The sequence below is a fragment of the Myotis daubentonii genome, chromosome 11 (genome assembly GCF_963259705.1).
Source record: "Myotis daubentonii chromosome 11, mMyoDau2.1, whole genome shotgun sequence".
NCBI lineage: Eukaryota > Metazoa > Chordata > Mammalia > Chiroptera > Vespertilionidae > Myotis > Myotis daubentonii.
The window spans coordinates 56,722,751-57,276,778 of NC_081850.1; the positions used below are offsets into that span (position 1 = coordinate 56,722,751).

At 40.6% G+C, this 554,028-nt stretch overlaps 8 protein-coding genes, 1 long non-coding RNA gene and 2 pseudogenes across 22 annotated transcripts; 6 read left to right on the plus strand and 5 right to left on the minus strand.

The window, feature by feature from the left end:
* The first annotated feature begins 603 nt into the window (after positions 1–603).
* On the plus strand, positions 604–36,850 carry NR4A3 (nuclear receptor subfamily 4 group A member 3). Of its 4 annotated transcripts, XM_059657491.1 has the most exons (10): positions 604–1,413; positions 4,693–4,872; positions 5,756–5,827; positions 6,419–6,573; positions 7,143–8,098; positions 11,730–11,859; positions 12,313–12,485; positions 23,135–23,334; positions 25,216–25,394; positions 33,573–36,850. In XM_059657491.1, the coding sequence occupies exons 4-10, from the start codon at positions 6,570–6,572 to the stop codon at positions 33,818–33,820; spliced, it is 1,890 nt and encodes a 629-aa protein (XP_059513474.1). In that variant the 5' UTR covers positions 604–1,413; positions 4,693–4,872; positions 5,756–5,827; positions 6,419–6,569; the 3' UTR covers positions 33,821–36,850. The 4 variants fall into 4 exon arrangements, with proteins under 4 accessions (XP_059513474.1, XP_059513473.1, XP_059513475.1 ...); XM_059657490.1 differs by lacking the exon at positions 5,756–5,827; XM_059657492.1 differs by lacking the exons at positions 5,756–5,827; positions 6,419–6,573.
* On the minus strand, positions 36,655–67,695 carry LOC132212208 (uncharacterized). Its single transcript, XR_009447684.1, has 3 exons — positions 67,057–67,695; positions 51,682–51,730; positions 36,655–36,773 (listed from the first exon to the last, which is right to left on the minus strand). It is a non-coding gene; the product is annotated as an uncharacterized LOC132212208 (long non-coding RNA).
* On the plus strand, positions 67,178–114,483 carry STX17 (syntaxin 17). 2 transcript variants are annotated; one of them, XM_059657500.1, is made up of 8 exons: positions 67,178–67,278; positions 75,509–75,689; positions 79,467–79,532; positions 94,705–94,927; positions 101,155–101,270; positions 101,355–101,405; positions 110,637–110,723; positions 111,448–114,483. In XM_059657500.1, exons 2-8 carry the CDS (start codon positions 75,567–75,569, stop codon positions 111,685–111,687), a joined length of 906 nt encoding a protein of 301 aa, XP_059513483.1. In that variant the 5' UTR covers positions 67,178–67,278; positions 75,509–75,566; the 3' UTR covers positions 111,688–114,483. The 2 variants fall into 2 exon arrangements, with proteins under 2 accessions (XP_059513483.1, XP_059513482.1); XM_059657499.1 differs by lacking the exon at positions 67,178–67,278 and adding an exon at positions 67,712–67,839.
* An 11,495-nt stretch (positions 114,484–125,978) lies between these two features.
* Positions 125,979–193,219, minus strand: ERP44 (endoplasmic reticulum protein 44). Of its 4 annotated transcripts, none has more exons than XM_059657494.1 (12): positions 192,963–193,219; positions 160,744–160,816; positions 159,081–159,120; positions 154,791–154,906; positions 149,076–149,260; positions 147,715–147,830; positions 147,186–147,243; positions 145,091–145,207; positions 141,287–141,398; positions 140,249–140,390; positions 128,196–128,298; positions 125,979–126,198 (listed from the first exon to the last, which is right to left on the minus strand). In XM_059657494.1, exons 1-12 carry the CDS (start codon positions 193,017–193,019, stop codon positions 126,097–126,099), a joined length of 1,221 nt encoding a protein of 406 aa, XP_059513477.1. In that variant the 5' UTR covers positions 193,020–193,219; the 3' UTR covers positions 125,979–126,096. The 4 variants fall into 4 exon arrangements, with proteins under 4 accessions (XP_059513477.1, XP_059513479.1, XP_059513481.1 ...); XM_059657496.1 differs by lacking the exon at positions 192,963–193,219 and adding an exon at positions 155,992–156,122 and having other exon boundaries at positions 160,744–160,822; XM_059657498.1 differs by lacking the exon at positions 159,081–159,120 and having other exon boundaries at positions 192,963–192,982.
* A 95-nt stretch (positions 193,220–193,314) lies between these two features.
* INVS (inversin) lies at positions 193,315–316,315 on the plus strand. Of its 6 annotated transcripts, none has more exons than XM_059657487.1 (17): positions 193,315–193,601; positions 197,022–197,151; positions 208,172–208,338; positions 258,442–258,615; positions 263,180–263,347; positions 264,136–264,316; positions 266,790–266,899; positions 268,753–268,924; positions 274,771–274,926; positions 275,334–275,563; positions 277,501–277,607; positions 284,312–284,524; positions 294,587–294,855; positions 298,861–299,578; positions 310,114–310,343; positions 311,278–311,352; positions 314,388–316,315. In XM_059657487.1, the coding sequence occupies exons 2-17, from the start codon at positions 197,046–197,048 to the stop codon at positions 314,543–314,545; spliced, it is 3,234 nt and encodes a 1,077-aa protein (XP_059513470.1). In that variant the 5' UTR covers positions 193,315–193,601; positions 197,022–197,045; the 3' UTR covers positions 314,546–316,315. The 6 variants fall into 6 exon arrangements, with proteins under 6 accessions (XP_059513470.1, XP_059513466.1, XP_059513465.1 ...); XM_059657483.1 differs by lacking the exon at positions 193,315–193,601 and adding an exon at positions 193,636–194,041; XM_059657482.1 differs by lacking the exon at positions 193,315–193,601 and adding an exon at positions 193,636–194,019.
* LOC132212934 (U2 spliceosomal RNA) lies at positions 237,076–237,180 on the minus strand (annotated as a pseudogene).
* Positions 316,230–354,158, minus strand: TEX10 (testis expressed 10). Of its 2 annotated transcripts, XM_059657488.1 has the most exons (15): positions 353,968–354,158; positions 350,003–350,191; positions 347,574–348,286; positions 346,947–347,190; positions 344,059–344,171; positions 343,084–343,322; positions 342,212–342,347; positions 340,086–340,261; positions 337,419–337,596; positions 333,551–333,639; positions 331,300–331,433; positions 320,766–320,846; positions 318,699–318,880; positions 317,567–317,777; positions 316,230–316,445 (listed from the first exon to the last, which is right to left on the minus strand). In XM_059657488.1, the coding sequence occupies exons 2-15, from the start codon at positions 350,180–350,182 to the stop codon at positions 316,305–316,307; spliced, it is 2,817 nt and encodes a 938-aa protein (XP_059513471.1). In that variant the 5' UTR covers positions 350,183–350,191; positions 353,968–354,158; the 3' UTR covers positions 316,230–316,304. The 2 variants fall into 2 exon arrangements, with proteins under 2 accessions (XP_059513471.1, XP_059513472.1); XM_059657489.1 differs by lacking the exons at positions 342,212–342,347; positions 343,084–343,322.
* A 12,573-nt stretch (positions 354,159–366,731) lies between these two features.
* On the minus strand, positions 366,732–367,278 carry LOC132211706 (large ribosomal subunit protein eL15-like; annotated as a pseudogene).
* A 5,578-nt stretch (positions 367,279–372,856) lies between these two features.
* On the plus strand, positions 372,857–397,556 carry MSANTD3 (Myb/SANT DNA binding domain containing 3). Its single transcript, XM_059657481.1, has 3 exons — positions 372,857–373,137; positions 388,293–388,743; positions 396,111–397,556. The coding sequence occupies exons 2-3, from the start codon at positions 388,326–388,328 to the stop codon at positions 396,518–396,520; spliced, it is 828 nt and encodes a 275-aa protein (XP_059513464.1). The 5' UTR covers positions 372,857–373,137; positions 388,293–388,325; the 3' UTR covers positions 396,521–397,556.
* A 20,942-nt stretch (positions 397,557–418,498) lies between these two features.
* Positions 418,499–492,619, plus strand: TMEFF1 (transmembrane protein with EGF like and two follistatin like domains 1). The gene is made up of 10 exons (XM_059657479.1): positions 418,499–419,104; positions 439,732–439,841; positions 449,088–449,217; positions 452,838–452,864; positions 455,066–455,162; positions 471,691–471,839; positions 473,884–473,949; positions 483,033–483,156; positions 487,174–487,332; positions 491,509–492,619. Exons 1-10 carry the CDS (start codon positions 418,903–418,905, stop codon positions 491,591–491,593), a joined length of 1,149 nt encoding a protein of 382 aa, XP_059513462.1. The 5' UTR covers positions 418,499–418,902; the 3' UTR covers positions 491,594–492,619.
* Positions 492,620–492,756: 137 nt separating this feature from the next.
* CAVIN4 (caveolae associated protein 4) lies at positions 492,757–502,816 on the plus strand. The gene is made up of 2 exons (XM_059657480.1): positions 492,757–493,511; positions 499,779–502,816. Exons 1-2 carry the CDS (start codon positions 493,104–493,106, stop codon positions 500,460–500,462), a joined length of 1,092 nt encoding a protein of 363 aa, XP_059513463.1. The 5' UTR covers positions 492,757–493,103; the 3' UTR covers positions 500,463–502,816.
* Positions 502,817–554,028: the final 51,212 nt, after the last annotated feature.

The window sequence follows — 554,028 nt, forward strand, 5'->3', positions numbered from 1 at the left end:
CTGAGGGTTCCATTTCTGACGGGGAGCAGGGGGGGGGGGGGCGGGGGGGGGACATTTGCAATAGTCAGACCCGCTCAGATGTTCAACACGTTTGTGTTTGTTTTGCACACATTTAAATAGTTTCTGCTGCAGCGCGCGTACATTTAGTTGGGTTACATTTATAAAACGCACCCCTTAAGTAGAAAGAAATAAAAACCTTATCTTCCCAGAGCCATCTGCATCCCTGTGTAAAACACGCAGCCAGCAGAGGATGGGAGGCGCAGAGGGCCGGACAGACGTAAACAGTTCTAGAACTGTTGCCGGCGGAAAGCGCAGCTGCACCTCAGGGAATCTTTGGTCTGGAGCCTGACTCCTTCGGCACCCCCTGCCAGGTCATTCGGAGAAGCTGGCAGGCGGAGCCTTCCTTTTCGGAAGAGCTGTCCTCTCTCTTACCCCCTCGCCCTGGCTTCCTGCCTTGGGGCAGCCTCGGAGGCGCGCCAGCAGCACTCCTCCAACTCTACTCCACCCGAGCCTGACAGCTGGGCGGTCCCGCCTGACCCGCGGGCGGGCCGCTGCTCTCTCTCTGACTCGTGCCCGGGAGAGCAGCGCCACTGCAAAGGGGTTGCCAGCGCGGGTCGGAAAGGCCTCCGGGCTGGGGCTGGCTGCACCGCGTAGTTTCCATTGTGCCGCCCGGCGAATGGCCGGGTAACGCGCGCGCGCGCGCACACACACACACACACACACACACACACACACACACTCCCTCGCACACGCGGAACCGGCTGGGCCAGGGGAGGGAGGAGGAGGGTGACGTAGCGTCCCATGGCGTCACATTGACGTCTCGCATTCCAGGCACTCTATGGAGAGGCCGCTAGGGCTCCTGTGGCATAAATGACGTGCCGAGAGGACGAGCGAACGCGCAGCCGGGAGAGCGGAGTCTCCTGGCTCCCGCCCCCCACCCCTCCAGCTCCTGCTCCTCCTCCGCTCCCCACACACAGACCAGCTCACACCCGCTCCCTCACTCGCACACACAGACACGCGCGCACACACGCTCCGCACACACACTCCACTCTCTCCCGCGCGCTCACACCCCTCTCGCCCTGCACCCTCGCGGGTGCAGCGCGGCGCGGCAGCCGGACGCCCCTCCCGGGCTCACTTTGCAACGCTGACAGCGGTGGCCGTGGAGGTGGGAACAGCGGCGGCATCCTCTCCCCTGGTCGCGGCCGGAGCCAGGACGCCAGCGGAACCCCTCGGCGGCGCTCTCCCATGAGTCGGGATCGCAGCATCCCCTGCCAGCCGCTCACCGCCTCTGGGAGCCGCTGGGCTTGGAGACCGCAGCCCTTCCGGGACAGCAGCTGTGACTCCCCCCCAGCGCAGATTTCGGGGCAGCTCTCTAGAAACTCGCTCTAAAGACGGAACCGCCACAGCACTCAAGTACGTATTTGAGATTCGCCCAGTTAATTGGGGGACTTGCTGAAAAGTTGGCACACTGGGAAGCGTCGCTCCCGAAATTGACAACTTTGAGTGTGGGGTTTTCCCCCCTCACCGCCTCGCTGCCGCCTTGGTTGCTGAGAGGCGGGTGGGTTCTGATCTGAAACTTTTCCCGGGTAGCGGACCCCCGGGGATCTCTGGAGCTAGTGGGATTCCAACCCCCACCCGAAGGGGCGAAAAGCCTGTAACAAAGAGGAGGACCGGGATGTGTGCAGTCGCAGCTCCGGAGATGTAATTCAGGGTATTTCAGCTCTAGTTGTCATGGTAATGATGCTCTCGGCGGCGGCGGCAGCAGCGGCGGCGGGGAGTTGCTGCTCCGGTGATGAACGGCAGTAATTTTCCTGCCTTTTAACTAGGATTGAACATAGGGGCTCCGGTGGTCCAAGTTCATACACCCGAGAGTGACTCGGAGCGGGTTGACCGGGAGGTAGCTTGGGAGGGGAAAGGGGCCAGGGCAGCCGCGGCCGGAGTTTGCAAAGGCGCTCGGAGGATCGCAGGAAAAGAGGGCATAATTGTAGGAATGCGGCTTATTGTATTGAAATGAGCCTGGGGCTCCACTAGGCACGTCTGCCCGGCGTCGCCGACTTGCCCGCTGACACTTTTCCCTGCGGAGGTGAGCGGGTGTAATTGCGGACTCCCGCACTCCGACACGCGTGGGGACGGTGTCCCTCTCATCCAGGCTCGGCTCGGTGTTAGAAAGGCATGTTTTCCTCTTAACTGAGAGAACTCGCGCTTTTGGAGAAGTTGCTCCGAGTGTTTTAATAGAATTGAAAGTTCTCGGTGGAGAGGAGAGAGCGGTCGTGCCAACGCAGCCTGCGGAGACTGGCTTCCCAAGGCCCCTCTAGAACCTGCTGGGACTTTGGGGCAGTCGTGAAGTTTCAGCATGTGTCCCTTGATTCCAAAGAACGTGTTTCCGGGCGCCGAGGCTTTGCCTAGAATAGCTATTGCCTCTTATTTAGCCTCCATACTCCAAAGGGAAGAGCTGGCTGCAGGGAGGTTGGTGATCAGAAATCGCGGGCCGTTGGTTATCCCAGAGCCTTGGGGTGCCGGGAGAGACATACATAGGGCGCCGGGGTGGTCACTTCATCGCAAATTCCATCTTCTTTTCCCGCGACAAAGAAATGTTTTCTAGAACTAAGTTTGGGAAAGAGAAACCTGCCCAACGCGGCTACCGGGCACAATGAATGAAGTTAGAGTTTATTCCGAGTTATCGTAGCTGAACAAGATGCTCCCGTGTGAGTACCAGAGACTCCTCGGGCCACAGCAGCCCTGCACCCGCTCCCTCCCCCCGCGCCCACCCGCTCCCCTCCCGGGACCTGGCGCTCGCAGGATTTCTCCCCGCGGTTTCTCTCCTCTCCCTCGGTCTTTCTGAGAATGCTGTCTTTCCCATTCTGTCGGTCTCCTCCACGCCTCCTGCCCCCGCCCAGCCTCCGCCCCCGCTCCCCAAGGTTGGAAACTCCGCGGAGGGGCCGGGGTCACAATGGTGCGTTTCACGGTTTCCTCCACTCGCTTCACCACCGGGAGGGGAACACGGGGGTGTTCCTTTCGTCTGCCCACGAGAAAGAAAGGGGCTTTGACAGAGGTAGTTATTTCTTCCTAATTTACAACCTCGAGGCTCCGTGCTCCCGGCCCCGCGGCCGCGAGCGGGAGCCACCGAAAGTGTTTCCAGGCTCGGAGGCTTTGCCTAGGTAACCGGACGTTTTGGAGGGCGCGGGGAGGGGGGGGGGGGAGGGAGGGGAGCGGGAGAGAGAACCGAGGGGCACTCGGCTCAGCTGTAGGAAACGTGGTGTGGCTCTTCCCCTCCAACACCGGTGCTCCAGGAGACGCGACCCTCATCCACCAAGTCAAAGGCCGATCCTTAGAGAAAGGCTCCGCTGGAAAGGCCCCGGGGCAGGGCGGGCAGGCGGGCACCTCCTGGGAGAGGTGGTGGGAGGTTTCTGGAGACCCCACTGAAGACTGGGGGCGGGGTGAGAAGGGCTGGAAGCACAGGCTACAACCGTGGGAAGATCCTTCCGTGCTTGCACTAGAGTTCGCTCAAGCTTTCCGTAGGATCAGCTGGGGCTGGGGCTGGAGCTGGGGCTGGGGCTGGGGCTGGGGAAGGGGCCAGGCTTGGGACTGGGGGTATCAAGGGAATCCCCCATTTCCTGGCCTTCGAGGGCTTCCCGGACCTGAAGACTCCCAGTACCTCTCCTTCCTCAGGGAAGCCATGGGCGTAGAGGCTGCAGGCAATGAAACTTGCACGACCCTCGCGCAGCCCGCGCACCCGCGAGGATTGGGGGGTTTTGTTTATTTTTGGCTCCAAGTGCCTCCCATTCAGCTGTGAGTGGGTCGGGACAAAGGTGGCGCTATAGGCCGGAGTTGGCGGCAGTGGAATCCTTCCTCCAGGCCTGGGGAGCTGTGCTTCCAGCTACAAAGTTTCGCCGAGGCTGTGCGCTGAGACGCTGGGCCTGGAGCCGCGCTGGGGCCCTCCGGGTGTGCCCCCCTCGGCCGCCGGGTGGTCTAGAGCCTAGAAGTCGCCCACCCTCAAGGATGCCGCCCGCTGGGTGCAGGGGGCCTCCCTCCCGCCCCTTCAGCTGTAAACGCCCTCCGCCTTCTCGCCCGGCTGCCAGCGCGGGCCTATTTTCACTGTGCCCTTTTGTTTGCTTGACCCCTGGCCCCCGAAACTCGGGGCTAATAGACGCAAAGCTCCATTAGCATTTAGAATGGAAGGCTGACTTTCTTAATTCCTCGGGGCATTCACGCATTCGTTCCGGACCTTGTGCATTTCCTATGCAGCGTGTAAATTTGTCTGTGAGGGGGTGAGAGCGGGTGGAATTGGAAAATGACTATTTCCCCCTCGTGCACACTCACTGACCCCCACCCTCCGAATTTGGGCGGGACTCTTTTCTGCACTGTTTTCTTCGGTTTTCCTAACTTCGTGAGCTCGGAACCAATTGTGGGGGGCAGAGGATCGATTTCTGGGCGATGTCAGGCTTTGCTATTTTAGCCTCGGTTCGGGTGCCACAAAAGGGCGGTGAGCGCGGCTGGTAGGGACAACCTTTCCTCGGCTACCCCAAGGTGGTGTGATGCTGCTTGTTTCAGGACCCCAGGCACCTTAGAATTTTTTTGTCATTAACGTAGCATTTCTAGAGGCCTCCACCAACTCCCAATACGCCCAGCCCAGGCCCCGGTGGCTCAGCCTGGACCTACTGTGACCTTTGTTCTCTCTCCGGGGGCCCGCAGAGCCCACTGCGGAAGAGCGCAGCCCCGCAAGCCCGGGCCCTGGGACTGGACCCTCAGCGGAGCTGGGCAGCACCGCCGCCGCTTCGCCTAGCCCTAGTCCTACGTCTCCGCCTCCTTCACTCTCAGCCTCCGCTGGAGAGACCCACAGCCCCACCATTCAGCGCGCAAGATATCCTCCAGGTAGGTCTGAAGGCACGACCCCTTATTCCAACCCGCCTAGGAGAGGTGGGTGGGGGAGCCACGCTACCAGCCGGCAAGGTGGTCGACGTGCCCAGCGGCCAAGACAGTGCCTGCTGGCTGCGCATTTCACAGCACAGGTGGCTTCTTTGCAGGAAGCTCCTCTGGATACCACACCCTGTTGCTACCAGCGAAGCAGCCAGATTACATTAAGCATTGCATTTCTCAAAAGTATTTGTCCTAAGATAAACACAAATACACCATAGATTCGGATATTTTACTTCTAATGTCTTCATGTTTGCTCTTCCTTTACATGCAGCTTATTCATTTAAGAAGTATGGGGTCACTTAGAGCAATAGATAGAGTATTTTTGTTTATATAAAATCCAAATCACTTGGGTGCAAAGTGTGGATTCTTGAAGCTCAGAGGGAAAGAGAAAAAGCATTTGACCTGAAACCCAAGGAGTCCATTTAAGTTGGCAAAAGTAAGGATTGCAGGCTTGGCTTGTAACACCTCTTTATGCATCTGTCAGAGAGATACCAGGTGCCAGGCCTGTGTAGGCACCAAAGATATGCAGATAAATAGAACTCAGTCCCAGCAAGCTCACGGTCTAGCTGGAAAACACAGAAAGACACAAGAGCAATAGGCAGAGATTGGCAAGGAAGAATGACTAATAGGGAAATCCTAGAGGTCTAAAGGGAGAAGGAGAAGAGCTGAAACCACAGGCAGTGTTCTTTCTTTTACATGACTAGTCTTTCATTTCACCCCAACAACTGCAAAGCAGGATAAGTAATCCTTTAACTTCAAACTAGGGAGGGTTTTTAAGGACCTGTTTGAAAAATAAAGGCTTGAACTGGCCTCTCCTCACCACTGCTTCTTCCAACAGGCCCTCATCACATTTTTTCAAGTCAAGATTTCATCCCATACACCCATGACTCAATCAGATTTGGAAATGTGGGTAAGAGAAAGATGTCAGAGGAAGTGTGAAGTACTCACTCTTCTATTAGTCACACATTTTATACCATAGGCTCCGAATAGACATTAAGCACCTGGTTTTCCTTTGGTTCAGAAAAAAACCAACCACCAGAAATTGCCCATTTTACCACTTATATTTAGCCATAAAGAAAGGGAAATCATCAGATAAGTTATTCATTAGATGTGATAATTCTCAGGGCCCTCTCATCCAGCTCAACCTCTCTGAACAGTAAGCAAGCACCCTGGGTACCAGTCGCTTTGCTGGGCTCAATATAGTCAAACTGGCAGAGAAACAAAACATATTAAGAAACTGCTTTCTGTTTGTAGGGGTCCTAATTATTCTGTCCTAAGATAATATGTAAGCTAACTCACCTATTATGACAGCTATAATGTCATAAAACAGCCACTGATGTATTTTATTAGTCAGAATTGAGGAAAAGTATATATATATATATATATATATATATATATACTTTTAATAATATATAATTTTTAATATATATATTATATTGTATATGGCAGAGAGCAGGTTTGGTGAGTGTTTTGTTGCAGCTGCTGATCTTTTTCTTTGCAGATGGTGCAAACTCCCCCCAGTCCATTTCCTGGGCCTACTTTCCCACCTCACCACCTAGCTGGCTGAAGTCATCAGCAGGGGTCCAGTTTGTGCAGGCTGCTGGCCCTGTCTGGAAGAGTGGGAAGGGGGTGGAAGAAAAAGCGACCACAATATGTGTGGGTACCCTTAGTTGGCATTTATAAAATGTTAGCATGTCACTGTTTCCCTTGGCCAGTAAGTCCCATGTAGGACACCTTTTTTTTTTTTTTTTTTTTACTAACTCATAGAATTTATAAATCAATGTGTGTGTGACTTGGGGGACCAGTGACCTCTTCCCCCCAAAATAAACTAACAAGGCATTCACTGGCTTTCTTTATGCACCCTCCCCTACCTCCACCCCCAACTAGTGGCTGAAGTCACTCCAATTAACTTAAAAATATCATTGGGCCTATGAGAGAAGACATCAAATTTCCCAGATCTGGTGGAGGACAGGGCAAGGGAAGAAAGGTGGGCACAGAGGTCCCCAGGAGGCTGGGTTTTGGCATCCTGTACGCCCTTTGACAGTCTGTAAGGGTTCAGCTTTCTTCCCAGCGAAGAAAGGAAGGAAACACTGGGCTTTAGATCTGTGCTCCCAGGAGGAGAAAAGGATGTCACTTCCTCTCCGTTTCCTAGGCCTAGATTAAAGAGCCATGCTAGGAAAGAGTGCGGACTTGCTTCTGAAAGACCCTTTGCCCTGTCCCTGCAGATATGCCCTGCGTGCAAGCCCCGTATAGCCCTTCGCCTCCAGGTTCCAGTTATGCAGCCCAGACCTACAGCTCAGAGTACACAGCGGAGATCATGAATCCCGACTGCGCCAAGCTGACCATGGACCTCGGCAGCACCGAGATCACGGCCAGGGCCACCACATCCCTGCCCAGCTTCAGTACCTTCGTGGAGGGCTACTCCAACTACGAATTCAAGCCCTCCTGCCAGTACCAGATGCAGCCGCCTGGGCCGCGACCCTTGATCAAGGTGGAGGAGGGCCACCCGCACAGCTATCACCATCACCCCCACCACCACCATCACCACCACCACCATCACCAGCAACAGCCGCAGCCGGAGCCATCCATTCCGCCCTCCTCCGGACCGGAGGACGAGGTGCTGCCCAGCACTTCCATGTACTTCAAGCAGTCCCCGCCGTCCACGCCCACCACGCCGGGCTTCCCCCCGCAGGCGGGGGCGCTGTGGGACGATGCGCTGCCCTCGGCGCAGGGCTGCATCGCGCCCGGCCCGCTGCTCGACCCGCCGATGAAGGCGTTGTCCGGCGCTCGCTTCCCACTCTTCCACTTCAAGCCCTCGCCGCCGCACCCGCCCGCGCCCAGCCCGGCTGGCGGCCACCATCTCAGCTACGACCCGACGACCGCCGCCGCGCTCAGCCTGTCGCTGGGGGCCGCCGCCGCCGCGGGCAGCCAGGCCCCCGCCCTCGAGGGCCACCCCTACGGGCTGCCGCTGCCCAAGAGGGCAGCCGCGCTGGCCTTCCCGCCGCTCAACCTCACGGCCTCCCCCACCGCGTCCAGCCTGCTCGGGGAGAGCCCCAGCCTGCCGTCGCCGCCCATCAGGAGCTCCTCCTCGGGCGAGGGCACCTGCGCCGTGTGCGGGGACAACGCTGCCTGCCAGCACTACGGCGTTCGCACCTGCGAGGGCTGCAAGGGCTTCTTCAAGGTGAGCGCACGCCTCCTCCTGGCGCCCCTCCCTCCGCAGCCAGCCTCCTCAGCACCCGCTCGAGTGAGCAGATAAGTGGGTCCTTCCCGATTTGAGAGGTGTAATTGTTGAACTCTGCGTTCCTGTAGCCTAGCACCTTCACGTCCATGTTCTCAGGGTGTCTGACCTTGAAGTTCATTACAGGAGGCCGCCCCAGATGGATGTGAGGAGCTGTGAACTTCCTGACGTGGCATTATCTTACGGTCATTTTTCTGGGGGAAGCTTTCAGCAGATTCTCAAAGGGATCTGTGATCTCAAACGTGCAAAAAACCTAATTGCATTTCTCCCCTGTCCATCCCGAGGAGAAGGGTTGGTGTGCCAGGCCATGGACATCTGTATCTCAGGTCATCTTCATAGTAAGAGCTAGGACTGTTGAATCAGAGAGACCTGAGACTGGATTCTGGCCACTTACTAGCTGTTTTTATTAAATGTCTTGAAGGTAGATCTTAATTATCCCTGTTTCATAAATGAGGCGATGGAGACTTGGAAAGGTTATTCAACTGCCCAGGATACACACTCAGAGAGTGAGAGGGAGACAGGATGCCAGCTCATGTTTGCATGACCCCAAAGTGCACATGGCCTTCACACCTCTGCAGCTGTAGAACAGGCCACTGACTAGATGCAGTTTGGGACAGCCCCCCTTCATAGAAGAGAGGAGCTGGGGTTTCACCAATTCACTCCACCTCTGAGCCACACACAATGCCAGGCGTGGAAGTTGTTCATGATCTCATATAGACCCAAAGGAGAATTCTACAGGAGGGTCTTCAGCCTCCACCTATGTTACTCACGAGGAAGCTGAAGCCCAGAGAAGTGAAGCCTTGGGTAGCCTGTAAACAGTGATTTATCCGCATGTGGTGACTCTTGAGTTCGGTGCTCTTTATAACACTCAGGGGAAAGAGGCCTTGTCCTCTTGCTGCTCTGCTTTTGCTATTGACGCCCCGGCTTCTTCAGACAGTTAATTCTGTGCCACTTTCCCCAATCCCCACTCCCCACTCCCCTGGCCATTATCTCAGGCATTTGCAAACCCACAAATGGTCTCCCACAATAATCACTCCCTAGCCTACATGCTGGGCAGGGTGGAGGAAAAGGAGAAGCTGGATGCTGATTGGGTAATAGGATTTAGGAGGCCAACAGGATGTATCTGGGAGCAGGTGGGACTTGGAGTACACTCAAATAGGAGGCCTTGATCTGCCACCTACCAATTGTATGACATTGGGCATGATACTTCTTTCTAGGCCTCAGCTTCCCTATCAGGTGAATAAAATTCAGAGAAGGGCTGTGAGAATTAAATGGGATAAAACAATTATGAAAGCATTTTATAAACTTTAAAGGGCCATAAAAAACAATAGTTCATTATAAGTCAAAACTACCAAGTATTTGTAAAAATGCACGTGTTTGTGTATTGGTTATCCTACCCACAAGCAACAGTTACTTTTGATCTGGGAGTAGAAATCATGTGATTAATTACATTCTGCAGAAAATCGAGAAAAGGCGTATGGGAAGACTTTGCAGCCATACCGAAGGCATGTACAGGATTATGACATTTTAAATATAGAGCCCCCAGGTTAGCCCTTTTTTAGTCTTAACTACTCAAGCTTTACCAGGGCTGCTTTCAAGGAACTGCATTCCTTTCACAAATTGATTTTTACATCATTTCAGTGGAAATGCTGAAGGGCAGTGAAACAGGTAGCCAAAAAAGGGAAAAGGAAGAAAAACAATTAAGAGACGTGCAAGTATCTTCAAATATAACCATCCTTGAATAATTGAGAGTTGACCAAAATACAGGAGTCGTAATACATCCCGTCTAGAAATGTCAATTAAGTGTTCCCCAACAGGGTTCCTTTTCTGCAGCAATCCCTTGAAAACAAATCTATATTTGAAAGGGCGGGGGGTAGGATGGGAGAGAACCATCCCACAGATCTGTTAATTAAGGGAATGGGAGCAGGTTTTACCCAGTGGCTTTCTACCATTAAATTGAATTCTTTAAAAATGTGACATGAAATGCAGTTAATGATGGAATTCAGTGATTGAACTGTAACGATCTCTCCTTGTCCTTAAACTGTGCAGGCGCACATGACTGTGGGAAAGGTTTCAGGTTATTGGAAAAATGTATACCTGGAGCAAAATGCCGCCAAGCACTCAAATTGGCATATAACCTTGAGGACAATGGCAAGAAATAGAGTTTTAGAAATTACTGCATGTTCGATGAAGAGAACTTCATTCAGGAAGCACCAGTTTCCTACCCTTAAAGAGTGCTGAGAATTTAAATGCTGGAAACTGAGAAGCATGTTTGTGTTTTTGGAATTTTTACATTTTAAACTAACATCACCTATACATGTAAGGAAAATGTATCTGGCTTTGTTAGATTTTTTTAAGTTTTATGTAAGCAAAATGATCTCCTAAAGTGAAATTAAAAGATGATAGGGTGAATACTGGTAAATGAGGGCTGAGAATTGCTGAAAGTAAAGATTGAAAATAAGCCTAGAATTTTGGGCAAGAAATAGATTACCAACCCCAAATTACCCAGATTTCTTTTCTTTTTTAGGCTTATCAAATAAATTTCAGCTTTCTGCTCTATTTGGAATTGTATAGATTCAGGTAATTTTTGAATGATTTTACCCCAAGTGGTAAACACCCACATCCAGTTGCACACATGCTTTTTGTGGGGGTTTTTAAAAAGCCTCCCTTATATTTGGAGCATAAAATTATGCTCAATTATTTCTCCACGTGCCATTTTTAAATTACATGTGATTCTGAAGAATACAGCATTATTTTATATCCAAGTCCAAGTTTTATGAAGTATGTTTTACAATATGGCTATTTTGATGTCTATGTCAATAGTCATTTATGAAATAACCAATCAATGGGAATTTTAATTGAAAATATATGGCTCTTATATTCCTTTCTTTCTCGTTTCTTTTTGTTTTGGTTTTTCTTTATTCCTTTCTTGGATGTGATAGTGGTTTTTAGTGTCCAATTTTAAGATTTTAATTTTAAATATTAAAAAATGGCCATTTACCCTTTTAAAGATAAACTGCAATGGCTGATTAAGGGATTTTGGGGGGGCACTTAAATATTATTTTCTATATATTTTAACTAGACAAGTCCTGATTTTTGCTTTTTATGATTTCATCTCTATTGGGAAACAAAGCCAGTTACTGTAATATTTGACTTACAAAAGTGATAGCCAACAAAGTACATCCCAGATAATTTTGATTTTATTTTAATAAGGTCAGCAATAATCAGGGGAGTGGAACAAGTAGAAAATTGTTCCCAGAGGGATATTAAAATTGGAGATAATCTAATCCTCCAAGGTATGATATGTTGACCTGGTAATTTCAGATATGATTTTATCATTCAGACTTGGATGTCTCCTGAGACTTGCTTCAGAACAATCTGAGATGATTTTCATTGTCAGCAGCTAACACTAATAAAATTGTTTTTCCTGCAGGCTAGCGTGTTAGGAAATTAAATTTATCTAATTATACGAATTGCACTGTCGCTTTTCACATTGTAATTAAAATACATCTTGTCAGGTTCTACCTCTTTCCAGAAACTATTAGTTGACTATCTCTGTATTGTATTTTCTCAGAGAACGGTGCAGAAAAATGCAAAATATGTTTGCCTGGCAAATAAAAACTGCCCTGTAGACAAGAGACGTCGAAACCGATGTCAGTACTGTCGTTTTCAGAAGTGTCTCAGTGTTGGGATGGTTAAAGAAGGTATGAATATAATGCTTTTTATCCAACTTGTCTATATGTGTTCTAAGATATCACTGAAAAAAAATGTTACTATTTACATTAGAATGGTGAATTTTCCTTTCCTTCCAACGTTTTGTTGTTACAGAGTATGTTTACATTTAAAAATAGCTGAGGACTACTTTTCAATTCTAATTTCTCAAAATCAATAGAGAGCTTGTGTACATACATCTCTGTTCTATTTAAGAAGGAGACTTTTAGGACTAATTCATTACCAAATATAAGTATGGAGTAGCTTTTATGCTGCTTGTTTCAACTCTCATTGAATCGTTGTGTGAATATTATTCCAAACTTATTGCCACTTTTAAATGGTTGGTCTCATTAATGATTGCTCAACTGTTTTAATTCCTTTTTGTGATTTATGGCTATTCATGAATATCTTTGAAGACAGTCTTTCTCTTTTTCCCTTGCCATCAGTTGTCCGTACAGATAGTCTGAAGGGGAGGAGAGGTCGGCTGCCTTCAAAACCAAAGAGCCCATTACAGCAGGAACCTTCCCAGCCCTCTCCACCTTCTCCTCCGAGCTGTATGATGAATGCCCTTGTCCGAGCTTTAACAGACTCAACGCCCAGAGAACTTGATTATTCCAGAGTAAGTTTTATAATGTCCTGCTTTTGAGTGAATGATCAGGGTCTCTATTCATGATACTAGCAATAAGAGTTGATTGATTGACTTTGTGCCTGCCAGTGTGCTAAACAGTTTTTATACCTTGTCTATATTTCTCACTTCATTTTGCAATTCCAGTGCATCCATTGAACCAAGTAATTTTGCCTTATTGGGTCTCTGAATCCCTTAACAAATGGTCTTGACAGTGCTGCATCTGTCATACCCATTGTTGCAGGATTCCTGGTGGTTGTGCCAATGAAAATCTGCACAGGTGAATTACAATTTGCAGATTTCTTTCATGGTTTAGACAAAGTGACTGCTGGTTTTTTCATATTGTGGTCAAACCTTCTGGGTGAGCTTTAAGTTATCCTTAAGCAGTTTACCCAACTGCATTGGCATTGATTGATCTGCTGCTTATTCGAGGGATTAGACCATTGATAGAGAGGAGCAAGCTCTGGCCTTGACATCAGGAGGACCGGGATGGAACACCACTTCTGCTGCTTCCTAGCTGTGTCACCTGGCTCATGCCCTTGGCTTTTTCATCCCTACAGTGGACATGATTACAATATTTAACCTCAGAGGGATGTTTTGATCACCAGCCACACAGGAAAGATGGTTGAGAAAACATTTGAAGACCATAAATGATTACCAGTATTGTTATTTTAGTCAACCAAAATATCTCAACATTTCTATTTCATATGGATGTAGTAAAATGTCATCAGTTTGAATTCTGAAAATTGCCATAAATTTAGATAACAAAGAGAACCACCACAAGAAAGGATTTTCTAAGCAAATGTATAAATATGACTCTAAGGCGGCTTTTTAAAAGACTTGGAAAAGCAAACTTCTAATAAGACTGAGTCTCACCAAAGATGGGAAGGAAGAAAAAAAGATCATAATTATTGGGCAATTTCTGCATGCTAGACATTGTGGTTCATTGTCTCATTTAACCACTTAAAGAATCATGAACTGTAGGGATAGTTACCCTCACTCTAAGACAAGAAAACTGAGAAACACAGTTTGCATACAAATCAAAGAGAGACCAGTCCAGGGATCCCCAATTGGTTGGTCTGGCTTGGCAGCTCCTACCAGATTTCCCTGCTCAGGTCTAATCAGTATTTCAAACTTCTGGCTGAACAGCTGGGAAAGAGTGTGTGAGTGTGCCCATTATGTGTTCTCCTTTTAGGTTGCAGTGCTATGATTGGTACACCCGCTTTGATCCTCCTTCCCTCATCCCTACCCTCCTTATGGGCTGGGAAGCCTCCTCTCTGCACCTAATCACAAGACTTCATAGGAGAAGCATGGCAGATCATTAGCACCAAAGGTTGAGGACTCTTATTCTGATTACAAGTAGCATCTCTTGAAGTCAAGTCTCAAAAAATAGTCTAGCATCATAATGCAGTGGTTAAGAGCCAGGCTTTGGACCCATGCAGGTCCCTAGATTAAAATCCCAACACCGTTGTTTAGTAGCTGGATGGCCTTAAGCAACTGCTTAAACCTTTTAATGACTCTGCTTCCTCATTGGGGTTATGGAATAATAATTATAATATCTACTTCCTGGGATTTGTGAAGATTAAATAAGATGATACTTGTCAAAGCTTTAGCACAGTGCCCTCCCTACCATTTGTTGAATGTTCTGAGTGTGAACACTTCACGTGTCAGGTGCCTTGTAGCAATACCAGTAAGCTAAGTGTTATGATCTCTATTTCACAGGTGAGATTAAAACTGAGAAAGGCTAAAGGACTGATTTGCCCAAGGTCACAAAGCTAATATGCATCAGAAATAGAATTAGAAGCCAAGTGTATTGGACCCCAAAGTCTGTGCTCCTAATCCCAAGCGTTACTGCACCTCTGGTTTCAGTGAGAGAGGGTGCTGGAAAGCATTCTGGAATAAAGACCTCCTCCCTAGAGGAACTTTGGTCTCCCCTCATGCAATTTTTCTGGATTTATGAAGCTATTTCATACTACCCACACTGAGGCTACATAACACAGTCTGTCATTATTCCAGGATATTTGAAATCATTTTTGGTGGCCAATCCAGAGAATTTAGGCTCCACAAGTGATTTTTTTTTTGGCCCCAACTTATCCAATTATTGGTCTTTGTGGACTAGTCAGTTATTCAGTGGCAAACCCTCCCCAGCTCTTTGCGTTGTCCCAGCTGGGAACTGTCTCCACACGGAAAAATCAATCCAGCTTGTTTGCTTGCCTCTGCACCATTCAGTGTGTTAGACTAGAGTCATCATCTTCATCAACAAACATTTATCCAATTTAATTGTTAGTTTTGTCCAAAATAGCGGATTGACCATGCCAGAGTCTAGGTCATACTGATACTACCTTTGGGGCCTGGCTCAATTTTGTAAAGCATATTTATTTTAATTGCATTGTTTTGGAATCAGGTTGAGCCTCATAGCTTGGATTCTTCTGCTTTTAGATAGCTTTACAAAATTATCAAAAATTGGACCCAAATCAATAAATTAAAAGACTTTTTAAAAAATACAGTGAGCTTTCATCAAAAACTTGGATGAAGGCAGAGAAGGCATGCTGATCACATTTGCAGATGACAGAAAGCTGGGAGGGATCGCTAATATGATGGATGTCAGTATCAACATTCAGAGTGATTTCGACAGGTTGGAACAAGATGGGCTGAAACCATCACAGAGAAAGTTAACAAAAATAAATGTGAAGCTAAGCATTTAGAATTTTAAAACATGGGAGGGCCTTGGCCCATCAGTAGTTCATGTGAAGAAGATCTTAGGAGTGTATACACTTATTAGGAACCAACAGAGGACCTGTAGTAGAAGAGAGAGATGCTAAATCACCTTAGGCTGCAGCAGTACGGTACCAGGACCAAGTTGGGGGTAGTACATGGGCTCTGTCCTGTCAGACCGCACTTCAGGGTTGAGGCTAATTCCAAGCTGGGGTTTGAGAGGGATGTGGACATACTGTTTCCGGAAACTTGTAAGGGATGATTGGATGAAATGACAGTGTATGTGCAATATGTAGGAAGGGAGAGGGTTTGGCAGGATTGGGTCACTCTTTTGCTCTGTGGCAAAGAGGACTGTTGCTCCCAAGAACAGATCTAGAGGGGGAAGTAAGGGGCCCCTTTCAGCTCACCCTGAAGACAAGGGCGTGTGATCATCACACAAGTAACTAAGGGGGACACATAACAGGATTTCTCACTAGCAGAGAGTTTATTTTGGATTTCATTAAGTTCCTCCAATTCTAAGATTTTAGGATTCTAGGGGTTTACCTTATTATCCCTAAATGCAAGTGATTATATATACATATACATATAAACATATGTGCTTTGTTCTCTAAAAATAATTAACCTAAAATGAATGAAGCAAAATTAATTTATTGAGTGCCTACTACTTAAGTCCCAGCTTCCTGTGATATAATTTATGGTTTGGGTGATTTTCTTAAGAATGTCACTCAGCCCTGGCTGGTAGGAGCGTTGTCCCATACACCCAAAGGTTGCGGGTTCTAGTCCCAGGCAGGGCACATACCTAGGTTGTGGTTTCAATCCCCGGTCGGATATGTATGGGAGGCAACTGATTGATGTTTCTCTCTCTGTCTCTCCCTTCCTCTCTCTAAAACATAACCTCGCGTGAGGATTAAAAAAAAAGAATGTCATCAATTGAAACTCAATTTTCATAATACCTTCTCCTTAAAGTTTTATATTTATAAGTTTATACAACTGGAGGTGACCTTGAGATCAGATCATCTAATCCAACCCCCATATTTTCAGAGGAGTAAATACAGGCTTCCAGGGGGTTAAGTGACTCATCTAAGGTCAGTGGCAGAGCGTAGCCTAGATCCAAATTTCATCATTCAAGGTATCTGAATACATGTTTCTATTTCACCATACTGCCACTTCTACTCAGTGGCAATTTAACTAGGTGTGTGTTTTGTTTTGTTTTTAAAGAAGCTTTATTCAATTTTTTAAAAATTACAATAATAGTAATATATACCCATTCATTTTTTAAAAAGCAAACCATTTAGAAGTGAAAAATGAGAGTGCCTTTATTTGTTCCTGCCTAATTTCACTCTTCAGCAGTAGCCGATAACAGCAGTGTGTATTCATAATTTATTACATTTTTAATAAGAATGTGCCCTGTCAGGTTTGAGTCAGAGACAGTTGATTTGATGTAAACAATTTATGAAAGGGACCAGCTCCGCTCAGTGAATCAGGCTAATAGAGAAACGAGGAGATATTTGCCAGACAGGTTTGTTCTAATCTTCTTGCACCACCATTCGCGCCTTTAAGGTTGTAAGTGAGTGATTTTCCTCATTTGTGGGAAAAGGAGGTGGAGGAGTTGTGTTCCAAGTCACAGAGGGAACTAATGTTCCGGAGGCCAGAAAGCGAGCGCCTCGCTTTGCGAAGCGTTCCTGGCTCTGGGACCTCCTCGTTTCCTTTGGGCCAAACTTCTCTCCTTTAAAACCGAGCTCAGATCATTGTATATCAGTGCAGTCAAAACATGTCACATTTGATTTGTTTCTTCTTGAAATGTTGCTATTCTCTACCCCACAGTTGCTTTTAATTTAGCAATACAAGTATATATAGATACTGGGCTTGGCTTCAGAGCCTGCATAATTACTAACGAGAAAATAAACTTAACGTCCTCATTAGCTGGTCATTTCAAGTATTTTTTCAGCAAACTACGATGTTTTCTGGTAATTGGTGTCACTTAGTGTAGTAACAGACGCCAAAACAAGAGATATTGCTCAGATAAAATACCAGGCACCAGCAAATGGCGGTTAAGTATGTTACCAAGATAGCTTGAGAAACAACATGGCTAACACATGTTAGACCTAACCAAGGAAACAGCCTGAAAACGCTGCAGAAAGAGGCTCTTCCAGAGATCCTCCAAATTGCCAGTTCATTAGATGATTTCAGGCCAGTTCCTGCCCCTCTGTGGGCCTGTCTCCTCATCTGAATGGTGAGGAGATTGGACTAAGGGCACTCCCATGGCCCCTTCCAGCCTTCTCATTCCCTGATCGGCATGCCTGCTGTAATTTCACTGTGGTTACAGGTCAGCATTTCCCAAAGTGTGTTGCCCAGACAGCCTCACTCAGAAAGAGCCAGGGGATTTGCTTAAAATGCAGGTTCCCAGGTCACTCCCAGGCCTACTGTATCAGAATTGGGGGGAGGGACAAGGCAGGCAGGAATCTATATTTTAACAAGCACCTTAGATAATTCATTGGCATACTAAAATTTGAGAACCACCAATATAGTTTAATAAGGACAATTTTATCGTGAATCTCCCATTTTCCAGCTTTTCTTGGGCTGAGAAGGAATGAGCAAAAGAGATATAAATTTTCAAGAAAGCAATTAATTTATTTAATTGATATGTATTGAATGACTTGTGGGTGTCAGGCACTGTTCTAGAGTAATGAACGCATTATTGAATAAGAAACACTCCTGCGCCCTAGCCGGTTTGGCTCAGTAGATAGAGCGTTGGCCTGTGGACCGAAGGGTCCTGGGTTCGATTCCGGTCAGGGGCACGTACCTTGGTTGCAGGCTCCTCCACGGCCCAGGCCCTGGTCAGGGCTTATGCAGGAGGCAACCGATCGGTGTGTTTCTCTCACATCGATGTTTCTCTCTGACTTTCCCTCTCTCTTTCACTCTCCATAAAAATCAATGGAAAAATATCCTCGGATGAGGATTAACCAAAAAAATAAATAAGTAAAAAGAAAGAAAGAAACACGCCTGCCCTGGCTAGAATTGCTCAGTGGTAAGAGCATCGGCCTGCACACCAGAGGGTCACAGTTCTATTCCAAGTCAAGGGCACATACCTAGGTTGCAGGTTTGATCCCCACCCCTAGTCCAGGGGTGTGTGTGTGCTAGGCAACCAATCGATGTGTCTCTCTGGCATCGATGTTTCTCTTCTCTCTCCCTCTCCCTCCCTCCTTCCTCCCTTCCATCTGAAAAGCAATGGAAAAAATATCCTCACTCCTCAGGTGAGGATTAAAAAAAAACAAAACAAAAAAATGCTCCTACCTTCATGAAGGAAAGAGAAAGTAACCAAATAACTGTGATGCCATGGCCGGGGGGGGGGGGGGGTGTGGGGGGGGGGCGGCGGACAGGGAAGACAGTTTATTTGTTTCTGGTTTTGTTTTAAGGGGAGTTAAATAGATAAGAAAGGAATAAATATGGGGGGAAAATATATTCACTGCCCATTTTTAAAGTGTAAGAACCTAAGAATATGTATATATAGTTTGGCTTCTAGAGTGATCACATCTAAAATATATAAAGACCCAGGGAGAAGTAACATTGTAAGGGGAGATGAAATGTTCTTAGGATATTTTCCATGTTTAGCCTGGACTGATAAGTGAGATAGAGTAAATGCCAGATTCCACATTGCTATGACAGCATCATATTACTAATTTTTTTAGGGCTGGTGCTCCCATTCAAATAATTCATTTTAAGCCTAGGCTCTGCCTCACATCTGACCTGTGTAGCCATATTATTGCCATATAAAATGTGTAGACTCATTTCAGTTTAAATAGCTTTCATTGTCGTTTGTAGCTCTAGATTCTCATTCCAGGTGTTTTAGTGAAATCACCATTAGATGTCAGTAAATGTAATACTGTATCTTTGACTAGTTGTAAAGCCTGGTTTTTAAAAATAGTTTTTTTATTGATTTCAAAAAGGGAGAGGGAGAGAGAGATGGAAACATCAATGATGAGAGAGAATCATTGAGTGGCTGCATGCCACGCCCCCCACTGGGGATGGAGCCTGCAACCCAGGCATGTGCCCTTGGCAGGAATCAAACCCAGGCCACTCAATCCAGAGCCAAACTGGCTACAGCTAAAGATTTTTGATGGATCAATTATCCATATAGACTAGAATAAAAAGTTAGGATTCATTTCTAAAGTCTTTCTCTATTTGACCTATGTTTGATCAATAAACTAATATTTCTAAATTTCCTTTGGTGAACCCCAGACCTGCTTGGCCCTGAGAGAGTAATGCAGGGGAGCACACAAGCAAAATGGGGATCTGGTTCTTCCAACTCCAGGTCCAGTATTCCTTGGTGAGGTTTTTATAAAGTGCTAGGCCAGGCAGAGAAAAAAATCTAAAATGTTTTGTTATGTTTCTCTAAGTCTTACATTCAGTAGAGGGGATACTTGGTTTGTCTTTTCCCTCAGCATTGGATGCTGACCCTCCATTCACCCCCAGGTTACTGGTGGCCCAGGCTGAGTCCAATTTGGCTCCAGAATACTGGACTAGAATCACCCAGGTGAAGCCCAGAGGGTCTGGCTGGGGCCTGACATGCCAGGCCCGCTGGCTTTTCTGCTTGCTGGGCCTCGTCAGGGAAAACTGCACCCGCAGGGCAGAGGGGGCTGCATTTCCCTGTGTGCAGGATGCGTGAAATGTGAGCCCAGCGGGGCAGAGGCCTGCAGGGGACCCTGGGTGAAAGCTAAGTGCTCTGGAGGATGGTGAGCAAATATTGGAAGCACAGAGATTATTGAGTTGTGAGCCATGGTTTCAGGGAAGTCAGTGCAAGAGGGAGCTGTTAGGTCCCATGCCCAGGAAAAAGTTTGCATTCTTTAGTCTTTTTCTCTCCATTTTACTCACTGTTTTAAAACAAAACAATGCTGAATCAAGGTCAAATTCTAGGCAATACATATAAGCCTAACCAATGGACACAGACACCAGGGGTTGAGGGCAGGGGTGGGGGAGTAAAGGGGCAATGGAGGGATAAGGACACATATGTAATACCTTAATCCAGTGGTTCTCAACCTTCTGGCCCTTTATATACAGTTCCTCATGTTGTGACCCAACCATAAAATTATTTTCGTTGCTACTTCATAACTGTAATGTTGCTACTGTTATGAATCATAATGTAAATATCTGATATGCAGGATGGTCTTAGGCGACCCCTGTGAAAGGGTCATTTGACTGCCAAAGGGGTCGCGACCCACAGGTTGAGAACCACTTCCTTAATCACTAAAGAAAAAAAAATTCTAGGCAATAACTTCATACTTGTGTGATTAGCTGCATTTGGAATCATTGAATGCAAGAGCCAGCACATGGAACATTCACCAGGATTGCTGATAGTCTGGGCCATAAAACACACCGTAACAATTAAAAAAGAAAGAAAAGAAATCACACAATGTCTGCCGTCAAGCCACAATGGAATTAAACTAGAAATCAATAATAGAAAAATGGCTGCATGCAAGAGGCAGAAGGAATCTTAGGGGTCAGCTAGGGCAGTCACTTCCTACTTCAGAGGCAGAAACAGGCCCCGAGAAGTGAAGTGACTTGTCTAGGGCTGCACAGCAAGTCAGTGCCTGAGCCTGGAGGAGGACCCCATGATCTGCTGCCTCTGCTCCATGTTATCACGCGTTCGGGAGTTTCACATGTAGTGCTGTCAGCTTTCTAACGGTGGTCCTGCCCTGATTTTCATCCTGCCCTTGGAGAGCATGTGGAATTAGGTTAATATCAGAGGAGAAAGAAAGTAAAATAAAATCCCCTCTCCCACTCTCCTGCAGTGAATATAGAGAGTGTGAACTGAAAGGAGGTGGTGGGAAGTATCCGGCACCAGGATCAGGCCGCCACCCTTGACTATCTGTAGGAAGGAAGGCTGGTTCTTTCTCCCGTGGTTCATTGAACCCATTACAGAAACATCCAGGGCTTCATAGAGTCTGGGCTCTGAGTGGGATGATCCAGGGCTCTGAACTGGACCTGATGTTACAGGATCCTAGATAGCCAGGGCTGAAAAGGAGAAACCTTCTCCCATTTTATAAAATGTGGAGGCTGAGGGACAGTGAGAGTTTCAAGTACCATAACCGTTATCAGCAGCATCACTGTCATCGTTTGTGAAACGTGTTCCGTGTGTCAGGCCTTTCACATATATTATCACATTTGATCATCACAACAAAATATTGAGGAAGGCATTGTCCCCGTTTTATAGAGGGGAAAACTGAAGCTCAGAAAAGTGAAGTCATTTGCCCCAGATAACTAAAGTAAGCAGCAAAGCTACACTGTTTCACAAATAAGAGGCCTGGACAAATCAAGGATTAAAGTAGTTCGGCTCCTTGTCCGATGTTTCTTTTGTTACTTCATGATGCCTCTTGGGAAAGCACAAAAGGGGGTGTGTGTGTGGGGGGGGGGGGAGCCCAATTAAGACAAGTGCCTCATTTCCTCATATCTAAGTAGTTCTACAATACGGACCTGGCTGCTTATTGGCTGATTCTCCTCCAGCCAGGTTAGGGCATTGTGGCAAGTCTAGGCGCTCCCTTGACTCTTCTTTCATCGAAGAGTATTCAACAACTACTGATTGAGAGTCAATCAGGTGCCAGTCACTGTGCTGCTGACAAAACATGGGACCAAATGAATGCATACCTGGAGACCTCCAATTAGAGCAAAATAAAATGCTTTCTTAAAACTGTACCATGGGCTACCAGCTAGTAACATCAGACATATTAACAGCTGGGACTGGAAACCACAAGGCCAGGTGGAAGTCTTGGCTATACCACTATTGGAAACTCTCAGACTCTGTGAGCTTCTCTGGGCCTCAGTTTCCTCATTTGTAAAAGGAGAATTAAAATCCATACCCCAGGAGGATTAACCTAGAGAAGGGATGCAAAAGCACCCGCAGCTCTTAGTGCGAAGGAAATGATGTGCATATTTACATGCACGTTGTGCAGATCTGTCTGTGCTGTTCATTGTCCCTTGATGATTACCTTGCTGTATCAATCTTTTTGCCTAAAGTAGGAAAGATTGTCTTCCGGTAATTCAGGCAAAACCCTGACTCTACCAGAATATCCAAAAGCTGGGTAGAGACTTTATTCCTACTTGAATCTTTCTTCTCCTGGGAGATCAATTCTGTTCAATAGAATGTTCGGCAGTGATGGAAATGTTCTCTATCACATGTGGCTGTTGAGCTTGAAAAGTGGCTGGTGTGACTGAGGAACTGAATTTTTATTTTAACTTCATTAATTTAAGTAGCCACAGTCCCGAGTCTGATGGCACACAGCCGCCTGGGCCCTGCCACTGAGACACCCTCCCTGCTCCTCTTCCTGGTTTGTCTTCTCTCACAGAAATCTATCTACAGCAAGCAAAAATCATTCTCTTCTCCTCTTCCTTAGTTCTGTCTGGCACATTCCCTGGTGTTGCTGATGCTGCTGGTGCAGGGGCCACGCTTTGAGAACCATGGATTAATTAAGCATCCTGTTTGGAGGCAGCTGTGCTTTAGTGGAGTCAGTAGATGCTGGAGGTTCACTCAGACACAAACCCCTGAGATACTGGTTCTCAACACTGGCTGCCCTTGGGAATCACCAATGACCAGTCCTCAACCCAGGCCAGTTAAATTAGAATCTCTGTGGCGATGACCCAGACATGAGTGTTTTTTAAAGCTCCCCAGATGATTGCAGTCAGGACTGAAAACCACTGCACTGATGGGACTTCAGCAAATTTCTTTTGTCTATTAAATGGTAACAACCTTCACTCTATATATCATGGGGCCACTGTGAGAATCAGATGAGACTGTGAATGCAAAGGGTTATATCAACTGTGGGACCTGAGAGTAAGGATTCAGACCTAGACAGCCGTGGGGGAGCCCATTTGCAAATGATGCTGTCATCCCCGTTGAACTGAAATAACACCGCTGCCTGTGGTTTGCATTCTAGTACTGTCCCTCTGACCAGGCCACTGCAGGCACAGATGCTGAGCACGTACAACAGTTCTACAACCTTCTGACAGCTTCCATTGACGTATCCAGAAGCTGGGCAGAAAAGATCCCCGGATTTACTGATCTCCCCAAAGAAGATCAGACATTACTTATAGAATCAGCCTTTTTGGAGCTGTTTGTTCTCAGACTTTCCATCAGGTAATTACTATTATTTTATCTACCTTCAGTCCACTCCTTCCTTTGAAGGACTTTGAAACCTGCTGTGTTTTCAAATGAGTCATCAGAGAGAAGGTTGCTCAGGAAGGAAATATCAAATATGATCAGGCATTAAAAAGCTGAGTAGTGGGTAGTGCATTGGACTGGCAGCCAGGACTCCTGGGTTCTACCCTCAGTTCTAATATGGATTTGCTGTACGACCCTGAGCGGGTCTCTTGCCTCATCGGAAGTTCAGTTTCCTTCTTTGTAAAATGAGGAGGTTGGGTTTGGTGATATCTGAAGCTCCTTGTAATGCCAACACTCTGGGATTCTATAGAGTCCCATGGTGCGAAAGGTATTTCCTGGGAGCACGTATTTGTTGAGAACATTGCATTTACCTCACGGGTTTCTATTTACAAGTCACTGTTCTAGTACACCAGATGGGGCTCTAAAGAGTTCCCACTGCCTCTCAACCCCCAGTGTTTACTCCAAGAGAACAGCTCCTAGATCAAAAGATTTGGTTCAACCTTTCATGCTCAGTGACACTGAACACAAACGGAAGTTCTTTCCCCAAAAGCCGGGACCTGGAATCTCAGCATGAGTAACATTTCAGATTCCTTGCTTCCTTGCCATTATGTAATTTTAGGAGATGGTACCAACATTTCACCAAATATTATAGAGAAAGAATGTCCCTTCCCCCTCATTCTCTTCCTTACCCTCCCCTCCTATTTCCTATTGTGTTAGCAGAAATTCTTGTTTAAAGTGCAGATTCCCATGCCTCATTCCCAGCTATATTGGTTTGTCTTAGAAGAAGCCCACAAATCTGCATTTTAACTCATGCTCCAGTGATTCTGATGCCAGTGGTCTGAGGTCCAGGTTTTAAACTCTGAGATTGAGAGGTCGGTCCTTGTGTACCTCTGCGGAGGGATCTGTGGGAGAGGCGGAGGGATCTGTGGGAGAGACGGGGGGGAATTACAACTGGAGTGCCAGTAATTGGCATCATTACAGCTAATCTGCTCTACGAAGGAGCCAAGCCAACGATGTGACTATCATCTGTTAGGCAGGTGGCATAGGATTAAGTAAATGACTAGTTCCATGTGGGCAAGCACTATGCATGCTCTAGTCACCAAATTTCCGCCAGTGCCTGGCTCTAGGAATGGCACATACCTCAGGAAATGGTGCTCAGGAAATACTTGACTAGTGAATGAATGAATGAAACTATGCATCCAAGAGACACAGTTATAGATATTAACTTGTTAGTGCAGTAGGCTGAAAGAGATAAAATATGTGGAAAGCAATTTGAAAATTAAAGGAAGGCTAAGATTAAAGATAGGACCACATAGAATTCAGAATTAATTACACCTAAGACTCGTCTTGCATACCAGGCATTGTGCATGATTTCAGATCCTGTATATTATTAATTCCCACAACAATCTTAGAAGGTAGCCACTAGAACTCCTGTTTATACATAAGGAAAAAGAAACCCAGAGAGAGTAAGGGAGCGCCCAAAGCCCCCCGGCTGAGTGGTGATGTCCAACTAGAAGTTCCAGGGCACCTTTCATGAGAGAAGTATGGGATACTTATGGACTGATATACACTCTCAGGACAGATTTAGAAATAGCCCTCTGAGCCCCACTGTGGAAAGCAGATGAGCCCACACCAGAGACTGGCAGCTTTCCCAGGGATTGGTGCTCACTCAGGAAGTTAGCACAGACAAGTGGTGGTGGGTGTTCATCAAGGGTGTTTGGGCAGGTTTGACAGCACCACACTGGGTTCTGAACACTGTCTGGGTGCCGTGCGTTATGATGTTATCCCATTGGATAGACTGAACAGACCTATTTAATGTGTTTCTACCCCCCAACCCCCCATGACTTTCTCTGGTAGGTCAAACACTGCTGAAGATAAGTTTGTGTTCTGCAATGGACTTGTCCTGCACCGACTTCAGTGCCTTCGTGGATTTGGGGAGTGGCTCGACTCCATTAAAGACTTTTCCTTAAGTTTGCAGAGCCTGAACCTTGATATCCAAGCCTTAGCATGCCTGTCAGCACTGAGCATGATCACAGGTAAGCAACACCCTGCTGTCACCCGAAGCTACCACATCCTCCTTTCTCTCTTTTCCTGTGTTAAGGTGGATTCTGGCTTTGGCTATCATACACACCAGAAAATTAGGAAAATGACTGCCACTGTTCTGAAATCTGCAACATTTTACTTAATTTAAACAAGAGACGTATATCTGCAACTCGTTGTCATGAACCTCTAGGTAGAGAGGGTTCCTATTGAGTTATCATTGTCAACAAGCCCAATATACGAACATCTAAATTTCCACAGGCGCTCTGTTGAGAGTTGCACTACTGCTTCAGGGTTATCTTCACAAGAGTTTCAAAGGAAAATTAGCTTATCCAGCCTGCTCCTGTGGGACTGAGGGCAAATCTTCCCCTCTCCTCAGTCCTTGGCTATTGACCTAAAGTAAAACCAAAGAACTACACATGTAAAACACACCTTTATCTATTGATTTACAACTTTGATTGGCAGGGGAGTGAGAGAATGGATACTTGTAAACAGCAAAAAATGGCTCAACTCAATAATTTTAAAAGTTAAGAAACAGGAGCATAAAACTTATTCAATTTCTATATTATGCCTTTCTGTCATTAGATGTCTTTCTCTTTCTATCTTTTGGGATATAAATGGCCCCAAGATGGAATGAGAGGTAGACAGGGGAAGGGAGAGGGAGAGGGATAGGGAGAGGGAGAGGGAGAGGGAACTAGAAAGGCATATCGGGTAAGAGAGTAGATTTTATCTCCCTGGGGCTGGTCCTGAGACCCAAGGCCCCAGCTCCCTTTGTGTCTTGATACTTTAGAGTTTCCAGTGTGATCTCATCCTTCTTGGCCAGACTGGGGCCTGGTGAGGCAGTGACAAGTGGAGGCTCCCTAAGAGGCTAGCCACACCTGGGGCTCACCTCCCGTTCTTTTCATCAGACTGAAGCACAGCCTAGGCCCGTGGTCGGCAAACTGCAGCTCGAGAGCCAGGCCCCTTGAGTGTGGCTCTTCCTAAGCCTTAGGAGTACCCTAATTAAGTTAATAACAATGTACCTACCTATATAATTTAAGTTTAAAAAATTTGGCTCTCAAAAGAAATTTCAATCGTTGTACTGTTGATATTTGGCTCTGTTGACTAATGAGTTTGCTGACCACTGGCCTAGGCTATTGGACTAAGAATTGAGGTTCAGATTCGATACCCCCTTGACTGTAGAAAACATGCTTTTCAGGCAGGTGATGAGTTTCACGGGGGACCAAATGCATCCTTTGGCAAGATGGGCCCTTCTTCCTGATCACCAGAGATGTGCATTGTTTCCATGCACCTTCTTGGGACCTCACTGTTAGCCAATGTGAGCTATGTCTGAGCACCCTAAGATGCTAGGCTGGTCCATCACTGAACGATTTACATGGAGGCAAAGACAATTACATGGCATGTGCTACAGTAGGAATCGGACACTAGCTTGTTCCCTTGGTATTCCAAGTGGAACTTCACCTCCTCCCGGTGGTCTTTGGTCTTGGCTGAGAAACTCCCTTCTTTTGATGGGACCTGACAGAGATTTCCAAGGGAGACATTAACACAACAAAAATAAAGGCAGTCTTAAAGGCTGTGGACTCCATTTAAAGGACTTTCAAATGGCATAGGGGAGCACCCGGAGAAAAATAAGCACATTCAAGGACAAGCATATCACTCCAGCAGGACTGTAATGAAATGGGTTCAAAGGCTGTCTTTCAACAAAAGCTCTTCAGCTCAGTTTCAGAACCATTCAGCTCTTCCTAGGACAGTTAAACATTCAAAACTGGGGAGTATGGATTTTAGTTAATTAAGAAAAAAACACACAGAAACAAAATCGAGAGTCAGCCTTGGCTTTCTGTAAATAAACCCAGTGCATTGCCATATCTCTATGGAAATCAGCAAATCTCTGTAGTTAATCAACAAGTGTTCGCTGATCTAGGCACTCTGGCATGTCAGTGGGTTTTCAGAGATAATGTATGTGAAACAAGGTATTGAGTGCCATGGTGGGGATGAGGGAGTGGGTACAAAGTGCTGAGAGACCAAAGGTGGGGGGTGGTCTCTCAAAAGAGGTAACATGAGGTCTTCTCAAAAGAGGATACGATATCGCCAAACTAGAATGGAAGGAGCATGATTTCTAGGCACAAATAAAAATTTGCTAAAGCCATTGAAACTATGGCTGTTATAAGTTCCAGGATGGAAATCTCTAAAAAGAGTAGAGTGATGGGAAATGAGACTGCCATGCTTGGTAAGGGTGGGGTCGGACATGAAGAACCTTTCACCCCTAGGTGAGAAGGTTGGAGTTTATCTTGAGAGCGGTAGGGAGCCACAGGAAAGTTCTGACCAGAGCAGCATCAGGTGAAAGCTTGCACTTTAGAAAGATCTGCTCTGGCAGTGGGTTTTGAGCACAAATTGTAGCAGAAAAGAGACTCCAAGGGAAAAGGCCAGTCCAGGTGTGAGAGCTGTAGTTTAAGAGGCGGGCCTGAAGTCTATGTCTTTGTTTGTTTGTTTGTTTTACTCTTTAAGTAAATATTAGTAGACAACTGGGAGGCCAGGAAGTCCCAACCTGGAGAACATTGGACAGTTCAGTGCTGAGAATACAGAGTAGGGATTAGACAGTGATGGCGAACTCATTTTTTTGGTTGATTTTTCTTTGTTAAATGGCATTTAAATATATAAAATAAATATCAAAAATATAAGTCTTTGGTTTACTATGGTTTCAAATATCAAAAAATTTCTATATGTGACACGGCACCGGAGTTAAGTTAGGGTTTTTCAAAATACTGACACATCGAGCTCAAAAGGTTCGCCATCACTGGATTAGGAGAAGGTGGTGCCAGTCCTGTCTCTGCCTGCACTTTGCTGTGTGTCCTGTGGTTATGGCTACTCAGCCCGCTGCCCATTGTGTGGAGACTTGCTCAGGAAGGAGGGAGCTCATACCAGTCTGTTATGGCAGACATAGCATGGACTTTGGCATCCAGCACCTCCCCCAGGTTTTAATCTGGGATCCCCTATTTAATAAGTAGGTGCCATTGAGTAATACGTTTTATTTCTCTGAACCTCAGTTTCCCCACCTGTTAAATGGGGAAAGCAACATGCATTCCATGAGGCAGCAGTAAGGATTACATAAAATTAGGTTTGTGATGCAGCCAAACTGAATTCAGAATAGGCAGTCGATCCACCTGTGTTCCATCCTGGAGGGATGGTGACAGGGACTCCCTCAAATAGGCATATGCCTGTCCCTTCCCTTTGGGGTCCAAAAATCAGTCTCAGTGACATGAGGAAACTGGTGGTGGCTTTCGAAGGCAGTGTGTTTGGTGAATTTCTCCTTGGATGTTTGAGAGAGGCTCAAAAAAGGACAGTAATATTAAAGTAATTAAGCTGCACTTAAAAGAGGCCAAGTCTTTTATGGTGGAGTTCCAGGTCCTGCTCGCAGCCCTGCCAGCCTGTGCAGGGCGGGTTGTTTTAGGTGCTGTGGTTATAACGTAAGTCCCCCTTCTCCTCTTTCTGAGCCTGACAGTAATCTTTTTGTGATTTGCTGGTTGGGAAGGAGTTTGAAATGTGTGAACGCATCAGGAAGTGGCAGCAAAGACAATGCCTGGGAAACAGCAGTGTGTCTTGTTGTGGATATTAATTTCATTTGAATATGGGTTCCCGTGAAATCTTGACTTCTGAATGAACTCCACTGATCAAAAAGGGTGATTGTGGGATATCAGTTGGGCTATTGGCATCAGAAAGCAGACAACCCAAAATTGTCTGTTCCTAAACCACAGTGAACTCATGAAAGGAAATGGGATCTTAAAAGTCAAACCCATCTTGCTTCCAGGAAAATTAAGAATCTGGACAGTATTGCTAGTTTGTACAAACATGGCTCTTTTTTTCTTTTTCTTCTTCTTCCTCCACCTCTCTCTATGTGACTGGTGGTGAGGTGGGGCAGGAAATGGTTTCTTTCAGATCACTCTTCCTCCGTACAGTGAAAGGGAGTTCCCTACAGTTGTGGTTGTGAAATGTTTTTAGGTCCCAGTTCATCCACCCTACCCATTCCTTTTTGCCAGTGCCATATCCCTGTCCCAGGAGTAATGAAAGTGCTTAGCTTCTGATGTGACACCAGTGAGGTGATATCTGGTTGCAGTTCATTGTGATTAGTAAATAAGAAGCCCCCCCAAATAGAAAGTTTGTGTGAAATTGTTAGTTTACAAGTATCCATTCATTAAACAAATATTGAGTGCTGTCTATATTTCAGGCAGTGTCAGTCTCCAGGGTCGCAAAGATGAGCCATGCATGAATTCTGCTGTCAGAAAGTATATAGGTTACTAGGAAGTCATATCTGATTATGATGCAATGAACTCATCTATGGTGGTTAGTGCTCAGGTCCTTAAAAGGGACAGAGTCAGTGCAGGGGAAGTCCAGATTACTGCTAACATTTTGGGGGTGTAGAAAGTTGGAGGTGCTGATCATGAATGGCTTCCCAAGGAGGTGGTTTCTAGACATGGCAAGATATAGAGGAAGGGCATGGCAAACCAAGGGAACAGCATAGCAAGGACATGAAAGTGGAACATTTAAGCACATTTTGGGGAAAAGTGGAAATTGCTTTGAACATTTGTTAAACCACATATAAAATTTCATAGCAAGAAGAGAAAAAGAGGACAAGCTATTGTACTCAATGATTGTATGTCCTGGAGTGAGCATGAGAGTGAATCCACTGTGGGGCCTGGTCTCTGTGCTTCTGCCGTCTCCCATGCAGTAGGCCTGGTGCTGGAGATGCGACCGTGAGCAAACACAGTCTGTGCCCCCATGGAGCTTACACTTAAAGGAGGAGGCAGGCAATAGTCATAAATATCTGATTTCAATCTGTCTATCCTTCAGAGAAAAAAAATAGAAAAAATAATCTAGATTGAGAGTAAAAGGGAAAAACTTCCTTGGAAAAAATGTGATCTGTGATTTAAGAATGAGTAGATTTTCATAGGTGAAGTTGAAATCTCTCTCCTCTCTCCTCTTCTTCTGTGCCTCCCCTTCTTCTCTCTCTGTGGCATGGATAGCTAAATACCCAGTAATCCAGCAGTGTCCTTAGGTACCATACAGGTTAGAAGTGTGATCTGTGGTCTGTTTTGTTCACTGCTCTGACCCCAGTGGCTATAAATAAGTCCTCCATAAATATTTGTTGAAAGAAGTAATTAATCAATTAGTTAATGAGGTACACAAAGTGTAGGAGGGAGTTACAGGGAGGGTGAACGAGGAGGGACAGTCTAACTTAATGTTCAAGGCAGCCTGGTATTTCTGGACTTGGACTGAAAGAAATTAACCACTTGTTCATTTTGACCATGGGCAAGTTACTTAACTCCCCAAGCCTTACCTGATCTATTAAATAAAGATTATGTGTGTCCTGCCTAATTCAAAGGGTTATTGTGAGGGTGTGATAAAACAATCAAGGTAAAAATGTTGTAGAAAGTGCTTTGAAATCTATAGGGGCGGGCAAACGTAGGTGTACAGTTGTGAGTATGCAAAAGAGAGTTTATTCTTGTATTATTATTTATTAATTATTCCATTATTTTCCATACGAACAACTGTAAACCTACTTTTGCTCACCCCTGTATTTTGGTTATCAGGTGAAATAGCGAACTCCTAGTCCAGCTGGTGCCCAGCATTCTCGGTAGTATCTCGTAGTGGAGATTCTTATCTGAGGTGGGAGTTTGAACTAAATGACTCAAATTGGTTTGGTTCTGACACATAAATTCGTTACTTAACCATTTCTAGAAGTTGTATTTTAAAGTTTTGACTGCATAAAGCTGAGTTAGAATACTGAAGTATTGGATAAAAATGATGGAGATCAAAATGCAAGAAACACCAAGAAGCTTGTTTTGTTTAATGGTGGACAAAGATCTTAAACTAAAACCTGTGTATAATTCCTAGGGAAGAGGGAAATTTGAATGTCTGGTTTCCTCCTGAATTAGTGAACTCTCGGAATATCAGCTCTGCAGCCATGTTTACCAAGCTGCGAGAAGAAAGGGGGTCCCTTAAGCTAAAATGTCAGTGATTGGGGTTTTGAGGAATTTCAAATTACTAGGAAGCGCCTAGACACTTAGTGACTCCCTAGTGATTTGAAAACCTTGCTGGCTGCTGGCAGTAGTTTGCATGGAGACTGAATTTTGTCTCAGCCCTTTTGAAAAAGTAAAGAAGCCACAAATCCAGTAGCTGTTCAGAACAACAAAGGAGGTGCCTCTGGCTTCTAACAGGAGTGTCTGAATTCCTCAAGGAATTCCAGGCCTAGGGCTGATCCAGCTGGCAGGAGGTATCGATCTCCACTTGAATTCACTGAATAAATAATGGTTGCCATAGTTATTGAGCAGTCACCACTGGTTGGAGAGCAGGGAGAACTCCGAGGCACCTTTTGTGAGTTTGGCCATGAGAAAGTCTAGTTACAGGGCTCCATAATCAACTCTCTCCCGAAATCCAGCCATCAACATCGCTCAGTTTCTTTATGAATATGGTATTTTGAATATAATTCAAGACATGAGGCGTGGAAAAGGAAAGCTTAAATCAATGGATTGGTATTTTATTCTGGGAGAAGCACCTCTCTCTGGGCTCTGAACCTAATTTGAGACGGCTCAGTATTAATAGAATGTACTGTCAGCAAGATGATTGTGTGATCAGGTTGCAGCTAGGAGAGGGCTTCACAAAGGATCGAATCCCCGTTTGTTCTACTTTAACATTGTTTGTTAGACAAATAACATCAGCCTGGAAATTTAAAAAAAAAAAAAAAAAGGTAAGAGTTATGTGACAATCTCATAAATATTTTCACTTTTCTGTTTTCTTTCATACTTCTCTAGATGAAGAAATTTTTCTTTTCCTCGGAAAAGAAATTTTTACATAGATGTAATCACATCTTAGAGACCATTTCATATTCTTTTCTCTATCTAATGTGATGTTATGTATTTTTCCATGTTGCTTCATAACGTTAGCATTTGTCCTTTCTGATGTCTATAGAACCTTCCATTATGTGGACATACTATTTTTTACTTAATGGTTCCTCTGTTCTTCCACCCTTTATCTTTTCCTAGTTTTTAAAATAGATAATTCTTATCCAAAATATCTTCATGCATACAGTTTTATTCTCCTGTTGAGTTTTTCTTTTAGATAAATTCCCGTGAGTGGGATTACTTGGTCACAGGCAACAAATATGTTATAGCTCTTGAAATATACTGCCAAATTTGCACACTGTTTTTATTTTTATTTTGTTTGTTTTTTTTGCTTTGGAGGGCAAATAAAACTTTTAGGCAGAACACTATTGCAGGCTGGATTACTCTTGAAGTTCACTCTTGAGTGCATGTATTGAGTAAAGGTAAACCATGGGGACAGATTTGCCTCAACTGATTTGCTAGTTTCCTGGAGAAAGCAAAATTATACCCTGCAAAGCTTGGGAATTAGGGGACTTACTGTTTTGTTTTGTTTTTGACTATATCATTTGTCACATGTCAGGCATTGTCTTAGATTTACAATCCATTGAGATGCTGCTGGCAATGTTCATGGTTGGACCTGAATATAATTTTAACACCTCAAAGCTGGAAGGGACCTTAGAGGTCATTAAGTCCAACCTCCTCCTTTTAAGATGGGCCCTAGAAAGGGAAAAACTCAAACACGACTATCCAAGCTGGGGAAGAAGGCAGATCTCCTGGTCCCCAGGCCTCCTTTAATTTAGGGCAAGAGAGGAAGAAAAAAAAAATGTCTGGAGAGTTGCTTCATTTTTCTGATGACTTATGCTTTAAGAAAGTAACTTTTGTAACAAAAATATTCCCAACTAAAAACATTAATGTTGGGAAAATTAGAAACTCAAACATGATCTCCAACTGGATGGATGTTTTTCATCTCTCACAAATTATTATTTTACATGTAAATGTACTGAGAGATGAAAACTTTGACTGAGATAACTGGGGCGAAGGTCTTCCCAGAAACCCTGAATTAGGTATGTTATCATCTCCATGTTATAAGGAAACCAGGGCTGAAAGGTTAAGGGTCTTATTCAAGGGCACACAGTGAGTGACAGACTGGGATTCAAAGAACGACCTCTAAGAGGGAGGGCACTTTGTCAAATGCCATCTCAACTGGCAGAACCGGACACAGGCCTTGATTAGGGATTCACAGTTTCTTAAGATGGAACTAACTGCCTCCTAAACGCGTCCTTTTCTATGCCTCTGCAGAACGACATGGGTTAAAAGAACCAAAGAGAGTGGAGGAGCTATGCAACAAGATCACAAGCAGCTTAAAAGACCACCAGAGTAAGGGACAGGCCTTGGAGCCCACGGAGCCCAAGGTCCTGGGCGCCCTGGTAGAACTGCGGAAGATCTGCACCCTGGGTCTCCAGCGCATCTTCTACCTGAAGCTGGAAGACTTGGTGTCTCCACCTTCCATCATCGACAGGCTCTTCCTGGACACCCTGCCTTTCTGAGGAGGAGGAGCCAGAGCAGGGAGCCGTCTCATCTGCTAGCGCCTGCTTGTTACACAGCAGAGGGAGGGGTCTGGACACCTACCATTCCTGTCCTTCCTTAAGAGAAAAAGCAGCTCCTGACAAAATGAAAGACTTTTTTTTTTTTTCTGGCACTTTTCCTTACAACCTAAAGCCAGAAAACTTGCAGAGTATTGTGTTGGGGTTGTGTTTTATATTTAGGCTTGGGTTTGGGGTGGGGAGGGGGGTTATAGTTCATGAGGGTTTTCTAAGAAACTGCTAACCAAGCACTTTTGGATGATGCTATCCCAGCAGGGGGAAAACAAAAAAGGATAATATAACTGTTTGAAAACTGTTTCTGGGGAATACAATTACAGTTGCTTTGTATTTAAAAACAAGAACAGCCAAGGGTTGTTCGCCAGGGTAGGACCTGTCTTGAGCTGATCGCTTTTAGAATATACTTCCTGTATCAAGGGTACGTATGTGGTGCAAACAAGGCAGAAATTCCCTCGTCTTAATTTCTTTCTTCCTTTATTTTAACAAATGGTGAAAGATGGACGATAACCTATCAATCAGACATAACAAAATGATAATGGCTGTTCGCTTCCATATACAAGTGCAATTTTTAAAGTGCTGTCTTACTAAGTCTTGTCTATTAACTCTCCTTTATTTTATACAGAAATAAAAAGGAGGCAAGTTAGCAAAGGACAAGTGCTAATTTCCTAGCACAGGTTTTTGTCCACCCTGCCCTATAGACCCCTTCTGAGGTATGGTCCATCCAAGATTTCGGGCCATTCTTACGGATCCAGATCCCTGCCCTGACTGTCCAGCTGTCCCGAAGGGGGCTCAGGTTATAAGATGGATTACATACAACTGTTTTGGTTGTGTTCTATCAACCCATCCAGAGTTTCCTAAACTTCCTTCAGTTATAGCAACTGACTGACACAGTCACGCAGAAGCCCAGCCGCGTTCAGTGAGTCTCAAGTGTTTGGTTCCTAGGTAAGAACATGCAAAAAATAGGAACTGGATCATACAGGGTACACACCAGGGGTAATAAGGTTTTTAATATATACAATTTAATTTTTGTTATCAGTTACAGAGACAATTATGGAGAGTAAGCAAGTCTTATTTTTTAAAAAGTAGTATGAATGTGAGTACTAGGAAGGATTAATGGGCTGCGTTTCAACATTCCGTGTTCGTACTCCCTTTTGTATGTTTATACTGTTAATGCCATATTACTATGAGATAATTTGTTGCATAGTGTTCTTATTTGTATAAACATTTGTATGCACGTTATATTGTAATAGCTTTGCCTGTATTTATTGCAAGACCACCAGCTCCTGGAAGCTGAGTTACAGAGTACTTAAATGGGGTGTTCACAGTGACTTGGATACGCCAACTAGAAATTAAATAAGCAAATATATATAAATATAGCAGGTTACATATATATATTTATAATGTGTCTTTTTATTAACCATTTGTACAATAAATGTTACTTCCCATGCGGTTATTTTATGGTTCATTTGCAGTGACTTTTAAGGCAGTACTGTTTAGCACTTTGATATTAAAATTTTGCTTATGTTTTGCTAAATTCAAATATAATGTTTGAAGATTTCTAGGTCTAAAAGTCTTTATATTATATATTCTGTATCAAGTCAAAATATGTTTGGCCATTTTGCTAAGAAACAAACTTTGAATGTCAAACTGATGTCACAGTAGTTTTTGTTAGCTCTGAGTCATTTTTGCTTTTTAAAGGAAAAGTAACAAAACTATGCTGTTTATATTGTCATTAAATTATACAATCAAACAAATGCCAAATGAATTGCCTAACTGCTGCAAAGAGGAACCCAGATAGCAAACCATATATGTCTTTTTTTTTCCAAGAGTCATTCTGATAGTTGATCATATATTATGTTTGTGTGAGCTTTTATGAAAGATTATTATTTTTATATCAAGATGATAGCATCTGGAATGTTAGGATCTTGGAATGTTAAAACTTGGAAGGGGCCTGACTTGTCAGCTAGTCCACCCCAACCCCAAAATTCATAGAGGAGAAAATGGACCCAGCAAAGGGTAAAGAGTTACCCAGGTCAAAGAGCTAGTACCAGAATCAAGTCTAGGACCTAAGTCTCTTTTCCATAGTCTTTTTACTCAACTTACTGCATCTATAGGAAAACAGGCTTTTTAAACTAACCAGAAATACTTACATTTTACCTAATAATAACCATGAGTAAAGTAGTACTTTTGCATTAATTTTTTCAGCTTATATGCAAACATAATAAACATTATTCAATATCAGGAAAGCTAACATTTCATATAAGGTAGCTTCAGACCAAATTCAAGTTGAATTTGAATGAGTTAGAAGTACTGTGCATACATAATCCTTTCGTGCACCATTAGTATTGGAAAGTCAGTCCTTGTTTTTTTGTCATGTCTGAAAAAGGAAAGAAAAAAAAACACACACACACAGAGCTCTAGAGAAATGCTGTTACTTTTTATTTTTACACCCATTGGATTTAAGGAAAAAGACCTTTTAACCGTAGTATCGATTGGTTGGAAGCAATGAAGAAGATTTTTAGTGATAGGCCCAGACACTTAGTGCTGAAAATAAAGATTATAGCCAGTGTTCTTCTGTCTTCCATAGTCATTGCAACTATGAGAGCCTTGGGAGGCTCCCACGCCATCTATCAATTCAAGTCTCTTTTTTTGTCTTCATGTGGACACACAAGTGTATACAGAGTGGATGACCGAACTAGCTCAGAAGAGGACAGCAAGAATTAAAGCAGGTGATTCCTCCCTTGGGGAAGAGCTCTCTCAGTGTGAACAGGCCTCCTGTGGGCGGAAGTCAGGAATCCACCAGCTGTTAGTGGAGAGTGCCTTGCTTTCATTTCAGACAGCAGAGTTTTCCAGAGTTCCTCTGCTCCTCAAACAGCATTGCTCTTTAGTATGTGTTAACCTGTGGTTTGAAATTAATGCTCTTGTACATTAACAATGTAAATTTAAATGATTAAATTAAATTACATTTTATCAGTGGCTACTGGTGTGTTGAATAAGCATGCTTCATTTACCAGTATTTTCTTAATCATTTATATACTAGTATTTGCTGTGAACTCTTAAATACATCCCCAAATTGATTTTTTTAAAAGGCTTACTAATGCTGAAAAATTAATAGACATTCCAATTGGAAATATATTAAAACTCACTGATTGGGAAGAAGGACGGTCTAAATTCGATAACCATTTATTGACTATTTCCTGCAGGCAAAGCACTGTTGGGTGCTTTGAGGAGATACAAATGCACAGTTGTCTGAAACTGTTTTTTTGTTTCAATTGTATATAACTTAAATGGAGCTAACAATTTATTGTCTAAGTGTATTCTTTAGGGGTATGGAGGATGTGTTTCCATATCAAGATGATGGGATATCAATTGTTTGTGAATCAGAATTTACAAGAATAAGGTTAGAGTTCTCAAAGATTGATTGGTACTCTGCCTTTTTGCGGGAGCCATTACTACTACATTGCTAGACACCCCTCTCTGTGGGCAACGCAAATGCAACTTTCATTCAACTCTACCCCACACAGCATATATTGAGTTAGTGCAAACACATTTTTCTGTGTTTTGATGGTTCAAAAAGAGAAGTGTGGAGCTCTTGTGATTTACTTCATCAGTTTATGCATAAAGCATTTTCTGTGACATCTAAGTGTCATGTGTGGCCTAAAAGCCAAACAAAACATCTTTCTTCTGCTCAGCAGTACTTTCATTTCCTCAGCAATAAAATGTGATTAGTAAGAAAAAGTGAGAGATAATGAAGCATCATCTTGCATATGAATTTAAATATAGGGGCTTGGCAAAAAAAAAAAAAAGAAAGAAAGAAAGGACGTTAGGAGCAAAAGTTTGGTTTTGAATGGGTAGAGAGGCAAAAAGGTCAGGACTAAATAAGGGGTACTTGCCTGTAGTTGAATTTTCATAAGTTAAATACACAAAGATAATACAAGAAGCTAAATGTTGACTTCTTTAAAAATTGTGGTAAGTCCAGCCATGGTGGCTCAGTGGTTGAGTGTCGACCTATGAGCCAGGAAGTCATGGTTTGATTCCCAGTCAGGGCACATGGCCCAGTTTGCAGGCCCAATTCCCAATAGGGGGTGTGTAGGTGGCAGCCAATCAATGATTCTCTCTCATCATTGATGTTTCTATCTCTCTGAAATCAAATTTTAAAATATATTAAAAATTGTGGTAAGATACACATAACACCATCTTCACCATTTTTAAGTATATGGTTCAGGGATGTCGAACACATTCACCAATGTTTACCAATCTTCAGAACTCTTCATCTTGCAAAACTGAGACACCTACAGTCTTTGTGCGAACATGTTTCATTTCTTTAGAGTAAATACATAGCAGTGGAATCTCTGGGTAGGTTTAACTTTATAAAAAGCTGCCATGCCTTTTTTACGTAGAAATAGAATATTTGGCCACACACATGGCCACTCAGGACACACACGGCCACTCAGGATAAACAGGTTTCTCTCATACTTCCGTGCAGCCAGGGGTGGGATATAAATGACATTGTCATCTGGGTACTATGTCCTATGTACCTCTCTCCTTCCAGGTGGCATCTGACAGCAGACTTCTAGAGACATTATTATTGTCTGGCCCCAAAAAGTGTGTCTGTGGGTAGAAATTTCAACTTGGAGAAGAATCAAGAGTAGTATCATGATAGGTGATATTTTAGGATGGCTCGTGATAGCCCTGGTCTTGGAATATGTCTGATTTATACTGTAACCCACATTAGCTGAGGCCTCTGTTCTTTAGGATCTAGAAGGATTGTTTTGAACTCCCTATTCCACAGATAGGGAGGTCCAAAGACCTCCTCGCGATATCTTCAAATTCTGCCAATTTTTACATTAGCCCTGGCTTTGAGGTGCCACTTCTGTTTGCTTAGCTCTGTTAATGAACTGTCTTGCTGTACTTCTTTCTGGTATCATCCCTATTTCTGGAAGTACAACTTGGATCTTTCCTTAATTTCCACCTCAAAATCATACATAAGACTTTCCCAAGTTCTAGAAACCTATCTTAAGCAATACCCGGTGTCATTCACCTATTCTTACTCTTCCCTCTCCATCTTCTATCTGGAACATGAATGCTACTTAGACTATAGAGATAAGGGTACCTCCTCTAGGAACTGCGGAAAAATAATTTGGAAGGAATCCAGGTCTCTGAGTTTTGTGGAGAAGAGCTACCTTTTTAAGTCTTGGGTTTCTTATATTAAACTTTTCATGAGAAAGAAACTCCTTGTTTAAATCAGTTATTTAGAGTTTTTCCATTATTGAAAGCTGAACTAAAATCCCAACTAAGATACACAGGACATAAGAAAAACAGCCCATATGCAGCATAGGTTTTTTTGTTGTTGTTGTTTTTTTAAAGTGCCAGGAGTATTAAGGATAATGACTCAGTGTGAATCAGTCATATTTTGAGCCTACAAAAAAAAAACACCTCAAATACATCTTAGGTCACAATTATTTGTTCATTTATTAATTCCTTGATTCATTCACCTTTGGAGTAGATCCTGTTTTTCTGCTTCTTTGTAACCTCATACCGGATGCAGCCTGCCCCCTCATGGTTGTAATTCTCTCTGTTTTGTGGTTCTTCTCTTATCACTATCTAATTTCACTTTTGCCACTCACCACCTTATTCAGTATTTTCCAATTCCTATTCCTGAGAGAGAAAATGTAATCGATCCAGCTCAATTTTTCATGCCAGGCCAAGTGAGATCCCTGAACAATCTGTGGATTTGGTGCCCTGGGATCACGGCTGGTCCAATCAGCTGTGATTGAGAAAGAACATGCATTGACCCTTTGGAAAATATTATAACTTGAATAGTTTCTGTTTGTAGGGGCTGTGATTATATTGTCACTGTGACTAATATGTCTAGTAGAGTAGGAAGCTTGACTTGCTCATGGGGCCAATTGCAGAGGGCAGTTTTGGTAGAATCATTCTTTCTCAATCTCTTAAGTGCCTAGCACAGCAGTTCTTAACCTGTGGATCGCGACCCCTTTGGGGGTTGAACGACCCTTTCGTAGGGGTCGCCTAAGACCATTGGAAAACACATATATAATTACATATTGTTGTTGTGATTAATCACTATGCTTTAATTATGTTCAATTTGTAACAATGAAAATACATCCTGCATATCAGATATTTACATTACGATTCATAACCGTAGCAAAATTACAGTTATGAAGTAGCAATGAAAATAATTTTATGGTTGGAGGTCACCACAACATGAGGAACTGTATTAAAGAGTCGCGGCACTAGGAAGGTTGAGAACTGGCCTAGCATAATGCCTGGTTCCCTGAAACCCTTAGAAAATGCTTGTTGAGTAAATTCAAGTTAATATTTATTGATGGGGGTGGGAGATGGGAAACATACCAAATTCTCAAGAGATAGACTATGTCATGATTTCCAAAGCTGGTATCTATCTAGAACCAAAGTGTCTAGTTTCATATTTTTCTGAACTTCAATGCAAAAAAAAAAAAGAAAAAGTGAAAATTAGCACAACCTCAAGCAAGGTTTGTTTTTTCCTTTCCTTTGGAAAGCAGCTGTCAGTTTAACTTATCCCAAAATACTGGCAGTGATGAGCATGACTGAAAATGCATTTTATCTGTAATTAGAGAGATTACATTAAACACTATTATTTGCAGACACACATTGAATTAACCCTAATCGAGGCTAGCAAATAGTAGAGCCTGCCTATTTTTTGCCTCAAAAATTTTAGAAAATTGTGACAGTTGACACACGAGGGACGATGCTGACGATATTTCTTTCCATCAAACGCCAGACAGTAATTGTAATTGCCTTTAAAAATATTTTAAGCAGTTTCTTTAGTAAATCAGAACTTGCCACAAATCATGCTGATAGTTTCTAAACATGGGGTTGTTGACTGTGCATTCCAATATGAGTTTAATGAATTGATTTTCTAAGGAATTTAACTTTGCATCTGTTTTCAGGTATAATTAATTCACTGTGGTTAATGTGATTAGCATGGATATCAGTGGATTATACATGATCCCCTTTATTTATTCACTTATTTTTAATCTGCCATGCTGTCCATTGGGAAATTATGTAAGTTTTGGGGGGAAACATCTTGCTAGTAGCTTTGATCACATTGGATTTCTGCAAAGCAGAATCCTGGCAGGAATTCACTGATTATTCACAGACTGTGAATCAATGTACTCTTGTTTGAGGGACCTATTAAAGTTTACACAGTCCCTGTATTTAAAGAGTTTATAATCCAGAGGGGAAGGTGAGACAAACATTCTAATGAAAGTCATTGTAAGAAAAAAAAAAAAATGGCTAAACCCAGATTCTTCTTCCTCTGAGCACCTACCACTCCTCTCCCCTGGTCTCCTTAAATAATGCTATTACCTAGGGGGTGTCAATGGCCTGCCTCTCCTCTAATACTTCCCACTATCCTGGGTAGTCTTATTCATGGCTTCAACCACCACTTTTGAATCTCTATCTCTTACTCTGTCCTTATCTCTGAGCTCCCAACCTGGAGGTTCCAGATGCCTCCAGATATCTTCACCTGTATATCCCACAGGTACTTCCAGTTTAACAGACCAAACCCAAGTCTGTGATCTCCATCCAAAGTTGCCCCTCCTGTCTCCCAATCTCTGTAAGTAGTTCCTGTATTCACCCAGTTGCCCAAGCCAGAGATTTTCAACTGGTGTGCTCCAAGAATTTTTAAAACATATAATACTTGACTATTTAGTCAGAGGCCCTGACCTCTTTTCCCTTAGATCCGTGGTCGGCAAACTGCGGCTCACGAGCCACATGCGGCTTTTTGGCCCCTTGAGTGTGGCTCCTCCAGAAAATACCACGTGCGGACGCACGTACAGTGCGATTGAAACTTCGTGGCCCATGCTCAGAAGTCGGTTTTCGGCCTGGGCGAGTCTATTTTGAAGAAGTACTGTTGATATTTGGCTCTGTTGACTTCTGAGTTTGCCGACCACTGCCTTAGATTGTCTAAATTTAAAGAATGACAGCAGCCAGACTGATGTGTCTCAGTGGTTGAGCGTCAACCTGTGAACCAAGAGGTCACAATTCAATTCCCAGTCAGGGCACATGCCTGGGTTGTGGGCTCACTTCCCAGTGTGGGTAGTGAAGGAGGCAGCCAATCGATGATTTTCTCTCATTATTTATATTTCTATCTCTTTCTTCTTCTCCCTTCCTCTCTAAAATAGGTAAAAATATACTTTAAAAAAATAAAATAATAAAAAAAAAACGACAACAGCCAACACAACAATATCTATCCAGTGTAAATAAATCAAAATTATTCCTATTTATTTTGCCAGACTGGCAAAAAAATATATTTTTTAGTGTGCCAAAGAATTTCAGTAATTAAGTTTATGTGTGCCAGGAGATGAAAAAGGCTAAAAATCGCTAATCCAAGCTAAACTATTGTTGTGGGTCTCAGAACACAAAGGTACTCATTTATTCTCCGTGGTTTTCAAAATTTAATGTTCATGTTTAATGTTCACTGGGATCATCCAGAAACCTATTTAAAACAGTTTTCTGAGACTCATGCTTAGAAATTCTGATTTGGCCATCTGAAGTGGGGCCCATGAGTGACACCAATGCTATTGGGCCAGGGACCACATTTTGAGGAAAACTGCCCCAGAGCAGTGGTTCCCAACCTTTGTTTGGCCATGCCCCACCTAAGCATCTCTAAAAGCCCAATGCCCTCCCTGTGACATATAATTCTTATTATTCAAAAAGTGAACTCCTATTCACGTGGAAGAAGCCTAAAAAGCCATTAACTTGGTCTAAATAAGCTTCCGAAGAACATGGCGTCCATGAAAGAGAAAAATAAGAGAACAAAAGGACAGTTGAAGTACTGAGGAAGAAATCACTAAGAAATTGTTTAAAAATAATAATAATATGAAGTGATATGAAAAAATAGCAAATAAAGTTTGAAAACATGTAATAGAGGACTGAAATGCATAAATATGTCACAATGTATATTTATATACTGTATGAGGCACCGAGAACCATAAGAAATGCAAAAAAATCACTGTTAACTCATTCTTGAATTGCCCCCCTTAAAAATCAAATTGCCCTCCTGTGGGGCATGTGTCCCTCATTGGGAATCACTGCCCTAGAGAATGAAAAGAACTCACGCACATTTCTATGACTATGTGAGTAATCCTTGGCAAAGAGTGAACACCCAGGAAGCAAATCTCTTTCACATCAGCCAGAGGCAATATGAATTAATGAAACAGCATGTGACTTATATATTTCTTCCATCAACTGTGTATGGAGTGCCTACCCGCTGTTAGGCGCAGTGCAAGGCACCAAGCTAGGCTCTGAGATACAGTGCTGAGTAAAAACTATGACATAATCCATGTTTTAACAGGTCAACTCGGGCAATTCATTGAAACCTAGATGTCTCGTCTGTAAAATGGGGATAAAATGGCACTGTGTTGACTTTAGATACCAAATATAGGACTCTATTAACTGCCTAGTTCAGCACCTTCCACGTTGATTCTCAATAAGGGTACTTAATCAATAGTAATTAGTTCTTTTATGTTAGAATTAACCACTCTAAAATGCTATCAGATATTAGTTGTCACAAAACAATATTAGTTGTCATTATTTTTAGCATTATTTCATAAACTCTCTCAATGAGCAAGAGAGTAGTTGCCTAGGCGTTAACAATATGAGAAAAGACCCCAAACAACTGAAGACATAGAGGAGCTTTCATGGTCATAGAGCCCAGAGTTTCTTTCTTTCTTTAAGATTATTGGGCCTTAAGTGTTAATAATAGTTTCCCCCAAAAAACAGACTCTTCCACATTGGCACACTGTTTGATTAATTGTAATTCTTCCAGATAAATTGGAGTTGGCTCAGGAGCCAAGAGAAACTAAAGAATCTGATCATTCTTACTAGATCCTAGGATTTCAAGTGTCACCTTGCCTGAAAGGAAGTGGCTATGGAGATAAAAAGAAAACTCCTATTTATTATTAAAGGCTAAATGAGAGACAGCCAAACAATGGAATGCTATTGAGCTTTGGAAATGATATTGATTTGAATGTATTGATACAGAAAAAAATGGCAAAGACAGCAGTATGTGTCATTTTGATTTTTAAAAAGATTATAGGCTTGTCCTCGCCTAGTGGCTCAGTCTGTTGGAGTGTCGCCCCATACACCAAAAAGGTTGCGGGTTCAATTCCCAGTCAGGGCACATTAGGTTGCAGGTTTGATCCCAGTCAGAGTGCCTCTCACAGTGATATTTCTCTCTGTGTGTCTCTGTCTCTTTCTCTCTCTCTCTCTCTCTCTCTCTGTCTCTACATTCCTCTCTCTCTAAAATCAATAAACATATCCTTGGGTGAGGATCTAAAAAAAGATTATAGGCTTATTTGTGGGTCTCTATATAGAAAAAAGTCTGAAAACCTGTACTCTTATTTATTTGTCCAATGATTATGATTAAACTCCAAAAAGATTAATCTATATTTTCTAGATTTTATTCAATGACTGTATGTGATTTGAAAAGCATTTAGAAAAGAGAGGTAGGCAGGGGTCCTCAAACGTTTTAAACAGGGGGCCAGTTCACCGTCCCTCAGACCGTTGGAGGGCCGGACTATAGTTTAAAAAAAACTATGGGGAGAAACTAAGATGGCAGCATAGATAAACACCGGGAAATTGCCGCCTCCCACAACAATTGAAAAATACCGCAAAGGACAGAGCGGACATCATCCAGAACAACAGGAAGGCTGGCTGAGTGTAAATTCTACAACTAGAAGGAAAGAAAAGCACACTGAGAGCCAGAGGAGCTGCGGAGGTGAAGTGCAGAGGTGCGGCTCACGCGCGCGTGGAAAGGGGGTGGCACCTGAGGACGCGGCTGTCTTTTTGAATCACAAGCTCCCGACTGCTCTGAACTCCGGTTCCGGGAAGTCTCTGGGGACCCAGGACTCATACGGGGAGAAGCTGGACTGTCCGGCAGCAGGCGAACTTGAGGGCGGCTTTCCCTCAGAGGTGCTTGCAGCAATTATCGGGTCACTGAGACCCGCGACTCCTTAGGGCTGGGAGGAGAATCAGCCATAGCTGCTTGCTCCACCCTTTGATTCCCTGAGACCCCGCCCCACCCAGGCTGTGGCAGAGGCTTTTGCAAGTGAATGTACCTAACTGCAGCCGAGCCAGGCAGACCAGGAACTTCCAAGAGAAGGCCCAAGGTCCCGCAGCGGCTTGCATTGCTTCACAGCTGAGCCTCTTCGTGGCTCCTGCTGTGTGGCCTCAGGCAGAGGCTGAATTAGCACCTCCTTAGATCCAGGAGCCACTGTACCCAGTAGTCAGAGGGGGACCATCCAGATTGCAACTCCTCAGATCCATAAGGGACACACTCAGGGAGCAGACTCAGTGAGCACCAAAGCCCCACTGAAGCAAGTCTTGCCCCAGAAGGGTGTCTTCAGCACAGAAGTTCTCCCACTGCAGACACAGCTGATTCTCACAGCCAACTGGCCTGGAGGTCAATTCCTCCCAGTGCTCCTACAACAACCAAGGCACCAAGAGTGCACCAAGAGTGTCCACCTCAGGTAACTGGGGAGACTGAGCCACTGGGCCCTACAGGACACCTGGCACACAGGGCCACTCTATCAACACAGGGAAGCAGCCAAAATGTGGAGACAAAGAAACAGGTCACAAATGGCAGAAATGGAGGAAAGCAAACGACTGGATATAGAGTTCAAGGCCACTTTTATAAGGTTTTTCAAGAATTTTATGGAAACCGCCGATAAATTTAATGAATCCCTCAATAAGTACAGTGAGACCATGGAGGACATGAAAAAGGAGCAACTAGAAATTAAGCATACACTGACTGAAATAAAGAATAATTTACAGAGATCCAACAGCAGACAAGAGGATCCCAAGAATCAAGTCAAAGATTTGAAATACAAAGAAACAAAAAATACCCAACCGAAAAAGAAAAGAGATTCCAAAAATATGAAGATAGTGTAAGGAACCTCTGGGACAACTTCAAGCGTACCAACATCAGAATTATAGGGGTACCAGAAGGAGAGAGAGGGCAAGATATTGAAGACCTTTTTGAAGAAATAATGACAGAAAACTTCCCCTACCTGGTGAAAGAAATGGACTTACAAGTCCAGGAAGCGCAGAGAACCCCAAACAAAAGGAATCCAAAGAGGACCACACCAAGACACATCATAATTAAAATGCCAAGAGCAAAAGATAAAGAGAGAATCTTAAAAGCAGCAAGAGAAAGACAGTCAGTTACCTACAAGGGAGTACCCATATGACTGTCAGCTGATTTCTCAACAGAAACCATGCAGGCCAGAAGAGAGTGGCAAGAAATATTCAAAGTGATGAATAGCAAGAACCTGCAACCAAGATTACTTTATCCAGCAAAGCTATCATTCAGAATAGAAGGTCAGATAAAGAGCTTCACGGATAAGAAAAAGCTAAAGAAGTTCATCACCACCAAACCAGCATTATATGAAATGCTGAAAGGTATTCTTTAAGAAGAGGAAGAAGAAAAAGGAACTCTTACCATTTGCCACAGCATGGATGGAACTGGAGAGTGGATAAATACCACAGGATCTCACTCATTTGTGGAATATAATGAACAACATAAACTGATGAACAAGGGCTGATCCAGAGACGGAGAGGCATTGATTGGACTGCCGGGCCTTGGAGGGAAGGTAGGGGAGGGGAGGGGTAAGGGGGAAAGATCAACCAAAGGACTTATATGCAAGCATATAGGCCTAACCAATGGACACGGACAACGGGGGGGGGGGGGGGAGGGGGGGAGGGCATGAGCGGGGGGTGGGGGGGGTAGAGGGTAACGTGGGGACAAGGACACATATGTAATATCTTAATCAATAAAAAATATATTAAAAAAACAAAACAAAAAAACTATGAACAAATTCCTATGCACACTGCACATATCTTATTTTGAAGTAAAAAAAACAAATGTTTTCGGAGGGCCGCATGTGACCCACGGGCCATAGTTTGAGGACCCCTGGAGGTAGAGAATGAGTCCACAGGTCCTACAAGGGACAAATAAACCCATGGAAGCCCTCAAGCAATGTTTCTCAATCTGGATGCATATTAGTATCACCTGTGGAGTTTTAACAACATCTCAATAACCAGGCTGCCCCAAGACCAATTAAATAAAAATCTCTGGGGCTAGAAGCCTGGCTTCAATAGTGTTCAGAGCTCCCAAGTATTTTCAATGTGTAGCCAAGGTTGAGAACCACTGTCTCAGGAGACCTTCTACATTTCCCTGCACTTGGTAGGCCATGGGTCCCCACAACCAAGCGAGGCCCCAAGAGAAACATCGTGTTCCTTGGCCCCCAATATCAACATGACTTTATTCATATTTCAGAATATTTTAGAAATGGATCAGGGCTAGAAATTACTTTGGCCACTAGATAGATTTAAGAAGAAATGGCGGGCCTAGCTGGTTTGTCTCAGTGGATAGAGCATTGGCCTGTGGACTGAAGGGTCCTGGGTCCAATTCTGGTCAAGGGCACATGCCCAGATTGAGGGATCGATCCCCAGTAGGGGTCATGCAGGAGGCAGCCAATCAATGATTGATGTTCCTATCTCTCTCTCTTTCCCTCTCCCTGCCTCTCTGAAATCAATAAAATATATATTTTAAAAAAGAAGAAGAGGAGGAGGCGGAGGAGGAGGAGGAGAAGGAGGAGGAAGAGGAGGAGGAGGAGGAGGAGGAGGAGGAGGAGGAGGAGGAGGAGGAGGAGGAGGAAGAGGAAGAGGAAGAGGAGGAAGAGGAGGAGGAGGGGGAGGGGGGACAGGATGCCAGTTAGAATATCTGGGTTCTTTGTGTCATCTGAGAGCTAGTTACTCTTCTCTGAGCCTCAGGATCCTCACACCTCTTGCTGTTAGGATTAAATTAACTAAAATCCATGAAAAGAGTTTTGCAAAATGTAAATTACTATATAAGTATTATTATTTTTAGTATTTTATAACTAATAGCATGAAGAATGTGCTCAGAGAAAGATGATATCTGAGGAAAACACAAGAAAGATGGACCTACTCCCCTATAGGAGACCTCAGCCTCAGGATGGACAGGGAGATCAAAGCTCAACGAGAGGGATAAATCTGTGAGCTGATAGCAAAAGCAACCTGACAGGCCAAACATGAAACACTTCTTTCTCAGAAATCCAGAGAAGAGACTCTGAGAAAGATCTTCCCTTTGCTTTCCTATTGGCTTCCAGGAATTTATACCAAAGTAGTGATGTCCCAAAATAAATAAGTTTTCTTCTCATCATTAAGCCAGAGGTTCTAGGAATGGGCTGAACACAAGGCTGAATTCATTACTGAGATTGCTTGCAATTTAATTCGAGTCCTAAAGAGGTGGTCCCTATGTGTCATCAAAAAATAAGTTTTGCATCTAGACAACAGTCTACATATATCTCTAGATTGACTTTTTCTTTTCCTCTGCACTTCATTTATTCTCTGAAAATCATGGGCCATGGAAGGAATTTCAATGCAACACTGTCCATGGGAGGAACTCAACATTAGATAGGGCCATCTGAGAGACCATTCGACATGGGTAGTGACTGAAGAAAGTTGAGAGCCCCTTAAGAACAGGAACCTTAATGTTGGACCCAAAAAGTACACAGTGAGTCAATGCCTTGGAAGTGCCTCCTGCAGGCACAGTTCTTAGCTCATGCTAGGAAATCAGTAAGTATCTGTGGGATGAATAGCATTGTAACCAGGTCTAACAAACTAAAAAATGTCCACTGTTGTGCAAGTGTGTTTCCCTTTTGTTCACTTTAGGCTATCCAATATTGGCTGCAACTTCTCACATAAAGTGGATTTATTGTCCCATATTCTCAGGGTCTACACTGAAGATAAACCATAGCATTTTTATGGCACATTCTAGTTGTATTACGTAATTGAATCTTCAGGAGTTATGACGGTTGCAGTAATCCAGGCAAGAGATAAAGCAAATCTAAATAGTAAGAGTGACAGTGGGAAGAAGGAAAGTGGGAAACTTTCAAACCAGGTTTCTGGCTTGGACACCTGAGTGGATGGTGATGCTATTTACTGAGACATGCAGGAGGTATAGTGTTGAGGGAAAATAGGATGAGTTTAGTTATGGACATGCCTAGTTGTAGATACCTGTCTATCATCCAGGTGGCAGTGTTGAGTAGACCATTGGATACACAGGTATGAAACTCAGAGAAGGCAAATTCTTGAACACAATCAGCATATAGCAGTAATAGAAATCCAGAAAGGAGAAGAACAGTAAGAGCAGTTTCAGGGAGAAGGATCTGACAGAAACCAGCAGCAGAGGATGGAGGAGAAGGTGAAAATGGACACAGCAGAAAAGAATAGAGGGTAGTATGGAAGGGGAAATGAAGTCCAGTGAAAGATTTTTAAAGAGAGGAAAGACATGTTTAAATGCTAATGGGAAAGGATAAAGTGAACCTAGTAGGCAGCGCTGTATCTGTCCATGACCATACCTGGTCACTACTTTTACTTCTGTCTTTCAAATGTAGAACAAGTCTCTTTGTTGACTGACTCTAACTCAGAATCGTACAAAAATGAAATTCTAGGAAATGTAGTTCTCAGTTCATCCAAGTTCGCATAGCACAATCCAACACAGTCCACCCCTTGTCAACTTGGTATTTACACACACTTCTGTAGACATATATAACTTCCAAATAAAAACACCAACAAGACCATGCTTTTGTATAACAAAATTCAACTGTCTATACTGGTACAACTGAAAATACACAAAAATCTAATAAAAGGATACACAAAGTCTACTTTGTCCATTCTAAAGGGCAAAATTTTGCCATCCACCTGGCACTAAACTGTGTCTTCAAGAGGCTACTACATAATTCAAGCACGTCAGCTACTTCCAGATGATGGGAAAACTAGTACTTCACCACTCATTATTTGCAAAATAAGTTCTTTAGTTTAAAAAAGAGAGAGACTGTATGGATACCATGATGATGAATAAACCATTCTGTAAGTCTTTAGATGGGGTAGGGGTGGTTGAAAGAAACACCATGGGAAGGAAAGGCAAATCTCTTTCCAAAAAAAGTATCTGTTCTAGTGAAAACAATGCCCTTTCACTTCCGTGGTGGAAATGGCCCAATGTAATCAGCCTGATGCCAGGTGGCCTGAAAAGCAGTGTCATATCCCCAGTTGGTGTTGATCTTCACTATTAGCAGTTGGGGACTCAGCGGTAGCTTTAATGAGAGGAAGTCCATGTAGACAAGATGACCTGCTTTGTAGATTTAGTCAGGCTCTTTCACCATCACTCCTGTCCTTGCCCAATCCACTCATATATAAAGGGGCCATGGTCATCTTGTCTACCTGATTAATAAGATCCTTCTCTGGTAAGATTGCTCTTGGTGAGCATTCACCTGGCACAGCAGTATTATAATATTCAGAGGGGACTATCCTCATATCTCTTCTCCATATTTCATTTCCTCCAATTTTCTAATCATCTTCCTTCCAAGTCCATAACCAATCAACCAAACCCTTAGTCATTGCTCATAAATTAATGTAATCCATACCTTTGGCCATTTCTCCTTCTAGGCTAATGAACTAACCAGGTGCAATGGTTGTAGTTTGGCCCACTGTGAAAATTTCTCTTTCACATTGTCATTCATGGCCATACTTCAGTGGGGGTATAATGCTGTAGGGTAGGTATCCAACTTCAGTTCTGCCAATATTTTTGGTGGTAATACCTGACCGATTTTTTTCTTCCTTAATCAGATGATCATAAAGATTTCCCCATGAAACCACAGAGGCAGATTGAAAGAGGAGACCCAATGTAGCAGAAACAGCCTTTATGGTAATATGAGCCACTTATTAATGAAATTTATTTATGTCTTCAGGACCTGCTTGAGCTGATCTCTTACATATCATTCCCACTTGATGGTGATATCTCAGAAGTATATAGTAATTTACTATTATTACTTATAAACTTATCACAGGTATGCCACATTCATTTTTTATTATATTAAGTCAGTTTTACTTATTTATTTTTTAAATTTTATCTTTATTGTTGGAAGTATTACAGATTTCCCTCCCCGTCCCTCACCACTGACCCTTCCTCCCCCTACTCCCATCTCCTACCCAGGCCTTCCCCACACTATTGTCTGTCTATGGGCTATTCATATCTGCATATAAATTTATTGGTTAATCTCTTCCTGCCCCCCCCAAGTCAAGTTTTATTTTTTAATGTTATATCTTTTATTTATTGCACTAACCATCCAGTGTCCTAATTCATGCTATTTCTGAATTTAGGTCATATTTTCTGGAATTTGTCAAACTATATAGTCCTCATTACCAGGAACATTTTAGCACCAGGTGGCAGCAAAATCTGAGAGCTGAGATAAAATTCTTGGCAGGAAAGTAAACAGCTAATTAAGAATTTATCTTAAACCTCAAGATGGTTAATAAGGAGTAGCAAATGCATTTCTTCCCCACTCCCCTTGTTTCTATTTAGATATCTCCCTCCCTCTCATTTTAGTGAGTGATTATCCAAATTGTGCATATACTCTCCCCCTACCCCCATACACTCACATATACCCTTGCAAACACAGAGAATACCCCCCAGCCAGCCAAGTGGATTGTCCTGGTACTTAGCTTCAAATGGACAAAAACTAGAACAGCCCAGAGTATAGAAAGCCAACAGAAGAAACCAAATTGGAGTCTGTTAGGAAAATCCAGGATCTAAAGGAACAGAGAACAATTTCAAACACCAATTCCAACGGGCCCAAAGCCGAACCAAAGTCGGGTAACTTAATGAAACAAAGAGGAGATGTCAAGCAAGAACAAGTCAAAATGTAACAGTAACTCACCTGTAGAGGTCAGTGAGGGCAGGTGCTTGCTCGGTCATTTTGAACAGGCCTAAAGAGACAAAGGAACGAGTCATGCTTTCTTCTGAAATGTCTCCAACTGTTGACTACATCACCCCTACAAGATTCTCCATTCTTTACGGGGCTGGCTAAAGAACAGAGTTCTGGTGTCCTTCTCTGATTTTACCCTGAACTTGCTAGGTAATCCAAACTGGCTGTTTCAAGCCTGAGGTGACTCCCTCATCAGGGGAGAGTTAGTGCTAATCTAGTCTTGCCAGAGGAGATGGTAGTGATTTGGGATGGCAGGTTCAATTTGCGCTTATTTAAGAAGCACTGCCTTAGTCACCATAGATTTTATCTTGCTAGAGCCTGGTACTTAAGCTGTCAAATTGGATAGAGATGCATACTTTTTAAACACAAATACAAAATCATCTTAAAGTCCTCTAACCAGAGTTTTTAGTTGGAAAGTAACTCAAAACTGCCAAGCAACTTTACTTTCAGAGGCTTCCTTAATCATCCTATACTTCCAAATAGTATTTTTCAATAATTATATTTTGTAAGCATTTTATAAAAAACATAGGTGTTAGAGCTTTTAGCCATTTCCAATCCTTTTTCCTACTTGTTATAAGATTCACAATTCAGTCCTTGGAACATGTATCAAATTCTCAAATTAGATACCATCATTTGAAGAATCTCTAAAAGGTTTGAAAGGGGATTTGTTGTAATCTTTCTTTAGTCCTGAAGCTTTCCACACAACTGCATATTTCACTGTATGTCTGTAAAATGAATGTTCACGTCATATGTCTAAAGACAAACAACAGTCTTTGTTCCATGGAGCATTTCAAAAGATTCACAGCTGTTAATAGGTGGGAGAATTCCAGCTTTTGCTCTTGGGAAGAAAGGAACCATTGTGGTCAGTAACTGCATCTCGAGAAGTAGCTGTATTTATTTCTAGCCTTGCAAACCAAGAGGTGGGCTGTCTGCACAGAGTGGATATTTGTGGACAACTAGCTACAGGATGGAATCAAAGTATCCCATGCTAAAGGGTTTCTAGTTGCCCAGAGAGGCCTCAAAGTGTCCTGGTGTGATTTCCATGTTCCTGAGGCTTCAGCTCTGGAACCTGACATAGCAGCATGGTCAGAGTGAATTCCTTCCTTCCTTCCTTCCTTCCTTCCTTCCTTCCTTCCTTCCTTCCTTCCTTCCTTCCTTCCTCCCTCCCTCCCTCCCTCCCTTTCCTTTCCCCCTTTCCTTTCCTTTCCTTTCCTTTCCTTTCCTTTCCTTTCCTTTCCTTTCCTTTCCTTCCCTTCCCTTCCCTTCCCTTCCCTTCCCTTCCCTTCCCTTCCCTTCCCTTCCCTTCCCTTCCCTTCCCTTCCCTTCCCTTCCCTTCCTCTCTCTCTCTCTCTCTCTCTCTCTCTCTCTCTCTCTCTCTCTCTCTCCCACTAACACGTTAATTAACTTAAAACCAGGGCTTTGGATCCTCTGATAAATATATTCTTCACATATAGACAAATCTACATAGAAAGCCTAATTATTATCAAAAGTCTGCTGCATATAAGCATAGACTCAGAACAAGGGGAATTAACACACGAGTCCAGTATTCAATAGCATTAGCTTTGAAATATAGCCCAAAAATCTAAGGAACAAAATAAACTGATGAACAAAATAGATCCAGAGACATAGAAGCGTAGAACAGACTGCGGAATCTGAGGGGAGAGAAGGGGCTAGGGAAAAAGTGCGTGGGTGGGAAGTGATCAACCAAAGACCTTGTACGCATATATGCATAATCCAAGGACACAGACAATAGGGTGGTGAAAGCCTGGGGCAAGAGATGGGGGCAGGCTAGAAGGGGTCAATGGGGAAAAAGGGAGACATATGTAATACTTTCAACAAAAAAGATCATAAGGAAAAAAAAGCAAGAAATATAGCCCAACACACTTGTCTCCATAAGGAACAAGACAGATGAAATCCCTCACAGTTTCTTTATCTAGACTTGATCTAATAACTTTTCTAGTTCTGACCTTTTATATTCAACTTCAACTTGATTTCCATTTTCTTCTGGTGAAAATGGAAGCATACTAGGAAGAGTCAGACAAACCACAACAGTAGAGAACTGTGGCTCATGATATGTGAGCAGGAAGAAAGAGTGCCCTTAATTGCTCTGCATGACTTTGTTAAGATAAAAACACTGAAACCTATAAAGAATTTTTGTGAGTTTATTTGAGCCAAACTGTTAACAATTCTCTGGTGATAATGCTCCAGAGAATGGCAGGTTTTCATCTATTTTTATACACTGCAATCAAAGGAGGGGACATAGGTGGGTTACATGAAATCCACTGGTGATAGATTAGAGAGGCAGGAGAAAGCAAAGGGCGTGTGTGTGTGTGGGGGGGGGGGGGGGCTGGGATTGGATAAAAAGTAAAATGATAGACACATACTTAGGTGGGTACAGAATAGTCAACAGTCAACCATTAACATGATAACAATAACAAAGAAGGCCCCCAAGGGGAAGTTACAAGTTACCCAGACATTTCAAGGATATGTTATAAGAGATGTAAAAGACAGATAGGCTCAGTTAAGGTAAAGGTTGACCTTGTCAGTGAAGATACCAGCCTAGGATGTAACTACCCACCATAACTGCTTTAGTTAAAGTTTGATTTCAGACCATTCTTTGTGGCTATTTTAGGTCGCTGGTTTGCAAGACTGCCATGCAGGCCTTCCCTGAACTTGTCAGGTGAGCATGTGACCCCTTTCGTCCACACTTTAAATCTCTAGACCCACATATATCCTATCCCATAACATACAAGAAACACAGGCACTGCTTATGGTTTTCTGAGACATTTTGAGACATTATAGTTGAGAAGAGTGTTTGAACTCTAGAAACAAGGATATGTTCTGATTTACTAAATAGAGAAATGTTTTGAGCCTAAAAAAAAAAAAAAAGTAAGTCTAACATAAACCTCTGGAAGGGTTTAGGCAGATTGTTGAGCATAGAAAAGAAGGCAGGGACCCCTAGGAAGCAATACGAGTTCACTACAAATGCATCAGCCATTCATCAGACAATGGCAGTAACCCAGCTCATCATTTATGATCTAGGCTGGGTTATTAGCAGATATATTTACCTATTGGTTTGCCAGGTTTAAGACCAAACCCAAATATAAATAATAAAATCAACTCGATGGTATGTGATGTTCTTTCTATGCTCCAAACCAGTTAACGTAGCACCAATTCTGTGTTCTTTAGAAGTCTGGGTAAAACTATAGTGAGTCCATCTTGACTCTGTGACCTCCTGTAGTCACCCTGAAGGCAAAATTTTAGTTCTGATAACATAGCCTTTATTTGGAACGTCTCTAAATCCCTCTTTTTTAATTCCCTCCTGAAGTTTACTTTCCGTCTTCACAGGTTGAAAATTATTGCCCTTTGAAGAATAAATTTAAATTTTTTTTAGAAATAGTCAAGTCTATTGAAAACAAAAAAAAGGATAAACTGTGATCATCTAGTCAATTGGATGAGGGGGTAGGGAAGTGAGGAAGGCAAAGATTAAGGGAATATATATAAACTAGGAAAATTGATTTACTTGGGGGGGGGGCGCTTATAAATTGGCCCTGAAAGCAATCTCTAAACAGGGTTTTTGTTGTTTGTTTTGTTTGCTTTTGTTTTGGTGTTTGTTTGTTTTCATCACCATTGCCACGCGAAATCATGCAATAATCATGATAAGTCTTAAGCAAAAAAAATGGGACTAGGGCAAAACATTCAAACACTTTGTCAGTGACAGGTAAAAATAAATAGAAGCATACTAAAAAGAGTAGGGCAGGTTTGTTTGTTTTTTTAATATTTTTACTGATTTCAGAGAGGAAGGGAGAGAGATAGAAACATCAATGATGAGAGAAAATCGTTGATTAGCTGCCTCCTGCACGCCCCCTACTGGGAATCAAGCCCGAAACTTGGGCATGTGCCCTTGACTGGAATCGAACCAGCCAGGACAAGAGTAGTGCAGTTTTACACCTGTTAGGTGATTGAGAAGTTCTTAATTCTATAAAAAATATGGGACTTTACCTTGAAAAAGACCTGAAGTTTGCTTGTGGAAATGGGCATCGGAAGGGTTTAAGTTTGTGAGTTACTGTGACGTGCAGGGAGGAGGGTTATCTTTGTGGTGGGAAGGGTTTCAGGGAGTCAGGGTGAGGCCTGCAGAGTTTATCAGGCCCAAACAGACCACGCTTTGGCCACGTGAAGGGAGGGCTATGATCTGGCTGGGTATATGAGGAAAAAATAGCCCCTGTCTTAGAGTCAGTCTGGGATTCTGCCCTGATCTCTTGGAGGGCTCGAGCTGGGCAGGGTGGGCCACCACAAGTTCAAGTTGGGCTAAACAGGGCTTTTTTTGTGTGCTTGTCTGTTTTGTTAGAGTGGAAGGGAGGGAAAAAGGGAGAGGAGGAGAAAGAGAAAATCAATGTGAGAGAGACACATATATTGGTTGCCTCTTGCATGAGCCCAACTAGGGCTGAGGATTGAACCTGCAACCCAGGTGCATGCCCTTGACTGTGAATCACAGGCTGACGTCTAACCACTGAACACACAGCCAGGGCTTTTTTAATGGAGGAAAATACTTTTGCATTTTAAAAAATATTTTTTATTGATTTCAGAGAGGCAGGAAGAGGGAGAGAGAGATAGAAACATCAATGATGAGATAGTATCATTGATCAGCTGCCCCCTACACTCCCCACACTGGGGATCGAGCCACAACCCAGTATATGCACTGACTGGGAATTGAACTGTGACCTCCTGGTTCATAAGTCGATGTTCAACCACTGAGCCATACCAGCTGGGCTACTTTTGCATTTTTAAAGATTATTTTGCTTTCAGATGTTTAAAAATGAAAACTTAAAGTGATAAGGGAGATTGGATATAGGAAGATATGTAGACTTTTCTATATCTTCTTTTCTTCTGATCTAGCAATGTAATCTGAGCATTAACAATATCTTTTAGTAACAGAACAGGTTTCACTCCACTTCAAATACATTTTTATATGTATGGTTTTTAAAAATCAGGATAACAGACTTTATCTTCTAATGTTCTGATAGGCTATGAACCTTACCTCTTTTATTTAAACTTAAATTGAATTTTTAAAACACATAGGAACAAAGGTTTAGGTAGTTTTAAGTTTGTACCTTTTCTTCAATTCTTTTGAAAACAAAATTCAAACTTTAACACGAAGTGCAAAAATATTCAGTTACCAATAGATTTATTTTATATTTGTGTTATGTTATACATGACTTTAACCAAATTTTAAAAGTTAGAAGATCAGCAATAGTACCAGAAAGAAATGCATGGAATGCCTCATGCATGCAAATTTCCTCAGGGGACATTTCAAATACTCTTTACCAGCAATTAATTGAATAAGAAATTAAAAAACAAGAAAGTATCTTTATTTATAATTTAACCTTATTCCAGGAGGATTAAAGATGACTTATAAAACTACATATAATTCAACAAGATATTTTAAAGCTAAAAGGATTAAAAAGAAATTGAATGTGGGAAAAGTAAGCCATGGCTGAAGTACATTCATTCTTTGATGTCCTGTGTACTTGTTAAATTTGACTTAGGCATCTAACAGCCATTGCAAAGAAGGACACAATCAGATCTGTGATTCATAAAGTTTTAAAAAATAAAGTCTATTTAGAGGGAGCAACAGTCTAAAAAGTCCAAGGGTGGAGAAGCTCAATCATCTGCTAACCTAAAATATTTCCTGGTGGTAAACTGAGCTGGTTGAAAGTGGAATTATGTATTTATCAGGAGTACCTGAAATGCAATTCAGACCATTTCACTCCTCTGCTCTGAAAAGTTCAGGATTTTCCCATTGGCTATAAATGCACTATAAACATCTTGGTCTAATATCTGAGGCCATCCTCAAAACCAAATCAAGATGAGCTCCCTGAAGGCAGACTGCATTTCTTATTCAGTATCAGTGCCAGTCACAGGCCTTTGTGACAAAGTAGGTGTCAACCGATGCTCAAAGATAGAGGGACTGTGGATCAGCTAAGAAAGTTTGTAGAAACCTCTCCAGCCCTCATCTCTCTACCTATAAGGCCTTCCCCTGACAGCTCTTCCATTTGAATGGTGACCAGTATCCTCAAAGTCGATAACAATATCTCCATCACCAATAATAGCTACAAGAGCATCTCTTTGTATTTTATAGTGCTCTACAGTTGACACAAACATTTTAACCTATTCTCAAAACCAGCTTGCATTGTGGTGTAGTAGGGAGCATGATTATGCTCTACAAGGCAGAAGCCTTGCAGAAGGTACCTCCTTATTAAGTGGTAGATGCCATTTTCTCCTGATGTCCACTGCAGGGTGTGGTCTCTTCCTCTCCTTCAAACCCTTGTGGCATTTGGTTTATACCTTTCTTATGACACTTACTAATAACTCTGTACATTTTATATAGTGTGTTACAGTTTACAAAACACGTTTTCTCATGCTAAATTCCCATTTCTTTTTCATTCTCACAACTTCTTTGAGAGAACAATAATTAATCCTCTTCTTACCTTGAGAACCCTGCTGCTCTCTCCACACTCTCTAAAAATATAAAAAGTAAAAGCTACTCAGGAGATTACATAACCCACAACTACTACCACAGTCATTTTACCATCCCCCAAGGACAACAGAAACCTAACATTTTTTTAGGTCCGTACTCTCTGCCAGGTGCTTTATAGATAATACTACTTCAATTTACCTTTCCTTTGCTCTTAGACTATTAAATTTGATTCTCCCTTCAAAAACACACAACAACACACGAATTCTAGAAAGAAAACATGTGCTTTCCATCTCTGTGGATACTTTGACTAATGAGGGAAAGGGGTAGAGATGCTGGGAAGAAATTGACACCCTTTCTGGAATTCCACTGCAGTGACTCATTTAGGGACCAGCTCTGGCTGGAGCTCAGCAGGATGGTGTAACACATTGGGTGGATCAAGAATGTGTTGATGAGAGCTGTCAGTTGGGGGAATTTCTGATGAAGACATCACCAGGTTGGAAAAGATGCCAGTAGAGGTAGGGTGGGGGACAGAACCTAGATCAGGGGTGGGCAACCCCTGGCACGCATGCCAAACATGGCACGCCAGTAACTTTTTCTGGCACGCGAAACCTTCTCTTATAATCTTACATTTACAATTTTTTCTTAATATCGACTTTTTAATTTTTCAGATAAATTCAGTGTAGATGCATCTTAGATAAATAAATAATTTTACATAACAAGTTATCTTAAAGACTATAGACATGGATTGACGAGAGAGGGGAAGAGCAATTTCTATGCCTCTGCCTTAACTCTCCCTGCCTTCCTAGATCCAACCAGTGTTTTGGTTTCATCCACATACGCTTGTGAATCTTTGTTCTCAGTGATGAATTTTTGTTAAGTCTTGTAATAGGAGTAGCCTGATGGATGAAAGTAGTAGCTCGTGCATATCTCTGAAGGTCACGAAATATAAACCTGATGTAAAATCTCTGTCATCAGTGATGCAGCAGCAAAAGTCCCACTGATAATATCAAACGGAGTCATAAAGTTTTCTGTCGGACTATCAGTGTACATGTATACATTAAAAATAAATGTATTTTTCATCATCATATACTGTGTTTTTGTCGCTCAAATGAATTTTATTATTTCTTCAAGGTTCTTCACATACGTACACCTTAAGAGATATCAAGTAGGCGTAACATGTTCTCAAAAAATAAGGGTTGGCACGCAGAAGAATTTTGAGTCAGAGATTTTGCTGGTTTTGGCACGCACTCACAAAAAGGTTGCCCACCCCTGACCTAGATGGAGGCCACTACCAGGAATCTCCTGGGTCTCAGGACAGGAGAGTCCCTGTGCCAAGAGGTAGCCTTCCACAATTCCAGGGGGCACTCTTCCCATGGAATACAATGTGCACGGTGTCCTTGGAATTGTGCAACACGGGGTCCTGACCTCGGTGTCTGGCTGTCTCCCTCCATTGCACTGACTGAGTGCCATAGGGGATATCCATGTTGGAGACCCCCAAGAGAACTGCAGACTCTCAGGCTTCCATAACTCATTGATGATGTAGTACTTGGTGCTTTCATTTCAGTTCATGTAATCCAGTGATGGCAAACCTTTTGAGCTCGGCGTGTCAGCATTTTGAAAAGCCCTAACTTAACTCTGGTGCCGTGTCACGTATAGAAATTTTTTGATATTTGCAACCATAGTAAAACAAAGACTTATATTTTTGATATTTATTTTATATATTTAAATGCCATTTAACAAAGAAAGATCAACCAAAAAAATGAGTTCATGTGTCACCTCTGACACGCGTGTCATAGGTTCGCCATCACTGATGTAATCACTTCCGGTAACTTCCTGTCAAAGATGTCTGTGTAGTTGTGGGGCACACTGGGATTCTTAGACACACTGAGTGGGAACATGAGGCCCAGTGTCAGGGCCAATGTGTGATTCCTCCCATAGCAAAGATTCACCTGGAAAAAGGTCAGCTTCACGCGGAAGGTGTGGCCTCCGTTCTTGTAGCTGTGTTTTTCTGAGGAAAGCAACACCTTTTTGAGAAAAGTAAGACATTATTCTAATTCATTTCTGGGGCCTGGCAACTATTTCTCACCTGTCCTTTAGCATTGTGGTTCTGGAAACAGACTGCACTTTAGAATTATCTAGAAAACTTAAAAAAAAAAACACATATTGATGCCTGATTTCTTTTTCAGAACAATTAAACCATGATCTCTGAAGCAACTATATTTTTTAAAAGGTCCCCAAGTGGCTTTGTTGTGCCAGCAAGGGTTGTGAATCTATGCCTCAGGTGGTTTTCTTATTCTTCCTACGATCTCACCCTCAGTGGCAGACAGAGCTTCAGAAGGCTTGCCCAGCTGGAAGAACTCAGTTGTGAAACTGAAAAAGGGACCAATGAGACCACAAAAGCGATGTGACATGTCATTTAAAACAAATATTTACCAAGTGTCACATTCCAGGTCATGTGCTGGGAACGCACAATAAATAACACAAGGTGCCTACCCTCAGTAAGTTTCTGCTCTTGATGGAAAGACAGGTACGTGAACAACTGTTCTGCTGAGCAAAATTAAACTGAGGTACTGCGGGAGCACGGCTGGGGAGAAAAGGAAAGGCTTGGGGGAAAAGAAGGGCTTTGAGGTGGATCTTAAGAGTCAAGCATTGATCCATGGAAAGGAGGCAAGAAGTATTCCAAAGAGAGGAGTAATTTGAGCAAAGGCGTAGAAGCAAGGAAGTGGATGGGATGCTAGGGAATTATAGGAACCCAGTGGAGCTTCAGGAAATGGTGAGCTATGAGGCTGGAAATTTAAACGCAAAATTGGAAGGCCTCAGAAGCCCCCACAAGGAATCGATAGATAGGTATTGTGCGAGTCTGAATAATGTATGTCTTAGATAGAGGGACCACAACGAAGGTTTAAATCTAAATAGTGCTATGGCCAGATCTGAAACAAATAGGAATATGATCAACACGAACTTTGATAAACACATCTCCAGTAGTTGCCCATCCTGCCCTCTGGCAACCTTCTCTCTGCTTATCCGCCCCCACTACTCTGGTGACCTGAACACACACCTACTGTATTTTTTGTGCCTTTTACATAAGTTCCCTCTCTTCAAAATGCTCTTTCCTCCTTTCTTTGATATCTTCTACGTATGGAAGTCAGCTTCTCTGTGCTTTTTCCTATAGCACTTTTGCAGAGATAGCTAATAATATTGCTTGTCAATTGTACTGTATTTATTGAGATGTTTGTCTTTACCTCCAGACTGTGAGCCTGTAGTAGGAGTGGGGAACCTTTTATTCTGCCAAGGGCCATTTGGATATTGATAACATCATTTGCAGGCCACACAAAATAATCAACTTAGCCATTAGCTTGCTATATTTGGTCAAATATTTAATCAACTCACCCCTAATGCCCTAGCAGGGCCAGACCAAATGATTTCGAAGGCCTTATAGGACCCCCCGGGTAGGAGGTTCCCTGCCCCTGCCTAGAGGATAGGAATGAGATGTTTTTAAAATTTCAATCACCAGGACTCAGCACAGTGGCTGGCACATTGGCCTTGAAGACTTACTGAATGAACGAATGGGAAAGCACTTACCAGGTGTTGGAAAGATTCAAACTTAGCAATGATGTCCTTTAATGTTTGAATACAAAGATTCAGACATTTTTTTCCATATTTAAAACCATTTGCTCAGACTTGGAACATTTCTATTCTGAAGTGTTCACTTGTATAAGGAAAGTTACAGTGGCTGAATCTATCAATTTATTTCCATATAGCAAGCACCACTTCTTTCTTTAGTAATAATCTGTGAGAGGAATGTTAAAGTTAATGTGTTTTTTGTCTACTGGAAATATAAGTATCACTCAAAAAGCCCCTGCAATCCACCGAGGCCCACAGAAGGGAAAACAATCCCCTCGCGGGTGTGACAATGGGATTTGGGGGCTTGCTGGGCTGAGAAGAGGGAGGGTGGGGCTCTTTGTGAATTTTGTTGATTTTCAATTCTTGAAACGTATTTCACTAGTTGGGGGATTAAAAGGTTTCCTGGTGAGAGTGTCAATTGTCAAAGGATTGAAAGTAGATTCTATAATCCTATAAAAGAGAGTTTCGGCAGCTTCTCCAACAGGAATCTAGAAATATTTGGTATCTTGGAAATCATTTTGGTCTATTGTTCTACCCTCTTAGTTCTTCTATAACAATCTTGCTGCCCCCGGAAGAAATGGCAACTTTCATAAACTTAATTTTTACACTGTTACTCTCATATCCTATTTGCAAAGCGCTTGGTCTATTTCTCCTTGAGGTTCTATTGGTTTTTGCTGCACTTATTTTAATGGTCTGTTGTTAGACTCATACACATTCAGAATTGTCAGGTCTTCTTGGAGAATTGACCCCTTTATCAATGTGCCCCTTTTTATCCCTGATAATTTTTCTTGTTCTGAAGTCTGCTTTGTCTGAAATTCATATATCTACCCTCACCTTCTTTTGATTAGTGTTAGTATGGTATCCCTTTCTCCAGCCGTTTAATTTTAAGCTTTCTGTTTAAAGTGGTTTCTTGCAGAAAACATAGTTGGGTCATGCTTTTTTGTTCACTTTGACTACCAAACTGATGAAAAAAATTGGTGTTTTCGAGCATTCATATTTAACGTGGTTATTGATATAGTTGGCCTAATATTTACCATGTTTGTAACTGTTTTCTATTTGTTGTACTTGTTCAATATTTTCTCCCTGCCCCTTTTCTGGTATATCAATTATACTTCTTTTTAAACTTTTTTTAGTAATTACTCTTGAGTTTATAATACATATTTCCAACTAATCTAAGTCAACTTTACAGGTGGTACAAGTACCTTATAACAGAGTATTCACAGCTCCTCTCTCCTATCCCTTAAAACATTGCTACTATTTATTTTATCCAATACATTGTTACTATTATTACTTTGAACGGTTATCTATTAGGTCAATTAAGAATAAGAAATAAAATATTTTAACTTCATTTACTCCTTCTTTTGGGTTCTTCCTTTATGTAGATTCAAGTTTATGATATATATTATTTTCCTTCTCTCTGAAAAAAATTATTTTAACATTTCTTACAGAGCAGATCTGCTGAAAATAAATTCCCTCTCTTTTTTTTTCTTTATTGTTCCTTGACTTTTTTTGTTTATTGTTCAAAGTATTGTTCCTTTATGTTTAAAGGATAATTTTGCAAGATAACAAATTTCAGGTTTGTATTTTGTTGTTTTTCCCAACACTTTAAATATGTCACTCCACTCTCTTCTTGTTTGCATGGTCTCCGATGAGAATTTTGATGTAATTCTTATCCTTCCTCTATAGGTAAGGCTTTTTCCCCTCTGGCTTCTTTCAAGATTTCCTAATTGTTCTTTGAGTTTGAAAACAATATATGTAGGTGTAGATTTGGGGGCATTTATCTTGCTTGGTTTTCTATGAGCTTCCTGCATTTGTGGTTTGGGGCCTGTCATTAATTTTGGAAAATTCTCAGGCATTATTGCTTACAATATTTCTTGTGTTCCATTCTTTTTCTCCTCTCCTTCTGGTATTTCAACTACATACATGTTACATGTTTTGAAATTGTCTCACATTTCTTACATGTTCTATTCTGTGTGTTTTTTCCTTTGCATTTCAATTTGGGAATTTTCTATTGATATATCTCAAACTCACTGATTCTTTCCTTGGGACCATATCTAATCTACTGACAAGCCCATCAAAAGCATTCTTTCTTTTCATTACTGTTTTTCATTCCTAATATTTCCTTTCAACACTTTTTTTCTTTTCTAAAAAATTTATCTTTATTCTTCGAGTTTCCACCTCTCTGCTTACATTACCTACTTGCTCTGCATGTTGTTAACTTTTTCCATTAAACCCCTTGCCATATTAATCATAGTTATTTAAAATTCCCTGTCTGATAATTACAAAAGCTATGCCATAGCCAAGTCAGATTCTGCTTTGTGTATGTATGTGTGTGTGTATGTATATATACGTGTGTGTGTGTGTGTGTGTGTGTGTGTGTGTGTGTGTGTGTAGATTTCAGAGAGGAAGGGAGAGGGAGAGGGAGATAAAAACATCAATGATGATAGAGAAGCATTGATTGGCTGCCTCCTGCAAGCCCCCTACTGGGGATCAAGCCCATAACCTGGACATGTGCCCTTGACCTGAATTGAACTGGGGACCTTTCAGTCCACGGACCGATGCTCTACCCACTGAGCCAAACCAGCTAGGGCCTTGCTTTGTTTCTTTAGACTACACTTGTACTTGCCTGTTAATAGTGTTATCAGTGAGGAGCTCTCCGTGTCCCCACCTGTGGCCAGTGGAAGTGGGTTCCTTGCAATGTCACAAGAAAAGGAATTTTCTGAGACTTGCATAGGAAAATGAGTGATATTTATTGGTATGGGATTAAATTCCTGAGTTTCCAAGGTTCCCTTTCCTTCCATCCTGCCATGGACGAAGTCCAGCTTTGTTATCAGCAGAGCTAGGATGAGAGGTGTTGCCCATTCCATCTTTGCACAGTCCACTCCAGTATCAGGCTAGCTTAACTTGTGTTCCCAGCTGCAGCCCAGTAAGTGTGGGGTCCACATGGCCACGGGCCATGCAGATTCTAGGGCCACATGGCTATGGAGGTAACATGGGTGAGTACAAGGAAGCAGGAGCAAAGCCAGGGGAACAAGAGAGAGAGAATCTGGGATTTTAAGATTTCATGAGCTTGCAGTGGCTCCACCCTCTCTAGCCAATTATCTTTGTTCCAGGTTAGACTGACAAGCACCTTCCCTGCTTCACCCCAACTTTACTGAGCATGTATCAGTCTTCCCCTTTGTCGGGTCCCTTCCTCCAGTGATCTGCAGGGAATAGACCAGTGGTTCCCTGGGGAGTGTGAAATTGCAGCTTCCTGGTGTAGCTGCCCAGATGGTCATGCTTATAATGTCTGGTTTCCTCTTTGCTCCTTATTATCCTTATATAATAAAAGGCTAATATGCAAATTGACCGAATGGCAGAATGACCAGTTGCTGTGACAGGCACTGACCACCAGGGGGCAGACGTTCAACGCAGGAGCTGCCCTCTGATGGTCAGTGCTCTCCCACAGGGGGAGCGCCACTCAGCCAGAAGCCCGTACACCGGGCTCTAGTTATTAATAACTAGCTACTTATGACAGTAACAATAGGTCTTATAATTTTGGGTTAAAATCCAGATATCATGTATCTGGTATGGGAACGGGAGTGAATTGGCTTTTGAGGTCAGGTTTTATGTTAATCTGTTTAGGAGCTGTGTTTAATGTTTGCCATACAGGTAGATATCAGAGGCTTCAATTTCCTTCAGAGTCTTTCTTTTCTTTGGATTGTCCTAAAAAACTTCTTATATAGAGACTGCACCCTGAAGATCTTTCAACTGTAACCCAGTTATTTTACTGGAGCCCTGTAGATGTGGTGGTAAGGTGAAGGGTAAGGAGCAGCATTCTATAATCTTGTTTCAGTCTTTAGTGGGCCTGTGTCCTTTGGCTGTGACCTTCACAAGTATTTCTTATCCGTTCCCCCATTGGAAGAAACAGGAAGGCTAGGAGGGGCTGGGTTTGGGTAATTGCCCCCCCCCAAATCTCTGGCTAAGTCTCCCCCCCCCCCCCCCCCCCCCGCTGAGTAAGCCTCTTTCTTATGGAAGAAGACTGGGTATATTTAAGAAATGGTTTCTTTTCTTCTCTGCCAGAAACATGAGAGTTTTTTCACTGTCTCTTCACCTTGAGAATCTGGTGAGGTTCCTGGAGGGAAATCCATGGACATGTTCCCCTAAGACTGCAGCTCCCAGGAGGTTCTCACTCACACACTAGTCCATGCTCAAACTCTGATAACTTGTCAAAGTTACTGTTTAAATGTTCTTATCAGCTTAAGGCTCCAGGGCCTGCTGTCTCCAGGGAAGCTGATCTTGGCTGTAACTCTCTGTATTTGCCTGTCTCTCCCGATTCTTGGGGGAAGTTTGCCTTGCAATCTCAATTCTCTGATGACCCCAAGAAAAGTAATAGATTTTCAGCTTTTTTTTTTTTTTTGGTAAGAATATGAGTGACAATTTTCAAGTTCTTTGCTTAGATTTTTCAAGTTTATTTTAGAAATTGCCTTTCAAGGCTTTCTTAATGTTCCTTGATCTACAATTTCTACTTCTACACCCACTCCACTGGAGGAATCTAAAAACTGAGTTTCCTTTATGACTTGTGAGGACAATATCATTAGTGAATAGATTCTAACTAAGCAAGTCATCTTAATATTCACAAACACATATAAAAAAGGCTGGGTGTGGAAGTTAGGCCATCACCTGCAACCTGGACCTGGCTTCAAAGCCAGCCATCTGCTTGTTCATTGATGGCAGCTGGTATAACAGGAAGAACTTGGAAAGGAAATTAGCAAACCCAGTTGAAGTTCATACTCTGTCATTAACTGGGTGAACTGGAGTGAGTCTTCTGTTGAGCCTCAGTGTCACTAGTTATAAAATTGGAATAAGGATATTGGCATTAAGGCCTCCACCAGTTTTGGGGGGAGATCACAACTTGTCTGAGCTTCAATTTCTGCGCCTGTTACAATGAAGTCTTGTGCCCTCGTCACCTCACAGTTGTTGTGTGTGTGTTGTTGTGGTTTTTTTGTTTGTTTGTTTGTTTGTTTTGGGGGGGGGGGCGAGAAGCGGGGGTGAGAGGGAGACGGCACAACCTTTCTGAGCGTCAATTTCTAAGAACACACAGCCAGCCCGCCAATAAAATTCCTGGAAAAACAGAGGGAAAGGAACAGAACATTTTTGCAAAATACAGAGGGCTCTACCAATGTGAATTGACTCATATTTAAAACACAACAAACTGACTTAAAAAGCGTCTATGCGTCTCTTACCTTCTGGTTCCAGCATTACTACCCCATTGCAGAAATGAAGACCACTTTTGAAAAAAAATTATCGCCCGCCTGGGTTCCCACCTGCGCGCTGGCCACACCCCGCAAGGCTGGGGCAGGGCGGTGGGGGCGGGGCCTAGCCGGCCGGCCCCACGCGACGCCCCGCCCTGTCGCGCCCGCGCCTGCGCCGTGCGCACCGACCGCTGTCGAGCGCCCGGGTGGGAGGTAAGGGGCTCGCGGGAGGCCGCCTTCGGGGCGTCAGGCCCAGATCCTCAGGGTGGGCTGGGCGCGCGGGAGAGGCGCCCCGCGAGAGCCGGGCTTCCTGTCGTACATGCCAGCGTCGTGGGACGCCTCTCGGCGCCGAGAAGTGGCGGTTTCGTTTTTAGAAGCACTCACCGCAGCGGGTGTAGAGAGGCGGCCGACGGGACGAGCGTGACGGCCTCCCGAGGTCGGGGGTGGAAAAGTGCCCGGCGTCTGCCCTGCCCGTGACGCACTGTGGGCGCCAGGCCCTCAGGGTCCCCGGCGTCTCGGACCCGAGCCCGGCCCGCGCATCCGTTCCTGGTGGGGGTCGTGTGGGGGGCTGGCCCAGGTGCGCCGTGGGGGACACTGCGAGGGGTGACGCGAGGCTCGGGGGTGACGCGAGGCTCGCGGTGCTGAGGGGAGGGCCAGGTGCGCGGGGTCGGAGCCTCCTGGCAGCCCGACCGGGAGGTGTTGCACTGAAGGTTCCCCGTCCGACTCGCCCCTTTTGCACCTCCGGAACCCGAGGCTCCGAGAGGAGACCATACGGTAGGACCCACGGCCCTGACTTCCCAGATTCGGTATCCCGTCCCACAGTCAGAAACTCGGGGCCACCAATGGGGTGGGTGGGGGGGGGGGGTATCCCGGCTGCTGGAAGGTGTTGGTCACTCTTGAGTGGGTGGGGCGGAGTTCCAGAGATTTTGGATTTTTTTTCCCCCTGAGAAATGGCTTTTAGATACAAATAATCTTTTCAGTGATTTAGTGAACTCCCGGCGCTCTTTCCTCGTGGGAAGCGTGAGCATCGCGGTGCTCAGCTGATGGAGTGAAGTGTGAAAGATAAAGTTTGTAGCTGGAGACCCCTCCCCCCGAGTGTTTGTGCCCTGAAAGGTTGCAGTTCTTTGGCTTCTAAATGTTTGCCCTGTTTATGTAGAACATCAGTTTACTTAAAAAATATATACTCACACACACACTCACACACACACACTGAGTGGCCAGATTATTATGACCTCCCCATCAGTACAATGAAGTGAATTAGTTATGCAAATAATAATAATAATAAAACCTTGAGGGTATTTGCTTAGGAAGTTTTCAATATTCAGTATTTTTGGAAGTGTCAATGAAGTACTGATGGGGCGGTCATAATAATCTGGCCACTCTGTGTGTGTGTGTGTGTGTATTTAAAGCCTTTTTTTAGAAAAAAATACTTTATTTTGACATAATTTTACAAATATAGAAAAGCTACAAAAATAATACAGAGTCCTCTACAGCTTACTTTAATGTTAACACCTGCATAACTGGAACAATGATCCAAAGTAAGAAATTAACATAGGCCCAATTCTATACCAATTTTCTTCAAATTGACATCATTTTTTTAAAAAATATATATTTTATTGATTTTTTACAGAGAAGAAGGGAGAGGGACAGAAAGCCAGAAACATCGATAAGAGAGATTGATCAGCTGCCTCCTGCCCGCCCCCCAGTGGGGATGTGCCCTTGACCGGAATCGAACCTGGGACCCCTGAGTCCGCAGGCGGATGCTCTATCCACTGAGCCAAACCGGTTCGGCAAATTTCCATCATTTTTTATACACGTGACCTTTGTACCAGGAACCAATGTAAGGTCCCACATTGCCTTTAGTTGGCATGGCTCCTTAGTCTCCTCCACTCTGTGACAGCTCAGTCTTTTTCTGTCTTTCATGGTCTTTATGCTGTAGAAGAATGCCGGTCAGTTATGTTGGCAGTTGGGTTTTGCCTGAAATTTTCTCATGATTAAGGTGATGCATTTTTGTTGATACCCCAGAAGCATATGTGCCCTTCTCGGTTCATCATTTATGATATAACACACTGCATTTTATATTACTTTTGATCATTTAGTTAAGGTTGTGTCTGCTGGGATTCTCTAATGGAAAGCTACTATGTACTTTACATAGGGAACTTTGTAAACAATTCATATCCTGGGAGAGAACTTGTAAACTATGCAAACATCCTGTTTCTCCTCAAACTTTCACTTTCTAATTTTAGCATCCATCAGTGGATCTTGCCTTCAGTAATTATTATAGTAATGGTATGATGGTGGCTTTCTGGTTCCCTCATTTCTTCATTTATTAATTTAAGTTCTTCTTAAGGAAAAGCTGCCCTTCCCATTTATTTATGTGATATTCAGTTATTTATTAGTATCAGTATGGATTCATTCATTTTTCTATTGTTTATTCTACACTGTTGTCATTTATTTTAGGCTCATATTGTTCCAGCTTTGGCCTTTGGGAGTTTTTTCAGTTGCTTCTTGTGCCCCTTTGACAAACCTCTATCCTTTTTTTTTGAGAATTTCTGGCACCATAAGATGCTCTAGGCTTATCTTGCCCCAGCCCTGGAATCAACCACTTCTCCAAGGATCCCTGGGTTTTTGTTTGTTTATTTGTTTTTTAGAGTGTTATTTAAACACCAAGATCTAGATTAGGCAATAGGAATGCTCATTGCTACTGGGGTATCATTACTTCTAGTGCCTGGCATATATATATCTCCTATCTAATAAAAGACAAAAAGGGTAATTAACCATACCTCTGCTATGCTTCCCATTGGCTAATCAGCAAGATATGCAAATTAACTGCTAACAAAGATGGCGGTTGGCAGCCACGCAGCTGAAGCGAACATTAGGCTTGCTTGCTCCAGTGATGGAGGAAGCCAAGGTTCCCCGCCTGCCACGGCCCGGCTCTGGGCTCCGAAAGCAACAGCTTCAAAAGCAACAAAGTTTCAATTATAGAAGCTAAACAAATCCCAGATACCTGCTTTCAGCAGGCCGTGGCCTCAGAGCTGGGAGTGCCAGTGATGGCAACAGAGTTCCAATTATAGAAGGTAAATAAATCCCAGAATAAAAGAAAAAAAGGAGAGTCTGGGAGCTTCAGTTGCCGGCCAGCCTGAAAACGGCCCTCAGCCCCTCACCCAGGCTGGCCAGGCACCCCAGTGGGGACCCCCACCCTGAAAGGGGTGTGACCAGCTGCAAACAGCCATTAGCCCCTCACCCAGGCTGGCCAGGCACCCAAGTGGGACCCCCACCCTGATCCGGGACACCCTTCAGGGCAAACCAGCCGGACCCCACCCGTGCACCAGGCCTCTATCCTATATAGTAAAAGGGTAATATGCAAACTGACCCTAACAGCAGAAAGACTGGGAATGACTGGTCACTATGTCACACACTGAGCACCAGGGGACAGACACTCAATGCAGGAGCTGCCTCCTGGTGGTCAGTGCGCTCCCACATGGGGGAACTCTGCTCAGCCACAAGCCAGGTTGATGGCTGCCAGAACAGCGGTGGTGGTGGGAGCCTCTCCTGCCTCCTCAGCAGCACTAAGGATGTCCGACTGCAGCTTAGGTCTGCTCCCCGCTGGCAAGTGGACATCCCCTGAGGGCTGCCGGGCTGCCAGAGGGATGTCTTATTGTTAGCTTAGGCCCAATCCCCTGGGGGAGCAGGCCTAAGCCAGCAGGTGGTCATCCCCCAAGGGGTTCCAGACTGCAAGAGGGCACAGGCGGGGCTGAGGGACCCCCCACCCCGAGTGCACAAATTTTTGTGCACAGGGCCTCTAGTATACACACACACACACACACACACACACACACACACACACACGTAAGCTATTTATATATGGAGATATATATATACAGTATGGGGATATATATATATAAATCTATAAATCTATATACACATATATCCAGGCATACACAAAGATTTATATTTATTTATATATATAGACATCTATTGTGTATATATATATATATCTGTATATATATATTCTGTTTATATATATTTTATAAAAACAAAAGTTTATTCTGATACCTCTGATTCTACTCTAACACCACAGGATTCATTCTGTTCTTGCCCCTTACTTGTAATTTCTTTCTTTGACAGCAAGAAATCTGATTTCCATATTCTACAAAATATTTTATTTGTTCAACCCTAGTAGATACATAATTTCAGTATTTCTAACATAAATGTTAGACAAATAGTTGATAATTTATAAGTCTATTATATGTTAAATATAATAAGAAAAACATACCTGGTAGTAAAACCAACATTTCACATGAGCTGGCATTTCATGAAAGAAGACATGCAAATGGATAATAAATCAATCCCATTAGTAATTTAAAAATCTCTGTATATAAAAGCCTAAGCGACCTTTCTGACCTAACTACCAGAATGACTGGAATGACCGGTTGACCAGTCACTGACACGCACTGACCATGAGGGGGCAGATGCTCAATGCAGGAGCTGCCCCCTGGTGGTCAGTGTGCTCCCACAGACAACCTCCTGAGGCCAACCAACCTCCCGCAGTCCTTCCCCTGGCCAGCCCTGATCACCAGCCAGGCCTAGGGACCCCACCTGTGCACGAATTTGTGCACCGGGCCTCTAGTTGAAAAATAAAACAAGAATGAGACACCATTTTTGTGACCAGTTAAATGTCTAAGAAGAATGATAATAGCAAATATTAAATCGATAAATGGGCATTTTGATGTGTTGCTAGTGGGAATGTCAATAGGCACAACCTTTTTTAAGGACATTTGGTATCAAACATTCTAAAAAATGTGTATACCTACTAATTCTATTTCAAGGTATTTAACTTAAAGATGTAACAATAGATGGTATTTTGGTGTATGTGTAAGGAGGGTAATTACACTGTGGCATAGTTTATAATGGTGGAAAATTAGAAACAACCTATGTAGCCAACTATAGATGATTAGCTAAATTATAGAACATCTGTGCCAAGTAATACCATGTGTTATAAAAAGATGCATTGTAGCCCTGGCCAGTGTAACTCAGTTGGTTGGAGCAGGGGTCCTCAAACTACGGCCCGCGGGCCACATGCAAATACAAATATTGTATTTGTTCCCGTTTTGTTTTTTTACTTCAAAATAAGATATGTGCAGTGTGCATAGGAATTTGTTCATAGTTTTTTTTAAAACTATAGTCCGGCCCTCCAACGGTCTGAGGGACAGTGAACTGGCCCCCTGTTTAAAAAGTTTGAGGACACCTGGAGTGTCATCTCATATACCAAAGGGTGGCAGGTTCGATCCCCAAGTAGGGCACATCCCAGGTTGTGGGTTCAATTCCCAGTTAGGGTGAGTGTGGGAGGCAACCAATCGATGTCTCTCTCTCACAATGTTTTGTTTTTTTTCTCTCTCTCTTCCCTCCCTCCCTAAAATCAATTAAAAAACAAAAAACATATCCTCTGGTGAGAATTAATAATAAGAAGATACATTGTAGAAAAATAATAATTTTAATGGAAACATTTTTATTATACATAATCAGGTTATTTAAAATAGACCCTTTCTTTATTCATTTTATTCATTTATTTACCCAGTAACAGAATACTTTATTATATTGATTGCTCTTTGCCATTCCACTCTGTTGAGTTTATTTTCTTTATTGTTTAAGTATGCACTTTAGTAGTTCTTTTAATAATGCGCTTGGTAATGAACTCAGTCTTTATATATCTGGTAATTATTATTTTACCTTCACTTCTAAATAATAATTTCCCTGGGTATATACCAACTCCCTTAGCACTTTGAAGATATTCCTGTCTTTTGATATCCTGCTTTGATGAAAAGTTTGCTGCTTTTATTGGTTTAGTTTATCTATCTTTTATCTTTAATTTGCTTTTTAAGATTTTTCTCTTTGTCCTTGATGTTCTGCAATTTCCCTTCCATGTGTTCAGGTAAATTCATTTTTTTCTATTTATGCTACTTAGGGCCTATGTGCATCTTCAATTTGAGGTTCTACATTCTAATTTTCAGCATATTCTCTTTGAATAATGAATGCCTCTTCACCACTTTACTCTTTCCTTATGGGACTCCTATTGGTTATTGAGCTTCTCATTTTATCCTTTAGGTCCCTAATTTTCTGTTTATATTTTATACCTCTTTATTCCTCTGTGTTCTGACTGATATCTTCAGCTATAGTGTTGAAGTTTTTGAGTAAAAATTTTTAAGTAGACTTTTTACTTGGTTTATTTTTAGATTGGCCTGTTACTGTTTCATAACATCTAATTTTAAAAAAGATTATATTCTTTCCTTTTTATCTTTGGATATTTTTTAGTGTACCTATTTTAATTTTCTTTTTAGAATGCTTTATCACTTTTAGTCCCTTAGTGAATTTTTGTGTTGTTGGGTTTGAGAGCTCACTCTTTTGGCAGTTAACTTCTCCATGTGCCTCCAATTCCCACTCACTACTGTAGGACTCATTATTGGTGTCTAAAGATTTTCCTTTTTTTGCTTTTGAACTTAGATCAAACATTAAATTCAAATTACAAGTAAATAAGATAATCTATATAACCAACACTTCAAAATTTTCAACTGTGAAAGAAAGAGAAACAGAACATTACTTAGAATAATGGTTCTTACTGTTTCTGGAATGATAGATCTCTTTGATAATTTCATGAAAGCAGTGGACTCTGTCCTTTAAAATAACTCAAAATACATACACAATTTTTCATAAAGATTCAGTGATTCCACAAAGTCTTTTTGTGAACCCTTATCTCTATGGACCCTTGTCTAAGACACAATAACCCAGTGGAATTAACATGGTCAATTAAATTTTTTTTAAATATGGAAGAGGTTGTGGCTAATGAGATGGCATGGAACTGTGGTGCACAACAATGGTTTTAAAGCTTGGTTAAGCAATGGAGCTCTTTATTTATGTAAAATCTAATAAACTCAAGTTTGTAAAATAGACATAAGTAAATTTTCTCCAATTAGAGTAGGCGTGGGATCCTGGAGCCTGCTCACTTGCCAATCCCTGCTCTCTGCTACCCTGGCCTCAAAGGCATACCCTTGGACTTTGTGGAATACTGGCAGTAACCTCTTGTGAATTCGAAAGAGCATTTGATTGTATGCTAAGGAATCCTGGTTCTTATTCCAGCTGTGTCACTAATTTTTTTGTATTGGTTATAGACAATGCTAATCAGTGTAAGAAAGGGAAGAGGCAATTAAAGGACATTGATGAGAAGAGTTACATACTATGTTATAGTATACTAGGGGCCCGGTGCACGAAATTCGTGCACTGGGTGTGTGTGTGGGGGGGGGGGGTCCCTCAGCCCAGCCTGCCCCCTCTCACATACTGGGAGCCCTCAGGCATTGACCCCCATCACCCTCCAATCGCAGGATCGGGCCCTTACCCAGGCCGGACGCCTCTGGCCTAGGCGTCCGGCCCGGGCAGCGGGGACCCGCAGCTGCAGCAGCCCCGCGACCGTGGGCTTCGCTTTAGGCCCAGGCAAGGGACCCCTAGCTCCCGGGACTGCCAGCTTCGACCGTGCCCAGCTCCCATTGCTGGCTCCACCCCTACTTCCTACTATCACTGGCCAGGGCGGAAAAGGCACCTGATTCTCTGATCATGGCTGGGGGGCAGGGCAAAGGCAGCCCCAGGGCCGCCTTTGCCCTCCCCCCCAGCTCTTAGCTCCCCCTGGGTTTCCGATCACTGTCAGTGGCAGGGGGCTTCTTCCTGCTTTCCCTTTCGCCTCCCTGCATTGTGCCTACATATGCAAATTAACCGCCATCTTGTTGGCAGTTAACTGCCAATCTTAGTTGGCAGTTAATTTGCATATAGCCCTGATTAGCCAATGAAAAGGGTAGCTCGTACGCCAATTACCATTTTTCTCTTTTATTAGTGTTGATAATTACATAGGTACATTATGATTACATTAAAATGAAGTTTGATATAAGCAGAAATGTTAAAAATGAATTTTTTCCTCCAGTTTTACCACTTGACACCTTTTTCAAAAAGATTATTCAATGTCCAAGATACATTGAGAAATATACATTTGGGCAGTATACTCCTAGTTTTTAAAAGAAGGTATTTACATACATATATACATATACGTGTGTGTGTGTGTGTGTGTGTGTGTGTGTGTGTGTGTGTGTGTGTGATATGCACCATGGTTCCATGCCATTTCATTTTTTTAAGACCTGGAAAGACATACATCAAAATCGAAGGAGTAGGTAATTAATTATGGGTGAGCAGATGGTTGTTGATTTTATTTTTTATATTTTCTAAACATTCTAAAGGAAATATACATTACTTTTGATCATAGAAAAAGGTTTTAAAATAAAAGGTTTCTTGAAAAAAGTCACTGAAGTTCATCACTAAGTTGAATATGCATTTAGAATAAATTACAAAATTACCTAATAGGAACTCATTTGAAAACATTCTTAAATAAATATTTTCCTTTTAGGTTTTTCTATATGAGTAGAGAAGACAGTTGTTGCAGGTAAAAGACAACATTTTTTAGGATGTCTGAAGATGAAGAAAAAGTGAAATTACGCCGTCTTGAACCAGCTATCCAGAAATTCATTAAAATAGTAATCCCCACAGACCTGGAGAGGTTAAAAAAGCACCAGATAAATATTGAGAAGGTAATTTTTTCCATTTCTACCACAAAAAATCATGTACATATTCAGATTTATATTTGTTGTACATTTTAGCTAAATTCAGAATATTAAATAAGCTTTGCTAAAACATCTCACTTCTATTGATTTAGCAACATTCTTTCATCTGTGCTTTTTTTGTTGTTGTTGTTCTGCAAATACCCCTCTCATATTCTTCTTTTTTTAGGAAGGGATATAAGAATAGGATCTGCATCTTTTTAGTTGTACATACTGACATATTAAGCAGTTAATGATTAAAATACAAACAATTTGATAATGCACTAAAATGTGAAGGTGGCAGACTTTGGCTAAGGGGCCTATCTTAATTTCATTCATCTCATGGAAAATTTTTTGAACCTTGAATGTGTGTCTATCAGTCACTCCTAATCTCTTCAGGTGCATTAAAGAGGCAAATCATTATGTGATATGAGGGAATTTCCCAACTTCACTGCTTTGAGGAAAGCCCCAAATTCAGAAATATTGCCTAGAGGTCAGTTTAGGAGATAGGTAGAGGAAAAAACTAGTCTCAGGGACTATGGTGGAGGTTGCATAGAACCTGGACTGGCCAGGGTCTGGTGGAATGATTGTGGCATTTATGGGAACATCAGGTTTATTCAGTACTGAGCATTGATTTTGATAGGTTATATTGTCTTTATTTGCTGTGGGGCAGATTAGTGGTATTTTCTCCTCCAAAAGAACCTTCCCCACTATAAATTTTAAGCTGTGTGCCCCTCCGTTGATCTGGGGTAGGGAGTGATCATTAAGCCTTTATCAAAAATATTTGTCACCCTCAACTGACTACCTATACAAGTTATAAGAGCGTCAGCTTTTTCCTCCATATATATCTGTCTTCCTAGTATTTAAGTATTTTTTTAAAGTATAGGAAATAAATAGCCCAGCCAGTGTGGCTCAGTTGGTTGAGAGTCGTCCCATGCACCAAGAGGTCACAGATTTGATTCCCAGTCAGGGCACATGTCAGAGTTTCAGGCTTGACCCCCAGTAGAAGGTGTGCAGGAGGCAGCCAATGGATGTTTCCATCTCTCTCTCTCTCCCTTTCCCTTTCTCTCTTAAAAAAAAAAAAATCAATAAATACATATTAAAAAAAAAAAACTAGAAAATAAGTGCCAAGAATATTACAATGAAAATTTCCATACAAATATGAAGGTATATAATGGGGTGAAGGCCTGGTGGGGGTGAGGTTTGGGCCTAGGTGGAGGAGGGCAAACGGGAGGAAAGTGGGGGACATCTATAATAGTGTCAGCAATAAAAAAAACAAAAAAATATGAAGGTATCTAAAATTCAAGACTCATATTTTGTCATCCCTTAATTTCTGTTTTATTCATAAGCAATAAGTACTATGGCTTTTAAATAAATCTTCACCCAAGGCTATATTTTATTGATTGGAGAGAAAGAGAGAGAGAGAGAGAGAGAAACATCTATGTGAGAGAGGAAAACATTGATTCTGTGCCCCAAATGGGGTTTGAACCCACAACCTAGGTATGTGACCTGACTGGAATCCAACTCACAACTTTTTGGTGCATGGGATGACACTCCGACCAATGGAGTCACCCGGGGCAGTACTATGACTTTTAAGGATGGGGGAGTTCTCCAGTAAACTGGTTATTCTGGTCATGAGCAGGAACAAATTAAAGGGTTCCATGCTTTGTTTAATTAGGAAGGCTCATTCTTTTAGTACTATAACAGTATAGAAATTGAGTTGTTTACTTCTGATTGATTGGTTGTTTACTTTTGATTGATTGGTTCAAATTCCTGAGCTCATTTTGAAGTGCTTTGTTATAAAGATGACAAGAATTTGGCAGAATTGATTATGAAAGGCAGAAATAAGTAGACTATGGTCTACTGAGACCATTTTTTCTCTTTATTGTCCTATTTTACATTTGAGCTTTGGCATGTTTTAGATTTCCTTTTTCTTATATTTATTCTATTTGAAAGTGCCTGCTGTCATTATTCTCAGAGCTTAAACACATGTATCATCCAGTCATCAGTAAAAAGTCAGAACCCTGAGAGTAAGCTTGGTTGGGATAGGAATGGGTCAATTACTGACTTGGTTAGTTGTACCAGACTTCATAAGAAAATTATTCTAGAGTTATATTGAACGTTCTTTGCCAGAACAGTTTTTTTCTAGCTTTTTGTAAAATTTTTACTTACTGTGAAAATGTTAGACAATATCAGAATAATTATAATTTACAATATAAGTGATATTGTCTGAAGCTAAACAGTTAAACTCATATTGATCTATGTTTTATTCCATGCTCTTGATCATTTTACTTATTCTAGGATTTCTAGTTTAGTGATGAAAGTGATTTGGTATCTATATAAGATTGAATAGCATAACTTAATAGATAGTTTATGGCAATGTAAAATTATATAAAAGCAGCAGTGTTCACAGTGGACAAAAGAGTTAAGAACTAATTTTGGACTTCAGGTGTCTAATGGTGCCTCACTTTCAAAAAGGCATATTCTTCCAGGGTGAAGAGTGTAGAAAGATAAAATATTTATTATGTTAGCCATCAGTCATCCAATATGAATTTAAAAGAAGAAAGTCAGACTGAAGGGAAATTGAAGGTAAGCCTTAGTGGAGTGATTCTGCAATATCTGAAAACAATGAGAGTAGTGTGCTGTGGACACCTGGGACTATATTCCATAGGTCCTTCAGCATTACATTTTATTATACGTGATAGATTTGATTAGCATTCAACTTTTTTGGCTAATGTAAGATAGACTTGAGTAGTGAGTATGAACAACAAGCTTGGAACATAAATTTTTTTGTTTCATATTATAGGGATTTGAGGAAAAACTTATTGTGTAGCATGTACTGATTTATTAGTCTATGGTTAGCATGCAAGTTTGCAGGAAACTCCAAAATAGCGTAGGAAATAAGACAGAAGTTTTTGTTTTTGCTTTTATTTTTAATCTCATAGAGACAGTAGGGCTACAGTGGCAGTTCAAAAGTCATTAAAGACCCCAGCTCTTTTTTTTAATGACTTTTCCCTATTTCCGCATTGCATTTTAAAAAATATATATTTATTGATTTTACAGAGAAGAAGGGAGAGGGATAGAGAGTTAGAAACATCGATTAGCTGCCTCCTGCACACCCCATACTGGGGAGGTGCCCGCAACCAAGGTACATGCTCTTGACCGAAATCGAACCTGGGACCCTTCAGTCTGCAGGCGCTCTATCCACTGAGCCAAACTGGTCAGGGCGACCCCAGCTCTTTTTAACTCACTGTTCAATTCCCAACTTATTTCTATCTTTTTTTTAGAGAGAGGGGAAGGGAGGGAGGGAGGGAGGGAGGGAGGGAGGGAGGGAGAGAGAGAGAGAGAGAAAACCACATTAATGTGAGAGAGAAACACCAATTGGTTGCCTTCTGCATGCACCCCAACTGGGGTTTGAACCTGACTGGGAATTGAACCACCACCCTTTGGTGTGCAGGACAACATTCCAACCAACTGAGCCACACTGGCCAGGACAACTTGCATATGAAATGGCAGCTGCAGCTCCAGCTCTTACATTCCAGCTAAGATGAAATAATGAGAATCATATTCTTTGTTTTTCTTTTTTCTCAGTAGTCTCTCAATATTCTCCCTCCCTCCCTCCCTCCCTCCCTCCCTCCCTCCCTCCCTCCTTCCCTCCTAGCTAGTATGTTTAAGTTTGGGTAGGTGACTGGGGATTTTTGTGGTAGCTAGTAATGATCGCTTTACTGATAAAAAAAATTTTGTTCCTTTTCTCTCTCTTTTGTGTAGTATCAGAGATGCAGAATCTGGGACAAGTTGCACGAAGAGCATATCAATGCAGGACGTACAGTTCAGGTAAGGCTATGTTTCTAGTAAATCAATTTCAACAAGACAGACTTAAGAAAATTTTGTTAAAATGAATACCCTTGTAGCTGAATCCTTTTATGCATATTGAGAACTATTTCCTTAAGGATTTATTTCTACCAGGAATTACTGAATGAAATGTCATAAATATTTTTAGGATTTTGGTTCATATTATCAAAATTTCCTCCAGAAATGATATATCAACTTACATTCCTACAGTCATGGTATTTTCCAAAAATCTTGCCAACATTAATATTTCCCATTTCTCAAATTTTTGCTAATTAGTAGATTAAAATAATGTTGCATTTTTCTGTTTTAATCTGGAATTTTTCTTTTATTGCTTTGAAATGTGAAAGGTTTTTTTCATATACTTCTTGGATGGTAATATTTCTTTTGTAAATTGCCTGTTCATGTCCCTTGCATATATTATGTTGTCTTTTGTGAGTTTCTTCTAATTTGAAAATATTGATCTCTCTGTAATATTTTTGAATTAATATAGTTTTATGATTATTCTTTGCTAGTTATTGGCTTTTTAATAAATAAATTTTAATTATTTTAAATTAATTTTTAAAAATAATATGTTTACACAGTTAAAAGCCAAATAAAATTAAAAGTCTAATAAAACCCTTCCCTTATCCATCTCCAAGTCCTACTTGGAAGAAACAGCCTTTAATCATTTGGGTCATTTTCTCTGTTTTTTTAAACTCTATTCCTAAATACAGTGTGTAGACTGGTATTTCTTAATCAGGTTTAGGCATGATCTCTTCACTTCTTGCCATAATAGGTGGAGACCTAGCTTTCCACTTTGCTCTTTACTTGTCTCCCCCTTACATAATTAGATATAACTTTTGGTTAAATTAGTTACTAGGATCTAATTATTTGATTATAAAGATATAGTTTCTTGCTAAGCCAAATTAATGAAATATAGTACATCATTTTGTGTGTGTTTTTTAAGTTAATAATTGCCTCATTTTTTAAATTGCCTGGCTTTCCGTATATTGGTTTTTTTCCTTAAATGCTGCACATCTCTGCCACATGCTGTCAATACTGTTTTTCATAGGCTCAAATACATCACTTCTTTATCCTAAAGACTCTTTTCTGAAGCCCTTCCCCCAGTTTCAATCTGGACTTACTTTCTAGGCTTGTTGGAACTTCCTGAGCTGCTCCTCTGTGTTGGGTCCTTGTTGTCCTGGATATCATATCTTTCTCATTTTTTGTTTACTCCAATGTTTTGTTGGAATACATCTTCCAGTAGCTCTGCAAATAAGGGAACCTTGGTGGTAAAATTTTAAGTTATTATGTGACTGAAAAATACCTTTATTCTCCCCTCATGTGTGATTGGTAATTTCAATAGATATAGAATTCTAGTTGGAACTCTTTTTTCAATAATGAAGGCATTCCAACCTTTCTAGTTTAGTGTTGCTTTTAAAAATGTGCATATCATACTACAAGCCTGTAGTAATCAAAATAGTATGGTACTGGCATAAAAACAGATAGATAGATCAATGGAACAGAATAGAGAACCCAGAAATAAACCCATACCTATATGGTCAATTAATATTTGACAAAGGAGGCAAGAACATAGGTGTTGGGAAAATTGAATGTGCAAAGACAATTAAACTAGACAACCTTCTTATACCATATAAAAAAAGAAACTCAAAATAGATTAAAGGCTTAAATGTAAGATTTAAAACTATTAGAAGCAAACATAGGCAGTAAAACCTCTGACATTTCTCACAGCAATATTTTTTCTGATATATCTCCTAGGGCAAAGGAAACAAAATAAAAAATAAAAAAATGGGACCACATCAAATTAAAAGGTTTTTGCACAGCAAAGGAAACCATCATCAACAACAAAAAAGGCAACCTGCTGAATGGAAGAAGATATTTGCCAATGACACATCTGATAAGGGGTTAATATCCAAAATTTATAAAGAACTGATACAACTCAACACCAAAAAACAAATAGTCCAATTAAAAAGTGGGCAGAGGACCTGGATAGACACTTCTCCAAAGAGGATATACTGATGGCCAATAGACATATGAAAAGATGCTCAATATCACTAATCATTAGAGAAATGCAAATTAAAACCACAGTGACATATAACCTCTGACATGTAACCCTATCAGAATGGCCATCATCAACAAATCAAGTGTTGGCAAGGATGTGGAGAAAAGGTAACACTTGTGCACTGTTGGTGGGAATGCAGATTGGTGCATCCACTATGGAAAACAGTATAGAGGATCCTTAAAAAATTAAAAATGGAACTGCCTTATGACCCAAAACACCAATTCAAAAGAATATATGCACCCCTATATTCATTACAGAATTATTTACAATAGCCAAGATATGGAAGCAACACAGGTGCCCATCAATAGACAAATGGATAAAAAAGAAGTGGTACTTATATACAGTGGAATATTACTCAGCCATAAAAAAGAACAAAATCTTAACATTTGTGACAATATGGATGGACCCGAGGGTATTATGTTAAGAGGAAGAGGAAGACAGATACCATATGATTTTACTTAATGTGGAATATAAAAAATAAAATAAAAGAACAAACAAAATTGAAACAGACTTATACAGAGGGAAATGGGGGTGGGGAGAGTTAGAAGAGGGTAAAGGGATAAATGGTGATGGAAGGAGACTTGACTTGGGTTGGTGAACACAATACAATATACAAATGATGTATTATAGAATTGTACACCTGAAACATAATTTTATTAACCAGTGTCACCCAGGTAAATTCAATTTTTTTTTTTTAAAAAAAGGAAACAGACATACATACAGGGAACAGACTGATGGTTGCCAAAAGAGAGGGGGTTGGGGGACTGGGTGGAAAAGGTGAAGAAATTAAGAAGTACAAATTGGTAGTTTCATAATAGTCACAGGGATGTAAAGTACAGTAAAGGGAACATAGTAATATTGAAATAACTCTGTATGCTTCCAGGTGGGTACTGGAAATATTGGGAAGACACTTTGTAAAGTATGTTATTTACTTAACCACTATGCTATATACCTGAAACTAATACAAAATAATGTTGAATGTAAACTGTATTTCAAAAATAAAAAATTTTTAAATGTTGATATCATCTGATTTCCCAGTCTTTGTTTAGGACCCATTGCTCCCCCCCCCCACCCCCTCAACCCCGCCCCAATCTGTTTATCCCCAGTATTCTGAAATTTGATGATTATGTGCTTTTTATGTTGAACCCTTTCACTCTAAAAATTGATGTTGTTTCATTCTTGGAAATTTTTTAAGTTATTTATTTGATAGTTTATTCCTCTGTGTTTTCTCTGTTATTTTTTTTCCCCCTTTCTTTAAATCTTTTATTGCAAGAGTCAGCAACTATGGCCCACAGGCCAAATTTGGCCTGCTATCTGCCCTATTTGTTTACACGTTGTCTTTGACTGCTTTCACACTGCAACGACGGAATTGAGTGGTTGCAACAGAGACCATATGGCCTGCCAAGCCTAATTATTTACTGTGTGGCCCTTTGCTGCAAAAGTTTGCTGATTCCTGCTCTATTGGATGTTAGGACTTTTGGATTGCTTGTTTAATTTTCTCTTCTACTTTCTGGGAGATTTCCTCAGCTTTATCTTTAATTCTTTCTACTGAATTCTCTATATCTGCCATTGTATTTAATTTCCAAGAGCTTTTTCTCTTTTTTTTATAGCATTTTGTTTTTGGATATAATAACTTCTGCACTTCTGAGACACTTAAGAGTCAATTGCCTGTCTGCTGGTGGATTTTACTTAAGGTGCTTGGCAGGCTGACATTTTCCTTGGAAAACCTCCAGATATCAGTATCCGGAGGTTGTTCTAGTTTAGTTTTCTAAAGAATCCTCATCCCCATAGGGCAAGTAAATATTTATTTTTCTGTTATACAAGCAGGTTAGGTGAAGGCTGTTGGGCTTTCATATAAACGCCTTCATTTAGCCCTATGCTTGGTGTTTCTAAATCTAGAGCCTTTTTCTCCAAAGAATGTATCTCTGGTCCTCTTGCATTTCATAAAGGTTATCATAGCTTCAGTATAATGAATAGATTAGGATAGAATTAAGTGAATGCAAGAGATCCTTCAGGAGAGGTTACAGAGATGGTGGAGGTAGAGAAAAACAGATTTGAGATCTAGATAAAAACTTGAATATATATATATATATATATATATATCTGTATTTTACTGCTTGCTAACTAGTTTATAGGCCTAAAGATCAGGACCTATGTCCTTGCTATCTTTGTATCCCACTATATCTGGTACTCTGCAAGATTCAATGTTTATTGGTTGGCCCTAAGCACGTTAATGTCAATGAGATTATTATGACTTGTATTTCTTACCATCTTCACTGTTTAATGTCATTAAAAATCACTTATGATTTTCTTCAGATAATTGTTATTGTCAAAGTATTTGTTTACTGATTTAAAAATACATATTTACATTATTGATCTCCATCTGACACAAAAGATTTATGTGTGTCATTAGAGTAAGAGCTATCTTTTCACTTTAATTATAGTGTCTCCATTGGAAAGGAGTTCTTAATTTAAACATAGTCTAATTATGTTTTGTCTTATGGTTCATGCTTTTGGTATCTTGTTCAAGGAATGCTCTCTATCCTAAGATCAAGAAGATATTTTCCTATTGAATGTTTTAAATTTTATGCTTTTATGTATTTTTTTAAAATTATCTTTATTGTTGCAAGTATTACAGGTGCTCCAACCCATTTTGGTTGTCTTGTGTTATATAAAAATATAAAATGTGTATTTTAAAAAGCATAGTCTTCCCTACCCCCACCCTAAGTACTTAACATATAGTAACAATGCTAGTTGATACTAGAAGATTCTGAAAAATATATCACATTTTTGCTTTGAAGGAACTCAGCTAGGAGAAAATTTACGAAAAGTTCAATAAAACATTTAAATAATGATTTAAAGCTTTAGTAAAAGAGTTAATATAAGTTAGCATATTATTGTCTAATATATTTTAGAGACCAGAAGTGATAGAGTGCCAGCTATCTGAATGCTGGACAAGGTATTACCCTCATTTTTCAGATAAAAGAAGGCTGGAAAACAGATAAATTTAGTGTTTGTCTAAAGCAGCAATTTTAAAATGGTGTGCTACAAGAATTTTTAAAACATGTAATACCTGGCCCTGGCTGGGTACTTCAGTTGGTTAGAGCGTCATCCCGATATGCCAAAGTTGTGGATATGAGCCCTGGTCGGAGCACATACAAGAATCAATCAGTGGAGGAGAGCCAAGATGGCGGCATAAGATATAAACCTGTACTTGCTGCCCCCCACAACCACATTAAAACTATAACTAAAAGACAAAACACTATCATCCAGAACCACAGGAAAGCTGGCTAAGTGGAAGTTCTACAACTAGAAGGAAAGAAAAAAGCGCATTGAGACTGGGTAGGAGGTGCAGAGGCACCAAGAACAGAGGTATGGAGATGCATGGGTGCGCAGTTTTTTTCAATCGGAAGAGGATACAAGCTCCCAAATGCATGGAACTCGTTTACGGCGAGACTCTGGGGACCCAGACTCCTACGAGGAGAAATTGGACTGTCGGAAAGCGAGTCAGAAAGCGAGGGTGGCTTTCTCACAGAGCTGCTCGCAGGGATCATTGTTACTGTGGGGGCATGGGACTCGGGGACACAGAGACGCCGAGACACAGAGACACTAGGAGTCGCGGAGATGGCTGACGACAGCCATTGCTGTTTGCTCCACCCTGGTGATTCTCTGAGACCCTGCCCCACTCAATTTATATCCCCACCCAAGCTGTGTGCAGCAGGGCAAAGGAACCACCTGCCCTTTTGCAGCTTAACCTAACAAACTGCAGCTGGGTCAGAGAGCTCCAAAGCTTCCAAACCCCAAACAAAGAGGAGAAATCTGCTGATATCGCTGTAGCTCCTGCTGGGTGGACTCAAACAGTGGTTGACTTGGAGATCCAGGAGCCAGGGTACACAGTGATCAGATACCAGATTTCAGCTCCTCACATCCATAAGGGACACACTCAAGAGGCAGACTCAGTGAGCACCAAAGCCCCACTGAAGCAAGTCCTACCCCATAAGGGTGTCTCCAGCACAGCAGTTCTTCCACTATAGGCACAGCGGGTCCTCGCAGTCAGCCAAAATGCGGAGACAAAGAAACAGGACACAAATGAAAGAAATGGAGGAAAGCAAACTACTGGACATAGAGTTCAAAACCACAGTTATAAGGTTACTCGAGAATCTTCTACAAACCTCCAAGGAACTTAGTGAGACCTTCAAAGATCTTAATGAGAATGCCAAAAAAATGGAAAAGAACCAGTCAGAAATTAAGCATACACTGACTGAAATTAAGAATAATATATAGAGATCCAACAGCAGACTAGAGGATCCCAAGAATCAAGCCAAAGATTTGAAATACGAGAAAGCAAAAAACATCCATCCTGAAAAGAAAAAAGAATCCAAAAATATGAAGATAGTGTAAGGAGCCTCTGGGACAATTTCAAACGTACCAACATCCGAATTATGGGGGTGCCAGAAGAAGGGAGAGAGCAAGATACTGAAAGCCTATTAGAAGAAATCATGACAGAAAACTTCCCTTACCTGATGAAAGAAATAGACTTGCAAGTCCAGGAAGCGAAGAGAACCCCAAATAAGAGGAATCTAAAGACCACACCAAGACACATCATAATTAAAATGCCAAGGGCTAAAGACAAAGAATCTTAAAAGCAGCAAGAGAAAAATAGTTACCTACAAGGGAGTACCCATACGACTGTCAGCTGATTTCTCAACAGAAACCATGCAGGCCAGAAAGGAGTGGCAAGAAATACTCAAAGTGATGAATAGTAAGAACCTACAGCCAAGATTACTCTACCCAGCAAAGCTATCATGTAGAATTGAAGGTCAGATAAAGAGCTTCACAGACAAGACAAAGCTAAAGGAGTTCATTACCACCAAACCAGGATTATATGAAATGCTGAAGGATATTCTTTAAGAGGAAGAAGAAGAAAAAGGTAAAGATAAAAATTATGAACAACAAATAAATACCTATCAACAAGTGAATCTAAAAATTAAGTCAGAATAAACTGGTGAATATAATAGAAGCAAGGGCATAAAAAGGGAGTGGACTGACAATTCTCGGGGGGAAGGGGGTGTGAGGGGTGCAGGAAGAGATTGGACAAAAATCTTACACCTATGGATGAGGACAGTGGCAGGGGGTAAGGGCATGGGGTGGGGTGGGAACCAGGTGGAGGGGAGCTATGGGGGGATAAAAGAGGAACATCTGTAATAATCTGAACAATAAAGATTTATTTAAAAAAAAGAATCAATCAATGAATAAGTATATACTAGAGTAAGTGCTCTCTCTTCTCCCCAGCTCCCTTAAAAAACAAACACCATGCAGTACCCGACTCTTTAGTCAGGGGAACTCACCTCTTTTCTCTTAGATTGTCAAATTAAAAAAATGACAATAGCCATTCAGTGTGACTGAATCAAAATTATACCTGATTTTTTTTTTTCAGATTGGCAAAAAGTATAATATATATTTTGGTGTATCACAGAATTTTAGTAATTAGTTTGTGTACCATGAGATGAAAAAGGTTGAAAATCGCTTGTCTAATGGACAAGGCTATGATAAGTGGTAGTGCAGGATTTCAATCTGGAATTTTTAAATTATTTTTTTCTTTATTAAGGTATTACTTATGTGTCCTTATTGCCCCATTGCCCGTCCCCCCCTCCCCCCCCCCCACTTGTGCCCTCACCCCCCTGGAATTTGTGTCCATTGGTTAGGCTTATATGCATGCATACAAGTGCTTTGGTTGATTTCTCCCCCTTACCTCCACCCCCCCCCCCACCTTCCCTCTGAGGTTTGACGGTCTGATCAATGCTCCTCTGTCTCTGGATCTGTTTTTGTTCATCAGTTTATGTTGTTCATTATATTCTATAAATGAGTGAGATCATTGATATTTATCTTTCTCTGACTGGCTTATTTTGCTTAGCATAATGCTCTCCAGTTCCATCCATGCTGTTGCAAATGGTAGGAATTCCTTCTTTTTTACTGCAGCATAGTATTCCATTGTGTAGATGTACCACAGTTTTTTAATCCACTCATCTGGAATTATTTGTAATAGTAACTCAGGTGGATAGAAAGTGGAATACTGCACTTTATACCTATATAAGTAGGTCCTCCTTAGATATTTGTTGAGTAAATGGAGTCTTTTCTCCTTTGATTTTTTATTCCTTTGGTGGTTTGGTTATTATTATTTAATATGTTTTTATTGATTTTAGAAAGGAAGGTGAGGGAGAGAGAGAAACATTGATGTGAGAGAAACATTGATTGGCTGCCTCCTGCACAACCCCCACTGGGGATCAAACCCGTAACCTGGGCATGTGCCCTGACTGGGAATTGAACCAGCAACCTTTTGGTGTATGGGTTAATGCTCAACCACTGAGCAACACTGGCTGGGCTCGGTTATTATTTTTTAAGCTATGTATATTCTTATATATATATTCCTTTTGAAACTAAGTAAAAAGTTCAAAATGTGTTACTACTGTAATAATTCACTGACCTGGCTTTTACAGAAACTTAATTAGACTAGTCTCCTATAGCAGTGGTAATGCATAACTTGTTGAGAACACAAATTTCTGTTCACCTTAGAAAATTATCTGATTCAGTAGATTTCAGACCACATTTAGAAAGATACTGCTGTACAGAGATTCTATCACTGTTTCAAAGCTTGTGTAAATACAAAAAAAATCAGCCATGAACTTACAGAAATAAAAATTGACATTCATGATTTTACTAGGAGAAATAGAGAATATTTGAGCTGTCTGCTTTTTAATTTAAAAATTTTAAAGGGAGAAGCAATAGAAAAGAGAGGAAATGAGGAGGAAAGAGAGAAGTGAGGACAATAGAGAGAAGTTAGGAGAAAAGAAAAGATTAAAGAGAAGCAAGGCCAGGTGGAGAATGGAGAGAAAATAAAAGAGTACATTCCAAAATGAATGCTATTAGAAGGTAACTTGTTTTATCCTTGATCTTTACTTTGACTGTAGAACCTTAGGGAGGAAATAAAATCTAAGGCTCCATCAATGATAAGGTATATCATTATTTTGAGTACCTTGAAGAAAGAAAAAGTGGTGCCAGTTAAGAATGACACAATGCTTTATTTATTTTATAAGCCTGGACTTAATCTCATGTCAAAATCAGTCAAGACATCACCAGAAAAAACAAAATTAAGACCTATATTGATAGTATTTTTAATCATCTAGTTCAGTGGTTCTCAACCTTCCTAATGCTACGACCCTTTAATACAGTTCCTCATGTTGTGGTGACCCCAACCATAAAATTATTTTCGTTGCTACTTCAGAACTGTAATTTTGCTGCTGTTATGAATCGTCATGTAAATATCTGATATGCAGGATGTATTTTCATTGTTACAAATTGAACATAATTTAAGCATAGTGATTAATCACAAAAAACAATGTGTAATTATATATTCAATATGTGTTTTCCGATGGTCTTAGTCAACCCCTGTGAAAGGGTCGTTCGACCCCCAAAGGGGTCGCGATCCACAGGTTGAGAACCGCTGATCTAGTTTAAGATAAATTCCAATTTCAGAGATGTTAAAATGTGGAAAAGATACTGTGTCTTAAAATTGATGAAATAATAGTATTTAGAAAGCTTCTACCTTTCTATTTCACTTTTGTCTTTTCCCAATCTATTCATTCTATTTAGTATGTTTTGTTTTCCCAATATTCTTCTTCAGGCTTCATGAAGCCTGTGAAGATACAGTAAGATATTTCAAGTGTCCTTTGAACATGTGTCTTCTGTCCCTTTCAAATTTGAATATTACTCCTTAATAGAGAATCAAAAGCAAAATAGGAGTTAAGTAGTTCTTCCTTCTCTGCATCATCTGTTAACATTATACCATCTGCCCCAAGCAGTAGGCCTATACAGTCTTTCCTGTTCTTCTTGTTCTACATGTATTTTTTACATCCTTTTTATTGTTCTTAACTTTTTTCACCAGCCTCTGCTCATTTTAGGCTCTTACTTTACTTACATGATTTTCCCCATTTCACACCACTCTTCTGGATTCATCCTTCTTCACATGCCTTTCTTTTTATTCCTTTAAAAAAAGTCTCTGAAAATTCTGAACTTATCATAGTATGCCTTACACAACTACATTGGATTCTTAAGATGCCACTTACCCGATTACCTTTTTTCATGGTGTCAGAAGTTCACTTTTTAGAAACTGTCTCTCTCTTCGAAACGATCCTATCACAATATAATTTCTGTTATATTATCATACAACTGTTTTCTTTCAATTTGACTCACTTTCCTAACACATCACTTTTTCTAGTATTCATTTTTATAAGTATTATGAATTCCAAGCTAGCATGATTGCTTCCTCTCATTGGTTTCCTTCCCACTTCACTATTTTACGGTTGTATGTCAGAACCAATTCCAAAAGAGTCAATTCTTTTATTACTTTTTGTTGTTGTTGTTAATCTTTACCCGAGGATATATTTTCCGTTGATTTTTAGAGAAAGTGGAAGGCAGGGAAGGGGGGGGGGGGGAGGAGAGAGAAAGAGAGAGAGAGAGAGAGAGAGAGAGAGAAACGATGTGAGAGAGGCATCGATTGGTAGCCTCCTGCTGCACCCTGACCAGGCCAGAGAACAAACCTGCAACACAGGAACATGCCCTTGACCTGGAATCGAATCCATGACCCTCCAGGGCACAGGTCGATGTTCTAACTACTGAGAAACACTGGCCAGGGCTCATTACTTTTTTAAAACTAATGTAAGATGTAATGTTTCACATGCCATGGACTTATATTATGGTTTCCTAGGGAAGATTCTAGCTAGTTCCTTGATAGTTGGAGGTCTCTGTTGTTGGACCACTGATTTGTCACTGTGGAAAATAATAAAGTATTCATTAATTGAATCAAACTGATATTAGGGATCAAACACAATGGTGAAGAAAATAAGCATAGTCCCTGTTCCTACAAACCTTACAGTCTAATCAAATGAATTAATATATTTTATCCAACAAGGTGGCCCCTAATATACTTCCAGAAAGGAATCACACAGCCAAGAGATGGTGGTGTGTTGGAGACAATATTGTTTCAGGATTTGAGAACTGAGCTGTAGTCCTAATTCTGCCACTGTGTTCATCCGGATGCCAGTTTACTTATTGTAAAATCATGGAGTTGGATTGGATGAGCACATAGGCTTCTTAAGGTTCTATGATTTTTACTTATTAATGCTTGCATTAATCTACAGTTCAATTATCTTTAGGTTTTCTAGCTCACGTTGGAATGGTAAGTAAGAGTGCACATAAGGTTAAAGGAAGTAGAGTCATGGTAGGGTAGAGGCACAAATTTTTTATTCACCCAGGCAATCTTACAAGATGTTTTAGGTTGTAGCTAAACTATTATTTCCAGCATTAGCTTTAATTTTACTAGAATAAAATGGATACTTTATATTGTTTTAAGGTACCATATAGATAGGGATTATGTTTATAGTTTAATGGAAAAATTGCTGGACTTGTAAGAATACTTGGATTTTAATCCCAACTTTGCCTCTGTATAATTAAGTAAATTCTGAACTACTTTTAAAAATTTATCTATATGTAATAATGTGGAATGTAATGATATGGAATATAACATCTTGAGAAATTAAAGAAATTAATAATTTTTTCCTGTCTACTACATAGAATTTGCATTAATATTTTTGAAAATACATTAGGGGAAAGAATTTAAAATATTGTATGGCTAGAGATCTATAATTTTTATTTATTTATTTACTTATTTATTTTAATATATTTTTATTGATTTCAGAGAGGAAGGGAGAGGAAGAGAGGTAGAAACATCAGTGATGAGAGGTAATCATTGATTGGCTGCCTCCTGCACGTTGGGCCAAGCCTATAACCCAGCCATGTGCCCTTGACAAGAATCGAACCAGGGACCCTTCCGTCCACAGGCCGATGCTCTATCCACTGAGCCAAACCAGCTAGGGCAAGATCTGTAATTTTTTAAATCTTCATACTGAGATCATTCTTACAAGTTAATTCTATTTAATTGTCAAAGAATAGTTGGTTTTTATGGTTTTCAAAGTATAGACCATTGGAAAGATGGAAAGCTCCCCATTTTATGAAGTTAGCACACCTCAAACCTATTAAAGTGAGTTTAAATGGAGTAAAGATAGTATAGACACACACTGTTTACATATGCACACATAAATGTACATTTGCTAAAATTCCAAATAAAATATTAGCAAATTGAATTTAACAGGGTATTAAAAGATTACACACACCCTTATTGGATGTCATATTGGCAAATATGTTCTCCCATGAAGTGGGCTTTCTTGTTATTTTGTTGATGGTTTCTTTTAGCTGTGCAGAAGCTTTTTACTAGTCCAATAAGGGTTTAATCTCCAAAATTTTTAGGGAACTCATACAACATAACAAAAGGAGAATAAACAATCCAATCAAACAATGAGAAAAGGACCTAAATAGACACTTCTCAAAAGAGGACATACAGAAGGCCAAGAGACATATGAAAAAATGCTCGAAGTCACTAATTATCTGAGAGATGCAAATCAAAACGACAATGAGGTAATATCTAACACCTGTCAGGATGGCTATCATCAACAAATCAACAAACGACAAGTGCTGGCAAGGATGTGGAGAAAAAGGAACCCTTGTTCACTGCTTGTGGGAATGCAGACTGGTGCAGCCATTGTGGAAAACAGTATGAAGTTTCCTCAAAAAATTAAAAATGGAACTCCCATTTGACCCAGTAATCCCAATTCTAGGAATATATACCAAGAACTCAGAAACTGCTGGGGTCCAACCCCAGCAGGTCCAGGGGTCCCCAAAGGTGTGGACAGAGTCGGCGAAGAAGGAATGCCTTTCCTTCCTCTTCTGGTCTGGATCTCCAGCCAGGTTCTGTGTCCATGTTCTCTTGCTAGGTTCTCCAGCCAGGTTCTGTAGCCATGTTCCCTCGCAGGTTCTCCAGCCAGGTTCTGTCCAGGTTCTCCAGCCAGGTTCAGTCACCAGGTTCTAGTCAGGTTCTCTTGCCATGTTCTATCCAGGTTCTGTAGCCAGGTTCTCTCGCTAGGTTCTGTCTCTAGGTTCTGTGGTCAGTTTCTATCCAGGATCTTTTGCCATGTTCTCTCCAGTGAAGTTCTTCTGTCTCTAGGGTCTGTGTAGGTTCTGTGTCTAGGTTCTGTGTCTAGGTTCTGTGTAGGTTCCGTGTCCTGTTGTCTTGTTACATCTGTATTTATACCAGTTGATTCCAATCCTATCAATCTCTATTCCAAAGGTTAGGGCGTTTCTTATCTCCATTCCAGGGAGTAAAGATTATGTAGCTTAAGCATGATTGTTCGTAGTTAAAGTGATTAATTACCCGCCTGGCACTTAGTTAAGGGGTTTTATTCCCTCCCTAACTTCAGGGGAAAATCCCTACCTGGGGAAACAACCTTTCTCGGAGAGGTGACCTTGGTTAAAACACATAGCACTAAGGGGAGCAAACATATTAAGAACAGTATGCCATATATGCCAGGTCCCTTGAAACAGCAAGGAAGGACCGGCTCCCGGCAAGAAATACCATTCAGAAAGACTATATGCACCCCTATGTTCATAGCAGCACAGCAAAAATTTAGAAACAGCCTGAGTGCCCATCAGCAGATGAGTGGATTAGAAAACTGGTACATCTACACAATGGACTACTATGCTGCTGTAAAAAAGAAAGAACTCTTACCATTCACAACAGCATGGATGGACCTGGAGAGCATTATGCTAAGCAAAATAAACCAGTCAGAGAAGGATAAGTATCATGCAATCTCACTCATTTGTGGAATATAATGAACAACGTAAACTGATGAACAAAAATAGATCCAGAGACATAGAAGCATCAGATGGTCAAACCTCAGAGGGAAGAAATGGGAGGGTGGGGGAGGGGTTAAGAGTTCAACCAAAGGACTTGTATGCATGCATAATCAGTGGACACAGACAGTAGGGGGTGAAGGCATGTGCTGGGTGATGGCGTAGGTGGTAGCGGCTGGGGGGCGGGGATGGGCAGCAGCTGGAGAGAAGTCAATGGGAGAAAAAGGGAGATGTAATACTTTCAACAATAAAGAATTTAAATTTTAATAAAAACGATTACATAAACATGCACACACCAGGCAGGGCTTATTTCAGAAATATAAAGATGGCTCTATTCATGACTCTTGCTCATGATTCATTAGCACATTAGAGGAAAATTTATGATTATGCCAATGGATGTTTTTTAAAAGAAGGGAGAATCATTTGGAAAAAATCCAGCAACTTCACTGAGAGAGAAATGTAAAGTAAAAAACAATGAGATAACATGTAGTACTGGCAGTATGTGGGGAAATGGGTACTCATATTTTAGTAGTAGTATGAATTGTTATAACTGTTCAGGAAAAAAGCTGATGATAATAGCTATTGAAGTAAAAATGCACATTATCCCTTGACTGAGTACTTTCACTTTTGGGAATCATTTCTACAAAATATAGTATAATAATATTTACTATAATACTAATATATATATAGTTATAGTGTATTAGGCTTTATATTCAAGAATATTTGTTTCATAATTAATAATAAATAAAACTGGAAACAACATGAATGACTGTTGACCACTGGAGGAGTCTTTGAATAAATTATATTCCATCCATACTATGGAATATGATACAACCATGGACTAGGAAGGATATATGTGATGATATGGTTAACTTGGGATGTGCATAATATAATCCATTTTTTGTAAAAACACAAAAAGGTTATGTCTATCAGTGTTTGGATGAATGAAAAGAAATGTTGATTAAGAGAGGTAGTGGAATTGGTGAAGTGGGGAAATCACTAAATTTTTCTTGATATGTTTCTGCAGTATTCGATATATTATGAAGAACATTTGTTCCCTTTGTAATAATCATATTTAATAAAGGAAAAACACTAAATAAATTCAAAGTATAAGGATGTGAGTTTCTAAAGAAGTTGGTTTTGGCCAGAGACATGAAACATAGCAAAGTGTTATGCATACTTTCTATTGTAATTATTTTCATTCATAATCATTATCACAAATTATCTCTGAAAATAAAGATATTTTATACTAAGATATATGGTGGCTTTAATGATATTTTTTCTTTACAGCAACTCCGCTCCAATATCCGAGAAATGGAGAAGCTTTGTTTGAAAGTCCAGAAAGATGACCTAGTGCTTCTGAGGAGAATGATAGATCCTGTTAAAGAGGCAGCAGCAGCAGGGGCAGCAGAATTTCTGCAGCTCCGTCAGGAATCTGTAGAAGAACTTGAGAAACAATTTCATGAAGAAACTTTATCACAGCCTTCTTTGACCAGATCTATGACTGTTGGTGGTAATGTATTAGTCTTATTCTTGATCATAGTGATGTAGTTAACTCACCTCTTTGTACAGATATTGCAGATAATACCAGGTGTACTGGTTAATAATGCGGATTTTTTTCAATAGATGGAGTTACACATTTGTTGATATACACTAGTATGCGATTTGATACGTATGCTATTTTGTTGTATTGACAGCAAACTTTCTCCAAGCTGACTAGTATTTAAAAAAGTTGGCAAAATTTGAGAAGCATGTATACAGAAGAAATGAAAAAGATTGGGGCAGAGCCAGAGGATGAGGGAAAAGAAATAAAAGATAAAGTTTATTTTCCAACTCTCTTGATCCTCAAACTTCTCAATTCATGGAACACCATATTGGCCTAAGATCTCTAATCACTTGAACACTTGGAGAAACTACAAAATTAAATCTCTGCAACCAATTTGGATTTGATTAAGACAATCATTCCCTTTATAAAATCAAATACCTAAGTTATACCTAAAACAGTGTTAGAATTTCAAATTCTGAATGGTCTAGGTCATATTGCACCATTGCCAACATTAAGCAGTTCAAATCAACTGTCTGACCAAGTGCCTGAGTTTTTCATCAAATATGAGAGTTACTTCTAAGTTGCCTCAAATACAGAAATATTTAAAAAATTGAGAGGATGGGAGGACAAGAATATGAAAAGAAAGCACAGATTTACATAAAGCTTTAGTAGTGGGATTAGATTCGTTCCACTCCATGTCTGGTCTTCTTTTAGCTATAGAATTTTTTCTGTCATTCTGCATGTTTTTTTCCAGTGTTCTCTGGCTTTTTCTTATTTTTGCTTTAGATACTCAATATAGTAGTGACAGCCTATACAGGAAAAAAAAGTTTGATTTGCATAAAGTTAAGGGCCTTAAAATACTTTTTTCTTTAAAAACTCAATCTGATTCTAAATAAATTGGTTGGAAACATCAGCAGAGATATTTGGAGTAATGTTGCCACATTTCCATGAGTGAGATCAGAATACAAAAATAGTTTTTCATTTACAGATAGAAATAACAAGTAGAATAGGGTGTTTTATGTTCTCTGGAGAATGAAAGAAACTTATTAAGTTTGGGGAAAACCTGGGATGATTTTTCTGTTTCTTTTGTCCAGTTTCTGAGAGTTCCTAAAGTAAATCTTCTCTGCCAATCTTACTTGATCTGAGAATCTCCCTCTGTCTCACTTGTGTGTCTAGTTTCATTTTTAGCACATTGCTTCCCACCAACAGATTTGAATTGTATTTAGAAAGGTGTTCCAAGTCATACAGAATGAATCATTGCTTCTCTCCATCTTGTCTTTCTTACTCCCCATCCAGCACACAGCTTCACCAGCGCAATAGGAACAGATCTTATTACATTTTAAACCAATATTCACAAAAAATAATCCAATCATAAAACTTATGGGAACTTCAGACCAGCATATTGAATTTGATGAAATATTAGATTTTATCACATGTATATACATTTACTGAACCGTTTTGTAAAACATGTAAATGGTCTTTTTTTTATATTATTCAGAAGATGTGTTTTCAATTGGTTTTAATTTTCTTAAAAATCCTACTTTGCAGCTAGGTTAAGGCATGACTTAGAAGTCATTTTATTTGGATAGTTAGGTTTATGTAGATGATCAGTAAATTAATTTCACTAATCTTAAACTGTCAGAAAGTGAAAAAATCAGGAAATGCTTTTGAATTAATTTAGATTCATAATGACTTTTTCTAGTATAGTAAAGTTTAGTGGGGGAAAATTTTTTTAAACCAGAATATCTATTTCGCGACCAATCTATGAAATCCTTAAGATGAACTGGATGCTGCAGTAGCTGCCCTCTTAGGTTTAGGTGTTCCTTCACGGAATCCATGTTGAATCTATCGTATACAATTTTTAGGTGTCTCACGTGACCAGTTCTGGTAGTGTTTCATCATTTAGCTTTGGCACTCCAGTTATACTTCCTGTTCTGCTTGGCGGGGTAGCTACTCTTGCCCCAGGTGGACTTCTGTAGGTGGTAGTTCTTTTAGGCACAGTGGCGGCACAGCTTGTGCACGTCTTGTGCGCTTGCTGAACAATGACATTCCTTTCATCACCTTCCTTCTGTGTCTGAGACCCAAGAGCTAGTGGAAATTTTTTATATATATTGTAATTCTTAGTAGAATCACTGACTTTCATGAAGTATGGAGAAGGAGGGGGGCATTGTGGGGAGAAGGACAGAATGAGTATGAATAAAACGGGTGAATGAATGGATGTTTAAACAGAGAAGAGGAAAGTCTTATGTCTATATATTAAGCTTATTTCTCACTTCAACTAAATCTATCTTAAGGTATATTTGAGTTTATAGCCAATAATACGATTTTAGAATGAGTTTTAAAAACAGTGGTAATATATTCTGTGCCCTTTACACTTGCAGTTGTTTGCATGTAGATAGAACTAGCTGAGATTAATATGTCATATAAAACAATAGCAATTTTGACTTATGTACACAGAATAATAGTTCTTTAACCTTCTTTCCTGCAGCTATAATCTGTTTCAGTGTTTTGCTTCCTCCTGTCTATAGCAATTTGTAAAAGTTCAAAGTCAGTGGATGACCACTGAAGTACAGATTTTTAATACAAGCTGGAATAAATAAATTATGGAAGTTGTAGAAATTAAAGGGTTTCCTTTCTTAATTACTAGTCATGCCTTGAATTGATTAATGATGTTCTGCCTTGTAAGTTTACAACAGGATTTTCCCTGGAAGAGAACAGATTTCTTTGTTCTAAGACTTCATTTGAACTAAGATGCATACGCAGTTTGGTTTCAAGTGAGATGTAAATGACTTAAACATTTTTTATTTTTTGCTGAGGGAAATCTTTAATGTTTGCCTAAAATGTCAAACATTTCCCATCCCTTCATTTTTTAGATCAATAATTTATATATGATAATTTCTCCTCATTTTGTTATATACTCTGGCATAATTCATTTGAATCCTCTCTATAGTACAAAGATATTGCCTTACAAAATATTTAGAGTGGGTGTTGTGTTTATGAAGTTATGCTTTACATTTTGTTTGTTAATAATAAAGTTATTATTTATCATGCTACAAAAGAAGTTGGAGTTCTTATAATAGGCATATTAAGAGGAAGAAAGGTCTTAGAGTATTTCATTTATTTTTATTGAAGTTAAAGTGAAAGTGTCTTTATGTGATATTAGGACATGAGATAAATAACTCTTAAGCATTTGTAAAGATTATAAAGAGCTTTTAAAATATTACAGCATGCCGTAATGTTGTAATATAAAATTTACTCTGTATCTCATTTTTTTGCTCTTCCTTTAAGATAAGGAAATATATTCAGTTAAGTTAAGATTCAAAATTAAAAGAATACCATCAGCCCAAGCTGGTTTGGGTCAGGGGATAGAGCATTGGCCTATGGACTGAAGGGTCCCAGGTTCAATTCCGGTCAAGGGAATATGCCTGGGTTGTGGGCTCGATCCCTAGTAGGGGGCATGAAGGAGGCCACTGATCAACGATTATCTCTCATCATTGATGTTTTTATATCACTCTCCCTCTCCCTTTCCCTCTGAAATCAATCAAAATATATATAGATTTCTATATATCTATATCTATATCTGTATTCTTATAAAAAAATAAAAGAATATCATCAGCCCTAGCCAGTTTTGTTCAGTGGATAGAGCGTCAGCTAAGACTGAAGGGTCCTGGGCTCCATTCCTGGCTAGGTCATGTACCTCGGTTGCAGGCTCAATCCCAGGGCACGTGTGGGAGGCAACCAATTGATGTGTCTCTCTCACATCGATGTTTCTGTCCTTCCTAAACAATTTAAACAGGTGTGTGTTTTTTTTCTGGAGAGGTAAAGCATTCCTGATTTATGAAAGTAAACTAGTAATGCAGTTGTATAAAATACCATTGTTATAGGCTAGGATGGAAAAAGAAATTGAGAGAGAAGTTGGACTTAGTGTTATAATAATATACTTTTAGGATTAGATCAGGTGTCATATGTCACTGTCATCTCCCTGCTTACAACCCTTCAGTAGCTCTCCACTGTCTACCAGATAAAGTCCAAAGTCTTTAACTGGATTACAAGGTCCCTTAAAACCATCTATAATGTCTTATGTTTGTAACTTTATGGCTTTTACTTTATGCTTTGGCAAGACCAAACTGCTGATTTTATGTTAAACTATATTCTTTCTTCTTTGATGCCTTTTTCATGCTGGTCTCTCTACCTACATTTATATTATCTTCTTTGCCTAGTAAGATCATTTTTTTAAAAAGCTGTCCCATACACTGTACACAACACTGGCTGGATCAGATGCCACCCCAGCCTGGAACACCCACAAAGCACTATGTGTATCTGTATCTATTTTCTTAGATATTCATGAACTCTCTTACTGTTGTAGGATTGTTTCTTTGTATGTCTAACTTTTCTAGAATATACTTTCCTTGAGAGCAACTACTTTGTATTACTTTTTCATCCCTAGTAACCAACACAATACATGAGTGCTCAGAAAATATTAAAGTGGTAGGTATTGTTTTAAGCTTGAAGTATGGGGGACAAAAAGAAAGCAGACCTTCAGATCTCTTCTTTACATTTCCACTGCCACAATCCCAGATCAGATCATCATCATTTTTGCATCAGACATATGAAAAGCCTTCCAACTTGTGTTTCACTCTCTAATTCTTTTTACCTTTCAACTCCATCCTTAATCTATTATTTACACCACAGCTATGGTTCCTTTCTAAATCTGAAATTTGATATGGCACCTTGCAGCTTACTAATAGTCTCCTATTCCTTTTAATAGTTTTATATTGATCTTATGAGAAAGACACAATTCTTGAACATAGTTTACAATGCCACTAGTAATGTCACCCTCAATTTTCAACCTCAACCTTTGCTTTTCTCTTGTCATAGAGTATGCTTCAGCTATACTGAACTCCTTTCAGTCCCCAAACGTATGCACATATTATTCTCCTTGGCCTGAATACTCTCTGCTTCTGCCTTCACTCTTGCCCCAGTTCAATTATATAATTTCTGTTCATCAGCAGGCTTTGGCTTCAGAACCTTCTTGGATCACTCTTTTCTCCACAGAACTAGTTAACTAACTCTGTGCTCATATAGCATTCCATACTTACCCATGTCACAGTTCTTATCAGCCTATACTGAGTTTGCCTGTTAACATGTCTGTATCACACATATGATAAGCTCCATTAATAATAGTAGCAGCAGCAATGGCAGTAGTAGTAAATACTAACCACTTATACTTGATATGTAAGCCAGGCACAATGCAAAGTTTCATCTTATTTTATAAATGAGGAAAATAAGTCAAAAAGATGAAATACCTTCCCAAGTCAAAGAGCTAGTGAATAGCCAAACCAGGATTCTTACCCAGGTCTTTCTGATGAGGCCCATACTCTTAACCACCATACTATATTGACTCCTTGGAACTATTTTATGGTTTACCATTGTGTACCCAGCATCTTGTCACAGATTGGTATATAGTAGGTTTTGTATAAATATATATTTATTGAATGAATGATTGGTAAAACCAATACAGTGAAATAAAGACTTGAGGTAGAGTTTGGAATGTAAATTCATCATCATAGCAGTGGTTAATGAGGAAAACCATAGTGTGTTGATGACTTAAAACTCAGAAAGGAATTAGAAGCAATGGAGATATGGGTCAGAAAAATGACTCTGAAGAGAAGTAGGGTGTCAATATGTACAAAAATATACATGTAGTAATAGGTGTTAGTTTTTATGATAAATTTGTTACCAAAAATGACTGATTTTCATTGCTAAAAACACATCACTTCTCTACTTTTAACAACTTAAGGATCTGATGTTTATTACTAAAATAGCCAAAGAAAAAGGTTAATAATTTAGCAATGAACGTGTTAAACCTGGGTATCTCTTCATGGAACATTGGCCAAATAGAATAGCTTTCCTTTGGTGGTGCTTTCACATCTAGCCCTAGTTATTCAGAGTGGTAGATAGTAGTTGTAGCCATTTTTTTTAAGATGACTTTGTAGAATAAATTAAAAAATGTTTGTTAACCTGGGAACAATCTGCATATAGATAAATCTGTTTTTATAGAATAATCAGTTTACTTTCAGTCTGAATTTAATTAGTAAGCATTTTACATGACAATTGTTTTTATGGAGTTGATTCATGCTGTTGCCTTTTTAGCAAAGCAGATAAACTCTAAACATGAGGCTATGTTCATCCAGGAGCATTTCACACTACTGAAGCTGAAGCTGATCCTCAGAGTATGACTCAGATATATGCATTGCCTGAAATTCCTCGAGATCAAAATGCTGCAGAATCATGGGAAACCTTAGAAGCGGTATGTTAATTTTTTTTTTTTTCCCTTTTGGTAACTGTGAGGAATAAAAGTAAATAACCTCCTCTCTCTTTTTCTCCTTTTAAGGATCTAATTGAACTTAGCCAACTGGTCACAGAATTCTCTCTCCTAGTGAATGTAAGTATATGACTGTTTTTGGCTCAGAGATGTTAGATTAATAGCTAAAAGGCTTTTATCAGTCATTAGACTTTTGACTAGAATTTTAATAGAAGTTATAATTTTTAAGACTGCTATTAGGTCATGGATACAAGTCCAATTGTTGTCAAATTCTGGATAGGTTCCATAAACATTTATTAAGCACTTTTATGGAGCCGTAAAAGGTACTGTATTAGATCCTTGGCATTGGGGGTCTGATAAGGTTGGTTATAGAAATAAATGAAGCCTGTTCTCTGCCTTTAAGGATTTACAGTGGGTAGAGATATGCTTGGATCTCCAAACTTGAGATTTCAAGCATGATTGTTAAATGCAAAAATAAGGTATGACAAGAAGTAATATAAGCTCCAAGAAGCAGCATTTGAGGGAGGAAGGGGTTGTGAGGTGGAAGCATTAAGGGTAGCTTCACGAGAAACCAAGATGGCGGCATAGGTTAACGCCGGAGATTGCTGCCTCGAACAACCACTTCAAAAAACAACTAAAAGACGGAACGGACATCATCCAGAACCACAGGAAGGCTGGCTGAGTGGAAATTCTACAACTAGGAGGAAAGAGAATATCATACCCAGACTCAGAGGAGGCGCAGTGCGGAAGTGAAATACAAAGGTGCGGAGTGCACGCGGAGCGGGCTGGAGGCGGAGGGCGCGGTTGTTGTTTTCAATCGGGAGGGAGTTTCAGACTCTGAGCTCCAGATCCGGGCGAGTCTCTAGGGACCCAGACTCAAACAGGAGAAGCGGGACTGTCTGGCTTCGGTCGGAACTCGAAGGCAGCTTTCTCTCCAAGGTTTGCAGCGGTTGCTGGGACACTGTGAGGCAGAGCCCCTAGGGACGGAACTGAGAGCAGCCATAACTGCTCGCTCCGCCCGCCCTGTAGATCCCCGGGGACCCGCCCCGCCCAAGCCCTGTGCAGAGCCATTTGCCGGATAGCCTCAGGCAAATGCTAGATTAGCACCGCCCTAGAGATCCAGCACAGAAGCTCTCCCACTGCAGACACAGCGGACTCTCATAGCCAGTTAGCCTGGAGGTCAAATCACCCCCGGTATTGCCGACAACAATCAAGGCTTACCTACAACAAGATTGCGCACAAATACCACTAGGGGGTGCACCAAGAAAGCATAAAAAATGCGAAGACAAAGAAACAGGACAAAACTGTCAATGGAGGATATTGAGTTCAGAACCACACTTTTAAGGTCTCTTAAGAACTGTCTAGAAGCCGCTGATAAATGTAGTGAGATCCTCAAGAAATCTAATGAGACTCTCGATGTTATGATAAAGAACCAACTAGAAATTAAGCATACACGGACTGAAATAATGAATACTATACAGACTCCCAACAGCAGACCAGAGGAGCGCAAGAATCAAGGCAAAGATTTGAAATGCGAAGAAGCAAAAAACACCCAACCAGAAAAGCAAAATGAAAAAAGAATCCGAAAATACAAAGATAGTGTAAGGAGCCTCTGGGACAGCTTCAAGCGTACCAACATCAGAATTATAGGGGTGCCAGAAGATGAGAGAGACCAAGATATTGAAAACCTATTTGAAGAAATAATGACAGAAAACTTCCCCCACCTGGTGAAAGAAATAGACTTACAGGTCCAGGAAGCGCAGAGAACCCCAAACAAAAGGAATCCAAAGAGGACCACACCAAGACACATCATAATTAAAATGCCAAGAGCAAAAGACAAAGAGAGAATCTTAAAAGCAGCAAGAGAAAGAAACTCAGTTACCTACAAGGGAATACCCATACGACTGTCAGCTGATTTCTCAACAGAAACTTTGCAGGCCAGGAGGGAGTGGCAAGAAATATTCAAAGTGATGAATACCAAGAACCTACAACCAAGATTACTTTATCCAGCAAAGCTATCATTCAGAACTGAAGGTCAGATAAAGAGCTTCACAGATAAGGAAAAACTAAAGGAGTTCATCACCACCAAACCAGTATTATATGAAATGCTGAAAGGTATCCTTTAAGAAGAGGAAGAAGAAGAAAAAGGTAAAAATACTAATTATGAACAACAAACATGCATCTATCAACAAGTGAATCTAAGAATCAAGTGAATAAATAATCTGGTGATCATAATAGAATCAGGGACATAGAAAGGGAATGGACTGACTATTCTTGGGGGGGAAAGGGGTGTGGGAGATGCGGGAAGAGACTGGACAAAAATCATGCACCTATGGATGAGGACAGTGGGTGGGGAGTGAGGGCGGAGGGTGGGGCAGGAACTGGGAGGAGGGGAGTTATGGGGGGGAAAAGGAGGAACAAATGTAATAATCCTTACAATAAAGATTTAATTTTTTTAAAAAAAGGGTAGCTTCACAAGATAGGTATCCTTTGCTTGAGCCTTGAAAATTGAGTAAAGTGTCCACAGGTGGAGTGAGAGGTACATTTGAAAATAGCTGAACAAAGACATGGAGTGCAGTACATTTTAGGAGTGACAAGTATTGCAGTATAATCTAAGCATAAGGTACCATGGGCAAGCAAAGCAAGGAGGGTTAGGGTGAGATTCCGATAGCATTGAAGGCCATACCAAATAATTTGAACATTATTATGTAGGAGCCAATATAGATTTTTGAACAGGTAGAGTGCTGTGATCCATCCCGTCTGTGCTTCAGAAAGATCACAGTGTGAGGAATGGCCTTATAGAGGGGAAGATTATAGGCAGGATAACTGGTTAGGAATCGATTGCAAGAGTTTCACAAAGAGCAATGGCAAAGCAAGTACAGTAATCCCCCCCATATCTGCAGTTTTGCTTTCTACAATTTTGCTTTCCATGGTTTTAGTTACTGTGGTCTGAAAATGTTAAATGGAAAATTCCAGAAATAATAAGTTTTAAATTGTACATCGTTCTGGGTAGCATGATGAAATCTGGCACTGTCCTACTCTGTCTTAGCTCAAGACATGAATCATCCCTTTGTCCATAGTATCCATGTTGTATATCCTCCCCACCCTTAGTCACTTAACAGCCATCTTGGCTTGTCAGCTAGACTGTTGTGGTATTACAATGCCTGTGTTCCAGTAACCCTGTTTTACTTAATAATGACCCCAAAGTGCAAGAGTAGTGATGCTGGCAATTTGTATATACCAAAGCAAAGCTGTAAAATGTGTGTGTGTGTATAGGAAAAAAACAGAGTATATATAGGGTTCAGTAATATCTGTGGTTTCAGGCATCTACTGTGGGTCTTGCAACATATTTCCCATGGATAAGGGATGACTGAGAGGTATTTCTGGGGTAGAAATTGAAGGAAGATGGAAAAGTCAAAGATAAGAAACACTAGGCATTATTCTGCATAATCAGGTAGCCAGTGAAACTGTTAACATAGATTAGAGGACATAAGGTAAATTTAATGGAAAAAATAGAATAGATTTTGTTACTATTTTTCTAAATTATTTTTTCTTCCCAGGAATTGTGTGTGGGAAGGTTGGATGTATGAGTTATGTGTGTGTATGTATGGATGTACCTGCGGGAGCAACCCTATTTCTGCTTATGCTTCTGGCTAGATTTAGTTCTTTGTTCTTGATCAAACTATGATTTGGGGGTTGTACATTTTTGAGTTATGATTTCCTTGACACCTGGCTTTAAATTATAAGAGCTCCTAAATCAACCAATCTTGGAATTGAAAAGGTCAACTAATCTACTCTTGCCCCAACTTCTCAAATAGATGGTCTTTCGCCTCTTTTTGAGCAATTACAGTGCAGGGACACATACTTCAACCATCCCATTTGGAGGCTCTTAGAAGTTCTTCCTCATGTAAAGTAGACTCTTCCCTTTAATAACTTCCCTCTGGTACTTTTGCTCCATGGAGCCATATGCTGAACAAGTTTTATCTCTTTTCCATATAAAAGTTTTTCAACCTTTGAGACCACCTTCTATTTCCTCGCTCTATCCTACCTCACCATATTGTCTTCTCTTAAAAACCCTTGATTTGCTAATGTATTCCTAGAATATGATTTTTAGGGTTATCAGTACTAGACCCTTACTCTGCTTGTTTTCTAGTGTGTGGATTTTGTTCTTGAAATATAATGCTTAAATTGAATATTGTTTAAAAAATTGGGGGGGGGTTAATCCTCACCCAAGGATATTTTTTCCATTGATTTTTAGATAGAATGGATGGGAGGGATAGAGACAGAGAGAAACACCAATGTGAGAGAGATGCATCGATTGGTTGCCTTCGGCAGGCACGCCAACAGGGGCTGAGGATCGAGCCCGTAACCGAGATACGGTCAATTATTTGACCATAATTGAACATGCAACCCTTCAGTTTGTGGGCAGATGATCTAACCACTGAGAAACCAGCTACGGCAAATATAGCAAATTCTTTAAAGCATTTTCCTTTTTTTGATGCCTCTAAGTCAGAAGAAGCAAAATGAAGTTTCTGGATTAGGTATCTGTACAAACTATTAACATATTTGCATATAAAAGAGAATGATACAAGAATCCCAAAATATTTGTTGTTTTTAGAATCAAGATTTATTTAATTGTAATGCATAATCTCTGATCTAATGTATCTTGTAAGATCTGTATATGTCTGGTTATATAGATATATACATTTGTCAAAAAGTCATTGGTATGTACTCATGAAATGTGTGAGGTCTAATGTACGTAGATTATACTTAAAGTTTATTTAAAAAACAAACTAAACATGTTAAAAAGTTCTCATTCAAGACAAACACATTTCCCTTCTAATGAGATCGACACATGAAAGGAAAATGAAGGGTTTGGGCCATTTAACTATTATATATACTAGTACTATTAGGTTATTAAACAATTCCTAATCCCTAATCTAAGGAAGGTTCGTGCAGGGAAAGTTAGACTATAGCCATAGCTCTATACAAATGTCCTATTTATAATAATCTGTGTAAGGACAGATTGTTATTAAGCAATAGCTCAAAGGAGAAACCCTGATTACTATTCCCAGGGTGACTGAGTTCTCATGATCACATGGTCAAGGACTCACAGAAGCTCCATTTAGGCAACAAATGACTTGGGAACATAATCAGAGTGACCACATCCTCTCATTATCATCACATGGACATGATAGTATCTAGGCAACTTAACCATTTATTTATGGAGCACTTTCTGTGTGCATAGTACTGAGCTAAGAATAGAGAACAGTATAAAAAAGAACCTATAGGATACTCATTTTAATTACACAACATTGTGAATGTAGTTAATTCCACTGAATTGTATACTTAAAAATGGTTAAATTGTGCCTAGCTGGTGTGTCTCAGTGGTTGAATGTTGACCTATGAACCAGGAGTCATGGTTCGATTCCCAGTCAGGGCCCATGCCTGGGTTTCAGGCTCAATCCCGGGGGGGGGCGGGGGGGGGGACGCGTGCAGGAGGCAGCCAATAATGTTTCTCTCTCATCATTGATATTTTTATCTCTCTCCTTCTCCTTCCTCTCTGAAATCAATAAAAACATATATTTTAAAAATGGTTAAATTATAAATTTTAATTTTTACCATAATAAAAAAAGAACCTACAAAACCATTGAGACATCCAGATATGGTCTAATAGATGGTAATAAATTAATATGTACTAGGCTCCATCTTTATTTTTCTTCAGCCTTTATTGCTCAAGTGTTCTCTTTCCTATAATTGTGGAACCAACCCTATTTCTAGTCAAGGGGAATTTAAAAAATGCTGCCCTATTTGCTTAATAGCAGGTCACCCTAGTTATAGGTCCAGTTTTGTCTCTACATTTTGTCTTATTCACTATGGATTTTTAAATCCAGTTTTATTCTGGATTCATAAAAGCTGGGTTGTAGTGGATTAGATCAGATTCCTCCATTTATTACCTATGTGACTGTCAGGATATTATTTGACAATAATGAGCTTTGTAAATTGTTGGGAGGAGTAAATGAAATAATGCCTATTACTTCTCACCCCCCTTCCCTTCTATTACCCCACTGCATTCCTGCTTTTGTTCCTTCCTTAGTTGATTCCCTTACGCTCCTTGGTTAGAATTCTACTTTTGCTACCAACATTATCTTCAGATATTTTAGTACTATAGCTCCTACAGCCTTTTTCCTGTTGCTAAATCCCCTGATGTCAACATCCTACTTACCTACTTCATTTATTATCTACTGTTAGTGAATATAATCCTGTATTCTCCTTGTATATCATAGCATTTGTATGTTTGTTTTTGGGCTTTTCTGTATATGTGATTGCATATGATTCAGGATAGAGATTACATATATTTAGAGTTCAGAACCAGGATAGATCAATGTTATCTGGATTGGTCAAGATCTAAGAGTAAAGCTGGCCTTGAAAGCTGGCTGAAATTTGGAGTTAGTAATAAAGAAAAAATTCTGGAGTTTTGGCATTAACTTCTTAAACCATAGCTTTTCAAGCACAATCATAAAACTGCACAACTATTAGCAAGACTGTTTAAGAGAGAGCATTTTTATTGATGTAAATGGATTTGGGAATAGATTTGTTGAATGTATTACTATTACTTGATATAGAGCAGTGGTTCTCAACCTTCTGGCCCTTTAAATACAGTTCCTCATGTTATGACTCCCAACCATAAAATTATTTTTGTTGCTACTTCATGACTGTAATTTTGCTACTGTTATGAATCGTAATGCAAATATCTGATATGCAGGATGGTCTTAGGCGACCCCTGTGAAAGGGTCGTTCGACCCCCAAAGGGGTCGCGACCCACAGGTTGAGAACCACTGATATAGAGGATGTGTGCCTATAACTATCAACATCAACATTCAAAAGAAAAACAATTCACTCTGGCCTGTGTGGCTCAGTTGGTTTGACATTGTACATGCACTGAAAGGTTGCTGGTTCAATTCCTGGTCAGGGCACATGCCGGGTTGCAGGTTTAATCCCTGGTAGGGGGTGTGCAGGAGGCAGCCAGTGGATGTTTCCTCCCACATAGATGTTTCTCTCTCTCCCTCTCTCTTCCTCTGTTTCTAAAAATCACTAAAAAATATTTTTAAAAAGAGAGAAAAACAATTCTTCATTAGTATTGAAATAATTTTTATTTAAAAAGGAAAAAGTCCATGTATTACTCTAGAAACACTGCAGTGATTCTCATAAGTGATTTAATTTATTGTTAAAGGGATGCTGAGAACATACACGAGCCACCAAAGTATATAATGTCAGGAAGAGAGTGTGAAGGTTGTCAAATGTGGGCACTACAGGCAGATTAGTAGATGTAGGAGGTTAGTAGATATAGGTGAGGAGGCTCCTGAGCCACTGTTGTTAAGAGCTTGGGTTCCTGTACTGAGATAACATTGTGTATGTGTTATTTTGCCCAACATACAGACCCAAGGACACAGTGGAAAGGTGGTGGCCAGATTTTGCTCTGAATGGAGCCTGGCTGGTCATGCTATGGACAGTGACTAACACTTTGACACCAGTTGCCTAAATCTAATTTTCTGTTATTTTGAGTCCTTCTTACTCAAGAAGCAGAGTTTGAAGATATAGGCAAAGTTTGGGATTCAAACCAAGCAAAATAGGGGAAGAAGACAGATCTACACAACTGAGGGATGACTACTGATCCCAGGATAGGGGGTGGTCTGCTCTCTGCCTCATTTCCATGCCCGCATTTAAGCAAGCTTCCTTATGTCAGTGAATAAGTACTTAGAGGTGTGAGCTACTCCCCAGGGTGAGAGAGGCCTCATTTAGTACTGGTGATTGCAATGATGGTGAGCATTACAATTTAAATAATCAGTAATCTCAGGCTTTGTTTTGTCTTGTGATCCTTTCTCCAATTATCCCAAAGTATTTTTGTGAAAAAAATTTTTTAAATAAAATTATTTTAGAATTTTACTTTATTAAAAAAAGTCATAGAGCTTCAATATCCAACCTTGTAGGAAGGAGCATTAAAAGATATTTCCCTGAGGTCTTGAGATAACACTTGAACTTTAGGAATGATAGTAATTCTGCTAGGTTCTACCATCTTTTTTAAAAATATATTTTTTTAAATTCACTTCAGAGAGAGGAAGAGAGATGGAGAGAGAGAAACATCAATTATGAGAATCATCGATTGGCTGCCTCCTGCATGCCCCCTACTGGGTATTGAGCCCCCAACCTAGGCATGTGCCCTGACTGGGAATGAAGCATGACCTACTGGTTCATGGGTCGTGTTCAACCATTGAGCCACAGTGGTTGGCTCAGGCAGGCTCTGTCATCTTGATGGAATTCTTTTGGGTCTGAGAAAAAGGGGACATGTTGACTGTTTTCAACTCATCAAGATACGGAGGTTGATGATAGAGCTTTGCATCTGTGATTTATCTCCTAGCATAGACTTTCAAGGAAGAATGGAAAGTGTGGGGTTGTCCTAAAGAGAAACAAGGGTAGGGTGTCAGAACTGGCATTTATGTGTCTATGGGTTGTGGGGTGAGGGGGGCTAACATTAAAGAAGTTTTATTGTCTGAGCAGAGGTTCGGTAACCACTTGTCAGAAATGTTGTAGTAGGGCTTTACACATCTGAGGGAAAATCCCACTCAATGACCTAAGCATTCCTTCTACCCAGAGATTCTGTGAGTCACAATTTCTGTTGTGTCAGTGTAGGTGTTGTCGTTTTATGTAGAATGATTTATTAATATATTTGATCAGAAACATTTTAGCTTATCATGATTTTAAAATGTATTAAATTGTTCAGGTGTAAAACACAGGACAGTAAATTCATTCTCTGCTCCTTACTGCTTATCAGATCAGAAGTAGAAAGATTTCATGGCAGATCAAACACACCGTATTCTTATTTCTAAAATGTAATAATTTGTATTTATTGGGTCAAGGGAGTTTTACTCCTAAGTCAAATTTGCCTGTTTTAAACTGAATCTTCAAAGAGATAAGCTCGGGAGGTGTTTTCGTTTTTGTTTTTTTCCTGTCAAACCCACATGACATGTAAATGCTTACTTGAATTTCTTTTCTCCTGGAAAATAGATTCATTTGGAGAATGTTTGTATGCTTGAATGAATTTTAGTGTGAGATGCTTTTTCCTATAAAGGTGCCAGTCTTTTATTACCAAATAAGTAAGTCACCCTCTTTTTTTTTTCACACAAGTGAATTTGTACTTTGGACATAGTTTATCAGATGCTATTAATGAACCACTATTAAGACTGCAAGGCTGCAGTACACAGGGCCCTGATTACAGGAATTAAAATAGTGTGTATTGGCTCTCTGCTGCTCCCCAGCAGGAATTCTCACTCATAATTCCTTTGCATCTAGTCTCAGCAGGAGAAGATTGACAGCATTGAGGACCATGTCAACAGTGCTGCTGTGAATGTTGAAGAGGGAACCAGAAACTTGGGGAAGGTAAGATTCTGCTCCTGCTGACAAATCAATGTTACTCTGGCTCCCAGGAATTTGTAGTATTAACCCAATTGATCTGCTCTCTTTAATCTTGAGGGAACCAGCAATTAAGGAAATAAGGAAGAAATGACACATAGGTAGTGCAAGAAATCAATGGCTGTAGTAATATTCTACTCTTTCATTCTGTTGGGAGAGAAATTTTTTTCAAAGAGAGAATAAACTGCAGCCCTACTCTAAGATATTTGGTGTTAGAAGGAAATATTTAGAGGTTCAGGGGCATAGAGAGGCTTGCCAGAATCCAGTAGGGACAAAAATCTAAGGATGTGACAGCATATGTGGAGTGGGCCATCTCTTTCCATAGAATTTTGCGTTTAACCCCAGGGCATGGAATAATATGTGTGCAAAATGAAAACTTTGGGGTATCTGTGGCTGCTGAACCTGTTTAAATAAGCCAGTGAGGTAGTTAGTGGTTTGATTGTTTTGCAAGTAAATTCAATTTGTAGCAGTCAGCTCTTTGTAGCCCGTTTCTCTAAATTCTGAGGTCTGGAGCAATTGTAGTACCTGTGGAATACTCTTTCTGCCCCCTCCCTCCAGTACAATCTCCAAGGTTAATTATGTACCAAGAGTTAAAGAGGCATTGGCAGGAGTAATGAGAGGAAAATGCACATCACCACAGGCAGATATTCTCAACTCAATTTCTAAATTGAATTTTTTTTTTTTTTTACAGGCTGCAAAATACAAGCTGGCAATTCTGCCTGTGGCAGGTGCACTCCTCGGAGGAGCGGTGGGGGGTCCGATTGGCCTCCTTGCAGGCTTCAAAGTGGCAGGAATTGCAGCTGCACTTGGTGGTGGGGTGTTGGGCTTCACAGGTGGAAAATTGATACAAAGAAGGAAACAGAAAATGACGGAGAAGCTCATTTCCAGCTGTCCAGATCTTCCCAGCCAAACTGACAAAAAATGCAGTTAAAAACCAAACTTCAGTATTATTGGCTCCAACGTGTTTATACTAATGGACCTTTGTTGCTGTCGGACACTCAGCTTTTGGAACATGATTATATCAAGACTAGAGGCCTGGTGCACGAAATTTGTGCACTTGGAGAGGGGTCCCTCAGTCCAGCCTGTGCTCTCTCCCAGTCCGGGAGCCCTTGGGAGATGTCCAACTGATGGCTTAGGCCCACTCCCCGCCATCGGGTCGGACATCCTTAGTGCTGCCACAGGAGTGAAAGAGGCTCCCGCCACCACCACTGTGCTTGCCAGCCGTGAGCCTGGTTCTGGGCTTCTGGTTGAGCAGCTCTCCCCCTGTGGGAGCGCACTGACCACTAGGGGGCAGCTCCTGCGTTGAGCATGTGCCCCCTGGTGGTCAGTGAGTGTCATAGTGACCAGTCCTTTCACCATTTGGTCGATTTGCATATTAGCCTTTTATTATATAGGACAGTGGCTGTAGATGCTCAAGTGGGATTGGACTGTGACAAGTGGATCTATATTTTTGTTTGCTGGAATGTTAATGGAATTGAGGGGCCTGGGCTGAGGGTGTATAATGTTTGTCAGGTAGTTTGAAGACTGCCAGGGAGCAGATTTTCTTCCTGGAAGTGTGAAAACTGAACCCATAACTTTGATAAGGACATGTGATGTGTGGACATGTTGGGTTATGAAAGAATAGTTCCTTTCCTAACCCTGATTTGGAGATCCTAAGACTAAGCATATATTAAATATGCTTTTTATCTTCTAAATGTAGGAGATTATGTAGGCCTGTTAGCAAAGAAAAGAATGGGAGTTCAGGAGTCTTTCTTTCAAATAGGAAATCCAGATCTGTCAAGGGCACAGGTGAAATACATGGTAGAGTCATTGGATGAAACTATCGCAGTTTCCTATAGGCCCACTATATTTTCTGATGAAGGAAACTAATAGTGAAAGAAAGGCCCAACTTCTCTTTTAAACATCTTAATCTGTGACACTGACTCTCTGAACTCTTCCCTCTGTCTCTCTTTGAATAAAGACAAAATCTCAAGTGGTAGGAGACAGTGTTATTAAGCCAACTGTTTGTCATTTTGTCTCTTCACAAAAGTAATGCCCTCTGCCTTCCTTCCCTTGTATTTTTCAAAAGTTCTTTGACTTGTGGGGTGAATTCTATCCATGTGTAATAAGGGTTTTTCTCATAATTTGCTTTTTTAAAATATATTTTTTATTGATTTCAGATGCAAAGGGAGAGGGAGAGATAGTAACATCAATGAAGAAAGAATCATTGATCAGCTGCTTCCTACAGGCCCCACACTGGAGATTGAGCCCATAACTCAGGCATGTGTCCTGACCGGGAATAGAACCATGACCTCCTGGTTCATAGGTTGACGCTCAAACACTGAGCCACACCAGCCAGTCCTAATCTGCTTTTTAAAAATTGTCTCCCATCTTTATTCATCCTTTCCTATAATCTCTAGATAAGAGAGGGAGGGAGGCAGGGAGAAAGAGATCTCCAAATTGTTAGAATTTGAGCTAAAATATAAGCAGGCAGGGAATATGCCAGATCATTTCCTGGGGCATCTTCCAATCTCAAGTGGCTGATGTACCTGCCACACAGGGAGTTTCTAACCCCAGGTCTTTTCAGCCAGCCCTTGGTGAAGCTAAGAACTAGCTTTCTACCTCATATCTCTTATTACCATCCTTTTCCCCAGGCTTTGCTATCTCCTGTGCTTTCCTTCACTTTCACAGCTGCTGTTTCTTCCCAAGAGTGGCATTCTGCTTGCCTTTTCTCATATTCAAGTTGATGATGGACAAAGCCTGGTGCCAACTCTCAGTCCTGATGGATTTGTGGTGCTAATTCCAACACTTGACATTGACAGCAAGCTTGGCCCAGCCCAACCCAGTGTCTATATCAAAGAGCAAAAAGGTTTTAAATTTAGAAAGAAAGAATTTAAGGTTCCAGGCAGCCTCACCCTTAACCTCCAATTCATTTGAAATAGGAAAGAACCACCTTTTGCCTTACTCTTTTTTTCCGAGGACAGAGGAAAGGGTACCAACACCACAAAAGATCTGCGCTTTCTCTGCTCAGGAGCCAGAGGCATCAGGCAGCGGAATGGTTTATCATTTCTCTCTTGCTGAGCTTACTTTTAACAACTGTTATTGATTGCTACCTTTTATTTCTGTCTCTAAAGAGACCTTTCTCCTTCATACTTTTTGACTCTTCTCACCAATAAATTCCAAAGAGAGGAAGCACCATTTCTTATTGTCCTTAAATAACTGTACAATATCAAGAACTGTATTGCTGCCTGTTGACTTGTTACTTTAATACCAAGAAGGAAGTACTTTGAACAAGTGTCAGATTCTGATTCAGTATTTGATACTGATACCTGTGAGGTTGGGATAATTACTTTTGAGCTCCACTTTTTAAAATTTTCTGATCTATGTCCCTTTAACACAAGTCGTTCAAACCAGAATGAGGATCAGAATTACTTGGGGTGCCTGTTTAAAAAAGATTCCTAACCTTCAGTCCCACATGTGATTCTAATGGTCAATCTAGCCTGATCAGCTAAGATTACAAATTTAAGACAGTTACATCAAGATTCAGCTGTATCATTGAATTCTATAATTCCTAGTATTCCCTTCAACAATGCCCAGTCTTCATCTCTGCATATTATTCCCACTCCATGCTTTAAAGCCCATGCTCTTAACATAACTAGGGAGTCATTATACTGTCAGGCTGTTTTTTAAAAAAAACATATTTTATTGATTTTTTACAGAGAGAAAGGGAGAGGGATAGAGAGAAACAACTATCAGCTGCCTCCTGCACACTCCCCACTGGGGATGTGCCCGCAACCCAGGTACATGCCCTTGACTGGAATCGAACCTGAGACCCTTCAGTCTGCAGGCCAGTGCTCTATCCACTGAGCCAAACCGGTTAGGGCTATCAGGCTGGTTTTATATCAGGACCTGAAGGAGAGAGGAGGCCCATAATTAAAGCTCACGTTTTTGGTCTGGGCTCTCATTTTTATTTTTTTTTATTTATTTTTTTGGGGGGGGCTCTCATTTTTATTGAGCCAGTGTGAGACATCAGTGTATGTGCTCATAAAGGCCTCTGATTTTTACTAATCAGGATTGGAATATTTCTCTACAAGTCTTCATGAGTAGGCAACGTTACAGTCCTTTTAAAAAGTTTTATTTAAACTTATTTAGAACTTGTATCTAATTTTCCCATTATAGATCCTAATAGCCAACTTTTTGTAGAAGTTTCTAGACGTGTTTAATCAATTATCAATGATATACCTGTAAACTATAGTGTTTAGAAGTATATGTTAGTCAGTACGACACAGAAACTAATCTTAAAATGGAATTTAATGCCCAATAGTATCAGATCAAGTTCATCTTCTCTGTGATTCATGTCTTATTTTTACTGCAACAAGTTAAAAGGTAAGGAACACTTTAAGCACTTTTATTAAGTTTTTCAAGTTTATAGAGGCATAGTGGATAAAGGTGGCACTCCTAAAGACATTTTTTGATAAAATAAACTAATAATTTCTTTTCAGAGCAGAGACTGAAATTTTTGTTGAAACTCACAATAAAAAATGCACTTATATCAAAACTCAGCATATATATAATGGAACTATTCTTATTTTTAATATGCAGCTCACTCTGATGTTTTTTAATGTTTTAGTTTCTAAAATATACTGGCTGCAACATACTCAAGTGAGTTCATAATCTACCAATAGGTTGAGACTCTTAGTTTGAAACAAACACCACCATGCTTACAGGAGAACTGATACTCATTGAATATCATCTGCTTGCCAGGCACTTCACTAAGCATTGTACAGGTAGGGAAACTGAGTCACAGAGAAGTTAATTTACAGAGTTATTCAACTACAAACAAATGAAGCTAGGATGTTAACTAGGTCTATTGAACTAAAAAAACTCTTACTCTCAGACTATGCTACTTCTGTATATAAAATTGAGGTGGGCCCTTCATTCTGCTTCGCCCAAACACCCATATATCCTGTAACACAGGATTACTTCAAAGTTACATGTGCCATTCATTTGCACTTTTTAAAAAAACTTCTTTCCTCAAAGCAGTCTCAAAGTTTTTAACATTGGCCAATGCAGAAGTACATAGTGCTGAGTTTATTCATTAGACTATAAAATTTAAAGTGTTTCTAACCCACCCATACATTCTCCAAATTTCCTTATCTTCGTGGGTTATAACTATCGCTTAAGCAGTGATTTATATATTTAATTTAAAAATTAATTTTTTAAGCCAAATCTTGACTCCAGTGGTTATTATGCTTTAAATGGTGCTTTTGGGAAGCCATGCACTCTGTGTAACACTAGTATTAGAACATTTTGAAACTTTTCTTTTGGAATTGCCTCCAAAGACATTTGGCAAATCACATGAAAAAGCCATCTCAGTGTTTATTAGTCAAAGACTCTACTCACTTGTCCTTATGACCTCTCCTCTCTTCCTTTCTCAGTTTTGCTTTTCTTCTGCCGGCTTAGCTCTCCTAGCCACCTGTGCTGGAGCTAGTAACCTAAGGATACCCAGAAAGGGGGGTATGCTGGCCAGAGTCGCTGGAGCAAGAACTTACTTTTAGGTTATACGGAAGCTGAGTGCTGTTAAAGGGAGAATACTGCGAGTCCCTAAACCTTCCTCTAGGGCTTCTGCCTGCCCGTAGTGCCGTAAGTAGCTAACCCAGAAGTAAGAACTGAATACTGGTATTATCAATCACAAGATGTTGAAGAAACATAAATAAATGGGTAACGTACAGCATTACCTATTACAGAAACCAAACCACGCCATACTTTTAAAAACTGACAGGTCTCCCTCCCCTTTGTCCTTCCTTGTGCTCTATGAAACCTCTACGAGGAAGGATGAAGAAAGGCCTGGGAAAAGGTTCTGTGGAAAGGCACATTTCCTTCTCTCATAGTGAAGTACAATGTGGCTGTGGCTCCCAGGCCCTTATGCATATTTGACAATGTTCTGAAGTCATTAGAGGCCAAATAAAAGGTAGGGAGGCTTCCCTGCTAGCCTAAGTTAATGTAAATAGTTCAGGGTTTTACTCACACTTTATTTTGTTTCTAACAGGTGGTTCTCACTATTTATATTCATTAATTTGACACTATTTTACAGAGAGACTTATTGGGTATTATAAACAACCAATGGTAAAAGATTCATATTTATTATCCACATCATTTCCCTCAAAGAAAGTATTTACTGTGGGATACAAGTAATACATCTGTGCATATTAACGAGAGAAATAAATTGAAAGAAAAGTGTAAAAGGTGTCAAAGGCAAATGATTTACCCAAGATCAAAGCTAGTTAGCACAAAGGTAGAATTATAACCATGGTCTAAGAAAAAAATTTTTTAAGTAATTTAACTGAAGTTTTATTACGCCATATCAAGTTGCCTGCTGAGGCCTGTGGTCTTTCAAACCAGTTTTTATGTTCCAAACCAGGCAGTAGCTATAGTAAGAATTGGATGGGGAATCAAGATCAGAGTCCTAGTTTTGGCTTTATCTCCTGTAGGAAGCGTTTTCTCAGGGATGGATGCCTTTCCCATTCTAGCCAGGGATTCCCCAACTGTACAATTTTAGGGGTTACAGCTTGGCTCCCCCATTCTTTATATCTCGCCTTTCACTGGGTCCTGTCCGTCTACTTTGAATGTTAGTTGCATTAACTTCTCAATCTATCCGTGGCCATCACTCTATAAAAGACTGTTACCTCCCGTCCCCGCCTCATCTTCCCCCACTTTAAGCCGTTCCTCACATCACTGCCACACGAATGAGAACAACGTCCGGCTTTCGTTTTCCTACTGAAGTATTTTCAGTGGCTTCCATTGAATACCTGAGAAAGTTTAAATTCCTTAGGTTGGCATTCATAGCCTTCCATATTCTGGCCCCAGCTTTATCTCTTCAGACTCACTACTCACCATCTGATAATGCCACTGACAGCCAGACATTCCACAAGGATGGTTTTAAGGTTTCTCTGTGGTAAAGGTATAAACTGGTAACATGCTGTTTACATTTTTCCAGGCTAAAATAACTTTTGTGAATGACATTTTATCAAAAAAAAAAAAAAAGTCAGCTGAGATTTGTTTAAGCTCTTAGAACAAGGCAAAAAGTTGTTTCTTAAGAAAAATATTTTCCCCCCAAAAAGAGAAATTACATTCAATTTCTTAACTTCCAAAACAATGCCAGCCTTGTCATCTGTGCATCTGATAGCCAAAGCATGCGTGCGGACTTTTCTTCAGCAGCATAGATGCCCCAGCCTTGAATGGCCCATTGTCCAGCTCCTGTGAGAAACTAGGCTAAGAAATACTTGACAAAAACAGTCAAGAGTACATGTTATTCATACATTTCTCAAGTATTTCAGATATTCTGTAGTGAGGCTAATCACTAAAAAGATATTTACCTGGGTTCCATTAATTAAGCCCCCTAAAGATATTTTATTGTTAAACCTTTGGTGTTGGCAACGGTCAGCACAACTAAAGGCCCAATGGTGAGAATTTCTACAGATTCTGTAAAGCTTACTGAATTTGTTTATTTTGTTGTTGAGTGGTGCTTGTAAGGAAACATACAATAAATTCACTCATTTAACTAACATTTAACTGAATGCCTTTTGTGTATTGAATGCCAGGGCCACACATAGAAATATATTAAACCTATAGAGTCTACCCTTGTAAACCATTCGGACTAATAACTTCAGATGCCTAAAAGCAACTAAATCACAATAAAACGTGCTAAGTGCCCTAAAAGAGGAATGAGCAAAGTTACAAGGGGCACATGGAATGGAGTGACTAGCGCTGCCTGGAAAGTAGAGGAAGGCTTTGAGACACGTGGCATTTGAGGAGGACCCTAGAGAAGATGCCTGACTGTAGACCAGTGTAGGCTTCCAAGTGGCAGAGGAATTGCACGTACAAAGGGTTCAAGACATGAAGGAGCATAGTGTGCTTAGAGAAAACCAGGAGTTAAATGTTGTGATGAAGCTGGGCAGGGTAGTTGTTTTTTTTAATTCTTTGGTTAAAGAAATTTATGTATTGCTTTGTATCAGGTAAAACTATTATAACCCTCTTGAGTTACTCGTTTTGCTTTCATTACCAGGGAAGTTACGTGTATTTGGCATATTTGCTTTCCCTTCCCACATGTAAGAAATGATTTGTACTTTTTTGTCTCTCTGCTGTGAGATTCCTCTTAATTGAAAACCCACTAAGAAAATAGTCACGAATTTCCTCAGTGTCCAAGACATCTTTATGGTCCAGTTTTTCATCTCTGCATGAGTATCTGTTGACCACTGCCACTCAGGGGCTCCCATCTTCACTTGTGGCTCATTCTGCAATGTTTTACAACCTCATAGGTATACAGTTCTTTTATTTGCGGTGGTGTGGTCTCCCAGCTAGATTGCGGCGGGGACCATATCATCTGCTTCTTGGAGTATTTCATGGTACGAATACACTGATGAGAAGAGGAAAAGAAACTATGCTCCCGTTAGTGGTTCCCAGATGCAGTCACGGTATGTGTATTCTGCTGTGTCTCAGGCATATGTATTGAAATGAGAAAACACTTTCTAAGATGAATCAAGCATTTGCTCAGTACTTACTTTTGTATGTTAACATAGGAGTGAATGATGCAGCAGAAGAAATCAGGAAACGTCTCTAGGACTTGAAGTCATGAATTGATACTTTCAGAATTTGGAGGTAAAGATATTTCTCTTTTTCCAATTACAAATCATGACTTGGAAGAGAGAGGATCCAGGAACTGAATCATTGGAGAAATAAATGGTATGGAAAAACTGAGTTTACCTCCTGTTTTACCATAAGATTGGTGTGGTCAGAATAATAGGGATCCAAGAAGGGTATATAATCTGATTATAGTATAGAAACAGTAGCAGCAGGAATTTAATTGCTCTAATAGACAAGCAGAGTTTGGACTTAGGCAAAGGCAGAGCTGAAGTGGTAGGCATTTGACAGGGTTTGAACCAAGATCTCTAATACTCAGACTCATGTACTTATTCCACTAAACAGCCCCTCAGTTTCCTGATAGGACTGAAAAGGAATATAAGTGTTTGGCACTTACTAATTCTTCATGGACATTGGTTCCCTTTCTTTCCTCTCTAGGTTTTATTGTTCCTAATAGGTTGCTGCCTCTTAACTGGGTTAAGGTGGGGGTCAACAAGTCAGGATGTTCTTAGCCTTCCCTTCTTGCAATCCCCTGCACCCCATTGATACCTGGCCTATCTTACAGGGTGGTCGTGAAGATTAAAAGAATTAATAACATGTTTATTACCTAGAATGGAGCCTTACTTGTAGTAACTGTATAAATGTTAGTTGCTACTGTTATTATTTTATCATGTACCTACAAGAAGAGTGTTAGGGAGACACCTAAAATGAGTGGAGACTTGATAAAAATATCAAGAATGCTTAAAATGACTTAAAAAAGGCTCAGTTAATAAGGTGGTATAATGATGGCAGATGCCTGGTAAAAAATATTTTTAATCTGTTAAGAATAATATTCAAACATGAAAATGTAGATCTGGTTAGGAGTAGGATGATCATACACCCCAGTTTGTCTGGAAAAGTTTTTATATCTGTTGTGCTGGTGAGATTATTACTAATGTTCCCTATCCCTCTTTATTATTATATATTTGAGAGGGAAAGAGGGATGGTTGATTTTTGTGTGTGCCTTGAGCCGGGATCAAACCCACAACCGTGGCTTATCAGGACCATGCTCTAACGGACTGAGCCACCAGAACAGTGCCCTTTTCACTGTTAAATGTCCCAGTCTGAATGAAAAAATTACATCGTCACCCTAGTTATAAGGTGTGGAATTATCTTTTTTTTAAAAAAATCTGTGTTTTAAAAGAATTGATCATTTGTAGGCTCAGATTAAGAAACATTCTAGGTTTAGTGGGAACTTGTAGATGTGATTTTAAAGTTCCATCAGTAATCTCTAAGGAACCAGAAACAAAAGAGGTGCCAGAACACTGAGCTTGGGCAGAACGCTAACATTTAAGGAGTGAAGTTGGATTCCAGAAGCCACAGACCAGGGAATTTACCTTGTAAGCCTAGAACATTTCAGAAATGGACTCTTAGGTTTTACATCAGAAAGCCATGCTCATTATGAAGACATGGGTAATTGTGAATTATGAAGAATTGCTAAGTTAGAATAGATGCTCTCTTCTGCTTTCCCCGCTGTGTGCACAGCCAGGAATGCCCTGCTCTATCCCCCCTCCTGGGCAGTGGTTAGGGCAAGAAAACAAATGTAGTTATCAGGCTTCCAAGGTTGACTGGATCCTACCTAGGCAAGTTTACACTTGGCATCAAGAGAGCATACAGCTTCTTCCTCAGCATCCATCCCAGTAAGTAAAACAGCACAGATCGGCAAGCCTGTGACTTTTTACCCAAATGGCCCAGAGTTGGGAGAGAAACAACAGGGCAGCAATACTTTGCCATAATAGTACTTACTATTAGAGAACAGTGACAGCTTCTACTACTATAACTCCCCTGGGGTGGGGGGAGAAGGAGCCTGATGTGTTTAAGAAAACACAGCCAACTCTTTCTGTTCCTAGCCAAGAAACCACTTCCTGTAGGAAGGCTCCCCTAACCCCAAGGCTACACACACCTCCATCCCTCTGTGGTTAACTCACAGCACAGCACCTACAGGGCTCTGTTAGAACCACCCTCTTACCCATCTATTTTAACTTTGAGCCCTGTGATGATGGGCAGTCTCTTGTTCACTGTTATATCCTTAACCTGGCAACAGTAGATAATTAATGCTTGCTGAATTGTGAATGTTTTACAAACCATACAATGTATTTTGTCAACTCGGTATAGTCTGTCTTTCCCCAAGGCTGAGTGACTAGGCTAGGGGTCAGATCTACCTCATAGAAAACGTGGTGTTCATGGGGGTTTCCAGCACCTCTGCAGGACTCTGCATTGCCCAAGGGGCACTTGTGTTTCATTCAGACAGTGTAAGATTTTAATAGACTCTAGGCTAAAACTTAGGACCCATAGCCAATTTAGGATATAGAATTAAAGGTGACAGCAGGTAATTGTGATTCACAGATGAGCCAGCAGACTCCATTCCAGTTACGGTGATGCTTCCTTGTCCTTTATTCGTTCATCTTATGTAATATGACTCCCCCTACCCCCCCACCCCACCCCGGTCAGATTTATTGATCACTTACAGTGCTCTAGGACTAGGTTGCTGAGAATACAGAGTTCTGCTTCCCGGGCACTCAGACGGTGATAAGGAAAAGGCGCACATGTACTTCCAACTTTGTACTAGACTGGGTACGCTACAACACACAAAGGGCTGTTGGACCACGGGGCGTGATCATTGTCCTAGGCATTGGAGAATGGATAGAAGGAATTAACTAAACGTAGGGGAGGGGAGAGGGAAAGGGACATTTTAGAGAAGTGATTTGTAAGCTGCAGTTTTCCTCTCCTCGTGATACAAAAGCCTATTATCTAATGGCAGACTGGGCCTTCCCCAGTTGTTCTGCAAGAGGGAGCTTTGACACTTCAACTAAAGGCACATGGATTCATATAGCTTCTCGTTCTGATTCAATTAATCTAAAAACCAAACTGGAAAAGCTTGTGACTCTGGGTTATCTGTATTCTGAGTAAAATGTTCACAATATATTTATTTATGATGAAGTAAATTAGTAATATCTCAAATACAGAAATATTTTATAAATATAGTTTTATTACTTGGAGGTACATACAAAACTTCAAACACAGTTTTAAAAAAATAACAGTTGCCAAGCAGAGGTCCTATCCAACCAGTTTTAATGAACACATAAAACAGTTATAATCAGCATAAAACAATTTTAAGTCATGAAACAACTTATTGTCTTCAGGGTCTTTAAATATTGGACTTAAAAACTGATTTTTGTTTTATTCTTTACACCTGTTTAAATCTTTTCCCTAAATATAGACTACTAACATTTCAGTTTGGTTCATGAGATTTTCATTCAGAAAAATAGGTAAAACCCTTTACTAGAATTATTTTGAAAACTGAAATACTGTATGTCCATTTCTACTCTTCTATTGCCTCATGTTCTCCATGGTTTCTCAAAAATCCCAATAGTTGCTAACAGAAAAAGCACTTGTAACTTCAGCAGCTCTCTGGAATACTGAAGTTTGGGCCTAAGAGTCCTGAAATTATTTGAGGAGGCCAGATTTTCCCCTCTCTCTCTCGTTCTGTGATTTTCTTTGTGGCCAGCCAGACTATATCTCCTTGTCAGAGAAAAAAATAAAAATTCAGTTATTCTGCTTTTCCTGATTGTTAATCCATTACTGTTTCATCCATTCTTTTTTGCAGTTGGGTTTTTTTTTTGTTGTGTGTGTGTGTGTGTTTCCCCATGCCTTCTTGTCAACTTTAGCATTCTCTTCAAATTTAAGTTCATTCTGAGCTTTAACATTTCGGTTATACATCTCATTCTGCTCTTTTTGGCCTTTATCGTGCCAGTTTTTTCTTCTTTTGTACATGATTTTTGACAACTTGACTTCATCAGAGAGCTCTGAGATGCTTTAGATCAGGGGTGGGGAACCTTTTTTCAGCCAAGGGCCATTTGGATATTTATAACATCATTCGTGGGCCATGTAAAATTATCAACTTAAAAATTAGCCTGCTATATTTGGTCATTTAATTAACTCACCCCTAATGCCTTGGCAGGGCCAGACCAAATAAATGGTTTTGAGGGCCTTATGTGGCCCTTGGGCCAGATGTAAAGATGCCCAATCTCTAAATGTTCAGAATTTCATATAAAGTTTTCATCCTTTTATGGCCCCTCACTAGTGGAACGATTTTTGAAAAACTGGAAAAGGGTCTGCTTCTCGTTCTGGTTTTGCACTCAGCTGTGTTCTTGTCTAGTCTTTCATCCCCTCTTCACAGCTGAGGAGCCTGTGGCTCAAGGTAGACTGGATAAAATGAGACGACTTCACCGGCAATACTCCAATTCATGGTACAGAGGGGAAGGAGTCTAAATTGTGAGTTCTAGATTTCTGGAAGTTCTCTTTATTCATCCAACTGGTGATAACTCCCTATGGAACCTATAGCTTTGCCATCTCTTGTGTCTATTCCTGTCCATCTCTGCTGTCACTTAGTTGTGGCCATTGCCTCTCCGCTGCTAGGGTCATTTTATTATACCCAGACCCGCTGCCATAGTATTCTCTCTCAGAATTAAATATGAACATACTTCTCTGCTTAAAATCTGTTGATGGATCTCTATTGCCTACAAGGCAACAGTACAAACCCTAGGTTGGCAGACAAGGCCCTGAAGAATCTGCTATCACTTCCCTAGCCACCTCCCCACCCACCACACACTAGCTCTGTGACAAGAACTTATTTTCTGTAATACATTTTGCTGTTTTGCACTTAAGCTTGTTAATGAGTTTTTATAAATTGTCGCAAATTCCTGATAGGTGCCGAGTCCTTCAGGGGTACATAAAGTACCCAAGGTCATTTTGTATCCCATTCATTCAATAAACATTTTGATGATGACTGCTAAGTATCTAGAAATGCTAGCTATTGGAGATATGGACATAAAATTCAGTATCCTTACCCTCGGTGGCTTCAGTCTAGAAAAGATAATGGTAGTGGCACTAAGTCCCAATATGAGTGAATGCTAAATAACGCAACCTCAAATCCACTCACTTTTTTAACAGCCACCAATATCTTAGATCACAATGGACATGTGTTCCTTGAGGTTTTTCAAATTAAATGCTCTCAAGCCAGGGATCTGCAACCCAATACTTGAGTGTTATCTTTTATTTTTTAAATACAATTATAAGATTACAAATTATTCCAGTTAATTGCATATGCTACTTATGGTTTTGTGTACTATAGCTTGTTGACTATTTGTGAATTTTCATTCTGACCACCTCAGATTTGGTCCATGCTCTGACCTAAAAACTACAACTGATTTCAAAGTTATTGATTAAAAGTAATGAAGATCCAACCTTTAGGAAGCTGTCCTGCTTTTCTAGTTAATCGGATAAAATACACTAAATATATCCCTTATCACCTTATTGATGACATTTATTGTTCTGAGTGGAATAATGGATAAGTCATGCATAAGTAAGACTTCTAGGCTGATTTTTAAAAATAACAATCATTAAATATCCATTATAAATAGTCACTTTATTTTGAAAGAATTGGAAGATGTTACATATATTACATACTACATATAATGGCACATGTCAGCCTTTTAAGCTTAAAAATAATCTCTCCCCAAACTGGGATTGACTTAGACTCCAAATATAAAATGACTCTTGGCCTATAGCACCAACCCAAGCCCAGAGGAAAGCCAATGTTGTACCTGTCTGTCCTCTGGCACTGGGCTTCCTGATATGATACTGAGGGTCCTCGCCCTCTGTTTTTGTTCCCTGGCAGTCCTGAGGCCTGGCACAGGGACCCATCTGACTGTATACTGCAGGCCTGGAGATCAGAGAATCTAGAGGGTAGGGTCCTCTGATAGTTTCACAATGTAAAAAACTAAAAACTTATGTGCCTATTGTCTTCATTTTTGACCTATACAATTCATAACAAGATTACAAGAAAGGAGGAGGTTAGAATTATTGAAGTACAATTTGCTGGTTTTTCTCTTTGGAAATTGAAGTGTCATGATCGGAGGAGCCTCAAAAGTCATCTAGTTCAATACTGGTAACCTGCTCCACTAGTATTTTCCTTTCCCAGATTTAGGTATAATTCAGTTAGACAAACACATAGAAATTTAATAACACCTTTCATTTTCTTTTTCTTAATTCAAGGAGAATTCCTGCCAAATGTTCTGGCTTTGGTTCTCCTCTTCAAAGTATGTTTAAGTTACACATTAAGAATCCAAAATATACCCCTATGGAATTTTCATAAGCAATAGTCAACCAATCAGTAAAACACAGTACACAGTGTGGACATTTTAATTTATTCCCCACCCAAGTATCCAGAATATGTGCCCCTTTAACTTGGAGAAATGTGATAATGAAAATACCAACAGAACTGATCATACGTAATGAGAAGAAGAAAAAGCACATAGTACACAGGAAACATCCCTAAGTCCTCCCTGACCTAGTAGTGCGAGTCGATGGTTGTTTCTGGTAATGTCACCTTTCACTAATTTCTAAAAATTTTACAGGACAGATTTAAAATAGATAGGCCTCTGATTCTTGTTTGTTTGTGTTTTTTTTTGTTTTGTTTTGGACCCTACAAGAGTTTTTAAAAGAGGCTATATTAAGTGACAATGCATTCTGAGTCGGGGGAGAAAAAAAATTAAAAACCCAAAACTTCTTTCAGTTTATTCAAAATAAAAATACACATAGAATTATGAAAATATAGGTTTACTATTTCCACCACGTTGATGCTGCTGTTTGAAAGGCTTTCAAATTGTTTTTCAAGTTTTTAAAGCTCATCTCGATCTCTCAATAAAGTATACCTATATTCGCTGGGTGCTAGTTTCTGGAAAGAGCTCTCGGGGGGACTACTTGCTACATCCTGGGCGTCCTAAAGAGAAAGAATAAAACATTTTTATATCAATATATTTTATGGAGTTATAATATTTCAATAAGAGCATTAGATGACTGGTAGTTGCCCTATAATTATTTAATAATCAATAAAAGGTAGCTACTCTGTGCCAAAGATAGAGAGTTAAGTTTGAAATCTTGCTTTCCCCATTTCATATATGCCTTTACTCAGATTCTCCACGGCAGGGCTGCCACAAAGCCACTAAATATGGACCTGTTGACAGTTCCTGTGGTGCAGAGGAAGGAAACAAAATACCTAACACCTGGGCACATTCCTAGAATATTCTATAGAGACAGCACAACTCTTGACTAAGTTGGCCCGAACCCTCCCCTCTTACAAATGACTAAGAAAATTAAAGGCACCTATTCTGTAGCCAGAATTACAATTACCTGTATGCCAGAAATGATAAAACTAAATTAACATGAGGAAAATAAACACTTCAATATACTTCAAGAAATTAATTTCTGCATTATTTTACTTGTTCACATACAGTAGATAAAAATACAGTGGAATTATAAGAGTGACTTCCAAGAATTTCTAAGAAAAGGCAGTGTATTCTATATTTTATTTCCACACTATAAGCTCTTCAAGAGCAAGCATGATTGTCATTCTTTTAATATCCCCTGTAGTTAACATAGGCACATAGTACATGTGTTACATCCTATATCTAATGGCACAATTGCATTATAATGGTAAACAAATGTGCCTACAAACTTCCCCTATAACTTGGCCATGTTTCACTTCCCCAATATATTTTTTTATCTTTTTGATGTTGAAGTATATGTTTGGTTTAATTTAGCTGAAATTATATTACTATAAACAAACATGTATTTAATGCCATTAGTACACAAAGATGACAAAATATAAAGAATTCAACAGTCTAATGGAGAAGTTGAAACAAATCAGGATAATACAATAATAAGCTACATCCTTTTGTAATATGAAAAAACACTAAGCAGGCTGACTTTTCTGATGAAAACAATCACCTGGATTATTGCCAACAATGTGCCTGCTTCTACAGTTGCTTAATTATCAAAGAAAAGTCTGACTGAAGATTTCAAGGAAAAAGCATGTCATCAGATTCCCAAAGGGAACTCTTGACTCTCAACTTAATTTGACTCAAAGTGAAGAAAATTTCACTTAGTCTTTATTTTTCTTTGGGCACAAGAATAGATTGAAGTTTTGAACATATAAAATAGAGTTTGGTATATATCATCTTCCCTCTTGGTATAGTGGGGGATATAAATCAATAATGAATCAAAATACAAATTGAGGGGTAAAATCTCAGGTTTTTAGAAATATATACATTAAATACTAAATGTCAAGCATTCTAAATCTCAATTGGAAAGCTGCATTAAACTAAGCTTTTAAAAAAGTATTTTTTATTGATTTTTTTACAGAGAGGAAGGGATAAGAATAGAGTTAGAAACATCAATGAGAGAGAAACATCGATCAGCTGCCTCCTGCACATCTCCCACTGGGGATGTGCCCACAACCAAGGTACATGCCCTTGACTGGAATCGAACCTGGGACCCTTCAGTCCGCAGGCCGACGCTCTATGCACTGAGACAAACCATTTAGGGCTAAACTGTAAGTTTTGAGCATTATGAATACTGTATTGGTAAAGGAGGCTCTTAGGATGATTTGCAAGAATACCAAATTATTTTCTTCATACTGAGGTCAATCTTCCAGCCACAGAGGACGGCCTGAACAATTAATGGAATCCACTGATTTCACTGATCTATCTACTTCCATTTCCTATCTCCTACTTCTATTTGAAGCCAACTATCTTCACTCCTTTCAGAGCCATATTCCACAGATGGCATACTCAGACCAAAAAACTATACTGCAACATTCCTGTAACTTTTCTGAAGGTCTGAAATTTTAAAAATTAATTTTAAAAGGAACATAGTTTGTACATTATCTAGAGTCTGTTGAAAAAGAAAAAAGCTCCCCCTGAAAAGCATGAGTGCTACCTGTCCTTGGGCTGTGTCAGTTGGGTCAGGACCATGATGGAATTCTCTGTGAAGTTTTCCAGAATGTAAATCAAACACAAACTGCTTGAGTCTTCCAGGAATTCTAAAACCAAAGTCAAATAAAAATTTAGCTTGAGCTATTAAAATGGACTTACCTCTTATCAACTTCACATAATTTTTTAAAAATTTTATTTATAATCCCACCATCCTACCGGAACTATTACAGACCAGGTATATGTCGAACATGTTTATACAGCTGTAATCTTATCGAGATACTCAGTTTTGTGTTCTAATTCCTGCACTTGTTACATAGAAAATTTTCTATGCTTACCGTTTTCACAGATGCATCAGTCTGTCAAGATGTTATCCTAAAACTTACTTAACCATCCCTTATTGTTGGGCATATATATTTTTTCCTGAATCTGTAACTAAAAAAACAACATCACACTGAAAATAACAGGGCTTGGGAATATTAGCCACTCAAAACTATGTAGCTTTATAACCAGAGTCCTAAACAAAGCCTAGAACAAAAATATTAGCACTCCTTAGCCTCCACCAGCATCGGAGCCTATGTCAGCCAGATAATCCTCCGTGGCTGTAACCTGGAGCTTCTGAATCCTTTTTGAGAGGCAGGCCCTTGAGGGCATTTACGGCCAGCAGAACCAGAACCAGTCTTATCAAATAATCTAAGGCATGATGTAGCTTTTTCATGTGTGTCCTTCCCCCCACTCCCCTTAAGGACAGCGGGAAACTTCTTTAACCACAGGGGCAGCTTCACTGGATAGCTTAACATTGTGAAAAGCAAAAGCACTTCTTAAGGCCATGAAACTGGTATGTTATTTTTGTTTTGTTTTGTTTCGGTCTTCACACACCACTAAGGCATTCTCTTTAATGGTGAAAACACTTTCTTTGGTGGTTTCAAAACATTGAGGAAAATAAAATGAACCAACACAACTCATTGTATATTGACATCATTCCCCTAGTTACTAATCAGGGCATAAGCAAATCTGTAGCACAGAGACACACGTTGTAGTAAAACAGACCATTATAAAGCTTATATACAGCAGGTGCTCGAATAACGTCATTTCATTATAATGTTAAAGAGGGAAAAGAAAACCGATTCCTGGCTGGGGCCTCTCTGGATGTATGAAGTTGGGACATTCTCCCTATGCCTGCATGAGTCTCCCCTGAAGACCCCAGTTTCCTCCCACAGTGATGTGCAGGGGAGGTAAACGGGTGTGTCTAAACTGTCCTAGTGTGAGTGTGGATGTGTGTTAGTGCGCCTTGTGATGGAAGAGCAGTGTGTCTGGAGTTGGATCCCACCTTGCACCCTGAGCTGCCAGGATAGGCTCTGGCCATCCGCCACCTGGAACTGGAATGGGCGGGGTGGAAAATGATTTTCTTGTTTTATTAATCTTTCCTAAATGTATGTAGGGCTTACATTTATTTCAATGTTTAATATTAGAGGTGTTTTGGGTCTTCATTTTAAAGTTTTGGTGACCAGAAATATACCATAAGAATTCTTATTTATTATCAATTAGCCTATGATAAAATTGGTTTCGTTATACATTGTTTTGCTTTAAGTTCCAGTTTCCAAGAACCTACTGTTGATGTTAAGTGAGGACTTATGTATCAGCCTTAAAAAAAAAAAAAATCCTTGAACTGTAGCCAATAAAGTAGGAGTATTGGATTAAATAATAAGAATTTTTTACAAAGTGTGGGCAAATTACACATACAAAACATCAACCAGTTTTTGCTACTACTTGTCTACCTGTTTATTCTTTGAAATCTTAACAGCACCTCTATCTTTTTATTAAAATTAGCCTTGCTAATTTAGTAAGTAAAAGACACCTGCATTTTAATTTCCATTTCTTCAGAAATTAAGCATTTTTCCATTGCTTGTTTTAGTTTATATTTCTGCTCCCATGAATTGTCTTCTATGGAGATTGTGATATTTAAAAAAATGCATCATATACATTTAAATAGAAACCCTTTGTTTTACATACCTGTTACAAGAATTAAAATACAGGTCAACAAACAATAGAACTGACTGACTTTTTGGTAGCAAAGAATAGCCGGCTAGTGTTAATATTACCAGTTTCTTTTTCTTTTTATCCTTTCCTAAGGTTCTGCAAGTGCTGTTTCTTTCTTCCCTTCAATAATTCCCACAGAGATGTACCAACCAATGACTTCATTGTACACCCATTTTAGCTCCCCACTAGCTCCAAGCAACAGAGAACAGCAGGTGCCAAATGCACAGTTTACAAATACAAATGACTGTCAGGTAGCTGTATTGACAGAATGCCTCTGAAAGGTTCTCTGGCGCTGAAGAAATTGCCCATGCGCCAGAGACAAACATTGAGAGGAGATCGATTTAAACTTAATCTGACATCATCTACTGTCACCCACAGCAAAGTACTAAAATATAACCATTCAATTCAAAGAATTGCAAATGGTCTACAATGTTTAAGATAAAGCCCCAGTTAGTTTATTTTATAAGGTCCAAGATGATCACAACCAATACAGTGTGAATTGCTTCTGTTAGTCAAGAAATGATTTATAATTAAATCTTAAATGTAACAAATTCTTAGAGAACACTCAAAACAGATTTGTCCCTAATTTGATTCCTCCACTCCCCCCCCCCCCCCCCCTGCTTGTCAACAGTTGAGAAGAGAAAAAGAATTGTGAGCAGCAAAGACAAGGGAGATAGGATGAAAGAGCTCTTACCTAGCTTGTGGCCAGAAACTATCAATCATTATTAAGTAACAATCAGTGACTCAACAATATATAGTCAAGAAAACAGACAACATAGTTATCTGCTGAAAAGGAAAATAAATGGGCCTTTGCCATAATAATTTCAATTATATTTTCATACTTTAAGGTAAAATTTTCTAACTATATTTCCCATTCTCCAAACACGTTTGTTTACAATCTTTATTTTTATTTTTAGGTGATGCACAAATGTTAAGTGTATCATTAAACAAGCTTTGAGAACTGCATGCAAGGTGAGGAGTATTTGTGCTGTTTTTTTAAAAGTACACACAGAATTCAGCTTTTTAGGCTTAACAGTTCTATGAGTTCTAACATATGCATGTAAGTGTCTTGTTACCATCTCCACAAAATGGATACAGAATAATTCCTACACCTTTTTTTGGTCAGACCCTCATCTTCCCCCTAACTACTGCCAACTACTGACCTGTTCTCTGATCCTGTAATTTGCCTTTTCCAGAATGTCATGTACATAGAATCATGCAGTATGTAATCATGAGACTGGCTTCTTTTATTTAGCATACTACGTTTAAGATTCATCTGTTTTGCTACATGTGTAAAAATATTTGTTCCTTTATTGCTGAATTGTATTCCATTGAGTATGATTAGTTTATCCATATACCTGCTGAAGGACATTTGGGTTCTTTCAAGGTTTTAGTGATTTTGAACAATGCTACTACAGACACTTGTGCTCAGGTTTGTGTGTGAACATAGTTTATTTCTGTAGAAAAAATACCGGGTTATATGAGAGGTATATGTTTAACTTTTTAAGAAGTTTCTAAATTGTTTTCCAGTGTAGCTATACCATTTTGTAATCCCACCAGCAATGTATAAGAGTTTCAGTTTTCCCATATCCTTCAGAACACCTGGCATTATCAGTAATTTAACTTAGCAATTCTAAAAGATGTAGAATTGGATCTCATTGTGATTTTAATTTGTATTTCTCTAATGACTGATGATGTTAAGCACCTTTTCATTCATATATCTTCCTTACATCCTAACAGTATCTTTTGTTGTATATCTGTGCTGTCAAATATAGTAGCCAACACCCACATGTGGCCACTGGGCACTTGAAATGGGTTAGAATACCTGAGAAACTGTTAAATTTTATGTCATTTCAATTAATTTAAACTCAAGTATTCATATATGGCTAGTAGCTACCCCGTTGGAGAGCAGAGCACTAGGATGGTTATTACAAGCCATCAAAGATAAAAAGCACAATCAGTAAATAACAATGAAAAAGCTGAGAAGGAAAGCCATCACGGTTATCGTCGAACCCAAGTAGAGTGTTCTGTAGCACCAAAAAACTATGAGAACCCTAAGGAGGATGAGTCTGGTAAAGTCCCATTTGTAGCAGTGTTACTTACTTTTTCATGGGAAAAATCTGGATTCAAATAACAGGGGTTTAACAAATCACAAAATAATCCATTCAAAGGCAAATTAGCTAGCCATGAAAAATAATGGGGAAAATTACTTAGAGCCCAGAATTGGGGAACTCATTAGCTTAGAGGAACCTGTTACATTCACCAGGAGGAACCTGAAGCCTGTCCTGCTTGCTGCTTTTCCCGTCACTGGGGCCACGGCAGCTATCTAAGAACTTTGGTAAACATACAGATGGCCACAATTTTTAGACGTTTCTCTTCAAAGTCCTTCCATAGTCTTAAACCATACCTTATCATTTATTCTCTTCTCTCAGTGCCTCTGAGCATTTCCTAGACCTGTCCCTAGGTGCTCTTAGGTTCCAAAATTACCCTCCATTCCTTTCCTATATCCACATAGAATCTGTTCTTTTTTTTTAAAATATATTTTATTGATTTTTTACAGAGAGGAAGGGAGAGAGATAGAGAGTTAGAAACATCGATGAGAGAGAAACATGGATCAGCTGCCTCCTGCACATCTCCTACTGGGGATGTGCCTGCAACCCAGGTACATGCCCTTGACCGGAATCGAACCTGGGACCTTTCAGTCCTCAGGCCGACGCTCTATCCACTGAGCCAAACCGGTTTTGGCTAGAATCTGTTCTTTTACATTCGACAAGAAACCAATCTGTGACTTTGTTTTGGGTCTCTTCCAATATCTTTCACATTCATACTTACACTGCTTTTTACATGTACTGAAAATGTTACTGATTTGGGAGCAAGTGACTTGAGCTTGGGACTTTGGGGTTTAACATACTCTGACATGAATCCTAGCCCTGCTACTAACTAGTTATGTGGCCTTGCTGGTTAAGTTACCTCCTCAGCCTCAGTTTCTTCAGAAAGGAAAAGGCAAAAGAATACTGGTAGACCCTCCTCCCCCACCAATGCCTGCCTACCTCTGGCATGGGAGGAGACTGCACCATAAATCTGCTTTCTCTCTCCTTACCAAAACCATACTTCCTTCATATGACCCCGGAATGCTGAGGTGCTAAGTAATAGTAATTACAGTAATTTATGGAAACTGCTTATCATTTAAGCCTTAATTACTATGCAGCACAATAACAATTATGCAAACCATTAAATGTGTCAGATTCACTTTGCTGCATGTTTTATTTGATTTTTAACACTAACATCTATTCACATAGGCTCAGTTTGTAGTTCACACAGCATGTGCCTCCTTACAGTTAAAAAATATTAGTGGGAACAGTGCCTAGAAGGAAAATCAGGCACCTAAGGGAGAAATGAAAGAAGTAATTTGTTTCAAAGAGCTTCAAATATAGTCACTTCTCTTATCTCCTTCCTACCCATAGGACTAATTACTTGCAGGATGGGAGAGGAACATTTCCCAGTTCCAGATTTCTTTGGAGAATCTTACTGGCTCAGTTTCTTCTTAGGTACAATGCTGCCAGCTGATGGATGAGGAGGGGGACTGGGTCATGTGGTAAATACAACCACTTTGTGATATGGCTTCTCTGATAGACACCAAAGTGGAATCAGAAGTGCTCAAGTGTGCCCCAGCTGGTTTGGCTCAGTGTATAGAGCAGTGATGGCGAACCTATGACACATGTGTCAGAGGTGACACACGAACTCATTTTGGGTGACACGCATCGACAGAGACAAAAAATTGCATAATTCAAGTATTTGTCTCTCGCAACGGCCAGAGTTGGGCCTCATTCGAGTAATATTATTATTCACGTTACTCATGATCAATAACGCAATTCTAAAACCGGATGTAAACAGGTACAGCGGTGTTGCATAGCAAAGATACATAGTGAAAACATCCAAGATACATTGTTCCAATATTGAAATTAATATAAGAATTGCACTATAAAGAGATTAATCTTTACTCATGACATTTTATTTTTACTCGAGTGACAAAATGCCCAATTCTGGAAACGGCCTCGTTATTGTCAACATGTGCCTCGGGTAAGCTTCCTGGGAGTTAGGGTGCATTCGGCAAACGGACGCACTTGATCGTCATGTTCGTTAGGAGACAGGAGTGGGAGGGTTAGAAGAAAAAGATATACAGTGCAACAGTGCTTGACGAGACATTCTGCGTGTCGGATAATTGATTACAGCGCCATATATTTGTTGGTTATACATACTATCTTTGAACTGTTTTGCACTAGGAGTCAGTGCAACAACACTGCAAAAAGTTAATAGGTAAGAAAACTATCAACCTTTTATAAAAAATGCCGTGATTTATATTTATTTTTGCAGCCTTGTGATGGAGAATCAAAAAAATAAAGACTGAATGATAAAGGAAGTGGAAGTAGCAGTAGCCGACCCTTTCAAGACATATGGACCGAGATGTACGGGATTGTCGAGAGAAACAACAGATCATTGTGCATACTGTGTAATGAAACGGTAGTAAGCAGAACGTGGAATGTAAAGAGATATTCTGAAACTAATCATTGTCAGCTCTTGAAAAAAAGTATCGATGAAAGGAGGAATACATTTCTAGGCAGCTACACCTCTATAAAAGTCAATCAAATTCCATCATTAAATTTGTAAGATGCTCTACAAATTTAACATCAGCAAGTAAGTTACTGTATTGCTCACTCCATAGCTCAGCATGGAAAAGCCCTCAGTGACGGAGAATTTATTAAGGAAACATTTCTAAGATGTGCACCAGCTCTATTTCACGATATGAAAAATAAAGATGATGATATTAAAAGAATTTCTGAGTTACCACTCAGTAGAAATACTATCAAAGGCAGAATAATAGATCTTAACAAAAACGTACAACATCAATTAAAAAAAGACTTAAATAGTTGTAAATATTTTTCGATTTCTCTAGATGAAACTACTGATGTCACATCAAATGCTCCTTGGCCATTATTGCTAGATATTCTGATGGTCTTACCATGAGAGAAGAGTTGATAAGGTTAGAATCAGTGCCAATAAGTACATCAGGAAACGAAATAGGTAAGGTTGTTATAAAAACATTCAGTGACCTAAACATTGATATCTCTAAAATTGTGTCAGTCACGACACAGATGGGGAACCAAATATGGTGGGGAAAAAATGTGGGATTCCTGAAATTGTTTATGGAAGCTATTAGACATCCACTTGTACCTTTTCATTGCATTATCCATCAGGAGGTGTTGTGTGCCAAATCGGGATTCTCAGAATTGAATGATTTAATGTCAGTTGTAACAAAAATTGTGAATTTTATAGCTTCTCGACCCCTTCACAAGCGAGAATTTTCTACACTTTTACAGGAAGTTGATTCAACCTACAGTGGACAACTGATGTTCAATAATGTGAGATGGCTGAGTCGAGGTAAAGTACTTGAGCGATTTGTGGAGTGCTTTGAAGAAATTACGGTATTTATTGAGAAGAAGGATCTGGCAAACTTTCCTCAGATCAATGATCATAAGTGGGTCAGCAATTTGATGTTTTTTACAGATCTCTCTGTTCATATGAATGAACTGAACTTAAAATTACAAGGTTTTGGCAAAAGTATTGACATTATGTTAGGATACATCAAATCTTTTGAAAGTAAACTTAAAATTTTCAAGCGAGATATTGAAACTAAAACTTGTAAGTATTTTCCTCGGATAAAAAAGTGTTTCGAGAAGGCCACTATGAGTGTAATGGAGTCCATACTTATGTACCAGAATATAGTAAACTCGTTATTTGAACAGTTCAGCGAAAGATTTGACCAATTTAGAAGCCTAGAACAGACCATTAAAATAACTAAGTATCCGGATGTAGTTGTTTACACTACTTTGGAATTAAAGGATTTCCAATGGATGCAAATTGATGATTTAGAGATGCAACTTGCAGATTTTCAAGGTAGCATTTGGACCCATGTGTTTGTCGACTTAAGGTCGAAACTTGAAAATCTGGAACGAAATCGTTTGAATAATGAAGAAGAGTGCAACTACGAACAAGAAATTTTGAGTGCTTGGAACAGAGTACCTGACACTTTTAGCGACATAAAAAATCTAGCGATGGCTTTGCTAACAATTTTTTTAAAAATATATTTTATTGATTTTTTTACAGAGAGGAAGGAAGAAGGATAGAGAGTTAGAAACATCAATGAGAGAGAAACATCGATTAGCTGCCTCCTGCACACCCCCTACTGGGGATGTGCCCACAACCAAGGTACATGCCCTTGACCAGAATCAAACCCGGGACCCTTCAGTCCGCAGGCCGAAGTTCTATCCACTGAGCCAAACCGGTTATGGCAACAATTTTTTCATCAACATATTTTTGTGAGACTTTGTTCTCAGCATTAAATAATATTAAAACGAACATAAGAAACCGGCTAACAGATGAAATTAGTGGCACTTGCTTGGCCTTGAAGTGCACCAAGTATGAACCTGCAATCGAAGAATTAGCAGACAAACTTCAGCACCAAAAAAGTCACTAATTTCTAGTTTTCATACCATTTGATTATCATTGTTTTTATTATTATTTTTTCATAATGTACATTGTTTTTGTTCATTTTATACATATTTTTTGGTTGATTTTTCTTTGTTAAATGGCATTTAAATACATAAAATAAATATCAAAAATATAAATCTTTTTTTACTATGTTTGCAAATATAAAAAAAAAATTATGAATATTTCTATATGTGACACGGCACCAGAGTTAAGTTAGGGTTTTTCAAAATTTTGACACACTGAGCTCAAAAGGTTCACCATCACTGGTATAGAGTGTCGGCCTGCGGACTGAAGGGGAGTTCAATTCCAATCAAGGGCACATGCCCGGATTTTGGGCTCGATCCCCAGTGTGCCTAGTGTGGGATGCAGGAGGCAGCAGATCAATGACTCTTATCATTGATGCTTCTATCTCTTTGTCCCTCTCCTTCCCTCTCTGAAATCAATAAAATATATTTTTTTAAAAAAGAAAGAAAAGGAAGTGCTAATGTGTTTTAAATCTGGCTGGAGAAAATACGACAGCCAAGATGGAATTCCTCACAGGTTTCCCTGGAGGCGGAACAACATTCCTGGGAATAAAAGCCAACATGGTGGGGCAAAAGTAGGTTTACAGTTGTTCATATGGAAAATAACACAATAAATATAATACATGAATAAACTGTGTTTTGCATACTCATTACTTTCGCCCCACCCTGTAGTTGGGTACCAATCAGTAAACCTAACCTTTCAGTCAGCATCCTGTTAACTTCCATTAACTTGAAACTTTGAGTAGGGCTGTAAGTTTCCAGTGAAAAGGAAGAGGTATGGAAACAACCCAGCATTTACCCACTATTAAAGATAGGGAAGTGTGCTGATAAAACTTCATTTAAATGACCTGAGTAAGGCAGCACTGCAATGCCCCCCACAGCCACGCTATCTGGAAGCTCCTGCAGTGAGCCCTGCCACCGGAACAACCCTCTCCCCTAAATGTCTCATTCTCTTAGTTTGAGCTTGCAGCTTCAGGAAGTGAGAGGAAGATGGCACCCAACCAGCTAAGAATTTCCATTTAGCCCAACAGTCAATGTTTTATCAATTAGTCCTTTTGCCCCTATCTCTTCAATAACTCCTCTATCCTTTTAATTCTATCCCACAAAAATTTAATCACGATTTCTTGTATCCAAAGGGGGGAGAAAAAGAAAAGATAAAACTTTACTTCATCCTATGTGTCTCTCCAGCTATTTCCTTATTTTCCTTCCTCTTTAGAAGCTAGCTTCTTGCAAGAATTTTAATGTCAAATCTTCATTTCCTCACCACACTATTCTATTCTTTGGAATACAGTGAGTTTTTTATTTGTTCATTTTTTTTTATCAAATCTAACAGATGCTTCATCCTTCTGGTTGTGCATTCCTTTTGTTAGAATTGCTCCTCCCTCAATTAGCATATGACTCCTTTCTGGGTTTTTTTTTCCCCCCTTTGATTCCTTCTCCTTCTTAATCTTTTGCTCATGTTCCTTCTGCTGTCCTCCCTTTAAATGTTGGTATCATTCAGGGTTCCATTCTCAGTCCTGTTCTGGGTCAGCTCATCTGTTTCTACAACTTCGCTATATCCTCATGTGTTCCCCAGCCCTTATCTCAACTCACTGTTGAATCTCAGAGCCATGTAAACTCCCTACTGGACACTCTTTGTAGCCCACAGGCACCTCAAATTCAATATACCAAGAAAAGGAACTCATTACCTTTACCACAAGGTGCTCCTCCACTGAATTCCCAAGCTCATTTAAATGGCAACACAACCCAATTAGCTGTCTAAGTTAGATTCCTGGCCATTAGGGCTGGCCTCCCCTCCCCCATTTACTAATATACCAAGTCTTCCTATTCCACCTACAAAATGTCTCTCTAGTTTTAATGCTACTGACAGAATTTATTTAGGTAATTCATTCACTCAAGAATCACCTACTGGTTATCATCAACTGTCCTGGATTACTAAACAGTCTCTCCTAGATTCTACTTTGACCCCCTCTAACCTATTTTCCAGTTTGCATCCTGAATACTCTTTAAAAAATAATCCCCTAATTAAAACCCTTCAATGGCTCCTCATAGTTTTTAAGACAATGTCAACTTCCATAGTACAGCTTATAAGGGCTTTCAGAAGCTAGCCCCTGCTTATTTCCCTTGACCTGGTCCTTCCTCCTCCCTCCACTCACATTCAGCCAACAGACTCTATTTGTTTCTACCAATGTGCCCTTTCTCCAAACCTGATTCCTTCTCACCTCCATGTTAAACGTCTATAGACCTGTAGGACTTATCTTAGGCATTAACATCTCCAGAAATCTTAGAACAGGTACCTCTCTGTTGAACTCTGTCAGAGTACTTATCACATCATAAGACAACTATCTGTTACCCTACTTGTTTCCTTTCTCTACTTCATTGGGAATTCTTTGAGGGCAGGGATCTAGTCTTAGTAAACTAAAAGATTGGTTTATGTTATAAATTGACTGACATACAGAAGACCTGGATATTTAATGAGTTAATAGGCTAAATGGTATTCTTTTGAATGTATGTAAAGTAAAAACAACTAATGTTTGTTAGTACTTTATGTCTTAGAACACATTAATTTTTGTAACAATCTCACTGGGTAGGTTGTACCATCAACCATATTTTAAGTAAAGAAACAAGACGGAGTTAACTGACTTGCCAAAGGCAGGACTCAATTCTGGGCCTCCTACATGTTAGGACTGAGACTCTTCTATCAAACAACCACATCTCTATTGAAATATGTAGAAGTGAGCAAGATAATTCACTCTGAAATAGGACTGCAAATCATCCTCTAAATGTGCAATTTAATCTTTGGACATAAAAAGGTAAATGAATTTTAAAAGATCTAATTTGAATTAATACCATAGTATTGCTTAAATTTTTCATATATGAAGAAACATCTCCACTTTTACCATTGTATTTAAATCTCAGAAATTGATAAAAATTTAATATCTGTGGTAGTTACAAGATTTATGTTTACTAATACAACAAATAGCTGAGAAGAGTCAGAAAGCTTCTCTGTCCTTTCAAAAGTTGATAGCTTTATGCTCTTAGAAATGCCTAGTCATAGCCATCTTCTGGGTCTTAAGTACCTCTAGTATGCTTGCTAGACACGGTCACACATAAGCAGCAATATTACCAATTCCTTTAACCTGACCTAGAATTATATTCTGCTTACCTTGATGTGCAAAGACCAAACTCAATCAGAACTAATTTCTCAAAAATTTTCTTTCAGAGATTAGGATCACCTAATGCTGGCCCTTTGATAGGGATATATCCTAATTCTTATAATCAATTATTATACCACATTTCAGAGTGAAAAAAAAATAGCACTTTTTCTATCCAAATAATAAAGTATTAGTGTTCCATCATAAGATTTAAAATATCCAAACAATTGTTTTCAGTTCATTTTTGAGACATATATCAATAATTAAAAAACAACAACAAAATGAATACTTACAATATATCCTTGAAGTTTTCAAACACATACATATGCCGAAAACTGTCAATAGCTATTACGGGGCAATCTGCTGGGGTTTTCTGTATGTGCAGAAGAGGATGTCTAAATTTGTCACAGTCCGCGTGCAAGAAGTTTATTGCACCTTTAGAAGAAAAAGAATCGGGAAAGATAGATCAGAATTTTCTTGATTGTATTCTCATAAGATTGCAAGTTCATAAAAAGTAACATACTAAAAAAACACCAAAATGCTTTAGAGTAATATAGATCACAAAAACTAAAACCTAAATATTTCAACACTGAAAGGAGGTAGGATTTGAGCTCTTAGGGCAGAGAGTATAATTTTCTCATAAATTATCTGAACTCAACCTGAATTCAAATGCTATAGTGAATTTTTCATTTTTCTTGCATGGATGCTCCTCTGCTCTGCAGATTACCCAGGTCTGGAGAGCAAGTTCCTGAAACTGACATATAAACTGTCTTCCCCAGGCCATCTTCATTTCATCAAGGAGCCCTTCTGGTCCCTACTGGTTGATTTTCAATCTAATTCAACCCCCAAAATATTTACTAAGTCACTAATAAGGGTATAGCTCTATACAATGCCTTCAGTTTATTATGCTTGATTTTCTTCTCTAACTACAAAGGGAAAGTTGGTCATATCTCAAATTGTTTTTGCGGCTTTGGAGAAGTCCACAGAGAACGCACTTTCTTTCATTTAGAAATAAACATTAACCAGACTCTGTAAGTTATCTCAGCAACATAGCTGAGACTGTCTATTAGAAAGGGACCAGGCAAGTATCAATGTGCTAAAAGCAAGTGCCTAAAACTGATGGTGTCCACCTGTGACCCCACTTTCCAAGCTATTTGATTTAGGGAGCTAAAACAGCCATGGTTTATTTTAAAAAGCCACTGCTTCGTATACTCTCTCTACTACACCTCCCACCCAATGTTTACATGTAAATTCTGAGGCTGTAATGGGAGAGGGGTTGGGGAGAAAGAAACCAAGAGAAAAGATGAAAATAAACACCTTCATCTGTCTACCTTTTTCACTTATTAACTGTCGGGCTACTTCATTCTGGAATATTTCTAAACTTTCTGTATCTTCTTTCATGTGGAAGAGTATTAGAAAAGGCAGTCCTTCTTCTGTCAATTCCTGTGTAGAGAAGTATTTAATGAGAATTATCAGGCCTCTCCACTTGTAGCTGTTTTCTAAGTAGGAACAATTTAGAACTCAACCCAACATGCAACAATTGCAACATCCCAGGAAAAAAATAAGGCCCAAAGGTGTAAATAAACATTAGCCTTAATGGAGAAGTCCAAAGACATTTCCTATACCTGAAGTACCCCGGCACTCAGAGGACTCACCCACTCATCCTGCTTGCCTGCAGGAAGTGACTTGCCTTAAAGTAACCGCTGGGCTGGGCTGTTAGCTAGAATTGGGTGAAGCCATGGCATTTGATAAATGAGTTGACCAAGGGAGAAACTGCTGGTTCTTTATCAAGATGTTAATTTTAGGGTGGAGTAGACATGTTTTCCCCTACAGATTTTAGGGTGGGGTAAACTGTCTTCACAGATAACACTGAAAAACTGAATGTACCAGCAGTAAATAAATCTTATTTTGCACACTTATGTTCATTTTAAGGTGTATGCAAAAACTTAGACGAGCTGAAAAGTGTTTGATTCAGAGCAAATAACAAAACTCCCATAACATAGCCAGTTTTCAACCAATACACAATTTTCAACATTAAAAAATACCCACCACTATATATTTGTGTGTTTATATACCTTGTGGATATACATACACAAAAGCGTCTTGAAAATTATAAAGTGCTTTAAATTTTTCATTGTCATTGGAGAATAGTATGAGAAATGTGATGACAGATTTTTTTTTAATATATTTTATTGATTTTTTACAGAGAGGAAGGGAGGGGGATAGGGCGCTAGAAACATCGATGAGAGAAACATCCATCGGCTGCCTCTCGCACACTCCCCAGTGGGGATGTGCCCGCAACCAAGGTACATGCCCCTGACTGGAATCGAACCCGGGACCCTTGAGTCCGCAGGCCGACGCTCTATCCACTGAGCCAAACCGGTCAGGGCGTGATGACAGATTTTAAACATTTATTCTCTCTAACAAATGCTAAGTTCTAACTCATAAGGATAAGTTCAGAATGGCCTAATAAAATTATTTCCATCAACTATCCTTTTGTGCGTCTCTCTGTAATTTAGAAACTGCCTCAGCAGAAAGCTCAAATGTCCTATACTTTATAAAAACTGAATCTGGAACCCATCTTATAGGACAAGAGTTTTCTTCTGGTTCCTAGTTCCATGTTTAAGCCTGTTACACTCATGTACAGAATAAAGTATAAAGTTTCTTATCACATTTACTTTTTTTAAAACTGAGATATAACTCGCATGCCACCAAATTCACCATTTTAATGTGTTCAAACTGGTGGGTTTTATTATATTTACAAGGTCTGCAAACATCAACACTACCTAATTCCACATCATTTTCATCACTCCAGAAAGGAACCCCATACTCATTAGCAGTCACTCCCATCTTTCCTCCCTGACTCCTGGCATCACACTGATCTTCTGTAAGTTGATTTGAAGTTTCCTCTTCCCCACTCATTATCTCTTGGGCTCAGTTTTCTTTCTCTCACACACTGCTACTTTTCCCCATGGTCTGTCTGTCTTTGGACTTCTCTGCTCTAGCTTGGCAATTTCGACTAGTTCAACAATCCCAATCAGCACTTCTCATTGGTCCCTTTTCTCTCTCTCTCTCCATGCCGTTCCAGTTCAGAATCCAAGTCTAGATTTCCAACTTCCTGTGTAATATCTCCATTACAACGTCTAACCAACCTTCAGCACTCAATATTAATACACTTTCACTTCCCTATTTCCATTAGTATTTCTGCTCCTCTTTTAGCCCTTTCCTTTCTGGACTGAAGCCTTGTCTAGAAAACCATCCCTGATTCTGCCCCACTTCTGCCCAAAGTGGAAATGAATTCTCTCCTCTGAATTCCCAGAACATTTTCCCAGTGCCCCTCAGGTGGCCTGGGACATGTCTTTATATTACATTATCTATATAAGTGAACCACCAGACTGAACCCCTTAAACACAGAGAATCTTATTTCACTTCTCTTTTGCTCATAGATTTTTATATGCAATAATGCACAATCAACCTATGACATGAGGACACAAATGTTTCTGAATAAATATAATTTGGGAAAGGAGACTCAATAGTCACCTTTTAGAAAACGTAAGAGCTAGAAAGTTAAAAGTAAAAACAAATATAACATACTAGTATTACTTTATTAAACCAAAGTATGGATGAACTAACAACTATTAGGAGAAAAGTAATAAGTAGATTAATAGTTTGAAAAAAAAATCTTTTTGCTAAACTAATTTACATACATTAACATAGCAGTTGGTAGTTTATGCTGCTTGGATTTTTAAGTTTCCCGTGTCCACATCAACATATTCTCTCCAGAGCAGGCATTAAAAGACTCAGGAGCGAGACAGCAAAACAACCAGGTTCAGACATTTCCCCACTGTCCGGTGTGGGGAACGTCTGGCCCGGGCTGTGTAAGGCCTGAGAAAGCATTTGGGCTGGCCCTGCCAAAGCAATCGCAGGCGGAATTTGAATTCCAATAAATCTAGGAGCTTTTTCCATAGCAACATAAATTTATATTAAGTGAATTATATTAAGCGAATGATGTTATAAATATCCACATGGCCCTTGGCAGAAAAAAGGTTCCCCACCCTGGAAATGATTGAGGGGTAGTTGGAACTCCTGTATTACTATTTAAGATTTTTCCAGCCTATACCTTTAAACTCTACTTTTCAAACTATTCCTGCCAAAGCAGGTGAATAATTGTGACAAGTTACTAAATCTTTCTGAGCCTCTGAGGACTAATTGAGCTAACACAATAAAAATGTATGTAATTTAACCAAGCATACCTGAAGCCTAGAGAACTAAGAAAAGTAGCAGCGATGTTCATTTGACAAATAAGCTAAGAAAGAACACAAGCAAGCAAGCTTTAATGGATCACAACCACACATTTATGCATTGTGTGAGGCTGCGTTTGTGCCACACTGCGAAGTTGAGTTGTTTTGACAGAGACTGTATGAACTGCAAACTTAAAATACTTAACATCCGATTCCTTTATAGAATTGCCATCTTCTGACTAAATGGTGATTAGGTGGGTGTGTTTACTATGTGATAATGTTTTCTAAAAATTGATTAGACTGGATTTTAAACATGGAGTGAAATTAAAAGAAAAATATATTTTGAACATAGTGAAGAATAGAGAGAGGCATCTCACAGATCTAGCCCCTTGTACATGCTCCTTGATCTCTGACTTTTGTGTTTTGTTTTTGTAAGTTTGCTTTATTTCAGACACATGGAATCACTGAGATCAATTACATGATAACTGATCACTGCTTTTCATGACTTCATTCTTTTAGGATAGAAAGCAATCAGAACAACCTTTAGATGGCAAAGAATTATTCACACTAAATAACTGATTGTAACTATGCTTCTAAAGGACACCCCCTAAACAAGAATCTTCCAACAGGGGTGGTTATCAGAATCCCGAGGCATTTTCAAGACTGTAATGACCCACTGACATTGCAGGAAATGCAACAGAGGAGTCCTGGGATGGCCCGGGTGAAAGCCACTGGCCTGTATTACAGAAATAGTTATGATGTCATTATGTTTGACTGTATGATTTTTATTAAAGGTTAAGTATGTGATAAAATAGTAAGAGTGGACAAAGTTTGCTTTTTCAGAAATCTGAATTAAAAAATTAAAAATAATAACCGACATTAGAAAGCCCATACCTCTCCATTTTCAAATGTTATTTCTCGAACAAGAGGAACGCATTTATCTTGAATCCAATTGTAAATCCCATCAAAATTTGTCATAGAGCCCAAGTATACCATATCTGGAGCAGAATGCTGTTACAAAAACAGAGGAAAATACTGTATTAAACAAATCTAACCTGTGTTAGCAAAAATGCATCCTAGAGCCGTCTATATGAGCCCAGAAAATCAGTAAGGGATACAAAAGCAAAAAACATGAAACTTCTGAGAAAGAGGACTATAAATAATAAAAAGCTGATAATATTGTGATTATTCACCCTGTGATCCCTATGCCTTCTGCTTTTCCTTGGATTTGGGCTAATTAACTGTTTATCAGTATCTTCACCAATGGCAGGCAGGCATTGTGAAAAAAAGTTATTAAAAAAATTACGTTATCTATCCTTAGAGTTGAAGATATTAGAAGAAAATCTGGAGACTTCCAGTGAAAAATACAAGACTATGTAAATCTAAGGCATGGCTATCTCTAATATTTATTATCTACACTGCAGGGGTCCTCAAACTTTTTAAACAGGGGGCCAGTTCACTGTTCCTCAGACCGTTGGAGGGCCGGACTATAGTTTAAAAAAAAACTATGAACAAATTCCTATGCACACTGCACATATCTTATTTTGAAGTAAAAAAACAAATGTTTTCGGCGGGCCGCATGTAGCCCACGGGCCGTAGTTTGAGGACCCCTGATCTATAGTATCTACTTCCATATAGACTCAAAATCAATATTTATGAAGTACCTAAAATGATGGAATAACAGCCAACATTATCTGAGTAAACCTGCCATGTCCAAACACTGTTGTGAGCACAGTAAAACCTTGATATAACAACTTCGGGCAAAGGGCTATCTGTTAAACCTGGAAGTCCATTATATAATAAAGTACGTTTTCCGAATGGGTATGTTAAAACACTGACAAATTAGTTATCTATTTTTACTTATGTAGACACGTTTGTGTATTTAAAATTAAGTATGTTAATCAGCTTAACAATAACCCACAACCGTCGGACCAACTAAAGCATGTATGGAAAGTTTAATTTCACAGAAAAGTTTTCTATATGTATTACTGTAATTTTAAATTTATACTGAATTGGTCTAGTAAATGCTAACATTTGCCAGTCACTGCGAGTAAATAAATGCACACAGCTGGGGTGTGGCTTAATGCATGGTGGGACACTGGCCAGCACTTGTAAAACTGCTGCAGAAAGTCACGTCAGGTGAAAACAGAACCAATTACCAAGTGCGATGCAGTGTGAGCATGTGCTAATGTTTACGAGGTGACTTTTGGGTTTAAATATGTAAACTATAGTTGTAGATATATAATATTCATGTCAGTGAAATTACTACAGTGTTTCTTCTAACATATGGCTTATTCACTAAAATTTGTTAAAAATAACAGTGAATTAATAACAACAATTTAAAAACCCTGTTAATTATAAGCAAATCTTGGTTAAAAGCATTTTAAAATTAACAGGGTATTAATTTTCACATAAGGAGATATGGACCAGAATTTTTGTCCGTTAAATCAAGGTCTGCAAAATGGAGGGTTTACTGTGCCTTAAATATGTTGACTCATTTAATCCCTGAAGTAACCCCTAAAGCAGGACCATTATTATCACGGCTGCTTTTACTAATTAACTGAAACACAGAGAAACTAAGAAACTTCCCCAGAGTTATACTCCTAGGAAAGTGGAAGATTTGACATTACAACTCAGCCTCACTCCAGAGCCCATGCTCTTTACAACCCAACCACATGGTGAGACACTCTACTGCAGTCTAGAGAAGGGCACACTATGTAAGCTACTCCTAAAGACATGCCCTTGCAAAAAAATAGAGGCAAATACTTATCTGAATTCAGAATAAGAAATGAGTTTCCTAAATAAAAACCTCATTCACGTGACTACATAAACATTAAAAACTTCAGTGTGTCAAAACACTGCAAATATTAAAATGAAAATTATAAATTTGAAAAATATAGATTCTATTTTTTGTTATGTGTGAAAAACGGCAATGACAATTTAAGAATTTATTTTATATTTAAAATTATACCACAAAAAAGCAACTTACCCCTGGTGGTTTGTAGATTATACTGTCTCCACTGTATCTTTCTGGTTTTGAAACAGTCCTAATAGGAAGAGAGAAGTAGTACTAATAAGTTTTAAGAAAAGTAATAGCAGTAATATACCTGAATGAAGAAGAATTAGTTAGCTGTTTTGCAATGTATGAATTATCTATTTGAAACATATACTTATCCATCATCTTTCCTACTTATGACTATGCACTAAACAACTAAAGCATATATTTTTAAAATTTATTGAACAAAAATTTAGCGCAAGGCAGATTTTTTAAAGGGAAATTTTAGTTTCCTGCTTTTGTGACTCAGTATTTTATAAGTTTGGATTGGTAGTTTTAGCACTAAAATGCAATTTTTAAACCTAGACTGTAACCACTAACTGGGATCAAGGTCATTGATGTGGTCCCGTAGACCAATCAAGAAACACATTATTTGCTTGTAAGTCAGACTCATCCATGAATTTTCTACTTTTTACTTTTAACATCTCAGCCAAATTGACACACTCTCAACCAACATACTTACCCAAATGCAGAAAAGAAGGCACAATCATCGTGCAAAATATTCGCTACTTTTTGAAAAACTCTATAGTGTTCTGAATCCATTTGCTCAAAATAGCCAATAATATTTCTTTTGCTGCGCTGTAAAATAATGTAATTATTTTACAAACATATGCAGTTCTATAAACATGTTATTTCATTTACCCAGCTTGTTCAATTATCTCCAAATGAAGTATGACTATAAATACACATTTGACTTAACACCTAGTCCAAAACTATTAAAGATTACATTGGTTTGAAAGCAATCTTAACTATAGTCTAATGTAAATATGAACATTTCCTTCTAGCATTTTATGTTAAAATTTCAATAAACAGATAATTACATGACAGTCTTTTCCTAATTAAAGTGACTAATTCTAAAGTATTTTAAACTAGTACATCAATTCATAAGGTGTGACTGACTGTAGGTAGAGACCCCCCATGGGTCTCTCACACTGCTACAAACTGCAAAACTCCAACCACTCTTCACCAGGACCATTTCTAAGGGTTGTGTTTGCAGCTAGCAACACTGAGGTATGAGGTAATGTTTCCCTCCGGGACAGAGAGCAGGCTTCTTACTAGCACCAACATGGGTGTTTCCGGAGCCCAGAGTTCTCCTATAACACAACTCACTGTACACATAGGCATCTAACTGGACCCTCTGTGTCACCTCCATAAGACTTGGGGGTCAAAGAAACAAATGCAAACATGTTCACACTGGTGGCTGTAATGTGAGCAATAAAGCCCTTTGTTACTGACCCATAAGCCTTATATCTTTGTCATCCATGAAACTACAACTGCTTAACATATTAGCTTGTAAATAGGATACAAATAAAATCTCAAACCTGACAATGACAATCTAAAGCCCAAATGCAATTGTTTTTATTTTATTAAACACAACTTAGTGTACAAAGAAAAGGGTTTGCTAAGCTTATTATTAAAGGGGGCTATTTTACAGGACACTAAAACACATATCAAAGAGCTGATATGGGAGTAATCAGAGCAGACACCTGGAGGATCTCCACCAAGGAACACATGGAAATTTGGTTGTGTAGGCCTGCCATTAGCATCTATTTCTTCATAATTCAGGCTGCCCTTTGACCTCAATAATTCAAATTAGTGCAATTTTACTGTATGCTATACATTTTACCCAAAGGGTCAATAAAACATTAGCATTTCCCTTGAGAAATAATTGAAGAAAAACTCAATTTGCTAAAAGTATATATATGTCAAATCCATTGCAATTAACTTAAAGACAATATACAGATTCCTTGATTGCATAAGAATTTGTTTACATTAATTAAACAAAGCAATGTTCATTTGATCCAGCAAAAATTAACCACTTACATCAAGAGTGGTGATTTCTACTAAGTCATGCAGTTCTTGAACGGGGTCACTTTTTTGTTGCCTGATGTAATCTGCAAGTGCTTTCACTGACCGCTGACCCCTGTACTCTCTCTTCATCATCATCCCATTACGAAACAATTTGAGGGTTGGGTATTTGCTTATCCTATATCTCTGGGCTATATCAGCTAAAAGAATGAAAAGAAAAAAAAATTAACTTCACTCTCGTACTTGATCTGGGTAAGTCCATTAGCCAAACAGTCTAAATTCTTACAGTGACTTAGTGAAGACATTTTGGTTCAATAGTTATTTTTCAGTGTTAGAGAAAAAATATTAATCATGATGCATTTGTACTGGTTAAGAAGGCAAGATCTGGACATGTGTTACCTGGTTTAAATCCCACATTTGCTATTTACTGGCTCTTTAACTTGTAACTCAAATCAACTATCTATGCCTTAGTTTCTCATCTGTTAAGTAAGAACAATAATTTCTACCACACAGGATTGTTTTAAGGACTAAATAAGATAATACAAGTGCATGACACAGTAAACTTTAAATAACTGTTAGTAAACATTATCATAAATATATTCCAGAAAGGAATTAGAATGCACAAAACGTCAATTTTGAAAATATGCAAATTTTATGTAAACTTATACAATAAAACCCAAAACTCAGCAGTATAAACACAGAGACACAAAATAATAAACCCTTTATTATGACCTATAGATATAATCTCAGGAAATGAAAATTCTTTTCCTGTGTCATTAAAATCTGTTTATAGTCTCAAAATAAGAACTTAAATCAAGATGTATGCTGATGTCATTTTTTTAGGAATCACAATTACTAAGATGCCTTATGTCATATATGATAATGATAAAAGATGCATTGAATTTTTAGAATAAAGGTGACCTGGGAGAGCACTGAAGTGGTCTAAAACAGGTGAAATTCTTTTTCTTAACTGAGCAAAAATGAAAGCAAAATTCTAAAATAGTGACACAAAACACCAGGAAAATTGTCTAACCCGCCTTCATTTCTAGTAGTTGTAAAACAGAAACAAAACACAACAATCAGAATGGCAAAAACATTTCTGCTGACCACCTTAATTTTCTAGGAGATTTGATGGTAGAAAGAACTATAGAGGGAGACTAGTAAGGAAGCTACTGCAATGGTCCTGGCAGAAGTAACAAGAAGTCTGTCTACAAACTTAACACGGCAACCTTTAGGTTGTCTTAAAATTCTACTTACAGATAGAAAAAGATTAAATAACATTTGAAAACAGGGGAGCAGAGGCTTGCTTAATTCTCAAACGACATCACGTACAGCAGGTGTGCTGCACAATTATGTGGCTGTTAATTATTAAAAAGCAATAGCCTTAAAATTACATTGATCAATAATCTCATACATAAAGGTGACTTCTTACAAGCTTTGGTCAAAGGTGATTTTAAAATAATTACAGTGTGACGTTTTAACAATATAACAAAGAATGACTTAAGGGGTATAATAATTTTTTTTATTAACTGGATAGATCAAATGTTAAAATGGAGGTCAAAAGAATTGAAATTACAGAAGGTTAATAGCTTGCTGATTGGAAAATTAGCATCTACTTTTGCTTCAATGGTCACTTATTCTCCTTGATGGGTTCTGCCTGCCTGCCTACCTCAGCCATGCCCAGCAGGGTCCAAACAGGGAAACTGCCTCAAGCTCTGTCTCAGCAGTGTCCACCCGGCCATGATTATCCATGGCAGACAGTACAAAGAGGCAAGAGGTTTCAACAGATAGGGCTTATGTTTTTGTGATTCCAGGATGAGGACCACTGCTACCTATGTATCGTTTCTCGCTCCCAAGTCATGCCTTCCCCTCAATGAGGAAAAAAAACAAAAATAAAAACACAACAACAAAATAAACCCTAAACGAAAATATAGAGAAAGCCTAGATCAGCCATGGGCAAACTACGGCCCGCGGGATGGATCCTGCCCATTTGAAATGAATAAAACTAAAAAAAAAAAAAAAAAAAAAAAAAAAAGACCGTACCCTTTTATGTAATGATGTTTACTTTGAATTTACATTAGTTACACAAACACTCCATCCATGCTTTTGTTCCGGCCCTCTGGTCCAGTTTAAGAACCCATTGTGGCCCTCGAGTCAAAAAGTTTGCCCCCCCTGGCCTAAATGCTTATTCAGGACTCAAGTTAAGTCTACACACCCAAGTTCTGTTTTATGCACATGAATTTTTTACCATATCTTTTCTTATTCTTTTTTAAAACTTATTCTATTGAAATATATTTAACATATAACACTGCAAGTTTATGTGTAAAACATATTGGTTTGATACATAACTGACATTTCTTCTTTTGTGGTGGGAATAATTAAGATCCAGTCTCTTAGCAAGTTTGATGTGTGTGTGTGTTTTAAATTTTTATTGATTTCAGAGAGGAAGGGAGAGGGAGAGAGTTAGAAACATCAATGATGGGAGAGAATCATTGATTGGCAGCCTCCTTCACGCCCCCTACTGGGGATCAAGCTCACAACCCGGCCATGTGCCCTTGACTGGAATCGAACCTGGGACCCTTCAGTCCGTAGGCCGATGCTCTGTCCAATGAACCAGACCAGCTAGGGCAAGTTTGATGTTTTTAACACAATATTGTTGTCTATAATTATGTTATGTCTTAATGCCTCATTTATGCATAGCTCTTATAAAGCTTCTCAATTTGCAATGTGGAAGGTTAAAGGTAGTGCTAGAAAGAAGACAGGTAAGAGTAACTTGGATATTTGGGAGCAAGATCTTGCCTAATTCAAGGAAAATTACAAACTACTCTCCTAAAAATGATAGGATTTCTGCATTGACCAGCAAATCATTTCTGAATGTCCCTTGCCATACAGCCTATAGCCACTGGATGTCAGCAGAGAACCCAGTCTCACCAGGGGCAGATGATGGGACTAGCTGCACTTAAAGCAGCATGACCACCACTAGGGATGAATTCTCCCAAACTCCCCAAATGAGAAGCCTGAAGAAGATGAGATAAAGTGAGATGATCCACAGCTGAAGCAAGGGTAAGTTTTAACTGTGTGCATATGTAGAAATTTTGGAAAACAAAGACAATTACAAAGAAGAAAAGAAGAAGCATTTGTAATACAACCACCATTGGGGAAAATGACTATTAATGTTTTGGTTATATTTTGCTAACTTTGAATAAAAGTTGCTTAACCAGCAGTGACCTTTCAATTGAGAAAGTAATAAGCTGAGATTAGTCAAATAATAAAATGCCAGCATCGATACTTGCAGAATGGCTATCAGCAGGTTGGAAGAAAATCCTAGAAAAGAGTAACATTCTTTAATCAAGGGTATTACCAACACTCTTAATGGCACAGAAGCTGCTATCCTATATAATAAAAGGCTAATATGCAAATCGACTGAATGGCCGGTCACTATGATGTGCACTGACCACCAGAGGGCAGACGCTCAATGCAGGAGCTGCCCCCTGGTGGTCAGTGCACTCCCACAGGGGGAGTGCTGCTCAGCCAGAAGCCGGGCTCACGGCTGGCAAGTGCAGCGGTGGTGGTGGGAGCCTCTCTCACCTCCGCAGCAGCGCCAAGGATGTCCAACTGATGGCTCCCGGACTACGAGAGGGCACAGGCCAGGCTGAGGGACCACCCCCCCACCCCCCCCCCCCCGACCCCAGGAGCGCATGAATTTCGTGCACCGGGCCTCTAGTTGTATAGAAAAACACAAAAATCAGTAACTCAGAATTGGAAAGGGATACACAAGAGTAAGATTTCGAATGTAAAATTGTTTCAGGATTACTTGAACAAAATTATTTTCCTTTTTAGGAACAAACTTACTTTCCATATTATTATCATACAATAATATGATAAAAAGTTTGTATCTAAGTAAGTCTAAAATAGTTCTTATAACAGATATAAAAATTCTAAGTGATAAGAAAGCATTGTGTTGTAGTTTTGGGTGTTTTTTTTCCAGTTATAGGTAAAAGTGTGACTTATAATTCCTGACAATTTAGATTTGACAAAATATTGCAGGAATACTTTATTGTACTGTTGGAAGATAATGAAATAATCTACTTAAAGTACTAAATGTAGCATCTACAAAACGAACAGTTCATATATGCTGGCTAGTATTTATTACTCATTTATCCATCCATTTATTCAACAACTATTATTGAAATACTACTACGTACCATTCCTGATGACACTCCAGCATCAGTCTGAGTTCAAAATTCTCTTTCTACATTTCCCTACTTTTTTGGGGAAGTGCAGTGAGGTGGCAAGGTGGTGGAGGAGGGAATTAAAGTGGCTACATCCAGCTCATACACAGAAACAAAAGGGCTGACTAGGTAAAATCAGCCTGTTATATCCCTCTTGCCTTCTTTCCTACCCCAGTTCTAAGTTCTCAGCCTATTTACCTTTACCTTTCAACAAAAAAAGTCCTAGGGAAGGCATATAAAGTAAGGTCAAGGTAAGGCAGAAAGCACTCCATTGAAAGCTGCTAGACAGAAAGAAATGCAGGCAGCAAATCAAAGAAGCGTTTCCTATAATTATGTACTCACATGGGGTTTCCTGATAAACTAGTAAACTGGCACAGAGGACTTCAGAAGGATTCCCAACACGTTCTAAGGAATGAGTCCATGCATTGCCAACCATTGGAACTACCTTGAAAATACTCACTTGGAATGTTTTATGAAAATTAGTCCCATTACACATTTTTATATATGAAAGTGGGCGATTTCATAAGCAACAAAATGGCCTCAATTACCATGGCTCATGGGAGGTTTTCACTGAAAAACTGATAGAGAGAACTCTGGTCAGTTTCCAAAAGCTATAGAGTGGCTCTAAGTATTCCTCAAAACGCCAGTAAAAGTCCATTCAAGAAAATTTTAAACTCAATGACTGCTGAAGGCCTTTATCATAGTGAAACTCAGCAGAAACTACAATTAACATCACAGTACACCTGTACAATACAGATGTGAAGCTTCTTTCACACACACACACACACACACACACACACACACACACACACACACACACACCTTCTCAAAATCTCTAGAGCAACAAGGCCTCCCTCCCTTCTGCCTCTTTTCTTAACCAATGACAAATTACAGGTTCAGTGATTTCTTTTTATAACAACTTTCTATTTTGCAAATATTCAAATTTATAGAGTTTGGTTCACTGCTCTATCAGAAAAGATAAAAAATACCCTCACCTAAATTTAACATTTTACAATATTTAGTTACCATATTTCTCTTTCTTGTTACACACACACACACTTTTTATGGCAAGTGCTGAAACAAATTGAGGGATTTTTTTTTTTTTTAAGTAACTTGCCTAACTCCATATGACAGTAAGTAGGGGGCTTCTGATTCTACAACAAAAGATTCTACCTTAGTAGAGAGCTGGGCCACACAATACAGAAACAAGAATAGAAACAATAATAGAAACAATAATACCACATACAAGTTAATTATCTATATGCTTGCCCTATTATATTTTGATGAAAAAACAAATTTTTTAAACCCTTCACGCAGACAAAATGGAAAGTAGTGTTATAAGAATAAAAAAAAGTAACTATTAACATTTTGAGCAAGGTCACTAATACTTTTTTGATTTGTTCTCCACTTGAAGCAGAGCATTTTTGAAAAAGAAGTGTGTGTGTAGGAGAGGTGGGGATGAGACAGTTTCTTCCAGACTTCCTACTGAGGTACTTACAGTGCTGATCACAATCAACTCTGGCAAACACTACTTGATTTTCACTTGGATATTCTTCCTTAATCACATTGGAAGCTTCCTCAAAAATTGGATGCAACATCTGGCTGAAACGACACCTATGCACAGAGAAGGATACCAATTAAAACTGAAAAGTAGACTCAATAAAATTTTATTTCAGCTATTATCCATTGATATTTAGCATATATACAATAAATAGCTTTTCAGACAATCCTGAATTAGGGATGAATTAATTTAGGGATGAATCCTGATGTTATTCATTGGAGATGAAGACAACTTTTTATTCAAAGATTGTCCAAGTAACTAAAATATTTTGGTTTATCTTTTCACCTTAGGAAAATGGCCAATATTATGGAACACACAGCTAAAGCTCTCACATAAAGGCCATGAAACAAGCCTGAAATACACCCTCTAAGATATATCTACTGGCACTTGCAACTACTGAGATTTAGACATTTATAAAGAAATTAGTTTCCTCTAAATAATGAACATACTTTTAGACTACTGTTCAAAATCTCTAGACCAATTCAGAACTAGTAATCTAATTTTAGAGGCAAGTTAGCATACTATATAAATAAGTTATGTGAAAGGGACATATAGTATACAATGAACTGCGTCCCCTCAAAATTTATCCCTGGCTAAAATGGGCTTTTGTATCTATAAACATGTTAAAAATACTAAGTCCAGGAGAAAAAAAATCTTAAATTCCTATACAAGGCTTCCTGTCTATTTTCCTTTGTCATTTTTGTTTGCTTTATTTTTACTTTTAAAATGGGGCACAAATCCCACAATCAATATTCTAGAAACCCAACACTCTAATTCTGACTTAATCAGGCAAACCATTTCCCAAATATATGCTGTGGGTCATTAAAGGGACCTGATATGAAAGACAAAAGAACCAGAATCGCGTACAACCAGCTGGGTTAGAATGGTCATGCTCATATGAAAAAGGTATTGAGAATTTGTTAATAAAAAAACACACCTATAATTGTTACTCTTTGCTTCCAGAGCCCTTTCCAAAGAAATTTACTTAAATGAAGCCTACGAACTCTTTAATCCATATGTGATCAGGTCATACATATTAACTATAATTCAACAAAAATATTATAAAGCCTGTGAAAGGATGCAAACTTTATACTTCCTCCCTATTTCTTTTTGTATATATCTCTTCTCACCCACTCACCTGACTTCCTAAGGAGATGTCCTAGAATATATCAAGGAGACAAATCTGTATCTTCAATCTCTTGCTTTCAAGTGGCTCTTTCCTCTTTTAGCATTCTTAAATCTCTCCCATCTGGGATAGGTGGGTGGGGTCTGTGGACATCAGGGACCGTGTCTTATTTGACTACATATTCTAATAAGCATTTCAATAGATGTCTGTTAAATGAATAAATTGACAGAATGGAAGAACTAGAGAGACTAAGACTACAGGTTTGTGGGTTCCTACAGTTTGCTAAAAATAGGGTGCTGAAGGAAAGAGAAGACAAGGGGTAGAGATTGTGTGTTTTTTAAATATGTTTTTATTGATTTTAGAGAGAGAAGAAAGGAGAGGGAGATAGAGATAAACATCGATTGGCTGCCTCCTACATGTCCCCCCACCAGGGACTGAGCCTACAACCTGGGCACACGCCCTAAATGGGAATTGAACCCAAGACCTTTTGGTGCACGGGAAGATGTCCAACCAACTGAGCCACACCGGCCGGGGCAATTAATAGTTTTTTCAAGAAGTCGGTTATGGCCTAGTAAAGAATCAGTAGACAGGCTCCTGGCTTAAGGGCAAGATAAACACGTACATTAAGAACGCCTTTTTTCTGGATTGTCCAGTTTACTACCTAGTAAGCATTTAAGCACAATTCTTATTTAAAGTAGGATCTGTTTTAATACCAGAAGGCAGAAGGGGAAGATGAAACACAAGTTCAGTTGCAATATTACTAAACTTTCATATACATGTAAAGTTACATTTATAAAAGTAACATAACAAAAGTAATATATCTATTGAAAGGACCCTAAGAGTCATCTGAATCCAACCTAATGCTTGAATTAACCCTTTACAAATCAACCAAATGGGTAGAAGTCTTTTTGTGGGAACAATTTGGGGACACTTACTAGTATGATCTAGTGAAGAAAAATAATAAGCTTTGGAGTCAGACATACCTGAGTTTACATCCCAGTTCCACCACTTACTAGCCATATGACCTTTCTGAGCCTCAATTTCCTCAATCTAAAATGGAAATTAAATACTTGCCTGCAGGGTAGTTCTGAGCATTAAAACCAATGTATGTAAAGAGACTGACCCATAACAGCATTATTAAGTACCTCCTAAGGTTTACTATCTTCTGAGGCATATCAGTATTTTTAGGCAGCTCGGTGTTCTTCCTTAAACTGTGTCACATGCATATCTTCCAGAGGGAACTCAGAACTAGCCTTTGAGGCTATACTGTATATGTCTATGTCCTACAGCCAATTACCTAACTTTTTTTCAGTTGAATGAAAAGAGTACTAATTCATGAATAACTCGAGATATTTGGGGGGATAATATGTCTTCCCAAGTAACTGCAATTAGCCCACATTTCCAATTCAGTTTTTGCAACAAGGTCAGTGGCACATTCTAGATCTCTTCCTTACAACACATAAAATCTCTTAACCAAGAGAACTGCGTTCTAGTTTTAATTCTGTCACAATCTAGTCAGGTAAACTTGGGAAAATGTTCCTCTGGATCTTAATTTTATTCTTAAGGGATTGGACTAAATAAGCTTCTACCTGATTTACCTTGAAAATGCTACCTCTATTATATATTTTATCAATGGCATTTTCTCTGTATATCTTAAACATTTGTTCATTAAACACTTATCTAGCATTCGTTCAGTAAGTATTAATGATATATTTATCTGCCAAGTATTATGCAAGTTGCTTGGGGATTAATGGTGAAAAAAGACGTGATAACCTCTTACAAAGCTAACAATAGTAGGGAGCTACTAGCTACACTACAGCATACGAGTGTTATGGTTGGGTAAAGACGGTGTTGTGGGAAGATATAAAAAGGGTCCCTAAACTGACCTGAGAGGAGGAAGAGTGACCTAAAGAAAGTGACATCTAATCTAAGGCATGAAAGATGATTAAAATTAAAGTAGGTAAATAAGTAGATAAGAGAAGAGTGAGCCATTCAGGCAGAGAAAATACCATGACTAAAAGTGATGAAGACTATAGAATATTACAGAAACGGAAAGACCTTAAGTATAACTACAACAGAATAAAGAGGTGGGGAAAGCAAGAGATAATAGCTATAGAGGTAGGAAGGAACCAAGTTATCAAGTAAGAGACTTAAGTCTACTTAAAGAAAATCATTTAGGGTTTTAAAATGGGGTAAACTGATCCAATTTGCATTTCAGGAAAGGCTACTCTGGCTTCCTTTGTAGAAAACAGAATAGAGACACAGAAGACTAGAGGCAAAGAAAATAAATTAGGAGGCTGTCCCAGGAATCTAGCTAAATTACAGGGCTATGGTCTGAAATAGGGTAGTGCTAACTAGTAGGTGGTTAACCTAAGAGGGCCAAATAAGGTATAGACTGTTTAGGAATAAGGATTATGTATGTGAGTGTTTCAAACTTCTCTCTAGCTGAAACTCTGTCCTGTCCCATCTACTACCTATTATGCTCTTCCTCTAGATGCTGGGAATACTGAGTAAGACTATCTCTGCCCTCAAAATTTGTTTGCTAGGACACAAAGATAAGACAGAACAATGTAGTAAGAAAGAGAAAGTGGTACACACAGTACTATAGGAACATAGCAGAGAGAATCTGATTCAGACAGGGAGGGAGGCTTCCTAGAAGTCGTAATAGATGGTATATATTTTAAATGTCAATATTATTTTTCCTTCTAAACTTGCCACACCGACATCCTCACTTCCAAACACTGCCCTACTTCCTCAATCAGGAAAAATACAGAATTGCAATGTGTACTCAAATTTGTGTGGGGGAGGGAGAGGGGAAAAGGGAAAGAGAGGGAGGGAGAAAGAGCGAAAGAGAAAGAGAGAGATTTGAGTCTTTATGTTACCTATTTTTATTTTAAGATGTAGGATAATGAAATCAGGTATATATCTCTCTTAAAACACAAATGCTCACCAAATTAAGCTACTTCATTTGTGAATGAACCTTAATTGATTTTGTATACAGAATATTTTCTCACAAAAAAGAAAGGCTTTCCCACTAACCCCTTTCTAACAAAGAAAAATTCACCTTTACCAAGTTTAACCACAGAAATAAGATTACTTACCAGTCAGCATAAAAATTTACTAAAGCAACATCAGCATTTCCTGAAATTGAAAAACAAAACCAAACAACCTAAGTTATTTGTGTCTGCATAATTTTAATATAATTAAAGATGTGGTTTTCATCATGGTCTGTTTCCACTGTAAGGGTCCACTAAAAAGACACAATGACAATTAAGTTACCTCATGCTCAGAAACCCATACATATAGTCATAGACAATTGATATTATTTGTAGGAGTCCCTGTTCCTTCTCTCTATATATCCTGCATCTTTAAACCTTCATGCAATGAATATAAAACAAAAGGGAATCAGACCCAGATTAGGCAAGTAAGCTAATAAATAGCCTACTCTCATAAAAAGTGAAGTAGAATGATCTGGATTTTAATAATCCACTTCTGACCTTAAGAATAACTGAGAATTAGTTCTGTAAGTAAAACCCTATTTCATAGAACAGACCTGAATAACCAAGATCTGATGCCCTACCTAGTTGCAACAAGTAACCTGCTGCTAATAAATGTGCTCTGTTTCCTCTCCACACAAGTTATTCTCTGTTGCAAAAATAACTTAGTATCACTTGCATATCCATATATGAAGACATCAGAAAAATATATTTGTTCCTTTCCCCTAAACCTAATACAGACAAACAGAAACTCCTCAAGTACTCACAAAAATAAAACACGAAGATATTCTAGAATTTGGAAGATTAAAGAAGTGAGAATGTGAGAGTTTCAATTCCCTTCTTCCTCTTTTACCTTTTCCTTATTCTCTAAAGCGGTGGTTTACAAGCTGTGGTCCCCTGACCAAGAAGCACCAGCATCACACAGGAACTTAGAGAAATGCAAATTCTTAGGTGGAGTCAAGCAGTTTCTATCAGAAACTGAGGGTCAGGCCTACAGTAAAGATAGTAATAAGTCCTCCAGGGGATTCTGATATATGCTAAAGTGTATAGAACCAGTGCTCTAAAGAGATCCCATAAAGTGGGGGTATACTTTTAGCATTTAAAACCAGTTCCAAGAACTTAAAACAATGATGATGCTCAATGAATATACCCCTTTACCTCTATTGTTTTTGGTTTTGTTCTGTTTAAAGCAGTGGGTTCAAAGGAGTGCTTAAAAGAACCATTTGTACACATTGTAGATTTTCAAATCTCCTAAGTTGTGATCTCCACCTTTCCTCTACTACCTTTAAGAACAAGAATGTTTTCCCCAACGTTAACTAAACACTGTCAGGGAGAAAAGCATTCAGTAAAACACTTATTAAACTTACTTGGATCAATGACAATAAAAGAAATCAGAGTAGGTGACTTAGTTAAAAGTTTAAAAAGACAAAAATTTTAACTGTGTCCTAAAGTCATTAACATTTAGTACTGCACAGTGAAAACTACTGGCCTCTAAGTAGGCTTTTCGAAAATACTTTAAGAATTGTTAGGAGTGGTATTTATGACAAGGCAAAGAAATAAAACAGGACTACAAGTTTACTTTACTTGTAACACACTTCAAGAAAGTTTATTAAAAACTGAAACCAACAGTGCTTTAATTCAGTAAACTACAGAATTAATCAGAATGCTAGCTCTTCAATTGTTCCAGATAGATTATACACAAAAACAAAATAGAATCTCAATGAACTCTTTATAGAGCAGAAAATATACTTAATATCAAGGTACTTACTTAAAATGTCATCTATATTCTCTGTATCAAGACTTGTTATTTCAGTTGTTACAGGAGTAAAAACCCAAGTTATCTGGAAATTTCAAAAAAGTGAAATTAATAAATGTTTCCACAAGAGGCAAAAAAATCTAAAGAGAAAATTTATGAATAAAGTTGGTTCCATTTGTGAGTTACAAAATTGGTTTTAAGCATTATTGTCTACTCTAACCCTTCACTAGATCAATGAAATTGGAGAAGTACAACTTCTAAAGCCTGGAAACTGGTCGAATAAGACTTCCTATGCTTTCAAATACATGAAAGAGGTTAATCCTAAAAAATTAAGTAAATTAAGAATTATTTATTCTTTTAACACTTTCAACAACTTTAGCTCTGTAGCAACACAAAGAAAAAAATTGCCAGATGATTTTCAGTTTTGAAAGAATATAAAACCAAAGCCAAGTTTGCTGACTCTATCCTACCATGTTTCTAAGACAAAACAAAATAATGAAGAGAATTAAAAAAGATTTCAAATTGTGACCCAAAAGCCCTTCTTGCCTCATCTTCATTACTGGTGGTAACAATATGTTAAGTGGTAGACTATTAAAAGGAGAATAAGAATGTTCTACTTCCACTTTAACATGTCTGAAACATAAAGTTCAAAGTTATCAAAGAAAATCACAGCTCGCTATCCACAAAACAAAGAAAAAATACAATGTTAAACTAAACTAGTAACTGTTTACTTATTTAAAAAATATATTGTGTATTTTTATCTTTATGTTCCCATCTCTTTTTTTTCTTTTTTAAATATATTTTTACTGATTTCAGAGAGGAAGGGAGAGGGAGAAACAGAAACATCAATGATGAGCTGCCTCCTGCACAACCCCTATTGGGGGTTGAGCCTGCAACCCAGGCATATACCCCTGACTGGAATCAAACTCACGACCCTTCAGTCCACAGGCCGACGCTCTATCCACTGAGCCAAGCTGGCCAGGCCTATGTGCCATCTTTAATACATTATGTGTTCTGAGGCCTGGACAGTTTATTTGTTCAAACCAGAGTTAGTGTATGGAAATTCATTCACTGAATCATTGCTCTTTATTGAATGACAATTAATGTCAAGCCTTAAGGTACTAAACACTACTCCTTTGCCCATCCATTTCATGGACACTTCAGTACTCACAACAGCTACAACTCAGAAATTTTATAATTCACCTACAGTTCAATTTCTAAATGGTATCACGAGACATGCTGATGCTGGTATGTAAACAAGCCCAGCTAATTATTTGAAGTATTTCTATAAATTTACTGTTTTATTATTTTTTAAAAATTCTCACTCGAGTATATTTTTTCCATCGATTTTTTTAGAGAGAGTGGGGGTGGGAGGGCACGGAAGGTGATGGAGGGGGAGAGAAAGGAAGAAACAACAATGTGATAGAGACACATCAATTAGTTGCCTCCCACATGCCCCAACTAGGCTGGGAATCAAACCTCTGACCCAGGTATGTGCCCTTGACTGGGAATCGAACCCACGACCCTTTCGTGCACAGGCCTACCCTCTAACCTCTGAACCACATCAGCCAAAGCTAAATTTATTATTTTCTTAGAAAAAGCCTAGGAATAACACTAGTCTTATTTTCAAGTTACCACAATAGTGTAACCAATAGCTAACTAGTATTTCTTTTAGCAACCAATAAATTATACTATCCTAAAAGTAAGCTAATTTAACATCCCTGAATATTTGACCCATATAACTAAATGCATTATTTTCAAAACTGTAAAGTCTCATGAGACTTCCCTCACAAGTCATTAATTACCATCCATACCTCAATTAACAGGTCCTTCTCTCATCAGTGTACGACCTGCTCTATAGGTTCCCAGTGTAACCTTTAAAAAATAATCTGATGCCTACTAAAATTTTAAGACTTTATTTGAGCAAATATCAATTCAAATCAGGTAGCATCTAATCTGGCAAGTAAAAGAGAACACTGAGGACCTGTACAAAAGGAAGACTTTTATAGGCAGAGGGGGTGGGAACAAGGAAGTTATACCAGGCAAAAAAAATGAGTTGGTTATTGCTAAGTTACTTTCCTTTGCAGCGGTTCTCTACCTGTGGGTCGTGAACAATGAAAATACATCCTGCATATCAGATATTTACATTACAATTCATAACAGTAGCAAAATTACAGTTATGAAGTAGCAACGAAAACAATTTTATGGTTGGGGGTCACCACAACATGAGGAACTGTATTAAAGGGTCGAGGCATTAGGAAGGTTGAGAACCACTGCTTAGGGCAGTGATGGCGAACCTTTTGAGCTCGGCGTGTCAGCATTTTCAAAAACCGTAACTTAACTCTGGTGCCGTGTCACATATAGAAATTTTTTGATATTTGCAACCACAGTAAAACAAAGATTTATATTTTTGATATTTATTTTATATATTTAAATGCCATCTAACAAAGAAAAATCAACCAAAAAAATGAGTTCGCGTGTCACCTCTGACACACGTGTCATAGGTTCGCCATCACTGGCTTAGGGGATGACAGAGGTCTATCAGGCAGATTACCTAACTCGTGCTGATCAGGCAATTCCTTATTGACTGGTTTAAGGTTCCACGTCTGAAAGCTGAAACATAATTCTCAGTCTGGTGATGTGGGACCTGGCATAAGTGACTTCATTTTGGAGCCTGTTGACCAATTATATTGGTCAGCAAGATTATGTATTAAAAATAATTCAAGAAGATGATGCAAAAATGTCATAAAGCAACAAAATTGGTCATTACCAAAGTCAGTCTTTATTATGGAGTGTCTGCAGGTACTAAAGGCACAAATGCATCAGGCAAGGTATAGTTATGCTCTCCCTCAAGGAGCTCTCAAAGTAGTAGTGGTGTAATGAAGAAAGAAAAATGTGGAAAAGATACAATAATAATCTTAGTTGTACAATCCAAAGAAGCTCATTTTTTAATAGTTATTGCCTATTAAAATGTATGTTTACAGAGAACTATATTCTAAATTTAATTGATTTTATATGCTAAGCAACAACAAAAATGAGGCATGAAGGATCAATTTGGCTATACTAAATGCATAACAATTACTTAAGAAACATAGTGCTAATAAACATGCAACTAATAAGACTATGCAGCTAACTATTGTGGTTAAGAGGGCCCACAGCAAGAAAACTGTCTCTGACCCAATAATCTCTCCTCAGCCACCTTGGGGTGTAAAGGAGGCATTTATCATTAACATTTCTATTAATATGCAGTATTAAGGGAAAGACAAGTTGTTTATTTGAATTGTTAGCAAGCGCCACTAGTCTGACAAATTGCTTCTTTTCATGTCAGCCCTGGGCAGGAACAAGATTCTCCTGGGGAAACATCTTTATGTGTCAAATGCTATAGCAAAATAAAGACAAGTCGCTCTAAACCAGGAAGGGATGAAGGTAGTCATTAATTTATTTTTTAAATTTAGACCTATAAGATTTTAAATTTATTTTTTAAAAAGGAACAATGAAACCTATACAGAAATTTTGAATGGAAGATCTTAGTAGTCATGGAGAATATGGTTTATTGATGGAATATTTAAATGACATATGTAATATGTAAACATAAACATGAACTATTTTACAAATTAGTCATTCTCTTCAGTTCATTAGTTCATTTTCTTGCCAAAAAAACACACACAAAAAACACAAAACAAAGAAACCCTGAGAGGCATCTCCAATCATCTTTTATAATCCGTTAGGTAATTCCTTCCACGTACATTTATTGGACCAAATACTAAACATTCCAGTCTGAGATGTGTCTAGTGATATGATCTTATTGAAAAGGCACATCAGTGAAATGGTAAATATTGCACCACATTCATTTTAAAAATTAAAGCGACACACTAGCTTTAAATAGGAGCTTCTGCAGCAAGTAAGTAATATTTTCTTCCATTACATGGATTTTAAACATTGAGCTATCTTTGGAAACTAAGAAACTTCCCTTTCCTTAAATTTCTCTGTACCTTCCATGACCCCTCTAGTGATGCCTATACACTGCGGTATTTCCATAGCGTATTTGAAGCCACCTAGCAGCCAGCTGCCTTTCCCAAACCACACCCAGAAGTTTTCTGCTTCCATCTCTCTCTGTACATGGTTCCCTCTACCTGGAATGTCCTCTTCTCCACTAATGCATAATTAACCCTTCAGTCATAGATTCCCTCTTCCATGAAGCTTTGTGGGCTTTCCCTGGTAGAAAATGCATTTTCTTTCTCAAAAGCCTAATCTACTCCACAGAAATAGAAAAAGGGGAATGTAGGGCAAGGAAACAGAAGTTACTGTGAAATTTAAATTCTCTCTAGATTAGTCATCAAGTTAAAATAAGATACAATGAAAATTTGATTACATGATACAAGTATTTTAGAAATAAATTTTGGAAAGATTTTTTTATTAAGCACTCTCTGTCAATGTTAGGCCAGACTCTGCTAAGTATTAACACCATCAGCACATAAAAAATGCTCTGGCACTCTCTGCTAAGCTCCAGTGTTATTTCCTTTCAAAAAAATATTAACTGAATAAGTCATTAACCCAACTGGACCTTCTTCAGAGTATGCACCAGGGGTCCTCAAACTTTTTAAAAGGGGCCAGTTCACTGTCCCTCAGACCGTTGGAGGGCCGGACTATAGTTTAAAAAAACAACAACTATGAACAAATTCCTATGCACACTGCACATATCTTATTTTGAAGTAAAAAAACAAATGTTTTTGGCGGGCCGCATGTGGCCCGCAGGCCGAAGTTTGAGGACCCCTGGATGCACTATCATCAATAACACATATTGGCAGTGGATTACTAAAGCTTCTCTGTTCATAATTTTATAAATAAATGTTTCTAGTACATTAAGATCAAGTCTTACCATTCAAATATACCCTTAATGGGAACTACTAGGACACTCCCTTCAATCCAACCTGCCCATAGAGGCCAGACTAATCTTTTTGAATGCTGATTTGCATGTATTAATTCCTTTGCCCAAGAAAAACCTCCAAAAGTTTTTCACTGTCTACAATATAAAAGCCTAACTCCTTAGTCTGGCATTAGAATCATTCACAAAGTGGCTTTCCTGAATCACAACCTACTGCTCCCCATTCATAATCTATACTCCAACCAACATAAACTATAGTTAGAGTAACCAATCTAATTGGCCATATTCTCTAGCTTGAGACAAATCCTGTTTATGTCTGTTGCCTTGGAATATTATAGCACTACCCCGTTTCAAAAGGGGTTTAAGCAATAAATTATATGGCCACCCTATTTGCAGCAGTTCCCTGGCAATTGAGAGGAATTGTAACAAGCTCTTCACAAATCCTAAATTCTTAATAAACATATAATGTCCTCCCACATAACACAGTAAAATGACAAATGGAATGAGAGTAAAGAGAATAAATAGGAACTAAAATATAATGCTAAACCAATCACTAGCCTCACTCATTGACTTGAAACAATAGGCTCTTAGCCAGGGTATCAGAAGAGTTACAGAAAAATTACTACATGACCCTTCAAGCATAACTCACAAATGGTCCAAATCCGGTAGTTACAAATCCAAGCATATAAGACACCTAGAGAACCTGCAATTCCTAAAATGTATTTTCTTACTCTTGGCTCCATACTTGGCTTGTGCAGTTTCCTCTGCTTGGAACAGTGAGGGAAGCCTATCTAACTTTCAAGACCCGATTAAAAAACTATCTTTTTAAGGCTTTGCTGATGGTCTCAGACAATAGTGATTCATTTTTCTCTTCTCTGAAACCTTAGAGCACTTTCTGTAGGGTGTTAATATTACTTTTCACACCAGTTATGTGTGCCACCTTACCTCCTGTAGGTAACTCTGAGTACCCTACCCTGAAAGTGCAGACTGTACCTTATTCAATTGTGTATGCCACAGATCACTTCCATTATACAAGCACTAAAATTGTGCTAAGTGAATGAATGGATAGATTTTGTCAATACACTAAGAATTTAGAAGGATTGTTAGAGTTGAGAAAAGAGGGAAAGATGTTTAGAAATGGAAACAGCCAATAAACATTTTTAATGTGAAGACAATCAGGTTATCAAATAGGAATGAAGTCTATATTAAAATGTGTTTTTAATAATGTAGTGGCAAAAAGCACAATGCTAGGTGATGATTCATACTCAGGTTTAGAGGGGATCTCAGAAGTGATCTTCCTACTGCAGAAACACCTCTACCTCACTATTAAGAGCTGTCATGAACCCCTCATAATAGTTCTCTGGCATGATTTCCAGATACTTCAGCACACAGAACACCCACACTGAAGAACAGCTATGTTACACTAGTGGATCAAACTCCAATACTTTTTGTATTGTCCTATTTTAAGGTTGTTAATTCAGTCGTGAAAATAAATGACCTGAGACTTTCAGGATCAGAAGCTAATCAGGTATCAGGCAGAAGAGGTTTTTAAAAATTATTTCTGTTAGCAAGATTTATAGTCACAAAAGGTGTTGCTTTAAGTGTTTTATTAGAAAATCATTGTTAAATCAGTTTAGAAAACAAGGAAGTATTTACAATGAGTGAGTTTGTTTTAAAGCTCAAGACCTTAAAATCTTGCTATTCAAATAGTGGTCCTAAACCAGCAGCTTTGGCATCACCTGAGAGCTTGTGAATAATGCAGAGTATCAGGCCTCACCTCAGACCTACTAAATCAGAATCTCTATTTTGATAAGATCCCCAAGAGATTCTTATGCATATTAAAGTTTAAGAAGAACTGCTTTAGAGAACAAAGTTTTTTTTAACTCTACAAACAAGCATGTAGGAAATTCATTTTAAATGTTATACAATTTTTTGGTCCTCAAATATGAACACAAGAACGAGTAAGACTCATTTGTGAGAATTATGTATTGACATGCAAATTAGATTTTTAGAAAAATGTGGAATCTGTAACCTTATTGGAAATTCATATAGATGTTAATTTTTAAAAGTATTCTGCCTTTTCCTTAGGTATTTCTGCATCAAAATTATTGGCATAAAATAGAAGCTTCAATAGAGAATGTTTCCTTCCCCGTGGCATTATTGTTCTCAATTGGCTACTGTTCTCAATTGGCATTACATCTGCTGGGCATTTTGCAGTAACAGCTTAATGTACTTTTGCGACATCTTTCATTTGCCTGCTTTATGTTGGGAGCTTCTCAAAGCCTTTTACAAACGATGTCTCTCCTATAAGTAATGTACCAGGCACCAGCTCCCTTCCATTTCTAATCCAGATTGACAAAGCAGCCTCCCATCTGACTCCCACCATGAGACCAGGCTGCTTCTCCTCCCGGGGACCACTTCTCTCACCCTCTGTTTTGTATTAAGCTGGTAGGCATCAGAAGCCTAGAGGTTTGCAGTTGGCTGCAAGGAGCTGAAAGATATGAAAGGTCCCAGGAGAAAAGCTGAGGCTGACAGGCACTGTAAGAGCCTTGAAGCTGGGTATCAATCAAGGCACATCTCACTGTTAGTATTCCCAGAAGCATTATAATGAACTAGAAGTTCAAAGGGAGGGGAAAAATAGGACTAAGTATAGAATAACACTGGGAAGCTACTTTAACCCTTAAATTGCCCAGTTATAACAACCAACATTCCTATAATATCAGTGCAACCCATTTGGACAAGTCAGAACCAATCTGCTTTTATAAAGAAACATTAAAACAATTACAACATTCTTCATTAAATAATTTAAAATATGACGGGCAAAGACTTGTTTGGAAAAACAAATTCTATGCAAAAAAAAAAATTCAAATGTAAATAATACAATCCCTCGACTCAAATTCTGCCAGTAAAAACAACCATAGAAAATTTTTTAAAATTGTTGCAATTCATACTTTCCCCAGTATATTAATTATATGATCATGCATGGGTTTCCATTAAAAAACTAAAGTCATCTATGTTTTGTTCTTCACTGTATTCTAAAAATGGGATGAACTAATTTACCTGGAATAGACAATGTGCCTCTCTGACCTTCAGAGAATGCTCTTGTTATAAAAAGCTTTTCAGAACCAGGAATGAACTTCAATATGTGGAAAGGATTTTTGTCTTATTCTCACTACATACTGTTCCTCTAAAACCCAAACTTCTAGCAATGGCAGTAATAACAAAGCATGGGAACTAGGAGAAAATTCAAAATGGTAATTGTTTACTTCTTCTTCCATATACACTCTGGAAGCCCAGGAGTGGTGTGGGGGTATAGGTGTGCGTAATATTATTCCTTTCAACACTGTCTCCCAAATAGAACCTTGCACTAGATTTATAAGTAAGAGTCCAGAGAAAATACTTGCAAATAGATGCCAAGAGAACAAAAATGTTCTCTTTGTGCTACATTATAATTCTTGCCCAAGAAAGTTTCCTTAAGAGCCTACACACATGTTGGTACCTAATTTTTGTTACTCATTTGTTCCACAAATATTTCACTGAGTCATCTCTTATGTGCTAGGCACTGTACTAGGCACTGGAGACGGGGAGTGGTTTCTCAAATATAGATGTTTAAAGTATATCTATCAAGATCATCCAACTTAATTTCACTTTTAATGTGGAGAAAAGGGAACCCTAGTATACTGCTGGTGGGAATGCAGACTGGTGCAGCCATTATGGAAAACAGATGGGAGTTTCCTCAAAAAATTAAAAATGGAACTGCCATTTGACCCAGTGATCTCACTTCTAGGAATATATACTAAGAAACCCAAAAAACACCAATCAGAAAGAATATATGCACCCCTGTGTTCACAGCAGCACAATTTACAATAGCCCAAGTGCCCATCAGTAGATGAGTGGATAAAAAAGCGATGGCATATTTACATCATGGAGTACTATGCAGCTGTGAAAAAGGAGGATCTTTTACCCTGAGACAGCATGGAGGGACCTGGAAAGTATTACGCTAAGTGAAATAAGCGAGTCAGAGAAAGATAATGATCACATGATCTCACTCATATGTGGAATCTAATGAACAAAATAAACTGATGAACAAAACAGATCTAGAAACACAGAAGCATGGAACAGACTGTCGAATCTTAGAGGGAAGGTTGGGGTGGGGAGCAGACAGGGAGAGATTAACGAGGAACTTATATGTGTGTGTGTATAGCCCATGGACACAGACAATAATGTGGTGAAGGCCTGGAGGAGTGGGGGTGGGTGGAGGGAGGGTCAATGGGGAAAAAAGAGGGGGACATCTGTAATACTTTCAACAATAAAGATACAATTTAAAAATGTTTTCATTTCTATATTAAAAGAGAGTGAGAAAAGATTCTCTCTTAAGTATTTTAAGAGCCATCCACATTTCCAGCAAAGACATTATCTCAACACCGAGAATTACACAGTATGTCATGCTTTTGCCTGGGCTTTCAAGAAGCTTTGAGTTCATCTTAGCACAGAACTGCACTGACACTGTTATTAAACAATCTTAACCACTAAAAGTGAGGCAACCAGATATTAATGCTTCTTTATATGATGCAACAGGAAACACAAAGCACCACTTGTAAAGTATTCTTAACCCCAAAAATCCAAACCTCACATCAATCTAATCAAACCCAAGAGCTAGTATATAGGGAACAATAGATATAAAGGAACATGTAAAATGACATCATTGAGAATGTGCATAGCCATGTCAAAATATAGAAAATTTTATAGGAAAAATGACAACCTCTCTCTGTTTGGACTCTGCCAGAAGTGAATCTTGAGACAAGCAGTTTCTTTGGGAAAAAAAGGAAGTACCCATAAAAGAAATGGGAAGTACGACGGGGAAGAAAGCCAATATACAATACAATATAGTGAACTAAATGTTTCCAGTTAACTTCTGAAAAAATTTTTCAAGGTTTAAAACAAATAGACTGTAATACCTCCCAAATTATATTATTTAAATTCTTTAAGTCTCTTCTTACCAGTTTCTGCTGATAGCATATGCATTTCTACACCGTAGAACGTGAAGAAAATATCTCCTACATATGTTAAAGAATGCCTTTATTTCACCAGCAAACAAGTTACCCTGTTTTTTGGTGAGTCAACAGCCTTCAATGAAAAATGTTCAGTGAAACCTTGGGTTTCTCATTTTCCACATTCACTTAATTCTAGAATGGCTTTCAAGCTTTCTAGTTTCTTATTCCTGAATACTATATTCTAGGGTAAAAATATTTTTATTACCAAATTCAAGAATAACTCCATTACTATATATGTCTAATGTATATGCTGCTTACTTTAAAAAATCTGTATCTTCATAATTATACTGTTACTTCTAACTAAACCAATTCTAAATGTCATTCAAAATTAGTCCTTGAAAGGCCATATACTTACTGAGATACCTATCCTAATTATCATCAGAATAATTTTTAATATTTCCCCGTATGCCACATACTGTTTTAATTAACTTTGTAAAGCAAATGGGTCTGTCTTTCCCTCATTTGGTCTCACCCCACCCCCCTCCCCGCCCCAGGTTTGCACAGCTGGGTGATAAAGGTGAAGGGCTTAAGGGGAAACAAATTCATAGACACAGACAACAGTATGGTGACTACCAGAGGGAAAGAGGGTTGGGGGTAGGTAAAGAGGGTGTAGGGAGTTTAAATGGTGATTGGAAGGAGACTTGATGTGCGGTGGTGAACAAACAATAAAATATACAGATGAGGTATTATAGAATTGTACATGGGAAACCTATATATTTTTATTAACCAAATAAATAAATGCTTAAAAAAATAAAAACACCACCCCCTCCCAGTGAGTCTCCAAGCTTTCATATATATCAAGGGTCATTACCTCATGACCTCCATCACACTTCCATGTAATATTTCAATTTCTAAGCACTCTATCAAAAACGTAATCAGGGAATAACCATGGTTTATTAAAAGGGAATCTGAGTTTAGAAATCATTTGCCCTTGCACACTCTTGTCTTAGTTGCTATGAGAAAGAGGAAAAGAAAAAAATAACAAGCATTGGCACAATTAGGAATTAATAGTATCGGAAGAAAGAGGTGACATCACTATAGATTCCATGCAAATTAAAATGAGATACCACTATGTACTTATTAGAACGGCCAAAATCTAGAACACTGACTACACCAAATGCTGACAAAGTTGTGGAGCAACAGAAACTCTCATTCATTGCTGGTGGGAATGCAAAATGATATAGCCACTTTGGAAGACAATTTGGCTGTTTCTTAAAAAACTAAATATACGCCTACCGCACAATCCAGCAATTGCACTCTTGGGTATCTACTTAAAGAAACTGAGAGTTTACATCCACACAAAAACATGCCATGAATGCTTATAGCAGCTGTATTCATAATTGCCAAGGCAATAAGTCCTTCAAGACCAAGATATCCTTCAATGGACAAACAGATAAACTGTGATACATCCATACAATGCAATATTATTCAGAACTAAAAAGAAATAAGCTATTAAGCCATAAAAAGATACAGAGGAAATTGAAATGCCTATTACTAAGTGAGAAAAATCAATCTGTAAAAGTTACATACCGTGTTTCCAACAATATGACATTATATGAGGAAAAAAAGGCAAAACTATGGAGATAGTAAAATGATTAGTGAAACTACTTTGTTTGATATTATAATAGTAAATACATGTCCAAACTCACAGAATGTACATCAAGAATGAATCCTAATGTAAACTATGTACTCTGGGTGATAGTATGTGTCAATGTAGGCTCATCAACTGTAGCAAATGTACCACTCTGATAGGGGATATTGATAATAGGGGAGGCTATGCATGTATATGGTGCAGAGAATCTCTGTACGCCTTGCACTTAATACCACTGTGATCCTAAAATTGTTCTAAAAAACAAAGTATATTTTTTAAAGTACTATTCCTTATTTCACTATCAATGCAAATAGTTACTTTCCTAAATACCTTTATGCAACAAAAGTATTTAATTCCCTACTTTTATTATTTTAGAGTTTAAGGAATAATATTTCAGATGTATGCACATGCACACAAATAGCTTATTTCTTTCTGCCTACAGTCCTATGTAAATATAGATTTGGAGTAAAAGAGCATATCGGCTGTAGTGGGTTGAACACAGTCCCCCCAAATTCATGTCAGCCAGAACTTCCGAATGTAACCTCATTTGGAAATAGGGTTCTTGCAGATGTAATTAGTTCATGGTTTCAAGATGAAACCACCCTGGATTTAGGCTAGGTCCTAAATCCACTGATTGGTGCCCTTACAAGCAGAGGAGATGATACAGAGACACCCAGGGGAGATAATGAATGAAGATGGATGCAGAGATTGAAATGATGTGTCTATAAATAAGCCAAGAAATGCCAGGAACCACCAGAAGCTGGAAGAGGCAAAGAAGGATTCTGCCTTAGAGCCTTCAGAGGGACAGTGGCCCTGCCAGCACCTTGATTTCAGACTTTTTGTTTCCAAATTTGATAGAGAATAATTTGTTTTAAGTCATCAAGAATTCTAGAGGCCTCCCACCCCCTCAAAAAAAAACCCCACAGAAAACCCCCCAAAACCCTAAAAAAAACAACTTAAGAAAAATACTAAAATACTTGACCTGCCTTAGGACAAACTAGCATTTAAAGAAATGATAAATCAATTCACCATCAAATTAAGAGAATGAATACAGAAAATACACCATTGGTTTCTATTTAAAAAGGGAGAAAAAAGCAAGTCTCAATCAACGGAAGTTCATAACCTCTACTGTTGTGGAATGAGCATAATTTTCCTATTTATCAGTAAGTGAAATGAATGCAGCAGTTCCAATGAACATTTTGTTTTTAGTAATTCAAAAGAATAAAGTTTTCAGATAAAGAATCTATGTAGGCTAGACAGTCTCCTAAATTGAATTCTCTCAGTAGTCAAATAGATGATCAAATATGAAGACTACAAAGATATATTTTATAACTTCAAATTTTATTTTCAACATAAGCTCTAAAGAGAACACTGAAATATAGGACCATAAACTATAAAGATTACTAAGCTACAAATTATCAATATTATTTTTTTTAATTAAATCTTTATTGTTCAGATTATTACATTTGTTCCTCTTTTTTTCCCCCCCATAACTCCCCTCCTCCCAGTTCCCGCCCCACCCTCCGCCCTCACTCCCCACCCACTGTCCTCATCCATAGGTGCACGATTTTTGTCCAGTCTCTTCCCACATCTCCCACACCCCTTTCCCCCCCAAGAATAGTCAGTCCATTCCCTTTCTATGTCCCTGATTCTATTATAATCAACAGTTCACTCTGTTCATCAGATTATTTATTCACTTGATTCTTAGATTCACTTGTTCATAGATGCATATTTGTTGTTCATAATTTGTATCTTTACCTTTTTCTTCCTCTTCCTCTTCTTAAAGGATACCTTTCAGCATTTCATATAATACTGGTTTGGTGGTGATGAACTCCTTTAGCTTTTCCTTATCTGTGAAGCTCTTTATCTGACCTTCAATTCTGAATGATAGCTTTGCTGGATAAAGTAATCTTGGTTGTAGGTTCTTGGTATTCATCACTTTGAATATTTCTTGCCACTCCCTTCTGGCCTGCAAAGTTTCTGTTGAGAAATCAGCTGACAGTCGTATGGGTATTCCCTTGTAGGTAACTGGGTTTCTTTCTCTTGCTGCTTTTAAGATTCTCTCTTTGTCTTTTGCTCTTGGCATTTTAATTATGATGTGTCTTGGTGTGGTCCTCTTTGGATTCCTTTTGTTTGGGGTTCTCCGCGCTTCTTGGACCTGTAAGTCCATTTCTTTCACCAGGTGGGGGAAGTTTTCTGTCATTATTTCTTCAAATAGGTTTTCAATATCTTGCTCTCTCTCATCTTCTGGCACCCCTATAATTCTGATGTTGGTACGCTTGAAGCTGTCCCAGAGGCTCCTTACACTATCTTTGTATTTTCGGATTCTTTTTTCATTTTGCTTTTCCGGTTGGATGTTTTTTGCTTCCTCGCATTTCAAATCATTGACTTGATTCTTGCGCTCCTCTGGTCTGCTGTCGGGCGTCTGTATAATATTCGTTATTTCAGTCCGTGTATGCTTAATTTCTAGTTGGTTCCCCAATATAAGATCGAGGGTCTTATTAGTTTTCATGTAGATCTCATTAAGTTTATCGGCAGCTTCTAAACAGTTCTTGAGAGACCTTAAAAGTGTGGTTCTGAACTCTATATCTTCCATTGACAATTTTGTCCTGTTTCTTTGTCTCCGCATTTTGTTATGCTTCCTTGGTGCACCCCCTCGTGGTCTTTGTTCGCAGTCTTATAGTTAAATCTTGATTGTTGTAGCTAATTCCAGGGAGGGTTTGACCTCCAGGCCAAGTGGCTCTGAGAATCAGCTGTGTCAGCAGTGAGAGAACTTCTGTCCTCTAGGGAGGTGCTAATCTAGCCTTTGCCTGAGGCTATCCGGCAAATGCCTCTGTGCAGGGCTTGGGCAGGGAGGGTCGCACAGGATCAACAGGGTGGGCCGGAGAGAGCAGTTATGGTGGCTCTCAGTCCTGTCCCCAGGGGCTCTGCCTCTCTGAGTCCCATCACCCGCTGCAAAGCTCTGAGAGAAAGCTGCACTTGCTCTGACCGAAGCCAGACAGTCCCGTTTCTCCCGTTTGAGTCTGGGTCCCTAAAGACTCACCCGGATCTGGAGCTCAGAGTCTGCGACTCCCTCCCGATTGAAAACAACAACCACGTCCTCCGCCGCCAGCCCGCTCCGCGCACTCCGCACCTCAGAATTTGACTTCACCACTGCGCCTCCTCTGAGTGTCCGTGTGCGTTTCTCTTTCCTCCTAGTTGTAGGACTTCCACTCAGCCAGCGTTCCTGTGGTTCTGGGTGATGTCCCTTCCGTTTTTTGGTTTCACTTTTGAAGTAGTTGTTCAAAGCAGCAAACTCCGGCGTTAACCTATGCCGCCATCTTGGTTCTCCACAATTATCAATATTATTGTTTAACTTACCATTAGCCTGGTCAATCCCTCAGTTCCTATAAACCTTTCTGGCCTCTACTTTATTAGGTCAAAACAGTAGTTATTTAGAATTACCAAATTGAAAGGGCATTAGTTTATCTAACTACTAGAGACCCAGTGCACGGGATTTGTGCACTGGTGGGGGGAATGGCCTGTGGGGATCGGCCCACTATGGTAGCGCTGCTCATCCCAGTCAGCCAAGCGGCTGCTCATCCGGGTCAGCCAAAGGGCTGCTCCCACTGTGGGAGCACACTGACCACCAGGGGACAGATCCTGAGTTGAGCATCTGCCCCCTGGTGGTCAGTGTGCGTCACAGTGATTGGTCGACCAATCGTTCTGGTTGTTCCGCTGTTCGGTTGCTGGGCTTTTATTATATAGGAAGGATAGGATGTGACAATTCCCCCTCGTGCAGGACTCTTGCAGCATCACTGGCAAGATGGTCAGTTAGTTTCCAATTGAACACTTGCTATGATAGGAAGCTTACTAGGTGTACAAGTTAATAATGCGGATATTTTTCAATAGATGGAGTTACACATATGTTGATATATATGTGATTTGATATGTATGCTATTTTGTTGTATTGACAGCAAGCTTGAAAACTTCATATGTCAAATTTGCTTAAGGTATTAACATCATATATATTTTTATGCTTAAAAATGTCGATTTCATGCCAAAAAAAGAGCATTTGCGGGAAGTTTTAATTCATTGCTTTATTTTGAAGAAAAGTGCTGCTGAATACTTCGGGAAGCTTATGGTGAACATGCTCCATCTCAAGATACTTGTGAACGCTGGTTTAAATGCTTTGAAAGTGATGATTTCCATGTGAAAGACAAAGAACGTCCAGGTCAACCGAAAAAGTTTGAAGACCAACAATTACAAGCATTATTGGATGAAGATGCAGGTAAAACTCAAAAACAACTTGCAGAAAGATTAAACGTTACTCAGCAAACAATTTCCGATCGTTTACAAGCAATGGGAAAGATTTTAAAGGAAGGAAATGGGTGCCACATCAACTGAACAAAAGACAAATGGAAAACCGAAAAGTCATCAGTAAAATGTTGCTTCAATAGCACAAAACAAAGTCTTTTTTGCATTGAATTATGACTGGCAATGAAAAGTGGATTTATTTTGAGATTCCCAAATGCACAAAATCATGGGTTAACCCAGATCAACCATCAACATCGACTGCAAGGCCAAATCGCTTCAGGAAGAAGACAATGCTCTGTATTTGGTGGGATCAGGAAAGTGTGGTGTATTAAGAGCTTCTAAAACCAGGTGAAACCGTTAATACTGATCGCTATCGACAACAAATAATCTATTTGAACCACGCTTTGATCATGAAACGACCAGAATGTGCCAGAAGACACGGCAAAGTAATTCTGTTTCATGATGACACACCATCACACACTTCAAAACCAGTTAAAGACATGTTGACAGATCTTGCCTGGGAAGTATTAACCCACCCGCTGTATTCACCAGACCTTGCTCCTTCAGGTTACCACTTGTTCTGATCGAAGGCACATACACTTTCTGAGCAGCGCTTCAAAACGTACGAAGAAGTGGAAAATTGGGTCTCTGAATGGTTTGCCTCAAAACAAGTTCTATTGGGACAGTATCCACAAATTACCTGAAAGATGGGGAAAATGTGTAGCTAGCGATGGACATTACTTTGAATAAAGCAATTTTGATGTTTCTCTTGATATTATCTCATGTTTTCTTTGATTACAAAATCCACCATTATTAACCGGTACACCTAGTACAGGACAAACCAATCCACTGTAAAAGCAGTGCCACTGCAAAGTTTTACCTCACCAGGCTGAGCATCTACTCACCTTTCCATTCTACACATTCATCACAATCCTATCATGTACAAGAACATATCCTCCTATTCTTCCACAAGGTTATGGCAGTATCTGGAGGAGAACCTACGGGGATGGAAGCGCTGAACCAGGTAGGACCTGTAGGGAATTCAAAGGCATATTCTGTCCTTCAAGAGCTTCATGACCATGCATGAAAAATGAGCACACAAGATATATGATGCAAGTACTGTAAGACTTATAGAAAGTAAACTACAAACATTTAGAGCAGCGGTTCTCAACCTGTGGGTCGCGACCCCTTTGGCAGTCAAACGACCCTTTCACAGGAGTCACCTAACACCATCGTGCATATCAGATATTTACATTATGATTCATAACAGTAGCAACATTACAGTTAAGAAGTAGCAATGAAAATAATTTTATGGTTGGGTCACAACATGAGGAACTGTATTTAAAGGGCCAGAAGGTGGAGAACCACTGATTTAGAGAGAAGGCAGGAAAAAGGCAAAGCGCACTGTATGGGTTAAACAGAATGATTCCTGTGGAAGAAGTCAGTCAGTAGCAAAACCTGACTATGGAAGTTCATGTAGTGTGTATTGGAAGATGAAGTTGGAGCCAGATTGTTAATGAAAAAACCAAAGTGTTAGAAGAGTGAGTATAACACCCTTGAAAATCAGATACAGGGGTTGATATCTACTGTAGCAGAAAATAATAAAGGAGACTTCTCATTAAGGGAGGAGCACAGTGATTTCAAGATGTAGGAAAGATTAGTGTTCCATATTTTTATGACAAAGGGTACAATGGTAACAAGGAAGAAAAAAAGGGCCTGGACTGGGACAGAGGAGATTTGGGGAAACTTTCAAAGGCAAACAGGTCATGATGACAAGCTAAAGGGTTGAAAAGTTCAACAAGCCAAAGTCATAAACCTAGGTGACTGGTAATACTAAAAGAGGAGTTAAGACTATTTTGGAGAAAGAATTTCTTTGTAATCACTGATCTACAGCAATTTCACTATTAAATGCCTTGCCCAGTCAACGAGAAAACAGCTGACAGAGATGAGGTGCTTTCTACCAACTAGCATGAAAAATCTGGAAATTGTATTTGACCACTTTTCATATACCCAAGACTAAAGCACCAAGAAAGTAACTGAGCCCAAGGCCCTAAGTATTAACAGGCCCCCAAGTTTCTCCAATCTTTAGAGAGGCAACAGTTAAAGCTGTGAGTTAAAATGACTGGATGACAAGATGTGATGGAAAAGGAGAAAAGCTCTTAGTACATCAGAGAATATCCACATTTACCTCCTTACTGTCTTCTGTCTCTTAAATGTAGGCCTTTTCCCTTCCCCCAACCAGGGAGGAAAAGAGAATAAAACAGAGAGAGAAACAGAGAAAACAAACTACAGGAGCATAAAGAAGCAGGAAGAACAGCATTTCAAGAAGAAATGCAGTAGGTAATTATGAAATGCTATAAAGATTATGAACAGAAGATTACCAAAGGGTAGTATAATTCACAATTAGGTAGCTACTATTACCTGGGGATCACAATCATCATTTTTAAAAAGTTCAATGTTGGTAGCCTCCAGTAAGGCAGACACCAACTTCTTTAATTAAAAACCTTCAATCTAAAAGTTTCCACGCATGCTAATCAAACAGAACCACATAGTTAGTCTTAGTCCACAAGAAATGAACTTAGTCATCCCATGTATGATGTGTCCTTCTGGACCTATGAACTAGAACATAAACATTTCAGAACCTAAACATAATGAAAATGCTTCTTTATGTTTTTGAATGACTTCCAGAAAAACAAAAAGGTTACACTCACACATCCATTTGGCTTGCATGAGTAGTACTGACTTTAAGTGCCATTTTAAAAATTTATCGATATGAATCACCCCAGCCTTGACAATGGGTTAATAAACTTTGATAATACAAATACCTCGTACTTCTCTCAGAAGAAAATGTGCCCTGAAGACACTCTTGTTCCCTCCTGAAACCAACAGCCTGAATAAAAGTGCATTATAAGCCATTAAGAAAATATCTTCTATCTCTCCTTTACAATATTCAAGTATATTTATTAACTTAGTGCAGTAAGCCTCCACTTAACGTTATTCTGTGATTTTAAGGAAACAACATATAACAAACCAATTTTATCATAAGCTAATTGATATAAACAAGAGTTAAGTTCCTACAGCATCTCATCAACTTTATAACAAAACAACACTGAACAAAATGACATTATTCAAGGGCTTGCTATACTTCAAAGCATTGTAATATTCCAAAAGAAGTGATAGATTCTTCAAAAATCGTGTCATGTGGGAATATAGACAAGCTCTTTGCTAATTTCCTAATATCACAATCCATTCTGTATTAGAAGTAACAGCTATAGATGATCAAGGGAAGTTACTACTACAGTACAAAGCAGTAGTCCCCAAATAAAGTAAGCTAAAAAAGACCACTAAGGCATCAAACACAACAGCCTTGCGCATAACTACTTCAGTCATATCTACCAGGTGGTTTCTCTTGCCTCATGAGGGTCAAATGAGAAAGAAAAGACTGAAAATCTGTAGTTTGCTACAGAATATTAGGCACTTCTTGGATTTAAAAGCTATTTCTTGAGGGTTCATGTTTTTATATACCTTAAACCACTCTGTTGGTCAAGTGTATATCAAGGAAACCTTTTTTTTTTTTTTATTAAGATATTACATATGTGTCCTTGTCCCCACGTTACCCTCTACCCCCCGCCCCCCCACTCATGCTCTCACCCCCCCGTTGTCCGTGTCCATTGGTTAGGCCTATATGCCTGCATGTAAGACCTTTGGTTGATCTTTCCCCCTTCCCCCACCCTCCCCTACCCTCCCTCCAAGGCCAGACAGTCCAATCAATGCCTCTCCGTCTCTGGATCAGCCCTTGTTCATCAGTTTATGTTGTTCATTATATTCCACAAATGAGTGAGATCCTGTGGTATTTATCCACTCTCCAGTTCCATCCATGCTGTGGCAAATGGTAAGAGTTCCTTTTTCTTCTTCCTCTTCTTAAAGAATGCCTTTCAGCATTTCATATAATGCTGGTTTGGTGGTGATGAACTCCTTTAGCTTTTTCTTATCCGTGAAGCTCTTTATCTGACCTTCTATTCTGAATGATAGCTTTGCTGGATAAAGTAATCTTGGTTGCAGGTTCTTGCTATTCATCACTTTGAATATTTCTTGCCACTCTCTTCTGGCCTGCATGGTTTCTGTTGAGAAATCAGCTGACAGTCGTATGGGTACTCCCTTGTAGGTAACTGACTGTCTTTCTCTTGCTGCTTTTAAGATTCTCTATCTTTTGCTCTTGGCATTTTAATTATGATGTGTCTTGGTGTGGTCCTCTTTGGATTCCTTTTGTTTGGGGTTCTCTGCGCTTCCTGGACTTGTAAGTCCATTTCTTTCACCAGGTAGGGGAAGTTTTCTGTCATTATTTCTTCAAAAAGGTTTTCAATATCTTGCCCTCTCTCTCCTTCTGGTACCCCTATAATTCTGATGTTGGTACGATTGAAGTTGTCCCAGAGGTTCCTTACACTATCTTCATATTTTTGGAATCTCTTTTCTTTTTTCTTTTTCGGTTGGGTATTTTTTGTTTCTTTGTATTTCAAATCTTTGACTTGATTCTTGGGATCCTCTTGTCTGCTGTTGGATCTCTGTAAATTATTCTTTATTTCAGTCGGTGTATGCTTAATTTCTAGTTGCTCCTTTTTCATGTCCTCCATGGTCTCACTGTACTTATTGAGGGATTCATTAAATTTATCGGCGGTTTCCATAAAATTCTTGAAAAACCTTATAAACGTGGCCTTGAACTCTATATCCAGTCGTTTGCTTTCCTCCATTTCTGCCATTTGTGACCTGTTTCTTTGTCTCCGCATTTTGGCTGCTTCCCTGTGTTGATAGAGTGGCCCTGCGCGCCAGGTGTCCTGTAGGGCCCAGTGGCTCAGCCTCCCCAGTTACCTGGGGTAGACACTCTTGGTGCACTCTTGGTGCCTTGGTTGTTGTAGGATCACTGGGAGGAATTGACCTCCAGGCCAATTGGCTGTGAGAATCAGCTGTGTCTGAAGTGGGAGAACTTCTATGCTGAAGACACCCTTCTGGGGCAAGACTTGCTTCAGTGGGGCTTTGGTGCTCACTGAGTCTGCTCCCTGAGTGTGTCCCTTATGGATCTGAGGAGTTGCAATCTGGATGGTCCCCCTCTGACCACTGGGTACAGTGGCTCCTGGATCTAAGGAGGTGCTAATTCAGCCTCTGCCTGAGGCCACACAGCAGGAGCCACGAAGAGGCTCAGCTGTGAAGCAATGCAAGCCACTGCGGGGCCTTGGGCCTTCTCTTGGAAGTTCCGGGTCTGCCTGGCTCGGCTGCAGTTAGGTACATTCACATGCAAAAACCTCTGCCGCAGCCTGGGTGGGGCGGGGTCTCAGGGAATCAAAGGGCGGAGCAAAGAGCTATGGCTGATTCTCCGCCCAGCCCAAAGGAGTCGCGGGTCTCAGTGACCTGATAGTTGCTGCAAGCACCTCTGAGGGAAAACCGCCCTCAAGTTCGCCCGCTGCCGACAGTCCAGCTTCCCGTATGAGTCCTGGGTCCCCAAAGACTTCCCGGAACCGGAGTTCAGAGCAGTCAGGAGCTTGTGATTCAAAAAGACAGCCGTGTCCTCAGGTGCCACCCCCTTTCCGCGCGCGCGAGCCGCCGTACCTCTGCACTTCACCTCTGCAGCTCCTCTGGCTCTCCGTGTGCTTTTCTTTCCTTCTAGTTGTAGAATTTACACTCAGCCAGCCTTCCTGTTGTTCTGGATGATGTCTGCTCTGTCCTTTGCGGTGTTTTTCAATTGTTGTGGGAGGCGGCAATTTCCCGGTGTTTATCTATGCCGCCATCTTAGTTTCTCCTCAAGGAAACCTTTATAACTTAGCATTATGGACTGGAAAACACAATGTAACCTTCTTTTCTAACCAAGTAGCCATCTTCCCAGCGGGAGGGACCTGTAAATGTATTCAAGACATTATAAAAGCAAAATCATATAGTGGCCTTTTACTGATCTAAGTTGAAATACCCATCTTGAACTGTTTTATATACCTCATGCATTGGAGGGGGGAGGGGGTCCCTCAGCCCGGCCTGCCCCCTCTCATAGTCCGGGAGTCCTCAGGGGCAGGAGGCAACCCGGTGATCAGGGGAAGGCAACGCCCCCATCACACCTCTGCTGCTGCCACTGCCAGCAGCGCAAGCCTCGGCCCGGCCCTGGTTACCTGAGCCTCGGCCGGGCCTGGGCGGCTGGGCAGCCGACATCTGGGGCTTGCTTGAGCCTCGGGCCGGCCGTGGGCAGATGGGGAGCTGAGAGGACTGGGGGACTTCGGAGGCAGGCATGCGGAGCAGCCGGGCCTGGCCTTGCTGGCACCTGCTGCCCGGGCGGGTCTGAGGGGACTGGGCGCTGCCATCTTGTGGCTGTGAGCACCGCCATCTTTGAGGGTGGGGCATTCAATTAGCATATTCCCTCATTGGCTGTGGGAGCCGCCTTCTTTTGTGACAGCAAGATGGTCAATTAGCATATTCCTTCTTTATTAGATAGGATAGGTTCTCACCAAATACCTTCATCACAGTATCTAAATTAAAAAGAATTTGTCATATCCTCAGTTTTCGTCAAATCAATGAACAGTAATTTAGCTTAATGGCCAAAACTTACTAAAGTAGTAAATATTATACATACTATGTGTAAATAACTTTACACTCCACTGAAAGCAATATTGAAGGGATAACTATGGTATATGTAAGTTAGGCTTATAGGGACAAATGAAACCATATAACCAGCAATTTTAAACCTTCCACACTTACAGAAATAGGATTTTTATTTTTGTAGTTTTTCATTGACCAAAAATCTGCTCTGATAATCTTCTCTTCCCTTATAAATTCAACTAGAGAAAGATATATTTTTTAAAAAATTGTCATCATTTTTTCAAATCTCATCAATTACAACAGTCAAAGATATATTTTTGACTGATTTTGAGTGTACAAAGTAATAGAAGTGATATTTTTCTATGTGGAGCAAATGATACCTTTCAAAGAGTAAAGCATAAAGCATGTTTCACCACTTCATTTATACCACTTACAGGAATTTATTTGCTTTTGTATTAAAAGCAGACATACATATCAAGTTAGTTATTTCTTATCAATCATAGTTATTTTTGTCACTATTTTAATAAGACTATGTCATAACTTACAGGGGAAAGAGACAAGTTAATAAGCACTTTAAGAAACCACTAATTTTACAATCAGACTTTTAAAATAAAAGTCCTCATCCATTTACCCATTTCAGAAGGTAAAAAAAAAATAGTAAAAGCACAGAAAGATGGCCAGCACAAGCACTATTCTCCTCCAAGGTACTTTCTCCATTTCATAATGATGACTTCATCAGTTTGATAAGGTTTCCTTCTCTATTCATTACCTTACAAAACAAAAATACATCCTATATGCCAGGTAATGCAAAGTACTTTATATATACCTTAACCTTACAACCTTGCAGAATTATCCTCACTTTTAAAATAGAAAATTTGAGGGTCAGAAAGATAAGGAAATTTGCTTAATATCACATAGTTAGAGCCAGGAATGAACTAGGCCTTTCTAGCTTTGATGCCAATCTACAGTCTAGTATTGTCAGTTATCTTGGAAATCCGAAACTATTTCATAATGTACCAACTCTCCCTGAAAGGAATATACATTGCATACCTAGGCTTCCAATGGAAGAATCCAAGTAATAAGCATGTTTGAAGCATGCAACAATATTCCAGTGTAACAACTTATATTTACTGTTCACAAGCACATATATTATTTGTTATATCTTCACAGCAACTCTGAAGCTGAAGCAGGAATTATATTATTCCTACTTTATAAATAAGGAAAATGAAACTTTGCAATATCTGACATATGTTAAGTGCAAATATTTGTTAAATGATAAGACTCAAATAGGCTAAGTGACTTCTCCAAACAAGTGTCTAAACAGGGTTCATCATTACATAATAAATATAAGTACAAAACTAAGTACAGTTAAAAAACAGAGCTAGGCAGATAACTTACTCACTTAATAGTCACACGATTAGGCTGTTTTTATGACAGTGCAATTATGAGCATTAGAAGACCACAGAGGCTGGACACTAGTCATGCCAGTTCATCATTTTAGTGCACCCAATTTTAATACCACTGGATGGACAATTTGAAAATTACAAAAAAATGAAATGATTCATTCATTCACTCAGTCACTGTCCCTCATCTAAACAACATTTTTTGAACACCTAATATGTGGCAGAAACCAGAAAAGTGTAAGGGCCTACAATGTGCCATGGACACATTCACAAAGAGTCTCATTTTGTCTTCCCAGAACTCTGCAGAAGAGGTCTTTATCCCCATTTGATAGGTGAGGAAATGGAAGCTCAGAAAGGTTAAATAACTTTTTAAGTTTAGTGGTCAAGTTAGGTGTCATTTTCAAGTTATATGGGTTCAAGCACATGTACACGCATGGGCATCTTTTGCTTCTATAATCCAGGTCACCAATGGTCTACCACTCTATACCAGGGTCAAATAAGAGCAAGAGCCCAGTCCTACCTTGCTCAAAATGTATATGTTACTGTTAAAAGTCCTTTCAAATATACACACACAAAAATAGAAGGACATATGGTTGACCCTTAAACAACACAGGTTTGAAATGCATGGGTACACCCATGACATATGATAAGTGCAAATATTTGTTAAATGATAACACTCAAATAGGCTAAGTGACTTCTCCAAACAAGTGTCTAAACAGGGTTCATACATGGTTGTAGTTGTGTTCAATAAATACATGTAATCCTGTTAATGTATTTTCTCTTTCTTATGATTTTTTATTAACATTTTCTCTCTAGCTTACTTTAATGTAAAAATTCAGTACATAATACAAATAATGTGTTAATCAACTGTTTATATTATTGGTAAGGCTTCTTGGTCAATAGTAGGCTACTAGTTGAGTTTTGGGGGAGTCGAAAGTTATACAAAGATCTTCAACAGTGTGTGTGTGGGGAGGGGGGGGTAGGGTCAGCGATCCTTATCCCCACATTGCTCAAGAGTTAACTATACATTAAAATGTTAAACAGTGCCCAGTCTATGGGAAAAAATGTAGTGTAGTTTTTATAGCTCTCAAGTGAAATTAAGGTTTCTGTTCGTTCGAAGATTAAGCAAAGAGCCAAGTATTTTGCAATACTGTGATACTTCTGTTAACTGTAAGCAGATCAAAGACTTTCTAAGAGAATTAGTATCAACTCTTATAGTAACAACTGGTACTAGAAAGTTTGATGAATGAGTCAATTTAAGTAGATGTTTTCTAAGAAATTACTTTGGCTACAAAAAAACAACAACAAATAGCTCTTCTTTATTCTCTTAGCTCTTCCAGAATGTGATGTCATTACAGAAGTGTGAGCTTGTCACCAGGTAGCAGAGATTTTACTGCAGTTGGGCCTGAAATCAAAAGAATTTAGAATGTCTAAATTTCTTCTCAGGATAACTCTAAATCACACTTTACTTGAAACTGTTCTTTCTGCAGAGATAGACTTCATTGCTGTGTCAGTAACTTTTTAAAAGTTGAATTTTCCAAAACTCCAAATACAACAGAACAGCAAAATATCAGGCATTTAACTATGAGAGTATCTTGTTTCAACTACCAAGAAATTTTAACTCTGTTTAAAACTTATTCATGAGCTCTACTCCATCACTAAATAATACTTTAGAGTTGGCTCAAATTTCTTAGCAAGCTGCTTTAAATATTAAATATTAGTCTGTCTTCATGAGCTCATATGACTTCTAGCCATTTATTTTAAAGTAGGCAGTCATTTATTTTAAAGTAGACAGTAAGATATGCACATTCACTAATTAGAAGATTAGCTCCTGGGAAAAGGTATCCTTCTGATACCTGAGGAAAACAAAATATATCAACAGGCGATCTTTTTACTGGTAATTTCCCCACTAAAATGTAGGTATGTTCTTAGTCAATAAAAATTCCTCTTGCCCAGCAGGCGTGGCTCAGTGGTTGAGCATCAACCTATGAACCAGGAGGTCACAGTTCGATTCCCAGTAAGGGCATATGCCTGGGTTGCAGGCTCGATCCCCAGTGTGGGGTGCACAAGAGGCAGCTGATCAATGATTCTCTCTCATCATTGATGTTTCTATCTCTCTCCCTCTCCCTTACTCTCTGAAATCAATAAAAATATATATTTTTAAAAATAATAAAGTAAAATAAAATTTCCTCTAAAGCAACAATGTTCAATCTTTTCATCTTCTGGCACTCATAAACTAATTACTAAAATTCTGCAGCACACCAAAAATATATATTTTTTGCTGGTCTGACAAAAAAGGGTATAATTTTGATTCATTCACACCAGATGGCCATTGTTGTATTGACTGTAGTCATTTTTTTATTTTATAATCTAAGGGGGGAAATGTCAGTACCTCTACATAGTCAGGTAGGTTTTGCATGTTTAAAAAATCCTTGTGGCATGCCCTGGCCAAGTGGATCAGTTGGTTGGAATATCATTCTGTACACCAAAAGGTTGTGGGTTTGATTCACAATCAGAGCATATACCCTGGTTGCAGGTTTGATTCCTGGGTCAGAGCAAGTATGGGAGGCAACAGATCGATGTTTCTCACATCAATGTTTCTCTCTCCCTTTCTCTCTCTCAAAAAAAAAAAAAAATCAATGGAAAATATCCTTGGGTGAAGATTTAAAAAAAAATTCTTGTGACACCCCAGTTGAAAATCACTATTCTAAAGTATCATTTCTAAAGATGTCACTTCAAAGGGGATTTACCACAGAGACAATTACAGCCTCTTAAATCACAAAGCCCAAAACAGTCTATTCAATTTCACTCAATTTTTAGTTGAAAAACTAAGGTCTCAAGAAGGAAAGTGACTTGCCCTTTTAGACGAATCAATAACTTTTATTTTCTAATTTTAACTAGTATTTTCTGGTGCTTCCCTAAATTTGCTACAGCCAATCAAAAGGCAAATCTGTGCTCACTGATAAGATTTGCGGACATTCTCCTGGTGATTGCGCTTGGACAGACAAGATATATGTTCCAGTTTTGAAACACTACTTGAGACATTTTCCTCATTGTTTAACCTAAACTTGTCTTTCTTTCTGAGACAGAGGAAAGTGAAGTTCTCCCTATCCAACAGCACTTTCTGCAATGATAGAAATGTTCCATAATCTGTATTGATATATACAGCAGCCACTAGCTACATGACTATTGAGCACCTGAAATATGGTTACTGTAACTGAGGAATGGAACTTTATATTTTATTTAATTTTAATAAATTTGAATTTACAGCACAACTCTAGACAATTCTAACTTCAGTCATTATAACTGCATGGTTTTTATATCCCTTCCCGACTACTGAACTGAGCAAGACACTGATGGGAGAGTCCCACAAAAATAAAAAGGGCCTCAATTACTTTTACCAGGGTCAAAAATTCTTCTGATTCCTAAAGACCTTTTTCTAAAAAAGTTCTTAAATCCAATTATCAAAAGTCCCATGAATAGATTCTGATAATCCCAAGGAAAAAGAACTGGCACTTGGCTATTCTCCCAACGGTTTTCCTTAGCTAATATACTACTAGAATGTTTTCCTGAGATGATTTCTTCCTTATTTTCATTGCTTTTAACTATTATATTAACAATGTTCATGTCTACAAATTCAGCTGACTAAAAGTTAGACACATTAAAATATAATGCTCAAGGTTCTACTTAATGAGAAAGTCATAGGGCTGGAAAAATCACAGAGCTCTTAAGAACATCACCAATAGAATAAAAGCAGTTAGAACTTGATTGTAATCTCCTCAAAGACAGAACCAGGACCTGAGATCTACAGTATTACACAAGACCCTTCTGCAAAGTGGCATTTTTCCCTCCTCTCTTGAATGGAGTAATTGGAATGCTGTGAGAATCCATTAAAAGACCACGATCTTTATTTTGGCTAAGAAAATAATACCTGTTCTCATGGAAATTCACCAAAGGGTTTGCAAGACTCTTTAGGGCCAATTCTGACATCTGGCCATGTCAGCAAGCCAGACGGCAGACTTCTTAAAAAAGCAAAACAAAACAGGTACTCATGTTAAAGATTTATTGTTATTAAACTTTTTTTATTCATTCCATTCAGGACTGAAAATTAACCTTTCAAGGCCCTACTCTGATCTTTTTTCAAGACTTCTCCTATTCTCCCACTGACAAGTAATGCCTCTTTCAAACATCTACAGCTGTCCTCTATAATGGGTATATATGGTCAGCTGGGTATGTTGTTAAACTGCAGATTCTGACTCAGTAGGCCTGGTGTAAGGATGCTAGAAGCAGCTCCCAGGTGATGCAGATGCCTAGGTTCACAACCACACTTCTATGTAGCAAGATCTGTAACCCACTTCTACAAGTACATTAGGGCACCTATCACTTCCCTTTTGGAATTCTAATTATTGACATACACATCTTCTCTACCCCACCAAATTATAAATTTCTTGGAAGCATGATATGAATATCAAATATATTTTTCTCCTTCATAGAAAATAGCAAACAGGCATTCAAATAACAGGAGGAAAGTAAAAATACCAATGAAAAAAAGTCTCTGCAGCCTAGGTCACAGAAAGCGCCTCTCTATGGAATGAAAGGTAGACTAAAGATCAATAAAGGCTGTGAAAAGTCCAACTATTTTTAATGACTTACTTGGTTAGATGAAAGGGAGCACAGCAATTGCTAATATCAGGAGAGCTGTGACCAAAGCGTGCTATTCTTTACCCTGAATAACAGAGTGAGGGGGCACAGACCTGCAACATGTTGAAAAGCTAGCAGACTTTTTTTTTTATTATTATTAACTCTATTAATTAGGGGAGTTAGAGAAATTTCCTTTTTGAAATACAAGATAGACTACACAAAGAACCACGGAATCATTAAATTCAATGTGCTTACAAAAAAGTTAGATAGGTGATTTATTCTAGGTTAGTTACAGTATTAAGTATATGGAAGACTTGGAACTTGTGTATAGATGCCCTAACATCTAGTCCATGATTTTTTGCACTATGCTACCTCTTGAACAGACACTAAATGAACAAAGTAAAAACACTTTCTATTGTCCTCAAATCGTATCTTATCTGAATAACTTGAGGAAGTAAAAAGTAAACATTTTTTTTTAAAAGGGACAAATAATGTGAACACTTACATTACATACACATAGAGAAATATAAATGGTTAATAAATATGAAAAAATATTCAACTTTGGTAGTAATCAAATAAATGTAAATTTTAAGTCAGATACCATTTTTGGACTACTAAATTGGCACATATGACAAAACACCCACTGATTGTTTAGTGTGAGGAAGAATACACATACACCATTGGTAGGAATACACATTGGTAGACTTTTCAGTAGAGCAATTTGGTACAATGTATCAGAAATCCTAAATAACTGACATACCATAGGACCCAAGAAATATAATTCTAGAAAAATTACCTGAGGATATATTTGAAGATTTGCAGTAAATATCATTGTATGTGTCTCCTTTGTACATTTTTTATAATTTTGTATTTATGCCAGGGAAAAAATGATCACAATGAGCTTTTTAAAAAATATATATACATATATTTTATTGATTTTAGAGAGGAAGAAAGAGGGAGAGAGAGATAGAAACATCAATGATGAGAGAGAATCATTGATCGGCTGCCTCCTGCACATCCCCTCCTGAGGATCAAGCCCGCAACCCAGGCATTTGCCCTTGGCGGGAATCGAACCTGGGACTCTTCAGTCGCAGGCTGAAACGTTCTATCCATTGAGCCAAACCAGCTAGGGCCACAATGAGCTTTTTAGGCACAGAGTGATGTTCCAAAATGCCTTTGAGATCAGGGGAAACCACTTGCCTACAAAAGTTTAGGATTATGTTTCAGTTGTTATTTTATGAACACCACTAAGTTTGGATAGATCTAGTCCTTTAGGGCTGAGGTATAGTTTGCCTGAAAAAAATTATTGTAGTAAGAGGATATGTGGCTTTTTAGAACAGGCTACTTAAGGAAAAAATGATGACTACAGCTAGGTGGAAACTTGAATACTCAGCGGTTGTACATGGGAGGGAATAAACAAATCCGATAGAAATGAGGGAGGAGGAATAAAATACACTGGGAAGGATAAAGGACATATTTTCAAACAGGTACTGAGTAAGCAAATTCCATCACTGAGACATAATTTCCAGTTAGATAAATAGCTCATTACGACTAGACAGATATTTTACAAATATTTGCTAACTGGTATAAATTGCTAAAACTATTTTGGTAAACACTGTGTTTAAATTGGATCTAGCATGTCTTGTAATTCTTGTTTGTTAAACTTTTTCTTGGGCTTTATTTTCCAGCCCATTAATCTTACAGGTATTTTCTAAAATGATTTCTAAGTTTCTATTTCTCTACATTTACTTAGGTAAATATGCAAAATGTTAACTAGATTTTAGAATTACCAGAAAAAAAAATTCCTTCTTTTATCTTTAACTGGATTTGTAGGTTTCCTATAAAAAGCATAAATTATTTCAAAACAAATTCTTGCTTCTTCTTAAACTTAGCTCTCCAATCAAACATACCATTTCAAGTACATCTGATATAACTTTCTATTCAGTGTCAACTTTTCTTTCCACTATTTTAAGATTTTTTTCCCTTTGCTTTTTTTTTTTTTTTCGTAATTGAAAAGTGATTTCTGGCAGACAACTCATATTTCAGGCCACTATATGGATATAAAAAATAATATTATCTAGTGTCCTTAAAAAGAGACTGGCCTCTAATAACAATGAGAAGGAAAAGAGAACCACGGTGTAAAATGAAATGACCAAAAATCAACTTTATACAGAATATTTTCCCATATACAGAAATCACCCATTGTGGTATAGTGGCAATAAGACACTTTATCATTTAATCATGTAATACTAACACATTTATATACAGATACAGTTTTTAGTTCTCAAAAATATTGACAGCCAGCCCCTTTAGTTTTCTTTATAGTGCTTTTCCACTGAAAAGGTTCAAGCTAATACTGTATATGGTTTTCATGTATGACTTGTAAATCACAGAGGTAAGTGAGAAGAAGGGTACAGGGAGGAAGGGAAACGATTTTAAACACAAATATTAAAAATGTAATGTACTATGGTGAAATAAGCACTGTAAGTCAAGAGACCTGATTGAAGTCTCAGTTCTCCTGGTAACCAGCTATATGATTTCCTCTGAGTGACTTAATCATGTTTTTTAAATTGTAAAGAAAGTGATTTTGACTTAATGTCCATCTTAAATTTGGTGTTTAAAAAATCCACAATTGCCCAGCCGGCGTGGCTTAGTGCTTGAGCGTCGACCTATGAACCAGGAGGTTGCAGTTCAATTCGGGTCAGGGCCCGGGTTGCAGGCTCGATGCAAGAGGCAGCTGATCAATAATTCTTTCTCATCATTGATGTTTCTTTCTTTCTTTCTCTCTCTCTCTCTCTCTCTCTCTCTCTCTCTCTCTCCCCCCCACCCCCTTCTTCTCTGAAATAAAATTGTATTTTTTAAAAATTTTGCAATTAAAGTTGTTTCCCAATGTTATATAACAGCGCAATTAAAGGTATGTCATTTTTTTTTCCATATGGAGTTAGCCCTTCACTTTTGTCTCAATTTGACCTGCAGCATGGATGGATTACTTGGGTTGCACACTCACGCTGAACTCTGGAGGAAAGGGGGCTGAGGAAGGATTCCTTTATAGGATGGGATGGAGCTGAGCAGGAGGAGTAGTTCAGGAATGAGTGCATACGGGTGCAAAAAAAATGTGATCGCCCGCAAATCAGGAGCACCAAACAACAACGCGGCTTACATTTGGGAGAGGGGCTGCAACAAAAGCTGAGGGAGGTCTCGGGCCCCGGGCTGCAAGTAATTCCAGCCTCCAACCTTTATTCCCCACTGGAGACCAAGCCAGCCTCCGGTTCCGGGTTCCCAGCCAATCACATCAAGCCACAACAGAGAGCCCTGCCAACCCGGGCACCGGCTCAGGGCTCCGGGGCGAGATTCGCACGACCCCGGCAACTGCGGCCTCACCCCTTCCGAAAGGAGGTGATGCGAGGGAACAGCACCGGTCTACCCCCCGTCCCCGGCGATTCGGGCGACCGCCCGGTCCAGCAGCCCTCGCGCCCGAGACAACCTCCGTACTCTGGGCACAGGAGGAGCGAGCCCGGCTGTGACCCTCCCTCGTAGCCTTTCCCCAGGGCTCACTCTCCCGCTTATGGGTCCCAAGCGCCGGCCGCGGTTTCTCAGGCCTCGGGGACCCCGGGCCTGGAAAGTGGACAGACGAATGCCGAGAGTGAAGGCGGCGGCGGAGGGTGTACTCCTCGCCACCGAAGAAAAAGATAGGAAAGCAGGGGTAGGGGCCGAGGTGTCCCCCTCGGCGACGGCCTCCCGCCGTCCGCGCGTCCGTCGAAGGGTCTGTCATTCCGCCCCTCACTCACCAGGAGCAGCAGGGAGCATCTCAAGTCGGGGAAGGCTAGGAAGACGGCAGGATTCATGGTAACGCTGAGATCCGCGGCAGGGACAGGCGTTGGCCGCTGGGACTGGGTAAGGTGGGGTTGGGTTAGGAAAGGGAGGGCTCCCGGGGCCGGCGGCAGCGGAGGAATCTCCCGGCAGCGACACCCCGTCCTCTCGACCCGGAGCTCCCACGGCGCACACCCGGGACAACTTCCAGAGAGGCCTCTCAACCCTCACTTCCGGGTCCCGCCCACCTCGGAGCACGTCGGGAAACGTAGTCCTTGACCACTTCCGCTGAGCACGTCATCGCGCGTCCAGAACTCCTTTCCCGTCAGGCTCTCAGCCCAGGTCTACTGGGTTCTGTGCGCGCGAGGCCCTCTGGGATAGAAAGGGCGGAGAGCGAGAGTACCCGGTGTTTTCGGAGGGATGGGGACTACAACTCCCAGAAGGGTGTGCGGTCCAGAGACAGCGGCCTTCAGAGGGACCCCGTTAGATTTAGCGCAGTGGGGGATCTGCCCCGGCCGGATGTAGGTACGGTCTTGGCTCCTGGCGGGTGGGGCGGCCCAGTGGGGGTCGTGCCTCCTGGAGCCGCCCCCGGGACGCGAGTCCTGGCGGAGGCGAGGGTGAGTAGTAGGGTGCCTGGTTGGGGAAGCTCCAATCGCACCGCCGTGGCCCCTGCCTGAGACTCATGGTCCTCCTCGCCTGACCTGTGGCCTGAGCCTCCATCCTTGGCCTCCCCGCCTGCCGCCTTTGCTTTCCGCGCTCATGCCTGCTGAGTCGGAGCCACTTCTGGGGGCCTCGGTTGAATAAGTAAACGACGCGTCCCTCACTGTCTCTTCGGGCGCGAAAGAGGAGTAGATACGGGATGGGATGGGAAAGCACGTTGTAAACAGAAGCCCAAGCGTGAGAGCGCTGCTAACGCGTGGTCACTCCCCACAAGACCGTTGACGGAGCTCGTTAGCCAGTTGAGGATCTTCACGTGGCCTCCTCCGCTCTCTGGTCTCAGCTACACACACCCAGCCGGGTCACCTGCCCCACATGGTAGCCGAGCCATCACGACTGAGTACCTGGATGCCTTCTCCTTTTTTGTGGTCCTCCCTATGCCTTGCCTTCGCTCCAGCTTTCCTGCCGCCTGGAATGGCCTTCACCTCTGTTCTGTCTGGAATCTCATCTAAAATGTCACAGCCTCTGAGACCTTCCCACGCAACCAACCAGCCCTTTAGTCCTAATCAGAGTTACTCTTCCTTGCTTGTGACTACAGCTCCACTAGTTTTGTACAGTTATAAATTATTAGACCATTTATTGCACTGGCTTGTTTTACAATTAGTAGTGATGACGATACCTTTGCATTTTATAATGAAAGTGGACTTGATTTTCATCTATAAATATGATTACAGAAAACAAAAACAAAAACAGTAGCTCTAAAGTAATAATTTGAACCAAAAAGACAAATAAGCAAAAAAAACCTAGAACATCACTTTCCCAGGGTGACAAAATTAGTTGCAAAACCAAGACTTTAGTTAAGTTTCCTGTCTGGTAAAACTCTGAACACGTAGAATCTAAAATGACCTGTATGAGAGTTCAGAACAATACCCAGCACATAGTTGGTACTGTTAACGTAAAAACATTCAAACCTGTAAAGAATTTTTGTGAGTTTATTTGAGCCAAACTGACATCAATTGCCGGGAAGCAAAATCTCAACAGATTGGGATAATGCTCCAGAGGATGGCTGGGGTTTTTTATATTTTGTTTTTTGTTTTCTTACCTTGTTTTTATAAATTACCATCAAAGGGGAAGAAGTAAGTGGGTTACATGAAATCCATTGGTGATAGATTAGGGAGATGGGAGAAAGCAAATGGGGTTGGGAGGGGCAGGTAGGGAAACCTCTGAGATTGGATAAAAAGTGAAATGATGGACATATGCTTCTTTTACATAGATGGACACAGGATAGTTAACATAGTTAACAGTTGACAATTAACATGATAACAATAACAATGACGGAATTTGTGGTTTCCAGCCCAGGTGCCATTTGTTGTGCCCTGAGGGGTCTGGAAAAAAAAGGGAAGTTACAAGTTATCCAGACATTTCACAGGTATGTTATCTTACATGCACAAAGACTATAGACTCAGTAAAGATCGAAATTGATCTTTGTCAGGGAAAATACTGGCCTAGGCCATGACTACCCACTCTAAACTGCTTTCAGTTAAATATTTAATTTCAGACCATCCTTTGTGGTTACTTTAGGCCTTTGAGTTTGCACCACTGCCATGCAGGTCTTCTCTGAACTAGTCAGGTTAGCATGTGGCCTTTTTTTTTTTTTGTCCATAGTACTTAATTTGTTGAATGAATCAAGGTGGTCTACCTTTTCCATTTTCACATTTTATAGGAAGTCTGAGAGCTGAGGTAGCCGAAGGGCACGCTGCTTATTGTTAATGGAAGAGAGCCTACAGCCCTAGTGCAATTATTCCTCTTCTGTGTTCCTACCCCCACCCCTGTTTTGTAGCTTCTCTCAAGTCACTTAAATATAGCCTGCATGTGAGAGTGGCTTTTCTGACATGACAGACATGCTCAGACATGACAAGTGTCTCACCACGCCCATGAAAATAAAGACACGAAGAGCTGACCTTTACCAAAATTAAGAAAACACCTTCATTCTGAGGCAGCATTTGAACCAAAAATCCCTGTCAGTGACAACACAAGTCCTAGCTCATCAGTAGTGATCATTTATCTTACAAAACTCTCAAATTCTCGGGAGTCACAAAGATTGGAGTGATGCTCCTTGGTAAAATCAAAAGAGGGCCTTGCCTACTACCCTTTCAGAAGCTACCAACGAGCTCATTAACAGCTGCTCTGTTTAAATAGCTGTCTGTGTGCTCCAGTGTGCCTGAACCCATGACTCCCTGTGTTTCTTACAGTTCTTAACCTCCGTTTAGGCATTCAGCTTTGATGGAATGTCTTATGTTTTGGGAGAAAGTTTAAGCTCATTGATGCCACTGCCCCTTTTCCTTTCCCATCAGGTGCTTGAATTCTTGCTGCTGCATTTCTGACATAATCCAGCCTCTGCTTATACGATCATGATAGAGAACCCACTATTTTCCTAAGCATATAGTGCATTTCTAGGTAGTTCTAGCAACCATATCAGACTAATCAGAAAAAAATTTTTTTCTTAATGAAACATGGTTAATTATAATGATGTGGTGTTCCAAGTAAGATCCTGAGGCCAGGGTCTCAAGCTAGGTGTATTTCCCTGATGGGCAACAAGGAAACAACAAATAAAAATTTAAAATTATGCCTTAAAAAAAATTCTGTCTTTGATCTGCATGAAAAAAGAACTAGGTTTTTTGTGGTTTTTTTTGTTTTTTTTTAAATATATTCCATTGATTTTCTACAGAGAGGAGGGGAGAGAGAAAGAGAGCCAGAAACATCGATGAGAGAGAAACATCGATCAGCTGCCTCCTGCACACCTCCCACTGGGGATGTGCCCGCAACCCAGGCTCACGCCCTTGACCGGAATCGAACCTGGGACCTTTCAGTCTGCAGGCCGACGCTCCATCCACTGAGCCAAACCGGCTTCGGCAGAACTAGGTTTTAATTTAGCACTCAAATCTGGCTAATTCTGACCTAACAATTAAGTTCACATTATACTTATTTTGTGGCTTGGTCATTACCTTTATTCCCAATATCAATTCTAATGTTTAATATTATGTGGAGTTACATTACTTGTATTAACTTAAAATCAATGTGGTTTTGGGGCACTGTGCCTAATGTTAAATATTGAGTCTCCCCCCATTTTTTTTCCCCTGGGATAGCCCTTGAGAAGGGTTTTAGGAGCATCTAATCCCTTCATAATAAAGATGAGCAACTTGCACAAAGGGTCATCCAATTTGCCACATTAAGGCAATTCTAGGACCAGGGCTGCAGATTTTTTGAATCCTAGTCACAGATCCTAGTAAACCATATTTATAATATATCTGTTTCTAACTAATGAGACAGCTTTTAGAAATGTTTCCTGCGTATGTTCATGGCTTAAATAATTGTTTCAGGTTTCTTCAGTTGCTGAGAAGACTATGAACAGATCAGAGAACTTGTTCTTTACTGGCTCCTCATTAGCATCCCAAGTTCATGCTGCTGCTATTAACGGAGATAAGGGTGCTCTTCACAGGCTCATCATAGGTAAGCAGTCCCTATAAATACAGAAACTTTAAAAATAACTCTTTGTCCTAAGGAAATTTGTTAATCTTAGTTTTAATTTGCACTGTACTTACACATTTTAATGGAAATACGTTATTATTTACATTTTGTTCCAGGACTTGAACAATAAACAGATTAAGTCCTGAAACTTAAAAATATGGATTAGAATTAGGTGAAAAGTACTTGAGAAATATCTGTGTATTTGGCTTTGAATCTGGATATGTATGCTAAGGTAATTCATCTTTGTAATAGCAGAGATCTAGAATGAGATAGTAAACAATGATCTTTATATTTAATATATTTCAGAAGTACTAACATTTACAAATATTTTAAACTAGCGGCCCAGTGCATGAAATTCGTGCACTCGGCGGGGGGGGGGGGGGGTCCCTCAGGCCAGATTGCAAGAGGGTGCAGGCCAGGCTGAGGGACCCCACCGGTGCACAATGGGGCCCAGGGAGGGATGCAGGAGGTTGGCCAGCTGGGGAGGGACTGTGGGAGGGCTCCAGGGCATGTCCTGGCTTAGTCCCCATTGGCTGGACCCCAACAGCAAGCTAACCTGCCAATCAGAGTGTCTGCCCCCAGGTGGTCAGTGCACATCATAGCGAGTGGTTGAGTGGCCTTAGCATATCATTAGCATATCTGATTGGTTGAACGGATGACTGGACGACAGGATACTTAATATATTAGGCTTTTATTATATAGGATTATGATGATTTAAAATTGATTTGTTGGTCTTCCTATCATTGATTGGTTGACACTGATTCAGTGTCCTGCCTAGCATATATATAGAGATAGGTCCAATATACTAGTAGAAGTTCTAGAAGAGAACAAAGTGAACAGAAGAGGGACAATATTCAAGGACAAAATGGGAAAGAATTTTTCAAAGTCATAAAACCCACAGATTCACCTGTTCACGAGTCATTAGCCCTAAAGAAAATAAAAATGTATATTACTTGTAATCATTTTACACACCAATCTCTGTGACATCATGATTGACAACTTGGGCTTTAAAAATAAAATCCACACTACTTGGACTTTCATACCCATTCTTTCAGAATTTATTTTTATCCTACCTTTCCAGTTTCTCCAGGAACTTCTACCCAGGCACCCTAACTTCTGACTAGGCTTTCTGTTCCCCAGTATGCCATGAATTTTATCTTATTTTTCCCGGTACCTCTGTTCCCTCTCCTCTTTTCTACCTTCTCCTCATCGTACCCTTTTCTCTACTAAATAATCTCCTACTTACCTTTAAAGACAAAATTATTTTACCACACACTGCTGAGATTTCTCTTCTCTGTTAGGGATGTTATCACCTGATAACTTAGCTTCCCCTCATCTTCTTGTATTCACAGTTACTCCCGGGAACTTGACATCTTTACTACATCTGAAGCATTCATTCCAACATCCGCCATTCAACTAAAACTCTCTTACTTCCAGCTCACTTACTAATAAGAGCAATAGTTTTTCAATGTCATTGAGACTTCCACATTCTATTTTTTTCTTCAGTTTCAACTATTAGTCTCCTCCTGTCTTTATGTTCCTCCATATTCAACCCTGATTCCATAGCCTATTGTTAAAATCCTTTTCTTGGAAAAATCATCTTTCCTCCTCACCGCTGTTGCCCCTAGCTGCTGTCATCCCAGCTCTGGATGGACCTAATCCATCTACATCTGCCAACCCCTGAACAATTTCACCTTTCTGGGAGACCGTTAGTACCCTAAATTCATGATTGCCCTCTTCAAATGGTCACTTAACACTTTGTGCTCATAATACCACATTTCTCCATCATCAGGGTTTCATATCTTCTCACTCTACCAAACCTCTGACTGCCAATTCTCTCTCCCTCCATGCTCACCTAATGCTTTATGTTTCCTACAGAAAATGAAGACTGTAAATAGGAACTCTCTCATCTTTCAGCAAGATATTTACAAATGACCTACCTCTGTACCCATCATCTCTCTTTCTTCTAAAACAGAGCAAATATCCCTTTGTGTCAAAGGTCACTTCTGTCACACATGGCTCTGTATTCTATCTCTTCCTATCTTCTCAGGTACCAGCTCCATTTTTTAAAAAAATCTCATTACTATATCTTTAACCTTTTCTTCTATTATAATTCTTCCCATCAACATTTAAACATGTCTGTTGTCTCCATTATTTAGAATTCCTTCCCTGTTCTTTCATCCCCCCCCCCCTAGGTATTACCATATCTCTCAACTTTCCTTCATAACTGTATCAGTGCACAGACTAAGCTGCTATAAAAGTGACTTAAACAGTCAGAGAAAGACAAGTATCACATGATCGCACTCATACGTGGAATCTAAGTAACAAAATAAACTGGTGAATGGAGTGGATCCGGAGACTCAAAGCATGGAACAGAGTGCAGAATCTCAGAGGGAAGGTAGGGGAGGGTGGGTGGGTGAGTGGGAGGTAATCAACCAAAGACCTTGTATGCATATATGCATAACCCATGGACACAGACAATAGGGTGCTGAAGGCCTGCGGGGGGGTGGGGTGGGGGGGGGAACAAGGCGGGTTAGAGGGGGGTGGGGGGGGGAAAGGGGATGTATGTAACACTTTCAACAATAAAAAATTATTTTAAAAAATAAAAGTGACTTAAATAAGATACAAATATATTTCATTCTCATAATAATACAAAGGTAATTGGGCAATCTAAGGTGAATAGACATTTCTGTTTCACATAATTACAGGGAGCTGTTAGGGCTTGGCTCTGCCATTCTCAACATGTGGCTTCCACCTCTGGGTCAGAGGCAGGTAGATTGTAGTCATAGCCCAGCCAGCAGGAAAGCACTTTGTCATGCAGGAGGTAGACTACACTTAGACACAGAGCCACACCTAGGACAGAAGAGGCTAAAAAAAAGTCTCTCCTTGGATGGTGTCATGCCCAGCTAAAACTCAGGGTGCATAATTCGTGAAAATAAAAATGAGAGAATGTGTATGGAGGCAATTATCACTCCCTCACCAAACCAAGCTTCTTGAACTGTCTGTACCCATTGTCCCTATTGCTTTACCGCTCTTGTATTAAAGGAAAACAACATATTTTCTTATTTTGAAATATATAGAGAGAGCAATACATAAGACTTTATATGCAGTTTAACAAATGAATATAGAGCAAACATCCATGTAACCACTCAAGAAACAGAACATTGGTCCCCAGAAGCCCCGAATACATCCTTCCCTCCCCTTAGAATAATTGTTATCTTGGCTTTCATGGTAATAATTACATTGTAGTTTTACCACCTAAATATAGATTTTAAATACTATCAGGTTCATTCTGCTTTTCTGAACATACTTTTGCTTATTGTTCCATGTTCATTTGTATGGAAAATTGTGTATGTAATTTTATTGTTTATTGCTCAGAAACTCTTTAATTGCTTCCCATTGTATTTGGAATAAAATTTAAAAGTGTGCCTATACCTTCTCCCCTCTCCAGCCTCACCTTTCACCACCCTTACACTAGAAAAACTTGTTTTATTTTAGTTTCTCAATCCTACCAAGCCCTTTTCCATCTCAGGACTTTTGCCTGAAATTCTGGTCTTCCATCCTCTGACTAACTCTTAGTCATCTTTCAGATCCCAGCATTCAAGTCGCTTCTTCTAAAGAGGCCTGCTGTGAACACCCAAACTCAGTGAGTTTGTTCATTGTGTTCTCTCTTGGAACTCTGTAATTTTCTTTCATAGACCTGTCTCAGATTGTAACTGTATATTTATATGAATAACTATGTTTCTCCTCTATAAGCTAGTAGCCTCCATGAGTAAACAGTGTCTTTAATTTACCACTACATCCACAAAATTTGGCACAGTACTTGGCACTCAGTAGGCACAATAGAAATATTTGTTAAAGAAATGAATAGATATTATATCCTACCTTTTAAGAAGCCTATAATCATCTTGAGGACCACATTTAAATGTGCATTAAGTTGAATTGAATTGAATAGAGAGGCAGGTTAGGACTAAATTTCAATGGAAAAAAATTTAAGTCAGAATACCTCAGAGAAAATATCTTATAAAATGGGATTGTTTATTGTTTTAATGAAAACTATAATTTTGAAAGGAAACAGAGCATGTAGTATTTTATAAATTAAAAATACTTATACAGGCTCAGTAACACAAATTAACTAATATACCATAAAATAAAACTTGAAATATTTCTATAATCTTATAGCCCCCAAGAAAAATCCTTAAAACAAATAAGATAATCAAAATGATGATGTGAAACCAGTATAAAGCTGGTAAATTTATTTATAAATCGGTTCCCTATGTTTTCTATCATCTTGTCTCATTGCTGACTTTGAGCTGTAACACTGCTCATCTCTAAGAATTCTGCCATTATGTCTTCTGTGCAAAACAGTAATACCTTTGCTCTGTCTTATTTCTCAACATTTGTATATTCCTATTAAAATAGTAACTGTTTCATCTTAAGTATATAAGCTAAATGTATCGTATACATTCTTTTATGTAGCACATGTTTCTTTTTTCTAAACTAGTAACATAGTACTACAGATTATGTTTTATGTTTTTCTTGAATCTTTGCTCACCAACTGTTCAGTGAATTCATTCACTTTAGCATTTTCTATTTTCCCTTCTCTGTTTCCATGGAGAAGTATGTCAGTGATGTGTTTGCCTCCATGGAAACAGATGAGCATCTCTTTCTACATACACAGCTAATTAAATCGAACACTTTGTCTGCTGCCCAGTATCCCGGAGGAGGATTGAAGAGGCTTTCCCTGAGACATCGTTTTAGTAGCAGTTTTTAGTGTTTAACCTAATACAATGCATTAATGTTTTAACTTAACCCATTACATCTTAGATTCAGATGAATTAGAGCTCTGTTCTGGGTCCTAAAAGCATAACTATACATAGTAAAATCCTTATGTGCTATGGTTATCATTTATAGATATGGTTATCTTAACATCAAATGTAAATAATTTGAATGAATACCAGAGATATAGTTGATAATAGAATTTAGTAAATTCATTTTGATACTGTACAATGTAGTGTAGTAGAAAGGACATGGATTTTAGGGTCAGATAAACCTGAGTTTTGAGTTCTGGCTTTGTCATTTATTAGCTGTATTACCTTGGCTAAGCTACTTAATCTTTTTTGGCTTAAGTCTCCTCCTCTGTAAACTATAAGCTATAATACTCTGCTTCTGTGAGGATTAAATTGGATAATGACTGTAAAACATTTGGGTGACTATAGCTAATACTACTCTGTTGTATATTTGAAAGTTTCTAAGAGATTAGATCCTAAAAGTTCTCATCACAAGAAAAATAATTGTAACTATGGGTGGTGATGCAACAACAAATAATACTGTTTTCTTTGTGAAAACCAAACTAATTATTTGTAAATATGCACAGTGTGTCAAGAGTAATGTTGTTGTTGTTGCTAATAGTGTTTGGGGTGGTTGGCAGTGGTTAAGTGACCAGGCAGCAACATTCTGATTCTATCACAATCCCCCCCGCCCCCCCTGTTCTGAGCCAGTATGAGTCTCTCTGAATCATTTTCTCTCTTTGTGTATGGCATCTCCCAACAAAGTAGTTAGGTATGGCAAGGAGCTTCATAAGTGGTAGAGTAGTGGCATTATTTCGGGATACTTCTTCTTTTACCCCAACCCTGACCTTAAATGTTATGGGTCACTAAATGTTTTATAAACGCTTCCTTAATGCATATGTGTATATCAATATACTTACATGTATATGCACCCATACTAATAATAGTAATAAAATTAGCCAACATTTACAAGTGTATGTTATATGTGCCAGGCACTGTTTGAAGTGTTATGCAACTCATTAACTCATTTAATAGTAAAGCACTACAAAGAGTCTTGGGTACCATTATTGTCCTCATTTTATATGTGAGGAAACTGAGGCATGACTGAGGCATGGGGCTATTCCTGCAGACACTTGCACATTCATATGTATGAATGCATAGAGAATGAGAGAGACAAGAAAGAAAACCGATTAGGTGTACACCTGATTGATGAACTTAATGGTTATCTAGATTGGATTTTTCTTAACTTTTTTTTTTCTTGTACTACAGGCCCTTTTGGCAATCTGGTAAAGCTTATGGCCCTTCTCAGAACTATGTCTTTAAGAGCTTAAATATACTATATAGGAATCCAAAGAAAATCAGTTATATTTTAACTGGTAGTTATCAAAGTACTTTTAAATTATGATATAGCAATAAACCTATAATCACTTTTTATTAACACATTAAATAGCAAGATCTAGTGGCAGATCTAACAACTATGACAATTTCAAAATAGCAATAAGTATAAATGACATATTAAGATACCACAACAATTATAATGAGGTAATATGTAAAAATATTTTATAAAATCTCAAGTGTCCTCAAATTATGAATGTTATTCTCATATGTTAGGACACTGAGATTTAGAAATTAAGAACTTTAGTTGTAGAGCTAATAACTATAAAGTTGAGAGTCAATCCCAATCTCTTGATTATGAATCCTATTTTCTTTCCACTGTTCCTATGATGCCTTTAAAACAATAAGCAGATATTTTTTAAATGCCTTCCCAAGATTGATAGTACAAAAGATAGGACATAGGAAGTGGATGAAAGCAGACGAAGTGCATCTCTCATGCCACACAAAGGTAGTAACATTCAGAACAAGCAAATAAGATGTCAGTAGAGAATCCTGGATTTACTTGTGTTGGAGAGTATGGCTCCATAGCTACGGTGTGGACTGGCACAACTGTCATTACAAGTGGCAGTCATTCCTCTGACTGCTAGAGCTGAAGCTCTGGTGTCTGCATATCTGAATCTATTAACCATACAGACTCTTCTGCCCCAAGTAGCCTTAAAACAACTGAGTGCAGTAGAGCAGCGGCTTTCCAGTCATGGTTCAGCTCAGCTTTCTGAGCTATGTGCAGGGTGAGCACATGCAGAATGCCAGCCCAGTTAAAGCGAGCACCAAATGGCCCTGGATTAGAGGCTCTCTCTCTACAGTTGCCAGAATAATTAAAACGACATAGCACACGAGGCAGCTGCTTTCCGTATTAGCTGTCCCCGACAGCAATGCAAATACAAGTGCCCGTCATCTAGTGCATATTAGTTTACATTGCAAGCCCTACGTTTGTACATGTTGCGATTACCAAACACTTCCAAACAATCAGTCGTTTTACTTAAACATCAAAATAAACTATTGTGTAGGCTGGGCAGGTATTGGCTGAATCTTATAATTGAGGAAACTAAGGAGGATGGGAGGGCAGGTAGGGAAAGGCACAGGCCTCTCTCTCTCAGTTAGCCAGGAAGCTCAGAACCTGAAGAGATCCTTGTTACTCAGAAACTAGCCATAAAGCCACCATCCTCTTAAAGCAACTCAAAACGGGGTTGAACTGAGGCTGAATGCTGCTTTTTCTCATCATGAATAGGAGATCTATGCCTCCAGTTTCCTCGAATACACAAATTTTCCCTTACAGCCAAAACATATCAAATGGGTGACATAACCCAGTAAAATCTTCTCTGTTGGGAAGTATAAATAACCAGTTATATAAAAACAAAGTATGCCAGGGTTTGAAGAGAAGGTTGAAGTTTCCCTGTCCATTACTGACTGGGGAAGAGCATAGCAATTGGCCTAATGTTCTATGTCTTGGTGGTAGAGTTACCTATTAACCCCATGCTGCTGATTTTGCTTTGGCCCTGAGAAATGTAATCAGTTAGGATTATCCCAGGATGTGATGATTGCCTCCATTTCTCAGCATTTGTACATGTGACCACAGTTCCTGAGTCCCCTCCCTTAGCAAAGGGAGAATCGCACTCTAGGAGGAGATGATAAGAATTGCTGCCATCTTGCTAATTCTAGACACTGCTCTCTGCTTAACATTAACAAGTGAGATGCTGGCAGAGAGCGTCGTTTAATTGTGAAAGGCAACTGGAGACTGGTCTTACTCCCACATGTTCTCTGTTAGTGTCATTTTGACTTCAGAAGAGCTCAAAGGAACATGCTCTGCCCATAATGCATTTTAGTGTTGTAAATGAGTTTGGGTTTAAATGAGTCCTTATCTTATAAAGGCAAGGATAAAATCTCTGAAATCTTCTGGATTAGATATTGGAGGCCCTTATCCACAAAATATATCTTGCAGAGCTTTACCACTCACAAGACTTGTGCACAGGAGCCTCTGTGATCCCATATGTTGATCGAATGCAAAATTTGCCTTCATCTCAAAACCAAGGTTTTGAAAAAGAACACCTGCTTCCTCCAGGAGGCAATCTGAATATATTTGTAAGGCTCTTGAATTTCAAGAGCCATGACCTTTCTTGCTTTATTACGAATATACGTGGAAACATGGATTAGCAAACTGAGTTATCTGAAATGCTATACAGTACTTCTAGATTCCAGTATATCCAAGATGTAAATATATATTGAAATATTTAGAACTAAAACATAGTTTAGTCACAGGCACAAAACAATTCAGAAAGAACTGCGACACCTCTTTCTTCATCTAACATTTATATTTCCCCAAAGAAAGTATTTCATTTGGTCAGTTTTCTTCCCCCATTAGCAGAGTTCATGCCAAAGTACTTTAAAAGTAGCTGGCTTTTTTCCCACATTCTCACCAACACTTACTGTTTCTTGATTTATTGATGAGAGCCATTCTGACAGGTGGGAGGTGGTATCTCATTAGGATTTGATTTGCATTTTTTTCCTGATAATTAGTGCTATTGAGCAACTCTTCTTATGTCTGTTGGCCATCTTTGGAGAAGTGTCCAGGTCTTCTGCCCACTTTTTAATTGGATTGTTTGTTTTTCTGGTGTTGGGTTGTCTGAGTTCTTTTGTTAAAAAATACTTTTTTTTATTGATTTTAGAGAGGAAGGGAGAGGAAAAGATAGAAACATCAGTGATAATAGAGAATCATTGATTGGCTGCCTCCTGCATGCCCCCTACTAGGGATCAAGCCAGCAACCCAGGCATGTGCCCTTGACTGGAACTGAACCCAGGACCCTTCAGTCTGCAGGCTGATGCTCTATCCACTGAGCCAAACCAGTTAGGGTGCTATGGTATCTTTTTTTGTTGTTCTTGTCAAATAAAGTTTATTGAGGTGTAATGCAGTGAGTATTATAAACTTCACCCTTGTACAATTATTTAATTTTAATAAATATATAGTCATGTAATCACCACCACTATCAAGATATAGAACAGTTCCATCATACCCCAAAATTCCCATATGTCCCTGTATAATCAATACCTCCCCACATCTCAGCCCTGGTAACCAACACTGCTCTGTTTTCTGTTCCTATAATTTTGCGTATTCCAGAATGCTATATAAGTGAATCCAACAACAGGTATCCTTCGAGGCTGTTTTTTACTTAATGCATTTGAGATTTCCCCCATCGTGTTGAGTGGATCAGCAGTACATTTGTTTTTATTGAGCAGTATCCCATTGTGTGGATGTGCCACAGTTTCTCTTGTCATTCTTCAGATCAAGGACAATTGAGATGTTTCTAGTTTTTAACAATTATAAATGGAGCTTCCATAAATATCCACATACAGGTTTTTATGTGAACATATTTTCATGCTTCTGTTTTCCCTGAGTGAACACCTAGAAGAGAGATTATTGCGTCAGGTTGTAACCCAATAATAACTAAGTTAATAAGAAACTCACAGTTTTCCATAGGTTTTCCTAGTTTAATTTTGGTTAGTTGCATACATGAGCTGCCCAGAAGTTGTCCACAACTTCATGCATCTATTTAAAGAATTGCTTTTTTGGAAGGGGAGAGGAGATGATGGAAGATATCTGTAATATTATCAACAATAAAAAATATATTTTAAAAAAAGAATTGTTTTCTTCAGCTTTCTCCTCTCCACAATACTCCTCCACTCTCTAGTTGGGAAGGGGTAAGATACCACCTCATTGCCATCCTTTGCTTAATTTGGGGCACAATGGTTCATAGGGCTCTCCCCCACCCGCCGCCCAGTCTCTGCAGAGAAAAGGAATTGCAGTTTCTTTTGTTGTACTGTATGAGCTTTGAGTAGAGTAGGTACAGCCAAAAGAGTTCACTGCTACATGGCTACCCACTTCCCAATCTTTTGACTGGAGAGAGTAGGCATCTTGAGGAACTTTGTGTCTGTGCCTATTAGTGTTTCTGGTGAGCTACTTTAGCACCCAGACTGACTATATATAGGAGGGGGAATAAAAGAAAGACTCTTGGACACAGACAACAGTATGGTGATTGCTAGAGGTAAGGGGAGATAGAAGAGGGTAAAGGGAATAAATGGTGATGGAAGGAGACTTGAGTTTGCATGGTAAACACACAATACAATATACAGATGATGTATTATGAAATTGTAAACCTGAAGCCTATATAATTTTTTAACCAATGTCACCCCAATAAATTCAATAAAAAATAAATATAGATAAAAAAACAAAACAACAACAAAACCTTGAGGGAACTCACCATCAGGTTGTTCCTGGAGTTTCATAGGTCTCTAACCAGGCTCTCTTCTTTTCTCCATCGTTCATATGTATGTCCTGGGGAGCTTAGTTGTAAATAGCAGGAGGATTAGGGTAGAATGCACTTGCATCATATTGTCTAAAACGGAAAGCCAACCAGGATTCATTTTTTTATCTCTCAAAAACATACCACATTGCCTAGTATACGGTCTGCACTGAATAAATATTTGTTGACAAAAGAAAGGAGCGAGGGAGGAAAATAAGTAGTTTCATATCTCAAAATGTTAATTGAGCGTAACATAGTAGTTAAGAATATGGCCTTTAGAGTCAACAGTCGTTTTGAATTTTAGCTCCAACACCTCCTTTCAGTGTCATGTAAACACTTTACTTCTCTGAGTCTCAGTTTCCTATAATATGGGGATGGTAATATCTATCTCATAGGGTCAGTAAAAATGAGAAAATATATTTAATGCATTTAGCACAGTGCTTGGTAAACAGTAAATGTACTTCCTAGTCATATTAGTAATAACAACAATGATAAAATATCACCATATGTTCTTACACTCAGGAAATGCTGCCCTTAAAGACAAAGAAGACCAATTTGGGAGAACACCACTTATGTACTGTGTGCTGGCTGACAGACTGGACTGTGCAGATACGCTCTTAAAGGCAGGAGCAGACGTTAATAAAACGGACCATAGCCAAAGAACAGCCCTCCATCTTGCAGCTCAAAAGGTGAGACATAAAATCACTTTGAAGTGTAAACCTTTTGTGTGGTGGTTGTTACTTGGTTCATGGAACTGTACAATGGACAGATGATAAAGAAATCACAAGTATAGGACTCTTAGTTTCATGTGTTTTCTCTTAAAACTGCAGAGAATAAAGCACAGATAACCATCAGTGGCTACTTTCATTCATCTAAGTTCCTTGAATAATAGAATTCATCTTATGATCTAAGGTTAAGTCATGGAAAAGAAATTAAAATTATATGTATATAATTAAACTATGTTACAAATTACTTTATGCATGGGAAAAAGCAAAGGAAAAAAACAACAGCATCCCACTAAGATGTTGATAGTGGTTGGGTTTAAACATTGGAAATATTAGGCATTCTTTGTACTTTTCACTGTTTAACATTTTTTTCCTTGATGAGTATTACTTTTGCAATATAAATATAGAGTCTCGCCCTAACCGGTTTGGTTCAGTGGATAGAGCATTGGCTTGCGGACTGAAGGGTCCAGGTTCATTTCCAGTCAAGGGCATGTATCTTGATTGTGGGCTCAATTCCCAGTAGGTGACGTGCAAGAGGCAGCTGATTGGTGTTCCTCTCTCGTCAATGTTTCTGACTCTCTAGCCCTCTCCCTTCCTCTCTGTAAAATCAATAAAAATATGTATTTTTTAAAAATGTAGTCTCCCTTCAAATAAATGGCATATAGGGGGCATAAAAGAAAATTACTTTCTCAATATATTTTCAACTTTTAAAAATCTAAAACTATATTGCCAGTTTAAATGACTTCAAGTTTTTAAAGGCATTGTCATGAGCTCAGATTTTTGGAATTACACATATCAAAAAAATAAAATGCGAAGTTTCAAATTTATTCAAAGATTTACTTACTGGAAAACTATTTTCCCACCAAAAATTTTGGTCTATAAAATGTATTTCTAGTGCCTGGTATTTTTCTTTTTGTTATCTTAGACTTGTGTATTTTTTGTGTAAAAAGCAATGAAAATTAGTTAGATCCAGCAGAAACTATTAGAGTTATTTCCCATTTTAAAATGTGAACAGACATAGCATTTTTATTGAGGGGTTATAAAAATGACTTTTCATTAGTTGAATACATAAAAAGAGACATTAAGAAATACTATGAGCCTTAACCGGTTTGGCTCAGTGGATAGAGCGTCGGCCTGCAGACTGAAGGGTCCCAGGTTTGATTCCAGTCAAGGGTGTGTGCCTTGGTTGCGGGCACATCCCCAGTGGGAGGTGTGCAGGAGGCAGCTGATCAATGTTTCTCTCTCATCGATGTTTCTAACTCTCTATCCCTCTCCCTTCTTCTCTGTAAAAAATCAATAAAATATATATTTTTTAAAAAGAAATACTATGAATATGCTGGATATATGTTTGGTCTGTCAGGTTATTTCCAAAGTTATTGCTCTCTCTGGCTGAATCCCGAGGCCACTGTGAATTTGCTCTTATTTTTTCAGCTCAGTTGAGTGATTTTAAGGTTTTTCAAATCTTCTGTGGCTTTTTTATATATCTAGTAGATCGCATGTAGATACTCAATGTGTATTTAAAGCTGAATTTCAACCAGCTTTATTACTAAAACCACCCCATTCTGGAACATTCATATTTGATGTTCTTCCTTTCCACATTTCAGAAGTGTCAGTGCCTCTCCACTCCTGAGAGTGCTAGTTTTCTAGTTTTCCATTTCTAGATCACTCCAACACCACAGTAACTTTTAACCAGCCATGATGCCACTTAACCTATGCAGTGGACAAAAGCAGGAATGGCTAACTCATTCTAGGAGAGAAAGTCCAGTGTTTGTATCATCATGGAAATAGTGTTCATGGACTGAACAGGAAATGCTCCGTGCTCCTCCTTGGTGTGTGTCTTACTGTATGAAGTTGCTGTGAGTGAGAAAGTTAAATATATGCTAATTTTAAAATGCAGATGTTTTGCATATGATTTCTACCAAGAGTTGAAATGTTGAGAGATGATTAAAAATAAAGTATCTTCCATTATTAAAAAACAAAACAGTTATTTTTTGCTCTCAAATTTGCTTTTCAGTATAGTAATTTTGTAAAAATCTCTCATTTTTAATCTCACTTTTAATTACAGCTTGGGTACTATAACCTTTCACTATAACCTTGTCAGCTGTTAAAATTATTCATCCATTTAACTTTTTTTCATAAAGTAAACATTTTAGATTGGGAATAGTCCCAATATTAGGAATTTGATAGTTTTTTTTTTATTGTGATTCATTTAGGTTTAAAACTCAACTTCAAAAATATAGGTTGGAGGAATCTAACTTAGTATCAGTAGATCATGTGGGAAAATGAGGATTTAAGTTGATGATCCAAGACATTTTTGTGGAGGTATCATAGGAGAAAGATTGAGAGAAGGGGAGCGCACAGCCAGACATGCTAGCTTAGCTGTAAGTTTCTTCACAAGATGCAGTTTTCTTTTGCTTTTTGTTTCTCCTTTATTTTTGTGTGATTTTTTTAATGTCAAGGAATAAATAGAACTATGGTTTACATGTCGCAATTTACATAGCTGACTTCATAAATAACGAGTTTCACGTTTTTCCAACTCTCTCATAATTATGCATATCCCCTTCTCTGTGTTACAATTTGTTTTTCCATGTTTGCCAAAAGCAGTAATCTTTAGGCTATCCTAGCATTAGTAGAATTTCCAGAATAAGGGTGGTAATAATTCTTTAGTACTCTGTCTGTCCAGATCATATTGAGTATTGTGTTTGATTTTGTGTTTCATAGAAAAACACCATTATTAAAAAATTAAAGTTTGTATGGATCAGGCAGGAACAAGATGGTGAAGGAGCTAGAAATAATTTTCAAAGAATAGTTGTAGATGATATATGTTCTTTAGCACACTTTGCCTCTGAGCAGGCACAAGCACTAATTCTCTTAGAGAAAACATCTTCACCTTAAACTTCTAGGATTCCCTCATATTAAAATAGATGAAATATGATCTCACAGTGAAACACATGGGAAAACAATCTACCATGAATGAGAGTAAAAACGATAAACAGATTTATTCCATCCAAAACATTAGCTTTTGTCATCATTAAAAGCACAGTCCTATATAATAAAAGGCTAATATGCAAATTTTCCCCTCAGGAGTTTGACTGACCGTGATTTCAACCACTCACTATGACATGCACTGACCACGAAGGGGTGGTGCGGAACAAAGGAAGGCCCCAGCCGGCAGGCGGCAGCTGGCAGCCAGGGGAAGGCAGGCCCCTATCCTCCCTGATCACTGGCCAGGCCTAGGGACCCTACCCATGCACCGTGCCTCTAGTATAAATAATCATTGATGGTTATTTTAAAAGAAGGTATCTATAATAATAAAAGCATAATATGCTAATTAGACTGGATGTCCCTCCGGATGACCTTCCAGATGAAGCCGGGGCTGCGAGGGAAGCCCGGATCCCAGGTGCCAGAGGGAAGCCCGGGTCCCGGGTGCCGGAGGGAAGCCCGGGTCCTGGGTGCTGGAGGGAAGCCAGTGCTGGCAGCCAGGGGAAGGAAGGCCTACTCTTGCACGAATTTTGTGCATCAGGCCTCTAGTAAAGTTATAAAAGAAGAAATTAGAAAAATTGAGCAACCAATAAGGAACTTTCATAATTAGGCATAAGTTCTGACTGTGACCATTTACTTTAGAATAACGCATCTGCCAAAAACATCTCTAAAAACTGAACAGAATTTATACAGTACATTGTTTGAAGGCATTGAGGACAATCAGCATAGGCAGGCTCTAAGAAAATGCGACCATTCAGAGAAGGGGAGCATGTGAAATTAGCTCCACATTCATCCTGCCTTTTACCTTTAAGGCATTTTCCAAATTGAAATGCAAAAGAGTACAACTGTAGCAGGAAGCTGTAATCTTAGTAGGCTGAGAAACCCAGATAGAGTTTGGAGTTAGCAGTGGCTGGAACTTGAAGGGCAAATCCTGGAGAGAAGGGAACTGGAGAGAAGGAAACCAAAACTCTGGGTACAAATCCCTCACCCATCATTAGCAGATTCCTAACCTGTGCTTTTAGAGGGTAAGACTCTCAAAACCCATCAGTAAACAACAGCTGGGACGTTAGCGCTAAGCAGAGATTGTTTTAAAATCTGCCCATATTTTCTTTACTATTTCAAGTCTTTTATTATATAACAAATAGATTTTTGTGTAGGGATCAATCCATTCTCATTTTAAAACATACAAATAACTAATTTTCTCAGGACAGCCTAGCTCATTAATTTTCAGCCATTTAGTTTAGTATCTGATGTGGGTGTGTGCCAGGCTTTTGTACTATGTACTTCCTATGCTTTTTTTTATTTTTTATTTATTTTTATTTTTTTTAATTGCTTAAAGTATTACAAAGGGTATTACATATGTGTCTTTTTTTTTTCCCCCCGCCCTTGACTATCCCCTGGCCTCCCCCACCCCCCAGCGTCCCATGTCCATTGGTTATGCATATATGCATGCATACAAGTCCTTCGGTTGATCTCTTATAGCCCTCCCTCCTGCCCCCCAACTTTCCCCGGCCTTCCCGCTGCAGTTTGACAATCTGTTTGAGGCAGCTCTGCCTCTGTATCTATTACTGTTCAAAAGTTTATAATGGTCTCTATTATCCATGAATGAGTGAGATCATGTGGTATTTTTCCTTCATTGACTGGCTTATTTCACTTAGCATAATGCTCTCCAGTTCCATCCATGCCGTTGCAAATGGTAGGAGTTCCTTCTTTTTTACAGCAGCATAGTATTCCATCGTGTAGATGTACCACAGTTTTCTAATCCATTCATCTACTGATGGGCACTTAGGCTGTTTCCAGATCTTAGCTATGGTGAATTGTGCTGCTATGATCATATGGGTGCATATATCCTTTCTGATTGGTGTTTCTGGTTTCCTGGGTTTTTTGTCTTGTTTTGTTTTGTTTTTAATTACATTTTTTAAATGAAGGGTCCTGACTATTAGGGAGCCACTTAGGAAGAAGAGGGTGGAGGTACATAGAAAGCTGTGTAGAAAGGAGGAGTTGGATCCAAGAGATATATTTGTGGAGGTAGAACTGTTCATTCAGTAAGTAGTTACCAAATGTCTACTCTGTAGTCATGACTATCCATCTAGAGCAGTGGTTCTCAACCTTCTGGCCCTTTAAATACAGTTCCTCATGTTGTGACCCAACCATAAAATTATTTTCGTTGCTACTTCATAACTGTAATGTTGCTACTGTTATGAATCGTAATGTAAATATCTTATATGCAGGATGGTCTTAGGTGACCCCTGTGAAAGGGTCGTTCAACCGCCAAAGGGGTCGCGACCCACAGGTTGAGAACCGCTGACCTAGAGAGATTTTAAAGAATGAATTAGATAGATCTGCTATAACTAATAATGTCAGTACCATTCCCTATTAAACTTCATTTCTCTTTGTTTAGTAGACCTCTCTGATATATCACATCTCAAATATTCTTTTCAAAAGGCCTATCCACTTAATTCCATTTGCTATGAACTCAGAAGTGTGCCATTTATATAATCATCAATATTTATGTATTTGTGCATGCATTCATTCAACGTGTTAAAACTGTTACTGTGTAAAAGTTACTGCATGAGGCCTTGGAACACAAAGGTGAAGGACATGATTCCTGCTCCTAAGTTGTTTACAAAAATCATGGGTAAAGATATTAAATGATAATTAAATCTGGTCTGTCTACTTTAGAGTACCTAAGTGCTTTACAAAATTTCAGCAGTCCTTACACGTAAATAATCATTGTTATTATTTTTGACCTGGAGAGCAACCATTCCCCTATGTTATTTTTTTAGTTTTTGCTTTTTTTTGTGATACTGGACTATATTATGTTATTTTTCTGCAGGCTGGTTAGTAGGGAAAACTCATGTCCCCATAGCGTTTTGTTCATGTCTCTATCAGAACCCATTATCTTGTACTGTAATTATTGCTTACTGGTCTCTTTCCCACTAGATTAGAGCTCCAGGCAAGAACCTTGCTTTATTTATTTTTTAATCCCCCAGAATCTGACTCAGTGTCTGACATGTCTTGGTTGAATGAATGAACATATATTATGTTACTTATACAGAAAGTTATTATTAATACAAATGCTAGACATTTTGTTTATTAGAAACATTTATCCACTTTCAAAATACATATATGGAAAAAACTTATTGAGCTGTGGTGATGGGCTTAGTTATTTTGACATACTCACTTTTTTGGAAACAAATTGCTGTTAGTCCAAGCAGCTAAGGAAATGGTGCCCATGGGAATAAAATTAATCTCAATATACTCAACATCTGTACCTAATTTGTTTTTCATTTAGTACCCTCCGTTTAATCCAAGAAAGCAATCAGTCATACGTTTTATGTGTTTCTAACAAAAGATATCTGATGGTTAGAAATGTTTGCTCCAGGGAAGCTACTATTTCTCTGACTTCCACAGATACATTTGTTTGTTAATAAGGATAAAAAAGCATTAGCAGTCTTACTAAATATCCATAGTTACACATTTTTAATCTTCCAAGAGGTTATTAATTTGGCTTCAAGAAGATTAAGACTACCCACTTTGAAAAATTATATCATGTTATACTCAAAAATTAAAGAAGCTTCAGGTTATGGTTGTGTTGTTATTTATTTATTTTTAAAATCACAAACAGAATTCTCTATTCATCAATGAAAACTGAATATTAATTTTCATCTTTCAAAATATGTTATTTCCATACTAATTTACAAAATGTAAAGAAGAGTAGAATACCTCTGAAACTTTTCAGGAAAACTTAATACAGTATTAGATTTCCTTATTTTGCACACACTCACACTTAACACATATACACCAAACAATCCACACCCCGAGCCACAACTCTATATTCTCATATTCCCTCTCAGTACATATATACCTTTACCATAACTACTAACCTACCACCATTATTCATAGATTTCAGTTACCTATATTTCACCCCCACTAAGGCTATTTGAGGGAAGAGGCCATGTCTTACTTGATTTTATAGTTCTAGTCTTAGCACAGCTCCTGCCACTTAATACCCAGTTAATGTTTATTTAATGAATACATGAATGAGGGGATGAATCAATCTAATCTAATAAAAGAGAAACATGCAAATTGACTGCACCTCCGCTATGCCCCCAGCCACACCCACCAGCCAATCAGAGCAGCTATATGCAAATTAACCCAACCAAGATGGCAGCCAGCAGCCACCGAGCTGGAGCAAACAGGAGGCTTGGTTGCCCTGGCGATGCAGGAAGCCAAGCTTCCCACCCGCCCTGGTGGCTGTGGCCTCTGCTCAAGGCAACAAAGTTTCAATTATAGAAGATAAATAAATCCCAGTTACCTGCTTCCAGCCAGCCTCCACTGGGAGCTTGGGTGGCTGGGGCTGTGGCCAACCTACAAAAAGCCATCAGCCCCTCATCCAGACTGGCCAGGCACCCCAGCAGGACCCCCCCACCCTGTAGGGGGTGTGGCCAGCCTGAAAACGGCCCTCAGCCCCTCACCCAGGCTGGCCAGGCACCCCAGCGGAGACCCCAACCCTGATGGGGCTGTGGCCAGCCTGAAAACAGCCCTCAGCCCCTCACCCAGGCTGGCCAGGCACTCCAGTGGGACCCCCATCCTGATCTGGGACACCCTTCAGGGCAAACCAGCTGACCCCACCCATGCACCAGGCCTCTATCCTATATAATAAAAGGGTAATATGCAAATTGACCATAACAGCAGAATGACTGGTCACTGTGACACACACTGACCACCAGGGGGCAGACGCTCAATGCAGGAGCTGCCCCCTGGTGGTCAGTGTGCTCCCACAGGGGGAGCTCTGCTCAGCCACAAGCCAGGCTGACGGCTGCCAGTACAGCGGTGGTGGTAGGAGCCTCTCCCGCCTCCTCAGTAGCACTAAGGATGTCCGACTGCAGCTTAGGCCTGCTCTCCGCTAGCAAGTGGACATCCCCTCATGGTTCCCAGGCTGCCAGAGGGATGTCTGATTGCTAGCTTAGGCCCAATCCCCTGGGGAGCAGGCCTAAGCCAGCAGGTGGACGTCCCCCGAGGAGTCCCAGACTGCGAGAGGGCACAGGCCGGGCTGAGGGACGCCCCCCCCCCCCCAAGTGCACAAATTTTTGTGCACCGGGCCTCTAGTCAATAAATGTGAACATCAGATACAATTATCATGAATGGTATGTAATGGTCTTTAAAACTGTTGAAGTTTAAATTAATAGTTATATTTATTCCTTTTTATTGTCTACCCCTTCCTCTTACAATTTTATAAGTAGGATGTTATAAGACTGTGAGCTTTTCTCAACAAATATCTCTCTTGTATGACTCAAATTCTTCACCTATAAAATGGGATAATACTTTTTCCTATCTGCTGTGTAGGAAAGATGAGTCTTAGATATAATGCTTTTTGCTTAATGGGCAAATATACTAAGAGTGTAAGTTATCAATATTATTGCTACTAATCATACTGCAACTGGTGTGAACATCAAATTACCCTTTAAGAACCAATAGATGCCAGAAATAGAAAGGTCCTTCAGGATCTCCTAGTCCAGTTCATCATTGGAGGAGCAGGTTGAGTCAGTTCTCCTTTCAGTTCTCTTAATAAATTATTCATCATTCTTTTTGCATGTGCCTGAATGCACTTTGTTCTGTTTTAAAAATTAAGCTTACAGATAAGAAAAGAAAATAATATAAAAAACACTGAGGTACCTAATTCCAAGAAGAGATAAAACTGAATTTTAAAAATTTCTTCTTCTGACTCTTTGAAATGAAATAAAACTAACTTCCAAAATCCCATTCCCCTCTTTTACTGCTCTTCAGCATATCTTAATTTTTGTGGTTTTAATTCATGTGTGTGCATATATATATATATATATATATATATATGAAAATAATATTGTTTTACATGCTTAAAATCTTTATATAATGGTAATATACTGCATGTCACTCCCCAACTTGCTTTTTTGACCTAATATTATGTTTTTTGTGATTTACCATGTTCACAAAAAATTATATCCAAATGTCTAAAAGACACATGAAAAGGTGTTTAACATCATTATTAATTAGGGAAATACAAATTAAAGCTACAATGAGATACTACTACATAGGCATTGGAATGTATAAAATGAAAAAGTCTGACAGGACCAGTTGATGGTAAGGACATGGAACAATTGGAACTCTCAAATATTTTTGGTGGAAATGTGAATTGGTGCATGCATTCTAGAAAACTGACTATGTCTATAAAATCTAAACATATACACTGTATCACTGCAGTCCACACCCCAACCCCAGTAATAAGTGTTTCTTTTCACCAAAAGACATGTATGAGAATGTACATGATAGCTTTATTTATAATAGAAAATATTTTTAATAGCATAGAAAGAAAACCCAATACCTATCAAGAGGAAAATGGGTAAAGTGTGGTGTATTGACTCCTACAATGGAATACTACACAATAAAAAAGAATAACCTACTGATAAATTCAACCACATGAATGAATTTCCTAGACATCATTGTAAGTGACAGAAGTCATGCTATTTATATACATTTCAGAAACAGGCAAAACTATATAGTGATTCAGATCTGTCATTACTTGGGGATAGGTATTAACTGAAAGGGGACATGAGTAAGCGTACAGGGGTGCTGGAAATGTTCTCTGTCTTGATCTGCATATTGGTTATATAAAAATGTCTCAATCTCTGTACTTAAGAATTATGTGCTATATTGTCTGTATGTTATACCTCAATAAAAAATTATTACAAAAAAATGGTAAGAGTCTGTCCGGTGTGGGTCAGTGTTTGAGCATTGACCTATGAACAAGGAGGTCACTGGTTCGATTCCCAGTCAGGGCACATGTCTGGGTTGTGGGCTTGATCCCTAGTAGGGTGCATACAGGAGGCAGCCAATTGATGATGTTTCTCTCTCATCAATAATTCTCTCTCTATCCCTCTAGCTCCCTTCCTCTCTTTCTAAAAATCAATAAAAACATATTTTTTAAAATGGTAAGATGGCCAGAACTTGGTGAACATGAATTGTAGGTAGGGTAAGAGAGAATGGAATCAAGAACGGTTTCTGGCCTAAGCTTTTAGGCACTCAGGTCATGCTCCCCAGCATTTGCCTGGGGAGCTGTGTGAGAGCAGTGCCTGTGCTCTGATCCAGTGGTTTGTAACTTGAGCATGCATGCGGATCACCTGGAGGTCTTCAGTGAGGACTTCTAGGCTTCTCTGTGAGTGTATTCACTCAGTGCATTTTAAAACAGCTTAATAAGTACACACTCTGCCACAAACTGCGTAGCCAGTGGGTATCTGAAGAGTAAGCAAATGAGGTTTTAGCTGTTGGTGTGCTTCTAAAAGAAAGCACCAAAAGACATTTGCAATGCCATTACCTAGAAACAGGAAAGTCTGAATGTATGAAATGCTCATGTTCAGGAATCTTAATGAACTCTCTGGACTGAGATGGGTGGTATTAGTTAGACAGCCCTTGCAGTTTAGCCCTTTTGACTTTAACCCTGGCTAGGCTGTCCTTTCCAGGTAGACTGAGTCCTAGTCTAAAGAATCTTGGCTTTATTACATTCCAACTTCTGAGGTTTCCAAACTGGCATCAAGTTTGTCCCCGAGTGAATGTTTGGAAGCTATCGCTCTAAACCTGTCCTCTGGTTTTCCAGTTTAGAAACTGGTTTCAAATATTTAGGGTCCTACCTTCAAATGAGTGTTCAAACCAAAACTGGAGTTGGTCTGTTTTTAAACAAATCTGAGGTTGAAATAAAAATCTGTCCTTTAATACTCTGATTATACTTAATGTACTTCTACTTGCGTGGATGAAAGTCATAGTCACAAGGAACAACATATCAACAATCTTGATTGAAATCACTGCTTTGAACTTTTCTAACATGACTCTAGTAAGGAAAAAATACTTTCCTGTTCGTGTCACAGCAGTTAGAATAGTTGAATTGTGTATATTTTATATAAGTAAACAGGGATAGTTTGAGTTCTACGCTGTCACGTGCAGAGTCAGGAATCATCTTGCTTTTCTGATTCCCAGCTCAGTGCTCCTGATCAAGCGCCCCTGGAAGAGAATTTACGTGCTCTTCTGGGGCTTAATTTCTTGTTCTCTGTCCTGGGGTCGTTCCCAAATCCAGTTTCCCAGTCTAAACTCCAAAGAAGTACCTAAGGGTTTCTTTCTCATGGGCCAGATTCAGAATTTGAGCTGAGAGCTTCTACTTTCAAGTTTAGTGTTTTTTCTTTATGATAGAATATCTCTCAGACACAGTAGAGCAGCCTCACAGGTTGTATTTTAAAATCTCTGTGGCTTGCAGTATTTTGTTTTAAACATGATCCTATTTCTTGCAACCATATTCATTTTCTAATCATCTTTATCTCCTCACTGGCCCCCACTTTTACCAAGTCATGAAAATACAAGCATCTGCTTTCCATGAATAGGTTAAAGATCCCACAAGCCTAGATTCCCATGGAAACCAATCAAAAGCTAAAAAGAAAAGAAAGGGTATATATTGAATTTCTCTGAGACCTACAGCTTGTTTTTCATTAGAGTCATGCTGATTTCTTTTAAACTCTGGGCACAGGCCAGCGAATATTTTTACAGCTAATAAAAAGGAACTCCAGATCCATTTACTTTCATTTAAACTTTTAAATATTAATTTTGTATATAACATTGTAGGGGAGGAACAAAATTTCTTCTTTCTAGGTTCTTCTGCCTGGTCTAATAATTAAATCTACATGAGACAGATTAATAAGAGAAAATAACCAAATTTAATTACATATCTATGGGAACCCCACATACATAATAGAGTCAGAGACAGAAAGATAAATTAGGTATATATGGCATTCTGAGCTGAGGAGGGGTAAGGCACCTGGGGCTTCAGAGGAAAGGAAGGTCATTCACAGGATAAGAGCAGATGTTCAGTAATTAGAAATTTGCCCAGACATGCAGATAAATCATAAAAGTTATTTCTGGTAATAATGCTTATTATAGGCAAGGCTCCAAATTTAAATTTTTTAAGGAAAAGGTAAAAATTTCTCATGCGTTCACAGGGTCTTGATTGCCTTTAGCTCAAAATAATTCACATGCCAAAGTGGCACATGTGTGGGGAGGCCTGCTCTGAACCCCTTCAACATCCGTTCCAAAGAAAATTTGAGCATTAATTTGCTAATTACCTTCTTAGATCATAAGACCATATTCATACAATTTCCTCTTTTTTTGTATTCATGTTTTACTGTTGTAAAGAGAGTGAGAAGGAATGGGGGGGGGGGGCTACTATTTCTGCAGTGTGAATTTTGTCAGCCCCTGGGCACAACATTTTCCTCATGACCAATCGTAGGGCTCTTTATACCTCCTTTCACTGCTAAGATTTCACAAAGCCCAAATAATCATTTACTAGTATGATATCAGAAATCTAACCCAAATGCCAAAGTAGGAGAGATCAAGAAAGCCAGGGAAGGGACGACTGGGGTGAGCAGGGTTGTAAATTTGAATAAGGCAATCACAATAATCTTCACTGAGATGTTGACATTTGAAGCAAGACTTGAGGAGATGAGGCATTTAGTCATGTGAATGGCCAAGGGAAGAACTTTCTTTCCTTTCTGGCAGAAGGAATATTCAGGACAGATACCTTAAAGTGGGTGCACTCCTGGAATGTTTGGGGAATAACAAGGAGGCTAACATGGTTATTCTGAGTGAGCAAGAGGAGAGCAGTAGGTGATGAGGCCATGAAAGAAATGGTTGCCAGATCCTCTAGGGCCCTTTGGCCATTGTCAGGAATGTGTGTTGTTGTTTTTTTGAAATCATTGATTGATTGATTGATTGATTGATTGATTAAGGTATTACATATGTGTCCTTATCCCCCATCTCTCCCCCCCCCCCGCCCACTCATGCCTTTACCCCCCTGGTGTCTGTGTCCATTGGTTAGGCTTATATGCATGCATACAAGTCCTTTGGTTGATCTCTCCCCTTACCCCCACCCTCCCCTACCTTCCCTCTGAGTTGGACAGGCTGATTGATGCTTCTCTGTCATGTTGTTGTTTTTTAATGTTTTTATTGATTTTTAGAGAGAGAGGAAGGGGGAGGGATAGAGAGATAGAAACATCAATGGAAGAGAAACATCAATTGGCTGCCTCCTGCAGGCCCCCCACTGGGGATCGAGCCTGCAACCTGGGCATGTGCCCTGACCAGGAATCAAACCGGTGACCTCTTGGTTCATGGGTCGATGCTCAACCACTGAGCCACACCAACTGGGCTCACGAATGTGTTTTTACTCTGAATGTGATGAGGCAGCATTGGAAGGTTCTGATCAAAGGATTGACATGATCTTACGTATATCTTAATAACTGTTCTGGCCAAGTGAAGGAATTTTTCCTCTAGTATTATTCTTATCTATTCCGTTGTCATATAATAGCTTTCAAGTCTCCTTCCCATTCTAATCCCTTCTACCATGTAAGCACACAGTTGTCTAAATTCCTCTGAAATAAGACACCTGAAGTAGAATACAGTGTTGGTCTGATAACCATTAACATTTTGGCAACCAAATACAGTTGATTTATGTTTAGGTTTTTTCAAATAAAAGCTCCAAATCTGCTTTATACTTAATACTGCTTGAACTAATTCTGTATTCATATAGTTATGGTTTTGGACCCAAGTGTAGTATCTTATTGTATCCATATTTAATCATTTCTTTGAACTTCTCAGACTTACCTAGGTAGACTTTACCATTCCCTCCTTTGTTCCTCTGGTACCTATGTACTCAACCACTGTTATATCATTATATCACCTATCACGGTGAAAAATATTTATTTATACATTTGATTTCCCCACAGACAATGAGTATCTTTTTAAATTTTGCTTTTTGCTTTTGAGAGAGAGAGGAAGGGGGAAGGAGGAAAGGAAGGAGGGAGGGAAGGAGAGAAACATCAATTTGTGTTCCACTTATTTATGCATTCGTTGGTTGATTCTTGTGTGCCCTGATAGGAGATCAAACACACAACCTTGGACAATGAGCATCTTAATATCAGGAAGAGTGTCATAATCATTTTTTTTTATTTCTAGTGACTAGTACTTCCCAAATATTCAGTTAATGCTAGTGAATTGAATTGGGCTTATCATGCAAGCCTGTCATTCAGTGTAGCTCTCATTTCTCCCACATACAAGTCACCAGAATTTTCACCTTAACCTTTGATATCAAAATAGAGCCTTCCTGCAGAAAAGTTTAATCATTGAAACACTACTACTAAAATTAGCTTCACCAATATAAAATACTGTTTTATTCTTTCTTTACACTTGTCTAAACAATGTCATCAGTGGTAACTAAGCCTCTTGAAAATTTTATCAGAGTTCATTTGTTCGCCATTCCAATTCTGATAAGTATGAAATTCATTTACTCATTTGTTCAAAAAATACATTTTTAGTATTTAATATGTATCTGCATGTATATTGACTAAAATATATAATAATATTTCAGTTGTCTAGTATTAGAATATTTTTGAGAAGGAAGAATCGCTCTGCTTTGCTATCTCTTTTCCAGATATAACCCTCCACCCTCAGCCCAATGACTCTTCCTTGTTCTTCATAGAACAGTTCCTCTCTTGGGACTGTATATTTCTTTTTCTTTTTTTCCTCCTGGTTAAATAGCCACAGACTGTCCGTTGGAAAGTGAGTCAGTGCAGCCTAGTGGAGAGCGGTGGCCTCAGCATTTGCATCTCTAGAATGTTTGTATTGACAAATGGCAGTCTGTTATTGACATTTATGTCCCTTGGCGATACTTCAATTGGCTTATCTTTGCTGGTCAAATGCCTTAATTGTTCTGGCCTTTAATTCAGTCAAAGTTGGAGCTGGAGCAGAGGAGAAAGAGAAGGAGCAAGTCTAAGAGAACATCAAACTTGAGCTAGGAGGCTGCTGGCAACGATCAGCTTGTCATAATGTTATGATTTGTTCATTTTTATACCATTTATTAGCCTTTACTTGTTGTGCCATTTGGCCTCCAGGGCAGATAAAGTGCTGTCTAATTTGGTAGGTTTGCTTCTGTCAGAGCAGCCTCGACAGGGAAGGTGTTAGCTGCAGTGACAAATAATCAATAGCTGTCGTTGTCATGAGGAACATGAGCAGTTGGGCCTTTCATCTGGAGGATTAGAGGTCTAATTGGATTGAGAATAGGGAGGGTGGGCTGTGGGGTAACCCTGTCAGCCTTGTGAAGCTGTCAAATGCTGGCCTTATTCATGGTGAAGGGAAGAAGGAACCGTGTGTTTTCAGAACCGAGGAGGAAGGCATGTGAAAGCCCATTATACAAAGGAACAGATCCTAGAGTCCCCTCAGCTAACTGTGCTCCCTGTTTTATTCAGTTAGATATCTCTTTGGATAATAATCTGTGTAACTTTAAATGGTATCTTCAAGCCTGTATATGCAAAACATACACACACAGCACACATAACACAAGTCCAGTTGTGTGCTACAGTTGTTGGGTATAGTATTCTATAAACTACGAATTAGGCAGATGTGGTTGATAGTGATATTCAAATCCTTTATGTACAAATTGACTTTATTTTTTAAAATTTTAGAAATATGCCACACTTACAGAAAAAGTGCCGGTACAGCACAACAAACTTTCCCCCCCCCGAACCATTTGAGAGTGAATTACTGACCTGATACCTCACCACTTCCAAATTTTTTAGTATGTATTTTCTAGAAACAAAGACATTCCTCAACCTTACTATAATATGGCCATCAAAACAAAATAATTAACATCTATAGAGAACTGCTGTCTAATCCTCAGGCTACATTATTATCCCAATAATATCCTTAAGGATTACGTTCAAAATCACACATTGCATTAAGTTTTCAAGTCACTTTTGTCTCCTTCAATCTGGAAACTTTTCTAATCTTTCCTCAACTTCAGTGATGAGGACATATTTAAAGATTACAGGCTAGATAAAAGTCCCTCAATTTGGGTTTATTAGCCATGTCCTCATAATGAGGATTTATGTTATTCATATTGGAAGAGATATAGAAGCAATGCTATGTCCTCATTGAAACCTGTCAGGTATTACAGAATTTTGATTTTTCCCATTCCTGGTGATGTTCACTTGCTCACTTGATTAAGGTAGTGTTTGCTTTTCTCTACTGTAAAGGTACTGTTTCATCTTTTTTTTTTAAAATATATTTTATTGATTTTTTACAGAGAGGAAGGGAGAGGGATAGAGAGCCAGAAACATCGATGAGAGAGAAACACCGATCAGCTACCTCCTGCACGCCCCCCACTGGGGATGTGCCCGCAACCAAGGTACATGCCCTTGACCGGAATCGAACCCGGGACCCTTGAGTCCGCAGGCTGACGCTCTATCCACTGAGCCAAACCGGTTCCCTCTTTATTGGCTCTTTATTGGCTGTGGGCAACGCCATCTTTGAGGGTGGGGCAGTCAATTAGCATATTCCTTTCTTACTGGCTGTGGGTGCTGCCATCTTTGAGGGCATGGCAGTCAATTAGCATATTCCCTCCTTATTGGCTGTGGGTGCCGCCGTCTTTGAGGGCATGGCAGTCAGTTAGCTTATTCCCTCCTTATTGGCTGTGGGTGCCGCCGTCTTTGCTACGGCATGAGAGTCAATTAGCATATTCCCTCTTTAGGATCATTCTAATCCAGTCTACCATAATCTATTATCTAACTAACGGAAGTAGTTTATTAGTCTTCCTGATTCAAGTCTTTTTCCTCTTCAAACCATTCTCCATGCAACAGTCAGATTTCATTCACTCATTTACCCATTAACTCATTTGTCAGATAGTTGGTGATCACTCACCCAAAAGACCATACTATCAAGTTGCTGAGCTGTTGCAGCTATTAGTGATAGGGGCAGAAATAGAATATTGGGGACCAGCTATAATTATAAGAAATATTAATCATGCTCTGTTAACTGTGATTGTTTTGTTCTGATTAAAGAAGGTACATTCTAACCTGGCTGGGAGTTGCACATGGGACCTGGGAGCTCACCTGGAAATACAGCCCATCCTTCCCCTCAAAGAGCTGCCTATTATCATGGAAAGATTAGCAACCATGTTGCAGAAACCAGAACTGCCAGCCTTTTGAAGACCCCCAGTCTTTGCATATCACTAGGTCTTTGCAAATCTCCCGCCTGTATTACCTGTTAAATGTCCATTTGGCATACCCTTTTGCCTACTTCCCCATGTAATCTTTGTCCTTCTACCCAATATAAGCAGCTGGCTTATGGGGAGAGGCAGAGCAAATTTTTGTGGATGACCCACTGCTGTCCCATACTTCTGGCAGTATTGGAATAAATGTTCATATATAATTCAACCCTGTCTCTGCTTAATTGGCTCATGTAGTGACAGGCAGCACGGACCCATTGATTGTCTGGTTACATTACAGTTAGGTTGGCTTGCCACATAGATTCAGCTGGCAAAGAGACCACACAACCAAATTTTTAAAGATAGTGTATTATTCACCATATAGCAAACATCATGAGCTTTATGTTTGTATTGGTTCTCTTTGCCCACAGGTCCTGTGTGGGTGATGTGGAAGCAGGTTCAGGTAGATGCTGCACAGGCAGTGAGTCAGTGTCACACCTGAGGAAAACTGAGCTTAGAAAACCCCCAATCTTACATTAGGGCCCTGAGCAAACAGGCCCAACCTTTGTCCCCAAGTGAGACATTGGTTTTATTATTCTGGTCAGTAAAGAAATCTGTCCTCTGACCTGAAGGGAGAACTATCTCTAACTTTCAAGGCCACTTACTATGCAGATATCCTTGAAAAGATAGTCCAGTTACTAGACATGTAGAAACACTGTGGAGAATGTGTCCCAAGAAATACAAGGACCAAAGTACAAAGCTTTGGTAAAGTTTTGAGAATGATTTTAGAGATAACAGAAATGTGTCCATCTGTTCCCCCAAGTCCTTTATTCTTTCCCTTTCTATCTGCAAAGGAAATCTCAATTGCATGCTAATTATAGGATTAAAGTTTTACATAGATGTTAAAGCTTTCATCTCACAACAAGATAAAGGCTGAAAATCTGAATTACCTTGAAAGTCTTGGACTTATAGCTCTTTACACCAAGCATGTCAAACTCAAAGGCTCACATGGGCCAAATAAAGTTTAAGTTTATGTGGGCTGCAAAAAAACCCAAAAGCTTCAATTTTCATAGAAACATAGCTTTATTTTGAAAAGTATAATATAAAAAAAATAACAAGAGCAATGATAAAATTAATGTTTTCTTCCTGACACTTGGCATCTATCATACAAATTTTTTTCTTTCCTATCTAATTCTAATTTTTTTAATTTCTTTTTTCCTTCCTTTCTTTCTTCTCTCCCCTCCTTCCTTCTTTTCTTTTCCTTTCCTTTCTTTTCTTTCTTTCCTTTCTCCCCCCATATCACTTGTCCATAGAGCTTAAACCTTCCAGTTTCACAGTACAATCTATAGACATTGCTCATTCATTTTGATGGCCTCCCAAATTAAAGAAATTCCTACATCTCCTGGGTTTTGTCCTTTCCATTGACTATTCCACTATTAGGGCAGCAGAGTCATTCTTGAACTTGGCTCTATTACTGAGCAGACTCATTCATAAATGTAGTCTCCTGAGACTAACTAGATTTATGGTGGGCTACCAGAAATCCTCCTCAGATGTGCATGACTGCTATTGGAAGCTCTGAGCTTTACGGTCCTTTTTACTGCCACCTGATTCCAACCAGAGCAATATCTCTTATCCATTGGCAGGGGAGAGTTAAGGATGTAAATGGAAGTCTGAGCATAAAAATAATATGATGGGGTTGAGGAGAGTGACTGCAAGGCATGATGGAGGCAATAAAATTGGTATTTCACCATAGCTATAGGCAAACTAAAATTTCCTAAGGTACAAAACATAAAGTCCAATATATAGTTGATGTTTAGCACTTTTATCTTTTGGTGAGTCATTACAAAGTGCCTTTCAGTTACTTTTGATAAAGTAGATTGAAAGGAGGCCTGATTGGAAAGTATCCTTGCTTCAGGTACTTTTGTGTTTTGTAATTTTTTTGTAATTTTATTTTCCTGCCACATTTTCTGGCATTTATTCACAATGTTTGATATTGCCCATTCTCCTGTAGTCGGACTTGTTGTTAACCATAGTCTCAAGTAACTTTCTCCTTAGCTTTGTGAGAATTTCTTTTCCAAGCAGTTTCCCAAGTTTATTTCATCTGAGAAAAATAAGATTAGGTATTAAGCAGCTCTATGTTTCTTGTTAAACACACACACACACACACACACACACACACACACACACACACACACACACACATACTATAAATTATAAAAAGCTTAAAAGGACCTTAAAAATCATTCTGTGCAGCATTTCCCAAAGCTACTTCCTTAGCACAATATTCTCATGAATTGTTGCATGAAAATTGGGTCTCGTCAAAAAAGTTTGGGAAATACTGCATGTTCCTTTTTGGAAAGTTACAGTGCATATTAGCAACCTAAAGGCTCAGAAGTTTGCAGTAAAGAAACCTGCTTATTTTCTTTATCCAGGATGTCTCAGAATCATTTAATCTCAGTGCTTTTTTTTTAGTGTAAGCTAATAGTATCTTAGGAAGCAGTTATTTGTAAAATCCTTTGCTAAGTACTATTTTTAACTTAATTTGATCACTTTATTTCACATTTGTGGAAACTGAGGCCCAGAAAGTTGCCTGCATTACATATAAAGGTAGTATTTTACATTACACAAAGTAGATGCCCAATGTGATATGCCCATCTAATCTAATAATAGACAAACATGGTAATTGACCATACCTCCGCTACACTTCCCATTGGCTAATCAGGATATACAAATTAACCCAACCAAGATGGCGGCCGGCAGCCACACAGCTGAAGGGAGCAGGAGGCTTGCTTGCTCCAGTGATGGAGGAAGCCAAGGTTCCCCGCCTGCTGCGGCCCGGCTTTGAGCTCCGGAAGCAACAATGTTTCAATTATAGGAGCTAAACAAACCCCAGATACCTGCTTTCAACAGGCACTAGCCTCGGAGCTGGAGCAGCAACAAAGTTTCAATTATAGAAGGTAAATAAATCCCAGAATAAAAAAAGAAAGAAAAAAAGGAGAGGCTGGGAGCTTCTGTCACCGGCTTGGCCAGCCTGAAAACAGCCCTCAGCCCCTCATCCAGACTGGTCAGGCACCCCAGTGGGGACCCCCACCCTAAAGGGGGTGTCACCAGCCTGAAAACAGCCATCAGCCCCTCATCCAGGTTGGCCAGGCACCCCAGTGGGGACCCCCATCCTGATCCAGGACACCCTTCAGGGCAAACCAGCCAGCCCCCACCTGTGCACCAGGCCTCTATCCTATATAGTAAAAGGGTAATATGCAAACTGACCCTAACAGCAGAATGACTGGGAATGACTGGTCACTATGACACACACTGACAACCAGGGGCAGATGCTCAATGCAGGAGCTGCCCTCTGGTGGTCAGTGTGCTCCCAAATGGGGGAGCTCTGCTCAGCCAGAAGCCAGGCTGACGGCTGCCAGTACAGCAGTGGTGGTGGGAGCCTCTCCTGCCTCCTCAGCAGCGCTAAGGATGTTCGACTGCAGTTTAGGTCTGCTCCCCGCTGGCAAGTGGACATCCCCCGAGGGCTGCCGGGCTGCCAGAGGGATATCTGATTGCCAGCTTAGGCCCAATCCCCTGGGAAGCAGGCCTAAGCCAGCAGGTGGTCATCCCCCGAGGGGTCCCAGACTGCGAGAGGTCACAGGCCGGGCTGAGGGACCCCCCTCCGAGTGCACAAATTTTTGTGCACCGGGCTTCTAGTGTTTAGATAACAAGTTAGAGCCAATACCAAAACTTAGTATTTATATCTACAGCATTTAATGATAATACAGTTAAGCTGGTGATTAATAAAAACAGATTTTATTATTGCTATAAAAAGTGTTACATGTTAACAAAAAGCTGTGTAGTTTGCTGGTATTTTAAATAGTTTTAGACTACAGCTCTCTGTCTCTTTGGTCTTATAACAAAGTCAAATGTTGGTCACTTGAAATTGGTTAGAGCACTACTGAGTTTTGCAAAACCAGCTCAAGTCTTTCTAAAGCCATCTGAAAGGAAACTTTGCTGAAGCTTTTTCTTTTCCCATGATTCTCACAAAACTTCAATTCATTCTACTCTAGAAAGTACTAGATCTTCCTTGAAGAAATGCTTATCCCAAAGTGATCACAAGAAACAGGTTTTCCCACATCTGATTAGGTTTCTTCTTTTGTTTGGCTAAAATCCCCCCCCCCCCATGCTTCATGTTTTATCTCCAAGGTGTTTCTTTTTCCCCCACAAAATATTATTCTAATATATAAAAAGGCAGGGGCCTTCACGACCGAAACAACCGAATGGACAACCGAACAGCAAGCTGCGTGGGGCGACAAGGCCTGTAGGGCGGTTAGTGAAAGATGACCAAATAACTGAACAGCAGGCTTCATGGGGCGACCAGGCCAGCAGGGGGCGGGCAGTTGGGGGTGACCAGGCTGGCAGGGGGGGCAGTAAGGGGCGACCAGGCCAGCTGAGGGGGGGGTGTAGTTAGGGGCAACCAGGCTGGCAGAGGGGGGCAGTTGAGGATTACTAGGCCAGTGGGGGGGCAGTTGGGGGTGACCAGGCCTGCAGACGGGGGATAGTTGGGGGTGACCAGGCCGACAGGGGTGGGGGGCAGTTAGGGACAACCAGGCCAGCAGAGGGGGCAGTTGGGGGCAACCAGGCCAGCAGGTGGGGCAGTAAGGGGCAATCAGGCCGGCAAGCAGAGGCAGTTAGGGGTGATCAGGCTGGCAGGCGAGCAATTAGGAACCAGCAGTCCTGGATTGTGAGAGGGATGTCTGACTGCCGGTTTAGGCCTGATCCATAGAATCGGGCCTAAACCAGCAGTAGGACACCCCCGAGGGGTCCCGGATTGGAGAGGGTGCAGGCTAGGCTGAGGGGACCCCGCCCCCCCCCCCGCCCCCCGCATGAATTTTGTGCACCGGTCCTCTAGTATTATACATAAGAAGCACTCTTGGAATTTTTACTTTTTAGGACTCTATTTTGGCATCATCTTTTTTGGTCATTACTATACTTAGCTAAGCCATATTTATTTCACTATCACCAAAGAAGATACCTTGGAATTAAATTCTTGAAGTATGTTTGACCTTTTTGGTTGGCAGTCATTTAAATTGATTGGTACCTCCCATCTGTTAGGAATGCTACCATTGCTGAGGAGGAAACTGACAATCAGAAAGGGATGTAAGATGAAGAAAAACCCTTTATCTATTATTTTATCATCAAAAATTTGTGCATAGTTTTTATTTCTGGAAATAAAATGAATCATGATTGGTGTAAGGGGGGTATCACAATAGTATCAGAAGTTTTTATGGGTACTCTGCTGGTTGCTTGATACAACCCAGTATCTTGTGCTATGTTTTCTCAACTGCCTTTGTAAACACTGTAACCTTAATAGATCATTTTGAAAGAAGCTACCATCCTGCTGAATACATTGGTAGCCTCCTTTCAGGTTTCTGACATATCCTTAATCTGATGCTCAGCCTTGTCATTTGGATCAATAGTAAACCAGATAAGATGTCTTCTACTTGTAAGGCTATGGCTATAAAAGGTATTTGAAAAATAAATTCACTTTTTATGTCCATGCCACAAACCTGGGGAGTACTAATTTGTCATTTGTCTCTCCATCTGTCTGTAAACAGTCTGTTAAATTGGTTATAGATGAGAATAAGGTGAATTATATTTGAAACAAGAGTCATGTAGAAATAAACTTTATAATAAATGTCATAGATTCCTACAAAAAGATGACATCTCTTTATTTCAAAAAGGTGGCATATCAACTTTATTTTCTATTTTAGAATGACCAGTTAGTTTTATATTGTTTTCTATTCTAAATCATCAATAATAACAACTGATTATAATTATAAATTACACTTTACAAACTGCTTTTATATAGTTTAATCTTCATAACCTCTATAAAATATCTATTTAATAATGTGTTATTCATTAAAAAATATTTAATGCCTGCTATATATAAGGCACTGTGCTAGACACTACAGATTCTGTATACAAAAAAAAAAGAAAGGTGATAATAGAAGAGGTTAGACTTGTACTATTTCAATGTTAGGAGGAATCCCAGAATACCTTCTTCAAACTTACCATTTTACAGAATCTAAATTGCAGTTTGTGAATCATGGTCAAGCTACTTCATAACATTATTTTTTCTGTTTTATGATATAAACTGGTAATCTTTAAAAATATATACGTGTGTGTGTGTGTGTGTGTGTGTGTGTGTGTGTGTGTATTATTGATTTTACAGAGAGGAAGGGAGAGGGATAGTGAATCAGAATAATGAATGAGAGAGAAACATCATCACCTGCCTCCTGCACACTTCCTACTGGGGATAGAGTCCCCTAGCAAGGTACATGTCCCTGATCGGAATCAAACCCGGGACCCTTCAGTCTATCTACTGAGCCAAACCGGTTAGGGCTAAACTATTAATCTTTTAAATGTTTTTTAAAATTCATGTTTCCTCATCTATGACGTGACAATAATTCTAGCTTTCACAACGATATCTTGAATATTAATTAAGGTGTAATTATGGAGTGTTTCACAATGTAAGTGCAATCTGAGGATAAGAGTTTTTCTAAGAGTACAGAATTACTCTTACTGTCTTTCATCTCAGATTTATCTGCTGTTTCCTCATATTTAGTTCAGGTTATGCACTTTTGGTAAGAATACAAGAGCCATGTTGTGTTCTTCTCAGTCATCATCCCCAAAAGCACATGGTGATATCAACTTTGACCACTTGGTACTGCACTGTAATATTACTGTTTTTTTACTTTGGGATTAATAAGTATTCTGTGGCCCTAGCTGGTTTATCTCACTGGATAGAGCATCAGCGCAGGTTCAATTCTGGTCAAGGGCACATGCCCAGGTTGTGGGCTTGATCCCCACGGTAGGGGGGGGGGGAGGCATGCAGGAGGCAGCCAATCAATGAGTCTCTCCCATCATTGATGTTTCTATCTCTCTCTCCCTCTCCCTTCCTGTCTCTCTAAAAGAAAAAAATCAATAAAACATATTTTAAAAAAATAAGTATTCTGTGAATAGTTACTTTGAAACCAAGGAAATATCCTATTACTCTTCAAACTTTTACCCACTAGTGTTAGCATCCTTTGACCACTCCCACCTGAATTCGTTATTATTATGATGTTTGCTAAATGATAAAAGTTATTTTTAAAATCACTGCTTATTCCAAATCTAAAATTAGATATATAGTGTGATGGAAATGATAAAAATAACCGCTCACATTAAACAAGAAAACTAAGAAGGAATGGAAGAGATTGTGTCAAAATGCTAACAGAGGTTATTTTAGGCTTAGGGTAATGGAATTATAGGTTATCTTTGTTCTTACTTTATTTTCCCAATTTTCAATTTTCCAAGTTTTTGAATACATACAAAAAATATAATTCATAATTTTTGAATGGCTTTCTAAAATATATGTTTATTTATTTCCAGTTGGTCCACAAAGATCTTGTAGTAGATATTAAATGTTGATTTAACAGTTGTGATGTGCTTTAACTTAGAACACCTGTTAGAGCAGAATTAAAACATAGCTATGGCAAATAGAATACCTACCCTGAGATAGGTTACAAAATGGCGCAACTGAAATAATTGCACATTTTTGATTTGCACATCTTTCTTCCCCACTCCAACCACTAAACCTTGGTCTTATTTTTTACCAACTCAGTTTCCTCTCTCTTCAGTTCAAAGAGAAAGGGACTAGAGTGGTAGCAGAAAGACGAGAAGCAGTACAGAGTTCAGGGATTGATTTGTAAATGTAGGTAGGTTGTGATATGATTTTTAAAAGATGACTAGATTGAGACTAGAAGAGTTAGGTTTGACTAAATTATTAACCACTATAAGGACCTTGCTACCATTTTGAAAATAAGTAATAATTATTAAGTCAGATTAGTAGTTAGTGCTCAGCATTTCATTAAAAGCTTTCATGCATAGCCTAAAAGAGGCTCATTAAGAATTTCCGAGTTTAATTGAATTTATTTATACATTTTCCTGTACATTTATCTTTTCCACTATCTAAGAAATCCAGTCCACAATGTGAAACTGAAGTAGAAAAGGCAATAGATGGATTCAGTCAGTTGTTTGAAATAGTTTCCCCAGAGGCACATGTCTTAGCCAAATAGATGAATTGATTTTTTTCAACTGCATATTAGTATCAATAAAACTAAGATACATTATTGAAAACCTAAAGATAGGCCTACCACTTGGGGTGTTTCAAAGGAACCAGGAGGTAAACAAGATTTGTTGCATTTCACTTCTGAATTTAATAGGAAAACATGATTTTTAAAAGAAACTACTTGCAGGGTAACGCAGAAGCTGGTCACGATCAGTGAGGAGAACAGGCCGGGCGGATTATAATGGACATGAAACACTGAGAATAATTAAGAACGAATTCTTTCTTATTTTTAAGTCTCTAAAATAAACATGGTCAAATAAAGAAAATGTTTTGTTTATGAAGACTACTTTTATGATGAGAGGAGAACCATAATGTTATCAGAGAAAGAAACCAATATTTATTGAGCCCTGGCTGTGAGCCTGTCACTGTGGTGAACTTCCTTATGCTAGGAAAATGAATGTTTGTATCAGGGAAAAGGGAATTGACTCAAAAGCTGTTACCCTGTGGTTAAGAAAAGTAAAATTATTAGAAATTAAGTTATTCTTGAGGCAGCTAGAATAAAAAACATCCAGTTTTGAAGTAGCTATAAAGAGTGGGTCTTTTGCATCTTAGAATCATAGATTCAAAGGACATTAACCTGGATGAGTCTTTTTTAAAAAAAATGTTTTTATTGATTTCTGAGAGGAAGGGAGAGGGAGAGAGAGATAGAAACATCATTGATGAGAGAGAATCATTGATTGGCTGCCTCCTGCACACCCCATACTGGGGATCCAGATTGCAAACTGGGCATGTGTCCTGATGGGGATCAAACCATGATGTCCTGGTTCATGGTCGATGCTCAAACACTGAGCCACACCAGCCACGCCAGCTGACGAGTCTTCACATCATAATACAACCTCCTCGTTTTTCATGGGAGGAAACAGGCTAGGGGGGATTCACTGGGTGTGGGTGGGCTGGCTGAGAATTCTCTGGTGTCACTGCCTTATTAAATCCTTCAGTACTGCTTTAGAAAACTCAAGGAAGACGTCTAAGTTCCTTTTATCATCACCTACTCCTTGCTTACTTTTTTGGTTTCAGCTCCATGTGCTCCCCTTACTACTCTATCCTCAGGCACACTAACTAGCTAAAGCTTTTATTCTAGTCGCCTCCTCCTACCCCTCATTCTCCACCCACAGTGCCCCTCCCTGCACATTCACCTTCCTCCCCACTGAAGCAGGATTACTTGTATAGACACTTTATGGAGCAGCACAGGCACTGTTTTCTCCAAGAAGCCTTTATCGGCCCCTTGAGTCTGGGTTAGGTGCCCCATCTTCACAATTCTGATCACTATCTTTCCTTCATGCAACTGATCTAAGTCATTGTATTACAATAGTGAATACCATTTGCAAATGGCTTTACTATCTATTATGGCCAAAGTGAGAGATAGTGTGGGAACTGTTGCACTGTGTAATAAGTAGATACAGGAGACCTAATATACACAACTGAGCTAATGTTGGCTTTAGAATTTTTATGAAGGAGGAGCTATGCCAGGACAAATTAATTGAAAGGAGTGGGAATAAGACCCAAAGCTATCTTTGTTTAGCACTTTGCATAAAATTCAGAAAATATCTATTGTCCATGTCAAAGAAATGGGGAGGCAGAACAAGATGGAGTTATGGAGGGGTGGTAGAATATCAGTGATTCCAAATCAAAATCCAATCCAGCTTAACTGCTATCCTCTGCATGGATTCTTTCCTGATCTAACTTTCCCCCTCACCACAAAAGGCTGAAAGTACATCCTCTATCCTGCCTGTCTTTAGGCTGGATTTTGTTTTTGTTTTTATGCACCTACATCCCCCCTCCATTGCTTGTACTATATATTATATTGTACATTAGTAGGAGTGTATTTTAGTTATTTTTGTAAAGTTTCCAAAAACCCTTAGCATGTTGCTGGGTTCAAAGTAATTACATAGTAAATAATTGGTGACTGTTGAATGAATGAGTGGATTAGGTCCATACTTCTCAATCTTGATACCATTTTTTAATTACCTGCAGAGCATTAAGGAAATACTAATTACAGAGTCTCGGGAATTCTGATTTCATTGCTCTGGGATGGAACACACATTCTTTTTCTGGCAGTTTGTTGTTGTTATTACTTTTTTTAAAAGTTTATCAGAATTGAGAACTCTAATGTTAGGTCCTTTGTATAAACAATGATTCTCAAAGTGTGAACTCCTGGACCTGACAGCACCAGCATTTCCCAGAAACTTGTGTGACATGTAAATTATTGGACCCCACACCAGAGCCAGTGAATGAAAACTCTGAGGGAAGGCCTCAGCAATCTGTGTTTTCAATCCCTCCAGATGATCCTGAAGCATGCTGGAGTTTGAGGATTATTGATTTAAGATCAAAGAAATGTTTTAATATAAATGAAATATCAACTATGAGAAACAAAATGCATTTTATAATTATCCCAAATTGTTGTGGCAGTTTAAAGGACCATTCTAAATAAATGGGGATACCACTCACACACTTTTTAAAATATGTATTTTTTAGTATGGAATGCAATAATCTAAGTAAAATAGGGTATATTAGGCAGGAAAAGCAGAGGAAAAGTCTGGCATTGGGTAAGGAAGCTTCAGAGTCAAAGATACCTTTCCATAGAGAAATCTCTACCTTTTGGGGAGCAGTAACATTTTCTCCTTCTGTTGTGTTGTTTGACTCTGCGCCACTTGATAGCTCTGTCTATTCCTATGGAAACCAAGTTAGTGGATAGAGCCAAGGCTTGGAGGAGGCGTTGGGGAAAAATATTAGAAGAGTTCAGCCACAGAGCAACTAACAATGTTGTCTTTCCTGCAGTCAAATCCTCTTTGGGAGCCAGAGTCTGTTTTAAGCCAGAATGATGTTCTTGGCTGATGTATTGTCTAGCTGCTCTGCCAGATGGATGAACATCTTAAACTTGGAAAATAACAAATAAAGCTCCTTTTCTGTCTTTGAAGTGCCATTCTTAGCCTTTCCTTAGAGAATTGTAAAATAACTTTTTAAAAGTTTTAAAGATGTGTTTAAGTGGCAGGTTAGTAATGTAACCATCATCATTGTTGAGTAATTGCAAATTTTATCTATGAACACAGCATTTAGGCGTGACAATCAGAAATTTAGTAAAAGAGGCAGAATGTCCATGACTGGGAAAAGCAATGCAGCTTCAGTTTCATTTATATAGCTCAGTGAATTCAATGTTATCCAAAAACTTGATTTTTATAACTATTTCCTTTCCTATAAAGATTTATGTTCAATAAAAATCCAAGAAAACAGAGCATAACCAGGCACCTAAACCAATTCAGACAAGAAAATGATCCAAGTAGATAAGAATAATGTGGAAAGGCCCTTCTCCTTTCCAACCCATTCATACTCTGTATTTGATATGGTAGTGATAGCTCATGGTCTAGATAAAAGAACAGTAATACTAGATTGCATTGTACTGAGCTCTTTATGTGAATATTTAAATTATGTTTTTATTTCAGTTAGGATGTGGAGGTTCATTTTTCCAGTTTTATACACTTGAATTTATTCCAGATATTGCTGTCTCTGGATAAAACAGTTAAAGCAACTATTAATATAAATGATGCATAACCCTGTATCTTTAAACTGATAAGAACAGATACTACACTTGATCTTAGCCAAAAGGCCGAGAAGCGATAACCCTGTATCTTTAATTTAGCCATCCCTTCCAGTATTCAGATCCATGTATGTACTGGGTTGTGTGTTTATTTTTTTGCTAGGCATCTTCATATAGATTTCCCTCACATGCCCCAAACTCCACACGTGAAAGAAAACAGGACTCATAAGTCTTCATCCCTCACCCCTTTTTCCTTCCATCTTTACAGTTGTTGGCACCATTTTCCATCTTGGACTCATTCAGGAGTCCTCTTATATATTTTACGAATCTGTCTCCTTGTTTCAACTTAGCTCATAGTATTTCTATTCTGGATTGCTATAGTAATGCCCTATCTCCCAGCCTAAAGATTCATTCCACTTAAACCAGCACTTCGCATAGCCACCAGATATTTTCTGAAAACACAAATCCTCTCGTGTAATTTCCTTCTTAAACTCTTCATTGGTTCCCCATTACTCAGAATAAATTTTAGACTCTGTAACATGCTATTTTAGACTCTACATTTTCTAGCCCCTCTAGTCATATTTTTCTTCCTCTTATACTACATTTTATATTATAATAATACTAGAGGCCCGGTGCACAAAAATTTGTGCACTCGGGGGTGGGGGGGTCCCTCAGCCCGGCCTGTGCCCTCTCGCAGTCTGGGACCCCTCGGGAGATAACGACCTGCTGGCTTAGGCCTGCTCCGGGTTGGCAGAGGGCAGGCCCAATCCCTAGGTGCAGCCCCTGTCAGGCTCAGAGCAGGGCCGATTGGGGAGTTGGGGCGTCGCCCCCTGTCACGCACAGAGCAGGGCCCATCAAGGGGTTGGGGCTCCGTACTCTGTCACACACAGAGCAGGGCCCGTGGGGGGGGGGGGTTGGTGCGCCACCCTCTATCACCCACAGAGCAGGGCCCATCAGGTGGTTGGGGCGCCGCCACTGTCACATTCAGGGCAGGGCCGATGGGGAGGTTATGGCTCTACCCCATCAAACACAGAGCAGGGCCTGTGGAGTAGGGGTTGGGCCGCCGCCCTCTGTCACCCACAGAGCAGGGCCGATCAGGGGGTTGGGGCGCCGCCACTCTCACAGTCAGGGCAGGGCCGATGGGGAGGTTATGACTCTACCCCGTCACACACAGAGCAGGGCCTGTGGGGGGGTTGGCGGTTGGGGCACCACACCCTGTCACACACAGAGCAGGGCCAATCGGGGTTGGGGCGCTGCACCCTGTCACACACAGAGCCGCAGGGCGATCAGGGGGTTGGGGAGCTTCCCCCCTATCAGGCACAGAGCAGGGCTGATCAGGGGGTTGGGGCACCTTCCCCTGTCACGAACAGAGCAGGGCCGATAGGGAGGTTGTGGCACCGCCCCCTGTCACACACACAGCCGCAGGGCAATCAGGGGGTTTGGGCGCTGCCCCCTGTCACACTGATCCCGGTGCCGGGAGGCCTCGCTGCCCCACTGATCCCAGTGCTGGGAGGCATATTACCCTTTTACTATATAGGATAGAGGCCTGGTGCACTGGTGGGGGCCTGCTGGTTTGCCCTGAAGAGTGTCCTGGATCAGGGTGGTGGTCCCCACTGGGGTGCCTGGCCAGCCTGGGTGAGGGGATGATGGCTGTTTGCAGCTGGTCACACACCCTTCAGGGTGGGGGTCCCCACTGGGGTGCCTGGCCTGTCTGGGTGAGGGGCTGAGGGCTGTTTTCAGGCTGGCAGGTGACTGAAGCTCCCAACTGCTCCTTTTTTTCTTTTTTTTTATTCTGGGCCAGCTTTAGCTCTGGCTCCAGCTCTGAGGCCTCTGCTGCTGAAAGCAGGTATCTGGTTTCTTTGGGTTCTATAATCGAAACACTGTATCAACTCCAGCTCTGAGATCCTGCTAGGCTGAAAGCAGGTTTCTGGGGTTTTGTTTAGCATCTATATTTGTAACAATGTTTCAAACTGCAAGCTCAGAGGCCGGCAAGGCAGGTGGGGAACGTTGGTTTCCTCCGTCACTGAAGCAAGCAAGCCTCATGTTAGCTTCAAGCTGCCTGGCTGCTGGCCGCCATCTTGGCTGGCAGTTAATTTGCATATCTCACTGATTTGCCAATGGGAAGGGTAGCGGATGTACGCTAATTACCATGTTTCTCTTTTATTAGATAGGATGGAATTATTTTCAGGGTCTGAGATTTTATTTTACCCTACCAGATCAGGAGTTAGTCTGTTTCTGTTTTGTGGATGATGACAATAAGCACCAGACTCCAGAGTCAGAGACTGCTCACAGCAATAGTCTCTGCATTTTACTACCTTTTTACTCTGCTTTTTACTACTTTGAGCAAAAAGCAAAAACCTGTGTGCTTGCATTGGTATCCCTTGCTCCCAAGAACATGGGGGAGTTGCAGAAGGCTCAGATGGATGCTGCACACACACTGGGTTTTCATCACACTGAGGAACATTGAACTTCAGGAATCTACTGCTTTTATAGTAAGTCTAGAAGAAAATATGACCTCGCCCCTCAAGTTGAATGCTGCAAACACAACCCTGAGACGTTGCCTAGGTAAAGAGTGGTCAAGACTTTGCATTCTTGGCATAAGAACATACAGGGATGATTGGGACCCATGGTAAGTTGCCTTTTCCAACAATCCATTCCTTAGTCCTACATGTTCTTGACATGAGCATGCCATTCCATCGCTACTGTGATTAATCTGACCAAAGGAGGCTGGGAACAAATCTGTTTAATATGTCTCATAAAGCATTTAATTAATAGGACTCCAAACGGCAGGATGAGAGCAGCCTGCAGTATTCACTCCAACTATTCCCCCTAGTATCCTGGACTAAGTAAACTGTAAATAAGCCCCAAGGGAGACAATATATCTTATTTTATACGACCAGGATGTTCTCTAAGGCTAGTCTACTATCTATTATGACTCGTGCAAGGAAGTTTGACTGGCTTGCTGATCTTTGGTGTCATTGCCAATAATTACAGAAGACTCTAGATGAGCTAAAAACCAAACCAAACCCAATGAAGGAATATTTCATGGTCCTCTCTCCACCACATACAAACGTATAGCCTGAAGAGGAACAATCACATTAATTTAGGATTTGTTATTGTACTTGGATCACCATTTCACTGATTTGGCTAAGCCATGTGGGCAGTATTACCACGTAGTTGCAGCTTCAATTGTCAAACATGGCATAACCCAAGGCTCCTCACACATGAGAAGTAGCCTATGAATCTGTTACCATCAGATTAAAATAAGGTTGTACCAGTACCTTTGTTTCTATTTGTACGTGGGGTCCACCTTGAGGAGCTGCCATTGATAGCATCAAGCACAGCAAAAGAGTTCAGGACCATCATGTCCACATTAATTTTTCTGTCACATAGTATATGGATGGGGATGACAGACGCAGAAGCAGATCAGATTGCTAGCCTCAACTGCTCTTTGATTCAGGCAGCATATAATTATATATATACACTAGAGGCCCAGTGCACAAATTCATGCACCAGTGGGGTCTCTCAGCCTCGCCTGCGGGATCGTGCAGAAACTGGCTCTCTGACATCTCCTGAGGGGTCCCGAATTGCAAGAGGGCACAGGTCGAGGGACCCCACCGGTGCACAATGGGGGCCGGGGAGAGACGTGGAAGGTTGGCCAGCTAGGGAGGGACCGCAGGAGAGCTCTAGAACATGTCCGGCCTGTCTCCTCAGTCCCGATCAGCTGGACCCCAGCAGCAAGCTAACCTACTGGTTGGAACGTCTGCTCCCCAGTGGTCAGTTCACATCATAGCGAGCAGTTGAGTGGCCTTAGCATATCATTAGCATATTATGCTTTGATTGGTTGAATGGCCAACTGGTTTACCAGACACTTAGCATATTAGGCTTTTATTTTATAAAATATTTTTTTCATCCCAGGATAAAGATGGTTCCAGAGGACAAAGAAAGCATTAATTCTTGTCTAACTCCCAGTGTCTAAGACAGTGATTGTCAATCATTGTGTCCTGGCATACTGGTGTGCTGCAAGAATTTGTAAAACATGCAATACCTGACTATTTAGTCAGGGGCACTGACCTTTGTTTTCCTTAGATTGTCAAATAAAAAAATGACAATAAGAGAGGAACCAAGATGGCAGCATAGGTACACACTTGTACTTGCTGCCTCGCACAACCACATCAAAACCCCAACTAAAAGACAAAATAGATATCATCCAGAACCACAGGAAGGCTGGCTGAGTGGAAGTTCTACAACTAGAAAGAAAGAGAAAAGCACATTGGAACTGGTAAGAGGTACGGAGGCGCATGCGGAAACAGGCTGGCAACTGGGTGTGCTGTTGTGTTTTTCAATCAGGAGGCAGATACAAGCTCCTGATTGCCTGAACTCCAGTTTCGGGTGAGACTCTGGGTACCTAGACTCATACGGGGAGAAACTGGACTGTCTGGCATCGGGACAAGAACGTGAGGGCGGCTTCCTCGCAGAGGTGCCTGCAGCGATCATTGTTCCTGCACAGGGGACACAGAGACCCAGAGACCTCTCCGAGGCAGAGGAGACTGGCAGCCATTGCAGTTTGCTCCGCCCTGATGATTCCCTGAGAACCTGCCCCACCCCATTTACAACCCCACCCAAGCTGTGAGCAGAGGCTTTTGCATATGAATGGCCTGTTCTTTTGTAATCTAAAACCTAACAAACTGCTGCTGGGTCAAAGAGTGCCAAAGCTTCCAAAAGAAGGCCTAAGGCTCAACAGCAGCCTGCATTGCTTCACAGCTGGGCTTCATCTGGGCACTTCCAAACCCCAAAGAGGAGGAATCTGCAGATCTCTCTGTAGTCCTGCTGGGTGGCCTCAGGCTGTGGCTGACTTTGCACCTCCTTGGAGATCCAAGAGCCAGTGTACCCAGTGGTCAGTGTGAGACCATACCAGAGTACAACTCTTCACATCCATAAGCGACACACTCAAGCGGCAGACTCAGTGAGCACCAAAGCCCCACTGAAGCAAGTCCTGCTCCATAAGGGTGTCTCCAGCACAGCAGTTCTCCCATTGTAGACACAGCTGGTCCTCACAGCCAATTGGCCTGGTGGTCAATTCCTCCCAATGATACCAATAGCAATCAAGACTTAACTACAATAAGACTGTGCACACAGCCCACAAAGGGGTGCACCAAGAGTGTCAACCACAGGTAATTAGGGAGGCTGAGCCCCTGGGCTCTATAGGACACCTAGCACACAAAGCCACTCTATCAACACAGGGAAGCAGCCAAAATGTGGAGGCAAAGAAACAAGTCACAAATGAAAGAAATGGAGGAAAGCAAACTACTGGATATAGAGTTCAAAACCATGGTTATAGGGTTACTCAAGAATCTTCTAGAAACCTCTGAGAAATTTAGTGAGACCCTCAAGGATATGAAAAAGGACCAATTAGAAATTAAGCATACACTGACTGAAATAAAGAATATTATACAGAGATCCAACAGAAGACTAGAGGATCCCAAGAATCAAGTCAAAGATTTGATATATGAAGAAGCAAAAAACACCCAACCAGAAAAACAAAAAGAAAAAAGAATCCAAAAATATGAAGATAGTGTAAGGAGCCTCTGGGACAACTTCAAGCGTACCAACATCCAAATTATGGGGGGGCCAGAAGAAGAGAGAGAGCAAGATATTGAAAACCTATCTGAAGAAATAATGACAGAAAACTTCCCCTACCTGGTGAAAGAAATAGACTTAGAAGTCCAGGAAGCGCAAAGAACCCCAGACAAGAGGAATCTACAGAGGACCACACCAAAACACATCATAATTAAAATGCCAAGGGCAAAAGACAAAGAGAGAATCTTAAAAGCAGCAAGAGGGAAACAGTTACCAACAAGGAAGTACCCATATGACTGTCAGCTGATTTCTCAACAGAAACTATGCAGGCCAGAAGGGAGTGGCAAGAAATATTCAAAGTGATGAATGGCAAGAACCTACAACCAAGATTACTCTACCCAGCAAAGCTATCATTCAGAATTGAAGGTCAGATACAGAGCTTCACAGATAAGAAAAAGCTAAAGGAGTTCATCACCACCAAACCAGTATTATATGAAATGCTGAAGGGTATTCTTTAAGAAGAGGAGGAAGAAGAAAAAGGTAAAGATAAAAACTATGAACAACAAAGTGACAACAAATACATATCTATCAACAAGTGAATCTAAAAATCAAGTGAATAAAAAAATCTGATGAAAAGAATAAACTGGTGAATATAATATGAATATAATAGAATCAGGGGCATAGAAAGGGAGTGGACTGACAATTCTCGGGGGGGAGGGGGTGTGGGGGTGCGGGAAGAAACTGGACAAAAATCGTACACCTATGGATGAGGACAGTGGGAGGTAAGGGCATGGGGTAGGGTGGGAACTGGGTGGAGGGGAGCTATTGGGGGGAAAAAGAGGAACATCTGTAATAATCTGAACAATAAATGTTTATTAAAAAATAAATAAAATAGGATGGTGGTGCCAAAACCAAGATGGCAGCATAGGTAAACACCAGAGATTGCTGCCTCGCACAACCACTTCAAAAATACAACTAAAAGACAGAACGGACATCATCCAGAACCACAGGAAGGCTGGCTGAGTGGAAATTCTACAACTAGAAGGAAAGAGAAAAGCATACCGAGATTCAGAGGAGGTATGGTGCTGAAGTTAAATTACAAAGGTGCGGAGATGCATGCGGAGAGGGCTGGCGGCTGAGGTCACGATTGTCTTTTTCAATCGGGAAGGAGTCTCAGGCTCTGAGCCCCAGTTCCAGGCGAATCTCTGGGGACCCAGACTCAAACGGGGGAAGCAGGACTGTCTGGCATCGGTCGGAACTCGAGGGCAGCTTTCTCTCGGAGGCACATGCAGCGATTGCCAGGGCCTCTGAGGACAGGACTGAGAGCAGCCATACTGCTCACTCTGCCCACCCAGTTGATCCCCTGGGGCTCCGCCCCAACCAAGCCGTGCACGGAGGCTTTTGCATATGAAAGGCCCGGCCCTTTGTGATCTGAAAATTACTTAACAAACTGCAGCTGCCCAAGGCCCCAGGGCAACTTGCATTGCTTTACAGCTGGCTTCTGCAGGGTAGCCTCAGGCAGAGGCTAGATTAGCACCTCCTTAGATCCAAAAGCCAGTGTACCCAGTGGTCAGAGTGGGACCATCCAATTATAACTCTGCAGATCCATAAGGAACACACTCAGGGGGTGGACTCAGTGAGCACCAAAGCCCCACTGAAGCAAGTCTTGCCCCATAAGGGTGTCTTCAGCACAGAAGTTCTCCCACCGTAGACACAGCTGATTCTCACACCCAATTGGCCTGAGGTCAAATCCTCCCAGTGTTACCTACAACAGTCAAGGCTTAACTACAACAAGACTGTGCACAAAGCCCACAAGGGGGTGCACCAAGAGTGTCTACCTCAGGTAATTGGGGAGGCTGAGCCACCAGGCCCTATAGGACACTTAGCACAGAAAGCCACTCTGTCGACACAGCAAAGCATAAAAAATGCCGAGACAAACGGGACACAAATGACAGAAATGGAGGAAAGCAAACTACTAGATGTAGAATTCAAAACCACACTTTTAAGGTTTTTCAAGAACTTTCTAGAAACCGCCAATAAATGTAGTGAGATCCTCAAGAAATCTAGTGAGACCCTCGATGTTGTGATAAAGGACCAACTAGAAATTAAGCATACACTGACTGCAATAAAAAATATTATACAGACTCCCAACAGCAGACCAGAGGATCACAAGAATCAAGTCAAAGATTTGAAATGCGAAGAAGCAAAAAACACCCAACCCGAAAAGCAAAATGAAAAAAGAATCCAAAAATATGAAGATAGTGTAAGGAGCCTATGGGACAGCCTCAAGCGTACCAACATCCGAATTATAGGGGTGCCAGAAGATGAGAGAGAGCAAGATATTGAAAACCTATTTGAAGAAATAATGACAGAAAACTTCCCCTACCTGGTACAAGAAATAGACTTACAGGTCCAGGAAGCGCAGAGAACCCCAAACAAAAGGAATCCAAAGAGGACCACACCAAGACACATCATCATTAAAATGCCAAGAGCAAAAGACAAAGAGAGAATCTTAAAAGCAGCAAGAGAAAGAAACTCAGTTACCTACAAGGGAATACCCATACAAATGTCAGCTGATTTCTCAACAGAAACTTTACAGGCCAGAAGGGAGTGGCAAGAAATATTCAAAGTGATGAATACCAAAAACCTACAACCAAGATTACTTTATCCAGCAAAGCTATCATTCAGAATTGAAGGTCAGATAAAGAGCTTCACAGATAAGGAAAAGCTAAAGGAGTTCATCACCACCCAACCAGTATTATATGAAATGCTGAAAGATATCCTTTAAGAAGAGGAAGAAGAAGAAAATGGTAAAGATACAAATTATGAACAACAAATACACATCTATCAACAAGTGAATCTAAAAATCAAGTGAATAAATAATCTGATGAACAGAATGAACTGGTGATTATAATAGAATCAGGGACATAGAAAGGGGATGGACTGACTATTTTTGGGTGGGGGGAAGGGTTTGGGGGATGCGGGAAGAGACTGGACAAAAATCGTGCACCTATGGATGAGGACAGTGGGTGGGGAGTGAGGGCGGAGGGTGGGGTGGGAACTGGGAGGAGGGGAGTTATGGGGGAAAAAAAGAGGAACAAATGTAATAATCTGAACAATAAAGATTTAATTTAAAAAAAATAAAAATAAATAAATAAAAATTTTAAAAAATCCGAGTGCGCGTGCGCGCGCACACACACACACACACACACACACACACACACAAAGACAACAGTCAATACAACAATAGCCATCCAGTGTGAATGAAGCAAAATTATACCTATTTTTTTGTCAGATTGGCAAAAAATATAACATTTTTTAGTGTGCCGCAGAATTTAGTAATTATGTGTGCCATGAGATGAAAAAGTTTGAAAATCACTGGTCTGAGGGGTACTCTTCTCAGGTGCTGAAGTTATTGCTTTCATCTAGAAGGATAGGTGCATGTGGGACAAATTACAGAAACCCATGATACCCTCCACCTTAGCCCACATGGGCACTGTGGGAGGACTTGATGAGCAGTGTTCTCAATCAAGGGTCATTATAGATTTTAATGATCTAGGACCATGTTAGTTGAGATAACAAATCCAAGTGGCTGAACCAGAATTAAGTTTGATCTCTAAGCCCCTTTTGGCTGGGCTGTTGCACAGAGTGGTGCCAACCAGGCCAGCTGAGATTGCTCTTATAGGAAATAGAGAGACATTATAACCAGGAATGGGCAGGGCAGAATCCCAAATTTTCTAAATAGGTGTATATAATCCCCCATCTGATTATTTCCCAAGAGACTGCCAAGGGGAGGTGAACTCGTTCTGGGGGTGGCCACATCCTTTAACTAAACTGCCTCATCTAGGTGTGTGAACCAGGAAGAGGTATCTGAGATAGAGTGAAATGTCTTTCTCAGTTGATTTTCAAGGAGGCCATTCCAGGTCTTGACAGTTTCAGATGCCTTAGCATGGTAGGGAGCATAGAATGTCCATCAAATACCTTAATTACCGGCCCATTGTTGGATGGTCTTTGTGACAAGGCACAGCATAGTCAGTCTATGACAGTAAGATGGTATGAAACACCCAAAACATGAAATAGTTACGTTTCATGTTGGTGCTGTGGGTAGACTGCAATAGCAACTCTATAACCTCAAAAATGTCTACAATGATGAGGCATGAGGTGGCCCCAAGAGGGAGTGATCAGAAGTCCCTGCCAGAAAAAGACAGGGCAGTACCCTGTGTAATGTGGCCTTCTTCACTGCAGGACAAGTAGGCCAACTTAGGAGAACACACAAGTCTGGTATGTGCTTTGTTATCTAAAGACTAGAGGCCCAGTGCATGAATGAAATTTGTGCACTCAGGGGGAGGAGGGGCGGACAGGGTCCCCTCAGCCCAGCCTGTGCCCTCTTGCAGTCCGGGAGCCCTTGGGGGATGTCCTGCTGATGACTTAGGCCCACAGGGAGCAGACCTAAGCCATCAGTCAGACATTCTTAACACTGCCGCCAAGGCAGGAGAGGCTCCCACCACTGCCTCTGCACTTGCCAGCCGTGAGCCTGGCTTCTGGCTGATCACAAGGGGGCAGCTCCTGCGTTGAGTGTCTGCCCCCTAGTGGTCAGTGGGCGTCATAGCAACCAGTCGTTCTGCTGCTTGGTCAATTTGCATATTATATAGGATATACTTAGATAATTATGCTTTAATATGAAATATAAATTTATATTTTAATTAAATTTATATTTTATATTACATAATATAGAATGAAATTGTGTTCTATATTAAAACTTATAAATTTAATAAGTAAATATAATATAGCCCTAGCCGGTTTGGCTCAGTGAATAGAGCATCAGCCTCCAGATCAAAGCATCCTGGGTTCAATTTTGGTCAAGGGCATGTACCTTGGCTGCAGGCTCCTTGCTGGCCCCAGTCCTGGTCAGAGCATGTGCAAGGGGCAACCAGTCTATGTGCTTCTCTAACATCGATGTTTCTCTCTGTCTTTCTCTCTCTCTTTCACTCTCTCTAAAAGATCAATGGAAAAATAACCTCAGGTGAGGATTAACAAAAAAAATTTAAATAAATATAAAATTATTGTGTAAAATGTTTTTATAATAAAATTACATTTTAAGATTAAATATATATAAGTATTAATTTATATTACAAACACTTTTACTTTGTGCCCAGTCTATGATGATGTATTCATTGCCATGTTCAATGCAGTGACGGATCCAGGTGGCAAGTGGCCAACAACCTGGGCAATGTAGGCATATTTAACAACCTGATTCTAGTCACTCTTATCAGAAAATAGACGCTTACTGTGGGCATCTACATGAGTGGCCCAAACTGTTCAATTTGCAGCTACAATGTTTACACAGTTTTCTCCCCAAAAGAGGGGTGTCTTTAATCTACCATCTTTAGTCTTTCAAGTGACAGACCAGATGACTAGAGCATTGGCAACAGCCCAAGAGTTAGTAAAAACAGGCCCTGTCCTTAGGAGCAGTGTTTAAGGTGAGGAAAATGGCTTTCATTTCAGGCCATTGGGCTGACTGGCCTTGACCACAGGCGTTCTAACAGAGCCGGACTACCTCCCAGTTGAGGTTTAACTGCCTCCCAATGGACACCACCAGCTTTTAACTTAGCCAAGTGATCAGTCAACCTGGCCTAGGATTTCAGCAGGACTTCCTCACATTAAGCCAGCAGCTTTGCTTATAGTGGCCACCTGTACACACCACACTTTGTCCTCACTGCCAGACAGGTCAGGGTACAGCAGGGATGAGGTACATAGTGCAATTGGCTCTGTGCTAGGCTTTGCATTCACTTTCACTTTTGAGCAGCTGCTCACTCCTGTCTCAGCCAAGTGAACATCTAATATTTTTTTCTCCACTCAACATTTTATTTTATTTTATTTATTTATTTATTTTTATTTTTATTGCTTAAAGTATTACAAAGAGTATTACATATGTCTCCTTTTTTTTCCCCCACCCTGGACAATCCTCTGGCCTCCCCTACCCCCCAGTGTCTTATGTCCATTGGTTAGGCTTATATGCATGCATACAAGTACTTCGGTTGATCTCTTGCCCTCCCACCCTCCCCGGCCTTCCTGCTGTAGTTTGACAGTCTGTTCGAGGCAGCTCTGCCTCTGTATCTATTTTTGTTCATAAGTTTATAATGGTCTTTATTATCCAGAAATGAGTGAGATCATGTGGTATTTTTCCTTCATTGACTGGCTTATTTCACTTAGCATAATGCTCTCCAGTTCCATCGATGCTGTTGCAAATGGTAAGAGTTCCTTCTTTTTTACAGCAGTATAGTATTCCATCGTGTAGATGTACCACAGTTTTCTAATCTATTCATCTACAGATGGGCACTTAGGCTGTTTCCAGATCTTAGCTATGGTGAATTGTGCTGCTATGAACATAGGGGTGCATATATCCTTTCTGACTGGTGTTTCTGGTTTCTTGGGATATATTCCTAGAAGTGGGATCACAGGGTCAAATGGGAGTTCCATTTTTAGTTTTGTGAGGAAACTCCATACTGTCTTCCATAGTGGCTGCACCAGTCTGCATTCCCACCAGCAGTGCACAAGTGTTCCTTTTTCTCCACATCCTCTCCAGCACTTGTCGTTTGTTGAATTGTTGATGATAGCCATTCTGACAGGTGTGAGATGGTACCTCATTGTTGTTTTGATTTGCATCTCTCGGATGATTAGTGACTTTGAGCATGTTTTCATATGTCTCTTGGCTTTCTGAATGTCCTCTTTTGAAAGGTGTCTATTTAGGTCTTTTGCCCATTTTTTGATTGGATTGTTTATCTTCCTTCCACTCAACATTTTATATCAGAGAGCAAGGTCTTCATTGCTCTCACCATTGATTCCCACTTTGGAGATTCTTGGCTCAGCAGCCACCATCACATGGCCTTTCAGCTTGCTGCCCCATTGTTATGCTAACATCCCTTCCTCTGCCGGCCCAGAGACCCATTCCACTATTCAAGCTGCTGGTTTTAATCCTACTCCTCACCATTCAGACCATTAACTGATAGGACAGTGTGGTGCCTTACCTCCCCAACCTTGCCCACCACTTAGGCATGATCTCAGGAAGCTTCTCATCCCTGTACCTGACCTGCAGGACCCATGTCCTTACTTTTCTAGAAAACTATGTCTCTGTCAGCATCCCATCCTCATTGCCTGCATGCACTGTCAGGTCTTGGATTGCTTGCTGCAAACCCAACTCTAAGAAATGACCCTGGTAAAGAGGAATCAAAACTTTGCATTCTTCTGGTATACCCTGTAAGTACATGCAGAGATAATCAGACTTCCTGGAAGATTGCCTCTCCCAGTGCTATTGTGGGATTTCCAAGACTCAGTTGTGTCTGTAGCCATTACAGAAAAGTTTGATATAATGAGATTACTGACATTTGTGGCCTATATACTGATAGTGATTCTTTAAAAAGTTAATATGGTAAGTGCCTTGAGAATTTATAAATATCTAGTTATATAGATACTAGAGGCCCTGTGCACAACATTCATGTACTGGGGGCGAGGGGGTCTCTCAGCCTGGCCTGCACCCTCTCGCAGTCCGGGATGCCTCGGGGATGTCTGACTGCCAGCGTGGAGCAGGCTTAAGCTGGCAGTTGGACATCCCCTGAGGGGTCCTTAGCATTGCCGCCACCGCTGCTCGCTCACCCGCCAGCTGTGAGCCCGGCTTCTGGCTGAGCGGTGCTCCCCCTGTGGGAGCACACTGACCACCAGGGGTCAGCTCCTGCATTGAGCGTTTTCCCCCTGGTGGTCAGTGTGCATCATAGCAACTGGTCCTTCTGTCGTTCAATCGATTTGCATATTAGGGTTTTATTATATAGGATCATTAGAATTAATAATAGCATCATGTTTCCACTTCAGTTTTAAGTGTATCTTTTGGTGCCTACTATGATTAGGATTCAGAATGAGATATGGCAGAATGCCTACCTTACACTCATGTGTGCTGTCACGTGCTATTATGTGCATAGTTATAATATCTCCAGGGTAAAATTATACACAGCCTATAAATGAACAAAAAATGTAGTGCACATTTTTATATATAGTGAAAAATTATTTTCTCCCCAACTACAATGAGAGTAAATATATGTGCTGAGGACTCAGAGAGAATGCAAAGATACGAATTGGGGAAATGTGGTGTTCAGTGGGGAAAGGAGTTGCTATAGATAGAGTTGGCCAAGTCTTGAGCATTAGAGTCTGTTAAAGTAATTGTTTCAACTGAAGAAGAAGCAAATAGCAAAGGCTCCTAGGAGCCAGATATAGAAACGATGGTAGCCATTTGGTGAAGAAATGTAGAGGTGGGGATCCAGAATATTTTGACGATCAGCCACCAGTTATCTAGAAGTTAATGATTAAGGCACTTGCCAGGGACAGACAGTAGTTTTGTAGAATATGATTTCAGATACTGCTGGTGCAGAAATATGTTCCCTTTTTTCCCACTCAGCGAGTGAAAGTAGTCATATTCATACTAAAGCCAAGAAAATACTTAGAATCTGGGGGTATTCTTTGCCTTAATAGAAGCTATTGCTTTAGAAGAAGCTGTTTTGTCTAGAGAAATGGCAGGAGCAGGACAAAGATCAAGAGTGAGGACCAGGAAGCTACCACTAGCTCAGTGACAATAACTATGATATCCCTCATGTCACTAGACTTGGGATTGCAAAAGATCATATAAGAACAGATTCTCTTTTTTTCATTGATTTTTTTTAGAGAGAGTGGAGGGAAGGGGAGTGGGAGTGGGGAGAGAGAGAAACATCCCATAAGCTCCCAACCCAGGCCAGGGATCGAGCCTACAACCGAGGTATGTGTCCTTGACCAGGAATCAAACCCAGGCCAACACTCTAACCCCTGAGCCAAACCAGCCAGGGCAAGAATAGATTCTTATAATGGACTGAAAGCTGGTGTTAGCAGTTAAAAGGGTGAGAAAAGAGAGAGAGAGAGAGAGAAAAAAAGAAGTATAACAGCAAACAATCTTCTCTTTAAAATGAGCCTGTAACAAAAACTCAAAAATACATGAAGAAAGCAAATGATAAGGAAGCTAACAATATCATTATTCAGATCATGAATTCAATCTTAGTGGAAGAACACAAGGCAAAAGGACAAGCCACACAAAGAGAAGTTATTTGCAAAGCCAAACAAGAGTTAGTATCCAGAATATGTAAATAAATCCTACTGATCGGTAAGAAAGACAAATAGCTAAGATGGGAAATGAGTAAACAACACAAAAAGGCTATTCACAGAAGGAAGAAACAAATAGCCAACAAATATATTAAAAAATTCCACCTCAAACAGGGAAATGAAGATTAAATCGATAGTGAAACACAATTTTATGCCCATTTTATTGGCAAAAGTTGGCAAGTCTGACAAAACCAAGTATGGCAAGGATGTGAAGTAGTAAAAATTCTCATACTTTACTAGTGGAAATGTGAATTGGAGTAGCTACTTTAGAGAGCAATTTCAACCCAGAAGTTTCAGAAATTCTTGTACATTTACCAGGAGATAAGTATAAGAAAGCGTATTACAATATTGTCATGATGGTGAAAAATGAGAAACCTGCTAAACATTCCTCTAGAGAATAAATAAATGCAATATATTGTTTTCACATGACAGGATACTTTCTCCAGTAAAAATGTATAAACCAAAGCAACTTGTATAAATCTCAAAAATATTGCTTTGAATAAAAGGTGGCGAGTGATTCCTACAGCACTATTTGTATAAAGATTGGAAACATGTAAAACAATACTATGTACCTTATGGGTACATATATTTGTAAGAAATAAAAGTATTAAAACTTTCATTGGAATGATACACACAAATTTAAGAGAATAGTATCTAAAGAGGGAGAGAAGGTAATGGAATTGGGAAACCGCAAAAAGGGAACATTAAACATATCTGTATGGCCTGGCCAGCATAGCTCAGTGGTTGAGCACCAACCTGTGAACCAGGAGGTCACGGGGTTTGATTCTTGGTCAGGGCACATGCCCGAGTTGTGGGCTTGATCCCCAGTGTGGGGCGTGCAGGAGGCAACAGATCAGTGGTTCTCTCTCCTTATTGATGTTTCTATCTATCTCTCTCACTCTCCCTTCCTCTCTGAAATCAATTTTAAAAAATGGAAAATCTAAAGTAAAATATCAAGGTACTTAACCCAGAAGGTCTATGTTATTAAGATTTAATGACTATATTTTTTCCTTAAAAAGGAGCTCATCTTAGAGAACTGGGTGGACAAAATACTGTGCGAGTTTGAAAGTGGCATTCTGGGTTGGTTTCCCAGGTTCATTTCAAGTTCTGTTCTCCAGGACAGAGAATTTTTCATCCTCTTTAACCCTTTTAGATATTATGCTCCTTCTCATGCATCTAGGGCAGTGATAGCGAACCTATGACACGCGTGTCAGAGGTGACACGTGAACTCATTTTTTTGGTTGATTTTTCTTTGTTAAATGGCATTTAAATATATAAAATAAATATCAAAACTATAAGTCTTTGTTTTACTATGGTTGCAAATATCAAAAAATTTCTATATGTGACACGGCACCAGAGTTAAGTTACGGTTTTTGAAAATGCTGACACGCCGAGCTCAAAAGGTTCACCATCACTGATCTAGGGGGAAACCCAATGTTATAATCATTTGTATTATTTTTTTTAAAAAAGAAGTTCTTGGTGTTAACAATTATGGGAAAATAAGAGGAGGATTATGACTACCTAACAAAAACAAAGCAAAACATTCCATGTGCCAGAGACATGAGGAAAATTTTTCACATTTCAGTGACATAACAGACCTGGTCATATCTGAGTTAATGTCCTTTTAGTGACTAAATCAGGGCTTTCCTGTAACTTCAGCTCTCTCACTTCTATGTTAACCATCAGCTTCTTAAGAATATACATTCTTTTGATCTATTATCTCCTTATTCTTTTACTGTTTTCTACCTAGTCAAAAATGACAAAAGGAGATCCTAAAACAGTCTACACTCAGGATTAGGAGGCCCTGGGTGGTCGGTCCTAAGCGATGATTAACTTCCAAATGGTCCCCAAAGTGTTTGCATTATAAGAATAAACCTGAAAACCTAAGAAGTCCCAATTTCAAGCAATAGTGAGGAAATGTTTAGACAATTTGGTTTATAGGAAGCAAAGTAGCCTGTAACAGGGTCCCCAGAATCATACAACCTTTAGAGAGTTATAAAATCAGCTTGCTATCTCAGACTAACATCTTCCCCTTTCCCACTGACACTAGAAATATTCTTCTGATTTTGGCTCTAAGAGTTGTCCTTCCCCTGTGCTCATTCTTAGAATTGAATTTGCATACACTGGGCATTTAATAAATACTTGTTCATGAGACCAAGGAAGTTGACCTTGATCCAACTGGATTATATTGTTTCTAGTCCCAGCTTTCTGATGTGTCTCTGTCCTATCAAATAGGAGAAGCTGGCCTGAACATATAGCTGACCTCTCCCATGACACCTGCTAAATTCCTATTGGGTATGCCTTTGTTGTTTCTATAGTCTCAGTATCTGTAGGTAAAATATAGACATCCTACTCAATGTAAACAAAACAAAAAATCAGAAATACCATTATTTATAACATTCCAACTATTTTTATTCTTACTTCTCCCAACCTTGGTTTTCTCCTTAATCACTAGCTGAATTACATATACCATGTACAGTCATTTTTCCTGGTCTACTAGCCCTCTATCGTGATCACTCTTGGTTTCACTTGACCGTCTATGTTTTGTTGCCTGCTCCACACTGGAAAACTGTTCATAATATCAGTAGCAAACATTTACTGAGCATTTGCTTTGTGCATTGTTCTTAGAATTTTACAGATATTATCTTTATCATTTCATTTGCATAATAATCTCAGGTACTCTTATTATTCTTATTTTATAGATTAGGAAGTAGAGGCACAGGAAGATCTTTGTAATAAGTCAAGTGCAAACATTTTACTGTTGTCTGCTTCAGAACAAAGCTCAGTAACTGTTTGTTGAATGAATGAGTAAATCAGTTATTACTGAGATGTGCCATGTAGATAGAATTCCCAGAATAATGTAAAATGTAAATATGAAAAGTACTGTCTATAACTCAGTAGCTACCCCATCAACATAATCTAATTTCCTTTTCCTTCCCTTTTCCTCTAAATTTCAGAATCAAAATAATTGTCTGATTGAATATTTTTAAAAGGTCATGATGAATTATTCTGTAATATTTGAAATGCTATGCTCAAAAAGGTCAACCTTTTTATTTTTTAGTGTGAAATACCACATAGATTTGTTTTTCCTTGGGCACCTTTTCTTCTTTCAAAGAAAAGATGGCAAGAGATTTAGAGCAGGGTGCCCTCTTGAGGAAAATTTAGCACCTTTCTTTTCAAAAGTTGACACTGGGCGAAATGAGAAGTCCTGATAAATGATGTCTGCTATGAATGAGGCTCAGATACATGAAATATTAAAAAATAAGAGTAACAAAATACCAGATATCTGAGAATTAGGATTCTGTTATACTTGATGTAGCAACTGTAAGAATTTTTAAATAAAAACAAAACCTCTAGAAGATATCTCATTTCCTCTTATTCACTCAGAACTTCAAGTGATGTTTATTAAATACCTATTTTGTGCCAGGAACACTGCCAAGCACAGTGGTCATTAAAACATAGCCTCTGTAGCTGACAGCTTGTGAGGAAGATCACAGTAGAGGGAACAAACACATATTTAGGTCATTATAAACTGAGAAAAGTATATGAATGGTATAAAAGGGTGCGAGAATAAAGAACAACATAAGGTTGGTCTACTTTGGGTGGTCAAGGACAAGCCTTTCTGAGAGGAAATAGCTGAGCTGAGCCAGTTTGCTTTTCAGTATGTTCCAAGGGTGGGGAACCTTTTTTTCCAAAGGCCATTTGGATATTTATAACATCATTCTCTTAATATATTCACTCAATATAAATGTATGTTGCTATGAAAAAAACTCCTAGATATATTGAATTTCGAGTTCCACCTGCGGTTGCCTCAGCAGGGCCAGACCAAATGATTTCTCAGGCCTTTTGCCGCCCACAGGCTGGACGTTCCCCACTCCTGGTCTATTCCAAGTCTGCCCATCTGATAGAGACAGTCATTGTTGCTTTTAATCTTTATTGTTAAAAGAATTACGTATGTCCCCTATTTTCCCCCATTTACTTCTCGCTCACCCCCAGGCCTTCACCACACTACATATGGGTTATGCATATATATGCATACAAGTTCTTTGGTTGATCTCTTCCCACCCACCCACCCTAGACAGTCTTATGGACCCCTTTTCCTAGCCTTGTTCTTTCTTATCTCTTCCCCAATTCTTTTTTATAATTTATCTTTATTGTTGAAAATATTACAGATGTTCCCTTTTGTTTTCCCCATTGACCCCCTCCATAGTGCACCTCCCCTCCCACCCCAGGCCTTCACCACACTATTGTCTGTGTCCATGGATTATGCCCACACGTATATATATTCTTTGGTTAATCTCTTCCCACCCAACCCATCCCCGCCTTCCTTCTGAGATTTGTCAGTCTGTTCCATGCTTCTGTGTCTCTGGATTTATTTTGTTCATCAGTTTATTTTGTTCATTAGATTCCACATATGAGTGAGATAATGTGATACTTGTCTTTCTCCGACTGGCTTATTCTGCCCCAATTCTTGAGCTGGGTTAAATCCTGTCTCTGCCCTTTGGACAAGCAGGCAACTCTCATTCATCCTTTGCACCTCGTTGTTGCTCTAACTGGTCTCCTTCACACTAGAGCCTCACAGTCTTCACCCAGAGGGGGTGGGGGCAGGCGGGGGGAATGCTTAATTAACAAATGTCTTCTTTACTTACACTGATAACCCCTCATAGTAGAACATCAACGCATTATAATCCTAAACGGCCAAATTTTCAATAAGGTTAAAGGTGGAGAGGATCTCAGAAAGTGAAAAGGACAGATAACCCTGCCACTGTGCTTTAACTTTGAATAGGGAGAGGCAAAGGGGCATGAAGTAGGCAGAGACCTTGGTCATGCAATACAGTTGGGTCATGTTGACTTTGAAATATCTGTAGTACTAAGCATCTTCGGAAAAACCTCAAAAGAACTATTTTTTTGAAGGGTTTTTTGTTTTTTTTTTTTTTTGGTTTGTTTGTTTCAAGGCTCCCATATTACATAGACATACTATACTATACAATAGCCTCCCCCCCCCCTTATTTGTGGGGAATACATTCCAAGACCCCGGGTGGATGCCTGAAACTGAGGTTACCACTGAACCCTATATGTTATGTTTTTTCCTATACATACATACCTATGATAAATTTTAATATATAAATTAGGCACATTAAGAGAATAGCAATAACTAATAATAGAATAATTATAGCAATGTACTATAATAAGAGTTATGTGAATGTGGTCTCTCTCTCTCTCTGATAACAAGATGGCTACTAAGTGCCTAATGGGCAGTAGGGTATGTGGCATGACTACAGTAAATGAAGGGGTGATTCTTGACTCACTATATAAAGAGACGATTCTAGTCCCAGGCAGGACAGAGCTGGATGGCACAAGATTTCATCACATTACTCAGAACTACACACAGTTTAAAACTTATGAATTGCTTGTTTCTGTGGTTTTCCATTTAATATTTTGGACTGCAGTCACGGAAACCACAGAAAACGAAGCTGTGGATAAGGAGGTACTGTTCTATAATGATTGACAAGGATCCCCTCCAATGTGTTGCTCTACCCTTGTAGTTGTTTCTTTTTCCAGATGATTTGATTCTATCAAATTGGAGGGTTTAACTGATGTGGAGAGAATTGCCTCAGATGGATGGCCTGCAATGACTTCTGGGTTGGTGTTTAGGTGACCTATAAGTCAGGAACCTGAAGTGTGAACAAAGTGTGCTTCTACTTCAGTTGTACCTGTAAATAGCTTTCTTCCAGAAAACTAGCACCTCCTCCTTATCAACCAGATGACTGTGAACAACACATTTAACCCCTTTGAATCTCACCTGTAAATTGGGGTTTAAAATCTCTGCTTATTTCACAAAGTTACCATATTTTGAATATAAATAATATGTGTTATATTGGTCAAAATGTGCTAAAGATAATATACTTATTGCTGCTACTATATAGCAATTTGGAGAATACACCAAAAAACATAAAATGTACAAACTCCTTTGACCCAGTAAATTGGTTCCTGATAATTTATTCTTATGAAAAATTTTAAGAAAAAAACAAACCTGTTTTCTTCTATGAAGAAAACATTGGAAATAATATTAGAATGGTTAAATAAAATAGGTTGCTTTTATAAAATGAAATATTGACCAGCAACTATGTAAACTTAGATGCATATGGAAAGGGGCTAGAAGGAAACATGAAAATATTAAACAATTGAAAGAGTAGTAGAACTTTAAATATTTTCCTCTTATTATTCTGAATGTTATTATTGCAGCAGAATAATTACAATACTTGAAACACTTTAAAATTTTAAAAAATTTGCTCATCCGATGTGGCTCAGTGGTTGAGCACCAACCTATGAACCAGGAGGTTGCGATTCGATTCCTGGTCTGGGCACATGCCCGGGTTGCAGGTACCATCCCCATTTTGGGGCATGCAGGAGGCAGCCGATCAATGATTCTCTCTCATCATTATGTTTCTCTCTCTCTCTCTCTCTCCCCCTATCCCTTCCTTTCTGAAATCAATAAAAATACATTTTTTAAAAATAATAAAATTTAAAAAAATAATGGCCTCAAACTAAATTTCCTCTTACCATCTCTTGTTTTTTATTTAGGGAAATTATCGTTTCATGAAACTCTTACTCACACGTAGAGCGAATTGGATGCAGAAGGATCTAGAAGAGATGACTCCTCTGCACTTGACCACCCGACACAAAAGCCCCAAGTGTTTAGCGCTTCTGCTGAAGTTTATGGCCCCAGGAGAGGTGGATACACAGGATAAAAACAAGGTAATGGAGCGCCAAAATAAAAGACAAATAAGAACAGGAAGCATATGCTTCCTTTTATAATATGAAACCTCAAGGAAGAAGGCAGGAATTACCCCTCATACACATGATAGAAGAACTCCCAAGTCCCCACATGCCCGAATAAAGTATTTCACTTAAAGTCTGTCATTTTATCCTCCTAGCAACCATGTGTAGTAGATAGTACCATCTTCTTTATACAGATGGAGAAACTGAAGCTCAAGAAGATTAAAATTCTGTCCAAGATCCAAGTGGTGGGACTAGAATTCAAACAGAAACCCCTTATTGAACAGCTGGTTGTGATAGTGACCATGGTGTTAGATTTGTGGTGGCCGATGGATAGTTATTTCCTTTTGGCTCTAGCATCCGTCCTGGCATTTGTTGCTATGATTCACTATCTTCTCTGATTTTGAAGTTTAACATATTGTACACATTGGTCATTGTAATAGACCGGTTATTGCTCTGATGGTTTTTTACAGGGAAAAACTGTAGTCTTTAGTTAGACAAGTTCAATAATCCTCTTTGTTTTAACCAGGTACTTAATTATAGAGTCTTGCTAACTGTAACACTCCCATGTAATTAAAACTCTTATGATTACATCCACAATGTTTATATTCAATAATCCGTTCACTCTCATAGTGTTCTTTGTGTAGTTTTCTGATTTTGTTTAGTAATCAATCACATAATCCAAAGCTCTGTAATCAACTTTGTTTCACAGCATACTGTAGACCAGTGATGGCAAACCTATGACACGCGTGTCAGAGGTGACACGTGAACTCATTTTTTTGGTTGATTTTTCTTTGTTAAATGGCATTTAAATATATAAAATAAATATCAAAAATATAAGTCTTTGTTTTACTATGGTTGCAAATATCAAAAAATTTCTATACGTGACACGGCACCAGAGTTAAGTTAGGGTTTTTGAAAATGCTGACACGCTGAGCTCAAAAGGTTCGCCATCACTGCTGTAGACTAATATTATTCCTAACTCACAGCATCTCCACAGTGCTAATATTTTACTGAAAAAAAGCACTTTGCTAAATCCACAAAGAATACTAGTCACTTAAGAAGCTATGACTTTCTTTGGGCTTTGTAATATCTTCCCCAAATATTCTAGAAACTTCCTACTCTCTTCCAATATTAGTATATGATTCTGTATGTAACAGGGATGGGAGGTTATCCAGTGAGACAGGTGGAAAATGGAACTCCACAGTGTAGGCAGGCACAGAGAAGAAAGCGAGACGAATGCCTAGAGCAGTGATTCTCAAAGTATCTGAGGGTAAGGATCAGTTTCTTTCATTTCCAATCTGTCACAGAGCAATAATTTTATGACATATAATATAAATGCACAACACCAAAAGAACAACCAATTAAAAAGGGGCCTAAAACTTGAATAGACATTTCTCCAAAGAAGATACACAAACAGCCAACAAGCACATGAAAAGATGCTCAGTACCACTATTTATTAAGGAAAAGCAAATCAAAACTACAATAAGATAGCACTTCATACCCTTTAGGATGCAATTATTACGTACATACAAAAATAAGCGTTGGTGAGGCTACAGAGAAATTTGAACCCTTGTGCAATGCTGGTAGGAATGTAAATTGGTACAGCCACTGTGGAAAACAATACGACAGTTCCTAAAAATTTAAACATAGAATGACCATATGACCTAGTAATACTCTTTCTTGGTGTACATCCAAAAGAATTGAAATCAGGAACTAGGACAGATATTTGTACATCCACATTCATAGGAACATTATTCAGAATAGCCAAAAAAATGGAAACAACTCAAATGTTCATTGACAGCAGATTGCTGGATAAACAAAAGGCAGTGTATACATACAGTGGGATATTATTCACACTTTTAAAGGAATTAAATTTTGACACATGCTACAACATTGGTGAACTTTGAAGACATTAGGCTAAGTGAAATGTCAGACACAAAAGGAGAAATATTGTCTGATTCCACTTATGAGGTACCTAGAATAGTCAAATTCATAGAGACAGAAAGTAGAACAGTGGTTGCCAAGGCCTGGGAGGAGCTGGCAATTGGTAGTCATTGTTAAGTGGGTATGGAGTTTCAGTTTGGGAAGTTGAAAAATATTTTAGATGTATGGTCTGATGGTTGCATAACAATTTGAATTTGCTTAATGCCACTGAACTATACACTTAGAAACTGTTAAAATAGTGAATTTTATGTTATGTATATAATAGAGGCCCGGTGCACAAAATTCGTGCACGGGGTGGGGTGTGTGTGTCCCTCAGCCCAGCCTGCACCCTCTCCAATCTGGGACCCCTAGAGGGATGTCTGACTACCCATTTAGGCCCGATCCCAGTGGAATCAGGCCTAAATGGGCAGTCGGACATTCCTCTCACAATCCAGGACTGCTGGCTCCCAACCGCTCGCCTGCCTGCCTGCCTGATTGCCCCTAACCACTTCTGCCTGCCAGCCTGATGGATGCCTAACTACTCCCCTGCTGGCCCGATTGCCCCCAACTTCCCTTCCCTGCAGGCCTGGTCACCCCAACTGCCCTCCCCTGCTGGACCTGTCACCCCTAACTTCTCTCCCTTGCCAGCCTGGTTGCCCCCAACTCCCCTCCCCTGCCAGCCTGCCCCCCCCCCAACCGCTCTCCCCTGCAGGCCTGATCACCCCCAACTGCCCTCCCTTTCAGGCCTGGTCCCTCCCAACTCCCCTCCCCTGCCAGCCTGGTCACCCCTAACTGCTCTCCCCTGCTGGCCTGGCCCCCCCCAACTGCCCTCCCCTGCTGGCCTGATCACCCCGAACTGTCCCCCCCTGCCGGCCATTTTGTGGTGGCCATCTTTGACCACATGGGGGTGGCCATCTTGTATGTTGGAGTGATGGTCAATTTGCATATCACTCTTTTATTATATAGGCATTTTACCAGAGTAAAAAAAGAATTACTAGAAAAATAAAAACAAAAATATAAAAAATGCAACCCCAAATTTTTTACTCTTAGATTCAACAGACATAATATTACATTTCAATAAATACATTCAGAATAAACATTACATGGGAAAAGAAAAGAATTACAGAAATTGCACATGTTGTTTACTGAAAATATAGTTATAGGCAATTCATTGCTATTGTATTTGTGACTTTTTTTGTTTTGCAGTTATTACTAAATAAAAGGTAGTAAGTTAAATAGTGGCTCTTTATATTAAATGCCTATAGGTACACTCTGAATGAATACTATCCTACATAATAAAAGCCTAATATGCTAAGTGTCCGACCGTTCGTTCATTTGACGGTTTGACCAGTCGCTATGATGCACACTGACCACCAGGGGGCAGACGCTCAGACCAGTAGGTTAGCTTGCTGCTGGGGTCCGGCCGATGGGGACTGGGCGAGACAGGCCAGACACGGCCTGGAGCCCTCCCACAGTTCCTCCCTGGCTGGCCCTGATCAGCCCTGAGGGGTCCTGGATTGCAAGAGGGCGCAGGCCAAGCCGAGGGATCCCATCGGTGCACGAATCTGTGCATCAGGCCTCTAGTGTATATATAAAGTGTTTATTGTGACAAATGAGCTTGGTTCCTGCTGTTAGATGACCTTATTCTAGATTGGCTTGATGACAGTGCTACTTTTGTCTCCTTAATAAATCTCTTGGCAGAGAAAGCAGTCTTACTCTGGTATGTTGATGAACATGAAGAAGAGATTTTAAAGTAATGTCAGCCCATTTCGAATGTTCATTTTTAACTTTTATCTGAAATAAAGCAAATCTTGCTGTATTTTCCAAATGTATCTTTTATCAGTAACTAGGTCTAACAATTTATCATGTAAAATTATAGCTAAATTTATTCTTTGATATAAGAAAATAATTCCAGATCTATGATTTCCTATGCATGGATTTTTTTTTAATAATAAAATTCAAAACAGCCGAAACCGGTTTGGCTCAGTGGATAGAGCATCAGCCTGCGGACTGAAAGGTCCCGGGTTCGATTCCAGTCAAGGGCATGTACCTGGGTTGCGGGCACATCCCCAGTAGGAGATGTGCAGGAGGCAGCTGATCAATGTTTCTCTCTAATCGATGTTTCTAACTCTCTATCTCTCTCCCTTCCTCTCTGTAAAAAAATCAATAAAATATATTTTTAAAAAAATTCAAAACATTGTGTCAAATTATGAAGTTGCTTGATACAATATGAAGATCATCACTTTGTTGACAATTGTTCATAAATTATTGGGCTGCTTTTCTCTTTCTCAGTATTATCATTCCTTAGTTTCTGATTACCTGAATGCCTGCCATGAAAAGGACAGCAGATGTGGAGGCAGACTGCCCGTGTTAAAATCTCAGTTTGGTCACTTACTACCTTTATGTCCTTGAGCAGAATACTTATCCTCCTTATGCGCAGTTTCCTTATCAATCATGTGCAAATTCAAGGGCACTTTCTCCCAGAATTGTCATGACAACTACATGAGATAAAATACATAAAACTCTTACAACAGTGCCTGCTACACAGTAAAAGCCTGGGAACAATGGGTCATGTATTGTTACTGTTGTTACTATTTTAAGAATCTCAATTTTGCAGCAAACAGCTCTGCATTGGAGTGCCTACTACAACAACCCTGAGCACGTGAAGCTGCTTATCAAGCATGATTCCAACATTGGGATTCCCGATGTCGAAGGCAAGATCCCACTTCACTGGGCAGCCAACCACAAAGATCCGAGCGCTGTGCATACAGTGCGATGCATTCTGGTGAGTACCACGGTGCTGCTAGACCCGGATGGCCTTTCTAAAAACTATAAATTAAAACAACAGAGAAATTCATTTTATATCTACAAGGGGAAAGTGTAGTAAACTTGATAATACTAAATGGTTAATTTGTGCCAGCATTTGGGGAAACAAAAATTTTTACACATTGTCATGGATGTGTTCATTGGAACAACTATTTGAAGAACAGCTTAACAATTCCAGCTTAGTAATTCCCCCTCTAGGTTTCTAGTCTAGAGAAACGTATGTGCTACAAGCAGACATGTAAAGGAAGTGTGTTCATTGCAGCATTATTGTTAATAGTGGGAAAATGTAAATAACCTAAGTATCCTTCAGTAGGAGAATGGGTAACTACATTGTGGCTTAAAGATTAACTAGTATCAACATAGATACCCCAAAATATAGTGTTGAAAAAAATTGCCAAAGGATGTGCAGTGTATAATGCACAAGTGTAAATATTAAAAAAAACACATACAAAATGTATGTATTGTTTATAGTTGTATACATAGGGAGCAAAGAACAAAACATACAGCTTTAGCTCAATCCATACCAGATACACAAGTACAAAATATTATATCTATTCAATCTAGATAGTCAGTGAATGGTATTTATTATATCTTTTCTATACTTTTTATGGTTAAATATGAAAATAAAATTGTATCACTTTACTATGCTGAGAGAGAACATAAGGTTTAGAAAACTACTCAGTTAATATGTCAGATGTGTTTTATTGAGGATATATGTGTCTGAAATCTCTGGTTCCTTAAAAATAGGATGCTGCTCCAACGGAGTCTCTACTGAACTGGCAAGACTATGAGGGGCGAACACCTCTTCACTTTGCAGTCGCTGATGGGAACATGACAGTGGTTGATGTCTTGACCTCATATGAAAGCTGCAATATAACATCTTATGATAACTTGTTTCGAACTCCACTTCACTGGGCAGCTCTACTAGGTGAGTTGAATGTGAATCAGAAGATGAACAGTAGGAGGAACTGTGTGAGCATAGGAAACTGTGCCTTCTCTTTTCCTAACTCCCATCTTCCATTTAATTATTTATATTTCTACTTATGTGGCACCATTTTACACCTAAATCCCTCTATTTATGCTTAAATTTTAATAATATGTGTTCTGTCATATATTAGTTTTCATTTCAACATCATGTCTTTTAATTTATATATAAAAAAGCCTAAGTGACCATTAAGACCAGTCGACTGAACGATCGGTCGACCTGTCGCTATGACATGCACTGACCACCAGGGGGAAGACACTCAATGCACACTGGTGGTCAGTGTGCTCTCACAGCCAGCTCTCACGGCCGGCCAACCTCCCATGGTCCCTCTGCCTGGCCAGCTGGCCCAATCGGCCCAAATCAGGACTGGGCAAGACAGTCCCCAATCAGCCCAATCACTGGCCAGGCCAAGGAACTCCACCCATGCACGAATTTGTGCACCGGGCCTCTAGTTTTTATCATAAAAGTAGTGCACATTTATTGACAAATACTAATGTAAAATAACCCTCTTTTCACATTCAATGTCTTTATTTGGGGGGGAGGAGAGGTTTAAGTTTATGTTTGTGCTAATACAATCATATTTGATTTTTTTCTTTATATTTTCCTGATATGCCTTTTACTTAACCTTTTTGGGTATCACTTTCTTTAGATGAGAGAGTACATATATGTGTCTGATTTTGGGGGCAATCTGAGAGTCTTTCTCTTTTAGTGCAGGAGTTTTACATAGTTATTCTTATATATTATTTGCTATTTTTCCTGCTATTGTGCTCTTTGATTATTATTGGTGTTTTTGTTTTTAATTTGCTTTTGTTTTTCTGTTGTTGTTTTTCTGCCTTTTGGTGTGTGGATTAGGTTTTGTTTTTGGTTTTGAATTGCCTAATGTTTCAGGAGCCTATTTAAGTTTTATTAGTGGTTACCTTTAAATTGATCAAAAGCTTTTTAAGCCTCAGTCAAAGTCAAGAGCAAAACTGCATATGTTCATTCCAATCTATTTAAAATGAGGAACTTAGCACACTTTTATTGCTCTTTTAGTATTTGTTAATATAACCTGAGGTTTTTTTCCCCAATTATTATTGTGGTCTTATTTTTTAAATTATTTAATTAGAGTTCATTTCAATGTACAGTTTCATCCCTTTTCCCTTTTCTTCTGCATTCTGGGAGGACTTCACAAACTTGTCTCCATGTCATTAAATTGACTTTTTGTTCCATAAGTTCTGCTTGTTTTCTGCCTCTTATAGATTATAGTTTGATTTCCTTCTCTCATCCATATTTCCTTTTATCTCTGTCTAGTTCCCTTTTTACTTCCTTCCATTACCTTTTCATTCCAGTCCATTTTCTTCTTAGGATATTCTGTTTTGTTTCATAGAGGCCATCTCTTTGTACTTAGTCGAAGATGCCAAGCAGTTTCCTGAATTTTCTTCTGGATCCTTCTCTAGATCACTTTCTGAGGTATGCTCTTCATCTTTCTGATGGTGTTTTATCCTTCAGACAAGATAGGATGTGTTTCAGTTGACCACATGGCGTAGATTGCCTTTGATCCTGCTTTGTCTGTTTGTGTGCTGGAGAAGTCCATCTCCAACCACAGCTGGAGAGCAGGGCGATGAGCACAGTGCTCACGAGAGTCCTTCCTCCTGCCTGGCTTTCGTGCAGCGCGTCCTTGCCCTGCTAATGTGGCGTCTGCTTCGCTGCCTGGTTCTTCAGTATGCTGAAGAAAGAGGATTTGTGAAATTCGGGTTTTCTAGATACACTACTAGCAGGTTTGTTCATTCTTTGATCCTTTCTACCATTCTTCACTTGTGGAGACCACATCCTCCAGAATGCATTGTAGAATATTTTCTGTACCACCAGCCACCTCCTCATTCCTGCCCACTTGTTTGTAGGGATTTGAAATCATTGCTTAGATGTTAAAAGATTGGGGGATGGGTAGGAGGCCTCAGAGATCACAGGAGATTATATTACAGTTTGTGCTCCCAGACAGAAGAAGAGAACAGCCGCGCCGTTCGGATTGGTTGTGCAGTGGAACCTGGAGACCAGGAGCACTGATGGCCCAGTGGGGCTGGCTTCTGGTTTCTAGTGCAGCTTCCACTTTTCCCATGGGCAGTTTCTAAAGTGAAGCCAGGGAATGCAGTAAGCCGATACCCTAACATTCTTTTTTCAATCTGGAAATAGTAATTAATGTCATTTCCTTCCTGATTGAAGATTTAAGTTTTTAGTATGGTAGTTTTTGCCTTTGTCCTACATTATCATAGTATTTTAATGAGAAGTTAGAAGAGGCTGCACTGAGGGCTGCTCCTCAGAAACCATTTGAATGTTATATGTATGTGCTAGTGATTTTTCTTACCCCTTTCCTTTAAATAGATTATAAGTTCATTAATGCCTTTGTATGTGATCCCTACCTTGTTGTGTCTGCTTTCAGGCCATGCACAGATTGTCCATCTCCTTCTAGAAAGAAATAAGTCTGGAACCATCCCCTCCGACAGCCAAGGAGCAACACCCTTGCACTATGCAGCTCAGAGTAACTTTGCTGTAAGTAAAACATGACAATTATCTTTTTTCTTAATTAAATTTTAATTTTTATATGATTGTAAATTTATAGGCAGTTGTACGAAATGAAACAGCGAGGTCCAATGTTCCCTTCACCCCAACTACCTCAATGGTAACATCTTACAAAAATGTGATGCAGTCTCATAAACAGGAAATAGACATGGATACAACCCACTGACCTTATTCAAATTTCACCATTTACATGTGCTTACTATACTAGTATGTGAGTTTGTACAGTAATTATCTTTCAACAATTGTCCATATTGTTAACTCTGTGATGCAAAAGATAGTCTGAGCTTTTATAAAATTGTTACATGTGAAGTTTTATGCAGTTTTTATTTTTACTGCTCAGTGTAACATTTGCCTTACTGTAAGTATACTTCATCTTTTTGTGACTTTTATAGCACTGAGGAAAACTTAGTGTTCAGCAATCTACAGTTGTCCTGAAGGCACTGTGGCAAAGCTTTGGAACTAGATAAACCTTGGCTCATTCCTGACTGTGGTATTTGCTGGCCATGCGACTTTGCACAAATTTCTTAACCTCCTTGAGTCTTAGTTTCTTCATATGTAAACGATGATAATTATACCTTTTCTTTCAGGATTGTTGTAAGGATTAGGGAAAATTTATGACATGTGCTTACTGTAGTCTTGACATTGAGCAGGTACTCAAAAAATGGAACGCCTTCCTATTATTACTAGTGCTGGTAATTGTGTCCTTTATAGACCTGAACAAGCAATCATATGAATTATTGATATTTCCAAAGATATTGAATAATATTAAAAGTTCTTCACTTACCAAATTTTATAATTTACAAAGCACTTTCTCATCCATTTTGTCACTCAGTCCAGCCAGAACATAATAGTGTCTAGGCTGCTTCAGCTCCTTGAGCATGAGTGGCCACCAAGAACCCAAGAAGTGAGCATTAAAGCAGTCACAGTTGATTTTGATGCCTTCTACATGGTATGCATAGTGAAACCTTTGGTTTCATTAAATTATTAGAATGCTGTCATCAGCATAGTGTACTTCTATCTTCCTGACCTCCCCAACTGCACCATTGAATACATTGAGTACTCAGATTGCCAAAATCATATTTCCACCCTTCTTTCTCGCTGGTACTCACAGAACTATAGCTATAGTCCTTTCTTGCAGACATTCATAAAAATTTATTTTATTTATCACCTAGAGCTCTGGCTAACCATTATCTTCTTTTATCTTCCAAGATCTCAGAAAAAATACAAAGTAGATTTTGAAGAGGATATCTTTCTTATTACAAAGAGATAAGAAAATAAGTTGCCCTAGTCTAGTCAATCTATAAAAATCAGAACTCAATCCATGTTTCAACACAAGACTATGAGATAGAACATGTTAGCCCTATTTACATATGAAGAAACCAACGTTCCAAGAGATTAAAAGACTTGCCCAAGATCTTGAACCCAAGTCTAGACTCCAAATTTAACATATGTACATACCAGTAATTAAGTAACTATACTAATGGGACTAAGAAAAATTGTAGAACATTATGGATGTTCATTCAAAGAAATACTTGTTTGGGATAATCTGCCAATCCCAGAGATTATTTTTTTAATAATTATGCAAAATTCTAAGCTTAATATTAAGCCCATTAATTTTCTTGGACTTTATTAATTTATAAGAGGTTTTAATTCTTTTTGCAAAACAGTAACAATAACCAAAAAAAACCTACAATCATTTCATTTGATTCAAAAGTAGGGAAAAATACTTTGCTTCTTAGTAGAAATCACATATAACAGTTGCTTTGTTACCATAAAAAATACTGCTCTCTTGTCTCAAATTTTTAAATGAAGTTTTCTTACAGGAAACAGTTAAGGTCTTTTTAAAACATCCTTCAGTAAAAGATGACTCAGACCTCGAAGGAAGAACATCCTTTATGTGGGCTGCTGGGAAAGGCAGTGATGATGTCCTTAGGACTATGCTGCGTTTAAAGTCTGACATTGATATCAACATGGCAGACAAATATGGAGGTACAGGTAAGAACTGGTAGACATAATTGATTTTCTTTTATTCAGGCTCCAAAATGTAAGTGATGCTATAAAATGTACAACAGAACCTTAAAATCATTGTTCCTAATAAAACATTATTTGACTTTCATTTTTGCTTTTTCAGTTTAGGTTGCCAGGAGATCACTCAAAGGCCTACTTCCTCTAAGTATTATGACCAAAATTAGCCTATGTTTCTACCAGGTGAATGTTGGCATTTGGTTTAAAACCCTGGTTGCTCCTTACACATGATTATGGACACTCTTCTGATTATCTTAGTGTAAAAAAGCATAAACTGCCCTAACCGGTTTGGCTCAGTGGATAGGGCATCGGCCTGTGGACTGAAGGGTCCCAGGTTCGATTCTGGTCAAGGGCATGTACCTTGGTTGTGGGCACATCTCCAGTAGGGGGTGTGCAGGAGGCAGCTGATCGATGTTTCTCTCTCATCGATGTTTCTAGCTCTCTATCCCTCTCCTTTCCTCTCTGTAAAAAATCAATAAAATATATTTTTTTAAAAAGCATATACCCATACTTTAAAATTATGCATATTTAGTAGTTATTAATTGTATTTTCAAAAATTTAGAGTTATTTTAAGGAATGCACACATCTAAATATATTCTCACCTTAAGGATAGTCTCACCAGTCTCATTTAATGTGCTCTTTTCTCAGATTTAGCATGACCTCATCCTGCCATTTTAAAGATAGCTTCCCATGATTCTAGAAGCTTCAAAGCCTCAAGTCAGCTTTGCATCAAAAGCTCTTAGATGTTTCTTTCAATCTCCTTCTCTAATAAGAGAGTCCTTTAACTGTGTGCTGGTAAATAAGAAAGGTACAAGATTTTTAGCGTTCACTGTCAGCTGGAGGTCTCTTTCTTGTGTACTACATCCTACTTGCAAGTCAAAAATGAAAAATCACACAACAGCACAGTAACACGGAATAGAATAAACACTCAGCTGTGGGCTTCTCGGTGTTATGTCCTCTTATTTGTAGAAACATACCAGAGCCATTTGCATCTACGTGTTGTCCTGATTAAGATCTTTCTTTGCCATCAAAAACATTGATTCAGCACTGAGGCAAGAGTGGAGAGGGAAGTAGCTACACCTAATAATAATCTCTCTCCTTGTACCTATACCACCACACCCTCTAAATTATTCTTAAAGAGTTTTTAGGTAATATAATGTTTGATAAAGGCTTAACTTTGAAAAGTATCCTATATAATAAAAGGCTAATATGCAATTGTCCCCTCGATCAGGAGTTCAACTGGGAGTTCGACAGCAGTGGGGTGGCTGGCCAACAGCCCACGGCCCCTCCCCCCCGCCAGCCCAGCCCGATGGTCCTGATTGGGGTGGGTTGGCCGGACCCCACCTCTGCACGAATTGTGTACCAGGCCTCTAGTTTCTTAATAAAGTCTCACAGTAGACCTTAAGCTTCTTCTTTTTTTAATATTAAATCGTCACCTCAGGATATGTTTTTTTAAATTTTTATTATTGAGTGAGAACGAGAGAGAACGATAGGGAGAGAGAAGGAAACATCAATCAGTTGCCTCTCCTATGTGCCAGACTGGGGCTCGAACCCACAACCTTTTGGTTTACAGGATGATGCTCCAACCAACTGAGCCACCTGGCCGAGCAGCCTTACACTTCTTAAGAGGTATAGTTCAGATACATAAGACATTGAGTCTGTAAATTGTTTGAACATTTAATTTTCTGTCTGACTTCCATTAGAATGCAGTCTTTCACTTTATCACGAGCCTTACTTTTAGTCTAACTTTTCATGTATTTTAATAAAGTATAGATGAGTACTTGCATCCTTCTGACCAAACGTGTCTTTCTGATGTGCACCATGGTTGGAATTCGTACATAAATTCTTCTCAGATTCATTAGTTCCCTGGGCTCTTTCTCCCTAGGGTTTTATTATATCAGAGATGCTTCCTGACATTTCTTGTCTGTGAAAGTAGTTCCTCTCCATCATTCCTCTACAGGGTTGTTTTATCCTCCCCCTTGAGAAAAAGAGTTCTAAACTATAATAAAAAGTAAAAATATAAAAGCAACAAAATAATAATCATAGATTCAGATTTGCTTTTTAAAAAAAGGTGTTCTTATCAACCACAATATACAGACATTATTTGGATTTTGATTCAAATAAATAAAGTATAAAAATGGTAAAGCCATCAGGATAATATGAACAGTGTCTGGATATTTGATATTACAGAAGTTTTGTTAATTTTTTTAGGTACAGTAACGAGACTAACCTTTCTTTGGAATGCTGGGGCTAGGGATCTGCATTTCACCTCTGCCAGCAAGGGCGCTGTTAAAATCAACCCATAGGGGGCAGTAGAGGGAGATTGGAAGCTGAGTGAGCAGCAGGGGATTACATCTTCCGTTTGCTGGCTGTTCTTGTTCTAGTTTACTGTTCCTGTGGACATCACTGTAGGGAGTCTTCTTCAACACAGCAGTGATATTTCGTTCTAATGGCAATGTTAATTTCACCTTGCAGTTTTCCATCACTCACCTCAGAGCACCCTCAGCGCCCTCCTCAGACATCAGCACCAGAAGTCTGAGTTTCGGTTCTTCAGGGCTCCTCTTCTAAGTTGCAAATCTTTTAAATTTTTTTTCTCTTATATGTGGAGAATGTACAATGAGATTGGGCCAAAGTAGAATGTAAAATATCTTTTTCTGTCTGTCTTTTTTTTCATTTTTAAATATATTTTTTATTGCTGATAGTATTACAGATAAGTTTTAATAATCCTTTCCTCTTGTTTTTGTTCACGCAGTCCTAGAATTTGTAGCCATTTTCTGCATTTACTACCTTTGATACCTTAGCCTTCCCTTTTGCTTTTGCCGTTCTTTAATACATACCTAACAATTCTTTATATTGCATTATCTCTGTTAAAATGTCTAGTGTGGTGTCTGTCTCCTAAATGGACCCTAATATAGTGGTTGTGTTTCAAAAAACACATGTCTTGCAGATACACTTACTAAAATATTTACAAGTGGCCCTAGCCAGTTTTGCTCAGTGGGTAGAGCGTCAGCCTGTGGACTGAAGGGTCCCGGGTTTGATTCCCCTCAAGGGCACATGCCTGGGTGCTGGGCTCAATCCCCAGGAGGGGGCCTGCAGGAGGCAGGTGATCAATGAGTCTCTCATTGATATCTCTCTCTCCCTCTCTCTCTTTCTCCTCTCCCTTCCTCTCTGAAATCAATATAAATATTTTTTAAAAAATAAATAAATAAAATATTTACAAATGGAAGGATATGATTCTAAAATTTCAATAAAAGCAATCAGAAGTGAGGGGGATTGATGGCAGTTAGAGGGAGCACAGTAAGCCATGTGCTGATAATTGCCGAAGCCGGATGATGGCTATATTGAGTTTACTGTCTTTACTTTTGAATATGTTTAAATTTTCCATAGCATAAATTTAACTTTTAAAAAATAGCACTTCTATGTAAACTTGTGGCACTTTTTCAAAGAGGAAGCAACAATATTTAAGTCTAAGGTCATTTTAAAATAAAGTAAATGCAAATACTCAGAAATGGGGAAATTCCTTTAATAAAATCGTTTGTTCTATCTTTTTTACTTAATTCACGTTGTGCTGTGTGTTTTTATGTGACATTGATGTTTATCTGAAGAGTATCTATTGCATCCTTGTGCCCTATCACAGAATTATATGGTTTCAGAATTAGCAAGCACCTTAGAATTAGTCCTGGTCCGGAGTTTTTCAGCCGTGTTCTTTGGGACAACAGGCTTTTATACAGATGAACTGGGAGTGTGGATGCTTAAATGGATAACCTTCTACCCCTGTTTCAGCAGAACAATTCTAATTTTTTTTATATGTTGAATGTTTTATAAAATTTCATTTTGGGGAAAAACCATTCTTATGCTCTTAAAATGTGAAAATAATCTGCATCACACCATTCTTCAGTACTTGTCTTTCAGCCTCTGTTCGAACAGCTCCAATATAGGGAACCCAGTACTTTACTTTTAACCTAACTCTTCTAGAATTCTCTTCCTTATACTGAGCTAAAACTTGTCAACCTGAATGTCCCACTCTGTGCTCTGTTTACATATCTGAAGTGACAGAATTTCAGATACGTGAAGTCTCACACACCCATCTTAATCCTGTCTAGGCCACACCAACTCTATCCATTTAGGTCAGAATTCTCAAACTCAAGTATGCATAGGAATTACTAGGCTATTTGTGGAAATGCAGATTTCCAGACGATGTGGACAGAGATCCTATTTCAAATCCTGTCAACAAGTCCTGTTGACTCCCCCTCCAAAATATATTCTAAATCTTTTTCTTTCTCTCCTTCTCCACTCCTGCCACCCTAGTTTGAGCCATCATTTTTCACCCAGTCTACTGCCATGGTTTTAACTGAGCTCCTTGCTTATATCCTAGTCCACTACAATGCATTTCCCTGAGAACAGCTGGCGGTTTTCTGTCTAAGCCAGAAATCAGACCGTCTCACTCACCTCAGTGTCTGCCGCATGGCACTCATGACCGGGCCTTTTCTGCCTGCCGTGCTGCAGCTTCCTTGCCCTCCCTAAACGCACATCCTTTCCTGTCCTGTCCTGGCTGTTCCCTTTGCCCCGGCTACTCTCTCTCCAGATCACCGCGTTTCTCATTCAGGTCTCAGCTTAAATGCCAGTTCCTTAGCAAAGCTTTCCCTAACCACAGGTCACTCTAAAATCAGAATATCTTGTTACTTCCTTCTTTAATTATGCCATTCATCACTATCTAATACTTTCTTGCTTAGGTATATGGGTCCAGTGGGTTTGTTTGTTTGTTCTAGGTACTATAGAGCCATAACACTTAGAAAGAATTGGCCCAGGCTTCTAGATAGTTAGAATTCAGCAGAATTTATAGAGTGAATTTAAATAGAATTTAAAGAGTGACGGGATGAGACAAGCACTAAAGTGGAGTAACATAGCAGGGGTCAGCCCAACATGGAACTCACATATAGTCACAGCCAGTCTTTGAAACCTCTTCCAAAAGCACCAGAGAAGAGACCAAATTCCATGGCAGTGTTTTCTCCAGTGTTGAAAGGAATTGCTGTTTCCTAAACTGGGCCCTGAGGAAACTGCTGACGTGTCTTTGGAGCCATATTGTATGAAAAAGGCACTCAGTGCAGTAAGATGTGTGAACTCTCAGTAGCGTGTGGGTAGCAGCCACAGGAGTAGCTCGTGTAACCACTGAAGGAAGGATTGATGTCTCCTGCCACCATCCCTCGGGCATATGCTTATTGAGGGGGTTCAGTGGGCATCATTTAAATTATTTGTCTTCTTTGTTGTTTATCTCTCACTCTCTCAGAAAGAGGAAAAGATAGTAAAATAGTAACAGAGAAGAGGGGACAATTTCAGACCAATAGGATGCAAAGGAAGAAAATAGTGAGATGAGAAAGGGAAAAGTGTGAGTAATACTCTGAATAGAAAGGAAGATAGAAATCTACAAAAGTGAAAAAGCGAATCTTTAAGATCAGATTGCATTTAGCCAAAATGATAGGGAAATCAAAACAGGAAAAGATGCATAGTTAGAATAATAAAAAGGTGAAGTTGTTATTAAAGAGTTCATCAGCCCAGCTAGTGTGGCTCAGTGGTTGAGTGTCCACCCATGAACCAGGAAGTCAGGGTTCGATTCCCAGTCAGGGCACATGCCCAGGTTGTGGATCCGATCCCCAGTGGGGGGCGTGAAGAAGGCAGCCTATCGATGATTCTCTCTCATCACTGATGTTCCTTCTCTCTCCCCTCCCCCTCCCCTCCTCCCTCTCCCTCTATCTGAAATCAATAAAAACATAACAAAAAATTAAAGAGTTTATCACCTTCTCTTGCTCCCTTTTTAGCTTTACATGCTGCTGCCCTTTCTGGCCATGTCAGCACCGTGAAGCTATTATTGGAAAATAATGCTCAAGTAGATGCTACTGATGTCATGAAACATACTCCACTTTTCCGAGCCTGTGAGATGGGACACAAAGATGTGATTCAGACCCTTATTAAAGGTTAGTTATTACGAGTGCTCCTAAATGGGGACATCTGTAATAGTGTCAACAATTAAAAAAAAGTCACTCTCAAAATGCAGGAATTATTGCATTCACCATTTGAAATACACAGCCTTACATAGCAGAGCCGCCTGGGTAGAGGCTAGAGGGTAGAGCACCCGCCTGGCATCAAGAAACACAGGGCCTACCTCCACTTATTGGTAGTTGTGTGATTTTGGCAGTTACTTCACCTGCCTGATCCTGTTTTATCTTCTGTAAAAGGGAAATGATGCCAAACCTGACCAAGGCTTATGGTAGACATCTGAAGTAGATAATATGTGTGGAAGCATTCTGCTAAGCATATAAAGCATGTAAGAATCTGTTTGTTCTCTATGATAGTCATTTTCATTATATTCTTGCTTTTTCAGGTGGAGCAAGGGTAGATCTAGTTGACCAGGACGGTCATTCTCTTCTTCACTGGGCAGCGCTGGGAGGAAATGCCGATGTTTGCCAGATATTGATAGAAAATAAGATCAATCCAAATGTGCAAGATTACGCAGGAAGAACCCCTCTGCAGTGTGCTGCGTATGGGGGATACATCAACTGCATGGCAGTGCTCATGGAGAATAATGCAGACCCTAACATTCAAGACAAAGAGGTAGAAAGGCTGGGTCTTTCTATATTGTCTGCTCCAAAGTGTTTAGAGTATTTTTTTCTTTGTTCACTGAAATTAAGTAAAATGACAATTTGCCAAATGAAGAGATCCCCCACAAATCTGCTAATTAAAAATGATTTTTATTTGCCCATGCTCTCTTCAAGTCCTTGCCTATATACCTATATAATTTAACAAAGTCATAATGGGAATAACTCTGTAACTTTGTAAAGTATATATACATGGCATATGGATATGTATGTATATAAATATATGATGTGATTTTACAAACCACATTTGGTTTTGTTCACTTAAAATTATCACCAATATTTTCTTACTTGCTTTATAATCTTTTTCATAATCGTGGATGTTTAACATCCCAGAGTTCTAAGAGTGTTCAATCCTCACATAAATTCCATAGCGTAGTTACTATTATTATCCCCATTTTACAGATGAGGAACTTAAAGCTCATGGAGCCTAAATAATTACCCTAAGGGGACTACAGTGGCAGGTTGGAGGGAGTCAGGGTCCAAACGATGCCTGTTACCCAGATTTTAAAATTAAATAAGTAACTTCCTATTGCTGGACACATGTTCTTTATTACAGATCGTGTTTCATTAATCATCTTTGTGCATTTAACTTTATTTATTTATATTATTACCTTGGAATAATTTCCAACTGAGATTATTGAATCAAAGAATGAATGGTATATGAATGCTTATGCTCTAGTATATACTGTTGAACTGATTTCTAAAGCATGTGGGTTAATCTATGCTTCCTCCAGCTGTGTAGTAATATATTGCTTTCTTTCAATTTAGCCAATATTGACTTTTGCTACTTTAATTACTTTAACTCCTTAAATATACTAGCATATTATGTTTTCCAAGTCAGAAAATATATGTCCTATTAATTCCTTCAATAAATATTTATCAAGATTGTTACTATATAAAATTAACACAATGAAAAAATATAAATATGGTCCTTATACCTAAGTTATTAGAAATACATCTTTTATAATTTGCTATACCTTTTATATTTTTTACAAGTTGCCAGTTTCTTACATAAGTATTATATTAATCTACTTTCCAGTTCTACTTTTATATGTCATGTTTTTATGTGTACTATTTTGGATTATCTACATAACAATCATGCTGTATGTGAATAATAACATTTTTCTTTCTTCCTTTCCAGTCCTTACACCTTTCACTTCTTGTCTTAAATTATTGAACTACCTAGGACCTCCAATATAATGTTGAATGGAATTGGTGGTAGTTGACATTCTTAACTCATTCTGGTTTCTCAAGGACAAAGCTTTCAATATTTTACCATTGAATATGATAGTTCTATAAGTTCTCTTATATTTCTACTTGCTAAGAACTTTTTTAAAATCATGCTGTTTAATTTCTGTCATGCTACTTCTGCATCTATCAACATGATAGTATTATTTCTCTCCTTTTTGCTGTTAATATGGTGAATTACATTGATTGATTACATTTTTTTCAGATGCTAATGCCACTTATGATATATTTTTAAAATGTATATATTAGTGGATTTTATTTGCTAATATTTTGAGATTTTTGCATATGTTCATGAGAGAGTTTGACCTGTAATTTTTCTTCCTTGTATTATACTTGTCAGGTTTCAGTAGCAGGGTTACACTGACCTTATAAAAAGAGTTAGGAAGTAGTACATCTTTTCTAGTCTCCTAATGAATTTGTGTAAGATTGTTGTTACTTCTTCCTTAAATGATGCCATGTAATGGAGTGATAATATTGGTCACTTGGTTATGATACCATCCTTTTCTCCACAGTATACTTAATATTTTTTCTTAGTATAATTAAGTAATATGAGGAGAGAATTGTTTATTTTTTCGGTTAGTATAGTTAACTATGTGTCCAAAAATACCTACTCCAGATGGACTTGATTTTTGCTCATGCTTGTAGGGAAGAACAGCTTTGCACTGGTCATGTAACAACGGATACCTTGATGCCATTAAATTACTGCTAGACTTCGCTGCTTTTCCCAATCAGATGGAAAACAATGAAGAGAGGTGAGTCAGCTGTTGATAAAAAGAATGTATTGTTGTTCATATCACATTCTTTCTGCCAGATTTTTTAAATCTCAAATTTAGATACTGGTTCAGATATAATAAGTATACTCATAAGGAAACACTACATTAAGAAATCCTGAACCAGAAAGAAAAGAGCAAAACTTCTATGCAGTATCGACTTAGAATTTCTGGATTTTATTCAGACGTTAGCTATCACCTAGGGTCAGCTCACATTTTACAGATGAGGAAACAACACGCCTTCTTTCTGGCTGGTGGCTAGCATAAAGACGGGGTCCTGATTGACGGGGACAAGGGATTCGGTTAGGCCAGTGGCACGTATTATATATCAAGAAGTTTCTCTTGATGAGAGGATATTCTCAATTAGTGGACAAAGGTGCCACCATGTAGCATGAAAAAATGAGAAGCTAAGCTGAAAGTTCAGGATTTTAGTCTCAATACAGAATTCTTGAATAATATGAGACTCACAGAATTAGGCTGGGGTTGTTCCCCCAGGACCCAGGCCTAATAAAAAGGACAGACACAGTGTGAAACCTAAGCAGAAGAGATTCGTGGTGGTATTGGATCTAGAGTCTAGTAATTTGTAGGTAACAACTAAGTTTGTAATCAGACATCCATACCTAACCTCCCCACCCAGGTCTGTGCTTTAGATTTCATTGTTTGTGGATGCTCTAGCTAGAGTGGCCCCTGCTATAACAGCATCCCTACCCTCTTAGCACCACCGCCAGCCCTTCCTTTCTGTCATGGACACTTTGAAGAGAAGGAGGGACTTTCTCTAGGGCAGCTGTCTTAGCGGAAACATGCTCCTCTGATCTGGGGCCAACCCCGTCATCTTCTCCACCTCTTTCAGAACCTTTCCCCATAGTTATAGCCTCCATCCATTATCTTCCAACTCTTTCTCTGCGTCCAAAGTCTTTCTTCTCGCAGACTGTCTTCACTGCCTCCATTTCTTCATGCTCACCATTCATGCCATTGCAGTCTGGCTTCATCTCACGTCTCCTGAAATCTGTGTCTTTTCCTAGTTGAAAAGTGATAGTTGTCCTTTCTGTCCACTCTCATGGCCTTTCTGCATCCTGCTTCTGTTGCCTCCTCTTCTTTACCTTATTGAGACTCTATCTTCTTTAAGCTTCTGTGACAGTTTATTTTCTCTTCTGATCATCTCTGCTCCTTCTTCATTTCTTTTGGCTTCTCTTCTGTTTTTTATTTATTTTTAATATAAACATTCTTCAAGGACCAGATCTCTTCTCTCAGCCTATCTCCTTTGGTGATCTGACCAACCATTGATGCTTCGGCAATCACCTGGGTCCTGCTGGGTTTAAAAACTGTATTTCAGCCGAAACCGGTTTGGCTCAGTGGATAGAGCGTCGGCCTGCAGACTGAAGGGTCCCAGGTTCGATTCCGGTCAAGGGCATGTACCTGGGTTGCGGGCACATCCCCAGTAGGGGGTGTGCAGGAGGCAGCTGATCAACGTTTCTCTCGCATCGATGTTTCTAACTCTCTATCTCTCTCCCTTCCTCTCTGTAAAAAATCAATAAAATGTATTTTTTAAAAAAACTGTATTTCAGACTCAGGGTCTCTCCTTGCTTCATAGTCATCTCTTCATTGCCAGCATCATTGTCTAAATCAAGCTCTCTCTGACTCTTTCTGGAACTGGCGCAGTGTCTCCTTGCTCTTTTCCCTCCTTTGACCTTTCCTCATTCCATTCATCGGCTTCCAAAGTAGCCTTGCTAACTCATATTCTGATGTAATTGTTAATCATGTCATTCCTCTGTTCAAATGCCGTCTCATCTAAGGAAGTTGTTCTGATCCCATAGTCATGTGTCCTAAACTTCGTTCTTCCTTACACTGTATTTTTACAGCAGTTGGCACATTTCACTTTATATTATAATTTTGTATACGCTGTCTTCCCTATTAGCAGAGAACTCCTAAGGATCATGGTCATCTCTGTACAGTGTACAGTGCTTTTTATGAAGTGGATGCTCAGTAAATAAGTGTTGGTTGTCAAGTTGGTATTGTCTGGCTCTTAGTAACCATTGCCCTGCTTTATACCTGCATCAGAAACTTCTGGAATTCTTAGAGCACATGAAGAATTAGATAAAGCAGACTAATATATCTTATTTTAGGAGCAATTATATAAAGAACGCACTCTATTATAGTCATATGATAACTACAAAACAAAAAAAATTTGAAGATTTAGGGGGTTGGGCATCTAAGGAAGCTGGAAGCCCAGTGGAGTCCTCAAGGCTGTGGCTGTGACAGGAAAGCAGATGTGTGAGAGGGATGATTTCTCCCTCTGAAATCCTAAAACCACCAAAGGGAAGGTTTAAGAATCCTAAGAATTAGTGATGTTTTATTTCTGTAAAGCATGTATTCTATTACAGTGTTTACCACATGCCTATTATTTTTTAGGAAACAGTAAAAAAACATTTTGTTTGCAATTCAGTTCCCATTTATATGTGAAGCATTGAATTCCAGACCTAAGTAAGCCTATGAATTAAGGTGCTTACTGCCTCCTGGAGAAAGAATAGGTTAATTACAGACCAAATGACCATAGGAAAAGCCCGCCTAACTGAACTTGCCAATCTATAAATGAAAAGAGACAGTGGCAATATTCCAGGCCCCTTTAATGTTTCATCAGCAATGCACCTTGATGTACAAATGTCAGAACTTGGCACTGCCTTTTATGTTTATTGACATTCTAGTTTAGGCATTCTGCTCATCCCAGCAGACCATTCCCACTTGGCAGGTCCAATTGTATCTTGTCTCACCTTTATCTACATTGTTTCTTGCCTGGTTACCATCAGTGTGGGGCTAATTTTTACTTCTCATGCATTGACACTAACCCCTTGATGTGCACTGCTTAGACATAATTTTTGCCAGCTCCTGCTGGCTTTCAGTCAATAACTATCTGACAGCCACACTCTGATATTGATGGGAATATTCACAGCACTTGAATGTTTCTAAATTGAATTGGGGGTAAAGAAAGATTTCTATAGTAATAATCACAATATGGTCAGTTGCTTGAACTCTAGGTATATGGACTTTCAATCTTAAAACCTTGCTAGGTATTTGGATTGTGTGTTTTTTGAGCAAAAATTGACTGAGAATCCTAAATAAACCAGTTGGGGGAATTTTTTTATTTTTTATTTTTGGAAATTGGGGGGAATTCGAATACGGAGTTGACATTGGATCTTACTAAGGAATTCCTGTTAATTTTGTTAATACAATAGTGATGTGGTTATGTTCATGTTATGTATAGATGAATACTGAAATGCAGGGAAATGTAATGATAGAAATTCTGGGATTTGCTTTAAGATTCTTTAGCAAAAGTGAAAAGGAAGGGCTTGGATGAAGCAAATGTGGCAAGGATCTTGCTAATTGTTACATTTGGATGATGTGTGTGCAAAGCAGAATGGTGTCATACCCTCTACTTTTGTTTATGTTTGAGTTGTCTCCTAATAAAAATATACTCTCAGGCAGTTTGTGAATTGAAACGCAGTTTCTATTCACAAACTGCCTGAGAGATCTAGTTCTTCCCACCTCCTTTTCACCTGTTACAAATGAGAAAACAGAAGCTCAGAGAAGTGAAGAGAATGTCCAGGTCCTACAGGTCTCAGACTCCCGGTTCAGCATTCTTTAGGGTATCTTATGCTGCCTGTTCTTTGCTTTTGTCATATTTGTAAGTATAGGCATAGTTTGGGCCTTACTTTCATAAATCAGATTTTTATAATCTTGCTTGTATACTATGTGAAAGACACTACATTTTATTATAGAAGAAATAACTTACTAAATGTAGGTTATTTCACGTTGATTTTAGAAGTTTCATTCTCTTAAGAGACTTAAACTCAATAATTGATAGATGTGCTGTAGAAAGATTATTGAACAGGGAGACATTTGATCTTAGTTTCAGTCTAGATTCTGCAGGTTGCTAGTTACGTAACCTTCAGCAAGTTGCTTAATTTTTCTGAGTCTGTTTATTGAGTTTATTTCCCTAAATGTCCTCTAAAATTCAATTTAGCTCTACTATTGTGTGATAATATTTACCATTTAATATGTAGTTAATTTTTTAAACTACGTATAAATAATGTTTTAAAGTTTATATACACACCTCTACTTATGGGCCTTCTGGTCCCTGAACAGGAGTGGCAGATGGAGCTGCCCTTAAGTGAGGTTCCTTACCTTTAGCACTTGGGGCTTCCTTCTGAATTCAGTTTCCTTATCGAAGTGGCCAAACCACCCTTTGCTTATACTCAAAACCATGTCCTTCTATGGCTTACTGTAGCTATTAGATGAATTTTAAAGAGATTTTTTTTTTCTGTAATCATTGGATAGTTTTCTGTGTCTAATGATGCTTTCATATAATCATCATTTATTCCACTTCAGCTGATTATTTTCTCTGAACATCTCTTATTGCATTGAATTAGTAATAGTCACTCAGAGAGGAATCAGATCAGTGGCAGCCATTAGGTGGCCATAAATACTAGTTTGGGTCCAATGGAAATAATATTTATGATACGTGATTATGGTGTCACAAATCATACTGCAATGTATGTCCTATAATAACAGTAATAGCCGATATGTATGAACTCCTTTGTGCCAGGCACAATGCCAGTCTTTATATATTTTTTCTTCATGCCAAGTCTGTGATGAGGAAACCTGGGGCTTAGAAGCATCAAGTAAGTTGTTTAAGAAGTGACAGTTATCATCACCATTGTTGGATGGTGGAATTTGGGGTTTTGGGTTTTTTTATTTCAATATTTTTATTTTTCACATTGTTTAAATTCTTAGATGTGTCCTTTTCATGAAGTAGTCACTTTCTTTAAAAAAAGGAAAGCATATCTGCCAAGATAGTAACAGTGGTTAATTGTGAGGGTGGCGATTTGGATGACTATTTTCTTCCGTGGTATTTGTCTAATTTATTTTATATTTCCAAAAATAGAAAAATGTGTTTTTAAAATTTGAAACACATAACTACATGACAATAATATGTATCCTTTCTAAATAACATATTTATCAACAAGGGGCTATATGTCCACTGTACAAAGTCTAAAAGGCATAAAAGGGCCTTGGGTGAAAACGGAATGTCCCTCTATGCTTGCCTCTGAGACAGTCGGTTTCTCTCTCAGGCATCGCTGTCACCAGTCTCTTGGGAAACTTCTGGAGATATGTTTTATATAGGTGAACACACACGGATAAATTCTTTCTTGTACAGTGGAGCATGCCACAATACTCTTATGTTTCTTACTTTTTCCTTTTTTCATTTAACAAGAGATCCTGGAGATTGTTCCTTGTTTATTCATACATGCAGGAGTGGCTGCATTATACTGATGACTTCGTTGCATGGGTGGCCTGTGCTTTATTTAACTGGTCCTCTGTTGATGCATATTGAGGTTGTTTGCATTCTTCTACTATTACAAGCTGTGCTTCTGTGAATATCCTTGCACATAAAGCAGCTCACAAAGGAGAGCAGATCTGGGGGGTAAATGCCTGTATGTGAAATGCCTATGTTGAAAGTCAGATACATACATAATTTTGATAGGTATGCCAAGTTGTTCTCCCTAAAGATTAAGGTAGTGTGTGAGAGATTGCCAGCACAGTCGGTTCTTAAACTTTCTGGTGCGTGCTAATCTAATTATGAAAATGCTCTTTCATATGATTCTTAATTTGTATTTCTCTTAAATTAGTGAGATTGGACATATGTTTAGGAGCCATTAGTATTTCCTGTTATGGGAACCCTTTTACCTTTGTTTTTGGTGTTTTTGCCCTGCAAAGTTTTAGTGTGTGTGTGTGTGTGTGTGTGTGTGTGTGTGTGTGTGTGTTTATGTAGTTGGATTTATCAAGCATAAGGTTTCTGACTTTTGTACCTTTCTTTTTTAAAGACTTCCCTCTTCAATTTTTAAGAAATCTTCCATGATTTCTTATGGTATATTTATGACTTCTTTTATGTGTATATATATATTTAGATCTTTGCCTCATTCATAATTTATTTAGAGTAAAATGTGATATAAATATTTTTCCCCAGATGGCTACCCAGTTGTTTCAGCATTATTTAATAATTCATCCTTTCTCCAGCTATAGAGCCATCCTTATCATATACTAAATCTCTCCATTTGGAGGTATATTTTTAATTTCTGTTTTAAATATGTTTTATGGAAATTTTTTTAGAGAGAGAGGGAGAGAGAAACATCAGTAAGAGAGAAGCATTGATCAGCTGCTGCCTGCATGCTCCCTACTGGGGATCTAGCCTGCAACCCAGTCATGTGTCCTGACCTGGAATTAAACTGGCGACTTCTGGGTACATAGGACGATGATCAACCAACTGAGCCACCCTGGCCAGAGCTATTTTGTATTTCATTAACACTCAAATTATGAATCTCACAGAATATTATTTGCAGTCCTTTTTCAGATAGGAATGAGGAATTATTTGGAACATGGGAAAGAGGAAAGGGATCATGTTCTCACAGCCCCCAGTTTGTGAGCCAGTGAGGAAAACTCAGGAATTGATGTGGTCAGTAGCACAGAACACCTGACCCAGCTTCCCCCTTGCTTGTGCCCCTCAGAGAACAGAAGGAGCTGCTTTGCCTGAGGAATGCTCCATGTCTCCACATGTTTCCTTTCCCTGCTTGTATTGCCAGTTAGCTGTACCTCGAATTACATTCCGACACTAAAAAGTCTCCCTGCCTCAGGTACACTCCCCTCGATTATGCTTTGCTTGGTGAGCGCCACGAAGTGATCCAGTTCATGTTGGAGCATGGCGCCCTGTCCATCGCAGCCATCCAGGACATCGCTGCCTTCAAAATCCAAGCTGTGTACAAAGGCTACAAGGTCAGGAAAGCTTTCCGAGACCGCAAGAACCTCCTCATGAAGCATGAGCAGCTGAGGAAAGATGCTGCTGCCAAGTAAGTCCCAGCTGTTAGCGATGGGTGATGTGTTCTCACAACTCAGGTCAGGGCTGGAGGGGCGGAGAGGGAGTCGGGGAGAGAATCTGAAGTAGCTTTGATCCCTGTACCCAAGCCACCTTCCCCCTTCTGCTCCCCAGTCCTTGGAGGACTGAGGCCGAAATGAAGGACAAGATCTAACCTCTGCATGCTGACTGTTCCTCTCAGTTTCCCGGGGAAGGAGTGGAGGGTGGCCATGCTCCCTCAGTGAGCTGCAAAGAGAAAGCTGGTTTTCTCACCTCTCCTGCCTTTCCCAAAGAAACTTCCACCAGTGCCTGCCTGCTTCCACAAGACTCATCGAGCTTTGATTTGATTAAAGCAACCAACTTGTATAAATAACTTGCTTCTCCCCCACCTATTCCTTGACAAATTTATACTAAATAATGTAATTTATTCAATGATCATTGATTGAATTCTACTGTACATACAAAACTTTTGGCTAGAGCCTACAGAGAAAATAGTAACTAAAGGGAAAATACTTGCTTCAAGAACTTCACACTTTTCTGGATAATGATACAAAATGTGCAAAATAGTCATAGGTACGTATTATACATTGTGATTATCTTACCATAAGTGATAGATTTTAGATTAGGCTTTGGTTTGCCTTTACTTTGATACCTGTGTTGGGTATTTTAAATATCAGGAGGCATCACATTAGCAGGTATAGAGACCAAAACTTCTGATGATAAAGATGCGAACAGCAGGTAGATTCCTGAGAGACAACTTCCAGGCTGTGTCTTGAATGTTTCCAAATCTTGGGTCATGCCACCTCTTAATTCCTTCCATATCTTGCCCACAAGGGGGAAGCATATGTGTAATAAATAGCAATTAAAAATAATAATCAAAGGCAGGATAAACCATGTCAGCAAGAAGTTAAATACCACCATGCACTGGAAGACGCACAGTGAGGGAGCCTTCGCCAGGCAAGATTGACAGAAACACGTTCTCTTCTGTGACTCTGAAGCCAGCAAAGTAGGTGGCATCCTCGGAAACATTCCTTTGCATTGGTCTCTTAATGAGGCCCATGGCATCACATGTGCCAGAGAATCCAGTATTAACCTAAAGCCTCTACATGCCTGTTTCCAGCCTTCTTATCAAAGTCCTCTGCGTGTGAGTGACAACTGGAAGTAGGTAATACACGTGACAAATTATCCTGAGAGGCAAGTAAATATTCTCTACAAGGGATGGAATATTGTATTTCCTTCCACTGGTGTTTCTATAAACTCGTCCTGGCACCTCCGTGACCCTTTCCCAGGAGTCCTCGTGGAAATCACCTTTCTTAAAGGATGGATGTGAAAGGAACTTGTTTAACTTACAGTGATTTTTAATTTACTGATAAAGAAATTGGGAGAAACGTTTTAGTCATATTCTCCAAGGCGTTGTGTTTTTTTTTTTAATACTGCTTAAAGAATTCCTATAATCCATTCAAAAGCACTTTATAACTCATACTGCTCCACCTGTGTTGTTGCCAAAATGAACATTACCATGATTTGCCTGCCGAAGCACACCGTTGAGTGCACACTAAATTGAGACCATGTTTATGTGGATCACTCTTCTTCCCTGGAGCTTCCTTTTTGCCAGGTTTTTATTTCACTCTCTAATCATAGATCTCCTCTAACTTGTGGACTCCTCCTTCTCACATTTTTAAATTATACCATCTCCACACTGAGGTCAGCCCTGTGAGCAAACTCCTTAGACCTCTACTCCTGCTATGCTTTTTTTAATCATTATTATTGAAAATGTATCTACTTTTAAGACTTAAATTACTTAATCTCTGTAAATAACACCTTAATCTGTCTCATATCTTGACCTCCTGGACCTCTAATCCAGGCTCATCAGCTGCCTCCTGGGCATCTTCATCTCACTGTCCTTTGGTCACTGCCAGCATTTCAGATCACTGGACATTTCCATTGTGTGTCCTGTTGTCACCACCACTGCAGACCCACTGTGTGAAACCTGCAGCTCATCACCACAGCCTGTCTCCTCTCGCCTCCTGACTTCCCTGCTAGTGCATCCACCACTGATTCTGTTCATTCCTCTTTTGAAATGTACTGTCATGTCCTTTTGTTTTCCTTCTCTGTCCCATTACTCAATACAAGCCCTTATTCTTGAATACCAGGCATGATGCTGTGTAAGACCTTCAACATTTTACTTCCGCTTATATCTCCAGGTCTCATTTCTCTCTACTACTCCCACCCTTCCACACCTTCCAATTGAGGTCTCAGCCATCCTGAACTTTCTTCGCTTCCTCTCTTACCACTTTCTTTACTAACCACACTCTCTGGGAGACCTGAGCTGCCTCTGGCTAGTGTATGAGAGTGAGTATGCCTCTCCGAGTTACATAATCAAGTCCAGTTTGGGTCACCCCATTTAAACTCTTGTCATGCTGTAGTCCCTTCTACAAGAGGCTGTTCTGTGTCCACAAAAAGTTAAATAACAAGGAATTCTGTGCGTCTCATGCAGTACATTCCATTAGTGGGCAGTTCTATCTGGCAGAAGTTCTTTTCTACCTTTTGGTTTTGAGCTAAAGATAAAAGTCTAAATCTTCTCTATAAACAAACCTTCAGATCATTAAAGAAAGTGTTCATGACACTCACACTCCTACCCTAGGTCTCCTTTTTGCCTCAAAGCAGATCCTCTTGCAGCCTGCTCCCCAGACATCTTCACTTTGTCAATGCCTGTCTCCAGGATGGACTTATAGGTCTGACTCTTCTGTTCATGCTGTGGTCTGACCCGTGGGAAATCACTTCCATGATGCTCCTTCGTGCCATTCCACTGCCCTGAGCCTCAGGTTCCTATCAGTAAAATAAAAAGGACAGGCATTGGGGCTCCATGAATTCCCTGAAACTCCACGAAGCGTTTCCTATGTCATGCGCATATGTGGATTTTGAGGGAGAGTATCTACATTTTTGTCACATTCTCAAAGAGGGTCCATGAGTCACAGAGATTCTTAAAAATAGGACTAAATGATATCTGAGGTCCCTCCCAGCTCTAACATTCTATAAGCCAAAGGTTCTAAAACACATGGCATTTTCTTATTCCCTTGAGAGGAAGTCAGAGACCAAGTATTACTAGGGCTGTTATTCAGCGACAATGAAGAGATAGACTCTGACAGGTCCCCTCCTCACAGTGCAGTGCCAACTGAAAAGGTTAGCACTAAACCTTTTCTGTCTTGTGAGGTAATCAGCTTCCCCTCACTGGAAATGTTCTAGCTGAAATTGAATTATCATCTCTGCAGGGTGATACATAAGGAGTTTTAAAGTTATATAAAGAGCTGGTCTCGAAGGTCTCTTCTGAGACAAACATTCTGTTGGAGGTAGGCTGCATGTCTTTGCTCATGCTCTTTCCTCTGCTGAAATAACCTCTCGCTTCCCTCCTCTTCTTTTGACATTCTGTGGAGCCAGTGTAAATAGTCCCATATCCCCCACAGCTCTGTGTGGATACCTCTGTTTTAGCACTCATCACATCCAAAACTCACTATCAGCAGGAGTGCCTGGATCAGGTTCCCCACTAGATTGTCAATTCTTGAGAGCAGGGACTGTGTTATGTATGCATCTCTAGGGCCTAGAACACTTGATTGAACATTAATAATAAATGTTCAATAACTGACCCAGCCTGGATCTAGCTCGGGGGTGGGGAGCATCCGGCCTATAGGTCATATGAGGCCTGAGAAATCATTTGGTCTGGCCCTGCCAAGGCATTAGGGGTGAGTTAATTAAATGTTTCACCAAATATGGCAGGCTAATTTTTAAGTTGATCATTTTGTATGGCTCACGGATAATGTTAGAAATATCCAAATGGCCCTTGGCAGAAAAACGGTTCCCCACCCCAGGTCTAGACCTTACATAAATAATTCATTATTCTAGGCCTTAGCTTCCCCTCTGTCCAGTGGAGGGCTGGGCCAGATGCTCTCTCCGGTCTCCCTCAGTTCTAGTCCAGGAACTCTCTGTAGTCCTACTTTCACTGATGTGCCTTCCTCAGGCAGCAAACACATGTACATAGCATTTATCCCCACAACCCATGCTAGGCATGTATGTATGCATTTGGTTTTCCAACTCCCTCCATGTGTATTATAAGCAGATTACGATGTTTAAAAGGACGTAAGAGCAGGAGGCTCACCACTGCATGAGACCCCACTCTGTGGCCTCCACAGAGACTGGTATTTGCCCCATTTTGACAAGAAGTCATTAGTCTATCAGATACTACATTCCCTGAATATTCAGGTTTCCATTGCCGTGAGTATAGGACCTACGTGAGGTTTCAGAGATGTGATTCAAGTGGCTTCATGGAACAGGGATTAGTGAGGTTTCAGTCGGGAGCATTTGCTAAAAATACCTTTATGCCCAGCCTGTAGCTCTTAGACTGCATGTCACTCAGGCCACGCCCAGGTTTCTTCGCTTCCAATCAGATCCAGTTGCAGGGAAGCTTATTGTAATAGCTTTACCTCTACATAGAAGTAATAATGATTACTTATATTTATACTGCTGTAAGCTTGCAGAGTTCTTACACATTAATTCACTAAGTCTGTACAATAAATCAATAAAGTAGGCGGGCATTGCTCCTTAATCTTATTTCATAGATGGGAAAATAACAGAGGTTAACTTGCCTAAAATCACACAGCTGGTCGGAGCAAAAGGTGGCACTTGAATCTCACTTCTACCCTGAGCCAGGTCCCTACATTGTTTGGTTCATGCTTATGCTAGAGACTGTCTCCCTTATGAGCACTTTCCTGCTAGGCCACAGGGAACAGCTCTGGCTTCTTTTTTCTGACTTCCACCCATAAATGTAACTTGGGGGTGGCAGAAGCAGGCCCCCAAGTCAGCTTTTCTCCTAACCCAGTGCCTATTCACTTGTGCCAGTGTTGTCTCCAGTGATTACAGGAGTGGTGCCAAGTCACCATCATTAATTCTGCAATGTAGTTCAATAAAAATCTTCCTATTACTCTCACGGCAAACAGCAGAGCACACCAATATCTCCTACATCCTTGAGAAAGCTAAGAAAATTAGTTGGCCCCAAGCCTACACCAGGGCTCTGAACAAGAATGGCATTAGGGCAAAGCTGGTTCAAATCGATCTAACAAGACACACTCAGTAGCTCTCCCTTATCTGTGGGAACCATTTTAATCACATCTCTCAAACTTCTCTTCGGCCTTGTATTCATGCAAACTTGAATACTCATTGAATAGAAAAAGCCTGCCTATTTCTGCAGTGTCTGTTATAATTAATTTCTTTTGTCAAAACTTGGCAAACACGGCACTCTGGGAGCCATACAGTGGGGTAGGAAAAAATGTCAACCTCTGGGACTCAGACTCTCTAGGCCCAGAGTCAGGTCTATGCTGTGTTGTGAGTTTGCATCCAGTGCTGAGATGCCAGAGCTGTTAGACTTTCAAGTCGTTCTTGCCCTGATCTGGTTCTCTGCACATCAAGCAAGCTTTGATTCCTTAGTTTCTTATTGGCCTTTTTTTTTTTTTTTTCAGTTGTCATCTAGGCTACTAATCTGTAGCAATTCCCATCACTGGTCTTAGGTCTGGTTTGCGGGGGTGGGAGGTTTAGGGTGCATCTCTGCGCCACAGTAGCCCTTTGGAGGTTTGCAGCAGCATGTGTTCTTGAAATCTTTTCTTCCCTGCATGAAACGGCTCCAGTTCCTCCAGCCCATCCATCACCTGGAGACCCTCTCCCCTCTGACGCTCAGGAACCAAAGCAGATGTTGTCAAAGCTCTGATCCCCAGTTGATGTGCTCACCTTGTTATACTGTGAGCCTCTGGGGAGCTGCAAAAATGGTTCTAGAAAAGACAGTACAAACGAGACTAATTGGCATCCCATCAAAAGCTGCTGTCTGGCCATTCTCCCTTAATAGAAAAAAGGAGAGAAAAATGTGACTGTTTTATACATTACGATTCTGCCCTGTAATACCTTCCCTGCTAACATGTTACTTGCAGTGTCATGGACAGGACTCTTTTCTTTGTCTTTAAATTGTCATATAAACTAGAATAACATTGGTTCTTTTTCTGGTATATGTTTCCTGAACTTTATAAAAATAGTTCATGTTTATAGCATAGCCCACTGTGAAAATTAAAGATCTTTGGTATTCTATAATAAATTATTTGGAGGGAAAAAACACTTAAATTTCAGGGCAATTATTGAGCCTCAGAGTTTAGGACTAATAGCCACGCTGGAAGCTAGTTTGAAATGCTATTAATGGTTACTTTGGTGTTATATTACCAGGTTCTTTAAATGATCCAATTGATTTTTAGATGATGGAAGAAGATTGAGTGAAATTTTAAAAAGCAATGTTGTCACTGAGATGGATTTTACAGGGACAAGTAGAGCAGCTGAGTTCTGTCTCAGCTCTGTGTCTGGTTTATGATGTGGCCTCGGTAAGTCACTCATCTCTCTGCCTCAGTTTCCTTGTCTACCAAATAAGAGTGTCACCCTCAGTAACCTGAGGTTCCTTCACACTCTTAACTATAAGCAGTGATTCTGGACCTTTTCCCCCCAGATTAGACACATACCTGTGAGATCATGTTCCATTCTCAGGAGCTGTCTCATGTGTGTGTGTGTTGTTGTTGTTGCTTTTATTTTAAGGTAAAAGTATAGATAAAATAGATGTAGCTTATGCATAAGTCCCACCCGCCTTTCACTGCAGTTATTATCACTTTTACATCAAGAACCACAACTCTGGAGAACTTCGCCACTTGGAAGATTTTTTTAAAATTTAAATGCATCAATTTTAAAAAAATATTAATATACTTCTATTAACAAACTGGGGGGTCCAGTTATATATCCTGACGACTATATTCTTTCTCCCAAATCTGCTATGTAGTTCTACCAAAATGAAAACACAAACATCCCCCTTCGAGAAGTCTTCAGAGAGCAGCACTCCCTTGCTTTCTGGGCATCCGGTCACTCTGAGGAGCTGGACCCCTCTTGTCTGGTGGCTGCCTGTGCTGCAGGCCATGATGGTCTGCAGTGACAAGGTCTGCCCAGGGGCTGAGTGCACAGTCACTCCTTGCAATTGGAAAAGGAGAGCTGTTTGGTTTCCTAAGAGAAAGAGAAACAATTGCTCGTATAATGAAGTTTAATTTATCATCTCAAAGCTCCTCTTCGTGGCAGTGAGACCCATGTAGATGCCCAGCCAGACAACCGGGGGCCTGTGTCTGTAGAGGATCCACATTCTCCAGAGCAGTTCTTTCCTCTGCGCAAGCAGGAAGAACAGCACTCCCTCTGCCTGTCAGGAGCAAGGCTGTTAGATCAGGTAGCAGCACCTCCCCCACCACATGCTCCCACCTTCTGCACAGCAGCCCTCCCAGTCCCTGCGCACTGAAATGGCACCTGCTAGGCTAGAGCATCCCCGTGAAGCTCAGGCACAGATGACAGCGTCCGCTCGCCTGTCGCTGGCACTGCAGCGCACTCAAGTGTCAGCAGCTGGCAAAGCATGTAAGACAGCCAGTCACATAGAAACACGGGAGCTGTACAGGGGTTAGCACAGCCCATCTGGCCACTTCTGTGGGAAGGGACTCGATGTGAAACTAGAAGATAAGCAAACTTGGACCCCAGATCAGAGGTCTCACCACTGGAAGAAAGGCCTTCAGAAGGTTACAAGGCTTTGTACCAAAGACCCAGAGAGCTATCATCTGGGACTCCCCTGTCCCTTGAGATCTGAGTGAGCTCAGCTTCAAATTCCACAGTCTGTGGAAATCTGAATTCTGTGGCTTCTTGGGGACTTGGGGTCTCTGCCTCAGCTCTTGCTTCTGTCTCTGGTATTTTAGCTTGGCAGTTTATCAGGTTGATTATGAACAAGCATCTGTGAGCATGATAGACACAAACAAAAAGTTGGTGCTATTAGGAGAATCACATTTCCTATCCCATAATGGTCTAGTTGACAGACCATACGAGACTTTCCTGTTCTCTTAGCCTTATGCTCTAGGACCAGCAGCACCTGCAGAACCTGCTGCTTGTTAGAAATGCAGGAGTTTGCGCCCCGCCCGACTTGCTAACTCAGAATCGAGATTTCGGCAGGATATCAGGAGATTCTGTTCACTCCAGTGTGAGGAGCACAGGTCTAATCCTTTTCTGTCACCTCACCACAGGCCCTGGCCCTTGCTCTGTGCGCACCCAGCCTCTCATCTTCTCTCTCGTCCTCCTCCTTCCCTCTCTCTTGTTCTCTCATCTCCTCCCTCCCTGGCAGGAGCTACAAACAAACTCTCTGTGTCATGACAGAACCCTGGAGCCTCAGAGCCAGTCACCACGTGGCCCCGAAGATCTCACCTTACCAGCCCTCAATCCTGATCCCAACCTTAATCAAGTGTTTGTCTAAACCAGGTCCCCTTCTGAGAGGGACTTGCACACCAGCTACTCCGAGAAGAGAAATCTTTCCATCTCATTACAAAACATATCCCGGATTTTATAAATATACTTTGTTTCCAAACAGACCCCTAAATCCAGTCAGGATTCCAAGCTGTCATATAAGTGTAGACCTGGAGGAGCTGAGTCTTCTACAGGACGGTGACTCACTCAAGGTCATATTGTGGTTATTGGCAGAGGCAGGACCAGAAAAGGTCTTACACTTCCCGGGCAGGCTTCTCTCCCCTAATCATTCTCCTTTTAACTGATCCTTCAAATGGCTACCAGATTCTCTTCCTGAGCAGGAATTGAATCATCCGAGCAGACAAATATACATTGGATGCCTCCTGAGAATAGCAAGCACTGTTCAAAGATCAGAAGAGGCAACACGGGCCAGTTTCCCAATCGCCTTTGCCCCAACTGCTCCCTCGGACTGAAATCCTCACTCATTCCCACCGTCTGCCTGGCAAACTCCTACACATCTTTGAGAATCAACATTTGGGACCTTCCTCTGTGCAAGCACACTATTATAACATTTCTTCCCCTGTGCATTGTCTTGGTTTTCCTAGCTGCTCCCTCTGAGTAGAAGGGTCCTCAAGGGAGGGCTGAACTCTGCGCTCCTCATTACTGTCTCATCGGTGCCCTGCACAGGACAGGCTCGGAGAATGTACTTTCCTTCCTCCTCTCTTTCCCTTGGAAATCCCTACAAGTTAATGGTGCCTGTCAAACAAATCCTGTTCTTAACTCAGCCCCTTTATCTTCAAGCACTTTGCCCCTTTTGGGACCTGGGCTGCTTCAAACCACCTGCCTCCCACTACTGCTCATTTCCAGACTCATCTCCCCTGGCTCGCCCTTCTATCCTATTGCTATCCAAAGGGTCCACCTTAGCCACCAGCTACTAGTACATGACTCTACTCTTTTTGGGTGCTATTTTATTATGATTATGATTATTAAATTTATTGAGGGAATATTGCTTAATAACTATATAAATTTCAGTTGTACATTGTAATTCAGTGTCTACTGCATTGCTCACGATCAAAAATTTAGTTTCTTTCCATTACCATATATTTGACCCCTTTCTCACAGAAGAGCAGAGATATTTAAGAGTGAACATTCGTAAAAGAAACCAATGAGCTTCTGGACATTGGTCCCAGAGGTGATTTTGTGAATTTGACTCCAAAGACTTTTTAAGAATCATCCCATCTTGTGGGCCTCGTCAGCAAAAGAGTAGGTTTGAGTCATTAGCTAGAGCTCTCAATGGCAAGGTTACAATTCACAAGTGTGTTATGATCAGTGTGAGGTGCTTTGAAATTTTTTTCGTGTGATCATTAAGGTCTGCCAGTGGTCATTTTGATAGAGAAAATTAAAGGTTATCTTACGATTGTCATTCTCAGTTGTGTTCTGATGCACTTTCTGGAACAGGAAAAAGGCTTGGGACACACACCTAGGGATCATTCCCTGGTTGTCTGTTATGTGTGTCTGAACAGGCTGACCTACAAGATTCTTTTCAGCTCCATCATCTTATGAGCCATAAAGCTCAGAGAAAAGACTGCTCTTAAAAATGTGCATCTCCAAGTCCCTCCTGTGATATGGTAGCTCCTCTTAGAATTTAAATCTCACTCAGGAACCCTTGTGTGGGTAACCGTTAATTTTTTCCTCTTCCTCCTTGGCTTTGCTTCAGGAAGCGAGAGGAAGAAAACAAGAGAAGAGAGTCAGAACAGCAGAAGGGAAGGCTGAGTCCAGATTCCTGCAGGCCCCAGGCCCCTCCGTGCCTGCCCAGCACCCAGGCTGAGCCCCACAGGCAGAGCGGTGGCCCCAGCAAACAGCCTCGCACCAGCCATGCGGCCCAGAGCCCTGAGCAGAGAACCTGCAGAGGGTCTCCGGGCAGAGCCCCCCGGGAGCAGCACCTCTCCCCAGACTTGCAGGGAACAGACCCCCGAAAGCCAAATGGTAGGTGTATTGCCTTTGTTATCCGATGCCGACCTGTGGACTGTGGGCCCTTTTATAGGTGAACAGAGACCATTTACATTTAATGTACTTATGTCAGCACTTAAGCCTGCCATTTTATTATTTATTTTCTATTTATTTCTCCAGTTCTCATTCTTTTTTCTCTTTTTCCCCCCTTCCTGTGGGTTACTCAGACTTCCCTTAGGATTCCATCTTGATTGATCTCTCTAGTTTCTGCAACAGTTGCTCTGAATATCACAATATACATTAGTGACATTACAGTCTTTGGTATCAGCATCTTACCATTGAATGAAATGTGGGAACCTCACTTCCATTTAGGTGCCTGTACCTTCCCCACCTTTAAATGTCTTTGCCTGGAATCAGATGGTTTTGTAGTTTTTGTTTCAATCATGAAATATAATTTATAAAACTCAGGAGGAAAAGGATAGTCTATTTTATGCACCCATATTTTTTTTCTGTTGTTTTGTTTTTCTTCCTGGTGCTCCAAATTCCTTCTCTTACCATTTCCTTTGTTTGAATAACTTTCTTTAGCCAATTTAAAGGTGGGTCTGCTGGCAACAAATCTTTTGAGTTTGCCTTTGAGAATGTTTTTATTTCACTCCTGAAGAATGATTCAACCAGATACAAACCATGGTTGGCACTTCCTTGAGCGCTTGACAATGTGCCCCTTTCTTCTGCCTTCCGTGGTTTCGAATTGGTGTTCCTCGGGAATGTTCCTAGTAACAGGTCATTTCTCTCTGGCTGCTTTCGAGATTTTCCCTTTATCTTTAGTTTTCAAGAGTTTAGTAGGATGTGTCTTGGCCTTGGGTTTTGGAGCTTATCCTGTTTGGAGTTTGTTGAGTTTGTTGGGGTGCACAGGACCACACCTAGGTTCAGTAATTTTCTAGGAGGGCACACAAGATTCAGCATATAGTTGTGCACATGGCTGTGATTTATTATAACAAAAGGATACAAAGCAAAATCAGCAAAGAGAGCGAAGTCTGGAGGAAACCAGCGCAACTTCCAAGAGCCCTTCCCCAGAGAAGTCACACAGGATACACTTACTTCCACCAGCAATGAGTTGTGACAACCAGTTAGGCAACATTTTCCACCAGGGAAGCAACCTAACCTAGGACTCCAAGATTCTTATCAGGGCCAGTCATGTAGGTACCCTCTGCTTAGCATGCACCAGAACCCAGACTCCCAGAAGGAAAGCAGGTATTCAGCATAAATTATATTATTTTCACAAAGCAATGTAAGCACATTGAGCCATTCTGTGGTGCAGAGATCTAAGTGCAGATAACAACAAAGTGAAAAAGACAAAGAATGTCTTGGTGTTATTATGAAAATAGTTCTGACCTTGTGGACCCCCAAAAAGGGTCTCTGGAATCTTGTGGTCACCTCGTTCAGGGCTTGGACAATAAAATCTGTCTCTCTAAACCTCCATTTTCTTAGCTGTAAAATGGGGGTTCACTCTCCACCCTGCAGGGCAGTTATGAATAGAAATAAAAATGTGGAGTACTTGTTCAGACCATGACCCATAACAGTAACTACTATCATTAAGCCACACCACTGACCTAGCCAAGAACAATGACATGAAAGTATACATGGAACCACAAACATTTCCAGCCTATCATTCCATAACCCACAGTGCATCAGTGATGCACACCTTACAGAGGTGGTGAGCTCTGTTGTATGTTCATTCATTTATTCATTCAGTCACCATTTACTAAACTCCGTGATGAGACAGCCAGATTGACTTTCCTCAAGGTCTTTCTTAGCTTGGGGCCTTTGCATGTAACAGCTGTGTCTAAAAGCTGTACCGTTTTAGATTAGCATTTAAATTTACAATATCCTACACCAGAGCAGTCCATGTGTAACTGTAGATGAACTGAGATGATACAAAGCTGGGCTTCAGTCCCAGCAAGGGTCAGCTTACCACCAGTTCCACTATCTCCTAAGGCAGACCCTTTCATGGTCACAAAGATGCTTCTCGGCTGGTTCTGATCCTCCAAACCTCGGGGCCGATTCCTGTGGGGATATGTACCTCCAAATGCCTCACTCGTCTCTGCTGGTGTCCTGATTCTCTGGAGCTTGTCGCAGTTATTTCTGCCTGCTCTTTGATGCCTTCCAACAGGTGGTTTGTAAGTGTTGGTGAGAATATGGATAAAGGAAACCCTTGTGCACTGTTGGTGGGACTGTAAATTAGTACAGCCACTGTGGAAAACAGTATGGAAGTTTCTAAAAAAATCAAAAATAGAAGTACCATATGGCCCAGCAATTTCCACTTCTGGCCATTTATCTCAAGAAACACAAAACACTAATACAGAAAGACATATGCACCCCTATGTTCATTGCAGCTTTATTTACAGTAGCCAAGATATGGAAACAACCTAAGTGTCCAACAACAGACAAATGGATAGAGAAGATGTGGTACATATGTACAATGGAATATTACTCGGCCATAAAAAAGGATGGAACCTTGCCATTGAGACAGCATGGATGGACCTAGAGGGAATTATGCTAAATCAAATAAGTCAGACAGAGAAAGACAAATACCATATGATTTTATTTATATTTGAAATCTAAAAACATTAATAAATGAAAAACAAAACAGAAACAAACTCAAAGACACAGAGAACATTTTGATGGTTGCCAGATGGGAGGGGGGTTAAGAGGCTAGGCAAAAAAAGGAAAGGGATAAGAAGTACAAATTGTCAATTATAAAAAGTCACAGAGATGTAAAGTGCAGCATAGGGAATATAGTCAATAATACTGTAATAACTATATGTGGTGTCAGATGGGTACTAGACTTACCAGGGTGATTACTTTGTAAGTTATCTAAAACAACTAATCACTCTGTTTTACACCTGAAACCAATACAATATTGTATATCAACTATAATTGAAATTTAAAAAATTATTTTAAAAAATAGGTGATTTGTAATATTTTGTTCAACTTTTCTGCTGTCCTCAGTGGTGGGTATCCCTCAGTCCTGGCAATATAGGAGCAGAAGTCCCTTCCTTGCTTTTTACGTTAAGACTAAAATTTCCATTTTAGGTGTTCTATTTAGTTCTTTTCAAATATATCCATTCTTTTCTCATAGTTTAAATTTCTTTTGTTTAATCATTGTTCTCTCAGCCTTAGTTCTCACTGATCTAAATTTGCTTTGTATCTGCTACTGTCACTCATGGCAGCTTGTTTCCTCATGCGTTCTTTAATTTTAGATTGTGAAATTATCAGAAGGACCCCTGTGCAGCCTGAGCTGAGGGCATGCCACACCAAAGGAATAATGTGTTTGCTGCTGTGAATCATTTGTTTCTATGGTATCACCATTGTGAGACCAATTTTTCTATTAATTTTTTCTATTGGTTGAAAATAAGTGAATACCAAACCCATGTGAGGCCCAGGACTTTGGTGTCAAATTCTCATGAGACACTTTCCCCCACCCAGAACCCAGGCCAGACAAGCTTCCTGGCACCTCCCAGTGCTGGCTAGCAGACCTCTTGTCTGGGCTGTTATTTCCCAGCGGGATGCACATCAAGAATCCCGGCTTCAAGCAGGGTCCTGGTTTTAGTTAACTTTCTGCCTGAGCTTATCTCAATGTTAAAACATAACCAGGTATTTAATAAGACCAACGCTGCCCACTCCACCCCTACCGCCTGCCTAAGTCAGCTCACACACTTACCACTCTGAGTTTCAGGTTTCTCTCTGTTTTTGGCTCCCAGAGATTACCTTTATTTTCTTGAAGGCACTATGGTGCTTTTAAAAGAATGTTTCCTCTATTTTAATCAGCATTTCTAGGTACTTGTAGTGGGAAGGCTTTCAGGTTATCAAATTACTCTTGCTAGAAATAGAAGTTAACCTTTTCACTAATCATAATCACCACTATCAAGGCAATGCTATAGGAAGGGTCTGAATATTTTATGTACATAAATGGGCAGACTTGCCCCACTATACAAGCTTTGAACCATAAATGTTGTTAACCCTTTTCCTTGTTTTCCCAAGAAATGTCCAGAGAACCTTCTAAAGGCCGATCTGCCTGTGTCCACTTCAGCCCCGATGAAGGCAACGATGGGAACAGGTGTCCAGGAGTCTCCTCTGTGGAGAAGTCCAGAGGTGAGACAGTGGGCGAGCAGCACTGTGACAAGGGGAAGGGCGTCGTGAGGCAGCCCTCCTGTGTCAGGGCAGCTGGGCCCGAGGAGAAGGGAGAGGACCCCGGCGGAGCAGCAGCCAGCCTTCCCCTGCAGGACGGCCACCGGAAGCCCAGCAGGCGACATGACGCAGCCCCCAAGGTCAAGTGTGCCTCCCAGAAAAGGCGCATTCAGGAGCTCCGAGGAGGAAGGTGCTCCCCCGCTGGTTCTAGCCGGCCTGGCAGTGCCAAGGGGGAGGTGGTCCATGCAGGGCAGAGTCCTCTCCACCATCGGACACCAAGACACAAAGGGATACAGGACAAGCTCGAAGGAGAGAGCCACTCAGATCTGCCCCGGAGGACAGAGGTGTTGAGGCCAGGAGTCAGGAAGGCAGGGCCATGCACCCCGTCGGAGGACGCTCAGACGCCGAAGGAGCCGGATCCAGCTCCCGGGCCCCTCTCTGGGCAGAGTGTGAATATCGACCTTCTCCCTGTCGAGCTGCGGCTGCAGATCATCCAGAGGGAAAGAAGCAGGAAAGAGCTGTTTCGCAAAAAGAACCAGGCGGCAGCAGTCATCCAGCGCGCCTGGAGGAGGTGAGGAGACGCCTGTGGTTGTCCCACACCCCTACAACACCCATGCTTGCTGGTGTTTTCCCCTCAATTCTGTGTGCTGGCGGGACAAGGCCAATTGTTGAGCCAACCCATGAAATTCACACGTGTAGACCCTAGTCTGGATATTTAGTTCTTTTAGTTCTTTCACACTGGATATGCTATTTAGGTGTTTTTGCCAAGAAAGGTAGGAAAGCACCCAGGATTACCTGGTGTAAAGAAGAACCCCCAGGGAAGCTCTAACAGGTGATCTGACCTTGGGCAAATCACTTGGCCTCCCTCACCCTCAGTTTCCTCATCTGAAAAATGGGATTTAACAGTGGTTGCACCTGTCCTGTTATATGATTGTAGAGTGAGATAATGTGTGCTTCATAAATTCTAAAGCCACACACACAGGTATTTTATTTTTCTTCTTTTTATGTCTTTACTATTCAGGAATTAGTTATACCTCAAATACCTAAACTAGGGCCTGGATATAGTCGATTCAGTGGCTGAAATTATAAAAACCTATGTTAGCATCTCTCAAGCTCAGAATGCAGGTGGGTGCTGGGAGTACGGGTGGAGACTTCCTAAAATGCTGAGTCAGATACCTCCAGGGAGTCCTTTGCTGCAGGTTTTGACATATTTTGGACTCTCCTTCATATTGCAGGCCCCACTGGGACCCAAACCCTGCCTAGGTCTTACAGTGCTGGCCAGTGCCCAGGGGAGGGCTGGACCGTCTCCCACAGGTGGGAGTCATGTGGCCTCCCTCTCCAGAGAGAGGAAGGTTGATGTAGGAACAAAGCAAGCAAATCACTGTGAGCACAGGTGTGCCACATATCAACGTGCCTGTCAGGAGATAAAAGGGCCCGAGCGCACCTACCCACCTACCGTTGGCAGAGGGAGGGCGGGGGCAGGGGCTGGAACGGGACGGGACGGGACGGGAATGGGAACGGGATGGGGGAAGCATACTGAGGGAGAGCAATTGTGAGGTTCGGGCAGGGAGAAGCCTCAGGGTCTATTGTGCCAAAGCGGCCTAACCCAGAGCCCTTGCTCGCACAGCCTTTGCTATAATTCGGCCTTAATGTCTACCCAAACTCTGGGCTGTTTACAGGGTCGTCTCCCAGCCACACTAGGGCTGAGCGTCCCCATTTTCCAGATGAGCATATGGTCTTAGAGAGGAAATAGCTTGTCCAGGGCGGGCACAGCACTTGGGGCTGTGTCTGACTCAAGGCCAAGGGCCTTTCCCTGACTTTCCCGGGAAAGGTAGAGTTTGCGTGGTCACAATACAGAAGGCGGAGGCAGGCCTCGTGCTGGGCATCTCAGAGCATGCGGGAGAAGGCTGCTGGCAGTGCTCACACTCGCCAAGGTCGTGTCCTCACAGGGGATGTTGTTGTTGTTAGTCCTAGCCCTTGGCATTTAGCGGGCACTTGTGCCAGACCCTGTGCTGAGCTTTACCTGCATGTTAGCTCACTTAGTCCTCACAATAATGCTGAGGTGGATCCTCTCCCATCCCCCTTCCACGGAGGAGGACACTGAGCGCAGCCAGGTTCCCAGCCCGTCTCAGGGCTTCAGGTGCCCGCGCCGGCTCGGGCTCGGTCTGCCTCTGAAGCCACAGGTGGGAGTGGGCCTTGCTCCCCTCCTTGGGAGCTCTGCCAGGACCTGCCCTGCTGCCATCTGAGAGGCACGTTTTATTAGGTATTTCAGCTGAAACTGGGATCAAAACAAGCCAGCGAGGTTTACAGCACGCGGTGCCCTCAGCTGCTCCCCGCTGACGTGCCTCCCTCAGACTGGCCTCTGGCTCCTTTGAAGAGTCGGAAGCTGACAGGTCCTGTCAGTAAGTGTCCACAGCAGCAAATGAGCTTTCATCGCCCCAAGAACAATGGGCGCATAGTCTGGACCCCCTGGGGAGGCAGTTACACAGCCCCCCGGGCGCCACTGTGCAGCCTGAGACCTGGGGCATCAGCTCCCACAGGCTCCCGGGAAGGTGCAGGCTGGGGGAGCCGCATGTCTGACAGTGAAAACACTCCCACTGCTTCTGGCGTAGCCTTCCATACCTTTCATGGTAAGGACAGGAGCCCCAAGTGCTGTCCTGGGCAGTGGGTGGTGCCGCCTGACGTCAGCCCTGCGGGTGGACCGGGAACAGGGCTGGCACCTAGGCTGCTGGTATGGGGGGCGGTGTGGAGGGAGAGAGGCAGGCTGCAGCGGGTGCTGGGATGGGGTGAGCAGGTTGAACCTCAGTGAGTTTTATTGCCAGTCAAGCCTTGACTGTCTTAAAGATCGAAACCAGATACTGGACAAGCTAAGCTGGGCTGGAAAGTTGTGTGTAAAACACTCCTTTTTATGTTAACATGTGTAAGGCACCTTTCTGTCAGCTCTGCCAGCGTGTGCTGAGCTCCGATCCAGCAAGGGCAGGTGGGCCAGGAGAGCCCTGAGCCTGGGGCTGAAAGGAGGAGTGGGCATGTTCGGTTTCTCAGCCAACAGGCGTGCACCTTCTCCTTGAGAATGGGGCCCCTGGGGCCAGGGCACAGCTCAGGCTCCATCCAGAGTAGATTGGGGGAGCTGTGCCCCCTGAAGGCCGGAGCCCCTGCCGCGTCAGCCAGCACCTGGGCTTCCCCGGAGCCCTCTGCCCGGGGCACAGAGGGTGTGGGAGACACTCGGCATCTCAAACTGCTGGTGCTGTCCCGTCGCTCCAGCTTTTCTCTGCAGCTGGCTTTTCGGAAGTGTGTGCATCCTGTGGTCGAGGGATGGCACGGTTTGTCACTCCAGGTAAAGAAAGACAGACCTGTAGTTTGACTGAAATCGGCCTTTTAGGGCAGGAGCGAGGGGCTGCACCAGGTGCCGCAAGGAGCTTTTAGGAGACTTGGGAAGGTTCTTTCCCACTTGGTGTGCCTTGAAATCAGGCACGGAGCCTGGCGCCTCTGCAGCACCCCGTGGGCTCAGCAGGAGTAGTTCGTCAGCTACAGAGAAGGAAGACAGCAGCTTTCCCTGCAAGGCTCCAAAGCAGCTGTGTTCAGTCTGAGGTTTGGGAGCGCACGTGGAGGAACACCATCAGATAACACGAGACATCAACATAGCCATCACCTGCATGCCCCAGCCTCACCCCAGGCGCTACCGATCTTAGTAAAATACAGCTCTTACCTGTGCCACTGTTCTTAAGAGCCAATGTGGGCCCCCACCAAGAACAGAGTACAGGCCAAAGTCCTCAGCCACGTTTAGCTGTTGGACCACAGAGCAGAGAGTTTGAATGTTGGTCTCTCCTGACTCTAGCCATGCGGCCTTCTACAAGTTACTCAGCCTCCCCACCCCAGTTTGAGAGACATAATTGACATACAGCACTCCGTAAGTCAGAGGTTCTCAACCGGTGGGTCGCGACCCCTTTGGTGGTCGAACGACCCTTTCACAGGGGTCGCCTAAGACCATCCTGCATATCAGATATTTACATTACGATTCATAACAGTAGCAACATTACAGTTAAGAAGTAGCAACGAAAATAATTTTACGGTTGGGTCACAACATGAGGAACTGTATTTAAAGGGCCAGAAGGTTGAGAACCACTGGGGTAAAGCATAGTGACTCAACTTACATATACTGTGAAATGATTACCACAGTAATGTCAGTTACATCTATCACCTCATTTTTTTAAATGGAAAAAGACTTTATTTCCTTGTGATGAGAACTCTGAGGATTTACTCTCTTCACAACTTTCATATATTCCATAAAGCAGTGTTACACATTACAACCTCAGTATTTATTTATCTTGTAACTGGAAATTTGTACATTTTGACCATCTTCACCCAAGTTCCCCTCCCTCCACCCCCTTCCTCTGATAGCCACAAATCTGATCTCTTTTTCTATGAGTTTGATTGTCTTTGGTTTATTTTTAACCCTGCACAAATAAAATAATATAGTATTTGTCTTTCTCTGATTTATTTCACTTAGCTTAATGCCCTTCAGTTTCATGCCTGTTGTTGCAAATGGCAGGATTTCCTCTTTTTTATACCTGAATAATATTCCATTGTTTATATCACAACTTTTTCTTCATTCATATGTCAGTGGACAGTTTGGTTATTTCCATCACCTGACTATTGTAATGCTGCTATGAACTTGGGGGTGTAGATACCTCTTCAACATGCTACATACTTTCATTTCCTTAGTCATATGCCCAGGTATGGAACTGCAAATCACATGGTAGCTCTATTTTTATCTTTTGGAGGAATCTCCATATTGTTTTCTATAGATAGTGGTTGTACCCATTTATAATCCTACCCACAGTGCACGAGGGTTCCCTTTCTCCCACATCCTCACCAGCATTCATCTCTTGTCTGTTTTATTCCCTTTTTTTTTTTTTTTGTCTGATTGCTGTGGCTAGGACTTCCAGTACTATGTTGAATAGTAGTGAGTAGGCATCCTTGTCTTGTTCCTGATATTAAAGGACATTTTTTCATTCTTTCAACATTGAGTGTGACGTTAACTATGGGCTTCTCATATATGGTCTTTGTGATGTTGAGGTCCATTTCTTCTATACCTGATTTGTTAAGGGATTTTATCATACAGATATTCAATTCTATCAAATGCTTTGCATCTTTTGTGATGATATTTTTTCTTTTATTCTATTAATGTGATGTTTCACATTGATAGACTTATGTATGTTGAACCATCCTGCATCCCAGGGATAAATCCCATTTGACCAGGAGGAATGATCCCTTTAATGTACTGCTGAATTTGGTTTGCTGGTATTTTTTGAGAATTTTTTTTATCTGTATTCATCAGGGATATTGGCTTCTTGTAGTGTCCTTTTTTGGATTTGATGTCAGGGTAATACGGGCCTCATGAAGTGAATTTGGGACTATTCCCGCCTCTGTGAACTTTTGGAAGAGTTTGAGAAGGATTGGCATAAATTATTGTTTAAATGTTTAGTAAAATTCATCAGTGAAGCCATTTGGTCCTGGCTTTTCTTCATTAGATATTTTATTACTGGCTCAGTCTCTTTACTCATTATTGGTCTTTTCAGATTATCTATTTCTTCCTGATTCAGTCTTTATAGGTTGTCTACTTCTAAGAAGTTTTCTGTTTCTTCTAGGTTGTCCAGATTATTAGCATCTGGTTGTTTATAGTAACCTCTTATGATCCTTTGTATTTCTGTGGTATCAGTTGTAATGTCATCTTTTTCATTTATAATTTTGTTGATTTGGATCTTCTCTTTTTTCCCTGGTTATTCTAGCTAGTGGTTTGTAAATTTTGTTTATCTTTTCAAAGAATCTTATTTTCCTGTTATCTATTTTATTTCTGCTCTAATCTTATTATCTCCTTCCTTCTGCTAACTTTGGACTTAGTTTCTTCTTTTTCTAATTCATTAAGGAATGCAGTTAGGTTGTTTGAGATCTTTCTTAATGTAGGCACTTATTGCTATGAACTTCCCCTTAGAATTGCTTTTGCTGCATCCCAGAGCTTTTAGCATGTTTCCATTTTTGTCTCAAGATATTCCCCCCACCTTTAATTTCTTCTTTGATCCATTGATTGTTAGAAGAGTATTGCTTAATTTTCATGTATTTGTGAGTTTTCCAGTTTTCTGCCTTTTATTGGTTTCTAGTTTTATACCATCATGGTCAGAGAAGATACTGGATAAGATTTTAGTCTTCTTGAATTTGGTAAGATTGTTGTGATCTAACATATGGCCTATCCTAAGAAATATTCCATAAGTGTTTGAGAATGTGTCTACTTCCATGGTCAGCTAGAATGTTCTGTATATCTATTAGGTCCATTTGGTCTGTAGTGTTGTTCTAATCCACTGATTCTGTGTCTGAGTGATAGATCCATTGTTGAGTGTAGACCAGGGGTGGGCAAACTTTTTGACTCGAGGGCCACAATGGGTTCTTAAACTGGACCGGAGGGCCGGAACAAAAGCATGGATGGAGTGTTTGTGTAAACTAATATAAATTCAAAGTAAATATCATTACATAAAAGGGTACGGTCTTTTTTTTGTTTGTTTTATTCATTTCAAACGGGCCGGATCCGGCCCGCGGGCCGTAGTTTGCCCATGGCTGGTGTAGACCATTAAAGTCCCCAGCTATTACTATATTGCTGTTTATTTTTTCTGTTAACTCTGTTAGTTTTGCTTTATATACTGAGAGGCACTGATGTTGGGTGCATATTTAAAATTGTTGTATCTTCTTGATGAATTCACCTCTTTATCATTATTTGTCTTTTTACCATTTTAAAAGTCTGTTTTATCTGACTTTATCTGAGTCTAACTACCTGATAATTTTTGAGGGGTTATGATTTGCTTGAAATATCTTTCTCCATCCCTTCACTCTATGTGTGTTTTCAAAGCTAAAGTTTATCTCTTATAGGGAATATATTGTTGGATCATTTTTGTTTTGTTTTTAATCCATTCAGCCATTCTGCGTCTTTTGACTAGAGTATTATTCCATTTATTTTTAAGGTAATAATTGATGGATAAGGACTTATTATTGCCATTTTGTTCATTGTTTTCGGCTGCTTTGAGATTTGTTTTTCCTTGTTTTGTTTTTTGTTTTTATCCTTCTGTCCTTTTTTTAAAAATATATTTTATTGATTTTTTACAGAGAGGAAGGGAGAGAGATAGTTAGAAACATCGATGAGAGAGAAACATCAATCAGCTGCCTCCTGCACACCCGCTACTGGGAATGTGCCTGCAACCAAGGTACATGCCCTTGACTGGAATCGAACCCGGGACCTTTCAGTCCGCAGGCCGACGCTCTATTCACTGAGTCAAACCGGTCAGGGCTGTCCTTTTTTGTTTTGCTTTGATGCCTTTTTGGTATCAGTATGCTTTGATTTCTTTATGTTCTTTTGTGTAACAAGTACAGGTTTTCCCTTGTGGTTACCATGAACCATACATAAGATATCTTAAAATTATAACACCCTATTTTAAATTGATAACAATTTAACTTTGATAGCATTCCTAAACTTTATACTTTTACTCCCCCACTCACATTTTAAGTTATTGATATTACAGTTTACATATTTTATATTGTATATCCAATAACAGATTATTGTAGTTATGGTTATTTTCATACATTTGTGAACTTTTAACTTTGACAGTGTTTACTATAATCAGTGAATTTTACATTACCTTCTTATATTTTTATGATATCACTTAGCATCCTTTTACTGCCACTTAAGGATCTCCCTTTAGCATTTTTGTAAGGCAGGTCTAGTGAGGATGAACTCCTGAGCTCTTGTTTATTCAGGAAAGTCTTTATCTCTCCTTAACTTCTGAAGGACAGCTTTGCCAGGTATAGAGTTTTTGGTTGACAGTTTTTTTCAATTCAGTACTTCAAATATACCATCTCATTCTGGTTTCTGAAAAGTTTCTGTTGAGAAATCTGCCAATAGTCTTATGGAAGTTCCCTTGTACATAACTTCTGTCTTTTTTCTTGCTGTTTTCAAAATTCTGACTTTTGGCAATTTAATCATAATGTGTCTCAGTGTAGTCCTATTCTGGTCCAACCTATTTGAAGTTCTTTGGGCCTCATAAATCGGGAAGTCCTTTCCTCTTCTGAGGTTTGGGAAGTTTGCAGCCATTGTTTTAAATACTTTGTTCCTTTCTCTTTCTCTTCTCCTTTTGGAATTCCCATATGTAGTATTATTTCTTTTCATTGTGTCCCATAAGTCCTGCAGGCTTCTTTTTACTCTTTATTTTTTCTCCTCTGACTGGATAATAATTTCAAATGTCCTGTCTTCTAGATGACTGCATGGTCAAGTCTGCTTTCGAATTCTTCAATTTTAATTCAATTTTCTATTGAATTTTTCAGTTCAGTCCTATTTTTTTATGTCAGGGTTTGTTTGAAGCCTTTTTTGGTGGTTTCTATTTCTTTGTTGAATTTCTTTACATTTGGTTTATGCATTGGTCTTCCTATCTTCCTAATTTCATTTAGTTGTCTGTGTGTTCTTATAGTTCCCTAAACTTCTTTTATATGATCATTCTGCATTTTTTCTCTCACAGTTAATAGATCTTCATTTCGTTAAGGTCAGGTGTCGGAGTTTTTATAGTTTCTTTTGGTGGTGTCATGTTTACCTGATTTTTCCTGATTCTTGGTTACTTAAGTTGATATCTGCACATTTGAGTAAGCAGTTTCCTTTTACAGATTTGCTTTGACCGAGACAGTTCTTCACCAGTCAGCTCAGTTGAGTTTCAGGACATGTCTGCTGGTTAAGGTCTTAGGCAGTTGAAACTTCCTGTCTCTTTTTGGACAGGGCCACTGCCCAAGTTCTGAGGAGGAGAGGCATAGGTTAGCTAAGAAGAGTTGGGTAGGGCTGCTGGCTTGGTTCCCTGCCCAAGCAAAGCTGTAGGATGAGTTCTGTGGTTGCATGGGTTCTCTGGGCAGGCTTATAGTCAGTTGGGACTGGGTACTCTATTTAGCAGTGAATTAGCTTTTCTGCCTGGCAAGAAAGCAGAACAGGCCTGAGGGCCTGCACAGCTCAATGTTTGGGTACTCAAATCAGGCAAGACTGTACACTGAACTCCCTGGCCAACCATGGCCACTGGTCTTCGTCTGCAGAGGGAGAAAGCCACACAGGCTGTGCTGTTTGCTCACGTACCACTATAAGGATTGTTGGATGGGCTATGCAGATTCCTCTGTGCTCTGGTAGGGCAGGTTGTATTCAGCAATGGCCAGGCATAGTGGGAGAACTGATCTCCAAGGGCAGCAAGGCTTTGTTTGTGATCTTTTTTTTTTTTTAATACTTTTATTGATTTCAGAGAGAGAGAGAGAGAGAGAGAGAGAGAAACATCAATGATGACAGAGAATCATTGATTGGCTGCCTCTTGCACGCCTCCAACTGGGGACTGAGCCTGCAACCCAGGCACATGCCCCCGACCAGAATCGAACTCGGGACCCTTCAGTCTGCAGGCCGACGCTCTATCCACTAAGCCAAACCAGCCAGGGCTTGTTTTTGATCTTGATTCAAGCTGACTTGCTCCCCAAGTTCCTGGAGGAATGATGCTATTGGCCTTGCTCTGCAGATAATCAGCTCTGCCTGCCATACCCTGAGTGTTGCTGGGCTATGCAGCTTCCAGGTGGTCTGACCACCATCTCTAATCAGGCAGGGGCCAGGAGCTATAATCAGCAGTGAGTGCAGCTATAACTGCCTGGGTGAGGTCAAACTAGGTTCCAGCAACTCTTTAAGGGCCTGAATCAGGTAGACCTGTATCCTGAGTTCTCTGGTCAGAGTATACCAGTGATGGCGAACCTATGACACGAGTATCAGAGGTGACACGTGAACTCATTGTTTTGGTTGATTTTTCTTTGTTAAATGGCATTTAAATATATAAAATAAATATCAAAAATATGTCTTTGTTTTACTATGGTTGCAGATACCAAAAAAATTCTATATGTGACACGGCACCAGAGTTAAGTTAGGGTTTTTCAAAATGCTGACATGCCAAGCTCAAAAGGTTCGCCATCACTGGACTATACCAACATCTTGGCTCTTCAGATCAGCAGACACTGGTTGGGACTACTACTTGGATACTGTAGGTAGGAACTCAGTCTGCAAAGATCCATGTGCCGGTTGTTTTAAGTCCCTCCCCTAGTCTATGTCACAGATTCCCCTGCACTCTTCTTGGGGAAAGACTGGAATGGGGGCTCCCAAGAAGCAACCCACAATGCTGGGGAGCTGGATGTCTGCTCTGGCTTCTCTTTTCTTAATGGAGGAGCTGTAGGCTCAAGGTAGGCCTCTCAGCATGATGCTGCACTGAACAGGGGAAAGGGGAATGCTGTCATCATGTAGCCACTCCTCTTACCCTTTTAATGGGGTCCGTCTTGGTCTCGGTGGTGCAGGGGGTTCTTCAGCCTCTAGGTCCTAGAAATCCTGTATTGTAGGATTTTCTCCATGGTCTCTTATCCATGAATAGTTGTTCTTTTGATGAGGGAGCATGAAGTCAGGAATGACCTATGTCACAATCTTGATAATGTCACCTCAACTCAGCCTTTTTCAGACTCATAACATCTGCCTCACAAATTTAGTTTCAGGCCTAATCATAGGGAGAGTGCCTAGTATACAACAGGTCCTGAACAAATGTTGGCTTTTTCCCATGTAGCCCAACCTTCCAATATCATTCCCTCTAAATACACAATGCTTCATACACATCTCCTGACTTCCTGTACAAATGCTTGTATCTCTCTGCTCATGCCAGTTCTGCCTAGAATGCCCTTTTCTCACTAAGTCCCTACTCATCCTTTAAAACCCCACCACAGCCAAACCAATTATCCGTCCCACATCTGTCTCATGCCATCCAGCTCCTTGCTCTCAGTACTTCTGGCCTGTCCCATCTTGAAGGCAAGGACTCATCTTATTGCGTCCTAATTCAGGAACTATTTAATGGGGAAAAGCAGAATTCAACGTTCTACATACTGCTACTGAAATGAGGAATGAGAGCTTGAAAGCTCTCCCAAGTTCCCAAATACTATTCCTATAGCTTCTAGAAGCCTTAAAGAAATTTAGTTTTCTGCATACTGTGAACTTAAAGCCTCTCCCTTCTCTGGTCCCACCAGCTACCAGCTCAGGAAGCACCTGTCCCACCTTCTGCATATGAAGGAGCATGGAGCCAGAGATATGGGCAGATGGAACCGAGAATGCATGGCATTGCTCCTCCAGGTTTGGAGGAAGGAACTGGAACTAAAACCCTCAAAAGCCACTGCAGGAAGCAGGACCACCAAGAATCCATCCAAGAGCAGCTCGGGCACAAAGTCCACCAGGCACTCAGTGCTCAAGCAAATCTACGGTAACTGTCTTTCTAGGCACTTTGTAGTTTACAGGAAGTCTGAAATGGGACTTAATTGAATTGGGCAAACCACCATTCAGGTAGAAACCTTATTATATTTCCAGTCACCAAGAGACTCTCAGCACATTTAGTGCCACCCTTCCAGAAATTCTGGATCAGAATTGGTTTGAGATGAGGCATTCTGGCATGTAAGCCCAGAGAGCCTTCTAGCCAAAAGATCTTCTGCTGGGTTTCGTAACTAAAGCCTTACCAGTGTAACCTCTTCAGGCCACTACTTGGTCTTCCCCTTACATTACCCATTTGGAGGACTCCAAGCACCTGCCTGCCTCACTTTGACCTTTCCTTTGTTGAGAAAGTACAGGGCTGCCTACCTGGGAATGTCCCAAACCCAAGCACTACAGTAAATACTTGTTTAGCAGACGAACTGCTGCAAGTTAAAACATTTTCAGATCTGTAAACAGCCCATCAAAATAAACTCAGCAGAGAACAAGCCTGACTAGCTCCCCAACAGGGGAAAGAAAAAAAAAATTGAGCCAAAGCACCTTTAACAGATCTCTGGCTCAGGCAGCAAAATCTCAGAACTCGCCCCTGCCTATTGGTATTCCACAACATACTTAACTTAGGCCAGTGATGGCGAACCTATGACACGCGAACTCATTTTTCTAATGGCATTTAAATATATAAAATAAATATCAAAAATATAAGTCTTTGTTTTACTATGGTTGCAAATATCAAAAAATTTCTATGTGACACGGCACCAGAGTTAAGTTAGGGTTTTTCAAAATGCTGACACGCCGAGCTCAAAAGGTTCGCCATCACTGGGTTAGGCGGACACTAGCTTGCAAGCTCAGGCCTTTGCTCAAGAAATTCAGAACTTGGTCAGGCCACAGCTATCATTGTGGAGAGACAGACTGTCATTGTTGATTGATTTCAGGTTGCTCTCAGGAAGGGAAAGTACATCAACCCACAAAATCTTCAAAAGCCCATTCTGTGCTGCGTCTCAACTCAGGTAAGGCAGCCACTGCCCTGGCAAAGTATATTGGGAAGACGGTGTGGGGAAGCACTTTCCTTTCTGGTTTCATCCCCAAAGACAGAAGACTAATTGCCAGGGGTTTCCAATGGTCATTTGATTTCAAGTAGGAATGTTTTTCACCCCCCCTTTCCTGGAATTATTACTGCAGTCAGCTTCTATCTCCGTAGGAGGCAAGTTATTTTTTATAACCAAAGCTATTGTTAAAATTACCTCCAGTAGAAAAAATAAACTGTAGCTGCTATTGATCACCTTTACTTACTCGTTCACATAAAGGAAGGAGGAAATGAAAATACTGCTGTTCTTCAAAGTCATACCTTGGGAGTTTTTGTCCCATTTTGGTTTCGCATTAAGCTCCTCCACCTCCTTCCTAAAGATGGAAAGAGGCCCTTAACCACAAATTCTGGCTTTTGCTTTTTAGAGCCTCACAAGGAAGACATTAATATTTAATAGCATATCCAGTTCAGGCTCAACCGTGCACTTCCACTCACAGGAGCAGCTCAGGAAACTTTTCAGCTGCAAAACGGTATTTTATTCAGGGCCCCTTCATTCACACCAGCATTAAGTTTGGGTGATAAGTTCAGTGCTGTCAGCAGTTAATGCCAGGTCAGTGTTTCTCGTGGGTGGCTGTGTCAACACGCTGCCCCCATCCTCCCAATCCAGTCATCCTGCAGGACAGAGTGCAGCTGGGAAGGTGAACAATGACTGTCAGCATGAACTTTAACATTCATTTAGTTTTTGATGGAGGGAAAACTTGGAGGTAAGGGGAGAGTAATTACTGCCAAATCTTTAATAAGAAGAGTCAGGCAACTCATGTAATAGAGGCAGGCTGATCAGGGAATGGTGGGTGGGGTAGTTGGAAACTTTCAAAGGAATTAAGGCCCATCGTTGCTCTATGTAAAACACACACACACACACACACACACACACACACACACACACACACACAAAACCCACTCGTTATACTGGAGTGAATTAAGGATAGTTTCCAAAACAGAACTGTCAGCTTTAACTACCAGAGAAGTAGCAGTTAGATAAACATGTCTCAAGAGAAAAATCCAGTACTATCAGAAATCTTTAAAAATGAAGGTATTTAGTAGTACAAAAGGTTTTTAAAGGACTCACAGTTAAAGAACAGAATAAAGAAATGGAAAGAAATGCATAACGATTTCTTAGGACTTCATATGAACAGCTTGTTTACCCTATACATATAATTCAGACAGGTTTAAAAATATACAAGGACTGAAGGGAATCTTTTCCTAAGCCTAAACTTGGGCAACAGAAGATTTTATTAGGCTCACCCACCTTTGTCAACCATTAACCAGCAGATGCTCAGAGCTGCTGGCTACAGTTTAGCTGACGCCTGTGTTTTATACAGGAAACAGCTCTATAAATTTCCATGATATAGGTATGACTTGAACATACATATAAGTTTCTGCCTTTGAAATCAGGTATCAGATTGAAACAAAAAGAAGAAATCATTAATTTTGGTCTTCAAACCTTGACTAGAAATAGTTCATTTTTACTTGAGAATTCCATCGGGTTAAGTATCTTCTGATTTTGCTCAGTTCTGTTTTCTTTAGAAATTGCTTGGCACACTGTAGGTATTCAGATATTTGAGTGAAAACTGTTGCTCCCAACCTCTTATAGGAGCAGAAAGTGAGCTGGATAGAGCAAAAGTAACAGCACCCACAAGCTGTTTCTCTACATGTGTTAGGGAGTCAGTTCAACAATCCCTGTTCTCTCGTCTTCCACACCCAACCCTGCAAACCACCCCCAAAGAAGAACACATAGTAACGATCAGCATGTGTATGTGTGTGTGTGTGTGTGTGTGTACAAATACAAACAGGCTCTCCCAAATTTGGGGGTCCAGCTCTTTAAAAATAAAACAACTCCCTTAAAAGAACCCATTCCATTGAATAGAATAACCATGGCATACGTGATTATTAGTAATGAATGTAGAATATTCCTGCCCACCTGCAGCAGGGTACACAGGTGAAACCTCAAGACTTTAGACAGGAAAGGCAGGCAAAAAGCATGCCAGAGTTCCAACGCTGTAGGTCAACAGAAAAGTAAGACGTGTGTGTGTGCCACTTTTTACAACTCTTCACCTTTCATGTTTGCTTTGTTCCACAGAAAGTTAGGGGCACATAGCATTATAGCCTCAGCAAGGTCTCTCAACCATTTGGGGCCTCAATATCCTTAACTGTTAAATGAGAGGGTTGAGTACACCACTAATTTTTCCAATTGTGGTGTCCTACAATTTTATAATTTCAAAGTCATATACACAGTCCTTGGGTTACAACGGACTCGGCATACATCGTTTCGTGGTTACATCGCCATCTCCCATTTACAGGTATATATTAAAAAAAAAAGTTCCATCATTTCGACATATGTACATATGTGCTTTGTTTTTATTATTTATTTACCACAAGTAAAGGTCAGGAATTATCTTTAAAATTTTTTTTACTGTTTCACTTCAATACTGCTGTGTATGTGCTCCATGTGAATGACGTAGGTGCTTATGTAGGTGGGTTCCGACTTACGGCGAAATAGCGTTACGTGGCGCTGTAGGAACGGATCGCCGACGTAACCCAAGGACCTACTGTAAAGGCCTAAAAATCCATTTCAAGTTTGGTATGTCTCATCTGAATAGTTTTCAAACCTATTTTCTAGAATGGACTATAGCCAAGTGTGTGGCACTTGGAGTTAAAAGATATGTATGTGTATGTGTAAGCTTGTTTTGTTATAGTGGAGAGATGCACAGAGAGAAAGATATACCAGTTATTCCAGGCCGACTGAAGGCCTAGGTTCACACCCGCCCCTCCCACTCATGGTTCTTCCTTGAGAGATGTCATGTATCTTTGAGATGATGGAAAATGCAAGGCTGATAATAGCATCTTGTCCCTACGACACACTGGCCATCACCTTTTTTGGCACCATGTATAATCCAAAACTAAACCCTTTTTTCTTACCTTCAACTTTAAAATAACCTATTTACCTGTATTTAACAGTGAGCAACTTGCAATGTATACACCTTCTTGAGAACAGTGGAAGATCAAAGAATTTTTCTTATAATCTACAATCAGCTACTCAATCAAAATACAAAACAAAGCCTCGACTGCCTATGGAGGAAGACCGTGCCCGGGGAAACTGGAATAAGCTAGTGTAGAGTTCTAATTATCTGTTGACTCTCTCTTACATCTTGGGAAAACTTCAGTATCCACGCCTGAAGCCTTATTAGCCTGAACATGTGGTAAGAACTGAAAGAAAATGTCAGAATGATTTCTTTCTGCTCTCACACAGCATTGTTTGGATATTATCTCAACCTGCGCCAGGAAGACCAGGGTACACTATGCCTCATCAAAACTGTCTAGCTGTCTGCCTTCACCTGTCAGTGTGGCTAGAAAGGAGGATGTATAACTCTGTCAAGTCTAAGTAAAACTAAGAACATGAGAGCTGCTGGGTTGGGATTTCTGCCAGCCAGCTGGTGCAGGCCTGGTTTTCTGGCTTCAGTGAAGAGCCTAAATGAGATGGCAAGGAGCCTGTCCTACAGCAACCACCTTCATTTCACTATTGTTCTGGAATCTAATGCAACAAATTTCATTACAGATACCACATACTATTATTCCATTATCAGTTTTAAGTTTTAGACCAGAATCATGATCCAGCATTTGCTTTTAGAAATTATCTGTAAGATCACAATAGGTGCTCTGTTCACCTCCGCTGACTCCTTACATATTTTACAGTCATGTTAGCCTCTGAAGGCCACAGGCTGTTGCCACTTCCTCTGTGAACAGAGATGCTGGTACCACCGACACCAAGGAAATCAGCGGGGCAGGTGTACAGACCAGGCATTTATGCACCAGGTACCAATTAAGGCCTTAACATTCCACTTGTATTTTCCTGACCTGCAGTGGTGAGCAATCATATCAAAATGCCATTCCTATTGATGGGAAACTGCTAACTACACACATTCTAGCTCTCTAAGAACACCTAGTTTAAACGAAATCTAGTGATTTGGGGATTTTTCACATTTTTAAGGGCAAAGCTAATGTAGGAATGGAGACAGACATAAAGAGTGACATAGGAGGCTCACAAATACTTCTAGAACTGCTTCCATTTCCTTAAAATTACTGTCACCATTGTCCTAACAGTAAGAAATAGGAAGCAACAAAGTATTAATGTAATCCCCTTGCTTTTTTTTTATAGTTTGCTAATTAAATTATTTTGTGACTAGAAAAATCAATTTATCATAGAAATCACAATACAGCTGGTAATTTTTAGAAAACTATAATGGGTTAGAAAATCATTAGAAAATCACTTTTAAAGTAGTTACCTCAGACCAACCACCATTTAGGTATAGGAAAACCCAAAACAACTACAGTGGGGCCTTGACTTACGAGTGTCGCGACTAACGAGTTTTTGAGATACTAGCTGTCTCTCCGCTTATTTTTTGCATTGAGTTGATAAGAGTAATTTGGGTTAACGAGCTCCTTAACAAGCTCCGTCTGGGAATGAATTAAACTCATAAGTCAAGGCCCCACTGTATCTTAAAATCTTGCCCCCTGAACTAAGGGCTACAAAACCTCTGCAAATAACACCATAGAGAAAAGCTCCCCATCATGGATAGGAGTAACCACCCCCAAACAAAATGAATGAGGTTTGCCTGGATAGGATCTCAAAGATTTAGCTAATTTTTTGATAAATAGTAGACAGTACCATGTTATCACCCTGTATTTTGTAAATATTTGGTTCCTATGAAATGTAAATATACTGCCACATACCACGTGCTACTCCAGGAAGCCAGCCTGCATTGTTTTCCTACCTTAGTGCAAAAGAATGTCCATAACAACTTCTTTAAAAGTTCAGCTTTAATGACAAACATTTCTTACATCAGTCTCTTCAAAATTAGATGTGAATAAACAATTTTAAACAGGAAGTGCCATGGTGCCTCTTTCGTACACTGTATTCAACACACCGGGCCCCTGAGGATGCCCGGTGATATACACATTAAAGCAATAATGTAAGTCTGTAAGCCACTGCTCCTGAACACCCCCACTCTTCAATGTCTGCAGAGGAAAAAAAAAAGTGATTTGAGAATTCTACTAAAATTGCTATGCTACCTGAAGTGCTTTTCAAACTTCTCAAGAGCCACTGCAACAGTATCCTCGTCTGTAAAATCGCCACAGGAACTCTTACTGGAAAGGGGGACCTATTAATAAGGCATTAATAGGCGGTGAAAACCCTTCCGTGTAAGTGATGTCGGTTTCTCATTTTGTTTGTTCCCTCCCACAGATGCTAGGGACTGATGAAATTTCATCACCCACCATCCCTACACTGGACTTCCTCCCTTAGGTATTCTGGAGTCCCCTGATCTTTGTCCAGGGCCGACAACAACTGTCATTTCTTCCTTATGGAAGTGGGTTGATTGTCCAACCTTCTACTATTTCTGAATTACTATTACATATACTAATAAACTACCCCAACCAAATATCTATAACAACCCCCCCCCCAAAAAAAAAACTCCCGAATTCTTCCCAATTAAAAACGCCAAAGGAATCTGGTAACAGAACTGCCCCCACCCCTTAAAAAACACACACACAACTGATCACAGACAACCAACCATTAGACAAAGCTGAAGCCTACAACTTCCTTTCTCCAACTTCTTACTCTCCAGGGAACCAACTAGAAATTGGCCTGAAGTTTATTTCTGCTAAATAATGTACTAATGACAGCTAACATTTGGTGAATTAATACATGTCAGCTACCTAAAAACTTTACTTGGCTAATCTCAATGGTCACCAAAACCCAACAAAATTACTATCAGTCCCACTTCTACACGTCGGAAAACAAGCTTGGCTAAGGTTTAAAAACAAACTTACCCAACGATCACAGTTAATCACCAGTCTCTGTTAGATACAGGTAGTGATGACTCTGAGGCTGTACCTTTTCCAACTAAGCTGCCTGCACCTTTATTCAGTTTAAGTATTTTAAGGCTTTTATGGCCAATTTTGGGATTAAGGAAATCCCATAGGTTAAGCGACCAGACTACAGGAGAAACCTTGGGAAATCACCACTGGGCTTGATTCCAGGAGTTTGGTCAATGCACAGGAACCCTGTGCACCCCCATGCCTTGCCCATGAATCCCTTCTAGTACTAACAATACGAAGCCTTTGTTCCATGCTCTCACCGTGATATTCTTGATGATCTGCTGCACCAAGATGGCATTGGTCAACATATGAGTCCTGAGGGGCGCGTGCTGGAGCAGCAGGCGAAGCAGCTGGCCCACAACAGGCAGCTCCTCGGGAGCAGCTCTGCTCACTCGCAGGCTCTGCAGCATCAACCTGAGGACTCGAGGCAGGAGAGCCAGGACCGAGACACAGACCCCCCACAGCTTGTCCCTACAAGAAGCAACAAAAATGAGTCAGTGAGCCAACACATTCAGAAGAGCTTAGACAAAGATCTTATATGCATGTATGCATTACCTATGGACATAGACAATAGGGCGGCGAGCCTGGGGTGGGGTGGCAACCGGGTGGAGGGGAGCTATGGGGAGAAAATGGAGGGACGTCTGTAATTATCTCAACAATAAAAATCGATTAATTAAAAAAAACCCAAAACTTCCTGCAATGAATTTTAATAGGCATACCAATAAGGACATAGGCATGAAAAAACACTTTTTAAAAATTACAGTGAAATATTCCAAACTATCCTAGAAGCTTTAGTCCGAATTTCATATGGGAACAAAAGTACTGAGTAATTAAAACACTAGTATTTTAGAACAATTTCCTTAAGTTCAAGAATTTAAAATTCCACTCTGGCTATTTCTAATGAAGCCCAGAGCAAAATACAAAGGCTTGTACTAGTAAACTCATCCTTCTAAAGGTAGCAAGGTTAATAAAGAAAGCTCTCAAAACTTATAATGCTATCTAACTTTTCAAATCTCTTGCTTAAAAGAAGAAATTCTGAAAATGAAAAATTATCAAACCACAAAGGGGATTCATGAAAGGACAAAGAAAAAGCTCTGGCGATGGAAGGAGACTTGACTTGGGGTAATTCACACACAATACAATATACAGATGATGTATTGTAGAATCGTACACCTGAAATCTATATAATTTTATTAACCAATGTCACCTCAATAAATTCAATATAAAAGAAAAAGAAAAAACTAGCTAGGTTTATACAAACTCTGAAAGAGCTTTTAGGGTATTTCTAAAATCCAATTCTCTTTCACTCGCAATTTTTTAAAATTGAATGATTGATGGGGAGAGTGGAACAGGTAAAAGAAAAATGTAAATTGAAGAATAAGAAATTATTACCTCTTTCTTAGATGCTCTGCTTCTCCTTTCTCTAAAGTGAGCAGGAAATACAGAAGACTGTAGCAACAGGAAGCCAGAAACGGCAGCAGAGTCTCACTAAGTACACATGTGTGATCCAGGAGCCTACAGATAACACCCAAAACACAGCCAGCGGTGCTGTCAGGAATTACAGTGAACCCAACCTAGGCAGAGGAAAATGAGATTAATGACATCTACACAATAGCCCATTCCCAGGATAAACCAAATCCTATTAACTGGAGGGTTAACCTTACAACACTTCTACTGAAAACGAGTATGTACAGAATGCATGCTACCTGCCACACCTTGAGGTCCTATTTCCCTCTGAGAATTTAATCTCTATATTAAATATACTGAAAACATGCAAACTCAAGAAATATTAGTAACCCAATCCATTGCTTCCTCTCATGACAAAGTCTTCTAAAACTTTCCAGATATTACAATGTCTACTAATGGTTAGAAATACCATTATTCAAAAGGATTATTTCATGCATCCAAAGAAAATCTTGATACCAACAAGCACACTTACCTGATCTTTAGGTTATCCAAACTGGAAAACACTAATATCTGGCACCAACCCCATCCCAGGTCATTAAATATACAAAACAGAATTCATTTTGCAATTACCCTTCCCCTGTCCTTTGATTTAGCTAGTCATTCAGACATGACTAAGTAACGGAATCAAGAAACTACTACTTAACACTCAATAGCTACACTGCCCCAAACCCCAGGTAAAGATCATGGAATCCTAATTAATCTGGATTCTACTTATAAACTGTAAGGTGGGCTCTAACTTGTAACTATATATATACATGGTTTAAATCTCCTAGAAACTACCGTTGGATGATCATTTAAAAAAGTTCACAGGCTCTGAAGTCTTAACCTTTCCATCAAGCCGTCTGAAAATACTGGCCTAGACTGAACTGTATGTTGAGCTTTTACGAGGATAATGAATATAGTCAAAGGAGGGCATACATTTCTGGACCAGAGGTTTAAAAAACACAAGGTGGGGGATCTTTGGAGACAAAAGGGATAAGGATTAAAAGTTGATAGCAGGCAGAAAAACAGTAATGAGAATACAAAGCAGTACTCTTCCAACTCAAGGGAAATAACATTTTAAAGAAGGAAAGGAGGTGTGGATATGCCTATAAAATTATGCAAAGTCTCTGGAAGATAAAATTTCAGATCTCTCCCTTGTACTATAATACATTCTTATAATAAAAAGCCGAAATTCAAAGTGTAAATGTTGGAGGAAATTAAAAGCAAAACCCAAGCATATCTAATGTGAATTTAATACCAATGGGAACAAGAGACACTCATTGGCCAGAAGATAAGTCTCATGGCGGAGCTCACTGCCTCCAGTGACCAGGCCTTGAGCCAGTTAGATGACTTCCCTATGCTTAGTGGTTCTCAGCCTTCTGGCCCTTTAAATACAGCTCCTCATGTTATGACCCAACCATGAAATTATTTTCGTTGCTACTTCTTAACTGTAATGTTGCTACTGTTATGAATCGTAATGTAAATATCTGATATGCAGGATGGTCTTAGGCGACCCCAGTGAAAGGGTCGTTCGACCGCCAAAGGGGTCGCGACCCACAGATTGAGAACCGCTGCGACCAAGCATGTCAAATATGCGGCACGTCGGCCACAAGTGTGATATGCTTGCTTTAGACCCCAAATGTTCTGGGTGGAAATTAGATCCCAGTCTGGATACTGGATTCTCAATACACTAACATCAGGCACATGTTAGAGCATTACAAGTCAGAAGGACCTGAGGCATAATTTTAAGGTCTTTTATTGCACAGATGTAGAAATAGAAAGTAAGGTCCTAGTATCAGGCAATTTTCCCAAGTCCAAAAATTAATTAGCAACAAGTCAGGAAAAACAGCAAGATTTCTCAGTTCTCGCCATAGCATCAGAGTGTGAGAGGTTACTGAGTTTAGGATTCCGGATTCTCACTCTCTCCTAGGCTATGATAAACCTAATCTTAATCAATGAATCTATATGCTTTTCTGTGTAACAGAAAAAGAAGTTTAAAAGTATATTTACCAAATGCTTACTGATGGCACTTTGCACGATGTCAAAGCTCTGGCTTCGGGCAGGGATAACCAACAGACTGTGACAAACTGTCTGTCAGAAAAGAAGAAAACCAGTAACCAGATTAGGACATTTTAGGTCAGAAACAAGTTAAACCGATTTTTTTAACCTACTTGCTCCACATATTAATGGGAAACTTAACAAAAAATGACTCTGAAGATGCAAATGTCAAAGGTCAAACAAGCCTCATATATGGACTAATTTTCCAAATAATTCATTTTATTAAACATTTACTGAGTGCTGAGTTAGTCCTTTTAGGTGCCATGCACAAGAATGAAAGAATAAGAAACTTCTCTCTCACAGCCCTGAAGTAGCTTATAATTTACCAAGATAGAGATTATATTTCTGTTAAATGCTATAATAAAAAGAGAACTGAATGATTTTAACAAAAGACTGACAAAAGCCTTTTCTCCATTTGGTGGAAAAACATCATACAAAAACACTTATGATCCAGATATTAATGCCCCATTTAAATTAATTGTAACACTGCCTCCTATTCTCCAAAGGTAAAAGACAACAGTTGATAGGAAAAGAAAAATATGAGAGGCATGAGAAATAAGCAGAGAGAGGACAGCAATGAGTTCTGAGGCAATGTGACAAACCCCAAAAGCTGATGAGTATAGTGCCAACAATGAAACATGTAGAAAAACCACAAGGAGAGACAGAGATGAGACTGGTGGAAAGAAAAACATCACTCCAGGAAGAGGATAATCTCACTACATTCAAGAGAACTGTCAATCACCCTTTAAAAACCAATAGTTCTATGCATTACTTCTCTCTAAAACTGCTAATAGATTGAGACCACTCAAGAGTTTTCAAGTGGCAATTTTTTATCTTTTATACCTGTAAGTAACAACATGAACAACACACTTCCAATGCCATCTTTCTACTTCAAAATGAGCACAGTGAATATTTTCATTGTCAAAAGGTAAATCAGGTTGCAAAGGCCTATTCAATAGTAAATGGCAACTTAATCCCTTCTCTTCTGCCTCCCCTTTCCTTCCTGAACAATTCAGATCTAAAGCCATTGGGCGGGGTAACCATCAGCATGGAGTGGGTGGAAGAATTGCAGTGGCCCAGACAGAGCAGGCTATCCATGAATAAATAGAGGCAGACTGTCAAGAGAGTTGGAGTTCAATTGGGGTGAGAAAGATGGCCCAAATGGGAGAGGGATGGCACCAAAAGAGATGGATTACAAACAGAAGAGTTGAAAATTTATGTCCACACAAAAACCTACAAATGCATGTTTATAGCAGCTTTATCCATAACTGCCAAAATCTAGACGCAACCAAGATGTCCCACAGGTCAATGGATTAAAATCTGGTATATCCAGACAATGGAATGTTATTCACAGCACTACAAAGAAATGAGCTACATGAAGCCAAGAAAAAAATGAAGGGACTTTAATATTACTAAGTGAAAGAATACAATTCTAAAAAGGCTATGTGCTATCTGGTTCCAAATATATGACATTCTGGAAAAGGCAAAACTACAGAGACAATAAAAAGATCTCTGGTTGCCAGGGATTGGGTGAAGAATAGGCAGAGCACAGAGGATTTAAGGACAGTGAAAATACTCTGTATTATATCATATGATAGACACATGTCCTTATACATTTTGTCCATAGCCAAAGAATGTACAACGGTGAATCTCAATGTGAACTATGGACTTCGGGTGACTGTATCAATGTAAACTCATTAACTGTAACAAATGTTACCACTCTGGCAGGGGATGCTAATAATGGAGGAGACAATGCATGTGTGTGGGGAGCAGATAGGAAATATTTGTTCCTTCCACCTTTGCTGTGAACCTAAAACTGCTCTAAAAAATAGTCTTAATTAAAAAAAAAAATCTTTGATTGAAGTTAAGAGCAGATTAGATATTGCAGGGGGGAAAAAAATCAGTGAACTGGAAGACACAGCACACTCTAAAACAGACAGGGAAAAAAGGCCTACAGGATAACATCAAGTCATCTAATACAATGTAAATTGGAGCCCAGAAGGGGACGAAAACGTTTAAGAAATAATGGCTGACATTTTTTCCAAACAGTAAACATCAAGCTAAGAATAACACACAGAAAATAGCACCATGGTACAAACTGCTGAAAAAAGTGATTAAAGGAAAATCTTTAAAATGTGTTTTAAAAAAAAAAAGCATGTAGAAAAAAAAGATTACATATGAAAAACATAGAAAAGAATGACCTCATTTATCATTCCACATTACATATGGTATGAAGAGGATAGTGTAATTTGAAGGTAGGCTGTGTTAACAAGCAAACACTTAAAAACACAAAACAATAGGCACTAGTAATATGCCAAAAGAAAATATAAATGGAATGCTAAAAATTCTCAAACTAAGAAAAAATGAATCGGTCATAATATCTTACTACAATGGAATGCTACACTGCAATAAAAAAGAATGAAATACTACAGCACTTATAAATTAATATAGATATTTTAGTACATTGAGTGAAGAGCAAATTACTAAATAATATATTATTTCCCTTTTTAAAAGTTCAATAACATGTAAAACTAAACAATGTAGTTTAGAATTACATACTAATAATATAATGAAATCATGAAAAGGTATGATAGATAAAACTTAAAATAGTGTTCCTCTAAAGCAGCGGTTCTCAACCTGTGGGTCGCGACCCCTTTGGGGGTTGAACGACCCTTTCACAGGGGTCACCTAAGACTATCGGAAAACACATATATAATTACATATCATTTTTGTTTTTTTGTTTTTTGTTTTGTTTTTTTTTATTGCTTAAAGTATTACAAAGGGTATTACATATGTATCCATTTTATCCCCCCGCCCTAGACAGTCCCCTAGCCTCCCCTATCACCCCGTGTCTTATGTCCATTGGTTATGCTTATATGCATTTTTGTGATTAATCACTATGCTTTAATTATGTTCAATTTGTAACAATGAAAATACATCCTGCATGTCAGATATTTACATCACGATTCATAACAGTAGCAAAATTACAGTTATGAAGTAGCAACGAAAATAATTTTATGGTTGGGGGTCACCACAACATGAGGAACTGTATTAAAGGGTCGCGGCATTAGGAAGGTTGAGAACCACTGGAGAGTATGTTAGTTCTATAAAAGGAAGAAAACAAGAATATAGGTAGTCATTTGTGAAGACAGAAGGTATCTAAAAGAATACTTTAGAAACTGGGTAGGGGAAATGGGTAGCTGAGAGATAGAGAATGGAAGTCTTTTTATTATTATCCTTCTGTTCTTCTGAATTATACTTGGTGAATACATACTCAAAATAAGTCTGATTTTTTTTTAAATCACTTCAGCCAAGGCAGATAAAACTACAACTAAGAAATACCACTCTACCAACTAATAACTTGTTCAAATGATGTAAATAGAAAACTAAGTTTTTAACACTAAGGGTGTCAAAACTATGTGTAATTCTAGTATGTACTTTCACAGGAAAGGGCAATTTAAATAATAGCAAAATGTAGCCAAAAGAAAATTCAAATCTTCGCTTAAGCAAAATATGTACAGTACTCATACAAATCAACAAAAGGAAAACAACCCAATAGAAAAATGGGCAGAAAACCTAGACACTTATCTAAAGAAGACAAATGGCCAAGAGACATAAAAAAAAAATGCTCAATGTTACTAATCATCAGAGATGCAAATTAAAACGACAATGAGGTACCACCTCACACCTGTCAGAATGGCTGTCATCAATAAATCAACAAACCAGTGCTGGCAAGGATGTGGACAAAAAGGAACCCTAGTAATGGGAATGCTGGTGGGAATGCAGATTGGTACAACCACTAAGGAAATCAGTGTGGAATTTCCTCAAAAAATTAAAAATGAAATTTCCATTTGACCCAGTAATCCTACTTCTAGGAATATACCCTAAAAAGCCTGAAACACCAATCAGAAAGAACATATGCACACGTATGTTTTTAGCAGCACTATTTATAATAGCTAAGATCTGGAAACAGGCCAGGTGCACAACAGTAGATGATTGGATAAAAAAGTTGTGGTACATCTATACCATGGAATGAATACTATGCAGCAGTAAAAAAGAAGGATCTCTTACCCTTTGAAACAGCATGGAGGGACCTAGACAGTATTATGCTAAGCAAAATAAGCCAGTCAGAGATCACGATCTCACTCATGAACAAAATAAACTGATGGCCCTAGCTGGTTTGGTTCAGTGGATAGAGCATTGGCCTGTGGACTGAAGAGTCCTGGGTTCGATTCCGGTCTGGGGCACATGTCTGGTTGCAGGCTCAATCCCCTATGGGGGGTGTGCAGGAGGCAGCCGATCAATGATTCTCATCATTGATTTTTCTCTCTCCCTCTCCCTTCCTCTCTGAAATCAATAAGAAATAAACTGATGAACAAAATAGATCCAGAAACATAGAGCATGGAACAGACAGGAATCTCAGAGGGAGGTGGGTGAGTAGGTGAGACCAGGTGCTGCACCCAGGGATTGGGCCTGCCCTCTGCCACCGCGGAGCAGGCCTGTATGCATATCTATCCTATATAATAAAAGGCTAATGTGCAAATTGTCCCTTCGGGAGTTTCCACCAACTGGGAGTTCGACTGCGCACTATGATAATTTAAAGTGCACTGACCACCAGGGGGTGGCGCAGAATGAAGGAAGGCCCCGACCAGCAGCCAAGGGAAGGAAGGCCCTGGCCAGCAGCTGGAAGGCACCGATTGGCCCTGATTGCCAGTCAGGCCTAGGGACCCTACCCTGCCGGGGTCCAGCCCCAGCGGGTCCAGGGGTCCCCGAAGGTGTGGACGGAGTCGGCGAAGAAGGAATGACATGGAGACAGCATTCAGTTAATCAGCAGCCTAGCCAGGATCTCCAGCCAAGTTCTGATTTCGATCTCCAGAGAGGTTCTGCTTAGGATCTCCAGCCAGGTTCTGTCCAGGTTCTCCAGGCAGGTCCAGTCACCAGGTTCTAGTCAGGCTCTCCTGCCAATCTCCGCAGTCAGGTTCAGTCCAGGATCCCCTGCCATGCTCTCTCGCCAGGCTCCGCCTCCAGGCTCCGAGGCCAGTCCCTGTCTAGGATCCTCCTGCATGCTCTCGCCAGCGAAGTTCTTCTGTCCCTAGAGAACGTTCTGTGTAGGTTCTGTGCCTAGGCTCTGTCTCTCTTGGTCCTGTCTTCCAAGCCCTGTGTTCTAAGTTCTGTGTTCTGAGTTCTGTCTCTTTCTGTCTTGTTACATCTGTATTTATACCAGTTGATTCAATCCTATCAATCTCTATTACAAAGGTTAGGGCGTTTCTTATCTCCATTCCAGGGAGAAAAGATTATGTAGCTTAAGCATGATTGTTTGTAGTGATTAACTACCCGCCTGGCACTTAGTTAAGGAGTTTCATCCCTTCCCTGACTTCAGGGGAAAATTCCTACCTGGGGAAACAACCTTTCTAGGAGAGGTGACCTTGGTTAAAACACAGCGCCAAGAAGGTGAGCAAACATATTAAGAACTGTATGCCATATATGCCAGGTCCCTTGAAACAGCAAGGATGGACCGGCTCCCGGCAAATTCCCCCTTTTTTATTTTTTAAAGGCAGGCATTAAAAAGAAAAACCTCAAATGCTCTCTTATATCCATTTTAAGAGTAGGATTGGCACTTTCCGCTATTACCTGAGTCCTGATCTATCATCCCAGGGAGAGCTTGCCAATCCTGCACTTTCCCAGGGTAGAAAGGCTGCAGTGGGGTTAAGGATAAGGCTCCTTGGGCCTACCTTCTCCCATGCCATTAAATTTACCTTTCCTTCCTCAGAAAAGCATGGACATATTTCTTGTATAAAATGTTCCATCTGACTGGGAGTAACCTTAACTCCTCTGCTAGCAAGCATATGTGTTAAAAGATCAATACGGAGTCTTTTTTCTTTAGACTCAGTATGGCACATCTTCTTAATGTAAAGATCAATACAGAGTCTTCTTTCTTTGGACTCAGTATGGCACATCTTCTCAATCTAAGTTCTGTACTATCCACCTTCTTACCCTACTTATCCTCTGTAGGGGGGTTTGTAGCACCCTGGTGGAGTCCTATCCGTCCCGAGTGTGGGGGTTTTCAAAGGGGGGGGGCTTACCTAGGGGAATCCTGTTACAGGGGTTCCCAAAGGTGTGGACGGAGTCGGCGAAGACTATCCACCCTCTTCCTATGGTGGAGTCCTATCCGTCCCGAGAGTGGGGCTTACCTAGGGGTCCCTGTTCGGGCGCCAGATGCCGGGGTCGAGCCCCAGCGGGTCCAGGGTTTCCCCAAAGGTGTGGACGGAGTCGGCGAAGAAGGAATGACATGGAGACAGCATTCAGTTAATCAGCAGCCTAGCCAGGATCTCCAGCCAAGTTCTGGTTTCGATCTCCAGAGAGGTTCTGCTTAGGATCTCCAGCCAGGTTCTGTCCAGGTTCTCCAGGCAGGTCCAGTCACCAGGTTCTAGTCAGGCTCTCCTGCCAATCTCCGCAGTCAGGTTCAGTCCAGGATCCCCTGCCATGCTCTCTCGCCAGGCTCCGCCTCCAGGCTCCGAGGCCAGTCCCTGTCTAGGATCCTCCGGCATGCTCTCGCCAGCGAAGTTCTTCTGTCCCTAGAGAACGTTCTGTGTAGGTTCTGTGCCTAGGCTCTGTCTCTCTTGGTCCTGTCTTCCAAGCCCTGTGTTCTAAGTTCTGTGTTCTGAGTTCTGTCTCTTTCTGTCTTGTTACATCTGTATTTATACCAGTTGATTCAATCCTATCAATCTCTATTACAAAGGTTAGGGCGTTTCTTATCTCCATTCCAGGGAGAAAAGATTATGTAGCTTAAGCATGATTGTTTGTAGTGATTAACTACCCGCCTGGCACTTAGTTAAGGAGTTTCATCCCTTCCCTGACTTCAGGGGAAAATTCCTACCTGGGGAAACAACCTTTCTAGGAGAGGTGACCTTGGTTAAAACACAGCGCCAAGAAGGTGAGCAAACATATTAAGAACTGTATGCCATATATGCCAGGTCCCTTGAAACAGCAAGGATGGACCGGCTCCCGGCACTACCCATGCATGAATTTCGTGCACTGAGCCTCTAGTATCCTATCTAATAAGAGAGAAACATGGTAATTAGCGTACGACCGCTACCCTTCCCATTGGCTAATCAGGGTGATATGCAAATTAACTGCCAGCCAAGATGGCGGCTGGCAGCCAGGCAGCTTAAACTGAACATGAGGCTTGCTTGCTTCAGTGACGGAGGACTCCAACGTTCCCCGCCTGCCACTGCTGGCCTCTGAGCTGGAACTCTAAGCAACTATGTTAAAAATATAGAAGCTAAACAAAACCCCAGAAACCTGCTTTAGTCACCGGGCTTCAGCCAGCAGGATTGCAACATTGTTTCAAATACAGAAGGTAAACAAAGGCCAGAAACCTGCTTTCAGCAGCGGAAGCCTAAGAGCTGGAGCCTCAGAGCTAAAGCTGGCCCAGAATTTAGAAAAAAAGAAAAAAAGGAGCGGTTGGGAGCTTCAGTCACCCACCAGCCTGAAAACAGCCCTCAGCCCCTCACCCAGACTGGCCAGGCACCCCAATGGGGACCCCCACCCTGAAGGGTGTGTGACCAGCTACAAACAGCCATCATCCCCTCACCCAGGCTGGCCAGGCACCCCAGTGGGGATCCCCACCCTGATCCAGGACACCCTTCAGGGCAAACCAGCCGGCCCCCACCCATGCACCAGGCCTCTATCCTATATAGTAAAAGGGTAATATGCCTCCCAGCACCGGGATCAGCGGAGCCACGAGGCGTCCCGGCACCGGGATCAGCGTGATAGGGGGCAGTGCCCAAACCCCTTATCGCCCTGTGGCTCTGTGTGTGACAGGGGGCAGTGCCACAACCTCCCTATCGGCCCTGCTCTGTTTGTGACAGGGGAATGCGCCCCAACCCCCTGATCAGCCCTGCTCTGTGCCTGATAGGGGGGAGCTCCTCAACCCCCTGATCGCCCTGCGGCTCTGTGTGTGACAGGGTGCAGCGCCCCAACCCCCTGATCCGCTCTGCTCTGTGCATGACAGGGGGCGGTGCCCCAACTCCCCAATCGGCCCTGCTCTGAGCCCGACCAGGGGCTGCACCCAGGGATTGGGCCTGCCCTCTGCCACCGGGGAGCAGGCCTAAGCCAGCAGGTCGTTATCTCCCGAGGGGTCCCAGACTGCAAGAGGGCACAGGCCGGGCTGAGGGACCCTCCCTTCCCCCCAAGTGCACAAATTTTTGTGCACCGGGCCTCTAGTATATATATAAAAGCCCAGCGACCAGAATGGCAGAACGACCAGAACCAGTGGCTATGACACGCACTGAGGCAGCCAACCAGCCTGATCTGGGCCCCGACTGTCCCCTGCCCCCTGATCAGCCCTCAACACCCCGACTGGGGGCAGCCAGCTGCCAACTGCCTGTGGCCCCTCCCCACTACTGGCCCGCCCGTTGGGCCCCACCCATGTACAAATTCATCCATTGGGCCTCTGGTATATGCATAATCCACAGATACAGACAATGGTGTGGTGAAGGCCTGGGGTGGGGTGGGGACAGGCTAGAAGGGGTCAATAGGGAAAATATGGGGAATATGTAGTATTTTCATACTTTCAACAATAAAGATTTAAAAATAATAATAAAGAATTCTTTGCTTAAGAACTTCAAAACCAAAAATTAGACTTTCTGATTTTTCCTAATTTACTACTTAATATTTCAGAGACAGCAACCTTGAAGTTTAATACATGCCCTCCTTGTCAAAGGTACACTTCAGAAATATAACTGATCACATTTTCATGACAATTGTGTCTTGGCTTTACACAAATTATGTGCTTATAAGAATTTAAATTATCAGATAAAGGTTATATGAGTTGTCCAGGTTACCAAGCTAGACATTGGCAAATCTATGCCTGCAATCTGGGCTCACTAATACCCATATAATGCCTTCTCCAATGTCCCTTAAAACAACTACTCTTACTAATGTTGGCAAACCCAAACTCCCCAATCTAATATTGAAGGCCCTAACTTCAGTCTACCTTTCGTAGCTCTCTTCATTTATCAAGAAAAAAGTTTAGATATTAAATAATGAGATTGGTTACCCAATTCTTCTCACTTTTTAAAATCCAGTATTTTTGGAGAACCTACATATAAATACAGTACCAGGCACTAGGGTAATAAAGAGAAAAGACATATCATTGGCATGTCCAAAGTATTGTGATCAGAATCAAAACCATGAGAGACATCCCTTCATCTATCTACAAAAAGTATAGCCGTAAGATATGGAGAGGACATGAAGAGTATTCAGATCATAATGAAAGAAGTAAACAGATCAGCTGAATAAAATCAATTGGTACATAAAACAGAAGTAAATTATTGAACATTAACAAAGAGATAAAAAAAATAGACTTGTCGTGGCAATGAGGAGTTATTAGAAAAGAATATAGTCAGTATCCTGGTCAGAGACCTTCTTAATCATTCAAGTAAAATGAACCAGCAGAGAAGTGATAACCTCAGAAGTTGCATGAAAGGTTGAAACCAAAATCATTTGGGGATGACATAATTGCATTCATACTTGCATTCAAGTATCTTTTAATGCAAGGAAAGAAAATAAAGAAATAAAAGAAACTAGTTGATATAGAAATGTTTTATTAGAGAATCAAATCCTTAGTATTAATGTTTATGTTGTTTTAGTTTAATTTACATATCTATTACATGCAAGACAATTTTGCCTATTAGGGTAAAAGATCAGCTTTATAATTCTAATTTAAATCATGTCAGTAATTAATTTAAACTAATCATTTTAATGCGAATTTCACTATCAATAGTGAAACCTAAGGTATTAAGATTTATTACATTTAAGTTCAGATATTTAAGATTTACTTTAACATGTGTGAGAAGGTTTGTCAGAAAACTGAACTACTTGACAAATAGTGACTGTACTAACAGTTATTTAAACAGTTTAAAATTTTAACTGTTTTAAAATTAAGAAAATATAATCAAAGTCCCCTTTTAAAATAAATGCTTAAGTTGACTACATTTTTCCAAAAAGTAAGATTTATAAGTTGAACTTTGAGGAAGAATCAGGGTTTAAAATTTAACTTTAATGAAGTATAGATTAACTTAAAAACAAAGGAACTGCTCAATTTTTGTTGTTTAAAAAAAGCCACCTTCAAGGACACCAAATGCTATATAAGTCTTACTCATCCTTCAATACTTAAGTTAAATTCTTCCTTTTCTATGAAGCCTTTCCTCTTTTTCATAGATGTACCTATCCTATCTGTCCTGTGCTAGATAAAAGGAAATAAATCAGTATTATTCAAATAGCTAATTTATTTTATTTTATTCTAGTGGCATAACCCATAATGAAAAAACACTCCTGGCCAAGATCATAAACACTTTCAGAACATGGATCATGTCTCATACTACTTTATATCTCTAAGAATATCTCATACAAGGCAATCCTAATATACTAGCACACTACTAAATTTTAATAGCTAGAAATTTCTTTATAAATGCACTATTACCTCTGTTACATCCCAATGGTGTAAAAATTGCTCCAAGTCTGTAAGGTAAAGCAGCACAGGGGAGAGCTGTGTCTGGATGACATGAGGAACTCCTCGAAGGCTCTGAAGCCAAGTCAACTCCTCTTTTGAAAACCCTAATTTGGGCACAAAGAAAGTCAAATTAAAAAAATATTTCACAAAGCAAGGGACATGGGTCATATTTTTAAAAAAACAGAGATACATGGCATGTATCTTTAAGACAAAGTCTTCTTTAAACTACCTTGTTGCCTCCAAATTTCTGCATTTCATATAATATTTTAAAAGATGAACAGCTGGCCCTAACCGGTTTGGCTCAGTGGATAGAGCGTCAGCCTGCGGACTGAAGGGTCCCTGGTTCGATTCCGGTCAAGGGCATGTATGTACCTTGGTTGTGGGCACATCCCCAGTTGGGGGTGTGCAGGAGGCAGCTGATCGATGTTTCTCTCTCATCGATGTTTCTAACTCTCTATCCTTCTCCCTTCCTCTCTGTAAAAAAATCAATAAAATATTTTTCTAAGAAAAGAACAGCTGGTAATGGAGGCAGTAAAATTCATATAATTATGTACACAAATGTGTACTCTGACCCAATCTATAATGTAGCAAGAAATAGGCTTTCCCCCTTATATAAAGGGCTTCATGACATTTACCTAAAAAAAGTAAAAGGCAACCTTTCCAAATAATGGTAGGTTTAAAAAAGCAAATGAACAAATGAAAGAATATATTCCATACATATACCAAACTCTGTATTCTCTTGTAATAGTCCATTCAAACTACTATCTGATTCTCTTACCACCCGTATTACACTTGGCCTGACCTATCCAAAAATCCCTCCCGAGAGAGAGCTCTCACGATGATCAGAATACCAACAATGTAGTCAGTCTGATCCTAGCTTTCTGCTTTGATGTTCCTATCACTATATTTTCATGAACACAGCCTAAAGCAGCAGCATCTGGTTTCATAACTACATCCCATTATTGGCTCATAATGAGCTTTCAAATACTATTAAACCTTTTGGCAGGTACTACTCCTAAAACATAAAGACCCCACCTCCATTTCAAATGTGTACATCCAAACTATCAAGTAAACACATAGGAGTCTACATTTATTTTTATATAAAACTAGAGGCCTGGTGCACAAAATTCATGCACTGGGGGGGGGGGGTCGTCTCACCCCGGATTGCAAGAGGGCACAAGGCCAGGCCGAGGGACCCCACCATTGCATAATCAGGGCCGGGGAGGGATGCGGGAGGTTGGCCAGCCTGGGAGGGACTGCGGGAGGCTCCAAGGCATGTCCAGTCCATCTCACTCAGTCCCGATCGGCTGGACCTCAGCAGCAAGCTAACCTACCAGTCGGAGCTTCTACCCCCTGGTGGTCAGTGCACATCAGAGCAAGCAGTTGAGCGGCCTTAGCATATCATTAGCATATTATGCTTTGATTGGTTGAACAGACGATCAGACATAGCATATTAGGCTTTTATTATATAGGATTTATAGTTTTTATTATAAAGGATTTATCTTGCAAGATTCAGCTCATTTCCAGAACCTATCAACTTCTCTTTGGATTCTGATAACATATTAATTATATGTCTCCTAATCACAAGTCTTCAAAAAAATTCAAAGAATCTCATCATCACCCAAGTATAAAACTGAAATGCTGAATGAATACAATCATTTAAACAATAGTAACACTCACACATCTAACTTATGACATTTCTATATTCATTTTACCAATTTTACTTTGAGGGCAAATGGAATGTAGAAAACGGCTAATCAAAATCTGATGTTCTTCCTATCAAGTTGAACATTTTGAACATGTTTAAAATGGATATTCTGTTCATCAATTTTTAAAAGTATGCAGTGGGGTTTTCTCTGGCTATCTGAATAAGAGTCATGTATGTCCAATTCACTGCAAAGATAAGAATAATGTTGAAAAAATAAAGTTGAGAAATAAGACTAAGAAGAAAGTGAAAAAACAATCATGACATTCAAGTACTTCCCAAGATTTTGGTACTTGTAGTATGAGATGCAAAGATGAATCATGCATCTTCCTGCCTCAAGAGCCTGACAATGTAGGGTACAAATACTCCTTCAAAGATTTCCATTTATTAATCAATAAAATTCATTCTAAGAGACATCTTATTTATCATCCTCAAAACTTAGAACCAAACATATTTTAGAATAATCTTCATACTAGATATTTTTCTTTCCTTTACTTGGTAGGTGAATGTAGTTACCTGTAAGTGTTGAAAATAAGAAGCTGAAATAATCCACATCGCTCATCAAACAGTCTTTAACTGAGTATTTCCATCCAGAAAATGATGATCTACAAGAAAAAATGAAAGAAATATTACCAGAAGTGACCAACTTGAAGACTCAAGAATAACACAGACTATAACCACTTTTTTCTTTTTTAAAAACAAGTCTAATTTAATAGCTTAAACAAAACCTAGAGTATGTATTAATTTTATATATAAGAGCTCAACTACCATGATATGGAAATTTCAACTTTTAACATTTATATTTATGTAAAGTCTCATTAAAAAGCATAATTGGCCCACAGAGTATATGGTATAACTTAGAAAATTTCTTCACATTTGAAAGCCATACTCTAAGGCAGGGGTCCTCAAACTTTTTAAACAGGGGGCCAGTTCATTGTCCCTCAGACCGTTGGAGGGCCGGACTATAGTTTAAAAAAAAACTATGAACAAATTCCTATGCACACTGCACATATCTTATTTTGAAGTAAAAAAACAAAACGGGTACAAATACAGTATTTGTATTTGCATGTGGCCCGCGGGCCGTAGTTTGAGGACCCCTGCTCTAAGGAGCCAAGATTAAGTTTGTTGGTTTTTTTTTTCAGTAGTTTCAGCTGCTATGTATTTACTACCTGATTTTTATAAAGTCTCACCTTGCTTACTTTAAACAAGCTCCAGATTCCTACCTAAACCTAAGTATCTTAATTAGGCGAAGAACACTTACATTTAAAGCCACTCAAAGATAACTAACTATAAGTTCCCATACTTTGCAAAGCTGTAACTAGGTCTGCTTAATAGTGTAGCGAAAGTATTGAAGAGGACTCAAGGGAATATCTAAATGTAAAGCAGCTTCTCATTAAATGAGGATGATCTGGTTCCTGCTATGAGTTTAGTTTCCAGTGACTCCTTTAAAAATTCTCTTCAAGGTAAGGATAAGAAGACAGCAAATGTCAACCAGGAATCTAGCAAAAGGCTGAGAATGGTCAGATCCAATAAGCTAAGACTACAAATTTTATCATAGATATCTGAATAAATGTCAGACAAAATTAGGACTTTCTAACTCAACCAGAAGCACTTAATTTTTTTTTTTTTACTGTTAACTGTATTTAACTCAATGAAACTAGGAATCAATTGTGCCATCCAGTGGCTAAAAGGAGTACACATCCTTTTAGGAATCTACTTTGGACAAATGACAATAGATCACACTGTCCTTAAGACTATGATGTCCATATATACTGTTCAAGCCAGAACATGTCTGAGAGTAAAGGGATGCTATTGCTGATTAAGCTGGAACAAAAGAAATAAACTGGAACTGCTCCTCCAAGACCAGATCATATATTCACTTTACTTAAAACAAGCCATATTTCTTAGTCCAAGAATCTCTTTCTCTGAGAGATTTTTATCTAACATTTATGTTCCCCAATCCAGCTGCAAATAAACTAGGGGCAGAGAGGATCTGACTGAGCAAAGTCCAGTGGAACAACACGGTATAACGGTATGAGGGAAAAGTCAGACTCAAAAAAACTCTAAATGTGGGGGAAAAGGTAGGGGCAGCAACTCTAAGGTAACAGATAAATATCAGAAATGATTCAAGGAATATTTCAGGAAAATCCGTCTGGCAACAGTGTACAAAATAAAGGGACTGAGAAGCCAGACTATAATACTACAGGTAACAGATCATGAAAAAGTTGGCTAGTTATAGCCACAGTCAAAGACAGAAGGGGGTGTTTTGAAGAAAAAAACAAAGATATGAAATCACCCCAGTGTATGCTAAAAGAAACTACGCATTATTGTTATTCTAAATCTAGGAAAAGTGATACATTGATAGTGGTATTGGCCTAAAAAAATTTAAGTCTTAATTTTGGATTATTTTTTAAAAGATTCATTTGGGCACAATACACCTACAGAAAGAGAAGTGTACTAACAAATTGTGCAAATACTAAAAGGGAAACTTTAATTTGGCGGACTTCTAATGACAATCAACTTTTTAGTTATTATTAAGCCCTTTTATCATTATCTGTAAGTTAACTTATTTTCAACAATCACCACAAATCTCCACAAAAAGACTTTTGAAAACATTCTTGACAAAAGTTAAACATAATTGATGTTTATAAAAACAATATTCCTCCTAAAGAGAATAAATTTCAAAGGAAGTGTTCAAAAGGTGGTTTTAACTGAATGTTAAAACTGACCCTTCATTAGTTATATCAAAGGAACAGAGTGCCCTCTACTGGAAGTCAATAAACACAAAATAAATAAAAATACACTTAATTACAATGAAATAAAAACACACTTAATTTTTTTAAAGGCCTAGCATTAAATAATTGCTTACACTAGGCTAAGAGTAGGGTTTTTAAAATTTCTAACAAAAAAAACACACAAGAAACTAATAAATGTTTAAAATACTTAAAAATAAGACCAAATCTCTCTCTAATGCAGATGTACACAGAAGAAATAAACCTTGAATATTCAGATATAAACAACATGTTGCAAATAGCTCTCTTCTGCTAAAAGAAAATATTATCATCAGTTATGCAGCAAACTCTGGAAAACTGGATTCAAATATATGTCCTAAACTGGTATGAAAAGCCTGGCAAAGAAAGGTAGTCTACCAAACAGTGAGATACTCCTGTTCAACTGGGATAGGGGATCTGTACAAAAAGCCACAAGGAAACTAGTCTTTAAACTTTACAGCTATGGCCTCAATTTCAATTTCTCTCTGCCTAAAACCATATCAGACCCTGACCATGAGCCACAAGCAGTAATAAATATTTCTGAGTCCTAAAATACTATGCCTGATGATACCAACATGAGGCGGTTAAGGCTTCTTTGAACACACACGATATGAAACATTAGTTAAAAACTTTCAGAGTAAAATGTTAATGCCACTGTGGAAAATAGCATGGCAGTTTCTTGAAAAATGAAACAGTTACCATATGATTCAGCAGTACACTTCTGGGTATATAGCCAATAGAATTAAAAGGACTAAAACAGATATCTATACACCAATGTTTATAGCAGCATTATTCACAATAGCCAAAAGGTAGAAACAACCAATGTCCAACAACAGATGAAGAGATAAACAAAATGTAGTGTATAAGCACAAAGGAGTATCATTAAGCCTTAAAAAGGAAGGAAATTATGACACATGCTACCACATGGATAAACCTTGAAGAGTTATGCCGAGTGAAATATGCAAGACACAAAAGGACAAATATTGTATGATTCCTTACATAAGGTAACCAGAATAATCAGAATCATCAAGATAGAATAGTGGTTACCAGTGGTGGGGAGAGGATAGGGTGGAGGAGTTATATAATGGACACAGAGTTTTAGTTTAGGTTGATGAAAAAAATCTGGAGATAGATAGCGGTCCTGGTTACACAACAATCTAAATGTACTTAATGCCACTGTTGTTTGTCTTTTAATATATTTTTATTGATTTCAGAGAGGAAAGGAGAGGGAAAGATAGAAACATCAGTGATGAGAGAAAATCACTGACCAGCTGCCTCCTGCATGCCCCCTTCTGGAGATCAAGCCCACAACCCAGGCATGTGCCCTGGAAATCGAGCCATGACCTCCTGGTTCACAGGTCGACACTCAACCACTGAGTAACACCGGCTGAGTGCCACTGTAAACCCTTACTACATGGTTTTGATCATTTCAACCCTTATTCCAATCTAGCTATAGAAGTCACTCAACAACTTGAAACAGTCTTACTCTAGTGAACTTTATCGAAAAATAACAATGTAGTTTTAATTGCTGCATTAAGAGCAAATGAAGGTAGTAGCAATGTTTAGAGGGAAAAGATTATACATTTAAAATACAGCTCACTTGAGCATGTTACCTCATGTGCAGTATCCCGATAAGCATGGCAGCCAAACTTGAACTGAGTCTTCCCATAATACAGCAACGACTTAACTGAGAAAGCAAATCAGCAGGTAGACTGGGTAGAAAATATATAAGCTGGACCAAACACTGCTGAGACTCTGCTGGGAGAACCACCACAGTGCCTTCTTGTGGATCTAGTGGGACAGATGGACACATTAAATTCAACTATAAAGATGTACAAAGCAGAGATTAAATTAATAAAGAAGATTGATTTTTACTTATGCTAAATTCCAACATATCAATTACATGAAAAAGTTTCATCATAAAACATGATTGCTTAAGCTATTTTCTAAAGTAAAACATTGAACACAACCATTATTCATTTAAAGATACATTTGTTTAACACTGCAATAATTTCATAACATCCAAGTTTGTCTTGTTTGAATTAAGAACTTTCATGGGGGTAAAGGGACTGGATACAAAGCAAAAGAGTAAAAAACAAGCACTTTTGCTAAACAGTGACAATTACAGTATAAACCTAACCTGAAGCAAAAGACCTATTTGTGTGTGCATATACACGTACACACACACACACACACACACACACACACACTCCTACATATAAGCAGTACTGAAAACAGATTTTAAAATATACCCACAAAAGGTGGAAACCAAATGCCCTTCACTTAATGAATGGATAAATATAAGTGGTATACCCATTAAATGCAATACTACTTAGCAATAAAGAAATAAAATACTGAAATATGCTTCTTCAACATGAATGAATCCTAAAAACACTCTAAGAAGCCAGACTCAAAAGGCCCCATATTGCATAATTCCATTTATAAGAAATGTCCAGAATAGGCAAATCCAGAGACAGAAATACAGATTAGTGTTTGCCAGGAGCTGGGAAAAGCGAGAATGCGAAGGGTCTACCAATGGGTAGTTTCTTTTGGAGGTGATAAAAATATTCTAGAATTAGATAGCGATGATGTTTGCACAACCTTGGGAATATATTTTTTAAAAATTTCTGAACCAGCCGAAACCGGTTTGGCTCAGAGGATAGAGCGTCGGCCTGCGGACTGAAGGGTCCCAGGTTCGATTCCGGTCAAGGGCATGTGCCTGAGTTGCGGGCACATCCCCAGTGGGGGATGTGCAGGAGGCGGCTTGCCAGGGTCCAGCCCCAGCGGGTCCAGGGGTCCCCAAAGGTGTAGACGGAGTCGGCGAAGAAGGAAGGACACGGAGACAGCGTTCAGTTGATCAGCAGCCTAGCCAGGATCTCCAGCCAAGTTCTGGTCTGGATCTCCAGAGAGGTTCTGCTTCAGATCTCCAGCCAGGTTCAGTCACCAGGTTCTAGTCAGGTTCTCTTGCCATGTTCTATAGTCAGGTTCAGTCCAGGATCTATTGCCATGTTCTCTCCAGCGAAGTTCTTCTGTCTCCAGGCTCCGTGTAGGTTCTGTCTTCTGAATTCTGTGTTCTAAGTTCTGTGTCTTGCTGTCTAGTTACATCTGTATTTATACCAGTTGATTCAATCCTATCAATCTCTATTACAAAGGTTAGGGCGTTTCTTATCTCCATTCCAGGGAGTAAAGATTATGTAGCTTAAGCATGATTGTTCGTAGTTAAAGTGATTAATTACCTGCCTGGCACTTAGTTGAGGGGTTTTATTCCCTCCCTAACTTCAGGGGAAAATCCCTACCTGGGGATTCAACCTTTCTCGGAGAGGTGACCTTGGTTAAAACACAGCGCCAAGAAGGTGAGCAAACATATTAAGAACCGTATGCCATATATGCCAGGTCCCTTGAAACAGCAAGGATGGACCGGCTCCCGGCAGCGGCTGATTGATGTTTCTCTCTCATCGATGTTTCTGACTCTCTCTCTCCCTTCCTCTCTGTAAAAAATCAATAAAAATATATTTAAAAAAAAAAAATTTCTGAACCGTACATTATAAAATGGCAAATTTTATGGTATGTGAATTACATCTCAAGAACAAATGTAAATTATATATGTGTGTGTGTGTGTGTGTGTGTGTGTGTGTGTGTGTATCCCAGAATGCTTTTAATTGATATTCTAGGGATCAATAAGGCGTATTAACATATGAAGTCATACAAGATATCCATTATGATTAAATAAGAGATTTCCCACCAAAGCTTCAAAGGAATTTAAAATACTTGACAGTTTTAAATTTGTGAACAGCAGGTGGTTTAAAACAATTTAAGAATGCAAGAAGCACCTATAACCATTAACCTTCTAAAACTATTCTAATAAAGAATACTTAGTGTTAAAAATTGCCCTAGCCGGCTTGGCTCAGTGGATAGAGCGTCAGCCTGCGGACTGAAGGGTCCCGGGTTCGATTCTGGCCAAGGGCACATGCCTGGGTTGCGGCTCTATCCCCAGTGGGGGTGTTGCGGGAGGCAGCCCATCAATGATTCTCTCTCATCATTGATGTTTCTCTCTCTCCTTCTCTCTTCCTCTCTGAAATCAATAAAGAAATATATATATTTTTTTAAAAAGGAAAATTAATTTACTATGTGATGGTTGATTTTGTTTGGCTAATTTAATCTTGGCACAAGTAACCTACAATAATTTAAAGGAAAGGCAAACCTAAAGAGCTTCCCTTAGAAACTTCTTTTCTAAATCACGATGTACCAATGATCACCTATACAGTTAAGCAAACTCTTACCATAGATTCGGAGAGCCGTAGCTTGTAAACTTTTTAGTAACTCTTTATTTGCTCGTGCTGCAGCAGTCTGGATGATATCAATAAGCTGTGTTGAGAGTTCAGGGTTTCGGGAGCCAAGATGAGCAAGCTGCAATGGTAAACCAGCCAGCCAACGGGATAACACTTTACTACGATATCTAAGAAAGGCCAAGGAAGAACAAAATAAAGTATAATTTGAAAGAAAAGGAACATAAATTTAAACCAAAAAAAAATTTCAATTTAAATACACCATAAAGTGACAAGTTATCTACAATAATACATTCACTCATTTAAACATTTGAGAGCCTATGAGATCACCAGCATCATTTACTTAGTGGCAGCATTTTCTAGGTTTTACCCACTAGGTTTGGAGCACTAAATTATCGACCCATGAACCAAGAGGCCATTGGTTTGATTCCTGGTCTGGGCTCATGCTTGGGTTGTGGGCTCAATCTTCAGTAGGGGGGCATGCACGAGAGAGACGATCAATGATTCTCTCTCTTTTGATGCTTCTATCCCTCTCACCCTCTCCCTTCCTCTCTCTGAAATCAAGAAAAACATTAACATGTAACTATTTATCCTAAGTAGTGTTAATTATTGCACTATATTAACTTAATGATGCAATGTAGGGTGCCCCTGCACTAAATGGCTTTGAACTTGTGTTATTTCAGTTCTTTAGTATACTTGCTAAAGCTCTAATGCAGTGGTTCTCAACCTTCTGGCCCTTTAAATACAGTTCCTCATGATGTGACCCAACCATAAAATTATTTTCATTGCTACTTCGTAACTGTAATGTTGCTACTGTTATGAATCCTAGTGTAAATATCTGATATGCAGGATGGTCTTAGGCGACCCCCGTGAAAGGGTGTTTCGACTGCCAAAGGGGTCACGACCCACAGGTTGAGAACTGCTGCTCTAATGTCTCCATTAATCAGGTAACAGCAATCACTTTTGCTGACTCCAAAAAACTTAGTGATTTAAGCATGACTTCTGATATCACAGACCTGAATTTAAAATCTCAGCTACCTCTATTACCCATTAGTTGACTGACAACCACCCATTTATTTAACCTAAGCTTGTTTCCTTCTGTAAAATGAGAGGAATAGAATCTACCCATCATAGTAGTACTATAAGAATTATTCAGGCCAAAACCGGTTTGGCTAAGTGGATAGAGCGTCGGCCTGCGGACTGAAAGATCCCAGGTTCGATTCCGGTCAAGGGCATGTACCTGGGTTGCGGGCATATCCCCAGTAGGAGATGTGCAGGAGGCAGCTGATCGATGTTTCTCTCTCATCGATGTTTCTAACTCTCTATCTCTCTCCCTTCCTCTCTGTAAAAAATCAATAAAATATATTTTTAAAAAAAGAAAAAAAAGAATTATTCAGAAAAATTATGGAAAGTGTTTGGCTTATAGTAAAGACTCAAATATATTCTAACAACTCCCTACACTTAACTAGGTATCCCAAATCTCTACCTTCCAGCCAACATCTCTTCCAGGCTGTCCCAAATAAACATCAAATTCACCATATCACGAAATTAATTCCTTAGTTCCACTCTTCTATTGTCTGTCTCAACTGATAGCACCAAACTAAGCCAGAAACTCATCTCTATTGCCCTCATTCTTTTCTTTTTACATTTTTATTGATTTCAGAGAGAGAGAGGGAGATAGAAACATCAATGATGAGAGAGAATCATTGATTGGCTGCCTCCTGCACGTCCCACACTGGGGATCGAGCCCACAACCCGGGCATGTACCCTGACCGGGTAATCGAACTATGACCTCCTGGTTCATAGGTTGATGCTCAACCAACTGAGCCATGCTGACCAGGGCTCAATCTCCATAATTTTTATGAGAAGCAAAGAAAGGCTGAGGCTGCTGTAGGTTGTTCCAACTATCCTTTAGTTATAAGCAGACATACTCAAAGAGGCTTTTATCTGCTCAGTTATGTGTATAAAGATTACTGGCACTATTCTATATGCTTCTTCATAAAATTATATATCATTTCTTAAACATAACCATCTAGAATTTAATCACCCTATCATCTTATTTAAATAAACTACAAAATAACTCAGTGTAAAAAAGAAAGGCAAAGTAAATGAAACTTTACCTGAATCTGTAAGATCTCAGTTCTTCCTTTTGATAGATTTTACTGAAAAACTTCAGTAACAAAGTGCGAACTGGAAGGATAAGGCCTCTCTGTTGATACAATGTATAAACTGCCTTGATGAGAGACTCTGTAGCCTCTAAAAACATAGAAAACAACAACTACTTATGAATCAAAAATATCTGGTCATCAGCCCCCAAATTCCTTTAAAAGCACAGAGGATAGTTTTCTTTATTCCTATAACAAAGCAGATCTTAGCCACAAACTGATGACTATCATTGAAGTCCTATAGCAATGGCCTAATATAAAAGTCAAACCTACCAGAAATTACAGTATAAACTTTCCTAAGGGAAACAAACCTAAGTAGAGATAACAAAAGCAGGATATTAGAAAGGTGACTAAGATGAAAACCAAATGGGAAAGCTTTTTGAATGAGAAAATTAGTAAGTCACACTAAAAACTGACAAAGTGATGTAACTTCAAGCTAGAAGAAATATAGAGAAAGGCAGGATTCATTCTATAAGAAAAAAAGGAAAAAGCTCTCAAATTCTAATCCAACTACATCAGAAGAGAATATTTCTGCATTAGGCTCAATGGCATTTCCTCTTACTAATATCTATCTCCTTTTACACCAATTCTGTAATCTATTAGAAATAGTATCAATCTGCTTCAGGAAGGGACCTATCCATTAAGAAAGGGCTGCCCTGGGCCATAAACAATTTCAGTGTTTAAGTGGATAATCCTTTATAATGATGCCAGCTACCTTTTACAGCTTGAATGTAATTAACTTGACTACATGGAATGTTTAAACGTTACCAATTCAAATAGCATGCATAAAAGCTCCTCTCACATAAAGAAAAAGCAGCATCACCTACCTCTGTTTGGCTGTATCTGCATTAACCTCCAGGATACCCCAAGCAGCCTGTTCAGCTGCTTACTATTTAGCCTAGAGCCATCTTCAAGGGTCTCTGTCACAAACTTTCTTATCATTTCTATCCAATAGGAATCCTTCTGCAAAGTTGAGGCATTTGCCAGAGAGACCATGATATCAGATAGTGTTAAATTCAGTAAGAGATGGTCTACATTATTGGAGAGAATCGTGCAATGCTTGATGCTAAAAACAAAGACACATCAATTAAGTTTGGTGTCTACCATGCCTACACTTCACTTACAATCCTTGAATAATCTATCAATGAGTCAAAGAAAACTATTTTTTTCCAATATCACTCTTTCTTCAGGCTACTATTACTGATAACGTATTAATATTAGTTTCATTACCAGTTTCCTCATGTATAAATGAGAGAACTACATGACCTTTAAAATACTCTTGCTTAGAGATAATTACATAGTGTCTCCCCCAAATAAAGCATCCACCTCAGCAAATTTTATTAAATTCATATTTATATCATTTTCTATTTGACCCCGGATAGCACAAAACATTCACTTTACAGATTTAAAAAATAAAAAACTTGAAGTTCATAGACTTAAAGTGACTTATTCAAGATCAGCTGAACTACTACTTTTTATTTCTCTCTCTCTCTCTCTCTCACACACACACACACACACACATGGCTAATATGCAAAGTGCCCCCTGAGGAGTTCGACCAGGAGTTTGATCGCTTGCTATGACATGCGCTGACCACCAGGGGGCGGTGCAGAACGAAGGACGGCCACCACCCCCATAGCCCTGATTGCTGGCCAGGCCTAGGGACCCTACCCGTGCACCGGGCCTCTAGTTTAGATATAAACACCTCACAGTGTAGAAAGTTCAAGTTTAAGGCTAATTATTTTCTCATCATTTCAGGTGAAGCAACTGATCAAGTCTGCACAGTGGTAAAGAATCACAATACCTTTTATTTGTTTCTTTCTTTCTGTGCTTGGTCATTTCTTTTAAGGCATACGGAAAATGACTCATAAAATGGTGTTTGAAATCTGTAAGATAATTCTTTCGAAGCCAAGACTCCTATTAAAATGAGCAAAGATTAGAAAACCTACTAAAAACAGTAATTATAAATAACCAATAAAACTGTAAACAGAAATTTGACAACCTGTCAATATTCAACTATAAATTAACCATTAAAATACACCTTCTGGCCCAGCTGGTGTGGCTCAGTGTTGAGTATCGACCTATAAACCAGGAGGTTATGGTTTGATTCCTGGTCAGGGCACCATGCCCAGCTTGTGGGTTCAATCTCTAGTAGGGGGCTTGCAGGAGGCAGCTAATCAATGATTCTCTCGTCTTTGATGTTTCTCTCTCTCTTCCTCTCTGAAATCAATACAAACGTATTTTTTAAAAATACAGCTTCTGTTCATGATATATGTAAATAAATTTCAAAATCAGAATAAACTGTTAGAGCATCCAGTTTTCACCCACAGATCTTTAGGTGCTTAATAATTATTTTTACTTGAATTTTATCTACTGTTTAAGAGGAGAAGAGAAAGAATAAAGATTGAAGAAAACCCTGAACTTGAACCACTAATGCAATATTTATAAAATACACAAGTCTTCTACCTAGTGTTTTATTTATAACATAACACTGCTTCCCATCAATTTCTTATTTCCCATTAAAGGTAGTCAACACCAATTCTTCAGCAGTATTTGTGAATGTACCATTCATTCTCTCCTACCTGAAACACTGTCTTATTCCAGGTTACAACACTTTTTCCCTCCTACCCAGAGGACCAACCATTCCATTTTGCCAGACTGAGGGGTTTCTTGGGATGTGGGACTTGAGGTGCTAAAATAGCTGGTCACCATATAGCTCCTTAGTGTCCTTCACTAGATTCTTCTCTTTTTCCTGACCTATAAGTGTAGTCTCAACATCTCCTCTTGGACTTCTAATAGGCATCTTAAATTTAACATGAATAAACTGAACTCTTCGCCCGTTCCCCGGCGGCCACACTATCATTTGGCTACGCATCATCCTTGCTCTTTTCATTCTGCTGGCTTTACCAGAACCTAGCTGCTTCTCATCATTTCAACCACTAGATACATTCTACTCCAAGCCACTTTATCTCCCACCTAGTTTACAATAGCCTCCTAACTGCTCTCCCCGCTTTTCCTGTTGCCCCACATGTTAGTTCTCCACAAAGCAGCCAGGGCGACCTTATAAAACATAAAAATTCAGACTGTGTCACTGCCTTACTCAAAACCCTCCAATGTCTTTTCACCACCCTCAGGACCGCATGGTCTCACGTGATCTGGCCACTGCCACTATTTCTCCCGCATCTTCTACCATTCTCCCAGTACCTTACGCACACAGCCCTTCCTGCCATTCCTCATCAACCTGTTCTCACTTCAGGCCTTTGCCCTTGCTGTTCCATATGCTTAGAGGTTCTTCCCACAGGTCTTCACCAGACTTGCTCCTTCACTTCATTCAGTGGCACTTCCTGACTCCCTATTTTAAACAGCCTCCCCGCCCCCCCCTCTGTTCCAGCACATATTCGCTCCCCTGCTTTACTTTCTTTTCCTAGTACTGCCATTATATATTTGTTTACCATCTATCAACCCAACCAGAAGGTAAGTACTGTGGAGGCAAGCACTTTGTCAGTCATGTTTATCTCTGTACTCCCAGAGCCTAGACTAGCACCTAGCTCACTGTAGAGCAGTGCTGTTCAACAGACCTTTCTGCAATGATGGAACTATTCCTTATGTGTTGCCCAAAATAGTAGCCACTAGCCACATGTAACTACTGAACACTTAAAATATAGGCAGTGTGACTGAGGGCCTGAATTTTAACTAATTTAAACAGCCACATTTATAGATACTCAATAAATCTCTGATAAATTACTACACCTGATTGTTCTTCGCAAATTCTAACCCTTGTGGGAAAAAGACAATAGCAATGAGACCTAGAGACAAAAAGTAGCAAGCATTAAAATACAAAATTAAGACACAACAAAATTTCTATAGTGTGTAATTATAATACTGACTCTCAGACTTGGAATTCACTTAGGTTAATTTCACTCACACTACACCTGCAAGTACAGCCTACCTACAATAAAGGTAACGTTTAGAGATGTTTTCTGACCTTACATCCTTTATCAAGATAAAATAGTATACACTCAGCAAGTTCATGTGTAGCTTCTTCTCTAAAACATAAGTAGCACAAAAATAACTCAGGGACAGTTATAAGATCTTTAGTGTGATCCATTTCTACTAAACTAACTTGGCAATGTGGCACAAACCAGAAAAGACTACTTCATCAGCAATATTTTTATCCCTAGAAGTGGCCACCAGGTACTAGAAGGTTCCTACATAATCAATCTGCCATAAGCAATAAATTGCAACCCCACTGTGAATTATACCTAATGAAAATAAGTATACTAAAACTTATGCATTTCACTTAAAAAAAATTTAATATTCAGGTAACGCTCTCACAAAGTTGTTGTTTGGAGCAAAAGTAAGAAAAGAGATTACAATTAAACCCTAAAAATTTTTTGGAAAATGTGTAATTCCCCTTGCCAGGTGGCTCGGTTGGTTGGAGCATCACCAACCCCATACACCAAAAAGTTTCAGGTTCAGTTCCCTATCAGGGTGCGTATGTTAGGCATCCGATGTTTTTCTCTTTCTCTCTCTCCCTCCCCCTCCTCTCTAAAATCAATAAACATATCCTCAGGCAAGGATTTAAAAAGAAAAGAAAATACATAACCAATCAGTGGTAATATGCTAGTATCTAATCTGCCCATTTATGATAAAAGGTATTACTAAGAAAACAAAGAACCCGTTAGTTCTCACCAATTTGTGGTTTTCATCATGTTGCTTAGAAAGTTTCCACAGAAGGGAAATAATATTAAGAACTTGCTGCATAACCTGCAGTGGTTCTCGTTCTAAACCATTTCCAACCGAAGTAGCTAGCTGTGGAGGAACAGCTTCAATCCAGCACTCGATCAGCAATGGAATTATTATCTCAATAAATCCTTTCAAGTTTTCAGTAGATGACAAGCCTTCATCCACACTGCCTAGTCCTCCAATCAGGTTCCTAATAAAGAAGGATAAGAATGAAAAATATTTAATGATTAAAAATTATTCCTTGCTTAATGTAAATCTTAAATATAAAGTACCAGTAAAATAAAGAACCATGATATTGATCAATTAGATTGATCAAGACTAGTAAGAAAAAAAAAATTCTAAGATGACAAAGCCAAGAGGCTACCAAGCTTTACTTCTCATTAGGCTTTGCTAAAAATGAATAAATTAATACTTTCAAATGACGCCTCCCATGAGTAAATAAAACCAAATCATGAATAACTATTATGAAAACTATGAAAGACAACTGCGTGTCTTCCCACCATTAGTCATCAATTGTCAGCAGTTATAATTCAATATAGGAAAACTGAGTGTGGACATAACTGAAATCCTTACCGTAGCCTGAACTGTGAACTGACATTTGGCTGTGAACCCCCATTTTCATAAACCTGGATGTGTTGCTGGTCGTTGGCATGTTCCTTCCAGTTGATAAAAATGGAGTTGCTAGTGGCCTGGGGATTTTCTTTTTGTTCCTGAAGTCCTTCACTTTCTCTCAACCTACTGGATCCATCTGCCAAGGCCTGAAGGAATTTACTGAGTCTCACTAAGACTTTCAGCCTCCACTGCTGAGAAGTGAGTCTCCGATTAGGGTTTACAGAAAGTATCCAGGACTGGGATCTGTCTCTATTTACCAATCCTTTGGACAGCTGCTGATGAGAAATAAGTTCTACAAAATTCTTAAGCAATATACTGCTACGGCCAGTAATTAGAGCTGGGTACTCTTCCAGCAGAATGTCCAAAACTTTTAGAGAGTCCTCCTGAATTCCTTCAGTAATGTGAGTCATGGCACTAGAGAGATGGGCACTTACCAAAGGAAAAAATGGAGAAATTTGTTCAGCTCGTATTTTGGGGGCCAGGAATTGAAGAAGTTGAACTGCTGCTAATCGTACATTAGCATCTTTATCTGTAAACACAGCAGTAACTTCACTTAATATGTTTGAAAGGTGTGCATCAATTATAAATGGGTATTGAGATAAAAGGTCTTTAAGTCCAAGAAGAGCACTTTGTTTAACCCCAGCATTATAGTGATGCATCTGTGATAGCAAATCCTATAAAAAAAATAAAAAAACACAGGTTTTAGGTATACACACACACACATATATATGCATTATATTATTTTCAAATAAACATGCTATCTAAAACTATACTGATAAACTGACACTTCTTGGGGAAACTGCTTCAGTAAGTATTTCTAAATAACACTTAGCTTCTATTAAGATCAGAAACACAGTTTTATCTTTAAACTAGTTCTAGCCTAATAAAAATATTACATAATTTTTGGTTAGAATTTTCTTTTTGAAAATAACCTGCATGCAGACTTAGGCACACTATCATCACCACCATTTAAAGACCTACTATGTACTGAACTTACGCTGGGTGCATTCTCATACTATTAATTTAACAGGCCCTTTCTATTTTAAGTGGTTTTTCAGGGTGTATATGTATTTTATTCATATTATAGCATCTGACAATTTTCTCTGTGGAATAATTTACATAATCTGTGAAAAAAACATGACTTTGAATACCTTTTTGATATTATTTAACCTTTGGAGCTTAAAAGCAAAACTAGAAAACACATATCATCTCAAAGACTTGTTCACAAATATTCATAAAAGCATTATTCATAACAGTCAAAAAGTGGGAACAATCAAATGTCTACCAACGTTAGGAAAATGTACTATAACCATGCACTGGAATATTATTTGACAACACAAAAGAATTAAGTACTGCTCTGATATGCTATAATAAGAATGAATCTCATAAATATGCTAATTAAAAGACCAATTACAAAAGACCTGGTATTGTATGATTCCTTTTCTTTAAAATGCCCAGAAGAAGCAAATCTATACAAATAGAAAGTGGATAGGTGGCTGCCTAGGGCTAGAGGGAAGTAACAGGAATGACTTTATAAGAGTATGTATAGCATTTCTTTCTGAAGTGATAAAAAATGTTTTAAAATTAGATTATCATTGAGAGCATAATTGTAATATTTTTAAAACCACTGAATTGTCATCCTGGCTGGTTTGGCTCAGTGGATAGAGTGCCAGCCTGTGGACCGAAGGGTCCCGAGTTCGATTCCAATCAAAGGCTCATGCCCAGATTGCGGGCTCAATCTCCAGTGGGGGGCATGCAGGAGGCAGCTGATCAATGGTTCTCTCTCTTCACTGATGTTTCCATCTCTCTCTCCCTCTCCCTTCCTCTCTGAAATCAATAAAAAAATATATATATACATATAAAAAAACAACAACACTGAATTGTCATTGTAAATGGGTGAAATTTATTATATATAAATTACATTTCAATAAAGCTATTAAATTTTTAAGTAAAACTATTGCTCAAACTTCAATTAACTTCACACATTTATTATGAACCTATAAGCTGTGTTATAAGCATTCAAAAAATGAGCAAGACAGAAGCTTATCTCAATGTGCTATAAAAAATAGCTTGGACAATAAAACCGCTTGAAAACTGAAAGATCAAAAACTTGACATATCAAGAAAAAAACACAAGGTATTTCCAGATGACATATTAAATCATTAACTAAGTATACAAGGGAGAAATTGATCACTGCGGATTTAGTTGAGCAAGTCTTTCTGGGGGAGGTGAGAAAACTGCAGTGGCAATATCAGACCAGGGTAACAGATGAACTCCAAACTTCAGCCATCAATAAGCCCTAAGAGTTAAAACAACTTCTCACAAAAACATAACTTTCTAGGTGATTTCAAAAAAAATCTAATTTTATGAAAATAATATTTATGATTTACCTTTATGTTAAGTTTTCTATTGTTTGTTGGAAGTATTCCATCCTCTTTGAGTTGCTCAGGCAGATGTATAGTCTTCGTTTTAAAGTTTGTAACAGTAGCATTTTCTAACTTGGGCTTCTTTTTACCAACTTTTAGTTTTACTTTTTGAAAATCATCTTGACGTTTTCTTTTTTTGGTCATTCTTGAGTGCTATAATGAAAAGAATTAATTAAAAAATGATGGATAAAGACAAAATAAACTATGAAAGAACAAAGGTATTTTTCAACATTTACATTATCAATTATACCAAAGATAATCAAGAATCAAGGCCAACAGTGAGTATACCAAAGGATCAAAATATTAAATGGAAAATACCTTTATGAAGTAGCAATAAAAAAATTTTTAATTTAGCCAGGAGACCTGTAAAGAGAAGCCATTAACAATAAGGCAACCAGCTTGCCCCTGATTTGTCAAGGTTTTTTTTAGCCATAGAACCTTCTGTAAAGCAATGTGCTAAATGGAAACTTTTTCAAATTTTCTATGGGGATGTGGAGGGTGAGGGATGAGAGAGCGGGCTGGAAAGCAGCACAGAGTTCCTAAGATATCTTGTATCTACTCTGAATCTTAGCAAAACAAAGCCAAGTTTGGAAACAAAAGTTATTATTTAATGAAGCCTGTAATGGGAAAAGTTTCATGAACCTAAACTGGGTCCTTGAAAAATGGCTAAGATACAGGTATGCAGCAAGGAGAGTTAATGAGCATTTCATGAGCAAAGAAAATGGTATAGATCAGGAGTAGGGGAAAAGCCTGATACAGGCAAAAAAATGAAGATATCAGCATTTTGAACCCGGGGGAAAGTTCATACTAGACATAATCAGAAAATAGTATCCAAAAAACAGAATGAAAAACAGTTTAAAAGGAAATAAATAACAGAGGGATAAGGAACAAGCCCAATTGGGCCACTATTATAATAAATCAGACATGACCATGTCATGCTGACTTCCCCCTCTTCACCACATTCTTTCAACTTATATCCAAACCTTACCACTTACACACAAAATCTTTCATCTGTGCTTCCTACCCCCATTCCCCCCACCCCACCCCACCCCCACCCCCACCCCCGCACTTCTTCCACTCTTTATCTCTAACCTAGACTGTTCAAGAGTTTTCCCACAGGTTTTCTTGCTTGTCTCTAGCAGCCGTGGGCAAACTATGGCCCGCAGGCCGGATCTGGCCCGTTTGAAATGAATAAAACAAAAAACAAAAACAAAAAAAGACCGTACCCTTTTATGTAATGATGTTTACTTTGAATTTATATTAGTTCACACAAACACTCCATCCATGCTTTTGTTCCGGCCCTCCGGTCCAGTTTAAGGACCCATTGTGGCCCTCGAGTCAAAAAAGTTTGCCCACCCCTGCCTCGTGTCTACTCCCTAATCCATTTCTAAACACATGTGACCAAGGCTCAGGAGCTTTCAGGGGTTTCTGTACTCCCTTTACTGTGAACTCCTTCGCTGGACACAGCACCTCCTTCCCACCTTCTCTCCAGCTTTCTCTCCCTATAAGCTAACTTCTGTCTAAAAAATGTCTCCTGCACCTAGAACCAGCTCAGCCCTTCTTGAAGTCTTTTCCACACACTACAAAAATAATGAATTCTACCTCCCATTGTATACCCCACTGGAACTGTACCTCTGAAATAAATAAAATATCTTCTGTTCTATCATAAATTATCCTATGCCTGGCTATATTTTTTAAGTTAATGCTACAGATGAGTCCAAAAAAATTGAGTAAAATGAAGGTTTGCATTACTGGGAGAGTAATAAAATGGCTGGTGCAAGTCCAGCAGCTCAAGTTCCAGGAATCCAGAAGCCACTTGCCTATAAGCTATGGGCTAGGATTTGGCTATATAGGTTAAGGGCAGATTCTAGAGACAGAGTGATTAGGTTCCTACTAAGGCGACCACTTTCTGGCTGTAGTTAACCACTGTGCCTCAGTTTTTATCTACAATATAGGGATACCAATAATACATATTTCATCATACAGTTGTTATGAGGTAGGATGAATGAGGAGGAAATGAGTTCATTATTTGTAAAACACTCAGAACTGTGCCTGGAACACTGGTAAACATATAAGCTATAAGCACAAATATGTATAATTTCTTAAAGTATCTGGACTAGTACCAAACACACTATTAGATGCATTACATACATTAGCATTCATTTCTCACAAAACCATATAAGGGAAGGTGGAACTAAACCCATTTTAAAGATATGGCTCAGAAAGGTTTGTTAGTCCTTCACTAAGAACTTGAAGAGGGCCTGGCCGGCGTGGCTGAGTGTGGGCCTATGAACCAGGAGGTCACGGTTCACTCCTGGTCAGGGCACACACCCAGGCTGCAGGCTCGATCCCCAGTGTGGGGCGTGCAGGAGGCAGCCGGTCAGTGATGCTCTCTCATCATTAATATTTCTCTCTCTCTCTCCATCTCCCTTTCTCTCTGAAATCGATAAAAATATTTTTTAAAAAAGTTGAAGAGGGATTCATACATAAGACAGTTCTGCATAACCAGCTTAATATTATATATACATATATATTAGAATGAAGGTGAAAATTGGAAAACTGAGTAGGAAAAGGGCTCACCTTTTTTCACTTATCCCATCCCCAAGTTTTCATCCCACCCACACCGTTCTAGTCTAAAAAAATACCAAAATGGGTCAAACTTTAAAAAAAAAGTCCCTAATACTTACGTGGCCTCTATTAATACCAAAGAAAACGTTTTTCTTTAATTAAGCAAGTACGCTTTGCGAGTGCTCCCTACAATTTATTAACTAGTATCAGAGATAAAAAATAAACGGCACAAGACATTCAGAAAATTCGAATGAATTAACTAACCCTCCAATCCTCTGTGCCATTTCAGACACTAAATACCTAATGGATATCCAACAGCCTGCAGTCCAGTTTATGCCATATTACCCCTCATTTCGTAGCTGTAACACTTGTGTTTTCCCTCGGTTAGGAAAAATTAAGAGGGCTGAACGCCCTTCCCTGACTTTTTTTAAGGCTGCTGAGATTCTTTTCATGGTACACGGAGAACATTCTCATAGTAGGAACTCTTCAAGTTCAATTTCTCTTATTCTCACTTGAGATGAAAATTTCCATAGCACCGCAAATCAGGCGGCCTGACTACGCCACGTTCACATCAGCGGGGACCGAACGGAGGCAGGCGCTCCCGCTCCGGGGCTGAACACTCCCTCCCTCCCGGGAGCGCCGACGAAGGGGAGCCCCGAAGCTGAACCTCCTACATTCCAACGGCAACAAAAGCGGGGTCCCCACCGAGCCGCATTCCGGCCAATTGGTCTGCCACCTCATTTCCCTCCCTAACTTCCAAATGCTTCCCCCCCAAAGTATGAAGGAGAAAGCACCCTGCACGCACTCGGTCTCTGAAAACGTCCTCTCCAACCCCGTTTACGCTCATGCGCTCCCCCCAAACTCTGCTGAGGGGTCCAATCGGAGACCCCGCACTTCCCTTAGAGCCAATGCCCCACACGGGCCGCCCGACAGAACCGGTGGCCCGGGTCCCCTCCACACCTGGGCGGCGAGGAGGCGGCGACAGCTCATCGCCGCCCCAAGTCTCCAGTCCCGCACCCCAGAAGTGAAAGCCCCCCCGGGTCTGGAGCCACGATCGTGTCTTCTCCTCCTGTGCACCGCCGTCGGGACCGGAGCCGGGAGGAGGGGCCCGATTCACGCACACCCGCCCGAAAGTCTCCCGGACCCAAACCGCGCGAACCCGCCCAGTCACTGGAGGCGCTTCCAACGCCCGCAGGCAGCCGCCTCCGCACCGCCCGGCTCGGCACCCGGGGCGAGCTCCGCAGGGGCGCAGACCGGCCGCAGCCGGCCCTGCTCGCCTGGGCCGCGGACAGGGGGGCGAGGGCCCCGCGCGCCGTCCCGCGCCCCGGGAGGGCCTGGCCCGATGGGCGCCGGCCACTCACCTGAGAGTCCGGCGGGGCCCGGGGCGCAGAGGCAGCGAGGAAGGGCGTCCGAGCAGAAGCCCTCGGAGGGACGGCGTGCGCCGCTGGCCGCAGCCGCTCGCTCCCGGAGCGTGTTTTCAAATCCCCGAGTCCTCACGCGGCCGCGTCTCCTTCCGCCGCCCGGAAATCAGGGCCCCTCCCCCGCCGCGCCGCGCTCACGTGACCGCGACCCGCAGCCGCGCGCAGCCAGGGAGGCGGGAGGGGCCGCGGCAGGCCCCGCCCCCGGGGGGAGGGGGCGGGCGCCGGAAGCCCCTGCGCTCCGGGAGCGGAGGATGGAGAGCGCTGGACCCGAGCTCGGAGCTGGGTGCTGGGTCCGGCCCTGAACTTCTCGGACCTGCGTGGGGGTGTCGCCCAGGTTACGGCTGGTTGACGGCTGCCTTTCTCCCTACTCCAGACCACGGTTCTTCAGACCTAAAGGCACATTCAGAGAAGAATATAAGTTGAATTGAATGGAGAAAAGTTTCATTGGACCTGCAAGGGCCCTAGAATCCCTGGGGACAGAAACTGGATGGAACAATTAAGAATTGCTTGACCGAAGGCAAAATACACCTAGTGGCTGGAGTCTTAGTGGAGGATTTTCCCTAATACTTCCAGTTCTCAGCACCAGGATTCCTGCTACTGCAATTAAGTGGGCCCAGAGAAAAAGCAAGGGAGAGATTAAAATGCTTAGGAAGGGGATGAGGAAACAAGGAGACTGGGTCTTTGAAAGACACCCTTGCCAAAGATTGGCAGGTGGGGTGGAGGAAAGAACCCCAGTGAATGGATTTCAGACCTTGATTCAAATTTGTCTTTACAGCTTAACAGATAGATATGCGACTTAGTAAAGTTGGGTAGGGATTCAGAGGTAACCTGAGATCCAAGCACTGGACACAAAGGCGTTTGCTCACCAATTTTTAAAGATCAGATTTCTTATAAACATTTCTGGATTTCTGTGTTTTTTTCTTGAAAATGTGATTTATATGATCAGAGATAAAGTGGCAGACCAAGATGCTCACCTCTCTCTTTCCTGGCAACACAGCCATACATCCATACTCTGCTTGAATCCACTGTAAACATAAACATTTGGGAGTCACCAATATTATAGGGTATTAAAAATTATGAGACTAAATCAGAAAATGAAAGGTTTATTGCCATCCAGACATGTCCCCTGAACTCCAGACTTATGTCTAACAGCTTACTCAACATTTCCTTTGGATATCACTATATGTCTCAAGGTTGACATGTCCAAATTGGAACTCCTGATTTTCCCCCTTAAATCTACTCTTCCTCCAGCTTCTTCATCTCAAATAGCAACTCCATCCTTCCAGTCACTCATGCCAAAACCTTTGGGGTTTTTTTGGCTTGGCTTCTTTCTTTCACATCTCACATTTAATCCAACAGGAGATTCTGTTGACTTAACCTTCAAACACGTCCTGACTTCCCCTACTTGACACCACCTCCTGGCTGATCTAAGCCATCCCATGCTCCCTGGTAAAAGCCTCTGAGTAGGTCTCCCTGCTTCCACCATTGCAGTCTAGATAGTTTCCCCATAAAAGCTAATACCAGCAGTATGGCTGTGTGGTGGTTTAAAAATCTAAGGTCAAAGCACTCTTTGGCTCAAAACCCCTCAATAGTTCCCCAAGTCATTTGCAGTAAAAGCCAGGTCTCTATGATGGCCTCGAGGTCTGCCATATTCTGACGTGTCCCTTAGCCTCTGAGCACTCCTCGTAGCACTCTCTCTTTTTTCACTCTGCTCCAGCCTAGAGCAAGGTGGGCCCGGTGGTGATGTCGCTGACAGAAGTAGTGGTGACCTGGCTAAAGGAGCAGCCTGCCCTCAGCAGCAGCCAACTGTTGTCATAAGGGAATGCAATCACATTTTCAAGAAAGAAACACACACACACACACACACACACAGAAATCCAGAAATATTTATAAGAAATTTGATCTTTAAAAATTGGTGAGCAAATACCTTTGTGTCCTAGCTGAAAACACTGTGTGGAACAAACAAAATACTTATGAGCAGGTTGCCAATTTATAGCCTCTTTTTTAAGACATGAGAAGTATGTACGTTAAGATAGCCTTTTTTCCAACTCTACTAATGAACTCGACAGGGCACATAATAAACTGACCACAACAGAGCCGGCTTGGCCAGGGAGGTTTTCTGAAATGGTGATTGTGAGCCATTTTCTCATATACTTAGTCTCCTTTAAAGAATTCCTTTATTTATGTTTATTTTCAATTACAATATTTTTAAGTTTAGTAAAATAAGCATAACATAAAATTTACCATTGTAACCATTTTTAATTGTTCAATTCAGTAGTGTTAAATACATTCACATTGTTAGGCAACTGATCTTGAAAATGATTTAATCTTTCAAAACTAAAACTCTATACCCATTAAACAATTCCATTCTCCATTCCCCCCACCCCTGGCAACCACCATTCTACTTTCTGTTTTTAATGAATTTGACTACTAGAGTTACCTCACATAAGTGGAGTCCTACAATATTTGTCTTTTTGTGACTGTCTTATTTCAAGTAACAGAATGTCTTTAAGGCTCATCTGTGTTGTAGCATGTGTCAGAATTTCCTTCCATTTTAAAGCTAAATAATATCCCATCCTATGTATATATCTCATTTGGTTTAACCATTCATCTATTAATAGACACTTGTGTAGCTTCCACCTTTGCTATTGTGAATAATGCTGCTAAATATCACCTTTAAGACCCTGCTTTCAATTATTTTGGGTATCTAACCAAAAGTAGAATTCCTGAATCATATAATAATTCTGTTTATAACTTGTTGAGGAACCACCATACTGTTTTTATAGTGGCTATACCATTTCACATTCCATTCCAATTTTTCTACAGCCTCACCAATACTTATTTTCTGCGTGTGTTTCTGAATAGTAGTTATCCTATCAGTGTGAAATGGCATCTCATTGTAGTTTTGGTTGGTATTTCCCTAATGACTAGTAATAATGAGCATCTTCTTGTTTTCAATTTTAATTGCTCAATTAGTACATGTTAATTTAGAAAAGTATAATTTTTCTATCTAAATAAAATGAAGAAAAGAAAATTACTTCAATCACACAAGCATAGATAACCATTCCTACATTTTGGTGAGATTTCAACCAGACTATTTTCTACATACTCATAAAAATGAATGGGAGCATATTATACTCGCTGTGTATTGACCATTTAAAAAAACTTAATGTCACTCTTACCTTTTCATTTTAATAAGTATTATGTACGTGATAATTTGAAATGACTACATAATCTTTCCTTGTTTGAATTTACTGTAATCAATGTATTTTCTTTATTTTTTTTACTGTAATCAATTTAACTGGACCCCCATTGTTGAGCAGTTAGGTTGTTCTTAAATTTGGGGCATTATAAATAGCCCATAGTTTTTTTTCTCCTTGGGGTAAGGAAGGAGCAGGGAATAATCTTTTAAAATATTAACAATGCCCACTCAAAAAAATGTTAAGAGCCTTCTACATCTTTCTCCGTTTTAAATTATTACTTAGGATTTGTGTTCTTTTGTCCTTTATTATATTGCTCCAACAACTTGGTCCATTCCTTGTCACTAATTTCTCTATTTGTTTTGGTATTGTGTTTACCAAAAGTCTCTAGATTTGGATTCCTAGTCCTTTTTTTCTTTCCTAGAAGTTAAATGAGTGTGGTTATGACTATAATAATTTTTGAAAGAAAAGTTTTAGTTAACGGGTGGAAATAAAAATGTCCTTGCTGGCAGCCCAGTAGTGGGCAGAGAGCATACTTTCATGGCCATGGCCATACTTACCTTTAGCAAGGCTGGGAAATGTAGTAGAGCTGTATGCTCAGGAAGAAGAGGAGAGAGGGTTTTTATAGACAGCTCTCAGTCGGCCACGCCCCCTCAGCCTTGTTCATGCTCCACACTGCTGTTCATGCTAATTATCTGAGTCCCAAATCTGATCATGCCATTCCCCTGCTAAAGAAACATGCAGTGAGTTTCTATCACTGAACAACAAATATTTTTATTGAGTACCTACTGTGTGCTGAACATTGTAGCTATAATAAGGAAAATAAAAATTCTGTATTTGTCCTCCTGGTGCTTACAGAGGAGCCAAAATCTTGGGAATCATACATGACTCTTCCTTCTCTCTTACCATTACACTCAGTCCTTGACGAACACCTTCAGCCAGAGGACCACTCTGCACCCCTCCTTCTCTGTTTCCCTCCAGTGTCACTGTTCTAAATAGTCTTAAAAATCCTGAATTACATAGCTTATACATAACCAGATTTAGAGGACTTTATCAAATGAGCCATGCATGTGCAGTGTGGGGGGAAATGAAGCATTTAATTTTAGCTAATTTGTTGACATTACCCATGTTTATGTTTATTCGCACTCTGCTCTTACCTGAAGGTGTGAGGGAACTTTTCCAGGAATGCTCTCAGATCCCCCTTCCTCCGTGGAATGGCTAGGTTCTTTATCTATGCCTGTGGTCCATGAGATTTCCTCCTCTATTCTTACAACAAACTCCCTTTAATTGGAATTGCTCGAATGGCTTTCTGCTCCTAGCCACCAAAAGATTCATCAGTGAAACATTATTTTCATTTTTGAAGAGTGTATTTAACATCTAATGTGGGTATTGCATAAAACTAGATGTTTGAGGGTAGTACCTATCATCCATTATGCAAAGTGCTTTGGCAGTGCTCAGGCCCAATTTAAAGAAGAACAAGACGCCTGTAATATTTTTATGTTGCTGCTGTTACAAATGACCACAAATGTAGTGGTTTAAAACAATACCCATTTATTATCTCATGGTTCTGTAGATCAGAAATAAGCCAGTCAGAGAAAGATAAATATCACATGATCTCACTCATTTGTGGAATATAATGAACATAAACTGATGAACAAAAATAGAAGAAGAGTCATAGAAGCATCAAACAGACTGTCCAACCTATGAGGGAAAGTGGGGGCGGGGGGGGGAGTGAGGGGGTAAGAGGTCAACCAAAGGACTTGTATGCATGCGTATGAGCATAACCAATGGACACAGACAGTAGGGGGGTGAAGGTATGTGCTGGGGCATGGGGGCGGCTGGGGAGAGGTCAATGGAGGAAAAAGGAGACAAAGTATTGCATGAGTCTTAAAAAAAATTAAAAAAAAAAGTGTGAAATTATGTCAAAGTTTCAAAAAAATTTAATTACATGTAGCACTGACCTGTAATTAATAAGATATATATATATATATATATATATATATATATATATATATATATATATATATATATATACTAGAGGCCCGATGCACAAAATTCGTGCAAGAGTAGGCCTTCCTGCCCTAACTGGTTTGGCTCAGTGGATAGAGCGTCGGCCTGTGGACTGAAAGGTCCCAAGTTCGATTCCGGTCAAAGGCATGTACCTTGGTTGCAGGCACATCCCCAGTAGGAGGTATGCAGGAGGCAGCTGATGGATGTTTCTCTCTCATCGATGTTTCTAACTCTATCCCTCTCCCTTTCTCTCTATAAAAAATCAATAAAATATATTTTTTTTAAAAAAAAAAAAGAAGAGTAGGCCTTCCTTTCCCCAGCTTCCCAGCTGCCAGCACTGGCTTCCCTCTGGCACCCTGGACCCGGGCTTCCCTCGCAGCCCCGGCTTCGTCCAGAAGGACGTCTGGTCTAATTAGCTATATATATATATATATATATCTCCTTGTGGCCAAGTGCACGGATTTGTGCACATTGAAAGGAAATTAATTAGAAAGTGGCCAGTGGGGCGGGACTGGGCAAGACGGGCTAGACATGACCTGGAGCCAACCTCCCACAGTCCCTTCCCAGCTGGCTGCACCTGAGGTGGCACTGGGACTCGAAGGGCATCTGCGAAGTGAGTGGGGTCCCTCTGGCAGGTGGGGTCCCTTGGCCTGGCCTGCAGGGATTTGGCAGAAACTAGCTCTCCAACATCTCCCCACGGGTCCCGGAGTGCGAGAGGACACTCTGCAAAATTGCTATAGTACAAGGTGTAGAACGCAAACGCAAGTGCGCAGTAAACCAGATTCAGGGACAACAGTGCCCCAGCAACAACATATCCAGGGCCAAAGGTGGAATCGCGCTGCTCTGTGAGGAATCGGGCTCCCTCCTCTCTGGTTCCGGGGTGCGTCACCGAAGAATCACGCTGCCAAGTCACTGCAGCTTGGCAGCTCCTGCATTGAGCGTCTGCCCCCTGGTGGTCAGTGCACGCCATACCTACTGGCCGGTCGGCTGGTCAGACAGTCAGTTAGCCTTCTATATATAAATATATATATGCATTTCATCCTCACGATGACCTGATGAAATAAGTACTAATATTACCCAAGTTTTATAGATGACACAACTGAAATACAGAAATATGAAATAATTTTTCCAAGGTCACACAACTTTCAAATTGTGGTGCAGGGAATTTTACCTGGTAGACTGCTTCACTCATTACACACTGCTTCTCCACATATAGCTTATATAAATGGAGAAAAAGCTATAATATGTATATTGTGACCATATTTTATATATCTTTTATGTAATTCAGTTAATTGTGTATAAATAGAAAGAATTGGCCTGAACAGATGATCTTATAAATTTGGCACTTGTGCCCTTTGCTTTTCCTGAACTTCCTGTTACAAAGCTCTGGATGCTGAGGTGTCATTTCCCATCCGGGTAATGGAGGTAATTCCAAAGGAGGAAGGAGAACTGAAGAAGAGCTGTCATGTTAGAGCAGAGTGATCATATCCTTAGGTCTCTCAGCTCCAAACATCTGACCTACTGTTTCACAAAGAACGTAGCTGTTGTATAAATAAGAAATATCTGCGAACCATTTGCTACAGACAGGTGGTTTTCTTAATTTGTAATTTATTAATCTCTAGTAATTACATATGTAATCACGTAATGTAAACAAATATGTAATTATATTTAATACAAAAGAATAAGTAAGTGGTGCAGAAAAAGATAAACATGAGTTTGAAATATTTTTTCTGGTTTTAGATTGTAACTGATATAAATATAAATGTGCAAATACTTGTGGGTATGTGAAGGTGTGTGCTTATCAACTCAAAAATGTATTCTTTGTATCCGTGCAGATAGATGAAAGCATTTGTGTTTTCGCTTACCTGAGCTCTACACTGAAAACGGAATGAAAATTAGGAGAAAGTTGTACAGCAAATGTCTTGTAAGATCCCTTTTATTAATTAAAAACCAAGCCAAAACACACACATACTGAACTATCTTTTTGTGTAAAGATATAAATATAAATACAGATTGCTGGGGTCCAACCCCAGCAGGTCAAGGGGTCCCCAAAGGTGAGGACGGAGTCAGCGAAGACTATCCACCTTCTTCCTACGGTGGAGTCCTATCCATCCCAAGAATGGGGCTTACTTAGGGGTCCAACCCCAGCAGGTCCAGGGGTCCCCAAAGGTGTGGACGGAGTCGGCAAAGAAGGAAGCCAAGTTCTGGTTAGGATCTCCCGAGAGGTTCTGCTGTTTATTGTCTTGTTCAGCCAGGTTCAGTCACCAGGTTCTAGTCAGGTTCTCTTGCCATGTTCTATAGTCAGGTTCAGTCCAGGATCTTTTGCCATGTTCTCTCCAGCGAAGTTCTTCTGTCTGTAGGTTCTGTGTAGGTTCTGTCTTCTTGGCTCTCTTCTAAGTTCTGTGTCTTGCTGTCTTGTTACATCTATATTTATACCAGTTGATTCAATCCTATCAATCTCTATTACAAAGGTTAGGGTGTTTCTTATCTCCATTCCAGGGAGTAAAGATTATGTAGCTTAAGCATGATTGTTTGTAGTTAAAGTGATTAATTACCCGCCTGGCACTTAGTTGAGGGGTTTTATTCCCTCCCTAACTTCAGGGGAAAATCCCTACCTGGGGAAACAACCTTTCTCAGAGAGGAGACCTTGGTTAAAACACATAGTGCCAAGAAGGTGAGCAAACATTTTAAGAACAGTATGCCATATATGCCAGGTCCTTTGAAACAGCAAGGATGGACCGGCTCCCGGCAACAGATGTCTACCCATAAACCAACTGTTAATAGGGATGATCTGTGGAGAGGAAAGTGGTATTGAGGAAAGTGGTATTTATCATACTGTATTGCAGTTTTTCTTATTCCTTATAGTTTTACAGATTCTCTAGAGTGTATTTAGGCCTTATCTCTGACAACTTAAGACTTTATTCAGGTCTAGAAAATGATCAGTCACACTTCACCAATAGTCCCTCTCTTCTCTCCTGGATCTCCCACATACCTAGATCTAGATATAGTTTTAAAAGCTCTATTGAGATATAATTCACATAACACGTGTGACCATTCACCCACTATTAAATATATGTTGGAATGTCTCAAACTATCCTCCCTGTTTTGTTGTTGTTGTTGTTGTTTTACTGCTTCTTCACCTTTTAAAAACAATCTTTTTTTCTCTGTGGGTGCTCTGGATGAATTCAACAGAATTTCCCAAGTGTTTTTTCTTAACAGTGTTCATTCCAGATTTCACCTTGTGTATTGAGATTCCTATTTCACTGTGGTTTTCCTTCCCTCCTTCCCAGTGGTAGTGTTTTATTATTCCGTTCTCTTTTACAGATGTTCTTCCTTCACTCCTTTGAGAATTTTAAACATTTTTTTTTTTTTACTCTATCATCCATTTCCTGAGGAGTGCACCTCCCATTTGTATTTTGAACTTCGATCTGCAGGCTCATCTTCTAGAATGTTTCTTGTTCTTTTCCATTGTTTGGTCCCACCCTTTCATGTTAGTGTCCTCTCCACGACTGACCAGGACAACCTGTCAACAGACAGCACCCAACCCCTGGTTTATCCCACTTCTGATCCTGCCTCAGAAACAGCAGCTAATCCTGGAGCGATCCCCACTTCCCTTTTCCATCCTGGGAACCTTCAGTGGGAACTACAACTTACAAAAATGCTGCCTTCCTCCCTCTTGTTGACAGCATTCCAGGTTCCTCTGGGCTGTCCCCTTTGCCCCCTCCCCCGCCTTGGTGCAATAAGCAATCACCTGAATAGAGTCTTTAGTTAATTAGGCATAGTCCAATCTTGGGCTTTTTTAGATGACGGGCTCCCTGAGGCAGAGTCCTCCACGTCCTTACACTGCCTGTAGATCTTTAGGCCTAATAACTTTGTGACCACAGAGATATTCCTCAGGACTCGTAGGAGAATGAATGGTCTTTTATGGGCCCATTCCCTGGTTATTGCATGCTCCTTCCCTCAATTTCTTATTATGGAACATCTGTCTTCCACTCTCACTAAAATGTCAACTCCAAAAAGGTAGGACTGGAATCTCAGTCATCTTTATACATCACACAACCCTGTGCTCAAAGGATATGGTCACTCATCATATTTTTATGGAGGTGGGCATTACTCTTTGCCAGGAACTGGCTTAGAGCTGAGCATTTAGTTATGGGCAAGACCCAATCTCTGCTCTCAAAGAGCCTGCAGTCTAATGGAGATCACTGACAACCAAACTGGCAAGTACAGAACACTCTTAAGAGCTGATGGGTTTAGTACAGAATGCCGATGAGCACAGTGAAGGGAAGCTAAGATTTGTGGAAGCTTTCCCGATGGAGAACATGTGGGGATTCAGGGAGTGCAGCTTGCTCAGAGAGCATGGGAGCTCACCACCCTTTTCCCCTTACCTTGCCCTGTGCATCTCCTCCCTCTGACTGTTCCTAAGCTATATCCCTTTATATAAGCCAGTAATCTAGTACTAAAGCAGATGAACACAATAAAAAGAAAAAACTGTGACCAGAAAGGTATCAGTGAATGAAATTAAACAAATTTTAAAACATATATCAGGATAAAGAAAATTGATTAAAATAATTAGTAAAAGAGAAAATATCTTAGGAAAACAGAAGAAATCATGTAAATTAAGAATAAAAGAGCAAGAAGATGAAGAGATTAGCTCCCTAGACACAGACAACAATGTGGTGAGGCCAGAGGGAAGGGGGGCGGGGCTTGGTGGAAGTGGGCAAAGGGGAGGAAAATGGGAACATATGTAATAGTGCCAACAATAAAAATTAAAAAAAGAATTTAAAAATTCCAAATAAAGATTTGTGGACTCACTGGACATTGCTTAAAAGCTACCCTGAATGCCATTTCCCCGGCATTTGCATATTTGGACACTGACCTATACCATCTCATTCTGTAATTCCCCTTCCCCACCTCCCATCCTCTCCCTGACTCCTACTCAAGTACTTGCTATTTTTGTCCTCATCAAAGCACATTGCAATGTTTGTTCCTTCTACACCTATAGATGGGAGACCCAAGGAATGCAACTCTCTTGCCTGGTGGGAACCTGCATATTGTAGATACTAATTATACTCTGGTATGACGAAGTGGAAGGAAATATTTGGAACTGATGCTTTATGCCATTCCTTCAACACAGAAACTGGTCCCCACCATTCCACAAGCCAAAAACCACTCTGCAGTCCCAACCAGACCCTACCCACTTCCTGGCCCTTCCCTTGAAACCCCCCCTCCACCCCCAGGGCATGGAAAGCATTTTTTAAGCTGGATTGTGGTGATAGTTGGACAGCAGTATAAAGTTACTAAAATTCATCAGACTGGATACTTACAATGGATGGATTGCATGGTCTGTAAATTGTATCTCAATAAAGCTGTTAGAAGTTAAAAAGAAGAAAGGATTGGGAATAACTCTGGGAGCCAATCTATAGTGCTTGGCACAAAAAATGTTTATTTTTTTAATGAATGGAAGAGATCTTGCTGCATAACACATATTTCATCAATTTTAAGCATGCTATTTTTTACATTTTTAATGCGCACACCTCTTACAACTGACCTTACATGTGCATCAGAACTTAAGAATGGGTGTCAGGGGCTTGATGGAAAATCCCAGAAACTATAATAGAGGGATGCTTTCTAAAGAAGTGCTACATCACTATATTTTGGATGGCACACAAAACAACCTGATGAGGAAAAGCACATCACTGATGACTGAATCAGACTCCCAATGTGAGAAAACCTTGATGAAAAATCATCAGAGAGTTTGGATTTTTTAAAAAAGTAGAACTGAGATAAGGAGAGAAAGGAAAAAATCCTACGGGATATACTATGATAAAGATAGAAGGATAGCCCATGGACAACGACAGTAGTGTGGTGAAGGCCTGGGGCAAGGGCCAGGTTAAAAGGGGCCAGTGGGGGGAAAAGCAGGACATCTGTAATACTTTCAACAATAAAAATAAATTTTATTAAAAAAAGAGATAGAAGTAGACTTAACAACGTAAAGAAAAAGCCTGTCGCCCTAACTGGGTTGGCTCAATGGATAGAGCGTCGGCCTGCGGACTGAAAGGTCCCAGATTTGATTCCGGTCAAGGGCATGTACCTTGGTTGCAGGCACATCCCCAGTAGGGGGTGTGCAGGAGGCAGCTGATCAACGTTTCTCTCTCATCGATGTTTCTAACTCTCTACCTCTCTCCCTTCCTCTCTGTAAAAAATCAATAAAATATATTTTTTTAAAAAAGAAAGAAGAAGCCTGTAATAGGATTAACTAATAAGATTACCTGTAGGTAGTGACAAATACATAAAAGAGGCATCTCTCCAGAGTAAAGGGAGGGTACCCTGGAGGAAGTCTTTAGAGAGAAAAGGTGAGCTGAGAGCACTAATGAGCTGCACATGGCATCAGGGAAATCCCTTAACCTCTCTCGGGACGATTTCATTTTAGAGGTTTTCTTGTATGTTAAATAATAGTGTTATCTGAGCAAAGAGGGTCCTCCCACTCACTCAGCACACAGCAGAGCCGATCACTGAACACTGAGTTTTGCAGTGGAGAAATTAAGACACTTTATTGGCAGGGCGCCAAGCCGGGAGAACAAGAGAGCTAAAGCTCAAAATCTGAACTTCCCGTTGGTTTTTACTCAAGGATTTTTAATACACTTTTATTGATTTCAGAGAGGAAGGGAGAGGGAGAGGGAGAGAGAGAGAAACATCAGTGATGAGAGCGAATCATTGATTGGCTGCCTCCTGCATGCCCCCTACTGGGGATTGAGCCCACAACCTGGGCATGTGCCCTTGACTGGAATGGAACCCGGGACCCTTCAGTCCACAGGCCGACTGAGCCAAACCGGTTAGCACTATTCAAGGAATTTTAAAGGCAAAGACTGAGAATTTGGGGTTAAGGGTCAAGGAGGAGCTGGATGGTTAGGTTGTTTTTTTTGTTTTTTTTTTTTAAATATATTTTATTGATATTTTACAGAGAGGAAGGGAGAGGGATAGAGAGTTAGAAACATCGATGAGAGAGAAACATCGATCAGCTGCCTCCTGCACACCTCCTACTGGGGATGTGCCCACAACCAAGGTACATGCCCTTGACCGGAATCGAACCTGGGACCCTTGAGTCCACAGGCTGACGCTCTATCCACGGGGCCAAACCGGTCAGGGCAGTTAGGTTGTTTTTATTTTAGTTCTTTTTTTTTCTTTTCATCTTTCACAGAATTTATTTTATACCAAACAGCATTTTAAACACTGACCTAGAAACTCCCTAATAAGGTAAAGCAAAGACAAATGCGTTTATCTTATGAGAAACGAGATACACCATCCTTTATATTCTTCAAACATTATTGCACTTTAACTTTCATAATTTGACAATGCATTCGTGAACAATCTTCAGATAACTAGTTTCACAAATTAAAGGCACTTTTAAGCAGACATGAGTGCCCTAAGTTGTTTATTAGGTAAAATCTTACAAACATTACTTAGCGGTAATGGTAGAGCTGGACAGCAAACTCATGGGTCCTTTCCAAGGCCACAGCTCTTGGGGCCTGCGGATGTCAGCCCTCGCATCTCCTTGTGCTGTGGACTGGGTTGGTAATCCATTGGGTGTCAGGATTCCTTCTGATAGCCTTGCGGAGTGGATCAACGAGGATAACCGCAAAGAATTTGTGGAATCTTCACCAACCCAGCAAGAATCCAGGACTCTCAGAGCCCCACAGTGGCATCCACCACACTCCTTGGCAGCAGACTGAAGGCTTTGAGCAAACTTTAGCTGGTAAATACCATGATGGGCAGGCTTGCCTGAGGTCGCACCCTTAGGAACTGAGCATTTGCAGCCACCACGGAGCACTCGAATCCTATATACACACGTAACTTTGACTTGGCCTTGTATCCCAGTCTGTGCGTTTTATCAGGTCAGGTGGGGTAGGGGGCAGTGAGGGGTACCCCTATGGAGCCCAGAGAGCTGGCGATACTGCCAGCAGCGCACCCTGAGAAAGAAATACATGACATCCCACTGCTTCTTCCTCCACAGCTCCTGGTTGTACTTGGAAGCACCCATCTAGTTGGATCAAATAAAAGTGTTTTAAAATAGCACTATATATGTATATTTTTCATTATAATAACAATGTAGTATTATTGCAGAAAACTAGGAGCACATAGAAAATCATAAAGAAAAAAAAATACTCGGTACTCCAAGAATTACTATTACCATGTTGGAGCAATATCTGTTCAATTTTTTATACACACAAACATTTGTTTTAATTTGTTTTGCTTTATGAAATTGAGATTAAAATTCAACATATTCTTTGTATTTTGTTTCTATTTCTTAAAAGCATAATTATCCAATAACCAAATAGCATTCAATTTTATAAATATAAAGAATTAGAAAATCCTTCATATTGGCCATAAGGAAAAGTTTTGGCACCAGTGATGTAAATTTTAGTTACAGGAAAAATTCCCTGGGGCAATGTCTCAATCAGGGTCCCTGGGGGAGACAGATGGCACACTTTAAGAGAGTAATTTGAGGATTGTTTAACACAGGATCTATTTACAGAGATCCTTTAGTGGGCAGGGATTAGGTGCTGATGGCACCTAAGGACATGAGGAAGGAGGAGGGGGCAGTAACTTAAATCTGGAAACAAAAAAACCCGGTGGAGACCCTGCCTGATAGAAGCTGTAACAGGTACTTACTTGAGGGGCAGGCAGCCAAAATAGAGCTTCTGTATCATCCAGCAGTCTCAATTCTGGATATATATCCAAAAAAATAAAAAATAATCAGTACCTCAAAGAGATATGTGCATACCCATGTTCATTGCAATATTATTAGCCAAGATATGGAAGCAACCTAAATGCCTGTTGATGGATGAATGGATAAAGAAATTATGACATATGTGTGTGTAATAAAATATTATTCAGCCATAAAAAGAAGGAAATCCTTTCATTTGCAACAAATGGATGAAACTGGAGGGCATTATGCTAAGTAAGACAAGCCAGACAGAGTAAGATAAATATTGTGTGGAATCTAAAAAAAAGCTGATTGGACAATAGAATGGTGGTTACCCAGATCTCCCCATTGCCCTCTTGGGGGAGAGAGAAATGTGGAGATATAAGTCAAAGGGTACAAACTCTCAGTTACAAGAAGTTCTGAGGATCTAATGCATAGCATGGTGACTATCCTATCTAATAAAGAGGGAATATGCTAATTGACCCTCATGCTGTCCCACAGCCAATAAGGAGGGAATATGCTAACTGACTGCCCTGCCTTCAAAGATGGCGGCATCCACAGCCAATAAGAAGGGAATATGCTAATTGACTGCCACGCCCTCAAATATGGCGGCGCTCACAGCCACAAGATGGCAGTGCCCAGTTCCTCAGCCCCACTGGGGCACCTGCCTCCAGAGTCTCCCAGTCCCCTCAGCCCCCCAGCCACCCAGGGCCGCCCGAGGCTCAGGTAACCAGGGCCGGCCGAGGCTTGCGCTGCTGGCAGTGGCAGCAGCAGAGGTGTGATGGGCATCACCTTCCCCTGATCACTGGGTTGCTTCCTGCCCCTGAGGGCTCCCTGACTGTGAGAGGGGGCAGGCCAGGCTGAGGGACCTCCCTCCAATGCATGAATTTTCATGCACCAGGTCTCTAGTAGTTAATAATACTGTATTGTATAATCAAAAGTTGCTGAGAGTAGATCTTAAGCATTCTCACCACACACAGACACAAAGAGTTAACCACATGAGGAGATGTGTTGATTATCTTGATATCAGTGATTATTCCACAATGTTTATGTATATCAAATCATCATTTTAAATATATATGAGTATATTTGTCAACTATTCCTCAATATATAGTAGTTGGGGAAATTTTTTAATTTTAAAAAGATTTAATAAGTGAGCAAAAGAAAACACTAGGCAGAGGGAATAGCATGTGCAAAGTCCCTAAGGTGGGAACTGAAAGGGCAGTAGATTCAACTGGGAAGACAAAAGGGGAGAACAGATAGGAAGATTTTGGCAGGGCCACATTGCAAGGATTTTTATTTTTATCCTTAAAACAAAGATAAGTCATTGATAGATATTAGGCATCCAATGATAGATTAGATATGCATATTAATAAAATCATTCTGGCCCAGCTGATATGGCTCAGTGGTTGAGTGTTGACCTATGAACCAGGAGGTCACAGTTTGATTCCCGGTCAGGGCACATGCCCAGGTTGCCGGCTTGATCCCCAGTGTGGAGTGTGCAGGAGGCAGCCAATCAATAATTCTCTCTCATCATTGATGTTTCTTTCTCTCTTTCCCTCTCCTTCCTCTCTGAAATCAATTAAAAAAATATATATATATGTATGTATATGTATGTATATATATATTTTTATCTATATAAAACCCTAATATGCAAATCAACCGAATGGTGGAATGACCTGCGGAGACCAGTCAGCGGGTGATGGGGCCAGCGTGTGGGCAGCACCAGGCCAGCCAAGGCGGGTGCCCTCGGGAGCCCCCAATTGCCCAGCCAGTCCCCCCATAGATCGGCCCTGATTGCTGGCCAGGCCTAGGGTCCCTACCCTATATATTGGGAACAGTCTCTTAGATTTAAAAATTAAAACCTGGCAAGGCTACTCTAACACTGAAAAAAAAGGATGATGAAGCAATGACATGCCTGGACTCTGGCTTGCATATTTTGTGGTCAGCCCTGAATCTGACACTTATAACTATGTGACAAAGCCAATTACTTAACTTCTCTCTGCTTCAGTTTTTCACTCATAAGATGGGGAAAATGGTACTACTGCCTCAGAAGGATCATGTTATGTACTACTTTTTATAATCAGGGCAAAAAAATGTAGTTGCACATACAACAGCAAGATGCCTTTCACCTGTATGAAAATTATGGTCACTGGTGCATGCAGCATCCCAGATTGCAAGAGGGATGTCTGACTGCCAGTTTAGGCCTGTAAACAGGCAAGAGGGCGCAGGCCGGGCTCAGGGACTCCCCACCCACCACGTGTAAGAATTTTGTTTTGTTTGCTAATTTGTGTTTTTGTGACAAACTATTTTTATTGCAATTTCATTTTCCAAAAAGTTGATTAGTTTCTCAAATCTGTAGCAACCTGGACCATCCTCCTATATAATAAAAGGCTAATATGCAAACCGACCCAACAGTGGAACTACAGGTTGCTATGACACGCACTGACACTCAATGCAGGAGCTGCCCCCTACTGGTCAGTGTGCTCCCACAGGGGGAGCACTGTTCAGCCAGAAGCTGGGCTCACTGCTGGCAAGTGCAGCGGCGGTGGTGGGAGCCTCTCCTGCCTCTGTGCACCAGGCCTCTAGTATGTATATACTAGTATATATATACACATATATATGAAAATCACTCTGGGGAGAGCGAATTGACAGGGAGGCAAAAATCAAACAGAGGTGGGTATAGCAGTAATCTAAGTAAGAGTTTGGAATATGGTGCTGGATGTAGATGGTAAGACGAAGAAAAGTTTGAGAAATTCCGTGGACATAAAATTGACAAGACTTTATATTTCAGATAGGGCTGTGTAGAAGTGGGAACAATGTTCAAGAATTTACTAGATTCCTTGCTTGTAAGCCTGGATGGATGAAAAGCTTTTTGGAACTGGGAAATTATAAAAGAGTCAATAAACTAAAAATGAAGGAGGAGGTGGAGGAGGAGGAAGACAGGAACAAGGAGGAGAAGGAGGAGGAGAAGAAAAGTTTGGCTGCTTTTTAATGAGTTAAAGACTATATATTCCAGAGATAAAGGAAGTTGGTTTTGAAGCTGAACAATGGGAGCAGAAACCCTTTCTACAATTTAGGATTTATTAAACAATTGTTAGGGGAAGGTGTTAGGCATGGAGAGAAAGAACTGCGAGGGAGGGCAGAAGGGTACATAAAGTAGACATTGAGAAAAGAGGAATTTATGTAAAAATTAGACGCTCAGTGCATGAAATTCATGCACTCTGCAGGGGGTGGGGGTCCCTCAGCCCGGCCTGTGCCCTTCTTGCAGTTTGGGAGCCCTCAGAAGATGTCCGACTGATGGTTTAGGCCCGCCCTCCCTGAGCCGTCAGTCCGACATCCTTAGTGCTGCTGCAGAGGCAGGAGAGGCTCCTGCCGCTGCCGCTGCGCTTGTCAGCAGTGAGCCCAGCTTCTGGCTGAGCGGCTCTCCCCCTGTGGGAGCACACCGACCACCAGGGGGCAGCTCCTGCATTGAGTGTCAGTGCATGTCATAGCAACTGGTCATTCCACTGTTGGGTCAATTTGCATATTAGCCTTTTATTATATAGGAGGATGGTCCAGGTTGCTACAGATTTGAGAAACTAATCAACTTTTTGGAAAATGAAATTGCAATAAAAATAGTTTGTCACAAAAACACAAATTAGCAAACAAAACAAAATAATTACTTTTCTATTCATTATTTGTTTATCTTGCTTTCTTCTGATTAACAACATAACCTATTGTTTTTATTCTTTAATTTTAAAAAATGATGAGCTTTCTGAGTGAGGGCCCTCACTTTCTCAAGTATTCTGAATATGTTGAGTATGTCAATACTTAGTTACTTTGAACCAGTGATAATCCTGGGGACCAACATGAGGCTTCATCGTCTGCCTTCTACAGACCCATCTCTAGCTGTTTGCCTGCTGAGTGCCCCTTTCCTCATCTTACATTATGGTGGAGTGTTCTAACCCCTCCGGAGTGTAAGCTTCTAGAAGGTAGGACTGACCTACCTTGACCCTGACATAAATGCGGATGGGTCAGTCCCTGTGCCCTGGAGTGTAGAAGGGACTGGAATGGCAAGCCCAGAGACAACCTGGATGCCATTGCCTTGGTAGGTGCAGACATGACTTAGTGCTCCTCTGCATTAGGTATTCTCCTGTAAGAATGTTGGGGGCGGGGGGGGGGGGGGAGGGCGGGGGGCGAGGGGCAGGGTTTCAAGGAACATTCTCAGAAGTGTTCCCGTAGACCCCCCCACATCCAGTTTGTCCTATTGTTAACCTCATATTAGTATGGAACCTTTGTCACAAGTAATGACCAAATGTTGACATTATTATTTTACAAATATTCATTTATTGTTATTACGATCATCATCATCATTCTTATTTTTATCCAATTTGTTGTCCATTCTGCAGTCAGCCTGTCCCCCCCCCCCCCCCCCCCCTTTTCCCTTCCCTTCCAGACTCCGGGATGGTAACAGGAACACTGATACATTATTAACTAAAGCTCGTACCTGTTCAGATTTCCGTAGGTTTCGGAGTCCCTGCCCTAGGGAGCTCACAGTCTAGGGGGAGACACATCCATCCCGCAAATTAACACACACACACACACACACACACACACACACACACACACACACACACACACACCCTCCGTGATGAAGCCAGCATAGGGAGGCTGGGCCGTCCCAAGTATCGGGGAGTCCCAAAAGAAAGGGGCCTGTTTCAGACAGGGGCTTGGACTGAGCTAACTCGTGCTCGTGGTCGCCAAATCCCTTGTGACAAATGCGTTCTTTTGTTGTTCGTGGAAATGAAACAGTTTTCCGGCCCTTGTGCTCTCCCCCGCGAAGGTGGGAAAGGGAACTCAATCAGCCCGGGTGCAGCCCGGAGAAGGAGGGTGGGGAGGTGGGGGGCACCCCGCGCCCCGCCCCGAGCCTCGGGGGAGGCCGGCGGCCGCAGCTCGGGGAGGTGGCGACTGCGCGGGGCCACGCGCCCGCCCCTCTCGGCGCGGACGCACCCGGAGCGGCGGGCGGCCCGCGGGGGGCGGCGGCTCCCGGGCTTTGTGGCCGCGGCGTGCGCGGCGGGGCCTGGCCGGCCGGGGGCGCGCTGTCTGCCCGGCGCTCCGAGCCCGCGGCCCTGCCGGCGCCCAGCCTGCGAGAGGAGCCGAGGCCGCCCGCGCTCGCCGGCCCCTCCCCCGGTCGCCGCGCCGCCGCTGCAGGTAGGAGGCTCCCCGGCCGGGCCGCAGCGGGGCGGGGGCGCGGGTGCGGGGCGCGGGCCGGGCGTGCGAGGACCGCGGGCGGGCATGGCGGGCTTCCGGGCCGCGCCGCCGCGACCCCTGCCCCGCAGGCCGGGCGGCCGCCTGCGCGCGCCGCGGGGACCCGGTGAACGGGGGCGGCCTGCGGCGTACAAAGCCCGCGGCGCGGACCTGGGAGGTTCCGTGGCGCGCCCGGGGTCGGGCACTCTGGAGCGCGGGCCCGGCAGCCTCTTGGGAGGAAGCCGTGTGACCCTCAGTGCCTGGACCCTACCACCCCGGGGTCCCCCACTGCATACTGGGCACTGCGCTCGCTTTTCATACTTGTTTCCGTGAAGACCCTCGTGTCCCATCCAGGGGGGTGAGGGGAGGGGCCCCTCATGCGGAGGCCGAGGGCCGAGCATCACTCCGCTGGCCGCCTGACCTTGGGAGAGCTCCCGGACTCCCGAGCCTAGGCTGTGCTTTCGTAGATGGGGTTCGTAGATGGGGTTCGGTGGGGTGGGGGTGGAGTGCGTAATGTCACACCCACCCCCAGGTGCGATTGTGGGAGAGAATGTACGTAAATGATGCACGTCAGCGATAACAGCTAAGTCTGAGCTTTCTATGCACCAGGGCCTAGGACTGAACAGTTGGCATGAGTTATCTAATTAAATTACCCCACCGGCGCTATGATGCAGCCACTGTAACTTGCGTGAATACGCCTTATTTAGGAGTAGGAAACAGTGAAGAATTTAGTCTCCCTATTCTGATTCAGAAGGTTGGGTGTTTCTTAGGTGTGGTGACATTTAAGAGTACAAGGGTTCCTGCAGTATCAGGAGAGTGGTTGTGGGATGTAGGGATATATTTGTCATACATTAAAAACCGGACGTAAGATACTATCAGGGCCAGGGGTGTGCATTTCAGCATGTCTGAAAAGTCGGTTGTGTGAAAAGGAAATTGTTGAATGGTAATTCAAAAACATAGATCCTGAGTTAGGACTGAGGGCTGCTGTGGGAGTTTGGGGCCAGAAAGAGTTAAGGGGTGGGGGTGGGTTGTGGGAGGCAGGGGGGAGGGAGGGGCGGTTGAGAAGCTCTGGAAGAGGATGTGGAGGGAGGGAGCAAGGTGCATCACCCCAGTAGCATTTTGGACCAGGATTCCATCCTGTCCTTAGAGTCCAGCATCCTGCTTTGGGGAAGGGGAGGTTAGGCGTGGGGAGAGATGCTGGGATGAGAACACCGGTCTCTTCTTACTCCCAGGCCACCCCCAAAATATTCCGGGCTGAGAGCAAGTGATTGGGCCTCCTAAGATGTCATTGTCCCTTCTCGAGTGATCTGTGACATTCCTTTGTGCTTGAAGAGTTGGGGAGGCTCACCAATCCTAAAGTTTGATAGGACACGTTTAAATTGCAGAGACCTGATTGATGTAATGGAACACAGTCCACCTGGTTAGAGAAGAGCGGGCCTGAGGAGATGATTGTGGGGTTCAGTTTGGAAGGGGGAAACCTGAAGAAGCAAAAGAAAGGCATGGAAGGCCTAGGTACTGCACCCTGGGAAAGGGGGTAGAAGGAGGAGCTGAGGGCTTCACAACACTGTCTGCAGAACGGCCAAGCAGACTGCTCAGTTCTCAGCTCCCAAGGAGGCACCTTAACTCTCCTGGTTTGTGATAATTTCTCACTTGAGTGTTGTGGAAGGTCGGGGTTGGACTCAGGCTCACCTTTCTCCTGAGTGAGCAGGAAAGGCTTCTTGGAGAGGTTGGTTTTATGTATTTATTTATTTATTTTTATTAATATGTGTGTGTGTGTGAGAGAGAGAGACAGAGAGAGACAGAGAGAGAGAAGAGAGAGAGAGAGAGAGAGAGAGAGAGAGAGAGAGAGAGAGAGAGAGAGAGAGAGAAACATTGATGTGAGAGAGAAACATAGATCAGTTGCCTCCCTTCTTATGCATCCCGACTGGGTATGGAACCCGAAACCTGGGTATGTGCCCTGACTGGGAATCAGACCCCCAACTAACTGAGCCACACCGGCCAGGGCTGGAGAAGGGTGATTTTAAACCCAGGCTTGAAGGAGGGGGTCTTGGGGTACATGGTGATGGTAAAGGTAGGGAGCAGCATGCATAGTGGGAAGAGCAGTTGCTTTGGAGAGAGAGACAGTTGAGGGTATGAACCTGGCTCTGCCACTTCTCAGCCATGTAATTTTTTGTGAAAGTCAAACTTTTTATAACTGTCTGGTAGGGACTTCAACAAGTACCTTTTCCCTGTCCATGGTGACATTTGTCCAACAAATGTCTGCTGAGCACCAATCCTGTGCTGAGTCATATGCTTCACGCCAGGAACACAAAGATGAGTCAGAAATTATCTATTCCCTTAGGAATTCCCCAGTCCAGTGAGAGCGATGGACTCAAAGAGCAAATTACAAAAATATATGGGAAGTGCTACTGTACAAGTCATACACCACTAGCAGTGAGCTCACGGAGGAGTAACTAATTCATTCTGGACAGAAAACTCAGGGCTAGCCTACCTCTAAAAAGATGAGCTGAGACTAGGATAGAGGTTTAGATTACCTCCTCCTTATTCTATTTTTAACGCTTGTCTTTGCTCTGATAGTCTCTTTCTTAAAAAAAAAAATCTTGGTGCAGTTGTGTGGGCATAGTTTGTAAGCTGCCTCAAACTTAGAAGGAAGGTGTTATAAATATAATAAGCATAACAGCTTGAACATTAGTTGAGGAAGGCGTCGCAAAAGTTACACAGGGGTTGGACCTTGAGGGATGAAAATGAGCTCTCAGTGGTCCTTGGAGTAAAGGATTCCAGCCAGAGGAAGCCCATGTTCGGAGAGAGGAAAACACAGCAGGTTCAAGGGCACGAAGGTGAGTTGGGTCTGGCTGGGTTGAAAAGTATGTGGAGCGGGTGGTGTGCGGTGGAATGAAGAGGGCAGTGTAATCAGGGCCGGATCCAGAAAGGCCTTGAGTGTCATGTGGGGAGCTTGGACTTTATCTCTTAGGTGGTGGGGGAGAGGTCAGAGGTGTACACCCTGGACTGTGGCACGGTCACCGTGTTTTAGGAAGATCTCTTTGGTCGCTGTTGGAAGAGGGGCTGGAAGTTTGGGAGATGACTGTGGGAGCCTGGGACCTGACCTCAGGCATAGGCAGTGAGAATTGGGGAGGAGAGGTAGATATTCAGATAAAAACATCATAGGTCTTGATGATTGGTTACTGAAGTGATAGTGAAGGAGCACATTGTGGTTTCTGCTTTGAGAAGCTTTGTTGATGTGGCTGAAATCAGGCATCAGGATGTTTGGGGGCAGGGCAGTAATTAATGTTCTCTCAGCTATGGAGTATGGGAGCTCTCTGGGATGCCCATAATGGATAGTTAGGTAGAAGTTGCTGGTAGACAACTGGAAATGTGTGTGCTGGTGAGGAGAGAGGATGGGGCTGACACCCCTACTTTCTTTGGGCGAACACTGAGGATCTACTGCGTGCAAAAGATACCAATGAGATGTAGTTCCAGCCTCAGAAACTCACCCTCCGAGGCTATGGACATGGATAGGCTGCAGTACAGAGTGATTCTGAGTGTTGCAGTGAGAGGTAAGCCCTTGGGGCCCTTGACCCAGAGATTTGAGAGCTGATGGTTGTTGCTGAAGTGGTGGGAGTAGCAGAGAGAGAGAGTCCTCGGAGACCAGACCAGGCTGGAGTGGGAACACCTACACAGGGTCTCTGTGTTGTAAAAGCACTTTTCAGGGAGGATACTTTAATAATGATTCCGAGGGAATTTCAGAGAAACTGGGATCGGGGTGGGGAGCTGGTTTAGGATGGAGCTTCAGGGGAGGAGAAGGAAGAGGTCAGAACTTTCAAGAACTGTCATCTGGCTGGTGGAGGGGACTGAGGGGGTGGAAGCACGGGAGGTGGGAGCTCTCGCCTTAAACACAGGCTGGCTCTGCTCACAGTCACACTAAGACACAGATGGTAAAAATAAACACTTCCAAGTTGCAGGACCGCCAGGAGTGGGTGGCGAAGGGGAAGGCGAGGCAGCACATTAGAGCAGTGGTTCTCAACCTTCTTAATGCCGCGACCCTTTCATACAGTTCCTCATGTTGTGGTGACCCCCAACCATAAAATTATTTTTGTTGCTACTTCATAACTGTAACTTTGCTACTGTTAGGAATCGTAATGTAAATATCTGATATGCAGGATGTATTTTTATTGTTACAAATTGAACATAATTAAAGCATAGTGATTAATCACAAAAACAATATGTAATTATATATGTGTTTTCCGATGGTCTTAGGCGACCCCTGTGAAAGGGTCATTCGACCCCCAAAGGGGTCGCGACCCACAGGTTGAGAACCGCTGCATTAGAGGAAGGCAGTTGTGCCCTAGGTTTCAGGCTGGAGGGCCCTCTGAGGGAGAAGACGGAGGGCATAGGTGAGTGACCATCCTGGTAGCCCAGAGTGAACATTTGAGAGCAGGCACGGGCAGGTGTTTGCACCGGAGCGAGTCTGACTACTCTTACCCCTGGATAAAGTGAAATCGTGAAGGCATCAGAGTTGTGGTGGGGCTCTTAAAAGCTTGACGTACAATAATAGTATCTACAGGAAGCAGCCAGGGAATTATTTTTGATAAATCCTTTCTAAAAGGAGAACTTTAAGATAGCAGAACATCTAGTAAAAATTGCAAATGGCAAGCAGGTTAATTTTAACATCTATTCCACAAACCTTTATTGGGTGCCTACTGTGTACCAGGCCCTCTTCGAGGACCTAGGACCGTGGTCGGCAAACTGCGGCTTGGCAAACCGCAGCTCGCGAACCACATGCGGCTCTTTGGCCCCTTGAGTGTGGCTCTTCCACAAAATACCGACTTCTGCGCATGGGCCACAAAGTTTCAATCGCACTGTATGTGCACGCCCACACGTGGTATTTTTTGGAAGAGCCACACTCAAGGGGCCAAAGAGCCGCATATGGCTCGCGAGCCGCAGTTTGCCTACCACGGACCTAGGGTGACAGGAATGAAGAAGAGAACTGATCACTTGCTTTAGACATTTCACCTGGAGCTACTTAACCTGCAGAGGCTGGGTATGGGTCTTAAATTGTCTAACTTTATTCTGTTGCCATGTTCTCTTTCATTGGCTAGTAGCTCCACTTGCCTCATAAATAATCAGAATACCACCTATGCATGTTAGGCATAGATATGGACATTAGGTAGCAGAAAGACCAATGTTGTGGCAACGCTAACATGGACGGGATGGCCAGTAGTCGATCAGATTTTAGAGAACACTTCCTTTAACTTTACAATGTAGAGATGAGGAGTTGGCAGTCAGGGAGGAAAGGGGACTTGCCTAATCTCCCAAAGTAAGTGTTGGAGTTGAGAGCAGGGCCCTTGAGTTTTCAATGGGATGGCGGCGGAAGGCTTGAGGGTGCCTAACAAACGGACATCTTGATAGGAGAGGCTTCCAAAGAGGAATTAAGGGGGCGGGGGTTAACATGAGTGATGAAGCTTCACCCTTAGGCCCTCCTCTGTCACCAGGGCCCTGGAAGCCCCCTGTTTTGCTCTGAGCCTCAGTTTACCCAACTGTAGAGTGAGAGGATTGGACTGAGGTCCCTTTTTAGTGTTAGCATGTTAGGATGGATGTTGCTCCCCCAAAAAGGTGATCAGAATACAGAGTCAGCAGAGCAGGATAGGAAATAGCCTTGCACCTCTTTACAGCGAATTGATTACCCATAACCTGTTGCCAGGCTTCCCCTCAGGGAATGGGGGCCACATTTCCTGCCGCTCACCTGCTATTTTTGTATACTTTCCTTCTTTCAGTCTTTTCCCAAGTTGTGGCCCTGCTCTGTGCTAGTGATCACTCTAATGCCAATCCAGTCTAGTAGAACTATGGTTCTAATTCTAGATCCCCCCAATCCTGGAGTAGTGTGCCTGGGCACATCTGTCACTGCTTATCACACTGCCTTGCCACCAGCCCATCCACATTGTTGTATTATGTCTGCATTGGACTAGGATCTCCTCGATCTTAAGGATTCTCAGTACAGTCCCCTCTCTGATGTCTGCACATGCTCAGTTCATCCTCGTGTGTCCTCTTTCCCTCTGCTTTCTCTTGATCTCTCACCCTAGTGTGGACACACATGTCCTGGTCATTTCTTGCTTGAAATAGTCTCTGGTGTGCACCTCTTTCTTTCCATTAACATTCTCACCACTCAGAGTCCAGGCCCTTTCTTATCAATTATTTATTTCAATGATCTCCTTCAACTCTCTGTTCGTATCCAATACATTCTTAAGAGATCTAGCTCAAATGTCCTCCTGTTGATGAGGAATGAAATAACTTCTTTCCTCCTCTGAACACCCAGTGTGCTTTGTCCCCTGTTATGATGTCTGCTTCAGTGTGCCTGTCATTTCACTCAGCAGTTCATGCATGCCAGCTATCCTTCCAGGCTATAGGGTTCAGCTTGTCTTTGTGTCTCGCACATATTTGAGGAAGGTACTGAGCCTCTGGCAGGAGTTCATTACATTTTTGTTGAATTGTGTGTCTATGAAATAAAAGAATCAACAAGTATTTGAGTGTACAGATGGTCCACAACTTACAATGGTTAGGCTTACGATTTGTTTTTTTTACTTTACGATGGTGCAAAAGCAATGTTCACTCAGTACAAACGGTACCAGGGATTTTGAATTTTGATCTTTTCCTGGGCTAGTGATCTGCAATATGTTACTCTCTCGTGGTGCTGGGCAGCGGCAGGGAGCAGTGGCTCCTGACAGCCACGCAATCATGATGGTAAGCCACCCATAGTCTACAGCGTATTGTGTTGCCAGCATTTTTTGGATATTTTGTGTTTTGACATTCCATCATGTCTACAAAAATGTCTACCTGTGTCTCCTACTTCTAGTGAGGAGAAGAGGAAGATAGTTACTCGTGAGATGAAACTCAAGATAATTGCCCCTCTGTAGGCAGTTTACTGTGGATGGGAGGGGTAGAAAGAATTACATTTTTTTGAAGCTCTAGTCTATGCTTGTTCTTTATTCCCATTGCAGGGCATCTGTGCAGAGAGAGTAAGGCAGAGCAGGGGGTATAAGTCTCATTTTACAGATGAAGAACTGCAAGTTAATTGACTTGTCCAGAATCACACAGCTAGGTCAGTGGTCGGCAAACTCATTAGTCCACAGAGCCAAATATCAACAGCACAACGATTGAAATTTCTTTTGAGAGCCAAATTTTTTAAACTTAAACTATATAGGTAGGTACATTGTTATTAACTTAATTAGGGTACTCCTAAGGCTTAGGAAGAGCCACACTCAAGGGGCCAAAGAGCCGCGTGTGGCTAGTGAGCCTCAGTTTGTCGACCATGGATAGATGAATGCTGAAGTCGGGATTTGAGCCCAGGTTTTCTGCATCCAGTTCTTTGGTTTAATTCATTCACTTTACTTTAAAAGCAGTAGTTTATCAGTGATCTCACATCTGTCCGAGGTCTCAATGCCACAGATCTTTAGTCTTGGTTCCCATGCTGAATGTTGACTTCAGAAAACACCCTTTTCCAGGAAGGGAAGTAGAAGTAAAATCTGGCCAAGTTTCTCTAGCCTTTGCTCAAATTTTGGGACTTGGTTTGACCCTTTGTAGACTTACAATATCATTAGATATTGTATTATTCAGCTAGGGCTGCCATAACAAAATACCACAGACTTGGTGGCTTAAAAAACAGAAACATATGTCTCACTGTTCTGAAGGCTAGAAACTCCATGGTTAAGGTGCTTGCAAGGTAGACTTTCTTCTGAGGCCTCTTCTTTTGGCTTGTGGGTGGCTGGCACCTCTCTGTGTGCTCACATACCCACTTGCTGAGCCCTGGGGTGTCTGTGGTGTCTCTTCTCATAAGAGCACTAATCTCCAACCAGCCTTATGACCTCATTTAACTGTAAGCACTTCCTTAGAGGCCCAGTCTCCAATACAGCCACCATGAGTGGTGGTTAGGGCTTCAAGATATGACTTTGCGGGGTGGGGGTGGGGGTTTACAAATGTTTGATGCATTTTTTGTATTAGGTGGATATTAAATGTACTTATTACAATCTTCTGGTGGTTTAGTCAATGTTAGTGTTTTGGGAGCTGTGCTGATTTCTTTCCCTTTTGTTCTTTTATCATATTGGGATTGTGTTCTTTTCTTTAGTCCTGTCTATGGGTCTTTGCCTAGCCCACAGGGAACTTCTATTGCATTTGGATTTTGCTGTTTTATTTGACCATTTTTATTTTAATGCAGCTTTTAGTGTACTGACTGTTTTATCATGCATGATACTCATTTTGTGTCTAGTAGGCCATTTTACGCCTATAACAGAATGTAGTCATTCATTACATGTTTGCTGAAGGCCCACTGTATGAGGGTCATTGGACTTGATGGACTACAGCCACGTGTGGGAATGGGTAGCACTCTGTCTAGCAGAACCGCACACAGAAAAGCTGATCTGAACTGAGCAGATTTGGGGCACAAGTAAGGCCAGTCTCTCTCTTTCTCATAAAAGCGGATACAGCAGGGAAGGATTGTTATGTTGTCATCTATAAGCCATTATGGACATTGTCAAGTAGTTTGTAATCTAGAATGTGCTTTCTAGCCTTGAGGTTTCTATGGATAAGCTTTGGCTTGCGATCTCTTTTGGGAAGTGCTTGTTTACTTAGGACTGTCAGTCAGATGCTCAAGCAGAATGCCAGCATCCCCTTGAGGAGTGGACCATTTTAAAGCTCCATATTATATCTACAGTTAATTTGCAAACATACATTCTTACCAGATCAGCAGCGGAAGTTATTTCGGAGCTTGGGTTGGAGTGAGAGAGGTACACCTGGGTGGGGGTGGGGAGTGAGGGGCTAAGGGCCCCAGGTTTGAGACATAGAGGGGTGAGATGATGGATGGAGAGAGGGGAGGAAGAGCCACCAAATAGAGCCAGACAGAAGCAGGCCCAGCTCCCCCTGAAGTTGCTCTACCTCGGGACTTTTCTCTGATGACAGTTAGATTGTTCTGCAGTTCGACATGTAATTTGAGCAAAGGCACTAGAGGTCTGAAAGGAGAAAGCTAAGCAGAGCAGAGGGTGGTAAGGACATTGGAATAAGACCTGGGTTGGAATCCTGGTTCTTCTACTTACTATTTGTGTGACTACCAGCTAGTCACCGAGCCTCACTTTTCCGATCTGGGAAATATAATTGGTTGGTGGGGATACACAGCCTACTTCCGAGGTTGCTGGGAATCCGTAGGGGCTTTTGGGGTACACTGGCTCACACCAGAATCCCTTTATAGCCCTGCAGACTGCAACCACATGGCCCAGGGAGGCCTGCTGTTCTACAAAATTAAGCAAAGTAAATTGGTAACTCTGGATTTACTTAGCTAGTGATTAAATAACAGTTTAGTTAACAGGCTATTAATGGTCCCCAGGTGTTGGCAATTCTGAGTATTTGCTTTTGAGAGCAGTTGTATAATTTCTTCTGGTACTTTAATAAAGTTGTTTTTTTTTTAACAGAAAAGATTATAATGTAACGAATGATGCTCTCAGGAGCTATTTGGGGGAGGATTAAATGATATACTGCATATTAAACACTTAGTGTAGGATCTAACTCACCTTGTAAGGTTCAATAAAAGTTATCTGCTGTTATTACAGTTATTAGAGACTCAACTGGCCACACTTAGGGCAAGATCTTTTGTGAATTTAGACCCCCCCATGAGCCCACCACCACCTGGTGGCAGCTAGTGGTACTGCACACATTGTGAGGAAGAGTTAAATTGCATGTAGTTTGAATTCCACCAAGTAGTATAACAGGGACTTTGTTCAGAGTGTGGCTCATTTGCCTCAGAAGTAGAATTCATATATCACTAAACAATGAAGTGACACTTTTCACCTCCACAGTTGGCACAGATTTTTAAAAAATGTTAACAGCAAGAGTAAATAAAGTGTGGAAACAGACGTACTCGTGTGTTAATAGTAGGAATGTAAATTGGTGCACCATTTCTGGAGAACAGATGGTGATGTAACAAAAGTCTTCAGTGTTTGCATCTTTTGTGGCAACTATTCCTCCCCTAGGGACTTATCTTGAAGAAATAAAGAACAAAGTATATGAAATATAAATATTTATAAATATATGTGCTATATTTATAAAAATACTAGGGGCCCGATGCACGGAATTCGTGCAAGAGTAGGCCTTCGCAGCTCCGGCTGCCTCGACCACCCTTGCAGCCCCAGCTTCGTCCGGAAGGTCGTCTGGAAGGTCGTCCAGATAGTCATTCTGCTGTTTGGCCATTCGGTCGATCTGCATATTACACTTTTATTATTATAGATAAAGAACATTACATATAATAGAACAAAACAGGGAACAGTAACTTTTTCATTTGTGAATCAGATTCTCAATCCTATTGCAGTGATTCTTAAAACGTGTGGGGGTGCCCTAGCTGGTTTGGCTCAGTGGATAGAGCATCAACCTGCAGACTGAAGGGTCCTGCGTTTGATTCTGGTCAAGGGCACATGCCTGGGTTGCGAGAGCTCAATCCCTAGTGGGGGCTTGCAGGAAGCAGCCTATCAATGATTCTCTCTCATCATCGATGTTTCTCTCTCTCCCTCTCCCTTCCTCTCTAAAATCAATAAAAGTATATTTAAAAAAACAAAAAAGTGTGGGTGCATGAGGAAAAGTAGGCATTTTGATGTATTGGGGCAGAGGAGTTGGGATGGGGGATCAGATCAGAATCTACTCTGTGAGCTGCTTAAGGATATTCAGCATACTTATTGATTTCCTAATAAAAACTATAGAAAGTAAAGTTAGTCACAAACACCTTGGTGGAGAGAGATGATGCAGAAGAGATGTAGGAGATGTGTGTTAATAAATTTCAGTTTGGGGAACACTGATTTACAGGAAGCAGGAATATTGATGAAGACAAAAAAATTAATTCTGGGTCTTTGGGGAAGAAGGAGCCTGGATTAGGTAATTGTAGGAACAGTAGAGCAATATAATCGAAGGCCTGGGAATTTAGGGGTGCAGGGACACATCTGCAAAGATGAATTTCCCCTTATTTTAGTTTTGCCCAAGACCAGAGGGCCAAGCTACTATTGACATGTATCGAGACCTCTTCATTTCTGATACTGGATGTGCTCACAGTGAATGTGAGACAGGGTACCTGGTATGTGGAGACGCTGATCACGGTAGTACTTCATCTACTCTTAATTTTTGGGAGGAGGTGGTGCCATAGTGGGATGCCCTGGTCAGCTTCCATTGCCTTCACGTAAAGCCCACACTCCTTGGCCTCAATCTCAAGGCTCTCTGATTTGACCAAATCTCCAGCCTCAGGTTTACAGATTTCAGCTAGTCACTTCTACAGTAATTTCTCCCCGGGCATAGTGTGTGAATAGCTGGCTTGTAAAAGTGTGATTTTAAATTAGCGTACCATAAATTTAAAGGTCACAGCCTTTTCCCCCTAACTTTAACTTTTTTTTTTTTTTTTTTTTTTTACTGATTTTTAGAGTGAGAGGAAGGGAGAGGGATAGAGAGATAGAAATATCAATGAGAGAGAAACATCACCAATCAGCTGCCTCCTGCACTCTCCCTGCTGGGGAGGAGCCCACAACCTAGGCATGTGCCCTGACCTGGAATTGACCTTAGGTGCATGGGATGATGCTCAACCAACTGAGCCACACTGGTCAGGCGGATTAGTCAGTTTTAAATGGACTATGTCGCCCTGGCTGGTTTGGCTCAGCGGATAGAGTGCTGGCCTGCGGACTCAAGGGTCCCAGGTTTGATTCCGGTCAAGGACATGTACCTGGGTTGTGGGCACATCCCCGGTGGGGGACGTGCAGGAGGCAGCTGAATCGATGTTTCTCTCTCATCGATGTTTCTAACTCGCTATCCCTCTCCCTCTCCCTTCCTCTCTGTAAAAAAATTAATAAAATATATATTTTTTAAAAAATGGACTATGGCATCACTCTCTTGATGCTTTTCTGTTACACTGAAAAAATCAGAGACTTGGAGAACAGGAGGACTGGGACATATTGGTCCTTTTACTAATGGGAACATGCTTTATTGCTGCATTCATTGTCGCTTAGCGACATTCTTACCATAATGTAAATTTGAGAGATTAATTTTGTAGGGAACTTCCTGTGAGATGTGAGAAAAGTGCGAGGTCAAAAAAAACAGAGTTTCAGCAGAATAAGACATTTACTAAGCACGTATTGTGTGAAAGATGCTGGCTCTGCACGGGGGAGGGCGGCATGATGACCTAAGGGAGTCATGATTAAGTAATTTGGAGTCACCAAAGGTAAGAGCCCAAGAAATAGTTGTGAAGTGATAATAAGAACACCAGACTCTTCAAATTCATAGAAGATTTCTTATGAGGGACTGAACATGGGGAGTGGGGGGGAAAAGGGGAGATGTTGGACAAAGGGTACAAAGTCATGGTTATATAGGATGAATAACTTTAGAGATCTGGTATGTAGGCATGAAGACTATAGCTAATAATACTGTATTGAACATTGGATACACGCTAAGATAGTAGATTTCAAGTGTTCTCATCACACACAAAAGTAGCTGTAAGGAAATATGTTAATTAGCCTGAATGTAGTAATCATTTTACTATACATACATATATATCAAAATAAATTTATGTATGTTAAATATATATAATTTTTATTAAAAATGAAAAGGTATGTAGACTTTAATAATAATGGAGAAAAATGTAATATTTTGACTTTTTAAAATAATATATTATTGGTAACTCTTACTATAATATGTGAACAAAGACGTTAGAGGAATATTGCATAATAAAAATGGCTATTTGCTATGTTAAGGAAAAAAAAGAATACCAAACTATTAGGACAGTCCAGGTTCTTGACTTCTCAAGTTGCCATCTTTGTGATGTTGGGCAATCCATTTCACTTTACTGGCCCTTACTTCCTTGATTGAAAAGAAGGATCAAGAAAATGTGACATATATGACATAAATAATAAACACATCACACATATACACAATATATACACAATATATGTGAGATATATGTATATAAATATATAGTGAAATATTATTCAGCTACAAAGAAAGGAAATTATGCCATTTGTGGCAACATGGCTGGGCCTTGAGGGCATTATGCTAAGTGAAATAAGTCAAACAGAGGAAGACAAATAATGTGTAATCTCACTTGTATGTGGAATCTTTAAAAAGGAACAAATTCATAGATACAGAGAACAGATTGGCAGTTGCCAGAGGTAGAGGTGGCAAGAGGTAGAGGGTGGGCAAAATGGGTGAAGATGGTCAAAAGGTACAAACTCCCAATTATAAAATAGTTAGGTCCTAGGCATGTAATGTACAGCATGGTAATTATCATTAGTAATACTGTATTGGTTATTTGAAAGTTGCTAAGAGAGTAGATCTTCAAAGTTCTCATTATAAGAAAAAAATTGTGGCTATGTGGTTTAATGGATGTTAACTAGACTTATTGTGGTGATTTTGCTCTCTATATAGCAAATCATTATGTTGCACACCTGAAAATAATAAATGTTTTATATCAATTGTATCTTAATAAAAATTCATTAATGGATAGATGGATAAATAAGATGTGCTATATCCATAATATCATTTGGCAGTAAAAAGGAATGAAGTATTGATACATACTACAGGGTAGATATATATTGAATACATTATGTTAAGTCAGAGATTTTCAACCGGTGTGCTACAAGAATTTTTAAAACATGCAATACCTAACTATTTAGTCAGAGGCATGGACCTCTTTTCCCTTAGCTTAATCAAATTTTAAAAATGACAACAGCCAATACAACAAGAGTTGTCCAGAGTTAAAGAAATAAAAATTATACCTATGTCTGTCAGATTGTCAAAAAATACATTTTTTGGTGTGCCATAGAATTTTAGTAATTAGTTTATGTGTGTCATGAGATGAAAAAGGTTGAAAATCACTGTGCTAAGTGAAAGAAGCCAGTCACAAAAGACCTCATATTGTATGATTTCATTTATATGAAATGTCCAGAAAAAAATAAATAAAAGGAGGTATTGGGCTCAGTCTCTAAGTGCCTGGGCCCTTTCACTTCTGAAATGATATAAATTATTTACATAGGATTGTACACTTTAACATGGCTTTTAGACCTTGAAGATCACAGATTCCAAGCCCTCATTTTAAAGATGAAGAAACTGAGTTTCCTCCAGTGGTCGGCAAACTGTGGCTCGCGAGCCACATGCGGCTCTTTGGCCCCTTCAGTGTGGCTCTTCAACAAAATACCAGCTCTTCCACAAAATACCGACTTCTGCTCATGGGCCACAAAGTTTCAGTTGCACTGTACGTGCGCGCCCGCACGTGGTATTTTGTGGAAGAGCCACACTGAAGGGGCCAAAGAGCCACATGTGGCTCCTGAGCCGCAGTTTGCCGACCATGGCCTAGGACAGCCGTGGGCAAACTACGGCCTGCGGGCCGGATCCAGCCCGTTTGAAATGAATAAAACTAAAAAAAAAAAAGACCGTACCCTTTTATTTAATGATGTTTACTTTGAATTTAGATTAGTTCACACAAACACTCCATCCATGCTTTTGTTCCGGCCCTCCGGTCCAGTTTAAGAACCCATTGTGGCCCTCGAGTCAAAAAGTTTGCCCACCCCTGGCCTAGGAGCTTGGCTGTATCCAAGGTCACAGACATAGTGATGGAAATGTCAGGTGTTTTGGGTGATTTCTTGGTGATTCTGAAATCCTGATAGTGTTTACATGATCTCTTATATTTGATTACACAGTGGCTTCTTGGTCTTCAGCTGTGACAAAACTTAGAGAAAGCTGTTTAGGTGAAAAGCTGCCTAACATTCTGAATTTGGGGAGTAATCAGTGTCCTCACATGAAGCAGGAATAGATAAGTTAACAAATTACGAGTTCCATATTGAAGTTCCATAAAGGATGCCCAACTTGTATTTTTCTGCTGATATTCTCAGAATGGCCAAGACCTCCAACACAGGACCTACTCGAACATCTATGAAGTACTAAAACCCCACTCCTAGTAAACTTCTGTTTTCCTGAGCCTGTCCTAAGTCAACATTAGCAGAAAAGAAAGGAGTGCTGTGTTTCAGACGAGAGGATCAAGTCAGGGATTAGCTTTAAGTGATTTGCTGACATTCTTATTCCCGGCATTCGTAATGATTGTTTCCTACTTCCCTTTACAGGATAGCTAACGGCCAGGAGAAATAGAGTGGAAAATGCAAAACAACGAAATTATAAAACCTGCCAAATACTTCTCAGAATTGGAAAAGAGCATCCTGCTTGCTTTGGTCGAAAAGTACAAGTATGTGCTGGAATGTAAGAAAAGTGATGCGCGCACGATTGCCCTCAAGCAGCGGACCTGGCAGGCGCTGGCCCACGAGTACAACTCTCAGCCCAGCGTGTCCCTGCGGGATTTCAAACAGCTGAAGAAGTGCTGGGAGAACATCAAGGCTCGGACGAAAAAAATTATGGCCCATGAAAGGAGAGAGAAAGTGAAGCGCAGCGTCAGCCCGCTTCTGAGCAGCCACGTGCTGGGGAAGGAGAAGATCGCCAGCATGCTGCCCGAGCAGCTCTACTTCCTGCAGAGCCCTCCGGAGGAAGAGCCCGAGTACCACCCCGATACCGCCGCCCAAGGTATGGGACGGCCCTGAGCTCGGCTTGCATGTTCTCGCTGGGCACCTGTTCGACGTGTGAATTTTAAAACCCTGAATTCTAAGGGACTTGATAAAAAAAAGAAACTTGAATATCAAACCTGAGTTTCCCAATGCAAAGCCTCCCATGTATGTAGAACATTCAAGTCACATAGTCCATAAAAACAAAAGTACTTGTTTATATCCTTGTACTATCTCTCTTATTGCTATTGTTACTTAAGGATAAGGAAAACGAAGGGGCTACATGAATATAGTTGCCATGAATGAAGTACTTTAGTTGCTCATCTTAACCTATCTCAGATATATGGAAGTGGATTTGTTCGAAGGTTTATTTCATTCATTCGATCTTTTTTTTTTTTTTCCAAAGAAGTGCTTCTTGAGGACCGATAATGTGCAAAGCACTGCATGAAGTCATGCAAAAGGCCACATTAAAAGAGTGAACTATTTCAGACTTAATTCAAGTTGTGAGACTAATAGAGCAAATACCCATTTAGCATTCACCCAGATTAAAAAAACAGCATTTCCACCCGCTATTATATTGTGGTCTACAGTTTTGGTTTGCGGCACTCCTGGTAACTTGAGGAATTCTGGGGAAAAATTATGTTCTTTTTAATATACTTTCGTTGAAAAGATAAACATGTTATATAGAGTTCTTCAGGAAGGAAAAGATGTCATATAATCAAGGAAGCTTTAAAAGGTTGGGATTAAGGGGCTATTGAAATGTCTCCAGGCAAGAAGAGGGTGAGGGAATGCAATAATTCCTGCCTCTTCTAAGATAAGAATGGCTAGTTTATATGAAGATCACTGTACTTTGCACTTAATAATTTCTGGGAAGATCAGAAGGCTGCTCATAGATGTGCTAAAGACACAGCAACAGGAACCTCTGATTTGTGGCTTGCAGGATGAGAAATTCACTTATTAGTGTCCCCAGAGTAGTTTGAGCTCTGAGGGACTAGTTAATTAAGAGTCAGAGTGTTATCTGTGTAGGGTGAAAAAGATAATAACCAAGTGAACTGAATAACACGTTTTGATTAGCACTCCCCCCCCCCCCCCCCGTAAGCAGATTATCCTGGGAACTTAAGTTACAATCAAAAGTTTGCTTGCTGCCCTAGCTGGTTTGGCTCAGTGGATAGAGTGTTGGCCTGCAGACTGAAGGGTCCCAGGTTAAATTCTGATCAAGGCCATATGCCTGGGTTGCGGGCTCGATCCCCTGTAGGGGACATGCAGGAGGCAGCTGATCAATGATTCTCTCTAATCATTGATGTTTCCATCCCTCTCCCTTCCTCTCTGAAAGCAATAAAAAAATATTTTTAAAAAAGTCTGCTTGCTGATCATCTGACCAAGGTTAAGTCCAGGGAGCCAGTTGGGCAAGCACGGTGGTTAAAGTCATGCGCATCATACATCATTTTCCAGTTGTAGGAGCCCTGTGTCTGAATTTTGATTATTGAGTCCTAAGCCACAGTACTTTCCAGCAAACAGTGTTTATGTGGATACCTGTCAGCTCTCTGTTTTGCCCTTTCTCATTGCTGCTTCTGTAGGGATGAGGCCCACCGCTACTAGATAGTGCCCTTGTTTTCGAGATGTTTGTAGCTTCAGCCAGCTATTCTCCGTCTTGCTGACCGTGGAGCCATTCTGTCCCTGTGAGGCAGTGAAGGGACCGGTGCTGGGATGGGAGGGAAGGAGGGGAATCAGCAGGGCTACTTTTCAAATTATTTATGTTCCCTGGGAGATGTTACCTAGGAAGGTGCTGGTGTGGACTGCTGTAGGCACTTTGCAAATTTTTGATCTGTATTATTGTGTATTGATTTCAAGGGTTGTTCTAAGAGGACAGTCTCATTTCCCCCCCTCCCCCATTTTCAAATTTTAGGGTAGGATCTAGAACGTTCATAAGTGTTTTTATCTTTCTTTTTGGAGGAAATGATATAATTCTTGTATTTCATAAATACAACTGATAAGTTTCCAGCAAGAAGGGGATAAATATGGACTCTCAGTGTCCTTCCTGTCATGACATTTGGTAGACACCAACTTGTAAAAGAGATTGATATTAAATTGGATGTTTGTACATATGTGGCACATGAAACTTCTCTTTTTGCTGGTGATTATTAAAGTATAGCCAAATGCTACCTGTTCCTGTCTCCAGGTCAAATTTGTAGTATGGCAGAGAACCATGGTGCTTTGTTAGTTGGGGAGTGAGTCCAAAGTAACCCGTTAACACAAGTAGATAAGGTACTGGAACTCTTTCTATACATTAAAACAGCTTTGGTGTTACCCAACTCATTTTGCATTTAATTTACTTTTAGGAAATAAAAAGAAAGCTGAACTTGTCAATCATTCCTTCTGGGTCCTGGTGGGAAAAAGGTTGAAAATATGCAATAGGGTTTTGGCTCTCATTACATCATGTGTATTTTGACACATGGAGTGTGTGTGTGTGCATGTGTGCATATGTATGTGTTTTACTTTAGTTAATATCTCTTACACTGTGCTATCCAATACAATAGTTATAAGTCACATGAGGCTAGTAAACCCTTGAAATGGGGGTAGACCGAATTGAGACATGCTATAAATATACACCCTGTATCTTGAAGACTTAGTATCAAAAAAAAGATGTAAAATCTCTTACTAATAATTTTTATATCAATTACATGTTGAAATGATAATATTTTAGAAATGTGGGACTTAAAAATATTTTACTATAATTAGTTGCACCTCCTTTAATGTGGTATGAGAATTTAAAATCACATATGTAGCTTATATTATATTTCTATAGGGCAGCACTGTTCTAGCACATTGCAGAGTACCTGTTGCAGAATTAGGCACTCAGAGAATTGTGGGACTTTATTAGCCAGGATGGAGCCTTGCACTATTCCACTAGAGGCCTCCCTTCAACAATTTTTTGTGTGTGAGATAATTTCACCTTTGTCATCTTCATCACTGTACCCAGGATAGTATTAGCTTTGTCAATGACTTTCTTGAATGTACATCTGTATTTGAACTCAGTAGAGTTAAAATGTAAGTTTAACCCTTAGTGTATTTTTAAAAAACCCATATTCTCCCCTTAAATATGTTAAAACACTTTGTATTCTGTAGATTGATATTTGATAATTTGGCTTTGATACTTATCTTCCATTTTAAGATAAGTGAGATTATCTTTGGTGAACATGTTTGCAGAACAAACTAAGGGAAACCACAAAATATGCTGGAAGTGGTTAGGACGGTAGGATGACAAATGTCAAATATATTTAAGCAAACTAAGCTTTAAGATAGTATTTAGATATCTTAAGAGACCTTACAGTTAATTTCACATGCTGTTATTTATTATAAAGCTATGTTTAAATAATGCAGACATGGGTACTCAAAGCTGTAATTAACACAAAAACATTCCTTAATGAATTCCACTATTACTCCAACTTTGTTCTTCTGGGGTGAGAACTCAAGTATAGGGTACTGGATTATATTGCTACTCATGGCACACCGGCATCACTGGTCTGGGAAAAGCCCACTTTTTGTGTTACTTATATGTTTATTCACCATTCAGCACTTTCCTTCTCTTCTCCTATCCCTTCATCATCTAATGTGTTCTCTCACATGTTCTTGAAAGCATGCATTGCTGTTTTGTGCACATATTTTTCCTCATTTAAATAGATTAGAAATTGTGCTATAGATACCATTTTCTTGCCATTTTTCTCTTAGAATAATGTTTTTAAGATCCATTCCCATTGCAGCATGTCAGTCTGATTTGTTTTCTTAGTTGATGCATAATATTGCATATTGTGCATCTATCACCTTTTATTTATTCATTCTCCCAGTCAGTCCTGTTTCCTTTGTTGTGTTGAGAAGAGCTGGTGTTTGGCCTGAACACAGTTTCCTTCCCATTCTTTTACTGCCATAGTAGGCTTTTCCTGCTGGTATTAAATTCACTCGAGTTGCCCAAATGAAAGAATACTCCCTTGACTGTGTTCTCTGGTCCCAGGGAAGCCCTTAGGCCTTCATATCCATTTTGCACAAGATTGAGTTGTTTTCTGCTTCGGGTGGCTTTGTTTTACCTGGGAGAGAGATTACATGGTGTGTGTTTGCCGTTCCCAGGGTAGTCTTTTTCCAATTAAGAGAAGATTCTCCCCATCTGAACACTAGCTTTCATTCATGGGAGCTAATATTTGTGTGAGAGTTAATTAACTACTTCATCAGGCTTCTCTAGTTTTAGGCCCCCGCTCCAGCTAGAGTCTTCTCAAGAGGCCTGGCTTTCTTTTTTTCTTTAAAATATGTATGTTAGTACACATTTAAACTAAATAAGGATTGTTGTAACATACAGTCATTTCTGTGCTCCCAGACATGAACATACTGTCTTCATGTTCACAGCTCTAGAGAGAGATTTGGAGATCAAAATTTGGAATATACATCTACATTCTTAATAATAGATAGTTTTGTAGTGAATACAGTGCGGAGGCTGCATTTCAAGATACATCAGTGATCAGCTGAGCAAGTGAAGTAGTGAGAGGCTAGGTGTTGTGCTAGTTGAGCTTGGATTTTGGAATGGTGAAGCCATGGATTGGAATCCTGGTTCTTTCAACTAGCCACTTTGGATGTGGTGTTTGATGTTCTGTAATAATACCTCCTTTAGTGGGTTGTTGTAAGGATTAAATGAGGTAATTCCTGTAAAACACTAGCATAGTGCCTGAAAATAGTAGCTGCTGTCATCATCATCATCATCATCATCATCATCATCATCTCCCTAAAGCCTAGAATTGTTGAGATAAAAATGAGCATTTAGATATTGGGAGAGAGGAGTGATTGTGAGGGCATAAACTCAGGAGTATCCTCCGGAATGAAATCAAAGAGAAAAGAGGCTAAAGGTACCAAAAAATATCTGTGTCCAGTCTTCAGAGAAGGTACTTTCAGATCTAAGACTAGAAAGGAAACGGATGAGGTAATTCACTTCACCGTTGATGCTCATATCTGAGGGACTTATTCTTAGTGTCCCATTGCTTTGTCCTGAGCCTCGGCTCTTTCCACCTAGCTGTGCTGTGTGGGAGCCAGTTCGTCCCCCACACATTTCTTACAGGCCCAGCAGTGTACTGGGCCCTGTGCTGGCTTCTTTAGGAGGATGAATAAAAGCTAGTCTCTTTGTTCAAAGTATTCTAGTTAAAGCTTCAGCTTGTACAAGTGCTCTGCCAGACATAGGCTCAGGAGGCAGTGGCAGCATGAAGGAAGGACATTTGGTGGAGGCTGGGGCCATTGGACTTGGGAAAGATTCCTAGGGAGACATTTTCATTATCTCTGCATGATATAGAAGTATTCCTTTTATATATATATATGTCTTTCAGAGAAGAAGGGAGAGGGAGAGAGAGAGAGAAACATCAATGATGAGAGAGAAGCAGTGATTGGCTGCCTCCTGCATGCTCCCCATTGGGGATCAAGCCCGGACCCAGGCATGTGTGCTGACTGGGAATCAAACTGTCAGTGACCTCCTGGTTCATAGGTCGACGCTCAACCCATAAGCCACACCAGCTGGGCCAGAAGTACTCTTTTTAACCTCTTTCAAATGTAAAATTTTTACCTTTTCTTTAACCTTAATTACGGACTAGTTATGCTTGTTACCCAACCCCTTGTAGTGAAATGATTTAAACAGTAGCCATTTTCCTTTTACTAACAGAGTATTGTGAGTTCCCCCACTAGCCATTAACATGTACAGCACCCTATCTTCTGGAATAATGGAGTGGACATAATAATGTAATCAACTCTTGTGAATAAATAGATAGTATTTTTCTCCAAGGAGACAATTCTCATTATTGAAAGTGTAGAACTTCCCAAGAAAGCCTTGGGAAGACTCCATGGGTTAGTGGTTTCCTTATTGAAACTCCCTGATTCATACTAATGTCATTGCCCTATAAAAATAGTGGTGTCAATGTGGCACCACGAAAAATGGCATAATTTTGTATCATATGCTTTTTCCCCCTTTTGTTCAAGGCTTCAGACAGTAAATATTTACCAGGTACCCACTATGTACCAGGTCAAGTCATTGGTCTCAATGATAAAAGACATGAATAAAGCATGGTCCCAAAATAATACTAGTACAGGGTATGCAAAACACAGACTTTATTCTTGTATTAGTCTTTAATAATTATTGTATTATTTTCTGTATGAGCAACTGTAAACCTACTTTTGCCCCACCCCATATGTGTTAAGTGCTGTAACAGAAGAGTAAGTGTAGGGAAAGGAGAGAGCCCAGGGTTCTCAGAGCAAGTGGCATTGATCCGGAGGGAAGTAGGAGTTGGGGGGAGGTTGAAAAAGGGAGAATGAAGTAAGAGTGTGTGTTTGAGTGAGTTGGGGGGCGGGAGGGGACAGATAATCCAACTTCAGGTTGAAGGAACAGTGAGTCAGAACAGTGAAGAAAAGCATGGCCTTTAAGAATGTGAGCAGTTTGTGGTAATTGAAGGGTGCACAGGATATTTTGAAGAGTAAGAAAAGAAGCTAAAGGAAGGTTAGAACCAGATTATAAGGGTTTCTTAGGGTAGATTGAAAACAGCCAAAGAGAAGAACCTCAGGGGAGTATTAAAAGGTTAGAGGTGGGTGGAACAAGAGTCTGAGTCCCGAAAGGAGACTTGAGAAGAAGCAATCAGCGAGGAAGTTGTAGAAAATTTAGGAGAGGGTGATGGTTTAGAAGCTAATAGAGGGGAAAACATTTCAAAAAGTATGTCAAGTGCTAGGGAGAGGTTACCTAAGCAGGACATTGACAAGGGTCTTTGGATCTGAATATTGACCCCCCAGGCGGCAGTGTTAGAAGTAACTGCCAGATATAGATCGAGGGAAGCTAAGCCAGGGAGGATAGGCTCATTTTGCAAGAAGGAACATTTATAACTACCCAGGGGAAAGGTAGTGACCAGGAAACAGAGCGATGACACCCTCTTGGACTTGGAACACATGTTCATGGCTGGAGGAGGAATTGAGCAAAGGAGATCAGACTGAGGGAGAACTTAAGCTCAAAACCCACTGTTGGCCTTGTACTGTGGTTTTCTGCTCTTTCAGAGTTGTGTGCACTTCAGTTTAGAACTTACATCAACATAACAGGATCATCGATTCTTGATTAAGCTCAGTCTCTGACCCTGTTCCCACAGTCTGCAGTTCTAGAAATGACATGACAAAACACCTTATTATTACTTCTTAAGGGAAAATTGCTTTGGATTTATGGGTTTTTAAAAAGTCAGGTGTGGCAAGGGTACGTGTAGACATGCAGGCCAAAGCAGATGCTATTTCAGATACATCCTGTACTGGGGGACCCTGTCTTTGAAATAGGATGATTTGCTCTCTGCCTGTAAAATCTTTGAACATATGTTTTCTGCTACTGTTTTTCAGAATCATTTGCTGTTTCAAATAGAGAACTGTGCGATGATGAGAAAGAGTTCATACATTTTCCAGTATGTGAGGGGACCTCTCAACCTGAACCCTCGTGTTCAGCTGTCAGAATAACAGCCAATAAAAACTACAGGAGCAAAACCTCTCAGGAAGGTGCTTTAAAAAAGATGCATGAGGAAGAACACCATCAACAAATGTCCATCTTACAACTGCAGCTGATACAAATGAATGAGGTGCATGTGGCCAAAATCCAGCAGATAGAGCGAGAGTGTGAGATGGCAGAGGAGGAACACAGGATAAAAATGGAAGTTCTCAATAAAAAGAAGATGTATTGGGAAAGAAAACTACAAACTTTTACCAAGGAATGGCCTGTTTCCTCATTTAACCGGCCCTTTCCCAATTCACCCTAAGACTGTGAGGGTGGCTCCCTTGTGGTTTTGATCTGTATTGGCAAAGAAAGTCTGGAACATGAACTTGCGGTCAGTAACCTGTAACAGAGCTACAACTAGGAAACGTAGAGTGGTAGTAGTCACTTATTTAAGAATACGTTCAGGTAAACAGCTGCACCCTCTGTACCCCTTCCGTGGCCAAGAAGCTGTTATAGTCTTCAGAAAATTATCACTATGAGTGCTATCATTCTGAATGTAATGTCTCTTAATTAGAATTCATACAAGAACCCTGTGTGAGTGTTGTATTTTTTTTTTTTAATCCAATGCAAGTGTGACTATAAAGGAGTGTGGCTGATTTCTTTTTTTTTTTTTTTTTTTTTTTACCAGACAGTAGAACTTTTCTGTCCCAATGATGCCCTCCCATTGAACGTGGCTGTCCCAGGAGGCCCCACATCCCTCCAAGTGGTGAAGCTGTCGCTCAGCACTTGCTAGAGGTCTTTAGGGAACCTCCATGAGAGCTGCAGCACCTCGTTCATTTTCCAGTCGTATCCTCTGAGTGTGGACTTTCTGATTTTATTTTATTGTATTACTTTATTTTATTTTTAAATATATTTTTATCGATTTCAGAGAGGAAGGGAGAGGGAGGGAGAGATAGAAACCCCACTGATGAGAGAGACTCATTGATCGGCTGCCTCCTGCAGGCCCCCACTGGGGATCAAGCCTGCAACTCAGGCATATGTCATGACTGGGAATCGAACCTTGACCTCCTGGTTCATAGGTCAACGCTTAACCACTGAGCCATGCCAGCTGGGTGACTTTCTGATTTTAAACAGCCCAGCATGTGGAAGGATATTTCCTGATGTGGCTCCTCTACTGCCTTTTACTTTTTTTTTTTTTTTTTGGCCTTTTTAAGGTCTTTCCCCAAAGAGGAGTTCAAATAATGTCGCCAACAAAGGGAGCACTGTTGGAACTAAGAATGTAGCTAGTTTGAGGGAGAAATTTCGTTTAGATTTCTACATCCTGTCATGTTTGTTTTATTAAAAGAAAAGACTTGCAATTTTATAGTCACACTGTGTATGTTCTTTAAAGGTGCTGCCTCCCCCACTGTGTGCCAGGTTTGGCCTTCCCTCTGTAGTTTTCCCCCCTATGTTGTACTATTGAGTTAATGGTTGCCATTGTTTCTAATCTTTAGCCACCTTAGGATCCTTCCCTCAGCGTGCTCCTGGTGCTAGCTAATAGTGATGCTATATAGTTTACATTACACAGTTAGCATTGGGCTTTTAAGAACCCATTATCAACTTATTTGGAAATATGGATTGATAAATGGATATTTTGGTTGAGCTGTGATATGGCTTCTCCTGCATCCTAGTGTTAAAAACAGCCCTGAGAGTTGGGCACAGCAGTAGCTGGCAGAAGGGAAGTGACAGTTATGGCTGGTCAGCAACTTCTGAGAATGAGATTTCAAGGCTGTGGGTTGGGGAGGGAGAAATAGGTATGGCAGAGGCTGTAGAGGGAGTGCAGGACTAGGAGTCAGGGCCTGAATTCTGAGCTTGGTTCTGCCTCAAGTGCTCTGGGACCTTGGGTAACTCCTTTTAATCCTTGACTATGGTCTTTCCACTCCATAAAGCAAGAGAGTTGGTCTAGATAATGTTCAGAATTTGCTACAACTCCTTGACTATAGGGTGGTCTGCACAGTGTTAGATGGGTACTGCTAACATCATAATTGTCCCAGGGCATGGGTCAATAGTTTACTGCATTGGCTAAGCTTCCCTCCCTCATAATTTTGGAATTTGGGTCTTAGGGACTGTAAGTTCAGTAAGGTACACAAATACTTGTTATTTATGAACTGCATGAAACAAATGGGTTTCAATTCATTTTATACATTATCATTTTTTAAAAATATATTTTTATTTTATTTTTTTTTTCTTTAAATATATTTTATTGATTTTTTACAGAGAGGAAGGGAGAGAGATAGAGAGTTAGAAACATCGATGAGAGAGAAACATCGATCAGCTGCCTCCTGCACATCTCCTACTGGGGATATGCCCGCAACCCAGGTACATGCCCTTGACCGGAATCGAACCTGGGACCTTTCAGTCCGCAGGCCGACGCTCTATCCACTGAGCCAAACCGGTTTCGGCAAAAAATATATTTTTATTGATTTCAAAGAGGAAGGGAGAGGGAGAGAGAGAGAGGAAAAAAAAAATCAATGATGAGAGGGAATCATTGATCGGCTGCCTCCTGCATGCCCCCTACTGGGGATCCAGCCTACAACCCAGGCATGTGCCCTGACCGGGAATCGAACCATGACCTCCTGGTTCATAGGTTGATGCTCAACCACTGAGCAATGCCAGCCGGATTATACATGATCATATTTTAAATCTCTTAAAGGAACTGGTTATTTAAAGGATCCCTGTGAAGACTAGTCTTCAAAACAAAGGATCTGTGTTCTTCACTTAGTTTTTACAAAATGGACCTTATTGTGAAGAAGCATCTGGATAAAGACCCAAACTTCAGTAGTTTACGGGAGACAGAACTTGACTTTCCATGTCCTCCCGCCCCCTCGGGAGCACAGGTGTGGAATGAGGAGATGCCTTTGCCTCACCTGTCCATCTGGAAATCTTGTTCATATGCAGGGTCTGCAGCTGGACCTGAGATTTTGCATTTCTTACAAGCTCCCAGGTTATGCCAAGCTCTGCTTGTCTAGTCACCACCCTTCTCGGTAGCAAGGTTTTAAGAGGACCCTAAGAAGAGGTTTAGACCTATTCTAAAAAAAATTGGGGTTAGGTACATCTTTGTGTACACAGTGTGCTGGGCATTATTTGCTCAGAATTGACCCAAACAGCAATGTAGGACACAAGAAAATGCTCACACACGTAATGGAACTATAAAAGCATCCAACTAATTCCTCACTGAACAAATCAAGGATAATTGAGTCAGCAGCCGAAAGCCCCTTGTTCTACCATTAGTGGTATTTATGAGTTCCTAACAGTAGTTTTCAACCTTGACTGTGCATTAGAAACGGTATTTTATAAATAATTAATCCCACTGGGTCCTGGTACTGGAGGATTCTGATTCAGTTGACCTGGGTTGAGGCCTGGTCTGCTATAGTTTTTGGCAGCTTTTTAGGGGGCTATGATATATAATTGGGGATTGAGAAACATTGGAGTAGAGTTCATATCCTGTGAGGCCATGCAGAAGTAAGGAAATAATGCTCAGAGAAGAACCACCTGGCACCAGGCCCATAGCTAGTGAATGGCAAAGCAGAACCTCAGTCCCAGGTCTCTTGACTCAAAAAAAAAAAAAAAAAAAAAAAAGGTCCCACCTACCTGCCCCTGCCCTATCCCTCAAAGCTATATAGTGGATTTGTTATATCTTGAGAGCCAGGTCACATTACATGGTACTTGTAGTGTCTCTATTCAAGAACAGGTCCATCCCAATTCATTTTACTTTTATTTTTTAAAAAATATTGTTATTGATTTCAGAGAGGAAGGGAGAGGGAGAGAGAAACAGAAACATCAATGATGAGAATCATGGATCGGCTACCTCCTGCATGCCCCACATTGACTGGGAATCAAACCGTGACCTCCCGGTTCATAGGTTGTGCTCCAGGAGGCAGATTAGAAGACAGACTGCGGTTAGAGGAGACTGGGATCTGTGAGATGAGGCAAGAAGGTTTGGTCCTGATTAGGATGAGATGATAGGAGGACCCTGAGGAGGCTGTAGAGAAAATGAGGGAGACCAATGTGAAGGGCATTGCAGAAGTGAAATCAGACAGGATGGGCAGTTGATTGCTTTTGTTGGGGAAGAGGGATAAAGTTTAAAGCTAGATGCCTGAAAGAATGATGCTTGCCCTAGCTGGTTTGGCTCAGTGGCATCAGCCTGAGGACTGAAGGGTCCCGGATTCGATTCCAGTCAAGGGTACACGCCCAGGTTGCAGGCTTGATCCCCAGTAGGGAGCGTGCAGGAGGCAGCCAATTAATGATGCTCATCATTGATGTTTCTTTCTCCCTCTCCCTTCCTCTTTGAAATCAATAAAAATATATTTTAAAAAATAATGATGCTGCCTCTTGAAATAAAGGAAGAAAGGATGCATTTCTTAAGAGAGACCCACACACAAACTAGTGCATTGCCTCAAACACTGGCATCTCCTCTCATTTCCTTGGCTGTCACCTCTTTGCTCTGATTTCTGCCTCTTCAGCTGCCTGTTCATCTGACCCGTTAGCCCCTCCCTGCTGGGTCCTTGTCACCCCACTCATTTGGTACTGCCTCTGCCATCATCACCTTCATTGCAGCTGGTGGTGTGTCAGTCCCCTTCTCTTATAATGACTTCATACTAGAAAGATCAGAAAAGATGATTTCTTTACCTTGAGCTTCAGTTATTTTCTAGACAGATGGTGTCTATAAATCTCATTTTAAAAAAATGTCCCATGTTGTATAAAGGAGCACTGGCTGAGAGGGGTTGTTATTCCCCGTGTATGCTTGCTGCAGCCCCTAAACGCATTGGCTTTTTGTTTTTTAAGAGAACAGAGGAAGAGGGGTGGTATGGTGAGAGAGTGCATCTGAGTTGTCGGCAGCCACCGCGGTGTCAGATCAATCACATCAGCGCTTGGTCTGGGCCAGGGGAAAGGAGTGGTTCTCCTGCCTCCTGGGAATGTCAGAAGGACCCGATAATTATATTTGGCAAAGCCAGGAAGAGTGGCTCTGTAATGTCATTGCTAAGAATTACCCTTTCGATAGCATTTCTGGATGTCTGGGCTTTGCAGATGGAATGACACTCCCTTTCCACGGTGGCTTCCCTTTCTGTTGGGCGGCTTCCCAGCTGGTCCTGTTCGTTCTTGCCCTCACGTTGAGATGTTTGTTGTTTCTTCTGTTTTCCTCCTTCCCAGCCCTGTTTCTCCAACCCCTCTGTCTGTACCTACAATGTTCCCACTTTCCCCGTTTTAGAGATGTAGTCGTGTGAAAATGCGTGTGAGGGAAGTACTTGCTGAAGGACACAGACAACATCTGGTGTCAGCGAGGTGAAGGATAGCCTTAAACTGGCCCGACTACCAATGACTCGCTTCCAGGCTGCACCCGCTGCTTCTGTGCCGGTGGTACTCAGAAGTCATGGGAGAGGTCGCCAAGGATCCGTGACTACAACACATCCTTTTCCTAATTGCGCCATATGTCATGCCCTTCAACACAACTTACTAATCTCTGCCTCAGTTTTTCCATCTGTGAAAGTGGTGTAATACTTATCTACCTCCCTTGAATGTTGTGAAGATTAGTCTGTTAGCAAAACACTTTTGAAATAAAGAGTGATGTAAAGCATTTTAACATTATTGTTGTCATTGTGAAATGGATGCCCTTCTGCAGAAATGCCGCCCTGTAGGGGAAGACCCCGGGTGTGCCATGGTTTAGGAACACCCAGTATAGAAAAATTCCATAACAGATACAAGAGTGTGATTATTTGTGAAAAATTTCAGCATGGCATTTCCTTAAATAGCCTTTTGGTGCAGTTAGCACGAGATTCAATTTATAGAATGGTGATTTGCATAAGATTTTTAAAGTATACATCTATTGAACTTGTATTACACAATGTAATTGTTGGATTTGCAAGCTGAGTGTTAACCTAGCTGTGCAGTTTATCATTATTAGATGGGAAACTTCTATTTCTACATTATCCAGATCCCCAGATTGTGTGTGAAGGCTTCTCTCACGGTTGCCACTGATTGGAATGGGTTTGTTGGGGAGAAAATTCCAAATTCTGTTATTTAAAATGGATTAGTTTTAATCAAAGGGATACTTGTTATAGCAGATTCTAGTTCCTTTTCTGTCCCATCATCTGATTCAACTTCCAGGATAACAAAGAATGGAAAGTCAGAGGCTGGTACTGTGCTGGTGAGCTACATATGGATCTAGAATTTTAGATTCTTATCTTTGAGTCTCAAAAGTATCTTTAGATGGGCTGATATTATACTTTCTACAGGACTGGAGAGTGGTCACTCTAGTCACTCAGCGATTGGGAGATCTGGTGGGTAGCTGGGGAAGATCTACTCTCATGTGGTCACGCTGAGCCCCATGCTAAAGGGGTAGAAGCTTTCTGGGGAAGCTCCTCGTTGTGACAGCAGAAGTACAAGAGGGCAGCCCAACTGTGGAAGCACAGCTCATATTGCAGTGTTATATCTGCTAATATCTCCCTGGCCAAGGCAAGTCTTCTGATTGAGCCCAAAGTCAAGGGGAGAGAAGTAGAGTCCTCCTAAGAAGGTAAGAAAAGGAGGTGAATATTTTTGCACAATAATCAAATCTACCACAGTGTCACAAGTGGGAAGGGAACTAGTGGAGTACCAAGAAATTGAGTCCAAGACTCTCTTCTCCCATCACAAACCTTCATCCTAATCTCTCCTTCCAGCTTCCCCACTCTGCAACCCTTCCCAAACATACTCATTGGTCTCTTGGTTTCAGAACCAGGCTCTGTGAAATTCTATTGATCCTTCTACCCGGAGTGCTCTCAGCTTCTCTACAACTCCTTCTCATCACCCATGCTGCTGAAGTGTCACCCATTCTTCAAGGTCATATGACATCAGGACACATTCCTGGAACCTGGGCTGTGGTCCCAGCTTTGCCAGTAACTCACCATGTGATTGAGGACAACTTAACTACATCTCTCTGGATATTAACTTGATTTCCTCATTTGTAAAATAAAAGTGTTGGAAGAGAGGATCTTTAAATTCCCTTCACCTATTTTCTTTTATTTTAAATATATTTTTATTGATTTCAGAGAGGAAGGGAGAGGGAGAGGGAGATAGAAAAGAAAAATCAATGATGAGAGAGAATCATTGATTGGCTGCCTCCTGCATGCCCCACACTGGGGATTGAGCCTGCAACCCAGGCATGTGTCCCTGGCTGGATTCGAACCTGGGACCCCTCAGTCTGCAGGCTGATGCTGTATCCACTGAGCCAAACTGGCTAGGGCAGTGATGGTGAACCTATGAACTCTTTTTTTTTGGTTGATTTTTCTTTGTTAAATGGCATTTAAATATATAAAATAAATATCAAAACTATAAGTCTTTGTTTTACTATGGTTGCAAATATCAAAAAATTTCTATATGTGACATGGCACCAGAGTTAAGTTAGGGTTTTTCAAAATGCTGACATGCCGAGCTCAAAAGGTTCGCCATCACTGGGCTAGGGCATTCCTTCACCTATTTTAAATAGTCTAATTCTGAAGCTAAAGTTACATCATGTAACCCAAGTTTTCAATTTCACATTCTCTTTAAAGGATAATGTATACTGCCTGGCTGGTGTGGTTCAGTGGTTGAGCATCAACCCATGAACCAGGAGGTCATGGTTTGATTCCTGGTCAAGGCATATGCCTGGGTTGCAGGCTCAATCCTGGGGGCATGCAGGTGATAGCCAATCAATGATTTTCTTTCATCGATGTTTCTATCTCTCCCTTCCTCTCTCTGAAATCAATAAAAAAATTCTTTTAAAAAAAGATAATGCGTACATAAATGGAGTTCAAATGCTTTATCCAAGTTGATCAGCTCCAAGGTTGAAAGCACCATTTGTGAAATTTATTGATAAGAGTATAATGATGTTTATAAAACAATCTAAATATAGTCAGTACAGAATTTCTATATAATGGGCACAAAAGGGTTGTTGCTTTCCGAAATATAATTTTTCCAACAAAATGTAATTGGCTGCTGTTTACTTATCTGTTTCAAATCGCCCAATTCTCCAGAATATAGAATCCTTCTACTTTCTAAGTTGCTCTGTTCTAAGGCAATAGTGTGCCCAGAATATGTACATTTTTGAATATGCTTTTAAAATTCTCATCAGTTGATTCCAGGAGATGATATTTATTATAAACATCCAGGGCTGTCTAAAAACCTACTTCAGCCCTAACCAGTTTGGCTCAGTGGATAGAGCGTTGGCCTGTGGACTGAAGGGTCCCAGGTTCGATTCCGGTCAAGGGCATGTACCTTGGTTGTGGCACATTCCCAGTAGGGGGCGTGCAAGAGGCAGCTGATCGATGTTTCTCTCTCCTCGATGTTTCTAGCTCTCTATCCCTCTCCCTTCCTCTCTGTAAGAAAATCAATAAAATATATTTAAAAAAAATAAAAGCCTACTTCAAATGTGAGGAAGGAAGTTAGCATCTATTGAACATTGTCTATGGGTCCTAGGCACATTTGTATATTATTTTACTTAATTCTTAAAGTAACCTGCAGAAGTAGGTAATATTATCCATGTATTAAAGATAACAAAATGAAGCTTAGAGAGGTTAAGTGACATTCAAAATCACACAGCAAAAGTTCTGGAGATGATTGCATAAATGTGAATGTATTTAATGTCACTGAACTGTACACCTAAAAAAGAGTAAAATGGTAAATTTTATGTTATTTCACCACAATAAAAAATAAAAAAAACACACTTAGCTTAGCTAGATTTAGATCCCAGTATGCTTTGGTTAGGCAGTTAAAGGTATGGAAGGAAATAAACACTTTGTCTGGTTATATTTATGAAGGCATGTTAGGACTGTGGAGCCAGAAACAAAGCGAAGCAGAGAGAAGAGATGAGTGATGTTAGTAAAGATGTCCGCAGGGGCAAAGGTGGTACCCGAATCTGTCTGAGAGCAGACGGGGAGTCAGTGCCCAAGACAAATAGGAGAAGTCACCAATCAGTCTTGCCATGTAGATGAGTGTTTCTCCAGTATTCTAAGTGTGCAAAGGAATCACCTGGGCATGCTGTTGTAAACACAGATTCTGATTCAGTAGGTCTGGGGTGGAGCCAGATTTTGCATTTAACAATCATGGGCCACACATTGAGTAGCAAGGATTTTAGATCACGGTGACCTCCAGGGCAGCTTTCTGGGCGTGGTTTCAGATCCCTTGCACCGGAGAATCGGGGGTGCTTTCTCCAAGCAAATAATGGGCCCCAACCCAGACCTACTGAATCAGAACCTCTGAGGGCAGGGTGGGAATCTACACTTGCACCAAGCTTCCCAGTTGCTTGTCAAGTATCAAAGTTCGGGAATCCCTGCTAATAGGACATCACCATGGTCTTACAATGAGAATCGCTTCACTTGCATCCCTGTTTCCCGTTTATAAAGCCTTTCACATCCTGTGTCTCCTGAACCTGCACAGCAGACTCACGAAGGGGATACCATTAGCCCTATGCTGAAGACAGGAAGCTGACATCTCCAGTGGCTAAGTGCTGGATGCAAAGATTTTCTGACTTCCAGGAAAGTTCCTCTTATTATTTCACGGCTTTCTCTCTCATTTTACCACATCCTCAATTATACTGCTGCACAATTAGAAGTTCTTTTATGGCAAAAAGCTTTGCAGAGCGATTTTCTTGCTATGATGCTTTTAAAGATTTCAATCTAATTTAGCACATTAAGGACAGTTTATGCGTATAGGCCTAAAGTGATCCAAGGTCATGGCAAAAAAAAAAAAAAGTTTCAAGTATTGAAGAAATAGACTGCATTGAGTTCTTTTTTCACCTTTTTTTTTTCATCTGGATATACCAGTTGTTAACATTTTGCTTTTCTCTCTCTCCTCTTTCAACCACTTGAAAGTTGCAGACAGTATGACACTTCACCTCTAAATTCTTCAGTGTGCATGCACTAAGAACATTCTCCTACATTACCACAATCCCATTATGACACCTAAGAAAAATAACATCAAAGATAATATCATCTATATGTAGTCTACATCCAATTTCTTCAGTTGTCTTAAGAATGCCTTTATTGCTTTTTACGTACTTGGATCCAACCCAGGCTTATTGCGTTTGCTTGTCTTGTCTCTTTAGTCTGACTTAATCTAGAACAAGCCTCTCTCATTTTTTTATCTTTCATGACATTCAATTTCTTTTTAGTTCAGGCCCTGTCAGTGCACCCTACATTCTGGATTTATTTTATTACTTCCTTGTGATTAGATTCAGGTTAAACTCCTTTGGCAAGACTATCATGTAGATAATGTCATCTACTTCTCATTACATCATTTTGGGAGCTACATGAGCAAAAGCTGCCCCACCATTGGTGAGGCTAACTTTGATCACCTGGTGAAGGCTATATCTGCTAGATCTCTCCATTATAAAGCTATTTCCTTTCAGTCATAGTTAATAGGTTGTCTGTGGAGTAATACTTTAAGACTGTGAATATTCTTTTCCCTAACAACCTTTCATACAATGGTTTTAGCATCCATGGATGATCATCCATTACTCAGTTATTTCATGGGGATTGAAAAATGATTAGATCAACCTTTGCCATTTGCCAGGATTCATATGGAAGAAAGGTATGCCAGATGTGAGAAGATCTGAATTCAGGTCACCTCAGGTCACACTGGCTACTCAGAAAGCAAAGGCTCCACTTTGCTCCAACGTTCTTAAGAGATCAGCTCCTTTCGAATTCCTTTGCTGGAGGTGAGTAGTAGGACAGATAGTTTTTTCTCCAATGTGGATAAATGCTCACCTGAGAAAGAAGGCTCCTAACTCTCCTCTCCTCGGCACCCCTGTTCCAGGCTGCTTCTCTACCTAGTGTCTGTGGCCGGTGCTATCCATCTCTCTTGAACTCTTCTGGGGGAACTCACATGCGTTCGCTCCCCTTATCATCAATGACCACTTCAATTTTTTCCCCCCTTCTCAAATCTGATCCAAAATTTCTGTGTAATAAGGATTTGGGACAGTAATCTGGTCGAAAGTGATATCTTTTATATACATGGCATGTTATAAATCGTTTTTTAAAAAGTAACTTTTTATGTAAGATTGAGGAAGCAATTGCCTACATCAAAGATGATGATGAAGATTGGGGTGGAAAGGCTAAGAGGGGGCTGATGACGATTATGGTGGCATCAAAGCTACCTTAAGGTACCTTTTGGTGCAGCCACTCCCCCTCGCCCCCTAATACCCCCACCTGACTCTACTGCCCTTCTCTAGCACATAGAAGCCAGGATTCAAGAATTTCCTCAGTATTTCACTACCGTACCCACAAAACCACGTGTATCAGCTTTCATTCTCTCTACCTTCCTTTTTATTACAAAGAAGAAAATGTCTACTCTAAAAAATTAGTCACTCCATCTGTGCTTTGACTTTCACCCCTTCATGTCTTATACTACTGATAATTATCTTTCACCTGTGTTGTGTAATCAACTCTCTCCCACCCCCTGAAATTGTTACAGTCTCATCTAGAAACGTCCCCCCTCCAGCCACAGTCACCTCTAGCTTTGTTGCTCTTCTCTTCACAGCCAAGCTGTCTAAATGTTCTGCCTCCAATTCCCACTTCCTACTCATGTCTCAGTAAACTCTAATCTGGATTCTGCCCCAACCACTTCACCAAATGGCTCTTGCTAAGATCACCGATGACTTCAAGTGACTGTATGCATTGGACACTATTCAGTAATTATCTTGCTTAACCTCTCAGCAGCATCTGACCAGTTGACCATGTCCTGCTTTTTGAAACACTTTTGTTCCTTGGTTTTCCTCCTATTTTCTGGTAGTTCTTTCATTGTTCCCTCCACTGGAGCCCCTCAGGGCTTCAGCCTAGGCCCTCCTCTCTTCTAATTTATTGGTATCTCCTTAAGTCATCACGCCCACTTCCAGGACTTCAATTAATTTATCCTCTGATGACTCCCACACTTTTAGGTCCATCAGACTTAAAATCCAACCGCTGCAGGACAGATCAGTATAGATACTTCACTGGCCCCTCATAACTGAACTCATCACCCTTTCTCCAGACCTGGTTTTTCTCCAAAGATGGATATTTTAGGAAATGCTGCCGAACAAGGAATGGCCCTGGCTTGACACTTTCTCTCCCTCACCTCCCAGTTAGTCACCAAATTCTATTGAGTTTAGCTTCTTAATCTAATTCATTGACTTGTCCCTATCTTCCCTAGTCAGAGCCATGATCATCACTCACCTAGACCACAGCCATAGCTCTTCCACGGTTTTCTTGGGTATGTTTTGCCTTTCCAGTCCATTTTGCACACTGCAGCCCAAGTGATTTTTAAAAATAGCTTAATTGAAATACAATTAACATACCTTATAGTTCACACGTTTAACCAAGTGATCTTTTAAAAACACAATTCTGAGCAGGGTTGTTCCTTGTTTATAATCTTAGGCCCAAGTCTGAATCTGGATTCTGGCTTAAAAGGCCCTCTATGTCCAGCCCTTATTTCCGGGGGTCTCCAACTTTTTTGTGTGATTCGCCTCCTCACTGGGATCAGCCACAGATGCCTTATCTCTGTTTCTTGCCCTACTCTTTATTTCATTTTTACACATGGAACTTTATAGAATACTGTTCCCTCTTTACCCCCTTCTAACTCTTCATCAGTCTTTTAGCCTTAATTTAAATATCACTTCTTTTTTTAAATTTTTTTTTATTGATTTCAGAGAAGAAGGGAGAGGGAGAGAGAGATAGAAACATCAATGATGAGAGAGAATCATTGATCGGCTGCCTCCAGCACGCCTCACACTAGAGCCTGCAACCTGGGCACATGCCCTGACTGGGAATTGAACCTTGACCTCCTGGTTCATAGGTCAATGCTCAACCACTGAGCCACACAGGCCAGACTAAATATTACTTCTTTGGGGGAAGTTTCCTTAATACCTCCAGCCCCTAGTACCTTAGGGGGTCCCTGTCTGATGCGTTCACGCATCCCTCATAAAACTCTTCACAATTGTAAATGGTTGTTTAAAGTCTGACTTCCTGGTAGACTGTAGGACAGACACTGTGTCTATTGTTCCTTTCCATCCTCACTGCCTAACATGGCTGCCTGGCACAGAACACAAATACTGTTAGATAAATGTTGGATGAATGGTGGTGCTCTCCATGCCCTGCCCTGCCCCTGCTCCATTGTTGTTGAAGCCACCACTGCTAGAGCTGCTCTAAGTCTTACCGCTGTTGCTCTGTGTTGAGAGGGACAGCATCAGAATGTCGTCTGTTTTACAACTTGTTTAATTAGGAACCCAGACTAAGTGCCGAGTCTAACGGTATTAACCCTGAGGTTGAGTCCTGAGGCCATCAGACTGTAGGGAATACTTTTCAACTGGGAGCCAAGGGAGGAGAGTTAGAAAACAGCTGTCACAATTTAAGTTCACATGTACTGTACAGATGAGTGGCTATATACCGTAATGTGTGCATGGATACACATATGTAAGTGTGCATGTACAAACACAGGGCCCAGCTGTCACACTCAAATATGCATGCATGCTCTCACAGAAGCAACCTGATACATACTCATTTCTAACATATGTACACAGAATGCAAATTGACATATGCTTGGCACTTATGCATATGTACCAAGGCAAGCTGATACACTCACTACATATGTACACACACAGGCAAAGGACATATGTTCAATACATATGTATACATACAGAGGCAAGCTGACATATTTAAGCACATGCAGTAGTAAAATATAATTATTTAGCTCCATTTGACTCACTCTAATTCTTTCATGTACTTAGCTTCTTGCTTTCTCTCTCTTTCATATTTCTTAGCTCAGTGGGTGCCAGGCTCAAGTTTCCAGGCTCTTGGCTGTAACCTCCTGTCCTTCCCTTTGACCCACCTGGCTCTTAGTCATGACTTGTCTTCCCAGTCGTTTGGCTGTCCCTGCCAGCACCCTCCTGCAGGTGTCTCTAGTAGCCAGACAGCTCAGATCAACTCTTTTGACTGCTGACTTTCAGTCCTTACGTTTTGTTTTGGATTATAAGCTTTGGATTCAGAGAGATCTCAATTTGAGTCCCAATCCTGCTGCCCACTCGCTATGTGACCTCTGACAAGTTACTTAACCTCACCCAACCTCACTTTTCTCATCTACAGGATAATAATAGCACCTTCCACACTAGGTTTTTGGGAGCATTCATTAGATAATCCACGTGGAGCTCTTAGCCTCGCATATATATGCAGTTAATGGCTACTGCTACTAATAATAGCTAACACTTATAATGTGCTTACTGTGCCACTATTCTTTCTAGCCAATTATTTATTGAGTACACTTACAATGTACCTAACATGATTCTAAGCACTTTACTTATACAGACCCATTTTATCCTTACAACAACCCTGTGAAGTAGGTACAAATTTTAGCTCCAACATTACAGATTATGGGGCTAAGGCATAGAGAAGTTGAGTAACTTGTCCAAGGTCATAGAGCTGGCAAGTGGCAGAGTTCAGATGCACAACCAGATGGTTCAGTTCCAGAGCTTACACTCTTAATTACGATGCAATACCTCTTACCATTCATGTCTGATTAGCTTTGTCAGAAAAACTATTTCTTCGGTATAATCCTTTATGACTTAAACCCTTGGAGAAATTTTGAATTGCAGCTGAAAATTTCCATTTGCTGAAAGATGGAGAAATGTCTTCATTCTGTATTCAGAGCGATACTGAACAATAAAATGACAAGACCTGTAGGAAAAACCCAGACGTGCCTCCTCGGTCTCTCCACCCACTCACGGGGACTGTTTGGGTGAGCAGTGTTTCACATCGACAGTGGGGAAGCCTGCTCTCCTCCGGGCAGAGTGAGGCTGCCTCTCTGGGTTCCCACCGCACTTTTTGTTCAGATATCGGTGATCCTTGGCTCCTCGGCTTCTGTGCATCGATGTAATTGAGGGCCATTAAGGGGATGTGGGTAGCAATAATAGTGCCTTCAACTGGAGTTGTAATTATAAGCAATGCGATCACAACAGTCCCTGGGTGCAGGCACAGAAGCCTCCACAAAAGAAAGCCACCTGCTACATTGGCAGGGGGCTCAGGATGCTCAGGGTGGCTCGAGCACACTTCGTGGTGGTGGCAGTCTTAGTGATGCCAATCTTTGCTCCGTCTTGTATCAGGTGATGACGCTTCTCCACCTGTTCATGCTAGTGATGTGGTGGGGCTTTGAGGTCAGATGGAACCAGGTAACTCCAACTTCCTAGCTTTGTGGTTTGGGCAGGTCACTTACTGTTACGCATCTCCATTTCCTCATTTATAAAATGGAAATAATACCTACCAATGGGGTGGGTGGGAAGATTAGTGACAATAAATATGAAGTGCCTGGCAGTACCTGGGATGTATGTATCAGGTCTTCAGTAAATGATAACTGCTATTATTATGGCTGGATCCAACAAGTAGTCTCTCTCACCAATATTATTATGATGGGGGTCTCCCTTACTAGACTAAAAGTTCTCTGAGAAGCAGGGTCTTTGTTTTGTTCACTGCTCTTTCTCTGCTTCTAGAACAGTGCCCAGATCCTAGTAGGTGCTCAGTAAGTATTCGTTGGATCAATGAACGAAATTTAAAACAAGTTGACCTTGCTCTCTGTCCTTATTGGACTGGCCTGCACTCAGACCTTATACTCACAGGCCCTTTGCTTATGATGTTCCCTCTGCCTGAAACACGTTCTCTTCACTTGGTGAAGCTCTACTCACCCTTCTGATCTGTGCCAGTCTAACAGGTAAACCCTCTGACCTTCCCCTTCGTAGCATTTATCAACATTGTTGCAGTTTTATTTGTATAATTGTTTAATATTTGACTGTAAACTTCATAAGGACCATGGACCGAGTCTGTTGTACTCATCATTGTATCGTCAAGGACCAGGAATAGGCCTTCAATAAAAAATTACTGTCCTAACTGGTTTGGCTCAGAGGATAGAGCATCAGCCTGAGGACTGAAGGTCCCGGGTTCAATTCCAGTCAAGGGCACATGCCCAGGTTGCGGGCTCGATCCCCAGTAGGGGTGTGCAGGAAGCAGCTGATCAATGATTCTCCCTAATCATTGATGTTTCTATCTCTCTCTATCCCTCTCCCTTCCTCTCTGAAGTCAATAAAAATATATTTTAAAAATTACTGAACTAATTTTTTTAAAGACCCCTTTCTCTAGAAAGCGAGGTCCGATATCTCGTGCTGGGCCGGAGGCCAATCCCAGGCTTGCTCCAGCGCTGCCCCATGAATCATTCCGACGCTCCTGATGGAGCTCAAGCGCTGTGACTTTCTCCTACGGGGGCCAATCTGTCAGCCCCAAATTGTCTCATTACTGCGTATCAGGGCTCTATTATGCCGCAATACCCTTCAGCAGGAGGTCCAGAAAAGCCAGACTTTTGTCTGGGCTGGGAGTGTGGCTTAGGATTTACCATTTACTCTTCCCTCCTACATCCCCAAACACACACACACACACACACACACACACACACACACACACACACACACTGCTCCATTTTGATTTATCGTTTAGCACACTGAGTTGTAGTTGTTAATTTTCAGATTTCCCTTCTCCCACCCGTCACATCCCCCCTCCCATTGAGGCAGAGCTGTCTCTGGCCCCCAGAGGCTACTGAGGTGCCTAGCAGGCAGTGAGTGGATGCTCACAAAGACTTCTTGAAGGAATGTAATGTTTTCCATGAGCAGAGCTTTGTTGAGGACAAAAACCAACTCATTTGAGAGGACACTACCTCTGGTTTAAAAAAAAAAAAAGAGCTGAGCCAATCTGTGGTTCGATTTGGATTGCGTTTTCTGTTACTTGGAACTGAAAACATTCAGCAGAGCATAAATAATAGTGTTTAATTATAGGATTTCTTTCAGATAGATTGTTAAAAAAATACTCATTGTGTATTCACTCTCACTCACTTCCTTAAGAAGTACAGACTTCTGTACCTACTGTCTTTGAGCTCAGCTATGAAACTTGCCTTATCCAGTGGGATGTTAGCAGACGGACAAGCAGGGGTGTGAAATGTATAGTGGGAATGTGCCCTTGGACACATGCCCACTATACATTTCCATAAGAAGATTTTTCCCTTGATGGACCTAGAGCAGTGATGGCGAACCTATGACATGCGTGTCAGAGGTGACATGCAAACTCATTTTTTGGGTTGATTTTTCTTTGTTTCATAGCATTTAAATGTATAAAATAAATATAAAAAATATAAATCTTTGTTTTACTATGGTTGCAAATATCAAAAAATTTCTATATGTGACACGGCACCAGAGTTAAGTTAGGGTTTTTCTAAATGCTGACACGCCGAGCTCAAAAGGTTCGCCATCACTGAGTCCTAGAGGGTATTATGCTGAGTGAAATAAGTCAGACAGAGAACGACAAATACCATATGATTTCACTTATATGTGGAATCTAAAGGGCAAAATAAACAAACAAAATAGAAACAGACTCATAGATGCAGAGATGGTTGCCAGAGGGAAGAGGATGGGGGTGGGGCTGGGTGAAAAAGGTGAAGGAATTAAGAAGTACAGATTGGTAGTTACAAAACAGTCATGAGGATATAAAAATGGCCCTTGCCAGTTTGGCTTAGTGGATAGAGCGTCGGCCTACGGACTGAAGGGTCCTGGGTTCGATTCTGGTCAGGTACCTCGGTTGCAGGCTCCACCCTGGCCTGGGCCCTGGTCAGGGCATGTGCAGGAGGCAACCAATCAATGTGTTTCTCTCACATCAATATTTCTCTCTGTCTTTCCCTCTCTCTAAAAATCAATGGGAAAGTATCATCGGGTGAGGATCAAAATATAAAATAAAAATATAGCACAGGGAATATAGTCAATAATATTGTTAACAGCTTTGTATGGTGCCAGGTGGATACTTGAAATATTGGGGGATCACTTAGTAAGGTATATGATTGTCTAACCATTATGCTGTACACCTGAAAATAATACAGAATAATACTGAATGTCAACTGCCATTGGAAAATAAAATTAAAAAAATAAAGAGAATAATTCCTCCTGGATAGTTGCTGCGCCTTCAGCCAGGCCCCAAAATGAATAATACTGGAGCAGATCAGAGCTCCATCAGCTTGAAGCAGAGCCATTCAGCCAACCCTAGCCTAGATTAGTCAACACCCAGACCTATAAAAAAATGAATGTTTATTGTGACACGAGGCTGACATTTTGAGGTTGTTAGTAAAAGAGCAACAATAACTGGCTGATCAAGGTTAGGCAGTGGCAGTGCAGCTGAGTTACTTACAGAACTCTAATATAAATAAGGGAGACTTGAATTTCCCCCAGGATGTCTGGAGTGATATTCAGAAATCTACATTCTTTAAAACACTCTGAGGTGATTTCATGTAGCAAATTCCACACTCTTTGCTCTCTGACATTTTGGCGTTACTAATATTAAAACATGTGATGGGGGTCGTATTAGATGACCACCAAGACCTTTTTTCCTCTCTGAGACTGGAAGTCAGAGAAATCCTGTTTCTGAAGTAGAGTCCTTTTCAATTTGAAAACTTTTGAATCTGTGTTGAATTTTTCTTACCTAATTTGTAGAAAGATGCAGATGTAAATTAATTTTTCATTTATGGCTACAGGGTTTTTGCTTTTTATTTAAGAATCATCTCGCCCTAGCCAGTTTTGCTCAGTGGATAGAGCGTCGGCCTGCAGACCCAAGGGACCTGGGTTCAATTCTGGTCAAGGGCATCTACCTCAGTTGTAGGCTCCTCCCCAGCCTGGGCCCTGGTCGAGCTACTGCAGGAGGCAACCAATCGATGTGTTTCTCTCACATCGATATTTCTGTCTTTCCCTCTTCCACTCTCTGTAAAAATCAATGGAAAAATATCCTTGGATGAGGATTAAAAAAAAAAAAAAGAACCATCTCCTCTTAGTATTTCTGCCTGGGCTGTGGTTAGCAGTCAAATGAAAGAGGCAGAATACTGAGGCTGGGAGAGCCAAGACCTAGAGCAGGGAAGAAGCACAGGGAAGGTCAAGTTTACCAGAGAAGCTGCTGGAGGAGGGGTTTGGGGAGGAGCCCTCAGCTGTAGTTGAGCAGTGAGGAACCTGGATCATACCTGATTCAAAAGCCAGAAGTTGAATCTCAGTTCTAACAACTGCCATGCCACTGCTTATAGGTTAGAGGTTTGGGGTAAATCTTAATAAAATGTTAAAGATGTGAATTTATGTAAAAAGCTTCATGAAAGTAAAATTTAAAAGGAAAAAGCTTTTTCAAATAGAACAATAAAAACTTCCATTGAAAAGAATTCAGACAAAACAGCCCACCTTACAGAATTTTAATATATTACTGTATATTCTTTTTGACATTTTTTCCTATGGATGTATACACACACATGGATATTTTAGGAAAATAGGATTTTCTTATACCTACTCATTAGTACCCTGCTTTTCTCCATGTTCATAAACACTAACCCCATCATCACTGTATAATACTCCAATGTTCAAAGAGGCACCATATTTTATTTCTCATGGATGGACATGTAGAATATATAAGCTGTGATGAACATTCATATATACATTTGTTGTTGTTGTTAATCCTCACCCAAGGATACTTTCCCCAATGATTTCTAGAGAGAATGGGAGGGAGCAGAGGGAGAGAGAGAAGTAAGCATTGATTGGCTGCCTCCCTCATGAGCCCGCAGTGGGGTTGGGGAACCTGCAACTGAGATACATGCCCTTGACCAGAAATCGATCCTACCACCCGGTGCTTTAACCACTGAGCAAAACCAGCAGGGCAAACATTTATATATATATATATTGTGTGTGTGTGCGCGCACTTGTCCAATTATTTCCTTAAAATAAATTCCAATATGTAGAATTGTTAGATTAAAGGGTAAACATATTTTAAAAGTTTTCATACATGGTTGAATTGCCCTCCCAAAATGTATAAATTAATAGTGCTAGGTTTTGTCCATTCTTTTAAGTATTTATTGTTAATCATCTATGGAAAAGAGTTGTGGTTTTAATTTGCTTTTTATTACTGAATATCTTTTTATATATTTACTAGAGGCCTGTTGCACGAAAAGATTCGTTCAGTAGGCCTTCCCTTCCCTTGGCTGCTGGCACCCGGGACCCAGGCCTTTGCTCCAGCGCAAGCCGCCTCCAAGCCTTTCGCTGCTCCGGCCAGAGCCGCCCTCAGTCTTCGCTCCTCTGCTTCAGCGCCTAAGTATGCAAATTAACCGCCATCTTTGTTGGAGGTTAATTTGCATATCGCTCTGATTAGCCAATGGTAGGTGTAGCAAAGGTATGGTCAATTTGAATCTTTGTCTATTATTAGATAGGATTGTCTGTATTTTATGTGATAAGGCATAAAATACAGATAGCTTCCCATTTTTCTGTTATGTCAACGTTTTCTTCTTGATTTATATTAGTTCTTTATATTAAGTTATTTACACTGAAAATATTTTCCCTAATGTGGCTTTGCCTATGGTGGCTTTTCACAAGTTCAAAGAAATGTTATGAGTAAAATTTATCAGTTTTTCAATGAGATTAGAAAAGTCCTTCTTGGGTGAGAGGCAGCATAATGGGATGAAAAAAGGCAGAGATCTTTTAAACAATTTAGCCCATAATCTTCCTGCCTATGGCTGGTTCTTCCTTATCATAATGTGATAGGAAAGAGCACTGGACTGGGAGTCACTTTACCTCTCTGGGTTCCAACTTCCTCATCTGTAAAATTAGGATGAGAATGAAAACTCCCTTGTAGAGCTATAAAAAAGAATTGGAGAGAATGCACGTAGAGAGCTTGGTCCAGGTCGGGTATATAGCAAATCTCTCTATATTAGCTATAATTAGTGGGAGAGGGCAATATAGAATCTTTTGTTGACAGAGCATAAATGAGCTCAGGAGGCTTTGGCTAGAAATAAATGATAATGATTTATTCAGGGGTCTTAGGGTTTGCAAACCGTTAACTAGGTAATACCAGAGTGTTGCAAAGAAGAAAGAAAAGCTGAGGGTTCTTACAGTAAAAAGTACATTTTTGAGAAGAATCAGTCCTGGGTTGGTTTTCAATGATAATCCTCGATGACCAGTGGTCTGGATAGTGGATGTCAGGTTAAGTGACATTCTGCGTATGTGAACATTCTTTCCTTAATCCCTCAGGTGGTTATCAGAGGGTTTTCTGGAGGTTTCCAGTCCCTATGCAGTACTAGAAAGTTCAAGGGTGAAGGGATTAAGCAATCCTATATAATAAAAGCCTAATATGCTAAGTGTCTGGTTGTCCAGTTGTCTGTTCAACCAATCAAAGTGTAATATGCTAATGATATGCTAAGGCTGCTCAACCATTGGCTATGAAGTGCACTGACCACCAGGGGGCAGATGCTCAATGCAGTAGCTGCCTCCTGGTGGTCAGTGCATTCCCACAGGGGGAGTGCTGCTCAGCCAGAAGCCAGGTTCATGGCTGGCAGGGGCGCTGGTGGAAGCCTCTCCCACCTCAGCAGCATCGCTGAGGATGTCCAACTGCCAGCTTAGGCCCATTTCCCGCCCCTGCCCCTGCAACCCCAGCTGTCAGCCGGACATCCCCCAAGGGTTCCTGGACTGAGACAGGGTGCAGACTGGGCTGAGGGACCCTCCCCACCCCCTGGAATTTCGTGCACCCAGCCTCTAGCAAATAAATAAATAAATAAATAAATAAATAAATAAATAATGGTTCTTTTAAAAAATTAAAATTAAAAAAGTTTAAGTTCTCAGGCTAGTTAAAACAAGTACAGGATCATTTTCTCATACCTCCATCTACTTGATTTCAGTAATTTGCCAGCTTGACTCTGGTGACTCCCTTTTATTTCTTCACTCTATTCCTTACTTTAAAAAACAGTATTTTAAATTCAGTTGGTGTATGTGGGAATGGGGTACAGGGGTGAGAATCCCAGAAATTTAGCCATTTACCACCGTCTCTACGAACTGCATAACTGGAGCCACAACTTGGGTTCCAATTCTGGTCCTGCTCATTTCTTGGTCGTGACCTTGGACGAGTCTCCTTCACCTCTCCAGGGTTTAGTTTGTTCACCGAGAAAACAGATACGGAATAGACACTTGTCTTATTTCCCACCCGGCTGCTGGGCGAAGGAAGGACTTCAAACACCGTACAGAGGACGGCAGAGATGCCGGCTAGGGCTGTGCCCACGGAGCACCCCCGGCGCGGGCTGGCCCACCGCGACCGGCCCGCGGGGTGGCCGCGACCCCCGCCCTCCGCGCGCGCCCCGCCGCAGGAACAATAGCTCCCCCGGAGGCGGCGCCGGCCACGGGCGGGGACCGGGCTGCCGGCGCGGGCGCCGGGGGTGTGCGCGGGGCGGGGTCGCCGCCGCCCCTCCCGCCGCCCGATTTGTCACGCGCCCCTCACCGGGCGGGCCGGGGTCTTTGTGACGCGGTGGCGACAGCCGCGGACACAAAGGGAAGGCGAGGAGGCGAGCGAGGGGCTGGGCCCGCCCCCGTCCCCGCCCCCGCGACCCCCGCCGGCCGCACGCGCGCGCCCGCTCGCTCCCCCAGCCTCGGTCTCCCCTACGCGGGCTCGCAGCCCCGCGCGCACCCGACCCTCGCCGGCGCCCCGACCCTCCGACTGCCCAGGTCGCCGCGGTGGGACCGGGATGCCGAGGGGCTGCCCGCGGGCTCCCCGGCGCGGCTGCTAGGAGGCGCCGAGGCGGCGGCGGGGCTCCCGGCGCGCGGCTGGATGCCCCGGGCCTGCGGCTCCCTGCGCTTCCCGCCGTCCAGGGGCGCCAGCCATGGGCGCCGCGGCCGCTGAGGCGCCGCTCCGGCTGCCCGCCGCGCCCCCGCTCGCCTTCTGCTGCTACACGTCGGTGCTTTTGCTCTTCGCCTTCTCTCTGCCCGGGAGCCGCGCGTCCAACCAGCCCGCCGGTGGCGGCAGCGGCAGCGGCGGCGGCGGGGAGTGTCCCGGCGGCAAAGGCAAGAGCATCAACTGCTCAGGTAGGACCGGCCGGAGCCGGCCCCGCGGCCCCTCCCTCCCCCGGCGCCTCCGCCTCGCTCCGGGTCCCCGCGGCCGGTCTGGGAAAGGCCCCGCGCGCGCGGGGGTCCCGGGGAGCGGGCCCGCGGGTGATCGAGGGCGATCGAGGGCGGAGGGCGTGGAGCCGGGGGAGCCCTGCGGGCTGGGGGACCGGCGCTGGGCATGGGGAGTGGCCGTGCGTGCGTCCGTGTGTCCGGGCGGCGGGGCGAGGGTGGCCCGGCGTGGAGGGAGGTGGGGAGGCCGGGGCACAGCGCGGCGGAGGCAGTCTGCCAGGGCTCCCCGTGTGATCGCGGGTGTGCAGGCGGGAGCGCGTGTTTATGTTGTGAAGGCTCCGGGGAGAGAGTGGGGCCCCAGGCAGGGAGTGGTGAGTGTGTGTGTGTGTGTGTGTGTGTGTGTGTGTGTGTGTGTGTGGCGGTTGAAGGGCCGGGGGACCGAGACTGTCGGCCAGGGGAGTGACCATGTGCTGGGGAGGTTCTTAGGGCACTGGGTCTCGAAGCAGTGGTGTGAGTAGAGGGAACAGGAGGCCCAGAGGACGAAGGTTGGCGATGTAGAGTCACTGTGTGTGCGTGTGTGTGTGTGTGTGTGTGTGTGTGTGTGTCCTTTGGGTGCAGAGGTGGGCGCGCTGGGGGGTTGGTGTGACACCGGCTCTGTGGATCTGAGCCAGGAATAGTTCTGGGGCCCAGGAGGTGACCCTATGTTTTTATGTGTCGTGCATGGGTGAAGTTTGGGGCTCAGGGATATGCCCCGGGGTATGCATTAGGAGAAAGGGTCGGGGTCCTGGAGTGAACCCCGTTGTGCTGATTCAGAAGGAAGGAACTAGGGAGTCATCCTGTGTAATAGAAAGAGGTAATTAGGTTCCAGAGAGTGCCTCGTGTAGCAAGGTGTGACCCTGGGCTATTGAGGGGGTACGGAACGAGGGGGTGATCCTGTATGTGTGTGCATATGTTTTGCGGGAGAGCCTGGATGTTGGCAACAACCGGAGCTAGGGAGTGAGTGACCTCTCCCCTCACTCTGAGGCCGCCTGCCTCCCCCACGCCCCCCCCCCCCCCCCCAAACACACACACACAGCTGTTGGAAACAAAGAGCTTGCTGGGACTCTAATGGATGAGGCTGGGGAGGAGGGTCTTTGGGCAGTCAAGTTCCCTCTTCCTTTCCGTAGGGGTCCCAGAGGAGCCCTGGGGCTAGGAGAGGCAGGCAGGTCTCATTTAGGGGTGGGTGGGTCCTCCTGGAGCTGGCCCAGCAGATGCTAGTGATCATAGCCACAGCCTTGCCAACTTCCCCTTTTATCAATTCTCAAGTCTCCATTTGTCTTCTTTAAACTAAGGGGGTGGGACTAGAGGCTTGGGGTGGGGAAGGGAATGTGAGGGGAGGGGAGGGGAAGGAGGAGGATGGACATTAGGCCACTGGGGATCCACTGGCTTGCCTGACAAGACAATCTTTGTACCTTTGAGCTATGGAAGGGGCTTTGTTTCTGGGAGGAGGAAGCAAGAGGGCCTTAGCACAGACTCCTATGCTACCCTAAATGAAGAAAACCTTTGGCCTGCTGTTTAGGTTTAGAGGTCTAAAACCTTTTAATAATTTTCATAATGGTATGTTTTATGATGGGGGCAGGATTTTGAGCACAGTAAACAATGGCATGCATTAAAAGCTTTTCCCTCCATGTAATAACTTTTACTTTATTTTTCTAATGTTAAATGGGATATGGGGTAATGCTTTAATAAATAATCACACACTAATGGTTGAGAATAAAAGCCATTTGTATTTTAGAGTGCCTTTTGGTAACATTGGTTATCAAACTTGGTAAGTGATCACACCATGTCAAAGTATTTTATGGGCTAATGTGCTGTGGTTATGTGATCTTGCTAAGCTAATTTTTCCTTAGCATCATATACTGTTGATGGATGTTTTGTGTATGTTTTCTAACCCTAATGCATAGTACAAATTTTAAGGAAGGACACAGAGGGCTGGGAAACCATGTGGTGTGGGAAAAGGGAACTAACTGATTTGGGGGTCATGGCGCTTGTTAAGCAGCTGCATTATTGGAGCAAATTAATTTGTCTTACTTTCTCTTCTATTGAAAGAAGGACTTGGATTTAATAATATCTGAATCTTATTTAAGGATATATTTATATAAATGTCAGTAAATTAGGCTGATCAAATAAAATGTTTTCTAGTGCTAAGATACACTTGAATAATTCTAGTCTAAAACTAGTTTTCCTCTTTTTTAAAAAAAATTTCAGAGAGGAAAGGAGAGGGAGAGAGAGAGAGAGAGAGAGAGAGAGAGAGAGAGAGAGAGAGAGAGAGAAACACCAATGGTGAGAGAGAATAATTGATTGGCTGCCTTCTGCATGCCCCCATTAGGGATCAGCCCACAACCCCGTGTGCCCCAGCTGGGAATCTGAACCATGACCTCCAGGTTCATAGATCGACCCTCAGCCACTGAGCCACACCAGCCAGACAAGCTAGAGTTTTAACTAAATGCATTTGTAAATTCTTGTCAGGATGAAGACCTGGGAATGATTCATATGGAAACAAAATTTTTTAACTTGATTAATTAGACAATTAGAGTAATTGAGTCTGGACATATGCATCTTGAGATTATGTAGATTTTTTGTTGTTGCTTTTGTTACCTAGATATTTCCCACATTTTCTTCTTTTTGTAGAATCTAAATGCTGGCCTTGACTCCCTGTTGATTTTTGGTTTTGGAACCTCAATTCAGTCAACTCTGACCTCTTGAGAGCCTGATTCATGGAAAAGGCTGGAATTCTGTGATATTTTACTGGAGACTTCCTTCCAAATTGGTTGATGCTCATACATTAATCAACCAGATGTTCAACCACTAGCTATACATCTTCCTAGTAAAGTTTAACAGATTTATGAGCTTCTGCTGTTCAACATTTTCCCATTTTTTCCACCAGCCTATCATTAAAAGATTCTGTTAGAATCTTATATGTATTTGTATGTATTACCCTCCCTTTTTTCATTTTAGTAATCCTATCAAAAAGCAAATGTTGCGTAGCCTGCCTTAATAAAGACCCCACGGTGGCATTTCCTTTTTATTGTGTTCAAAAACTTATTTAGCCATTCTAAAATTTTTCCAGGGATTCATAGCAAATTTACCCTAGATATTTTTCTGGATTCATATTGCTCCCTTTTTGAAAACTGAGAATACAGTCTTTCATTCCTGGCCTTTTCGGCTGCTTGTCAAGATAGGCTAGATAATCAGCAATCAGATCTAAAAGTTTTGTCAGTATCACGAAGTGTGATTTGTTTGGGTCAGAAAGCACATTCTTTTGAGCTAGCTCTGTATTCCATTACCATCCACTCGCCATGCCACTTACCTTAAATGTTAGCCCCCGCCTATCAGAGTGGTGCCCTTCCCAGTTTAAAGATCATATTCCTTGATGAAGATAACCAAAGCAAATAAGAGGCTAAGTGGATCTGCATTTATCCCTGTCATCTCTTGATATTACATCATCTTCCCTAAGCAGTGAGTTCTTTGTTGAGCTCTCTTAAGTCTACACAAGCTTTTATTTTTTTAAATTATTCTGCTGCAGCTTTCCAATCATTCTTGACTTTATACTTATTGCTTTATTTGTACCTGTTCTTTTAAAATCTAACTTATTAGAAAGTTCCCTGTTTATCTGAAGAGAAGAGAGTTTGGAAATGCATGATTCATGTGAAGAAAGATGAACTTTGAAGAAAGGTGGCCTCAGACATTGATTTTTTTTTTTCCATTTGTAACATGAAGATAATGACCCTTTTTGGCTCTAGAATGAGAAGGAGGAGGAGGCCAAATATGTGAATATTTCTATTTTAGGGAATGTGGTTAAAGAGGTAGAAAAACATGGTTGGAGCATCATCTTGTGCACCAGTAGGTTGCGGGTTCGATTCCCAGTCAGGGCACGTACCTAGGTTGTGGGTTCCTTCCCCCATTGAGGGACGTAGGGAAGGCAACCAATCGATGTATCTTACCCACATCAATGTTTCTCTCTGTCCCTCTCTCTCTAAAATCCATTAAAAGATGCTAAAAAAGTCATGAAAGTTAGAAGTTGTCCTCAATTGTGATATGGTGGTAAGGCTGGTTTAAATGGATGACATATATTTTAGATTAAGAGAAATGCCTTGTTAGTGGTAGTGCAGGATTCTGGGAAATGAAAAGTGAGTTTTCCCTAATTAGCATGGAATCATGGTCAGGGCACTTCTAAGATCCCTGGTATAGAACATGTGGGTATTTATTAATTTATTTGGTGAACCTTGATTGACTGCCCGTTTAGTGTAATCTAATATACTAGACCAGAGGCCCGGTGCACGAATTCGTGCACCAGTGTGGTTCCTTGGCCTGGCCTGCGGGATCAGGCCGAAACCAGCTCTTCAACATCCCCTGAGGGGTCCTGGATTGCGAGAGGGCACAGGCCAGGCTGAGGGACCCCACCAGTGCATGATCGGGGCTGGGGAGGAACGTGGGAGGTTGGCCAGCCAAGGACGGACTGTGGGAGGGCTCCAGGGTATGTCCAGTCGCCCGGCTCAGTCCCAATCGGCCAGACCCCAGCAGCAAGCTAACTTACCAGTTGGTGTGTCTTCCCCTGGTGGTCAGTGCACATCATAGTGAGTGGTTGAGCGGCCTTAGCATATCATTAGCATATTATGCTTTGATTGATTGAACAGATGACTGGACACTTAGCACAATAGGCTTTTATTATATAGGATGTTAAGGGAAATACTATTTATGAGAAGCTATCCCTGCTTTTAAGGGCCTTATATTTCTAAAAGAGGTGGTTATTAGCCTCTTGTAAATATATACAGTGGAAATTTCTGTTTAACACATCTGGGTTTTCTCTCCCATCAATAAGCACTTATTGAATGCTGACAGTACTGAAAAATTTTAAGGTCTGCAGTTGTTTTCAGTATATTCACAAAGTTAGGCAACCATCACCACTATGTTATTCCAGAACATGTTCATCACACCAACAAGAATCCCTCATACTTATTAATAGTCATTGCATGTTCCTCTCTTCCCCCAGTCCCTGACAACTATTCTACTTTCTGCCTTTATGGATTTGTCTGTTTTGGACATTTGCATATAAATGGAATAATATAAGATGTGGCCTTTTGTAATTGGCTTCTTTCACTTTGTGTGCTGTTTTCAAGATTCATTATGTAGCGTGTATCAGAACTTCATTCCTTTTTGTGGCTGAGTAGTATTTCATTGTATGGATATATATCACATTTTGTTTATCCATTCATCAGTTGATGGACATTTGAGTTGTTTCCACTTTTTGGCTATTATGAATAATGCTGCTATGGACATTCATGTGCTAGTTTTTGTGTGGACATATGTTTTTAATTCTCTTGGGTATATACCTAGGGGTAGAATGGCTGGGTCACATGGTAGCTGTTTAACATTTTGGGGAACTGCCAAATTGTTTCCCAAAGCGGCTGTACCATTTTGGGTCTTTACTAGCAATGTTTGAAGGTTCCAGTTTCTTCACATTCTTGCCAACACTTATTATTGTCTTTTTGATTATAATCATCCTAGTGGGGGTGAAGTTGCGTATCAGTGTGGTTTAGATGTACATTTCCCTAAGGACTGATGACCGTGAGCACATTTTCATGTACTTGTTGACCCTGTAAATGGCCATATACATTTCTTATTTGGAGAAATCCCTATTCAGATTCTTTATTGGGTGTAATTTTAAACTATACTAACCACATTCCACAGCACAGAGATGCTCAAACTGGTAGGTTAGCTCTAGTTTGCCATTTGATTTCTCTGCCTGCCAAGAAGAATTCCATTGTGTTTGTTCTCAAATTTATTTGTACTTCGGGTATTTGTGAGTATAAATTAGTAAGTATTAGTCACATTGATTAAATATGAGTGCAGAAAGAGTTGTTTTTGTGAAATGCTTTAAAAAGACTTGATAAAAGCATGAGGCGGAAAGAATTGCCTTTCAGTGAATTAGATTGTGGTCAAGACAGCTGAAGCAGATTGGAGAAACCTTGTCACTCTCTGGAAGGATTCTGCTCCTACAAAACTTTGCAAGTATTTTTTGAAGTCCTTGTTAAAGGGAAAGAAAATAGACATTGTGGATAATGGATTATGGGTGTGGTTTAGCCAAGAAAGTGACCCCCATACTCAAGAAAGTTTGGTGCGACGCGGGGAAAGGAATGTACATTTATATGTTTGAAGTTAAAAATGATTAAAATATGTACATAACATTTCTACACGACTCCCCGCTTTACGTGACTTTTTTGGTTAATTGGTCAGCGATTACTTTTGTATGTTTTTGAAAAGAGGGTTTCCACCGAACATAGTGCTCTATGGAAGATACAAACACAGTGACGAGGGAATGAGTACTTTTGATTTGTAGGAGCCAAAAGCACTTTTCCTGAGTAAGTGGCTCTTGAACTGGGCTTTACAGACAGAGTGGAATGTCATCTCGGAACTCCAGGCACACTTGCCTGAGGCCTTTGCTGTTGGCGTTCCTTTTGCCTGGAACCTTCTTGTCCCAGTTATGTACCCCTCAGCTCTGTCAGGCACTTGCAAAATGATGCCTCAAAATTGCAGCCTTTTCTGCCTTCCATCTCCTCTGCCCCTCTGCCATCCTCATCTTCCTTTATCCTTTTTTCCTGCTCCAAAGCACCTTTTCCTGTGTGATGTGTTACTTACGTCTCCTCTGTGTAGCTCCATGAGGACAGGGCTTTTGGCTGTTTTGTTCACTGCTACAGAATCAGCGGCCCTCACATATTTAATGTATGTGGAATGAATGAGTGACTGAAGGAACACAGAAACTGAGGAGAGTTGGGAAGGATATTCTAGGCCGAGGGAATGGCATTAGAAAAGGCACAAAAATGGGGCAGTGAAGGGAATATTTGGGGATCCTTGGATATGGGGGCTTGGGTAGGAGACGCGTCACACACGGCACCACATTAGTTTAGTGGAGGGCCTTGGAGTCTGATCTGATGAAGACAAAGGGAAACTTTTAACAGATTTGAGTAACATCATGGTTTTAAAAAGCAAAGTCTGAATTGCTGAAGATGAGAAGGAGAAGGGAGGAGAGTAGGAGTGTGGTGAAAGATAACAGTGGAATTGGGGGGAACCCAGAGGACTTACTTGGCTTACATGGTGTTTTTAAAAATTGCCATTAAAAATCTGGAGGTTTCACTTAAAAATCTGGATTTGGGTCTCTTGTCTGAAGTTGGAGGTATTGGCAACATTGGGCTCTCATTTCTACAGGGCAGAAATCAGCCAGAGCTGTTCAGTGGAGCTGAGCTCTTGACTTGGCTAGCCTTTCATTGATCTTTTTCTTCTGTAGCTTTTGGCTCCTGGTGTAGGAGACGGGGTGAATTGTGATGCTCTTAATTTGGGATGGAGAGCCAGTTTGGAAGAGAGTCAAATTGGCGAATATTTCTTCACTCATTCTTGTTATTCACAATCAGCAAGTCGGATGGAAATCTTTACTTCTGCAGTGCCACCCTTCCTGTCTGAAACCCCTCCAGCCTGTACTCCTTGCAATTCCACTGGACTCTGTTCTTTTCAACTTTTTCCTTAAATCCACCTCCGACCCCTTTGAATTTGAAAGCTATGCTGCTATCTTTCATCATACCATTCTCTTGAAATGCTTTCTAATGATTTTTTAAATCATATCTATTTTCCATTATTAATTTTACTAGAGGCCTAATGCAGGAAATTCGTGCAAGAGTAGGCCTTCCTTCCCCTGGCTGCCGACACCGGCTTCTCTCTGGGACCCAGGCTTCCCTCGCAGCCCCGGCTTTGTCCGGAAGGTCATCCGGAAGGATGTTCGGTCTAATTAGCATATTACGCCTTTATTATAATAGAAGATATCTTAGTTTTAGTACTTCCCCCTTTTCAACTTTACTTTTTTTTTTTTTTGCCTTTCTAAATTTTTAGGTGGAAATAGATCATCATGTTTTTTTTTTCCTTTCCACTGATAAAATCCCTTTCACTATTGTTATAAAATATATGAATTTAGATGTGTTTACAGTTTGTGGTTTTTTTTTTTTTTGCATTATGGTCTAAGAATGCATCATGGAATTTCTAGCTTTTGTATTAAAATTAGGTGTGTCTCTGAGTCCTAGTATGAGAACAAATTATGTGAAAGATCTTTATACTCCAGGAAAGAAAGTGTTATTTCCTTGGCTTCTAAGTCCGCTATTATATACCTTACTTTTACTTGGACATTTTTATTTTGAGTTAATTTCAAACTTAGAGAAAAGTTGCAGGTTTCCCAGTTGTTAAAATTTTACTACATTTGCCGTATTGTCTCTTTCTGTATCTATCTAAATCTTTCTTTTTCTGAACCTGACTCTGTCAAGTTGCCCTACTTAGGGGAATGGTTTAAAATATACTTTATGTCAGTTCTGTAATTTTCTTTGTTTTGTCATCTCCTGGTAATGAACTATTGAAGCCTCCAATTACAATGATACAGGTTTATTTTTCACAGTTTTCCAGTTTATCTTATATTTTTTGTTACTCTACTTAGGACATATACATTTTCCCAAAGAAACAAAATTTTATTTTGTTTCATATTTTTTTTGTACTTTTAATTTTTGTTAGGGTGGATTTAAGGAATCTCCGTAAATCATAAAGATACCCATCTTTTTCTGGATTTGTGTTTATCTTTTAGTTTTTTAGTGTTAGGATTTGTTTCCCAATACAGATATAGACCATTCTGCCTTCATAGGCATTCACCCATTTACATTAAATGGAGTAATTATGATATTTGTGTTACTGTCCATCATCATCATCATTTTTAAAAGTGTACAACCAAGTATTTTTTTTAGTATAGCCCCAAGGTTCTGCAGCTGTCTCCACAATCAGTAATAGAACATGAATGTCTTCCTCCCAAAAAGAAACTTCATATTGTTTAGCAGTCACCCCACAAACCCCACTTCCCCAGCCCTAGGCAACCATTAATCTACTATCTTTGCTGTATATTTGCCTATTCTGGACATTTCCTATGAATGGAGTCATGCCATATGTGGCCTTTTGTGATTGGCTTCTTTCACTTAGCATCATGTTTTCAAGGTTCATCCGTGCTGTAGCATGCATTAGTATGTAATTCTTTTTTTAAATATATATATATTTTATTGATTTTTTACAGAAAGGAAGGGAGAGGGATAGAGAGTCAGAAACATCGATGAGAGAGAAACATCGATCAGCTGCCTCCTGCATACCCTCTACTGGGGATGTGCCTGCAACCAAGGTACATGCCCTTGACCGGAATCGAACCTGGGACCCTTCAGTCTGCAGGCCAACGCTCCATCCACTGAGCCAAACCGGTCAGGGCAGTACGTCATTCTTTTTGTGTCTGAATAGTATTCCATTGCATAGATATAGATAGATATAGATATAGATATAGATATAGATATAGATATAGATATAGACTATATATATCTATCTAAGTAGATATATAGTCTATAGTCTATAGACTTAGATAGATATATAGTCTATATCTATATCACATTTTGTTTATCCTTTCATCAGTTGATGGACATTTGGGATGTTTCCACTTTTTGGCTATTATGAATAATGGTGCTGTGAACATTTATGTACAAGTTTTTGTGTAGAAATATGTTTTTAATTCTCTTGGATTTATTCCTAGGGCTAGAATTACTGGGTCAATGGTAACTCTGTGTTTAACATTTTGAGGAACCTGCCAAACTGTTTTCCAAAGTGCCTGTACCATTTTATGTTTTCATCAGCAATGTCTGATGGTTCCAGTTTCTCCACATCCTAGCCATTGTTATTGTCTTTTTTTTTAACTTCATTTATTATAACCAAGCTTATTCTTTTTTTTTTTTAAATTGACTTTTAGAGAGAAAGAAGAAGGGAGAGGGAGAGAGAGAAACATTGATGTGAGATAAGTTCCTTTAAGTTCATATTTTTTTTATCCCTCATTTCTCTAGTATACATATGTGGTTTCTTTAATGGAATTTGAATTCTCTTTCTCTTTTTTTTAAGCTGGATTGGAAGGTAATGTCATCCATCCTCCTTCTCCCTCTTTTTTTTTCCCCATTGTTAGAAACATTGTTCTAACAAAATTGTTTTCATTTTTCCTACTATTAGTTTCATTATTAACTTCTCTCATGGGAGAAATGAAGCATTTAGGGCTCTGCCTACTTCTCATGCACTTAAAAATTCTATGTTTAAATCTTAAAATTCCCTTAGCATTTGCTTTTAGTTTATCAAATGATTTTAATCCTTTGCTACTATTTTAATATATATTTTTTACCAGTGTCATGTATTTTTCATGGCTCAGTTGTTTCATCAGTTTTTGAAAAGTCACTTCAGGTTCTGATGTTCTTAGCATATTCTTCCAATTTCAAAAACCCTGACAGGTATTATGCTTTCAGCCACAGCTCCATTTCTCTCACTTTTGTGCAAGTGTTCTGAGCCTCTCTTTTCCATGGTTTCAAAAAAAAAAAAAAAAAAGAAAAAGAAAAAAAATCACACCTTTTTTCTTGGTTATAAAGGCAGTATTTGTTCGATGTAAAAAATTTGAGGAATATGGAAAAATATACAGAAATCTGTGATGATTGCCATCTGCCTCTCTAATAACTTAACGTGTATGCAGAAGTTACTGCATTTTATGCCAGCAACATTTTGAACCTTTTCCTTGATATTAGTGTTTGCTTTGACATTTTTTGTTTAACCTGGAAGTCACTATTGTTCACAGGTCAGATCTCCTTTCAGAATTTTAAAATTCAGTTTATTTTGTCTTGTCAGCTTTCCTCTAATACTCTTTTGTAAGTGAATCTAAACTGCTGATATTTCTATGTCAGTTCTGTTGTTTACAGCCTTATTGATATATTTAGTTTCTTCATTGTTCACTAGTCAGCTCAGTTGTTCAGTATGCTGTGTTCATTTTTCATAGTATTTTTTCTCTTCAGAGTAATTTGAGATATTTTTTAGGTGGTGCAATTGTGTTACCATTATTGTTTCCCTTTTCTAGTTTAGACCATAGTGCTTCCTAATTGGCATTTAATTAGACTTAGTTATTTTTTTTTTTTTTAGTTCTTCACTATTTCACAACATTTTGCTGGGGTTTAAGGTTGTGGTTGCTTTAGAGTTTGGGTTATAGTTCTTTCAACCAAAGAAGAGAAGTATCCTTTATAGTTTCCGATGCTCTTTTGTAAAGATCTCACTCATCAGCTATGTTTAGCAAAAATATCAAAATTTAATATTATTTATCTCACTTAGTCCTTGCAGTCGTAGAAGGGATTATTATTATACCTGTTTTTACTCCAGGCAGCTGGGATTGGCCAAGATCATGTAGTCAATCAAATAATTAGAACCCCTACAACTCGGAGCTCTTTCTAATGCACCAGAGTTTTGTGAAGTCCTTTAAAAATTCTCTTTTAAAATAGTTAATATCGTGTTCTCCAGTGCCCCCCCCCCCCCGGTTGTTTTGTAGATTTTTGTCTTTGTGGGTGACTTCCTTGGATTCTGGCTACCTCCTATTCCACTTGGTGTTGCAGACACTAAGGTATAGTGGTTAGAAATAAAGGCAAAGGACGATGTTCTTATGTTCAGATTTATTTATTGATATTTAAAAAATTTTGATGAAGGAAATGTGTTGAATGTACTTAGAAATATCTTAAAATATAAACATGTACATGTTGCAAAATAAAAATGGGATTATAACTCTTGATATAGTTTTATAACCTTTTTTTCACTTCACTTCCCCTTAGAGAGAAAGGGAGAGGGAGAGAAGGAGAGAAACATCAATGATGAGAGAGAATCACTGATTGGCTGCCCTCCTGCACACCTCCCACTGGGTATGGAACCCCTAACCCGGGCATGTTCCCAACTGGGAATCCAACTGTGACCTCCTGGTTCATAGGTCAACGCTCAACCACTGAGGCACACTGGCCAGGAGAGAAGCTAACTTTTAATATAACCCTTATGATGTGTCCTACACTACTCTGAGTGCCTTCCATGTCTTTATTTAGGTCCCCATCAGCATTATGAGATAGGGACTATTATTCTCTTGTACAGATGTGGGAATGGAGGCACAGAGGTAAATTACTAAGGTCAAATAAAGCTGATGAGTGACAGAATCAGGATACTCATCTAGGTGGTCTGGTTCTGGAGTCTGCTCCTTAAATACCAAATTATAATGCCTGTTCATTTTTTTCAACATTTAATATGATTTATCTGATTTTTAAAATTATTTTTATTGAGATATCATTCACATAACATAAATTTTACCACTTTAAGGTATACAGTTCAGTGATTTTTAATATATTCGCTAAGTTATGCAACCATCACCAATATCTACTATTTAATTACAGAACATTTTCATTACCCCCAAAAGAATTTCCAGTCCTATTTACAGTTTAGTCCCACTATTTCTCTGCCCCCATCCCCAGGCAACCTCATAGAGATTTGGTGTCTTTATGGATTTACCTATTCTGGACATTTCATATGAATGGAATCATACAGTATGCAGTATTTTATGCTTTAACATATATTTTAAAGATATACTACATGTTGTAGTATACAATTGTTTGATCTGATTTTAAAAGTAATAAAAGTTCATTGTAAAACTCAATTCAGGAAAACATAGAATTAAAGGAGAAAGTTTAAATTTTACCAAGAGATAACTGTGGTTCCTATTTTGGTGTATATACCTTCTGAATTTTTAAAATAGGCATTAAAACACAAGTTGTGTTTTACATTTTTGAAAATCTGCCTTGTAAAAAAAACTTCACGTTATCACGTTAGGAAATGTGCAGGGTCTCCATTATTCATTTAAAAAACTGTAATATAGCAGAGTTAGTTAATGGGTCTGTGAGAAGGAAACACACAGGTTTGGCAAGTACGGGAGAGAGTACCTGTTCAAGACCTTTGGCTGGGGCTGGATAGGGCTAGAAAGACCGTGAATGCCTTTAGTCCCCAGCTGGGGATCTAGGTCTTCTTTTCTTTCTGATCATGCAGTAGGTTGTCCTCCCCGTCACCTTGGCTGAGCATCCTGACACAGGCATTTAGAACTGAAGGCGACAGCAGGGAATGATGGTAGGTGTTCGGGTGGAGGATTGACACCATCAAAGGGGCGTTTAACAAAGGGTAGGTTGACAGTAGTAGTATGTAGAATGGGATGAAAAATATTGGAGTTAGATAACTGTGTGGCATATGTGAAATTTCTCTGCATAAATATAGCTTAGAGAAGTTTTAGTCATCTCTGCTGTCAATGCTTTTTAATATTAATGTACGCTGCTTTTGGTTTTGTATTGTGAAATACTGAGTACAGGTTATTTTCTCCCTTATGTCTTCAGAGTTGAAGATAACTACTGGTTAATTTAGTAAATAAGTTGAAGATAATTTCATTTCTAATTCATCCCATTTCCTGGGACTGGAGTCAACATTTCTCAAATCTCTTATTCAATTTCACCCTGAAGTGTTTTTTTGTTTTGTTTTGTTTATTTTGGTCATTTGTGTCATTAAAGGTGTCCCTCGCATTGGTCTGAGGAAATAAAAGAAGTGAAGTTTTATTTAATACCCATTTGCTCTAGGCTTTTTAGTACAGATCTAACCATTACAATATCTAAGGAAGGTGTTATTATCCTAAAAGGTGAAGAGCTAGCATGTGAATCTGGCCCTACTGATCTCCAAACTAATGCTTTGTCAATTATATAGCAAACTAGAGGCCCAGTGCACAAAAATTTGTGCACTCGGGAGGGGGGGGTCCCTCAGCCCTGCCTGTGCCCTCTCGCAGTCTGGGACCACTCGGGGGATGACCACCTGCTCGCTTAGGCCCGCTTTCTGGGGGGATTGGGCCTAAGCTGGCAGTCAGACATCCCTCTGGCAGCCCGGTCGTTCTGCTGTTAGGGTCAATTTGCATATTATCCTTTTATTATATAGGATAGAGGCCTGGTGCATGGGTGGGGGCTGGCTGGTTTGCCCTTGAAGGGTGTCCCGGATCAGGATGGGGGTCCCACTGGAGTGCCTGGCCAGCCTGGGTGAGGGGCTGAGGGCCGTTTTCAGGCTGGCCGCAGCCCCTTCAGTGTGGGGGTCCCCACTGGGGTGCCTGGCCAGTCTGGGTGAGGGGCTGAGGGCCGTTTGCAGGCTGGCTAAACCCCCCAGCGGGGACCCTCACCCCATGAGGGTGTGGCCAGCCTGGGTGAGGGGCTGATGGCTGTTTGCAGTTGGCCACGGTCCCCAGCCACCCAAGCTTCCAGTGGAGGCTGGCTGGAAGCAGGTATCTGGGATTTATTTGTCTTCTATAATTGAAACTTTGTTGCCATGAGCGGAGGCCACAGCTGGCTCAGGGCAGGCGAGAAGCTTGGCTTCCTCCATCGCCCAGGCAACCAAGCCTCCTGCTTGCTCCAGCTTTGTGGCTGCCGGCCGCCATCTTCGTTGGGTTAATTTGCATACAGCCGTTCTGATTGGCTGGTGGGTGTGGCTGGGGTGTAGCGAAGGTATGGTCAATTAGCATCTTTGTCTTTTATTAGTGTAGATTGTCTCTGGGGTTGTGTTAGAAATCACCCCCTGTACCCCCATATAACCATATAGACTAGAGCAGCCGTGGGCAAACTACGGCCCGCGGGCTGGATCCGGCCCGTTTGAAATGAATAAAACTATTGAAATAAAAGACCGTACCCTTTTATGTAATGATGTTTACTTTGAATTTATATTAGTTCACACAAACACTCCATCCATGCTTTTGTTCCGGGCCTCCGGTCCAGTTTAAGAACCCATTGTGGCCCTCGAGTCAAAAAGTTTGCCCACCCCTGGACTAGAGGAAAAAAATCATCATTTAACTGGTTGTATATACAGTCCCTGTTACCATTTTTGTTTTTTCTTGGCTGGATTTTCCTACATGTGTTTTTCATGCGCAATCATAGCGCTTTTGTTAAGTTTTGCCTTCTGCTTTGTCACTTGATATTCATCTGCATATTTTCATATTGTCAGATAAATATTGTCTGTATAATATTCCATGGCTGCACCACACCATTTCCTGGTGTGGGGTATTTTAAATGTTTAAATGTTTTAAATGTGTTTTCAGTGTAGAGATTGTGGAACTGTCTCCTAGACAATTGGCTGCAGCATCGGGAACAAGCTGGACTTGTTTTGGGAGTGAAACCGTCCCACAGGGGTGCTGTCAGATTGGATTGCTGTGCTTTTCTAAAAAAAATGGAAGGTTTTCCAAGTACTATTAACACCTCAACAATGTGTATAAATCCATTGAAATTGGGTTATTCTATTGAACAAGGTAAAAAGTTTGAACGTGTCCTGGGGGGAGTCAATAAGGAATCACTTACAAGTGCACTTAAGATTTCCACATGTTGATAAGTACTCTGAGAGCATTAATTTATAGGGCTTTGCCCAGTAGTGCTCTGGAGACTGGAAATAGCACTGGCTAAAGCAGATGAGATGGCTTCAATAGGGTTGGAGAAAACCAGATTTGAAGACTCAGAGTGGTGGCAGTGGATGAGACTACTGCGGGAGAAGAGACAGGATGAGATAACATAATGGGATGGCTGAGGGCAGGACATTTTTATAGACAGCGTGAGCAAAAATAGGTTTACACATGTTTGTATGGGACATAATACGATGACTAATAAATAATCATATAAGAATAAATTGTGTTTCATATACTGACATCTGTAAACCTACTTTTGCCTCACTCTGTATAGTAGGAGAACCCCTTGTCTTGCTGCCGTAAGCTTCTGGTAGTTACTTGGTTAATCAAGGGAGTTATTTAAATTGGGGAGTCACAAAAAGTGATTTATAAATGTATGTGGCATTTTATTTTAACGTAAAAGATATAAACTTAATAAACAACATTTTGAATGAAGTTGCAATATATATGTGTATATATATACATATATATATACTGGTTTGAGGGAGATGGGAAGAGAGAGAGAGAGAGAAAGAGAGAGAGAGAGAGAGAGAGAGATGGAAACATCCCTGAACACCCCCAGCAGGGATCGAACCTGCGACCGCCCGGTTCCCTGGTTGATGCTCAACCACCAAACCACACCATTGGCAAATTTTTTTTTGAGAATAGTTGAAATTTCCCCTTTCTTGAATAAACCCCATTCATAATACATTGATTTTAATTTCCAGTTTTAATCTTTTAAGAAAAAGGAACTGATAGACTTGTGGATGCAGAAGTCTAGATTATCTTGTTATCTTGTCTTTACCTAATGCAACAGCGATTTTTAAAAAGCACCTTGCTTTTTTAAAAAGTCTTTTCAATTTTGTTTTCAGAGATACAATTTATTTTCACTTTTATGAAATGGTATAGCTGGCATCTACTGGGTAGATGTTGCTAAACACCCTCCAGTGCACAGGAGAGTCCCCTACAACAAAGAATAATCTAACCCAAAATGTTAGTCATGCCCAGGTTGAGAAGCCCTGAATTCTGCGGTAACAGCTTGCATAGTCTCATCACTTCTGGCTCTCTGTGTTAGTTAACTCATAAGATCCTCAGAACTGCACTCGGTTTAATGGCAGGGTGGTAGAAAAGTCAGAAATATTATTCTAGGGGGCCAATGGGTCCCATTTTGAACTGCAGTTAGTGCTGCCAAAAGTTAGGGATTTTGACACCTCCGGTTCATAGGTAAGGAGGGTTCCTCCCCTAGTGTGTATTGTTTCCCAGCTTTGAAATGTTAATGAAAACTGAGACAAGTCTTACATGTAGAGAGTTGTGTGTGATGGGCAGATTTGCAACCAAAGCAAAATATTTCTGTTTAGAGCCACTCTTCTGAGTGCTTCTTTGTGTGAAATATTTCTATTTGGAGAGCTGAGCTTTGAGGGCTTCAGTAATGGTTCCGCTATTTTGCTGAATTTCCATCTTGGGCTCAGGAAGGCAGGTGTGTAATCATCATCACCACTGACAGGTGTAGAGTCCCCTCTTGATGGCTGGTACTGTACAGAATACTTGAAATAACATTCAGAAGGTGATCCCAAAATAGAATTCCTCCTGTTCTGAGTTTGAGCTAAGGCTGTGATTCTCATATTTGTGAGGAATCAGAGCACCAGGAAGTCATGATGGTCTTGATAAATCAATTTTATTACATGACATAGCATCGACTTAAGACTTTTGCACAGAAGTTATCTTAATTAAATTTATATGCAAACATTATATCAGGATTGTGTTTAATTACATGTGCCAATAACCTGTGGCTTGAATAAGGGCTTTATTTATGTGTGTGTTTATTTCTTACTAGAGGCCCGGTGCATGAAATTTGTGCATTCAGGGAGGGGGTGTCCCTCAACCTGGCCTGCGCCCTCTCGCAGTCCAGGAGCTCCCCCATGGGGAGCGGGCCTAAGCGGGCAGTCGGACATCCTTAGCGTTGCCATGGAGGTGCGAGACGCTCCCGCCACCGCCTCTGTGCTCACCAGCCATGAGCCCGGCTTGTGACAGAGCGGCACTCCCCCTGTGGGAGCGCACTGACCACCAGGAGCCAGCTCCTGAGTTGAGCATCTGCCCCCTGGTGGTCAGTGTGTGTCATAGTGGCCAGTCGTTCCGTGTTCAGTCTATTTACATATTAGCCTTTTATTATATAGGACTAGTAGCCCTGCGCACGAATCTGTGTGCCAGTAGCTCGCTGCCGCCCTCCTATAGCTCCCTCTGCCCCCCTCCCCCCTCCCCCCCTGCTCCCCTCATAGCTTGCTGCTCTGCCCCCTCCTGTACCTCTCCGCCATCCGCTTGTAGCTCGCTGCCCCAACCTCCTGCAGATCCGTGATCTGGTCATTACACAGTTGGTCTTTATGCTTCACGGTGTAACGACCATTTGCATATTACATCTTTATTATATGGGATAACAGTAAGTCTGGAGGGATGAAATCAGGCTAGTTGTGGTGATTCCCTAATACTCCTTCTGCATTCTTGCTCCTGTCTTTCCAGTCTATCTATAGCTTGTAGCTTTCATCTGCTTGCATGTAAGATAGCTGCCATAACCTTGGGCACAGGTTTGCTCTCCAGGCAGGAAGAGGAATGGAAGAATGAGGGAGGAAGGGGCAGTGCTTACTGATGAACTGTGGCATGGAGTGAGGGAATTTGGGAAATACAGATTATTTCACTGAGTACCTTTTTTTCTGGGACAAAATCGAGGTTCCCTTATTAAGTAAGAAGGGGAGAATAGATTCAAAGTAGGCAATTAGCAGTGACTGCCACAAATAACAAAACAATTTAAAAGGTACATTCATGACCTTGTGACATTCAGGATGATGTGTTCTCATAAAACACGGCTGGAACTTTCTACTAATATTCTTTACTTGTCGAACCTTAGTTTTGTTGACAGCTAGCAATCTCAAATATTGACAATTTAGAAATATAAGCGAAGAAAACTCTAAAATGAGAACATTCTTTCCATTGAGGAAATGAAATTCTTACTTTTTTAAAAGATGAAGGTACACTATGACACTAGTTTTCCTAGACTATTAGCTTTCCTAATATCAGTAGTTTGGGAACCACTGATGTTAATATTTGTGTGTACTATTAAATGACGTATGTCTCTTTCACTAAGGTTGTTTTCCTAGATAAGAACATGCTTTTCTCTCTTTTGATATGACTCATATATTGAGGGCAATTCAAACATTCTTTATTTTTAAACATCTTTCCTAAATTCTGTATAATGATCCTATATTAATTTAAAATATATAATTATTGATTTCAGAGAAGAAGGGAAAGGGTGAGGGAGATAGAAACATGATTGAAGAGAGAGAATCACTGATCGGCTATCTCCTGCACGCCCGACACTGGGGATCCAGCCCACAACCCGGGCATGTGTCCTGACCTGGAATTGAACCGTGATCTGGTTCATAGGTCAATGCTCAACCACTGAGCCATGCCGGCTTGGCCTATATTAGTTTTATAATCAGAATAAAGGTCTTACTAATTTTTCAAAATCAATGCAAGTCTTACTATCTCTGACATTGTACCCTGTGCTTCAAATCTATTTTTTAAAATTTCCTACTTCTTGAAATTTCAAGAGCTGTCATAGTCTGTACTACACAGCTCTCCTGTTAATTATAGGCTACATTGAATTCATCACTAATTGCTCCATATGTTAGCAAGGCCATAAGCTCCCTCTTACGTATTTTTCTGAATCTCAAATTCTTAGCATAGGATTAGTTACATAGTAGATAATTAATTGCTTCTGATCAAATAAATAATCACATTTAATACATTAGCACAGGAAAAGAACATGGATTTGTTGGGCTAGGCATAAAGTAAAATGACTGATAATCAGGTAATCAGAATTTCATTACTTTTACCTTTTCCTATTAAGGTAGGACTTCTAGCTCCTCTAGGGATGAGGGATCGCTGGAGAATTGCTCCCGGAGATCTGCTTGCCAAGACCTCACCTTGATCTAGAGCTGCAGGAGACCCCGTGCTCGTCCCAGAGTTTTAGCTATGAGTGTCAGTCAGAAGCTAACTTAGGTCTCTCTGCTCCCACTGCACTGGGATGTGCTTTTTAAACAATCATTTGTTTATTGTTTGCATAAAAGCATTTGTTGTAGCTCTCATTCCCCACATGCAAAATGTGAAAACTGCTTTGTAGTGGTTTTTACCCAATTCCGCATGATTGGCAGCTTTACATAGCACTACCTTGAAGCAATTTATTAGGTTTCCTAGAAACCTTAATTTGATGCTTTTAGAGCAAGACTGACAGTCTTGGAGTAGGAGCAAAATGACCACAGAATGCTAGTATTGGCTGTGTTTCCTGTAGTAGAAAAAAATTAAATCAGTGATTAAAAATTTTTAAGTCTGATAGATTTTGAATCTCTTTAATTTTGTGCACATAAATGCTCCATATATATCTATTGTATGAAATTCAAGTTCACTTTATAATATTTGTAATTAAAATGGTTTATTTGTCTAGACGAGTAAGTAAGGATCACCCTAAATTTATTCCAGGCACCACAATAATTATTATTCCTTTTAGTTACTTTTATTCCTTTTTCTCTTTCATTTTTTTTTGGCTTCTTAAATGATGATTGAAAATGCTTAAAGTCTTGTCATGTAATATTTTATCATCTAATAAAAGAATACCCCTAAACTAAACAGTGTTGTATTTTTCATGGTTTAGAGCTTTGTGTAAATGGCGTTATACTGGATGTGACTTGTCTTTTTTTTCTTTTTCTTTTTTTTTTTTATTGAGGCTTAATTGATATATTAGTTTCAGGTTACAACGTAATGAATCCATACTTGTATACATTGTGTAGTTATTTGTTATCCTTAAAAGTAGAAATCATTAGAAAAATAATTTAAAATATTAAAACAATGTTAAGAAGATTACTCTAAGGTCTTGGGAGTCCAAAATAGAAAAATTGTTGATTTACCTTTGGAATTATGTGAAATCCTGAAATTTAAATCTTGAGTTTTATTTTGGTTTGGATTACTTGCATTTCATTATGCAAGAGTCTCATTGGGGAATCCTGAACATTTTGTGTCCTATAGAACTTGCTTTTTGTATGTCTTCTTATTATTATTCTTGTGAATGAAATGCTCTACAAATTTTAAGGATTTTTTTCATTTACTTATATATGTATATTTTGATACAAAAAGACAAACACTTATATATGAAACAATTTTTCCTCTTTTACAGAATTAAATGTGAGGGAGTCTGATGTAAGAGTTTGTGATGAATCATCTTGTAAATACGGGGGTGTCTGTAAAGAAGATGGAGATGGCTTGAAATGTGCATGTCAATTTCAGGTGAGAAAACCCAACCCTATTTTGAGATCTTTTTACATTTCTCATGTTTTATAATTCTTCATTCTTCAAATTACAAAGCTTAAAACACCTTGGACCCCACAAGGAAGTTGGGCTCATGGCCCACTAATTCTTTCTTATCAGATGAAGTGCTATTACCTCCTATGCTTCTTTCCTTGAACTACTAATAAATGGAGAGACTGACGCTAGCAGGTGTGAAGATACTTTGAAAAAATATTAAAGTTCTATTCAAATGTATAATTGTCACTGACAGGAAACAAAGTACAGGTGGTAGTTGAGTCTCTTATTTAAAATGTGGACATTTCCCCCCCTTTACTTCTCTTTCTAGTCCATTTCTTTCCCTTCTGATTTGCTGCGTTCTCATCTTTTTAGGCCAAAGAACATCACTGACTTGATGCCTGAGGGTAGGTCATGGTTAGAGGTGGACTCGAATGGGTAACCTCAGACTAAGATCTTTGCTTTTCAGGTGCTGTTTTAGTTGTAATTCTATTGTTTAAAAAGAAGTATAAAGGGGGAGAACCAAGATGGCGGCATAGGTTAACGCTGGAGTTTGCTGCTTTGAACAACTACTTCAAAAGTGTAACCAAAAAACGGAAGGGACATCACCCAGAACCACAGGAACGCTGGCTGAGTGGAAGTCCTACAACTAGGAGGAAAGAGAAACGCACACGGACACTCAGAAGAGGCGCAGTGCTGAAGTCAAATTCTGAGGTGCGGAGTGCGCGGAGCGGGCTGGTGGCGGAGGGCGCGGTTGGCGTTTTCAATTGGGAGGGAGTCGCAGACTCTGAGCACCAGATCCGGGCGAGTCTTTAGGGACCCAGACTCAAACGGCAGAAGCGGGTCTGTCTGGCTTCGGTCAGAGCGAGTGCAGCTTTCTCTCCGAGCTTTGCAGCGGGTGCTGGGACTCAGAGAGGCAGAGCCCCTGGGGACAGGACTGAGAGCCGCCATAACTGCTCTCTCCGGCCCACCCTGTTGATCCTGTTCGACCCGCCCCGCCCAAGCCCTGCACAGAGGCATTTGCCGGATAGCCTCAGGCAAAGGCTAGATTAGCACCTCCCTAGAGGACAGAAGTTCTCTCACTACTGACACAGCTGATTCTCATAGCCACTTGGCCTGGAGGTCAAACCCTCCCTGGAATTAGCTACAACAATCAAGATTTATCTATAAGACTGCGAACAAAGACCACTAGGGGGTGCACCAAGGAAGCATAACAAAATGCGGAGACAAAGAAACAGGACAAAATTGTCAATGGAAGAAATAGAGTTCAGAACCACACTTTTAAGGTCTCTCAAGAACTGTTTAGAAGCTGCCGATAAACTTAATGAGCTCTACACGAAAACTAATAAGACCCTCGATCTTATATTGGGGAACCAACTAGAAATTAAGCATACACGGACTGAAATAACGAATATTATACAGACGCCCGACAGCAGACCAGAGGAGCGCAAGAATCAAGTCAATGATTTGAAATGCGAGGAAGCAAAAAACATCCAACCAGAAAAGCAAAATGAAAAAAGAATCCAAAAATGCGAGGATAATGTAAGGAGCCTCTGGGACAGCTTCAAGCGTACCAACATCAGAATTATAGGGGTGCCAGAAGATGAGAGAGAGCAAGATATTGAAAACCTATTTGAAGAAATAATGACAGAAAACTTCCCCCACCTGGTGAAAGAAATGGACTTACAGGTCCAAGAAGCGCGGAGAACCCCAAACAAAAGGAATCCAAAGAGGACCACACCAAGACACATCATCATTAAAATGCCAAGAGCAAAAGATAAAGAGAGAATCTTAAAAACAGCAAGAGAAAGAAACTCAGTTACCTACAAGGGAATACCCATACGACTGTCAGCTGATTTCTCAACAGAAACTTTGCAGGCCAGAAGGGAGTGGCAAGAAATATTCAAAGTGATGAATACCAAGAACCTACAACCAAGATTACTTTATCCAGCAAAGCTATCATTCAGAATTGAAGGTCAGATAAAGAGCTTCACAGATAAGGAAAAGCTAAAGGAGTTCATCACCACCAAACCAGGATTATATGAAATGCTGAAAGGTATCCTTTAAGAAGAGGAAGAGGAAGAAAAAGGTAAAGATACAAATTATGAACAACAAATATGCATCTATCAACAAGTGAATCTAAGAATCAAGTGAATAAATAATCTGATGAACAGAATGAACTGTTGATTATAATAGAATCAGGGACATAGAAAGGGAATGGACTGACTATTCTTGGGGGGGAAAGGGGTGTGGGAGATGTGGGAAGAGACTGGACAAAAATCGTGCACCTATGGATGAGGACAGTGGGTGGGGAGTGAGGGCGGAGGGTGGGGCGGGAACTGGGAGGAGGGGAGTTATGGGGGGGAAAAAAAAGGAACAAATGTAATAATCTGAACAATAAAGATTTAATTAAAAAAAACAAAAAAAAAACAAAAAAAAAAAAAAAAAAAAAAAAGAAGTATAAAGAAAGGAAGCAAGTCCGGCCAGATTTGCTCAGTGTTTGCGCATCGATCTATGAACCAGAAGGTCACGGTTCGATTCTCAGTCAGGACACATGCCTGGGTTGCTGGCTTGAACTTGGTGTGGGGTGTGCAGAAGGCAGCTGATCAAGGATTCACTCTCATCATTGATGTTTCTCACTCTCTCTCTCTTTTTCTCTCTCCCTCCCTTCCTCTCTCAAATCAATAAAAAAATATTTTTAAAAAAGGAAGCAAAATGTGTTACACTCAGTTGTTTCTTTTTGTTCATTTGATATGATTGAATTACAATCTGTTTTTAGTATGTTGCTCACAAGATAGTCCCTGATTCAGGATTTCAGATGAGACAAAGAAGGAGCTAGAATTTTTTCCCCCCCAATCATAATCTTATTCTAATCATACCCACTGTTTCATTGATGAAACAGTTGAATTGGCTGAACTCACATGGCAAAATCTTGTTTTCCCTATTGTGGCAGCAACACAAAAATCAGTTCATTTTTTTTTAGCCTTAGCTTGGCAGCTTGGAATATGCCCCATGAGTGGTTCGAAGTCAGCCAGAAATTTGGTCTGAGTTTGTATACAGAAGCTGGACTTCCCTCTGATTCTCCTTTCAGGTATTTTCTCTCTCACTTTTCAGTTGCCCTGAACTCTGACCTCTGGTTCTGCAACCCAGAAAGATTGTAGTTTTGTTTATTTATTAGTGTTTTAGCTACCCTGTATCAAGAAGACTGGGACTGTTTCTCTCTTTCCATTGTCTTGTAATTTCCTTAGATAAATTCCTTGATGTGGAATTGTTGGGTGAGTGGGTTGCTTATGTGCAGATTAACATTTTCACCAACGGCAATATATTAAACCGCTTATTTCTCCTGGGCTTGTGGGGAGTAGATTTTGAAGTCCTTTTACATTTTATAAATCTGAAAGGCAAAAACATTTTAACTTTTATTTGATAACCAGAGCTATTAAAAATGTCTAATATTTACTGGCTACTTTTTTATGAATTAATATTTCATATTCTTTGCCTATTGTGGGGAGTATTTTCTTTTTCCCTTATAATGGCTTGTAGATATATATTTATATATATGTGTGTGTGTATATATGTGTTATATACAACTGTTTCATACATATATATGTATATGTATGTGTGTACATGATATACAATACATTATTTGAGCACTTACATATTATCTACTGTGCTGAGCATTTTATTATTATTTAATATATTATTATTTAATATTTTATTATTATTTAATATATATTATTTAATATATATATTAATATATATTATATATATAATATATATAAAAGTTTGTAAAATCTCATGAGAATCTACATGTAGGTACTGTTTTGATATTTTTAAAAGAGTAATACTATATGCTCATAGTAAACAACTTGAACAATGTTTAAGAATATCCTATCCCATGTAATAAAAGTGCAATATGCTAAGTGTCTGACCAATCAGTCAGCCAGTCGCTATGATGTGCACTGACCACCAGGGGGCAGATGCTCTGACCAGTAGGTTAGCTTGCTGCTGGGGTCCGGCTGATCAGAATTGGGCAAGAGGGCCAGACATGCCATGGAGCCCTTCCGCAGTCCCTTCTGGGCCAGTTGGCCAACCTCCCTTGATCCCTCCCCAGCCGGCCAGCCCCCATCGGCTCCGATTGGGACCGGGTGAGATGGCCCTGTTCGCCCCGATCACCAGCCAGGCCGAGGTACCTCACCTGTGCACGAATTTGTGCACTGGGTCTCTAGTACAGTGGTTCTCAACCTTCCTAATGCCGCGACCCTTTAATACAGTTCCTCATGTTGTGGTGACCCCCAACCATAAAATTATTTTCATTGCTACTTCATAACTGTAATTTTGCTACTGTAAACAATATGTGTAATCATATATGTGTTTTCCGATGGTCTTAGGCGACCCCTGTGAAAGGGTTGTTTGACCCCCAAAGGGGTCGCGACCCACAGGTTGAGAACCGCTGCTCTAGTAGCTGCTATAACGAAAAATGTCTGCCTTCCATTCCAGACTACCAATTGCTTTTCTCAGAGGCAACATCTATTACTTCTTGTATTTCCTTCTAGAAATAGTCTGTCTTATACAAATCTGTCCTCTTTCTTTTTCTTTTTCTTTTTTTTTCTGCAAAAAGCATGGGAGAGGGCTTCATGGTGGTAAAGAAAGGCTAGTAGTTTGGGGAGAGGCTCAGGTAAAAGCAGACACCAGGGAATGCCGAGGGGCCCCTCAAAGACCTCTGGGCTCCAAAGCCACCTCTTCGTGCTTGAGGGTGAGCCTTTCCAGGAGATACTCGCCCAGCCCAGCCTGGGGGCCGGCGGCCTGCAAATGTGAACCAGGTGGTCGCCCACCTTCTTGATGAGTTTCACCTCTTCACCCCGGAAGTGGTTCTCCGGGAAGTCACAGAGATGAGGTGTGCGGGTAGAACCCAGGGCCAGCAGCTCCAAAAGAGCCTGTTTCAGGTTCCTCTCCAAGGCCAGGGCGGCCTCCATGGCCCTGAGTTTTGCCCACTCATCTGGGGAGGCTTCAGCAGGTCCTGGAAGAGAATGCGGCCACCGCGCTGGTTTTGCAACTTTTTTTTATTTTTATTTTTTATTATTAGTTAAGGTATTACAAATGTGTCCTCATCCCCCCCCCCCGCCCCCCCGCCACCCAGCACCCTCATGCTTTTGAACTTTTAAGAGACGCTCAGCGCCCTTGCACTTCTCCTCTGCCAACTCATGGAAGAAGCAGCCCACGCCCTCCAGAGCCACATCTCGTAGTCGAAATAGAAGCCCAGAGAGAGGTAGGTGTGTGAGGCCCGCAGATGCGGGTTGGCCAGGCTGTTGACCGCAGCCTCTGCCTTGGTGGAATAATTCTGACGAATTTGGGAGCACATGGCTGTTCAGCAATAAGGAATGAAGTTATTAAAAAAACAAACCACAAAACGGTGTGTTGGCAGGTCCTGGAGGTGGTTCTGAAGGTGGTGACTGGATAAGACGCAGGAGAGTAGCCAGAGGCTGGAAGAAGGGGCGTCCCTGAGTCTGTTCTGTCCAAACAGTGTTGAAGCAAGAGATGGTTACGGGACCACCGAGAGCACTGCCTAATTTCTCTTTTAAGCACTAAATCACTTAGTAGGTTTACCTTAGAGATGGTTCCTTTTCCGTTTAGATTAGAACTCTGTATTTTAAAGAAGTTATCCTGTTGTCATTTTCATTTTTGATAGTATTAAATTTTCACATCATATTTGTCTGTTTTTGTCTTTATGATTGTGATGTTCATTCTTTGAAAGTCTTGCCCTGCAACTCTTAAAGACAGTGTTTTTGACCTTTTAAACAAACTTGAACAGCTAGAAAATCCTCTCATGATCTGCCTGAATCCCTTGCATTCTTACTGGTGGCAAAGAAGGAAAGGGAAATAAAAGTTAGAAGTTGAGAGCAGTAGACACTTATCCAGTGCTTGCTTTGTACTATGTGCTAGGCTAGATGCTGAGGATATAAAGATGTTTAAAGTTCCTTGCCTTATAGGAGCAAACTGCCTAAGGCAGCCGTGGGCAAACTGAAATGAATAAAACTGAAAACAAAAAAAGACCGTACCCTTTTATGTAATGATGTTTACTTTGAATTTATATTAGTTCACACAAACACTCCATCCATGCTTTTGTCCTGGCCCTCTGGTCCAGTTTAAGAACCCATTGTGGCCCTCGAGTCAAAAAGTTTGCCCACCCCTGCTCTAAGCACTGTCATGTGCTTCACAGGATTGTTACGATATTTAAGTTAGATAGGACATAACTTGTCACTGGTGTTGACTAGATGTAAACTCTTGAATAAGTGTTAGCTATTACCTTAGAGATTTTCAGCCCTATCAGACTTAATGACCGTTTTTTATAACCAATAATTTGTATTCTGTTTCTTTACTATTCTTTAATGAAATTCATAGATAATGCAACCTACATAAACACATAATTAAAGAAATCAATATAATATATAATTGCAATGTAAAGGAGAAATAAAAAAATTATAGTAAAATAAATTATTCTACTATAAATTATTCAACATGTAAATGCTTGGGCATGATTACAGTAGAAGAAAATACAGTAGTCACATGCTTATATCTATCTACTTGTGATGAATGTTTTCATTTACTAAAGATTAGTGTTATTTTATAGCAGAAATATCTAAAGACAAAAATGTAGAGGTATGGTGGATGCTAGAATAAGAACTAATATTAGGATAAGTTAGAGCAGAGCAGCCTTACTTATCTATAGTAAGTCTTGCCATAGTTCCCATATGAATGGCTAGAGATGCATTCAGAAATTGTATAGTGTGTGTGTCTTTGTTGTGTGGTACTGTTTTTTCCTTTGCAGGACATACATCTAGCTAGCATCCATGGAATCCATCTGCTAAATGACAGTAATGTTCTTTATCATTGTAACAACCAAAAAATCTTTCTGCTAAATGACAGTATCATTCTAACAACCAAAATTCTTTCATAGGGACATCTATGCGTAGGGAGCGCTATTAACACCTTTGAGAGCACACCCTTAAAAAGTCATTAAGCATTTGTTGAGCAAAGAGTTGGTTGAAAAATTCATAGAATTAGCACTTGACATCTTGGAGCTTATGATCTCCTTTACAATTATGCATTGTTTAATTACAAAAAAAATATTGACTCCTGCAGACATCATACAAGTTATTATGTACAATTTAGGGGAAGAGAATAGAGGGATGTGATTCATGAATATTGGAGCAATAAAGTAAAACTTTAATTTTAATTGAAGTTATTGTAGGAGTCTGCTGATAATGGATAGCATGCAAACTTGCTCATAAAATATTTTATTAGAGATTGTTTTTACCAGTGCTTGACTTGTGGTAGCATGTCATATTTAAGAGTAAACAAATGATAAAAATAAATCTTGTGCATTGGAGAAAAATTGAGGAAAACACAAAATAATGGAAATAAAAAACCATGACAAGTAATCTGAAAAACTTACTGATGTTTTGTTCCAGGATATACTTTATGAATGTTTATTTTTCTAAGTAATTGAGAATATATATATATATATATATACACACACACACACACATAATTTTCTTGCTGTATTTTTACTTATATCATTTTAAAAGTTGCATTCAGTTTTGTGAACTAAATAATACATTTTAAAATGGCACAGAATTCTCAGAAGTTTATATATGTGGCATTGTTGCCTGCTTTATATCTAACAATATGTTACCTTTATCTGCCACACAGTATTCTTTTAAAAGGTAATTCTCAGTGACTGTAATATTAATTACTTAAACAGATATAACATGCTTTATATTGTTTTTACATTTTTTTATACTAATACATTTTTGTTTGAAATTTGAACAGACTCATATATACCTAGAAGAAATGGATGATTGTCAGAGGGAGGAGGCTTGGGGGACTGGGTGAAAAAGGTGAAGGGATTAAGAAGTACAAATAGGTAGTTACAAAATAGTCAGGAATGTAAGGTACAGCATAGGGAATATAGTCACTATTGTAATAACTATGTATGGTGCCAGGTAAGTACTGGTAATATTGGGGGAAACACTTTAAAAACTATATATACATTGATTTCAGAGATGAAGGGAGAGGGAGAGAAAGATAGAAACTTCAATTGTTAGAGAGAATAATCCATCAGTTGCCTCCTGTACACCCCACACTGTGGATTGAGCCTGCAACCTGGGCATGTGTGCTGACTTGGACGATTTGAACCCTTAACTCCTGTTCCAACTCCTGGTCAATGTGCAACCACCTGCCACGCCAGCTGCGCTTGGGGGAAGCACTTTGTAAAGTATGTGATTACCTAACCACTATGCTGTACACCTGAAACTGATACAAAATCATATTAACTATAATTGAAAAAATAAATTTGTAATAGGTTCCTTCAGATAGATCCCTAAATATGTAATTCTGGATCAAAAACTGCATTCCTTTTTCAAGACTCTTGAAATGTGTTGTTAAATTATGTTCTCGCCCACCAAGATGAAGTTTTTGTTTCTTTAATAGCCAGTTCTGTAAGCTAAAAGTAATATCTCACTTTATTGATTACTAGCGAAGGTCAGCATTTTTTTGTATGTTAATTGGCCATTTGTAATTGTTCTGTAAATTTGTCTTTTGTCCATTTTTTAAAAATTTTTTAAAACATACAGGTCTTGTGTCATTTCTTCACCTGTCTTATTTCTACTCATCCTTCAGGGCCCAGTTCACATTTCACTTTCTTTGAGAAGGCTTTTCTTGAATACTCTAGCTTACAGTAGTAGGTATTAGATATTGTACTTATTGTCTACTAAAGTACATGCTTTATCACATATATGTACTAAAATATACATAGAGAAGAAAGATCATGTATTTGTTTGTGTCATCTAGCATTTACCTTGGGACTGTACCAGGGGTATTGAATAAATGAATTTTGATCATAATAAAAAGACATTTAATTTTTAGCACTCATTATAAACATTGCCAGCAATTTCCTCTTAAATTATCTCACTGGATCTTTATAGCAAGCATATAAAGTGGATAGGAAAGGGATTTTCATTCTTATTTTTATGGGTAGTTAATAGTTCTTTTCATTATGAATATGCAAAAGGTAGGAGAAAGTAGTCTAACTCTTTTTTTAAACCAAATAAAAGAAAAAACTATTCTGTAGTTAGAAGTGTGTCATACTGCTATGGTATTGCACTCGTGAATACGAAATAAACTATTAATATTCATGCCTATTTCTGATACTTATTTTTGTTTGTTTTGTAGTGCCATACAAATTACATTCCTGTCTGTGCATCAAATGGGGACACATATCAAAATGAATGCTTTCTCAGAAGAGCTGCTTGTAAACACCAGAAAGAGATAACAGTGGTAGCAAGAGGACCATGCTACTCTGGTATGTTGTGATATTTTTCTCAGTAAATGCAAGAAATGGTTCTGCCATATTTCCTAAAAGGAAGTTTGCAGTCAGAGGTGTATTCTCAGAACTGCTGTATGGATTGGTGGGGATTGTGTAGGGAGTAGGGAGCTCTTTTCCTCCATATCATTTTTTTAACCCCCAGTGGTCATGAATCAACAGTATACTTTTTTTTTTAATATATATTTTTATTGATGTCAGAGAGGAAGGGAGAGGGAAAGAGAGAGAGAAACATCAGTGATGAGAGAGAATCATTGATTGGCTGCCTCCTGCACGCCCCCCACTGGGGATCGAGCCCACAACCAAGAATCAAACCGGTGACCTCTTGGTTCCTGGGTCGAGGCTCAACCGCTGAGCGACACCCGGCTGGGCTTCTCAGTATACTTTTGATGCTTAATGCCTTTTTTTTGTGGGGACTTGGCATTTCTTTCGCCTGTGGTTTGACTATTAGAATAAGATCTGGGGTGGGACATGATATGAGCCCCATTTTGTTGATTTTTATTTTTTGGTGGGAGGAAGGGGTGGGGAATATTCATAGAAAGCCATTAGTGGCCTCCCAGGATGTGTCTATTTCCAAGCTCTTCTTTTCCTGTCTTCTTTTTTCTGTCTGTCAACCCTCGTCACCCATCTCCTCCCACTTGTTTATATTTACTTCCTTCTTGCTTCCTTCCTGAATGGGTGGTGGTTTATTTTGGGAAGCATTAATGTAAGTTTCCTACTTGCATTTGTATTTGGGGGCAGTGATGAAGGTAAGGTATTGTGATTAGAATTATTGTATGAAGGTTAGCAGTAAAGATAGTGACTACTCTTATATGATGTATCCATTCCTTTCTTTCCCTAAGATCTGATGTGGTCAGTACCTTTCCTAAAAAAGACACTTCTAGAAGGTATGACATAGATGACCTTCCAGAAACTGAGGACAAAGGTCAGACATCTCTTTGGGCAAGGCCAAATTCTTTTCCAGACACTAAGTCATTAGGCGCTTGGTGAAATTATTATGTTCTTAGGCCAGTTAACTATCATTTGGTATGATTCTTATATATGTTGTATTTCAAATACCTAACTTAGAGACCATAAAGGAATATGGAGTTCTCTACAGTCCCCAATTAATCGTGCATTAGTTGTGAAGAGTATGTATTTAAGACACCAAATGCTTTGATAGGCAGTGAATGTTAAACAGTAGAAGGCAGAGTGGTAACTTGGAAAGAGCACCACATAAGGGTTAAAAAACCTGCCTTTGAAGTAGCTCCAGCTCTTATTCACTGTCTGACTTGGACAAGCCCCTTAACCAAACTCGGAGCCTCAAACCGTGAAGTGCATATCGCCTCTTGGGGTAGTTAGATGAGGACTGAATGAGCTCAGCTCTAAGGCACTATATCAATGTTGTTGTTTGCTGGACGGGCCAGTGTTATTCTTGTCATTTGCTCTTTGATTGGTCCTATAGTCCCTGTGCTAAAAATAGCATTTTCTTTTGTTTACTTGAAAACTCTTAATGATTTAAGATCGAGGTTAAGCCTTTGCTCCTCTGTGAAATCTTTCTTCCATGCCATCTCCCGGCAGAGTTTGTTCACACTTTGGGCATATGCCTCGCTGTATTTCATTTATCGGACACACCTGTTTCTAGCCAGGTCAGTTATTTCTCAACTGGAAGGCAGTATGCCCTGCCTAGGAAGGTACATCATAATCCTAGGGATGGGTGGAGTTGTGTGGGCTGGGGAAGGCGTGTGTACAGTGAAAATACAGAATTCATCCTCATTAGCAGAGAAGTCATGATGCTCCCAAGCAATGGCTTGCTGCCCGTGCACAGAAGCCAATACAAGACATTGGCTTTTGAGAAAAGAAAAAGCTTTATTGGCATGTCCACAGGCAAGGAGGCAAGGCTCAAATCTGTCTCCCCATTGAGGGTTTGGGGTGGAAGTTAATGGGTTAGGGTAGGAGGGGCAGGTTTCAATTGGAGGCCTTTAAGCACTGGATCTTCCTTAGACCCTTTGCTTCTGAAAGGATTCCCATGATTGAGTTCAGGCCCAGTCTCAGCTCTTTGGTTGGGGTAGGGGCAGGGGATGTGAAACTTTGGTTCCTGTTTTATTGGTCAGAATTCTCTCCTCTGCATGTGCTACGGCTGCAGGACATAGATTTGTTCTGTTGTTTTTGAAAAACCAACTCAGTATCTGGTTAGACACAGGATAAGACCAGTTTGAACTGGCTCTGAAGTTATAACAATATTTAATTTATTGCGGAATTCTAAATAACACTAAAAGAAGGTATTAGATATTTTATTTTTTAACTTGGACATGGGTTGTAAAAAGATTGGAAGTGATTAAGTATCTCATCCGCTGGGACTGCCTTATTTATCAATTTATTCCTCACATTTACCATGTTGTCCAGCATATACTATATGTACCCAATCAGTGTGGGATAGAAGAAAAAGGGAGTGTTTTCCTGAGAAAATTTTGGTTATAAAAACTATTTTAAATTGAGTTCCCCTCTTCTCTTTTTTTTTTTTTCTGCTTTCACTCCTTATTTTCCTTATTACTTAGAGAAGATGTATTTTTTTTTTTTATGGCTGATCAAAATTGAACGCAATTGAAGACTTTCCATAAAACCCCATGAAGATTTTGCAGTGGGCACTACATAGAAAATGTTTTTCCAATTTCTGCCCCATCTGGGGATTCGATTACTGTCTGAAGGAGCTGGAAGGGAAGGCAGCAGTGTTGTTATAGGTGTTGTCTCCCACTCTAGAGAACTGTTTGGAGAGCTGGTGGGTTCTCCAGTATACCCTCCCCTGCAGAGTGCTGATAAAGTGGGAGGCTCTTTACAGGCCGTTCCTGCTATTTTACTGCCAGGTGCCGATGATCCTGCAGCATGACTCTCTATCCAGCGTGCTCTGTGCCATATGTTGGTTCTCTTAGGATTATAAAATCAGTATTTTACATTCATTACGTTTTAGCCTGGCTTCTTGCTGGTAACATTGAGGGAGGCTTTTTCGTTTCACTAGTAACAAGTCTCCCACCTACATCTTGGTGAGATTCCTTCTGGTTAGGTTTCCTAGAGGAAGTGGATTTTCATCAAGAATATGAAAACCGTAACCCTGAGGTTTTTTTTCCTTCTGAACCTTGGGGCATTTCTTAACCTTTTGGCTTTGGGGTTTTAGCCACAGATTTCATTAAGAAGATATTTGGAGCAAGACCCAAAGCTCTTTCTCTCCCTTTCTCATAAAAACAGCTTCTTCCGTATTTCTCTCACGCTTTAGCAAAATCAAAGTTTTCTTCTACCTTTTAAGTGAGTTCATTAAAATATTTTCTATTTAGCCATTTGCTTTACAATATTTATTGGTCTCTACTCTGTGCAAGGCCCCTGGATATTTCCTGAATGGGCTACAAAGACGTCTGAGGTATAGATGGTTATGTGTCCAAAGAATTTATATTTTGAAAAAGGTACAAAATAGGTATGTAAGAATGAACTGGTAGATAGTAAAAAGAAAATGAGAAAAGGGCTACCTGAGAATGGATATCCCAGTTTGATTTTTGGTAAGAAAATTTCTGTTTGATGAAATTTCCAGGAAAAGTGTTCATCTATACTCTTTTCTTTTTTTCTCTCAGATAATGGCTCTGGATCTGGAGAAGGAGGTAAGTTTCAGGTACCTTGTGAAGGGCATTTGTTTTCTTTCACTTTGTAAAATAGCTTTATTGAGCTAAAATTCACATACCATGCAGTCTGCCCATTTAAAGTGTACAATTCAGTGGCTTTTGGTATGTTCACAGAGTTGTACATCACACAGTCAATTTTAGAACATTTTCATTATCCAGGAAAAACTCCCACCCTTAGCCATAACCCCCCGCCTCCCCTAGTCCCCCTCTCCCCCTTAGCCTGGCATCTTTGTTTCAGGCAGTTATTTTTTCACTAAAGATTTGTTGTTAGAGGAAGGGGAACTGTAGCTCCTGTTGAGCTGAGGTTGTTCCAGAGTGCCTCTCCTGGGATCACCCCCACAAGTGATTTTAGCTTGGACCAGGGTATTTGTAACTCTCTCCCACCCCATGCTTACACATTTTTACTCCCAAGGAATTTTCAGGGTATAGGTTTTCAAAAACTCTAGTGTGAGTTGTGCACAGCAAAGAGAAGACTTGCAGAAACAAACTCTGGTGAATCTAAAGTTTAATTTAAACCATTAAAATGTTCCTGTTTGGTTTTAATTTTATTGTGCAAATATATGAATTATTTCTGCTATAGAAAACTAATATTTGGGAACAGCCTATAACGAAGTTTACTCTAGGTGATCAGAATTAAGAGTGACTAATCTATCTCAGAGTTTAATGAAGCTGTGATTCTTAATGAGTATCCACTGTCTACAAAATAATGTTTGAGGTACTATGGGGATACACTAACAGAAAACTCACTGATAAGGGTCACACTTATACAGATGAAACAAATATAGTGTGATCCTTTCAGCACGATTTAACACCTTACTCCAGATTTACGCATTTCATAGAATCCTAAAATTTTACGTTTGGTAGGGATTTTAAGTCACCTAGAGAATAGAAGAACTGTCCTGAGGAAGAAGTTCAGGTATGACAGTTTCAGCTTAAAAAAAAAAAAGATGATTACAGCTGTTGAACAATAGAATTTGATTTAAATGGACATATTTAAGCAGAAACTTCATGATCATATGTGAAAGGTCAGGTCATAAGTTCCAGATCTTAGAGCTGGAAAGGATTTTAAGAGATCATGTGGTCTAGGCCATATGGTCAGACATTAATTAGGAAACTGTCCTCATTGTTATATTAAAGAAATGGAAGTTGATCACAGATATTGGATGTCTTGCCCTGTGGATGTAAACTGAATTGAGTTAGAAAGGCTGAGAGGTTTGCTCAGATTAATACACGAACATATGCGAGCTCCAGGTGACTGTGTGATTTCTAGATCTCATGATGTTTCTGGGCCTTAGATATACGTAGGATTATGGTCCTTGGAATCTGTTTGGGAGTGTTCATGAGAATCCGGGCTTAAAATATAGGCAGACACTAAAAATTGGAAGTTTTATCAAAAGGGCACCTTAGGTTTGGGTACTTTCCTTTTAATACCTTTTTACTGATTGATATGCCTTGAATAAGGTGTTTTTCCCCAAACCAGAATGGGAAATTCCTCGAGTAAAGAGTAAATTGGCCTCAAAATGAATCTCTCTGTCCAGTTTGAGATCATTAGGATAGGGTCCACTCAAATTGAGACCCACAAATACAGGGCTCCCTAAAATGTGGGATGTGAGCTGAATTGGGGTCTGGTGGTAGTTATTGTTTTTTTGAGATGAATCATGGGATTCCCACACACTTCTGCATTCTGGGTGTTTTTGGCTGTGCTAAGTGGCAACGCAGAAAAAGGGGCACATCCTTTGTAAAGAGATGCCCTTTCCTCTTGGAATTTGAGGATTTTTTTAAAAAACTCTGGAATTAGTTGTTATGTAGTTAGAAAGGCAATTTCAATAGAGTAATCACTGGACTAAAATTATTGCACATGTTTCCACCCCCCCTCTTAAATAATGTTATATGGTAATTCTTGTAAAGGGAACTAATTATTAAAACCTACTGTATTGCTCCTTTGTGCATCATTTAGCGGATTATTTTGCCAGCACCAATACTTGTTTTTCTCACAGAATATGTTGTACTCAGTATTGGCAACCTTCTTGGACTTTATCGTTGATAGATTTTAGAAGTAATTGTTTTTAAGAGCTTGGGTACCTTTCCCCCAGAAATAGAATATTTGCTTCTGAAATCTGAAGCATATCTGGGAAGGATCCTAAATCTTGGTTGAAAATTTAATTTTTCTTTTTAAACAGAAGAGGAAGGGTCAGGGGCAGAAGTTCACAGAAAACACTCCAAGTGTGGACCTTGCAAATATAAAGCTGAGTGTGATGAAGATGCAGAAAACGTTGGGTGAGTTGACTGAGGAAAAGGGATAAACTTATGTGGAGGGGTTTTTTTTTTTTGTTTTTAAATTATGTTACAGGAAGGTATCATTTAACCTGCTTCTTTATATTTTATGTGTGCCTTTTATTTTATTTTTCTGTTTAATGCTAGTCTATTGACTTCTCTCTTAAGTTGATATAATGCTATAGTTATTCAAGTCAGTTTAAATGTTATATTTTAGAATGGAAATGCATTTGTAATATTTTTTGGTTTTACCTCTGTCTTTTTTTTTTCATTGATAATTTTGTACCAAAGGCTAAAGCAGAAGTGCCCTTATTCTAAATTATCCTATTATACTTTCAACTAGTGTCAATACTAGTTTCTTCTTACCTTGAATTTTTACACAAAAATTTTTACGGATATTTTCATGTATTAAAAATTCCAAAACCGCTTCAAAATTTTAGATGATAGTAAGTAAATATTTTATATAAGTAAAATTTATGTGTAGAAATCCCAGTTGCACAGACTGACATTATATTGTTTTATTTTTTCACTCATGTTCAGCCTGGGTAGCATTGTCCAATTTTCCATTCGTTCCCTGTAAGAAGCGGTGTTGTTTGGTGGAGTAGTAACAATTAATCATCAACACAGTCATGTCTGTTTCTTCCTTTCATCAGGTTGCTGTTTATTCCCAGCCTCAACCTTCTTTTATTTCCCTGTGGTGCTTGCCTTTTTTATGGTTGATTCTAAAAGCCTTACTGCTGACTCCAGGACCTTAGAGCACAAATGGATCTTCCCTGCTTCAATTTACCCTTAGTGCATATTTTAAAATACTTATAGAGATTTACTCATTTTCTCTTACTCATGTGTATTTTTTTGCTGTGTATTTTTCAGTCCTGTGCCTTATTCAGCCTTAAATGCATATTCTAGCCTTTCACTGAGTAGTAGTAATATGCATTAATTAGCACTAATGCCCAAAGTGAGTTTTACAAGTCAGGATAACACCATTTTCGGCATTATATAATGTCAAAATCAGCTATTTGGATGGGACTTGGTAAAACTAATGTCTGATAATGTACTTGGAATGTATTTCAAAATAGGTGAGGATTGGCAAAAGACCAGTAAGTGCAGTAAAAAGTGAATTCACCAAAGCCCGAATTTGCTGTTTCTGCACGCTGCTCACTTGGATTGACGTGTCTATCCATTTCAATCTGAGTGGTTTGATTTGGAAGAACATGTTTTCCAAAGTAGGTATCAGTCCAAAGACAAGAGAGAAATGAGTAATATGGACTTGCAGAAAGAACAGATAATAGATGTTACACTCTCTTCTTCTCATTTTGTATTAATAATATGGCATGATGAAACACCATTGTGTGTGTGTGTGTGTGTGAGAGTGTGTGTGAGAGTGTGTGTGAGTGTGTGTGTGAGTGTGTGTGTGTGTGTGTGTGTGTACAGATTTAGTTCTTTTCGGTGTTTTTCCTCAGGACTGTTTTATAATAGTGTCCAGAGTCAAAATAGTTGTCCGTGATTGATTGGCTTGGTCTATTGATCTGTTTTTATTCCTTTGACAGTATCTCTCTTCAGTCCTATTTCGTACATTTTTTCTGCTCTCATTTTTCACCCCTAAATTGAAAGAGATCTTGGGCTTAGAAGTGGAACAGATTCCATCTAGTCTCAGCGGTGGCCCCAAATGTGACAGCCGCACGGTGACATACTCATCTTTCTATGAACACCTCCCCGTGATATAATGGGTAGTCTGTGCCCAATCAAGGCAACCCTGTTGTATGTACTGAATCAATTTTGTGTGTTCTATTTATTTGAGAACTTGCAACCACTGTTCCTGCAGATACAGACTCTCAGCGTAAGGAAGTGGGCACAGACTAGGGGAGGGCTTCCCAGCAATGAGCATGCAGACTCGGGAACCAACACACACTGGGACGGGCAGCTTTGTCCAGGCCGAGAGGTGATGTAATCACCGGGGAAAACATGAAGGAACAAATTGGTTCCTTTACCTACACAGTAAGTGATTAAGCGACAGTGGCTGTTCCTACCATGGAAGGAGACAAAAATAAATGTTAGGAGCATCTAATCTTTTAGTCTATAAAACATTTATTATTGATTGTGGTCGAGTTTAACCATTTATATGTATCTCAGTGATGACTGTGATTTTAAAAAATTCTACTTTTAAATGGGTCATGGTACCAAGAAAGATATATACAGTTTTTATAACTACTTCAAGGTCCCTTCTATATGCTTTTCATGAATAGTAACATTTGTCTGAAGGTAATTTTGACCCAACTATCTAGACCTTTTGGGTATAGAAAACTGAGATGCTGAAATATGGCATTAGCCAGCGTGCCTTGACTTTTATGTAAAAAACCTATTATTTATTAAGAAGGTGTTATATAATTTTTTATTAAAAGATAACATTTTATTTATTAAACACAAGGTCTGAGTTATAAACCACATATTCCTTTCATGACTTAATTATTATAAATTCTACCAGAATCAGAGAATGTTAAGGTTGAATAGGATCTTGAAATTTATTTTCTAATTTAATCCTCTCACTTTACAGATGAGAAAATTGAGGACTGAAGTCAGAGGGTTTTGTAGGGCGGATTCTCCTAAGTTCTAGAACAGTGTGTTTCTTACATCTACCTCCCTGTATTTGTCTGTTTTATTCCTAGAATGAAAGCTATTATCTTTTTCCTACTTCATAGACTGATGCTTAATGACTTTTTAAATGTTATACTTAAAAATATGTTTTTATTGATTTTTTTAGAGAGAGAGGGAGGAAGGGAGAAGGAAAGAGAAACATTGATGAGAGAGAATCATTGATTGGCTGCCTCTTATACACCCCCTACTGGGGATTGAGCCCGCAACCCTGGCATGTGGTGACCTCTGGGTTCCTAGGTCAATGCCAACTGCTGAGCTACACTAGCTGGGCTGCTTGATGACTTTTTAAAAATAATGCCCTCTTCTTCAGCCTGGTCCCAGCTATGAATACAGTATGTCCTTATCATCTCCTCGTCACTCTGAGTACTAGGTGCTTTAAAATTTTTGTTTAGTTTTTATCTAGACCACCATATGCCAGTTTATCGATTTGCTTATCAGTGAATTTTAGACGTTTTGACCACAGCTCCATTTACACTGTGACCCAGCACTGGTATACACATACACATGGTAATAATGCATATTAAGTAAAACAAAATTCTATGAAATATTACATGCAGTGCACTTTAATATTTCTATCCTATTTTCTTAACAATTGCTGGTAGTGATTCACTAAATTGACTTCATAATCCACTAGTGACTATGACCTTCAGTTTGAAAAATATTGCTCTATAACTATAATAGGTATGATATTTCATGTCATACTTTCAGATATGGGTATTCATTTCAAATATTTTATTCTTTCTCATTTTGAAATGTCTTTCCTGTCAGAAGAGTTGTTATATAACCTACCTGGTTTCCCAAGGGCAGCTAAACTCTTTCTCTTGCTTTAGAAAGCTTTTTCTCTTTATCTTGATCATAGTTTTTAAAAAATCTGGCATTTGGCAAGAGGGGATAAATGGTACCTTGTTGATTTTCTGGTGGTAAGAGAAGTGCTAATTTTTTAAATGGAAATTGATTTAAGTGTATTGTCATCTTAAACAGAGTGTACAGAACATATTTCAACAACATTAGTGTTTAGACGTTGTTACATAAATTATTTTTAGCTCTTTATGGTGGGTAGGGCAAGGAAGCATTATCCAGGCTTTACAGGTGAGGCTGAATTGCTTGTAGCTAAGCAGCAAAACCACTGTGCTGTGCATACACGTGTTTACCATACTGTTCTCAGGGGCCACTGGTGTTCTCAGTAACAGTTTGTTTCACCCCTATGCCTAAAAACCAATTCTGCTTTGTGTTTTGAGTTCTTATATAGTTTCTTTTTAAATATATCTTATTGATTTTTTACAGAGAGGAAAGGAGAGGGATAGATAGTTAGCAACATCGATCAGCTGCCTCCTGCACACCCCCCACTGGGGATGTGCCTGCAACCAAGGTACATGCCCTTGACTGGAATCAAACCTGGGACCCTTTAGTCCACAGGCTGACACTCTATCCACACAGCCAAAATGGTCAGGGCACTTATATAGTTTTTAAAAAATAATTTTTCTTCTCCAGTAGGACTCTTAGCTTCTAGGTCTGTCAGTGTGCCTTGCCAGTGGGCCTGACTGTAGATGGACCCAACTCTTTTTTTTTTTTAGATTAGAACCTTCTTCAACTTTATTTTATTATTTTTAAAAATATATTTTTACTGATTTCAGACAGGAAGGTGGGGGGGGGGGAGAGGGAGAGAGAGGGAGAGAGAGAGGGAGAGAGAGGGAGAGAGAGAGAGAGAGAGAGAGAGAGAGAGAGAGAGATATCAAGGCTGCCTCCCCAATGAGGATCAAGCCCACAACCCAGGCATGTGCCATGACCGGAAATTGAACCATGACCTCCTGGTTCATAGGTCCAAGCTGGCCAGGCAGCCCCAACTCTTAACTTGCTGCTTCACTTCTCTCACATAAGAAACAAAATGCATGTAGGAACTGTAGCCAATGTAAGAATAAATTCTAAATGTAAAATCAGAGTAAATAGGTCCTTGAGTGAAATGCAGAAACTTTACTCATTGCATGTATTTTATCTCTCTTGTCTGCTCGGTGGCTATTTTAAATTTTTATAGTTTGAACTAGAGGCCTGGTGCTCGTGTACTGGTGGGATCCCTCAGCCTGACCTGTGCCCTCTCACAATCCGGACCCCTCAGGGGATGTTGGACTGCCGGTTTTGGCCCCATCCCTGTGTGCGAAGCAGCAGGCGGCCGGGGAAGAGCCCGAGCTCGGGCCGGGCGCAGCACCGTTCCTGCGTTCCGCTCATCCCAACTCCGCTGCACCTGCTGCTGCCACCGTCATGGAGGCGGGAGAGGCGCGTGCCACTACAGCTGTGCTTGCCAGCCTTGAACCCTGCGTCTGGTGCCGTAGGTCAGCTGAGGGGTGCTCCCGCTGTGGGAGTGCACTGACCACCAGGGGGAAGCTCCTGCATTGAATGTTTGCCACCTGGGGGTCAGTGCATGTCATAGTGACCGGTTGACCGGTTGTTTGGTCATTTGGTTGCTTAGGCTTTTATATAGAGAGATAGATTATTTTTGCTTCTGAGAGGCTTCCTCCCGCCCCTTCTTCCTGAAGCACTGTCTCTCCAGTGGCATTATGGGCTCTGCATGGGTTTGTGATGGATATCCTCATTCATGCGTAGCTTTTGAATTGCTATGTATGCTGAGGAGGTTGAGCTTCCTAGAAATTCGACTCCCGCATGGGTGAGGTTTCAGTATCCCATTGTGACTTTTGTGAAATGTAGAGGATCGACTTTGTACTTAGGCTTAAAAGCTGAAGTACCTGTTTTACAGGAAGTTGTGTTTCTTAAACCACATATTCTTAGCAATCAAACCCCGTCTTTATCTAAACCGTGTTTCTAATCTGAAGTTATTGTTGCAAGATAGCCGTCAGCCGTTATCTGGACGGTGGGCCAGGTAATCATAGAACTCCTTCACATCAGTGTCTTTTAAATACCTGGCCTAAATCCCTGCCCACGACTGGTTTGCGCAATCTGTGGATTCATCAGGCATAATGTCGGTGCAGGTGAGTCATAAAAATCCTCAAATTATTTCTTTGAACTTGTCTGTGATGTGCTTTATGGAAATAGTTCCTGCTCTTCTGCCTCTTTGATGTCTGTCTCTTTGGAGAGGCTGTCTCCCTTTTTGCCCTTGAGTGATGGAAGAGCGCAGAGTTGCTCAGAGAATCATGGATGTGTGCAGCATGACCAGCAGCCTTGATAAGCAGTTCACCCACTGCTGGACATCGCTGTCAATTTTGGGTGCCATGTTCTGTTTTTGATGCAGAGTGCTGGTCAGTCTCACAATCTGATCGAGTCTCTGTCTGTCAGGAGGTGCAATGAAATCTTTTCCCTTGTTCACACACAGAGAGGAATGCTTTATATACATCTGTGTCTTCCATCATGCCCTCGTTTCTGGAAACCACATATGCTTCTTAAAAAAAGAAACAAAGAAGTAAATTTTCTGCCATTATCTACTCGTCTATTCTTAGTCCCTCCTAATCAAAGATAACTATAATTTTCATCATTGAACATTGCCTTACTCTGGATCCATGGAATAGTAGACTTTTAAAACTACTTACATTTAATAAATTCCTATGGTGGCCCCTTAGATTGTAACGGAAAAATAACTGTATGCTGCTCTTTTCCTCCTGATAATAGGAAATAAACACGACCAAACTTTACTTTATACTAAGTGTAAGTTGGATGTTAGCAATGACAGTCTCCTTTGTCCAGAAATAGTCCCTGGAGCTCTCCACAGCTGCAGGAAAGGTTTCCTTTGAGAGGCTGGCTTTTAAGATGCAGAACACCATATCCCCATGACCTCTTGCTCTGTTTTCCAAATGCTGTTCCCTTTGATACTACTTTGCCTCTGTTATTCTTTTGTCTGGAGTCCCATCCCCATTTTTTCTGCTTGTTTCTCCTCTTCCTTCCAGACGTGGATGGAGCATGACGTGGGTCCGAATCAGCACCTCTTCTTGGAAGCCTCCCTTGCCCTGTCCCCCAGGCCCTGTGAGTTAGGTGACTGTATTCAGTGCTCCTCCTCGGTCTTGAGACACAACCTCTGGATAGCAGTTACTATCCTGCTGGGAACACTGGCAGATTGTGGGCTCCCTGAGGACAGGGGCTTTGTCTTGCTGATTTCTCTACTGGATGAATTTGCCAGGAGGTTGGGTACCTTAGGGGCCCTCCATAGGTCTTTAGTGAACACATGGCAGTTCACACTAGGGCTTCATTATGCTCCACACAGGGTTGTTTGGAGGATTTACTAAAACGTGTGAAAGAGGCTAGTCTTGTGCTGAGTCTGTCACAGGTTGCATTAGGTGTTTGTTAAGTCTGAATAACTTCACATGAATTATTTTAAGCCATTGTTTTCTCACCTGCTAAAATAAACTTACCCTGTTGAGAAGGAATGGCACTTTCTATGTAGAGTAAGGAGAAAGGAAGGGGAAGGGTAGATATTTTTCAATAATAATAAAACCTTTCAGATGTGCATAGTATTTGATGACTTCAAAGGACTTTTCCCAAAAGCTTATTTGATCCTTTCACCAGTGTTATGAGGTATTATCCCTATTGTAGAGGCGAGGAGTTGTGACTTGCCAGCATCATAGAGCTAACTCATAGAAGTCATTGAAGCATTTCTTTATGTATGCCTTCATGAAATTCACAATGTTAGGAATTCAAAAACTTGAAGAGACCTTACGCTAACAGGTCTGTTTTCCCAGCCTCCCAGTTGTCTGTGCTAGAGGCAGTCACTGCAACCTGTTTCTAATTTAATCTCCCAGAGATTTTATACATGTACAAGCAAATATGTACGTCTTCTCTTTCTTTTCTTTTTTCAAGCTGATGACAGTAGACTATATGCTTTATTTAAAACTTTTATTGTAAAATCTACATTGCATACAGACGTGTTTAAAATACAAAAGTTAAGGAATACTACACCTGTTAACACCTTGTGTACAAAATCGAACATTGCCGAATTACCAGCGTGAAGCATTAACTCAGCCATGGAAAAGCAAGGGCAGTATGGCCACTGGCACATGAACGCTTGCTGAAGGTACATGGAATAGTCTTTGGGTCGGAGCTGGCTTTCAACTTCCTGGACAGTTTACAAGATTCCCTTCTTAGGAAGTCGGTGGGCAAGACCATGAGGGAGTCATGGGAACATAGGGCTCTGTATAGTTGAGACACCTGTCAGGATCCCAGCGTCACCAGGGATGGATGACTGGCAGAAACGCCTTCAGAGAGTGGGCTGTTGTGTGTTTTCTACTTCTAATCTCACCATGGCCGACTTCCAGGTCTTGGGAGTATTGGTTAAATGAGCGCGCTCATTTGGTTCATGGAGGGGAGTCTAGGAACTTCATCACTACACGATCAAGACAAGTTAAATACAGATCAGACTCTGGACCAGGGTTACCTGGGCATCCTGTCCTCTGGCTAAAAAGAGGACCCAGTGGCCTTAGGCGTCTTGGTAATGGCAGCCAGCCACACGACTGTCTACAGAGCTACAGAGGGAAAGTATTTCAGTGTGGACTGGCTGCCCTTTCCATCATGTATGTAGTTGTCTTCTCAGGGTCTTCCTTTAATGAATGTCTTTTCCAACAACAATCAGTTCTCCAATTCTGTACAAACTGGATGTCCTATAATTAATTTCATTTCAGTTCTGACACTCTCCACTTGGAGTTTGCATAGACCCTTCAGGTGAAGGGCTTAGACCCACGAGACTGTCTCCACTTTAGACAGTAGTCACAAATGAGGCCTCTTGCACTTCTGCCCAGCATACTATTAATTTGGAGACCTCCCCTACATTCGATAATTTGCCAAAATGACTCAAATGATTATCGGAACTCAGGAAAGAGCTATGAGTCATCTCCTTAGCATACAAGAGACTCTGCTATCACTGAGAAAGAATGTTTAGGAGCCCTGAGCCAGGAACAGGGGACGAAGACAAAATATAATTTTTGTTATACCACAAGTATCATCCTATAAATTCCTTTATGTCACCCCTATATAGGATACTCTGAGGTTGGGGTTTTTTTTTTTTTTGGTAATTTTTGCCTTTAACTTCTTGGTTTTACTCTCTCATTTTAGTATATCCTTCTGTAGCTTCTTGAGAAAGGGTACAAGATATTTGAAAATATTTTTCACCTACAGCTAATACTGTAACTCAGCAAGTGCATGATTCTAGCTGGGAGGTCATTTTCCCTCAGAATTGTGGAAGCATTGTTCTATTGTCTTCTAGCACCCGGTGTTGCTGTTGAAGTCCGAAGCCATTCCGATTCCTGACCCTTTGTGTATGATTTGTTTTCTCTCTCAGACCATCTTCTTTTGGTCCCCAGTGTCAAGAAATTTCACAACCTTATGCCCTTTCCTAGAAACTTAGTGACTTTGGACTTGTGAAATCTTCCAGTTTATTCTTTGATGATTTTCTTGCATCTCTTTTTTATTTCTGGTACTTCTGTTATTTGGATGTTGGACAGCCTAGATTAGTCCTTTCTCTTTTCTCTCCTATTTTCTATTTTTTTTATTTTTTATTTTTTTACCGAGAGGAAGGGAGAGAGATAGAGAGCCAGAAACATCGATGAGAGAAACATCAATCAGCTGCCTCCTGCACACCTCCTACTGGGGAGGTGCCAGCAACCAAGGTACATGCCCTTGACTGGAATCGAACCCGGGACCTTTCAGTCCACAGGCCGACGCTCTACCCACTGAGCCAAACCAGTCAGGGCTCCTATTTTCTATTTAAAAATACTTTTGCTGTGCTTCCAGTACTTTTTTGAGCTTTTTGTTTCTGCTATAATTTTTTAATTTCCCAAAGCTCATTTTTGTTCTCCTGGTGCACCTTTTGTATAACATCCTGTTCTTGCTTTATGATTACAGTATCTTTTTTATGCCTGTGCATTATTAGTTGGTATTCTATCTGCTGTAAGGATGAGATTTTCTCTTATTCATTTTTATTCAATGAGTTATAATCTGTACTTTGTTTAAGGTTATATGGCTTTATAAGATAAAGTGGGGAGTGTTCTTTCTAGTCTCTGGATGGCTTTGTGTAATAATAGAATTATCTCTTTCTTCTGGATTTGATGCTGTCCTTACAGGATTTTTCTAAAAAAACAACTGATTTAATTTCTTTAATGATTATAGTATCATTTAGCTTCTATTTCTTTTTTGGTAAAATTTGATAGTTAATGTTTTTAAAGTTATTAATTTCACTTGTTTTCAAACTTGCTAACATAGTCATTTATAATAACTTTTAATATTTTAATCCATAATTCCCATTGAGTCTATCATCTTTTTTATTCCTAATATTTTTTTCTCTTTCTTTTTTTCCCCATCCTGCTTTATCAATTTGAAAGTCTATTCAAAGGACCAACCTTTGGCTGTATGGATCTTCTCCATTGTAACTTTGCTTTTTCTGCTAAGATATATATCTATAGTTCTATATTTGTATTTATATATTCATAACTATATCATCTATATTTCCCCTGTTTTTGTTTTCATTGGATTTACTTCAGTACTAATTTTCTAACTTCTTACATGGATTTAATTTTTAGCCATGCTTTTAGAATTGGAGGAAAAACTTGAAGGAAGTGAAGGACTGAGCCAGGTGGGATATTTGAGGGAAAAGTATTTCAGGGAAAGGGAAAGCCCTGGGGTAGGAGTGTCCTTAGTGTGTTTGAGAGAAAAGCGAGGCCAGTTTAGTGACAATATTTTTCATGACATAAATGTGAAAATAGCTATGTACTTACCTCCTTTCATTTGTCAGTTTTATGCTGAGATACATGTTTTATGTAACAGCTATCTATGTTACATATAATTAGTTCATTTATGATCTTAGACTTTTTAACTTCCTTCATGTTCAGTTTTTCTATTCATAATTGGTTGTAGTCAGGATTAAATGAGGCACATGTGACTATACCCTCCCGGTAGGTGCAGAGTAAAGGGTTGTTAAATGTTTTGAATTTGTCATATTTACTAACGTGATTTCTTTCCACTTCACTGCACACTCCTGTGCTTTGGGCATCCTGCCCTCTGCTGCTGTTGCCCGTCCGCAAACACCTGCAATTGCTGTAATCAGTTGTATCAGTGGCCCCTGGAGTCTAATATTTTCCTCCTCTGCTCGTTGTCTCACTGAGCTGGATTCTCCTTGAGCTGGTAATTTCATTTTCTCTCCTTGTGTGCCATTGAAAGCAGCAGCGATGGTTTGTTCTCACAGCTCCTGGTCTTCCATGCAGTGGTGCCATCCCATTGAGGGGGCCGTCTGCCAGACACTGGGCCAAGGCAGGTCCTGATTGAGCGGCAGTGCCCACAGCTGAGTCACTTGTTTCTGGGCTGGAATGGTATCTTGCCTTTGTTGATGAGCCTTTTCACAATCCTGAAACAGTTCTGTAACGCTTTCTTCCATGGGCCACCATTTCTGTTTTACTGCCATCCCAATTTTGTCCTAAACCTGGGTCAACAAAGGTTTTCAATAAAGGGCCAGATGGTGAATATTACATACTTTGCAGGCCACATGTGGTCTCTGTTACATGCCCCCCCCCCCTTTAAAAATATAAAAGCCATTTTGACTGAAGTTAGTAAATATTCTTCTTATGAATTTTTAATTGTTTTCTGGTGCCTTAATTTTAAAATTGTGATATAGAGCATTTATTCAAAAGTGGGTGAATATTTACACGTTTGGTTTAACTCGCAAAAATGAAACAAACTTTTGTGAATGCTATCTCCCAAGCCAGAAATATAATATTATTAATACTTCAGAGCTGCCCCCCACAAATCCCTCTCTAATTGCATCTTTCTCCCACCAAGAAGTTAGAAATTGAGTAATGGAACAAATCCAGTGAAAACAAAACCTGCTATACTGCATCTTGTGGAAATTGTGTCTTTGCTTACTTTATAGTATTACCACATGTGATAGATCTAATAATAATATATTATTTGGCTTTTGATTGATTTTGAATTTTGTATAACTGGAATCATACTACATGTACCTTCTTTTGCTCAACATTATGTTTTTGGGATCCATTCATGTTAATGTATACAACAGTAGTTCATTCATTTTCGCTGCTTATTGAATTCATTTGTTGGACTATACCACATCCTTTTACAGTCTATTTTACTGTTGGTGGACATCTGGATTGTTTCTGGTATTTGTTCTCATGAATAATGCTGCTGTGAACATTCTCACTCAATTCTCCTGGTGCACATGTGTGAGAGATAGTCCTAATAGGAAGTTGTTGGGCTTTTGCACGTCTAGCTTTTCACAGTAATGCCTGGTTTCCAAAGTGGTTGTACCAGTAAGCTCTCCCCCCAGCAGAGGAAGAGAATTCCCTTTGCTCCTCATCCTTGTCAACAGTCGGTATTGTTCTTGTTCTCAGTTTTTGCCTTTTTAATGAATGGGATAGTATCTGTTTCATTGTGGTTTTAATTGCATTTTCCTGATTATTGAACAGTTGAACATCTTTTCACATATATTTTTCCTATAAGCTTCTTCTATCATTCCTACTTATTTCTATTTATTTTCTATTTATCGCTTTGCCCACTTCTTACCCATTAAGTTATATATCTTTTTTAAAAGTAGATTTTTGTTTATATATTCTAGATACTGATTATTTGTTTTGTTATTCAGCTGTATATTTATATTTTTGTTCTCTTTATGGGACATTCTTCATTTCAAAGTTAAATTTATTGGTCTCTTATTGGTCTAGGTCTTCTGTAACTTTGCCTTTTAAATATAGGTCGTTAATTCACCAGGGATAAGGAAATCTTCAAGCATATAGAAAAGGAGAAAAAAAAGTAGAGCATAACCCCTTCTCATATGTCCATCACTCAGCTTCAAAAAGTCCAGTTTTCTTTCATCTATTTTTACCTCCCCACATTTTGCGGGAGCGGAGGGAGGGAAGTAGTTTAAAGAAAACCCCCAGCATCATGTCTTTCACCTGTAGATATTTTAGTTTTACTGATGTCTGCTTGATATATGACTATAGAGAGAGGCATATTAAGATCTACTATGGTGGATTTGGCTATTTCTCATTGTGGTTTTATCAATTTTTGCTCTATAGATTTTGAGGTTATTTTAAAATGTTTAGAATTATTATATCTTCCTGGTGAATGAAATTTTTTATTATTATGAAGGGACCGTCTTTCTTTCTCATGATCCTTTTTGCTCTGCAGTCTCTTTCATCTGATATTAGAGACCCATACAGGTTTCTTCCATTCCAGGTGTCCTTTTATTTTCAACTTTTTGTATCATTAAATTTTTTCCAACTTTTTTTTTGTGGTAAAATACACATAACATAAAATTCACCGTCTTAACTACTTTAAGTGTATAGTTTAGTGGTATTAATACATTCATAATGTTGTGCTACTTTATCACTATCTACCTCCAAAACTCTTTTCATCTTGTAAAACTGAAACTCTACCTATTAAAAAATAACTCACCATTGACTCTAGCCCATGGCAACTACCCATATCATTACATTTTAACATTTATCTTATAAGCAACATAGAGCTGGCTTTTGTGTTTTTATTTGGCTTATCTTGGTTTTATCGCAGACAAATTTAGTTCACATAAATAAATTATAAGTACTGATATATTTTGATTTTTTTCTATCTTATTTTGTTATTTGACCTTTCCTTGCCTTTGTTTCTTCATTCTTGCCTTCTTTGGATTTTTTTCTCTATTAGTTTCATGTTATGGGTGTCCCTTATTTTAGTGGTAATCTTGGTAATTTTAACATGCATATTCATCTTATCACAATCTAAAGTTCATCAATATCTCTGTTCTTAAACACTATAATTTCAGTCCTGCCCAATTTGCCTGCTATCATTATAATGTATTTAATTTCCTGTTTAAAATAAACCAGTAACCATACAGAACATTGTTGTTGTCCTATATAATCGGTATTTTGTTAACATTACCTACACTAGAGGCCCGGTGCACAAAAATTAGTGCACTGGGTGGGGGGGAACCCTCAGCCAGGCCTGCCCCCTTTCACAGTCCGGGAGCCCTCAGGGGATACCTACTGAGCTCTCCATGGGGAGTGGGCCTAAACTGCAGTCTGGCCTCCCTCTGTGGGAGGTGACCAAGCTGATCAGAGGAAGACACCGCCCCCATCACCCTGCTGCTGCTGCCACTGCCGGCTGTGGCGGCTGTCTGAGCCCATGGCTGTCATGAGCCCATGGGCTGCCTGAGCCCATGGCTACTGTGAGCTCTGGGCTTCGCAGCTGCCTGAGCCCATGGCTGCCTGAGCCCTGGGCCTCGCAGCCGCCGTGGCTTTGTCCAGATGGACGTCCACCCTAATTAGCATATTACCCTTTTATTAGTATAGATATTTATACTTTTGTTCTTCATTTGTGTTTGCATTTCAGTTTTTCCTTATAGGATCATTTTACTACTGCCTTTAGGATATCTTTTACTAATAGCAGGTGGCAAACTCTCTAGGTTTTTAATTTTTCCAAATTATTTTAATTTACCCTCATACATGGAAGATATTGCTGTATATAGAATTCTATTCTGTCTCAGAACATTGTAGATATTATTTCACAGTATTTTGGGTATAAATATAAATCTGTCTTCAGTATTGCTTTTGAAGGCACTTGTCCCTCTTGCTTCTTTGAAGGTAGTCTTTCTGGCTGCTTTAAAAATTTTTGTTATAAAATTTCATTGTGATATTTCGGTGTCTATATTCCTTTTTAATAAACCTGTTTGGAATTTATTTGGCTTTTTGGATAGTTAGATCTTTTTCTAGTCTTCGGAAGTTGGATGGAAAATTGTTGAGCATATTGATGTTGCCTCTTTTGTTTAACTCCTGGAACTCCATTCACATTTTTTTAGGTCTTGTGACTCTGTTATCCACATCTCTTAATCTTTCCTATGTTCTGTCTTTGACTCTGTGCTGTGATCTGGGTAACTTCCTCTGACCTGTCTTCCAGTTTACTGATTCACTTTTACATGATCTAATCTGCTGTTAATTCTGACTGCTAAATTTTTTGTTTCTACTAATAATATTTATTACAAGTTTCTGTCTGGGCCTTTAAAAATAGGCTTGCTCTGCTCATGGTGTTTTAATTCCTTGTTTGTTGTGTATATGTGAGTGAGTGGGAGCGAGCTGCATATTTCTCTCAGAACTGTATCTTGGGAAATGTTTGAAGTCCAGGATAATGAAGTTGGGTTTCTCCAGAGGAGATTGCATTTGCTTCTGTCAGTTGCTTAGGGCCCCTTGTACTCTTTGGCTTTTATAATAAATTCTAGGTTTGAGGTTTTTTTTAGAACACCCATGTGGTGTTTTAAGTTATAATTACCCATGTGAGGGCTGGATTGTGGTTTTAAATTCTCAGGGGGGATGTTTTTCTTCCCTCTCTTCAATGCTTTGGCTCAGGGCAGCACTCCCCTCTGCCCCTTTAAACAGTCCCCTTGGAATATGGCAACTCATTTTTAGTTTACCCTCACACAGTGGGTTGTAGCTTTTTGAGGTACCAGCTCTTCTAGGGTCTTCAGATTCCTTGCCACAAGTAGGTCAGTATTCCTTGCCTCCTCTTCCCAGAAGCCACAAGGCCATTAGTAATTGGATTTACCCAGTTTGGCCAATACCTTCAAGCGGAACATTAGCTTTAGCAAACTCAGTTGACCTTTCTGTTTCTGTCTTCATTTAACTTTTGTCCTGCATATTCTTTGCTTTCTTGCCAACTTATGAATGTATTTAAGAGAATGATTAAAAATATTTTACCCAGGATTTTTTATTGTTTTCAGCAGGAGAGTTAGTCCAGACCCCTTGTCCACCATGTTGCTGCAAACTGGTGTCCCTGAATTTTAAATGTTCATATTCCCATCTAGGTTTTACTGTTCTTGTGAGGAGTGACCATGCCTTGGACTCCCTTTGCCTTCTCTGTAGTGAAGTCTTGGTGTTCATTGGACACTAAGTTATACAGGTAGATGTACTGATTTTGAGGACTTCCATTTTATGTTTTATATCTATTATTTATTTTTAAAAATTGATGTTTATTTTCTTTCTTTTAAAATATGTTTATTGATTTTAGAGAGAGAAGAAAGGAGAGAGAGAAAAAAAAACATTGACGTGAGAGAGAAACATCGCTTGGCTGCCTCCTGCACGCCCCCTACTGGGGATCAAGCCTGCAACCTGGGCATGTGCCCTGACTGGGAATCGAACCAGCTACCTTTTGGTGCACGGACGACCCTTCACCAACTGAGCCACACGACCAGGGCTATATCTATTTCTTTTAAAAACTGTCTCAGTTACTTGGTGAGGTAGGTATACTATTATTACTTCTTTTTTTACAGACCAGTAAACTAAGATTTGGAGGAAGAATCTGGACACAGATCTGGTAATTACTTAGGCTAGGATTTAGACTCATGACTTTTGAGTTATAATTCTGTGTCCTTTCTAGGATACCGTGTTGCTTTCCAATGGATGTTGATGACAGTTGACATCTCCTGCTTATTGTATCTAGATATGAAAATTCTAGAGCAGGGGTCCTCAAACTACGGCCCGCGGGCCACATGCAAATACAAATATTGTATTTGTTCCCATTTTGTTTTTTTACTTCAAAATAAGATATGTGCAGTGTGCATAGGAATTTGTTCATAGTTTTGTTTTAAACTATAGTCTGGCCCTCCAACGGTCTGAGGGACAATGAACTGGCCCCTGTTTAAAAAGTTTGAGGACCCCTGTTCTAGAGAAACCATTGGAATATTAATTTTGGGGTGAGATTATCTCTAAATTCTTGCCTGAAAGAAATTATTAGCTGAGGATTCACTTGGCTTAAACCAGTCTGGGACTTAAAACAACATGTTGATGTTTGCTACAGAAAGCAGAGACACAGAGGTTCTCTTCTTTGAGGTTGCAGCCTCGTGAAATACATTTGTTATAAAATATACCTAGGAGGTAATTTTTGTCTTTTCCTACAGGTGTGTATGTAATATAGACTGCAGTGGATACAGTTTTAACCCCGTGTGTGCTTCTGATGGGAGTTCCTATAACAATCCTTGTTTTGTTCGAGAGGCATCTTGTATAAAGCAAGAACAGATTGACATAAGGCATCTCGGTCATTGCACAGGTAAAATTCATGCTACTTATCCAGAGTCCTTTCTTTAATTTGTATGTCTTTTATCTTATTTGTACACTTTGATAGTGTTCCAAATTTGTAAAATGAGAACTCGATGCTTTATTTTCTTTTTTTATATTTTTGAATTTCTTTATCCTATTACTATTTTAGATTTTTTTTCTCATTTATTTGTATCTTCTGAAAACTCAAACCATGCTTTTTGATTATTTAGTTATGAAGTGGACTTTAACATGGATTTCTAGATACGTTCATACTTCTTAAAGGTTGTCTTAAATTTATAATGATTATAGCTGTTTAAGAATTAATCAATTTACTAGTATCTTAATTATAGTAAAACTGTAAATATTGCCATATTTTCTTCGTCTTTTTCTCTAAAGCATAATAGTTTACTTTGTTTCCACATTCTTTCTGTAATTTTCTTTGGCCCTACATATTATGTACTATCAGAACTTATGGTGTGAAGTTATAGAATGTAAGGAAAAATAATTACCTTCAGTAAAAATTCTTTTTGCCCTTTTTGCTTTTTGTCATAGTTTAGAACATGATCCCAACTAAGAATGAATTTTTGTTTTCCATCCCTAATAGAGTTACTCAGGCATTGAAGACAGATGTTTTCAAACCTTCTTTCCTCAGTAAGGTGCACAAGGGCTAGGATAATGTATTATTTCCTAGTAACATGCAAGGGCCAGGCACATGCTCATGGACTAGCATTGTACACTGTGATTGCTTATTAGGTCTAACCACTCTCCTCTACCTCCTTCCTTTTTTAAAAAAAAATTTTTTTATTGATTTCAGAGAGGAAGAGAGAGGGAGAGAGAAATAGAAACATCAGTAAGAGAGAGAATCATTGATCAGCTGCCTCCTGCACGCCCCCTACTGGGGATCGAGCCCCCAACCCAGGCATATGCCCTTGACCGGAATCGAACCTGGGACCCTTCAGTCCGCAGGCCGACGCTCTATCTATTGAGCCAAACCGGCCAGGGGCTCCTTCCTTTTTTGGACTTATTAAAGGGATATGTTTTTAACTGATCTAAGGGGAAAAGATTGTAAGCCAAAATTTGGTACTTTATATTGGTAACAAATTATTTGTGTAATACTGCAAAACTATGTGCAATACTTCTGGTCTAAGCTACCAAATGATACCCAAGAAACTCATCTGAGGATTTCAAGGGGGGCATGGCAGAGGAAACCATTTGCTGATAGATAGGTAGATAGTCCACTTAGCTTTGATCTCAAGAAAGTAGTTTGGTTTGTCTTTCTGTCATGTGGTGGCATTTAGAGTCTAGGTTGAAAGAAGAGCTTGGAGAAAATATCTTTTTTTCTCCCAGAAGAACTGGAGCATGGTTGATGATACTACCTGGAATTTCAAATTCAGAGCGGTTGGCCAAGCTTAAGAATTTTGTGAAATGAAATTCATGCAGATTTAGAATCCTTTGGAGTAGTTGACCCTTAACTTTTATTTTGGTCCCCTGTATAATATTCCCATCCACACCTAACTATATCTTCCCTCTCCTCCCCCATGTGTATAGGAAGCTTCAGCTTGTGCTTCCCAGCGGGTATTTGCGATTCATTTACAGCCTTCCAAGTCTAGAGACAGTGCACTGTCTGGGGTCATTTTTATAGTAAAATTGTCTGAGAACAAGCTGAGATTCTATATTTATCTTAATCTGATATGTTTCCAGGGAAACTGTGGTAGAAGGTAAATCTCGAAACGATTGTCCCTTGGAGAAAGGATTAATCCTTTTTCTTCAGGGTATGCATTATTTTAGTTTGCCCGAGGAAGACTTTTTAAGGCGAAGACATTTGAGGTGCAGTCTAAATGAAATCAGACTGTTCGCCTGCAGAGCATGTATACATCTGGGAGGCCCGAGGCCTGAGACAGAGATGCCACAATAGATCAAGAGAATGGTGGGGAATGTGAGCAGGGGAGTGGACAGAGTTGGGAAGGACCTGGAGCATTTGTAATATTTGGGAGTTACCTGGTGTGACTTAAACATCATATGTATCTTAATTTGAAAACTGTTTTCTCTTATAGACACAGATGACACTAGTTTGTTGGGAAAGAAAGATGATGGACTACCATATCGACCAGATGTGAAAGGTACCGAATCATGATTTTTAAAATTTTGGCCAACTATTGAAATGTGGTCACTAGCTGTCCTTAGTAATTGTATGTCTATTATAATGACCTTTCCAACTTGGCTCTCTGTTAAGCAGTATACATTCTGCAGTGATTGTCTAGTTAACAAAAGCCTAAGCGACCTTTATGGCGGAGCAACCAGAAAGACTGGTCGCTATGATGCGCACTGACCTCCAGGAGGCAGATGCTCAACTCAGGAGCTTCCCCCTGGTGGTCAGTGTGCTCCCATAGGGGGAGCGCCTCTCAGCCAGAAGCCGGGCTCATGGCTTACAAGCACAGTGGCAGTGGCGGGAGCCTCTCCTCTGTGCACAGGTCTTTCAGCCTTGTTCCCTCTGCCTGGAACTCTTCTTTGCCTATTATTCATTTCAGGCTCAGCTTAAAAGTCATTTCCTTTTGGGAAGTATTCCTTCACCCTTAAATCTAGATTAGGTGCCTCTCTCATATACTCCCCTATCCAAGCACATAGTCTACTCTAATTATAGTTGCCTTTTTACTCATCTGTATCTCCCTCTAGGCTATGAGGACAGGAGGCTGTATCTATCATGTTCACGTTTGTATTCCTGACATTTAGTAGAGTGTCTGTTCCATACTTGTCAAAGAATGGATGCAGCTCTAAGCAGCTGTAGGATTTATTTGTACAAAGTCTTACATGCAGTAAAGGTCTGAGCAGAGGCTGGGTTCCGGGTCCCTGGACCTCATGTGCACTGCTCTTTTACTTCTCATTTTCATATCTATTATTTCATTTGATTCTCACAACTACTCTCGGGAAAGGGCCAATAGGAACTTAGAAGCTGAATGAGGTTACATCTAAGAACCAAAGGAAGCAGCTGGAAAAATTGTAAGACAGTTCTCAGCAAGAAAGATCTTTTAAGTTGAGCTCCTGGAGGAGAGTGCTCATGAAAGGGAGCATCTGAATGTCCAGCATGGAGGCTGAATTAGTGCTTTTCTTGGCCTGTTGGAAAACCACCGGTAACCATTGCAATTGCAGTGTCAGAAGCTTTGTTGTAGATGTTGAAGGCATCAAGGATAGGATGGCCAAGCATGAGGTGTGTGGGAGATGGGTATGTGGCATTTTAAAAAGTTGATTATAGAAAATATCAAACATGTGAAAACAGAATAGTATAATGAACCCTCATGCACCCAATACTCATCTTCAACAGGTAATCAGCGTTGTCATTCTCGTTTTGCCTTTATAACCCCATCCACTTGATTGTCATTATTCTTATTTTACTGTTGTTTTTTTGAGGTATAATTTACATGCACTGAGATACACAAATGTTAGCTATCAATTTTGACAGATGGGGATATCCCCATTTGTCAAATGGATATCCCCAGTACACTACACTTTATCACAATCTATAATAATTCTGTCTACCCAGGAAGTTCCTTTGAGGCGTATGACATTTTAATGAGGCCGTTTTTTTATCAAAAGATATTTTCAGTCTAAAATTGAACCATAACACCTTTTTATTACCAAGACATTTTTGCTTCTTTCCTGATCTATACCTCACCCTCACCCTCACCCTCACCCTCACCCTACCTATGACCTGTCTTTCTCAGTAGTCTCCTTGCCTGCTGACCAGCAATACCAGAGAAATATTCCATTACTTGGAGACTGTTGTTGATATATTCTAATACAGCTCTTTTGATATGACCTTTTAAAAATGGTTTTGGCCTGGCCAGTATGGCTCAGTGGTTGAGTGTCAACCTAGGAACCAAGAGGTCATGGTTTGATTCGCAGTCAGGGCACATGTCCATGTTGCCGGCTCAATCCCCAGTAGGGGGCTTGCAAGAGGCAGCTGATTGATGATGTTTCTCTTTCGTTGATGTTTCTATGTCTCTATCCCTCTCCCTTCCTCTCTCTTTCTCTAAAAAACCAATGGTTTTGAAAAATTCTGCCTCATCTGAAGGTAAGACTGAGCCAGTTGCTAAAATCACCGAAGGAAGTCTGAGGGTGTGGGTTGTGGAGCGTGGTGGAGAGTCACAATGAGGATGGTTAGAAGGATGTGTAGGTGGACGGCACAGACCCCTAAGAGAGGAAGGTTGTTGGGAGAGAGCATGGAATGCTGATCTGGAGGTGACAGCAGCGGGCGGTGGGAGAAAAGGTGTTTTAGGAAGGAATGTGATCTTGGTATGTCAGGGAGATGAAAGGAATATTTTCTAAGGGAATGAGAAGGTGGATGCGTTTATTCACATTAGAATAGGTGTTTCACTGGGCAGAGTGGAAAAGCTAGGACAGGAAGAGTCAAGGTTGGTGTGAAAAATAGTGGATTTAGAAATGAAAGAGTGGGAAGTGTTGGAGGGCAGATAGGCGTGTTTACCTAGGTAGAAAATTCTTTGATGGGGTCCAGGAAGACTGCAGTTAGGGAAGGATATATAGAGAGAGATGTTAGTGATGAAGCTTGGGGTACAAGGTAGTATAGGGGGAAAAAGTAAGGGCATATTATATCTTTTAATTGGGGATTTGTAGAAATAATGAGCCCTAGACTTACTGATTCAGTATTGATGTAGTTGTGGCTTCAGCACTTGACTTTCAAAATGCATGTCTTGGTTGTTAATACAACTCCTTGTGCTTTGTTTGGGTTGTTTATTGATGGACCAGGACAGATAGCCGGTGGGACACGCCTTTGCAGATAAGCCATGTGGCGCTGGGTTTCCTTACATCATGGTCACTTAGAACCATGCTCTCCTTTGTATTTGAAAACACTGCTGCTGCTGGTGGATTTGTTTCGGGGTGGGAGGAGCCGCTGGGTGGCCAATAACACTGTGTGTGTTGCAGACACACAAAACATTGTTCAGGGACCAGTGACCGCAGCTGTTATTCCTGGAGCCTGCCTGTCACCACTTGCCTGAGGACATTGTTTAGACAGGACCATTCTCTGCCCAGTTCTTGCTGTGCGAGGCTCTGCTTCTGCCCCTGCTTTATGGCATCTTTAAAGCCTTTTTAATCTTTCCTTTTTGAAGTTATTAATTTACTTGGCCTAGAGAGCAGGTGCTTGGACATGCTGCATTTGTCCATTCCCTACACACCTCCCAGGGTAGCTTGGTGAAATAATAGTGTGATGGTAAAGAGCTTGTGCTCACGGGTCAGACTTGGTTCACATTCGAAGGCTATGTGGCCTGATTTCTCGGCGCCTCAATCATCACATCTATAAAGTGGCACTAATATCTACTGCCTAGGATTTCTCTGAATATTAAATGCCACATCACTGAATTTATTATTGATGTTATTATGGGAATTGTTAATACTTTTGCTTTCTAGTTTCCTTGTTGGTAGCCTGACTGTGGTCAGAGGTCTTCCTATCTATAGCATGTTTAATGATTCATGAGGAACAACCACAGGGCATTCACCATTCAGCAATTATCAATTGAATACCCTACTATGTGCCAAGTGCTTTCACATATTTGTATTATTATTTAACCCTCATTACATCATGTTTTCCTCATTTTGTAGATGAAAAAGCTGAAACTGAGATTTTGTGGCTTGTGTAGAATGACAGAGCAAGGACTTTCTGACCCTAAACCCTGGCATTCTTTCTCTTCTATCACAGCTATTCCAGAAATCTGTTCTGCTCCCCTTGCTTTCTTTCTTAATTTCCTTCCAAATAGGTAACCTGCCAGCTATCATCTTGGCAAAATTTGTTCTCTACCCTTGATCTTTCTTTAAAAATTTTTTTTTCTAATCTTCACCCAAGGATATATTTTTATTGATTTGAGAGAGAGAGAAAGGGAGGGAGGGAGGGGTGGTGAATCAGAGACAGAGAGAGAGAGAGAGAGAGAGAGAGAGAGAGAGAGAGAGAGAGAGAGAAACGTTGACCAGCCACTTCATGCACACACCCCGGCCGGGAATCGAACCCACAACCTGGGCATTGCCCTGACCAGGAATCAAACCCATGATCTTTCGGTGTACAGGATAATACTCCAACCAACTGAGCCACCCGGCCAAGGCTGGGCACCACTCTTATGGTTGTATTAAACTATCTAAAGCAGTGGTTCTCAACCTGTGGGTCACGACCTCTTTGGGGGTCTAACGACCCTTTCACAGGGGTTGCCTAAATACATCCTGTATATCAGATAGTTACATTACAATTCATAACAGTAGCAAAATTACAGTTATGAAGTAGCAATGAAAATAATTTTATGGTTGGGTCACAACATGAGGAACTGTATTAAAGGGTCGCGACATTAGGAAGGTTGAGAACCACTGATCTAAAGGATTGTTGGACTGGGGAAGTTTGACCTTAAGAAAAATAATTGGTGGGCAATGGGTTAGTGGGTGAACAGACATGGGGGAAATCTACACAAAGTTCAAGGAAGAGAGATTTTATTTAACATAAGAAAATTTGGTAATACTGAAATTAACTGTGTTGAGTTTCTAACATCTGGAAGTATGCAGGTAAAAACAGGCTTGCGGGGTTATTAACTAACGGGATTCCTTCTTCAGACAAGAGAGCCTGCAGGGACCATTCCAGATCTGAGTTTTTAGCTCATTTACTTTCCAAAGCACCTTCAAGCCATATTTATTTTTCCGCATCTCTAGTATCTATTCCTGCTGCTGAACTCTAGCTTAGCTTTTTCATTGTCACAAGTTTGGATTATATAGTGACCTCCTAATTGGTCTTTCTAGTTCTCTTGCCCCTCTATCTTCCAGGCTGTAATCCAATTATTTTTTCCCCCCACAGCTTTTTGAGTCTTTACATACTATTAAGTTCACTTGTTTAAAATGTGCAGTTCATTGTGTTCTTGTTATATTTACAGAGTTGTACAAGCATCATCCTAATACAATTTTAGACCATTTTCATTACCTCCCAGGAAAACAACTCACACCCATTAGCAGTTACTCTCCATCCCCCTTAACCACCAGCCCTAGGTAACCACTCTCAGTTAATTTTTTATGTAAAACACGGCTTTCATTGTGTTGTTCTTCGCACGATCAAGAAAACATTTCTCACTTGGAGTTCATGTGTTTCCATAATTTGACTTCACCTTATTTTTCCAACTTTGCCTGATACCCTTCCCCAGTCTGAATGTACAGATCTTTGTAGGTTCATCAACTACTTGTTCTTGAGAACTGTGTCCTACCTTCCTTTTGATTTCCACCATTCCTCTATAAGTCCACTCCCGGACTGACTCCTAGGTCAAGGTCTCCAGCTCTCCTAGACTTCCCTCATCCCTGCCTTGGCCTCCTGTAATTCTCAATTTGCAAGAGTCACTAATAATACATCACTTTCATATCTAAGTACCAATGCTCTTTTCAGTTACTGAGCCGCACTTCTCTTCCTTCTTCCCTTGTATTTTCAGCTTTTCGTTTGTTAATCCTCACCCGAGGATATTTTTCCACTGATTTTAGAGAGTGGAAGGGAGAGCGAGAAACATTGATGTGAGAGAGAGACATCAATTGGTTGCCTCCTGCACACAAACCGACCAGGGCCAGGGATTGAGCTGCAACTGATGTTTGTGCCCTTGACTGGAATTAAACCCAGGACCCTTCAGTCCACAGGCCAATGCTCTATCCACTGACCAAACCAGTTAGGGCTTGTTCAGGTTTTCGTGTGTATATGTTGATTTCCTAAATTGATTATAAACTTTTTTTCAGGACGGGGACCATATATACTTTCAATAAATATCTTGTGTAGCTTAGCTGAGCATATGGCTGTGCACAGAAATAGTATGTACATATAATGGAATGAATAGCATTGGTATTGAGCAGAAGGCCGAATCTGGATTCTGTGACAGCCACAGACTTCAAAGTTTTATTAGACATGTTCATGTTTTATACAGCTTCGCTTTCTCTAGAGCTTGACACCACATTCTTTTATTAATTCATTCAGTAAATGCTGTTGGGGCCATACTTTGTCTATTAATTTCTCAAAACCCTGTTCTTAAATTAGTTAACTTTTTCTCATTGCTGTCATGTAGCTGAATCCTGCTAGCTTTCAGCTCCGCATTATTCTGGAAATTTTCTGCTGTTTATAGGACTTTCTTATGGTAGATGAGCACATTACCGCAGTCTCTAGACTATCCAGTCCTATGGTTATACACCTTGTAGGACTTTATTACTATAGGTTGGTGCATAACCTCAGTCTCTATGGTCCCTTTACTTCCTTCCTTGTGTGTGACACCAGGAAAGTACCATGTTCTGAGAGGTGCGGGGTGATGAATGCTGTGGGAGACACTGCTTTTTCCCTTACGCCACTTAGGGCTTGATTTCAAACGTAGAATAGCACTTTCAGTTTAAAACCAGAGCAAGAAAAGTACTACCTCCCAAGTGTGAAGAGTTATACAGAAATGAGTAACACAAACGTCTAGGTCCTCAAAGGCTCTGAGAGTCTCATGGTAGCGATTGATTTAAAAACCCCAAATAGCTGTACAACAGCATCCTGAGTATTGGAGTAGACGAGTGGGTGCTCAGGATTCCAGCAGCCTACAGGAGGGCTTGATTTCTTTCTGCACAGCGGGATGACAGTTTGGGAGCCGGAGGAGAGCTGGTGAGCCCTTTGAGGACCGGAGATGTCATGATTATTTTTCTATCTCCCATGCGTAGCGGAGTGCCTGACATGTGGGACATGATCAGTAAATGAAAAATGAATAAGTCATCCATTCTGTGCCGTCCAGCCTGGTAGCGACTGGCCACATGGGGCCACTGAGATCTTGAAAGGTGGCTGGTGGGAATTGAGGTGTGTTGTGAGTGCAAAGGGCTTAGCAAAGGGATTTTGAAGATTAATTTAAGAAAAAAAGAGTGGAAAATACCAGTTTTACAATAAATGTTGATTATAGGTTGAAATGATGTTTATTTGATATATCGGGTTAAGTAAAATAGATGATTAAAATGAATTTACCTATTTTTACTTTCTAAAAATATGGCTACTAAGGAAATAAAAAATGACATATGTCTTGTATTTCACTCCCGTTGGACAATGCTGATCTCATTTAACTCTGTTAGAGAAAGGGAGACCAAGGTCACAAAACAGCAGAGATGTCCTTAAAATTGAGAATTTACATGCTGTGCTTCTTGAATTCTTAGTGTAGTTCTTTTTCTTCGCATAATTTAGTACAATGTAAACACATGAATTTTGAGGTTAAAAGGCATCGGTTTGGTCTTGTTAGGGATGACATGACCTTTCTGCTTTAGTTATCCTATCATTGAGCTTGATCATCATTAAAATTTTCTCCTTTTATATGTAAATTTTGATCTTCATAAAAATCTACATTTTTAGTTCTCAGTTTTTTCTGCAGTTGGCACCTCTATTCCCACTTCTCTCTCTTGCTCTTTCCCTTCTCATAAACACACACCCACACACACCCACACACGCACACACACACAGCCTCCTATTTTACTCCTTCTTTTTGTTTCCATTAACATTCTTCAAATTATATTAGCATCTTTATTTGTATTTGGGGGAGATAAGCCTTTGCTGTTACATGGGGTGCTAGCTGGTTGTTTTAGTGCATTGTACATGCAGTAATTATCTCACGTAGTCCTTGAAACCACATGATGTATAGGCCCTATTATGATTCTGATTTTGCAGTTATGCAATGTCAGGCTTACAGAGAGCAGTATGCTCAAGGTCACACAGCTAATAATACACAGAATCTGTAAGCTGGAACTGTCGAAAGAAACGGCAGGAAATGGGAAATTGACAGGCCTGTACACATTGGGGAACTCTGGGTTCATAGAATTGAGGATTAATGTGCCAGAAAAAAAGTACAAAAATCCATTCCAAAACTTGTGCCTTTGTGAATGAGCATGTGTATGTAAGTATGGGGGGGCGGGGCGGATAGAGAGGGATGGATGGATTATGCTAATCAAAATAAGCCAGTTGGAGAAAGATAAATATCACGTGATCTTCCTCATATGTGGGATATAATGATCAACATAAACTGATGAACAAAAATAGATCCAGAGACAAATGACAGGGGAGGTGGTGGTGGTGGGGGGTGGGTTAGAGAGCAACCAAAGGACTTATGTGCATGCATATTAGCATAACCAATGGACACAGACACTGGGGCGGTGGGGGCTTGCCCTCGGGGGTGGGAATGGCAGGGGGTGGCGTGCGTCAATGGGGGAAAAAGGAGACATATGTAAAACTTTAGACAAAAAAACAAAACCAAAAAACTCCCCATGATGTAGCAGTTCACTGAAAATTAAAGGTGTCGTTTTCTGGTTAAAAAAAAAGAGAGAGAGAGAGAGAGAGAGAGAGAGAGAGAGAGAGATGGATAGAGAGTATGGATGAATGAATATGATTGATTTTGAAGACTTTATGTCTTCATCTGTCCTGCCTCTTTCTGTTTTTCCTTCCTGACCCTTTCCCCATTTCTGACAGTGGAATTACTCAGCACACTTCCATTTTCTTCACTTCAGCTCGGTTCAGTTCAAATCAGTATACCTAAGTCTGAACAGCTGTTTACAATAGTTTTCTGTGGATAGGGGCATCTCAGGTGATTAAATATTTTTTGTCCTCTATATTATTTGACATTTTTTACATTAACATATACTAAAAATGCTGTGTAAAAAGAATAGCAAAAGTATTTCCATTTGGAAAAAAATCAGTATGCTTGTTAGTGTTCATTCCAAAAATAAACCTTTTACCTTAAAATTTCAGCATCCCATAACTTTCTGCCATTCCAGTGTTCCTTGGCCTCAATTTCATAGCCCCCAGGTGAATGATTAGAATAAGCTGATTCTCCAAAAGCCAATGGCATATACAGCATCTCTCTGTCACAGAGATGAGCTTTCTCATAGAAGTCACATTTATGTCTTTAACAAAGATGTTTAGTTGTGTGTTATTTTGGCAGATTGTTTTTAAATAACAGGGGCTCATAGTGGTCACATCCTGCAAATACTTTCAAATGCTTTGAGTTTGAGCCTGCTGTGTTTCTGGCATTATGTGACCTTGATTCTTATCCAGCCTGCTACTTGATAAATTTCCTTTCCAAAGTACCCAGCAAGGGGTGAATTTACTTATTGTCTCAGAACCCTTGAAAAGTACATATTTCTCAATTTGCTTTTCATTATTTATTGACCTGGTTTATGCTCTTTTAAGATGCTAGTGATCAAAGAGAAGATGTTTATATTGGAAACCACATGCCTTGCCCTGAAAACCTCAATGGTTACTGCATCCATGGAAAGTGTGAATTCATCTATGCTACTCAGAAGGCTTCTTGTAGGTAAGTCGGTACCTCCAGGTCAGAGATGAGACATTTTTTCCCATTGGTGGTCCCTGCTCTATACAAGGCAATGAAATGTGGATGAGCTGTTATCAAAAAATACTGCTTACTTGCAGTAGAGATATTTTAAAAAGCGTCATTTCAAAAAAACTTGAATAGATAATATGCAAAACAGCGTTGTATTAGGATTTTGAGATTTCACATTTTTAATATGATGTTATACGTATATTTTCATATAAAAATAAGTATACTTCAACACTATTTGGTTGTTAGGCAATCTGTCATAAGGTGGTTGAGGGACTGAGGAATGTGGGAAGAACAGAGAACATGTAATTCAGAATATATGCTAAAATAGATTTCTAAAAATAAGGAGACGAGGATGTAGAACCAGGTGTGATGGGAGAGATGGAAACGGAAAGGGTGTAAACCTGTCTGATTCCAGAGAGCTTATGTGACTTGTTCACAGTTAGCAGCAAGTTACAAATAGAGTTGGGACAAAATTAGAGCTCTGATTTTCTGATATTCAACCTGTGTTAGTGCTTTTCGCTGTTCCGTGTCTGTCTACCAATAGCCCTTCTTACTGCTGCTGCCTGGAGCTCACCCTCTCCCTCAGGTTGGTCCCGTTAGCCAGGTGCTGTTTCCATAGACGAGGGGAGATGGGTTATTCTGCTCACTCCTGCCTCCTGAAGTTTCACCAGAATCCTTTTTTTCTTTTCTTTGTAAAAACATCAAAACATGGAGAAATAGCATACTTTTCTTTTGTTCTGCCAGTCTCCAGGCCAGTGACTCTCGCTCTCTAAGAAGTAAAAGAGGCCACTTGAAATCAGGTCTCTTGGTTTCTGTACTCCTCTAGCTCCTTTCTCCCGACTCTTTCATTTTCCTCCTCTCCTCCTGCTTTCCAAAACAAAACAGAATAAACAAACAAAACCTTACTGTAATGCATATCACCTTCTAAAATAACCATTTACTTATTATGTGCATTGACCCTCCCTTCCCCAGCTAGAGGGTAACCAGGCCAGGGATCTTTATTTCTTTTGCTCATTGATGTTTCCCATATGCCCACTACAGTACCTGCTACATGTCAGGTGCTCAGTGAACATGTTAATTGAATGAATCAGCACTTGAGGCCATGGAAGTGAATGGGATTACTGTGGAGGGTATGTGGGGTGAGAGAATAGAGGGTAGCGTAGCCTGGATCTGCCTTTAATGAATAGCAGATGAAGAAGTAATCACCTAGAAGTTAATACTCAAGGTATTTTGAGAGCATAACTCAAAGTGAGTTGCAGAAAATAATATCCAGGGAGGATTGCCTGAACAATAAATGGCCTATACATTCTTTTTTATATTCTGATTTTAATCTTTGGATTAAGCTTAACTGTCAGAGTGCTGCATATCTAGGACAGTGTTATAGCTCCCTGTGGAACTTTTTATTTTACTGAGCTTTGACTTCTGGCCATTAGCTTACCATGAAAGATTATTTAAAATCTCCTAAGGGACTTGCTCATATTATTGAATTTATTGCAGCTGCATTGCTGAGGATGGTGTCCTCTGTACCAGAGGGTTGCCCCTCTTTTAATGAGGACCACTGAGATAAAGTTCCCTTGAATTTAATAACAATAGCAACTGTGGTTCTTTGGAACAGCTGCTTTGATTTTATTTTGTGGAGATGGTATTCTGTGTCAGTGATCTTACCACTTTCTTTCGTTTCATTTTTTGGGAACAATTCAATGGTTTTTTTTCAAGTATATTTGCAGAGTGTTGCAGTCGGCATAATGAATTTTAGAACATTTCATCACCCCAAGAAGAAACTCCATACCCTTTAGCAATTACTCCCAAACTTACCCTCCTCCTCAGTCTTAGGCAACCACTAATCTATTTGTCTCTCTAGATTTACCTAGTCTGGACATTTCATTTAAGTGGACTCATATGATATGTGGTTTTCTGTGACTGGATTCTTTCACTTAGCCTCATGTTTTCAAGGTTCATCCATGCTGTAGCATGTGTCAGTACTTTGTTCCTTTTTATGGCTGAATGAATTCTATTGAATGGATAATACCACATTTTTAATCCACTTACTAGTTGATGAATATTTGGGTTGTTTCCCCTTTTTGGCTATTATGAATAATGCTGCCCTGAATGATTGTTTGCAGGTTTTTGTATGGATTTATACCTAATTTCACTTAGGTAAATGCCAAGTGAAATTGCTGGGCCAAATGGTAACTCTGTTTATAACTTTTTGAGGAAATTTTAGACCGTTTTCAAAAGTGGCTGAATTATTTTACATTTTCTTTAGTATACTCGCCAACATTTGTTAGTATCTGAATTTTTTATTCTGGCCAAGTGGTATCTTATTGTGGTCTTGATTTACATTTCTCTGAAGGCTAATGGTGTTACTATCTTTTTATGTGTTTATTTGCCACTTGTATATCTTATTTGGAGAAATGTCTGTTTAGATCTTTTGCCCATTTTGCAATTTTTTGTTAAGGAGTTTTTATAGTTTTTTATATATTCTAGATGTAAGTCTCTTATCAGATATATAATTTGCAAAAATTTTCTCCCATTCTGCGGGCTATCTTTTCACTTTCTTGATAGTGCCCTTATGCACAGAAGATTTTAATTTTCATGTAATTCAATTTAACATTTTTGTTGTTGTTGATGCTTGTGCTGTTGGTGTCATATCTAAGAGATCATTGCCTAATCTAAAGGTATGAAGATCTACTTCTTTTTTTCCCCCCTGAGTGTTATAGTTTTAGCTCTTAGTTTTAGATTTATGATCCATTTTGAGTTAATTTTTGTGTATGTTGTGAAGAAGAGGTCCAACTTCATTTATTTGTCTGTGGTCGTCCAGTTGTCCCAGCATCATTTGTTGAACAGACTGTTCTTTCCCCATTGAATTGTCTTAGCACCATTGTCAGGCATCAGTTGACCATAGATGTATGGGTGCATTTCTGGGCCCTCAATTCTATCCCATAGTCTATATATCAACCTTACTGCATTTGTTGTTTTGTTTTGTTTTGTTTTGTTTTGTTTTGTCTGCTAGGAAGCTTAGAGCCCAATGTGACACCTTCTGGCAGAAACCTCAGGGTTGGGATTGGTGGACTCACATCACCCCTGGCTTCCCCTGCTTTATCCCTGTCCCCAGGTTTCTTGCTGTTATTATAAATGCTTTATTAAAAAAGCTTTTTATTTTTTGTAATGAAGTGTGGGACATGAATAAATACACTGTCTATACACTCCAGATGTTTTATTAATCATTTCTAACTGAAGGCTGCCTAATTCATGCATTTTACTTCTGTCAGCTAACATTGTAAATTTTCTGTTAACTATCTTAAATGTTTCCTCCTGTCATATTATTATCATCACGATATTGTTGCCTTTTTATTTATTTTTTAATTGGAATTAGATAATTTCTAAGATTAGCAACTACTCCACTGCCTGTCTTCATTTTTATTATTAATAACTTATCTCCTGCCTGCATCTTAAGTGATGATATTATTTACATTGAAAAGTGTCTCGACTATAATTTGGTGCTATGTTCAAAGAACTGTAAATGTTTATACCTATTTATTCAATAATCCCATTTCTAAGTAGCCTAAAGAATAACACTAATATACAAAAGTATACATTCAACCAAGATGTTCACCACACCTAATTTATAATTGTGAAAAATGGAAAATAACTGATATGTCTTAGAACAAGAAATAGATAAGTTAGCTAGCTCTGTTATAGTCACTGAGTGAAATATTATTTATCTATTTTTGAATGAAGGTAATAAAGACTAGCAACTTTAAAAATTAATGTGATATAATGATGGGGGGGAAAGGTACCACATAAAATAGATATATTAAAAAGTGTAAGGAAACCCACAAATGGCAATTTTTTATTTTTAAGTAGTGGGAGGGTGCCTGATTTTCTATGCCTATTAAAATATATCATTTTTGTACCTTTTAATTTTAGAACCTGAAATTATTGAAATTTGTAACTCTCATAGAAATTCCTTCCCTCCTGCCTTTTCAGATGTGAATCTGGTTACACTGGACAGCACTGTGAAAAGACGGACTTTAGTATTCTCTACGTAGTGCCAAGCAGGCAAAAGCTCACTCATGTTCTCATCGCAGCAATTATTGGAGCTGTGCAGATTGCCATTATAGTAGCTATTGTCATGTGCATAACAAGGTAGGTGATGACCTAAGAGACAACAACTTAGAATTAGAGGTGGATAGCTGTTAAACTAAAGGAGAACCTTGAAGCTCAATCTAAATGATAGGGGCTTTTAAGTAGTCTATTAGGAAAAAATCCTAGGGTCCCATGTGGATCTGACCTCTCCCTGTCTTGCTTCTTTAGAAGATGGCCAGAAACTCATTCTCAGGGTTTTGGGTCTATCTGAGCTGCAGGTAGAGGGAGCATGAGGCTATTGAATGGCATAAAGGAATTTAGGGATCTGAGAACGAACGGTGTGTCGGTTCTAAGCACTGCACTTGGGGACAGTAACGGCAGGAGCAGACTCTTTGGAATGGTCCGCACACACACACAGAGCCATGCTGAAAGTATTCAAGCCCTGCTGACCTGCAAGGTGTTTTATGTCCTAAGAATATACTTTATTGGTAGTAAATATAACAAGAAAGGAAGAAACCAGAGGTTAAAGAAAACGGCTTTTCTCCTTATATCATTATCTTAACACTACTTCATTTTCTGGAATACAGTCATGACTACTAAACTTTAAAATTCTATGTTACAACTAAGACCATTGGAATTTATCATAACTAAGCTGCAAATTAAACACTACTTGGACTGCAGTTAGCATAAAATGGGTGTTTCCCACGCTGAGCTGAAATATCTAAGTCAGAACTGAACTGGACCTGAGAAAAGCCAAAGCAAATCAGGTTCATATTGTCTGTATGTTTCCCAGTCTCGTGTCTTGTCTTGCTTGCCTCTTCCTTACCGCCTTTAAGGGTTGGTTCAGAAGTTTCATAAACATCATCTGTATACTTTTCTGCATTATTCTGGGCAGGAGAGTGGAGCATATCAAGTACAGAGATTGGCAGGCCAGAGAGGATTTATGACTCTACCCAAGGTCTGGATGGCAGCCAGACCTTCAGTAGTCTCAGCCATCTGGAGCTGGAATGATAAATCTAGAAATGATAATAAAAAAAAGTGTTCTCTGAGTAATAGATATTTTTCATAAAATTCAGTCAGTAAAGTCAGTGGATTTTATTCTGTAGAACAGATGATCTGCCCTTTGGCAAGACGACTGACTATAAAATTGGGCAGTAGATGAAAGTAGGGACATAATGATATAAAAAGTAATGACTGCAGAGAGAGAAGATAGGAAGGGAAAAAAACAACAGGCAACAGCAGGCCTGCCTGTGGCCACTTAAAATAGGCTCTCAGGGGTTAAGGCATTTGTCTGTAAGTGGAAGGGCCTGGACTGGATGGAGTGCTGCCCGGGTCCCAAACCATTCCTCTTTCCACTGAACCATCTTGGGAAATATATTTACTAAGTGTGAACATCACATGGGAGCAAGGTTCCAACTTGATTTTCAGGGTTTTGAATGGGGGAGGGATTTGGTATAAAACATTTTTTTTAGAGCATTAATTTGAGTGTCATCTGCAAAACTCAGTGGAGGAGAGAAAATGTGAGGTCAGGGGCGACCATTTAGGACATTATTAGAGTAAAGGACTAATGGAGTAATAAATGATTTGGAAGGTGAAAGAAATAGGTAGAAGTAAGGGAAGATTTTGAAGGCCAGTGATAGTGCCATCTTAAAGAAGATCAAAGGATGTTAGAGTCAGCAGGAAGCAACTTTATAGTTCAACCCCTTTGTTCTAGCTAGACTCTAGAATCTAGAGAAATGAGGAAACTGCAGTCCTGGGATGGGAAGTATCTTACCCAAGATCAGAGAGGACATTAAGCCCGTGTACGAATCCTAATCCAGCCTTTTATCCAGCTCTGTGCTGCTGTTCTCCGTGTGCTGTAATCCTCAGCTACTATATTTACTTATCTGGCTTGTAGTTTTCAAGTTAATACCCTCCAGTTTATACCCATTTGCTACCCTCACAGACACTTGGACATCACAGTATATTTTTAACTGTGTTATACCATATCTTTACCACCCACAGGTCTCCATGACCAAAGGGTCATCTCGTTGATTTATTATAAGTCTGTCCTTGAGGCCTGTTTTTTTTTTATTGTGGTATTTCCTCTCCTAGAATGTCTTGCTCTCTTGGATTTAGAATATTATAACTAGAGGCCCGGCGCATAAAATTCATGCACGGGTAGGGTCCCTAGGCCTGGCCTGCGATCAGGGCCGATCAGGTTCCCCACCTCCTCGCCTCCTCCTTCCCTCGCTCCCTCAGTGCCCCGCTGCCGCTGGTTGCCTGCCATGTTCCATGCCACTCCCTGGTGGTCATAGCGAGCGATTGAACTCCTGGACAAACTCCCGAGGGGACACTTTGCATATTAGCCTTTTATTTATATAGATTGCTTGGACTTATCTCCTTTGAATTTTTAGGGACTGCCTCTCCCACGCAGTCCATTATGGAGCAGCTGTTCACTTATCCCATGGTGGCTGTTACATGCAAGGAATCTTCCTTTAAAAGGATGTTCCCGCTGACCCACTCATCAAGACTGCATGAGTAACATTGTTTTCTTTTATGCTTGGAATCTATTTTCTTGGTTTTTTGACTCATAGAATGACTGATGGGCAGGGACCTTGGACATCATCCTAGACAAACCCCCTTAATTTATAGATGAAAAAGCCATGGCCTCATGGAGTTGGAACTTTTCCAGGTCATAGTGAATTAGTGACAATTAAAAGAGGGGTCGCTTGACTTCTTAACCAGTTTCCCCATTTAGGAAATAGAGATGATTCCAGCACTATCTCAAAGTGTTTTTATGAAGATTCACGAGATAACATTTGTGAAAAATAATACATAAAATAGAAGTGTTACCACCAAGACCTTTAAAACAAGGCAACAAATGCATTGCTCTTTGAAATTGACTAAAAACATGGAAATTTAGGAGTACTCATTATGCAAGACTTTCTTTCCATTTGATTATAAATTACTTAAATTTTTTTTTGTATCCTCATCCAAGGACATTTTTAAAAAAATGTGTTTTATTGATTTTTTACAGAGAGGAAGGGAGAGAGATAGAGAGTTAGAAACATCAATGAGAGAGAAACATCAATCAGCTGCCTCCTGCACACCTCCCACTGGGGATGTGCCCACAACCAAGGTACATGCCCTTGACCGGAATCGAACCTGGGACCTTTCAGTCCGCAGGCCGACACTCTATCCACTGAGCCAAACCGGTTACGGCAAGGACATGTTTTTTTTAATTGATGAGAGAGAGATCACTTGCCTCCCTCTCGTATGTGTCCTGACCGGCAATCAAACCTGCAACCTGGGCATGTGCCCTGATGAGGAATCAAACCTGCAACCTTTTGGTGTACAGGATAATGCTCCAACAAACTGAGCCACCCAGCCAGGGCTAGATAATAAATTTCTTGCTGGCAGAGATTTTAGAAGTTAGTCGAACTCTTAAAATTTTACGTATAGGAAAAGAAGGTTGCACAGCTAGTCTTTAGCAGAGCTCAAGCTCAGCATTACCAGAACTCATCCCAGTCCCTTTATCCCACATTGCGTAGCACAGTGCTTTGTGCAGACACAATAAGAGCTCATATGTTTGCATTCTGTGCACAGGCACAAACACAGTTACAGCACGATGAGATTTATTCCACCTGGAGAAACACGTACAGTACAATGAGAGCAGAGTCCAGGAAGTCCCCTCACCCACAGCATGGCTGTGCTTTATTGGGTTCTGTGGTTTGCCCAAGCAGGGTGTGGGACGACTTGCAGTCATTGCCTAAAATCTCTAGGCGTTTCCTATGTGTTCCTGTTGGAGGTTAAATAAGCATCTTTCTTCCTGATTTCTCCCTTCATCTAAGCTGTTCTTGTCATCTTGGGGGTGTCAATGTTCAGGGAAAGTAGATAGGCCAGGATCCTTTCTATTGTCCCGGGTTTATATGTTAACAGTTTCTGGCGGGGGGGTGGGGGGTAGGAGAGGTTGTCCAGCCAGAGGAAGGGTGGGATTCCTCTTGGGGATGCAAGTCAGCAATGTCTGGACCTGCATCGTATATCTAACCCTCTCACCTCCCCATTTTGTCAGGAAGATAGCAGTCTGACATGTTGGGTCCTCACCTTGTCTTGTATCAACTAGCGTCCTGCTTCCCTTCCATGGGAGGGCATGCAATACGTTTTTATGTGTGAAATGTGCATTACTTTGGAAACATTTGAATATCCTAAACAAAATGACGTTTTTCTTTTTCTTTTTTTTTTTTAACTCAACAGAAAATGCCCCAAAAACAATAGAGGACGACGACAGAAGCAAAACCTAGGTCATTTTACTTCCGATACGTCATCCAGGATGGTTTAAAATGGTGGCTTTTATATGTACACTGACCATGTGATGTACATTTATTATGTCTTTTTTTAAAGAATGGAAATATTTATTTCAGAGGCCTTATTTTTGGACATTTTTAGTGTAGTACAGTTGGCTCGTATTTAGAATATTCAGCTACAGCAGTTTTGGACTGTTTAGTAGTCTTTGTTTTATGTTTTTAAAGACAGAAATTGATTTCATAAATTTGTACCACATGGTAATTCTAAGACTCGTTCTTTACCCATGGAATGTAATATTTTTGCAAAGGTGGACCACTTCACAAATGGTTGTAAAGTCATACCCACTTCTTCCACAATGACCACAGCAAATGACTAAGCATGAACTAAAGGTAAAGATGTTTACAGATTACTTTTCTTACAAAACAAATTTTAGAAGACACTGTGTTTAAATAGACATTTAAATGTTTCGAGATTTAGTAACTGTTTTTCTAGACACTGCCTATCGCATGAACTGTAAAGCCGTGTGTGTTAGGTGTAAAATATTTATAAGATGTATGGACTGGAATTTGATTATTCCTTCCTTTGAAAAAATAATTCTGGTAACTCAAAAAAGTATCTGGTAGCAATGATGGGACAGATCACTGGGAAGTAGATTTAGACATTGTGAACATTGTCTGTTTAACAAACAGACTGGAATAAAGCCTACCCTCTCAGTTAAACTACTTTAATACACATTAACTTTTAAAGAAAAGATTTGTTTTAACATAAATAATTGTATCAGTGTTTGTGAATAAAATGCAAAAATGACTAATGATTGGTGCTCTTAAAGTGAGCTTAAACATTACCTAAGACCTCGATCCAAATTTGTCCTGTAGTAATAGCTATAATAATAGATTGTCGGTGTTTCAAGATCTGAAGTGCGAGTAGAATGTATTCAGCTGTTTAACGTGTAGTTTAGATATTCAGAAGTATGCATGTAGAATTTAAGGTGTTCAAAATGGAATATTAATTTTAATATTTGATCTGGAAAAGCATGTCATAATATAGTGTTTTCACTATATGGCCTTTGTTTTGGTGTGTTTATTTACTACATTCTTTGATATGTCAGTGAAATGCATAGAAAAAACAGAGTTTTGCTCACAATTCCCCTTTGCTTTTACAAATGTGCTGGAAATTACCTAAAGGCAAAAGGCTCACCCAACATTTGGAGTTCACTCTTTTGGTCACTTGGCCTTTAGGCTTAATATTAGCAACATGGTGGCTTCCGGGAGCTTTTTTGAAAAAAGCTTTTCTCTTCTGCCCACACAGTCTTATTTGAGTCCCTTAGTCAGTCCGTAAGCATGTTTGGAACAGTCCCCAGTGCTCTGCAAGGGCTCATATTGCAGAACTGTCACATATGGGCATTTGTAGTTATAAATACTTGACCAGTCTCCAGGGGTGGGGCTTCCAACCCTTTAAACAACCCCGTGGCCTGTTACCGGGCTGTTTGCTCGAAGTGCCGGAATTGGTGGTGGGAGGCCCTCTGTAGCTGAGAAGGAAGTAAAATGGAACATAATGGGTCTGCTTCAAATGCCGATAAGATCCACCAGAACCGCCTGTCGGGTATGGCCGAAGATGAAGACCAAGACGCTGCCCTCACCATCGTGACGGTGCTGGACAAAGTTGCCACCATCGTGGACAGAGTGCAGGCGAGCCAGAAGAGAATAGAAGAGAGGCACCGGGTGATGGAAAACTCCATCAAGTCCGTCCAGATCGACCTGCTGAAGCTTTCGCAGTCACACAGCAACACAGGCTATGTCATTAACAAGTTGTTTGAGAAAACCCGAAAAGTCAGTGCTCACATTAAGGACGTGAAGGCCCGGGTGGAGAAGCAGCAGGTTCACGTGACGAAAGTGGAAACGAAACAAGAGGAGATAATGAAGAAAAACAAATTCCGGGTGGTGATATTCCAGGTAAGCTTGCGCTTGGGTTAACCTTGATTACTAGTGCAATCCCTTGCCTGCTTTCACTGCCAACAAGTCCTATCAGAACATTGCCTCTGAACTATTGTATGTATGCATGTAGTAGAATTCTCTATCAGCATATATCTCAGGATCAAACCACTTTTAAGTGAACGAACGTACTATCAGGTCAGTATTTTGAGCCTCTCGACCATTTCGTGTAATATGAACTGTGGGCTGTAGCTGAGGCTATTTCTTGCCTTTGAAACTTAATATTGGGAAAGCTCTTTCAGCGCATTAGCCATATTAGCGTGATGCCCTCACATCGGCTTTAGAACATTCGAATTGGAAGAGACCTGAGAGGCCTCGGGTATAAAACATTCTATACCAGAAAGACGCTGAGGACCAGCAGCCTCACAATGTGGTTTGTTTTGTTTTTCTTATTGTGGAGAGCCAGGAAAACCCTAAGCAGAACAACGTAAGCTTTTCAGAATATAACCTATTGGAATCTTTACACACGAGTTACGATAATAACAAACCATATTTTGCAATACATCAGGCAATAGTTCTTATTTTTGTTATTGTTACCATAGTTATACCAATGTCGGAGTCACAGAAGTGATTCCTTATATTTAACTACAAAGTCTTTTTACTTAGCTGATATAGTAGTTTTTGTGTGGCATTGCTTATTGAGCTAAGTTCCTATATTACTGTATAGTTGAACTCATATTTTTTTAACTAGAACCATAATCGTGGCAAATGCATACTCTCTATAATATATTTTAAAACTCTTACAAATCAAAAAAAAGGTTGAACTTTCCTCTCATGGTAGAATAACGGGAAAATCATTATCAGACAGTTTACAAAAGACAAAATAAAGGAGCAGAATTCCACCTTCCCCTACTTTTTTGCAGTTACTAAAGCACAACATATTCAGAGCTTAAGGGTAGAAAAAAACAAGCACCTCACTGTTCTGCTAGTAGGATAATTAATTGGCACAACATTTCTGTAGGGTAGTTTTGTTAATACATATGAAGAATTTTAAAAATTCACAAATCTTTTGGCCCCAAATATTATTGTCAAAGGTTGTGTTCTAAGTATAAAATCAGTAATATATGCAGGGATGTTCAATGGTGCATATATACATTATTATCATGACTGTATTTTTTAAATGGATGCCCATTGGCTTAGGGAAAAAAACCTAGAAGAATGAAAACAGAATGAAATAGGAGGGCGGTTGGATTATGTAGGCAGATAATTGTAAGATCCTAGGGATGTGGGCCCTAACCCCCCACAGCATTCTCTACACGTTAGTCAATTCTCCATAGCCCTCTCCTGACTGATAAAGTTACACATAGTGGTATTTTGAATCTGTTGGTTATTTAGGAAGAAGAATAGGCAGGAGAGAGAAGTATTGCTTATTTCAAAGTTAGGTAGGCTGGACTCTGTCATTTCCCTTTCCTTTCAGATCCCTGGAAGTTCTTCTCCAGACTTAAAAACCTGAAAAAAATTAGTCACCTTAGCTTCAGAGCCCAGTTCCAATGTTAGTATATGTAATAGGGATCTAGATTTGGTATTGGAGAATGTGGTATCCGTTCTTCAATTCACTTTCCAAGGGCATTAGCAGTAACAGGTACTCATCACCCTCCCCTTGCTTGGGTCATGCCAGCAGACATTCTTAGTGTCCAGCATTTGTCCTGAGGACCTTCGAGCCAAGAATGGAGCAAGTGCCAGTCAAGCTGTACAGAGGCTAGAGCACAGAAGTTTCTGAAAAGTTCTAATTGACTCTTGTTTGTCTAGTGACGTAATTCTTTTTTTTTAAGTTATGATGTTTCTATATTTATTCACCATTTATTCCCTGAAACTTGCTATTTTTTCCCCTCTCTCTGAGCCCCCATAGTTACTTGAATGAATAGAAGATAGTATGAAAAAATCGCTGAGAGGCACTAGTTTGGTCAGATACCTTTCCTTGGAAGTTAGAGTGTTGTGAAGATTCGTGAAATTAAGTTTTTGGAGTAAGCAGCAGTTAGTCAATAAGCAGTCAACTGTAATGGTAGAGAAAAGACAAAGGCAAATAACAGTGAACATAGAACTCAGATTTGATGATTCATTACATATTAGAACACTATACAATATTCACATGATTATTTTAAAGCTCTTGTCATTCATTCTCATAGTTAATATGTGTAAGTGGTTATATTAAGAATGCTCCTTCTACTAAAACGAACTTGAAGCTAATTAGCTATAGGATATGTGCATTTCCATTTGGGTCCTTCCTCTAAAAGTTTTCCCTCGATATGTCTTTCGGTGGCAACCCTTATTGGTATTTTATCTCCCACAGTTGTGTGTGGCTGAGCTTTCACCTAATCCTGGACATTGGCATTAAAAAAATTATCTATTTCTCATACAATTATCATTTTTCTTTGAACATACTTTCACTTTGATGACCTTTTGCTCATACAAAACAGGAGTCTTAGCATATCTTCTAACAACTTTGCTTACTAAGCACATGCCTGTGGTCACCAAGTGAGATCTTTGCCATTCCCTAATGGTACGTCCCAGACTTCTATATATTCCAAATTCCCCCAGCTTTATTACCATGATATTCAAGTTTGACCCAAAGTACTCATTTGGTTATACAATTCATCTTTTTTTTTTAACCTGGACTTTTACATAAAAAGTACGTAATAATCGTATTTGGAAATCAATTATAATTCAACCCTATAATCTTCAATTATTATTACAGTGTATTCACTACTGACTCATGTATCTCTGACTCATGGGATTTACATCAAATGGATTCATATAACAAGTACTGTTCCTGACTCTATCTCTGTTTTCTGTTAAGTCTGCTTTTGTATAATTTGTTGTGTAATTGGAGAAGGCTATGTGATTTCTGAGCTCTAGCTGATTTCTGAGTTAGATCTGATTTCACAGCAGGATTGAGATGGATTTTTTCCCTACCGAGCAGTAATTATTTTTTGGCTCTTACCTAATTATACCTTCTCAGGCCATACCCACCCACTTGGTGTTGCTACTCCCTGCAACAGGTGTCAGGAAAAGGGAGGAATAATCTCGCTGCTTCTGATTCATCAGAGAGCTATGAGACGCCCACCCTGCCCTTTTTTTTTTAAAAGCTCCTAGACTCTCTAGTCTTGTAGTCAAAGATTTTAATTTTAAATATGCATCCAAAGAAATAAGATTCCAGGGGTTCTTCTTCACCATCAGTCTGGTAGGTTTTGGAATATATGTCAATGTGTTTCTTACATTTTATTCATTTTTTTTAACAGGTTTATTCTGGATATCAAGTAGGAGCACAGTCTTCATTAGGGAATTTTAACTCGGGGGTTCAATTAAAAGTCTTGTGATCTCCAAAGTTTTCCCTGTTGTTTTAGAAATAATCCCTAAATAGTTGGGTTCCTTTAGCAGCTGTGTTTCTGGGCTGGTAAGGTCACCAGTGTCCGTGTTCCCAAATCTAATTCTCATTCTCCTTTGACACATTTGATAGTTAGTCCCTCCCTCTTTTCTTGAAACTTCTTTTCCTTTCACTTCTAGGAGGGTAGGGGTAGGGCTGCTACTCTCTCTTGAATTTCATCATGCTTCACTGGCTGATCTTTCTCCTTTTGGTTTTCTCATCTCTTCTTACCTACAAATCCGGAATCCATTTATCTATAACACCAAAATCTAAATTATTTAATAACTTCTTTGGCAGCAAGACCTTACTTAACCCAAACTCAGTCAATGACAAAACCTGACTTGAGATAGCATGAGGCTGTTTATAGTCTTTAGCCCACCTTAGAGTGAATATTCATATTTTTTCCACAAAAAATGCTTCTTCCCAAGATCTCATTGGGAATGTTATATTATTTTTTCCCCAAATCTGAAATATTCTGAATTCTGTAACACACCTTGGCCCCAAGGAGTTTGAATAATAGAATGTGTAGACTCATTCACTCAATGTTTTCATGATCGCTTTAATCTAATCTCATGTTTTCTAAGTTAATCCTTACGTTAGTGACTCCAACATGTTTATTTCTAGTCCAGACCTCCCTTCTGAAATCCAAACTTACATATTCAGCTGCCTACTCAACATCTCTGCTTAAATTCCCAGGAGGTATTTCAGAGTCATCACATGTAGATCTCATCCTTCCCTTCCGGTCTCTTCCTCCTGCTGTCATCTTTTTTAAGGAAAAAAATCTGTCCTTCAATTGCTTAGACCATGTACTTGCGAATTATCCTTTGTGGTCACCAAATGATAATGCTCTTTAATACTCACATCCAAATCTAGCAGCAAATCCTGTTGGCTTCTACGTTCAAAGTGGAATCAGACCACTTCTCACCACCACCTCTGCCAACACCCTGATCCACCCTCATCTGACTTATCTCAGTGGTCTCCAACAGTTCTCCCTGCTTCTTATCTTGCCCCCATAGCCTATTTTCAACAGAGTGACCGTTTTACAACATGGGTCAAATCATGGCACTTCTCTCCTCAGAACTCTTAAAGGCTTCCTCTCACACTCAAAATATTGGATACAGAGCCCTACACGATCTAGCCCTCCTGTTACCTCTCTTGCTCACTCTCCTCCTTTTGTTGCCTGTCCCCTGATCACTTTGCTCCAACCACTTTGTCCACCTTGCTGTTCCTCCTTCCCTCCGGGGTATACCCATTACCTGTAGGTCTAGGCTAGAATGCCACCTTATTAGTGACGCCTTTCCGAGCACCCTTCCTAGTCACTGTATTCTCCCCCGCCCCCTTCCCTGCTTTATTTTTCACCTCTTTAGCACTTACCACCATCCAACATACTTTACAATTAACTTGTTTATCTCTCTCTGAAACTATAAGCTCTTCTACTCTGTTTTCCTCATGGAAGGTTGTTCTCAGTTCCTAGAGCATTGACTGTGCATGTTAGATGTTTAGTTACTATTTGTTGGATGAAGATATAGCCTCTTTTTTAACCCAACAGTCATACGGGGCATAAAACTTAAGACACCTCTTTGTCTTCATGAACTTTTCATTAAGTGAAAGCCCCCGGGAGACATTTATAAATAAGTAGGGTTCCAATTCAATTCAGACTGCGATAAACGCTATAAATAGAGGTATGCACGTGTCATTTTGAGGTAAATTGGAGACACATTAGCCTCCTGGGGAAGTTGGGACATTTGAAGCCATTCTTGAAGAGAGATATTTTTTACAAAGTTGAAGAGAGGTGAAGGGATGTTTAAGGAAGCAAGACCCACCTATGCAATGTTTGCATTACATGTTTGAGGAACTGAGAGTGGCTGTGTGTTGCTGCACGGGGGAAAGTGGCTTAGCTCAAACTGCAGAGCCTTCTCATCATATTAAAGAGTTTGAACACTATTCTTTGAGTCATGATGAGCTCCCAAAAGTTTTAAAGTAGAGAAAGGATGTGATCAGAGCTATGCTTTAGACGTATTTCTCAGGAAATGCTTAGGTGATGTTTTGAAGGTAGAAGTTTTACACAGATTCAGGCCTGAGGTGACAAGAACCTGAATTAAGACCTTGGTAGAGGCAAGGAGGAAGGAGGAGGGAACAGGTGAGTTATTAAGCGGTATTATTGATGGTACTTGGTGCGCAGTTAGATATGGGATGGGAAGGAGAGAAAATATTTGGGATGATGACTCAGGTTTCTAACTGAGTGGCCCCTGGATGGGTATTGGTGCTGAGAGGTTCAGGAAGGGAAGTAGCTGTGGAGAGGATGATGAGTTAAGTTTGAGATGCTTGTGCTACTAGGTGGAGGAGTCTGTCCATTATTTAAAAATGTGTCTTCATCTTAGGAGAAAGGGAAAGGTGAAAATATTTGTGAAGTTGCTTACAATTGGATCTTCAGGCAGAGGCTTGGATAAGGTTGCTCAGGGTGAGCTTGGGAGATAAAGAAGGAAAAAGGGCTAAGGAGAGAATAACCTGGAGAAATACCAACATTTAAGGAATAGGCAGTCCGGCCGGTGTGGCTCACCAGTTGAGTACTAACCCAGGAACCAATAGATCACTGGTTCGATTCCCAGACAGGGTACATGCGCGGAATGTGGGCTTGATCCCCGGTAGGGGGTGTGCAAGAGGCAGCTGGTTGATGATATGCCTCTCTCATCTCATGGATGTTTCTATCTCTCTATCCCTCTCCTTTCCTCTCTCTCTAAAAATCATTAAAAACATTTTTTAAAAAGAGAAGTGGGCAGAGGATAAACAGCCTATGGAGGAGATTTAAAGGCACAGCAGAAAGTAAAAGAACTGGTCTCTAACATGCTTTCTTTTTCCTCCAGGAGGAGATTCGATGTCCAACATCCCTGTCTATTGTTAAAGACAAAAACATAACTGAGAATCAAGAGGAGGACGATGAAGATGTCTTTGATCCCCCAATAGATCTGTCTTCAGACGAAGAATATTACGTTGAAGAAAGCAGATCTACGAGGCTTAGAAAGTCAGGCAAGGAGCGCATTGATAATATCAAAAAGGCATTTTCCAAAGAAAACATGCAGAAGACACGGCAGAATTTTGACAAGAAAGTCAACAGAATGAGAACTAGAATAGTGACCCCGGAGAGGAGAGAGAGGCTAAGGCAGTCAGGAGAGAGGTTGAGGCAGTCCGGAGAGAGGCTGAAGCAGTCAGGGGAAAGATTTAAGCAATCTATTTCTAACGCAGCTCCATCGAAGGACACTTTTAAGATGCGTGGCCTTCGGAAAGCTAAAGGAGGAACGGTGGCCAAAGGTCCAGAAGAGGTCAGGGAGATGGGCGTGGACATCATTGCCGGGAGCCAGTCTCTGGGCCCCATCAGTGAGCTCTACGGCAATGAGCTCAGTGAAACAGACCATGAGGAGGCCAGGGTGGTGCATCCTCCCAGTGAAGAGGGGGAAATCCCAACTCCTGAGCCTTTAAGAGTTACTTTTAAACCCCAGGTGAGAGTAGATGACGAATCTCTTTTGGTAGATTTAAAGCAGTCTTCATAGGGAGAAATTAAGTATATTTTCAGTGTAAATCACCTTAATCATGCAGTTCCAGTTTAAGTAGTATAGTCATGTAACCTTTATAGGCCATTTAGGAAACAATAAATGGTATGATTTTTATTTCTTATGTTTAAACTCATAAAGGTAATACCAATATTATATACACTTCCTAGTAACTTCCTTGGGGCTTCGTTCTTTCTCCCCCGGGCTTATAAGATTCTAGCAGCATCCTCTCATGTCATTCTCGTGGCAGCTGTGGATTCTTAAAAGTTCCTTTCTCTTGCACACCAGAAAAATAGTTTCCTAGAGAGGGCCAGTTAGGTGTTTAGTAGTTGGGCAGATTTGTGGCCATGATTTGCAAGTGAACTCTCGATTTTGGTCTAGATTTAAGGGGATGGCTGACCTCAAAGGGGATTATATCATCCATATGTTCAACAGATTGGTTAGTAAATTAGCAATCACACGTCCCTTTTATGCTTTTGCACGAAGAATGGAAGTTCTGGATTGAGCATTTGGTTCTGGGTCACAGCTGTTCTTACAGTGAGCGCTTGACACGTTGCCTGCTCATAAGCTCATCAGTAAATTGGAGAGGGTAGGCTTGTCCTGCCCATCTCAGAGCACTGTTGTGAAGATCTAAGGAAACACTGTGCATTCTGGGAGAACAAGAAACACATCCAGAGGAAACGAGCCCTACTGATTTCTCAAACACAGAATCAGACTAATTCCACCTGAAAAAGTCCTGCAAGCCACGTGGTGAGGACGTAGGTTGGACAGACACTCAAGTTGGTCTTCAAATCTTTCCACAGAATCAGCAATGAAAAATGTTTATGTGACATCTTTTTTTTAAAATCAAAGATTAAAAGGAAACCTTGGTTTTGAGTTGGATCTTAAGTTTTCTTGAAAAGTCTTTTTCTAATTTTCTTTTTATTTAGATCTGTGGTGGACTATAGAAACATTTGTTTGAGGAGCGTGCTGCATGAGACTGTGGCTATGTACAAAGTCAGCCCTGGTAAGGTGGGGTTTGGAATCAACCTCAGATATTTCTGCTTTATAGAGTGAAGCCCTTGGGGTGTGTCTGTCCAAAACAATATTCATAGGGGTTCATCATAGCTTCTCTAGGAGGAAGCCAGATTCCACTCTTAGCCTTAGGCCTAGCCAATCCTGAAGTAGACATTATTGCTAAAGAAAGATAGACATGGTCATACTGGTTCTGCCCTTCTGGTAATATTTAAATATCTGGTTTTGTAATAGGGAGGAGATGATGGAAGTGTTGAATTTGAAGAGTTTGGATAACAATCAGCTTTCAGGTCAGTTTTGGATGCTCGTGTAGTAATTGTAATCAATGTACACACATCATAGACAAACACAGAATAAATCAACTTTAAGATATTTGACTCAGTTACCCCAGATATTTGGGTTTGGGAGTTTGATTCAGCATCATTTCTTCTTCAACCTGCATGAACACATAAAATCATACATTGTTCATATATTGAAAACTAAAGTGTATACAGCGTTGAACACTACAATGGGTAATTTTAAAAATGTTACTTAAAGAGAGCTTGGATGCCTAATCACATATTTCCTTAAAGCCATAATAAATTTGAATTTTAAAAAAGACATTTTACTAAGTTTGATGTCAGTGTCCTATTTATAAGTATTGTTACTAGTAATGAATGCAAACAGCATGGTGTGAATTGGATATAACAACCTTTCTTATAAGAGGTGTGTTTCTAGGTTAAGAAGAATACAAACAAACATAAGCTTTTTATTTTTTTTCTAGCCCTATGCAGACTAAATATCAATTGGGCTAAAACACTTTTCAGCAAATTCCTTTTCGAGAATCTTTGTAACATCTGTGTGCTTACTGACCCATTGTATAAACAGATTTGACATGTTATGGAACTTTAACCATATAGACATATTTGAATTTTGATGCCGAAGGAGTTATAACGTGGTCAGTCAGCTCTTGATCACGGTAGACATTGTACAATCCCAGAAACACTCAAACAAGTTCATGTCCTCAGAGGTTCATTGTGATCTTGTCCTGCATTCTTGAATTAGGATTTTTCCCCTCCAAATTGCTCTCTCAAATTGCTCCTCATATTTAGGATATTCCTCATTTCTGCATGCATGATATTTTCTTCTTTTCTTTCCCCTGTTTTCTTGATGTAAAGAATGGCTATTTATAATGAGCTGCAAAGTCACGCATTCCCACTTAATGCAAGGGATCGGCTGGTCAGCGTTCCTTATTGTAAAAGACAACACAACCGATTTTCTGCTCATTTTACTCTTCTCTGTTTTTGAAATTATACATGTCAGATTTTAAACAATTTATTCAAATAAAATTACTAGCAGGATGTACCCCCTTTCTTTGTGTGAGGCAGGACAATGCAACATCCATAGGTCCTGAGGGCATGGGGCCACTTTCAAGCTAAGCTCTTCCACAGAATGGACGGCTGGAGTAGGAAAGTGCCAGCCTCTCCCCTGCACGGGATGGCCCAGGGCTTTCCTGGAGACTGTGTGGTGGCTGGTTCTGGCTTACAGGTGAGAGAAACGGGCCAAATGTGAATTAGTAATAAGAGGCGCGTGAAACTTCAGCTTGCTGAGATTGTATTTGTAGTGTGTGCGAACTCTCCTGAACAAGTTTTCATAAACATGTAAAACAGTATTTTCATTTTGGCTTTATTCTTTGCTTTGCTTGCACATCTTAGGGTTTGCTTTAGAACAAAGTTCATTCTGATTCTATCAGCTGAAAAGCATGGGGCATATCACATAACATATTCCACAGAATCATAGTTAACTGCAATTCCATTACATGAAACTACTGCACTTACCCCCCTCCCCGCACCCCCGTTTTTCTGACACACGTTTTCTATGGCTTCTTTTATTGAAATATGATTTTTAAAATTACAAATTATGGTCCCCAAATAAGTTGCATGACATATTTGAGTCAGGTCTAAGGGGCATGGTCCCCGTGGTCTCATCCTCAATTCTATGTGAATTTGGGGTATGCTAGTACCTGGTTTGAGGTGGATGAAAGTGGAAGAAGCCTCTGCTGAATTTTGTGTGTCTCCTGTGACCACTTCTGAGTTACGTGATGTCTGAGGATTTGTAGCTGCTCTTGTCAGGTCAGACTCCCTGGGCGATTTGAAAGCGGATAGGAGCGTTAGGATAACTGTCTCTTCTCTGTGCGTCTCAGGTCATCCAAATATTCCCCCAGGATAGGATGGGGAAGCAGACTACCCTCAGGCTTGAATGCATTTGGGGCGCCTTTCTAAATCAGCTGTGCTTGTCCGGGCCCTCGCCAGACTGTCCTGCCACTCGATGCCTTTGCTCATTCTGGGAGATGACTTTCAAGTTCAATGATAATGTCAATTTTCTTGTTTTGGCTTTCCTTGGTCACCTCCCCACCCCCCAGGAGGGGCATGATTAAATTATTCCATATATTCAATATATATAGCACCTTTATATGCCAGATTCTGTGTGTGGCACTGAAGATTCAAAGAAGAATAGAACACCCTTCCTCTCTCCCAACCCTTATCTTTGGCTCCGTGTTTTGACAGACAGTGAAGCAAAAACTCAACAATGCGACTAGTGCTGTGTGTAAGATCATGGAACTGTGGAGAGGGAGGTGTCGGTGTAGAATATTGATCCTATATCTGTCATAGCACTTGTCTCGTTTGTGTCCCTGTCCTCTAGACTGTGCTTCTCAAGGGCAGGAACTGTATTTTACTCATTTGGGTCACCAGCACTTGGAGAGCCATCTTTAGGCATCGGGCATGCAGAGATGAAGGACATGGTCCCTGCATTTGAGCTTTTCCACCGGTGGAGGAGATGGCCACGTCACCCAGCATCGTGCTGTGATAAGAGCCTCAGATTTCAGAAAGGATGACGGGAGCGCGGAGGAAGAAGCATGTAGCAAGCTGGGAGGGGCTGTGTGACAGCTAGAGGAAATGATGCTTCCATTGGCATTCCAAGACCAATCCAAAATCAGCTAAATGATGTAGAATTCAAGCCAAGTTACAGCTGGAGAGGTTCTGTGACGGTGTTTTGGGTTTTACATAGAAAAGGCCATAGAAAACCACTGAGGGGTTTTAAACTGAGTGCCATGATCAATGTTTTTGAAAAGTTGCTCTATTAATTCACCAGAGGCAGGGAGACCAGTTCCTTGGGCCCTTGCATTTCCAGGGAAGAAAGTAGTACCCGACCTAGAGCATTGACACGGGCAGAGCTATGAACAGGGTACACTTGGATGTGGGTTGTGATGGGAAGCGAAGGAGAGCCAGGTTTCTGACTTGGGCCAGTGGCTCTGCCATTCGCTGAGACAGGGATTCTAAGATAACACTCCTGAGCCTCTGACGGCCTGGGTTGCTGGTCCCTGGGCCCAGCCTGAGAAACAAAGGGGAGCTGTGACTCTACCCCGGAAGCTCCCACCCTGGAGCCCCCCACCCCCTACTCTAGCCACTGTGGCTCTCCCCTCAGCTGGAAGAAAAGCCCGATTTTAACTGATCCTTTCTCGACTCCAGCAAGCTCCTCAGCCTCTCCACCAGGACTCTGAAGTCCTTGAGAAGCAGAATTGCCTTTCAGGTCCAAAGCCATTGTGAGAGCTTCCCTCCCATCTCTGGCGTAGCTCAAGGCCAAGTGTCTGCTTGCTCATTGTGTGCACCAAAGAAAAGCTACTTCTGATTCTTAGAATGGAATTTTTCTCTTACTATCCGTTGTTTGGCACCCGAGGATTTCAGTCAGCTGTACTTGATATTGCAGCTGACACTTCAGAGAAAGCTGCCGTGGCCTGGTACACTGGCCAAGGCCAAGGCCATGCTCATGTAGTTACGCACATCAGCTGCTGTGGTTGCAATAGGAGTCTGTCTCCTTGTGGGTACTTCGGGGACTGTCCCATTAGTCTGAGTCATGTCATCACAAATGTATTAAGGGCTTATGGTGGGGTTTGATGCAACCCATTCCTCTTAAAGGTTCTGGCTGATGGAAGAGTTCGTATAAGGATTGCCAACAAAGAGGGACCAAAGTGTCATCTTTATTACTGGCTGGTACATGTCCAACAAATCCCTCAAATGTAGAGCATCTGGTAAATTCTCTTGCAGAATATGGCTTAGACTTAAGACGAGAGATAGACCCTCCTCTCTCCCTACTGCATGCTCTGGTGGGCAGATTGGAGAGCAAGGTTTGTGGAGCAGAACAGTCCATTTTCTCAACTAGCAGGGAAGCCACAGGCCGGCTTCACCTACTCCTCCAGGGGGAACTGTGAGAATGAAGGCCTCCCTTCTGAGCAACCCAGTTCAGAAGGGCAGGTAGCAAGGAGATGAGTGAGAGGAAACCCACCACACCAGAATGTAGAAGCCACAGCCTGGTTCATGCAGCTGAGGCCCAATGTGCAGTTAAATGTGGTCCAGTGAAGGCGCTGCCACTCCTGAGGCCTGTTGTGGGCACATGGACCTGAGGTGCTGAAACTTTAGGCAGTTTAACTTTTTGGCTCTTTGTTTGTTTTGTTAATCCTCACCTGAGGGTGTTTTTCCATGGATATTTTTAGAGTGAAAGGGAGGGGGTAGGGAGAGAACAGGGGAGAGAGAGAGAGAGAGAGAGAGAGAGAGAGAGAGAGAGAGAGAGAAACAATGTGAGAGACATATCGATTGGTTGCCTCCTGCATGCACCCTGACCAGACTGACTGGGCTAGGGATTGAACCTGCAACCAAGGTACGTGCCTGTGTCTGGGAACTGAACCCAGGACCCCTTGGTGCCAGGACCAATGCTCTAACTTAGCAACCTGGCCAGGGCTTAGGCAGTTTGACTTTGAAGGAAGGAGTGGATACAGATCTTTCCTGAAGGAAGGAGTGAGTAAAGAAGTTGGCTAATTTCTAAATGAAGCTATTCTTCTGAATAATTCTTCTTGGACTCACATTTCAAGAATGTTCTCCTCATCACTCTGTGACTATCATCGCCTTTGAAAGGGTAAGGATTCTCCATCCTCAGGTACTGTCTGGTTTCCAAACCTCCCTGATATAATTCACTTTAAGATCAGAGAAACATCATATATTGTTCTAAGCTTAAACTTAGCACTATAGTGGACACCACAGTTTGGATGGTTCGGTTCAGTTTCTTGCTTTTGAGTTCACTGAGCTATTCCTCCTGCTGAAGCTTTCCCCTGGCATCAGTCGTGAGAAGCAGCCACGTTATCCTGATAATCTCCTGGGCTAATCATAACATTGATATCAGTCTCATTAGGCCGTTTAAATTTGCATAAGCTTTAAATTCTCAACAAACTGTCTAGGTAGGTAGATATATTGTTTTAGAATAAAATAAAACCCATTGAAATGATTTGTCACTTTTATTGTGTCACATTTATTTGGAATGCTTCCATAAAGAGGAGAAATAAATGGACAGAATTACGCATGGGATGCGCTTGGCTCTAGCTCAAGCAATGGAGAAGACTTCAGAGGGAAACGTACGTATTGTCAGCTGTAAGGAAATAGGACTAAATTGTCCTCAACAGGAGAAAAAATATTCACATAAACAATAGGTTGTAGATCCATGAGGGAAGTTCACCAGAAAGGTCTCTATTTGAAACTCATACGTCTTTCTCACATAAAAAAGCAATCACCACCATTGCAGGCAAACCTGTATTGAAGAGTAAAATCACTCATGATATAGTAGTCATTCTCCCATATTCTTAAAAAGTTACCCCTTCCCAATGTCAGTCTTAAACATTTCCTTTTTCCTCTCCAGAATGACAGCATCTGGAAGACAGCAGGGCTGGAAAGAGGCTAATTAATTGGTTAGGATCCAAAGGAGCTGTCATTTACTCTTATAGTCTGATGGAAATCAGACGATATGCATAAGGTGGATTGCTTTCCTTGACTTTCAAAATTTTGTGCAGAAAGGATGATGATGATGATTACATTTTTTTCCTCAGCGGCATAGAAATGGAGAGAATGGACATGGAAATTGTGAAACTTAATCATGAGTCATCTAGGCCCCTAACCAACTCAACTGAATTACAGATCAAAGCCAGGAACATCTTTAATAGTGCCAGTGGAAGGATTCTGGTGGTCTCTGTGGTCACTGAGCAGAAAGCAAAAGAACATGGGTTTCAGATCTAGGGGAAGGGAGTTGGGTTATCCACAAAGAAAGACTTTTTCTCTGCAGAAACACCTCCTTCCAGAGAGGGTTTAAGAACTGAACAATCTATTTGGGAGCAGGGTAATAAATCACGTGCCTAGAGACCAATGCCTGCATCATGTTTCTGTTCCTTAGCTTTCACAATGAGCAGCCAGGAGTGTCATATTCATACAGCTCTTTTTGTAAAACCTTTATTCACGTGCATGCATTCTGAGAGTGTGAGTTGAGTGCAAGAGACTGACTGTGTTTCTCATCAATAAGATAATGTCTCCTGCACCTCCCGTAATTCAATGTCTTCTTTATATTAGGTATTTAATAAGTATATATAAAATGAAAACAAATGAATGAATGAACTATATGACATCTTCTCTGAAGATCTTTGAATTTAGGCCATTTATTTACTTGGTCTTTATTGAGCTCCTCCTATAAGCCTGGTAGAGTCAAACTCTGGGCATAAAGCAGTTAACAAGACAAAGTCCCTGCTCTCAGAGAGCTAACATCCCAGAGAGAGACTTACAATAAGTAAACATACCAGGTGGTGATAGGTGTTATGAAGAAAAATAAGTCAGGGTTAGGGGGTAGGGCATAATGGTTGGGGTGGTGCAGGCTGGTGCCATTTTAGAAAAAGTGTCCAGGAAGATCTCTCTGATAGGGAGATTGAGTGAATGAATGAGTGAGCCAACCATGGGTTGCAGGAAACCCCACCTTAAGCCCCTAGTACATTTGTGATGACATGGCTCAGACTAATGCGACAGTCCCCAAAGTACCCAAGTGAATGAGTCAACCATGCAGATATTTCTGGGGGGAAAATTTCAGTGTGGTCAGGGGTCAGTGGCTAACGAGGGTGAGGGTGGAAAGTGGGAAGAGGGGGTGATATAGGCTGTGGCAAAGACTTTGGTTTTTACCCTGAATGAGGACATATTGGAGCTTGTTGAGCAAGTGACATGATCTAATCCGTTGGTCTAATTATTTACACTTGTTGAAAAATCAAACCAGTGTTCACACAAAAAGCTGACTACAATTCCTGTCTTAGTTCCCACTGCAAAGGAAATCACTTAAACTCCAAATGTTTGCTCCTTAATGGCTTACTCCTTGTGCCAGGGAAACCCATTGCGGCTCAAGACTGACATCTAGTGGATATTAATTTCATAATTGCTTATAAACCTGCAGTTTGGAACATACCAGCACTTAGGAATAGAGGGCAAACTTTAAATCACAAAACAGGATGACAGGACAATAATAATGTTATTCAAATAGTACATCGGATTTGCCTCCTTGTTTTTCTTTGGCTCTCATTCAGTTAGGTTCGCATGTTTTTAGTCCTATTTCCTTACAGCTGACAATATGTACGTTTCCCTCTGAAGTCTTCTCCATTGCTTGAGCTAGAGCCAAGCGCATCCCATGCGTAATTCTCTTCATTTATTTCTCCTCTTTATGGAAGCATTCCAAATAAATGTGACACAATAAAAGTGACAAATCATTTCAATGGGTTTTATTTTATTCTAAAACAATATATCTACCTACCTAGACAGTTTGTTGAGAATTTAAAGCTTATGCAAATTTAAACGGCCTAATGAGACTGATATCAATGTTATGATTAGCCCAGGAGATTATCAGGATAACGTGGCTGCTTCTCACGACTGATGCCAGGGGAAAGCTTCAGCAGGAGGAATAGCTCAGTGAACTCAAAAGCAAGAAACTGAACCGAACCATCCAAACTGTGGTGTCCACTATAGTGGTAAGTTTAAGCTTAGAACAATATATGATGTTTCTCTGATCTTAAAGTGAATTATATCAGGGAGGTTTGGAAACCAGACAGTACCTGAGGATGGAGAATCCTTACCCTTTCAAAGGCAATGATAGTCACAGAGTGATGAGGAGAACATTCTTGAAATGTGAGTCCAAGAAGAATTATTCAGAAGAATAGCTTCATTTAGAAATTAGCCAACTTCTTTACTCACTCCTTCCTTCAGGAAAGATCCGTATCCACTCCTTCCTTCAAAGTCAAACTGCCTAAGCCCTGGCCAGGTTGCTAAGTTAGAGCATTGGTCCTGGCACCAAGGGGTCCTGGGTTCAGTTCCCAGTCAAAGGCACGTACCTTGGTTGCAGGTTCGATCCCCAGCCCAGTCCCAGCCCAGTCAGCCTGTCAGAGTGCATGCAGGAGGCAACCAATCGATATGTCTCTCACATTGTTTGTTCTCTCTCTCTCTCTATCTCTCTCCCTCTCTCTCTCTCTCTCTCTCTCTCTCTCTCTCTCTCTCTCTCTCTCCCCTCTTCTCTCCCAACCCCCTCCCTTTCACTCTAAAAATATCAATGGAAAAACACCCTCAGGTGAGGATTAACAAAACAAACAAAGAGCCAAAAAGTTAAACTGCCTAAAGTTTCAGCACCTCAGGTCCATGTGCCCACAACAGGCCTCCGGAGTGGCAGCGCCTTCACTGGACCACATTTAACTGCACATTGGGCCTCAGCTGCATGAACCAGGCTGTGGCTTCTACATTCTGGTGTGGTGGGTTTTCTCTAACTCAGTGGTCGGCAAACTGTGGCTCGCGAGCCACAGGCGGCTCTTTGTCCCCTTGAGTGAGGCTTGGGGAGCGTGGGGAGCCTGGCTCTGCCATTTGCCGACTGTGAGAACTTGGGCTAGTTGCATTCTGTTAGTTTCTAAATAGTATCTCTTTGTAAAAGTGTTTTATTAAGTCAGGTAATTTATGCAAAGGACTCACACTGGCATTTAGAAACAGTAACAGCTAGGTACTGTTTAGAGAAATGCAAGTAGCAGTAGCTGTTAGAGGAAGTGATAATAGTATCTGCATTCAAAACATTTTTTTTTTTTTTTGCCCCCAGCACTTAACATTCTCAGAGTTTAGCATTTGGCCATTTTGTTTATCTCTATGATCTATTTCATCTGCATTGAGTGGGGATAGTTGAATATGCTGCTTAACCAAGGCATATAATTTATACTACCTAGAGATTAACATTGTTTAGGGCTTTCATTGCTTTTAGGAAAAAAGACCTACATATTTCGCTCTGTAGGATCTGGCTCCTCCTCAATGATTACTCTTCCCTCTCAGTGTCTGCATTCCAGACACAGGGCCCTTCAGGCCCTCTCCTCCCTTGCCTATCTGTCTCAGGAACTTCGAAGAGGCCATCCCTTAGCCTGTCCACACCTCTTCCACTCCACCCCGCCCCCCCCCCCCCCCCCAACTAAGCACACGCCTGGCGAATTCCCACTCATCTTCCTGGTTCATATGACACGTCTACAGGGAAGCTTTCCCTGCCTGCACCGTACTCCCCATTGGGCAAACCTCCCTTATTGTATGATCACATAGCTTTCTGCACTTTTAAATTTTCTTCAGAACACAACGTAGTTTCAACGTATATATTTAGATGGTTATTTGTCTGCTTGACCTATTGCTAGGTCCCTACCACAGTGCCTGGTATATTTAGACTTTCAGGTATTTTTTAAATAGTAAAGTAATTTGAAAAGAGAAGGACCTTATTTGAAAATTAAAATGTAGACATAAGGGAGACATGTATTGATGGCTCTGAGTAGGAAGGATGTAGTGGGGTCTAAGGTGTGATGCCCAGGTTCCCTCTTGCAGATGAGGCACTGGTACCTCAGGTGTTTCAGATGCCTCTCAGGTGCTCAGGTGGTCCTGCTATCGAATTTGCCCTCAACCAAGAGATCTACCTCACCCAAGCACATGGCCCCTCCTGAGAACAGCCCACGGTGCAGGCCCAGGTTGAGGGCAGAGTATGGGTCCCACCCCTTGCCTCAGGGAGGGGCTATTCTGAAGGCCATCCCAGCTCCAGATCATCATAGGATTGGCTGAGGCCACTGTTGGAACTGAATCAGTGGTTCAACTGCCCCCACCCCTCCACCCCCATCCTCCCTCAGCCCTCAGAGAGCACCTGCCTTCCATAAACCATCGGCACACATGTCTCAGCGTCTGTTCCCTGCTGCGACTGGGCCTGAGAGGAAGAGCGGAGCCTAAGGTACCTGCTTACTTGTTGGCTTCCTTCAGCGGGGAGGAGACCCGAGCAGAAGGGGCTAGAGCTGTTGTGTTAGATGCAGAAGTTGAGGGGGTGTTTTGTTGGGGACTTGCTGAAGGAGACGCATGGAAGGAGGAAGCTCTGCAAACGCTCCACAAGAAAAAGGCTCAGTCCCGAGAATTTGCCATACCTGGAAGGTGCCACTGATCTCCAGGTGTTCAGACCTGTTCAAATCCAGACGGCAATCCACCATGAGCCCTGAACTACAAGCTCCCTGCGTGGTCTTGCAGCGGTCCCATTTGCTAGATGGGAGGCAGGCCTCTTACACCCACCACCTCTGGTCGGAGAGCCAACGGGGCTCTTGGTCTCACCCCCTTTTCCAACCCTGCTCTGACTCTTTCATATCATCTTATGGGCAGGATGATGGTTGATTCAAGTGGTTTTTAGCCAAGTTCTTTGCAAATCCACTAGGGTTGTCTGTTTCACTACTTTTGATATACAGGATGGGCAGAGAATGGTGTTTATAAGTCCTCGTGTTACTTTCAGACCCAACAGTGGTCTTTGAGTTCCAGTCCAGTGTTGTTATGATTTAACAGCATTCTCTCATCCATTTGAACGTTTCTCAGCACCTGTACTTCACTGATTAAAAAATATCAAACCGCATAGCTGGGTTTATTACAAAAACAAAAATAATGGTCACCTGCCCCACTCATCTCCCCATCCTCAGTCCCACTGCCCAGAGGGGGTCATTATAAACTCTTGTTTTGTTTTAAATGTTTTTGTTGATTTTAGAGACAGAAGAAGGGAGAGGAAGAGAGAGTGAGAGAAACATCTATTGGTTGCTTCCCACACACATGTGCCCCGACCAGGGATCAAACCTGCAACCTGGGTATGTGCCCTGAGCAGGAATGGAACCCGTGACCTTTCAATGCACAGGGTGACCTTCAACCGACTGAGCCACACCGGCCAGGGCAACTCTTGTTTGGTTTTGTGTTTAGGTAGCACGTGTTAGTTGTAGACACATTTACTTCAACCCCGCCTTCTCAGATGGTACTCAAGTTCTACCACCTGGTGCTATTAATGGTTTTGGAGAAAGGCGGCATCTCTTATAGACAAGCTGGGGCACTGTTCACCACCCCCACCACCTGAACCTTGCTCCCCTGATGATCTTGAGACAGCAGGTAAATTGAAGGCCTGTATGAAGCACAAGAAGTCCACATTTTCTGGATTTTTAAAAAAGGACCATTCATTTAAAAACTTAAAAAAAAAATAGGAGTGATGGTTTGTCAGTGACACTCACTTTTCTTGAGTGACTTAGCAGAGCGCAAGGCCTGCTTCTGCAAGCCTGGCTGTGGTCGTGTTTGCATGGATTGGCTGGATCTCACTGCACAGGATGTGTTTGTTAAGCCCAGCAAGTCTGTCTCTTGGGAGCAATCTTGCCCCTGTGCCTTTTGTCTATAAAGAATTGACTCAGTACAGCAAGTACTACCGATCTCTTGTCTTAGGACCTGTGACAGCTGACCCTCTTTGCTCTCTTGCCATATCTTCCGGAGAAGTTTTTCAAGTCCAGTGAGCATAGGGCCACAAACCACTCTCTTTGCTGTCCTTCCCGTAGCCCACAGGGAACTTGCTAGTGTGTTTTGTGCAGCATCTGATAGGTTACTAGAGGCCTGGTGCACAAAATTCGTGCATTCAGGGGCTGGGGTGGGGGAGGTCCCTCAGCCCGGCCTGCGCCCACTCACAGTCTGGGAGCCCTCAGGGGCTTTCCAACTGAAGGGTTAGGCCCGCTCGGGAGAGCAGGCTTAAGCTGTCAGTCAGACATTATTAGCACTGCCACGGAGGCGGGAGATGCTCCTGCCACTGCCACTGCACTTGCCAGCTGTGAGCCTGGCTTCTGGCTGCACTGACCACCAAGGGGCAGCTCCTGAGTTGAGCATCTGCCCCCTGGTGGTCAGTGTGCTTCATAGTGACCAGTTGTTCTGCTGTTCAGTTGATTTGCATATTAGCCCTTTTTTATATATAGTGCCTCCTAACTGGTCTATTTTTATATACTTTTCCTCCTCTTCTAGAAGGCTCTCTACATGGAGGCCAGCATGTATTGGTTATCAATTTGTAGCCTCTCAGCTTCAAGTACTTGGTGCTTTGCTGGATCCTTTAAATATGTTTCCTTTGCCATCTGCATGATGCTAAACATTGCCAGTAGAGGGCACTACAGAGACACTGGAGGCAGGGGTGCATTGCTTTCTGCAGGCGCCTCAGTGTGTCCTGCTTTGCCAACACCAGGGCTAGGGCTAGGGTTAGGTTAGGCTTAGAGTTAGGGCTAGGGCTAATGCCAGGATTAGGATTGGGGTTAAGGGTATGGCTAGGGTAAGTGTTAAGCCTAGGATTAGGGTTCAAATTAGGATTAGGGCTAGGGTTAGGATTAGGGCAAGGGTTAGGGTTAGGGTTGGGGCTAGGGTTAGATTTAGGCTTAGAGTTAGGGTTAAAATTAGGGCTAGGGTTAGGTTTAGGGTTAGGGTTAGGGCTAGAGCTAGAGCTTTGGCTAGGGTTAGGTTTAGGGCTAGGGTTAGGTTTAGGCCTAGGGCTAGGCTAGGGTTAGATCTAGGGTTAGGGTTAGGGCTAGGTCTAGGTCTAGGGTTAGAGTTTGGGTTAGAGCTAAGCGTAGGGGTGGGGCTAGTGTTACTATTAGGGTTAGTATTAGGTTTAGAGTTTAACCTCTTGGCAGAGGTCCTCAGAAATGGCCAGGCATGGGAGTGCTTGTAAAGAGGATGAAAGCTCTAACTTATTTAGAGGGTGAAGGACTCTGGTCAGCTGAGCCTGCTCTGGGTAATCTCGTCCCCATTTGGTGGGTGGCTCCATTCTGACCTCCGGATAATTGGGGGTGGTGTCCTAGAAAATGTGTGTTGAACGCCTACCCAGGTGGTTTTGAGGGAGGTAAGGAACAGTTAACGGGGAATCAGTGAAAACACCGGGGTCTGGAAAGCTGGAGCCCATAAGGGAGGAGAGAGGGTAAGGTTAGGTTTAGGGTTAGGGCTAGGGCTAGGTTTAAGCATTGGGCTAGGGCTAGGGTTAGTGTTAATGTTAAGACTAGGGGTAGGGCTATTGTTAGGGTTAAGGTTACTCTTATATTTAGGGCTAGGTCCAGGGTTAGGTTTAGGATTAGGGCTAAGGTTGGGGTTAGGGCCAGTATTAGGGTTAGGTTTATTGTTAGGGTTAGGGTTATTTTTAGGGTTAGGGTTAATTTTATGCTTAGGGTTAGAGTTAGCGTTAGTGTTATGGTTAGAGCTAGGAGTAGTTTTGGGTTAGGGATAGGGTTAAAGTTAGAGTTAGGGTTAGATTTAGAGTTAAGATTAGAGTTAGGGCTCGTTTTAGTGTTGGGGTTTCTATTGTGGTTAGGGTAACTTTTAGGGTTGTGGCTCAGGCTATGCTTAGGTTTAGGTTTAGTGTTAAGATTATGGCTAGGTCTAGGATTTGGACTAGGATTAGATTTAGGTTTAGCATTAGGCCTAGGGCTAGGGTTTGCATTAGGGTTAGAGTTTGGGTCTTTGGATCCACAGTGGAATCACCTGGAGAATTAGGGTAAGGGTTAGTGTTAGGGCTAGTGTTGTGGTTAGCATCTGGTTCCTTGCATGAACATTGGAATCACCTGGAGAATTAGGGTTTAGGGTTAGGGCTAGTGCAGTGATGGCGAACCTCTGACACCTCTGACATGCGAACTCATTTTTTTGGTTGACTTTTCTTTGTTAAATGGCATTTAAATATATAAAATAAATATAAAAAAATATGTCTTTGTTTTACTATGGTTGCAAATATCAAAAAATTTCTATATGTGACACAGCACCAGAGTTAAGTTAGGGTTTTTCAAAATGCTGACACGCCGAGCTCAAAAGGTTCGCCATCACTGGTGTTAGGTTTATGGTTAGGGTTAGGGTTTAGATTAGGGCTAGATTTAGGGTTAGGGTTAGTGTTATAGTTAAGGCTAGTGCTAGGGCTAGGGCTAGGGTTAGGATTAAGGCCAGTGTTAGGGTTACGATGAGGCCTAGGCTTAGGACTATGGTTAGGGTTAGGGTTAGCTTTAGGACTAGAGCTAGTGTTAGGGTTAGGGTTAGTGTTATGGTTAGGACTCGGCCTATGGTTAGCGTTAGTGTTAGGGTAAAGGTTAGGGCTTGGGCTAGGGTTTGCTAGGGTTAGGGTTAGAGTTAGGGGCGGGGTCAAGGTTAAAGTTAGTGTTAGGGCTAAGACTGGGTTAGGGTTAGGGTATAAGGTTAGGGTTAAGGTTAGGGCTAGGCTTAAGGTTAGGGGTAGTGCTAGGTTTAGGGTTATGGTTAAGGCTAAGGCTAGCTTTAGGGTTATCTAACCTTACCCCTAACCCTAATCCTAACCCTAACCCTAACCCTAACCCTAGCCCTAACCCTAATCCTAACCCTAACCTTAACCCTAACCCTATCTGTACCCCTAACCCCTCACCCTGCAAGGTCTGGGTCTCAGCCCTGGGAGTGGGAGGCCCTTCCTTGGGCGTGGTTGCTCCTTGTATTTGCTATGCTTATACAGGGAGGGCAAAACTGGTTTTATAGTTGTCCATATGGAAAATAATACAATAATTAATAAAAATATAAGAGTAAACTCTGTTTTGTGTACTCACAACTATAAACCTACTTTTGCTCTGCCCTGTACTTTTAGAGTTCTTGTTACTTCTTACTGGCCATTCCCCCATGACTCCAATCTCCTGTTAAACAGGTAATAATTCTTGATATTAAACTTCCCCAAATTGCTGTGTAATTTCTGTTTGCTGATCGCACCTTAACTGAGATGCAGCGTGATCTTTTAAAAATGTAAATCTGATTTTGCCAATCCTCCTTGCTTAAAACCTTTTTATGGTTTCACTCTACTTACCGAATAAAGACCCTCTCTCCCATTTTCATGGTTTCTAGGGGCTCTGCACAGTCTGGCCCCTTTTCCTTCCTGCCCTTGTCTCACACCAGAGCCCCTGCTGGGGTCCAACCCCAGCAGGTCCAGGGGTCCCCAAAGGTGTGGATGGAGTCGGCGAAGAAGGAATGACACAGAGGCAGCGTTCAGGTGATCATCATAGCCAGGTTCTCTTGTCAGGGTCTCCAGCCAAGTTCTGGTCTGGATCTCCAGAGAGGTTCTGCTTAGGATCTCCGGCCAGGTTCAGTCACCAGGTTCTAGTCAGGTTCTCTCGCCAATTTCTGTAGTCAGGTTCAGTCCAGGATCTTTTGCCATGTTCTCTCGCTAGGTTCTGTCTCTAGGTTCTGAGGCCAGTTTCTGTCCAGGATCTTTTGCCATGTTCTCTCCAGTGAAGTTCTTCTGTCTCTAGAGAACATTCTGTGTAGGTTCTGTGCCTAGGTTCTGTCTCCTAAGTTCTGTGTCTTGCTGTCTTGTTACATCTGTATTTATACCAGTTGATTCAATCCTATCAATCTCTATTCCAAAGGTTAGGGCGTTTCTTATCTCCATTCCAGGGAGTAAAGATTATGTAGCTTAAGCATGATTTTTCATAGTTAAAGTGATTAATTACCCGCCTGGCACTTAGTTGAGGGGTTTTATTCCCTCCCTAACTTCAGGGGAAAATCCCTATCTGGGGAAACAACCTTTCTCAGAGAGGAGACCTTGGTTAAAACACATAGTGCCAAGAAGGTGAGCAAACATATTAAGAACAGTATGCCATATATGCCAGGTCCCTTGAAACAGCAAGGATGGATCGGCTCCCGGCAAGCCCCCATGCTTTCCTCCTGTGGCCGAGTTTTTACAGACACTGCTCCCTTTCTGAAATCATCTTCCACCACCTTTCCACCTGCTAAGTCCCTACTGACTTTCTGCCTAGTGGAATCATATTCTCAGGGCAGCTTGCTCCCCCTTCCCGAGAGGTGGAATCACTTCTATGCACTTTCAGAGCACCATGCAAGAGCATTTTTTTGTGGTTGTAATTTTACATATGTTTGTGAAATTCTTTTGGATTCCTATTAGTTCCCTCTCCTCCAGATAGTAAACTCCTTGAGGACAAGGACTAGCTTTTTTGGCTTCTTGTATGGCTTGTAGCCTCACTCTAGCGAATGTTACAAAGCATTTACATTGTTACCATTGTCTTGGTTTTAAGATTTCCCTGTCCATACTCAAACTCGCCACAAGGTGACAGGCTAAGACCCTCTGGTGCTTGATTTTCCTGGAGAAAGAAGCTTCAGGTTAAAATGCCTTTCTCTGAACCAGAGGAGGATCCCTCTGAAGTGAGACTGAATCACATGCTATTACAGACGATTCCTCGGAAAGCTCCTCTGCACCTTCACGTCTTCACTGCCTCTGAGGAACAATCTGTCCTACTAACAAGCAAGACAGAGGAGAGAGTCTCATTGGCTAGTGTTGTATTTAGAACTCGGGGCTCCGATTCAGGGATGGAGGGGAGTATTCATTGCCCCTCTCCTCACACTTTATTTTGCATGAACTGTGAGTTCTAGAGGAAAGATTTAGAGCAGTGGTTCTCAACCTTGGCTGCACATTAGAATCACCTGGGAATCTTTTTAAAATCCTGATTTCTGGGCCTCCTCCTCCGGAAATTCTGTTTCTTTGTTACTAATGTTGTGGCCCCACCCCATAACAAAGAAACAGAATTTCCGGAGGATGATGCCCAGAAATCAGGATTTTAAAAAGATTCCCAGGTGATTCTAATGTGCAGCCAAGGTTGAGAACCACTGGTTTAGAGTGAGGGGTCAGCAAGCTACAGCCCTAGCGGCAAATCTGGCTCTCTGCCTGTTTTTGTAAATACATTTAATTGAAACAGCCATGCCCATTTGCGAATATATTGTTAGTCTTTTGCACACCTATCAATAGTTGTGACAGAAACCATAATGGTCTGCAAAGCCCCCAAATATGTACTATCTGGCCCTTTAAGACAAAATTTTGGGATGGATGTAAACTTTTTAGAAGCCTTAATATCTGGCTAGTATGTAGCTGACTTCCCATAGAAATTAGCAATTCAACCTGTCTCTCAGGAAGCAAACATTCTGGGTGAGATCATGTGAATTTCTTAAGGTTCCTTGGAAATTTGGCTAACATACGTCAGCATGATATTTATTAATTCCTTTCAGGAGCTAGGCATTTAAGTGTGCTATATCTTTTTTTTTTTAAGTGGAAGATATGGGCATACATGATGTAAATTACTTGTAATTTCTTTTGCATGCTTTCCCATAGCAGGACAATTAAGTCACTTCATTTGTCAAGATACCAACCAAAGGCCCTGTAGCTATTTACCTTTCATTCAAGAAACATTCCTGGCATGGGTGGTTTGGAATATTTATGAGGTTGTAAGTGCTCAGACATTGTTGAGTCAGAATGATGTTAATTCATTTTGCAAATTTTAAACAATAAAATACATTTCCTACAGATCATTTTCCCGACAAAACATTTTGGGTAAAGACAGTGGATAGTCTGTAGTTTCTTAGTGTCCTTATACTTATAAAAACAGGCAAATCAGAACTAAACTCATTATTTTTGTGCACACACAGGTAAGAGACTAGCTGGCCACTGTTAAATCCCTTTAGTTTAGGCAGTTGAATGCTGTGGCCGAGTGGGAAGGCTTGTCTGCAGCAAGGAGATGCCAGAAGGGAAAATTCTCAGCTTGTGACTACTGATGGAAAATAAAGTAGGTGGGCTGTCCACCCCATGCTTCTACTGCACCTTTTTTGCAGAAAGTTTTTCAGGCATGTAGTGGTTCTTTGTGGAGTAGGATTTCCCCATCCACCTAAGAAGGAATTGGGCATAGGAGGCTCTCAGAGTCACACCCCTGCATCACACCTTCTTAGTATCCTCTCCAGGTTATTGCACATCAATTTGTTTTTAAAATGTCACTTGTTTTTTCCAAAACATTCTATCCCCCTGTTTACAACCTCTAGTAATAATTATTCAAACGATTCATATTTAAGGATTTTCAGTGTTCTCAACTGTAGTTCTTTTGTATTCTAGAGTTTTAAATGTTGAGATACATATGTATATACACACACACACATATATATATTTAGTATATATATACACACACATATATGTATGTATATATAGCACACAAGATGAATTTTGGAGAGGTAGAGACAAACTACTAAATAAACCACAAAACACCCATTTCTTCACAGCATGAGAGCTACAATAAGAGTGTCACCTTGTTCCACCTGAGCTGAGAATATGAGCATTAGGCAGCTCAAGATTTCCCCCACTTTTTGTATGTCAGCAGATAACAGTGAAAGTACCCTGAGTATTGATTTTGGGGTTATGAATAAATTTTAGCAAATAGAAAACTTTGTAAATATGGAATCTAAGATTAATGAAGAGCAATTGCATATTTATCTACACTAATAAAAGAGAAAAATGGTAATTGGCGTACGAATACCCTTTTCATTGGCTAATCAGGGCTATATGCAAATTAACTGCCAACTAAGATTGGCAGTTAACTGCCAACAAGATGGTGGTTAATTTGCATATGTAGGCACAACGCAGGGAGGCGAAAGGGAAAGCAGGAAGAAGCCCCCTGCCATTGACAGTGATTGGAAACCTAGGGGGGAGCTAAGAGCTGGGGGGCAGGGCAAAGGTGGCCCTGGGGCCGCCTTTGCCCTGCCCCCCAGCCATGATCGGAGAATCAGGTGCCTTTTCCGCCCTGGTCAGTGATAGCAGGAAGTGGGGGTGGAGCCAGCGATGTGAGCTGGGCACGGTCGAAGCTGGCAGTCCCGGGAGCTAGGGGCCCCTTGCCTGGGCCTAAAGCGAAGCCCACGATCACGGGGCCGCTGCAACTGCGGGTCCCCGCTGCCCGGGCCGAACGCCTAGGCCAGGGGCCGATCCTGCGATTGGAGGGTGATGGGGGTCAACGCCTGAGGGCTCCCAGTATGTGAGAGGGAGCAGGCTGGGCTGAGGGACACTCCCCTCCGCCCCACACCCAGTGCACGAATTTCGTGCACCGGGCCCCTAGTATATATATATAAAGCTAATATGCAAAGTGTCCCTATGGGAGTTCCACTGGGAGACTGGGAGTTTGATCGCTCGCTATGACACGTGCTGACACTAGGGGTTTGTGTGGGATGAAGGAAGGCCCTGGCTGGCAGCCAGAAGGCCTGAATCGGCCCTGATCACTGGCCAGGCCTAAGGACTCTACCCGTGCACTGGGCCTCTAGTGTATATATAATAACAAAAATACTACCTAAATACATTTTACATATATTTATATTATATATACACATAACAAATAATATATAAAATATATATAATAACACTAGAGGCTCAGTGCATGAAATTTGTACACTGGTAGGGTCCCTAGCACAGTGGTTCTCAACCTTCCTAATACCGCGACCCCTTAATACAGTTCCTCATGTTGTGGTGACCCCCAATTTCATTGTTACAAATTGAACATAATTAAAGCATAGTGATTAATCACAAAAACAATATGTAATTATATATGTGTTTTCCGATGGTCTTAGGCGACCCCTGTGAAAGGGTCGTTTGACCTCCAAAGAGGTCTCGACCCACAGGTTGAGAACCGCTGCCCTAGTGGCTGCTGGCTGCTTCTGGCAGGGGCCTCCCTCCCTTCCCCCTGCCAGCCCTGCCCCCAGGTTAAACTCCTGGATGACCTCCCAGTTGAGGGGGCAATTTGCATATTACGCTTTTATTATACGGGATCATTGTTACTAATTGTGCATAGGTAGTGTTGTATTACTAGGCAATATATTCTATGCTTGTCAATAAGCATGCTTTTACAAAAAACATTCCAAAAGATGTTTCCCCGACCAATGTGCAACGTGTACTGTGTTGTAAGGATGCTATGGGAAGTCATTTTGGGATAATGCCAATGTTAAGAAATCCTCTATGTCTGTGACATCTCAAAAAAGCCAGTGCCTCAGATTGTTACAGTTAAGCATTGAGAGGAACAGGGTCATTTGTGCCAAAATAGAAGCTAGAATCAGCATCCCTTATGCAATTGGACATTTTCCCCATCTTTTTTACTTTGCTTTTCTAAAGCTCTTCTAGCCCCGTTTTACTGTATCTCATTGGATGGGGCATGATTTGATTTTTTTTTTATTGTAATCTGCTCCTCAGGGAAGGTATTAACTATTAATTTTATAAACATGATTAAGCAAAGTTGGGGTTGCCCGTTTTTCTCACTGCACAGAAACTCATCAGATGGCTCTTTTGCAAATGCCAGTCATTTCTAAGCTGTCAACGCTGCAATATAAACAATGCTCCATACATTGTTAGTCATGGAAGTAATTTCTAGTCCCAGGGAAACAGACCCCAGGGCAGTTTGTTGTGGTGACACGCTTTTCACTGGAGATCACTGAGGACTTAGCGACAGCTGGTGCCTGTCCACAGCCTGGCATTGGAATTCTCTCATTTTGTGAGACCTGAGTGTTGTGGACTTCATCTGGTATGTGAAAACATGATTTATAATGGGCACAATATCATTCCAACTACATATACCTTCTGACAGCGAAGATTTTTTTTTTTTTTGCCTTTTAGAATTTATATTCTCTCCCGGCTCCAATATTTTTCCTTTAACCTTTGAGTTGGGAAAGATGCCAACTACTCTCGCTGAGACTATCCTCATGGTATGATTTTTATGTGCTTTGTTTCATGTAATATTCAAGAATCTACTCCTAACATAATGTGAGTTGGTAATTGTGCTGCCCTGATTTTGTTTTCTCTTTTACATTTATGTACTAAATCTAGACACTATGAAAAACAAATTGCAGATGGAAAAATTGGGAAGATAATGAGAAAGCTCCCTATAGGGACCCAGAGGCTATGACCAAAACTGCAATCAGAGACAAATCCATTGCCTGAATACTTTCATTATTAAGTGGGGGTGAAAGTAAATAAACGTAAGCAGAATTAAAAGGTAAACAATTCTATAAAGAGCTCTTATAAATCAATGTGAAGAAATACAAGTGTCCCAGGAGAAAATTCGGCGAAAGAAGGGCTGTCAAGAAGCCCAAACAATTTTTGGGTCTCCAGAAAGGAAAGATTAGCTAAAACACTTTCAGATGGTGTTGTTGGAGAAGGTAATTGAGAGGATGTGACCCTCCGTGGACCCCAGAGCTAAATCCAGGCAATCAGAGGCTCCTCCCCTGTCCTTGGAAAGTTACTCCCCTCCCCCCAACAGTTCCCACAGTGGGAGCTGTTTTCAAGGACGCAGCCTTGAGGGTCATCTGAACTGAAAACGTGACTGAACCCTGTTAAGGCCTCTATGTACATTTTAAAGATTCTGGTGGGCAGGTGCGACTGCAGAAGACAAGCCTCTCTGTAAGTTTCCTTGCTTTTTTAAACCTGCCCCCTGCCAATCTGCCTTTTTCTTTGTCTCTCCTTGCGACAAAGACTTTGTGATCTTCGCAATTTAACACCCTCTCTTCTCCAGTAAAATATATGAAAAGTCAACGCATGTAAGGACGATTACAGATGCCAAGAGAGCTACTAAATGCTCACACGTACTAAGTAATAGATAAAAAGCCAACTAAATGCAATACCGATCTGCCACTTTGTCCTACCAAATTGGCAAAAATATAAAAGGGTAATGTCCAGGTGGACAAGGATATAGAAAGTGAGCATTTTTATACAGTTTGTGGAAGCATAATTGGATTCAGCTTTTCTGAAAGACAGTTGGGCTCCATCCATCATGAATCTCTATTGTGTTTTTTTTTAATATATTTTTATTGATTTCAGAGAAGGAGAGGGAGAAATAGAAACATCGGTGATGAGGGAGGATCATTGATTGGCTGCCTCCTGTGCACCCCACACTGAGGATGGAGCCCGAAACCCAGGCATGTGCCCTGACCAGGAATCGAACTGTAACCTCCTGGTTCATAGGGCGATGCTCAACCACTGAAGCCACACTGGCTGGGCATGAATCTCTTGATTCATCAATTTTACTTCCAGGATTTTATTCTGAGGGAATTAGAGCTTTGTGTAAAGGTAGATAAACAAAGATTTTCTTGTAACATTTATAAGAGGGAAAAATAGGCTGCTATGCAGTCATTAAACACACTCATTGCTATCCTTATCAAACATTTACTAGATCAAACATTGTACTAAGTAAATGTGATATTCCAACTGTGAGGGTAGTATTTTTTAACAAAACTGTGGCCTAAAGAGGTTATATAATTAACCAAAGGTCATGTTAAGAATTAGTAAAGCTTATGAAACTCCACTCGTAACTAATAAATGTCCTCTATCACTGAACAAGTATATTTAATGACATAAGAAAATGCTTGTAATAAATTACTACATGAAAAAATATCAGGCTATATTCAATTTCTCTAGGGATATAGGACTACTGAGACTTTCTAATACTTTTGCTAAGTTATGTTTTTCTAGGAATTAGTTCAGTTGATTTATCATTTCAAGTATACCGGCATAAAGTTGTTAATAATATCCACTTACTGTATTTTAATGTCTGTAGACACTGTAATTGGTGTCCTTTTTTATTCCTGTTTTTGGCTTTTTTTTCTTGGTCTTGGTGGGGGGCTTATTAATTTCATTAGGCCTGTCAAGGATTCTCTCATCTGGTTGCTTTTTATTAAACTAATTTCTGATCTTTATGTTTTCTTTCTTCACCTTCCTTTGCTTTTAATTTAATGTCCCTTTCTTTTAAGATGAGTTCTGATAATTAAAGCCATAAATGCTCTTCTAAGTGTGGTTTTAGTTATTCATTTGTAAAAATGGATATATAGTATTTAAAAAATTATTGTCATTCATTTAAAATATTTCTCACTTTCATTTTCTTCTTTAACATATGAGCTATTTAGAAGGGAGTTGGTTAATTTCAAACATGAGGATTTTAAATTATCTTTTTGGTATTAATTATTAGCTTAATTCTACTGTGGTTAGTCAAGAAATAACCTATATTATTTAAATGTTCTGAAATTTGATTTTGAAACTTGATTTTTGTCTCAGACTTCGGACAATTTGCTAAACACATTCTGTGGTGCTTGAATGTATATTTGACACTAGTTGGGCACACTGTCCATTAGGTCACATGTTAATCTTGTTAGAATCTATATCCTTATTGATGGCATATTTGCTTTTTCTATAGTTACTGAGAAGGATGTGTTAAAGTCTCTATGATGTGGATTTTCCTACTTCTGTTATTTTGCCAGTTTTTTTGCTTAATATATTTTGAGATCATGTTCTTAGATTCTTACATATTTAGACTTATTATATTTTCTTTTTAGATCTACTCTTTTATCATCATAAAATGCCCATCTTTATGTCTATCTAGTAATGCTTCTTACCTTAAAGTCTGCTTTGTGCTATAGTAGTGAAGATATACCAGCTTTCTTTTGGTTAGTGTTTGCATGGCATATATAATTTTACCATTCTTTTAGTCTCAATCTCATTTATTTATAATGTATCTGTTTTATGTGATTGAGTGGCTTATATTTAATCTGACAGTCTGACAACCGTTTCTTTTAATTATCTATTCATATTCAATGTATTATTGATATATTTGGGTTTAAATTGATCATCTTAATACTTATTTGTCCTACTAGTTTATGCTCTTTTTTTCCTCTTTCTTATGACTGATCAAATACTTGTGATCTATCTACCTATATATTTTATCAGTTCTGAATAATGCAAAAATGGTAGAGCAGCCACTCCTGCCTTCTGTGCTACTAATGTCAAGGATATTAATGCTATATTTTATACTCCACATGACATTATTACTATGATTTTGTAGGCAATATTCACTGAGATATGCCGACATACTTTACCCTTCTCAGCATTGTACTCTGCATCTCAGTGCTTCTTTCTGGGATTATTTTCCTTTCTCTTGAAGAAGTGCCTTTTGTATTTTCATTAGTGAATTTATGCTGATCACAAATCCTCTCAGTATTTGTATTAAATAGTAGAGGCCTGGTACAAGAAATTCGTACATGGGTAGGGTCCCTAGGTCTGGCTGGCAATCAGGGCAGATCGGGGCCTTCTGGCTGCTGGCTGGGGCCTCCCTTCATTTCGTGCCGCCCCCTGGTGGTCAGCGCACAACATAGTGAGCAATCAAACTCCCGGTCTCCCAGTCTCCCGGTCAAACTCCCGAGGGGACAACTTGCATTATTAGGCTTTTATATAGAGAGATATGTTGCCTTAATATTTGAAGAATACTTTAGATGGATATAGAATTCTCTGTTGGGAGGTTTTTTCTTTTACCAGTTTGATGATATTTCATTGTCTTCTTGCTGTTTTTCTTTCCTTTTGGTTTTGGGATTGTTCTTTTAAAGGTAAGACATCCTTTCCTCTGGTTTATTTTAAGATTTTCTCTTGTTCTTTGTTTTTTAGCAGTTGGACTGGGATGCACTTGGGTATGGTTTTCTTTATATTTATTCTTCTTGGAGTTGTAGCACTTCTCCGGGTTTCTATCATTAGTCTGAAAAGTTCTACCATTATTTCTCCCAAGATTGCTTCTGCTTTATTCTCTCTTATTTTGGTTGGACCCTTTCACCACATCCCATGTCTTTGCTGTTCATTTCTGTTTTTCCACTTTGACCCTCGATGGTCCGGCCTGCAGGTTTTCTTCTGACATTCTGCTCCATCGTCCTTTCAGTTGTGTGTAATCTCCTGTCGTCAATTTACAATGTTTTAGTTTTCAGTTCTTGACTTGCCATTTGATTTATATTCTGCTTTCCAGTTCTGCACTGAAATTCTCCATCTTCCCATTTTATTGATTTAACGTAATAATAATTTATATCTGTCTCTGATAGCTCAATATTTGTATCACTTGTGAGTTTGCTTCCTGTGTTTTTTTTTTCTTGATTTTTTTTTCAAATAAATTTTATCTTCTTATGTGCCTTTTTAAATGTATTGAGTGCTAGGTATTACTTTTGAAAAATGTTAGAGATTATTTAAGGCTCTGGGTGATGTTTTCTTCCTCCAAGGATGATTCCTTTGGCTCTTGTAGACAGTTCATCTGGACAGATCAACTTAACTCCGCCAGAAACTGAGACCAGACTGGAATCTGAGCTTCAGCTCCTGTGGTGGCTAGTCTGTTTCCCCATCACCCCCACACCCTCTCAGAATCTCCCTGAAAGTGCAGAGCCCCTCCTCCGTGGCAAGCCTGGAACTCAGATGCTTATTCCCCTCAGCCTGTGAGACTGAGAGAACTGTGCTCACCTTCTCAGCTTCTCATTTGTCATTTCCAGGACTGGCATTTGTCCTGAGGAGAAAAGTGTTCTAAATTCTGGAATTACCTCTCTTGGTTTTCCTCTTCTCTTAGATCTTGGCCTCACATCTTCTTACTGCCTTGGGAGTTTTTCAAGGGTAGTGTATATTTCAAATATACATATAAAAACATTATGCCCATCTTTTAGTTGTTCTCCATAGTAAGGCTAGGTAAAACTATGCATTATAGTTTTATTTTTTTATTCTGTTTTTTAAAAAATATTATTTTAAAAAATTTTATGGAGTTCATGGGAATGGAACTCCATTATTTTCCCTTTATTCATAAATATGCAGTGACAAAAGACGTAATTTAGAATTTTTGTAGGCTCATGGATAATTTTGTTTTTCATTTTACTCCCTAGTGCTGTTGATGTAAATGTTTTCTGTAAAAGAGCATGATTGCTTAGGATTATTAACATTAAGATATATAAATAGACCATTAAATTAGTATCTGTAATAAGATACTAGGAGCAGCATTTATTTGTAATTATTTAAAAATATTATTATAACAATAATAAAAAATATATAAGTCAAAAGATTATCCCAAACCCCCTCATCTAACTTATTTTTTATATTTTTGTCTGTGCCTGTATTATGTATGCATCTATAACAGTGCACACATGAAATGAGTGTTCATAGCATTGAATTTTAATGGTGCACTTGGAAAAAAAATAGCCTCCATATATTTTTTTATAATACCTTGGTTCTAATTCTGGCCCAACATCTTTTCATTTTTTTGCTTAGAATTAAGAAGATTGGCACATTTATAGGTATCTTGTTCTACTCAATAGGTATATATTTAAAGTGTTAAATAAAATGGCTAAAAATATTAGTGTCACTAAAAGATGTTTATGGTATCTTTCTAATGTTTTTCCTTTCAAATCAGGAGAGACATGGGAGAATTTTGATTCAGAATATCATATTTGACTTTGCCTGCCTTTAGAAGCTTTCTTTCAGCCTGAATAAATTATTTCCAGTCTTCTTTATTAGAAATCCATTTATCAAATTCCAGATGAATTTCCTTTCCCAGAACCATGGCCATATGTTATTCATGATGATGGTATTGATCTCTAATAATACCAGACTCTGATGAGTTGAAATCTTTTGATGATATTTCTTGTCACTCACAAACTTTTGGAAAAGACAAATTAGTAGTTAGATTCACATTTATATCATTACACTTCTCGGCATCTTAATGAAATTCATGAACATTTTAGAGAAAGCTAAATTTTAATTAAAGATTGTCCTTAAAAAATGAAAGAATTCTAAGATTTTTTTTTTGGTAATTAGGCAATATTAAGTTTGTAAAAATAGGAAATAAAAATGGGTTTGTTTTCTGAAGTAAGAACATTCAAACATTAGTGAATTAAACAACAGTCTTCTCTGAAAAAGTACTAATAATTCATAGTACGTTTAAAACACTAGTCATATTATTTAAAAAAACATGGGGATTAATCACTTCCTTGAAAAACAGTGACTATAGGTTATAGCATAAATATCTCTCTTCTCTCTCTCTCTCTCTCTCTCTCTCTCTCTCTCTCTCTCTCTCTCTCTCTTTCTCTCTCTCTTTTCTTTTTTTCAAAAGGTTCCACTAAATAACTCATGTGAAATGCCATTCTGGGAACTTACAGATCCTCTCATTTTCTAGATGAGTCTCAAGAGGTTATTTCAGGCATCACATTGGTGGGCAATTCCATGAAAACTCCTAGAACAGTAGTTGGCCTAGAGCAAATGTTCTATAAATGTTCATTTCTTTCCCCCTTTCCCTAGAACACAGATACCTAGTTTCCCCATTCTTGGGGTGTATGCCTCATAATTTGTTTGTCGTATTAGTAATCTAATCAGTGATAAAAAGCAACCCCCAAGTCTCAGTGGCAAATGACAACAGAGCTTGATTTCTTTGCCTCGTTGTCTGTCCTGCGTGGATGGGCGGACACTCTCCCCTATTGCTGCAGGTTGCCTGTGGTTGTAGCTGGGGCTGGGGCTCTGTTCCATGAGGCTCTTTCCCATGAGTCTTCATTTTGGAATCCAGGCTAATGGAGCATCCCATCTAGGATATGCTGTTCTTCAGGCAGAGATCACAAAGCAAGTGCAGGCCTCTTAAGCTTCTGACTGGGGAGGAGCACACTGTCATTTCTGCTGACATTCATTGGCCAGTCAGTCCATGGCCAGATCTGATGATGGGCAGTGAGCTGTGCTCTGCCTCGTAGGAATCACGGCAAACCACGGAGATGAGTAACTCTCTAGCAGGGTAGGGAGCAAATAGTTGTCAACAATAATATCAGCACATTGACATATATTTTAACATGGCGCCTCTATCTGATCTACTGTTTTTTCTCAGTTCCAGCTCCGAGGAAATGCAAATTATTGGCTCTTGCTACATTTTCTATGGCAGGGCTGAGTTCTCATTTTTTCACATTAGACTAACAATTTCTGGTTACTTGGAAGAATGTTTTCAAAGCCGCAACAGAAGTTGACGGCCATCTGCAACAATCAATTCTCCTTTGGATCAAATTGTTTTTTACTAAACTTGAAGTTGTTCATTTTCTTTTGAAAAATGCTTGATGGAAGGGAGACATTATGTGCAGGAGGCTGTTGTCTTTTATCAGAAGACTTGCCAGGCTTTCAACTTAATTTTTAGAGAACATTTACATCTTAGATGATTAAGTATTACTGGTGGTACTCAAAGATGAAAAGCCCTGGGAACAAAGCATATGTTCCCACAGTCTTTAAAAATGTTTAAAGTTCAATTTAACAATCAACAAGGTATTTATTAGACATCCCTCATGAGCTTTCTTCAAAATTTATTTTTAGGAAAAGGAAGGCTCTGTGTAAAGTGGAGGCAGAGTGGAGGAGAGAAATGGGGAAGAGAAGGGAACTAGTTTTTCATCTCCTGTAGTTTTCTTATACTTCAAGAATGTATTTTAACGTCACAACAATCCTTAGTAAACGGATGAATGAAGACAGAAGTGGCAGTGAGAGAAAGGAGAGGGTTATGTTTTCATGCCAGAGAATTGGACGATCTCTTCAGATTCTTAACGTTAAAACCTGTCTATCAGCTATCTATACCTATGGAATGGTGCGTACATTTATGTGTAAAGAGTCTGAGAGGGGAAAGAACAGAACTTCAAAAAATATACAAGGGACTGTAGAGAGAAGTTTTCTTTCCAAGGGATGCCCGCTGCCACCCAGGTCCCTTCCATGGAAGCAATCTGTGTTACCTGTTTTCAAGTGTATCATTCTGAGGGTATTTTAGGCATTTATAAATAGGTATATTTAACTATATTTTTCTCCTTTTTTTAATGCAAAATGTATCAGTTCTACACTTAGTTTTCACTTAAATTATTTTGGAGATCATTCCATATAAATATACAAGTCACCTCCCCCCACCCCTCATCTCTTCTTCTTCTATTTTTTTTAAAGCAGCTTGGGTCTTACTTTGTATAGTTATACCGAAAGCTACTAAATGGTAGGGCATTCCTCTTTCTGGAAACATATGTTGAATCTGCCCTATCCCCAGAACTGTGCTTCCCCGAGGACAATTACTAGGGGACCTGAGGAGTCTTACTCAGTCTCTAACGTACATGTTCATGACTGTGATTAACGCCTGTTTGTTTTCCCATTGGGATAGATGGCAGCATCCTCAAGAATGTTCTTGGTGCTTACCTTAGGAGATCTCGCCCAGGGAAACTGAGTCCTATACCAAAGCACAAAGGGAGACAGCAGCTCTAACATGGAAAAGAAAGCAGGCCAAGCCCCGATGTAGGGGTAGTATGAGCCCACAGAGGCAAAGAGGCAGATGGAGGCAGAGCAATGATATGACAGGCAGTTAAGTCGAGAGCTCTGGGTGCGGTTCCCTGGTGCGCTCACCTTCACACTCCTCACCCTTCGGAAGAGCCGTACTGGTGAAAGGAGAAATTGCTGTGATTTTGGATGTAAATGGGAAATGTGCATCTGTTAGTGTGCCATTACAAGGAGAATCCAATGAAATTACAGGGTATGAAATGGTAAGTCATTTGAGTGAATTATCTATTAAATGTCAGCAATGACCTAATAATACATTTTCTTTTGTATATAAAGGCAGCACCCGTCGGACTATTTCCTCCCTCTGTCCTGCTTTGTCCCCCTTGCCACCAGCTGGGGTGGTGGAAGTCACGAAACACAGTGACCCTGAATAGCCTTCCTGAGAACTGACCCCTGGCCGTGACTTCATTAACAAGAACCCTGTCTGGTGTTCTCGGAGATTAATCAGCCTCAGGCAAGAATCTGAGAGTTAATAATTACAGAGGGCTTATTTCCATAATGCTCAAGAGCATGGGTTATTTTGAAAGAATGTATTCAGTTTCTCGCCCCCCCTCTTAATTGTTCCAGGTAGAACTCTTATAGATGGCAAATAGTGGTGTAAACCGTTAACATGAGATTTTCAAGGCTGCGTGATCTATTCTATTGAGATGCAAGAATTTTACCATATTTCACTTACTGAGTTTTTGAAAATACCTTTTCTTCAGAAGAGGTTGCACCTGCTAGTAAGTGGGCACAAGCGTTCTTGATGTTTATTGGTACTGATTATCTATCTACATAATGACTTCAGCGTACCATTTAGAAGCTCATTCCCCAAACGCTTTACTCTTAGCTTCTCACGTTTTTAACGTGACAAACCACCTCAACTGGTCTTTGTTTAAACCCAGAAATATAAATTTTAGAGAGCGGTGTCCTCCAGACGCATGCGGTGACATTTTCAAATACCGCAGCACGTGGTGAAAATCCGGATTTCTTTATCCTAATAAAATGTGTGTACTAGATGGTGGACTTCAGCATATCAACAAACTTTGGTGTAACCATATTTACTTCTGTAGAAGTAACCCACAGAAACCCCAACTTTATTTTCTCTTTCAAACGCCCTGCAGCTGGACTCCTGAAAGCCCAGGATTGTTCCGATGGCGGCATGGGAAGCAGCAGCCTCAGTGTCCCTATTTTGTGAAACTTGAAATCAAATCTTGCTCCCGACCAGACCTTGGGTGTGTGTGTTCCCTACGGTGGGTCTCTGCAGCAGGTTATTTACTCTCAGCCCATATTTTATGCCCAAATGAATGAAGAACATCTGGATCTCCGCCCAGCCTCCCCCCTGTTGGCCTTAGGTTGTTACCTGAGTGTGAATGCTTTGAAATTTATGTGTGACTACACTATAGCCGGGTTTGGGTTCTGGCATCAGGATGACACGATCTTAAAATTTGGTTGTACAATTTACGAGGAGTGACCACGGAAAAGTTGTCAACTTCTCTATAAGCCTTAGCTTTTCTCTTCAGTAAGATGGGGATAATAATTGTACCTCCCTTAAAAGCTTGTTGAAGGATTACATGTAATGCATATCAAGTGCTTGGCACCTAAGGATTGCTCAGTAAGTGTTAGCTATAAGTATGATAACTAGGATGTTGATTATTTGATCCAATCAGTACAGGTGGATATAACTCTAAAGCTCCTTATGGATAGGTCTACCTGGCATATTAGCTAATGTTTGTTAAAGAGTAAATGATGGGAACAGCCTTCTCCCCCATGTTTATAGCTAGTTTTCAAATTAGAGGCTGCACTAAACATGAGCTTACAATCTAAAAGTACAAAACACATATGGAAATAATTCACTTTACGTAAACGTCATCAGAAACAAGTAGCAGAATTAGAACTTTTAGAATTTTTTTTCTTTTAGAATTTTGAATGAAATAGTTTCTGGGTATAAAATTTAAAAAGCAGGTTAAGACGCGTTTTAAAAGAAGGAGGGAAAAGAGAACATGAGAAAGAAATAGATATTATCATACTACTAGAGGCCCGGTGCACAAAAATTTGTGCACTCGGGGGGGGGGGGGGAGGGGGGTCCCTCAGCCCAGCCTGTGCCCTCTCGCAATCTGGGACCCCTTGGAAGATAACGACCTGCTGGATTAACCCTGCTCCCAGGTGGCAGAGGGCAGGCCCAATCCCTAGGTGCAGCCCCTGGTCGGGCTCAGAGCAGGGCCGATGGGGGAGTTGGGGCGCTTTCCCCTGTCATGCACAGAGCAGGGCGGATTGGGAGGTTGCGATACCACCCTCAGTCACGCTCAGGGTAGGGTCGATTGGGGGATTGGGGCACCGCCCCCTGTCACACTCAAGGCAGGGTTGATGGGGAGGTTGTGACGCCACCCCCTGTCATGCACAGAGCAGGGCCAATCAGGGGGTTGGGGCGCTGCCCCCTGTCATGCACAGAGCAGGGCCCATCAGGGGGGTTGGGGCTCCATACCCTGTCACGCACAGAGCAGGGCCGATCAGGGGGTTGAGGAGCTCCCCCCTGTCACTCACAGAGTAGGGCCCATAGGGGAGTTGGGGCACCACCCCCTGTCACACTCAGGGCAGGGCGGATCAGGGGGTTGGGGCGCCGCCCTATATCACCCACACAGCAGGGCCGATCAGGTGGTTGGGGCGCTGCCACTCTCACACTCAGGGCAGGGCCGATGGGGAGGTTATGGCTCTACCCCGTCACACACAGAGCAGGGCCCGTGGGGGGCGGGGGGGGGGTTTGAGCGCCGCACCCTATCACACACAGAGCAGGGCCGATCAGGGCATTGAGGCACCGCACCCTGTCACACACAGAGCCGCAGGACGATCAGGGGGTTGGGGAGCTCCCCCCTATCAGGCACAGAGCAGGGTTGATCAGGGGGTTGGAGTGTCTTCCCCTGTCACGAACAGAGCAGGGTGGATAGGGAGGTTGTGGCCCCGCCCCCTGTCACACACAGAGCCGCAGGGTGATCAGGGGGTTTGGGCGCTGCCCCCTGTCACGCTGATCCCAGTGCTGGGAGGCATATTACCCTTTTACTATATAGGAGAGAGGCCTGGTGCATGGGTGGGGCTGGCTGGTTTGCCCTGAAGGGGGTCCCCACTGGGGTGCCTGGCCAGCCTGGGTGAGGGGATGATGTCTGTTTGCAGTTGGTCACACACCCTTCACAGTGGGGGTCCCCACTGGGGTGCCTGGCCAGTCTGGGTGAGGGGCTAAGGGCTGTTTTCAGGCCGACTGAAGCTCCCAACTGCTCCTTTTTTTTCTTTTTTCTTTTTTTTATTCTGGGTCAGCTTTAGCTCTGAGGCTCCAGCTCTTAGGCTGGAGCAGGTATCTGGTTTGTTTCAGTTCTGTAATCGAAACAATGTATAACTCCAGCTCTGAGATCCCGGGCTCGCTGAAAGCAGGTTTCTGGGATTTTGTTTAGCTTCTATATTTGTTACAATGTTTCTTAAACTGCAAGCTCAGAGGCCGGCAAGGCAGGCGGGGAACGTTGGAGTCCTCCATCACTGAAGCAAGCAAGCCTCATGTTAGTTTCAAGCTGCCTGGCTGCCGGCCGCCATCTTGGCTGGCAGTTAATTTGCATATTGCCCTGATTAGCCAATGGGAATGGTAGCGGTCGTACGCCAATTACCATGTTTCTCTTTTATTAGATAGGATAGTAATTTTCTACGACTTCCTTTTTCCCCCTTAAGAATTTTTGAGGATCATTGTATCATCTTCTGAGAGCACATGGCCAGGCCATGGGTCATCTTATCACTTCAGCATCTCATAAGGAAGAGAAAGAAGAGAGAAAGCGCACTCATGTGCTGATCCTTTATGCATGGTGGCTCCACCCACTAGCAAATGTGGTATGATCCATGCCCTGGAATGTGACTTATAATTAGAATTTTCTCTTTGGAGAGAAGAATGGGGTGGGGATAAGGTTCAGGGCAGGGGTCTGAGGAGAGCAGCAGAAGTAAGAGAGAAGCCTGAAAAAGTATGTCTCCTCATAAAAGACTGCAGCATCAGAGAATATGTTTAGGAAGAAATAATGATTCCACTGAATTGTTTAATTTTAACGAATTTACACTTGCTGTTTATATTGTAATTACATTAATTAAAAAACAATTTCAAAGTACATTTGATAGGGAAGACCCTGACCCCTTTATGTGATAATCAAAAGTTATCTATAAGCTGCTGTTTACAGAAGTCCATAGGATTGCTCAATTTGAGAGGCAATAATGAGTGTTTGCCATCTTGTGGCAACACAAGAAGACTCCATGTGTGAACACTACACAGCACTGGCTGCTACCTGTTCCTTTCCAACCTAGGACTTCTGTTCTTCCTCCCCATGTTGATTTTTGATTTTTCAGAAGAAAAAAAGGCACTGTTTCCCTGACATGGGCATCTAGATTCTGAAGCAAGGCCCAGGAAAGCTCCCGCATCCCTCAGGAACTCAGAAGTCTCCTGGCTTCTTTGTCATGGTCCTGTGCCTCTGGGTGACTCTCTTGGACTTGATCTAAGAAGACCACGCTAGCTCTCTTGTGCACGGTCCCCATTCGGTCCACAGGAAATAGTCACACATCCTTTGTTTCACAAACTCTGGGAAAATAGGCTGCCCCAAGGAGCCGCCTCTCATTTGATTTTAATTTCTTTACTTTTTAAAAATATATTTTTATCCTCATCCTAGGAGTGAGGATTAAAAAAAAAAGTATTTTGATTGATTTCAGAGAGGAAGAGAGAGGGAAAGAGAGACAGAAACATCAACGATGAAAAATCATTGATCAGCTGCCTCCCACATGCCCCCCACTGGGAACCGAGCCAGCAACCTGGGCATGAGCCCTGACTGGGCATCAAACTGTGACCTCCTGGTTTATGGGTCGACACTCAACCACTGAGCAATGCTGGCTGGGCTCATTTGCTTTTCTATTAAAGCTTCTTGCTAGCTCGTTCTTGACCTTTAGATTCTTCAGATGAGAATCAGTTTGCATGTCCCAATCCCTGGAGGCCAAATATCCAACTCTCTAAGTGGTCTTTTCAGAGCCTTCTCTTTCACTTGTTATAACTAGAGGGCTAATTACTACTTCCAGTAATGTGGTAGCTAGAGCATAGTATAGACTGTACAGTGGTGGGCTGGAGTTATCTGGTACTGGCTTGTGAGAGCTGATTGTTTTCAGGAATTCTGCAAGGTGAGAAACATAGCCATTATTAAAAATTATATAAAATTTTAACATATTACATTAAAAACAAATATTAAAAAACTCACCACTTCCTAGTTATGTTACTCTTACCTATGTCCTTGAGAATATTTCCATCTACTGTAGATGTGGTAGAAATACTGTATAAGAGCATCCTACTGTGCATCTTTTCCCAACTCTCTGTTCAATGATGTCATATTGGTAGCTTGAAATCAGCCACGGTGGGGATATTCACACCACAGACATTGGAAAATGTTACAAATAATGGACTTTTCCCTAGGAGACCCTGTTGTTAAACATTTCCCAAAATAACACTGAGTATAAGCTGTTTTCCTAGATTCTCTCTCTCCAAGGTAATTTTTCTCATTCTCCAAAATCTTGCCCTACCTCAGGAGCATTTGACTATCCAGACCTAAATCACTTGGATTTTACATAATGCAATAGCAAGATAAGAGCAAGTATTTCTTCAACCCTCACAACCCACAGTGGGAAACAGATATGTTTTCTATTCTGCCTTTTGAAGAAGCGTTGATGATTGGAGCTGATGCTGTGTTCAGATGAACTACTTGTGCAGAAGGGGTGGGGGAAGGGGAAGACAAATGACTTGTTTTTTCAATACAGCTGCTCTGGCTATTGTCTTTAATTACACTCCTGCTGGACTGATAAGAAAACCGGCTTCCGACAGCTGTGAGAAGCTGCCGCACCACAAAGCCCTAATATTTCTTTTTGGGAATAAGTGATGCCTTGTGCACTAAGCAAGATAGACAAATAATTTTGATAATAATGTTTGGCGATGTTTCTACTGTTTAGGAACTTAATTTTCTTAAAGCTACATGGTCTCCATTTGGAATTTACCTATTGCACTTAATGAGGCAGGAGATTTTAGCAGTTTAAATATAGATGCATTTTTTGAGTTTTTCAGCATACTCCTTATTCATATGCCTTTTTATCCAGCGTTTAAAAAATATGCGGATAGCTGCTTGAAAACATGATTGGTAACTATCTTGGTACTTTTTCCTTTCCAGTGTGGCTGGAATTATCCCAGCTCCTTCAAATATCCCCATAACATGAATCCAAAGCACAGACATATGATGTAGAGACCATGTGTCTTTAAAAACTTTTTTTTTTTTTTTGCGGGGGGGGGGGACGGTAGGAAAAAAAAAATAGCAGAACTACATGTTTCCATCTTTTATCCCTATGGTCCTCACCTCCTTTGTGGTAAATGGCCAAATGCCAAAGCAAAAAGCATGATAGAAAGATAAGTGGATCACTGGATGAAAGGGTACAACTAATGCTCTTACTGTGTGTGTGCTGCAGGATGGGAATGCACGAGACATAAAAGTACCTGGAGATTTTATTTATTAAAGTTTTTTCAATTCATAATCTACTGATATGATCCAAAAGCTCTGTTTCCTATTGGATTATTCTAGAACAACCTGCACAAAATTGGGTGTGAAGTAATTAAACTTTATTTATTTATTTATTTATTTATTTATTTATTTATTTATGTAGTTAAACATTTTATATGGGGTTGATCAATGATGTTTTATAGAGAGTGTCCTTGTTTCCAGGTTGCTGTCCAATGAGGGAGTCATTTTAACTTCCCTCTTCCAGCAGATGTGTGCCTTTTATGTCACAGGGACTTTGACATATGCTGATCCTGCTGCCAGAGCTCAGCTACAGAGCACGGAAGGTGAGGGCCAAGAGAGCCAGCTGCAGAGCACCGAGACAGGAGAACCGGAGAGCTCCAGCCCCAGGCAGCCATTACCCAGAATCTGTGGGAGGGAAGCCAAGCAGATGTTTAGGGATTTAGAATATGATAAAATCAGTCTTCGAGTAAGTACTGAACCATAGACCCAAGTCTTTGTAATAAAAGAGACATAGGACACCCCAGAGAGTCCAGCGGAGGACAGGCTGGGTAGGAGGAGTCACATACATGAAGACTGAGGGTCCAGAAGAAGGTCCAGAGAGAACCATCTGAGAAAGTCTGGCCAGTCCCTGGCCCTGCTAGTTAATTCAGGTAATGTGGTGGTTACGTGTGTGGCTCAGGAGTCAGAACACCAGGTTTATATCCTGGATCTGCCACGTGATAACTATGTGACCTTGTGTTTCTCAAACTCAGTTACGTTGCCTGTAAAACAAGAATAATGATAGCACAGCTCATGTGACGCTCTTAGCAAAATGTCTGCTGCTTATGAAATGCTCCATAAATATTAGCTGTACAAATGATAATGTAATTATGTTCTTATTAGTTCCATAGTGAAATGAGACTGGTACTAGAATCCACTCGATATCTTAATGGCTTTTAGTATATTAGTAGAGTGTATAAAGCATTGAGTAGTCTTTCATTCAAGATCACTTCTTCCAAGGGGTTTGAGGCTTTAAAAATAGACTGAACTTCTTTGTAAAGAGCTTTGAGGATTGATGTTCTAAAAATGACATAGAAACTCTTGTAATATGTGACATATATGCTTAAGAAGCTTTTCCCTTCTGTCTCCGAATTTCCTCTTAGAGGTGATTTAATTCTATTTCTTTTTGTTCACTCTTCTGGAGAGATGGAGTAATACCTGCCAGCATCAATCATCTGGACCTTTGAAATAGTTTGAACTAGCAATCTTCCCATGAATGAGTGGAAAAGGGCATTGCGATGAAATATTGGCGTAATTCTGTTAGACCTTATTGAGGGAATTAGTGAAGTAAAAAATGAGGAAAAGTGCATGCCTTTTATTGGAAATGAACTGGTTGAGTGGACTTTCATAAAAATTAGAGAGGGGTATTATAAATATGGCCTCTAGTGATGAGGATGAAAATTTGAGCATTTATTAAGAATGGGAAGGTAATAAATGCTCTAAAAGACTGCAAAAAGATGATTATCGAGCTAGAGGCAATGGTTTGGCTGTGCTGAGGTGTCACCCACAGGAAGTGGGAGAGAAAAAGAACATGTGCTTCCATGTAGGCACCTCTGTGTCTGAATTAACCAAGGTTGCCATGTATCCGTCTCTTCTGACAGTTGGTGTTTTTCTGGGCTGGTGATTTTATCTCCTGTGTGTGCTCATTGGCAGGGTGGCGGCTAGTATCGGGCAACCATTAGAAAAGAAAAACATTTAAAAATTTTGAAATGTCATCCTTTGATAACTTTTCCAAGTATGCCTTAAAAGGTAGAAACAAATGTCCTTTGAAATTTATTTTTTCCTTCACATGCTATTCTTGGCCTATCTACCAGCCTAGAGAATGACTACTCTTTTCTTCTCTCTTACCACCAGTGAGCCACACTTCAGTTTTGGAACTCTCAAAGAAGTTAGCAAATGGTTCCACAACCCCAGAAATTTCATTTCTCCTGTGTGCTACTTTCCCTCATCACCCAACGCACACTTTCAACACATGCTGCTGAGTGCTGTTTGCATTAACCCTGAACTAAGCCTCCATCTCTCTCTCTCTCTCTCTCTCTCTCTCTCTCTCTCTCTCTCTCTCTCTCTCTCTCACACACACACACACACACACAGTTCCCTGACAGGATGGACTTGAGTGAACCTATGCCAGGTAAAATGGATGTTTCTCGTTAATGAGATTTGCTCACAGTAGATCCTAATTAGAAGGCCAATGAATAATTGATGTTTTCATTTTTGATCGATTTGATAGCAAAAACTAAAATGCCCGAGTATTTGAAACTGTAAAAGGGATTCAATTCTAAGTATTACACAGACTGGTTTTCATCATTGGTAGCATCTTCATGCCCAGAGAAGGTATATGTGAGGTGGTGCTGAAAGGTTTTGACAAGGAAGGGAACAGAGCAGTTCAAGTTAAGGGCACAGAGTGAACACAGGAAGGAAGGCAAGGCATTGTATTGTATACACAGCAAAAGGCAAATAATTTGGAGAGGCTAGTGTGTAGGCTTTGGGTAATATTGTGATGGGACGTGGAATTGGAGATCGACTTTGAAACCATCTTCGGAAGTCCTTAAATGCTAGACTAAAAAGTTGAATTTAATTCATTAGGCAAGAAAAATTTTGAAGATGGAAAAGATCTAACCCATACATTAGGAAGAGAATTTATAAAATAATAAATGTAACTTTAGTGTACAGAATGCTTATGTGTACGGAGTTCTAAAGTTTACTTAGGTTTTCTACCTACTTTGAAAACATTTAATTCTGTAGAATGAAGTAGTTAAAGCCTTAGGTGAGGCTGGGAATTTGTGTCACACAAAGTCTATTTGAAATCATTGCAACTGACCCCCACTATTTGAATGACTCTATATAAAAAGGGTATAGATTTATTCTGTATTGATTCCTAGGGAATGCATAGACCTAAGAAGATTAATTCAACTCCTCCAAAAGTCTTTAAAAGTTAGTAAGGTGGAAAACACAATTAAGTAAATAACAATTTAGAAAACACCAAAAGTTGTCTCCCAAAGACAATCAGTTTTTATATATGTGTGTGAGTATATATATATATATATATATATATATATATATATATATATTGATTTCAGAGAGGAAAGAAGAGAAAGAGAGAGAGAGAAACATCAATGATGAGAGAATCACTGATCAGCTGCCTCCTGCATGCCCCCTACTGGGGATCAAGCCCACAACCCAGGCATGTGTCCTTGGCCGGAATTGAACCTGGGACCCTTCAGTCGGCAGGCTGATGCTCTATCCACTGAGCCAAGCTGGCTAGGTCTAGTTTACCTTTTTACAAAATTATCATATATTCCCATCCTATTCTTAAATTAATATTTTAAATTATCATTACATCGTTTGCACTTGCTATGCTATTATAGATGTATCATTTGCATAATATTTTACCTTGTGGACATCACATATTTTTTCTTCTATTAGACAATTAGATGGCTCCCAATGTTTTTGCGATTATAAGCAACTTTGCCATAAATTATATACCTGATTTTTTCTACATTTTAGATTATTTTCCTAGAAAATATTCTTATAAGAATTTAGAGCCAAAGGGGCAAACATTGATAAGGTGTGTTTTTTTTAATAGTGGTTATTGCTTAAGAAAAAGTGCAAAATGTATTCTCTATTCAGCAGTATAAGTATAAGAATAAGCCCATTTTATAACAACCTCGCCACATTGGTCATACTATGAAAAATTGATTTGACACGACAAAAGGAAGCTGATATTCTTCATCTTCATTAGAAAGGATTAGTCAATGGTTCCAGTGGTCAGAAAATGCAAGGGGCTATCTTCTGCTTTTATGACCTCCTTGCAACTAGAGTTGTGGAAGTCCAGACTGTACTACCCTCTGATTATCAGTCTAGAATCACTGTACAGTCTTCATTATTCCTCGGGGATTTTGCCTCTCTTCTGTAGCGGTGGTCCAAAGGGATCACTAATGAAAATGTGCTATTTTGTTGATGATGGCTAGAGGGTCATTTGATAGGGAAACATGGAACATGTGTGAAAAAAGGAAACTTTATATAATCCACGTAGCCTGTCATTGGAAACAGGAGGGAGGCTTGCATGACTTAGGGAAGAAATGCACGAAGAGAAACAGAGCACCTGTGAAAGCGAGAAAGGCGGGAAACCGAGGGCTCAGCAGTTCTAGAGACAGGACAGGTCGCCAGGGCGTCTGCTACAGATATGCCACAAGTATTAATTGCTTTTTTAGGAGAGAACCGGCCCTAAAAATATGTGAACAAAGCTGGGCCCTAGAGGTACTAATGGCAGTGGGAATGGTTGCCATGACAACGGCAAGGAAAAGTCAACCAAAGGAATTACTAATACATCTGAGTGTAAATGTGTCTGACATGGAATAATGTGAGCCAATTCCTTGGCAGATTCCAACACTATTTTTGAACCTGAAGAAAAAAAGTTCCAGCGTTTATCACATGCAGCTTTTAGTTTACGCATTTTGTGGTAAGGAGTAACTAACTTTTTGTAAGAGGTGAGCTTTGATTTTAAAATAACTTTTATGATAAGACTATCGAGGAACAGTAAAGGGTATTTTCAAAGGGAAAAAAAGAAATTGTTTGTCATCCTCCCTGTGGATACAACAGCTTGCCTTTTCCTGCTTTCCTATATCCACCTGCACTTTTACTCATCTGTAATCCTAATATTCTGACAGTTTTGCCTTCTCCTTTTATCATTTAGCCTCACATCCTAAGCATTTACCATCTTTAAAAGTCATCTTTGTAATCAACAATGAAAATTTCTGTGCATCAATTACATTGTATCAATTACTAAGCTCTTCACCTCTTGGAGGAAATTAATGTATTATTCCCAAGTTGTGTTATAGGCAATGCAGAAGGAATAGGTGGAGTTCAGGTTAATATCCCTGAAACACTGGCTCTCAACATTACACAGAGTTGAGCTTGTGTTTGGGCCACAGTGCATTATGATACACAAATATCTGCTAGCTGGAGGGTGGGAGGGGTCAGTAATTCTGGATTATCAGGTAGTGCCAATAATTAATAGGATAGGGAAGGATGCTTTTCTCATTATACCACATATTGCTTTATAATGCACATCTGCTCCCAGACCCAGGGCTCCGCTGAAATCACCCAGTGTTTTTCTGAAAGACCATTTCTTACCCCAAATGAATCTGTCAATAATAATTATTGTGGTAAAAGTAAAAACCCCAGATAACGTGATTGAAACACTTCCTCATAGTCTGCAGTGAAGAGAAGTAGCTATATATCACAGGATGACGACTGTCTCTCGCATTCATGGTAAATCAGGAGTCTTCTTGTTTAAATCCTGTTTTGGAAGGGACTTTGCTCGGCCTCATAAACTGTGCCATTCATCTTGTATTGTGCTTGTGATGATGCCACTGGCTCGGAAGGGCTGTGTCAGTGCTTCCCGTTGTTAATAGAGCTGTTTGCTTTCGTGAGGGTGCCTTCTGAATGTAGGGCTCTGAATATAAGCCTGCATGATTAGCAAATCAAAGGGCAGCTTCATACGTCACTTTGTAGAGGTGCTGCTGGAATTTGGGAAGTCCAGTGTGAGCTTATGCCCCTGAGGATGGATTAATGGCAGACTGGAGGTGGAAACAATTGTTACCAATACTACTGTTCTGACCTGTTCTGATAACCATTTACTTATGGAAGAGCTGTGCTCATTCAAATTGACCAAAGGATGTTGGTTTTGTGTAATTGTCATTAAGAATACAAGATGAAGGATTATAAATTAGCATTTTGCATTCCAATAAGTTATTTGGCCTGAAGGAAGAATGGAAGGATTTAAGGGGGTAAAGGAATAAACAAGACAGGTTGGGAGAATGGGATAAGTACAGGAAAACCAGAAGAATTAGGATGAAGTACCTGATCTAAATCACCAGACACACTCACTTGGGAAAACGCTGGGGTAATTAGTTATTAGCAAGCCACTAGGTCAGAGAACTGTGCCGGGCTTTCTTCTATGTGCAGACATACCTGGGGGCAGTATTTGAGAATCAGACAAATTTCGGCCACTTAGCTTAGGACACTGAAAAAGTTCTTGGTTTCTTTTCCCCAGATCAGCAAGGGCCTATAAATCAGAGTTTATTTTCCTGTGCTGAGTGTATTCCTAACATCTCTGCCAGGAAGCTCAGATCCTGAGGAAAAGGGGATTCTACTCGTCATTGCAAGAGAAACAAAAGGAGGGTGGAAAGGGAGCCCAGAGTTCTCAGAGAAAAGGGGTGGGAGGGAGGAGGGGTTAGAGCAGTGGCTTTGGAACATTGGCCCAACTCAAACACATGGCACACGGTGACTCAGTAGGATGTGTATTAGCACTCCACACCAGGCACATGTTTTATGAAACAGTGCTTGTATTTACTGTATAAGGCTGACATCTTTTCATCAAACACATCGCCAACGGTCTACTGACAAGACGACATGCATTAATTTATCTAACTGCGTCCTTATAATAACCCTAAGCAGGTATTACATAGCTGTTTTCTAGATGAGGAACCAGAGCTCCAAGAGGTGAAATCATGGGCCCATGTTCTCACGGCTGGAGTGGTGGAGCTGACATATGGGCCTGTCTCTGACAGATCAGACCTAAGCCATCCTCCAATATGCTCAATGGCTTTTCCCCCAGGAACCACTGAAAATTGGCCCTGACTTCCTTAGCAACTAAAAAAGGGAGGGAGAGATGACTAGGTAAAAGATGAAAAGAGAACTGTGATCTCCCAGGAACTGCTTTCAGATTCCATATGTGATGCAGAGCAAGGGCTCCATGGATCCATGCCTGGTCTGCCCACTGCTGCCCCACACTGACCAGCTGTTGGGCCTTAGGGAAGTTAAAACCTCTAAATGTCACTTTTCTCAAGGGTTAAGTGCTAATGTTAATAGTAGCCTCCGTGTAGGTTTATGGCAGAGATGAAAAGATAGGATCCAGAGAAGTATTTAATGTGGCCTGGGGAACAGATTTTGCATTCCCAAAATGTTAGTTGTTACCATGGACATAGAGAAAATGCATAAGCCGGTTAGAAACCCTTTCATTCAAAGCCTGGCCCCTTCAGCTACAATGCAGTAACTTTTTTGTTTATGGCAACCCAAATCCTATTGAGAGTCCAAATGTGTTATCTAAGCCAATTAGGGCTAGATGGAAATTCATAATAAACATTTGCTAATCATGGACAGACCCCCTAAGCAATTACTGTGATGATGGGGACAAAATTGTCTCTAGCTCATTACTTTCATTCTCTAGCTCCTAAAATCTGACTAAAAACAATCAGGAGTTCTCATGTGAATAGCAGCATTTATGTGAATTAGTGGCTTCAGTTCAGTTTCCATTACCTAAGTCTCTCAATCACAAAATTACATATTCCAAAATTTGAAACTGACATCCTAAAATGAATGGAGTAAACCTAGAAAGCTTGGAAGAAACACTGACTAATTGTTACTAGGATTTGTTCCTAAGATCTGCAGTTAGAGCAGCATTAGGAGTAATGTTCTTTGATTTTGATTGTTTCATTAACACCTAATCCAACTAGGCACCTGGACCAAGCATCAGAGCAGGGATTCTCAACCTGTGGGTCGCGACCCCTTTGGGGGTTAACGACCCTTTCACAGGGGTCGCCTAAGGCCATCGGAAAACACGTATATAATTACATATTGTTTTTGTGATTAATCACTATGCTTTAATTATGTTCAATTTGTAACAATGAAATTGGGGGTCACCACCACATGAGGAACTGTATTAAAGGGCCGCAGCATTAGGAAGGTTGAGAACCACTGCAGTAGAGGAACTTGGACAGCATGTAGAAGTAAGAACAAAATCTCCCTCTCTTGTTGAAACACCCTCCAGTTTTGTCAGCTAGTGACAGCTCAGCTTACAAAATGGGGGCGTTATCATAAAAAACTGACGAGTAATACCGATTGGTCAAAAGGAAACAAATCTATTGAAATAACTCTATGTATGGCGTTTCATTTTGTGGGTTAGATCTCATTAGGTAATAGTCCCACCTTTTTCTCCATCTCAATATCTGTATTCCTGGGCAAGTTGTATAAAGTTTGGAGGAAAGCTCTGTCCAAAATCTCAAATTCTTGAAACATATTATTTGGGACTTGGTTAACTTTACCAGTGAGGAACTCCAGTGGCCCTACTGTTTGGAATGAATTGGAGGGGGACATGTACAAAGACTTAATTGATATAAGTTTGAATCTTATTATGCTCTCATAATTTCCAGAACATATTTTGTCCCATATTTATACTTTCTTTCCAAATACAGACTTTGTGGCATTGATAGGCTCTTAAAATAATCAAGAATTGCAATACTGGTGATAGTAATGCTTACGTTTTTAAGTGCTTACTATGTACCAAGCTATGCTCAGTACTCTGCATTCAAAAATCTCATTTTTTTACTTACTGCAATTCTGTAAGGTAAATACTATTACTGTCCCCATTTTGCAAATGAGAAAACTGAGGCACAGAGAGGTTACATATTACCCAAGGTCATGTTACTAGCAATGTCTCATGTTGACAAGCCATTAATCATGTTTTACTTCCAGGTTCTCAGACTTGATTTCCCCTTAATAAATCTCCTGGAAAAAAAATAACTGCACAGAGCAGTGGTTCCTAGTCACCCAATAGGTCTTCCAAAATATATTTCAAATAGCATACTGAGAAACGATGATTGGAATCAAGGCTGTAACAGAGGTTAGGGCTAAGGCAGCGGTTCTCAACCTGTGGGTTGCGACTCCTTTGGGGGTCGAATGACCCTTTCACAGGGGTCGCCTAAGACCATTGGAAAACACATATATAATTACATATTGTTTTTGTGATTAGTCACTATGCTTTAATTATGTTCAATTTGTAACAATGAAATTGGGGGTCACCACAACATGAGGAACTGTATTAAAGGGTCGTGGCATTAGGAAGGTTGAGAACCACTGGGATAAGAAGATGTATTTAAGAAATATTTCAGAAGTAGAACTTAACTGTGTTGGTGATGAGGTGGAGGGAAGAGGAAGGTTTTGAGCTGGGGGACTGCCTGGGCAAAGGGGCCATCAGTGAGCTGGGGACACAGGAGAAGTCAAGTCCTGGAAAGTACAACACTCTCAGAGTGCATTTTTCTTTACCTCCCATGGAGGGTTTCCTTAAAATTGACTCGGTTTTTCTACTTCAGCGACCTCTACTTTCCCAGGTATTATGGAAGTGTTTTATGAGGGCCTCTCCATAAATTAAGTGGATTCTGTGGATGGTTTTATGGTATAGGTAAGGATGGGTAAGGGAGAGGAACTCTAGGAGAGATGAACGAGGCAGAGGGTGTTTGGGGCTACACCGTGTCCTTTTCTCCTTGCCTGACCCCTACAGTGCTGTGCGTGCAGCTGCAATGGGGAACACTCAGCAACCATGCAAGTCATTCACCATTTTTTTTAAAAAAGATTAACAATAATTTATTGTTTAAATATGACACAACGGCAATAATGCTTGCAAGGGGAGTCATAACAGGGAGAAGTCAGCAACAGCACTCTTCCTATGTTCACAACCAAGAAAACCCCGCTCATCTATGCTTTGAGGAAAAAATTCCGTAAGGTAAATACTATTACTATCCCCATTCTATAAATGAGAAAACTGAGGCACAGAGAGGTTACAACGCCTGGTAAACCCCAGGGCAAGGGAGAAGCCTTGGGTGTTTTCTGATCCTGAGCTCTTTTCTCCTAGTCAATTCCCCAGGAGGCACCACCGTCACCGCAAATGAGAAAGGATGCTCACGGGAAGATGCTTGTCAGCCAAGTGGCCATCATTCATGCTCCCGCGATGCTCTGCCTGGAGGAGGGAGAATGAAACATTTATGGAAATGCTCTTTCCCGGCTGCACATGTTTGTCTAAGAGAAGCAGGCAAAAAACCAGGAATCGTCTCTCCAAAGAGACCACGCGGGTTTTGCTTTTGCGTGTGTCTTTAGGACCAGACGTCCCGTGTGAGGATGTTGAATGTAACCCACCCCGTGGTTCATGGCCCTGACTTCCCTGTTTCACTGCATCTCACAAGGTCCGTCCTACTGAAGCCCCCATGAGGGCAGCCGAGAGTGAACTTGATCTTCGAGGGTTGGAGGTGCAGCCTGAAGCATCCCCCTCAGACATGAGAAATTCCTTTGCAATGTCACTTCAACCCTTAAAAAAGAAAGCATGCCCTTTTGCATTCTCTTCCATGAGGCCCCCGCTGTGTTACAGTAGCAATCATCTGTACTCTCCCACTGGAGGCATAAAATTGATGGAATTCTCCCCGGATGACACTAAGGCAACTCAACATTCTGCAAGTCTTCCTGCCACTCATTAAGCAATTGGAGGCCTTTTCTGAAACTGATGGTAATTTTATCTAAGGAGAAGGGCACAGTAGTTCACCAGAAGGAGTAGAATCCAACTGTGGTCGGAAAAATAATGAGGTCTGTTTTGAGTCAGAACAGAGGTCTAATCACCATTGGCCTTGTGCTCACACAAGTTTTGCTGACATTTTTTTTTCCTCCTCCAAATAATTTTAACCACACTCAAGCTTTCTGGTATTATCTGAGAACGTGTGGAAAGAGCAGCGGGTTGGCAAACAAAGTGTTGTCATGAACAAGCCCTGTGCCCTGGGAAAGCCACTTCACCCTGGCTTCCTCACCATTACAATGAGAAGTTTAAACTCAGTGATCTCTGAAATCAATTCCAGCTACCAAGTTCCTCTTCTCAGGGTAGGGAACAATGCGAAGGGCTCATGTGCTCTGACTGTGCAAATACTTGGTGAAAACAGTTGGTGGGGAAAATCAGGCTTAAGAGTTTGAATTTGAGCTGCATTTTCTTCTCCCTCGAATGATGTGGCACAGGAATAGGACTTGAGTAATATTTGTTTTTAAGCAAACATCTTAAGACGAACATTTATATACTGCCAGGTACTCTTCTAAGCTCTTGACAAATACTGCCTCATACAATTCTCATGATCTTGCTGTGAAGTGGGTGCTAGTATTATCCCCATTTTACAGATGAGAGAACTGCAGCATGGAGGTTAATGAACTTGTCCAAAGTTACAACTAGTGAGGGCAGAGCCAGGGTTTGAACCCAGGCAGTCTGGTTCTGAGCTGGTGCTCCTAGCTGCCACATGATGCTGTCTCTCCATGTAATAATAGTGATGATATATTTTCCCCTGTGGCCCATGGTTATGCTGCAAATGGTGCCATGGCGTTTATGCTCGTGGCATAAAGATGAATAAGATGTGGCTCCTACCTACCCTCTTGGAGCTCACAATTTAGTGGAGAGAGAGAGACATAGGTGCTTTCAGAAGCATAAGTAAGACCTACAGGAGGTAGAGGACACAGTGGTTCTGTCTGGTTAGGGGAGGATAGGGGGCAAGGTGAAGAATGCAAGGAAGGCTTTGAAGGAAATTTGGACTAAGAATTGTAGGAGGCTCTGAAAGAGAAGGGAGCATGGGTGAGTCTGAGTTGACATAAAATTACGTGTGAGGTCCTATTAGGAAGGCCTTATCCTATCTAATAAAAGAGAAAAATGGTAATTGGCGTACGACGATACCCTTTTCATTGGCTAATCAGGGCTATATGCAAATTAACTGCCAACTATGATTGGCAGTTAACTGCCAACAAGATGGCGGTTAATTTGCATATGTAGGCACAATGCAGGGAGGCGAAAGGGAAAACAGGAAGAAGCCCCCTGCCACTGACAGTGATCAGAAACCCAGGGGGGAGCTAAGAGCTGGGGGGCAGGGCAAAGGCGGCCCTGGGGCCGCCTTTGCCCTGCCCCCCAGCCATGATCCGAGAATCAGGCGCCTTTGCTGCCCTGGCCAGTGATAGCAGGAAGTAGGGGTGGAGCCAGCGATGGGAGCTGGGCACGGTCGAAGCTGGCAGTCCCAGGAGCTAGGGGTCCCTTGCCTGGGCCTAAAGCGGAGCCCACGGTCGTGGGGCCGCTGCAGCTGCGGGTCCCCGCTGCCCGGGCCGGACACCTAGGCCAGAGGCCTCAGGCCTGGTCAAGAGGCCGATCCGGTGATTGGTGATCGGAGGGTGATGAGGGTCAACTCCTCTGGCCGAGGCATCAGGCCTGGGTGGGGGGCGGAGCCAGGGATTGGGGGGATATGATGGTCCCCTTGCCCAGGCCTGAAGCCTGGGTCAGAGGCATCAGGCTTGGGCGGGGGGTGGAGCAAGCGATCAGAGGGAGATGGGGGTCCCCTGCCCAGGCATGATTCCTGGGCCAGAGGCCTCAGGCCTGGCTGGGGGCCAGAGCCAGTGATCGGGGGGAGATGGGGGTCCCCTGTCCAAGCCTGACACCTCTGGCGGAGGCGTCAGGCCTGGGCAAGGGGCCGATCAGGCGATCGGAGGGTGATGGGGGTCAACGCCTGAGGGCTCCCAGTATGTGAGAGGGGGCAGGCTGGGCTGAGGGACACTCCCCCACACACACCCAGTGCACAAATTTCGTGCACCGGGCCCCTAGTCTACATATATAAAAGCCTAAGCGGCTAAACGACTGAACAACCGATTGCTATGAGACGCACTGACCACTAGGGGGAAGTTGCTCAGTTTAGGAGCTGCCCCCCCCCCCCCAACCCCTGTGATGCGAGCCTGTCCCGCTTCCACGACAGTGCTATCGAGTTGCAAGTGGAGGTAGCGGCAGGTGCAGTGGGGCTGGTATAAGCGGGAGCAGCGCCCAGCCCTGGCTCAGGCTCCTCCCTGGCCGCCTGCTGCTTCCCACACTGCTATATCCCTCAGGGGTCCCGGGTTGGGAGAAGGCGCAGGACAGGCTGAGGGACAAATCGTGCACCGGGCCACTAGTAGAAGATAAGTTAGACTACATTACCGAGATGTGACTACTAATATGTTTGTAGGAAAATGTACGTGTATGAAGTGCTGGATGCAAAGGCTGTGGGTCAGAGGGCTGTATGGATTGCCCAAAGAACCAAGAACAAAAAACTGCTTTGAGCTTTGGTTGATACCTTGTGAAGTGTGATCTTTGAACAGTTCAGCATTCATTGAGTTCTTACTGTATATGATGTCGGGAAATCAACCCTATGGGGCAGTGGGAGGGAGTGTGTCTAAAAGACAGAACAGGTGCTTTCCTGAAAGGCATTCATAATTAAGGAGACATAAAATAGCGGTGCATCATAAGTAATTTGAGAACAACTACAAAGAGGGAAACTAGAAGCACCAAGGTCACCAGCACAGACATAGTGTGTATGAGGTGAGGGGTGAAGTAGGGAAGGATGGTGGACTCCTGGGGAGAGAGTCTTACAAGAAATGAATTTTGAACTGGGACTTAAGAAATTCAGATTGTTATCAATGAGAAGGAGGTAATGGCTTGAGCAAAAATAGTGAGAAGGATCCTAGGGAGATATGTTTGGGAGAAAGCTCAGAAAGACAGAAGCTGAGGGCTATGTTGCCAAAGGGAGTTGTATCTCCCTAAACTACTTTGTATACAGAATTGTAGGAGGCTCTGAAAGAGAAGGGAACATGGATGTACAACATACAATTCTGTTGTATGCCTAGATAAGGATGAGCATTATGAAAATAAATAAAAATGTGTTAGAAATGCACTTAAAAATAAGCCAATTGCTTTGGGCTTTCAGTATTTTACAATATAATTCCCAGGAAAGAGGTCCTGAGTTGCTTGCTGAATCATTCATTCCTCAGCATCTGTTGAGGAATATGTTACAGGCATCAAGTCAAATGTGACATAGTAAACACACATCTTTTTCTTTGGGACAAGAAATTGTATAAAAGATAAACGAATGCATACACACCCCGTGGCTGGGAGTAAAGCATTCATTCCCAGAATAATATGGTGCCTGCGTGAATAGGGAAGGAAGATATTTTTAGAGAGCTTCTGTCCCTACTTTGGAATGTGAAGACAACACCTGCCCAGTCTGGCACCAGCTGATCACGCTCTCCAGCAGACATGCACATGAACAACTGACTCAGCGATGTGGCTGACTTCAAAACCCACAGGAGTTTCTGGGCATAGGATTTCAGCTTCCAGTGTCGTAACCCCGTGCTAATTCCTTCAATATTTTTAGTAACGTGTAGTTGCAAGTACAAAATTGTTAACAGCAAGAGCACAAAGGACAGATTTTATGACTCCTGGATACTAAATGGTAGGCTTCTGTTACTGAAGAATGAAGTCAAAATATTTTTAGAGAATGTTCTTTCTCAAACTACAATTAATTAAGCTCTAATATTTCACCAAATGACTTGAAAGAAGGAAAATGCATTTTTTTGGTCCATTGTATGTAGCTCATTAATGAATGATCCTCATTGTTTAAGAGTATGGGCTGTTAATTTATAACCCGGACCATATCCTGCTCTCTCAGCATTCTTCCTATTGAATTGATGTTTTCTCTAGGAAAAATATCTAGGGAACGTATGCACGCGTGAAAAGAATGCTGAACATGGATATTTTATTTTTCTTCAATTCCTTGATTCAAGTAGAAAATTATAAAAAGGCCATGTAAATAAAGATAATTATAGGCAGCAACTCTGAAAAGGACTGAGTGACCCTCAGGCTTCTCTGTCACCTTGAATGATATGCTCTGAATGATCATTCCTTCAGGTTAGAGGAGGTGTTTGGCCTCATGACAAACTCATCTTCCTAATTAACCTGAAATTAATGCCAGGAGCATTTTTAAACTTGTGTCTGTTTGTAGCAAATTTCCCCCAGCTGACCTCTGAAAATTCTCAGGTAATGGTGTCTATATGTGTGTGAAATAGGCTCACGTGTAGGAGAGGGGTGAGTAGGTCAGTGTGCCCCATATATTTCAGTGACTCTCATAAACCACCTACTTTAGCCCAATGATAGAAAATTGCAGTGTTAAAAATAGTATTAGGCTAGCAGTCTCTGACATAACCTTTCCTAACTTTGTATGAACATGCCTATGAAGGTACAAGGAAAATCATAAAACTACATTGTACCACCTAAGAAGATAAAGAAAAAAGGCTTATTGACAGAGAGTAGATTAAGAAGTACCTCCTCATCTTCCCTTTTTGGCACATCCATGCTTTACCTTATGAAACAGACACTATTTGAAAAAAAAAGGGAAAAAATACTGTGATTCCTCCTACTTAGCATCAGCCTCATCTTAGGGACTCAAGGTCTGAACTTCCTTCATAATTGATGAATTTTAAGATGGCAAAAGTACAAAATTCCACCTCCCTATCTTTCAATATTAATTTACACAAAAGGTTACTAGAAAACAACAGTTGCAAAAAGGGGATGAGTATAGGAGCAATGAATGAACAGCTAAATCTGGGCTAGAATCTTCTTTTACATAATAGCTGAGAGGCTTTGGGGAAATGACTTATTCTTCTCAAGCCTCACTTTCCTCATCTATATCATGGAGACAATATTGTATAAATTGAAGATATAAAGTGTGTTATATACGATGTCAGTACATAGTAGGTGTTCAAGATGTAGTGGATGATGATGATGATGATGATGATGATGATGATGATGTGTAGTTTTCAACAGGTAAAACATTATGGTTAGGGGAGGAGACTGGAAAAGAGACATTTGTTGCAGTGCATCCTGGGGAATTGGTTTTTAATTCACTGGATTGGTTCAGTATGCCAGAGACCCTAGGAACAGGGGGAAGGAGACCCCCTCACCTCAGAACAGCAGAGCTGCCTGCTAGAAGCAATCTAAATTCTACTCCCAACCTACAATCTATTTTCCAGCTGTATATCTGAGTAAGAAAGATCCAGTACTCAAGAAACAAGTAGGCAAGAGAAGTTCACTTACCTGACATTGAGCAAATATTTTATTTAATAATTTTTTACTTCATTTAAAGACAAAAGTTGAGTACTCAACATGGGACATTTGGAAAAGGTGATAAAACAGGGAAGAGTAAATATGATACTGAACACTCAAAAGAAGAGCATATCTTTGAAAACAAAATACTGCAAGATTAAGATTTCAGGTAATTATTTTATATCCTCCATAGAATGCAGGAAGATACATGGGTCAGTAAATCATAATTAGGCAACAGACTTAGATGAAAAGATAGAAGGATAAAATAAAGAAGAATATAGGCACGGCTAAAATAGAATTTAAAAATGCAACATCAGAACATGAAGGTTAAGGGACTTTAGTGCCAACTTCCCTTCCAATCTTGGAATACTTCTCATGTGACATTGGACAATTTCACCTAATGTCTTTGTACCTCAGTTCCCTGATCTTTGTAATGCAGATAGACCATACCTCAGAATTGTAAGGATTAAATGTGTTAATATACATGCATGGCTCCTAGAAAGGTGCCTATTATAGAGTGAGCACTTTTAAGTGACAGCTATTATCGTCTAAGACTTTTTCTAGTTCCAAAATGCTACGGTCCTGTGGAGGACTAAAGAGTGGATGGGAGCTAGGAGCAATTACTCCTTTCCCAGTAGAATAATTGACTCCAGAAGAAGGAAACAGATCCTAATGAATTGTGCTTTCAGCTCAAGGGAAGTCTTTCAGTTTCAGGGAAACTCCTGATTCCAAGCACTGGTCAAATGGGCTAAAGTTACGTCACTGACATAAAGAGGAAACAGAACGAGAAATAGCATGCCCCTTTTATTATCTGCATGAGCAAAGCAAATGTATAAAATGGTAGCACAAACTGTACAGAGGTGGTGGTGGGGGGCGGGGTAGGTGAGGAGACAAGTTCTCTTTATTCTAACACATGGATAGTAAGTGCAATTCCAATTTTCCCCTAATTTTCTTCTCTGCATGAAAGCTGAAATTCTGGATATATTTGCTAGAAATTATCTTTTTTTCTCAATTTAGTCTTTTATTTCCTGTTTGACTCTGTGATAGTGTTGATGAGCTGTTCATTATTTCTCCATGGTTGCCCACATGACACACACCTACCAGAGCT

What these genes read in the sequence shown, in the direction of transcription:
- NR4A3 (XM_059657491.1), top strand. An exon ending in TGTTGGGATGGTTAAAGAAG is followed by an intron (nt 11,860 to 12,312) that starts GTATGAATATAA and finishes CCTTGCCATCAG; the next exon opens with TTGTCCGTACAGATAGTCTG. An exon ending in GTTCTCAGACTTTCCATCAG is followed by an intron (nt 23,335 to 25,215) that starts GTAATTACTATT and finishes TTTCTCTGGTAG; the next exon opens with GTCAAACACTGCTGAAGATA.
- STX17 (XM_059657500.1), top strand. Translation starts at nt 75,567, where the DNA reads ATGTCTGAAGATGAAGAAAAAGTGAAATTACGCCGTCTTGAACCAGCT. An exon ending in ACCAGATAAATATTGAGAAG is followed by an intron (nt 75,690 to 79,466) that starts GTAATTTTTTCC and finishes TCTTTTGTGTAG; the next exon opens with TATCAGAGATGCAGAATCTG. An exon ending in CATGGGAAACCTTAGAAGCG is followed by an intron (nt 101,271 to 101,354) that starts GTATGTTAATTT and finishes TCTCCTTTTAAG; the next exon opens with GATCTAATTGAACTTAGCCA.
- ERP44 (XM_059657494.1), bottom strand. Translation starts at nt 193,019, where the DNA reads ATGAATCCTGCCGTCTTCCTAGCCTTCCCCGACTTGAGATGCTCCCTG. An exon ending in GAATATAGATGACATTTTAA is followed by an intron (nt 159,121 to 160,743) that starts GTAAGTACCTTG and finishes TTTCAATTTCAG; the next exon opens with GAAATGCTGATGTTGCTTTA. An exon ending in AGTTGATTGTGATCAGCACT is followed by an intron (nt 149,261 to 154,790) that starts GTAAGTACCTCA and finishes TCATTCTTTTAG; the next exon opens with CTGATATAGCCCAGAGATAT.
- INVS (XM_059657482.1), top strand. An exon ending in TCTTCACAGGCTCATCATAG is followed by an intron (nt 197,152 to 208,171) that starts GTAAGCAGTCCC and finishes TCTTACACTCAG; the next exon opens with GAAATGCTGCCCTTAAAGAC. An exon ending in CTAACATTCAAGACAAAGAG is followed by an intron (nt 275,564 to 277,500) that starts GTAGAAAGGCTG and finishes TCATGCTTGTAG; the next exon opens with GGAAGAACAGCTTTGCACTG.
- TEX10 (XM_059657488.1), bottom strand. Translation starts at nt 350,182, where the DNA reads ATGACCAAAAAAAGAAAACGTCAAGATGATTTTCAAAAAGTAAAACTA. An exon ending in AAGAAAGAAACAAATAAAAG is followed by an intron (nt 343,323 to 344,058) that starts GTATTGTGATTC and finishes CTTTGTTTTTAG; the next exon opens with CATCAAGCATTGCACGATTC. An exon ending in GCAGATACAGCCAAACAGAG is followed by an intron (nt 342,348 to 343,083) that starts GTAGGTGATGCT and finishes CTATGTTTTTAG; the next exon opens with AGGCTACAGAGTCTCTCATC.
- MSANTD3 (XM_059657481.1), top strand. Translation starts at nt 388,326, where the DNA reads ATGCAAAACAACGAAATTATAAAACCTGCCAAATACTTCTCAGAATTG. An exon ending in CCCCGATACCGCCGCCCAAG is followed by an intron (nt 388,744 to 396,110) that starts GTATGGGACGGC and finishes ACTGTTTTTCAG; the next exon opens with AATCATTTGCTGTTTCAAAT.
- TMEFF1 (XM_059657479.1), top strand. Translation starts at nt 418,903, where the DNA reads ATGGGCGCCGCGGCCGCTGAGGCGCCGCTCCGGCTGCCCGCCGCGCCC. An exon ending in AATGTGCATGTCAATTTCAG is followed by an intron (nt 439,842 to 449,087) that starts GTGAGAAAACCC and finishes TTTGTTTTGTAG; the next exon opens with TGCCATACAAATTACATTCC. An exon ending in ACTCAGAAGGCTTCTTGTAG is followed by an intron (nt 483,157 to 487,173) that starts GTAAGTCGGTAC and finishes CTGCCTTTTCAG; the next exon opens with ATGTGAATCTGGTTACACTG.
- CAVIN4 (XM_059657480.1), top strand. Translation starts at nt 493,104, where the DNA reads ATGGAACATAATGGGTCTGCTTCAAATGCCGATAAGATCCACCAGAAC. An exon ending in TCCGGGTGGTGATATTCCAG is followed by an intron (nt 493,512 to 499,778) that starts GTAAGCTTGCGC and finishes TTTTTCCTCCAG; the next exon opens with GAGGAGATTCGATGTCCAAC.